The sequence below is a fragment of the Dermacentor andersoni genome, chromosome 8, assembly GCF_023375885.2.
Source record: "Dermacentor andersoni chromosome 8, qqDerAnde1_hic_scaffold, whole genome shotgun sequence".
Lineage (NCBI taxonomy): Eukaryota > Metazoa > Arthropoda > Arachnida > Ixodida > Ixodidae > Dermacentor > Dermacentor andersoni.
In genome coordinates this window covers 139,210,907-139,692,603 of record NC_092821.1, presented here as the reverse complement: position 1 = coordinate 139,692,603, position 481,697 = coordinate 139,210,907, and the positions used below count along the sequence as shown (strand labels likewise).

Sequence of the window (481,697 nt, the reverse complement as noted above, 5' to 3'; positions counted from 1 at the left end):
TATCGCAACATGCCTTTTTCTTCTGCGCAATTCGTGCGTGTTCTGCAGCCAGCATCGGCGTACTCATGCATTACGTCATCAGCTTTACCATCTTGTTTTAAAATGGAAACGTACACCTCCTGTAGTCATCAGTTCCACAAACGGATCATCTCGAGACACAAAGCCCAGACTAGGTGGCGACCCAGACGAGGTGGCGCACAGGGAGGCACGAGGATTAGTGTACCGTATACTCCCTGAAGGGGCTGGATCTCCCGCTCCTGAGTACAGGGACGAACTGTTAACCTACAACGAAATCACCAAGCACTATTACTTAGGGCTGTTAGATACGGGACCGTTTCCTGAGCCTACTTCGAGTTCCCCAGACCTCATCGAATCGCACCACAGCTAATTGAGGAGCGAAGCAGCACGGATGCCACATTCCCTAGGCGCGGCACGAGCAAACAAGTTGGCGGACCCCACTTCGTGTGCAGCCGGTGGAGCTATTCACTGCTTGGCTCTTCCCGAAAGCGAAGAGAGAGCCTGGCACTGTTCCAGGTAACGTGGGTCCAGAAGCAAGACGGCTGTAATGCGCCGTGACAACCTGGCGGCGTCGCCCCCTACCCTCTATGGTGACGGCGCATTGCAAGTCAGCAAGGCAAGACCGCAGGGGCACCAAGGAGCGACTCTCTTCGCCGGGTGTGACTCCATCGCACGGGCGCCTACCATTGGCCGAAAATGACGGCACCCGAGCGGGCTCGCCGATTGGCCGAAAATAGCGTCACCTGAGCGGGCTCTCCCATTGGCCGAACGTGACACCGAAGGGCTTAAAAGACGCAGACCGGGAGCAGCAGGAGAGCATTCCTAGGGGATTCCTAGAGCATTCCCTTGATTCATCTCTTTCGAACTTCTTGCCGCGGGCCGCAGCGTCCGAGTTGCTGCCGGCCCGTAATGACTTTAAGACTGTTAATTGACTCTCACTGTAAATAATGTAAATAAACCTCCCAAGTTTTTCATCTCGAAGTCCTCCTCAACTCCTACAACTGGTGGCAGCGGTGGGATCGCCCCCAAATGCAACAGCTGGTGGCAGCGCTACGGATCAACCTTCGTCGAGAGAAATCCAGAGGAACCCGGAACAGCGAAAAAGAGCCTTCGTCCAAAGGAGTCGCGAGGAACCGGGAAGAGCGAAGAAGAGAGAGCCTTCGTCGAAAGAGGTCCTAAGGAACTGGGAGTAGCGAAGAGCGAGCCTTCGACCCAGGGAGTCCTGTGGAACCGGGAACAGCGGACCAATGAACCAGATGGCAGGGTGCTGCAACCGCAAGCGAGCGCGTGGTTTTTTTCCTTTTGATTCGCCAGACTTCAAATGTTGTGTGTTCATTTTGATAGTTCTGGGAATCGAGAAGTTGTTGCATTGTGTGTTTGCACAAATTAATTAAGGAAAACAGTTCTAACCACCAGTCGGGGCAGCTGCCATGGATCTTAGAAGGTTGACGAGGTTAGACTTGTTGGTGTGCGACGATTTGGGAGTTGAGGCGGACGAACAGATGAAAACGCCAGCTATCATAAAGGCGATTAAAGATAGTGGCAATGACGATAAAAGCATTGAGCTTGCTTGGGAGGTGATACAAGAACCACGGGAGCGTGAGCGTCGTGAACGTAAGATGAGCGTAAGCGTCAAGAACGCGAGAATGAACGTGAGTAGAGACTTTTAGCTCAGCGGGTTTACGTTTCGCTCCGCTCGCGGTCTCCACCGTTGCGCCAGCGGAGCGGCTCGCGAAAACGTAAGCAAAATCACGAGAAAGAGATAGCAGCATTGGAAAAACAGATACAATATTTTCAGCAGTTGAAGGAACAAAGGCAACGCCTGTCTGAAAATTCTGTGGGCAGTACAGAGCACAAGAATGAGGAAGTGTCTAGCAGATTTTCACCAAGAGCCGACGAGAAGAGTAGTGCCTGTGAGATTGGCTGCACATTCATAAGTGAAGGGAAAAGGCTAGCTGCTAACGATGCCTTAGTGGCAACAGAGGCCGTTAAAGGCAGCAGGGAGAGCGACGAGGTGCTGTGCCAACAGATGACTGTAGAGACAGCTAGGCCAGCTGCGAACAAATTGGCACAGTCACCACGCGTGTGCGTCGCATGTAACGTTAGCGAGGTAGTTAGCGAAGTAAAGAGTACTGCTGACCCGATAGACGCGAGCACCCATGTCAAGTCAGATCTGCGTGCCGAAGTAATGTGCGAGCTGGACGATGCAGTTGAGAGTAGTTCTCAGGATGGCGAGCTCCGTAGCTCAAGAGAGGACAACTGCATTGTTCAGGGATCGGTGCAGCTCTCCGCCAGTCTAGGTAGCCTAGATAGTCTAGATAGCCTAGTTAGTAATAATTCGGGCTGTGCGCGTGAGACAGCGATCGATACCGACGGGCTGTGTGCTGATGCACAGCGTGAGTTGGGCAATGCAGTAGAGGGCAGTTCGCAAGAGTGTGAGTTGCATAGCTCAAGTAAAGCCTGCTGCATTGTTCAAGAGTCGGTTGAGCTGTCCGCCAGTCGAGGCAGAGAGAGTGTTGATTTAAATGAAAATCAATCAGACTGTGCGGCTAAGAGACCGATCCGGGCCGATGAGAGGTGTAACGGCCAGCACGAGGCGCCAGAAGGCGACATGAAAGAGAATTCACAGAAAAAACGCCGTGGAAAGAAGCGCGCTAAAGATAGGAATGCGGTGACTAATGTAGCGCCGCCAAAGACGGCGAGAGACCCAAAAGGGCAGGGCGCGAGGAAAAGAAAGGTGCGGTCGTCACTGACGATGTTGACGCATCCTAATCGTTCGAGCCACCGGTCAAAGGGGGACCGCGAAGCATGTTCTGCACGGACGCGGACAAAGGGCACGGGGCAGTTAAATTCCTCGTCGTTCTCTTCGAAGCTCAGCGTGCAGTACGAAGAAGCGCAAGGTGGCTAGACGAGACCAGGTGGGGTGTAGAGACGCGGTCAATCGAGTTAGTAATGAAAGAGGGGCGCCAGGACGCAAATTGGCAGGAGGCTGTAACGTCTTGGGGGAGCTGATAGTGAGTCAGCCCTTTTGTTCTTCGGTAGCCAGAGTAGCTTTCGGACCGCGACCACCTCGAGTACGGCTCAAAAGTGAGTCAGTCGAAAGCATATGGACGTCAGACTCTGGAGTTTTGCACGACGCGTAGCGCCACCTGCCGGTGCGAAGAGGCAGTAATTGAGTAGTGCGAAGCCCGACTACCTTGCTAAGTTGCCTATGGGCACGTTGCAAGTGCTAGGCGGCGCCCTGTCTTTCCGACCCCTAGCGCCATCTGACGAATAGTTGCGCGAATGTGGTAGGATTACTCACGGCGTCAGCAGCCCGCGCTGCCTGTTTGGCGTCCTGTCAAACGGTAGCGATGGCGCGAAACAGCGTGCCGATATTAATTTTAACCGGGTTTCGGGAATTACAAGATCTTCATAGCTTTTTTAGGGAAACGAATTTAGAGAAAGGAAGTCGTCTATTTGACGTGGGGCACGTCTACGGCGTGAGCGAAGTGCTGAACTCGCACTGATCGGAAGTGACTGCTAGGTTTATTCCGCAAACGAAAAATAATGCACCAGCGAGATGCGTGAAGCTCAGCTTAAGTTATTTCGTTATCTATGGTGTGGACACATGAAATTATAGGCGACATTGATTCTTGAAGATCGGCGACAGCAGACAAATCCTAGCGGGGAGCTGCGATTGCCGTGCTGGCATCGCAGGGAAGTGCAAGGACGCCGCGGTAGTTTCCCTGTACATACAGGACGGCAAATACGAATCCAAAACATCTCATCCAAGAACGTGGGGCGTACGAACGACTCGTAAGACCTACCAGAGGTATTCTAACGTTGCTCTCCCCAAACACAAAAAAGGGGATGAACTTACCAGTTGTTAGACTACGCTGGGAAAATATTTTCGCCCAAGTTACTGGAGGTGCGATACTTTTATGTTGCGATTTTTCTGTGCGTGCAAAGGAGGTTCCAATAAACCACGTTGTCAAAAATTTTGGTGATCTCACCTGCCCCTTCGTTGATATGCTGGGCGCAGAAGGGTGTATGCCAGCTCAGCCGGCTGCAACCCCTCCTTAAATCTCTCAGCAAGCCCTAGCGCTGTTTGAATGGGAGAGGATTGGGAAAGAGTTCCACATCTTTACTGCGGTATAGTGTGGGAACAAACTACTTTGTTTGCTGCATATCCTGGTACGCACTGCAGGCAGTGACGTAGCAAAGGGGGGGGGGGGCGTGGGCTCCGGGTGCAAGGGGCCAGTGGGGGGGGGGGGGGTGTCATATACGTCCGGAGACACGCGGAAATTGTTGATATCCTCGCCTTCCTCAAATAAACCCGGGGGAGGGGAGGGGGGACAGAAGACCTATGGGCCCCGGGTGCCAGACGACCTAGCTACGTCACTCACTGCAGGTGTCCCGTTGCTGCCATCATTGCTGTAAAAGCAAAGAATTCAGCGTTATAACGCACTTGGCATAACGCCGGAACATAAAACAGCTTATGCCGTCGGACGAGCGCTATCCAGTGTTGACGCCGTTCTGGTTCATATGGTCGGCTTGGAAGCCTGTAAAACTTTGTTCCTCGTGAGTTGGTGTACGTGCTGTTGCAGCCCACTACTCAACAGCTCGGATTGCACTTCGGCATTGCTCAGAAAAGGCAACAGCTACGCGCGAAACAGTGCACATACAGGCTTTCCGAACGCAAGCGAGCTGGTCGTATCCTGCCGGTTCCGCGCTCGCCGCCGCGAGGGGCGCCCTAGTCGGCGCGGGAACTACGTGCGCAACCTGCCTATGCAGCTAGCGACTGCGAAACAACGATTTAACTAGATTTTGGTCCATATTGCGAGTGTTTTGCACATTTAACACCCAGACAGAGAGCTATGTATTTCTACGCTAGTCGGACGCGCCGCCGAACTGCCATAAAGCGCTTGCTGGCTCACTCATCAGACTGATGACGAAACAACGGCAACCGCGATAGCTCCGCGCGCTACGAAGGAACGCCGCATTCGACGCTACCGTTGTGTTGTAAATTGCCACGAATATGAAGGACGGAATAACAACGTTCAATTTTACCGATTTCCATCGCGATCGTATGAAGGGGAAAGGCGAGAGCGCTGGATACGGGCCGTTCAACCTGTTGGGTAATCGGATTACTTGCATTCCCCACAACACAGCGGCTCGCATGAGAAATTGCGACAATTTTGTTCTTCTGTAATTGTGTTGCGTAGCCCTTACGGAGGACCGTGGTAACCAAGCGAAAACTCGAGAATTTGCAGCCGCCACTTCGTTGGCAACAGAAAAAACAACGTTGCGAACCATCCTGCTTATGTGCCATCGATATCTCCACCTTTCACTTCCGCCTCCGCTTGACTCAACAAGTGGAACGGAGAGATTTGGCAGTTCAGCTTAACCAAACATTTTGGTTCGTTTATGAATTCAAATTCCTGTTCTAGAGCTCATTTCTACTTTCGGTATTTTGTATGTCCTGCGCCGATACAACAAGCACGCTTCGAAGCGTGCTTCGAAGTGTGTGCTGAGCCTGCTCGACTGCGTTTTTCAAATGTGAGCAATGAAGTTTCTGTGGAGCACTGGACGAGTAATTGCGAAGTAACGCACGTGCGCAAAGAAAAAAAATGTCGCGTTTATTTAAATTCATTTGTGCGCGCTTGTTGCTCGAAGCGTCTGCGAAAAGTTCAAATTAAGGTACGAGCGATGCTGTAGCTCCTGCGAGAAAGAAAGATGCAGCGCGTAGGCACTGTAGAAAGCTTCTTTCGTTGTGATCGCATGCTGTTTGCTGCCCTGGAAAAGGCTATGAAAGGATTTACTCTCTATAAATAATTGCGACAAAACATTACGATAAAACACATAAAAATATAGGAGATACTTAAATCTTGTGTTCAGGACATATTCAATATCAACCAATTTGAAATGCTTAGATTTTATGCTGATATGCCTACAGACAAACCTGATGCTCTCTGTACTTGCGAGTTGCAGCACGCCGAAATAACATTTGAGACTTTATTTTATATTGTACACGTACTTCGTCGTGCTGAACTTCCTTTCCGAAGCGTGGATGGGCGGAAGACGCTTTCCAGGTCCTTGATTTTTAGGAAACCGTGCCCCAACACAACCGAAAGAGGAGGGTCCGTTGTGGCCTATGCACCTTCGCTTGCGGACAGCTCTCCTTGCACTACTCAGTTCGCGCCAAGGCTCCGATGGGGGCGCTGATGACGGGTTTTTCCCCAGCGCCGCCTGGGCAGAGTCTGAGGTCTATGGAACGGGAGGTCAAGAGAGCTTGGCGGCGTCGCCCCCTACCCTCTATGGTGACGGCGCATTGCAAGTCAGCAAGACAAGACCGCAGGGGCACCAAGGAGCGACTCTCTCGCCGGGTGCGACTCCATCGCACGGGCGCCTACCATTGGCCGAAAATGACACCCGAGCGGGCTCGCCGATTGGCCCAAAATGGCGTCACCTGAGCGGGCTCTCCCATTGGCCGAACGTGACACCGAAGACGCAGACCGGGAGCAGCAGGAGAGCATTCCTAGAGCATTCCCTTGATGAACGTGACACCGAAGGGCTTAAAAGACGCAGACCGGGAGCAGCAAGAGAGCATTCCTAGAGGATTCCTAGAGCATTCCCTTGATTCATCTCTTTTGAACTTCTTGCCGCGGGCCGCAGCGTCCGAGTTGCTGCCGGCCCGTAATGACTTTAAGACTGTTAATTGACTCTCACTGTAAATAAACCTCCCAAGTTTTTCATCTCGAAGTCCTCCTCAACTCCAACAGGGCGCAGGGCATTCCCCCTGCCACATTCTAAATTAAATAGGCCACAGGCGGTTACATTAAGGCTTCTGCAGACACGAACGTACCCTAACCCGGTCATCATGAATAAAATTAATCCGGACTGCGGGGTTTGAGTCTATTGTAGCAAGTGTGGGGGTTTGCTCGATTTAGAACACGTGCTTTGGCGCTGTGTGGCGTTGGCTGGTGATGGTTCTCGAGGTGAACAGTGGTGGCAGCGGATGCTGCACAGTGAAGTGCTGGCGGGTCAACTCAGGGCTGTCCAGAGGGCCCGTGTGACGGCAGAGGGGCTCGGCCTCTCTGTACCGACGTGGGAGCGGCCCGCATCAGTCCCAGACTGCTCCCTCAGGACCTAAATTAAGTTCTTCATACCATACCATACCATAGAACACTGCACTCAATGTAAAATGAACGTTGACTTCAGCAGGTTGAGCAAACTAATTTAATTACGCATTTTTTTTCCGCAACTGCCCAGCCTCTGGCAGATGCTCCCATAACGCTTACAATGTCGCAATTTTAAGGTGATGAGGCCACATTCATTTTGTTTATGCGGTGTGGCATGCAAGAAAGCAGATTTCACGATCTCAACAAGCACATACTATCAGTCCCGAAGACAAGCTTCAAGAAGACAGAATGCCTGCGAGACAAGAAACGAAGTGGGACCAGTGGGAGGCACATATTACACAAACCTTTAATGCCTGAAAGTTGACTGCTATTACAATACAATAAATTCATCAACACATCACAAGGTTTTTTTTTTTTTTCAGTATCTTTGTCGTCGTCCAAGTACGGCCAGCATCATTCTCCGCGCATATATAATATGTATATATAATAAAACCATCTACAACTTTCGTGTGTGTGTGTGTTTGGTGTGAGAAGGCCCCTGAATAAGCAAGTTCTTCCACGTCGAACACGGAGCCCCCCCAGACAAAGCGAGGGGCTTGGGTTTTGAACTAGCAGTCTGAATCACATGTTGGGTTCCCCGCGGTGCCGTGTCCTTAAATATCTATATGTACCCTTGGTTTGTCAAGTGTCGCACGCTTTTTTTTTTTGTTGTTGTTGCTTCCTTGTCACTTTTTTTTTCCTCAAATACACACACACCTCGACAACAGTGGTAGTTAGTGGTAATAATATACAGTATTGGTGGACACTAAAGAGCACGGTCCCATGGGGATAAAGAAGGGGGGAAACGTTGCAACAAGTAATAAAAATTGAACAATGCATTATTGTTATACTTAATCTAGAGAAACAAATGTACATGTAAACACAACAAAAAAAGAGCAAAAACACAAGGAGCAAGAAAAAAAAGGCATAAACTTGGAAATGCACACTTTTGTCACCATAGTGAGATAGTTTTTTTTCTTTCACATGTCATCTAAAAAACACAAATGTCACAATTGCAATCAGTTAAAATTGAGGGAAGGGGGAGGGGATGCAAGAAATAAAAGGTGAAGGGGGCTGTGCCCTTCCGAGTTGAACAAAATCAGAAGGTTCAACCCACACCTCGCAACACCGTGTGGAAGAACATTGTCAGGCAAAAAATATTAACACAACACACTGCAAGGGGGAAGAGGCAGATAAACACAACCTGAGATTAAAATATCTTCACTAAGTGCATCAATATCAATCAAAATGTGTTGGCTGCTGTCACACTCTTTTGGATAGAATGCCACCCTTTGCTTTTTTTTTTTCTTTGCTGCATTAGTAGTTGCAAATGGTACTGTGGTACAGTTGCATGCGTTGAAGGGCACGTTGCACATCAGAGGGGCAACCGCAACATCCTTTAGCATCTTTTTAAAAACTACCAGACGTCTCCCGTTAGCCTCGACAAAACATACCATCCCACAAATGACTTCGTCCCCACAATGTTCTGTGGCAGATGCGGCTTCCCAGTCACCAGTTGCATTGTATTGGCTGGGATTCTGAACAGAGAACCCCTCCCCCACCCCCTTCCCTCGGCATGTGCGACACAACACTCATTAATATGTCAGCTCTGTGCTTGGGACCATAAGCAACCAGTGCTCTTTCATATTGTTGCTATAAAACTAAACTTCCTGGACGCACACACCAAATACAAAGAGATGGAAGAAAAAAAAAACAAATGCCCCGAAAGAAAGGAAAAAATTGCGTGCACCACACATGCGCCAATCTGTCGTTGACGCCCGAGTGAGCCTCCTACCTCTGCTACGAGGTGCCTGGGGGGGGCCTTGGAGACTGGGGCACCTCACCGCTATTCTTTTTTCCATCATTCGGGGACTGGAGCAAGTAGAGAGCTGCCAAGGAGGCAAGCCCTCCCGTTAAATTCTCATCAACACGACAAAATGAAAAACACACACATATGCACGGGTGCGCGGAAAGGACAAACAATATGAAACACAATAAGTGCTCTTCTTAAAACTCGCGCGCCCCCAGTCGAAATTGCACCCAGCGCGAGCAGATGCATGTACCGAGCAAGCAGCTGCTCGTAGCACACGCCACCCACTAAGAGAGTCTCGGAATGAAGTAGGTTCGTTTTTTTTTCCCCACTTGGAGAGGCAGCAAGATGCGGCACACACAGACGCACAGAGCAGCAACACCTGGAGACACGCTTTCTTTCCCCTTCCGTCGACACTCGCTTTTCTTTTTCCTTTGTTCCACTGTGATGGTGGTTGCCGTTGCGAAGATGGCAGCGGCGGTGCACAATCCTGAGACAAGTCTCCGCGGGCAAGCAGCAGCCCCTCTTTGCAAGTGCCGCAGGTTGGGCGGACTGTCGGAAACATTGATCGCGCACAACAGTTTCTTCAGCTGGCTACCACCGTTGTTGGGAAGGACACACGTCCTCCCCTGCCACTCGCGGTCTGGCAGCGGCAGCAACAATGGCATAACACAAGAGTGACGGGCACAGGGAGAGCGCGAGCAACACAATAACTTAAAAACAAAACTCTTTAGCTGACCAGGAAAAAGAAAGGGGGGGGGGGTCATAGCAACGTTTGCAAAGGAACACCACACGCAAGTATGTCGAAATCATCACATCTTTGGAAACCCTGAGACATCAAAAAAAAAAAGGGGGGGGGGGGAATACATAGAAGAACAAAAAATCCTTTTTCCAACATGTGTTCACGTTTACATAATAATGATGTGCCGACGTGCATATGACACACATAGATTTGAGACACGTACACAAACACACCCTCCTTTATCCTGGACGTACACGTTATACACTCATGCGCCATGCGCGCAAGAAAAAAATATATACGAGCGATTAATAGGAATACTAGTTCATAGTAACAATTGCTGTGCACATATCTCACCAACAAAAATCACATTGGCAACAAGTGTATTTCTTCCCTCCCTCATCGTCAGACAATATTGTGTTCACTGCCAGAGGAAAGCCCCCCTCACACACAAGTTCCTTGTTTGCCACGAGGGGTTTCCCCAAACCACCCTCAAACATAGCCACCAACCACCACCGAGACGCAGTTACAGTGGACAGTGCGAGGGAACGAAGAAAGTAGTGAGCGAGGTACCAACCACGCACTCCGCCCAAAGCTCGCGCATCCCGCACCCAATTTTCCCCTAACACAGCACATGCTCTCACGGCGGTGGCAAGACGTCGTCGTGGCAGACGCAGCGTTCATTCCCTGGACTATACTTCCGTGTTCCACCTCCCGACTCCACCAAACCACGCCTGCCTTGTGATCGGCGATGACACGAAGTTTTGCATTAAGTAAGAGATGCAGGAGGAAGGGGTCACAAAGTTGGGGGGGTGGGGGTGTGTGATACAGCTGTGGCAAAGGCACATGGTCCAAGCGCTTGCTTTGCTGCCCTACGTCAAGTAGTGCTTACTGCTGCTGCAGAGGGAGCCGCTTTCTGACTAGGCATTCTCTCCTGGCTGCTGCTGCTGCTGCTTTGGCACGGGGGTGATCAGTGATGCAGGGGGGAGGGGTGGGGAGATGGGGCATGCGTTGTGTCGGCAACTAACGCTACTCAAGACGAGCTAGAGAGCGAGCAGCGCTTGCCCTGATTGTCTTTCAGGGAATGGCAAGAGGTGGGGGGGGTCGCACAGGTGAGAGAAATGGGGAGAGGGGGTGCCACACAGCGGTTAGTGTAGTGGCTAGTTACTTTGAGATCATCGTCCACTGCTGCCTTGTTGCCAAACCTGGCATAGTCTCTGCACCCCCCACCCCCAAGCCCCACATTGACCCCCGGCTTCCCCCCCCTCCTCACCTAATAACACCACCCATGCCTGCACCATTGTTGTGGCTGACGTGCAATCCTCAACCTACATAAAGCTCCCATAAATGTGACCCCCCCCCCATGCCCCCTCCACCCCTATTCAAAACCATAGCCAGCTGCCTCGGGAGTGCTGACATGCTTGCAAAGGCGTGCACGCACTTACACACAAAACTTCCTTTTGTTTTCTTTTGTTCATTTTCTGCTTTGTGATTTGCCACTGGAATACTAATGACAAATGTGCTCTTTCACAATGGCTGCTTGCGAGAAAGCCCCGAGGCATGCCAGAACGCAACAGCAGTTAAAACATTTCACACTTTTGGAAGAGATAGTGCTTTTCTTTTTCGCCTGTGTTTGGGAGTAAAAACAACGGGCAAGTCACTCTAAGCCACCGGGCTGTAAAAACATGGCCATGCAAGGGGGGGGGGGGGGTAGTGAGAAAAAAAATGACTTGCACAGGCATGCCATGTTTGTGTGGAATCGATGGCGAGAGACTCTGACCCTGCCTCCAAAGCATTGACAGAGGACACCACTCTTAAATGTTGACCTAGTTAAGTGTCATTAAAAAATAGAGGTTGCCAAGCCTGTTTTCTCCTCCTCAAAAGTTTTACCCAAGCAGGTACCTAATAATGTGTCACGAGAGGTCATTTGAACATAAAAGAAATGCACGTGGTGTGATGGTACAACAGTTTTGCAAGGACCAACCCCGTGGCACGCGACCCAAACCCCTACGACCCCAACACTGGTAAAAATTTCCTGTGGTAATGGCCCACAGAGCAACTAAAATCGGCACATAAACAACACTCCTGAACACACGTGGAAGAAGCTGATGGACGAATCCCTACAGGGGGGAAAGGTTCTTGCCCCAACATAAGACGCGCGTGAGCAGGTTGGGGGAGGGAGGGGGAACAACCAACACATAGCACGCGGGAGAAATAACATTAAATAGTCATTATTATTTTTTTTTCTGCAAGATTCAGGCCACAAATGAAGTGAGCTTTGCTTGAACCTGTCCCGCGGATAACGGGACAATACAATGATTATTGATCAGGTATACGGTGTACATCGGCAAAAGACGCACATGGCGGCAGAACTAACAACTTCTCCCAGGCGAGGAGGAGGTAGTCTTGAGATTTTAACTTTTCTTTTGGCTTGTCGTTTTGAGGGAGAAAGACACACTTCGGGCCAACCACCACCAAGTCACAATGCCTAAATATCAGCTACGTCGATTGCAGGCGAACAAACTTGGAGAGGAAGAACAAAAAGGAGAATGACCTGTGACGACCAGACACACACAACCCTGCCACAAGCTACAATGTTTGAGTACCTTCGGCTTTTTTATAATAAATGCTTGTCACCGAAGCAGCCCGCCCCCACTGGTCAGCTGCTACAAACTAATTGTTCCACTTTGGAAAGCCCATTAGAGGAAACAACCCGCCTTGGCCAAAAAGTCATGATTGTGCTCTCCCAACTTGAAGAGCCCGCACAAGCACTTTCAACAATTCGAGCAACAACGACGACCAGACCGCTGAGCAGCCAAGACGTGTACGACACTGAATGACTAATGGGCTTGGCTTGGCAGTAGTACCATGCATGGCGGCAAATCGACCAGAAAGTCTATACACGCGGTCTCGATATGACTCCACCCCACCCCCATTACCCCTCCCCAAAACCAGCTTGCACAGGTGGAGTAGGAGAACGGGTAGCAGTTCAAAAACGTGAGCTTTCGAGCAATTCTACAGGTGGAACTGTGTCCGTTTACACGTGATTGCTGCCACTGTGTATTGGTATTGATTTCTTTTTTAATTCTTAAAGCTATACACACACATTGTTCTATTTGTTCTTCTGTGAGTTATCTTTCCAGCACCATACGAGTAAAAAAAAAAAAAGAGACGAAGTGAAGCCGCAGGTAAGTTTGGAGTGTGAAGCACCTGCTCCACACAAAACTAGGGCCGAGGGCGACTGGACGGCCCTCACGGCCACGGCAACATCACAATATGACAAGGAGAGAGAAAAAAAAAAAACATTTGTTTTACTCGAAAGCTACACACGCACAAAAAAAAAAAAAGGATCTCTTTAGGATGGCACTAGGTGCGGGAATACCCCTGCGGCAGAATATCTGTGATAAACGCAAAATAAGAATACAAATTTGGATATATAAAGCTAGCTGTGACGAGAATTCTTTTGAAATTTGGGGGAACTAGCATGACACGACACACACAAACCCACACACGCACATGCAAAAGCTGAGTGGCACAAGAGAAACCTTGCGGGCATCTGAAAGATCACATTGAGTGTGCACCCCTGGCCTTTCCCCGGCCCCAACGTGGCTGCGCGCGCCGGTAGGTTAAAAACTGTGCCAGGGAGGCCACGGCCTCTCGACCACGGGAAAAGGGGGCAATGGAGGTCGGCAGTAATGGATCAACTTAAAAACGGACAAAACATCTCAACCCGTGCAGAGAGGCAATGTGTCGTCATTGGAACCACTTGGGAAGTACGAACAAGACCGTCGCCGATGGTCACACCGTTGTTCCCTCCCGTTTCTGCTGGCGGGAAAGGCGAACCAGACATGCACTTAGCCCTGACCAACCCTGGCAGCAGAAGAACGGGCCTTGCATTTCCCCATGGAAACTTTTTTTTTTCCACCCACCACATTTAAGGCACAGAAAAAACAATTGTTGTCCTCGCGGCATTTCGGCAACTCAAATTCGGGCTTTGCAACTGGAGAGACTAACGCCAGATTGCATATGCGCATGCATCCCCAGCTGTGTTCTATTCTGCAAGCACACGCACCCCCCCTTGCCGCCCCACTGCCCCTAGCACGAACCTGCAACAGTGTGTCAACAACCACGCTGCCGTGCCTGCATCATTCCGTGCCCAACGCAATGCTACGGACACGCGCAATGCAACGTCCCAAACCCTTGTCCCCCATTTACACAGGATCCCCAACCAGCCCCTCTTGGAGGAACACCTGACCTGTGCGGCTAGAAAATGGAATGCAATTCAGAGCGCCCCGGCATGGGAAGCACCAAGCTTTGGCATGGAGGAGATTTTCCCCAAACAACAAAGTAGTGTAGGAAGTGGACGCCCCTAACTATGTACAAGCACACTACACACACACACAACCCCCTCCCCCACAGGCCGGCACAAGGGGGGAAACGAGCACCAGCACCCCCCTTAGCCTCCCCTCCCCCCACCACCACCATCAAAATCATCCCACATAATCTCATTTCATCGCTCTCAAGGTTGAGAGCAAACCTCTCCAAGACGGCCGTGCCGCTGCTACTACTGAGACCAGTTTGGAAAACAACCGCCATTGTTGTAATGCTGCCTCCCCCACCAGAACACTCAATACTTGTACACACACCTGCAAATGCAAACCGCACCCCAGCCCACCCCACCAGAACCCCCTGCCCTAAAATGCCAGCACGCGTCTTGCCTGGAATTGATGCTAGCTGCCGCGAGACGACACTTGCGACGGTGCAACCCCCTTCCCTCCTTTTCCCCAGACAACTTTGTACACAACTGAGAAGGGCTTGCAAGAACCCGGAAACATCTTTGTCGAGGGGGGAGGTGACGAGCCTCCCTCGTACTTTGACTGCTCACTAGGCAGAAGTGACTAATCATTGCCCCCGTCCGAGAAACAATCCCTTGGCGGCTTCGCGGGTGGGGGCAAGCAAGGCTGGTCGGGCGAGACAGGGAACGATGCGACGGCGCGCACCCTCCGCACCCGAGTGCCCGCCTATTTTCCTTTGAGCAGATCCCGCGCAGCTGTGCCGGTGGACTCTTACTTAATATATATATATTTTTTTCATACACTAGAGTATTAGGTGCTTGTCTTCTTTAAGGTATTCTTCCGCTGCCCGTGTCCCGCATTGACAAGAGACTTGATAAGTGTTAACACTACACGCTCACACAAACGCACACGAGACAAGGTTGGCGCACGTGAGCCTCCGCCACCAATCAAGGAAAAACCCCAAAAGCACCCGTGCACAACGCGATGCCGCAAGAGAGATTCCACCACTAATGCACTTGGCTCTGGAAAGCGACAGGTCCGCCCCCTGCTAAGGTTAGGTCTCCCACGATGTAGACCCCGCCCCCCAAAAACGAGTGAACAACTTGCACGAAGCGAGTGCACCTGTCCAAAGTCCATATAATATATATATATATATATGTCGTTTCTCTCTTTCTTTTTTTGGTTCCGCACCTTGTTCGGTCAAGGCACGGCTTTTTTTCTTTTTAGTTCTTTAGTCATTGCATTTTCTACAAAAAGCTCTCAGGACGGGGGGAAACACGTCATCCGCGATGGCCCCCGGAAAAAAAAAAAAATGCACATGGCAACTCTGGCACCCATCCCTCCAAGCCTCACCCTGCGAAGAAAGCGCGACAACGGGCTGTATTTTTTTTTTATTTTTTTCTGTTTTTTTTTTCATCTCAACAGTAGTGCTGGGTGCACCTTCACGCCCCGCTCCCTAAACTGCGCGAAGGGAGGGAACGAGCAAGCTCCCCAAATCTCACTAAAAAGCGTAGCTTATCTATGTACACACACACAAACACACAGAACATATATGTAACACATGCACAAACTGACAATCTGTACAGATGAACGAAAGCGAGGGAGAGAGAGAGCCGAACATTTTTGTAATGGAGGGACGAACAAGGGCTACAAGGAGGAGCGCCCTCATCTCTCCAGGCTTCGTCTACTTTGGCCCCAGGCTACGTTGCCAAACTACACCAACTGTCCCCTCGCGTGTATTTTTTTTTAACTGCATCAGAACGTGCCGAGCACGCACGACATTGAGGCGACTGTGTTAGCGTTGAGAAGCAAGACAAAAAAAGTTTTAAGAACAAACGAAGACAAACGTGATGTGCACTTCAGAAAGACAAGAAGCTCGAGCGACTCATTGAAACACTCGCAGCAAAGGAACAGAGAATAGCCGCGTGCGAGCAGAAAGAGAGATGTCCGAGGCAGATGCGAACACCAACTGCTACGTCAAGAGACAGCGCACAAGACAAGAAACAGAGATAACAAAACAAGAAGTCAACCATTTTGATCGCTGGCTTCAGGGACGTTAAAAAGATCAAAGGACCACTTAGAGAGACAATGGTGCATGCAAGATTAGGAGACGTGGTAAGGTAAAAAACTGAAGTAACCACACTAGCTGGCCACAAGTTTACAAGCAGTCATCACTTTAAGTACACAGAAAGGGAGAGAAGCGGAGAAACACTTTAAGATGTCTCCTGGCATCAAGAGCTGCCCAATAACCAAGTCAGACGGAAAGGCTATGCACAGCCACTGTGACCCGAAAGAAATGAAAGCACCAAAAGAAACAACGAGGACTTGAAAACTGCACACAAAACATACTGCTGTCCTTTGCCTGTGACATAAAGCTGCTCTGCAATCTTCACAACGGACTCCTGGAACATCAGATTAATGTGGTGCAACCATGAGCCGGCACACAGATTTAAGAGGACAGTCAAGAGTCGACGAACTCAAGAAGGGCGAGGCATCGCAGGTGTAAAAAAGGTGGCCTCACTGCTGGCACGGACTGCAACGCGGAAATACCAGAACGCAGAGAGAGGGGGAAAAAAAGTTGAGTGCAGGGATTGTGCTAGACTTCAATACATTTTTTTTCCTCCTCACTTCTACAGCGTTAAGTTTTGCCAGCCCTGACATTGGGGGAAAAAATAACACAGACCAGGTCAGAAGATGTATTGCACGTTTGCGCACAAGATGCATAGATTGCCACACCAGTGTGCCTGAGAAGAGGCATTGCGCTAGTATATATATGTATATATATATATATAGAGAGAGAGATGTTGGGCCTTGTGTGTGTTCTTCCCCCCCCCTCCCCTCCACCTCAACACTCCACACCCTGAAGCACTTTGTGGGAATCCGGAGAGATTAGGGAGGGGCGCAAGAGGGGGGGGGTACGAGTTGGAGCCCCTGCATTTGCGAAAAAGGGGGAGTCTATACCAATGGCGCCCCCTCCTTTCCCGGCCCCTCGAAGCCCCGCTGATGCGGGCAGGGCGAGTGGCTGGAAGAGGGCTTGAGCTACTGATGCGTCACAAGAAGGGAAGGCAACCCTCGGCAAGCGGAGTGGAGCCGACAATGTGCGCATTCTGGTGAACAGGGCCGCCCTCTCAGGTAGAGAGGTAAAAGAAAGAAAGAAAAACAAAATACGAAAAGAGGCCGCACTTACGAGAGGAGAGAAGTCGCCGACCAAAGGGAGACTTTGCAACAGCGGCCAGATGAGGACGCTCGGGAGCGAGCCTCGCTTCTGAGAGTTGAGATATGTGAAGACCCTTCCAAGCTTCTTCCGTCTCTACATAAACGGGAGGTGGGAGCTCGTTGGCAGGGCAGCGCCGGCGTGTTGCAGTGCACCGCAGGTTGCACGGGAATTGCAATGAGTAACCGAAGGAAAAACGTGGAGAGGTCAACCTCTCGCAAAAACAACCATGCACCCGGGAACGACCTGTGAATACGAGAAAAAGCAGAGGACGGGATTGAAGAGAGGAACAACGCTTTGCTATTGATAGCCCCCACCCCACGTTATTGCAAATGTCATGCATGACTGGGTGAACACGGTTGTGCCCTGCATGCTCGGATATGTTGGTGCGGTACGCACACACTGCCCGCTGCCGATGCAGTGACATGCCGGCCTACCACAGCTCCACCTTGCACTCAGAGGACGAGATCGAGTAACCAGGCGACCCTTGCGAAGAAAAATACCAGAAGAAGAAAAAAAGAAAAGTCAACAGAGCCCTGTGTAGGATGGCTGATGGGGTGCAGCACCATGCCAACCCCTGAAGAACACTAGTCTCCCGATACATCGGGCGAGAGTTTGCACACACGGAGAGAGACAAAACGACAGCACGTCTTCTGAGCCCAGTAGGCACGGCCAGAGAGGCGCTCACGTTTGCTGTTTCTAAGGCTTCTTTTCAGCAATGCCTGCTGCCTCTTAAACGTAAAATTTGTCCCAACGAGGAGCTACGGCAATAAATCTGGCACTTCATTATCTTTGTGGTTTTTTTTGGTTTTCAACAGAGGCAAGCCCGCCCAGCCCAGACTTCTGCGCCTCGCATTGCAGTGGGACAAGGCAAAACATTGCAGCACCGCAGTTCGGTCACGGGGTTCCGGTGGCCAGACATTACGGAGATCGCATCCATCCACAGAGGTCGCTTCTTGTTCTCCGCCGATGGCGATGGTGCACCGTGCATGGCGCCCCCTGGTGACCGACTGCAACAATGTTGTGGCAGAAATCGTTGATTCGGCACATGGGCATCGAGCAATTGAGGGCGGGGCAAAAAAATAAACATAAACAAACAAGCGACCCACGAAGGAAAAAAAACATTAGCAGCAGTGGGAATGGTGACTACTACTGCAACACAGATAATAAAAACAATGTTCACACAAAAAATTCTGTCCATGAAGGTATCACACTTTGGCAGTCGTCGCACGCCGCTGACAGACACCCTCCCCCACTTGTGCATGCCAGAAGACAAACTTCGTCAACGGTAAAAAAAAACTGAATAGACACGTTGTGCAGAAGAGCAGTGTTCTCTTGTAGTTACCTCTCTGTTTCTTCCCTTTTTTTTTTGGATTTTTCCCCCATTTTTTTTTCTTACATTCTTAGTCACGTGTAAAAGGTGGTCAATATATATATATAATATATATGTGTAATATCAATATATATATATATATTTTTTATGTGTGTTTGTGTATATACTATTTTTTTCATCTTGATTGACTTTCCCACTCGCGACAGGCAAGCATAACACAATCACACATGCGCACACACATACACGCGACAAAACGAGACTGAAAAGAAAGAAAAAAAAAAAGAAAACAATCATAAAGGCCGGTCTGTGTCGTTTTGGCATTCGGCGCGCAGCGGCGGCAGAGGGAATGGGGTTGTGGCAGAGGGGGCATGATAGTGGGGGGGGGGAGGGGACATGCACACGACGCTAGACCGATGAATGCACATGCACACACACACAGACCCAGGCGGCACGCGGCACGCCGAGTCCCGCCGCTTGCGGGGCAAGGGCTCCGGCCCAGCACCCCCCACACAGAAGCGGTTATCACAAAAGGGGCCGGCAAGGCACCGGCTCACGCGCGCTGCTCATCCTCCTCCTTCGTCGTCACTGTAGTAGTTGCAGGTTTTTTTCGCTGCCGCGAGGAAAGGGGGGTCGTCACTCAGATGGACTCGCCGCTGAGCAGGTCACCAGGCAGGAAAGAGTTGAGCGAGGACTGGGGCACTCCAGGGCCTCCGTGGTCGTGGTCCATCTGGTTGGAGCCACCCACCCCGCCGGCCTGGCTTGTCTGAGGCGCAGCCCAGAGCCCGCTGCCGGACCCGGGGAAGGACCACAGGTGGCTGGCGTTGGACGACGAAACGGCTGCAGCCGACGACACCGGGGGCGGGGCCGTGGTGTTCCACGGCTCCGTGGGCTGCTTGCTGGGGCGACCAGGCGCATACTGCAGGGGCGGGCGCTGCGGCGGCTGGTGGTAGGCGTTCGTGGGGGCACCCCAGGCCATCTGCTGCTGGTGCTGCTGCGGCTGCGACGAGGGGTGCTGCCCTTGGCTGCTGCCGAGCTGCAGGAACTGTGCCACCTCCGACTCGGACGGGATGTAGGCCATCATGGTGGTGTTGGAGAGGACGCAGTTGTGCAGCGCAGACTGGGCCTTGGCGGCCTCCTCGCGTGACGCGTACTGCACCAGGGCCAGCCCGTGCTTGAGGTACAGGTGGAAGAGCTGCAGAGGTCCGTGCTGCATGCACAGCGTCTTGAGCGTCGAGCCGTCTATCTGCTGGGTGAGGTTCCGGAGCATGAGGAAGCTGGAGCCGGAGCCTGGCTGCTGGTCCCAGCCCGAGGAGAGGCCGGGTGGCGGGCCACGAGTCTTGGGCCCCACGTTCCACGGGTCTGTCGGCGCCTGATGCTCCGAGCTGGCACCCCAACTGCTCTTGGAAGCATTGCCTTTGGATGAGCCCCCGCCACTTCCATTTCCACTCCTGCACACCAGAACACGAGCACGCACGTTACGAGAGAGTGGGATAAGTCCACAGATTGCAAAAGGACCACTGGTTGCATCGCAGCATTTACGAACATAATATTAATATTACCTGCTTGCACTAGCGAGAGAAAGAGCACACAGAACTAAAGGGCACAAGCATAGGCCCACTCACCCGTGCATGGCTGGAGTGAATGCCCACGTGCTGGAAGTCAGCGAGGCCAGAGAGGCGACGAGCGAGCCCTCCCCTCCCGGCGGACTCTGCTTCCAGCTGCCACCAAACAGCTCCGAGTCCTTGATGGTGTTCACCGACAGGGGTGAGCGCACCACGCTCCCTGGTGTCAGATGTGGGTCATCCTCTGCACTCTTGAGGGCAGAAGCGCCCTTCCACGGCTTGCCGGGCTCAAATTCAGCCACCAGGTCGCTCAGGCTGTAGCCACCGACGCCAGAGTCCTTGCCCTCGCCAGGAGAGGAGGTGCCGCCTGCGCAGCTGGTGGTGGGTGGTGCCTCGGGCCAGCCGTCCTGAGAACAGGCCCCCGAGGACCACGGTCCGTCGGCACCACCGAGGAATGATGAGAGGCTGCCGGCCTTGGAGGCGGGGCCTGGTGCCCTGCTGAAGTCGCCGCCGCCGTTCTGCTGTGGGGCCTTGTTCTCTTCATCGAGGCTCGATGGCAGCTTCCACTGGTTGAGGCGCGACTGCTGCTGCTGCTGTTGGTGCTGCTGTTGCTGCGACACAGCGTCCTTGAGGTTCAGGTCACGGAAGTCAGAGTGCAGGCCCTCGGCACCACCGGGCTTGCCGGCTCCGAGGAAGTCCTGCGGTGTTGGCGGGCAGCCCAGTCCGGTGGGAGGTGGCGGAACATGAGGTGGGGCCTGCACCAGTTGAAAGTCCCAGTCACACTCCGGTTGGCAAAGGAACACACCAGTTTTGACAATACAACGGCCATAGAGAACCCGGCACGACATGGTTGAAACTAGTTTCCATTTTTTGCCGACCTAGCCCTGCTTTCACGGGTGCTATCTTAAACTTGTCCAACTGGCCATCTTACAACAATCTATGACAAGTAATTGATCAACCAATGTCTCGTAGCTGGGAGAAGCATTTGACACCACTTATTGCCAAATGCTGCCAAACAATTGTCCAATGGAAAAAGAAAAAGCTTGCAAGCTACCATATAAATCAAACTAGCGGTAGTGCCTCTGAAGGAACGAACAAATTAGGCATGTGCAAATATTCAAAAAGTTCAAATATTATCAAATATTATGTTTATAATATCCGTATTTGATTAGAAAAATAGACGTTTGAAAATGTTCGAACATTCGGTTAGACACGAATAATCGAGTCATATAGTATATATTGCTGGCTATATATATATAGTATACAGTGGAATCTCGATGATACGATCACTGCTAATACGAATTTCCGGATGATACAAATTTTTCTGTAAACCCGGCCGAGCCCCATTACTTTGCAACGTGCTAGAGAATGCTTGTTACGAATCAATTTTCGACCAGTGTCGGTTGATACAAAAATTACCGAAGAGACTGGAAATTTTGAAGTGTGCTTGGCGAAAGCCAGACGCTGCTGCCACCTGAGCTCCGCTTCCCTGGCTTTACTGTTCGGTGACATAGCCAGTTGCTGCTTCTGTCTGCGCTCCAATTCATCCGCTTTGGTGTTCGGCGACATCGCCTGTCGCTGCTGCCGCTTTCGTTCTGCTTCCCTGCCTTTGGTACCCGGCGATCTAATCAGTCAATGTTGGTGTTTCCGTTCTGCCTCCCTCTCTTTCGCAAACCCCTCCATCCACGCGCCACCGCTTATTTTGCTTGACAGCAAATGCGATAAGTGACGACGGGCACAGTGTAAAATGCCTCTATATTACGAGCATTTCATGCGACATAATAAGGCAGAGGCTGGCGAGGACAGCTAGTGGAAATTACTAAATTTTGCAATGTGAACCAGATACACAATGTTTTAGTATAATGGCTTAATATTTTTTTAACACTGACAATGTAATTGTAATGTTCCAAAATAACAAAGTAACCCAACTTGCTAATAAATGCATGTGTATATCATTACTCGCTATTCAATTCGATATTCAAAGATAAGTATTTGTATTTGAAAATATTGATATTTGCAGACCTCTAGCACAAATGTAATTGGCAATTAATAAGACATTTAGGACAGAAGGTGATTATAACAAGGTGATACAGAGTAGGCAATGGGTTATTTGGAGTCGGTGGAGATTGCCCAACATACCAAGTGCAGTAAAACCTTGTTAATACAGTCTACGCTCATTACAACGGACCCATAATTAACAGACTTTCGGATATAATGGACCTTATTTGAACTGCAGTTTGCTGTACCTATCTTAATGCAGCGGCTTTTAACGGACCGCCCTAAAACGGACTATGGGCTACAGCGGACGAAATTAGAGGCAATTTTGGCGAAATTGGGCATATAAAATGGACTTTTGCCATGTCTACACGGACTGGCAATTGACTTGCAAGCATCAGCCGACAATCGTGGCTCAATATCGCGCGCACGAGGAAGGAAGGTGGGACGCAGCAGAGCAGTCTTATTTTGAGTGTGAGGCATTGGTGGGGTGGGGGGGTGGGGGCATTGAAGCAAGAAACAGCGCGAAGTCAATTCGCTCACTAGTGTTGCCACGCCTTCTCACTCAAACGTTTTGACAGCAACTTTCCTCGGTCATCGAGCAAGATGCATTCCTGTTTGTCTGTGCGCGCGTGACACCGAGCTTGGTAATTTACTTAAGTAAGTGAATAGGGCCGATGAGACTATCATTACTTCGCATAACTGTCTACTAATTTGCTATCACAATCAACGCTTTGCCGCTCAGGTGAAACTGCACCTTTTAATTTGTTTACTTATCACTTTAGACGTTTACTCATTCTTGGCAATAACTTTGTTACACACCGTGACCAAAGTTTCATAACCGAGGCGTTTTGGATATTACAAACTTCATATAAAACGGACATCTTTTGTCGGATTATCAGGGTCCATTGTAATGAGAGTCGACTGTATGTAGTTGGCAGTGACATAGGGAAAATACGTACTAACCAGCCATATGGCTTAACCAAAAACCTCGAATTAGCCACGTCTTTCCTTTCAAAAGTGAAGAAAAAGCATCATATTTATTCGAATCTAAGCAGATAGTTTTATTTTTAAATAATCATCTAGGGTCGGCTTAGATTCGAGGGTTTTAAGAAACGCGCTAGTTTTTAATCGAAAATGATATAATATGGTGCGGAGCTAGCGCCGTCTAGAAAAGTCGGTATCAAAGCCACCACTAAGCCGTGCCAAGTAGCCAACTGAAGTACACGAGCGACATGGCCATTTTGACCTGTGTTGCAGCGGCGTGCGGCCTGGCGTTATCACTAGTGCAAAGCAGCCTATTGGAGAGCAGCCTATGGCAGCTGCAGAGTTGGGCAGGACACAGGAACGAGTGGCTGACCTGCTGCGGGGGCTGCGGAGGTGGAGGCAGCTGCTGCTTGAGGAAGAGCGCCTGCTGAGCAGCAATCTGGTTCTGCAGGTTGAGGATGCGCTGCTTGGTCTGCGTCAGCTGCACGCTGACCTGCAGTGGGTTGTTGGGCGGGCCCTTGTGCACAATTTGATTCTGCTGCTGCAGTGCGTGCAGAACCTTGATCTGCTGCAACAGCTGGTACAGCAGCTGGAGGGTCTGCGGGGCCAGCGGCTGGTTCAGAATCTGCAGGATATGGAAAGGTGCAGCTCTGTGAAAGAAGCCGGCATCAACTTGGGCAGGCAGGCGGCAGCAGGTGCCTTGCTTTGCGAGGTCTGGGCTACATCAAAACTGTGGTGTTTAGCTCCGCAACAGCACGGTGGCATCTGTGAAATGATATGTCGACCTTCCCAACTTGCCGTATTTACTTGAACCCAGGCCGATAGTTTTTTCAAGTAATCACATACCAAACTCTAGGGTTGGCTTATATTCGAGGATTTTAAGGGGGGAGGCTACCCTGGAGACCGAACTTTTTGAAGATATCCAGATGAAACTTTTAGAGTACGTTCACACCACCGAACTATGAGGAACTGCAAAGTTTCATAAATATGTGTTTATTATTTCCAGAGTTATTGAGGTCTAACTAGGTGATTCATGTATATGCCTGAGGAAGAGCCTGGAGAAATGCTAGGACATCGTAGGAAGCTGAAGTTCACTGTGATGATCCCTTGATAGATATCCCAGGGGGCTAAAGAGCCCTTTTCTTTAATTCCCCTCCAAAAAATTTTAAGACAACATTGAATTTGATGTAGCCAGTAATGACCACATTCATCAAAAATTAATTGCTTATTATAAATTAACTGCACCAGCTTTCAAAAAAAGAAGCCTGTTACCCCCTGGCAAAGTCATTCAGGAACAGAATAAAAAAGACAGCATACAAATCTGAAGAGCGGTTCTTGAGATATCGCCTTCCCCAGCACCACTACTAGCGAAAAAATCCATTCCGAGAAAACAGGCCTTAAAGTTGAACACGTGTTTTTTTATTAAAAAGCTCCTGTGGAGCTTCTAATTAGCTCTTGCGGCTCAAGGCACACTCAGTGTGTCGGATTTACGACTGGCGACAGCCGAAAGCATAGTTCCGCCACTGAAAAGCGTCTACGCAGTCGGCACTCGCTGCGGAAGATCGGAAGTTCGATGCTCGTACAAGACGCATATCGTGCTCCGGTCACGGAGGAAGAATATGTAGGAGTTGAAACTTCCGTCAGCGAGGACGCGCGCGGGCGACCAGATAAAGTCACAAAAATAGCGTACTCCGACGGGGGCGCATGCAGTGGCGGCGCCTTGCGGCGCGTCATGCAAGCCGTAGCGAAAAAAAAGAAAAAAAAGAAGAAAAAAAAAACAGACGCCCGGGTGGGCAGCTCGGGCGCGCTTTCTTCGGCGGAACCCGCGTCTTCCGCGCAGACCAGACGAGAAGCAGACGACACGGACGTTCGCTTCAGCGGGCACGCTGAAACGTTGTGTTTGTGCACCCTTACAAGTCAAACACCAACAGTTCTTGTCGGTGTCTGTTAGAGGACCGTAATACTAACAGCGCTGCTACGCGCAAATGCCCTTCTTCGGAATTCGCTAGCGTAAGATGGGACGCAAGTGTTTCGTTGAAAAAGGCGAAACCAAGTACAACTCTTGGAGGGAAAAGGTGAGCATAATCAAAGTTCCGAATGACCTTGAAAGTCTGCAACCAAGGGCTGCGGCGATTGCTGGGGACGGCCGCCAGCTCACATGGAGAGATTATGTCGGTGAGAAGCACTTCACGGGCAACATGATGAGACGGGATAAATACTATGTCGAGTTTAGAGACGAGGTAATCCTGGACCACCCGAAAAAAGAAAAACCTGCACTGCGTCCAGAGACTGTTCCATGCATCTTTCTTCCGTCCCCAGCATCTTTGACATCCCCGAAAAAGAAGCGGACTCACTGGGAAGCGTCATCAAATATCAGTCATGCTACCACTAAATGTTCAAGAATGAGCGTATACGACAAGCCAGGAACATCAACGGCGGTGAACGTCAGCGATGTTCACACAGTCTGCGAGGCCCATGAGCTTGACGAAAATCAGCCTGGTAATATGCTCAAAAAAATTGAAGGCGTGTTTGCCTTCGACGAATGCCAGCAGCGCTTACAGCAATCCAGTCAAAGTCATCGCGTGGGTGAAAAAACAGGGCCGCGTACAACCGCAAGCTACAGGTTACCTAATTATAGCGGTCACTGAAAAGAATGCGTTTTATTTTTTACTGTGCTCAAATGGTTGAGGCGTAGCACCGATCGCTGTCGAGGCTGTCAGCGCTGAAGAGGCGCGCGTGACTGCCTTGTGCCAGGCGTGCGGGGACCGAATGCAAGCAATACGCGCGACTGGTTGTCTTGGCAACCGAACCGGCGGTAATTTCTTTCTCGGCCGCCAGCATGAAAGTGGCTCCGCGGGCTTGTGACCTTTTCTGGTCGCCGCAAACAGCGGAGTTTCCACTCCTAAATGTTTCTTGCTCCGTGGCTCCGGTGCACCGAACATCTGCACTGTCAAATAATCTCAAAGATAGAGCAAGGCGATGAGCAGCTCGCAAGCTCATGTTGAGGCGAACGGAGCAAGGGGCAACAACGACGCGAGCGCGGCGGGCACGGCATCAAAGGGAGCAGCCGCCGCCGCCCGCACAGCAGCCAATGGCAGGTGCACTTTAGTCCGCGGGATTTGAACAGCCGCCGCCCCCCGCGCAGCAGTTAATGGTAGGCGCGCTTTAGCTCGCGCAATGCCTCCTTTACTAGATGCCCGCCGCGTTGCTCACTTTCCCATTGTAGCGGCGGTTCCCGTTGCCTTTTGTACTTCCGGCGGATGTGGCGACGGCGGCTGAATGTATCCGTCGGCGCGTTATATGCGCGGGCGTCTGTTAGCGGGCGTTATCGCGGACCTCCGAGACAGTGACAGATGCCATGTTAATCTCACAGGCCGCAGCACGTGATTGCAAGTTGCAGGCGTTCACCATGAGAGGCGCTCGTTGCCTTTTCGGGGAGGAGAGAAAAGGGAGAGGGCCCGGAACTGAGCTACCGGACAACGCGGCAGGCATCTAGTAAAGGCCGCATTGGCCCACGGGATTTGGACACTCTGCTCCGGCCAATCAGCACTGCGCATCACATCGCGGGAAAATGCCAATAGCACCTCAACTGCGCCGATGATGCCATTTTGCAAGGCGGCAAAATAGAGACAAAGGATTCACGGTCAAAACGACACCAAGATGGCGCGGGCAGGCCATATGGGCCGGGAATGGCGCGCGCGCGATGTTTGACTTCATTTCGCCATTTGCGCGTTTTGTGGGCCGCGGTGGGTTCAAAAGTAGAGTTTCTTTTTGGTACTTTACGGCTGAATTAGGTGCTGATAATTACAGAACAGGTAGTTTATGAGACATACAACCAAAAAATATGGTTTATCAAAAATCGACTTTCTAGCGATTTTTCGGTTTTCAAGGGCCGCGTCCCCCCTTAAAGAATGCACCAATTTGCAATTGAAAATGATAAATATGATGTATAGCTAGCGCCATCAGGAAAAGTCAGTATCGCAGCCGTTACTAGCCACGGCAGTAGCCAACTGACGTGCACAAACGACGCCGCCATTTCAACCTGTGTCTTATCGGCATGCGGCATGGCGTTGCCGCAATGGCACCAAACAGGCATTGCCACAAACAAAAAGTTGTGCTAGCTGCAGAGGAATCGTCAAATGTTCAAGCCGGGCGGGACATCAGCACCAATGAGCAAAACGTAACGTCACTGGAGGGGGCAACGGGAGACGCTTCTTGCGTGTGCCGTAACGAGGAAATGACAGCGATGAGGAAGACGAGCATGCGATAACAGAGAGGAGCTATTCACCGTGATCGCGCCACGTTTCGACACATACAAGCCATGCCGCACTGCCCGCGCATACGCCGGCGCACTGACGCGAGCTTGCACGCGCCCAAAAGCGTACGAGGCTAGCAGCAATAATGGCGTAGAATGAGCTCGGCATGTTCATATTAAATAAATGCTTTTTTCGTTTTGTTAACGTCGTCCTCACTTTTTTTGTTCGGCTTACATTCAAGGCAAGTTTTCCTTTCTTTTTTTCTTTCTTTTCTTTTTTTTTTCCTGGCTTCGGACATTCAGGGGTCGGCTTAGGATCGGGGTCGGCCTAGACTTGAGTATATACGGCAATACCCTCAAAGCTGCAGAATGCTAAAACTTGTTCTCTGTGCAAGACGAACACTGGTTATTTAAAAAAGAAGTTAGCTGACCTCGTTCCATGGGGGCGCTTTGCAAAGGCACAAGCAAAAAAAGCACGGCGCGCAGGGCAATCCCCGCAATGCAGAGGGGAAAGCCCAGCCACGCAGGGATGTCGTTGCCGGGGGCACCTCACCTGTGGGTTGAGGTGTCCAGCGTGCACCGCCATCTGTATCTGTTGCACCAGGAGACGCAGCTGTGTTGCAGACGGCACGTTTGGCTGGCCCAGGCGAGCCCCGATGCCGGCTGGACCGCCAGCATTTCCCTGTTCAGAGAGGACAGCACTTAGTGCCCTGCCAATTGGGCAAACAGCCTGGGTTGCCCTGCGCTAAAGCTCACTACCCACTCCCGGACAACGAATGTCGTGATGATCGTCGTCACCAGACTGAGACACTCACGGGAAAGTGTTGCTGCTGTTGCTGCTGGAGAATCTTCTGCACGAGGGCTGGGCTGAGGCTGCTAATACTGTTTCCTACGGTGAGACTAGAGTTCTGCCCGCCCATCCCCGTGCTGTTAAGTAGACTAGCTGGAGCGTTGGACCCCTGGTTGGAGCCCTGCAAGAGACCAAGGGTGCCAGCCGTTAGCTCCAACCGATGCAAACAATTGTAAAGCCCAATAAAAATGGTAAGTTTGACAACTGGAGTCATCAACACGCTTGTGTGGCTAGTACAGCAAGCAACAACAAATGACTCTCTTGCAACTGGTTCTTACAACCACGTGCAATGCAGGGTCTAGGCTACCAGGAACACTGAAGATTGTTGTGTACAAAACCTTCCGAAAAGAAGCAAGCTGTTTCGAGGCAGTCTGCACTCCTTGTTGATTCACTTACAGTTGATTTAACGTGTGAGCTATTAATGAAGCCATTTTGTTGGTTGTGCAACTTTCGAAAACAGTGCCTTGCATTTTTTGTGGTCTTCTCAGTTTCATTTTCTTTTTCAGCCAGTGCACAATCTTCTGGTAAGGCTTTCTCAGCTTCCACAAGTGCAATTTTTATTATTCCTCTTTCATGTGGAACCTTAGTGTTTGGCAAGACTAAAAAATAAGACTAACAAATAATGAAGTATAAAGCTATGAGACCCCACAAAATCAAAACAAATTACAATTTTGATCGATGTTACTATGCCTGCATTGCAAACACAAACTTCAAATGCTTACAACTTTTTCCTGGACAAGCTAAAATTACAAAACTAGTCTTATGGCAATCCTTGATTAGCGTAGGTTATAATGGCAACGAGTTTAACAGAAACCATGCAGTACATTATTCAGAAACATGACTGAACATTTTTACCAACATGTTTGTGTCAACAAAGAATGGTATGACATGCCTTAAAGTAAGCTTAACATAAAACTACATAAACTTTGAAATATTCACGATTATAGCTCAAGCATTACAGAAAATAATTCTAAAGCCTACACACCCCCTGAGCCAGTTGTGATTACCACTACTATAACAAGGCCTTTCCTCCATAACCGCATACCGAACGGCAGCTAGCCCATGCTGCACTGATCAGAGCCACACCAGCGTGCAACGACCAAAGCGGCTACGAAAGTACAGTCCGTACCTTGACCTGTGGAGGCTTGAAGCCCTGCCCACCACCATAGCCAGCACCAAACACCGGCAGCCCTTGGAAGCCGCCTGCAGCGTGGAAGCCCGGAAAGGGCGGCTCCCCCAGTGGGCCATGGGAGTCGTCGTCTGGGCGCATCTTGGGACGACCCCCGACGGGGAAGCCACAGTCCGAGCCATCCAAAAGGCCCGAGTCCTGACTGCCATTTCCCCTGGTGGCCATGGTCCTCAAGTCGACTGCAAGCACAACAGCAAACAACATGCTAATTATGAACTCTGCACTAGCCAGGGACATTTATACTTTCATTATCACCCTTCAGGCACGGGTTATGGTACTGTTTATAAAAGTGTCAAACTTACAAAACCTTATTCCAAGGCACTGGACACTCAGTTGCAAAAAAGACAGGCAAGTAGGATGCTACTTTGAGTGTTTTCTACCGAGTTGTCATAATTAGAGTACAGTCAAACCTCGATATGTCGAACAGTGCGGTGATCGTGAAATAGTTCGATATAGCGAAAATTCGATATATAAAATCATGTAGAAAAGCACATCAGAAACTTCTTAAAATCAATGAACCAAGGGCGTGATGGGGATCATTGTTTGGAGCGCGTGTTTGGTTGCGGCGAGCGCAACTGGCCTAGGCCGCGCCCACTTCATCAGTCGAGAGTGCGCGGTCGACTACGCCGCACGCAATTAGCGTAAGCCGCGCCGACTTTGCCAGCCACGCAACGTTGAAGTCTGTTTAAGTCGCGAGTGTGGCAACATCACAGCTGATGGGATCAACCTCGGCAGCACCTTTGTTTGGCCGCTACCTCCTGCTGCGGTCTCCGCGTTCCGTCAATTGAAGCTTTTTGAAACACTGTCAATAACAAGGCATCTATCAGTGAGCCCAGTGAGCACACGCTGTCACGCATCCTTGCGGATGCGAACCGTCAGTTCTCGCGAGGCACGGCAGGTGCACAGCAGGACACCGAGGAGTCGGCGCATCAAATGCAATGTGTTGCTGACGCTGTCGAACTATCCAAGTCTAGGCGTGATCCAAGTCTCGACATGATCGATGTGTGCAGCTATAGTACGCAGCAGTCTGGAACGCCCATCACGCCACCACCATCTCCGAAGGTGTTGCAGGAAAGCTCGCCTCCTGTTAACAGAGTGCATGTGGTCTGGGGCGGCGGAGTGCGATATATCCATTTTACGTCCGACCCCGTTCGAAATAAAAAATGAAGAATGCAGGTGATTTTCCAGGTGATATAGATATCCGTGTTCGATATGTCGGTTCGACTGTATTTAAATATCTGTTCCCTTTGCAGTCAGTAATGTTGCATTTTTACATCGAATGAACTGAATCACCAGCTCCAATTACACGCACTAGTTAAAAATTGGCTGCAAGCATACGAGACACGAAATATCATGTACAGTAGAAGCTCGTTCATGTTCTGGAAAATACTGCGAGGGAAAACGTATTAATTGCGAAAATGTACAATCCGCAGTAACTAAATAAATTTGTCAGGCTTGACAATCGCTGACACCTATGTAACGCGAAGCGTCGCGCGGATCGTTGCAGCACGAGACACCCACGGCGTCAAGCTGGTGGAAGTAAAGCGAAATGCGATGTCCACATTGTGGCACTCGCAGCAGGGAACGGCAGCGGGTTTGGATTATTGGCTACTAAAAGCATGCAGTACATCACCAATGTCACTACTCGACAAGCGCTGTAAAATGGATAGGTGAAGGTGCTTATCGCAATAGGTTTGGCAGTGTGTGACGACCCGGGCAGACATTTGCTGGTACCGGAATAAGAAAGTCTGCACGCCGTCGTCTTCAAGTGCCTCGCGCCTTTTCTTGTTCGCATGGGCTTTAGCGGCCAGAAAAGGTATACGACCGCAGTCTGCAGCAGGGAACAGTGGCGCGTTTCAGTCATCCTCAAATAATAGCGTGTGCTACACTTCCGACAGCACCACGCGCTGTGAAACAGATAGGTGAAGAAGCTTATCACAATAGGATTGGCGCCGACAGCTGTGAATGCTGCGTTTGACGAGCCTGGAAAAGATTTGCTGGTATTTAAAAAATTTAATTACTTGGTTTTAGGTGCCAGAACCATGACCTGATGAGGCCCACCGTATTGGGGGACTCCGGAAATTTGGACCATCTGTAGTTCTTTGACGTGCACATAAATCAAAGTACACGGGTCCCCGTCTCAATGCAGCCACTGCCGCCGCATTTCGATTCTGCGACCTCGTGCTTAGCAGCCCAGCACCATAGCCCGTAAGCAACCACGGTGGGTGATTTGCTGGCATCGAAATGAGACGCTGAGTGCGCGCCGGTGTTTTCATGGCGGGGCAAGCATTGTGGTGAAGCTGTCACGGCGGGCAGGTATATACTGTTCTTGATCTTGTTTACATGGGATCTAGCAGCCGGAAAATGTATCATACGATCGCAGTTTGGCGACGTACTGAACTTTGGTGCTGAAAAATTGTGTTTTCCGGGAACATATGAACGTGCAAACTAGCAAGAACAACAAGGTACGTACTTAGGGTGTCCTCGATGTTCATTTGGTTGATGCGCAGAGCATTCTCTACATCTTCCTTCTTGAATCCCATATCGGTTAGGATACGGAACTGCTTACTGGCATAGATGAGGTCCTTGGTCAGAGGCTTGCCACCCTGTCAAGACAAGAACAGCACCAACGGTCAACACAATGCAGCACACGGTGAGTCAACGTCCCTGCCACACACGGCACAGAACAATGCAGCTCAGTATTGGCCCGGCTACCCCCAAAAAATTCCTTTAAAATCATGCAGATATCCGATGGCCACCTCCTAAAATCCGCAACACAAGGACTCGTTTTGCTCCATCTTGTTCCTAAACTGTCATAAGCACGTGGCCAATCCTGATGATAAGCTGCTGCTGTCAGGATCGGCACACCAATATTGTCCACATTCAACCATCTCCTTTGCTCCCCTTTCCCCTTCCCTAGCGAGGCATAGCAGGTAGTGCAAAGTTCAGCTTCAGCCCTGCGGCTTTCAGTAAATGACACTACCTACTGGACCCCATTTCTCTACGACGCGCTCACACGTATTACGGAAATTTTGCGCTCAAAAATAGCCATCGCATTCTTTTTATGCAAACCCTCTCATATATTATGGCTGTATACAGGCCAAAAAGGCAATGCCGAAGCACACAGCTTATATATGTATCGTGCTGGCTCACCAACCGCAGTGATCGCTGTGTTGAGCAGCGCCATGGGCCTCATGCTGCAACGCTAGCGTAGACATATGGTAATTTCAAGCATACTAGACTTGAAATGCGTGAGAATGATGCCAGTGTATCACAAATATTTGATAGCGCCTGCCGCTCAGATGTTTCGTGGCTGCCTTAGGTTGGCCGTGCACGAGCATGCGCTCTTGAATTTTATGTTTTACTCCCTACACCAATCGATCAGACAGTGAGCTGATTTACCATTTAATGCTGGTAATACAGAGACGCCGGTTTTCTTTGTTGAATTAAAATCGATATAAGCAATATAGTAAACAACACATACACGCACCGCGACTGATAATGCTCGTACACCGCGGCTGATTATGCGTGTCACATTTTTGCGTCCCCAAGAAATATTTCTGCCTACAGTAGTTACCAATGCACCGAAAGGCTTCCTTGACGACCTTATATGAACGAACATGGCGTAAATTTCACAAAGTAAGATCTAAAACAAAACGAAATCGTTCCGCAGCACGCGACAGCAATAGTTTCAAGCAGCGCCGCGCCGGATCGCCCAAGCCAGAGAGGAGGAAAGGCTCTCCGCGCGCCCTATCCTCCTCGCCCGATGAAACGGTCTATTGAGTCCAACCTTAATAAATGTTCTTTGTGGCTTAGAGAGAGCTTCGCCTAGGGTCTCCCTTGCTGCGCGCGCGGTCTCGCCTTCCCCTAAGTTAGGGTCGGCGGGGCGCGTACGCGCACAGCTGCGCGTCGGCACACGGAGCGGACCGGAGCGGGCGCAGCCGCGGTGCCCTGCACGCATGGCGGCTCGGAGTGCTTGAACCCGCGGTGGTCGTCCGGCGCGCACGGAATCGGAGTGTGCGCGCCGTGGGCGTCGCGAGGAGACCACAAGGTCCAAGCACAGAGCATCGGTGCAACCCCAAGGATCCCCTTTTCCCCGAACATGGCTAAATCGCACACAGTTTGATGCGGAAAAGTGCAACCCTCATGTGCTCGGGTATATGGTATCACAAAACACAGTTGTTAGTCACACACCGTGGTGCCACACGAAACACCTGCTGACACAGACGCCCCTGCGGGGCAAGCTCGAGGCAGAGTGATGGCAGAGGAATGCGTACCTGTTTAGCAGGCCCACCCCAGGTAGAGGTGTCGATTTGCCCGTCGGCCCATGAAGGCTTGGGCTTGGAGGCCCAGTACGCCTGGTCAGGAGGGGCACTGCCCCAGGCGCCCTTGTTATGGTCCTCCCAGCTGGAGTCTCCCCAGTTGGTGCCATTGCCTCCGCGTGGGCCCTTGTTGCCTCCGCCTCCGCCGCCCCACACTCCTTCCTTTGGCATCCGCAGCATGCCCGGTGGAGCACCACCTCCACTGCAGATAGACTTCACCGAAGGCATGTCCTTCCAGTGTGACACCTGAAGGCGTAACGACGCTCTTACCTTGCTGTTGTGACACTATCATAAGACACTCTACATGCCATCAACCACAATGCACATACTAAATGGGACACTTTTTCAATCAGACAAAACCACAAAAGAAATCAACTCAAGCTGCTAGCAAGATCACCAAGAGTACAGGGCTCAAAAAGCAGAGCATGCACACGTTCAGAAATACCATTCCCTTGACATGGGTCAGCAAATCGGATAACGGTGAAACCATTCACTCAACCAGCAGTTCTCTAACACACCAATACAGGTGATTTGGCGAAAACAGCCAATTAGGAACATTGCTCTCAGTTTTTTTTAATCCATGTTTGTTCCAAAGAGAAGTCTGAGTAACAGCAACCACCGCAGAAACCACCATGCAAAGCCCACAGCTCTCGGAAAGCAGGGCATGCACACATTCAGAGACACCATTCGCTTGACATGGGTCAGCGAATCTGATAAGAGTGCAACCATTCACTCAACCAGCAGTTTTTTAACACACCCATACAGGTGTTTTGATGAAAACAGCCAATTAGGAATGTTGCTTTCAGTTCTCTTTAATCTATGTTTGTTCCAACGAGAGGCACAAGTAGCAGCCCCCACCGCAGAAACCACCATGCAAAGCCCACAGCTCTCGGAAAGCAGGGCATGCACACATTCAGAGACACCATTCGCTTGACATGGGTCAGCGAATCTGATAAGAGTGCAACCATTCACTCAACCAGCAGTTTTCTAACACACCCATACAGGTGTTTTAATGAAAACAGCCAATTAGGAATGTTGCTTTCAGTTCTCTTTAATCTATGTTTGTTCCAACGAGAGGTACGAGTAACAGCACCCACCGCAGAACCCACCTTGCCCTGTCGCGTAGGATTGCCCCAAAGGGCAGTGCCGTCATCATAGTTGGTCACTGGCCTACGCGACGGCGGTGGTGATGGTTCCTCCCAGCCAGACGGCTCTCGCTTGCCATTGGGTCCGCCCACGGGCGACCAGGTCCCCACACTGGGAGGGGGCCCGGCCCCCTTGGGCCCGCCGCCCCATGCGCCACTGGGGCCGTCGTCCATGCTGTGCGACGGCCGGCCACCACCCCAGACGCGGCCCTGTGAGTCACGGTCGTCGGGCCCACCCCAACTGGAACCTGGGGGAGGGGGCGGCCCGCCACTCCAGTGCTTTTCTCCTCCGCCTCCGCCACCGCCACCTCCTCGGTGGTGCTCCCCGCCCCACGAGGGAGGGCCCTCGGGCGAGGGGCGGGGGCCACCTTGCTGGGACGGGGTCGGCACACCGGTCCACATGTTCGAAGGAGGCGGCTCATCCTCCTCGCCCCAGGTTCCCCCAATGTGGCTGGTCGGGGTGTGGCTGCCCCAAGGCTGCTGCTGAGAGCACTGGCTTGAACCCTTTGCGGACAAACGTCAACATGTAGTCGCACTTTCACGTGTTTAAAATATCGAATTACCCATAAAATGAGAGGTGCCAAATATGCACAACCAAGGTCTCTGTCGACATGATGTAAACGATGTACAGTACCGTATTTATTCAAATCTGGCCAAAAGTTTATTTCAAACAATCATATACCAAACTCTAGGGTCGGCTTAGATTCAAGCATTTTAAAAAACGCGCTAGCTTCTCATTGAAATTGATAAATATGGTGCATAGCTAGTGCCATCTAGAATAGTGCGTATCGTAGCCACTACTAGTCGCGGCAGTAGACAACCGAAGCGCACGGGCGACGTCGCAATTTTGACCTGTGTTGTAATGGCGGTGTTATCGTAATGGCACCAAAGAGGCGATGCCATTAAGCTGCCGTTTTCACACGAAAAGTTGTGCTAGCAGCATAGGTATAGGCATTGTCAAACGTTCAAGCCAGCCGGGACTTTGGCATTGATGAGAAAAATGTCCGTCATTGGAGGGGCAAACGGGAGATGCTTTTTGTGTGCGCCGGCTGTAACGAGGAGATGACAGCCACAACGAAGACAGCGACATACCACGAGCTCGGTACGTTCATATTCAATAAATGCTGCTTTCATTTCATGAACACTGTGCTACCTTTATTGTTTGACCTACATTCGAGGAAAATCCCCTTTTGGGGGTCAGCCTAGATTAAGAGTAAATACGGTATGTACCGTATAAATGCATGTACAGGCTGCACCCGTGTACGGGCCGCCGCACCCAGTTTTTCGTAAATATGTATCCAGAAAAAGAAAGAAAGAAAAAAAAAGAACTCAGTGCTCTTACACTCTGTGAAGAAGGATGACCAGCGAAGCTGGATATGTGGGCCTCTTAATGGCTAACTGCACCTCTGCCACGGGTCGTCTTGGTATTGTACTATCTTTGCGATTGGCCGACATGTGGGGAGTGCTTACAGCCTGCGTCACCTCTACTGCAGGTCGGCCTACCATTGCACTATCTTCGGGATTTTTTTTTTACACACGCGGACACAACAACGGGGAAAGTAGCCCTTAACCTCGTCTTAAAAATTTTAAATATAATCGACCTCGTCTTCAAAATGAGGGGTGCATATGTGAGATTCCAGGCGCTGCCAACACATGGCGAACTCGCACGATTGAACTTGTGCTATCCATGTAAGCATTAGCATCACCAACTCCGGTTTTCTGCACTGTTTGGCCGTTTGCACATGCTCCGCACGCCGTGTGGCTCTTTTGTGCTGTTTGCTCGTTTTCATCCGGGCATTCACATATGAACACGATGGGCAAGCACCTAAACAGCTACACGGCTGGGTTTAAGCTGAAAGTGCTAGGTTGTGCTCTCGAACATGGCAAGCACACAGCCAGCAAGAAACTCGACGCGGACGAGAAGTGCGTTCCACGATGGTGTAGTCGGAAAGAAGCTTTGAAGGCAAACCATGCAAGCTTCCCGAATTCAAAGAACTGCTCTGCTATTTGATGAAAGTGAGAAACAATGGCTACGCATTGACAATGGACATGCTTCACATGATGACTCAAGCCATGGCACGTGCAGAATGTGCACCGCACGAGGATTTCAAAGCTAGTGCCAGCTTGGTGCGAAGATTTTTTGAAGAGGAAGAGCCTATCCTTTTGGTAAAGGACCACGCTGAGCCAGCGGCTTCCAGACTACACTGACAAGGTGCTTAGCTTTCAGAACCATTGTTATCAGCCTGTGCCACGAACACAATTATATAAAATCCCAAATGGTGAGCGCCGAGTAGACCCCTGTGGGTTTGACTCCCGAAAACTGCGGTCGAAGGTAAAAACAAGAAGACTGTTGCCATGCGGACAGGCGGTGCTGAGCGCCATCACTGCACAGTGATGCTTTGCATTACTGCGAACGGGCGGAATCTACCCCCATACGTTGCACTGAAAAGGAAAAGAATTCCCAACGAAGTTTTCCACAAGGGGCTCGTAGTTCGAGTCCAACAAAAGGGCTTGAACGATCACCTCGTGCTCAACTGGGTAAGAACTGTTTGGCAGAACCGCTGAGACAAGGCTTGTAGGCCAAACGGTCACTTTTGGTCTTCGACACCTTCTGCGGTCACTTGACGAATATGGTCACGCGCCGTGTCAGCACAGGCATGGCTATTCCAGTGGCTGCATACTGCAAACACTGGCCATCAGCGTGAAATGGCCTTTTAAGGCTGAATTCCGCAGGCAGTACAAGGGGTGGATGGATGCGGCGGCCTCGAGCAGACGCCAACTGCAGGACTCAAGAGGGCGTCGCTTGCGATTGCACTTGGCTGGATCCTGTCCGCATGGAGCTCAGTGTCGACGGACATCGTATCCCGAAGTTTTAAAGTCGTTGGGGTCAGCTTGGACGGCGACGAAGATGACTTCTTGTGGGAGAGTGTGCATCGCCACACAGCACCAGTTCAGAGTCTGAGGACTCGGCGAGTGACAACGACCAGACATTATGGCAACTCTGCCATGTCGTATACTGCAATAACCGCTCTTCATTCACGAATTGGTACACTGCTTTTACTCGAGAAAATAAATAAATTTACACATCACGTGTATGGGCTGCACCCTAAAAAATGGTCCTCACAGCTTGAAAAAAATTTACAGCCCTTACATGCGTCTGCACAGTATGTAGGCTGACAAAACGTTCCACACCTTATGGGGATGCTCGACTGTTACACATCCCCTGATGTTTTCCCTGCATGGCTCTCGCATTTCCTGTAATCCGGCTTCTCTGCATAGCTTAGTGCCAGTGGAGGTTGGTGCAGTTGCAGAATATCAAGAGAGGTGGCACGAGCGTTGCGCTAACGGTGAGGTTAGGCGGCCACGACAGGAAGTAGGCTCTCCCTCTTTGTCTCGGCATAGGCAAGCGGTGCGGACGTTGCGCGCGTGTGCCGATCCATGCGTCTACGAGACCGTCTCGCGAGGCGTAGGAGCAGGACACCGGAATGGAGGAACGCAATCGTTCAAACAAGCAACCGTTCACATGACCGTACACATGAACGACCAGGCGTTGGAGTCCAGCATGGGGCGAACATACAGTCAAACCCGTTTATAACGATACCGGGTTTCACAATATATCGGTTACAGTCGACGACCAATAATTCAGACTCCATGGAGAAGGTAAACAAGTCCAAACTATCAAATGTCTGGGGAAAAAAGAAACTACCGTATTTACTCGCATGATGATCGCACTCGTGTAATGATCGCACCCCTGAATTGTGCCTTCAAAATTCGATTTTTTTAATTCCAGTGTAATGATCGCACCCCGAACTTGCCACAGCGAAATGTCGTGTGCCAAGTCTCGCTAATAATGATCGCGCTTACCATCTGGGGAATGCTACGCGAACTACTCTTCAAGACAAACCAAGCGAGCTGTACTCACCACACATTCTTAAGTAGATGCCTCATTTCACTACTTTCATCACTTTCCGCACTTCCATGACTAAAAGAAAGCTGCAACCAAACTTGCCTTTATTATGTGTAGGCTTTATAATGGTTGTGATCAACAACAACAAAAAAAGGCGCCTTTCGATTCTTCTAATCTGCACTCGTGGGCACATAACAAATCGCGAGCGGCAACGATAGTAGCCACGTTTACATACGTCAAAAGTGTGCCCTATTCATACACCGACGCTTGTAACACAGCTAGGATATCCACCCACCTTTAGCGGAATCGTGCCATATTAGGATAGTAGTGAAGACAGATGCCGCAGTTTCCGCAACATGCCGGCCATGTGTTTCTATGTCACTGGCAGCTGTTTCTGTCCCCTCAAAGTGGACATGGCTAAGTTATTGCCGCAATTCATTACTGATGCGGAAGAAACTGTTTCAATGCACGTAATGTACTCACGAGAAGAATAAAAAATTGCGTTCGGCGCGTTCAGCTTGCTCCGCCGGCCGCCATTTTTGTTTTGGTGTCCCGCAGCAAATGCGGGACGAAAAAAAAATTTGTTTTCTTTGCGCGGGAAATTTAACCCGCGTAATGAATTGCGTCAATTTTCCTGGAAAAAAAAAGTGCGATCTATGCGAGTAAATACGGTAATGTTACCAAAAAAGGTCATCTTTTTTACACTGTAAGGCCCCTGTGCAAGCAACAGGTGGTGGTCGATGCATTACTGCACGCACTTCCGCTTACGCGCAACCAAGTGGGCCAGTATTTTTGTCAGTGTTCAGTTATGCCATGCACCGATGGAAGGACTGCAAAGGCTTGTCAGATCCACATGTGGAAGGGAGCATACGGCACATCATCATCCGAGCAAGAGTCGCTATTTGATGGTGGGAGAACTTGCTCAATTATTTCGTTGTCATTCAGTTCAGCACACGACAAAACCTTGCTGTCGACGTCTGCAAAGTCTTCAAACGTTACAGCGGCAGGAATCGGCACACCGCAGCCTAGCAGGTCATCAATGATGTCCACATTTGAGCTAGTTGTGGCACTTCAGCCTCGTCACTTGCGGGGCCAGGCTCATTCAGACTGCTAGGGCACCGTTAATGCCATTTGACGCAGCCTGTCTATAACTTCACGAGAAAGACTTCTTGGAGCCAGCAGAGCACTGTCTGGAACACAAACTAAACAAACAAGCACAGCACGGCAGAACGCTGTCCGGAAGGCAAACTCAACAAACAGAATTGTGATAGCCGGCTATGCGCGGGGGTGCCGGAACAGGATGTTACGATCGCGATGCTAATGCAACCTCACAATTCAGGCAAAGTCTCGGCATTAGCATTGAAATCTCTGAGGCATAAAGCAGCGACCAAGGATAGGCCTCAGAGAATACTGTCTAGCGTGTAATCTCTGAAGACATACATGATCTCTCGTCGAGTTTGCCAGAGGAGATAATGACGGCAGAGTCAATGTACGCTACAGGCACAGACGGAGTCCAGATAATGGAATGTAGGGCTGGCGGCTGTCCAGAATGTCGGCCATTTTCGTGCATTAAGTCTATGGGGCCATTGGCAATGCTGCGAAGCTGTCCGAATTACCGAGCATGTCCAGATTATTGGTGTCCAATTTATTGGTCGGCGACTGTATAACAATGAGACGCTGCTGCACTGTGAACTTTTGTGAGTATTCCATAGTGAAATAACCCGCTTATTACAATGCCACATTACCGGTTTTGGCAAGTGAACGTTGGTGCTGAAAAATCTTGTGTTCCGGGAACATATGAACCAGCAGAAAATGAGCGCATCTTTAGTGGGTCATTTTGTGTGTTCTCGATTACGAATGTTGGTGCCAGGAAAACGTACGTAACGGGAACGCATCAACGAGGTTCTACTGTATAAGGCAAAGGTACAGTAGTTGGACCAAGGAAAAACAACTTTAGGCACACTAATATACGACTAAATAGAGAGCTGAAGATTATTAACACGTAAAGTGCCAGTTTGCAAATTTCGCCTTCAGGCATGGCTTCACAACAGCGCGAACTTTGCCTCATAGTGTGGCTTCTCGGCATAGTAGCATGTGCTGCAGTAAAGCCACAGTATGATGCGAAATTCGTGCTGCCGTGAAGCCACACCTAAAGGCAAAATTCACATATTAGGTGAAGGGCGACTTCGAGGCTAAGACCTCACCTTATATTTCAATAGTCGAAACCCGTGATAATGAAATCCCCACAACAACGAAATATTTTCGCATCCTCTGCAAATGCCCATTGGATTCAATGAATTTCGTACCAATGCATTCTGCAACTTGCCGGAAATTAACCCCGCATATTACCTACTCGAGCAAGGCTAGCAGGCTCCAAAATGTACTCAAACGCGCAGCATGGAGTGCCAGGCATCGGGCTGTGACTGAGCCACAGTCCGGAAGTATACATCCCTTGCTTCAAGAACGCTGGTTTTGATGCCACTTGACAGGCAATGCGTGCGGAATCGGTGCCGGACGTAGATTTGCGCAAAGGGGCTGTAATCTTGATTGATTGCCTTCAGGTATACGAGGTACGATCACGATCACTACTACGGGCAACAGCGTACGCTGGAGAAATGACTCCGCTGCTGCGGTGCGTCTAGTGGCGAGTTACACAACATCTTGCCAAAGTGATCGTATTCTTAAAGCAACTGACCAAGAACACTCCGCCGCAGTGCTGCCACTGCTGATGGACGCATGCGGTGCACTTTGTGCTGGTGGCAATGCGGTTCTATATCCTCGATATGCTTGCCAATGTGGGCCGACGGAATTTTGACAGTAAAGTTTCCTTCTGCGACGCATTACTTATCTGTGCCGTCTCATTTTGTAACAACCAAATTCACGCGAAAGCGATTTCTTTCGCATTACCCTGCTAATTTCGTTATTGTGGGGTTCAACTGTAAACACTGCCACATGTGCATTGCAACAGCCCCCTTGTTTTTGTGTATTTGCTCCCACACAGCCAGCAATACAATCGGTTTGGTTTGAATATTCATATCTCATAGAATGTTTGAAAACCTCCAAATACCCAGATTTCTAATCAAATACTAAACTCATCTGATACAAACACACGCAAGTGTTACCTGCAACTTTTGCTCATTCAATTTGATGATGACATAATGCCCTTCAATAGCATTTAATGCCATTATTTGCCTTCTTACCTGTGCTGACTGAGGTGGGTTGGGCTGCTTGTTGCCACCGGCTCTTGCACTACGCATGTTGTTCTCCCAGACCTCGGTGCCGTTGTTGACGGGTGCCCTCCAAGGTGCCCCCGTGGGTGGCTCTTTGGTCCCTGGCGACATCGGCACATCCCAGGGCGTCTCTTGGTTTATAGGCTGCAGCAACAACAAACCGGTGTTCCCCGCTCACATAAAGGCCATGAACAAATGTAAACCAAGGTTCACCATGTGGGGTCAAAAGATGCTCTCTCAGCGTACTATTCCTTTATAAATAAAGGAAGTACTGTATTTACTCGAATCTATCGCGCACTTCCCACTAAAACGGGTCCAAAAATGGTGTGCGCGTTAAAGTCGAGTACGAACCTAAATCTGTTTTACCACATCACCATCTGCATTTCAAAATGGCCACCTCGCATGCACTTCGAGCCTAGCTGCCGTAGCTTCCTCCATATGTTGTAGTATGTATGCTTAGGTTAGTCCACCGTCTTCCCGTTTTCTGCGTTTGCTCTATCAGCGTGAAAGTGCCGACTGCGAAGTCACACAGAGTGTTCATCATGATGCCGCAATCAAAAGAAAAGTGATCGTGTGCGTGGAGACGGGCGGAAATCGGGCCGCATCATGGACGTTCGGAGTTCCCGAAACTTGATTGCGGGACTGGCGCCCGCTACGTAGGCACGGCCGTGGTGCCCCTAACTTGAAAGCGATCTGATATGGAGACGGTCTATGCACCTAGGCGCACTGCGTTGTGTTCTCATCGCTTAGTTCACGTTGAAACGAGAGGTAAAGGTCAATTCGCTCATTTCTGCTACCGCACCTCCTCACTCCAGCATTCTCATAAAAAGTTTCCACCGTCATTGAGTGATATGTGTTCGTGTTTGCTTGTGCGTGCGTGGCACCATGCTTGTTAATTTAGTTAGGAAGCGAAGGTTTAAAAGTCTATAAGGCCGATACAACTACTATCCTTACTTTTCGTATAGCTGCCTACTAATTTGCTATCACAATAGATGCTTCGTCCTTCAGGCGAAACTGCAACTTTCTTTATTAATCGCAACTTCAGTGCATTCGGAGTAAATCTTTGTTTTTCCAAATGAGAGAAAGTTTTATTTCCGTATGAAATAATGAGGTGTGCAGTACTGTAAAGGACTTTTCTTTTTTTTAGGTCACAGCAAACGGGTGCGCATTACAATCGAGGGCGTTTTTCTTTTTTGTCACGGAAAACGGGTGCGCATTACAATCTAGTAAATACAGTGGCTACAGCTATCCTCTTAGAAGAGGGAAATTTTCCAGACTCGCACAAGATTACAGCTCTCGTCCATACAGGAACGAAATTTCTAGAAAACCAAGGTCAGCGACCATATTGGTAAAGCTGAAGGCACGTGGCACAATTCCGCCTAGGATCCAACTTGCAACTAATTGTACACGCTGCAATGACGTTTCCAGCAAACTCTATCGGGTACATCATGCCATGTGGCCACACACAGCTAAATGCCCAAACAGCCACATCCAACAAATTGCATCACATACTTTGGGACTGAGGTATGCACCGACACCTTTGTGCGGGCATTCACCTGTTCTGCCCTCCCTACTCCTCTCCCTTTCCACTCGCCCTAACTGTTAACGGTGGTCACCGCTGTCGGGAGAGCGAGTGCAAGAAAGCTCTCTCCTGAAAAGCACGTTTCCCCCTCGTCCGTCAGCCCCCTTTGTTAAGGTCTCGGACTTGAGCTTGTCTAAGGCACGCAAGGCGAGCGCATACATTTTGTTGATCCTCTTCCGGAAGCTAAGCTGAAAAGCGGTGCCTACTGCTCATGCGCAATCTTAACACACTGAGCCGCACTTATCGGAGGCCCAAGCCGAAGAAGACTGCCCGAGCTCTTGTGAGTGGGCCTACTGGTTATCGCTAGAGGAAGCAGCGCAGCCAAAGAGACTTTTCCTAGCGGCATGCCAACGAGCGTGCCGCTATGCTGCTCGTCCAACCAGATACCACAGCATACAATAGGGAGTGGTTTAGATATGATTTCCCCAAGTGATTTTACGCATCCAAAAAACCCCATAATCAGCTGTATGCCTTTTGATTTCTTTTGTACAGGCCTGGTCAATAGCATTCCCAAATTTCTTAGCTCCACTTTTCCCTCCTCTTTTCTACTTCAGGAAGCAAAGCTTCTGGCATGCATGCGCTTTATCGAAAGCAACTGAAAAGCGTTTCTCACCGACTGGCCCCAACCCTCGCTGAAAGCCGCCAGTCGTCGCAGTTCCGACATCGGCTCTTCCAAGACGTTGCGTGTGGCCACTGTGGTGCTCTTGGGGTCCGATGCTTCGGCACCCTTGGTGACGGTGCCCTGACCCCAGCTGCTTGCTGCTGCCGCTGCTGCTGCTGCTGCTGTCGGCTTGGTCGGGGAGCTTGCACCACCTGCATCCCCACCGGCATTTGGCCCACCGGTAGCATATTCGGGCCCACGCGTGCTTGCAGCACCGCCCCACTGGGCTGCCCCGGAGCCCCAGCCCCCCTGGGGTCCAGGTGGCGGCGCACCCCAGCCTGTGGCTGGAGCCGCGGCGCCGTTGTTGAGCGAGCTTTCGCCTCCGCCCAGCAGGCCGAGGCGTGGAGGCCGACAGTTGCGCGACGATTGTGGCGGATGCGACGAGGGTTGTGACGTTGCCTCCTCAGATCCCCCAACAGCGCCCAATAACTGGTCTGCACCTTCTGAGGTGCTGTCGTTGGAGGGCTGTGGGGCAGAGAAAGAACAAGCAAACATTAGTCTATGCTCTTTCTCAATACAGTTAAACTTCCGATATAAAAAATCTCGATTTAACGGGGCGCTGAACCACCCCTCGGGCTTAAGGGGAGACACGGGTCTGGGAGGCCAAAAAAATTCTGAAAAATCGATTTTTGGAAGTATTTTTTTTCATAATTAAAAAGGTCTAAAGAAACTGTTCCTAAAATACTGTAGCAATGTAATGCGCATTAGTCGAGTTATTCGGTCTCAAAGTCAGTTTCATGGCCATTTTCGCTCGCGAAACCACCTCAAAAACGATCATATTCAACGCCGCAGCGCCTGAGAACCACGCCAAGTAGCGCGGCCATTTTGGTCTCATTTGAAAGACGCATTCTTCTATTGTCTGTTCCTAGCGGAAGAGCGCCTTCCGTCTGGCAACGGCACAGCTATCGCGCATAAAAAAAAGCACTCATACTCGCACATTATTGGTGCGTTTCTATCACGTGGGGCCGTTCCTGCTTCCCTATTGGATGCCAATGGATTCGTCTGCTAGACAGCGGCGCGCAGTCCGCCATTTTGCCAAGAGGCCTAAGCGACGGCTGTGCGATCGGTGCGATGGCAGGCGGTCATCGGAAGTTCCGTACTGTTCATGCGTTCGGGAAGAAGCGAAAACGGCGTCCGAGAGCACGCAGCGTATCACCAGCGAGACCTTCTGCCGCCGAGAACACGGAAGCAGCGGGCGGTGCCGGCGCTATCACGAACGCGGCACCCGCGATCGCGGACGCGATAGCGGCGACCCAAGATCACACGCGAGCTGTGCGCGTCGACACTCCCCTGGTTTCCGACGCTCAAAAAGTGGCCATCGAGTGTCGTGCGAGTGATATACGGCAAGACCTTTCGTCGACGTCAGCCACACGACGCAAGCGGTCTTTTTTTCGAGACTCGGAAGGAGCCGCGACGACTGGAACGCCGTTCACCGTCGTAAGCTTAGCGTTGGTGAATGAACTGCTTCAGTGCATGAATTGCCGTGTGTGTGGCGGGCCTGGCAGCATCTCCAAAGAAGACCGAGAATATGGTATCGCCGCGAAACTTGTGCTGACCTGTGGTGAGTGCGGAGAACTGAAGACTGTATGGAGCTCGCCAAGAGCAGGGGGGGACGCGGCGCGCGGCCCTTTCGAAATCAACGTGCTCGCGGTTCGCGCGGCAATGGGCACAGGGAACGGACAAACTGCGCTAAACGATATATTTTCCACTCTGAATATTTCGCGGAGAGGCATGCACACGAAGACCTACCAAGATTATGTTAAATTGAAGATGAACCCTGCCTCGCAGAAGGCTGCCGCGTTCGTTATTGACGACTGCGCGAGCACGGTGAAAACGCTGTATGCCGATCTGGACTACGGAAATCCTGGAAACATCGCTGTTTCCTTTGATGGGTCTTGGTTGACCAGGGGCCACTCATCTCATATTTGTGTTGGGACAGTGATCGAGCTATTTACGGGATACGTGCTTGACTTCGTCGTCCTATCGAACTTCTGTTTGGGGTGCCAGCTAGGGCCGAAGGAGGACGACCCAAGGTATGCCGAGTGGCTAGCTGACCACAGTTGCCAAAAGAACACCTCCAGTAAGCCAGGCCAAATGGAGGTGGAAGCGGCACAAATTTTATTTGGCCGCTCATTAGAAAGGCATGGGCTCCGCTACACAACCATGTTATGTGATGGAGACAGCCGGGCCTTCAGTAGCCTGCAGGAGGCACAGGTATATGGCTTTGTGCCAATAGAAAAAGAGGACTGTGTCAACCATGTGCATAAGCGCATGGGCACAGCCCTTCGAAACCTCCTGCAGAAACAAAGAGCTGACGGAAAGCCAAGCCTTGGCGGTAAAGGAAAACTCACGGGCGAGCTGGTCACGAAGCTCACTACATATTATGGATGGGCTTTGAAAACTCAAGGAAACATCGAAGCCATGCATAATGCTGTTTGGGCAACTCTTTATCATGTAGCATCTACTGATGCAAGCCCAAATCACTCGCATTGCCCAAGTGGTGAAGAGTCCTGGTGCAAGTACAAGAGGGCTGTTGCCAAGAAGGAGACTCCTCCAAAGCATCGCTACAACCTGCCGGAGCATGTTGTTGATGCCTTGCGGCCTGTGTACGCGCGACTCTCTGACAAGAAATTGCTGAAGCGTTGTCAGAGAGGCAAAACCCAAAACCCGAACGAGAGCCTGCACTCTGTCATTTGGTCGCTCGTGTCAAAGAGCAAACATGCCTCTCTTTTCACTGTGGAAGCTGCTGTGGCCGAAGCAGTTGCAAGGTTTAACGCAGGCAAAGGGAGAGCAGATGCAGCAATACTAAATGAACTGCACCTGCAGCAGAATGCCGTAGCCTCTGAAAGATGTTCAGAAAAGGACAGTCGCCGACTAGTGGCATCCGATAAGAAGCATGCACATGCTGAAAACTTCAGGCGTGCAATGAAAAGAAAGCGCACCAAGGAAAATGATGATGACTACGTTCCTGGTGGCTTCTAGCATAGTTACCACACTGATTCATACCTTCTCCTATTGAATAAAAATGTTCACCATGTTCCTAAACTTCTTTTCTCGTTTTCTCAAAACAACATTTTTTATCACATCCTAGGACATTGCCCACAGTAACTTTTGATGTAGCGGTTGGATTTTGATAATTCTTGCAGCATTTGAAAGCTTATACATTGATTAGTGCAATAAAACCAAGAAATTTTGATACTTTTATTTAGAACAGTGATTTAATCAACAATAAAATTAAGCAGCAGTTTCAGATTTCTGATGAGTATACTTGATAAGGCCATAACTCTTGAACCAATGAAGCTAAAAATAAAATTATGGTATTCCTGCACTCCCTGGTCTCTATAGAGCGCTGTCATACCAAATTAATAGCAATCTTTTATGGGAAAGCTGTCAAAAGACTGGGCAGAATGTAAGTTTATGAAACAGTCAATATTTTAAAATGTGGGAGTGATAGCCCAAATCTAATTGCATATTTGTTTTTAGCTGTGAAAAATACATATTCTATAAAAATTTCAGGTGGAAATACTGAAAATTTAAAAAAAAAATTTTCAAACCAGTGTCTCCCCTTAAGTGAAATAACACAGACTGCAGGCAGCACATGCCGCTGTGAATGTCTCAGCCAAGTTTTGCTGTCATACGCGGTGCATGGAGCTCGCAAGCAGACTGTGAAGTCCCCTTTCTCTGAGACACTCTCTTTTCAACAGAAGGCCTTGTTCTCACTCTCTTCTGGATGCTTTATTTCGTCGTTCCTTTAGACGGCTGCTATTGGCCGATAGCCGACATCAAGCTGCGGCCAGGCGCAGATGGCGCAGATACAACGGCCGCTGCGGGGTGCTGCCACCGAGTCCACTGGCTAAACACACTGCAACTCACAGAGGACAACCACGTTTGGCTCATGCTTAGCTTGTCGTATGCACCAAAAGCAGAAGTCGCGGCAGCTATGCTAACATACAAAATGAAATTTGCGCACCACAGTGACATATGGAAAGCGGAGCATTGTGGGCATGCCCCACTGTGTCGTAGCCTGTGCAGTGCAAGGCGTTGAAGAAGGAACAGGAGCGCAGCCGAGGCAGAGTTTGATTGCCAATAGCTCCGCTTCTGCAGAACACATTGAAGCACTTTTTGCAGCAAAGTATTTCTGAAATAGCCGATTCTCACTTCAAATGCATTTCTCCACTTCGATAAAAAGTGGTTCAGGGCCCCATTACGAATTTCTTGGTGTAACAAACAATTTTTTTTGCCAATCTTAGTTCCATTAGAAACTACATTTTCTTTCACTATTTAACGAAGTAACGGGCTGCGCTACAACGGACTATCAGCTATAGCGGATGAAATTAGCAGCAATTTTTCTCAAAATCGGGCGTATAAAACGGACTTTTGCCGTGTCGACACGGGCTCACAACTGACTTCCGAGGGAAAGCCGACGATCGCGGCCCAATATCACGCACGCAAGGGAAGGAGAAAGGTTGTGCGGAAAAGTGCTTTCTTCTTCCGCAGGAGGCACAAGGCGCAGTTGAGGGAGAGGGGTCCTACTCCGGCGGCTGCTGCTTACGGCGCGGCCGCCCAGTGCTGGCAGCTTTGTAAGCGCTGTGCTTTCGACATTCGCGTTGAAGGGAAAGACAGCGTGAAAGTCAATTCGCTCGCTAGTGCTGCCGCACTTCCTCACTCCATTTTGACAGCGACTTTCCACGGTCGTCGAGTGACATGTATTCGTGTCTACCTGTGTGCACATGACACCGTGCTTATTAATATAGTTAGTATATGAATACTTACTTTATACGGCCGATAAAACTACGGATCCTTACTTTGCATAGCTGCCTACTAATTTGCTATCGCAATCGACGCTTCACCTTTTTGGGCCAAACTGAGGCCTTTTCTGGTTTGTTTTTTACTTCGCATGTTAGTCACTCACTCTTTGCAGTAACATTGTAACACATCGCGACCAAAGTTTCGGAAGTGAGGCATTTTGGATATTACGGACTTTGGATAAAACGGCCATTTTTTGTCGTATCATCAGGGTCCAATGTATTGAGAGTCGGCTGTATCCATATTGTTTTTCACTTCTGTTTTTAATTTGAGGATGCAGTAGGCACTAAGTGCGGTGAGCCATGGCGTCCAAGATTTACACCGCTACCGTGAGCCACACTGATGCACTGCTCCCGGCATGACCCGCACCGCACGCACTGGCATGCACAACCATGCTAATATAGCATAAGCTTCTTTGGGATCTTATTATAAGTGATTACTGAAAAGATACCACCTGACAAGAAATTATTTTCACTGCTGAAACTTGCAAACCTCGAATTAACGAAATTTGCGATTTAACAAAGCTTTTTGCAGCAAGTACAACTCGATTATGTCGAGGTTTGACTGTGTTCTACAGTTAGAGCTTCTACACTCCGCAGAATACAGCCATGAATGCAGTGATAAATTAATTAATATTAGTACCAACACGGTATCACAAGTAAAGCTGTTTTGACCACAACTGTCTACAAACAGTGTGGGGATTGAGGAATGCGCTACCCTAAGACCCCACGACAGTTACTACGAAGCGCTTAACTTAGGCAACATTGATTTGATACGGAGCTACAGAAAGCAGGAAACCAAACAGTCATATCTTTAACCACGCATGCATGTCACTCATCTTCAAGACAGTCCCCCTCTCTTTGAGACAACCACAGACACTACACCGACATCACAGTGCCAGAGGGTGTACAGGCTTAACTTGTATGGCCACATTTATGGTCATACTTATATTGCCAGATAAGGCACCTAATGGGAAAGCAGTGTCCACGCATGTTTGCGGAAAGTGCTTTGTCGCCGGAACGCTTCATATCAGCCCACATTATTGTTTAATCTAGAGCAACTGATCGTTTGGGGTGAAGCTAGCACAACAGTTGGCAACATTTCAAATTTCATCCAAGTAAATCAATCAAGACCAGAGCCCCTTTTAAATGTTCTCGCAAGGAGTAGAGTTGCGTACTTTTTTTACCACGCACCAAACGTGCTACAAGGCATGGCCTCCACAAATGTACAGCCCACGAATGTTGTCAAGAGCAGCTACTACTCAATTGGCATGGTCGTTTTCTGAACTACAATGTCCCTGTCAATTATTTTACAACAATCCTTTCCAGCACATTGTGAACCAGGCCTGTTACATTACCCTATGCTGGATCAATTATTATCGTTATCATTAATGTAAATCCCACGGCCAGATTTTTCGGTTTCAGAACAGGGACACCAAATTAAGTCTTTCCACCTACTTTTCCGGAACTGCCAATTTCCCTGACAACTCCAGGTTTTCCAGGGTTTCCCTGGCGGTGGACAGCCTGTAAATGGGACATACCTTGTTAACTGCAGAATTATCTCGTGCAAATAACATACACCTCTCCGCGTATACCAATAGAAGAAAATTCTGACACTGCACATTCAGCTGCGCCAGGGAATAAATATATAATACACATCATTGAAAGGACCACATGCAAAGGCATAGCCCAGGGCTGTAGCGATGATCTCTGAATTAATGCTTGCCACCAACTTTCACCAAACCAGTATACTACCACAAAACCTATCCTTATTATTATTATTCTTTTTTTTGCAATGCAACTTTACAAATGTGTGGCTGCCGTGACCTTTGGAATAAAGAAAACTGCAAAGCTAGGGATCCCCTCCAGCTAGCCTCCCCTCCTGCCAAAATGTAGTGGCAAGGCTTCTCGCCGGCCTTTGCGCTTCGGGCCAGACCTTCTTTCAACAGACGATAAGCAAAATGCGCACTTTGCACACCTAGTCTGACCTAACCAAATGGGCACATCACAGGCTAGAACAGCCAGGCAAGATGTCAGCACGCCCGCACTACATTCCCCACTCGCAGCATCCAAGCTTTCAAAACGAGTCTCAGCTTTAACAGTGCTCCTAGCAGAATGTTGGTGCGAGGAAAGCCTGCTTACGGAATTTTGCACACCATCTACTTTAGTCTACCTTACCCGATGTGTTGACAGGGACATTACAAAGGGGCTGAACTGTTGTACAACTTTGGATGCTTCGAGGCACAGATTGCGGACTTTCAAGCAACTCTGCTCCCACAAATAGAGCGCAAGCAACCCCAGACAAAAGCACAAGCAGGGCAGGGAAAAGGTTTCTCGATGCATGGGGAAATCGGCAGGGGCTGCAGTATGGTTCGCCGTCAGAGGGAACACCTAACATTTCTTCACACTCCCACTGGAAAGTGGCCGACCAGATGTGTTGGCTAAATTAGCCCCGGGACATTTTAACTGAATAACTCCGTGATGATGGCCAAATGCGGACGTGTTCCCTTCAACAGCGGATGGTACACGCATGCCGCATATGCCAAAATCGGCAGAGGGACACTGACCCAGGAGGATGAGGAGGCTGCAGAGGTGCCCCTATTGTGTCGAGGGCCCGGCTGACTATTGCTGGGCCCTGTGGAAGCACACTGGCCCCCCAGGCTGCTTGAGCGGTGTATCACAGATGCTTCATCCCCAGTCCATACCATGTCCTCCCCACCTGCAACGACACAAAACGTCCATCAGTGAATACGAAAAATGATAAAAGAACACAGAAGAGGAGGAGGGGGAGTACGCACCCATGCCCCTTTCACAGGGGTTCCGGCAGGAATTCTGCGCCAAGGCTGTGCCAGACGTCCATGCCGCCGACACGTTCCCGGCCTCTCGCGAATCTGAGCCTGGCCGCGTGTCCCAAGTCTGTCGCACAAAAGGGTACCACGTCAAGATGACTTTTAGTGAAGAATAAGACACAACCAAAAATAGTCTCGGGTGATGCAGGACCAAGAATAAACTGCCTCGGCAAAAGGAAAAAGTGCGTGTGCCAGCTGTGTGTGTGTGACGCATTTCACCAGAAAAGCAACCGATAGCCTTGCGGCTCTTTTGCCACCGGCGTTTTTTGCAGAATATGCGTACATTATATTTCCTCTGAATAACACAGACAAGTACAGTTGATTCCAATGCAACAAAATTGATGGGGCTCACAAAAAGATTGTCATGGAACTACGCATATGTAATAAATAACCATGAACACTGGATTAGTGGCTCGAAAAGGAAGTTTAATTCCACATGCATACCTGCCAACCTGAAGATTTGGAAAATCGTGAAGCTATAGTGGCGGGGAGAGGGGGGTATGTGCTGCAGCACTTTTCTTTAAAGGGTTTACCTTTTGCGACAAGCTAACTAGTTTTCACAACCGCAAGTGAAATCTGTGTCCTGGAGAGTAAAGAGTGAAAGCCCCACTGGGGCACAGTTTATTTTTGCACTGATTTTGCTGTTGCTGACATTGCCTGCTTCAGAAACTTCTCCGTGTAGGTTTGTTCCAAGCAAGTACTAGCACTCTGGTGCCCCTTGACCATCAGCAGACTTTGGAGTGCTGAATATTCTCTAACATTCAGCATTGCTGTGGGGAATGGAGAGAAAACCCAGCATAACCATTGAAAATCTGTGGGGCCTGAGCGATCCATCGACACTTCGAACGCTTAATAATTGCGACCACTGCACGTCGCACCTTGGCTCATTCAATATGTTGGCTGGAACCTGATATGCTTGCAAGATGACAAACAACTTCAAGCGCGTCGATTGCCTCTCCTTTTGATTCGCCACTCTGTAGGGGTAGGATAGCAGGGACCGCCATAATAAAATGATGTACGCTGTTGAATGAAGCAGTTTCCAGAGCTTGTACTTGACAAACTTCAGCCATCTTGAGATTGAAGTCTTCTAGCGGGAATTTGTCGAGAATGTAATCACATGCTGCCGTTAAGTACAGACGTACAGCAGAGAACTGCTCTCTCTCAATGCAGCTCAGTGTCTCAACCACAGAGTAGGTTGTGCTGCCAATGACTACGTCTTTATCACCTTTCTGGGTCTCTGCAGCTCCACAGTCAACTTCCAGCAATAAATAACATGCCTTGACAACACCTGGGCGCACAAATCTAGTCAGGAGATCCTCGAAAAAGTGGTTCAAGAGGCCCCTCAGTACATGAATCTGAGGAGCCTGAAGAAGGCAGTTTGCCTTCTCAATAAGCAGTATAACATTTTGGAGAAAAAGACAGTATGTCCTGTTTAGCTCCGATGACAAAAAATAAAACAGGCGCTCCTCACAGGTCACGTGGCTGACTTCTCCAAAATCCTTGGTATGAAGCTTTTGCTTGAGGTCCAGAATCAGCTCCTTTCCTCTTTAGCGAGAGTTCATCGCCGTCGGTGCTTTTTTTTTCCCCGAGGCCTGCAGCAGTCTTGTGAAGATGTGTAGCAGACTTTGGGGTCAGTGCAGGGTTCTTCGGGGTTTGTGAGAAGGTCTTAGGAATTTGGTATGACTCCAAAAACAAGCCTTGCTTGTTGCACTGCTTTGTTTCAGATACAAAATAAGCTGAGTAGTGGTTTCTACTGGTTGAGCAGTTTCTCAACATCAGCCAACGTGTCAGCAAACGCTTCAACGTCTTTCTGACCTCAGCGTCGTGCATCTTTTGGAAGTCTAACTCAATCTTTCCATTTCGAGCTTTTCTCTAGGTTAAAAAAAAAAAAAAAAAAAAAAGAACATGTCAACCAAAGCCTCATCAACCTTTACAGGAAGATGTGAAGCTCCTTTTCGGGCGGCCAAGTTGATGAGATGGCACGGGCACCAACCCCTATCAAACTTGGTTGAGCCTCTCTCAATACAGTAGAGACACTATTTTTCTTGCCGATCATGACATTGGCATTGTTCGAACACATAGCCAACAGGTTTCCAACAGGAAAATTCCGAGACTTCATATCGTCCAGAACCAGATTTGCAATCTTGTGACCCGTCGCTTCCCCTTAGATTGTCCCGAGGCAAAGGCTACGGCTTTCGACTCTACTTGATTCTTTAACAAAATATGTCGCAACAATAGGATAAAGCTGCGTATCCGTATTCCTACTGCCATCCACAGCGATCCAAAATGCTTGCCGTCTTAGGGCATCGAGCAAAGGAGTGTCCGCGCGTTGGTGGCCATTTCCTGGATAATTGACGTCTTTGTTCGTCTACAGGTGTAGCGTTCCGCTTCCGTTTCCAGGCAGTTTATGGCAGTAACCACAAAGCAGTTATGGTGGTCCTTCAATGTTTGTCCCAGGATCGAAGGCATTCAAGATTTTCAACATTCCAAAGCTGAACATCAATTAAGCTCTCTAGTTCCCAATTTCCCAATGCAACAGCAAAGCATGTAAATCTCCAAATAGAATTCCTGTAAGTACTAACACATACTTTCATAACATACAGCGAGTGCAAAGGTAGGAAAGCACAAGATATCTAAATTGGACACTGAGGTCGGAATGCCTGACCCAGCGTCATTGAGAATCACCATGACAATTCAACAAAGCAACATTCGGGGACATATAGCAGCAAGGCTAAGTGCAATCTCACTGCTTGTAAAACAAAATGTTAAACAAGAATGTTGCGGGTTTTTCTGGCTGCATATGCGAGCCACAGTGATCGAAGGTATGTGGAGTGAGCCAATGTATCGGGTGCCGTAACAAATCCAACTCCTCCTCAGAAAGACCAAGCCGGGCTCTTAAAAACAAGTATTTTGGCTGCTCTGGCACCTGGTACTATCTTGAACATTACTTAACTGTAACTTAATGCAAAGAAATAGCAAGTAAAAGAATCTAAAAGAGAGAGAGAGAGAATTTATTGACAGGAATGACAGAGAGGTCGACCTTAGCTAGTGTGCTCTAGTCTGCTACTCTGCAGAATTGAAAAAAATTAAAAAGAACTGGCTGGATAAACTACTCACCCCAGAGTTCCCTTGGCCAAGAAACAGGTCGCTTCTTTTGTCGTCACCTTGCATCTTAGTAGTGTGGGTTCTACACAAAAGCACAAACAGAATGAATATTAATTAAACACGGGCTTTACAACATTTCTCTGCGAACGGTCAGAGGGATACATCGACACCGCTTGTCAGAGACTTATAACGCTCTTTTGCAAACGACGTGCTCTCAACTGAACCACATACGCGACACAAGTACCAGCTAGTTACCACTTATCAAATGTACAACATTACTTTGCTGCCAACGAGACCGTGTCGGTAAAGACGGCTGCTAATGCCGATTACACCGATTCACGATGCGGCAGACGATCCCGAGTTATCAAGAACCATCCTCCCCAATACCAGGAAAAAAGTGATCGTCCGTCGAGTTGACTACACGAAATTGATCAGCTAGTTCAACTGCAGATATGTGAATTTTCTACTGCGCATAACACTGACAGCGATGGCAACAGGAGTTCATCGCGGCCGTTATGGCTACATCTAATTAGCCACCCGAAACTTCTGACGCAACCAGAAGGCTGCGAGCTAGTTTCGTGCTACAGTTCCAAGCGCCGCGTTCGAGGACGCTTCCTCACGGATGACGCGGCAAGATGCTACAATAAGCGAATTCACCTTCACCGGGGAAGCAAGGTGAAGAAGTAAGAACGCGCCGGCCTGAATCTGCGGCGAGAACTCGCCGCCTGCGTCGCAGAATCGTCCCGTCCCGTCTGCTGCGCGGCTTCCACAACAGGTGGTGACACCTGACGGCCACAACAAACAACTTGCGCGCGCGGCCAGTTTCCAAACTCGAGCAGCAGGCCACGCCATCTGGCGCTCGGCAAACGAGACGCGCTGTGGGAAAAACTCCGAAACCGACACGGCCACTAGGTGCCGCCGCTGGGCAACAAGGCTGCAGCCACGCACAAACACACAACACCGAAGCCAAAACACACGCACGCACGCACCTTCGAATGGCGCCGAAAAAGAATAAACAATGCGACGCGAGCTTCGGCTGTGCCACGAAGAGCCGCACGCGCGCGTGCGATGCCCGGGTTTTCTCTTGCGTCGCAGCCAGCTGAACGGCCAGTTCCTCTACTGACACAGAGCTTCAAACAAGCGCACGAGCGGGCAAAAAAACAAAGAAAAATCGATACTGCGACGTCACGGACCGATCAATCGCTCGGCCGTCGACGCAGAAGCGATTCACAGGCTCCAGCCGCGTCCTTGCCGCCGCTAACTATTACTATCGCCAACAGGGCACGATCGCGCGCGTCGATCGCCAATCGGCGCCCGCAAAAACATTGCGAACAAAATCTGCACACCGTAACGACGAACACACACGGTGCCAAAGCAGGCAAGCGACCACGATGCTGCGCTGTGGCGGACGACTTGGCTTCTTTTTTTGTTTTTTTTGTTGCATCGCTGTTTTGATGCCGCCGCCGTCAAATCGGGGCTTCGGCCGCTTTGCCAAACACGTTCGCTAACCGCACAGCGGGGCCTGCCAAATGCGGGAAACGGCGCCTCGCAAAAAAAGCGGTAACGTTACACCTGCGCCAAAAAACGCTGCGGATGCGATTTTGTGTCGCACTATCGGCGACAGGCCGGAGAGTAGGTCAAAAATAGCATCAGCTGTTGCGGCAGGCCTAGCGATGGCGATACACAAACGTTACGCCAAAGCCGCTGCCGGTGCTCGCGGCACCCAGAAGCGGCCTGTCACCGGGTCGGAAACGATCGGCAAGTGACGCAAAATCGAGAGACAAGCGCGCGCGCTACGCATCGAGCAGCCGTCGACGATTCAAGGGCAACTAGGCCTAACCGGTCAGCTTCACAATAAGTGCTCTGCGGGCTCTCTGCGAACGCTCGCCATTCCAACGTCGACGAGCGCACGGTCGGTGCATCCGGATAGCGGGCGCCGTTTCGAACACGCAAAACACCGAACGGTACTCACTTGTACTCAATTTTGCTCGTCCAACTTCAACAAAGGTCCAACATCCATCTGAGCATTTCGTTTTTTGGACACGATCACAAGGAACCATCGGGTAAGCGAGCAGCAGCCATGTTGGCTGCCTTGACTGCGGTGGCGAGGAGGGTGGCGGTGGCGCGCGCGGCGGCCGACGCCGCCGGAACAGCCACCCTCCTCTCCCCCGCACGGAATGGACTCGCCCAAGAATCCTCAAATCGCAGCAGACGGATCGGCGGCGGCGCATGAGTGCACGATGCTCAACAAACGAAACTCTCTAGCTAACGACCGCCTGGGAGTTGCACGTTTAATCCGTATCGCAGCTTTGCTCTCCGTACGTGGTGATCGTAATAAAAAAAGTTTACCGATACGCGTCGACGTTTTATTAAAGCGGAGTGGAAGGGCCCGGTTACGGCGTTCCGGAGGCTGTCCGTCGCGGTGCCGGGAACAACGCAAAGCAAGAGCGAAAACGAGGTCGCCTCCCGTCTCTCAACCACCTCCTTGCCCGTTCGCTCGCCGTGTTTTTGATGACATTCTTATTTTGTGCTTCGCGCATCGGTTGCAGGAGCGGTCGGGACACGTGACGTGCACCTCTCTGCCCGGTTTTGGCAGGGCAAGGGAACGCGCTCCGCTACGCCTTGTCGCGGTGGTAAAAAGGCGCAGCTCCTTCCCAGGGCCCGCCGTAGGCGCCGACACAACAGTCCTTGCCCGAGCGCCGCCGCGACCGTATAATATGTAGCGCCCTGCGCGGCTGGCACAAATTCTGACATTCCTCCCCATCTCACACACACACGCGCCGTCGCGGAAACTTTTTTTTATACGTTTTGTTTCCTCTCGCCGTCTGCTCGCCGCGCACGTAATCACGGCGCAAACGCAATTAGGCGCGCGCCGAACGGACGCGCGTGAATGAACGCGACGCAAGCAAGACCTTGTTTGTCTGTTGTCCCGCGCACCCCGTTAAATAAAAAGGCCCGTTGTGTCCTTTACGTTACCTTGGTGAACCGGGTATAGGGCCGAACGCGTTGACAAATGTGAAACAATGAGGACGTGTGCCGAGAGAGAGGACAGTAGCAGAACCAGTTTCGTCCGCGCCTGAGAGCAGACGATATCTTATCTATTGAGAGCATGCTGATTGGGAAGAGCGAAAGCTGCGTACAATTCACGGAATTTCCTTTCCTTTTGTTCTCGATGTATTTTTTGTCTTTCACTGCACCCGATCGACTGCTTTCAAGGCGGATTACACAAACCGTTATACGACTCAAGGTGCATGGTTGCACTGTGCCCGCTGAAAGACGAAAAAAAAAAATCGCCGACAGGAAAGCTTCATTGACCTCACGAGCGCGTACGTCGTCTGCTTGGAAAATTCCGAACGGTCTGTTCCCTGAGATTCTCGTCACCTGCTTTGAATATTCCGAAGCGGCTGTTCGTATGAGCAATGCCGTCGTGAAAGAAAAAAAAAGCGGGTTTGCCAAATGAGGCATCGATCCGCCTATTATGGCTGATCGACACGATCGAGTGGATCGCGATAGAGCGATGGCAGCGGGGTTCTATCAGTAAACAGCGCTCCACCGGTAGAGATTGTGCAGTCGAGCTCTCGAGAAGGGTATACAGGTACTCCGCCATAGATTACGACCTGAATGTTCACAAATTAAAATTTATAGTAATAGTAGCCGTGCCATTTCGCAAATATTATCAAATGTATTAATAAATACAAACGATTCCCCTTCTATTTTACCTTCCTGATAAGCAAATATTTTGCTTAGCAAAGAACAACGCGTACTACCACACCAAGCTTTTCTTTTTTCTCAGTCACGCAAAAAATATTTTTACTTGGTTCATGTGAGAAATACACTCTAAAAGAACTTCATTCCTTGACTAAGTTCGGAAGATTTCTTTTAACCTGTCTACCAAGACCATGTACCCACCAAAATAAATGCCGCGTATATATAGCATATTACTTTTCTACCGCAATCCATTAATGTACGTTTGTCTTCAATCCGCGTATACTTACCTAAATTTCTCCACCTGATGACAAACCCGCAAGCCTGCTACGCATTCGCAAAAAAGCATAAATTGGGAAAGAATCGTCAGCAGAAACTGTATATTGTCAGAAAAAAAAAAAAAGAAAATCATATGACGATTGTTTTATAACTCCGTCAATTCTCTCCTTCCTCTCGCAACTTGCGCGGGCATGTGTTATTAAACGCATGACAAGTTTTAAAAAAATATCTGAAAAAGCGTAACACCTCCAGGGCAGAGCCGGTTGTTGGTCTTTGCAACCGTTTGTTTAGCGGCCAACACTTGGCCTTCGATATCACAACAATGCAAGGACATAAGCGGAAGCTGTCTAAGAGATACCGATAACCCTTTCAGCGCAAAACTTCAAAACGTTGTTGAGAAGCCGGTCGTGATCGGAAGCATCGAGGCGGAAAGAGAACAGACAGAGATTCGATAAAGTGCGGAAGCGCTCAGCAGACGATACGTTGACACATGCGTTTCTCGAAAAAAAAAAAATGGACGCATATATTTGCCTTTGGGAGCGTCCAGGCGCCTGTTGTGAGCGTTCCGCTTGTGCAGTCTGTCTCGGCATAGTAAGGAATCTTCTCAGCTGCAATCTTTAAAAGAAGAAAGAACAGAAAAACAAAAACATTACGAAAAGAAAGCTGTAAAAAACATACAACGGGGACGGACATGGCCTCCAAGATTGGCGACGCACGCGGTTAGACGGTTTCTGAGGCCACAAAATTATTTTCTTGAATCAACGCTTGGTGGCAGGACAACCGCGTCTCGGGCAAATTGGCGGGACTTTTGTTTAACGTTTTAGTATAGCACTCTAGCTGTTCGTGCGTATACGAACCAAAGTTCGTTTGCCACAGGCATGGAAGAAGCTACGCATTGAATTATTTTCGCATGTGGATCAAGCATATCGCTTGCATACACTAATTCGACAATTAATCTTTTTTTTTTTATTTGAGCAATCAAAATCAAAGTGCGGGCAAGGTATACAAGTTTGGGTTATAAATGCATGAGTTAAAATTTTCTGTTACAAAAGCAGTTGCCTGAAGTCGTGCGGACCTGTATATCGCGGCAGCGATATACAATTAAAACTCGATCTAACGAAACCCGATTTTACGAAGTTCCCGATCTAACGAAGAAATTTCTATTCCCCGGAAGGTACCCATAGGGTTCAATGTTGTCATCAACCGGTATTTACGAAACTAAGTTGAGCGAACTCGATTTAACGAAGTTCTTCCTGAAATAAATGACTAAAGGAGCGAAGATTTCTTTCAAATTTTGACACAGGTGGGTTTTTCTTTTAGCGTGAGCTCTAAAGCTATCGCGTTGAAACATTTAGGCGCCCTGGTCACGGTCCTAGCTTTTCTTTGACGAGGCTGCATGCCTCGCCCATGCATGAACAGCGGCAACAACAATGCCGTGGTAGCTGTTGCGTGTCGCTACGTTACAGTTTTCGACTTGGAAGAACCGAAAAAGGCGTTTCTCGATTTTACGAACTTCCCGATCTAACGAAATAATTCGAGCGCGGTCATCGCTCCGTTAAATCGAGTTTCAACTGTATTTCGCGGTGGGACAGAAACGCTTGGTCTCCGGATTTCTCGCATCTCCAGAACAGATTAAGGATTTTCGGTTCAGTGAATTTTTGCCAAGTTTAGGAAATGTGGGCTTCGTGCGAGAACATCAGAAACGAGAACATCGTCTATTTGGTGTCTAGCATCTTTGGAAAGCACCTATCGAGCCACTCGCAAAAGGTACGCGACGCAAAATATTGTGAAAAAGAATGAAATAAACTAACCCGCTACGTACACACGACGACATACTGACATCGAGAGCAAAGACCCAGATTTCTACCTTCCAGTTCACTGTATTGAAAATTGCCGCAAGCAGCACATTTCTTTCGCGTTTTGCGGGCTTCCTTCCAGGCTCTCGAAAAAGAAAGGAAAACTTTTACGTAGCACGTATTGAGCAATCGAGGATTGGGAATTTTTCGGGACGATCTACTCTTTTCATTTACATTTTTACTCTGAATATAATACCTGACGAGTTAATTAATCATTAACTCATTATGTATTTAGGTGAAATACAAAGGATAATCTGACTTGATCCAAGCGACGGTAAACATTACCTTGGTTTTGTCCAGCTGTGTAGCACTCGCATGATCTTTGATTTTGGCGCAAGTTATGCGGGACGAACATGATATATGTACCCAATGCAGGTGCTTATGAGACTGATGGCAAACTAATAAATAATTGCAATCAACTGATCTCTCAATGAACCACCGATATCCTATCAACATCCAGGTATGATCCATTCGTTTGCGCCTCGCCATAACGTCTTATGGGCGTCTACAACCTGTAATCCTTTATAACCTGTAATGTAATGTAATGAATAAGTCAATTTCAATGTATTTTGAAGATATCAAGTAGCCGACGTCTTATCGACTTTCATTATACTTTGGCATAAGACTGTTTATGTACGTTACATACACGCTATGTAAGATTTACACGCTATGACATATCAGCTCGCTACATTGTAAGTTTTCTTGAATATTTATTTGAATAATTTCTTTCTCATGAAATTTTTCATGCTATGGTTTTCTTTGAAAACGCTAAACCGAGTCATTGAATACGGCCATTGAATGAGCACTTATGCGGGCACAATTTTCTCTAATAATGCTCTAGGACACGCGCAAACTGTTACGTATGAGAGAATCAAAAATCAAATATAAAATCAAATAAAAATCAAATATAAAAGCGAGAATCAGTAATAAGTTAACAGCCCGTAATATATGTATCTGGATCACAGTTACCGTTGTTTAATTGGTTCTGCCGCTCAAATTGACTCGTCTCAGGGTGGAACAACGCGGCACATATGCGCAGATGCGTACGCTTTGCTACGTTTTGACAGTATTTCATGTCAGCGACGCACCTTTTCCACAATATTTGACGATAATCAACTACGACCTGCGGCTCTAGATGTCGATGTAAACAAGCGCACCGCTTTGATAAATCCGGCGCAGAGGGCCGCGCTCGAAGGCTTCTTGAATACGCGAAATGTCTAAATAATGCGTAAAAAGAAAACAAAAAATTGGCAGGGGCTTAGCTCGGCTATGCCGGGATATAAGCAGCGAAAGCTAAGGCACAGCATGGGTAGCCTTGGTTAATCTTGATTGCAAGTCCAGGTTAATCTGGTTGTCTGGCTATGTTGCGGCGTTTAGCCAGTCGTTCGGCGCGCTGTTCGTCTGTTTCCTGGCGATTCGTTTCCTCTTCATCTCGTTCCGATGTCAATTCCAGGGCTCCTCCTGCTTATCAGAATTGTCGCCGTCCATACTGCCGCCTCAACAGTGGTTGCGGCGCCCGCGAGCTCTCCGTTTCAATCCTCCGACATATTATCAGGTATGCGACGCAGCTGGCGAAGCGAGCGGAGGCGAGCGCGACGACGAGAAACGCGGTGTGACGTCATGTGCCTCCTCGGAGCACCGCCACGGCGAAATCGCCGGCAGTAAAGCTTTCGCTTTAAAAGCGAGCTTAAAGAGCAGAAATCGGCGACAAATTCCAAGGCAGCCGTGTCGCCAAACGGAATTCGGCGTGCCTTTATCGGCCGCACAGTTTGCAGAACAGCGCACTCAGGCCTGCTCATCCAGTAGTCGGCGAGTGCTGAACGAGAACCCAAGGCCTCCTTGAAGCCCTTGGGTTCAGCGGGAGCAGTGGTAAAGCAAACAGGTCCGCAATAGACATCAGTAAGGGGCGATTGGAGGATTGGTGGAAGAAAAGTAGGGTAACGACAAAAGACGGAGAAGTACAAAAGCACAGTTCGCAATAGGGGATCAGAAAATTTGGACGTGGTAGTTCATAGTGTTTTTTTTTTTTCTTCATTGCTAACCTAGGTAGGATATTAGGCAGCATAGTAGCAAGAGTTTGGTGGCGCAAGCCATCGCCCCATTCCAAAGGGGACGCTCATAACATCCATCCATCCATCCATGCTATACGTGGCTTCCAGGAACGACACGCTGTGCCGACGAAGCCGTTAAGAAGCTTTAGCTCGGGTGCTCTTAGCTAAATACATGTAAAAGGAGAATTCGTTTTTTCTCGGCAACCACTGCACCAAATTTTACGAGGCTTGTTGCATTTAAAAGAAAAACTTAAAATCTAGTGACTGTTGGTTTCGGATTTTTTATTTAAGTCGTCGACTTTCTATTAAAAATTGGCAAATATCAAACATTTACAGAAAACGAAGCTATCAAGTTTACAACTCTGTAACTAAGCAACGAAAACTGAAAATACAATTGCGTGAATTCCATCTAATAGTACATCTAAAGCGGACAAAATTGATATGTTACACATGAATCTCAAAAAACTTAATAATATGGAAATACAGCTTTTGCAGAACCCTTGTAAACAACGTAACAAATGCACGTAAGATATAAAATGACGTATCGAATTTCTCCGCTTTCAATGATCTAATGAAAGCCGTTTACAGAATCGCAATATCTGTTTTTTTTTATGCCGAGCTATGAATCTGTAAACTTCGTGCTTCTATTTTTTTCAAACATTCCAATTTTTCAAAAATCTAAGAATATTCAGGACCTAAATCGAAATTCCGCTACCAACAGTCACTAGAATTTAACTTTCTCTCTCGAATGCAACAAATTTCATTAAAATCGGTCCAGGGGTTATCTCAGAAAAACGTTTTTGCGTTTTACATGTATTTGAATAGTCCGCGTCGGAGTTGGGCCCGAGTTTCCTCTTAACAATGATTCGCGATCCACGAAACTCGCAACCGACGCGCGCTCGACGTCGGCGCAGGGACACACAAATCAACCGGCGAAAGCCCCGGAGGACCCTTCGAAAACGTTTTCAGCGGCGTGCGGCAGGGAGCAGCGGAGGAAAATGAAAAAGGCGGAATTCGAGGCAGGTCACGGATATTTACGCCTGCCTAGTGGCTAAGATGGAGACGCGGAGCGGGCTCCAGAAGGCATGGTGCACACAGGTGCACATTCGACACGGCGCAAATTTTCTCGCTAAAGAGAAACGTTTCTTTCAGCCATCGAGGTCTCTGCTTTTTTGAGGTCGAATGGGTGGTGCACTCAACTCCAGGAATTCGCTGGCCATGGCTGCTCCACGAACTTGCTGGTCGAGCCATTATATAAGTGTTCTGTGGTCGAGGCTGACCGCGGCCGCGCTCATTTTTCGCTTTCAACGCCCTTTCAGCATGCGCGAAGTTCGCGTTTGGGTGCGCTGCTATCACCATTCGCGGATCCGGGGAGATATGCCCCCTGACCTCTCCCCTCAAAAAAGAAAAAAAAAAAAAAAGCCACCTTAGAAAAATGTGTGCGCGGCGTCGGCAGGTGACAAACACGTAAGTCAGTCTCTCCAACTCTTACTGCTCTTTCGCTCTGAAGAATCAAGAAAGGCGAACGCGGCCCACCAGCACATAAAAAAATCGCTGTTAAACACAATTGGCACGTCGTAAACGTTTCTTTTTTTTTTTTTACGTTCTCTATATTAACCACTGACCCTTCACCATAGGAGTGTATACACACAGCCGGTCTGCATACCTTAAAATGCTATTGTTCCTTTTATATCGAGCCGAAACTGACCTAAGAGCTGCATCATTGCTGTCTCCGCAAGCCTCAGGCAATCGTAAGCACTCGTGCAGTCTTCATCATCCTCAACCGCCATCTCAGAGTAAGCTTGACCCTGTCCCTGCTTGACAAACCGGGATCCGAGCCTCCAGCTATCCCTGTGCTTGCCTAATCTCGCAAAATGTCCGTCCCACGTTTCCTTGTATCGCTTCGTTTGTAGCACTTCCACGGGTTCATATTGCATAATTTACCTGTACAATTTATAATATTGCTCTACGGTTCGTCTCGTGGTTTACTTCAGTACAAAGCTGTTTCGACAGAGAGCGACCCAGTTGCCCGACAGAATGTGTTAAGCAATCAATCAACGTTGCAAGATAAAACCAGTGAGGCAGCACCAGGGTGTCAGCACTGCTCGGTAGGCCTCGCCAAAACCGATACATTTTTCCAGCACATTCATAGCAGCTACACGCATTCAGGAAGCAGCACGTAGTTCACACACACAAAAAAGTATAAAGTTGCACCACATATAAATCCTATATAATTATGCATTACTTACACAGAAGTACATATCTTTCGTGACAAAAAGAACGAGGGATACGAAAATCCACATCTGCAACAGGTAGCGTACTTGAAGGTGTGCTGCCTTGGTCGCGATGGGCAGCGCGCTAAAACAAACTCTGATGATGATATAAGGTCTATTCGATTCAGCCAAGTTTCTCTGCACCTTCTGCAGCTATTCACGGTGCACTGCACCTAGACCCTCGATTCCCCGAGGTGCAGCACCCCCGTGCTCGATTGAACGGGTTGCAAGGCAAGGTGCCGCCGCGGTGCACTGCACCCTTGAACCTTGCAGCGAGTGGGTGCAGCCCGGCACCCCCTGCACCTTTTCGTTTGTGGTGCCGTGCACCTTTTTCTGAATCGAACAAACCTATAGATATATTCGGTACAAGGTTTCTCTGCCCCTTACAGTGTGCGCCGCACCCTGCACCCACCGTCCTCCATTGCACCAGGTGCAAGTCAAGGTGCCGCCCCGGTGCAGTGCAACCTTGCAGCCAGCAAGAGCAACCTGACGCACCACAACCGCCGCCGCGTGCAGCTTTTCTGGATCGAACAAACATTGTGGCGCTCTTCCCGTTTTGGAGCGCGAGTACACGAACCTGAAATACTAGCAGTACTGCAGTGTTTAATGTAATCCTTTAGGGCATTTAGGATATTCTCCAGGGGTATTCTCAAGGAAAAGCTTTAGAATGTCCTTGTGCCGGTACAACGCGCCACGAGAAGCAAAAATTGCGGATTACTGGTTAAAAAAGACAAGCATATAACTTGTTGTCTATTGGAACGAGATTTACGCAAGGTACACTTAGTTTTTTGTTACAATCACCGATCATTAAGTCTCAATGCAAAGTCGGGACTCCGACACGCGTTGCGTTTACATTTCAAATGGACCATCTCGTCGCACGCCGGCCATTCGCCGCGGGAAAGCAAACAAGTAAAAACGGTTGCCAAAAGTTCCCCCTAGCAATGTCCGCTGCAAAGCAAACAGAATTTGGTTACTCACCTTTTGCCCATGGTTAGGTCCGGGCCTCCTCCAGCAGGCCTAACCAGCCTCAAGCCTGAGCTCTCACGCGATATCCAAGCTCGCAGGCCAGCCGCCACGGGCGCGTAGCACCAGACGACAAGTTGAAAACAAGATGTTCGCACTCACTGTCTACACCTAACGAGCGGTCACTGTCAAGGGCCAGTGTCGACTGACCGATGACCTGGCGCGCGACGAAAAAAGAAAAGCCCTCCGAAGCTCGGTCACGTGACCCGGCGGGCGTAGCCGCGAAAGTCTCCACCCACCGCGACTTGGGAGAAACGTCGCGAGGTGCATGTCGGGAAGCTACAGTCGTAGCGAAACGCACGGCTTTGTCAGCAGACGACGGCCCCAGGTTATCCTCCTAATTGCTCAAGCCAGAACGGGGTTTGCGAGGGGGAGTGTCGGGGAGGGATCTTGAGACGGTGGTCGGAGGAACGGGCACGTGATTCATCCTGGAGTGCGCCCCCCCCCCCCCGCCGCCCCCCTTCGACCTCTTGTAACGTCCCGTCCACTATCGCCCCCAAACCCCCAAATCCCTTTTGTTGTACCGGAGGACCACGTGCTCCCAAGACGAGTCGCCGCGCAGTTCCGAGTAGGGTGCGACGCTCCTACCTGAGCAGGCAACGAAGCCATAGAAATGCAGCGCGAGAACGTGTTGCTGGACTAAGTTAATTCATACCTGCATGCCTAATAAGCACGCACTTTCGTTAGGCACAATCTACACGGCTTAAAGGCTCCCTGGACAAGATTTCTTATATCTTCGATTTTTAAATTAAACGGTGGAATGGTGCTTGCTGCTTCGTTGGGACACCACGTGGAGAAGTCGAGTTTTAGCATTTCTACAAGAGTCCCACTTTCCGACAAGAGTCCGACTTTCCTTTTTTTTTCCGCTGCATTGCTTTCTTTAGCGTATCTTGCCTTTTGAGATTTTCCTCGGTGTGGGATGTAGACCTATTTAGTCCCACCATGCCGCATCTATTACAGCCGCCCACTTCTTGGCGAGTCTTACTTTTTGTTGTTGTTGTTAATCGGTGTTCTTTCTTCATCTGATTAACTTTTTCTTTTTTGTAGACCTTGCCAGCTTGTCAATTATGCGTATCTCCTTTAAACACTGTCACGCGACGCATTCGTCGTTGCGTTCGTAGAGATATCGCCCATGCGGGTGAGCGATCGTACGAGTGAGATTTCGAAAATTGAAATCGTTCGTTAGCTTCAGTAGTGGTAGTTAAAACGCTTATTAAAATAACCGTAAAAAAGCTTCCGCCCCCCGGAACTGCATCCGTCTGGGCAGGCGGAGGGACAGAGGAGGAGGTCAGTTCAGGTATTGTCGAACATTTTTGAGTCTTGCAGAAATCCAAGTAATGACTGGAATATGAGGCGCCGGACGTATATCATGGGATACTGAGGCCTCAGGGTAGCGGGGAGGGTGGCTATCGCTCTTCTCCGTTGCTCGGCGAGAACTCCCAGAGTATACGTTGCTGACCCAGCAGCTGGTTCCCTGGACAGGAGCGGCAAGTGGCTGATTGCCAGGTCTGGAGGTGTCACTGCTGTCTCCGTTACGATGCGTCGCGGGCATATTGGCTTCGGCACGGGTACACTTCCCTTGCAGAGGCGTATAGTACCTTCCGGGAGGACCTTCCGAAGCACGGCACTTATTCTAGCCGCCTTCGCCTCTGCCGGGACTGTGTCCGCGGGTCGATCGGGTACGTGGGTCGTCAGGCGCTACGTGTGTCCGAGACCTCTGAGGGGCAGGAAAGAAGCTCCCTTGCCGGAGAGTCGGCCATTCGGTTGCCAGCGACCCCAGCGTTGATCTATAGCATCCATGTGAGGTGGGCAGTGTGGCCAGCCTCGTTGGTGATTCGTATCACCGCGGTGTACCGTGTGAACGGCACGATTGCGCGAGTCCATCCAGGCGCAGTCCCTTATGGAGGCCGGCGAGTGTGCGTATAACAGTGCGATGAGTGAAGGCTGCAAAAGGATGTTTGAGGGCGGCCTCGCATGTAAGGCAGGGCGGAAGGAAGAGTGTAGCGCACTATGGCTGAAGCTTTGTCACTGAGGGCGGCGTCGGTGTAGACAGCGTGGTGATGTTGAGGAGCGTCGCGAACTTCTGCTTCGTGCCGCCTTGCACCCGCCGTGGTTGCTCAGTGGCTATGGTGTTGGGCTGCTGAGCACGAGGTCGCGGGATCGAATCCCGGCCACGGCGGCCGCATTTCGGTGGGGGCGAAATGCGAAAACACCCGTGTACTTAGATTTAGGCGCACGTTAAACAACCCCCAGATGGTCAAAATTTCCGGAGTCCTCCATTACGGCGTGCCTCATAATCAGAAAGTGGCATTGGCACGTAAAACCCCATAATTAATTTTTTTCTTTAATGCCGCCTTGCGCAAGACAACTACCTCGCTTGCGTAATCGGCATTAAAGTTTCGGGGGATCGGCGCAATGTCCCCGGTAAGGGGACGATCCCACGGAGCAGGGAAAGAGGGCAGATGCGATAAGTTCAATGACCTCTACGGACAATGATAGAGGGAAGGGCGGGGAGGGAGATATAGGATAGTGTAAAGCTCTGAACGCGTCGATCGACTTGGCGGTCTTGGAAGGTTGAACTCAGATTTTGATAGTTCGTATCGCACACGTGTACCTGTTCACCACCAGATGTCACGTGGTAGTGACGGTCACAAACACAGCAGCAAAACTGTGAATGGCGAAGCTAACTTATGGCTAACTCTTCATTGGGAGTACCTGCGCCCAGAGAAGACAGGCTACACTCAAAGCACAACGATGGCGGCGAACACTGTCGGCGATCGTCGAAAATTTGATCTGCGGGGCAAGCGCGTCGGCTTTTATACATGAGTCATCGAAGGTTCGAGAATAATCGCTGGTGCCCGCGCGTCTTCCAGAAAGTACTACACAGTTCGCGTCGCGCATGAAATCAGACTACACAAGGTTCGGTGACAGCGGACAACGGATGGAGCCATTGATAACATTCGAGGAACTTCCGGTACACGCAGGTCCCTCCTGCGCTTTGGGATAACATTTGTTAGGCGGGGAAACGTGGTCACCCCACAAAGATAAACAAGTATACGTGTCAATAACCCCCGCTTAAGAAGCATCAACCCGATGCCATCGATAGCATTTGAGAAACTTCCGATACATGCAGGCGCGTCCTGCGCTGAGCGATAACGTTTAAGCTTCGTCAGCCGGTGAAAAAGTGGTCACCCAAGAAAGATAAACACGTGCACATGTCAATATCTTGAACTTCATCATCATCATCAGCCTGGTTACGCCCACTGCATGGCAAAGGCCTCTACCATACTTCTCCAACTAGCCCTGTCATGTACTAATTGTGGCCATGTGACCTCCCATATGAATACAACAATCTTGAACTTACAACTGCATAAAAGAAAGCAGCAAGAAAAAAACTTGCTAAATGGGAGTGCGGTCACCCCAGGAACTTGTAAACGAAGAACAACTTTCAGTTGTCTGGAACACCGTGCCAAAGACAGCGATGCAACACAGAAACATGTCACCAGAATGCACATAGAGTGCCGTGTGCGCTAAATAAATGCGCAACGAGAGCACCCCGTGCATGGGGTGGCGAGGCTGACGAAGTTAAAAAAATTAAATTATGGGGTTTAACTTGCCAAAACCACTTTCTGATTATGAGGCACGCCGTAGTGGAGGACTCCAGAAATTTCGACCACCTGGGGATCTTTAACGTGCACCTAAATCTAAGTACACGGGTGTTTTCGCATTTCGCCCCCATCGAAATGCGGCCGCCGTGGCCGGGATTCGATCCCGCGACCTCGGGCTCAGCAGCCCAACACCATAGCCACTGAGCAACCACGGCGGGTGGCTGACGAAGTAATGAATTGGTTTGCATAACTCGAGACGACAAATTCGACAATTTCTAATAGCGACTCGGCGAATCGAATAGCAAGGAAATATGCAGATCCTGCGCACTGTGCAAATCGATGCAGGCGAAGCTTTCGATGCTGTTTGCTTTGATTGACGGTAATTAGCGTTGACGGCGAATGTTTCATTTCTGCAACGTTCAATCCAACACGAGCGTGGTGAGTTGATGTTGAACGCTAGCTTGCGTGCACCACTGCTGTTTGTCTGCGTAGTGCACAGGACACGCAGGGAGAGGTGTTTGCTTGAGGCAGCGTTATGCGCCATATTTCATAACCGCCGAGAGGGTTGAGCATCGTCATTGCCTCATATGACACATCGCATTGTGGTAGGCGTAATAAACTTTAATTGTATTATGCGGATGCACGGGCCAAAACCAAAATCGGATTATGAGCTAGTGCGGTTGCTTGGGCTATAGTTGGTAATTCATGATAAACACGACGCGAAGGACAAGGAGGGCGAGAGACGACACACACTGCGCTGTTCTTGTCCTTCGCGCTGTGCAGTACGTCGTTTTTATAACGGATGCACGCTGTACTGGCGGACTCCCGATTAATCTAAGTACTCCCTATATCTAAGTACACGAAAGTGTGCCTTGAATAGACTAGACGTTAGGCCATTCACAGATTCAAAGGTCTTGGGAGCCTGGCCTCACAGTTCACTAGCCCAGAAAGCAATTCGAGCTCTTCTTCACTACCTGAAGGCGACAGACTTGGAGTGCCCGGCTGTAGACATCCTGCACCTAACTTAGTGCAGGTGAAAGTGCGGTATAGACTATATCGCGATTATGTAAGGAGGAAAGAGACGCTTAATTTCTGCAGCCCATCAGGGAGCGCGGCGCAGCGTCATAGGGGAGAGGAGGAGCGGAGGTAAAGAGGTGAGAGATGGTTAGGGGGGGCTCGTCCGCACATGGCAGCAGAAGAGGCAGGGATAGGCAGGGACAGCTGTGCTCAATGGTATGCTGCTATCCCACTCGCCTCCACGAACTCCACAAGGCTGTGTATGGTTTCTCTCTCTCTCTCTTACACTCCCCCGTCTCCCTCCCCACGTGTAGAGTGGCAAACTGTACTCCTTCCTCAACTCTCTTTTTCTTTCTAAGCGCGCGAGCGTTTTCTTTTTTTTTTCCCGCACCTGTAGAAATGCGGCTGCCGCGGTCGGCATCAAATCCGCGACCTCGAGCAATGACATGGCCGCAAAGCTACCGCGGTGGCACAGAAGTGATGATATGACGTGCGACCGCTTTCGTAGTGTCGCCGCTTTAATTATTACGGTTTTTCTTTCGCAAGCTCTGCGTAAGTTGTCCGCTTGATATATTTGCGTGGTGTTTATCATTCAGAACTAGCAAAAACGTACCGTACCTTAAACTTAAATTTATCCCGTTTCCCCTTAACCCCGCTCTCGTGTCTAGCGTTCCCTTGCCTCCTCACGTCACCCTTTCAGTATCGTCCCCGCGCCCCTTGTACGAGAACTGCGAACAAAGAGTGGCAAGGCCCCCATTTCACTCGTTTCGCGACTACGCCGGTTCTACCCATCTCCCGCCTCCTCTCCCACTCCTCCTTATACCATTCTATCTTGCTTGCACGTGGCCTTGCACGTTCCGAGAAAGATGAATCAGTTCTGAGCAGTGGCGTAGCCAGAAATTTCGTTCGGGGGTGGCTCACGTTGCAGGTGGACCTGCACCTTAAGAGGAAACATTAGGTTGGATGCTCCTATCTAAATACATGTAGAAGGAGAATTAGTTTTTCTCGGCAACCACTGCACCAAATTTGACGAGGTTTGTTGCATTTAAAAGAAAAACTTAAATTCTAGTGACAGTTTGCTTCGATTTTTCGATTTAGGTCGTCAATATCTTATTGAAAAGTGGCAAAAATTGAAAATTTTCAGAAAACGAAACAATTAAGTTTACAACTCTGTAAATCAGCAATGAAAACTGATATCACAATTCTGTGAATTGCACATAATAGTACATCTACATCGGACAAAATTGATATGTTACACATGAGTCTCAAAAAATTAACTATTATGGAAATACGGCTTTTGCAGAACCCTTGTACATAACATAACCAATTCACGTAACCTGCAAATTGACATATCGAATTTGTCCGCTTTGAATGGCGTAATGGATGCCGTTTACAGAACCGCGATATCTGTTCTTGATGCAGAGCTATTAATATTTAAACTTCGTGCTTCTATTTCTTTCGAACTTTCGAATTTTTCAAAATATCTTAAACAAAGTTCAGGCCCTAAATCAAAATTCCGCTTCCAATAGACACTAGAATTTAACATACTCTCTCAAATACAACAAATTTCATTGAAAGCGATTCAGGAGTTATCTCAGAAAACCGTTTTCGCGTTTTACATGTATCTGAATAGGCCGCGTCGGAGCTGGGCCCGAGTTAAAGCTTCCTCTGAAACAATTTACCTATGGATCAAATACACGGATAATAACTGCATTGCCATTGCCAAGGATGCTGCAAACGAATTGTTGAACGCTACGCACTGTCAATACAAGTAAAATATGTATTTCTTCCTAAAAAAATGTGCTCGTATGTGCCAAAAATTGCGTCCAACTTAACTGATGTCAATGCTTGCATGTGTTTTGTCTATTTAATAAGTAAAGAACATATCACACGAACTTTAGAACTACATCAGTTCGAAGCCAGCAAAGCAGTGCATGCCGCTGATATGAAAAATGTAAAGGCCATGAAATGAACAAGTTGAGGACAAATATGTTAATGACACTTTGTCATTCAAGATCCTTGTTTACATTCTCGTACATATGCAACGGCCAGTGAAAAATCTCAATGACGCTGCCATTTGTTCCAATGTATTACGCAGCAGCAGCAGCTGTCACCGGTCGTGTATCGTGAGCAATTGCACCGAAATTATAGTCGCAACAGAGACCACGTATAAAAAGCAGGAGTTCTGCAGAATATACGAGGGTGAGTCAAATGAAAGTGAGCCAATGCGAATATATAACAAACGGGGTACTTTAATTAAAAGTAGCCCTTATGAGCATTTAGACATTTGTCCCATTGACTAAAGAGTCACGCAATTCCCGTCTCATAAAGCTCCTTGGGTTGCTGCTTCAAAACGTCTGCAACTGACTTTCACGACATCGTCCGAGACGAATCTGGTTCCCTTGAGCTGTTTTTTCGGTTGCCCCAAAATGTGGAAGTCGCAAGGTGACATGTCTGAGCTGTATGGCGGATGTTGCAGCGTTTCCCGCTTGAACTTTGGCAGTTTTGTATTAACCACATCAGCAACGTGGGAACGGGCATTGTCGTGGAACAAGATGACCTCATTCGTCAATTTTCCACGTAGTTTGTTCTTGATTGCGACACGCAGGCGATCCGGCGTTTCACAATATCGGAAACAATTGATAGTCTCTCAAGATTTAGCAAATTCTATCAGTAATGGCCCCTGACGATCGAAAAATAAAAGTCAACAACACCTTTCTGGCGGAAATGACGGCCTTTGCTTTCTTTGGGGAAGGTGAATTTGAATGTTTCCATTGTAAGCTTTGCCGTCGTGTTTCGGGCTCTTAGTTGTGGCATGATGGTTCGTCTCCGATCACAATTGCATACAAGAAATCGTCACCTTTATTGTGATACCGGATCAGATGAGTAAAGGCAGCGCTGATCTTCTCCGTATTCTGGCGGTGGTTCAAAATCTTGCGCATCCATTGCGCACACAAGAGCCGATAACCGAGATGGTCATGAATTATGGTGTGAACCAAACCGTGGCTGATGTTCGCACGCTCTGCCAGTTCATCGATGCTTTGGCCCGGTCTGGGATCGTGATAGCAAATTTCACGTCCTTCTTTGAACCGCTTGTTCCAACGCTTCACAGTGGCCAATGAAATGAAATGTTCCATGTACACGGCAGCCATACGGCGACTAATTTCTTTTTGGGAAACACCTTCAGCTGTCAAAAACCTGACGGCACCACGCTGCTGAACTTCTGTTATGTGACTCCCGGTGCATGGGCGTTGCCGCAAATTCAGCCCGAGTTCGCAATTTTCGCGGTGAAATGTCTTTTGGAGCGTGAAAAAGTCGTTCTAGACAAAATCCAGAATGATTTCAGGCGCCGGGGGTTGATTTTGTCGGCGGTGCATGGACAGCACGAAAAAATTTCCGGGGGGGGGGGGGGGCTGAAGCCCCACAAGCCCCCCCCTGGCTACGCCCCTGGTTCTGAGGATCGGCGCCGAAATTCCTGCAGTGCTTTTACGGGGGTCACGGATAATTACAGCTGCCAAGGTCAAACCGCTCCCAAGGTCAAACGAGTGCATCGCGTCTCCTCTCTTCTCTGCCACGCTCTCCTTCCACGTATACGCACGCTCTGAACCCCCCTCCCCCCCCGCAGCCCTCAAGACAGCAGCAGCAGCGGCGGGAAAGTCGAAGGAAGAGGAAAAAGAGTTTCGCTTTTAAAAACCAATCGTTTCCTAATCGACATTTCGCACATTCTAACAAGCCATTTACATGGACGGCAATATATCTTAGGCGGGAGCAGCGGCGAGCAATTTTCGGTGCTGCGTCGTGGGCCGCGGTTGGGCAACGACATTTGCGAAATTCCTTCGTGGTTTTCGAACAAATCCATGTGACTACATCCAAACGCGAGAAGACGACATTGCACATCGAGCTTCACTCGCGCGCTGAAAAAAAAAAAAAAAAAAGAAAATAAAAGAAAGACGAGAGAGAGAAAAGAGAAATAAGTGAACACCACGGTGTTCACTTAGCGTGCACCTAAATCCAAGTGTACTAGCGTTCTTTGTATTTCGCTCCCGTGGAAATGCGGCTGCCGCGGCCGGGATAAAATTCGCCATCTTGAGCAACGTCGTAGCCGCAAAGCTACCCCGGCGGGCTCAGAAGTGTCGGCTTGATAACCCCACGTTGCGCTTTAATGCGGCTCTGCTTCCGCATGCCCTGCGTAAGTTGTCCGCTCGACTAATATGCATGGTTTTTATTTTTCAGAAATAGCAGCAACATACCGCACCGAGCTTTGAACTTACATTTACCCCGCTTGCCCACAACCGCTGTTTCCTTGCCTTGTCGCGTCCCCTTTCTGACATTCCTACCCCCCCCCCTTCCTTCCTTGTATGGGAAATGCGATCGAAAACTGGCAAGGCTGTTACTTGGTTCGCGACTGCGTCGGTTCTACGCATTATGTGCCTCCTCTGCCCCTCCTCTATAAACATATATATAAACATATATATATATATATATATATATATATATATATATATATATGTTATATATATAAACATATATAAGCATATATGTTATAAAATATATAACACTAACACCTATCTATAATACACCTATCTCCAGCTTTCCTCTGAGCTTAATTTAATTATGGGACTTTACGTGCCAAAACCACTGTCTGACTACGAGGCACGCCGTAGTGGAGGACTCCGGAAATTTCGACCACCTGGGCTTCTATAACGTGCACCTAAATCTAAGCACACGGGCGATTTCCCATTTCGCCTCCATCAAAATGCGGCCGCCGTGGCAGGGATTCGATCCCGCGACCTCGTGCTCAGCAGCCACCGAGCAACCACGGCGGGTTTTTTCCTCTGAGCTTGTCGTTGGTAGAAAATCGAGCGCTGGAATTTCTCCAATTTCTGCAATTCCGTAGCTTTTGGGGTGGGTCACGGATGGTTACAGCTGTCAAGATGGCGATGGTTAGCGAGTTCCAGAGGGCATTGTGCACATTCGATGCGGTTCAAAGTTTCTCCCGTCGTCGTATCTCTCATGTATAGACCGTTTTTTCGTAGGCGCCGCCATATTGTGAACGCAGTGGCGCCGCCTATGAGCAGCGCCATACTTCCTTGGGTGAAAGCGGTCTTTTGCATGGCAGGTATACGCTCGGCGGTAGGTTCTGGCGCTTGTTTTCGCGGTCGTGCGGTCTCTTTGGTATGACGTGCGTCTTCTACGTGGTAAACGGTTCCGTGAGACGTGCTGAAGTGGTTTTAGGCGTCATAGCTGGAATTTCTGCTGGCGTTGAGGTGGACGGAACACGCAGCCCGATGTGTGCGCGCATATTTTTGCGTATACAATCAGCTTCCGAGATCAGTTATGTATTTCTGAATGTTCCATTCACTAATGTGACCTTATTGCAGTATTATCCTCTATTTCTAAGCTGCGGTTTAGGAGCCATGAAACATAGGCGACGATCGTAACAGCGTGGGTACCGTTCTGCTACGGTAGGAGCTGTGATGTTATACTTTGACAAGCGTTCAAACTGTTCGCTGCAGGTTACATTGCGTGACTACTTGGTTCGATGGATGAGGTTTCCGCCCCTGAATAAAATAGTTTTGGCAAGTAATAGCAGCATACCTTACAGTCTGAATTAAGCTTGTCCAGCAAATGGACTGTTTACGAACTGCGCGAGCGTCCTAAGCAGTGGTAGGTGCTGTATTACATATATCTTTGTTCTATATACCGCATGGTCCAAGCATACTGCATCAGCGGTTATATATTTATAAACGTTGTGCGGCGTGACTATGCGAGGTCCTATTGCGGTGTTAACCCGTTTTCTCTTGCTTTTTCGAGAAAGAGGATGTCAACCGAATCTTTTTTCGGTTGTGTGCATTCCGTTCTCTACGACGCACTCACACGTATTACGGAAATTTTGTCCTCAAAAATAGGCATTGCATTCTTTTTATGTGATTAATGTCATATATTATGACTGTATGCAAGCCAAAAAGGCAATGCCGAAGCGCACAGCTTACATATGTATCGTGCTGGTTCACCAAACGCAGTGATCGCTGTGTTGAGCAGCGCCATCAGCCTCATGCAGGAAGGCTAGCGTAGACATAAGGTAATTTGAAGCCTACTAGACTTGAAATGCGCGAGAACGATGCCGGTGCATCACAAATATTTGATAGCGCCTGCCGCTTGGATGTTTCGTGGTTGCCTTAGGTTGTCCGTGCACGAGAATACGCTCTTATGCTTTATCTTTTACTCCCTACGCCAAGCGATCAGATAGTGAGCAGATTTACCGTTTCATGCTGCTAATACAGAGACACCGGTTTCCTTTGTTGAATTATAACCGGTATAATCAAAATATTTCACAACACATACACACACCGCGACTGATAATGTGCGTACACCGCGGCTGATTATGCACGTCACATTTTTGCGCCCCCAAGAAATATTTCTGCCTACAGTAGTTACCGATGCACCGAAAGGCTTCCCTGACGACCTTATATGAACGAACATGGCGTAAATTTCACAAAGTAAGATCTAAAACATCTCGAAATCGTTCCGCAGCACGCGACAGCAATACTTTCAAGCAGCGCCGCGCCGGATCGCCCAAGCCAGAGAGGAGGAAAGGCTCTCCGCGCGCCCTATCCTCCTCACCCGATGAAACGGTCTATATAGGCGCTCTGAACCCCCATCTCCCTGGACGCTTGTGCCAGACGACACGTGTACCAGACGGCAAATTCGAAGAAAGAGGCTTCGTTGAAAAGAGAGAAGAAAAAAAAAAAAGAAGGAAAGAGACAAGGCAGGGCTGCAGGGCTGAGTGCACAAGACTCGGGAAAGAAGGGTGGGACATGACAAAGCGCTAGCCTTCAACGGACAAGCTTTATTTTTTTTTTCGTAGTCTAACGTAGTAACTAACATCATCCGAGGGGCACTAGGAACTGATCGCAAAAAAAAAAAAGAACTAGAAAGAGCAATGTAGAAAGAAAGAGAGAGAGAGTGTGTGTGTGTATATATATATATATATATATATATATATATATATATATATATATATATATATATAATGTGGCGAAATAAGAATCAAAGAAAAAGAAACACAAGTACACTATACAATGTGGACCGGTCTGTCCGTTCCCCACGTATTCGCCGTGACTGAGTTATCGCTTACTGTAACCCACGTGCACCTCGACGAAATGACAGGTTTTCCATGCGTTCGTTTGTGCCGTGCGTGATTGTTGTAAATCTGTGGATAAAATATCGACTCTCTCTGCTCCCGTTCACGAGAAGAGCCGAAGCATGATTGGATAAGGGTGACGCGTATTTCATCAAATGGAACGCTTTGGCAGACTGGTTTCGAACTCAGCACAGAACTTTCGAGCACAGGGTTTCGAACCCGAGACCCTGTGCTTGGCGGCAGAACAGAACGAGCCCCGTTTATCGCGACTACACGCGAGCGGGTCGAGTTCCGACTTGCATGCGTTTACATGCATATCGCCAGACATACGAGCTGGGCGATTTAGACGGCCCACCCCTTCGCTGGCGGGTTCATATTGAACTCGATCGCCTCGACGTTCGGTCGCCTCGGCGAGTTCGTGACGTCACACCCACGTTCACACTGACCAAAGTCCAGCCGCTAAGTATCTAACCTCTCCCGCCAAATGAATGAAAACAAGTGTTGTTGCCAGAGAGCCGCGGGCACACCTGAACCGGCATGCGTGTTGTCTAAAAGGCCAATAGGTTGAAGTTCAGCGCAAGCTGATTGCCTTCATCGACGTCTTGTCTTCAAAGCCAAGCGCCAAAAATGTTCGCCGCGCAACGTCCATTGAGAGCAGTGAACCTGCGTTTTGTGTGCGTCTACGCGAACAGCCGAAATTTTAATAAAAGAAACTGTCTGTGGGAAAGCACGTCCTCATGACTTTGTGTGCTTTAGAACGTGTCCGCTTTTAATGAAGAGCCGCTGGTAATGAAGTCTATTCACGGTTCCGATGGCTTCGTCGTGCTAGCAGGATTCGTACACTGTCTCGTTCCTTTGCCGTCATCGTCGTCTGCTCGCGCTGTTAGTACTATACGGAGGTACGGAGTAGGCGACGCTTTTCTCAATGTCGGAGTCGTTTGATTTTGTCGCCTCTGTACAAGGGCTCACGAAGCAAAATTATTCACGCTAAAATGATTCCGTATGTGTCATGACATTCCGCACGTTTCGACACCCATGCCAACACGTTTAATACGACACCGCCCAGCGGAAACCGATATCAGAGCCATTATTGTAGACTCTACAGGACGTCATTGTAGACTTGGGCGGAGGACACTCAGGGAGCGTCTGCTATTTCGTAGAGCAATTCCGCCGGGACCACGCACATGCGCGAAATTCAGAAGTTGAAGTCCATAAGCTCTGAATGTAATAGACACTATATAGAACGCTCGACTATGTAGATCGTTTCGTCTCCACTATAGTTCGCACTTGTTGGCGCATCGCTTGAGGATCAGAAGCTTGCTTACCGTTCCATGTCTGCTTGGAGCATGCGCACCGGTTTCCTTTTAGGCCCCATCACCAGCGGCTGGTGGCGCGGTCCTAAAGGGCAGCTCTTTACAAGCGCTGCATATACGATCGTTTCACAGGACTGAGGGCGTGCGGTCGACGTATGCCAGATGTATATATAGCCTGGAGGATACCCGGCCCAGCTTTGTAAGCGTCATGTGAGCTGAGAATACCGAGATATATGGGAGAATACCGCGACCAGTGAATTGTAGGCTTCCTTAATTGATATAGAGAGAGAGATAGTGCGGACCGCGCCGATTAGCAACCAGTACGGCTCTCTTTGTCCAGATAGCCCCCCGCTCCTCCCGATTTTCTTTCTTTTTGTTTTTTGCAGTGCGTCTTATAGTTGCCGGATTTGCTTTCTTTAGCGTATATTTATATATGTGTATATATATATATATATATTCCTTGACATGTGATGTTGCCTTAGCTTATATGCCTATCTCTTTTCACCCTGCCGTATCTACACGGGTGCAGCTTTTCTTGAAACTTGTCTTTTTTTTCTTTTTTTAATCGGTGGTCTTTCTTTACCAACTGATGGATGATAGTTTTTTGTGGACCTTTTGTCGACTTGTCAGTTAGGCCTATCTTCTTTAGTCTCATTCTCACGTGACTCATTCGTTATTGTCTTCGAAGCGATATATAGCACACCCGTCCGAACGACCGTGTGTGTCGGGCTTGGAGAGGCGAAATCGTTCGATAGTTCAAAGGTCAAAGACCTCGATGGGTGGGAAAAGAGAGTGACATCGCCACTGACTGAAAATATGATTATTTATACCTTATTTGATACCTTTATGTATATATATATATATATCGGGCAGATCAATCATATATCATATATCAATATAGGCGCTCTGAACCCCCCTCTCCCCGGACGCTTGTGCCAGACGACACGTGTACCAGAAGGCAAATTCGAAGAAAGAGGCTTCGTTGAAAAGAGAAAAAAAAAAAAAAAAAGGAAAGAGACAAGGCAGGGCTGAGTGAACAAGACTGGGGAAAGAAGGGTGGGACATGACAGAGCGTTAGCCTTCAACCGACAAGCTTTATTCAGCAAAACATCTCAAGAGGCAAACGGTGGCCTCTTGGCATGTTTCTCCGAATAAGGCTTGTCAGTTGAATTCCAGCACTCTGTCCTGTGCCATCCTTTTTTTTTTTTTCGTAGTCTAACGCAGTAACTAACATCATCCGAGGGGTACTAGGAACTGATCGCGAAAAAAAAAAGAACTAGGAAAAGCAATGTAGAAAGAAAGAGTGTATATATATATATATATATATATATATATATATATATATATATATATATATATATATATATATATATATATATATATATATATATATATATATAATGTGGCGACATAAGAATCAAAGAAAAAGAAACACCAGTACACTATACAATGTGGACCGGTCTATCCGTTCCCCCAGATGAGTACATGGACATTCTTTCAGCATCGTCCACGTATTCGCCGTGACTCGTTTAGCTACTGTAACCCACGTGCACCTCGACGAAATGACAGGTTTTCCATGCGTTCGTTTGTGCCGTGCGTGATTGTTGTAAATCTGTGGATAAAATATCGACTCTCTCTGCTCCCGTTCACGAGAAGAGCCGAAGCATGATTGGATAAGGGTGACGCGTATTTCATCAAATGGAACGCTTTGGCAGACTGGTTTCGAACTCAGCACAGAACTTTCGAGCACAGGGTTTCGAACCCGAGACCCTGTGCTTGGCGGCAGAACAGAACGAGCCCCGTTTATCGCGACTACACGCGAGCGGGTCGAGTTCCGACTTGCATGTGTTTACATGCATATCGCTAGGAATACGAGCTGGGCGATATAGACGGCCCATCCATTCGCTGGCGGATTCATATTGAACTCGATCGCCTCGACGTTCGGTCGCCTCGGCGAGTTCGTGACGTCACACCCACGTTCACACTGACCAAAGTCCAGCCGCTAAGTATTTAACCTCTCCCGCCAAATGAATGAAAACAAGTGTTGTTTCCAGAGAGCCGCGGGCACACCTGAACCGGCATGCGTGTTGTCTAAAAGGCCAATAGGTTGAAGTTCAGCGCAAGCTGATTGCCTTCATCGACGTCTTGTCTTCAAAGCCAAGCGCCAGAAATGTTCGCCGCGGAACGTCCAGTGAGTGCAGTGAACCCGCGTTTTCTGTGCGTCTACGCGAACAGCCGAAATTTTACAATAAAACAAACTGTCTGTCGGAAAGCACGTGCCCGTGACTTTGTGTGCTTTAGAACGCGTCCGCTTTTAATGAAGAGCCGCTGGTAATGAAGTCTATTCACGGTTCCGATGGCTTCGTCGCGCTAGCAGACGACGCAACCAGGATTCATACACTGTCTCATTCCTTTGCCGTCATCGTCGTCTGCTCGCGCTGTTACCGTATTGACTCGATTCTAAGCACCCCTTTTTTTTTCACGATCGCGATGCCCAAAGTGAGTGGGGGTGCTTGATTCGAAAAATGTAGAATGACCCCCCCCCCCCCCCCCCCCCCGCCCTCCCTCTTTACGCTGCGACATCAGACGAGACGAGACAGGTGCGAGAAATAACATAAACAAAGTCCGGCTGTACGGCGTACTCGCGCCGCGGACGCCATTCCACCTCGGGACTCCGACAGCTCCGGCTCGATGACAGAATGAGCAAGCGCACTTGGCGGCCTTGGCTACGCGCTCTTCTAACAAATAGGGGGGTGCTTAGATTCGGATGCAGACTTTTTAGAATGTTTAGAATCAGGGGGTGCTTAGAATCGCGAAAATACGGTACTATAAGAAGGCGCGGAGTAGGCGACGCTTTTCTCAATGTTGGAGTCGTTTGATTTTGTCACCTCTGCACAAGGGCTCACGAAGCAAAATTATTCACGCTAAAATGATTCCGTATGTGTCATGACATTCCGCACGTTTCTACACCCATGTCAACACGTTTAATACGACATCGCCCAGTGGAAGCTGATATCAGAGTCATTATTGAAGATTTTACAGGACGTCATTGTAGACTTGGGTGGAGGACACTCAGGAAGCGTCTGCTGTTTCGTAGAGCAATTCCGCCGGGAGCATGCACATGCGCGAAATTCAGAAGTTGAAGTCCATAAGCTCTGAATGTAATAGACACTATATAGAACGCTCGACTATGTAGATCGTTTCGTCTCCACTGTAGTTCGCACTTGTTGGCGCATCGCTTGAGGATCAGAAGCTTGCTTACCGTTCCATGTCTGCTTGGAGCATGCGCACCGGTTTCCTTTTAGGCCCCATCACCAGCGGCTACGGGCGCTGACCTAAAGGGCAGCTCTTTACAAGCGCTGCATATACGATCGTTTCACAGGACTGAGGGCGTGCGCTCAGCGTATGCCAGATGTATATCTAGCCTGGAGGATACCCGGCCCCGCAGAATACCGAGATATATGGGAGAATACCGCGATCAGTGGATTGTCGGCTTCCTTAATTGATAGAGAGAGAGATAGTGCGGACCGCGCCGATTAGCAACGAGTACGGCTCTCTTTGTACAGATAGCCCCCCTCCCGTCCTTCTTATTCTTCTTCTTCTGCTTTTTTTTTTTTTTTTTTTTTGCAGTGCGCCTTATAGTAGTTGCCGGGTTTGCTTCCTTTAGCGTATATATATATATATATTTCTTGATATGTGATGTTGTCTTAGCTTATATGCCTATCTCGTTTCACCCTGCCGTATCTATACGGGTGCAGCTTTTCCTGAAGCGTTTTTTTTTTCTTTTTTTAATTGGTGATCTTTCTTTACCAACTGATGGATGATAGTTTTTTGTGGACCTTTTGTCGACTTGTCAGTTAGGCCTATCTTTTTTAGTCGCGTTCTCACGTGACTCATTCGTTATTGTCTTCGAAGCGATATATAGCACACCCGTCCGAACGACCGTGCGAGCCGGGCTTGGAGAGGCGAAATCGTTCGATAGTTCAAAGGTAAAAGACCTCGATGGGTGGGAAAAGAGAGTGACATCGCCACTGACTCAAAAAAAAAAAAAAAAAATATATATATATATATATATATATATATATATATATATATATATATATATATATATATATATATATACGCACCCTCCCCGCCCACGCCACCACACATTCCAAAAGCGCCGCCAAATCAATGTTGAAACTTGACAGCTATTCGGCGGTGAACGTTTTCCAGCCTTTTTCACTCCTTCTGGATGGCGGTAGTTATCGGCATCTCCTGGGGTGTGAAGGCCAGTTTCCTCATCGATTCAGTGCCCACACGATTAACTCGAGATGCATTCGGTTGTCACCGTCTTTTCGGCGGTCACGCGCATCGCTGTTACTTCGTTAGTTCAACCTTCTTTGTTTAGACTTATCCAGGGACCAGGAAAGGGATTTGGATCGTGGTCAGCTGCTCTGCACGCTCGTGGAACGAGTTGCGGCCAGAGAAAACGCCAATGGCGTTTAACTTTTCCTTTTGCTTCATTATTTCCTCGCAGCGGCGCTGACAGATTCTCGGAACCATACACCCGCGATGTGGTTTAGATAAGGTGGAAAATAATACGAGACAGCGTCCATCATCAAACCCTGCACTAACACTTAAATTCATAGGCAATATGACTGTCACCCGTTAACTCGTCTGGTTTTCTTTCCGCTCTTTTCGTGCAACATTGCCAATTGGAAACAAGAGTCGCAGAGAGTTGAGAAATGAGGCGATCTACTAAGGGAGACGGCCAAGGCAACAGCCAAACAGGGAGGAAAGCGAAAATTAACAAGTTTAACCGCTGTTTATCAAAATATTTATTGATGAACATCTTTTTTATTTAAATAAGGAAATAGAACAGAAAAAGGAAGTGGAGAACAGTTCCGTGTGTTCTGATTGGCGCATCTATATACAGTTATCATTCGAGCCACCTAACGTAGTTACTTCTCTGCTGTGCTTATGTAGGTGCTTTTCTAACCTTCCGCGGTGGGAGTAGTACGTCTAGAATCACAGCGTCCTGCGCCTTACGCGGTTAAACGGGACTGGCAGCCATGAATCGTTCCGTAACTTCCAAAATAACAATACGAGTTGGTTGTGGCACTTCACTTCGTAGAGCATAAACGAGGGATCCAAAAGAACTGCGATTGCTCCCCAAATACATATTTCTCTATAATTCTTCCAGAGCTAATTCAAAAAACGCTACTGTAGTCGGATACAAATGAAGTCTGCAGTGACGCCCCGCCCACGTCCTCATAACCACCAGCCACTGTTCCTCCGTGAGGCTGCAAATAATTCGTACTTCAAACTTTTCCTTTTACCCAAATAAGGCGGTTATAACCGCAAAAATAAAATGATTAGTGCGTAATTTTATACCTTTTGCCTCGCCTATAACAGTGGAATGGCCAAAGCCTAATTCTTTAGTGAACTGAAATAACATGCTTGCTTTGCTGCAACTATTTACTGTTAAGTTTGACTTCAGTTGGCAGTGAAGTTTCATGAGTAAAACGGGTTCACCAGTGAAAAGAACGGCACCGCAGACTTTTGAAGAGTGAAATGGTCAGACTCCATACACTTTGTCCATGTCTGTTGCACACCTCATTGCTTCCGCCGATGAAAAGACTCTTCAAGAATAGCAGACGCCCCGGAAGTATCAAGCACGACGCCATATTGAAAAGGCCGCATGACAATGATTTTGTTTGCTTCTGTGATTGGCTGGCGAAGTAACACAACTCCGCGCGGTTTGTGTGCCTTGGTTGCCAACTGCTGTTTTTTTTTCAAGTTGTATTCTACTAAAGTAATCTTTATTTTACACTTTGGCTTCTTTACTTGTTCTTGGCAGTGTTCTTCCTGCGCTTCTTTCCTACGCAAGTCCATTTGACGTAGTTCCTTGTTTGCCAAGCAAAGGAGAGGTGTATCGCACAAGCGTACCTGTAAAATACACCTTATTTGATTCCTCTTTTGTGGATTTACGCTTTTTTATGGCGAATGGTGGACGTTATTCACACTTGTACTAGTAAAGCACCCCCCCCCCTCATTTGCATAAAAGTTACCATGTGTTGCCCCCCCCCCCCCCCCCCGAAAAAAATCCTGGGTACGTGCCTGAAATACATATACCTCCCAAATGATTCCTTCAATAAACCCATGGCCTTCAGTCTCCAGCAGCTGCGGAGCACCTGACCGAGGCGGCGGTCAGACCTGTAACGCAGCAGAGGGTGCTAAGAATTTCTGGGTCCGGACAGGCCGCCAATGGAAACTGACCCTGTCAACCTTTAATTGCCGATTTCTGTCGAGTGAGGCTAGCTTAGCAGGACTCTTTGAGGAACTATCAGATATTGTTTGGGATATCATTGGCCTTAGCGAGATTAGAAGAACTGGTGAGGCTTATACATTGCTGAATAACGGACATGTCCTCTGCTATAGAGGTCTCCCAGATAAGAAGCAATATGGGGTAGGATTCCTAATCCATAAGAACAAAGCGGGCAACATTGATGAATTCTACAGCTTTAATTAGAGGGTAGCTGTAGTCGTAATCAAACTTAATAAGAGGCATGGATTAAATGTAGTACAAGCCTACGCTCCAACATCGAGTCACGATGATGAGTAAGTAGATCAGTTTTATGAAGATGTTGAATTAGCGGTGAGAAAAGTGCAAACTCACTATACGGTAGTAATGGGCCACTTCAATGCAAAAGTGGGGAAAAATCAGGCTGGTGAACGAGCAATTGGCAACTACGGCATCGATTCTAGGAACGCTAGAGGAGAGATGCTGATAGAATTCGCAGAAAAGAATAAGCTTCGAATAATGAACACCTTCTTCATGAAGCGTAGCAACAGAAGGTGGACCTGGAAAAGCCCTAATGGTGAAACAAGAAATGAAATTCACTTCATACTTTCTGCTGATCCCAGCATAGTGCAGTATGTAGAAGTGATAGGTAGGGTAAACCAGTAGGCAACCAGTAGGCAAGCTCTCCCAAGTAACTAAGGACCTAATAAAGAAACGACAGAGTTAAAGCGTCCAACTCAAGAGGAGATAAGATAGAACTCGTGGAACTGTCAAAACTGATCAACAAGGCGAAAATAAGTGATATTCGAAACTATAACGTGAGAAAGACTGAAGCCGTAAAAAATGTACGCAGCCTGAAATCAGTGAGAAACTTGGCATAGGACAAACCAAGATGTATTCACTGAAAGATAAGCAGGGTAATATCATCCCACGCGTAGGGAGTGCTTAACGCCTGCTTCACCTCCGCCGCGGGTGGGGCCGGCATTGCACTATCTTCGGGATCGGCCCACGCGTAGGGAGTGCTTAAAGGGACACTAAAGTGAAAAATGATTTCTTCTGCATTAAATTACCGTTCTACAACACCGAGAACACCACTCTTACAACGATAAGACGTTTGGTAAGCCAGAAAAAGCGCAAGAACGAAATACGAGTGGCGACGCCTACTTAAGTTCCCACACCTGGGGGCTGTGACGTCTTGGATTTTGATGGCATATTCTAGGGCCTACTAATTTTATATAGCGGTATAGATTGCCTACATTGTGTTCTCAAGGTACCAAATATTAAACATGGCAAGTTTCGGGAACCTTTATTCAGCCAACGCGGCCCAAATGCGAAAACATATTTTGGAATCCCCGACGTCACGCTGACGTACCGGCGCTGGGGTTTCGGCGCAAAATTCAAACACTGATACTTGGACCTAAAGCTTTACTTGGACCTTCCTTTTCTCATCTAATAATCAAACTATTTTTTTTAATGACTGCCTGGAGGATTCTCAAACAATGCTCCATTAGTCTAAACTGATTTATTGTTTCGCTTTAGTGTCCTTTTAACGCCTGCTTCACCTCCGCCACGGGTCGGCCCGCAGTTGCACTATTTCCGGGATCGGCCCACGTAAGGGGAGTTCTTTCTTTTTTTTTGCTTACCACAACGACACGAAAATTTTATCGGACGGTAGAGGTATGCAGCTTCGCTGTAAAAACCGGTTTTGCGGAAAAACTGGTTATCCGGTTATTCGATTCAACGGTTATTTGGATTTGAAAACCAGATAACCGGAGTGATTGGTTATTCGGTTAATAGTATCCGCATATTCTCACAGACGGATACTTGTTCTTCTGTACTTGTGCCGAAATTACCTCTCTTCCTTTCTTGCATTCTTATTTTAATCGTTATTTCTGCGGCCGCTCTTGCTAACCCGATATCTGCTGTGGTTAACCTCCTTACCTGTGCTTTCTGAAACACCAAATATTCGTTAATTAATAAAGGGAAAATGAGACATCCACCCAAACGTAGCAAATTGCTACAAAGGAAACTTACTTCTCTCGACCTTGCGGGTTTCCGCAAGACTATTACACCAAGTATTCGTGTCCGAATATTCGAATATCCGGCTAACCGGTTATTTAAATCGGATATCGTGAATATCCGTTTCTTGAAATCCGGATAACCGGTTTTTCATTTTCCTCCAGTTAAACCGGATAGCCGGTTTGACGGATATTTACAAGCACTAGCATGCACTGTTTGCTTCAGTTTGTTGGGGGTGTGTAGCCTCTGCCTTTCCTGGGTATGAGCCACTGCATTTTCTGCTTGCTTAACAGTGTACGAGACATTTTGCATCCTCCTTACGTGACGGACGGACAAAATTCTCGTTGGTTAAGCATATACTTTTCACGCATTAAAAGAATGGCTGCCATTGTACTCGGATTATTGTCGACATTCCTCGTGAGATAGGTTCTGCGAGAACTTTTTTTCTTATTTCCATCCTTTTTTTCTTTTTCGGGTAACTCGACTCCACAATTACGGTACAAAGCCTAGCGCGCCACGAATAATTAACTACAGCACTCCACCCTCCCCTCCCCCCTTTCAAGCGAGTACAAGTACAGCGCGGCCTCGGAAGTGAACCGAAAGCGGAGGTGAAGATCACGTGGTATAATAAAGAAACAAAACAAAATAAGCTGGGGAGCGCGCCAGTCAACCAAGTGCGGCGGTTCAAGGTCACGCACAATAACCGTGTCGCTGACTTCTCTTGGAAACGCTGGGGAACGTTCGTCACTCTTGTCTTTAACGCCCGGTGCTCGACTCAGAAAAAAGAAATGGACGCGTCAGCGGTAATACCGGCAGATATTAGGTCCAGAACTACAGAAAGTTGAGCTGGTTGCTATGGGCTCATCGTGAAAGAAGTTAAAGCGTACAGACACGGACACAAGAAAAAAGAACCAGACAACTCTACAACCCTCAAGACAACTCTTTGGTTCTCTTCTCTGTCTGCAGCCTTCTTTCAGGTATTAGGTTTAGGCGAGTTCAATAGTCTTATTTCCTTTTTCTTTTTTTCCACGTCCGAAGCCGAGCACAATCTTTTATAGTGCGCGCGTTTTTGAATCGGGTAACGAAATTAATTATTTGCTTCACTGTCGGGACAGCTAGCTAATAATTCAATAAAAACGAAACAGAAGTACTCCTTCAAGAGATCTGACTATCTCGTTACGAGAATGATCATTAAAGACAATGTTGAAAACTAATAGCACAGCTAGCGAAATAAGGGGATGCATGCCACAGAGTAAATCAAGCCCACGACTTTACAGACTTCTAAGCGTGATATACTGACGTTTAGCTCGCACAACTCGGGCATCAATAATTTGAAAGTGGTTTACATTTTATATGCGCTTTTGCTTAACATATATGGCACGGCGCCCAATATCCGTGATGAGGTGATATTCCGCGTAAAATACTATTGTTTGTAAGGAGCTGGCGCTCCGTACATTGTTACACCATACGTGATAAGTGATTTTCCTATATGGCCGCACAGACCAAATTTCCTTTTATGGCAAAATGATTCCGTACGTCATAGGATCCCGTAACAATGAACGCTTCAACTCCCATCAACACGACATATGGGCCAGTGCAAGGCAAAGTAAGAGTCACTATTAAATTTTAGAAAATAAATGGCCACGAGTATGGAAGACCCTCCTGGAACAGCAATATTATTTTTATGGGGCAACGTGCACTGGGTTAACCGTGTGTTCAATAATCGAAATGGTTCTATGCTTTTTTTGAAGTTCCCGCGTCCAAACGTGAGCGAGCAAGAGCGATTTTCCCGTCGTCGGTTCTTCATTCTATGGACGCACATTGTGAGATCTGCGTGATATGTCCGGGCAATTTCACGGTGATGAATGGGGTGGAATCTTTGGACGCGATACTTCGTCAATTTTTTTTCAAGCCGGCGTCGCATCCGACAACCAGCTGATCATCATCATCATCACCATGGGAACGGCTGGTCCAGTCGGTGCGGTCGCATCAGTCGCGTGCGAAACGCGGTGATCTGTTTTTGGGGCGACTGCTGGCGTTGGTGCCCGTTTTAATAAATTCCGTCTTTTGCTCTGCACCAGAAAGCCAGCGTAGAACACTCCAAGATATCCGAATGTCTACTGACGTATGTCCTTCGTGCGGCGCCTCTGCTGTGACCGAAGAAAGCGGCGATGGAGTAAGCGACATTCTTCTCGATTTTGCTGTCTCGAGTCAGTCACTCTGCTGCCTGTTTACAGCACAGTCGTAGAAGCCTGGCTCGCTGTTTGTAATGACATTTTGAGACATTTTTTTCTTCTGATGTGTCTGTGAACATCTTTTTCTCGGTGTACTACCGTCTAACCTATTTTGTTGCTTTAGGAATGGTAATGCTCTGTATTCATCGTATATCGCGCTAAAGCTTGTTGTAAACTCATTTTGATACTTGTATGACCGTGACGTTAACGTCAGGTCAAGTTGTTCCAGAGAGCCTGGAAATTTATTTCTATATAAGCAACTGCCTGCCTATACCAGGAACGGGAAAGAATGTTCCGCTTTCTCTAGGAGGTTAAGTGGTTTCGTGATCGGCAGTAACAAACATATTTTGTTCGGTGTTGCCAGTAATGTGTGCTATTTCTATTCCTTACATTTGCAAACAATGAAGTGCATTTTCTTTCAATCGTTTGCATTATTGTGTCGCCTGATTCTATGCTTAGAGTCCCTTAGCTCTCTACGTTTCTTAGGCAAATAACTTTTTGTTCTAATTGCTGTTGAGGGTCTCGGTGGAATCCCTGTTTTTCGGACCCCCTTCTGTATATTTCTCAGTATGGTTAACTTTGTGTATATTAATACAATGAGCTCACAATAATATGTGAAATGAAATAACACGGCTGCATTGGAACACTGCCGCATGGGACAATGGACGAGATGCCAGTGCCTGTGGCTTTGTTGTGTAGGCAGAGACCAATAAAAGAAAACAAATACACACATTCCAGCCCTTCAATTGATAAGGAAATGAACAAGGAAATGAACCAAAGACAACAGAAAAGCCACCGGGGCGGCAGCTTGGGTACATTGGTATTCCATTAGGACGATTAAAGTGCGAACGGTACACGGATATGAAAAGGCACATACACACACACTCACACAGGCGCTACTTTGAACAGTTTATTTTTGCAACCCTGTTGCTTCTTTACACATGACCGACATCAGCGTAATCTTAGCTAATCAGCGGGCAGTACAGGAAGCAACACTTGATACCCTATCAATTCTAAGTACCTATCAGTTCACATGAAAACCAAGTTCTTTCGCTGTTAGTGCAACAGATGGCATGCTTGCACACATTTCACCAAGTTTTTCATTCTCTTCCGCTTCGATAATCACCCTAGTAAGCTGATTCTTGCTTTGGCCAAGAATCTGGCATGTGTCAAACAACGGATTACAGTGTCATGTCTTACAGTGAATTTCAGTACCTTGCAACAGTGCTCTCTGACCCAATCATTTAGGCAGCGGCCAGTTCGCCCAACATAACTGTGGTCACATGACATGCGATGAACCACACACAACGGAAAGGGCTGCTGAAAGTAACAACTTGACAAATAAGCAGTTTTTGTTATTTGGACCGCTGCATGGCGACAAGAAACATGCTGCTAGTCAATTCAAAGGCAGAACCTCTGCAGCTGTAAACATGTTATCGAGTGTGATTATTCGCCAAGCAAATGTCCAGTCCTATACATAAGGTGTGATTCACTGCTTCTAGGCCATGTCATGTACGGTTTCAGGAATGAGGGGGTTCTTTTAATCACCTGTAATGCACATTTATGTGTAAACCGCAGTCTGTGCTGTCACATGATCATTAGCTGAGAATGCTGTAAATTTGTAACCATTTTACAATGTTGCTGTGGAACGAGGACATATTAAACATTTTTTAATCGTTAAGCACTAAACAATGACGTCACTTTCCATGTCTGGTTCCTTAGGTGAGCACATACGGCAGATAACTTCCGGTCGATAATTTCAAGTCATTCAGTAAGAATGCCTCATTTTTAGGCAGCCCCCGTATATAGATTTGTTGTCTCAATGTGATCAAAGAAATTTGTTTGGCCAGTCTCACCGTGTTTGTATCCCTTTCGAATAATGTGTGGTACTTTAGTACCGTACTTCTGTCCTTCCATGAACACATTGTTCACTGTGCGTCTGTTGACATGCTGATTCCTTGTTTTGCTACATTTTGTGCTGCACCACGTAATTAAAAGCTGTTGTTTCTTATTGACAAGCTCCTCAATTGACCGGACGTACCTTTGCAAATGACATGACATGCATATATCCAATAATATAAATAAGCTTCTGTTTTTTAACGAAACAGGCTCCTTGCAAACTTGGTATTTCATTTTCTCTAGAAATGAGAACACATTCGATTTGGTATTTGGAGGTCAATTTTGATATGATTTGGAAATTTTGCTGTACCAACAACCCGAATTTTCTCCACATATTTATAAGCAGCTTAACAGTGCAAAAAATTTGACAGATATTTCTTCTGGTAGCACACACACCTGTTATCTAATACTATCTTCCTGTTGTGTACATTCTTCCATGATGTGGGGCAGACTTGATTCTAAGGGTGGGGATATTATTGGTTAAGCCCGTGCTGAGAACCCTTAAACAGTGTAATGAAGGGCATGACAGCTAGTTGTCAGTTTACAAAAACAATTCCTAGATTTGAAAGTAAATGGGGTGATCGCTTTCATGTTGGACTCCAGTTGTATTTTTCTTTAGTCTGGTGATTGCTAGACCTCCAACATATCCTCAATCCCTCTGTACCCTACTGGCTACCTTACCTTTCACCCCTTTCGATGTTAACTTGAAAGTGATTACCTAAAATATTCATTCCAGATATAAGTTGGGTGCAAGCGGAACTGTGTAGAAGTGGTTTCAGCACATTATTTGCATCGCTTTTTGCAAAAGTTGACTGCAATTTGAGCTAGACTACTGTGTTGTTGGAGACAAGACAGACAGTGGTAAAACAAGGAATGTTGCTAAAGCCGATATTTCGACAAGTCTTCTGCCCTGAAGAAGACGAGACCCCTTGTTAAAACATTGGCTTCAGTGATCTTCCTCGTTCTACCACTGTTAATTGCTTCAAGCCTCCATCTTCCCGTGACCTTCTCCCTTGTTTGAATCAGAGTTGGGAATAGAACTCGGGAAAAGCGTTTTGAATGCGGTGAGTTTACATGATAGTCTAGGACACAGCATCAACATGTCAAGCTGTCAAGCGATGCTGCAGCTTAATTTCTGTGCCATTGAATGTGGTGTTTTTGACAAGGTGTGTGATGGTGCAGTTGCTTTCATGGAGATAACCTAGGAACTGTAACTGAAATGGTTGATAATCCATCTTGGTAACAACTTCAGAGTGCAAGAGACCACACTCGCATGCATGCACGCACTCACAGTCTCACACATGGAAAGACCAAAGAAAGGACCCATTTTTGACACATGCACTTGTGTCAAAGAGGAGGTCCTTTTTTTTTTTGGTACTTGTGGGGGTGTGTGTGTGTGTGTGTGTGTGCACGTGTGTGTGTGTATGTGTTTTCTTGCGATCTGAAGATTTTCCTCTCGTGGAGATACTTCTCCACGAGATGCTACATTTAGCATCTAAATGGGATATTTCAACAAAGAACTGGGTTTTTCAGGTTCCTAGTGTTCAAGCTGGTGATAAGACACCTGCCAAACCTCTCAAATTGTGTGTAAACCTTACAAATTCAGGCTTGTTCTGCAACATTACGAATGGAAAAAGAAATTAAATTTGAGAAGGTTCATCACATCTGTTTATTCAGACAAGTTCCTGAAGCAGACGAAGTTGGCAACAACATGGTAGCTAAAAAAGTCATTGTTAAAAATAATGTGCTGCTTGTCAGTTCGTGCTCTTTCAAGTTTGCTGTTGCTTTGTGTAGTGCATCTAAAGGTAGTTCATTGTTATTTTGTACCTCACAAAATTTGTGTGCTCAGGCTAACCTAAAAAAAAAGTGTGCTGCACGTTTTTTTTGTGTGTGTTGTGTCCACGGGGTTTTTATAAATTCTGAAGTTTACAGGTTGCCACGTACGTAGTAAGAATCGACTCCAAAAGCGTATGTGTCCTTGAGCTATCTTCAGATCTGGGAAGTTGATTATGATAAATGAATTTTTCTCCAGTTTTCACGGGTGTGCACCGCCTGCGGAGCCGTTTTGGACGCTGCTCCGCTGCGTGCGACGGGGTTCTCGGGCGGCGACGACGGCCTCTGCTTTGTGTCCTCGACGAGCAGAAACACCTTGACTCTCTGCCGCGCCAGAGGCGAGAGGGGAGCACGGTTTCAGTGCCTGCTGAGTGAAGGACTGACCGGAAACCGGCGCCTCTGCAATGATTGGATCAAGCAGATGGCCACGAAAGTGAACATGGATTCGGTAATGGTGCAGCAGGCCTGCGACATCTTCAACAAGAGGTTCATTAAGCAGCCGTTCAGCCACCAGATGGCCCTTGCGGCCGCCAGCTGCTATCAGGTACCGTTGACAGGAAGACAGCATGCAATGTTGTCCTGTGCCGTGTTTGAATGAGTAGTAACAGGAGTACTGGTGACGTTCCGAGATCTCCAAACCCTGTAAAAAAAAGTACTGGCAAACGTCTGAGGGTCCTAGATAATTTGTTGTAATGTTTGCTTATGATGGCGAAATGCTTAGCCAGGGAGCTGTTGTGTTTGCCCTTGTCCAGCAAAATGTTGCAGCTGGGATGCTGAGCTGCATCAGTCACATTGCGCTTGAGGTGGAATGCGTAAACAGCTCCTACAGCAATAAAAAAAAGTACTGAGCCCTATTTTCATAAATTTTAGAAACGCTACCACATGCTTTTACACATAAGAGAAAGGCGCTTGGTAAGTGCAAGTACGGTAGAATCTTGTGATATGGAACCTCAAGAGACAAAAGAAATATGTCCCAAATAGCAGGAGTATCACTTACTGAGAAAGATGTGCAGAAGTTCAGCACTATATGTTATTCACCTTCTTAATACTATTAATAATAATATTACGATATGATTCCGCGAGAGATGAGCCACCGCGAGAACGACAAAGAAGTTGGTCGGTGCCCTTGGCACGAGCGAGTGTCAGCCTGGCTGCCTGGCTCCAATGTAAATAGCGTGTAAATAGCATCTCTCGTCTGTGTCTTTCCACACGTAACATTTCTGGTGGAGGTGTAAAGAACTGAAGGAAGCAGCTAGTTGGTTTAGTGATTTGGTTAGTGTCAACGACTACTGGATTTGACTAGGCTTTGCTAGTTTTGATTTCAAGGAGGCGCCACAGCAACACATTCCTGCCTCAGTCAGTGGCAGAGCAACATGCGATCATCCAGGAAGCGTTCAAATTATCAAACAGCGTGTTGTAAGGCATCCAAAATTTCAGTTGTCCTTATTTTGGTTTTCTATGGGGTGATTGGTGATGCCGTGAAGCTTTCGAGCTGTGTATACACGCTACACATTAAAGGTAATTCATATTCCTGCCTCCTTGGGTCTTTGCCATTGCTTTTTAAGGATGGCTTTAAGGAATACAGGTGTTGGAATGAATATATTTCAGATCCTACCTATTTATGAAAAATTCCTTTACAGCTTGATATTGTGGTACCATTTACAGGGAGTTGCGGAAATTTTATTCCAATTAGTGACAGTTTTCTTTTTCATTACCCAAATACAAAGTCAATGAATTAAGAGTCTGTTGTTTGGTTTAAGGAGCAGTTACACTTAAGTGATTTCTGTTTACTGAGATTCTACTGTGTAAAGGTTGGGAAACATCTATAGTAAGGTTTAGCGAGGGGGGGCCCTCACTATTTGGGCTATGTTATATTGATAGAGCAACAGCCGCCAATACAGAACCTCTGTAATAGTGCCTCTTCCCATTCCTAATTCGTGTAGGCGTAGGAAAGCACCTGCATTCGTGACTTCTAGATCCTCTGTTCAAGCTGCATTTCTTTCTTGAAATATTGCTTTCTTTCTTTAGTCTTTTTTAACTATTTCTCTTTTAGGTAGCCTTTCTTCTTTCTTTTTTTTTTTTTTTCAGTTGTTGCTGTTTGCACATTTTAGGTAGCAGGCACTGCAGTTTCCTTGGTGTTCAAAAGTGTAGGTGTTGGCAGGTGCCGTTTGCTGGCAAGCCTGGTTTTTGCAACTGCACTATCGTGTCACGGGGCCCACATTGAGGGTTTAGGTTAGGGCCTGTCACGTTATGCAACCACGCTATCATCACAGGCTTGCTCACCGTAGTGACTACCTAAATTTTAATATGAATTTGAGCCGGTTAAAACTATTCCAACCTGTTTTTAGTCCAAATCGGCCATTTGCCCTCCAAAATAGGTCAAAATTGCTCGGGCTCTGCCCATACAGGCCTGGCACCTGCCCATGTGGGCTGGACCTATCACGGAGAGCTAATGGCTGATTTGGAATAAAAACGGATTGGAATAGTGTTATACGTTGTACCGGCCCACGTCTTGAAATGCTGGACCTGGCGCAGGTCGACATTATTGTCACAAAAAGGAAAAAAAAGTATTGCTGACATTGTAAGAGGGCTATGCGTAATGCCGTTGCTCATAAAAATATAAAAGAAGAGTGTCACACATGTTTCTTCTTGCGACTTCTTGTGTGTGGCAGCCGCAGTGATTTAAGGAACAGAGCAAGTCAGTGTGTAATGTGGGCATGACAAATCCATGTCCTGGGTGCTGGTGCCAGAACTGGCTCATAGAAACAAGTGTTACAGTAATTTATTTAGAGCATGCTTGCCAGTATTTTGCTAGGGTTTCTAGGTTTGGAACTTTCAGTTAATTAAAAAAAAAGTTAAAAAAAATGCTGTCTTCGTGCTCCTTGAATACTACTGTAAACATGTTGTCGTGCACGATTGCTGGCCTTTCAGGCGATTGTGCTCGTGGCATGTTTCATAACTGTGCTCGGTGCAACACAGGTGCTGCGGGAGAATGGCCGAACCATATCGCTCCCCGCCTTGGCCCAGATGGCCCAGTGTACAGGCCCAAACCTGTTCCAGGCCATTCGCACGGTCAGCGAGGTGAGGATGCGTACCATTCACGTCATCTCCTATCACTTAACTGTCACTGTGGTGAACACAGTGATATATTACACATGAATCCCAAACGATTTAGTAATGTGGAAGTACAGCTTTCGCAGAACCCTTGTATACAACATAACAAAGTCACGTAAGATATAATTGACATATTGATTGATCTAATGGATGTCGCTTACAGAACCGCGATATCTGTTCTTGATGCAGAGCTATTGTAAACTTTGTGCTTCTATTTCTTTTTTCGAAATTTCGAATATTTGAAATGTTTTTAAACAAAATTCAGGTCCTATATCGGAATTCCGCTTCCAACAGTCACTAGAATTTAACTTTCTCTCTCAAGTTCAACGAATTTCATGAAGATCGGTCCAGGGGTTATCTCGGAAAAGCTTTTCTGCGTTTTACATGCATTCAAATAGGCTGCGTCAGAGCGGCTTAACACGTGACCTCTTGCGTCGAGATCACGGAGCAAGAATAAAGATTTGCCGACACGTTTGGTTCTCAGTAGCTATGCCATTAGTTTTTATTCGGTGCGTGCTTGTTAGGCTGCTGTGGCTCTGCCTGCAGAACGGGAACACTAAAACCAACCGCGCACTTTGACGCGCGATCACGTGTTGGGCCGACAGGTTTGGCTTCAATCGCTTTTTTTACCTCCATGGGCTCTCGCCGCTCATACGGGTGCTGGCGAGATTCTGCACCTCGTTTAAAACAACAAACAACAGATGTAGTGATCAAGACTCTAGAATTTTGATCGGGCCCATCTTGTTGCGTTTAAGACTCGTTCTCTCTCCCTTCTCTAAAGCACCGCCCGCTGGAGTCTGCAGGTGGATACCACTCGTCGTACGTTAGGCGCCGTGTTGCACGTAATTTTTTGCTGAGGGGCAAATCGTTTGCCTTTACGGCATTTTACAGTACGACGCAGTTCGCCAATGTCCGGAATAGCTCCTCGGGCAAACGCGCAGTTGTATCTGCTAGCGTTCGAAACGGCGCCGAGCTGACAGTTAAAGCGACGTGCGAAAAGAAGACACTCTGCCCGCTTAACTATAATCCGTTTTAGACATCAGGCATGTATATGTACGTAGTGGTTCCGAGAAATGAAGAGGGTACTATTTTCTGCTACCATAGTCTTTTTCTTTCTCTATGCTGCTACTAGTTAGCGAACACCGCTCAGCACCCGGCATCAGCAGACATACGGTGCAACGCTGCGTAAGCTACGCAAGAAGTTCGGTGACAAAAACGTATCACTCCGCGCGTTCCATTCGCGCTAGGCTGTAGGCCGACGGCGTTTGCTCGCGCGAGTTTGCACGTGTGGCTGCTGCAACGGGCTGGAAAAAAACAAATAAACGTACCGAAAAGAGAAACGCAGCGAATTGATCTAAAACAACGCATTAGATATGTGTATACCACGGTTTGTTTCTAAGGTTCTAAAAAAAAATCGTGCTAGCCTCCACACCGTTGCACCTAGCTGATGTCTGAAACGGAGATGGTAGATTGTTCATGGCCCGCTCGCGTAACTGTCCGTTGCTTGCGTCTCTTCGATTGGACGCCGAACTAAAGCCCTTTAGACCGAACGCGAGGAGAACGCCGCGTCATGCAAATCATTTGGCGTGCGTGAGAAAGGTGCTGCTTTTCGTGACTCAATTGTGTAAGTTTTGCGCACCCCCCCTCCCCTTTATTTTCGCGCAGTTTTTGTAAGAACCCTGGTATTTTTATTTATCGTTTATGCAACATCGCGGCCGCTTTACAAGGGCGTGCGTTTTTTTTTTTTTCTCTCGAAATCGTAGAAAACTAATTTTGCGCTTACCACTGCATTTTTTATTACAGAAAATCTTGCGGAGAGATCGCATTTGATGGTCCGGACGGTTCTGTGGAATACTTGGCACAATTAGTTGTCTGGTTCTTAAGAGAAAACGGTCCGGTTGCCTTCGTTTATGGAGAAGCAAGCTACTCCCAATCCAGCGCTAGTATGGCGTTTCTGCCCCCGTCTAGCTGTGGGCAGTTGCGGAACGCTGCCGGTCGGAAACGGTGATAGGAGCGCGAAACCAGGGGCAAGAATCTAGGATTCCAGTTTGCCAGTTCAACAGAGAGATTCACGTGTTGACCGTTAAAGCCAGCTTCGAAGCTCCTGTATCCGTACGTGAATATGCACAGCGCGACTACGCAGTTTTCGATTATTCGCCGTAACTACTTGCAACAGTACCGCATTGCACACACAGTAAAGCGTGCCAGAACACGTGTGCTTAACAAACTCGCCAAAGTAACGACCGGCAGCGACACTACTTTCACGAGCCTTCTCGCCTACGTACGCCGCGCCGCGTACGAAGAAATGGCTGAAAGTGAATGAAAGTCTATCCTAACTGCAGCCTCTGGTGTCAAGCACCGTCGTTATGTCATCCGCTCCGTTTTAACCAGCGGCCGCGGTAGTACCAATTAACAAGTACCGCACCCACGACCTCGTCCAACAGGGTTTCCAAACGGATCCCAACGGTCGGACGGGTCGCGTCCGGCGCAAAGCCCACTTCGACGCTAAGCCTAAAAGTCCGCGAAGCACCGATTGCGGAGGTTGTCGTCGCGCCAGCTTAGCGACAAACCGCCGGTTAAGCAACCGGGACGTTCATCGCGCAGTGTGCTGCGCGTCGTTTTACTGCTGTGAAATTGAACGATCGGACAAAGAAACATTCGGCAGTAAAAGATCGGGCTCTTTCGACGCGTTCGTCCGCTAGCGCCGTACCGTGCCGTAACGTCGACCGCTAGAGTTTGATCATAGAATAAAGGTTTCATTTCGGTTCGGTTGTCGCTGCCGGCTCGAGAGAGGTGACAGCGTGCCTGGCTCAAGTGGTTCTCCGATATGTGCTTGAGAGAGGCCCGCCGCATTCTTGATTCAGCCCACGATAAAATACGCGAGGCGTAGGCGGTACTATTGCACCGGGAATGGAACGTTCGTCAGGCGCCAATAAACGTCGCGACAGCGAAGGTGCAGTTTGCACCCCGTTATATATATATATATATAATAAAAGTGAATAGAGAAGTGTAACCATTATCGGCCATCTCGGAGCTTGCTAAATCTGTTTACTCGTTCAGCGAAAATACGTACGGAAAATTCGGTGGCGCCGAGGTTCTGTTTTAGTTAGTGTTCTAGAAGGCTATAATATGCTATAGTTGTAGTGAAATAGTGAATGGGAGAATGGCTGCATGCATAGAGTTTCTCACTATAACACCTAGAGGGTAATCTGGCGCCACCGTCTATGGGAGTTTCTTAAGGGGGCACCGTGCCGTCATGGGAATGAAGATATATGTGTCTGCGAGGCTCGTGTTGGCTAGTGTTGTAAGAGGCTTCATCTAAAACGTAGATATGGCTACGCAAATAACGCGTTCTCAAAGTAAAATCTTCATAAAATGTTTCCATTCACGCATATTACATCTTTACTCACCCACGATGCATGACCAAGCGAAGAAAAGCAAGAACAGACGACCAACTGTTTCAAAGTGAGCGCGAACCTGGTCGTCTGTCCTCCAACTTTAGCGGCCCGCTGATACTTTTTACGTAACATGTAGTTGTACACACAATAACAAGTTCTCATAGTTACACAAAACATGTTTTCGCATAATAATAAAGCTAAAACAGCTTTTCACGTGCTGTTCTAGTAGAAAATGAATCATTGTGACAGACTGAACGGTACTTGCCAAGCGGGTCTTCAAGGTGTTCTGTCTCTACGAGAACGATGCCAATTCGAATCCACAATATACCGGCATTCCCATGCATACCACAGCGCAGCAGCGCCAGATTTCCCTCTAGGTAATGTAGTGAGAAACTCTATGGCTGCATGGGTGAGAGTAATTTTTGCCAACAAGAGTGTTCCAAACTGAAAGAGTGCACTGTTTTGTGGAGTGGAAAAAAATGGTGTTCACAATAATTCGTTTCTTAAGTTCGGTTTAATGTTTTTTTTTATGAATAGGGTTAAATGATGCTAATGAGCTGCCGATGTTGCGAGTCGTTTTGCTGTATGAATTATGTAATACTGACAAGAGGCATAGACTCGGAAGGGTTTGGGTGCGAGCTAGTTGGTACGGATCATTCATATTTTAAACAGTGCCAAAAAAACACCGGCAAGTCAGCGCTCGTCCTGTGTCCTCCCTTGTCCGCGCTTTTTTGGCGCTGTTTTAAATATGAAAGAGGCATAGTTTAGGGTGATGGTCATACTAGGGCGGGGAAAATTGTCGACGAGAGTCAAACATTTTGTTACTGTTGTAACAGGATGTCACTTGATTGAGCTTTGATTGGCCAGAAAATGACGTGTAAAGCTAAAGGGGGTGCAACAACACTCGGGAGAAGTCCGAACCAGTTTCTCTCTAGTTGCGGTCTCAAGACCCCGAATTTTATGAGAGCAGTGGCCAAATAAACGTTGCAAAGATGGCGTCACCATAGACTTGAATAAATGTCGACCAGTGGTGCAAATACCCGTATTGAAAATGGGCTTTGACCCAATGCTCTCCCTTGACATTGAAGAGCACAGTTTAATGATTCTTACAATAAGGAGCCACTGAACTATCATTCCTGCACTCCCAAAGATTTGAATAAACACTTGGGATTGCCCAGTTATAAATGTTATTTAGCTTGGTAATCACCGAGGAGTGTTCTCAAAGAGAAGTGGCACAACCTTAATGAAGGAGAAGGACTGCTCTGCTCACTCAGAAGTTGAGTGGACGAAAAGTTATAGAATGGAGGGGTGAGTATAACTCCTTGGCTGTCAGTGCCGATGCTGTTGGCTAGTGTCAATGCGAGCGAACGATGAACGAGATATGTTCATGCTATTGGCCTTGCAACTAAAGGGGAGAAACCCCATGGTTGTTTGCAGGATATGGGCACAGGAACGATGCCTGCCAGGCTGCAGGATCTGCTGCCTGAAGCGGCACAGGCGATTGACCCCTCTGAACGGGCAAAGGTGGTGTCGCGTGCCACCGCTCTGCTGGAGCCGCTCCGGTGCTGCTGGTTCTTCGAGGGGCGGGCGCCGCGGTGCGTTGGGCCTGCGCTCATCTTCATTGCCTGGAAGTCGCTCGACGTCAACCATCAAAACGTCTCGTACGCGACCTTCTGTAACATGCACGGTTTGGGCAAGCCCACCAGCTCGCTCATGTCCACGCTCTCTGACCTGAACAAGGCAAGTCCTAGGGATAGGAACGATGCCCCCTTCTACTTCACTATTGTTGCGTATTTTATATAGCCTTAATTACAGAGGGTTAGATGGCAAGGCTGTAGAGTTATCGGTCTTTGACCATCCAATCCTCTTCCTTCCACACAGATTCATTGTAGTATGTCATTGTTTTAATGCTGTTTTCCTAATCTGTGGATCATGAACCGAACTAAATGACCATCCTACTTAACTCACATGTGCTGCCTGTCACTCATGTTTATATGTGCATCTACTCAAACCCTTTATCACTTACCGACACTCACACCTGTGAAACGAGTATGTGCGATTGTACTATTGAGTGAGTATGCAAACCTATCTGCTTGCTGCAGCATTAAGGCTTCTGAGTACAGTAGAATACACTTTATGTTAATCTGTTTTAGAAAATTCCTGAGAAAACGTACTAACTGGGAAAACGTATGATTCGACACGCATAGTCATTTTTGCAGCCTTAGCAAGCTTACGTTTGTGCTCCTCAAATTCAGCCTGGGTCAACAGTTTTCTTGGGCAGGGCATTTTGGCAAGCAGTTTTGATGTGCCTACTCGGTGGGAATCGTTGTGGCAGGAGACGTCGACCCAGTGGTGCCCAGGCGGCCTGAATGCACTTTGTCATTTCCCTAGTTCGTAGTGTTTTAAGACGGCAACGGGTAGCCGAAACAAAATCGAGCTGATGGGAAATGCTGAAATACAATGCCGCCAGAGTGAAACATGATGCTCAGTTTGTGCAGCAGGGAGTGGCCATGCATTAGGGTTGTTGCCTACTAAAAGCATGCAGTACACTTCCAACAGCACTAAACCCCACTCGTCCGCCATGAAACAGCTGGATAAATGAAAATGGTTATCACAATAGGGTTGGCAGCGATAGCTACAGATGCAACGTGCGACAAGGAGATTTGCTGGTACTGAAAAAGGAAACCGAGTGTGTACCACATGCCAGCATTGACACGGGCGTGACACGTGACACGGGCGGGCAAGTTCTGCGGGGAAGGTGTCGTGCTGGGTGCCTATACTACTCCTAATTGTACGCACCTCGCACCCTTTCTTGTTTACCTGGGAAAACGTATCGTGCGATCGCAGTTTGGTGATGTACTGAATAGTCGTTGCCAAAAGATCGTGTTTTACGGGAATGCATGAAACGCGAAAAAAGCGTAACGGTATTGGATAATTTTTTGTGTTCTCAATCACGAATGTTGCCGCCAGTCAGCGAGGTTCTGCTGCAGCTATCTGCATGAAGTTGTCTCACTCGTGCAAAATATTCGGCCACACAATTTAGCTTATTAAGGTTGTTAAACACGATCAACTGGTTAGCAGCACAAAGATGGTAACTGATGTACATGCTTGTGTCGTTGCACAGGCTTGCACAGGTTGCATAGCACAACAAATACCCGAAGGGACAGGAATAGGTTCTCTTGTTTTTATGCTTTGTGTGATTTATGCTTTGTTTCACACAAGGCTGGTGACACTGAGGAGACTAGATGAACTCACATCTGGTGCCTACAAAAACCACGAGTGCAAGTAAACCTAAGCCAGCAGCTTAGCCAGAAAGAAATGCCATTTGCCCCACTCTGCCTTACTAGAGAGTTCTAGCATAGCATTACTGCCTGCTGTCACCCACTCATACCGCAGTTTTACATCACACGTGCATCAGGGAGAAGTGGTACTAGCATGGCGTCCAGTAATATTGTTAATACCCTACTGACATTACGTTACACCTGTATAATGCTGCTGTCTGCCACGCTGGTCTCTTTCAGGTACTTGTGCAAATGGCCAGTCATATCCCGTGGATCAAAGGTAAAAAGCTGAGTGCCAACACTGTATTGATGTACGTGCCAGACATAATCCGCTACTCAGCATCGTTAGTGATGGACGCCACCAGCAGTGCGGCAAGCACCAGTACAGGGCAGACGGGCGAGCAACGATCTGCAGTCGTCTATAAAACATTCCGGAAGGGGAGAAAAAGGACCAAGACGGCGCACGATTATGCTGCTGAAGTGGCGGACTGCGACGGCAATGAGCACATTTCGGACTCTGAAATTGACCTCCTCATTCGAAATGAGCAGGAGGTGAAGGTTATAGAGGCATTTCTGGAATCTCGAAAACGAAAGAATGCGACGGATGACTGACGTTTTGTTTGGCAGTAGTGTGTAGTCTCTGAGGAACTAAGAGGATGCTAGTGAAAACTCTTACAATTGTTACAAATGTTCTGAGCCACGTTTGACATGGCCTCGTGGTAGTGATGCAAACTGTCACTGCAGCGAGGACGTTGCAAGACCTTCGAATCCAAAACCGGCATTAGGTGGCATGGATGGTGCGTTCTCTAGGATCTCGGAAACTATGGAAGTATTGACGCGTGTTGATGAAAATTGAATGCATTCGTGAAAAATATTAAATATGTGACGCAAAAACACAAATATGCAAAGAGCAACGTTAGCATCTAAATTCATGCGAATGTAGATATCGTAAAACCTGTCTATATGCCCTCAATAAGGGGGTGACCGATGTTAATGCTTTAGCATTACGTTGAGCTACAAGTCCTTCATAAGGGGCAACCTTCCTAAATGCTTCAGCATCAAGGGCATGTCCACTTGAGAACAAAACACCATGTTGGGCGGGTGTTGCTTTTCAGTTGGTCATTAACTTGGCTCCAGCAAACTGTGATAACCACTGAACTGCACTGCCGTTTTCTCTACGGCCATCTTTTCATGCTATGAATGTGTTCAGCCTTTGTTATTGCTGTCGTGTATGTTCCTGTGCTGATGGCACATTTTCACTGTCCTCCATTCCTAGACTGGTGTTTTCATGCTTTATATTAAAGCTGCAATGTTTTTTTCCTTGTGTTTGTTAGTGCCAGATGCACAGACCATGTATTATTTAGGACTGATGCAACACAATAGTGCATTCTTGGAAACCAGTTCCATAATGGCTTTGTCTTGTGAAAAATTGGGATCAAGCTTCACTTTTAAGAGGAAGCATTAGCTCGGGTGCTCCTACCTAAATACATGTAAAAGGAGAATTCGTTTTTCTCGACAGCCACTGCACCAAATTTGACGAGGTTTATTGCATTTAAAACAAAAACTTAAAATCTAGTGACTGTTGGTTTTGAATATTTTATTTAGGTTGTGAATTGTTTATTAAAAATTCGTGAACATCTAGTTTTCAAAAAACGAAACTATCATGTTTACAACTTTGTAACTCATCAACGAAAAATTGATACGATACTGTGAAATGCATCTGATAGCACACCTAAAGCGGACAAAATTTATATGTTACACATGAATCTAAAAATATGTAATAACATGGAAATACAGCTTTTGCAGAACCCTTGCAAACAACGTAACAAATTCATGCAAGATAAAAAAATGACATTTCAAATTTGTCTGCTTTCAATGATCTAATGGATGCCGTTCACAGAACCGCGATATCTATTCTTGATGCAGAGCTATGAATTTTTAAACTTTGTTCTATTTTTTTTAAACTTCCTAATTTTTAAAAATTTTTGTAACAAAATTCAGGCCCTAAATCGAAATTCCGCTTCCAACAGTCACTAGATTTTAGTGTTTTCCCTCAAATGCAATAAATTTCATTAAAAACGGTCCAGAGGTTATCTCAGAAAAACGTTTTTGCGTTTTACTTGTATTTGAATAGGCCGCGTCAGAGTTTGGCCCGAGCTAAAGCTTCCTCTTTAAGTGTGGAATGCAACAGTGTTCAAAGACCCTTACTGCTTTTCATGCTTCCCGGCAACTGCAGCTTATGCAACTGTAACGTTTACCGGGAAATGCTGGCTGCGAACGCTATGCACGAAGGCGATCTTTCTTGTAGAAACGCGGCCTCTTGCATGGGTCGATCTCCTGTTATTGTTTCGCACGTTTAATATATCAGCCTGAGAAGAGCCAAGGTGTTTTTTTCCATTACACGTTTGTAGGTTGCCGTTCTCAAAATTCCGAGGAGTAACTTTATAAAGAATGAAAGACAAGGTATGAGCAACTTTGGTGGTAGGGAAGCGGTTGGGTATGCGTGGTTCGGAATTCGGTCCGAAATTGCTTTTGCTGAGGCGACGCCCAACGCTGGACGCCAAATTTTCTGCGACACAGGCTCCTTAACGCTTTTGTGTTAAAATGAGGAGAGCTTGTGTAAATAGCATTCAATCTAGTTTTTTTTTTTTTAGTTGTACAACCTAGTCACCGTGTTGGACTGCTACAATACCGTAAAGGATTATTTTGTTGGGAACTGGGAGAAATGAGTGCACATCAGGTGTGAATATCACAACAGACCAATATGACGGTACAGTACCATACTTTATTCTGGAAGAGAGTGAGAGAGAAACATGTGTCACACGGAGAACAATATGTGCACGAAGTGGGAAAGGCTTAACACAGCAGTGCAACAATCTCAACAAGATGGCAAGCACTTCTTGGCTGAGCAACTCTCCAAGGACAAGTGCGGTGCCAACTTCACGCCCAGCCGGCTTGCCTGTAAAGCACAGAAAAGGCAGACGCAATCTGGGCCTGAACAAGAGGCGCAGACAAAAATACAGCTGATCACAAAAATGTTCAGACTCGTCCTCTAACAAACTAGAATCTATGAGGTGGCTTAACAGCATATATACTGTGAATGTTTGGAAACGTCGAGATACACATCGCAAACAGTTCGCAAAAAAAAAAAAGTGTACATTAAACACACACCGAGCACCTCTAATTACCGATGGCACGTACATGCACTGGTGAACAAAAAGGTAAGTTTTTTTTTGCTTTTTAGACCGATCTCGCCTTGCTTGCAGACACGATGATGCTTGTAGTTTTGAAGCAGAATGCCGAAAAATTTCGATCATACAAGGCAGACATGGTGCTGAAAGCTTTCGAGGTTTAATTTCCTTAACATTGCAGTGAACGAATCTTGAAATGGAGCCGCTGAATATGGAACGGACTTCTGTCATTCCTGCTCTGCAGTCAATCCCCTGGTCAATTCGAAGAAAGTTTGCATTTTTCCGGCGGTCATTTCGGATCGCCTCGATCCGTGGAAGACTGGCCTCCTGTTACACAATTGAGGCACGAATCCAACTGGAAGCTGTACTGTGTGTTGCGACACTTCTACAGACTCTGCATGACCACTTACGCGATCATGCGGCGTGCAGCAGTACGTTTTCTTTTCTCCGCCAGCAGACTTGGAATTGTGAGATATGAACGCAATTCAAGTGCACGCTCGACAATTCAGCTGGCTACAACCACATTTCCCTCATGCATTCCGCCAAAAACTGCGAGCAGCCTTTGTGGTAGCAGTAATGCATTGCAGCAATACCGGTGTCCATTTGAAAGGAAGAAGCAGTAAAACCAAAAAACGCCTTGTTGTTGTCTATAGTTTGCTGTTCATGTTTGAGCATTACGAATGCTGGGTTGGTTGATCTTGAAGCACAGTTGTAGCAACTTACACTGCCATGATTCATGCAAGGAATAAACTAGTTCACCCTCACCATGTGATTCAGGTTGATTCGGAACTGTATGACCTGTACGCTCCGACAGTCTATGGCACAGACTGTTCATGTGAAGAAGTCCAGTGTGTGTATTTTGTAAGAATTCTTTGTAAAAACATCGATTAGTTGACTCCGAAATGGAGGCACGGCATCATCGGGGCAGATGAAACAGAACTGCTGCAAAATACAGCACTAGCACTTTTCGACACCGCACAGTTCTCGCATTAGCCAATGCTACCATAGTATAATCACAGTGGACTCTCTTGAAATGGAACCTCAAGGGACCAGGAAGATTGGTTCGGTTTAACAGGAGTTCCATTTACTGAGAGACAAAGCTGAATACAATTATGAATGCAAAACCAACCAACCGTGAGGATGGTGTTCCATTTAAGTGATTTCCATTTACAGAGATTTCAATGTATACGTTAGAGAACGTACTCTTGTGAGAAAACATTTTCTCCTAGATCGATAGCCATGCAACATGGAATTATTTCACAGCATTTCATTGGTCAAACAAGTACACTTGGGCTGTACCGGTCGATTTCAGCATGCATTCATTATAACTGATGTGCAAAAGGAATTACAAGAATGCAGGGGCCTTGTTCCTTTTTAGGCATCAGTCAATGAATTCGTTTCAACTTGCAGTCATTCAGTATGCATGCCTTGACTGGGAAGAAACAAATTTCTCGCATTGCTTGTAATCTCCAAGCTATTGCTTGCGCATGTGCAGATAGCTTTATGGAATTGCAATGCCGCCATCTTTGGCTTTGCTAACGTGAAAACCTTCAATGTTAACCGATCAGTGCATGGTGCTGTAAATGGAACCACTGAAAAAGAACAGCTGGAGAGTTGTACAGTTGTGTTCTATATCAAGAAAGTTCTAGAACGTTCTCAAGATGAAATGTGACGAAAGGCGCATCACTTGCAGTAGCACAATGGTGTTTTACAAAATGAACCTGAAGTTGTCTATGAAGCCTTTTTTTTTTATTGCAAAGTGATTTCAATGCAGTGTCACAAACATTATAGATCCACACAGGCTAAATGTTCCTTTAGACACCAGTGCTCTGAAAACAAAGGCAATGCTCAAGCGTGCCCAGTGAACGAGGGTGCCATCGGTACAAAACATTGTTCAAGAACTAGCACCGACAAGACGACGCAGAAGTGCACAATCTAAACTAACAAAATGCAGTGATGACTATTGGATCTGTATCACATAGTAGCCATCACAACTACTGGAAACTCTCCTTTCAGGCAAACTCTGTTTTAAGCTTGACTTTCTGAAACAGCTGAACAGCTTGGAGACCTTTGTTCAGTTCATATAGCTATTCCATGCGCTTCTCGTTGGGACGATAGCTTGGCTACTAGGTCGCCTTAACATTTCGTTCAGAGTAAGTCTACTAACGTTATCCATCTAGAATGTGTAGACTACGTGTTCCTAAAAAAAAAACTATGCTACAAATGATTCAACAACACTAGCTGGTTAATAGTTAGCAAGCACACCACCCTCTCTATTATAACTACCACACCCAGACTCGTCCAACCATATTAGGCTGCATGTTGCCCTCAGCCTACGACACAGCACCAGGAAGAGATCTTAAATTTGCATTTCTTTTTGCTTTGCACACACACACACACAAACAAACAAAATGGCTTTCAGGTCACCTTCAAACAAACGAACATTTGAAGTTCACAGCAAGATTCAGACGTGTTAACGACCCTCGTATATCAAAAGTGAAACGAAACAGCTTGCATGCAGAATTAGCGGTTGGGGCTAGACCTTGCCAGCTCTCAACTGATCACAGGGCAGCCAGATGCTGTGCTTGACTGAGGCAAATGGCTAGCAGTGCATGTTAGCAGTTTTACACGTGAAAAAACGAAAAGGTAACAGGCTTGTTGCACATTCATTCAGCCCGTCCCCCTTACCCATAAACAAGCCAAACACAGGGCCAAAAAATAGAGCCCTTCTACATAAAACAGCAGCAGAATCCGTAGCTAACAAAAGCAACGAGAGTTTAGCAACGAGGTGAAAACAACTGCACTGTTTCCCGTGTTTACACGCATTGTGCGCTTACGAAAAAAATGGAGACATGCAACAGAGCAGGGATAGGCAGGAAAACGCCGGTTCCTGCTAATACGGCTCCTTCACCGGTAAACCACACACACTCGGGCTTTCCTTGCAAGACTAAATCATATCTACTTGAAATGAGGTGACATCTTCGAACTTTCAGAAAGGAATAACATACCACCGGTACGAAGGAAAAAGACAACAACCACAGAAGCAGCAACGAGGGATCATCGTGCCACACTCCTTCAGAACTAACACGTTGTAACAGAGGACTACAGCACGGACACCGGTGCACATTTAACAAATGAACAAAAAAGAAGGCAGGTAACAAGAGAAACAACAAAGTGTGACTGAGAATTTGAAACCGGTGGCAAGGGGCACACCGGGTGACAATCTTGAATGAGACGCGTAATGTGACAGGTCGTACGAGACGTGCCAGAATGCTACTAGTTTGGTCACGAGAGACTAGCTTCTTAGCACGCCTCCTGCTGGGCTTCTTCGGCCAGCTGGAAGTACTTGTTGGCAAGGCGCCCTTTCATGGCAGCTGTGGCAGCAGCCGCCGCTTCTTGGTACAGCTCCCCTGCACAAAAGAACAACACAAATGTGTGGTAGCACTTTGTTAGTCAAAAGTCGGTTCAACCGTGCAAGTTACTCAAACTTGAAAAAAAAAAGCCTAACCATTTGCAAACTATTTGAAAAGAAGAAAACTGGGGGAAAAAGAAGTGCACTACTTTGCTGCATAGGCAACGCATCACCATTCACAACCACTGGTTATCAAACCTATGCATTACATGTCCCCCAGCTCAACTCCATTCCTTCCCCGTAATGTCAAACAGAACATTGGTTACCCCCATATGCAGCCTCTAATCCACACTGCTGTCTTCCCGTCTCCTTTATGTTAATGCCTACCACTTTTCATTCCATCGCTCCTTGTGCAGTCCCGATAACCTCGAAGTTTGTGCCCATTTGTTAGTACCCGTAGAATGCAATGACTGCACACTTTTCGAGGATAGCAGCAAGCTGCTAGTCATGATCTGGTAATGCTTGCTGTATGCACTCCAGCCCATTTGTGTCCAACCCACGACTGTGCACTGCAAGATAAACGGATAAAGATAACCTGCAGCTTTTTGCCATGCTGAGTGCACAGTATACCAAAGGCCTTGCTGACATTGTCGCATATCTTTTCTACCACAGAATAACGCAGCTTTGTAGCACGCATCTTTGTTTGCCAGGAAAATGGGCCTGTATTGCCTGCACTTTACAATTGGATACGAAACCAAAACCACATAAGCAGCATTGGCGACAGCCTTCTGTCAGAGCAAACATCATTGCCAGTGTCCTCGCAAGATGGCGACAGAAGTTTGAAACCATAAAACTTGTGTGCATGTTTCATTCAGGGGTGTGTTCGAATTGAGCACATGTGGTCGCTCAGGCATCCGAGTTGAGTGAGACGTTAGTGTTGCAGCAGGAGATGCTTGCCCACTCGCCGTTTTCCGTAGCACGCAACTACCGCTGTTACATGGCCGTCCGGTGTGAACAGACACACACACGCGGAAATAAAGACAGACAGGGACGTACGCCACTTCACGTAGTCCATGTAGCAACCTTTCACCAACTAGCCCAAAATGAAATAGTTCTAAAGGAACTGCTGCTAGCTGAAGGTTCAATGGGCACCCGCCAGTCGAAACACCACTGACCAGCCGTTGCTGGGTCCCTGTCCAGGCTGTAGCCTCCCTGTAGGTAAAGCTCGGCCTGTCTCGCCAGCAACAGGTACGGGGGGTCGTCCATGCAGCCGTCGTACTCGCCACCCTCGTCGTTGTCAGTCGTGGTCACAGCCATGTTGTACCACAGCACAGCATCCTGCCAGTTGCGCTGCCTGCACAACAATTGGCGGCCATGTTGTCTCTCTCGACAGCGACAGCATTTTCACGCACCTGGCACATGTTTTTGAACTGAGAACGCCAATTGGAAACCTGGGAGGTAGCAGATCATCAAGATATAGTGGTCCAACAACAAGCAGGAAAAATTTTTGAGTGTGGTCCACTTGTAAGGGCAACACACGATTAACGTTCCACCGCTGACTACAGCCGAGATATGGCTTAGAGGCCCTTGGGTTGTATCTTTATGCACAAACGTCTACACAATGTGTGTCACACATATGTTCCAATCAAGCTGAAGATATGTTTTAGATGCATTGGATTTTTTCACCTGATAAATGTACCCAACATGAGTGGGCCATACATGGCTTTATAAAATGAAATTGCAACCAAATATGCCTTCTGAAAGCATCTCGGCATTTGTTCTGTGCCAACAGCTGACCTAGTTGCTAAGAAAACAGTAACTGAAATTGACCCTGTAATGCCCAACGTAACATATACGCTGCACCGAGTTTGATACCGATTTTGATCCCGAGCCCAAATCGGAATGCATAGCCTACAGTAGCATTTGTGATATGCTAGAGTGATTTCCTAGTTGCGGATAGTCAAGAAGACCAATTGCAAATTAATGAATTACTATACTAATTAAGCCTTAAATCAGATAACGTTTCAATGTTTTTCACATATGTACACTCCGTGGCCAAAAATAAAGGCGAAATAATGTAACCTCCCTTGATGTGGAACCGTGTTTCAGCATTAATGTTAAACTGCCAAAAAAAGAGCAGAGGAAAGTGCACCAACCAAGCATCAGCCTCAGTGGGGTGATTCACTTCGGTGAACCTAAATTAACTGTTCCTTGAAGTTCCTTAAAGTTTGCCCATGCAAGTTCTAGCAATCAATGTGAAACCCCATCACACCTATTGTGGTTAATGGCTACTGCATGCCAGACAGTCTCTAGAGCGGCGTTTGTAAAAGAGAAATTCGATGCCAGAAGAGGCAGTACAGTGTTCTGAAGAGGATGGGAGGGCAGGCTGCCTTACCTTTGACTGCCGAGGCCTTCACCCGTGTCCAGCGCCTTGGCCAGGGCGATCATGGAACTCCGGTCTCCGGCCCTTGCCGCCTGTTCCAGGTACTCCACTCCCTTTGATATGTTCTCCTCAGATTCCTGTGAACCACAGCAAGGCTTAAAACTTTGCTAACCTGGCCTGGAGCGAAGGGGACTTGTTGATAGCACTGTAAGCTAACCATCGAACTCAACATATATACAAGGCCCACAGTGGAGGACTACAGGAGCATGTGAAGCAAAGGCGTTTTTGGGGGTGTTTTCCAACTCTAAACTGCACATCACAGCACTGTAAACCGATCAAATGAGCTGGGAGAAAAAGACAAGAAAAAAGCTGACATCCCAAACACAGGCACACACATGTACCTGTATACTCTGTGAAGTTTGGTGCAAGTGGCCACTGTCTGTTTACCTTTCATCCGGTGTCATAGCGACTAAAGGCCTCATGGGACACACCTCGCTTACAGTGCTGCACCAGAGAGATGCAGCAGTGATGCAACAATAAATTAGGCCAATGGCGAGGCTGATGCCTGGTGTCGGGTACTGGGGGAGAGCACTTACGGAGTCGCCATCTGTCGGAAGCGCCTGTCGGAAGGGATAACGCGGCATGCTCCTCATAGGTTGTTGGCGCTCAATTAAAGCACCACGTGGGAGCCCTCCTGGACATTTCTGCAGGTACTCTAGAAACGAAGGAAGTTTTTTTTACTCGAAATAATAATCTTGGGCAAACAGAAAGCACAGAATGGCTTACAGACACGATCTCTTTACTGAATACGTACAGTGAATGCCCAATGTGCGCAGTCGCCGCGATGGAGTCCCCTGAACCGGTTTCTTGCGTGAAAGGTCGGCAATTGCCGAGAGAAAACTAGGAGAAATATGTTCTCATAGTGGGCTGTCTATAACCAAATGGAGCATAATAGAATGAAGCCTCAGTGCAGCGATCGCACAGGTTCGTTTCGCTTTCGCTGTGAGCGTGTTTTTGTGCTGTGACGTGATCTTTAGGCTGAAACATATGAGCATTTGACTGTACACAAGCAATCATTGTTGCAGGGACACTATCAGAAAATAATTGTGTTGTAACTAGGGTCTTCGACACCTAGGGCGATCTGTGATGTGCCGTCGCAACAATTTAATAATTTTTTTTTTCTTTCTGCAAGTATTGGAAGTTTCAGTATCGTTATTTCTCAAGTTGTGTTGCACTGTATGTTTATCGGTCTTCTCAGCGAGCAATTTCCTGCTGCTTCTTTTTCTTAATTCAGTACATTATTCATTGTTTGTTGCTACACAAGCATGAGCATATGCCATGCCTTCTTTTAATGTACTATTTACCGTTCCCTTTCCATGCCAGTAAACTTCCCAGTATCTAACATCAACAAATTCATGGACGAAGGCTTCATGACATTAGTTGGGCAGCGGGTGCGGGCGAGCATCTCAGTGTGCGTTTTCTGCTACTCACCGAACATCACAGCGCCGGTCCCGTATCAAAAATCTTCCTCGCGGAAGTGCTTGCTGCACAACTAAGTTGTAGCTGATGACTGCTTGACAATTCTAATTTTCGTGATGCAAGCTTCACGCAGCTTCCTGTCCTGCGGGTAGGTGCGAAGGCTGACATCGCACTCAGTTGTGTATGTCCAGCACCGAGGCACCGAGCAGTAGCCTAACATGTTGGACGCCTTAAAAGGCAGCAACTACCTGTCATAGTGCTTTCAAGTGTTGTCAAGCAGACACCTGAATCGGGAAAATCTCCCAACTTAATCAGAACCGCAGCGCAACTTTCGGTTTCAGCTTGCTTCTGTGCTTTCGAAGGGCCTGCTGTGTCCACGTGATCCCTCATACAAGGTCACGCCAACGGCGGTGCCGGTCATTCCAGTTGTGGAGCTTGCCCCCAATAGAGAGTGGTGTCAGAAAAGACCAATGAGGAACCAAAAAATATGATGTCACTCTCGCAGGTTACCAGATCACTTTGAAATGTTGCGTACTTAATTGGCCACCGCGCTAAGTAATGGATTCTTTCCTGCTGTCGACGAGGCGTGGTATGCATGTATCCACCTTGTGGCAATCTCTTTCGCGAGGTTAAACACAGAGTAGCCATTGCAGTTAAAAAAATGGTGCTTCTCTTGGTCCACTGACATCACGTGATAGCACGCCTTGTTTCTGGAGATCCACCTTGTGGCAATCTCCTACTCAAAGCTGTGGTACGGGAAGCTCACAAGGGAAGCTCACAAGGGAAGCTCACACAAGTTGCTTTCGTCACTGCCTCCATCGTGAGTATTTTTGCTCTTCTATCTTACGCAGTCTGCTCAACCTCATCGCTCTTACCGGCAGCGTCCAGTCCTCGAGGAGGTCGTGGGGCAGCCCCAGGTAAACCTTGGACAGTACTAGCAAAGCCTCCAATGCACCGCAACGAGCCGCCTGCTCCAAATGAAAAACAGCCGCATCCTGGTCGTACCTGCAATGGGGACGCGAGCACACCACAGGTTTCCGAGAGCTGTGCACCACTATAACAGTTCTGCCAAAACTAAACTTGTGAGAAATACATGCTTCAAAAAGCAACAACCGTGCGCCCCTATTGCTGTGCACATCTCAGGTTTGAAGGAAGATCCTTATGTCAAGCATTCTAAGCTCACTAGTGTAGGAAAAGTTGGCGTACATGAACAACCCTTTCGCTAGGCAAAGTGCAGCAACCATTCCGATCATAGCACGCCGCGGGTTTTGCAGCTCCTTGTGAGGAAAAGACCACTGCTGTCCTTGTCAGTCGGTGGCCACCACGTTTCTACATATAATCAGCATTTACGCATTGTTTCCTGTGCTAACACTGTAGCTGCGGTTGCCTACAGGCAGCTTTTGGGACTTTTGAATGTGGTTGATTAATGGGCGCTGAATTATTAAAAGGTTGTTGTGAACTAAAAATTCAGTGTAAGCTCCGCCCATCAAACTGCAATACAATTGCCTTTTGTTCCTGCATCTTCCAAAACATACCGTATTTACGCAATTATAACATACCCTTGAATCTAACACGGACCCAAGTTTTTAAGGCAATAAGAAAATAAAAGGCCACCTGAATGTAACATGCGCCCAACGTTCCCGAAAAACTATAGCATGTCCTCAAGTTTGCGATCATAACAACTGAAACATGCAGAATTTACCTTCACAGAAGGGAAACATCTTTTAAAATGATTTTTCACAATGAAAGTGGTGTGTCGTCGTTGCCATTTGCGCTACGTTGGCTACAAACACCAAGCACACAAGGCAGTATGCTCGAACGATCACATTTAGAGGCACTAATATCGCTTTCGTGAGCTTTTACATGATTCTGAGTCAGTCTTGCTAAAATATGTGGCCAAAGGCATTCCTAGTACTCTGCACATATAGTGAGCTTGGCACAGCACCAAGAATGGTGGTGGCTATATATGCCGACGTATCCGGCGCTGAGTCGCGCGAAATCTTGCAAAGTTATATTTTCGGAAGTGATTGTAGTCGAGCGTAAAATGTGAACCGACAACAATCTTCAAAGTACATGCTCTGCTACCATGTCATGATGGTGCTGATGCTGCATCTGATGGCTCTAACGATAGGCTGTTGCCAACACCGCAAATGCGGTTTTGTATCAGATTGCAATGCCCAGGCAATTTTCGGACCCATTTTTGTTTTTTCGGAAAGAAGGTGCCCCCGTTAGATTCGTGCAACTATGGCAGTTTCCTTGAGATGCCCACGTCGAAAGAAGTCCATCACTTAAGTACAGTAATACCTCACATTTTTTGTTTTCCCGGCACTGACGCTCTGAAACATCAGTCCCGTTTCTGTGACTGCCCCACACAATTGTTATTGGAGGTTAAGTTTCCCGAATCATGTGTTCCTTTTCCGTGGTCCCCTTAGAACTGTAACAATGGGGTTCTATTGTAACTGGCTGGTGCATCTATGCGATGTATTTTGCGAGTTAGACAGCAGTATACTTACCGCCACAAGTAGCTTGTCATCCCACTACACTAATATTGCAAATAAACTAATGAGCTCTGCAGAAGTAATGAAGAATGCGCACACAGATACAAAAGAAAGGAAGGAACATGGTTCAGTCAAATTTACTCAGCAAAGCAGAGCTTACAGGGCTCTCTGCACCATAGAGTTTTCTACATAAATTAGAGGGATACTATGGTGCTGTGACTGTTCGGCTACCATATCTGATACATGAATTTGTCTAGTCTTCATGCTAGTTGCTTCAGACATTGTTGTGTCATTATTTATTAGGCTTTATCTTTCTGAATTTCCAAGCAATTATATATATATATATTTTCTAAACATGTGAAGGCAATAAGTTTTTCCACACATGCACAACGGTTGCGAACTGTTGCAGTTGTAACACCATATTTTGTCCAAAATGATCAAGTTACGTCACAAAGCCGTTTGAAGCCTGAAGGATGAAGTTCAGGCGAATCTATGTACATTACCCATTGTTGCCAACCTGGCAGCTCCTGTACGCACTACTGCCAGAATTCCTGCTAGTAATTTTTGCAGGCAACTCTGCTGAAGGGTACACAAGCATGCACGGAGTTTAGGAAATGGACCGATTAAACAAGTCTGGCAGGTAACGGCGATGGACCATGTTGATCGTGCGTCCAGCTGTCCGCTAGTGGCTGTCTGCTCTAACCCGACGCTCTGCACCAGCGGGCGCTGCGACTCACTTGCCCTCCGGGTGGGTGGTGTCCCCGAAGCGGCCATTCTCGTGGCACTTGGCCATCTCCAGGTGGATCTGCCCGAGCACTGAGCGCTGTGATTCGTCCAGGGGCCGCCCCTGCTGCTGCCGCACCAGCTGCCGCAGCTGCACCTCGTCCAGCACCGACGACGGACGTGCGCGCTGCGCCACCAGCCGTTGGAACTCGGCGCGCTCGTGCTCCTGCGTGTTGTGCACGTTTGGAGAGATGTGTGAAGGGCTCGCAGAATGCAGTCAGTGCCTCACAAGCTCAGCTGCTGTCTTAACTCATTGCAAGAGTCATTGCGAGGTCATGGTTAGGCACATTGGTGAGAAAATGAAGTAGACCTGGGGGGGGGGGGAGGCTTCCGCGCAACTCTTGGAAGAGAAGTGGGGCGTTAGAGCATTACAAGTGTGCAAATATTGCCAATCTAGCCCCCCATCAGAACATAGAAAAACCTTTGCACAGTTCTATCACGTGTTCAGGGAACCACTTCCCGAACTTGCATTCAGCAGACTTCTGGTAATTTCATTTTTATGTTAATTTCATCTCGACCGAGGGTCCAGGCTAGTACCCATGCATTTCTATGGGTCCAAACTTCCATTACTCCAATCCTAAAATTGACCTTCGCCAGATAACTCGGACTTAGCCAGTCGGCATGCAGGTGCCTGACCCCTATGATGACAACAGCCACCACTTTACTGGCAACATGTGTCTTGGCAGAACTTAAGGCAGGGAATGTGTTGAACATGCGTAATCTCCTGTTAAAAAGCGTCTGCTTTTAGCCTGCTCTAGGACAATTTTCAAGCATTAATGGTAGCGCACTATGTCTGATTACTGCATTTACCGGATTCTAACACGCACCTTTCTTCCCCAAGAATATTCTATTAAAAACCATATTTGCAGCCTTTATAAGCTTTGCCACATATTGCGGCTAAGCTGGCTTTAAAAACCCGGGCGGACCAGCTGACATTAGGAAAAGGGCCACCAATATACAACACACATTAAACCCTTGCCCCCTTTTCTTGCTAAAAAATCACGTCAGCATTAGATTTCTGCTTTGTTTAGGAGCTTTAACATTATCTTTGCATTAGTTTTCTACTTTGGGATTGTACAAAGCAGGTGCAGGTTTTATTCAGGGGCATGTTAGAATAGGGCAAATACGGCCGAATGAATCAGCGTTTTGTGGTGACTTTTCTTTCTTCTTTTTCATCTTGTGTAATTCGACCAGCCAGATAATTTATCAAACTCACCAGTCCCGTTAGGGTCAAATTAACAGAAGTCCCTTTTGTTAGCTGCATGTATAAATAAACTCAGAACTCCTTAAGGGGGGACGCGGGTTTTAGATCGCGAAAAATGGCCAGAAAACCGATTTTTTGAAAATCACATTTTCAGTTTCTATAACCCTTTTTCTATCTGATACCCAAATATCATCCCTGTAAACCACCTAGAAGTGCTCTAAAGAATTCGTTTTATTAGCCAAGGTGGCGAAAAATCTCGCGGAAATCAAGAAAGAACAGCGTTTTTCACGCCACAATATCTCCGGAACGACGCGACCGAGCGCCGCCATCTTGGTCTCGTTGGAAAGCGCATTTATCCGTCTTCAAATTTGCCGCTTCAGCGATCTCCTCCATACAGAAACAAGCGCACAAAAAGCAAATGATTGAAGGTCGTGCCGGAGTCTGCGATTGGCCGCGCCCGCCACGTGACTCCAGCGCGGTTCGCCATTGGTCCGGCGCTCGCGTCGTCTGCTCGGCTCTTTGCACCTCGCGAGTTTGGCGTCTCCACTAGCCGTAATCTCGACGTGTCAAAACGGGCGCAACGCGGACATCGCAGTAGCGTGGCCGATCCCTACGCTTGTGGACGTTTCAGACTCGCGGCTAAGCATTCCGAGCACCGGCGACGCGGACTTCGCGACCAAGATTCACGCGCGGAATCCTCGGACATGCGGCTAAGCCTTTCAGCACTCGGTGTTTCGAATTCGTGACAAATTCGTATCGCGCACGCAATCCTCGGAAACGCGGCTAAACATTTCGCGCACAGGGAGTCTCCGACTCGGCGATCATGCACATCGCGCGCGGACTTCTCGGACAGTCACCTAATCATTTTGTGCATCGGCGCCTCCGACTGCGCGAATACGCGCATCGAGTGTCGACTCCTCGAGCCAGCGGCTAGGAATTTCGCGCGTCGGCACGTAGGACTGCGCGAATTAGCGCGTCGAGTGTCGACTTTTCGATCCCGCGACTACGCATTTCGCGCGTCGGCACCTCGGACACCGCGAATAAGCGCATCGAGGGTCGACTCCTCGAGCCCGCGACTAGGCATCTCGCGCGTCGGCACCTCGGACACCGCGAATAAGCGCATCGAGGGTCAACTCCTCGAGCCCGCGACTAGGCATTTCGCGCGTCGGCACCTTGTATCTGCAGCTATGCATTTCGCACATCGGCACTTCGGACTCGCAACCAAGCACATTGCGCCTTCACTCTATTATCATACTGTCACGATAGCTCGTAACAATATCTATCAGCACCCCTTCATAAAGAGAACCTCATCATGAGCTCTGTTCACTAGGCCCCTTGGGCTGGCACACACCTGGCTGCAGAAGTGATCGAGGCATCATACAAAAGTAAAATTCTGGACAGCACCTAGCAGCTGCATATCTATCACTGGCTCTCTGATCCTAAGTTCCACAGCCACTGTCAGGTGAAGACTTGGAAGGCTACTTACACTCGGAGCCTTCATTCAGTAACATGGTCAATTCTACCAAATGAAAAAAAAAAAGTGCCTCACTGATTGTAATGGGGACTGCTATCAATCAGGCAGCCTGCATGTACAACACTGGAACTATATTCATGCCCACACAGAGTTCTACACTTCGGTTTGAAACCCAGGCACCATGCTCTTTGTAGAGCATGGTGATTAATAAAGTTTCTTGTGCTAGTTCAGTGGCCAGTGTGCTATTATTTTGAGAGTGTGCAGTCACACATTTAGTATGACCATTCTTACAAAACACAAAGCTTCAAAATGGTGCCATTTGTATTGCTGTAGATTCACTTCAGCAAAAGCTACATTTGTTTGAAACTTCAAATGCGTTTATTTCAGTTCGATGTTTTTGCACACTGTACTCCGCCTTACGGGTGTTTTTTCTGGGTTGTTTTTGGCCAAAAATGACAAGGGTGGTATCATTTTATTCGTATTGAAATGATCTGGGGGGTGATGCTATTTTTATTACTCTTGCACCGTCATGAAAATTACATTCAGGTATAGTAATCTCTGCTAATTAGAAAAAAATTTTCATAATAAATGCAAGATTGTTTTCTTGTCTGCAAAATGCTTCCAAATGAATAAAAATAGCATCACCCCCTACAGGAGGTCTTTAGCAATGGTGTCATGCATTTAGTTTTTGGTTTAGCAAGACGGAATAATCAAAAAGCCCCGTAACGAGTTTGAAATTAATTTGACTTCAGACCTCAATATTTTTTGAACTGCTACAGCTATCAAAAATCTAATTACAGATCTGAAATCAGCACGAAAAATTACCCCAGACAGTGGAGTTTAATAAAGATTCACCCAAAAATAAGAAAAAAATTTTTAGGACCCACGTCCCCCCTTAATTCGTATTCGATAAACCATGTGTTAAACCATGTTTTTCCATAGCTCCTTATAGCTTTGAACTGACTGAGAATTCACAGCTGGTTTCGGCAGGGCAACACAAGGACAATGTTATAGTGAACTCATAAGGTATGCACTGTACTGCTAGTTCATTACTTCTTTGTCCTCGTGTCGTCATGCTATCGAAAAAAAGCTATGAAACCGCCCACAACTCGCCCACCGTTCTGTCCTGTGGCATGGGGAAGGCCACAGGAAAATTACGGCACTCGGAGAAGCCCAACTCACGTCTCCGATGGTGCTACTCTCGGAGTCGTAGCGCTGGCGCCGCCTGAGGCGGGCCGGCACGGCGCTCGCCCGGTCACCGTTCGTGTGCTGGCCATTGGCATACTGGTGCCCGTTGGTTATCTGGTTCTGCAGAGTCTCGGTGTCCTCGGAGTCGCTGCCTAGCTCCAGGTCGTGCGAGTAGTCTTCCATGGTGTCCTCACTGCCACTGCTAAGGCTGCGAAAGCCACTGTCCTGCTGCTGCAGCTGAAACAGCGACATTTGCCTCGTAAACCATCGTCGCACCGTGGAACCACGTCTGCGCAACAAAATCTGAACCCTGTACACATTTACTGATGGAGAAAAAGAAAAGAGGTTCAAAATAAAATGACATGTCTGCATTAATCTGAATCTATCTTGGACAACCTGAACATACGTAACCTGAACATGCATGCATTATTGCATTGCTCCTTACTTGGACCGTATTCTCAGTCAATCACTTTCGGGAATACTATCACTTTCGCAAGATTTCGTGCAAGTCGGCACTTGATGCATCGGCATCTACGGGCGACGGCATGCCTCGCGTTCTGCCAAGCTCGCTGTGTTGGAATGCCAGGAATGCCACTGCCCGTAGATGCCACATTGCAGAAGTATGGCAGAAGCACTGCCCGTAGAGTCACATTGCAAAAGCGATAGCATCATCACGAGTGATCGACCGAGAATACCGCTCCTGTTTATGTTCACATATACGTGACACATTTTGCACAATGTAACCTATACAGGTCTAAATAGTTTCAGTTATGTGCAGTCAACCTTGAACAGGGAGAAAACTTGAGGAAAGCCCTGTGGTAAAGGTCTTCTAGCCTAGCCCTCTACTCAGCAGGGAGGGGTACGCGGTGAGAATAAATTTTACCAGGAGTAGGATGTGAGTATGAATGCACAAATACAGGCTGGAGCGCCTATTCACAGTCACAACTTCGCACGACGTGCACACTAACCATCGGGATGTCGTCGTTCTCTCGGTGTCCCACCTCGTGCAACGAATCGCAGGGGCTGCTGTAGGTGCGCATTCGCTGCCTCGGGAGACCAAGGGCCTCTGCCAGATGGTGCCGCTCGTACTGGGACATGCCCACGCACAGCTCTTCATGTCCGCGTAGCCGCGTCTTGGCCGCTTGGGCTGCAATTGACGAAGCAATCATGCTTGTGATATCGCCCAGTGTCACAAAATATGTGCGCAGTATATGAACATGCACGCAACTAGCCCCTTTGCCTGCGTACGATGTGGTCCATTGTTAAAGGGAACACACGAGTGTAGGGCACGTGGGCATATTTCCCTCTCGCAACTACCACGTCGCTTTGCCGCAGACGAGTCGGAGTTGGTGGCACTGGCACCCTTCTACACACCTGTGCATTGCACTGATATAGTTTCGGCAAGCACATACTTCAAGTTTTGAGTGGCAAAGTGAAAGCCACAGATTAGAATATTCCCTTTTAACAGTGGACTGCCCTGTGCTGTTCACGAACTATGACAAACCCAAATCAGTGCTTCGAAATGAGAACAACTAACTGTGCCATGCCTCTTTAAGGAGCTAAGGAAGTACTGAAGACTGTTCAAGCAGCAATATGAAACACACATGAAGAAGGTGGACACGCAGACTCGCTAACTTCAACAAATTAAGTTGTATGTGTCCAACGCACGCAGCACAACAAATTATGTGCCCAATACTGCGAATCTGTATGCTCATCGAGTTTAGAAGGCCTTTTTACTTCCGACTAACCAGGCAAATTGCGTTATAAAACGTGGTGTTTCGCACCGCTACACGATCTATACCTTGGTAATAAAGCAAAACCCGCTGAACGCATCACGCACAATGCCACAGGCGCAGAATTTAGTAAAGGGGAAATATACATTATGCAAACACGGCATTAGCCTGACGAGGGCAAGGCCAGGCATTAATGCAACTAGGGCAGAAAAAAGAAATGCCGTAGTGAGAAATGCATTTGCGAGGTTCAATCACAACTGCGAGGCAGTAAGCCATTAGGGGATGGCTGTACTCCAGCATCTTTCCATGATGCAACATACATTGCAAACCCATAAACACACCAGGATTTTTAGTCAAGCTCTTCAGGGTGCCATTTCAGTAAGTCCACAGTGAAAGACAAAGATAGCAGATAACTGAGATTAGGTTCTAATGACACGGCAGCCACTGCTGCTATGACATACAAAGCAAATTTGTTAAAACTACTAGGCATTCAGTCAATAACAGCAGTGTGTAAAGGGCTGAATACTGAAGCTTAAACAGTTGTTGCACATAGTCAACGCTTCGGTTTTACAGTTTGTGCAAGAAATCAATTGCATTCAGGAGCGCCACCACATGGCAAAAATAAGCTAGCACTTGCTCACTTAGAAACAATGTAAGGCAAAAACCTAATGCTGCAGTATAGTGAGGTACCGTGGAAAAGGGGTCCATGCCTTTCATGAAGACTAAGGAATTACTTGATGCTTAGAACATAGTCAAACGCTGCAAATAAAACCAAAATTCACCATAGAGAGTTACAATGCAAAATGCTGGTGGTAACATGCAATTGCCTACAATCTTAATCACCAAAAGCACTTACCAAGAGCAGATGCTGGTGTGCCGACCAACTTTTCGCTGGGTGCAAGGTCAAATGGGGTGAGGCCAAGACCCGAACAGACGCAGTTGCAGACGTGCGATCTGAAAAACAGCGCCATCCCACGCACACCGAGGTTGCCATCGCCGTACTCGGAGCCGTGTGCAGTGTGGATCTGCGGATCAGTGTAGAGGTCGCCCACTCCCTGGATGTCCACCACGAGTAGCTCGTGACCCGAACGTTCGAATGTGAAGTGGCTGAACGCCTGCAGCAGGTGAAGAATGTATGTGAATACAGTAACTGAGGGACAAGTAGCACATGCCCAAAACGTTGCACAAAGAAGCACAGTTAAACAGTTGAATATATATATTTGATAACACTCATGTTTAAATCCAGGGCCAGGATAATGTAATGGTTCTATTCTAATCCCTTTCACGTTTTAGTGGTGGTCCGAGCGGCACCCACCAGGATCGGACGATTGTGAGCAGTGGATGACGAGTAAAGAAAAAAAGATATAGAATCGAGCATAACAAATTCTTGCATTATACCAACTCACAAATTAAGGATTCATGGGCAACATTAAAATGGCAGCAGCATTTGTGGGGTAGCATGCGTCTGTAGCATTTCACATAAGAAACTTCGTTTACAATTATACATTGGGTCTACGCAGTGCTGCCAGAAAAACAATCAATGAGTACATCAGAGGGGAAAAAAAAGAGAAAGATAAAGGCCTGCTAATTTCAAGTAGCACCTCCTTGCTTCCGAAGCATTACTGTGGCCTAGGTGGTTGTCTAACATTACCTTCACTGTGCTGCAATGGCCTGCGTGGGACGGGACAACAGCAGATAAGATTGAAACATTCAGACGTTTATTCAGAAAATTGAATAATTCGCCCTTGACTTCTGGTCCCAGCAAGTCTATACATTGTTTAAGAGGAAGCTTTAGCTCGGGTGCTCCTATCCAAATACATGTAAAAGGAGAATTCGCTTTCCTCGGCAACCACTGCACGAAATGTGACGCTGTTTGTTGCACTTAAAAGTCGGTCTCAAATTTGAGTTAGGTCGTCAATTTTTTATTAAAAATTGGCAAAAATTGAAAATATTCAAAAAACTAAACTATCAAGTTTACAACTCTGTAACTCAACAACAAAAAGTTATAATAAAATTCTATGAATTGCATCTAATAGTACATCTAAAGCGGACAAAATTTATATGTTACACATGAATATATAAGAATTTAGTAATATGGAAATGCAACTTTTGCAGAACCCTTGTAAACAACGTAATAAATTCACGTAATATATGAAATGACATCTAATTTGTCCGCTTTGAGTGATCTAATGGATGCTGTTTACAGTACCGCTATATCTGTTCTTGATGCGGAGCTATGAATTTGTAAACTGCGTGCTTCTACTTTTTTTCAAACTGCCGAATATTTTAAAATCTTCTTAACAATATTCAAGCCCTAAATCGAAATTCTGCTTCCAACAGTCACTAGAATTTACCTTTCTCTCTCAAATGCAACACATTTCATTAAAATCGGTCCAGGGGTTATCTCAGAAAAACGGTTTTGCATTTTACATGTATTTGAATAGGCCGCGTCGGAGTTGGGCCCGAGCTAAAGCATCCTCTTATGACATCAAGCTTTCGTTAATTTGGGTGTACTTGTCTGCACAAGCAAACAGAAGGAACTCGCACAAGCAAACAGAAGCAGCAAGGCCCTCTTCGCTGCCAGTGCATATCAGTCGTGAGGTAACGAGATTTGCAGCTTATGCACTGATTTTGTGTGAAATAGAAGCAGTGGTTGCAGAGTTCTTCAATAAATAAAGGCGTGTTGATATTGTAAGCCTTTGTTTATTGTTTTCTCGATACATTCAATGTTGACATTTGATTAAATCAGGCAATTTTTCAGGGGGTCGCTAAATCTAAATTAACCAGGCTTTCCTGTAACCTTAACCCTAATCACATTGTAGTTGCAATGCAGTGGAAGTCATGATTATTGCTACAATACAAGAGTTTTCACACTTCTGACAATGTCTATGCAATCTTTGAAAAAAAATTTCATTGAAAAACATTAATTGAAAGTACTGCAGCATTCTCAAGGTACAGACTTGAGCATCCTCAGAGAGCTTGCACAGAGAGTGCTGGCAAGAACGGAAGGCATCCCGATCACCTGTGGCGTGAGCCGCGTGGCCTGGGAGCTGATGAAGCCGGAGTTGGAGTTGTACTTGATATAACTTCCTTCAATGAAGTGCTCCATGTGGTACAGTGGACTGCCTGGCCGCTCCACAAACTCAATGATCGACACCTGGAATATGTCCACCTGCACAACACAGCAGTGCCAGAAGTCCGGATTAATTAATATGCTACGTTATGCAAGTGTCGGAACGTGAGCTTGCATCTGCAAAACAGTAAACTTCTGAATGCGTGTTTGGACAATGCAAAGTACTTTTATTTATTTATGCAAATGTACATGTTCATCTTCTGTAGCTCCCTGACTATCTTCTGTAGCTACCTATCTGACTAACTTCTGTAGCTCCCTATCTGACTATCTTCTGTGGCTTCCTGGAATCCTGTGCCAAACATTGCGTTCTTGCTCCCGGACATCAGTGTTTTTCAGCAAAGTTTCTTTAGCCACAACCATGGTTCAGATTAGGGAAGCACTATCCGGCCACAGAATATTAGCTCACCCACCACTTTCCTCTATCTGTGGTACTGCACAGGGTTTGTTAGGCCATGTATACCAGGTGTTTCTGCAAAGACGAAGCAATTAAAAAAAAAAATCGCCTGTAGCAGACAGCACAATTCTAGTCCTTGAGCTGGTCTACTTGAAGAAGCGCACATAACTTGCATGAGAAATTGAAATGCATAATTGACTAATTAACAACAATTAACAAATTAAATTCTTAGTTAATTCCCTTGCAGCAAACATAGCAATTTATAAATTGTAGCCAGTAAGGCAAATTCATTTGAAAATAATTCTGCAAATGACACTGTTTCCGACATATCCACCATCAAACTTGTGGTAAAAAGCATTGTCGTTCCACTTACATTTTCAACAAAATGCTGTTTTATGTACTGAGGCGCGAAAGGAACTGGACCGTTAATATATTTCTTCACAAATTTCAGGTATTCTTATCTCGAAACTAGTGTCACCCTGAAAATTTGTTCCAAGTGGATCCGCCTTGCCAACTCTCTGGCTGGAATTTGTAAATTGCAACATGTGCTGCATGGTAATCGCTTAAGAACTTAATTAGTGAATTTTTTATTAACTACTCGGTTACGCATTTTGGTTCCCTGTGTAAATAATGTAAGCCTGTTTGAGCAATCCAGCTCAAGGATTAAACCTTATTTTGCTGTAGCCCAAGCTGAACAAGGACAACAGAAAGGCACATCTGACACACACAGTGCCAACTTTCAACAACAGATTTATTTCCCGTTCTCGTCGCTATATATTCACTCTCGCAACATTATACAGCACGTGTAAAATTTCGGTAAAAATGAAAAAAAAAATAAACTGGGAACCACACGTAAGCAGTTTTTTGACTCGCATATTCACAGACATGTACACGTTCAGCGCAAACAATAGATAATTGAGCTCTTTTGAGGGTAATGAAATGGAAGGTTTACTGATGCATGCGTCGCCGAATGTTGATATGTGTCTAGCTTCTATTATTTTTTTCGTTCATTTTTACCGAAATTTTACATCCGCTGTATGACGTTGCGAGGATGTATATATAGCGACAAGAACGGGAAATAAATCTCGTGTTGAAAGTTAGCGCTGTGTGTGTCAGATGTGCCTTTCTGTTGTCCTTGTTCAGCTTGCCCTACAACAAAATAATATCTGCCGTATCAACAAGCCCCATAGCTACCCCCATCAAGGATTAGAATTTTAGAATTCCGCTATCTGGGACAGGTTATTTTTAAAAATTGGTTAATGCTTTCACTGGTACACCCAGTATACAACCAGTGTAAATTCAAATGCAAACCATTTTGAAATTACTCCAGTGCGTTGTTCGTTTCCATTCTCACCTGCATTTGAAACGGTGGCTTAGTTCGCACTCCAAAAATGCACAGAGCGTTTGCACAGAACTGGCTGCAGAGCGTTTACACATCACATTTCAACGCAATTCTGCATAACAGGTGTTAAATATGTTAATAATGGCTTCTCAGTGTGTAGCATCACTGGTAACCATTTGGTGCATGTTGCAATAATACACGGACTCTTTAAGCTCTCCCATATTAGAACTTGCACAAGGAAATATACCTGCCTCTATGTACTTCATTGTATGACAGTGCTCCAGACATGGCTGAGTACAAGCTACTTCTTTACGAAGTCTTTTGTAAGAGAAGCTGCAGCCCACACAAGCTGTTAATGTGAGCAGCAACATGCCGATTCTACTGAGCCATCTGGCATGCAAATTCTTCTTGCTAGTTCCCCATGCTAATTCAACTGGGACAATTCCTAGCTCAAGCCAGAGCAGCGAAACCCAAGTAAAGAGTGTGCCACTCTGACTCAATGAATTTGGGCTGTATTCTCGACCAGTCAATTTACAAGATTCAATCTTTGGCGTGCACCACTTAAGGCAACCAATGGTAAAGGACATGATCAACCAAGTTCGTTGGTGGGCCCACTATCTTCACATAGTCGCTGGCTGTATCAAGTCAATACAACAAGCGCCAGAAGTGCTGCAGCACTGACAAATGCACTCTGCTACAGCGACCAGCCATTGGAGTGGATGTCGCGTCATCCTGTGAACTTTTCATGCAAAGTGGTGAATCGTGCCCACACTTTCAAATTCACGACCATCAAAACTTATATCTCGCACGATGACTATGACAGTACTAAATCTCCCACCTTCTTGGGGGGGTTGTGGCGGTTGAACTCTTCGGCCCAGAGCTTGGCGTCCATCTGCAGCCTGACGTCGTCAAAGTAGGTGTTACGGTCCACGGGTTCCAGGTACCGCTTGGCTACGTAGTTGAATGCATGCGCCCAGTTCTGGGCTGGCGCAAAGCTGGACAACTTCTTCCTGTTTGTGTGGAATCGCAAGTGCATGAGCTGCCTGGCTCTTATGAACAGCGCTGAAGATTTCTAAGTAGGCCTATGAGTACAGTATGGTCAGGTATTAAAGAGAGCACACCAGTTTGCATTCTGCCCTTAATTAATGGCAACATAGGAAATAGAGACCCACAGAGTAACATCTCATGTATAAATGTTAGTCTATTACATTAACATGAGCCCCTTCTTTCCAATATAGGTGAAGAAAAATAACAGTTAGTTCAGCCTCATTATCAGAGAGGCATTCCCTTTAACCGATGACTGTACTGTACAGTGTTATACTGTCAACACACTGCCTGCACATGGTTACACAGCCACCACAAAGCCAAATGAACTACTCACATTCTGAAGCATTCCCGCATGGCTCCCCGTCCAAAGGGCTGGAAGTGCGCAGCAAATGCCAAACACCAACAGTCAGTGAGCGCAGGACCATGGCTTGGGCACTGACTAAATGTGTATTCCCCTTTTAACAATTGGTGATTAATTGTCTTAATTGGCTTTTTGATAATTATCAGCATTTTCTTTTTTTTGTGATGCAAGAGCTCATAAAAACCTGCATTCTGCTACTAAACATAAGCTAAAGGGACACTAAAGAGAACCACTACATCAGTTTACATGGATAAATTATTCTTCCAAAACTATTTTCATTCATTTAGTAAAAAGAGATTGATTACCAAAAGACAAAACAAGGCAATTTGATTAACTATGCACCAAAACCACAGCCCTGGAATGTCAGAGTGACATCACTTATTTCAAAGTAGTTTACAGTACTTAAGCCGTTTTTACAAAGTACAATTTCGAAACTTGGTAGGTTAAGGTGTTGGATACTTTAGAACAGGGGTGACCAAACTGCAGATCCTCACAGATCCAAGTGCGTGCAGCTTGCGACTTTTTGGCATCTGTAACCCCCCTCCCCCATATTATTGGACCAGCTTCCGTTATATTCTAGAACTTCAAGGTGCAAATTGCTGCATGAGTGGCACTCATGGTGACCACCAGCTTTGTTGGATTAAATCTTTTAGTTTGCCACACCCCTTCTTTACTGTGACTCTTGACTAAAATTATTCTTTTTCATATGGCTCTTTGCATAAGCCTGTACGGCACCCCTGCCTTAAAATGTAATGTAGTTTTTATTTACCGATAAACAGTTAGCTAAACACGAGCAGATGGCATCAAATTTCATTGACGTCACACCGAGCTCGTGCGGAAACTTCAAGGCAGTCATCACCACTAGTCTTCCGTCTTTGTGTCTTTTCCGGCTTATGAAGCCTTCTCTCACGATGAGAGCGGCGTTCATAGTACCGCAGAAGCGTAAATTGCCTAATACTGTTTAACTTACTCTTCTGTTTAGTGACCCTTTAAGGTCCCTTTTGTTCCTCTCGACTTCAGTAACTTCATATTGTTGCATGGTGACTAAATATCGAGCCCGTAGGCTTATTTCTCTAGAGCATTAAATCTTCTTCTATGACCAGGGTGCAAGGTGGTCCACTCACATCGGGGGCCATCTTGACCAGAGCCTCGTCCTCCAGCCAGGCCTTGTTGAGGGCGTTGTAGCGGTAGCGGCGCACACGCTCCGCCTTGAACCGCTCCAGATGGAACATGGCCCAGGGGTCCTCCATGTGCAGAACTTGCCGGGCCGCACGCTTCCACTTCAGGGCTGCCAGCTGCGATGGGCTTAAGGGCCGCGGAACCTCTGCACATTCGCGCCCGCGCACGTGGTGCAGCGTACGTCACATACCAATGTGTAGAGGCACACCATTGTTTTCATCATTAGTACAACCGCAGTATAAAGCATGACGTACATCTGAACTGCTGCATGAAGTACTCCAAGTACTACAGAGCATACAGCATTGAGTGACAGAAAGTCACTCAGAAACTTCGTCCTTTTGGCTTCAAACGGGTGACTTTGTGACTTTGGAAATCGATAATTTCCTACAAATGTGTGCAGAGACTGATTTCCTATGAACTATAAAGAAAATTTAGAAACATAAAGTATAATATAAATGTCACAAGAATGTCATAAGCCACAAGCAAGAAGATGAACCAAATCCATGTACTAACCATCATTGCCATGGTAGCTGAATGTTTGTAATGCCACAGTTACCTCGAAGCAATTTTGTAGAAAACTCTATGCCGCACAGAGTACTTAACGAGGCTCATATGCATCTCATATGAGCTCGTATGAACTTTCATACGTACTCTGGAGTACTTCACACCGAACGCTACATAAAACTCATGTATGCATTTCAAAAAGGAATGACATTAAGAAGAAAGAAAGGAAAAAAGAAAGAAAGAGAGGAACGGCTACTTAAGAAGTCACCCTTTTCCATCACCAGTAAGGAGAGAAGGAATGCCACAACAAAGAGTGGTCTTTTTTAAAAAGTCACACTAGGGCTGCAAGAGACTAAACAAGACAGCTGCTTCATCACTGAACATATGAACAGTAATGAAAGCGACAATGTGTTTGAAACCCATGCATTCACCACTGAATGGTTGAGTGCATTAGCATGGTTGTATAAAGGCCACATGAACAGCCAACAGGCAAAACACACACACAATGTAACACACCTTATGGACAATAAAGCTTACAGCGTGTTGAAACTCGCATGTGCATGGCTAAAGCTGCGCAATAGCCACAGAAGACCAAAAGACAAACGGACACAATAACTGGCTGGCAAAGCAAGATCGATGGCACATGGAAGAATGCATATTGTCACAAGAAAGTTTAGAGGGAAGCCTGATATTAGACCAAAGATATTTATAAACCATTATTCTTTGACTTAAGGCATTGAAATCTTGTAGATATGTATTCCTTATATGTGCTTATTTCAAATATGAGACCCATTTTTGTTTATCTCATTTGTTTCCGATTTTACACTCGCTTCCTTTACTTAATTTTCCAGAAAGGTTCGTGAAAAATCATTTCCTCAGATTTTGCTAAACAGGGTATCAATGGCTTCTGCATGCATCAAGGAAACCAATAAGAGCCAACTTCTAAGACTTCTAGAAGAACACTCTTCTGAGTGCCGACTTCTCTCTCTGACTGCACTTGCCATAAGTGATATACAAATACAAAAGCTTCAAAACATACTTCAGAAATTTTTATGCCCACAACAAAACTACAATTCCTGTAATTCCTGAATTCAGGCCTGTAAATAGGCATTTGAGCATGCATGTGAACACTGTTTTTTTTTCCTGTACAGCTCTTGCCATTCGAGTTCTCAATTAACTGATTAAGAGAAATTCAGATGTTGTTTTTGATGCTGTTCACGATCTTATGAATTGGCACAGTCACACTGGTAGCACTTCCATCAAAGTATATCCGATTCCTTTCTTTCTTTCATTAAAATATAAGCAGATCTTTCTAGTTTCTATTGTTGGTTTGGAGCAATTTGTCTACTACGGTAGGCTTGATTGCAGTGCTTGGACCGCAAGACTATGTCTCTACATTAACGGATCTGCATATATCTGCAACTGTTGCCATATGATATCGTGACAAGCACACACTGGATATTTTCAATTTTCTCCCTCATGAATGCTTAAACAGAGAAATCCTACGGACAGGGAACACATCAACAATGTTCTAACATACATATTTGTCTTCTGAAAAAAAAAAAAAAAAAAAAAAAAAAACGCGTCTGTACGATAGCAACCAGCACTTGTGCTATCCCTGTTTGCCAGCCACCAAACCCACACTCTGGTCAACAAGATCTTGAAGCAAATTTTTGGCAAGGATAGAGAAGAGCAGGCGATAGATACATTCAGCAGCTGAGACACATAAGCAGACGACAGTACACAGAATGTGCAACTGGCCCAACAGCAGAAAAGAAAAGATTGCGCCGACTCACCTTCAAGCTTCTTGCGAGGGCTGCGGACAGGGTCGCTGACGACCTTCTTGCGCTTGAGACCCATGGCCACCGAGAAAATTGCCGAGGAAGCGCCCGGTCCATCGGCCTCACCACGCCCGTCATCATCACATTCGCGCAGAGCGTTGGGGTTGCTCCGGATGTCCTCGATGCTCAGCGGGCGCAATTCCAGATCTGCATGCTCTTCCGCCATCGCCTCCGTCGCTCCTCCCGAGCTCGCTAGTGTTGGCACTTCGCTCCTCCGGGCACGGTGCCTGCTCAGATCTCAACTACGACGACGGCAGTGGCACTGACGCGGACATCTGAAGCATTGTCTGCTGCGCTGGACCAGAGGAGGGGAGGGCACACCAGAGGTTCTGCAAAAACAAACTGAATGTCTTTGTCCGCGGTGGCAACAAAACCAATCAGATCTTTAGACAAGGTTAGGTTGAAACAGGCAAAAGTATGAGCCAAAATATAGCCAAACATTTATTAAGCCTAGTTCAAGTTATGACGTGCCAAGCAGGACTGCTGTTACCTATCACCACAGGACTACAGCTAGACATTCATCCTTCACTCGCAGGTATTTACTTATTTGAAACAGAACCCACCTCACAATGGATGCAAACATTAAAGCAATTCGCATCGAAGCAATACAGCGACACACCGTATTGCCAACGCAGCAACGTGCCTGCAGCCGGGCTCATCTCTCGCGCTTCCCACTGCTCAGGCTGCGCTACGTAGTGCTGCCACCGTGAAGTCCGCGCGTGGTGTGGGTTTGATTTCACCAAGCACCGGATAAATTTTAAAGGATCTTCTTGGTCGTAGAGTAGCACAGTGGAACATACCCAGTTAACCAAGTTGACGTCAAAGAGGTTCAATCTCAAGACGCAACGTGCTTGACCTTGCAGAAATGTGCCACAGTGCAACAGCACGCTGAGAGGTGCTTGGTGAATTTGTTGCTGTTGCCAAGGGATATGGCTCATACCCACTACAAGAAATTGGCCTTACCAGAGCACACCGGAGCACAATTTATGGGACAACTATGTTCCATAACTTCTTTCTTGATGGTCCTCTAGAAGATGCATGCACTCAGTTTTTATAAGTAAGCTGTTACTATGTGACTATCTAGCATGCTAAGCCTTTTTAAGTGCTAGCTTACACAAGTTTATTCCACCTCTTTCAGGCATGCCTCCGTTGTCTAGTGGTTAGACAATCAAGCTTCTGTGCTGGGGCCTGGAGCTTGAAACCGACCACTGGACTTTCTTTATTTATTTTATTTCTAATGACAACTAGTGACATCTAGTGTCCCAAGTTGGCTATACCCTGACAAAGAGCAAAGTGGAGGGAAGTTCTAAAGAAAACTATCACCTTTAAAAATAATCCTTTAAAATTTCTGGTGCTGGGCATAATCGAACCCACATTGTATATATTAAGGAACAAGCCAGGCGTAGACTTCGTGGTGCCGCCACTAGATGGCACCACAAAGTCCAGAGGGAATCGTGAGAGGAGCCGTGCTGCAGTAGGTACCTCACATACGACGCATTTTGGCGATGGTAATACAGTGTGCTGCTGCATTGTTTCAATGCTATCAGCAGAGACGTCAACAGTCACCACGAGATGTTTTCTGGCAGAATTTTTATGTAGGCAAATACATTCAGCATGGAAGTAGTACTGAGGATACTTGGTCTCTAAACATACTGAAGGAAGAGTATAGTTACCTTCAGCATGTTTGCTCGCATAACACTGAATAAAAGAATTGACACAGCGGGGCCCCAGATTCTCCCAAACTACTTTATGGCCCCAAGCTGGCACCATCGGACTTTCAGGTGTATTGACTGTGAACAATAGGTTCAAAACAAGAAATGCACACAAGACGCCTTAGGAAATCCAGTCAGCAGTGCGCAGTGGTGCGAGTATTGCCCGGTGAAGAAGACGGCGGCTCACGTGCAGGCAAGGCGAGATATAGAACACGCTATTGCGCTCCACCTGAGCCGTCGCTCCAGAGATCCCGCAGCACCATGACTGGCTGGCCTAAATAAACCGTGGCTATGCCGGCTACCTCTTCGCGCCGCCTCCCACAAGTGCACCAGGTTCTTAAGAAACCTGGAACAAGTTTCTACTAGAGAGCAATTTTAAATGTTAAGAAAAAATGCGGATTTGATTGGGTTTGCCGCAGTTGGGAGAAAAAGTTAAAATCTTGCAACTGCAGGAGGCTGACTTTTATTCAAGCCATAAATTTAATAAATAAGCTGTATAATCATGTCCCAAATTTGTCCACTTCAGATGCTCCAACAGGCGCAGTTTCACGAAAGTGTGATATTTGTTTTTGCTGCAGAGTTACAGATTTGTAAACTCTGTGTCTTGTTCATATATTTTTTTTAAACTTACTGATTTCATACAATTTTTGTAAGAAATTTGAAGCCCTAAGTAAAAAAACCTGCTTCCTACGGTCAATAGAATCCAGCTTCGACTCATAAATGCAACACATTTCATTAAAATCAGTTGAGCAGTTGTCAATTCAGAGCATTTATGCGCTTTGCACACGTCTGAATAAGGAAATCGGGGTTGGCTCGGCGGTAATGCTTGCTTTTGAGCCTAAATGTGAGCGACCTGCTTCAAAGGTAACTCATGCATGTCAGCAAACTTTCTAGATTTAAAAGCACGCATTTCATTAACCTCATCGCATTTATTCCGTAAGCATGTGCCTTCTGTAGTGGCCTGCAGTGGCTTCTGTAGGATCACTAAACACTTACAAAGAATGGTTTATAAGTACGGTTCATACTCAGGGTTTATATTTTTTTTTTCATATGGGGGTAAAAATCGGGTGTTATAATTAAAGAAAAAACAAATAAACAAAGAGAAATTAGGGTTTTTGCTGTCTTGCAGCCCAAATTACAGGTTTTCCTAGTAACTTTCACAAATGATTAACATATGCGATGGTCACTTTTTCGACACAAATGTATATAAGCAAGCAAAATCATTCACAAGAACATTTCGTGACAAAGAAAGCAGCTGAGAAGTCATGTGATGAACTCATTTATAGAAGTTCTCATTGGCAGGCATTTTTCATGCTTTGAAAATAAATAAAATAAACAAAAACAACAAATAGAAGCATCTTTGACGATCCCCTTTTTACTTTGTACTCCGCACTTTGCTTAACAAAAAAACAGTACAGTATACACACGGGCAAGCTTCGGAAGAAGTGAGATGCTTTTCCTTCTCTTACAAGCCCTTGTTGATGTACATTATCATATGAACTTTAAAAATTTCTGTGTCCATCCTAGACCTATCAAGTCTTTCATCTCTGTCTGTTATCATCCTGTACTGTTTTACCGGTTTGTGCTAGTGCCAAATCCTCTTGCAATAAAATTAGTGGAATACGAATTATGCCAACGTGCTACCCTTCTTTGAACTTAACATAGTTGAGTAAACATCCTCTCAATGTCACAGCTACAATTTTCAATTCAGAGCAAACGTCAGCACTGGGTTCCCTTTCAAGTGTATTAATACCTTTTACATGTGCCTAACATGCGGTAAATGTGATGTAATGGGCCGTCGTCATATCCACGCAAACCCACCAACTAAAAAAGCAAAATGATTTCGTCCACTCAGGGCTAGCAGGCATTGAATATATCACATTTGCCAGTTTTCACTTGAGTTGTCAAGTTAAAAAGCAAGCACACATCATTCACACACAAATATTATCACCAATATATTCTGACCACTGGCTCACACAAGGTGGCCAATGTACATTGCTTTTCTAATGTTATCATTTCTGAATTATCATTTACTAAAAGGGCAAACCTCGGGAAGAAATCAGGCATAACTATATTTTAATAAAACCTGTCTGGGGTGCAAAATAATGAATTAAAGGGTTTTAACCAAAAACAAAGGACACTACTTACAATATGCCAAACATGTCCAACCAGCTTGCGATTTTGCTTCTCGTTGTCACAGCCCTATTTCTCTACGATTATGTTTAGCACTTCACTGACTATATGAGATTATTATCTCTCGTATTTACTGATCTCTTGTATTATGCATTTTATGTTTTACAAAATCTTTTCTGTATCAACAGTGTTCCACAGCTCTATTGTAGTATTCTGGTATTCTACTGATTAGCTGTTAATAAACCCCTGGCCCACAACCCTCTCAGGGTATCCAAATAAAGAAATTATAAAGTTAATGTAATTGCTATGAGCTTGCATTCAATACAAGCTTCAACAGAACTTTTTTAAATGTAAATATCTACTACAGACTGCAGGCAACAAAAACTACAATCACAGAAACAGTTCAACCAAATTTTAATAATTGTCTCCTCATCATCATCATCATCATCAGCCTATTTTATGTCCACTGCAGGACGAAGGCCTCTCCCTGCAATCTCCAATTATTCCTGTTCTGTGCCAACTGATTCCAATTAGTACCCACGAATTTCTTAATTTTATTTCTTCCTCTACTGCGCTTCCCTTCTCTTGTTACCCATTCTGTAGCCTTAATGGTCCAACGGTTATCTAACCTGCGCACTACATGACCTGCCCAGTGACATTTTTTTCTCTTAATGTCAATTAGAATATTGGCTATACCCGTTTTCCCTCTATCTCCTATCCTAATGTCTCATCCCTACACAAAAACTAGTATTTGTGTAACAACCAAATGAAGCTGACACATTGTGCACGGCCTTTCATTTGGTTATTACTAACCATAAGTCAAACCAAGCCTCCCAGTTCCCACAATTATTCATACTAATAGTGTGTGAAGGCACCTAACGATTGCAAGGCATGTATCATATCTCGTGTGAATGACAACGTAAGGACAGCAGCCCAAGCAGAAAGATAAACTCAATGAAAGAAACCGCAGACCTCACAGCTACTCAAGGCACCTGTTAAAAGGCCTCACATTAACTGAAAGGCTATTTACGGTGACCCTGCACCGTGCGACGACCTCAGCCACGAGACGGAAGCATGCGAAGAAAGTGAAATGAACATGCTGCGAGTGTAGAAAAGCGTACGTGGCCGATAAGTGATCTCCTCTTATCACCCGGCTGGGATCAATAAAAACAACACTCACGGCCGCCAAAGAGGCCGAGCCAAGCCGCAATGTCCCTGCCCAAAGTAGGTCAGACAGGGCGTTTGCGACACCCTCGCCTCGAGAATTGGATTAACTTCCTGCTTCTACGGATGCTGAACGGGCAGGCCCTACTTGAGACAGCTGACAAGAAATTTTTGTATTGCACATCGTAAAGGTGACTCAGGATTTCTAGGATTGTTGCATGTAAGAACAGTGCTGCGAAATGTGTGAACTGCATATCAGTGTGTTTTACGTAACAAAGATGACTCGGGATTTGCAAGAGATTGTTGCACATACAAAATGGTGCAGTGAAATGTTTGAACAACTGTGACATATTTCTGTCATGCGTGTATGGTTGTACTAATAATTTATTCAGATGGCTAACTAGACCAAACCATTATGCTATTGAGTGAAATGCTTCGAACAACTGTGTGTCCACATATTTCTGTCATGTGTGTACGGTTGTACTAATAATTTATTCAGATGGCTAACTAGACCAAACCATTATGCTATTGAGTGAAATGCTTTGAACAACTGTGTGTCCACATATTTCTGTCATATGTGTACAGTTTTACTAATAATTTATTCAGATGGCTAACTAGACCAAATCATTATGCTATTGAGCAAAATGCCAAAGGCAACAGTTAAATTAACCTTGCATGCAGCTGTCAAACATTTACATTGCTGAGCCTCTTATGTTTTTTTATTATTTTGCGTGTGTGGTGCGCAACCGATGTTCAGATTTATCCAGCAGTGCAGTAATTAAGTCACACACATGCAAATGTGCGACTTAATTAAGTCAGCATTGTTAAACATGTTAGCAGCAAGGCCCCGGTTACCAACAGCAGAATAATAGCTATTCTTAGCAGCTTATGCCCAACTGCTGTCTTAGTAGTTTCATTACTTTTCATATGATGCACAATCATAACAAAGATTGACTTTGTATTTGGTCCTTTACAAAATTTACATGAAAGCATCTTTAAACCAAGTCATGCCGCATGGATTAATATACAAGTGAATAGATAATTAAAAATGGCTACTTTCAGCATGGTAACACATGGTAACAAATTTGTTGGGTCCCAAAAGTGTGTACTTTGCAATTCTATACATTATTTATGTTAAACAAACTTTCAAACTTCAAAAACCTGGCTACTTCGATTTCTGATGCTCCGATGAGCATGATACTATGTGCAGTTGAGTACAAAAGTTTATAGAACGGAGGTTCTGCGGAAGAGCTGGAATTATGAGAATCGCAGGCAAAATTCACATTTGCAGATGAATGAGAAGAAATGGGGTTAAACGAGGGGCCCAATCTTTATTAATCATATCATAAGAAGCCAACAAACAAAGACGCCAAGGACAACAATAGGGAAATTACTTGTACGATGTTTGCGTATTGCGAAGACGTGGGATTGTTCCCCACCTGTGGCAAGTTGTTTTTTCATCCACTTTCATTTCCATTAATTTATCATTTCTTTAATTCAATGAGTAAGTACAAGTAATTTCCCGTGTTGTCCTTGCTGTCTTTGTTTGTTGGTTTCTTGATACTGCATTTGCAGATAGTAGTACATAGTTTGTATGTCCCAACAGGGAAACAATATTTCAGAGAGGGCACAACCAAACTGTAACACTTTGGATTCAACCACAGACAGTCACAGCAATACAGAAATGCTTAAATGAAGCCGTGGCAAATTATATTAAAACAATTTTCAGATAAGTTGGGCTTGCACCAAACCTTGACTGTTTCTAAGACTCCTAACAAACTGACATGCTTAGTCATCGATGTATTATGCCTGAATGAGCATCTTCACAAAGGCAGACAGTGTGACATCACTTTGGTAACGCATGGACGACTTGCCAAAGCAAGCCTGATGAACTCTGTGATGCCCAAAGGTGTTATATAAGCTGTGCTAAATTTGACACCTCAGGATTCGGATCGAAGCATTTTGACATGCTGGTGCAAGTTTTCAGTTGTGGATACTTCAGAAAGCCAGTTACTAATTAATGAATTACTGCACTAATTGGGTTCTAACTATAATAAAATTTCATTGCTTCTTTTTTTATGTACTCTTCAAGGCCACAAATAAATGCGAGCAAGTTGTTTTAATTTTCCTTGATGTGTAACTTGTGTTTCGGCATTTCAGAGTTAACAATGCGTGTGCATTACGACAGTCACATTAACAGAGTTGAAAGCAAAACTGATTTTAACAGCAAAATATATGTGCAGCACTAGCATGGTGCTTATTAAACACTGCAAAATATGGTAGCAGCAACATTAAAATTTATCAAGCCTATTAGAATGTACATCTTGTCCGCAAATGCTTGAAACACTGAAGTTTGAGACGAGATTCTCTCTGCAAGCAAATGAATTTGGATAAGCAATATATTTATGTAGGTGCGGAAGAGGCTGTAAAACTTCCTTCTTTACCATCACAATGTTCGTTCGACATATGGTTAAGCATGGTTTAAAAAAAAAAAATAACAATGCAATGACCACAACGTAAAACTGGCGAGCTTGAATCAGATACAATGCAACTCATATAGAAATCTAGAGAGTGCAAATAACTTTAATGAGGAACTGTGCAACAAGGACCTAGAAAAAAATAGTTAACTACACTACTAGGAAACAAGCTAAAAATTGTATGCTAAACAAAATGGCCAGGTTACAGACCCAGATTAATTTTAGAGTTCACTACAAAACAGAAAGCTTTAATTGAAGTTAAAAACAAATTTGTCCTTCCATTTTGCATAATTGCGTCAAGAATTAACTTGAAATTTGTTCTTTAGGTGCACCTTGGTCTTTAATAATAATAATAAAAAAGAAAGCCTTGCTTACACTACAGCCTGTGTTACCAAACTTAACCAGTGCCAAAGATGGAGAAAACCATATCTGCTACAATTAGATGAGTACTGCAAATGTAACTGATTGCGTGCATATCTTTATTACCAGACGCCAGGAATGCACATTTACGAAATTAAATATACTGCCTATCAGCAAGAAAAAGAGCATAGAAACAAATCAAACAGCCAAGAAGTATGGAGGTCACAAAGTCCGTTCAGATAAGTGCTTGCGCAGCAAATGCCTCAAGAAATGGATTAACTCTCCATGGATTTGTACCCTTGCGCAACCAGGACAGAATGTGTGGTCGATTATATGTCGTGCTCCACTTTTGCAGTTTGCAGCAAGGAATGGGCAAGATATCCGCAGCTTTGGTCCTCGAACCACGAGAATTAAGTACTTTTAATCGACGCTTAGATTTTTTAGGGAAGAAAACAATATGGCCATGAAAATCTCAAAATGTTTCTTTTTTTTGTTAGTGGTGGTGTTTTTTGAGGCGCAAACGTGGTTTATTAATGATTATGCTTGCATTGTACCATCCACATTCTGTTTACCAGAGAAAACAACGTATGATAATAACTTCTAGCCTCTATAATAAAACCCTGACCAGATGCTTTCTTAGAAAAAGAAATGCTGGCGGAGAAACAGTCAGACGAGCGCGCAAGCTGAACACGTTCACCACATGAAATCGTTCACCTCATGAAATTCATGAAGCGAGAGCTCTATTTTTCACTTCTCAACAATCGGAAATTAGATACACCAGCTTCTAGGGAAGGCCTTGACACGAACTGTAATAAACAAACAGGTAGCCTGCACTGCGAAGGGTGCTACTCGATCGACAAACAAACAAACAAACAAACAAACAAACAAAAAGCAGGCGGCGTGCCTCGAAGCGTGAACATGCGAGTAGCTGTTGCTACCTTTGGCACGTGTCACCAATGCTGGAAGCTGGCCAGACTGACTCGAATCGGCTTCTTGATCTTGGATCGAATCCCCGCAGTGGGTTGAACATCCCAGAGTAATGCACTGTTGTTTACGTTTACATATGCGCATGACTCACGGCATGAGCTAGCTTCTTTCACGGTCCGAGAAACGCGTCAAGTGAGGCAGGTGTTGCTCCGTTAACTCGACGTTAACGCTCCAGTGACGACTGCAAACACAGCTGCGCGCCCGGCTTCTCACTGCGGGGTGTCATATGATCTTGCCGGTTACGTCTCCACCCGAAACGTTTCAGGTTCTCGCAGCTCGCCATTTACGACCCTGCGATTAATGTAATGAACCCGTACGAGGAAAACTAGAGATGTGCGTCCACAGCACGCGCGCGCTCGAGAAATGAGGAAAGAAAAGTGGTCGGACAAAAACAGAAAAGCCGAAAGTTCGGGCGGCAGAAAAACAACCGCCCGGCCGCGCCGCTGACGGCCGTTTATTAACCCGTTTGGGATACACAGTCGTTGCAGTATCTATCTCTGGTCGGTCGATCAATTTATGCAAAGGCCGTCTCGTCTTGCCGGGCCGACGAGTGCGATAACGCGCTTGTCGACACCCGGTGTCAACAATGTGACAGCAAACCCACGCTGACAGTGCGTCTAGGCAGCGATAACCTTGACTTCGTCGCCGACAAATTCGGAAGTTCCTGTCCCAAACAACCCACCACGTGTTCAAATGGCGGCACTCCGCGGGGGAGCAAACAAAAACATAACGGTGCACGCCGCAACCTCGCGCGCGCGTTGCTGCGGCAGCAACGTGCAAAGTCCCGCGAGGCATACCTACCACTACGTGGCACGACGCGTCGAGATGGTAACATTCGCTTACCTCGATCGGCCTGCCAGGCGGTCTCGTCGAGCTTTAGCAGTCTCCCGTCGAAGTCATCGAGCGGCAACAGCTGCGGCGCGGCGTGCATCCATTACGATCGACTCGACCGTGAGCGCGGTGGGAAGCGACGCACATTTCGTTCCAAAAGAAATAGACATGCGGCTTACCTTTCGGTGAAGCACAACGCGCTTTTCGAACCTGTCAGGTTGGCCTGTGGGCTGGGCACGACGCATCGACAGCAGTGCGGGTTCGCGACAATGCATTCCCTGGTGCGCGGCCTGCTGCTGGCTCTCGAAACCTCTCCCGAGCTCGCTTCTACGCCAAGCCCCCGCGCCGCTCTCGCTCGCACGCTCTCTCTCGCCTCGAGCTCGAAGCAGCAGCCAAGCCCGCCGGGCGAACCTCTCGGCTTTTTCGTCTTTCTCTTCCGGGCTTCCTTTTAAAAGGGAGTCGGTGTCGGCGGCGATACCTTCCGGCTGAATGCGATACACGACGGCGACGTCCCGGCGAACGCTAGAACATATGGGAGTGACCGACGCAGCAGCGAAGATTCACAACACGGCCGCACCAACCGCCGCGCAGCGCGCTCTCTCCGTCGCAGTGGTCGTCGTAGCGCCGGTCGTCGCGAAGTGTGCGTGTTTGTGCGAGAAAATATGTTTGTGCGTGAACTGTTTGTGCGGCGACCGTGGCCCATATCCCGGAGTCGAGGCAAGATGGAGCCACCGCGCTGCTGCCGTAGTTTACAGCTGTAGTATGCTGTAGTGGCACAGCGTCGGGACGTTTGTCTAGTTAGATTTAAAAAACAGAAAGGCGGACGAGAAGGAGCAGACGAAAGCCGCGTCGCGTTGCGCCGCCGGACCCGAAAATATTTATCGCACTGAGGTATTTTTACTCCGGCCCCGCGGTTCGTTCCGCCATTGCGCGAACGAGACAATTCTTTTAAATTTTTTTTTTCATCCCAGCAACGAGTGCGACGTTTGCCAAAAGCATGCGGCGCTACCCGACACACGAAATACTGCACCCACGCAATGCGCCTATTTATAAACACTTGGCAGCGCGGGACCCAGATTAGAGAGAACACGGTTTAATCTACGCCGTCGAGTGTCAAGACGCCGTGAAGCCAAACAAGAAATACAAGGTACGCAGGGGGTGAGCAACAGATGTATTCTGTGTAAATATGAAATATCGACCCGACATGTGAACATCGCAAGGTGACATATGATGTTTACAGGGTGTGTATGTAAACATAAGACAGTATATGTACATCTTACTAGGGGTGCAAAAGCAAGAGTGGCATGCAAAATACTAATGAATTCATTTGTACATAGCTAGATGTGCAAGTGGACACAAAGCACATAACAACCAAAATTGTTGGAAATACATGCAATCTATGAAAAACCATCAGAATTACCAAACATTGCTCTTTTGCATCATTTTGATCATATACAAATAATATGCAGGCTACAAATTCATATAAAATTATATTTTCAATAGATGGATTAAACTGCACACGCAACATGATTTCAATATGTACACAATGCTCACATATTCCACAGAATTTACCTTGAACATGAAGGCTATTATGGTTTAGGGTCTGTCAACTGCAAATACTGTGCAATAAACAACTTGTACAATGACTTGGGAATAGCTGCCTATAGAAACAGGTCATTGAAAATGACAGCAACAGACCTTGCTGTTATACAATTTCTCTTATGTAAAAGGAAGTAAGTTGCTGATGATAACCAGACCAAATCATGGGAATGCTGCCACGTGTATTTTGCAAGGCAAACGCCGACAGTCACTTTGGCCTTGCCACACAGCAGTACAAAAAGAAAGGAGGCAGTTCAGTTTCCAGGGCACTTTGTGCAGAGTAATGACAACAATTAGTGGCTGGCACCAGTTTCTGCAGTTACCAAATTCAGGGCAGAAGATTGGCTCAATTCTCGCATCACTGATGAAAAAGTTTTAAAGCAGCCTCAGGAAGTAAGGAAAAAGAAAATTGCAGATCGGTTGCAGACTAAGAAACAACGAGCAGTTAGTCCCCAAATAATGACTCCTTTGAGTTAGACTACAGTAATGCTGGTACTACGCCCTTGGTCATTCTTACTTTGGTGGCATGCATAATTTTTTGCCTCGCTAGCTCACTTCACTAAAGCCTTAATTTGTCTTTCTTTCTCTATAATTGCATGATTATCCTGGTCACACAGCAGGCAATAAACACAGCTGAACAACACCATCGCATATGTCTTAAATAGGCTATCTACAAGCCAAAAAGGAAAGCCTAGGGACATGACGTTTCTGCTCCCTGCCCATTTACATGTGTGGGGCCACTTTATTTTATATACATTTGTACACATTACTTGTGCTAGCACTCGGAGCGCTGCATGCAGGTGGAACATAGCACATCGTGCTTCAATTAGAAATGAATCAGTTCTCTACCCAAAGTTCCATAAAACACAGGAGAATGTCTACGCTATTCACTACAAGCCTGGGCACACACGGACACAATTCTCTCATGTTTTGGGGGGTCCACTGCATAGACGACGATTCCTGATTTCACACCAGTACAGGTTCTCCAACGTCCTCAGTTGACGCAGTTGCACATTGGAAAAAAAAAAAGAGTTTTGCACTGACGGTTGGCAACATAGCTTCGAAAAATGAAATAAACCATGCCATCCTCTTGGCACCAACCCTGACTTCAGCACAGATGTTCGTCTTCCAAAGTTCCGTCTCCAAGAGCGGTTCCTATCCTAAAGGGCGCCTAAACCACTCTGAACTCAAGATCCTTTTACGTAGCGGCCACTGCATACCAGCAGTAAAACCTTTCAAAATGATTCCATAAGAGCGAAGTTGCAGGCGTTTGATCAAGGGCTAGGCGGCAGTCGCAGTTTCTCACTTGCCCTCGCTACCCTCCCCCCGGATGCTTCCTTCTCCTCGCCACATGCTCCGGCCCACACCACGCAGTGTTGGAAGGCTACGAGTCGTATTAACCAACCAAAAGGGATCGCCCATTGTCCCACCCGCTGGTTACCTTTTGCACAATGCCGTCTGAATGGAAGCTTCACGGTAGAGTGGGTGGCACACAATGGGCAAGCACCCCCTCCCTTCTCAGAATACACGGCCAGCTCTCGGCAGCCAATCGATGGCTTTTACCCAGGCGATGTCACGTACATGACCCTGCTGGCTTTGCAATGTGCAAAGAAGGGACCGCGAGAGCCCAACGAGGAGCACGGGATTGTTTATTTTCTGGCGCCCCTGCGGAATGTAGCATTGCTATGTTTGCCAAATGTGTTCGTTTTTTGTTTACAGAATGCGCGTGTGTACTTAATATATGTAAAAAGAAAAGATGCCAGAGGTAATTTAGGGGCCCTTTAAAAGGACAAGCCTACAGATCTTTCAAGTCAGGTATGCAAAAGCATCAACAAACCATGAATACATTCTTTCAAACCCATGCTCAATTGTTGGCACGAGATGCTCTAGTTGCGATGTAGGGGATATTCGCACGTGCAGCATAACTCACGAAAGTGAAAGTTGACGCATGCATAGCATCTGGCTGAAAATTGGACATCAATGCCTACATTCATTGCTCACCTCACACAAGTTAATGCAATGAATGCAGTTTTTGGAGTCTAGAACAAAAAAATCGAGTCTACACATCTTTTGCAAATGTCCAAGCCAATGAAAATGCAGTGAGATCCAAAGCTTAAGACAAACAACCCAGTCAAATCTCTAGTGGGCTCTAATTTCACAAGTACAATGCAAACAGGCTTTGTTGCATCCACAATATTCCTAAGTAAACTTTCTAACTACTGCAGAATTAAAAAGGAAAGAAGATGGAGATACTAGTGTGATTTAAAAAGAGCACGTCGACGTTTCTTTATAACTTCACGTGAAGCAACACCTGCATCCCTGTTAATGAAGCAGATGATCTGTGCACGGAAGTGTGGAGGAATACAAATGAACAAATGAAAAACAAAAAAAACAAGCATAGACAAGATGAGGCATGGATCTTCTAACTCTGTTTCTTTCAGAAGCGTTACAGTAGCATTCTTGAGCATTCACTCATTAGAAGACTGAGGTGAGCAACATGACCTACAGGACACGACTGTGTATTAAGGCAGACGCATCCCAGCTGACTGTTCTGACTTCTGATTAAAGGATGGCAGCTTCACCATTCTGCTGGACAGGCTCTTTCGTCAGCCTTTAACAAGCATTTCAAACAAGTTGATTCCTGCCTCAGCAAGCGTAAGAATTCTGTTGTAACGCTCCTGAACGAAATGAAGTTAGGAGACCGGCTTTACATCCGATCTGTGTTTGTTCACTTGACCACAGCTGCGTGTTTTTGTGCAGGAGGTTAAGCTTCACAGGCGTAAACCAACTAGCCAGAGAAAAACATTTATCCGAACCCAGCACACATAGTGATGACACGCACAGACATATACAGCATCACGAACACAGTTTCCAACAGTGGCAGCCAGCAGAAAAAGGGTGCACTGCGAAGTGCATAAGCCCCCCCCACAAAAAAAAAGCAACACAAGGTGAACCTTTCAAGTGCCACTGTGTTACTTCCATGCTAGCATGTGTCAAGCTGGTTCCCTGGCACCTTTGATGCACTAGCTAATCCATACCAGGGGTATACACACAGTGTCGATTAACCAGCAACGGCTGAAGCTGGCAGAAAGTCAGGGCAATACCGGTAATGGAACACTGTAACAAAGTGCAAAACCTTTCTAATAAGACTGGATTGCTAGCCTCGCATACCGACAATCGTTCCAGTTAACGTTACTATAAAAAAATACTCGATTATACAGTATACAAAATTTCTACAGCATTCAAGACTCGCTATAAACAGCACTACTGAAGTTCGAACTTGGTAGCAATGGGGCCTACCTCTTGAATGCGCAATCTTCTTTTTTTCTGCTTGCCTGCTGATGTACAACCTAGTGGCAGTGTGCAATTGCAGCAATCGGAAGCTGGCACATCTCGAGTCAGCCGGGCAAAAGCAGGCCGCTTGGAGACCAGTTGGAGATCTAATGACATTCCAGAAACATAGTCTCCCCCCCACCCACGCAATATCGAGGTATCACGCGAGGATCTCATACCCTGAAACAAAGCGACTTCCGACTTCAGGGTGCCGGAAAGAAACGAGGCGCCTCCATCACGTCAAACGCATACAGATGCACCTGGCCGTGGTCCACCGTCGCAAACACGAGGGGAGCGCTGTCGGTCACGGTCGCCTGTCTACGCTTCAGGTCTCGCAGCCGGGCCGGGCCATCTTCCCACCTGCCGCAGATATAGAAGACGTTGCAATTCCACTGGGAACAGTAAAGGCTGACCCACACGGATTATTTTATGAACAAGAAAGCACCTAGCACAGCTGTACTAAGGGCTCTACGCTGCCACCACACGTGCTGTTTGCGAGCAGTGAAAGTCAGTGTGGCTTGATGCGATCAAAACAGCCATGAAGTGTAGCCACACTATGGCTGCCGCTCACCACAAAAGTAATCTTAGTGGGAACAAGCAGATGTAGTAATGAAAATAACTTGCTGTCCGCAAGAAACTGGCACGCACGGTTATCGTTCAGACGGCAGCCAAAAGCAGTCGTCGGGGGTCCACCACTGTGTTAGGCCTAAAACAAAGGTGGCTTTCTTGTGCTATGCCTGGCGTCTGATTGGCAAACACAAATGAACTGCTTGTGGTTTTTGAAACTGATCGGTGGACAAGTTTCGGTGCGCCCATCTTTTTTTGTAATGGCCATGACAGCACACATACTAGCATCGGAAACTGCTCGACAGGCCATCAACATGCACAATTTGTGGGCAAACCAAGCCATGTGGGTCAGTCAAAGCTATAATTCTCTCTTGTTCTGATTTATTGCACCGGTTGACGTGGCATGATTGCAAGTTACGTTAGGTTAGGTAACCTATGACAAACAGTCATAAAATCAACAATAGGAGAGACTTTCAACCCTTTCTGGTAATAATTTCATAACTGGAGTAAAACGTTTACATTTCCTGCACCGGCATGACTAAAGACAGGCAAAAAATGATAAAAATTTCTAGTGGAGTTTTTGGTGACATACGGAAGGCTTTTTTCGTGAACTGATAACCACTCAAGGTGGTGTCACGACTCTTAGTCCAAGTCGTCGCTGTTGGAGTCGATAGTGCATGGTCTTTTGTACTTCTTAATTTGCAATCACAACAGTGTGAAATATGGCCACACATTATTACACAAGACTACTTTTGTGCCACTCGAGGCAGTGGATAACTCTTGGGCAGGAGGCTTCATAGATACGGCAGAGACCCAATGCAACATGGGGCAATTCGTGTAGTAGTATTGGAAAGAACAACGTTTATGTGCAGCAGACAACCTCCTTATCACTGACGCCAGGATTGAACTAGATGACAGTAATTCTTGACGGCCACGACAAGATTTTGGTACTTGCAGGATGGAAAAGCGAGGCTTTATGAGATTATAGAGCTCCTTACTTGAGATTGCTGGAGATGCAACTTGGACATTAACTATAGGCGGTTTCCAAAAGTGACAATGCCGACATAAGGCCAAGAGACAGTGAAGCCGCCAGGGAAACCACAGGTGAAATTACTGGTGCTGTACACTCCCCGTGTTAGATCTTGTACAAATAGTACCCAAGAATGTGCACCTGGGAACAGTCGCCGCTGTAGGCAAATTGGTAGTGCAACACGCGCATAGTGCTTAGGATGTGGGTTTGGCTCCCATCAATGGCAAGTTGTTTTTTTTCGTCCACTTTCGTTTTCCTTTTCCGTAGTACTTCTACATTTCAATTAAAACAACAAATAGTTTCCCCGATGCTTCCCTTGGCTTTATATGGTTTCGACTCACGGGAATCGGGCCTCTCAGTTCTCTTCTTATTATTCAATGCAGACCATTTGCATTTCTAACATTAGTGTTCTGTTTCTTTTTTACCTATGTAAGATATTTCTTGTCAGGACAGGAATCATTGTACCAGACGGGGGTTAACGGTACACTTAAAGGGACACTACCGGCAAATATTAAGTCAATGTGGACTGTTAAAATACCACTCCAGCAACCTCGCAGCGCTTAACTTGTGCCAAGAAAAGACTTCGTTTAAGAGAAAACTGTCTCACCTGACCATGCAGACTCTGCACTCTGGAGTGCCAGGGTTCCTCTTGGTGTACGATGTGCCAGGCAAATACACGTCCAGGTCTGGCGTCAAGGGCTCGGCATCATCGAGCGCTGGGCTGCTCGTGTGCCGACCGCCATTTACCAGGTCGACCTCCTTGAGGATCACAAGCTCAGACACAATGCCCGCTGAAACATGAAGAAAAAAAAAAAAAAAAAAAAAGAAAGAAGGAAGTTGTCAGTCACGACATCACTACACACTACCAGTTACAAAGACGCGTACACCCATTTCCTCACGCTAGGTTAGAGAGGACGCAAGAAGTATGCTTCAGACAATTTACAAACGGATTCTTACAGAAACCCCAGACTCATGCATGTCATGTATCCAGACATGTACACTACAAACAGATGCACGTCGTGTGGCGAGGTTGCCACACTTAATCACATGTTATGGGAGTGTCAGGACTTAACAAACAAGTCGGGCAGTGCCGACCCCTCCGTCTCTTCCACCGCCAGCCTCCGCTCGCGCTGGAAGACCGCACTGCACAGCTAGAACCTGACAGCACAACTCTGGGCCGTCCAGCGAGCCGAGGAAGCCGCTTCGAGACAAGGTCTTGGAACCGCAACCACGGCGGGTGCCCAGACCCACTAAAATGACGCCAGACTTGAATCTGATTTATTTGAAAATAAAGTTTACGTTCTTCTGTGAGTCACTTCTTAGTCAGAGGCACGTTTGATTACACTGGGAAGGACTTGAATGACTTTACCTTTGCGTGTGGCAAAATCAGGCTTCAGAATGATATAAAAACAATAGTAATAATAATGCAGATCTAACACACATGTTAGAAATCCATCTGAAGCGAAGCTTCAGTCAAGCGCTGTGTATTAAATCCCATATAACTAACGGTGATGCGTGGAATTGTACTTAGTTACATTTTGTGCAACGTGCAACTTCATGCAATGCCTATGTTTATCCACCACAAAGGTCGAAACGTTAATCTTGTGCAATACTTTTTTCAGTTTACGAAAACTGCACTGCTCGAAAACTACGGCGAAATGCTAACGCCAAGTTGGGTGGATGCAGTGTCAGACGCCTAAGCAGCGATGTCACAAGGACGGAGGCAATGAATGATCCGTGTTAAGAGAAGAATGGTGACGACAGGTGTGTGCACAGAGAAGCACGACACATATCTAGCTACACTTAAGGATTCCGTACCTCCTGCGTTACAGTGGCACACACCCATTATGGACGATTGGACACGAATAAGTGCACACCAAGTGGCACATAACAAATGCCTACATCAAAGAAAATCAAGTAAATCAAAGAACCCGTTGAACATAACGTCCTACACCACTGAGAGAATCGTATGCTTTAGACATAGCTATGAGCAGTCTAAGAGCTGTCAGTACAGTGTTATCCTTTAAGGTGGAACACCTTATTAGCATTCAAGCACTCGCAGCAGCTTAAACCGGTGACAAGTCAGTTTTTTTTTTTTTCGTGCTCTTTCATTTCCTTTTTCCTTATTACCTGTACATTTAAATGAAAACAACAAATATATTTCCCTTACGCTTTCCTTTCAATAATGGATGCCTGCATTAGGTATCACACATTTTCTCTTCGAAGAACAAATGCGCTATCACTGTTATACTGGATTAAATTCCATGCATGCCTGAACCATGCATGTCTGAATGGCAGCGGATGCAGCAACCCACTCACGTATCGAGAGATCCCGTGTAGGCACGACCAGGGGCTGGATGGAACCTTTCCAGAGGACGGCACCCTCACAAGCCAGCAGTGCCGCCGAGCGCTCGGCCTGAGTCCGGCCAGACTTGAGCTCGGTCCAGCTGGTCGCCTCTGCGGGGAAGGGTGGCAAGGCGGAGGGATAGTCTTCCTCGTCGGGACCGCCACGACCCCCGCTCCGCTGCCAGTGGCTCGGTCGATGCGGCCTTCCGTGCCAGTTTCGGCGAGGGCTGCCGTGAGGAACGGTTAGTGGGAGATCAGAGAGTGGAGAAGATGGTGGACGTTGCGCAAATGAGTGCTCTATATACTTCGACTTCATACTTATCAGGCAGCGCTGCTGGAGCTGCTTAAGTTACTGCAGTCATATAAGTTTCACTCGGCACAATTCACAGTGCAGTTGTTTTCGACCTGCAATGCTTTCTACGGAATAAATACTGCACATATTACAAGTACGAGCTTGTGGACAAAAGGTTATGTTCGAATCATATCTGTAAACTTTCATGCTACCAGTATGTGACATACTGTTTTGTTCATGAGCGCAGGAGGCGCGTTGTGGACTCAAGTTGCAGAAACGCGTTGCCTTGCTTGTCCGGTGATGGATTCAGATCAGAGCCGCCTCGCATGTAATAATTACATCATATTTCTCTTCATAAAGGCATGAGACTTAATGTTGCATAAAATTACATTATGCACACCCATGTCTTTCCTTCATCTATGATGCACTATGTTCTTTGTTCGCGAATACGAGTACTGAGAAAAATCTGTCTCTAGCCTTCATAGCATTGCCTTGCTATTTATGAAATGGAGTGTAAGTACACGCACGACTCTTCACAATGAACCCAGAAATTCAGTGAGGCTAGCAACGTGGTTGAGCCCAGAGAGCAGCAGAACATTTTGATGACTGGCACTGTACTGACCTCATCTAAAAGCCTCCGGAAAACCTAAAAACACCAGCCGCGAAACCCTTGGTTATCTAATGGCCCAAGCTCACAACCACTTCGCTCTATGAAATTTTCGTCAGGCTCTGCAAGTACATGTATACCTGTCATTCCTCTGAACTGTTCTTCGGTATGATGCCTGGTTTGGCCGATTCGGCCGGTCTGGCCGGCCCGGTCCAGAGTGGAATGAAGAGCTCGATCCGGACCGTCTTGACTCCTGGCTTCGCTGCGACGCTTCACTCACGTATGTTTCCGTAAAGTAGCCGTACTGATTGCCAGAACCATGCGGAGCGCCTTCCTGAGGATTCCGAGGCCAGCTTGGAAGCAGTGGCGGGAGTGGTGGAAGCGGGGGCGGTGGCATGGAGCGCCAGGGCTGGCCCGGCCCCCAAGGCAGTGGTGGTGGCACTCTTTCCAGGTTGGCCCCTCCTCGAGGGTCGGCGAGGTTCCACGGTTGTGGCTGACCAGCTCCTCCTCCTCCCGACCACCACGGCCGGTCGTGAGACGCGTCGTACGGTGGCCTCGCCATGTTGTTCCACGGTCCGCTGCCACCCTGGTACGGGCCCCGAGGCTGACCGGTGCGGTAACCGGCAGAGTCCGAGTTGTTCCATGTTCTGCCATCTCTGCGCTGCTCCGGAATTGTCGGTGTGGAGTTATTCGTGGCATGCCACGACGACGCGTCTGCGGCCTGCCACGCCTCTCCGTTGCCCTGGCACTGAGGGTCTGGCCGTAGTTCCGGGATCGCAGGATTCCTTCGCCCGGAGTTGTGCCTCTGGTCCCAATTTGCCAACGGCCGTTCTTCGTACCAGCCCCTGGTTCTCCGCTTCTCCCTGGTGGACTCTTCCTGTTTCCAGCCGGCGGTGTCGACTTCATACCACTCTCTCGAAGGGTACACATTAGTGGGAAGGAGGTGCCGAGGCGGCCGTTTCAGGGTCAGCAACTGACCGGCAACATACTTTGGGAAGGAGAGTTCAGCACACTGGGCAGGCCGTTTCTCCGGGAACAGGCTCTTTTTTGGGCTGGTCGCCGGCATGATTGTGACGGAAGGGTCGAGCTTGGGCAACTTGGCCGGAATCACCTCGATGATGGAGATGTCCGAGTCGTCCGAGTCGTCCAGGCAGACCACGTCATCGTCACTTTCATGTGGCTCATCCTTTACTTTCTTTGCTTCTGGCTTGGCAGGTGTTGATGTTTTGGAGCTTTCCCTGCAACAATTATTGTATCAACATCACCAAGGATAGCCACATGACGTGACAAAATGGGCAGTGTATACAGCTCATTCCACACAGAAGAATTTTGCCATGTTTCTTGTTTGTTCGTTTCTACCTCCAACTCCGTGCATAATCTACATATTTGTGATTAAACAGTGTGCTATAAGAGACCAGTGGTAAATCTAAAAGTACAAACAAGTACAAACTTGCCGGTCTGTTTGATCATGAAGTCAAGTCACACACTCTGCATTCACTTTGCATTAAACCATTTGATTTACACAACACATCAGCAGCACTCTGGCTACGACATATCATCTGTGCTTGGATAATGTGACAACAGCTCACTGCAGGTCATCTTAGCATAGTGTAAATGCGTAACCAACACCAAGGTTTTGCTTGAAGAACTGTTATTGAAGCTCTCAAGGCGTTTCCAAAGACCCCTTTGAATATGGGGCAACCTACCTGCAGTCACAATCCACAATTTGGAAAACACAGCTGCAGCTTAACAAAAAGGTCGCAGATGCTCTTGTCTACATGTATGTGGGCGAAATTGTTTTTCTAGGCATCCACAAGTCAAATTTAATGAGGTTTGTTGAATTTTAAGGAAAATGTTAGAAACTACCAACTTTAGGAAACAGATTTTTCATTTAGGCCGTAACTTTTTTTACAGAAGTTCTTGGAAATCACAACACTTGGAAAAATTGCGGCATCAAGCACACAACTCCAACTCGCAAATAAAAAACGTGTACCACAATTCTGTAAACTGTACCTCTTGAGATATATAAACCAGAAAATAGAGATGCATTGCACGCCACTCCGAGATATGCAGGTTTAATATGTGACTAAGATTCTTAGCAGAACCTTTGAAAACCGTGTAAGAGATTCACAAAAGCTGCAAGCTCATACGTCACATTTGACCACTTCAGATGTTCTAACAGATGCCGTTTATGAAACCGAAATATCTATTTTCTATAGAGAGTTACGCATTTGTGAACTTTCTGGTCACTTTTTTTTTTCTAACTTGCCGATTTTCGGTAATCTTTTGTAAAAAATTTTAGGCCCGAAATAAAAATACTGCCCCCTAGAGTCGGCATAATTAAGCTTCATCTCTAGAACGTAACAAATTTAACTCAAGTCAGTTCTGTGTATCACACACATCTCAATAGAAAAATTGGATACATGGCCTCGAGGTGAGGCTTCCTCTTGAAAACAAAGTGAAGAAAATAAAAAAATACTCACTGCTTTTTGTGTGGAATAGCAATGTATCCGGCCCTAAGGAGATGTGAGTAGACGAGGTACTTGTCGTAGTCATCGCCGTCCTTCAGTAGAACCTCGTAGGACTCCGAGATGCTCATCGAGGTGCCATCGCGTGTCAGCAACAACTGATTCTGCAATCATGCAGGAAAGCAAGATCACTGCATTGGCACTAGCAACAACGTCGACTCTCGAATTTACAACTGTGCCCTCAGCTCGTTGTTTACTTTACACCGCTAAGTGGAAGACAGTGCTGCCCTTCGAGCCCAGTTGTCACGTCGCTTCGACAGCACCCCTCAGCAATTCTAATGGTAAACAGCTGCTTGAGATGCACCCATTCCCTCTAGCACTAGAGTTTAGGGTGACGGCGAAAGCGCTTGATATAAGCTCATAGGTCGCGAATCACTGAGGAGCATTGCTGAAGAACCGTGGCTACTACCGCAGAAAAGGCGGCATTGCCCTTGAGTTATCAATTGTGCTGATGGTTGCACCGTAAAGCACCTTTCTTTCCAGGTGTTGCAGATGGCCAACAGCCAAACTACCACTTCATCAACAACTGCTAATTTGAATGTAGTGACAATTGGCACATTTTGCAACAGATAATGGCACAGCACTCATAGCACTAAAAAATAAACAAAACAAAAAAATAACAATAAAGAAAACTTATATGGGTTTCTCGGAAACAAAGCTTCATGGTTGAAGAAAATTCAACCTGGTCCAAGGGTCTCCAACAACCAGATTCAATGCCTCCCTGGGGCAGTTGCTCTGAACGATCCGAGTTAACCAGGGGGCTAGCAGATCGCATAGCGAGGCTGAATTAAACGACAGCTCAATGTGGGCAACACTGAATATGAAGTCAGTTCTGCGGAAATACGCAAAGAGGAAAGAGTTGCCGAGAATTTTTTTTCCTGTCATGAGGCTTGCCCTCTCGACCACCTCACAGAATTTTGCAGAAGTGACTTGCCATATTCAGCGAAGTCGTGTGCGATGTCGATGGCTGCCCGTTTTTTGACGGTACTCAAAAAAACGTATTTCAAGCTCTTTCAACCCTCAACAAACCATGCAGCTGCAAAAATGAGTCAAGGGCTACTTGCTAAGCACGATGCCAGCCACATGTAAAGTGTTTTCTTGAAACTTTAATCTTTGAGTGCCACATTAGTTGAGGAAACTTGCCGCTTCCAGCAGGAAGAGTGCCTCCAGTGGGTGCAGCACCATTTTGTCTCCCACTTTTGTGCCCATAAATTTGAGGTAGGTGCCCTGCAAGAGTGGGGGAAAAGAAAAAAGTGCAAAGAAAAAAAGTCAGTGACAAGTGAAGCTTTTTTTAACGTTCACTGAAACGACTTTGCTTAACACCATGGGTGTTAAATATGTTCACTTCTGCGCAACTCAACGTCCCTCGCCCAATGCGTTCCTCTCTGGTGCCACTTTAGTCACTTCACTTCTTCCTCCATGCTCAGCTACTTTTGACGCCGCCTTTCTCATTTCTCTGTACATACTTCTTCGATGCTTAGTTGCCAACTCGTTCTCTTCTGGGCTCTTGTTCTGATTGGCTGTCCAGGCACCTACCGAGCAGCACACAAGCCCATTCTGGGACACTGGCCAAAAATGCTCGCATATCGAGTGTCACACGCCTGGCTGCGCACAACAGGTGCCCCTAGCTGCGGAAGCCAGCAGATGGCTTAGGTTATAGGAGTGAGCAACCTGCGATTAAGTGGCTATCGTAACACTGCATTTACGACGAAATGTTTAGTTTGTCTAACGCGATCGCGAACAACTCAAAGCAACTGATAAGGGGGGCGCACAAAATATGTACCTTGTGTTTGGTCACGACAACTCTCTTCTCCTGGTCGTCCCACAGGGCTTGCAAGACGTCGATGCTGCGAAGAAAAAATTGTCACGTGACAATGCAGCAGCAAGAAATCGTTGTGACTAACGTTACCGGTGCAACGAGCTCTCTGGGAGCCTTTCACACTTTAAATGCAAAATAAATGTACAACTCACTATGATATCAATAATCATTGTGCAGAAAGTACATGGGGATTTGATTATCATAATTTGATTCACCAACGAGGTACATTAGGCTCACAACACTTCATACCTGTGAAATGCGTAAAAAATGTCGTTTTAGCTTCACACATGAAATACCTAAACTGTGTTGTCGGGGGGAAAAAAAAACAATAAATGATAAACTATACCAAGTGCATAAAGTACGAGGGAGATCACGATAATTATTCACAGCTAGGAAAACTGATGACAACGAACCTCCAACTCAGAATATTCTAAACCCAAGTAATCTAGAATTGCAGAACAACAGAAATAAATATCTCAATATCTTAGTGAGAACATGCAATGCTTTAAAATTCAGGTTAAAAATAGTTTAACTTAGAACAGGCTCCCAGTAAATTCAATTAATAAAGCATCTACAGCTAAACACATCTATGACAAAACACACCTATGAAAAAATGCTCATAGATTCAGAATAAAAGCCATGGATTATCAGATAATGCTGACATTTACACATACACTTTACATGATCTCATTAAGAGACGGCTTTACATCTGGGCCAACTGCAGCTCCCCTATTTAAATACTACCTGTGAAGCAGAGCCACTTAACCAATACCAAGTGAAATTTCTTGCATTTAAGAAAGCTGACTCACTACCAACTGTAGGAAGCAATATTTTGATTCATGGCCTCAATTTTTATTAGAGAAATTGCATGAAATTGGTAAATAAAAAAATTGAATCACATAGTTTATAAGCCCATAACTGTTCACCAAAAGAACAGATAGTATTGCCACCCTGTAAGCTGCACCTAAGAGAGCACCTGAAGTGGACAAATTTATAGCTTATGTGAAATCGATAAAATGTTTACAAGGCTTTTGCAAAAAATACCGCTCACAAATTAGTGATACGCTTCACAGTAGTCTGTACAATACATAAATTTTGTCCACTTCAGGTGGCTCAATATAGCTGCTTACAGAATTGCCAATAATTGTAAACTTGATAATCAACTTAAGATTTTTGAAATATTGTAAGTTTCGACATTTAAAAAAAAGAAACTGATAACTTAAATGAAAAGTCTGCTTCCTAGAGTCACTAGATTTTCCTTCTTTTTTTAATGCAACAAAGCTCATTAAAATTAGTGCTACGGTTGCAGAGGAAACCTATTTCTCCATTCCCATGTGCGAGGGTGAATCAGAAAGTCTATGCCCCTATTTTTTATTAGCTGAAAATAAGTTACATACAGGTAATTACAAATATACGTATTATTCTACATATCTTACACTATTTTTCCACATAGTCCCCACACTGGTTCAGACATTTGTCCCATCGCAGCACTAAATTTCCAATGCCCCTGTCCTCAGCCAGCGACGCATGCAACCTCCCCGAACGCTCATTGTCATGCAAGCGTTCATGGCTTTTTGGGAACTCACAACAACACCACTACCTCGCACTTCTCGAGGCGAGACACCTATCCCCCTACGTGGGCTGCATTTCCCTGTGGATTTCGATGGGCGTCTGTCTCTTGCTCCGTAGAAAATGAATCGCACTTCGTTGCTCGTATGCTGTGGATGTGTGAAGCACAGCTGCCATCCTCAACAACTGACAGCAGCACCGTGCTGCAGAGCCACCCCGGCAGATAAGGCCGGGCCGGTACAAGAAAGGTCCACCGCTGGGAATGTAGATGTTCACTTTGCATTTACAGCCGTAATTTGGCTTAAAAAATGGGCGGTGGGGGGGGGGGGCAAATACTTTCTGATTTGCCCGCATATATAGGAGCTCCTGTGGTAAAGCTTTCATTGAATTCAATATCCTGTACGTTGACAATGCACTGAATGAGAGACTGAACCAGATGTTCACGTCACTTTATTAAACATTTGGGCAGCTGCACTTGACTTCATTTTAAGGTTTTGCAGGGCGAGGCAAAATAACACATTTCCTTCTGTCCACTGCATCAATTCCTGGCTTTCGACTAGCCTCATATGTTCATTTACAGATAACCCCGCCCAACTACTGATACTTTGCGGGGATGCTCCACTCTGACATGTCCCCTGATGTTGTTTTCCCCGCATGACTCTCGCATCTCCTGTAATCCGGCTACCCCCGGTAGCTGCGGCGGTTGATGTGGTTTACAGCGAACTCTCACTTGGGTGAACTTCGAGGGACCCAAAGAAATAGCTAACTTAACCAAAAGTTCACTAAACCGAATATTCACTGGAATATGGAACAGCATAGGGCGCAGCAGACATCCGAGTCAAAATGTGAAATGCAATTTATGGAGTTATGTACATCAATATATGCGAAGTGTGTAACAGTTACGTTGCTGCCTATCTTAGTAAAAAAATCTAACTTTCATTTGCACTGGTGCTCTTAAAGAGCAAGAAGGAACAAAGCTGTCCAGAGAGTCTATGTTCTTGCGCACTTCCTCTGGCACAGCGTGTTGCTGAGACACGAAGTCTCGCACCTTTCCAAGGCATATCCCACAGCCTCGGCTAGAGTTACAGGATTTGAATCTGCCTCTGCATCTTCCTCGTCGCACTCTCCTTCTTCTGGGCGACCACAGGAAACGATTTCCAGATCTCATAGTTCAGCACAGTTAACGAGCTCACTGTCACACTGCACATAGCCTTCAAATGAAGTGTTGCTATCAACATTCAGCTGGTGACAGACCTCTGTCTACATCCCAAGGCCGATCACCTCATTGCGCTGTTCCTCTTGCTTGCTTTCACCACACAGGGGGAAAGGCAGGATTTACGTCAGCAGTTTCTAATTGTAGCCGGTGTTACTGCTACGTCACTGGAGGGGTGATTCAGGGGCAGTGGGCATTGGCTACGCCAGCACTGCAGAGCACAAAACTTCTCTGAAATGATTTGAAAAATGAGCCCGTGTCCACTGATCAAGTTCGTTCAACTGAAATATTCGCTATTCAGAAATTCGCTTAAATGAAAGATTTTTGCATAGTATACATAGGAAACTGCCGGGAATTTTCTAAAAGTTCGTTATTCTGAAATATTCATTAAGCTAACGTTCGTACAACTGAGCGTTTACTGTATTACGAGAGATGGTGCAAGTGTTGCACTGCTAATGCAACCTAACAGCGGGATTAGTTGGGCATGACAGGGAGTAGGGTTTTCCTCCTTGGCTTGGAGTCTTGGCGCATCGCGACCGACCCCCTTCGCGGTACCGTCCTGGCCTAGGAGCAGGACAACGAAATGGACGAGCACGATCATTCGAACGTGCCGCCGTTCACATGACCGTACACACAAACGATTAGGTGTCAGTGTCCAGGATGGGGTGAAGATATTTGCTCGCTATCCTGTCGCGGCGAGTTGGACTTCCTCAATTTGTCGCGCACCCATATTCGGCCAGCAGGCATTAATGTGTGAAACGTGCAATAAATGCCCTGTTGAGTGTTTGCACTACTGTGTTGTCGTTCCTTTGTTCTAAGAGCATAAGTGAGACTGCACAACTTCTAACAAAAATATGTGGCCCAAAGTGTTTTAAATAGCCAGGAGCTAACGTACAACACACCTGATGAATGATTTTGCACTAAAAGGCAAATGATAGATTGTGCCATACCAGTTGACAGCATGGACACGAGAAGCCATATTATGCGAGAATATTTTGCCTTTAATACCAGTAATTCCTTATCACCTGTTGCATCATCAAGTGCCGGGTACTGGCAATAATGAAAGCCAGGCATCGTGCTGGCCAGTGAGGAAGGACAAATAACAACGGAAAAATACCACAATTGTCGCATAATACAGCCTCAGCCAAGCACGAGAAGAGGAGGCACGTGCTCCTCTACTTTTCCCGCAGCTGCCAAGTTGATACCGCATATAAGCTATCCCAGTCCCAGACCTTGTGGCATGCTGCTCCGAGACTTACGGTCTGAGCGATCCGACGCGGCCAAGCGTGTCGGCTCTGCTCTTTCGCAGTGATTCCACCAGCTCCGTCTCCTCTGTGGACCCGTCTGGCTCCAGTCGCTTTGTGCCCGTCCAAACTTTGACTTGGTTGTCATGGATGCGACCTTGGTGCCACTTGAAGACATCTGCACCACTGAGGAGTAAAAAAAACAAGGATAACATGAAGTTTAATGACCTGACTGATGCTGCTTAATCTCCCAAAGTAAAACGAGACTATGACAAACACTGTAGACAATGCTCTGAACTGATTTTCACCACAATGCGTTGGCGGGCTAGTTGGTGCGAATCCATGAATACTTTGTTTAGCGCAAAACGACAGAGACAAGAAAGACGACAGGACAAGGCGCCTTGTCCTGTCGTCTTTCTTGTCTCTGTCGTTTTGCGCTAAACAAAGTATTCATGATTTTCACCACCTTGGGCTTTCTCGAGGTGCACCCAAAACTCAGTAAATGAGACTCTTTCCATGACACCCCCAGTGAAATGGTGCCAGGAGTTGGACCCCTGACTTCGTACTAAGCAGGACAATGCCATCGAAGGCACTGAGCTACCGATGAAAAGTCAAGGCCAAATTTACGATAAAGCGAACATGAGTAATCATAAATGTGTGCTGTATTTGGCTCGTGTAATAGGTCCTTTTAACATGCACACCAGCACACAAATTTGCGCAATGGTTCCCAATATATTGCAAATGCCATTCACAACAGGATGTCCCCCATGCCATTAAATCCCATTAATCTTCGTCGTGCATGCTAGTCATGGGCTAGTTGCTGCCTGATAGTTCCTACCCTTCGTAATGTGGCAAATCAGTTCTGCGGAAGCCCACAAGGTGGAGGAAAGTTCATGAAAGGGAAAAATTGTCATCCACCCAACTGTAGCACAAGTACAAAAAAATTGGCAGTGGCTTAGCTCGGCTATGCCAGGATATATGAAGCGAAAGCTAAGGCATAGCATGGTTAGCCTTGGTTAATCTTGATTGCAAGTCCAGGTTAGTCTGGTTGTCTAGCTATGTTGCGGCGTTTAGCCAGTCATTCGGTGTGCTGTTTGTCTGTTTCCTGGGCAATTCGTTTCCTCTTCATCTCGTTCCAATGTCAATTCCAGGCCTCCTCCTGCTTATCAGAATTGCCGCCATCGATACTGCCACCTCAACTGTGGTTGCGGCACACGTGAGCTCTCCTTTACAATCCTCCGACATGTTATCAGGCATGCGATGCACCTGGCAAAGTGAGCGGAAGCGAACGCAACGACGAGAAATGCGGTGTGACGTCATGTGCCTCCTCGGAGCACGGCCAAGGCGATATCGTAAGCTCGCGGCCAGTAAAGCTTTTGCTTTAAAACATCCAAACGGGGTTTTCAGGACAAAAGCTTCACAGTTGAAGAAGAATTCGTTCTGGTCTAAAATTCCAAGTTTCCCTTTATTCCGTAGGCAAAAAGACTTCTTATGTAAAAAAAAGACAATAGAAATGCAAAAGCATGGAACTAGTAAGACAAGGACAAAAGCTTTTTTTTTCTTTTGAGAACTTTACACGACAACTAGAGTAACAGCCAGTCAGAGGCTGCTATATGTTGTAACGGCGGCTTTCCTATGTAGAGTTCAAAAGAGGGGCCCCTACCTTATACACAACTTTTGTTCTACCACAAAGTCACAAACTTGGAACATGTTTAAAGAATTGCTTCGCACTTTTTAGCAACCCACCTAGCTGCTTTCAGACATCATAGTTAAGAGCAGATATTGTTCGTGATAGGCAGTGGTGTTTAATACTTAGCTGCCTCATTCCTCTGGAACCCCTGTTTGGAATCGCCTCTAGCATTCAAGGGGGTGCTCCACGAATGGATCACTCAAGGAGGTATTTGTACCTTCGTACTTGAACTGTGTTCTCTTGAATATGTATCCTGCCCCTTTCCTGCAACAGCCTAAAATGTGAGGCTAGCAGTATGTTGAAATAAATTTCCTTCTAACATTCGAAAGTGAATGAGAATACTTAGGTTAGTCATCAGTTAGGTTCAGGTATGGCGCACGAAGGCTGCAGAAATCTAAAGAATGTGGCGAGCTTGTGCAAGTATGAAGCGATCGAACTGCTGCATAGGACGTGACTGAGTGGGCTAGATCTACGATGATGACGCTAAAAATGTCGTGAACAAGCAATCATGAAATATCGCAAAAAACACATTCAGACTAAAGCATGGCCAATAAAAGCGCACAGAAAACGATGACAAAGGCAGGAACTATTGTGTCTACGCCTTCCTTCGTCCCTAGTGCAGTGTTGTTACTGCCACATGAACCAATACCTGTCTCAATACAATCGTTATTCTTCACCAATACCAACTCGCTCAGTTTTCTATACTCTTCAGACCGAAGCAAGCAAGCACTGAGGTGATTCTCAGCACAGGCTGCAGACTCTGTGGGATGTCTTAACTGGGTACCACAACGTACAACTGTGAACATGAGTCGTCACTTATCACACCAACCAAGACATATGTGACCAAGATGATGACAAACGAATAAAGGAAGGTGGCAGTGATAGACAAATTCTCTATTAATGTACGTTTTGAATGACCCTTGCACTAGCGTACTTCCACTGCATAACTAATCGCAAGGAATGTATGAAATACAGTTCTTCCGAAGTTGTTGATCCAAGCACGCGTGTCTTCCAAAACGTGTGTGAACAACGCATCTGCAAGAAACGGACTGCGTATGAGCTCCAGAGAAAATCAAGCAGCTAAGTCTGTTCACAAGTAAGTGATCGCACATCGTATACTCGGGCCAGTAGCTCGCGGAAGAGAAAGCGAACCACAGAGTTCGCAATGAAAGCTGCGATTGGCGAACGGCACGGTTCGACGCGAAATCAGCCGCCTCTGCTAGAGTGAGCGTTGTTCCCAACCTTGGAGGCCGATAGGCGTAGTCGTCTGCCGTCGAACTCGTCGTGGGAACTGCCTCACTTGGGGAGGCTGGGCTATCTTTGCCATCCTCGTCTAACTTCTCGTCGCAACCCGCAGCTTCCATTCCAGCTTCGGCAGCCATGCTTGCCGCCAGCACGATTTGCGTTGGCTGCGAAAGGCATACGAAAGTTGACTAACCGCACAAGGCGAGTTCAAGTCGGAAGCCAAACCGATCCAAGGATTTTGATATCATGTCGGAGGAGACCGAAAGCTGCCCAGCTACCGAGTCTGGGAATCATGACAACGCCGCAGAGGACACCTCGGAGTCTAGCGCGTCACCCGAAAAGACAGAAGCCCAGCGGGACCGCGGCGATTCAGTCGGGGCTAGCAACAGTGAAAAGAAAAAAAGTGCGTTCTTTTGACGGCTCTCGGTTGGCGCACTCGTGCGGAAGACTCGTGACAACATCGAGTTGCCCGCAACTTTGTAGTTTGTCGTTCGTAATACGCACGGTTCAAGTCACGCGGCCCCTTTCGATCGCAATCGAGCCCAATCGGAATCGTATTTCTCAATCCCGACTGGCTCACTCGCGTAGTCTGCGAAAGGGAGCCAATCGCGATCGAGTAATTCGATTGCAATCGAAGGCGTCCCGAGCGACTGCTATTTGAAGCCACCGTGCACTCGTGCATTGCGTTAACACACGGTGGGCTGTGCAGTTTGACATGTAAGCACGAACTTGGAACACCGTGTTCTTTTGCCTTGCAGTTGACGTCCTGCTGAAGGCGACTGGCGACGCGCCAATCATGCTCAAAAGGAAATGGGCCGTTTCGCCAACGTCGAAAGTTATGGACATCGCGGACTTCGTCAGAAGATACCTCAAACTCGATCAGTCGGAGTCCCTGGTATTTCTCTTCTTTCGTTTTGCTTTTGAGCGGAAACGTACCAGACAATTTCTGCAAAGCATTTAAAACTTACCTTTCTCAGTGTATTCACTCAAACAGCACAAAGCTGCTGCAAGATGTCCACCACCGTTTGCAACGCAGTTATTGATATGTGACGCTTTATTTTTTTTTAATATACTTCTATGAGGAAGCACTCCAAGTCGTTTGAAATCATGTGCCAGCCCGTTAATGTGATTCATTGAGCTGCTTCTGCCTCCGATATGGCTTAACATATACGGAATACTCAAATGTAACAGGGATTTTGCCTCTGGACACTCCTGTCCGTATTGCACTGAAATGTGCCACTGGTAGAAGTGGACAGAATCAGAAGTATTTTTATTCATCCATTCTTGTGTGATAAACAGTTAAGTAACCAAATATACAGGAGGAAATCCCAAAGCTTTAATTGTGCTGTAAGGGGACCTCCAAATGCATTGGACATGCATCATTGGTATCTGTCACGGTACCTGTGTGTCTCTGCCACTTATATTAGCGTTTACGTTGAAGCCAATAGCAGATGTGGGAAATACAAATCAAAATGTTCAGTGTAAGAACTGCTCCTAAATGCCTGCTGAAACGCAGCTGACTTAGCAACCCCTTCAAAATGTATTATCACTACACCACATGCAGTTGTTGCACGCTGTGCTTCTATTAAAGTGCGATGGCTTGCGGCAGTAGTGCAAATATTTAGGACACATGTAGGCAGTTTTTAATTGCGTGACTGGTAGAACAGTCTGTACATAAAAGAAGTAAAGGCTCGTCCCATAAGTCTGCAACACAAAGTACTTGTGATAGCAAGTTCAAATCTTTGTTATGCGCAATGCTGCTGACTTACATGCTGTTGCTCATCAACTGTCACTCCAGGTTCGCACTGACACAGCCGGCTGCAGATGCAGCATGCACTTTGGGAATTATGACTGTTGTCTCCAACAATTCAATGAACACTTTTGTGTTTTTCCCATTATTCTTTTGTGTGATTAGACACACTAAACATAAGACGCCCCACACACAGACCGGTGCAGGCAACAAGCTGATATTTTACTTGCTATCACAATTCGAATGCTGACTGTTCACACATCTCGGAGGCACATGTGACACACAAAAGGCCTCGCAAACCAGTGCACACACCGATTATAACTTGCTATTGCCAGTAGAAGAAAAATTTAAAAAGGATTATGGAAATGAAACTGTGAAGTGGCCAGTCTGACACAGCAGTGGCTGGCTCAACTAAGGTGATGCAGTGGACTAACACATTGTAGACATAGTGTTGAGTCTTGGTTGGCGACAAATATATTTATCGGTTTTGGCCGACTATTTCTGCCAAGGGCAGAAATGAAACCTCCGATGGTGCGCACGAAAGCTGGAGAAAATATAACCGCTACTTCTCTAGATGAGATTTCCAGAGAAGAGCAATGCAAATCATTCAGAGTAGTTGGAGAACCAGGGCTTTAGCTGCCATTTCTTGGAACGTTCCTTTGATGAAGGTTGCTTCCCAAGTTTGAAATCCATTCCTTCTGCCATTTTCTGTACTCTTTGTGGTCATTTAGCTGTTTCCACCATTTATTAGTAACCTTTTACAGTGGCACAGAGAACAAATCTGCAAATAATTTACATTCAGCTGCAATGGCCTAGTATGCATGCAAGAAACTGAAATTGTGCTCCACTTGTACAGTGATCCATCTTTCTTCAAAGGAAAATTTAACTTCACGAAATGCAGGAAGCACTGAATGTTGCTGGAATTGAACACTGCTCTTTCTGAATTCAAACTACATTTATGAACAAAATATCTTAGCCACACTTGTGTAGAAAGTCTCTGCAATGAACTTGCAAGATATCTTTCTTAAAGCACTCATCCACAACACTTGTGCTTGTCTTGCGCAGTTCCTGTACATAAATCAAGCGTTTGCTCCATCCTTGGACCAAGAGATCAGCAATCTTTATGAGGTTTGTGCTCTTCATTCACGGAATGCTTTTCTTGTTTGGGAAATTGAAGAGCTTTATTGTTTTGTCTTTCTTTCTTCCCTTTTGCAGTGTTTTGGTTCCAACGGAAAGCTCACTCTTCACTACGCAAAAACACATGCGTGGGGATGAAGTCGCCGATTTAAATAAGTCACGTTTTTGTAAATACTGTGAAATAATTAAATGTTACACCTGCTTTATCATGTTTTGCAATTGGTTGCTTCCCACTTCAATATGGGTAGTTTGGGTGTTGTGTTACATATGTGAATGGTTCTTGCAAATGCTAAGTATATATTGTGTTGTTTGTTCATTCTATCTAATGTTCATTTTTGCTCGTATCATTCCGATGCCTGCTTTGAAATGATTTGATATTGAAATGAAAAAAAAATTATGAGAATACAAGATTTCCTTTCCTGCAAGTACTGTTTCTTGAAAATTTCATACATACTCGAAATTTTTTTCATCTTATTTCACCATTTCACTTGTTTCAAGATGTAAGGATCATACAAAGATGAACATTTGATGGAAATTAATAAAAATTCTGTTTCTTTGTACAGGAGCCAGATTCAAATTTGCTCAAGTGAATTTAATTGACTCATAAGCAGGTTGGAACAAGATAATCAAAAAAGGCTTGCTTGGCTTTAAACCTGGAGCTACTCTGCATACTAGTACAGCGGAAACGATAAGAAAATAAAGGTTTAATCTAAACACAATTGGTGTGCTCGAAAACAATACCACTGCATCTTGATTGAGCTTTTTTCAAGTACGTACATAACTCATCTAGGCAATAGTAACTGCAGGAATCGAACCGTGGGAATGCAGAACAATGCAGTCAAACACAGGACGACATTGGACTCCGAATTTTGGATACTGCAGATGTGCTTACAGGCAAAAGTTGGACGATTGCACCTTGCATGCTAAGAAAGTAATGGTATTGTTGCTGAATTTTCAATCTTGAAGCAGTGAAATTAAGAATACGATATAAAATGAGGTAATAATGAGTTTATTGCCTTGTATGGCTTCTTATACAGGTCATTCACGCATGCCTAGAACTTTTTTCTCAACTCCAGGCCCTGCATTGACATTATCCATTGACTTCAGGTTTAGAAATGAGAAGTACCCAAGCAATAAAGCAAGAACTGGTAGGAAGGAAGCCTGCCCTAGGAGAAGGCAAGTAATAAGGAGTTTTAGAAATAGCACATCCAAAAATCTTTATATACTCAAAGCCCCATTTTCTGCTTGCATTCTTTCATACACCCGGCAGACAGCATCCGCCAACTTTGGGTCCATAATACACAAAACTTCACATTAGTTGGGAGTGCTAAAAATGAAGAGAGCTTGGAAAGGAATCTAAGCAAAAGGCTAAAAGTTGGACAATGTCAACAGAAGCCTTGTATAAAAGAAAGCAAGAAAAATGTTGCCAACCGCGTCACGTGCCTCCCGAGCATTACATTAGCCAAGTAGGAACCGCACGACTGTCCTTAGCACGATTTGGTTACAAATAATTCTCTGGCCAGCTTACAGATCTCTTCGGAAAGAAAAGCGCAATCATAGCATCCTACCGGTACTAACATATGGGACAGAAACTTGGAGGTTAACAACTGAGCTTCAGAACAAGTTATGAACCGCGCAACGAACGATGGAATGAAAAATGACAGGGATAATATTAACAGAAAGACAGCGGTGTGGATTAGAGCAGAAAGTGGTAGAAATGCAATTTGGCAAGCCATAGATAATTGCAAAGTGCAGACAGTAAGTCTATTCAAGTTGTAAAATTATTATTGCAGTTTATTGGCACAAGAGCCAGATGTGGCCGAAGAGTGTGAAGAGAGTTGCAAAATTACTAGTGTAGTAAAGAGCCCCCCCCCCCCCCCATAACACCCACAACTTTCTAAAATCCAAAGAGCTGACACAACCACAAGCCATCACAACAGCATAAAATAAGAAGCCTTTATTTCATGTCGAGTGGGGGCAAAAAATGCCTAGTACAAAACAAGGTGTGTGGCAAGTTTGACTTGCATTTGCAGCAAAAGCTGCAGTTAACGATTAGCTGTACATACATAAAAAAAGTTGCTTCGGCAACATAAAGTCAACAGACAAATGTTAAAAAAGAACGCCACTGGGGTAAATAGCATACGCAGGTACCTCAAGAAGTAGCCCGAAACGGGAAGCTAGTCCCGAAGTGATGACTAGCGCTACATTGGTGCAGCATCCTGCATTTGTTTAACGCATGCAGAGATGCCAGCACTGCATGCATGTTAACATCAAATTGCTTGTGCATGGCCCCTAGCTATGGCCCACTTGGTCCCTAGGGGAAATGCAGCGGCCGTATGGCAAAGCTTCGAACACTCGCGTTTTGCCACATTCTGTGGCCACGGCGAGGAATAGACTGCCGGCACGAGACCAGTAGGATTTCAGGGCCACGGGCGACTGGGAGATCGCCTGGACCTGTTCAAACTTGCTGTAGCCTTTCCACTGGTAGATTGCGACCGTCTGGAGGTGACGGCTGCCGAGCACAAAGAACACGTCGCCTGCAGGAAAAGTGGTTGACCTCTTACTCGGGCGCCACACAAAGAAAGATAAACAGAAGTGGTCATCAAAATGTGAGGTTTAACAAGCCAAAGCTGCACGATAGACTGCTGTAGTAGGGGGGACAAACTTTTTTTGATGTGAACCCAAGGCATGGCACTGGGACATTCTTACATTCCGCCTCTGTCTGAATGTGGCCAGGTATCAATCCTGCAACCTCTTACTTGGCAGTAGAGTGCCTTACCGAGAGAGGCACCGCAACGGTACACGAAGAAGGAAATCTTGCAATTTTGCAAAGGTGTCCAATAGGCTGCCATTTTTCAAAGAAACAGCCAGTGCTCATACTAGGTGCTCTATGCTTGTCCATGTTGTGCCAAAATTTCCAAGCCACAATTATGGCTAGTGAAAAAAAAAAAAAAAAAACAGTGATGTTCCAGCACTAAGTCAATACCAGAGCAGATTTAGACCACGATTTCTAATTAAGTACTGACGAGACATTTTCCCACTTGTTTTGTGTTAACTAAACATCCAAACCCTCTAGACCCTAAATCCAGGCAAGCGTCAGAGCCCCCCCCCTCCCCCCTAATAGTTCACTGTAATAGTACTCATTCAACAAACCAGTTTAGTACTCTGAATGTGTATGCATCACAATGTCATGACATTGGCTTTCTTTGTTAGTGCTATCACTACGGCTGCCATACAGACAAACAAAGCCATGCGAAATGCATGCAGCATCCTTTATCAAATTGTTTTGTGAGCAATGCCATCACCCCTAGTTTCAACGGTGGACGATTCGAGACAATGTTAGCATGAAGTTAAAGTGCCCAATGTTTCCAAAGCCTCATACTTGGCAAGTTAAATCCTTTTACACTGGAGAAATGTGCAGTTGAGTTTCTGCAACTCCCAAAATATGTGACAGTACTCCTTCAACCCCTTATGACATCATCGTTTTTGGAAAAAAACATACATGGCTTATTTGTTGATGCGGTATGCTTCGATAACATCGATGCTCCGCACTTTTAGCAACTTCTAGCATTCATATTTCTCAGTTCTAACGAATTCAATGGCTGCGATGGTAGAATGTTTACCACCATGCACGTTTTAAAGGAAATAATTTACTTTGCATGTGACAAGGCACTTGGAAAGTGGAAAAATAGCAATGCCAAGGTGGGCTCGTAATTCAAAGAGCAACGATCACCCATGACAAGCCGAGATTAAATTTTATGAGGTATGCCGTTTATGAGGTATGCCGTAGTGGGGGACTCGGGATTAACGTAGATCACCCGGGGATTTCGAATGGGCACCTAATGCACGGTCTATTGCGGCCACCATGGCCAGGATTGAACCAGTGACCCAGTTCTTAGCAGTATAAACTATGAGGCCCGTTCAACTCTCCGTGCACTTCATGAACTAGTTCCCGCTCGTGCAGAACAGGCACGGCACCTCCTGCATACACGCACTACCTTAGCTTCGAGCTCTTCCTGCACGGAGCCTGCGCGGAGTGAAACGAACAGTGAAAGGCAGCACCAGTTGCCAATTGGTTGCCAAGTGCAGGGTAACCAAGTTGCCAAGTGCAGGGTAACTGAATGGACCTATAGCCACTACGCTACCGCAGCGGGTGACTGTCAGATCATTAGGATTCCACTTGAGGAGTCGAGAGGAATCTACAAATGCGGTACTAGCTGAAAAGTCCACTTGCCTGCAAACCTGAAGTGTTCCATTGCGTTGACTCCGGTCATGGGAATGTTTTGAAGGAGCTGAAAGCGGCCGTACATGTGCTGGTAGATGCTGACTGGCTCGGTGTGGGCGTCGAGCCAGCTGTGCTGGTCCTGGAGCCCAGTCTTCTCGCTCGCAAATGCGCACAGCAGCGAGTTGTCCACGGTAAGGAACAGTGTCGACGATGCCAGCGACGTGGGCACATCAGCCATTGGTACAAACTGGATGAAAAACAAGCATTGATGCAGAGTTTTATTAACGAAGACTCTACAATAAGATTGAAGTTGTAAGTAGTTGGGGGTGTGAATAGCGGTAATTCTTGAGACGAAGGCAAATACAAATTTAATAAGGCCTGAAGTTAATTAATTGAATACTTTTTGAATAGCACTCAATAAAGAAAAGCCACCTTCACTATTAATATAGAACTGGGTATGTTCCCATAGTAGCAGTCATAATGTCTGCAAGTTTTATTGCATTGCAAATTATGAAGCATCGTTTATTAAATGCATAAGTGGAGCATTAGAAACAGTTTGTTCACACTCCGGAGTGTGAATGATCGCAGCTTAGAAAAAATTTATACTTCCCAAGTGACACTTGGCACTTCACCGTGCAACTTCATTGCATACTCTGTACTCGAATTTTGGGTTTTATTGCTCAATGGTGACGATTTGAGGTATTAGAAAAATATTTATGTATGGCGACTATTCTATTTGAAGAACGAATTTAACACAGTATTCAAAAGTACAATGTTTGTGTCACCCCTATTTGCAGGTGACCTTTGTTGCGTGCATTATTCTGGACACTTTCATCAAAAGCTAGTTCACATTAAAAGGAGCCTCAAGAGGTTAATTTTTATTGGTAGAGTGGACTTCTGGGATTGCAAGCAGGTGATTGAGGCTTGGCAGGCAAGACAGGACAAGAGAAACAAGTGGAGACTCCACCTTCAGATTCCTGCACTAATTTCTCGCACTCTCATGCAGTTCGCAGCATTTGCGTGGTTTTTCCGTGAGCAAACAATCACTTGGTCTGGCAAAATGCCAGTTTTTCTGGAATAATGTCTTACCGCAACGGTGCAAGGTCAGACTTAGACGCATTGACCGGCAACTGTATCGGTTGTAAAGGTGCAAAAGAGGACCACGGTGCCTTAAACTGAGCCAAACTACTCTTAAGGCTAGAAATGGTGCAGGAAATGTGTCGCCAAACGCTTCGTACCATGTTAACGGCTCCAGAGAGGGTGTAGACAGTGGAGTATGACGATGTCAAGCCCTGCTTCCAGCTGTTTGCAGACGAGAGGAACACGATGCCGTCGAATTCCACGACGTCTATGGACGCCACACCAGTGGCATTCAGAGTCTGGTGAAGCTGCCAGTGGGCTTGGCCCGGTGCAAAAAGATAGACGTCGATGTGTCCGCCTGTCAAAAGTGGAACACTCAGCAAGGGCAGAATTATGCAAGCACGAAACACGAGAAAGCCCGCTCTTTAAGTTGGGGTCTAGTGGACGTCAGACTGACATTGCCAAAATGCTGCTGGTGCCTGGCCAGTGTGCTGCTTTGCCAATATGCATTTAGATTATACACACATATAAAACATGCATACAGAATGCAGTAGAAGTTCACTATAAACAAAATTGCATCCAAAACAAGAATACCTCCGTTATGTTTAATATTTGTTGAACACCGATATTTGAATAAACATTTTAGGAGTACTTCACAATATCCAATAATTATTTGTACTGATGTCCGTTATATCGACGTTAGACAATTTTGTCAACTTCTAAAACACTGCAAAATAAGGAATCCAGGACTTGTGTCAACAAGGTAAAGGTTACAGTATTTCGTACTCAAAATTTACAGGCAAGGTGCGCCTCCGATTACAGCTCGGAAGTCAAGCTTGTTATCACGGAGGACTTTCTGTTCAGAATCCTTGTGCACGCACGGAAGGCCCTGAACTTAATTTTTGAAATGCTGCGCAAGCAGCATGCCCAACGTGGTGCCTGACAGCTCATTACTGCTTGCATGACCCTTGCATCAGTTGTTTGTACAACAAAGCATTCGTGCCATGCAAGACTGAACATTCACAGGAACCGATAAAGTACTGCAGAACACCGCACTTCAGCCACAGTAGCACATCAACTACACGAACGGCAGGTTGGATGGTGGTGCACCAGAGACATACACTTGCCTTTGCTCGAGGGCAGAAGGTACTTGTTGAACGAGTGGGCGACAACCAGGTACGTGCTCCCAAGGAATTCAAACATCTTGACGTCGCTCACAAAGGCCGATGCAGTCACCCTCAGGTCTACCCTGACAAGCTGATCGCTTGCAAACTGGCCACGTGGATCGAGAAGACCCAGGGCCAGCTCTTCTGCACCTGGACGTTCGCAGCTGCACAGGACAATTATGGTACACTCCAAGGTGGACGGAAGAAGCAAAGAAATTAAGAAGTCTTGATACTGCACAGTTGGCTATGAACGGTGTCTTAGTGAAAGGCTCAGATCCAGGCAAATTTATTCATGTTTGCCTTGTCTCTGGAATGCACATACCTATAAAGCAGAACTGCTGCAGTGTTTATAGTTCTGTGTACAGTTTATACACTTTACCAGCAATCTGTCTTCGAAGTGTAATCGTTTACGACGTTTTATACGAGTATTATCAAGAGTAACACGTACCCAGAGACCAAAGCTGGTTTTTAGTTGGACAGCCATACAGCCGAAAAGAAAACTGGTCTGACGATGTCAAGAATGATTTTCACATTGAAAGTGTGGCAATGATAGCTCGCCGATAGTTTATTCCCTAGCTTCTTGCACTCTGAACAGTTGACAAGTGGCAATGCTCACCCCAGTCTGCTCGAGGTGCTATTGGTCCAGACGACGAATCCAGGCTGTGTTGAGGCATGCTGAGAAGCAAACGGAATATAGCGACGACGCAGCGCAAATCGTCCCTTGGTCAGCGCGCCGTCGGGCTCTACTTTGAGCACCTCCGACGAGAACTCCTCGCAGCAGTTCTCTCTGCCGTGGAGGCAGTGAGTGGGCCAGGCAGTCCAGAGGACCATCACGTCAGCAGGAACCGTATTCCAGGGAGACCTGCATGATAGGTGGAACAGCCACGTGAAGTCTGCTTAAATGACCCTGTCGGGTGTAAATTAGCTCTGTCCATTGAAAAGTTGGTTTTACCACATTTCTTGCAACTTGCATAATCATGAAAAGCATATGGATTAAGAAATTAATTCTTCAGCGAGTTTTGTCAAGTTAACAGAAAGTGGACTCCACGCTAAATCTCTTCACAGGAACGTCAGATATGAGAACATCAACTGTTTTATGTCTAGCATAACTGGAATGCATGTATCGAGCCACTCGAAAAAATATTGCCGATGTAAAACATTCTGACAAACAATGAAAAGTGAGCGCGCTTGATGAAGACACTGCCGATACTGAGAGCAAACAGCCATCCATATGCCTTTCCATATCGTTGAACTAAAACACTTGAGATACTCAAACTTGCAGCACAGGTCCACAAAGGCCTGTGCTGCAAGTTTGTGTAATGTGTAATGAACACATTTTAAATATGATTTCTGCCTGCTTTTGATGCACTATATTGGCGTGCAGAATTGCCCACAGGGTGCCTGAAGGGTTTAGAACCACAGTACAGCACCATAGTTTTCGTTTTCTTCTGGATGCCCTCCACCACATGTTGTGGGAGTGTGGGCAAAAGCCATCGACACGATGGATCGCTGGACAAAACGTTGAGCAGTGGGAAGCCCAACTGGCAAACCCGAGCCTTGAAGACCAGCATCGCCTGGTGAGCAGGGCCACGTTTAGCAGGGCCAAGTCCAGGACAACATCCTGGACTAGGGACACTGGTCGCCTCGGACGATTTCACCATCAGCTCATATCTATAAATGAAGTTTATTCTTCCTTCTCTTTTACACTGGTAACTCTAAATCTGTATTTCTTCAGTCCATTACCTGCGGTTGAGTGCCAGTGTTTTGAGCAGATTACTGGTATTACGTTCCGTTGGCCACGAAAGTTAATGAAACACAGGCTCATTGACAAATTCACTGAATTTGTCAATGAATTTACACAGCAATTTCGTCGTTTTTGCAAATTCCGTGTCCCTTAAATAGTTTTGCCCCACCCTGCTTTGTGCGTTGGCAGCTGATGCTAACAGCCCTAATGGCCAATGGTTTTGCAAGTAAATATGACATTGCATTCTTTGCAAGGTTGCGATGGATTTCTAAACTGCTGCATGCATGAAACGTGTTAAACAAAGGAATGTATGCAAGCACCAGCTAATGTGTGCAATCTTTCTCCATCTACCAGGCACTATTTATGCAATCTACTGAAGCTCACCCAAGCTTCAATGCTACTGGAATGAGAGCATAATCACTCTTGGGTGGTTTGTAAACCTAAGGCCTTTCTTCAGCCAGCAGGATGCAACAGCCAAAGCATTGAGCTAGTCAAGTTCAAGGCAATAGCTTCACTTTAATGTACTTTAATGAAAGAAAAGAACAGCAGTCCAGTAACAGGCCTCTCCTTGAGTCGTAGTTTCAGACAAGCTAATACTCTACAGGCACTCTTGTGTAGCAGTGCTGTGCACGAAATTTAAATAGAAGGATTGCGTCCTAGTTTGTGGTCCACCACAAACACTGATGCACACCAAGATCATATCAGAATGTGCAATGGAAACATTTGGGTAAGCCATTAGTCCATGGATGGTAGCTGGAAGTTGTCTTCTGAATGGCGCTGGAGGCATGCAAAACCTCTAATGGAAGAAAGAGGTCTTGCCACAGTCACTGAGGGCTATGTGCGGAGCTCCATGGGGTAAGAGGTTTCGCAGAATTAAGTTGTGGACTACACATGTGGCATCTGACAGAAGAGAAGGTGCGTCAGCATAGCAAGCCATATAGTCAACAACTATCGCAGTACAGAGTCACTTGGACCACAATGCCGAACTGCCTCTTGGACGTAGAAACAGAATGGATTGAAAATTCACTGGGAAATGCATCTTTCAATGCGGCATTGGGTGATCTCGAACCATGGACACTTAAGCAGTGTGTTAGGGAAATATTACTATCATTCCACTTACTTAAGGGAGCGAGCCACGGGGCTAGTCAAGATCCTTCGAGATGGAATATCCAGAGTCTGAAAGGCCCTGAAGTAGGCAAGACCTGTGGCTTGTCCTGAGAGTGATGAAACAGCAGGCCAACAATACTTACAATAGGCACACACTGTCAACAGATTAGCAGGCTTTTAAAAATTAAGTAATGCAGCTTTATTTACTACAATTGGATGTTAGTGGAATTAAATTAGTTCCCATAGTCAAAAATCGGATAAATAATTCATGCAATATCAAGTGTTGGAATCGCAACTGACTTCGTCACTCAATTTACAGGCACCACAAATTTGAATTACTAAAGATAATTTATGTAAGAATTAAAGATACATGGTCCAAAGTAGAATTGAGAGTCTGCATTAAAAAATTTACGCCTCCTGCTTAACCTTCAAGCTTCACGAAAAGCGAGGACTCTCGCTTATGCACGTCCTAAATACCCGAGCTGCAAATGTGTGTCTGTAGTCATGACAGCCGACACACATACAGCACTTCAAATAAAAATGGCAAATTTTCACTCCCGATTGCCCTCTCTGCCGTTTTTTGGCCACGTTACTCTCGTGTGACAAGCCAAAACATTTGAATTAACTGCATTAACCAAACTTCTTGAGGGTATAATAAATGACATGAAATGAAAACTCCTAGCTTGAACTAAGCTTCAAAATGCTTTGGCAGACCAGTCAATATTTCAAGCTTAGAGCCAATAGCGCACAAAGAAAAAATGAAGTTTAGAAAGCAAGTTCAGCAAGATAAAAGCAAGGCATCGAGCTGAACACCGACCTTTATAAGCAGCAAGCTGTCTCTGCAGGACAGCTTCATGGTGTCGGAGGGCATCGACCATGCTCTGTGCTCCTTGCTTCCACTTGTCCTTGCCAGCATCAAAGTTCTGCTTTAGGTTTTGAACGTCTATGCCGTTTGCGGTCCCCACGACTGTGATCTGTCCTATCACTTCAATCGGAGCCGAAAATACCTGCAGAAGATCGGACAAACAACTGATGTGCAAGGTGTGCGAAAATATATGTCGAGAAAGGGCTTATTGGAGATGTTTAGCTTTTTCCACAAGAAGAAGACATGCAGACAGGGAAAACAGATGAAAGTGACTGAAGATATGCCAAAGAAAATTTAATCATGGGGATGAGAATCCCAAAGACTCATACTGGGCTATGAGGGACACAATAGCCGAGGGACAAGAACTACATTGGATGACCTTATTTTCGTAAAAGTGCACCCAAAGAAACGTACATGAACGTTATACATTCTACCCCTATGAAAATTTAATTCTGGCTAATGTCAAGAAGATATTCAAACAGTGATCATCACGTCTCTTTCTCGTTTATATGTCATGTGCACTAGAGTTTTGCAAAAGTTGTGCAATTTGACAATTTAGGCAAAGGTTACATACATGGAAATACGAATAAAAACCCAGCCTATAAGGACACCTGGCGGCAAAACATTACTGGGCTTCGAGACTTGAGGTAGGAGGAATAACAACACCTACGGTGGAATGCGGTATCTCCTCGGGTCTGTTGACAAGGACGACGTCTCTCGCAAGCTCGACCAGGTTGTACCCATTGACAGTCACCGTGTTCAAGTTCCCACGGATCTCCACGTCCTGGACGAATGTCTTTGCACCGGACAGCCTGTACTCCCCGGATTGAGTTACCAAGTGCTCCCTTAAAATGCCATTGATGCGCTCGTAACCGAAGTCACCTGGGTCAACAAAGTAAGAGAAACAGGTCAACAGCAAGGTCAAAACTTAGTTCGAGGAAGCAGGCCAACATCTGCCATGCTGCAGACCTGGCAAAGATAGTGCCGACCGATTTCAGAGTGTTGCTCGTGAAGTCTCTTCTGCAAGGATCATGCACAACAAACGAAGTCCAGCTAGCCCCAAGCATTTGTCAACAGCTTGATGGATCAGTCTCAAGTTCTTGCTACAGAATTGCAAGTTGAACGTTGTCGTAATGAAATCGCATCGAAATGAAAATACCTTTGTTATATCTAATTATTTAGAAGCACATTTGATACACGACGATACTGGTGAGAAAAGTTTTAGGTGTATTAAGTCATGTCCAATATTTTGTTATATCAAGGTTCGACTGCATGTTCATACCCTTGTAGCATGTCTAAATTCAGAGCGGAAATGTTCACCTCCTTTTTTTTGGCCATGTAATGCTTTAGCACAGAAGCCTTTTCAGAATATAGGAAAGCTACCATACTAACGTGCAGAAGCAGCCACATTACTGCAACAAAGTGTCATTCATTCATGATGTTTCAGAGTGCAACACGCTTCACAGAAGGCTTTATAATTTGATCAGCCGATAGCAGCACATGACACTACATGAAGGGAAGACGCTTGCACTGCAGCCATCGAAATAAATGTCGACACTACTTGCAATATGAATACCAGCCCAGTTATATTTTCAAAAAGAAAAAATGAATGTTTAAGCACCTGCACATCATATGAATTGCCAACAGAACCCCCAACACGAAACTAAGTGCGAAATGATAGGGGGTCAGAATCTATATTACAAGTAGTAGCACCAATAAGCTTTAGTTGCTAGTTGTTGCTGCTTGTGTATGTTGCATCTGGTTGATTATGAATTGACAACTTATCCAAGCGCCAATGACGATATTCTCAGGCTGTTTTTCAGTAGCGATGACAAGTGTTGCAACAGACACCGTTTTGCCAATGCAATTACCAATGCAAGAGCAATGCAAGAGCAAAGCATTGCCAATGCAAAGTTTTGTCAATGCAAGAGCAAAGCATTGCACCCACCGTGAATTGGAACGTCCCTCTGGAAGACGAGCTTGGACCTCAGCCTCTGATCTCCACTGAGTGTCACCCTCTCGGCCAACAGTTGTTCCAGATACAGGTCGTTGACCTTGTTGAGGTTCAAATTGCCCTGAATGGCCGATGGGCCAGCCAGGATCACCTTTCCAGGAATGCGCTGGTGTTTGATCCTTGGCAGGACAAGGTCTTCAGGTATGCGCAGGCCGTTCAGTGTGCCTGGCAAGCAAATGGAATGAACAGTTCGAACAGTTAAGGACAGGCAGACTTAATAGATGGTCGAAGGCACATGGAGAAACGAAGCCAAGCAACTGTCATGTTTACTTTAAAATAGGCAGAAGGGGACTATAGGTAGACCCCTGTATATCGAACTCGCCGAGAAATAAAATGTAAACATAGGTCGACCCATATCTCTCCAGAAAAATGAAAACCTGTGAATACGAGACCTTTCTTTACCGTAAGCTCAGTTACTAAACCTTCCGTCCACGGTGCTGTCAGGCGAGTTTGATATGCAGCATTTCTCAACACCAGTCTGGTGCGACGCAAGGACTCCATTAGCTTGGCACTTTTGCTAGCTTTACTCACGAATGTATGTCAATAGCTCCTTTTAGCAACATTTAGAGGGGAGAGGAAAAAAAAAGGCTGTCGACCTATATTAAAGTAAATACGAGAGTTGTAATAACATTTTAACTGCAACCAGCTAAACTATAGTTATCTGTTAGCAAATTACTTGAAAATATTGCAACATGTTTCTTGCATTTGCTGCACCATTATAAGCATAACAGATTAAAATCCTTGGAGAGTCATTGCTCGCGCATGGCAAATAGTGCCGACAGCACAATGGATGAAACTGTACACATGCACTGAACTAAGAAAACTGACCAGCCCAGCTTAAGACTCATTGCTTGCACAAGTGTGGTGTGCTTGAACGACGACCAGCAGTTTAGGTCTGCTTCAACATAACCTGCAGTTTATTTTGTCACTTCAGAAACAAGTCTAGTGTACAGCATCACTACCAAAACAGAAGCGAGCTATATAATTATGTACTAGTGCTGGCAATAACTATCCAGGCATTTATCTTGCCGTGTTTTCTTATAACACCTTTGCATACATGAGTGCCAAATTAACATGTACGCTCATTTTGAATGCCATTTTCATTGCTACTTGCGATTTGAAGGTGGTCTTTGCTTATACATTTGTAGATGTAACGCTTGACGAGAGATAATGTACGTAATGCACATGTGTACATAATGTTACGTACACTTAACGTAATGTACATCTCGTACATAATGTACGAGAGATAATGTAATGTAAGAGGAAATCGTGAGCACTTCAATAATACAAGTGCAGGTGACGTGCTAAAATTAGCGGCGCCCTCCCTGCAGCACTTGGCACCAAAGTTAATGGTATCGTGACAGGATTTGACGTAGCTACTCTTAGTGGTAGCAGAGCATAGAGAAAGATCTCGCAGAACAATGCATGCTTGCCTTTCACATCAATGTTGTCGACAGTCAGGGGCCCGACTACGGTCTTTTTGCCGCGGATGACGTGACGACCGTGGGCTGTGACCACACTGGCGAGATCAGCAACACTGATGCCACCCACAGGCCCTTGCGAATGGACATTGCCGCGAACATGAAGGGAGTTGGACGCAACCAGTCCGTGTTGGTTTGTGAAGGTCTTTGTTCCTCGGACAACCTGGAAAGGTGGGAGGCCAGAGAAACTTTTTTTCAGGACATCGATGGCATGCTGGTTTCTGGCAGCCTGCATGGACAATCTGCTTTTAAACCAGGTCAAGTGTGTGGCTGCCAAATACAGCCCAGTTATGACTTGAAGGCAGGCACACTTCTTTTTTTTATTGCGAACGCAACAGCCTAGTGCATTCTATTGGCAAATGTTTTTCTCTAGGTAAATTAGGAGCGTTTCACTTGTATTGGGGCTTATCACAAGCTGGGCATTCCCGTTAACAGCAAAACCTTGTACGGCACTCCACACACCGAGCGCATGGCTGCCGACGCTTTTTGCATCACTGGTGGCCACTGCGAGCACAGCTGTTGCATTGTGGTACACGTTGAAAGTGCTTTTGCGAGGCATTGTGACTGCACTTGGACCAGCATCAATCACCCAGTGCCCTCCGGTGGGGAAAAGCACCGACTGGTATGTGGTCCAATTATTGCATTTCGATTGCCGAGCAATGCACTTATCTAAGGAAGCGTAACAAATGGAATGATGATACACAAAGAAGATTTTCAATGATTAATGTTGAACTTATCCCTTACAATGAATTCAAATCAATATCACAAACATGACAACCTAACTCCAAGCACAAGCAAGATATTTTGCTGTGTAATCTGAATTATTTCACCGAATTTTTATTAGCACATGAATGTGGTATGCACTCTCGCTGATTTAAAATAAAGGTTGTCAGCCACTGCTGGCAATGATTAACTGTGGTTTGCAGTCTTTTTAATACAGTATAAGTGCTCGTTACGAGAAGGAGCAAATGTTTTCTTTATATAGGTATACTCGGAATTTTTCAGTAGATGTTTCAGATTAAGCAGCAAGATGCATCTGTGCAAGAAGATTGCCATTAGGGAAATATACGACATGGCTGTCATCGATTCCAATAGACATGAAGGCCTATTTTGCATGTGTCTACACATTCTTGTTTTTACGAAGGGTAATCTAAGTTCAATCACTTGAACTGCGAAGAATAACTAATGCCTCATATTGAAAGCCGCAGGCACAGCTCGAATTTTCAACAGATAATAGCTGCAAGGGCGTGTTGGACCTGTTCAGTTGACTTCGTGACAGCATCTCGAAGTAGGTCAGTCAGGTTGACCCCGTTGATTGGCCCCAACAAAGTGAGGGAGTCGACGACCACTTTGTCCAAAAAGGTCACCGGTCCATCCACCGTTTGTGGCACATTCCTCATGATGAGGTTGCCTACAAGTGTGTTAAATGGTGCTCCATTCAGGTCTCCAATAATGTGGACATTGCCTTTGACATTCATCTTTGAGAAATGCTTTCGGTCATACACCGACTGTTTCACGCCGTTGTTGTACAACGCTTCCTTGTGCAGCTGCAATGGAACAAAAGCAAGTCAATTAAAAAAAGATTGATAACTGGGTGGTATTAGCTCTAGGATTATTGAACAACAGCCTAATGTCACTGTTAATGTGTACAAATCTTATCAGCTCCCCCCCCCCCCCCCTTCAAAAAAAATTGATCACACATGTCTGACCTGTAGACCAAAATGAAAGTTCACCATTTGTTGGTACCAGAGGTGTGCAAGCAAGAAATTGATAAGGGAACACTATAGATGAACAGTAGATTTGTTCATACTACCAAAATACGCTTTCATAACTACTGTTCATTTGGTAAAATATGGTGAACTATTAGTAGAGAAAACAAAGGCCAAGCTTCACTAGAACTTTGTGCACAAACCTTAGTGCCTGTACAGTGGTGTGATGTGGATTTCGAAGTGTCTACTTGCATTAGGGTAGTTTGGCACAGGAAAATGTCCGAGGTCTTGTTAGGTTGAGTGCTTGGTCAATTTATAAAGGAGTAGTTTCCCATAAGCAACTAACTAGATTCGAGCAGACTGCAAACTGGTGTGGGCACATTAGGCGTCATAACCGTGCGTCTTTCACGCAAGTCTTTTTGGCTGGCCGGGCATCGCTCATGATGAGAGCAGTCGTTTTGCTATCGCATAAGCATAGCGTACTCATGCTGCTTAGTGTTCTTTGGTGCCCGTTTAATCTGTTCGAATTTCAGAATTTTTAGCTCCAAGGTGGCATTCAATCAACTTGCACAAAAGGCATTTGCTGCTGCTGGTTTCAATAACCTTGCAAGGCTTAAACACTGCACAGAGACTGACAATATACCTTAGTAATGTTGCAGCCATTCAAGAGACCACCGATCTCAATATCTCCATCGGATAGCAGGTTCTTGAAGACAACCGTACCACCCAGCACTTCATCTTCTCGAAGCAGTACCACATTGTCCAGATCGAGTCCGTCAAGCTTTGCAGGTCCATAAAGGTGCAAGCGGCCTACGTAATGCCAAATAAAAGGAGGCATGAATCAGTCCTAAATGAATTTACACCCAGAAGACGCAATAGCGGTTGAGACCAAGTTGGAACTGCCAACTGTAATAACTGTGCAGCTTTGCGCATGTAATTAGAATATTGGTTAGAATTCCCGAACAGGTGCCAGTATTAAACTGCCTGGTTCAAAGAATTCACAGTCTTTACCGGCTCACAACTTAAAATGCAGTCTGTAGCAATGCCAGTGCAAATCAGCTTTGCATATGGATTTGTGTTTGGCGGCTGGTGAAGATTGTTGACGAAATTGATGAAGCTGTCTAGGCATTTCAAGAGCATACAAATTGACTTGTTACTTCATGCAAAAACTTTAAAGCGCATAAATCTTAGATGCAACAGCAAACTTACGAGCGTCAACACCACCCAGGAAGGTCATAGGCGCAGATATCAAATTTTCTTGAGTTTTTGACATCGCTCGGGCATAAAGATCTTTCATGTTGACTCCATTTACAAGGTCATTGGTTGTCACATCTCTTTGAACAAAAGCTTTTCTGAAAAAAAACAAAAAAACAAAATTGAGTATAGCAGCGAGTAGCAGATAAACTCAGCAAAAAAAAAAAAAAAAAAAGCTATGAGGACTGATTATGAGCAGATTTGAGCATTCAAGCTACTCTTAACAGCACAAGAGAGAAGGAGGTGGGAACAGACCTCAAATTTGCTTGTGTTGTCTGCTTTCTTGTCATTGACCCTGTTCGCAGCATCTTCATTTGCATTGACATTTATGTGGTCACTTAATTCTCCAAGACAGCTCATGCATTTAATGAAATCAGGTCAAATGCTTGACTGCAGAATGCACAGGAATTTGAAAGCCGTTTGCATGGCTTTAATTCTTAAACTTTGGACTGAACTAAAGCTCAGCATAAAGAAAAATATCTGCACTGAACTTGAAAGAAGCGCTCACCCCAGGACAGTCTTCTTTCCAGATATAACCTGTTGAACATTACGGCGAATGACCCTTCGAACGTGTTCTTTGATGTCAAGGCCATTGACTTTGTCGGCAAGCAGAGATTCCAGGCGCAGATGGTTTTGGAACACCTTGACACCGTCCACTAGCTGGGGAACATTAAGGAGCACCACGCTGTTCAGCATCTCTTCAACGTTGACGCCATCAACGAGGCCATAGCTTTGCAAGTGATGAGCTGAAAATGCAAGTGGTACCAGTTATGAAAAAGCGACACTTGCAGAACTAAGGGCAATGCATTGCCCGATATCGACAATGACAAGAGAACTTGGTATTTGCTCACACATGCAAATGCTCTGCTTGGTCAGTATCACGTGCATAATCAGGGCACACGCAATTAAGCAGAATACCTGAAGTAGAAATGCTAATGACACTTGCAATTACAAGCAAGCTGCACGACTGAAAAGCTTTTATGCCACACTTATGAAATTTGGGCACTTGAGATTTATAATGATGTGCACGAGAAAAAAATCCTACGAGGCCTAAAACCAGCCAGTAGAACTTCTGACTTGACTACACCGAGCTGAAAATGGTAGTTATTGCTGGATACCCTCACGAGCAAAGAAAATTTCTAAGAGGAATGCTTCCAAATTCAGCACACTTACAGAAAGTGGGTTGCTTTCAGGGCACAACAAAACAATGCGTCACCTTCCAAGCCATTCCTGAAGTGCTTGTTGCTGATGAGCCTGTGCCGAGAGCCGTTCTGCAAGACCAACTCATCCATGAATGCTTTGAAGGGTACGCCGTTGAGCTGGACTGGATTGATGAAGTCTGCAACGACCTCTTTGACTGAGATAGGTTTCATGAAAGATGGTGCACCAGTTATCACTTGCTCGCCATTCACCAAGAGGAACTGCTTGGCAAGGGGCTTTCCATTGACAGTTTCACTGTGAAGGTCTTTTTGTACCACGATTGATGGGAAAGATACATCCCCGTGGACGACAGTGTTTTGATGGGAACTCGACACCTGGACAGGAAAGAAGTTCACGGAATTAATCGCCAGGAAGACGTAAATTGTGTATACTGAAGAAAAAGTAGATGAAAAAAATGCTTACAAGTACAATAGGTAGGACTTGAGATACCACAAACACACATGATACGAGCTTCATTTGTGCAGTATATAAACACACAGCCAACAAAGCAGCATTGCCGTTTTCAATAAGTAACAATGTTAATTCACCACCCAGATTGAAGATAAGAAAGATTGCCAATAAATTAACAGCAGCATTGGTTTTGACTAAGAGTAATCCAAAACTTGACAGCAACTACTCATGTACAGTCATGGACAACTGAAACAAGAAATTACAAAGTAGCATCCCTCTCGCAAGTTACCGCTCAAAAGTACAGTCTCTCACCACTACTCATCTAGTCGCCAAAAGTGGTACAGGCCTCGCACAAAGAGTACAAGCCAAAATTGTGCTGATATGGCATAGTATATTAGCAAAAGAAGAAACAAAACATTTTAGTTGGCCTTAATTTGTATGTCAGTTGTTTGACTATGCACGAGCAGTCACTGTAAAGTGTTTGCATACTTTTGGTCAAAACCAACACACTGCCTTCACTGTATTTACAATTTTCTTTTGGCTGACCTTTAGTCTAGCGCGATCATTGCATGTGGTGAATACATCTTGGTTCTTACTAAGGACAGCCATACCACTTGCTACCTGTAAGCTGAAAGTTGGCTGCGCAAATATATATGCAGCTGTAGCATAAGTATTTGATATCTAAAGTCCTGCTATTATGGCATGTCACTGTGATATAATGGCATGAGGATAAGCGAGAACTTGCACTTTCTTGCTGAGGTATGGGTTTGCAAAATGACTCAAGTGTCAGGACAACGAACAACTCACCAGCTTGGCAGCCTCCGAAAGATCAATACCATTTACTTTCACACTGGGAGCAACGTCAATAGGTCCCTTTGTATGAATAGAATCCTTGAACACAACCGGCCCTTCAAGGACTTCGTCTCCGAAGGTCCTCATGAGGTCTTCGTCGAGGTTGATGCCATTTATTGTTTCAGTGTCAAGGTCCTTCTCCAAGTGAACAGTGTTGAAGCTTACAGGTGACCTGATGTGCTGTAAAAACAAGGTTTGAGATTATTGCGAAAAGTTGCCTACCACAGCCTCGTAAAGGGAAGCGGGAGGAAGTGCTTGCCTAACATAATGTCCAACCTGCAGAATTAGAACAAGTTACTGCAAACAGTACAAAGGGGATTCTTAGCTCTTTACTTGTACACAAAACAGTGTTCATAAATGTACTCTAGAAGTTTTCAAGAAGTTGTAAAGGCAGGTGCCATCATTTTTATCTCTGCATGCGCAGCAGTGCTATACGAAATTAAGACATTGAACACAATACTGAAACAACCCCTGATGAAAGGTTCAAGATCAGTAGGTTTCCACATTGAAAGCAGGAAAAAATGCATCACAAAGATGCAATTGCGAGTTTCCCCGTTTATTAACGAATCACCCATAACCCTTGCGAGACAAGCGTTCAGGCATAATCAAGGACACCGCTGATCGGAGTGGTCGAAAGACAAGGCGAACACAGCAGTTTCGCACTTATAACCTGAACTGAAAATTCAAGGCATTTGAAACAAAATGGAAGTTCCATTTGCATGCCAATAGGTGCCTGCAGGTGTGGTTTCACAGCAATAAGGGAAGCATTTCAGTAAAGCAGGACTTCAATGAAGCAGCAGCAAGGGCCAGCATGGCGAATACCGCTGCAATCAGCTGGAGTGGGCATTAAAATTAAAGCAGAGATGTTTTCATACACAGTGAATATTCTGTATAACGCCATCATTACCGTGCTTTTCTTCCTCTGCCGTCTTTCACATGCAGACATTGTCTCAATAAAGCATTATCTCAGCCATTACAATACAAACTACAATTGTTTCTGGAGCTATTGTTTCGTGCTGGCAATGATTCCATGTTGCATTCATCCATGATACGAATGTTGTATGCACTCATTTGCATAGATTGCAAAAGGCACCCCTGCAGGCTGCAAGTTACCTGCAGGGGTGCCTCATCTGCACGAAGGAATGGGACGTCGGGGATTGCACACACAATTTTGTTGACTGTCACTGAAAGTTACAGTATGTTCAGACCACAGAGTGTGCTACACCTCATGCTGCAGCAATCCACAAGAAGCAACGACCATAAAGCTCTTGCCTGGTCAGCAGACTTCAGCCATATCAAGTTCTGCAGGTCCCGCAGCATGTGGTCGTTGATGCCCTTTTGTGCAACCACATTCCCAATGACAATCATTGACTCGATGTTCACTGCAGTGTTGTACACTGTCTCAAGACCTGCTGTCCTGCCGAGCTCCGACGGATCAACGCTGTCAATCGTGCTCCCGGGAGTCATGGCGATGTCTTTGGTTACCACGAGGTCCGAGTCGAAGATCTTCCGTCCAAAGACCACCTGGGGCCCCTTGCTTCTAAGCACTGCATCTTTGGCAATGTCCAGGCCATTGACTGTGCCGGCATTGAGGTTTCGTTTGAAGTGGATCGAATCCTTGACAATCCAAGTGCCCAAAATGTTCTGTGGCGTATGCAAAGTGACCAAGTCGTGATTGGGGCGGACACCGTTCAGGGTGCCTGCAACTTCTGCATTTCCGTGGATTGCAACAGGTGCCCGATATGTCTTTGGCCCTGGAATACATTGGAAATTGCAAGTCCATAAAGAAAGTAAACGTTTCCGATTGAAGGTTAAAGCTGTGGTAAAATTTTAATTTCAGCAAGCTTGCACACCACAGCGTTTAAGATGAAAAATCTCTGGCATCAAAAAAGGGCCAAAAAGCTGGTACAGGGAGAAAAAAAACAAAGCCTACATGAAAGCCAGAGAAAGTAGTTTTATCTGGCAGCTGTCACACCAACGTGGTGAAGCATAACACCGTGGCGGTTATTGATAAAGGAAAAGCAATATTTTATGAACCCTGCAATATCAGTTGCCATTGCGGCACTATAGGACACCATTCTAATGGAATGAGTTGACAGCAAGAGTTGCTTGAAGTGTTGAAGAAACCACTTCGGCTACCCGAACCAGCACAGCAGCTTGAGGTAGCACAGAAGAACAGTGGAGCGAGCATGGACAGAGGAAAGCCTACCTTGAATGGTCTGATGGCTGTGCTTGTCGACTGCCTCGGTGTACAGCTTCTCGATGCTGTAAAGTCCATTGATTGGATTCTTCAGGTTGAGTGCCGATCCGACAGTCAATGGCGCTTGGAATGTCCACTCTCCGGTCACTGTCGTGACACCTTGTAGGGGAACCAGGTGAGCGATGAATGCCGACAGGTCGTGCTGGAGGAAGAGAGCACATTTGCATGAGCAACAACGTTTTCCAGTGGACATGCATATCATTTCCCCGTACTTGACAAACTGGCAAGCATCCAATTTCACACCCTTTATGCCAGCACCTGCACAACTTTCAGGAAACGAAGAATTTTTCAACAAGATTGCTCACTGCGGAGAGTCACTTCTGCGGAAATCTGCAAGGTTGCGGAAGTTTTACAAAAGAAAGCAACCGTTGCCCACTTTGAGTGGCACACACCTACAAGGGAAGCTGGCATGTGTTGCTCAGCAAGGAAGCCTTGCAGCAAGAAAAATTCATCTCTGTCCAGGGATCGAACCCAGGACCGTTGACTTTCTGGGTAGGTTGCTGTACAATTCCAAACAGACCGGGAGGCCAGCAGCTGGCAGCACAAGGCTGAACTGACAACTCTGGCGTGGATTTCCTCTGTAGCTTTGAATTACTCCCCAGTGGACAACAATCTCATTTTCACCAGATTACTTACTGTGGTGAGCAGTTGGCAGGCAGGGGCAAGCTCACGAAGCTTTGTTGTTTGCAAGTGCTCTTTGCAATTGGTTGGCTGCCTACACTATTATATGTCCAGCGTCAGGCTCGGTTGAAATCTTGCGAAACATTCTAATAGAACAGCAGCTTGGGCTTGTTGGTTTTCCATCTGGGTGTTAACAGTGCAATTAGACGAGGACACGAGACGACACCACGAGCGGCGACTTTCAACAACGTTGAAAGTCTGCACTCGTGGCGTCTTCTCGTCTTGCGTCCCCGTCCAGGTGCACTGTTAACACCAAGAACCATTCCAATGCGAGAGCTTTTCGCGAGTACGAGCCCATTTTTGCAGGAAAGCTTATCGCATAATGGTGACAATAGAAAACATTAACAGCACTTGTGAAAATATTTGCAAAACTAAAGTTATTAACTACGGCATATACGATCTGGCACTTGGTATTAATCATTACAGGAAACTACCAGTGCATGATGAGTCATCTGCAAGTAGGAAGCCGAAGACTGGCACTTGAACAATTGCAGATTGGCGGACGGCTTACAGGAGTGCTTAGATAGCACAATGGGTGTGCCGAGGCAACCAGTTGAAGTATTTGTGCAGTAACTAAACACTTGCATTGTTTGTCGTCGTGGTGACCTTGAGGTCGCCAGGGACGCGCAGCTTCACAAACTCTTTCCTCCCGTGAATGGCCTGTGGAGTGTTGGTGGTGACGATTTTTTCAGGGTTGATACCATTGATTGCACGGCCTTGTTGGATGTTCAAGTCGGTCAGCGAGACATGGCCAAACTTGAGATTGCCAGTGACCAGTTGGTCTTTGTTCGTCAACATAACATCTAAAGGTGGCGGTGAAAGAAAAGGATTGCACCATTCAAAACCTGGAGTGACGAAGTTTCTGATAAGTATGGTATTCAGGTTTAACATTGTCCCTTGTTTACTAGAACACAAACTAAACAGTTAACATCTCACAAAATCCAAACTTTGACTACTTTAAGAGGAAACATGTGCACAAGAATGAACACAATGATAAAGATGCCATAATTTAACTATCATTAGAATTAACGATAAACCACACAGCAAGGTAGGTGCTGCAAGGAGGAGTCTCACTGAAATAAATTTGTGAATGTTATAATGTTTTCAATCAAGCTTTTAACAATGAGGCCATTAGTCTGTGTTGGTCATGTGTGACACACCTGAGATGTTGATTCCGTTGATCATTTGAGCATTCAGGTTGTTCACGTAGAGGTCGCTGAATGATACTGGAACATTGAGAACTTGGTCGCCAGTCACTTTCAGGGTGTTCCTCAGCATGTCAACGAGAGGAACACCGTTCAATGTGGAGTCCACAAGCTGGCCCACGTTAAATGTTGATGAACTGACAGGTTTGTTAAAATTTAGGTTCCCTGCGTAAGTAAAAACAAAGGAAGCCACAGATTCAAGACTAAATTGAAGCAGGATGATGTAGAGACTTAAAAAAAATTTAGAGAACCTAAGTGCAATGCAACATGTACTCAACTTAGCATGTACGCAACCATGCCGTAGCATGATAATCAATGCCAAAAAGAAAGCTAGTAAGCAAGGGGCTGCAGGAACATCAGCCGTTGCCAGTGTAGATGACGCTATGCCAAGGCAGCTCAAGCAAAACAGTTATCTGGTAGCATCTAATGAACTACTTGGAAATTAGGCAGCAGCACTAGTAAACGATAAGCCAGATGAGACTGCACAAACTGTTGCGGCTAGTAAAATTGAGGATGTACCCTGAATTGTCTGCGGGACGGACTTGAACACGACATTCTTCAAGTCATTCTCCATTTTTGCTACGCCATTCCTGACATCATCAATTTGCCGTGAAACATCTGCTGGTGTGACTGTGGGGACCCTCTGAGCACTGGGTACAATCACAGCCTTTGGTGCGCTGACCGACCCCGTGACCTTCACGGGACCGTCGATGACCAGAAGCTCGGTGGCAAGCGGCTTCTGCCCGTTGGATGTCCAGACGCGCCCGATGTTCGCAGCCAGGTTGTCCACGTGAGCCTGCCGCTGCAGAAGGGAGTTCTCCAAGCCCTGAAGGCAATCGAGGAGAGGATCCGGTTTCCCTTGGGCAACTGGAAGATTGCAAAATAAAGGCTTCGTACTCTCGCACTACGTAGCAACTTCAGCACAGCCCAAAAAGCTTCATGTCAAAGTAATAAATGCAGTTTCATAAGAGGTGATGCTCCCCAAAACCAGTTTTCTGGACAGCTTCAAGGTCAAATGAAAAAGCTAGCAGGGTGCAATTTTGTTTGTGTACAGTGGCAAGCAACATGAGAGGAAACACTGAACTTGATTTTTAATGAAGGGTTGCTCCCGATATGCACTTGTTACGACTTGTTAATGCGGGACAAGTAGTTTCCCATTGAACATCTAGTCTCAACTTGGCACTTATGATGGGTGTGAGTGCTTAACCACTATGGCCTTTTAACCTTGTGGGGCTCCTTGTACATTAGAGGACTGTACGTAGCTCTGAAAGGATTGATGGCAAACTCTGAAGCTATAACGTCAAATGTTTTTCCTGTACATAAAGCTGGATGCATGCCGAAATGTGCAATAGGTTTATAGGCGTAACAGCTTATGTGAAAATTTAATATAGGATTATCTAGACCACTGTGCTGTCAGGGCAACTATCCCCATTTAGGCAATGAGTAGCATAGAACGGCGAAAAGCTGAGGTATTTGGTAGGAATTCACATTAGAGAAAAAGCGAAGTCATGCAAACACGGACACGAGGAAAATGGACAACACAAATGCCGTGGAGGATGTAGTGGTTGTTGCACTCCGCATTTGTATTGTCCATTTTCCTCGTGTCCATGTCTGCACGCCTAACTTTTTAGAACATGAAGGAATAGCAATTCTGCTGTCTAGAAACTAAGGAGACTTGCTTTCACCACATGCTGCCTTCAATATATATTGAATTTAAGCAAAGAATCAGTTTTCAAGCGAAGCTTGTATTGCCTCACTAGTGTCGTAGTGGTCACAAAAACCCAGTCTCTCCCACAGCAAAGCGGCTGCAGGAAAGAGTGGTTTGACGAGTTGACAGCTGCATCAGCGCCAGAGCGCAAGTCATTAAGCAAGGATTCCACAGTCAATTGGAGCCGTGTTGCTTCCGCCAGGGAAGGAAAGGGGCAGGAAAGGGTATCGTGTGCTCCCATGCGTGCCGACATCAGACTATAAACACTCCTTCAGAGCTGCCCAAGACCAGGCAATCCGACGGCCACGCGAAGATCCCGAGCTGAGGGAGCGGTAGGCTGAAGCAATCCGGCACCATTACTTGTGGGTTACTGAAGCGTGAAGGTCAGGTGTGCATGGAGGACAAGCTTCGTTTACCCCCATTTTCTGGTAGGGGAAGGGTTCGCAATTCTTGCGTGTTCGTATAACATACCAGTCTGTAATGACAACAGACATGAAGCAATTATGTCCCTAAGCGCTATTCAGGTGTGGAGGAGGTTAGAAACAATATGGATGTTGCCTGCGACATAAAGGATGGCTGCATGGTTGAGTTGGCAAGGCCGATTGCCAGCAAAAATACATGGATGGGGCAGGGACAGAAAGTTTACGCTTTGGAAGAGATTGTAAATTTGCTGCGACAACTTACCAACTTCGCCATCCAAGTATGTCACTATTGTACAATTTCCAATTCACCTCCAATAAAAGGAAACTAGTATGTAGCACTAGTGTCATACTTCATCCTTCATGTTGCAGACATGTAGACTACCGATGCAGCTAGATAACAATGTTGAATGAACAAACAGGGTGTGGTTGTGTACAGCAAGTATGAATTGCACCAACTTCTATATTTGTAGAACCTCGTAACGAAGTTGCATCTGACACAATAGCTTTGTTATGTTAGATATTCCATATATATGTTACACTAATGGTGGTCAGACAACTTTTATGTACTTTGTTATATCGAGGTGCGACTGAAGAGAGGCCATGTGCTATTAGACTAAGAATGGCAATGCTGACTGCAGAATTTTAAATCGCAGTTTGCAACAGTCACAGTTCATTTCAACTTCAGGCCCATGCGCTTGCCTACATTGCACAGCTATGCCACAGCTCACCAAAGCTGTATTTCTGTAGAACAAGCTGCAGAGGTGGCTGGGGTGCAGACGGTACTGCTTGGGTTGCAAACATGAAGAACTGGCCTTCGATGAACTGGAACACTACGCTGGAGAGAGACATGCCAGACATCTTCAGGGTGAACGTGCAGTTGTACGTTGAGGACTCAGTCTCCAAGAAAAACATCACTTCATCCTGCAAACATAAAATGTGGCACCGATGTCGCACTGTTGAAAGTTGCAGAACATTAGACCAAGAGAGCAAAGTATTTTACTAGAGCCACTGCTGGCAAAGCTAAACTGCAGAGCAACGAAAATATTTAAACAAGGACTTGCAGGGAGGAGAGAGCTTCCCAGCAAAATGACTAGGAGCAACTCCGGCACTAATGTGCATGAGGAAGTGGCGACCGTGCCCTGGGCAATGGGTTGCAGGGACAGTAAAGTAAAGCTTAATGAATCGGTTGTGGAGGATAGGAAAGGTGCACAAAGAGGGAACGTAATTAAAGGACAGATTTCAGAACAATTGAATTCTTTCGGAACGAATGGTTTGTTAAAGAAACTGTGGGTCCTAAAGACTGAAAAAGCAAAAAGTATGGTGGCCTCCACCACCAATCCACTTCAAAGAGGACACCCATTTATGCTATGCAAGCTGCAAGTATGGCAGTTCAGCCATCACGGGATTGGAATTATAATGCAGTGCCTAAACTGTCGTTTTGGCTTCAAGCAGCCTTGCAACTCTGCCAATTGACGATGTGAAACAACATATTGCATTATAAATACAACTGCTTGAAAACTTTGAAAGAATGCATAATAAATTACTTCACGAGATCATTTGAAGCCAATGCAAGCATGAAGACGAGACAAATTCATGTACTACACGTATTCCCACGATAGCTGAACGCAGCACTGGAGTTCCCTCTAGCAATTTTTTTTACAGGAAATTATGGTAGCGAGGGCCTCGTGTGTGCATCAAGAATTTTCTATGCACGTGAACATCGATCATGATGGGTCTTAATATAGTGTTGCCATAGTAGAGGGATAAGGATAAATGCTGGAATGGGATGAATGTTGAAGGTATCCAAATTCAAGTACACAGACATTCCCTTCTGCCTTGACCAGAATCGAACTGTCACAGGCTGGAATCAATTGCATGACCTAATGCTATCAGCTGGGTGCCACATAGGCTGCCGTAGTTCTGATGTGAGATTACTGTATTACGACACTTGTTACACAGATCATTTGTTTGCATCCTGCGACCATATACCCAGAGTATGCAGTGTATGTAGAGTGGGCACTGCCCAACTGAGTGACCCAATTTCAAAGAGGCCAAATTCGTAAAGCCATAGAGATGCTGTTGATGTGAACACTTTGCGAGAGAATAAGAAAGAGCAACTACGCTGAAATGAAGTAAACAAAGGCCACAGTGTTTAAATACAATATTAGCTTAAGCCGCCGTTTTGAGTTGTATGCAAGCACTGCTCTTACCCTTCGCACAACTGCGATGGCAGCTTCACCGTTTGGAAGCGTGAAGATTGAGACGTCCTCTGCACCCTCTGTATTCAAAAGGGTCTGCCATTCAAGGAACTGATCGCCTGCATTAAATAAAGGAATTCGATCCATCTACTGCCGAGGAAAACAAGTGGGCAAAGTCTGGCAGACACCCAATGTTAGTACATGTCTTACCGGCATACCAGTAGAGGAAGACTCCCTGTCGAGTCAGGAAAGTTAGGTAGTGGATGCTGGCAACCATAAAGTGGTTCACCTTCCAAGCTTGCCAAAACCTGATCACCTGCACATAGCTCAGCTCATGCTCACGACCTGAGGGAAAAAAAATAATAAAAACCAGGTACTTTCAAGGTGTCTATTGAAGACTTGCTTATGATGCACTGAAGCTAATGTGCTTTGCTGAGCACTAGAACAGTGACACAGAGCAAAGCAAGGAAGGTGCTAGTGCAAGCAGGAGGGTGCACCCATGAGCGCGATACAAAATCGAGCAACACTGAATTAGGCTTTAAGGCGCGACGACTCGAGATGTGTGGATTTGAACAAGACCTGCAAATATGTACCCAATAGCTCTCGTGAACACTATGGCCGAGGTCATTATTGCCATTTAAATTGCATTCTGGTGCTCCTCTTTAAAAATATTATTCGCAGGGGAGCATCACTTTCCACCTGTAAAGACCTCCAGACGAATAACATCGCATGAGTAACATACGGTATGCAGAAAGGCGGAAGCGAGATGTCGTACCTGCAGTTATTTTTTTCTCCTGTCGCACGTCCACATGCACAATGCTGAATTTACAGTAATTATACGCTTCTTGCGAAAGAGAACTTGAGGCATACTAACGCTGGTTGTAGATGAACACAGGAGATCCCAAGAAAAGTTCGCCAGCGTTATCTCTCTGTTGAGCAACAGCAATGTAGAGTGGTCCATCCATACTCCAGGCAACGACTGATTTGGCTCCTATCACCGAGTGCTGAGAAACTGCGTCAAACTGTGTGTTCTTCCACTGGTAAAGGCTGCAGAAAAAAAAATTGGGTGAAATGGGGCAATTGGGTGAAAGACTGCTGCCAGTGTGCGTACGTACGGCCAACTGTGAATGTAAATTAACAAACCTATAAAGTAGTTGTCTCAACTAAAAAAGCGCACCTTGAACCAGGTAGCCACTGCAAAAGATCCTTTAAGCCGCCAAGCCCGGAAATGTGCGTCAGATTGGAGAGCAAATGATCCAAGCAATTTGAAGGGTGTAAGCCCAGCACAGGAACAATTAAACAACTGAACTCTTTAAATAATTCCGTGGTTGCCGTTATTAACCCCAAATCAACTTTTCATTCTTCAACAATGCTTTAAGAGCCCCGAAATTAAGTTGCAAATACCGGGCACAGATTCAGTTCACATGCTTAAATAACGACAGAACTGTCGATGCCAAAATACCACTATGCACCGAAACTTACATAAGCTTTCCGTTGTACGATGTGCCAGAGCCGGAGTAGCTTCTGAACACACACGTGACCAGATAGTGGGCCGAAGCACCGCGAACTACGTCGATGTCCGATTCACCGCCCAGTTCGATGGTCTGCTTGGCGACGAGTTTTTCACCTTGAAGCAGGTACAGACGCACGAAATGATCTCGGCCACCGTGCCTCTGGTGCAGGCATACTATCCATAACTGGTCGCTGTACACAAACGCCTGCGAAAAAAAAAAAATTGCAAACAGGCATCAGCAGGCGAGACGGATGCAAAGCAGCTCGATCCAACAGGGATCGCTAGAAGAATTGTACGGGTGGCTGACAGCTACTATTAATGACTGCGAGAACCATGCATGGAGCTGACTAAGGCAACTATTTGAGTTGTTTAAGACTTAGGTAGTGCTTTTATAAAGACAGCGCACTGGCTTTATAATTACGAAACAAAATCGAAGACTTTCCGGATCGAGCGTATCAAAGGATGCCGCGGCGCGTACGTAGCCAGGCACATTATAAGAAGCAACAGCACCTCGACTTTGGGCGTTGTGAAACTTGTGGCCATTCCAGCGAATGTAGCGTAGCGCCCGTTGGCCCATCGCAGCAGCTCGACCTGTCCGGTGGTCGTCGCGACGACGAGGAATGTCGAGCCGGGGACGTACGCCGGTGCCCAACACGACACGTTTCCAAGACGGATGCCCAAGTCCACCGGCTTCGCTCCGATGACGCGAAGATGATCTTGCGGAAGGGCTGCGAACCGCGAACGCGCCGACTCCCATGAAAACGGACGACGCCACAGCGAAAACGCATTAGTTGAAAGAGAAGGTCAAACATTGAAATCGAAACTTACCGCCATAGTCAGGACTGTCCGGAGCTATCACACTTCGCTTGTGGCGCTGTAATCTGGCCTTTTCGAAGGCTTCGTGCAGCTTTATCTTGAAGTCGTCCAACTTTTGCTTGAAGTAGTTTTCGAGGCGTTCATCTGGCGTAGAGGCGTCGACAGCGTAGGTACAGAGCGTGGAAACTAGCAGCAGCGCCCAATTAAGTACCTGCATTGTGACCCTGCAGCAGAAAGCATGAATCCCTTAGTGCAACTCGTGCAATGACTTCTCAAAAACAGCACGATTTGCTCAGAAGTGCGCAAATCCCGCGCCAACCGCACCAAAGCGGGCTCGATCGTACTCACATGATGGTCACGACCTTAACTCAACAAACGGGCGCGTAGCGTTCAACTTCGTATTATATAGCCAGATGTACACGCCCATTAAAACAAAACACGCCCACTCCACGAATATATGCATATGGATGGTAAAGTGTGTAAAGTTAGTGCGCACGCGCAAACTGCCCATCCGGATGACTGGAGAAACGCTGCATGCCTAGATGATAACGTACAGTGTGTGCTCACCTTTTGATAAGGAAATCAGCAGCAACTAATCTAAGGTCACAACGACTGTCGATGAAATATGTGTCTTTAGTCTGACATCAGTAGTGAAGCTGGACGAAGGCATGTATTGGTGTACTTGCAAGCTGCAGTGGCGCGAGGTGAATGGATAAGACATCACTGCGTGATCCCCTTTCAACATTTCCAGTGGAACTTGTGTCCCAATATTATGATGACATAACCACAGAGCCACGCATTTTGAACATCCACGTGTGCCTACGCCCACCATGCATACGGGTCAAGGAATAAACAACTATACATATATAGTTGAACGTACCTGCGCAGTCCTCGCTATACCAAAGAGAAAGAAACTTTCAAATATTCCGCCATTTCAAACGATGTTGTCGATTGGACGAAGCACTCTTAGCTTACACTCGATGCCGCCAGGTGCTCGCTCGCAACGTACACCTGAAAGAATACAGAGAAGAAAAAAATCGGCTGCTTCATGCCGTTCCTGCACTTTTAATATTTTGCTCTGAACGTATCTGAATGCACTCATGGCTTTTAGCATGCGCTTAGCTCTTGCGCTAGCGCTTGTCTCTGCACTCGAAGCCAACGCAGCCGTGAACAAGGCGAAGCCGAATAATGGCGCAAAGCTTTGCAAGGAAGAACCAGACATCATTGTTGAAAGAAACCTAGCTCTGACGGGCTACCACAGGTACGGAGTTTCTTTGTGGCTTGTAGCGGTTTAAAAAAGCAGGTTGAGAGAGACCGGTTTATGGCGTCAAAGGAGCGCTCAAATTGTTTTTGTTCACGCCGCTCTTTCATGTTCAAGGGAGCTGCAAACCGTCATTCACACGCGAAATCGACTGAAAGTCAAGGGTCGGCCCCCTACACTGCTGCTCTTGGAAACGGTACCGTCGGGTGCCTATGTTGATGCCCACCAACTGCGGCTTCTCGACGACAGCGATGCCACAGTAAGTTCTGCAGACCCGTCCTTACTGTCGCGATTCTCAATTTCAAGTTCCCGTGTGGTATGCGTACGGGTCAGATGAATTGGTGTACGTACGCATTACCACATGGACTTCTTCCATGCGGGGAAGCCAGCTTCGAGTGATGTGTGCATGTAAATCGCCCCCGGCTTAGAGAGCACGCGCGATTGCAAATTATCGGGCGGTCTGAACTAAGTGAGAGGACGAAATTAATGTAGTTAAAATGGCACACATTGCATTGAAAAGAAACGCGAGTATTGGCCTTGCTCACTTGTACAATAACTAGCTGTTGAAATCGTTAATGGGAACTATAATATGGTGTCGCTCAAGTATAACTCGCAGCATGCAACATACGATGTCCATCGTGTAGTCGAAAACATGCGTGCATCCTTAGCTGGGGCAATACATAGGCTAATATTCTAAGTTAAACTAATTATCTGCGAACTGTGATGCTTAATTTACGAAATTATGAGCGTCACATATCCTTCCTTTATATATATATATATAATCTGAAATGATTAAGCGCTCCAGCACAGTTTAGAATACAAGCGAAAAAATGCAATTCGTCGGGTAACTTTAGGCAAACGCATCACTGAGCAAGCCATCTGTGCTGTCTCTCAGCGTACGTGTTCATGTACACTGCACAAACAATGCATGGTCCACGTCTTTATTCAAACAATCTCAAAAGAACACGCTGTGCTTGTCGCTGCTTTGTTCTTCCTTTAATTCTGCTGTAAGGCCACATTTTTGGTCTGCGTCATTCGATAATTCAATAAAAGCTGGACCTCTTTATGTGCACGTCACCATTGGAGAAACAATTAAGCTGTTGCAAAGACTTTTGGTTTTGGGTTGTACCAGCAATCAAAGGTCTCTCTAAATCCATGCAAGTAAAGAATCATGCCAAATATGTTATTTAATGATACAGACCAAAAAAATTAATGTAGTCTTGCTGTTAAAAAAAAGAACGCCATGTAGCAGCAATAAGCATAGTCTTCTAATTTGCTAAAATAAAAGCACAGGTTACTGTACAATGTCTTCCAATTTCCTATCTGCGTAGTTTGGACTGCGCGGCAAGGTGGATGTGGAAGAAATGGCACATCAGGCCAGTGGGCACAGCGTCTTCACCTTTTTGCCATTGAACGAGACCTCCGCACTAGCGGCACTGCCTGTCCACATGCGGTACCACAAGGCACAGAATTGTCTGGCTGATGGGCCCTTTGCCAAAGTGACGCTGCATCCACCGTCCATCTACTTTAGGCACCCTGACCTAGGTTTGTGCCATATAACCACTCTTTTAAGAGTGCAATGTGTCAGCCTTCTAGCACTGTGAAATACCAGTAACCCTTTTTCAATAGGTAATGCACCTGACTTTTGTTAAACATGGTTTATAAGCGTGCGCATTTGGGCTTGTTGGCTCACGATGAGAGCAGAAAACAGTGCAAAACAGCAGGGCGTCGGGCAAGTGCCATTGTACTGTTCCCTCCTTGTGTCCTGCTCTTTGTGCTGTTTTCTCCGATGCCCTTGAATAACGTGAACCAGCTGTGCACATTATGCAAGTCATAGCAGCATCGTATAAAATATCAAACTACTGGTTTGCTTGTGCAATCCCGACAACAGTCCCTAATTTAAGTACTATAGATTCGTTTCAGAAATGTTGCACCGGTTCTGTTTCACCTGATATATAGTACTAATTACCATCACCAAGGCTGTAGCTGATCTTTTGCTCACATCAAAGGTCAAAATGAAAGTCAAAAAGATTATCACTGTGTGTCTACATAGTGATAATCAAGTACCCTATATAGTTGACACTCTGACACAAGATGCTAAAGCATCAAGGCACAAGGGCGTTGCTTTGACACATTGCATGCATATCAATTTCCCGCCAGTTGTGTAATAACCTGTGACCACAGGATGCCCTCAGTTTATTATGTCTTCAGTAACCTGCAAAATAAAGGTGAATGACTTTGCGGTCTCCTATAGTGGTCTCCGAGTTCCATCACTTGCATTTCCACGCAGACTTCCCAGATACGTGTGAAGATCTTCATCACCTCCCTTGTGATGCAGCCAACATGGAGCGTGCATGCTTGTGGAAGCAACTGAAAGTTGCTAATGTAAGTTTCTTGTTCACCAACGTTCTGAAGGCAACAACAAACTGGCATGCTGTTATGGAAAATAGTGGTTTACATTATGTACTATCAGCACAAACTCGAACAATTCCGTAACTACTCCAATGTGACAAGTGCAGCAAGCTGGTAAAACTGCATAGTGACAGATGGACAGCACAAAAAAGTCATAAACATAACAGGCGCAGACTTCAAACTGTTCAGTATTCCGAGTAAAACTTGGTTTGAAGCTGGTGCCTGTTATGTCCATTTCTTTGCTTAGTCCATGCCTTTCTGCACTGTTCATTCATCACCATACACCAGTTTGTTTCGTTTCCAGGTATACTTGCACTTACACCAAAATTACACCATTTACAACAGGTGCACCAAATGTAATTTGGGTTGCTCCATGCTTTGAAACTGGATACAGAGTGATTGCATGTCACACCTTCATGTAATCATGTGTAACACATGTTCTAGTCAGTTATTTCGTGTATGTATTTCAATTATGCTTATGGTACATGCCTGATGAAGGTTATGAAAGGTGCACTGAGACATATTTTTGAAGCTCTAGAAACTCTGCCACACACTTCTTGCAGTAAAATGACATTTAGCAACAGGTGGGAGACACAAGATAATTTATTTTGATATTAAAGTTAGCTCTCGGAAATCCAGTCCTCACATCAACATTATCATTGTTTCACGACACAGAGTGAAATCTGCCGAAACTGAGTAACAGTAAAGCTAGATGTTGCCTATCTGCATCACAGTGCAATAAGCAGTATAACCAGAGTAACCTGCTTCTAGTAGCAATACCTGAAGCAAGTCTCAAACAAGAAGCTTGCCAAGTTGATGCATTCAGTTTCAATATTGTGTTGTTGTACTGGTGTCGTACGTACAATCTTGATTTAGGTTTGTGAAAGTCAAAAAGAAGTGCAACATGCAGCCAAGGCGTGGTGCCACTGTGTGGACTACTTCAGATATTTACCCTCAAGAGGCGACGTGTGTACATTTGCTGCAGGCAATAAAGTGAGCAAGGTCAGTTGACTTAACTGCCAAATTTTCTAGTGGGACTCCAGTATCAACTATGTAACTCCATGCATGGGCTACTCAATAAAGCTGACTGAAGCTAGGTAGCCTTGCTTCAAGTGCACTCAAATGAATTTCTGCAGGTGAGGGGCATCTTTACATGTTGAATGCACAATTAGTGCCTTATTTCTTTTTTCAGTCATTAGAAGCCGATTATGTTAACAGGGCTAGTCATAATGAATATGTTAAGCGCAACTTCAGAAATTTACCCATAGCCCCACCTAAATTTAATGCAACTGTACAAATATCTGATAACTTTGTTAGAAGAGTACTTTCAAGTCTGCGAGAGACAATTCCAGATATATCATTGCAGCACATCAATTTCAGCATGCTGGTTTTAGCTGTGCTTCATACTTCTGCTCTAGAAGTTTGGCACGGATCGTCCTTTGTGACAGGGGGTACTGCCGCATTTTATTGCTTATAGCTCGCTTCGAAAGGTCCGAGATCACTGAAAGGAATTGAGCAGTACAAGTTCTACATGAAGTGTTGCTGTTTAGCCTTGTCTTACAGCTGTGTAATGGACAACTCTGTTTCAGCAGCAAAAAAAGAAAAAAAAAATGTATCTTCTATTGCAGTTGAACGACCTGTCAGCAGAAGTGCCCGTCGGATGTCTGGAGGATGGCTTCTTGGTCTCGACCACTACGCTCGTCACGTACAGCCTTTGTTCCATAGCCATCGCATACTATGTGTTCATGCACGGCAAGAAGCCACGTTCTGACTAGCGTCTCCAGCAGCAAGTGTCGCATTTGTCACCGTGAAAGTGACATTTCGTTTTTCCCTAGTCACAATTCAGCTGCGGCAACTTTTTTGAAACACTACACTGCTGTACCTGGTATTCTTCCATTTTCTTTACTAGTAGTCGAAACTTCTTAGACAACCGAAGTGTTTGCAGTGCGCTACAGTATGTTACACAGTTAACGCTCATTAACTCGAACTCCGATATCTCGAAATATCGGTTAAGTCGAATTTTTTTCTGGTCGTGGTCTCAACCCACGTGTTTTTAACTTTTCATCTCGAACAGTTTTTTTTTTTTTTTTTTTTTGCACTGGACTCTAGATATCTCGACTTGGGAGAATGCCAGGAAAAAGGCAACAGGGCAGCATCGCTTGCACTCTAGTTTCTTTTTTTTTCCCGGCGGCGGCTCGCTAGCCGAGCCAGATGTAGGCCGCGCTCCCCGCTTATCTTTCCATCACCGCTCGCTGCTACTTTGCCGAGGCCTCGCGCGGCAGCAGCGAGTCCATTGTATTTTTTCCCCTCTCTTATTTAGGACGCTGTCAGCCACACATCAGTCACAGCATATTAATCATTACCAGCACTTATCAGCAGGCGCGATCAGCCTACAGCATTTCAGTGAAATCGCTACTTGACAGGGACGCTCACTTCATGCTTGTGCGATGGTGAGGCATAAATGCCGTGTCACTTGTCGGCGCTATTCTGTAGTTTCGGTTGTCGCAGTTGTCCGGAATTCGTTACGATGCATAAAGTAGCAGTGCCAGCTTTTTTTGGATGCCTGAAAATGGTCATGCTCGGTTGACCGGCTTCAATTATTTCATTAGGATCAATCGTCCTGACTCTGTACCAAGCATGCAGTCTAGGCACCGTACCAGTAACAACGTTGCCCGTAGATGCAGACGTCTCCGGCAATGATGCACGCTAAAGTGGCAGAAAATGTTACTAGCAGTATTCTGGAAAGGCTCCACGTGGTATCGCAATTATCTTGAAATATTTTCCCATTTTTACACTTTCAAGTTAATGGGGCCTTACTGTATTTTCAAGAACAGGTAACAACACTAACAAGATACAAAAAAATTCAGACAGTACTGCTTGTATCTGTATGCCAATACAGTTCAACACTTATAACGAAGTCTGACCTGACACTAAAATACCATACTTATATGAGACATTCGTTACAAGCATATATTTGCGACTCGCTTATGTCGGCTAGAAAACTTTTATTTACTTATATCTGTGCTCGTTATATTGAGGCTTGGACTCCATTTCCTACTTGGCAGGCAACACTTTGGAAGCTATGCTAATACATAGCGCAGTCAGAAGAGTCTCGCTCTGCGCTTTTTGCGCTGCAGTCTTTATCTGTGACACTCTCAACGCAATAGCTACTTAACACTGTAGATGCAACATGTTGCATCTATAACTCCTGGATTAAGAGGAAGCTTTATCCCGGTTGCTCCGATCCAAATACATGTAAAAAGGAGAATTCGCTTTTTTTGGCGACCACTGCACCAAATTTGGCGAAATTTGTTGCATTTAAAAAAAAAAAAAGCCTAGAGCCTAGTGACTGTTGGTTTCGAATTTTTTATTTCAGTTGTCCATTTTTAATTAAAAATTGCCAAAAGTCGGAAATTTCCCGAAAACGAAACTATTAAGTTTACAACTCTCTAACTCGGCAATAAAAATGATATTACAATTGTGTGAATTGCATCTGATGGGACATCTAAAGCAGGCAAAATTGATATGTTACACGTGAATTTCAAAAAATTATGTAACTTGTATGTACAGCTTTTGCTGAACCCTTGTACACAATGTAACAAATTCACGTAATATATAAATTGACACATCCAATTTGTCCGATTTGAATGCTCTAATGTATGCCGTTTACAGAACCGTGATATCTGTTCTTCATGCAGAGCTATGAATTTGTAAACTTCGAGCTTGTATTTTTTTTCAGACTTGCAAATTTTTGAAAATCTTTTTAAGAAAATTCAGTCCCTAAATCGAAATTCCACTGCCAACAGTCACTAGAATTTAACATCCTCCATCAAATGCAACACACTTCATTAAAATCAGTCCAGGGGTTATCTCAGAAAAACGTTTTTGCGTTTTACATCTATTTGAATAGGCCGCGTCGGAGTTGTGCAACCTCCAGTATGCAACATACCACGTTCTGGCTGCGAGCGTAAGTGGTATGCTGTGGCCACAGAAATGTGTCACTCTTATTTGTCTGTTCGCTGGTAAATAGGTTCAGGTCTGCAACGCCTTCTGCATAATAATTACATCGCATTGTGCAAAGTAAAAGTATCAGACAAGGTTACGTTGAATTAGACGACACATACCCATATATCTTGCACATGGGACACACTTTTTTTTCGTCATATAGCCTGCTGTTTGAAATCAAGTGCGTACAGGGCTTTGACGACGACGATGCTTCTCAGCTGTGGCGCGTACCAACGAAGAGGGATAGGTAAAGAATAGGGTAAGAGGAGGAAACATCAGACAATTAGGCCAAGGGGAGAAAAAAGAACATGTCAAAATAGGAACACTACATAACCGGGTTGTCAGATCAACAAAGTTGCATGGACAGTATTCAAGAATGAGGAATAAGACATTTCTGTCTATTACAAAAACACTGGGCTGCTTGTGCCTTACCTATTATTTTTTTATGCCCGATTATAATGACACAATGGTGCCAGATTTCCCTCTAGAGTAAAATTTTTAGGAATCTCTAGGCAACAAACCAGACACGCAGCACTGGATTTTCAAAAGAAATCCTGGGTTGTAGCGCAAACACCACAGCAGTGAGCCACTTGCTTCTCGTTCTTGCTCGATATAATTTATTTTTTGTTGTTTTTCATACAAATAACATGTTTACAATGTTACACATCTTGCAACGTAGTAGCAGAGTCTCCTTTTTTGTCATTTTTTTAACCATTTTTGCAACATGTACGTTCGTACACTCCCATGTGTGACGCATGATGTGTTCCCCCTCCCCCCCACATTCGAGTGCAGAAATGGTTAAAAAAAACTGTCGGCGCGACCAAAAAAGGCCGCGTCGGCATTGTGTGCAGAAAGCAACGAGCAAGCGTCGTTTTGTCACCGCTTTTACGACTCCATTATAAACAAAAGCTGGCGGCAGCGAATCGCTCGGTGTGCCTGTGCAGACGTGGTTGCAAATGTTGGAAGGGCAAGCAGGTGGTGAGAGACAATGGTAATGGTTATGTACAGGGCGCTTTGGTGCTCCAGAAAACACAAATGTATGTTGTCGGAGAACAAAAAAAAAAAGAAAAAACTCCACTCCAGGTCTGGACACTGGCGTTTTGATTCGGCCACATTACGGGCAAACACGCCCCAATACATTTGCTTCTTCAGAAGTGGTATTTAAATGTTGTCGTCTGCTTTGCTGTGAATGCACAGACGCACTTTGGTTGGTGGCATCAGCCTAAATTGAAATGCAAACAGGAAAGAAACCTTATCAGAATGGTGTAATTATATGATCATGCAATGGTTATTGGGACTGTAGCTTTCCTTTCCTAGCTTTGTGCATGTTTTGAGCCCAGATTAAAAGGTCGCTCAAGGAAATGTTTTCACTCTAGCTCAATGGGCTGCGAGTAGTATATCCAATTGAAGCAATCATGGCAACGACCTTATTTTTAAAGTTAATCTCTAACAGCCCCTTCGCGGCTGACCTGTGTACCTGGCGATAAGAAATGTGATGCAGATTCCACATGCATGCATATGTGCCCATCTCGCTGTCAAACCTGGATGCATGACCCCCCCCAGGCAAGCAATAGTTTTTGAGGGTTTGGGTTCAGTCATTTCCGCCGAGCGGCAATGGTGCTGTCTGTGTTTAAGCATAGAAAATCTCATTTTCGCAATCCTTTCGCGACGCACCTGCTTGTATTTCAAGCTAAAACTTTGCACAGAGGCTGCTTTGCACCTAAAATATCAGAAACTAGGACTTTGTTATTACGCATTTCATTAAGCTTACACTGTCACAAATGCAGACAAACCTGAAAAATGGTTGTTTAACGACTTGTTTGCATTTAAATTTGTGCTGATAGTATGTTGGTTTTAAAAAAGTTTGACTCCAACTTTTTTTCTTCACGTATTTTATATATTGTAACTAGATGGCACAAGCAGTTAAAAAAAAATGCAAATGAGCACAGTGCAAGCAGGCATGAGCTCTAAACAGAAGCTACTGCGCCATTTTTGTACTGGACGCCGCCTCATGGTACGTCGCCCAAAGTGACTAAGGTAATTTTGCTGTGCCACCTATGAATCAATCATTATAACAATTTTGTAGGCCACGACCTTTTGATTTTCTAAAGAAATAAAGGCAAAGGTCATTTCCAACGTGTTTCTCTTTGTCAATGGCCGCAACACCTTGCCTGCATCCAGACTTGTTCTGTTAACGGAATAAATATTTACTACTAACCACAATGTACAATGCTTGAAAGAATTAAAAACAAAGCTCTGCGAAGTGAGTCCATGGTAACATGCATGTTTCCAGTCTCTCTGATGCAAGCTTCGGGCGTTCATCTCAAAAATGCATAGTCAAATTGCAACTAAATACACTCGCGCGCATGCACATAGACATAAAAGAAAAGGGGCCTACGTCTTTGTCATGTTTCAGCAGATAATAAACAAGGACAGCAGTGACACATGAAAATGTTCGGCATTGTTTTACAAAAACACTTGCGTACACTCCATCCTCCCCTCCCCCTTATCCTGTACATATTGATACATAAATTCATCAGCTGTCTTCTATTCATTTTAAAAACAAATTTCACAAAAGTTTTTGGGGGATGAAATGTGCATCAAACAATTCCAAAAAAAAAAGTCTACTGGACACGATTTTGCATTTGCAATGCATGCGAAAGAGAAGCTTGAGAGACACGCAGCTGAAAAAAGAAAAAAAAAAAAGACAGCACTTCACGTGGCTCCATGAAAACGTGCGGTGAGGTACACGCTACGAAAGGAACAAACAAACAAAAAAGAATGGTGGTGCGCGCTGTATTAATGAGACTGCTATGGCAATGAAGAGAAATCTCCCTCTACACTATGTACAAATATTTCTTTCTTTTTTCGTTTGTTTCTTTCTCCCCATCGCCCGAAGTCAAGCGATGATCCGACACTTAGATGCTGTGGCGTCAGGGGGCAGACCGGTGACACAGTCGACGCGGTGGCTGCCATCTTCACACCACTGTCCAAACCTCAACGCACGGCGCCCGCCCTTGACTGTACGCAGAGTGACACGCCCGTCGCAAGCACGCACGAGTCCGACGGAGTGCATTACATTAGTCAGCACCGCCAGTGCGTGGATAAGCGTTCGTGTTTACTGTAGTACGCAGTTCGCCGCGCGTTGTCACGTCGCGCGCCTTCTTTCGGTGGCCGGGAGGAGGAGGAGGCGACTTCCCGGTGTCTCCGCCTTCGGGTCACCACGAAATGCTCTCGCGGAACACCTTGATCTTGTGGACGAAAAACGCCTCGAGCACCTCGGCGCACTGGTAGAAGGGAGAGTTGCGCGGGTTGTAGTAGCGGCAGTTGTCGAATATCTTGGTCATGTCGCCGATGAATTCGCTCAGCTTCTGGTAGTGGCGAGTCTGCAACCGCCGCTCGATGGTCTGCAAGTCTGCAAAGAAAACTTGGCTTTTCAGTATTCGATGGTGTCATCCAGTGACGATGCTACCTATCTAATGCATATCGACCACCTTGCACTGGACCGGTTAGAATTAGAACAGCGTTTACTTACCCATAGGTTCTTTTATGATTGTGTAGTAGTCGGGCGCCTCCTTTGCGTCGACAGGTTCTAAGAAAGGCCAGGCCATCTTGTGCGTCTGTCACACGGGCAAGCGAAGGAGAGAAAAAAAAAAGAATTTTCACAGACATGTTATTGAGCTCGTGCTCTAACAACACTGTTTAAACACACAGTTGATGAGCTGCCCTATTAAGAGCAGCAAGTGACACATACCGTACTTATTTGAATATAGGTCGACCCCCCCCCGCCCCAAGAGGTTACCCAAAATGAACAATCAACCTATATTCCTGACCACAGCTAGCAAAAGTACCAAGCAAACCGAGTTCCTCTGTCATGCCTGCCGTAAAGCTAGCTGGTCTGGAGATTATCCAGACTGGCTCTAAGAAAATGTCCAATGCACTCGATGGAATGAAGGATGACATTGTTAGGGCTGCTGTGGACACCTTGCGTAGCATGCCACGAGGACGACTTCCCTGGCAGTTCGACAAAGATGCAGCTTGTGACGTCGACTGACGTGATTTGGTAGCCAGTCTTGCAGCAAGTAGAGTTGAGTCACGTTCAAAGTCTTGTTTTTTAATAAAGACATGGGGTTGACCTATGTTTGAAGTAAATGTTTTTATTTGACAGCGAGTTCAACACGTAAGGTTCGACCTACCGTAAAATTCCGAGCAAGCGCTTCCTCCCAACTTCACTGCTAATTTGAAGTTTCCACTCTGTTCCGGAAAAGCACCCCCCTGCTCCCCCCATTCCCGCTGGGCACCCTTATCAAAGAAGTTATCAAAGTGGCTTCTCCTTATCTCTCTCCCTCTCCTTTCTTCAAGGCGCGTCCCCGTTAGTGACATGGCAACTTGCCGCACGCCATTTGCAGTTCATGGACCACCGACGGTCTAGCTGGCAAAAGGAGAGATCTGCCAGTCACACAGTATGGAGCATCTCCCTGTGGCACAGCAACGTGGGCACTCGGCGACAGAGGAGTAGTCACGGCTACGCTCAGGCGCCCCGGCAGCGCCACCACCGCTAATCGCTTGCGAGCGATACCGTCGCTAGGCCTTTTCCGGCCCACTTCTAACCTGTAGCAAACGGCGCTTCAGAACGAACTGCCGACGATCCCAAGCAGCAACGTTTTGTTACCGTTGTTGCCGTTTTGCCCTCTCGCAATAATTTCGCACCAAGAAGAAAACATGCTGATGATATTAGCGGCGGCGCCAGCTGCGATACGAGCATGGCCAAGCCGCAGTCTGCTGTCCGCCGTCGGTAGCCATGCTTTGGCAAGTGCCGCAGCAACGCAAAGGCAAAATTTTTCTGCTGTGCCCTAGGAGTGCCATTAAAATGGCTGAATAAAAAAACTTTGAAGCGGAGACCAGAGTTCCCCAAACACACAATGGGTTAGGCAGGGCCACAGCCTTCTGTAGAGTAAGTAATTCTTGAAACCAGCCATTCCTCGTAGTGCAGGCTGCTACTGCATCTAATCTGCATTGGGCATCTAGACAAGTGTGCAGCTGTCGTGACAGAGGGGAAGGGGTGGTGCCTTCTCTTTCTCACCTGAAGGCTCTTCAGCAGCTTGCGTAGGTTGTCGAAGTCTTTTGGCTGCAGGGGCTTCAGGTTGGCCTGGTTTATGTTGCTGTTGCGCTGACACGTGGGGCAGATGTACTCCTCGATGGAGTCCGCCTCACTCTGCAGCACCCCCACGCATCGGCCGTGGAACCAGTCTTGGCACTGGTCGCAGCAGATGTAGAACCTGCACGCAGACGGGCACGGTTGTTGCAAGACCGGGTAGGTCACTCTTTCCCGATGGGCATGATGCAGCGTGGGACCAATTATTAGCTCACAGCCTGTCCGTCCCATCACATAGTACCAAGTAAACATTTGTTCGTTCCAAGCTGTTGTATGGGATTTGCGTCATGATTACAAATATTCTAGAATCAGTTCAAAAACCGTAGTGCTCGCATTGTTTTGGCTCATCATCATCATCATCACATCTTGCAGAAGCTGAAACCTAAGCCTTCCATTTCTCTTGCTGAATAGAAAAGCCTCACTACCAACTGATTTTCTTTAAAACCTGCCATCTGAACTTCTCATAGGGTCGTCCCACACCTCATCTCGCACAGACCAATACAAAGTTCAGTGTTCCCTGTTGTAATGTTAAACACTTTTTTGTTTTTACTCATTTGGCCCTCAAACAAGTAAAGAATGGAACATTTTGTCCACGGCCACAGCATCAGTCAACTACTAACTCAATGCACTTAAAGCTGCACTATAAGAATACATGCTACATCTTTCTTTCATGCCTTTCTGGCATATTTTTGTTTGGCTTCTCTACATGTTTGCTCCAAACCATTCTATAAAAAGCCATGGACCTTGAAGGCATTTCAGAAAACAAGAAACTGGCTTTTATTTGGCTACATTTACAACAGACGTCGGAGACTATCTGTGTGGCAGTGCTGTCATCCGCACTTGCATTACGAACTGCAATGCAAGAAATGGATGCGGCATAGAGAGCAAGGACTGTAAGCAATGCATCTGTGTCCTGTACCGTTCAACCAACTAGTACAAGTATCAATCCTGTCATATAAGCTGCAGCTTATGTGAGGCAAGACGTTGATGCAAATCAATGATGGCGAATTTTTTGCAAGACATGTCTCGGTATCCAGAACATCAATGAACCGGCCACTACAGCCGAAGTAGGGCAATGTTCAAGACACATTACATGGGCATGGCTAGTCACTTGCCATTTAAGTGCAAATGACTAGGTGCAGTACAGGAACTTGACATAGTGGTGTGCTGAAATGCTTGTACAAATAGTAAAATCAGCTATCTCAAGATAGAGGCAGGCTCCGCCATTAGATCGGTAGGCGTGAGCCACATGATTGTACAGTGCAAGCTCTGCTGGGTTGCAAGGACTGCACGCCCAGCCGCGGTGCAACACAATGTGACGGGGGCGAAGCCAGTGGTATAAACCTACTGAGACTCGTCGTAGGGTTGCCTGCAGAGACAGTAGAGTTCCTGTGTTGAGGTCTTGTGGTCCTTCCGGCACTCGTTGCAAACATACTTGTCCATGGCCTTGGCTTGAACCTCGGTCAAGCCTATGCACTTGACGTGGAACCAGTTCGAACACAGGTCGCACCCAATCATGAACCTGCACACAAGGCGCTCGTCCTCATCACTGGTGCCACTTTTGCAAACTACGTTAAAAACTTGACTCTCAACACAGAACATTTGGTTCGGGTCAATCTTGATAACAGGCTACTTTATGACTAGACCTAATCCAAAGTTGTACGCTGGCATTCTAACACATTTCGTTAAGGTCAATCTAGACAACAGGGTTAGTTAGTCCTAACCCAAAGCTGTACACATTTGGTTACTGTGCCAAAGGCAACATGCTTAGCACTGCGCGAGAAGCGCCGTCACCCGTAGACACCGATGCGTCCAGTGCCAAGTCAGAGAAAGCCCTGCAGAGCCAATAGTATCCTTAAGAGTGATCGACAAACATCTGGTGAAACACCCGCAATGACAATGCAAGAGTTGTTAAGGTGGGACAATTGCCAACTCGGAACACTAGCCTGCTGCAACACCATCACCACCAGAATGCCACTGTCATGAGTCAGCATGTCGAGTGGACTTTTTGCTGCAACATGCACCTAGAAGTGACTAAACAGGGCCCGTATTATGTATAGATTCCTTCCGCTTGATTCTATGTCACTCTTGTCATCCGTTCGTGGCCAGCAGATGTTACTGATAATGCAGACGGCACAGCTGACCACTGACGATGCGCGCAACAAGGAATGGCATTTGAATAGAATCGTCACGTTATCATGGCCCAGCACTTTTTGTCGAAGTACTGCGCGGCCACGGAAAAAATAGTAAGGCAGGTGTCCTTACTTGGAAGGATCGTACGGCTTCTTGCAGATGCAGTACAGCTTGTGTTGACTCACAGCCGCCCCGCCGGCGCCACCACGCTGCTTGGCGTGGCTGGCAGGTGTCGCAGAGTTGCTGCCACCGCTGCCGCCACGGTGGTGCGATGGAGCCGGCGGCGGCCGCTGCGCGGTCGGCACCTTTGCCTGCTTTTTCGGCCGCTTTGGCGCCGGTGGCGGCGAGACGTCGCTTTCGCTGGTCTGCGACTGCGCCCGCTTGCGTGATGCAGCTGCCGCCGCAGCAGCTGCGGCCTGCTGCTTGCTGCTCTCCAAGGTGCGCATCACCTACAAGAGGGCCACACAGGGTTCACATTCAATAGGCCGCCGCAGAGAGTCGAGATGCTTCAGTACTCGCGCACAGAGAATGTCAATTAAATAGACACTAAAGAGTTAAAGGGTCACTAAAGGCAAATACTAAGTCAACGTGGACTGTTTAGATACCTTTCTAGAAACCTCGCAGCGCTTGTTTCATGCCAAGAAAAGACTTAGTTTACGGGAAAATTGTATCAGAAGGGTTCAAATTCCTTTTTTGAAATTCAAATCTCCCGCCACCCAAACCGGGGAGCGGTGACCTTGCACACGCCGTCACCGCTCTTTGCTGCCGTCTGAGTAAAACGGCGCCCGAGTAAAAAGACGGAGTGGCGGATTCGCCGCTGCAGCTGCTTTTTGGTCAAGTGGCGTAGACCGTTTGGGCATCCTGCGAGATCATATGGAAGTTGAATTCTCTGATACTTGCAATTTGCGCGAGTTTCGCGAGCCAGCGAAACCACTGCAGCACTACGCGATCAGGAAAGTACTGAAACACAAAAGCGCGGGCGGTGCAGAGTCGAGTGAAAATGATACCTTTTGACCACCCACGCCGCTGTCAACAGTAATTTCAAAGAGTTCTTTTTTTCTGTGAACTGGACAAGTAGAGATTTATTTGATCTTATAATACAATCCAAGGATGCTTTTTGCAACGAGTAGTTCAGTACTAGTGACAGAACAGTGAGGAATGCTTTCGTCATCGGGCAAGCGTTTGAATGTCCCGGGGGAGTCTGTTCGCAATAACATTGATGCCTTAGAGATTCTCGAGCACTATTATATCACTTTAGCTTTACTTAGCATTTGCCTTTAGTGTCCCTTTAAGGTTAGGATAAAGGAGTGCCAACACACTGTTTTCAAAGTTGCAGGAAATCTGCCACAGGCTCCTTGCATGTAAAAGTAAGTTGCGAAACACCTAGTACAGTAGAACTTCGTTCATATGTTTTGGAAACAAAATGCGAGACAAAACGTACTACCGAGAAAACGTACAATCTGAAGAAACTAAAAAATATGATAGACTCAACCACAGCAATTGACATCTATGTAATGTGCAGCGTTGTGCAAATCACTGCGTACGAGACGCCGATGCGTGTCGAATTGGTGGGGCTTCAGTGGGTTGAGACACGTTTTGTTGTTTTCCTATCACATAGTGCCAGAGTTCCTTCCAGGGCTTAAAAGGAGGCTTGAACTTTTATTTAATGGAACAAGTAAAAAAATGCCAGTACTGCCAGTAAAGCTATGCTCTTGCAGTAGCCAAGTAGCCACTTTTACTGTGAGAGGTGGCTTGGTCAGCCATCAAAGATGCAACAATGAAAGGCAAGAACCCACCCTCGCCAAGAACAGTTCTTACCATGTATTTACATGTTTCTTCAAAAGCACATAACATACACCATGACAGGGACTTGGAAGTCTTTTTCATTTATCGTCCCATACTGCCGAAGACTGCCTGAGACATTGCTTTAAGTCAATAAGCACTGGTGCCTCGGACAACTGGACAATCCAGTGCCTCGGACAATTGGACAATCCTGTGCAATCCGGGAAAACAAATCGAGGAGTCCTCTGGTAGTATCTATCAAAATCAGATTCCTCTCATGCTAGCTTCAAGCGTGGTCTCCAAGTCTGCTTACCTGTGCAACTTTCTCTTGAGGTGGTATCCGTGGCGTAACCAGTGTCGTCGGGGCGGACACCGCCGCAGCTGCTGCCGCTCGTCGCTTCAGGTCGGCCTGAAGTTCCGTCTGTGCAGAGCAGAGCCATTCCCAAAAGCCATTGAACAACAAACTGTCAAGGAAGTGGCAACAGATTAAAAATTGCAGATCACGACAAGACGTACAAGAATCACAGTCAAACAGCCCAAAAGGAAAACCTCAGGGCTGCAAACAGGAACAAGCGAGCGTGTTCTCATTAACAGTCGTCAGGTCTTTACATTGCTTTCCGAACTCTGCTGCTTATATTGATGGACAGTGCCTTGTCTAGAATCCAATTTATGACACGCAAAAACACATAACTGTATGCAGCGCATGAAACTGCCAACAAGAGCAATAACGGATGTGTGCCTTGAGAGTGAGCTCACTTCCCACAACAGAATAGATGTATAGACAGACACAGACATAAGCAAAGCCAAGCAAGAAGCCGGAGACGCATATGTCAGCCTACCTGGATCTGAATCTGGAGCTCCTTCTCCATCAGCGCCCGCTTGCGCATGATCTCTCGCCGCAGGAACTCCGTCTGCCGCACGAGCACCTCGTGCAGCTTGGTCTGCGACGCACGCGCCTTCCTCTCTTCGGCACTTGCCTTGGCCCGTTGCCGCCGGCCCGTCGTCTTCTCGTCGCGCTCGATCTTGTCCACAATCCCCTTGAGAACTTGCTGGCACACTGCAGCCCTGCAAATGTGGCGGGCAGTGTTTTTCTTGAACACATGAAGTACTAAAGGCAGCTCATGCAGTCGTTTTCTTTAAAAGAAAGTCGAACCTCACCAAAATGAAGTCCCATCTGATATAAGTAGATGCCTTCTTCTTATCCAATATTCATTAATATTGCACACTCGTCACACGATGATATAGGGAAAAAAGATACAGTCGAACCCGGATACATCGAGCTCGAATGGTATTGCAAAACAGTTCGATATATCAATAATCCGATATATAAAATAAAAAATTTGATACAAAATTCTTCAGGGGGATTTTACAGCTGTTTGTTATAGACAATAATTTGTTATATCAGGGTTCAACATACCCAGGTTCGGCTGTATTTGTGGGGAGCACACGCGCCCATCTTCCCCCGCGCCGTCGCGTCGAGAGCCGGCATAGACGGGGGAGAGGCGCACTATGCCCTCTCCCGATTCTCCCTCGCTCTCGCGACGCGCCCTTCCTCCCCGACTCGCGGGCAGGCAGCTGACGGGCGAGGAGGACATTCCCCTCGCCCAGCTAAAAAGGTACAAAACAGCGCGACCGGGGGAGACCCTCTCTCTCCGGAGGCCGGACCCATAACCTGCCGGACTGGAGTACCTGCTGCTACCCGTGAGTGACCCCCATATCTCCCACATATTCTACATTCATGTGTTCGTTCTATCAAGATTCATCTGTACCACATGCACAATGACCCTAAACATATGAGCACAACTTGCCGCACTAACGCCATGTACACGTATAAGTGCCAATGTTTGTGGAACAAAAAGAGAGAAAGGGCACCATTTCTGTCCAGTTGTTGGCCCCTCCACTTAGCTTGTGTGCCCAAACACCGAGAGCTATGCACAAACTGAGCCCAACGTCATACTTTGGCGAGCCATAGATAACATTTACAGTAGTTTAAATGCGGCAAGCAACAGCACAACTCTTCGAGTGATATAAAAAGTAGGGTCTCACGCTTTTTCAATGCCACGAAGGGCTTTGGATAAATTCTGACCACCACCTGGAAAGAAGGTGCACTCAAAAGCTCTGCACAGGAGCATTTTTGCATTCCACCCACTTCAAAACCCGTGACTTCACTCTCAAGAGTGCAATGCCCTAGCCACAGGGCTGCCACAGCACAACTTTCGCCTCACTTCGCGCCGTCACCCCTCGTGTGGAAGGCAGCCACAAGGCTCACTACACATACTTTGTTTATGATCACAACTGATCACAACTGCCTTTGTGGATGAAGTGCCCGACTTGAGAAAAGAATGGGTCCGATGCTCAACTTCAGCGCGAGATGAATGTGATAGCTGTTTACAGGTTCTCCTCCCAGCTTACAAGCGCTGTATTATACATTTATAAAATAACTTGGCACCTGGCATAAGTTAAACGGAAGCCCTTTGCAGGGTGCTTTGGTGCGTGTCTCAAGTTTTCGATTGTAGTGGTGGTGCTGCCTGCAGCAGTGCTTTTGGCTGATAGATGAGGAAAGTGACAAGGAGATCGTGCTTAGACCGTTCCTGGCTTCGAGAAAAGAGCTCACGTGTTCGTCAGCTATCCTGCTTCCATGAAATCTCTTGAATGAATGCGACTGGCTTGCTAACCCCCCACAAGTGTAATGTACAGGAATGCAAATCTAAAGAGAACGATGAAAAGACAGGGTGCCATCTGGTGCTTTGTACCATACATGTCCAAGCCAAGACCATCCACTAGCAACCACCCTATTATTTCTGTGCCAACGCATCTAATCAGGCCTACAGACGCCAGAATCGCCCAATGATTTCACGAATGGTGACATGATAGCAGGATCAAGGATAACAAGAGCGCAACCACCGGGGCAATTCGTACGAAGGGGAACCACGGTTGCCGCCACGTTTGACAACAGTATTTCTTTGCATATGTGAACATTACGTATGTTAAATTAGCTAAACAATGTATGTTAACATTGCGTACATAAGCTGCAAAAACCCAACAGTGTACGGGAGATGCTATTCTTTCACATACATAAGGCATTTACATTTGCTTGCAAATGCTACTCTAAAGCTGTCTACTGCCCATATGACAGACACTTTGAAACAAAAAATGCCAGAGGGGTGGAGGTGCATTCTCGCTAAGCCACTTGCGTTACACACCTCTGCCCTTCATCCTTGTGTTCGGTTGACTTGGATTTTGACAATGGTGGTGAGGAGGCGGGGCCACCGCCCGATGAAGACGAGGACGATGAAGAGGAGGAGGAAGAGGAAGATGACGAAGACGACGAGGAAGAACTGCGGCCCACGCCTGGCGTCACCGTGACAGCCGCGGGTGTACGCTGCAGCTGCTGGTGGTGCCGCTGCAGGGCCAGCAGCTTCTGCTGGATCTCAGGCGACGTCTGTGGGTTCATCAAGGCTTGCCGCACAACTGCACACAGGGGAGAACAACAAACAGACAAGATGCACACATGAACACATTGGATATGGTAATTCAGAGGCCACTTAAGTGTACAATTCAAGGGCCCCTCAACAGGTTCAGGCATTTCAAACAGACAAGTGTGGCACGTAGACCATGTGGTGGCAATCGTGTTCGCACTCTGAAACCACTGCCGAGCGCGAGAACAGCTGAAATTTTTAAGCAAAGGCCTGCGTGTGCTTCCTCTCGAGGGAGCCCCGCTTCTAACCAGAGTCAAGGTGTCACATGAGTACCGCATTTACTCGAATCTAACGCGCACTTTTTCTTCCGCTAAAACGGGTCCAAAAATTGTGCGCACGTTAGAATCGAGCACAACCCTAAATTTGCGTTACCACATCGCCATCGGCATTTCAAAATAGCCGCCTCACTCGCTCTTCGAGCCTAGCTGCCGCTTCTTCCTCCACGTGCAGTAGTATGTGCGCTTAGGTTAGTGCACTATGCGTCTGTTGTCCTTGATGACGCCTGGGGCAGGGTGTTTGCGCAGTGTTGGCTGCTGCCGAAAACAAATGGTTTCCGCTTACTTAGAGCAATACTACGTTCTAAGCGTGCACACAGCGGCGTGCTAGAGTATGCGAGGTGGCAGCAGACACGTCCCTGTGGCTCGCTAAGCTCGAACTCACGGTGGACGGTACTGTACTCCCACGGTGGTCGGTACACCGTGCAGCAAAAAAAGAAGAAGAAGAAGAAAAAAAAAAAGATGCAGGGCTCGTGTCGTAAATGTGACGGTATGGGTCTCGCCGGTATGGGAAACGGGACGAACAAATGCGACCCAGTCCATCGGCTACGATGTGGGATAAAGCAGGGAAAGAATGTCACTCGCAGATGCTAGTTGAGGCATGGGGCATAGCGTCTCACTTGGCAGTGAAGCTCACTTCCAGGCAGCATGGCAACACGACATTTTCATGTTGTCCTATTAGCCCTAATAATGAACCAATTTGAAAGATTCGTGCAGTAGCGTGCTCCCTAGATGGCACCCTACGAATTCCTACGTATGATAAAAATTTGCGATGGGGCCTGCTGAGAGACTCTTCAAAGTGCGTGCTGCTATTAGAGTTGTCGCCCGACCATATACGTATTACCACTCACTGAATGCCAGAGTACCGGAGACATAGACAAGAGTAGCTGCACTGGTGGCCGCCATGTAATGATGCAGAGTTAAACAAGAGAGACCACAGAGATGCTATAGCGGTAAACAACCGTGTTCTGCTTAGCTACTAAAGTGAAGGCATTGGCAGCAACATGATCGTTTATATGCAGTTATTTCTCATGCTTCATTGATGACAACATTCGTGTACCACAAAAGCGTTTCTATTACGTTGCGGTAGAACAAATTGTCGCAAACTGTTGCTACCAGTGCTGTTTAGGTTGTTTCTCCTGCCTGAAGTGGTCGCACCTGCCGAGTTTCGCAATGCATAGAACTGCTGGCCAAGTTCATTTCTCGGGAGACCTCGCTTCTTTTCCAGTCACTTTTGCTGTTAACCGGTAAGGCACACTGCACCACAGCAGACGAGGTAACTGTAACCCAGCTACAAGGCTTAAAAGGCAACACTCACGCTGTATTTAGCCATGCAGCTGGGAAATGGCATGAAAGGCATGCAAGTTACGTTTGTATACACAGTTCAAATCAGGCTCTACCTTCTGACAAAGAAGGAGTTACAAGGATGAAGAAATGCTGCTACTGCTGCGTTAGTTTCATTGCCACGCAGGGGTGTTCCCTTCAATAGTGGACACAGTACAGCACAGAAACATCTGCAGTCTCTGCTTACTCTGTTGTGTTATGGCCGGGGTGAGCACGAACTGCTGTGGCGAGTTTGGTGGTGAGGACACGGGCGAAGCTGCAGGCGCTTCGCTCTTGACAGGAGTGGCCGGTGCGTCCGCCTGCTTGGCTGGGGCAGTCGGCACGGTGGCGGAAGTTGCAGGCGTCTCCGTGTTAGTCGCAGTCGCAGTAGCAGCAACAGTGGCGGCGGCAGCAGCAGCAGCAGCAGTAGCAGCAGCAGAGGCCACAGCTAAGGTGAGCAGAGAACGAAAAAAAGAAAAAGACACGTAAATGGCACAACCCACAACTTATCGTCACCAAAGAGTTGGGACGACGCAATACGATAGTACAAAACTATTTTCTGATATCAGAGAAACTAACTTAAAACAAATGCACACTAAAATGAAACAACATGCATTTCGAAAAGGTAAGGAACGTGTCAGATATTAAGGTGCACCGACTTGCAAGTGTACTCATCCCCTTCGGCTCAAACGAAAAAAAGCAGACAAATTCCAACATCTGGTTCGAAGCACTCCCCCAAGCTCAGTTTCCCGCTCTCTTTAGACCGACTGTGCTGGCATGCGTGCCGAAGGCATGTTTCAATGGCAAGCTGTGAGCTCAAGTCAAGCTGAGGTCATTCAGCAGAAAGGCTGCAAGTGCTCTACGAAAATCAGCCGGGTGAACCTGTACTCCAAATCGCTGCAATGACTCAAACTGGACTGGCAAGCGCGCTCTCTTGCCACCTTGCTACGGGTGTGTGAATATTCAAAACTTTCAAATAGCGAATGGAATAGTGGTCTTTGAATCAAATAGTTATTATTCGTAAATGCAAATATCTTTCTAATACTTCTCGAATATTTCAAAACATCAACTGCGCACAAATAAACATAAAATTGGAGCAGAAGTACGGTAGACTTTCACCCAGGCGGACATAGTACAGACACAAAACATGAGAACTTGTGTAGTCGAGCAGGCTACGTCACTCAGGTAGCCATACTTTATAGGCTGCACAGCAATCATACGCACTCTTTGAATAGCCCTGTGTATGCGAAGAAACTACGTTTGCTCCTAATGCTCCATTTGTGCTTTTAATAAATAACGCTTTAAATTAAGTGATAATGGCAGTTCATTATTCGAAAACTATTCTATATTCGATTCGATATAATATGCTTCTGGTAATACTCAATTCGCATTCGATTCAGACTCAAAAACCACTATTTGCACACCCCTACACCTTGATCAGGTGGCATGGCTCATGTTCCCAATCGCAACATTCAGATACATTCATCTACACTGGACATTTAAAAAAATAGAAAGCTGGTTGCCCACTCCAAATCTACCAGTACCAGTGCAACAAGCTGAAATAAGAAGACCAGTGCCAACCTTTAACTGGTGTCGTCGTCGCCGGCGCCAGCACGGCTTTTGTGGCCACCACCGGCGACGCTGCTGCGGCACCCACCGTTGAGGCTGGGCTAGCCACCACGGTGGCCAACCCTGGGATGCTCACTGTCGCTGCCTGCAGCCGTACGCTGGTGGCGGCAGGTGTTGCACCAGCTGCTGCCGCTTGCACCAGGGGCCTCACCGCTGGCAAAACTGCGAGCCAGTCGGACGCCGTCAATACGCTGCTGCCAGAAAGTTCAGTTACAGCAGCAAACAGTTTAGTTTGCAAACACTGCAATCCACATGGCTGTGATGTACATTAGAATTTCGTTGATACAATCTCATTTAGTACGATTTCCTGGTGCCAACATTCGTGACCGAGAACACAAGAAAATTACGTAATACAATTAAGCATTTTTATTTTTAACCAGTTAGTACGAAGCCGGAAAACACGATCTGTCTGCACCAACGTTTAAAAACACGGCATGCACGACGCTACCCCATCGCAGATTGTTTTTGCAAGATATGGCCCACACGGCCGTGCCGCGCCGCGCCATAAGCAGCAGCCGCTGCCGGACTAGAACGCACCCCCCTCACTGCATTTGGAAGACGGTGTGCTTCCTGCCCGCTTTCCTGCATTGTGCACAAGAGATCGAGTCACCATCTTCTGCTCATCCTCGCACGCATTCCCTCGCACACACAGCGTACGGCTGCGATGTTATTGTATGTGGACTCTACACGGAACATCACGCCGACGCCGACGGCAGAAATGCGCCTGAGCATCACCTTTGACTTGCGTGCCCAGGATCTGCTGTGGTACAGTGGTGGTCAACTGTGGCCGAATCTGGATGAGCTTCGGGGCCAGAGTGGCCTGGGTGGAGGTGACCACGGCGCCGGCGGCCGCAGCCGAACTGGCGGGCAGCGCCGCTGAGAGCACCACCGTGGGTTGCACCTGCAAGTGGGGGGAAACCGAATTTTTGACTTCGAGTGAGGGCCGGTGAGGACTGGTTGCCTTCTCGGGAGAACAACCCTGCGCCACATCGCGGCGCTGCCATCCAGAATTTTGCATACAGATGTTAAATAAATTGAATGCGCAGGCATGTCGAACAGCAGGAAAAGACGAGAATCAGAACCAGAGAGCTTACATCGTGCGCAAATCCGGTCCCACAGTCATTCTTTTGATCCACAGGAAATAATACCTCGGCTATCTTCAGAAGCATATAGTAACGAAATGATCTCTTGAAGAAAATTTGCTCCAGGTGAGATCACAGAGCAGCTAATGACTGCATTTTTAACTGCACATATACGTAGGACTACCTTTGGTTGCCTTATTGCTTGAAACATTCTTTTGTTGTGACTGCCACTCTATCATATTAGGCAATGTACAACACTACCCCTTCATTTCTATAGCACCCTTTTTTGTTACATGCCATTACAAACGAGTTATTAAAATTTTCCTTAGCAAATCTCTAATGATCCACTCACTACTCCCTGGAGTTAGGTGCAATATACTCGAGATAACTGTCAATAAAGTAGGCCCATGAGATGGCTCAGTATTGTCTCTGCGATCACCTACTGGCCCACTGCCGATAACTTCAGTCTTCCACGTTGACGTACAATGTCTGCATGTCTGCTTCTACATTCAAGTAGTCAGGTTAGTTAGTCCGTCACTTCTGTTACCGTCTTCGTACACCAGCAGAAATACCTACGTGGCTGAAGATATTCATGCTGTAGGAATCGTATGCACACAACACACCAGCAGTGGAAAAAAACATTACACATGCGACGCAGCTGATATTTGCATGGGAAAACCAGAAATGGAAAAGCAAAAGCACCACGCTTATTGTTGATGATGCTGTGATTCGCGTCTTTCTAGCGGGCAGAAACACATTAAATTAATGCCCGCTGCCACACGACGTAGGTACTTTGCACAGCTGTAAGGTTCATCAGTGCCTACATCGCGGAATCTAATGCTTACTCAATCGGTGGTCTCCAAATCACAGTCCCAGCGATGGCTCTCTCGGATCCAATCTCGAAGGCCATGCATTTATGTACTGCAAGCGCCAGAAGCAATCGTTACTAGATAGGAGCAACTGCAGGAGCCAGAACCGTGTCATGCCTGTCATATTTCTTACACTGCCTCTTTGATGTTGAAACCAGAATTGCATTGCAGCATGCCATTTTTGGAGGCCACAACCGGATACTATGAATTATCCATATGGACTTGTGTGGGCTTTTCAAATTAGCCGGTGCAAATGATATGACTGTACCAATTCTACAATTTAACCGAGACCGAATTAGTGAGGTTTTGCTGTAGTAAAGGAGTATCCACTCCTTGTTATCCATCCAATTTCGCAATTGTGCCATACACCACAGCCACTGACCTTTATTTGCTGCGTTGGCTGAGAGACGATTTGTACTGTGCCAGCTGGCGCTACAGAAACAGCTGTTTGGGGTGCCGCTGCTGGTGCAGCGACCACGGTGGGCGCTGTGGCTGCAACGGCAGTGGCCACCGCAGGGGCCGCCGCTGCCGCCGTAGCCACGCCCGTGGCCGGAGCGATGGATATGGCCGGACGAAGTGTGGTTATCTGGATAGTCTGCGGCTGGGATGTGTTGGCCGCACCGGCGGTCGTCGTCGTGACTGCTGGCGCAGCTTGCACAGGCAACGTCAGCAGCTGCAGACGGCCGTCGGGCAGACGGATGAGTTGTTGACCTGCAAGCAACAAAGCGGCAGTCAGGACAGCACGTAAAAGTTGCCAATGTTTGGCAGAATAAGAATCCAAACGGGGGTAGCCGATGCAGTTAGCATTAAGAATAAATGAAGCTGGCCAAGACATGTAATGCGTAGACAAGATAATCTACGACAGTTACAAAATGTGTGCCAAGAGAAGGGAAGTGTAGCTGGGGACGGCAGAGCACCAGGTGGTGTGATCAAATTAGGAAATTTGCAGGTATGCGACGGTGTCAGCTGGCATAAGGCAGGGGTAATTGGAGGTTACTAGGAGAAAGCCTTCGTCTTGCGGCAGACATGATTAGGCTGATGATGATGGTGATTGAGGTGTTTAAATTGATTGGGGGATTTTAAAAAAATTGTTTATATACAGCACTGCTCACCAGGCATAAGTCCCCGGACTTGGAGCTGGCCATTGGGACCCTGGATGATCTGAATCTGCGCTCTCACGGGAGCAGCCGTGCCCGTCGGATTTCCCAGGGCGGGGCGGATCACCGCATTGGCGCCGCCGGCAGTTGCAGGCACCACTCCCCTCACCGCAATCACCGCCGGCCGTGTCTGGCCCGCACCGACGGGGGCGCGCACGATGATTTGCTGCGGGCCGCCCACCGTCGTCTTGGGCATCAGCGTTGGCGCATTGGTACTGATGGCGCTGATGGGAATCTTGGTGATGCCGTCTGCACTGTTGGTGGCACCCACGGGTCGCGTCGTGAAGATCCGGCGCACCGCCCTTCCTGCACCAGCATTGCCTGGCGTTGTCACCAGGCTCGTGAGTGTGGTGCCCTTGATTGGGCTTCCGGATGACACCAGTGCCACCTGGGTGTAAAAAGGAATACGTAAGGGTCAGTCCTCAGTACACCTGAGCAGCACCAAGGCTGCAACTACGGCTGTCACATCAACCACACTCAAACCTGCTTACAATGAGGTTGCATACAACACAAAAATAACTTCGTTATACTCCATATTCATCATTAATTAAGTGCTGATACATTCAAACCTCTAGATAACGAAGTTGTACTTGCAGCAAAAAACTTCGTTATATCGTGAATTCCGTTAATCAGAGGTTTTCAAGTGTCAGCATTTAAAACAACTTCACAAATTCCCAGCGCACCCCTGGTGGATAGTATCTTGTTAGTAAGCACTTCTAAGCAAATTGCAAGAAAGTTAGGCCATTACAGCGCAGTTATGAGCACCAGTGCGTGCAGTGAAGATTGCGCTGAGAGCAATGAATCGACGCGGCTCACGGCGTCCGAGATTTGTACGTGTTGCGTCGTGTGCAGCCGTAAACCTTGGACGCCATAGCTGACCATGGTTAGTGCCTGCAGCCAGCGCCCACTAATTAAAAATGAAAGTGTAGAAAGATACGGATATTCCTCCTGAGCAACAAAAAAGAAAAACAGTCACAGTTTCGCCAGAAAGGTGGACCATTGTTGGTGAAAACAGACACACAACTACACGAAGTAACGTTCATAGCTTTACCGGTGTCACGCACGCCCAGGCAAACATTAACAGATCTCGCTCGATGTTCATGAACTCGCAGTCAAAATGCGAGTGAGCATTTCGCACCGTTTCTTCGAAACGTGAGATTACGCAACTGCCAACACTTGATGCGGGGAACAACAAAATGCGTGTGAAGGCACCAACCATTTCGGCTCGGCCTTTACACTTGCCGCGTAGAGATACCCCGAAAATAAACCACCGCACACAAAAAAGCACCCCACCCCAGTGCTTGCCTGATCACTTTACTGCGTGTTGACTCCGTTTAGCAATGCGACAAATGCCGCACCAGTGCTTCCTGCCTACCTCGTCCCGGCACGTGCACTTTGATGGCGCTTTTGGCGCTCAAACTTATCGTGCAGAAGGATGCCTCAAACAACTTTTTCTTTGGCCGACATTTTTATAGTTTTTTGCTAAATTTTCTACCTGTATGGGCTACAAGTATATGTTTGAAATGACCGAAAACTTAAATCAAGACCATGTCACAAAATTAATTTGCTAAATCATGAAAAAGAGAAATACATGGTTTTCAAAGCAACTAAGATCAGGAAATGAAAATAGTTTGTTACATCACGAATTTTGTTTGCTCGAGGTTTGAATGTATCGGCATGCAACGTTTTGAATTTACTGTGTTTTATCTAACAATTCATTATACTGAAGTTCGACTGTACAACATGCTACTTCAACAGTATTATGATGAGCATGTAATTAAAACTGCGCAACACCCTTATTTCCTAACTATCCATTTCAACACCAGTTGGTGCGGACACTGAAAGCAACATATACTCAGTATCACCTTAGTTTGGTATGCAACCTTAATTTTGCTTGTGCCTCTCAGGTTACTGACCAATTCAGAAAGAGCCAGCATGTCAATTCCACATTAATAGCGCTTGCATCTTGAGAAATGTGAATGAGACACCTGCAGATACACGTAGCTGCACTACGACCCCAGGTAAAGCACACTAGGTAAGGGTGCGAGTCAAATGTTGGCAAGCTCGGCTGCATCGGGACACCAAATGTGGGGACGGAGCACCTTGGTGAGCGTCTGGTTGGCGGCCTGTGGTGTCGACACCGTCACCGTGATGGTCTTGGTGCCGGGTGTGCTGGTTTTGGTGCCCGTTGTGCCCTCCTGCAGCCGCTTCTGCTGCATGGCCAGCCGCTGCTGCTTCAGCTGGGCCTCCATCTGGGCTCGGATCTTGTCGGCACTCTGCTGGGCATGCACCTGGGCCAGCTTCTCGCGCACCGCCAGCTGCTGCTTCTCGATCCTGCCACAAGGAGGATGCAAGAAACTCAAACACACTGCACTGCTACTACTACTGCGTATGCACCCTTCCCTGGCTTGAAATAACGTCTTGCAGCAGTAGTATAGTAGTAGTAGTAGTAGTAGTAGTAGTAGTAGTAGTAGTAGTAGTTTACTCGTAACACTAATGTCATGTGGGATGCGCTCGGTCTAGTTGAGCAATACAGATGAGAGAAATGCCCTAAAAATACATGGAAAATGAGGAAACCTTGTGTTGAAGTGCAGTCATATCACAGAGTCTGGATACAACTGCTGTTTGATGGCTTTAACAGCCCACAAACGGTGCTTATCAATACACTCCTTGTCTGGTCATTGTTTTCATGTGCTTTCGCGTCTTTGGCACCGTAACAGTTTCTGTCACAGAGGCCTCTGGTGAAGACCCGTGCCACAACATTATTACATGGACAAATATTGCACATGTTCTTTAGAACGGCGCTTTATCTCTGGTTCACTGCATTTGAAAAACAATTCCATTGCCAAGATGTACATTCTGACAGTCGCAATAACTTGTTAGGAAATAAATCCGCAACAACTGGGCTCAACCGTAACAGTGGTAGGAGCAGTAATAGAAATAATGGCGGGTGCCTCCTACCTGAAGCTTTATGCACAAGAAGAAGGTTACTCGTTCTTCCCATTTAATCAAGAGACTGTGCACTTGTGAAGCATGCGGCTGCGTACGCAGATACAGCACATTCCAAATGCACCGATCACTTGTGGCGCTTTTACATATGTCATACTAATCCCCTAATGAACAGGCAAGCAAAGGATGTTCAATATGCAACAAACGTCTGCTCACTTTTCTCCGAACTGCCGGATCTCCCAAAGTTCAAGGTCTTCCTCGGGCACCCAGACCTCGGTCACCGTCGGTCCCTTGTGCTGAGGCGACTCAGGTCTTCTCCTCTCCCGAAGTCCTGTCCGCTGCGGTGTCACTTTCTCTGTGCAGTGAGGCAAAAATGAAGACTCATTAGCCCAGAGTTAACCCTACTTGATCATCCAGTAGTAGTGAAAGCCTTTTGATGTGCTAGTTGGCAACGGAAACGCAGAAATCAGCTCTTAAAGCACGAAAATGTTGAATTGCGATAAAGATATGGGCAAGTTCGTATGCGAATGTTTGGCAGGCGCTCTTAGCTACCAAACCAGTGCACGAAAAGCAGTCCCAAAGCACTTCCAGTTAAACAACGGAAACATCGCTGCTCACTTTCAGCATGTATTTCCATGCTTGGCAAGCACTGCAGATTTTAATACACTGTACAGTAGGCCACTTTCTCTGGCACAAAACATATGCCTTGGGACGCATGTGGCTTTCTTTTTATGCGTACAGACACAGAAAAAGAAACAGCAAAAGAACTGCCTAAAATTGACCTGCACGAGTTGCGCAAGGGACATCACCCCTCCCCCCTCACACTTTTTCTCGACCCACCTCTGGGTTTGGAGGGCAGGTCGATGGGCACTGTGATGCGTCGCACGAGGTACTCGGAGCGCAGGCCGAAGGGGCCCACGTCCTTGCGCTTGAGCAGCTCGGTGGTCTGAACGTCACTCTCGGTGGTCATCGTGTTGGTGCCGCCTGGCGGGGGCTTGGCCTGCAGGTCGTCCCAGCGCAGGCTGGCCCACAGCACGCGCAACTGAAGCGCCACCTGGGCGAAGGCAGGGGGAGGGGGGCAAACATCGTCACACCGTTGCAGATTACGACAAGTCACTCGCAAGAACGACACCGCAGTGCCTGAATATCACGAAACCTCAAAGCCGCACAAGTGGCATGCACGGTGGCCCCGTACCTGGTGGATGGTGGTCAGCATTTGATTCCGGTACCGCCAGGCAGTCTTGAAGCAGGGCCTTGGGCTGACGCCGTAGGGCCAGCTTTGCGGGTTCACCTTGGCTGTGTAGCTGTAATCGTGGCAATTGTTATTAGCCGCAGTGGGAGAGTGGTCACCAGCACATTTGCCAAGCACCGTCTGCCCTCACCTCTGCTATACAAGTAATTGGTACAAGAACCACCACTAACTGTTTCATGAATGTCTTACTGCCCTCCCCACTGTACTGACACAAAATGTTTCCTAAGCCCTTAAGCCCATTTCTAGAGTTAAGTTAGTTGTTTCGTTTACATCTGACATGTTTTAGCGTTGCCTAGAAATCTTTAAAGAAGATTTTAAAAAATCGCACAGAAACTTCTCTGGGAGTGGGCCAATGTAATAAAACTTGATCCAGACAGTACAAACCAACAGGGCTGCGGTGACACAAACAGGTGCAGACAGCAGCACGAGGCGCATTGAAAACACAAGCAAAGTACTGCAGGTGGTGGCACCAAGTGCACTCACGACGTTCCGTTCATTATAAGCCGTTATTGCATTTTAGTGCCTTATCCATCGGCATCGAACCATTGTGAATCGTAATTAAACATACTCCGGCAGTCATAGAGTTTCATACAACAATTGCAAGAGGGAACTGTGGCGCTGGTGTCTACGGAAGCTGCAATGGGAGCGCTTGTACCAGCATGGGAATTACGGGAAGTACATGGATTTGCCTAAACTTCGTCCTTCTGCCTTCAAACGGCTCCGTGGTTTTGTAAACTCAGCATTTACAACAAAGTACTGTGCAATAAATAAATTAAATAAACTTTCTAAGATTGCCCGGTGGCAGGATTCGAACACAGGACCTCTAGCACAGAAGTCCAGTATTGAAACCGATTATTCCACGGACACTTACATCGATAGGCGATATGCAACGCCTTTATGAATTTATAGCGGGCAAGGCAGTACCTTGGGACGCTTGGAGTGTTCCAAATTGGCTACATTCACAAGCTGAATGGCTTTAATAAGTTGCGACTGTGTGTGTTTGCAGCATTTTCTGCACTTTGAGAAGTATAGATTGCTTTTAAATTTATGACAACGAAGGCATATAAAGCGTAATAAACAAATCCACATGAACATCTCAATCCACAAGCGTGACGACCATACAAATCCGTGTGTGTCCCATCGTTACCATGGTGGCTCAACGATTGCGGCGTCAAAGTTCTCCTTAGTAACTTTTGTAGGAAACTATGCTGGCAGCGGCTGCATATGGCACAGACCGTATGTTCAAAGCGATCTGCAATGCGGACAGAGAGTGTCAACTGCTGATAGCTCGGCGTACTTTGTCTTTGCTGCTTTGTTCATGTTGAAGCGACAGGCATCGTGAAGGTAAAGTTGCTCGCTGCTGCGGGCTCTATCTTGAAAGCGATCGTCTAACGTGACAGACGGACGGATCGTTTTTCTTGTTGAGTAGGCATAGAAATGCTTACGCACTTAAATGCTAAATCATGTACATGTATGTGTACCCGTAACTGTATAGATAGCTGTATAACAAATTTATTTTGTACATGAATATCATTATGACGATTAGACTACGACAAATTGACAGAGAGTACTGACAGTACGAATTTGAAGAACTAGGTGCCCAAGCTTAGTGGGAATGCGGCTTTTCTTTTCGTGTGCAATTCCTGTGCACACATTGTGGCCAACTCTACATCCCAAAGAGAACTAAACATTCAGTCACTTGCTGCACTTTCACTATAGTTCCCTCCAGCATGGGTTACACCAATGCAACATTTGGCTGGTTCCACTGGCGTCCCGTTAAAACCACGCTCACACCAATGTTCACACAACATCACCCGACATCTGTTAGTAGCACAACTCCCATTCTTCTTGCTCGTGGGCCCCGACAAAAAACAGGTGCTTTTTCAATATGTTAAGTTTGCTTCTCCATGCCATACTACATTCCTGGTGACGGCAGTGTTGGCTCAACATTCAAATGTCGACGAAGTGCCCAGCAAACATTTCTAGCACTTGACAGCTCTATGCGACTGACAGTACAGGCACAAGAAATGGGGCACAACAAAGGGATGACAAGTGAAAGATGACAGTGGTGAAACTATCGGCCAAATGTTTATTCCTAGAGGCAGCTGCACAGACATTCTCCCTCACACAATAACAGCAGCACGACTGCAGCCCCAAGGAACTTCTGGTCACATGGCTTATTAGTCTACTATGCGAGAATATAAAACATGTTCTTAAGTTGTTTCTAGGAGTGGAAAGTCCCTTTTTGAGTTTTCAGACAAAAGAGAGGCTCATAATTAGGGGTAAGCGAATATTCAAACATTTCGAATACTGTTGACTGCTACATTTTTAATATTTGTACTCGATTCGAAAGCTAGGTATTCTAAAATTTTTCAATATTTGACTGGATACGAATATTGGAAACAAATCGAATATATTACTAGCTGTGCAGGAGCAAACATGGTTATTAGCATTTACTTTTGTCTGAGAAGGTGTGTCTGACTTGGTGCTGAATTTTGCAACAATTTCATGCTGCTGGCGAAATTTCGCCTTTAGAACACGCTTAGCCACTGGATGTCTAAGCTTTGCAGGAAAACCAACCTCTCAATAGCAAGGGGCACGGGATTGCAAATGGCGAGGGTGCATTCTTTTGCAGGTTCCAGCCTTCACTCCTGAGCTTATAGCTTGAAGGCAAATGCGATGAGTGATGACTGGTACAAGGTGCAATGCCTCTTAGCTTACGGGAAACTAATACAGCATAAGGCACAGATTGGCGAGAACAGAAAACTAGCAGAAATTATTCCATTTTCAAAGCTAAGACGAGCCAAATACACAATATTTTAGTATAACGGCTTACTAGACTAATCATTTTCACCAATGACAATATAATTGCGATGTTCCAACATGTTCAAATTAACTAACTTCCTAATAAATGCATGTGCATATCATTATTCTATATCTGATTCGACATTCGATGCTAGGTATTCGTATTCGATTAGTACTCAAATATATTAACATTGGCACACCCCTACTCATGATGCCTCAAGTCTAATACTTATAATTTGTCATATAAACTACGGCATAACTGGACTTGTAAAATTGTGGTTATGTGCAGGGGAAAAGCACTCAAAATCTGCGGGCTTCTGTTTTAATGCACTCCTGCTACATGCCTTGCCATCTCTGACCGCTAAACTTGGCGAGGTATGTCGGTGGGAAGCCATCCAAGCGTATTGTTTATAAACAGCAAAACGGTTCATAGCGTCTTCGCATCAAACAAGGATATGTAGGTATGATCGGGAAGAAAGTGCTCAGACAAAAACGGTATTTTATTCTGAAGCATGGCAAAATGGTGAAAAATATGCCAAATGCATGCAAGATGCATACGATACACAAGACTGAGAGAGGAAGGCAAGACAAAGGAAGTTTTCCTTTCTTTCACAAGCTGGTTGTGACGTGGCCAGAAACGACAGAACCTTTGCGAGCGCTGATGACAACACGGATCCATAATTATACCTTACACGCAACTTCCTCCAACCTGTGAATTTTCCTCAGAAATTGTTTATTCAATGCTCACCATACTTCGAGTTCTCGATTAATTCACTCTTGCCCTCCATCTGCTAGCCTTCTGCTTAAGGAAGACTTCTTAGGGTGCATTCACAGCGCGATTTAACAAAGCTGGTGCGACCGAGTGTGACTGGCGATGAAGGATGATTAATGGCAACAAACATTCACAGTGGCAAGTGCGACAAGTCCATCACTACACCGAAATGTCTAGCGATTGGTACCATTCAATTACGATAGCATCGCCGTCGCCACATAACATAAACGTAGAACACGACGACGTTGTGCTCCTGCACTGTTGATTGCTCCTGCAGCTTTGAGACTTCAGTTGTGGAGCTGAAACATCAGGCAACGACTGACTGACCCGAAGCGGTCACCTTTTGGCCAGAGCAACCACTTGTGGCCGACTTGAACCAATTGCAACCAACAGACCTTTATGGACCAGCTGCCTTAATCCTTTTCACACAGAGACAGAAAAATATATAAATATACTTTGAGATTACAGGGCGATAACAGCTTGCATCGCAGGAACTCTGCAGCATGAACACTGCAATTTTTTGCATCTGAAAGCTGCTTCAAATCCCACAATATTATTTCTGCTCATCCTCGACTTTGCCAGGAAGAAAGGAAAAGCCAACAAGCTCACCTGAATCCCGTGGCTTCACGAAGGGAGCCTCTTCGGGACATCTTGCGTAGTTCGTGCTGTGGCAAAACCATGATGCTGCGTTGCTTGCTGGCAAAGGTCTGGAAGCGGCAGAACGGCGGCAGCGTGCCCTTGTTCTTCTTCACCTTCTTGGTCACCTTGGTGATCTTTCCCAGGTACACCTTGTTGCTTGTCGTCGTCACTGTGGTGCTCATTGCCTTGCCCTCGGCCACGGCCGTAGTCGTCAATGTCTTGGATGTCGTCGCTGCAGCTGCAACGGCCGCTCCTGCCACTTTTGTCACGGCCGAGCTGCCCGCGGACGACGCGATGATCGTTGCGGACACCAGCGCTTTTGCAACTGTCGCAGCTGCCGTTGTCGTCGTTGTCGTCGTGGAAGACTCGTTTTTCTGGCCAGACTTTTCTGGCTCACTTTTGAGAGCGACAACCTGCTTTTGCTGACTGATGGGAGTCAACTGTGTTGCCACCGGATTCGAAGAAACTTCAGTTGGCAACGCCGAAGCGGAAACTTTCTTGTCGATGTTGTTGCTTACCAACGGTGGTGCTTTCACACCAACATTTGTGGGCTGTGCAACTTCATTCTCCACAACAGCAGGCAACATTTCAGTGTCTTCGCCAGCAGCTGTTGCTGCTGCCTCTTCTTTTACGGATACGGGCAGCTCGCTTCCAGCAGGGACGGACGTGTCGTCATCGACAGGAGCAGGTTTTTCTTCGGCTAAACTGGACACCTCCTCTTCCGCGCAAGAAGACACGTCCTCCTCCATGGGAACGGGCGGGTCACCCTCGCCACAAGTGGCCACCTCTTCCTCGACAGAAGCAGAAACATGGTCGCTGCAGACAACTTCCTCCGCAACTGCAGGCTCAGTGAGCACCGTCTCCTCCGCGGCCGTCTCGACCGGGGGGAGCTCGGACTCGTCTGTCTCGACCACCTCCTCGGCCGCGACTGTGGTCATTTCAACATCGGTGCATGGCTCAGGGACATCGGGCACCATATCTTCAGGCTCGTGCTTCACCACAGAGGTGGTCGTGCTGGTGGTCGTGACAGTGGTCCGGGACACGGTGGTCGTGGTGGTCGTGGTCATCTTCTCCACGACAGTCTGCTTTATCTGCGGAACGCAAGCCATCCAACAAACAAGGGCTCAAATGACAAGGTCAGTTGAAGCGTTATTACTTTGCATTTCTCTAGCTACGGTCCCCATAAATACTGAGCCCACTCTTTCACAAACTCCTTTAATTTGAGAACAATTCACAAGAAATTTTTAACTTTAAGGCATAAAAAGAGAAACGAAATTGTTTCAAGTACAGTCAGCTAAAAGAAGTTTATGAGACACGAGTTCCACAACAAATGTCAATTTCTGCTCTGTGACTACAGACTGAAAAACCTTGAATTCAAGGCATGTCCCCAGGCTTTGCAGGGTAGGTTTCTTCCTTTTTCTATTGATCTTTTTGCATACCCTGTGTCTCATAACCTCTTGCAGCCGAATGTTCGTTCATACAAGTGATTATACCTGAAAATCAGTGCATGTCTGCACAAGTTCCTACAGGAAAAACTACTTGAATCAATTTAAGTAAACTAATCATCGCTAAAATGCGCTTTGGCATGTCAACGGCACATTTCTAACTTTGCACGAGCCGAATATCCAGACTTTATGGGCCTTTCCTCGGCCAGTAAACGAGAAGCAGCAGAAAGCGCACCCCTAAAAAAAGAGCAGGCATCTCAACCCACCTCGCTTGCTGGAACACCTGGGTCAACTGGCTTCAGGAGGCTCTGCATCTTGACTGGCGACTTGACTTCTTGCTTGACCACTGACTTGGTGTCTCCATTGGCGATCGCATGGTCGGTAGCCGTGGCAGTTGCCGGTGTCCGGACACTGCTGTGAATGGTAGCCACCTTGACGAACAGCTTAGAAGCCCGGCAGGTGGATGAATAGCAGTTGCCACCGACTGCAGACGCCACTGTGCCGCGCCGGCATAGGGGCGAGTAGCAACGTCTCGCCCTCTCTGCGAGATCCAGGCCCTGGTGAAAAAAAAAAAAAAAATTATCACGAACACAAATCTCAACAGTGCAACAATGTGGCCCCTGGCCACAAGTTCCCATTGAATGGTTTGTGACGAGTATAATCATGCACTCTAAACACAGTTGCACCCTTTGGGGCGCACATTTCTCGCACAACAATAATCGTTATCTGTCTGGCTTGCGTTTCCTTTCTTGAAAACGCTGCGCTTTCTACTTTCCTGTTGAGAATGCTCGGTCATGCTGGTAACGCACATTCCATTCGTGACCTGGACTTATCGGGCTCGCAGCATTAAAGAACGGAAATGCGGGCAAGACAGATGACGATTATCGTTGCACAGCAAATATACACCCAAATGGGTGCAACTGTTTTTGGAGTGTGGTAGCAGCATACCATCTTCACACAGCTAAGCTGCGAATTTAGTAGATCCAGACCAAAAATAATAGCAAAATTCAATGCCATTAAACGGCAGGAAAATTTAGAGGAGATGCGCCTCGAAACAACCTTTTTGTCTTTTTTTTGCTTCGCTTAGGGATGTGAAAATTCTGCGATCTATAGAGTTCTTTATGCACATTTCAAATACATCATTACTTTTTGCCCAGCTGTTATATTTCTTGAGTTATGTCCCACACAATGGCATATATAATGGTCATTGTGGGCACTTTCTTGGGAATTAAATTTCAGCAGAAGGCATCCTGGTGTAGCTTACTTAGCTCGTTGTAGAATGCAAGGTGCCAATATCTATCCAAACAGCATGTACAATTACTGCAACTATGCAAAAAAAAATATTGGACACTAACCAATTTTCTTTTTGCAATTTCCAATTTTTTTCGTCTACTTTTGCAACTACTGCCGAGAGATAACGCCATTTCGAGCAGATATCAGCATTCAACATATCTTGACGAGTATCTATGCCGAATTTTGTTAGTATAGGACAATTATAAGTGCTTGAAGTTATTTTCGTGGCTCGCAAAAAAAAAAAAAATATTGTCGAAGTGCAGTAATTTTTTTTTTTTTGAATAGTTCCACTAATTGTACATGCTGTCTGGACAGACATCAGAACATTGCAGTCTAAAAGAGCTAAGTAAGCTACAGCACGATGCATTTTGTGAAAATTTAATACACAAGAAAGCAGCCACGAAGATCACTACACATTGCCGTTGTGTACCGTATTTACACGATTGTAAGCCGACCCATTTTTTAAAATTTGAAAATCTGAAGTGTGTGTGTGTGTGTGGGGGGGGGGGGGGGGGGGGGGGACTTACAATCGTGTAAATATGGTAGGTAGGACATAGCTCAAGAAATATAGCAGCTAGACAAAAACTAATGACATACTCTAAATCCACCCGAAAAACTTTTTAATTGGCTCAATTTTCAAACCTCTAGTACAAATAATAATAATAATAATAATAATAATAATAATAATAATAATTGGAAGCACCTTCCCTAAAGATAAATTACAACAAAATTTTGGTCCACATCGACAGCCTGGTTTCAGATAGTGTGGACATCTTGCCACCTTATTGTAAAATTTCACCACAAATTAGTTTTATCTCAAATTCGACTGTATTCAGGAGTGCCAACCTAAAAAATGACGTTTATTTTCATGCACAGGCGACAACCAATTATTTGGCTGTCCGAACTCCAAAGCAATGCCTCGACCACCATTTCCATGCTGCCAATTGTGCATTCAGAATAGGCTGCATTCTTTCGACATTGCACGAATCACTCACGCATGAAGTTTTTGAAAAACACATTTCCAGCACAAGTTCAAGCTCACCGAATCCTCAGCAGCGACCATTCCATTGAGCACCAGCGGCCTTGCCACTTTCACTGGCGACTCGACGGTCTCGACGTCCACGTGAGGCTCAGCCTTGATCCTTGTCGACTCGGCCATTTTGTCCTCCAGCTCCTTCAGCTTCAGCCGGCGCTCCAGAAAGCCGTCAATCTTAGTTGTTTTGGCCACCTGCAAATTACCACACCAGATCAGGTCAGGTCATCATTTCAGTGGATAGCAGAGAGGGTAACACCCACCCCAACCGCTTTGCATAAGCATTCATCAATGTGGGTCCACCTCTGGAGGTTATTTCCCAAACAGTTTTGGATTCGGCTACCTATAACCATGAATCACCTTTGGGTAGAGGGTCCGCACGGGCGAGGAGAGGGACTCGGAGACGTCGACCAGCTCCACGACCATGGCTCGGGATGCCAGCATCGCCTTGAGCAGGGTCTCACCGGTAATTTTCACCTCCCTTGTCGTCTCCCCAGGCTCCGCGGATGGTGCAGAACTGTCACCGGTTGCACCCGCCTCCGTTTTCACCTCACTGCCTTCCCCTCCGCCTTCCTTCACAGCCTGCAGAATGGAGAGAGAGAGAATGGACAAACATTGTTTTCTTTTTTCTAGAGCCCAGCCCCCCCCCCCCCATGACAAGGTTCCACGCTAAATTAAATTCTGGGGTTTTACATGCCAAAACCGCAAATGATTATGAAGCATGCCGTAGTTGGGGACTCCACATTTATATTGACCACCTGGGGCTCCTTAACATGCCCCCAATGCACAGAACGTTTCATTTCATTTATTATCACCTTGAAGGCCTGAAGGCATCACACAAGGGGGGGGCAATCCAAACACATGTAAGAGTTGTTATGTACAAAACAACAACAACAACAACAACAAAAAACATGTTTCATCAACATTCAGACGGGGTTGGGTTCCACGACCTCGTGCTTGGCAGCACAACATGATAGCTGCTAGGCCACCGCGGCGGGTGACAGGTTCTACGCTCCACGGAGGGTGGCGAGACCACCCCACTTGCCATGACGGCTAGTAGACTGGCCTACAAAGAGGTTCCTCTGTGCAGGTTGGCAGCCAAGGCCCCCCCATGTTTGTATGTTATGCAGGGATGCAGTGATGTGTTGCCTCTGGGACAGTGTGAGCAGGTGCACGAAACTGCAGGTACAAATCTGCACGCATAGCCAATGAGGCACATTTGGGGCTTATCGTATATTGTGTGATGTAAAGTGTGCATTTGCCTGCCTCAGAAGCACAGTGCGCTTTCTTGGAAAGGAATCGGGCACCCTCGCTACACCCTCTTTGGGCTATAGAGAAGGTTCTAAAGGAGGCGCTTCCTTCTTGATTACCTAACCTAACACAGTCAAACCTTGTTATAACAAAGTTGTGTCCAATACAAGAATAACCATTATTTGTTATAAGCATATATTCCTTACACATCAATATCCGGCAGAGATATTTCAGGTTTGCTTCGTTACATCCGTGTTGGTTATGTCGAGGGCCAACCGTGCCTAGCCTTAGGACAACCCACACCGGGCCCGCAGTACTGTAGCAATGCCTTCCGCTCGGTTCTGTCACTCTTATCATCCATCATTCACGGCCAACTGATCCCACTGATAACGACGGCATAATTTCGCTCTGACCACCGACAAAGCGTGAATAGGAACAGCGTGGGAAAAGGCATCGCTAGAAAACCACGGCCCACGGCATTGCAGCCTCGGCATGGGTCCAGGCGATGCCCAGGGAACAAGCCAGACGTCCGTTCGTTTTCATCCGCGAAGCAAAAATAAAGTTGCCTAATTCTTACTAGTAAAGCTTCACATGAAACTGCAGCAGGCACTGCTCGCAAGCGCCCGACAGACCCACCTTAGCAGCCTCCTCGGCCACAGCCTTGGCCTTGTTCTCGGCAGCGTTGCGCTGCTGCTGCTGGCCGTGCTGCAGGGCGATGACCACCTTGTGTGGGCCCGCCCGCAGGCCCACCGTGTGTGCCGGCACATGCCGCACCACCCTTGTGCAGCTTTGCCACTGCCAGCCGCCCTGGCCCGTGATCCGGTACTCTTCACCCTTTTGTTTCCACACCTGTGGAACAGGAGATAGACAGAGAGAGAGAAAGAGAGAGAGAGTGAGACGGGCATCAGCTTGTGGACGACTCAGTAGGTGATAAAAATGCACCACCTAAAGAGAGTTTGGCAAAACAGTTCTGTAAAAATCTGCAAGGAGGATCTTTAAGCTAGAGGACGTTTAAGCTCCCGAGACTGCAGTGTACGTGTAGTGCACTATATGGAATTCCGAAAGTTCTACGAACCTTTATGCCAAAATTTTGCATTTGTCCGCAAATTTTTGTTTGTCATTATGCTCTGCAATGCACTTCTTAACAGACTTTAACGCGGCTTTACGTGGAAGGGAATAAGAAAGATCTTCAACGTCTACGCTGAAACCAAAACAGCCTACAGAGCTCGGCTTCTGAAGAACTCAACCACCCCCCCAGAACAGGGGGCTATGAATATATTTACTGCTTGAAAATGACCTAGATCTTCTTGTAACAGGCTAGAAAAAGCACATGCCTTCAATTCTTCTCAAAATTAACTAGAAAGCAACTATTTCGTGTTCATAACGTACCAGTCGGTAATAAGAACCGACTCGAAAAGGGAATATGCCCCTGAGCTGTCCAAGTTGGAAGAGGGTAACGAAAGAGAAATGCAGCCATCTACCCAAGAGCAACATGAAGGAAGAAAAAAAAAACCCCAACATGAGTTTCTCAGAAAGGTTCATAGTGGAAGAAAAATCTTGGGGCTCTACAGAGGAAGAACTTCAGTTTGGCCTAGTTGGTGTTTACTGCATATCACATTGACCACAAATAAAGACGGGGACAGCGGAAGAGAACACCGCCCGTGTTGTTCTTGTGTTCTCTTCCGCTGTCCCCATCTTCATTTGCGGTCAATATGAGAAACTACAGGGCAAGTTGGCTGGGCAGGGCGCTCTCACCTGGTGTTTGAGCCCCAACGTGTACTTGACCCAGACACTGCGGTCCACTTCCTCCTCCATGAGCTCTCGCCGCTCCCGCTTCTCCAGCTTCTTCTTCTCCTCCCGCTCGGCCACCGTTGTCCGCCGGAGGTGCGTGTGACCTGCGGGGTGTGAGGAGCACAGATAAATCGCCGCACCCGGCCCTGCTTCCGCTTCCTTTGCAACCGGCCTGCGTCGAGACACGCCAGCGGAAGTGGCAGGGCAAACCACCACTCCCAGCAGCAATGTCCGTAGAGTTTCTCACCAGGTTACCCGGAGGAAAACCTGGCACCGCCCTCTGCTCGAGTTTCCGAAGCGGTGCTGTGCCACCAAAGGAATGTTAAGGCACTAGTATATGGGTGGCTCAACTTGTCACAATGGTGTTCGCTTGGACCAAAACATGGTCATGGCTCCCCAAACGAAGCTTTCTTGGAATGATATTAGAAAGTCGCAATTCACCGCAATACAGTCGAACTCTGTTACACGAAAATGCACACTACTTGAAAATAAGCATGCATTTGTTACACACCGACATTGGCGAAAAACATTTGAGGTTTACTTCATACAGCGTAACCTCGTTGATTCGTTCCTCACTGTTGCGTTTTCCCGGCTGATACACTACATTTTTGTGGTCCCAAACTACAGCCCATATATATATTATGTTCCTGTTTGATATGTCACCATTGTGTAATGTTCCCGCATCACATGTCGTGTTTCAATGTGGTGGCTACATAAATTTAGCTAAGCAGAGGCAAACCAGCTCTCGGATGTTGCTACGAAGAGGACAGATGTGTATTCACGGTTATGCCTGTCAAACCCACCCAGGACCCCGTCCCGAAATGCCCGATGTAGACGATCGTCAGTCTTGAGTGCAACTGTGGTTTTTGCCGGTTCCCTAAGTCAGCTTTGCCGCAACACAGCTGTTTTATGAAGTGAGGCATAAGCAAAAAAAAAAAAAAAAAAAAAATTGCGATGAAGCATTTGAAGAGTGGAAAGGGGCCACTGTCTAGAAACATTGTATGCGTCCCTTAATTACAAGTGCACGCACATGCCGGTCACGGTATGGCTGCCGAGACGTCTCATAACTGGAAGAGCCATTTCTGATGTTGTTGTGGCGATATGAGGCCTTCCTCACTAAAATTATCTCGGCCGTTTCCTTTTTCCCTCTTCAGTCCTTCGAAAAACATATTAATGGGATTCTACACTGTTCCTTAAAGTTGACTCCTATATAGTATTACAAGTAAGCAAATAATAATTAAAAATATCATACAATTGAAGCCAATGTAGTGCGCACAGCCTCATCTTTCGTACAACCATAGCAGCCAGCTGGCAGTGCTTATGTTTGACATAACTGCACTCAGTTCTTAAAACAGTTCTTACATAATAATACGAAAAAGAACGCCTTCTTAAAGCTGCTTTTATTGGAGGCTGCCATTCCGATAGGAAAAACGCTGTTCGTGGCTTCACGGTGTCCTCCCTCTCTAAGAAAGATTTTAACCCAAAGCCACCCACATCCTGGTATTGCTATGCATAGAACCCAGTCAGTGCCAGGTTTCTCTCCAGATAACTGTAAGAAACTCCAAGGCAGTGCCGCTGGAGGCACGAGTGGGTTGACTCAGAATCTAACACCGTGTGTCAGTGGCACATACGTACCAAGCGCAAATCGCGAGGCCACAGAAGCGTTGACATGCTTAGAATCTAAAGAGGGAGGGAGAGGACAAAACACTGTTGACGCACAAAGATGAAACCAAGGAAAACAAAAGGAACACTCACAAAGCGACAGGTCCCCAAATCTGCAAAACCGATTGCATGCCAATTGTTTTGAAACCATCCCAACCAAAAACTGAGCCTTGTCAAGAGGCTGAGGCCCGATTCACCACTTTCCCGACTGGCAACTTGCCACTTTTGAGGATACCACAGATTTTGTGCAACGTTAACCTTCAGCACGGCATGAGTGTAAAGTGACGGTGCTGTGAACGCAGCGACCATAACAACATATTAAAGTGACAAAGGAGACGTGGGTCCACAAATAAGGTTGTTTTTCATTTATGAAGCAAATGAGTTCAATATATATACATAGGAAGCTGCATTTTTCAGCAATGTGCATGGCACATCGCATTTCTGAAGCTATTCATCTCGAAGCAGTAAGCACAGAAGAGTGGAACGACATCTCCTTGAAAGTGGTCGACCCAGAATGCAGTCCCAGGATGCGACAAAGAGAGGCAACGTACCTAGCGAGTCGCTCCAGGCGGCATTGAAGAGGACCGGCTTGACCGAGGCCTCCAGGATGGCCAGGGCGAGGGAGAAGTCGCGAGGCGACGTGCACATGTTGACCGCACGCAGCCAGTTGCCCCGGTGGATGGCCCAGTTGGGGTGCAGCAGGGCGGCGGGCACGCTGCTCTCCAGCTGAAGCAGTGTTTGCCGCAGGGTGCCGACCAGCGCCGCACGGCTGCCGTGCACCGGGCCACCCCACTGCGCCGGGGAGAGAAGACGCGGAGGACACGCCATTGGTCAGCAGTTCCACCTTGCGTCAGCCTCGGCTCGGAGGCAACGTTTCGACAGAAAAGAAAAACACCCTCTTCGCGGCAACAGCTGCTTACTTTCCGTCGCCCTACTGAAGGCAAGTCCTCTTGCATGTGAACTGACCTGCCCTTGTTTTGCCTGCTCTTAAGCTGTTAGTGGTCCCGTGTACACTATAAATTAGCATGTGCAAAATGTGCATGCGTAGAACGCTTTCAACAGCTTTGCAGGTTACGTACCCAAGCTAACTTTTGTATTTAGCGTTGCAGGCTTTGTGCAGCTAGCAAAACACGGCGGTGTACTACGATCCCAAATCAGCCTTTTAATACAGTGCAGTCCACTTATAACGATACCACGTATAACGATATATCGGTTATAACGATGGGTCGACATGAGAGTGTCATTTTATGCATTAGGTCTATGGGGAAAAAAACCATTTATAACGATAGGTTATTCACCGCATATCGGATATAACGATCAAAATTTTGCAGTCTGGACGGCGTTTTCCGTGCCAAATAATCGTAACGTTTGCGTTGCTTAGTTCCCTGAAACGAACGATGTCGAGACGAGGCGATGTTTACCTCCGTAAGTTCGTATCTGCCGCCATTATCGCGCAGCGCGTCTCGCCCCGCCCGCGCACGAGTAGGCGCAGCCAACGTTTGCGCAGCGCGCCACAAGATAGCGCTAGCTGCTTCATGCGCGTCGGCCACAGTCGCTCCGAAAGAGAGAGAAAGAAAAAAACAAGCGACAAGCAAAGCGGCGCGGTGGCGCCCGTCCCGCGTCTCTCTCGCGATAGCAGGCTGACGCCACCGAAGCAGCGTGCAACCAACGGTTCAACCCAGTTCGAAGATAGCGCCGACAAAGCGCAAAGCTGTGTCGCTTGACACGAAGATGGATATTTTGCAGGACTCTTGATGCGGCTTCAAGGTGAGCGCCCTCGTGAAGAAGTATGAGCTCGTCCAGTTAACGATATCAACCATCTCGAAAACCGGGAGCACCGCGATTGTGAAGGCAGGAGCTATCAGCGGCCATTCCGATCAGTGGAAAAGGGGTTAGAGACCCCTTGTACGCCGATGTTGAAGAGGCGCTTTACCAGTGGTTTATCACCAATGGCTTAAAGAAGGCGGGCTTTGTGCGTAAGGGCGAACTTCCCCAACCCGCTGAGACCGACCCGGTGGAAGTCGCTGACCGAGCTCTGGGAGCTCGTTCCTACTGGTGTGTCGAAGGAGGAGTTTTTGACTGCAGACAGTGCTGCCTCGTTCTGCAATGAGGTCACCGACGAGGCGATCGCCGAAGATGTGCTGTCTCGACAGACGCAAAGTTGTGCGACGGTGGCGACGGCATCAGCGACAGTGACAACGAGATCGACAGTGGCTCCTTGACCTCGACCACGATGTCCACGCAAAGTACACTGTCGTCGATCGACTCCTTAATTGATTTTATGCATGCTAAAGGATTGCCGCCAGTGTTCGCGCAGCAGCTGGAATCCATGCACACCGCGGTTGTGAAGCTGAAGCTGCCGCAAAAGCAAGTGCAGATTTCGGACTATTTCGGCGCGCCTAATCCTTGACACGGTCATTGGCGCTAGAAATAAAGTTTGTTTTTCACGGCCTACTGTATACATCATCTATTCTTTAGAGCAAGTAGCGAATTCGAGTTCAGAGCTGCAAAGGTAAAGAGCGCAAACGCGTTTAAATTTTTTTTTTTTTTTTGATAACTGCAGTCCAGATATAGCGATCATCGGTTATAACGATCATATTTTTCGTCTTTATCGATATCGTTATAAGTGGACTGCACTGTACTTGCTCTTCGTTGCAACTGCAAAACGAATCGTAAAGTCGGCGTTCACTTAGCCTCACCTCTATTTGATGAAAAAGCATTAGCAACACTTTGGCACCATCTACCAGATGGTGCCACAGCATTTGGCGGCGCTGGCCTTGCATCTGCCAACACTCAATCAAAAGCCCCATCGAGGAGATGCGCATAGTGTTGCTGTAGCTCTATTGCATGCATCTTCTACATAAACAGCCGGAACAATTTACCAAAACTCCCTAATGAAGAACAGAGCTTCGCCCACCTTGAACTCTGAGGCGGCAGTCAGCGAGAACTTGTGGGACAGGTGCCGCCGCTTGTCCCTGTCCTCGGCGTGCTGGTGTTTGTTCAGGGCGAGGGTGTTGCTGTTGTACTGGTTGGTGAAGCTGCGGTAGCTGCCCTCCATGCCCAGCTTGAAGAGCAGCGACCCCGAGTTGAGCGGCACCGCGCCGGACGCCTTGCCCCGCGTCACCCGCGAGATCTCCCCGTCCTTGGTGAGCACCAGGACAGAGTCCCCGTCGCCGTCCGACGACCCGCCGCCGGACTTCTTGGCGGTCCCCGTGGACCGACTCGTGGTGTCAAAGGCGAAGCTCCGGGGCACCAGCGAACCGGTCTTGGACCGAGTCACGATGGAAGAGCGGGGGCCCGCTGGGCAGACAAAAGGTGGTGCGATGCTTCTGCTCTAGACACTGTCTGGTGGTTGAACAGTCAACGCTTTTGCCTTGGACATTTGAGTCATACATGGATGTTTTGCTTTTCTTTTTGGATGAGCACCCCAAAAAAGTTATTCCTTCCCTCGTCTTAAATGACCTTTAGTCCAGGTATTTCGTTTTTAAATTTTATACTTTCGAATCTTGTTAAAGTCACATCTGACATAAAAATGCCTTCACTATACCCAGTGTTCATTACAAATACACACATATTCTACACTGATATCGGGAAGAAAATTTTTATGCTTACTTTGTTATATACAATGATTTGTTATATCAAGGTTCAACTGTAATTCATTTCAATTTCACTATCGAAACACCATACCATCACTGGAGTACACTCACTTAGTCTCTTGTTTCATTCCCCCCACCCCACCCCCCTACATCGCCTCACTTGCAGCATTCCTGCATCACCTGAACGTAGCCAGGAATCAAACGTGCAATTTTGTGCCCAGCATCAGGACACCACAGCCAGCACATTGAGTGGTCATTACATGACTCTAATGACTGTTCCTACCCACTTGCAACTATACACAGAAAGCACGCTAAGTAGCAAAACATGACTCACTGTCCGGTTCCTCCTTGCCAGTTCCTTTCCCAGCTGCCTTTTTCGCGTTGTCTTCCTCCGAGGGCTTCTTGCCTGCTGCTGCTCCATCGTCGGATTTTGCTCCAGACTGCTCCGATTCCGCCTCTTTCTCTTCACTCTCTTTGGTATCAGGCGTGGCTTTGGATTCGGCTTCTGCCATATCATCTGGCTCCTCTTCCTTTACTTTCACTGAATGTTCGAAAAAGATGGGAAGTGAGCAAGCAAAAATAAAAGCGAAGTGTTCTGATGTGTAACATTCCTGCCACCTTTCTCCGCAAATTTTTAGGGCTGCCGAGTATTCAAAACCATCAAATAATGTATCGAATATTGTCATACTCGATTTGTCCTTCAAACTGAATAGCTGCCACTCATGAATACATATATTTTTTTAGTAGCTTAGAAGTATTTCAGATCATCAAGCGAGCACGATCAAAATTAAAATTGGAGTAAAAGTGTGATAAATTCCATCCTGGTGGCTACAGCAGACGTATAGCACAAGAAGTTAGTGTAGTCCCCTACGTCGCCCGAGTTTTCCTTCTGAACTGCGTCGCACTCTCCCAACAGTACAGGTTATGCAAACAAACTCTAGTTTTGCCCGAGCCTGGATTTGTGCTTTCAATAAACAATGTTTGATAGCATGCAATGTAATGGCAAAAATTTTTTAACATTGTGATTACTTGGGTGTGCACATCATTTTATATTAATACTGAAGAGAGCTGTTTTTTATTTGGGAACTATTCAAAAATTATTCGATATTCAATTTAAGTTGCTTCTGGCGCTATTCAATCCTGATCTGATTCGATCACAAGAATTATTATTTACACATCCTTAGGAATTTACAATCATGCATGATTTGTGCTAAGCTAATGTCCTCTACCCTGCAAGTGCATTAGAAGCCAGCCTAGAATTACCATGTTGGCATACCTGAAGGCTTAACTATATTGGTGTTCCTTTTATCTACAATTAGAGTAAAAAGTGAATTAATGAAAGGTTTAGAGAATATGATCCTTAAGTAACACAAGAGCTTAGCATAAGAACTTGCTTGTAATACAAGATTTTTAAATGTTTTGGCATATGAGATGTGTTCTTTGTATTCAACAATTTTCAGTTCGAATAGCATAGAAAGTCTAACAGTCACTTCATTGAATGCCACATATTACTAGCAAGGGAAACTGCAGAGAAATCTACTGTCAGAGAATAACCAAACAGACAGCAAATCAGCTCCCAAGAGTAGCACAAGGAAATGTTCACAAAATTAGCAGTCCACTGGTTCCATACTGCATAAATTTAACCATAAATTTCTCCTTGACACTCAAAGGACACCCTTGTTACATCTCCTGAGATTGTAATTGATGAGAAGTGTTAGCAGGAATTAGGTGGTTGACTTTTTGTAACCACCATGCAAAGTCAACAACAACAACAACAACAACAACAACAACAACAACTTGGAAAAATTAACCGACACCTTAAATACATTTTTTTTAAACCGTGAATTGAATATAACAAGCTACATGGCGTGCATGGTCGTAAGAATGTACCAAATAAGTTTCCAAGGCCATGAGTAGACCGTGCTAACATTCGCAGGGCTACATCTAGTCAATACTATACATAAATATATAGGGAGGAAGTCCAATTGGCAGAGCATTGCACGGCATCACATAAAGGCTGTGGGTCACACTCCCACCTTGCTGCTGCCCGTTCTTCAACTTACACGTCCTTTTTCCTTGACTAATCCTACCCTCTGCTTTAAAATAAACACAATCAATCAAAAGATCAATTAATTTCCTTTAGATTTTCCTTGGTTTCTTTGTCTGTTAGCTTCGTATGTTTTTTAAAATTTTGCGCAACACAATTTTCACACAACTCTGCCCGACCAGATGGCATGCTGAAGCAACACACATGTGCTATGAGAGACACTGTAACGGGAGGGAGAGCTCCACATTATTTTAAATTGCGTGAAATTTTCCAAGGTGTGCCTAATTTACTAGATAAAGTGTTCAAAAATGTAAAAGCTACTTCAGCGCGTTGTTCTGTTTCCAGACTTGCCTGCATTCGGAACAGTGCCTCAATTGAGACTCCGAATTGTACACTTGGGACTACCACATGCATAGAAAGTGACTACGGAGTGACTACACGGCCCCTTTCTATTTAATTACACGTAACGTCGGTTGCTGCTCTTAATTTTTTTGCACTGTGCACGGGCATTTCTGCATTCCAACCCCATTTCGAAGTGCAGCCGCTGCATCCGGGAATCCAACCCCCAACCTTTCTCACGTCAGAAGTACGCCATAGCCACGGAGACACCCAGGCAGGTTAGTACAGACACCTCGAAGCGTAGACTCACCTACTGTGACCGTTTTGGTGCTGGTCGTCGTGGTCACCACTGTGGTAACCATGGTTGTGGTCGTCACCTCCTCCTCCGTCTCCGTGACGTCGGGCTTCGTATCCACCTCCATCTGCTCCGGAGGTGGCATGTCCGGCACCTCCCCGCAATCCATCCGGTTCTCTTCGCCGCCCATGTCGAGGATGTTGGCGTGCGACGCGACGTTCATTTCCTCCTCCACCATCTGCGGCACCTCCGCGAAGTGGGGCAGGCCGTCTTCGGGTTTGATGGGGCAGGGCATGAGAAGGCTGTCTTCTACGGAATTGAGGAAGCGGTGCGCCGCGCTCTCCAGGCTGGCTGCCGCCAGTGCCTGCGGCGATTAACCGCGAGGTCAGTGTGTAGAACACTGAAGGGCCTTGCCATCCACCAATGGATCAAAATACTGCTACTTTAGTCAAATACAGTCAGACTGTTTGCGAGAAAGAATACACGTGCGCATGCAGTTCGGGAGCCGTACGTCCACGCGACCAATCGGATAAAACGAAGCAAACTTCCAATATGGCTGGCCACGCTCCATTTCAATGAGTATTCTACTGCTATAATGAAGCCCGAAATGCAAGAAACAAAACAGCATTGGTTACAGTTATGCGAACATTTGTTCATGCTCAAGATATGTATTCTAGCAGAACAAATTACTCGCCAAAAGCAACTTGAAACGGCCCATTCTAGGCACACGTGTATACTGGCAAGCGGCTTTTTTTTTTGCCAGCCCTCAGCCAGCAAACTTAAGGAGCCAATCATTTGTGATCGCACCTATCACATATGGCATTAAGATCAGCAGGCCCTTCGAAGGAATCATGCTTGCATTTTTTTCACACGGACCCAATCATGAATTTTTTTTTTTCAATATCAGCCTGTATGCTTGGAATGAATATGGATATAATTAATGAAGGTGTTTTCATCGAGATGAAATTGTACTATAACGACATTCGCAAAACTTCTTTTTCTAAGCACCATCCAAGATTGGACATCGTCGTGGCAATGATTGCATTATCATGCCAAAAGCCATCACGAGCCCAAACTTTGGCAAATCACCAAATTCTCTTGCAAAGACACTGGCCAATCAAGAAATGCTCTAACGAAGACACTGGCCAATCAGGAAGTGCTCTAGAAAACACTGGCCAGTGAGCAAATGCTCTAACAAAGACTGTGGCCAATCAGGAAATGCTTTAGCAAATGCTGGCCAGTGAGTAAATTCCCAAGCAGACTCTGGCTAACGAGGAAATGATCTATACATGAGAAGTCTCGTGAATGCAGATCCTGTTCCTCCACTGAGATGATCCTGTGTACGTGAACTGCGCTAACTCTCCAGACGAGACTCACCGCATTCTCTTCTTCCAACCGCCGCCGTTCCTCGGCCTCCTGGGCCTCCCGCTGTTTCCTCTCCTCTTCCTCCTTGGCTCTCCGTGCTGCTCGCTCTGCCTGCACCTTGACCAGAGTGGCTGCAAGGAAATTGGGTTCACATCTGTGACGCCTTCTGTGTAAAAATTTCATCATATTTTGCCACATAAAGGTACAGCACTTAATGTTACACATGTGACCCTCCATTTCTTTCTTGCATGTGCTATCAAGAGAAGTCTATCGACTGGTCCTCACGTCGTTGCCTGCTATGTGTGAAATGGAGTACCATGACATTCCTTCACTTGAAGGAATGTGAAAAAAAAAATTGCATTTTGTACTCCCCTGCCTGATAATTAGCAATACACTAGCCCTTGACCCTTCATCAAATGTAATGCTGTTTACAGCCTGATGCACCCAACACCATTGTCCACATAGCTTAACTCAGTGTTTATTGAAGTTTGAGGTTCACCGACAGTCTTTATGACAGCCTTGTGGTCATGTCTGCCTTGCTCAGCATTACAAAAATGAAAAAAAAAAAAAGAAATAGGAAGAAACATTCTTCCAGTAAAACTACGAAACACGAGAGCTGCACAAGCTCGATAATGATTGGGAAGAAACCACTGGAGGACAATTGTCAAGAAGTGACAGCTCAGATGTGTCACTGGGTACAGGTACTGGTTAGCTGCGTTGGTTAATGCATAGGCCCTCCTTTCAATCTTCATTAATACACTGGCAAGGAAACACATTGTGCACTGGGACACTATTCTAGGGCAATCACTTTTGAGGGTACTATCACTTTTGTGCGACTCAGCGCAGGACGCGTGCGAACATGCGGCTGAACGTGCTCCCGGCACTGTGCAAAGATGGCGAGCTTCGCAAAGCGCCAGATACGCTGTTGAGCATATAACACCAATGTGACCAGCGCCCAGTCAAGCATAATCTCGCACAATTGATTGTGTGCCCAAAAGAGATTGCTCAAGAATACTGCCCCTGCTATCAGAATGAGCCCACCAAGTCGGGACCTTTGGTTACACTACCTCCCATACCGGCCCAGTTTACTCAGCCAGACAGGTGTCCATGCCAAGTGCCGGGAGGAGCCAAAGAAAAGCTTTGCTTCAAGACGGGCAGATGCAAGGTACCATTCTCAGAGTCCAGGTAGGTTTTCCGATTTCCCTTGGACGAGTTTGTGAGCTTCTCGGTGAGCTCCATGTGCCGGACAATCTCGTCGCGGAATTCGGCGATGGTCCGACACAAGTCCAGCTCCAGATCTTCCGCGTCGAGCACGTCGAGGAGCTCCTCCAGCTGCGCTGGCGTAGAGTAGTAGAACGCCTCGTTGTTCTCCCCTTCCCTGAAACGCAAGTCCCAAGTTTTCACATTTACATGTTGCAAGGCAAGTCACCGAGTTAAGGGGTCTTGGAACCCCATAGTCAAAGCGATATATCAACACTCTTGACCGAAAATAAACTTTTGCTTTGCCAAGTTGGTTGATACTTGGTGGAGCCATTGTAGCACCCGTGGTGTCCGGTCTTCCATTCTTCGTGTGTTTTATTTGCGCTACAATGGCTTCCCAAAGACTCGAACAAATTTAACCTGGCTGTTAGGTTTCTGTTCAGTGAATGCTCTATGTTCAATTTGCCAGCCAAAACTAATTAACTCTAATGAGATTTCTTCACTTGATGTAAGAAGAAAGGAATTACACTTTGATTTCCTCTGCCAACAAATTAGCAAAACAGCAGCCCTTGACCCTTCATTGTATGTAACAGCTCTTGTAGCCCAATACGGTCATGTCACATTAATACGGACACCCCACAATACGGAAAAAATTATACGAACATTACGGACCAGTTGGTGGCCATGCATTTGTGCCTTGTTAATATAGACACTCGTAGTGCGCACTACAGGCGACCTTTTCGAGGACAAAATTAGAAAAGGCATACATTTTTGTCTCACTATTACAGACACTGCCTAGCATTGTAACGGAAACCGTGCGTAACGGGAGGGGGATAAGAAGTGGGGGTGCTACCTATGTCAGGAAAGCCGGACAGGGTACAAAACATATCTACATGGAATAGGCATCAATAAAGAGACTGAACACAGGGCTTACTCTATTTTGGCAAGAAGACTGACCACCCTCGATGAGTCAACAGAAAGTTCAATAAAACCCTAAACATGAAACATTTACAATTTACACACCTTCCTGCATTAGCACAGAAAGCTCAGTGCTGAGGATACCTTTCGTGATCATCAGTGCACGACAGAAGGTAATAAAACGTGCAAAGTATTCCTGAAATGGCTTGAAGTATTAAAAAACACAGTAGAAGTTATTGCTGCATGCCCATTCAATCAAAATATTACAAAGATATTTGATCCCTTGGCTAACAGTACTTGAAATAAGCAGTAAAAAGCATGGCCAATTCACAGCTTAGATACAAGATGCTTTTGCACATTTTTATCCTAAGGCTTCCATTTCGGACGCTACAACCCGTGGCAAATGATCACACACACACACACTGTTTTTGTGTTCAAGTTAACCACAACCACACTCGCATGTCGACTTAGCAGCCTTTAAAAAGCACCTAAGCAGACAATCTGCATCAGGTAGTTTTCAGATATGATTCAAGTCTAAGTACGTCACCTCCGAGACTTTTCAGCCCGCTGTGGGGGCCGCCTAATTTCAGAGGTGATAATGAGGAGAGCCGTGCAACAAGTTCCAATGAGAGGTAATGGCAACATTTTTTTTCTTTTTTTTCAGTTTCAGTATCAAAAACGTCCAACTTTGCAAGCTTTTAGAGACATGTCCACCCATATTTCAAACGAAAAATTTTGCATGCAGACCAGCTCTGTATATGAACTATCTAAAACTAGGCTCCTTATGCAGCCTAGAGACTTCTTTGGAGTTGGCCGTTAAGTAGCAACAAAGTCAGTATCAACAGACGAATCAGAAGCTGTGGATTCTTCAGTTGCACAGTCACACATTTCAATAGGACCACTGCAAGAACGTCAACCCGGCAAAATCGCAAAATGCAAGCTACTCACACAAAGATCCTTCGACACAGAAACCAGTACTTTCTGCCATGCCGATCGAGACCCAGGCATTCTTGTCGACTGAGCAGGCCTCCTTTTTCGATGTCTGATATACAGTCTGTGACCCCGGACACCTGCAAACATCATTGTACAAACAATGAAGCAGGCAAACATACAGAGAAACAAAGATCAAGGTGAAAGCAGATAAAGTGAACAAACAAACACGCGAACAAAATTTTATGGTAAAAGCTCACAGGTTGGTGCTGCAGAAAAAGTGTCAAGCAAATGAGATCTTTTGAAAATCGATAAGCCAAAGAAGGCTTCATTTCCCTTTAAAATTTACTTTTTCAAAAAAACTTCCTCCTCCCTGTGGATTTCTACAGAGCCTATTTAGTCAACCATTGTTCCAGTTTATCAGGTTGCAAGTTGATTATTTCACTATCATGCTGCCATCCGCTAGGCTACAGCCTAGCTCAACTATTAAAAAGATTCTCCCTGGTAAGGCAGGGGGGCCTGAAGTTCGTCTCCCAGACCAATGTCAATATTCCGCAAGAATTTTTCTCTTTTATTTCTGTTATTGTCTAGTCATACTCTCTACTGAGAGGGGGTATCCATGGTGGTCGGTGCACCAGCATGTGAGGCAGTATCAAAGGACAAAGATAAACAAAGGAGAGAATATCTATAGAACTTCACCCTTAAATAAAAAATTTCTGCAAAAAGCTTGCTTTTTCAGGAATTCACATTTCCTTAGCAGCCTTAAATGGCTATTAAATTAATGGGGAAAAGTGTTAAAAAAATAACATTTAGTTATCCAGGTGGTTTTATTATGTGTAAAAATATGAGAGATGGCTATCTATTATGTCATACGGCCAAGACGAACAGCATAGGTGCCTCATGTCCTGACAGGGAATTCGCTACCACAAGGTACTATCCTTGGGCCATGACTTTCGGAAGTACTTTCACTTCTGCGAGATTTTGCATGAGTAGTGCCAGGTGTCTATGGAACAGTGTTCCTGGCGCAGCAGTAAGCACGCTGCAACTGACAGACCTGGCAGCTGGGAAAATTGGTATTAATATATACTGTGCAGTGCTTAAAGTAGCATGCACACAAGAGGGAACAAATGGATGGCATGAGCCCAAAGTCAGTCAGCTGTCTATTTTGTCGACTGAAGAAGAATTTGTGTATGAGTAAAGCGTTCTTTGCTTGCACGGTTTTGGTGAGGTTGTTTGATAACCTTTTCTTTCTTTCTTTTTTTTTTTTGCTATCAGATATGTGTTTTTTTTTTGCCACCCGGTGGCACTTGAATGAGATGTTTTGGTTAAGTAACATGCCTTTCAGTGAAAACACAAACAAGTTTGCACTCATGACGTCCCCATTTCTTGTTTCTTGTCCGTGTGTTATTATTCTTGGCAAAGTGCCAAGAGTTCTTTCAGTAATGTATTTCTTGGAAGCACTTCACTTATTCTAATGTGTTCTTTCAGGCTTCAAATAAAGGTGGTCCCATTAACATCACCTAAATATAAGTACACTCCGGCAGCGTCAGAACACTGCTGCAGGAACTAGAAATGGAACCACAACCTGAGGTGTAGCTGCAGATCACAGTAGGCACAGAGCCGCTTTGGTAGGTACACTCAGCAACTACACAATGTAGACATAACCTTCGTATCCCATTTTTGTTCATCTGAATGTACTGCCTTTGTCCAGCCTTTATTTTTATAGTATAGGCATTATATTCTTTAAAATTTATAACCACGACCTCACTATAGTCATTTTCCTGCAAGATGTGCTCTCTAATCCTAATTGCACTCGCTTCGCTACCCATCGCAACTTACTTTTGCCTAGTATCCGTACTAATTATGGTTGATCCACTTTGCTTATTTCTTCAGTAACATTTTGGAATATTTTACACACTCATGTGTAATCCGTATCCTCCTCGCAAATGTTTAAGAAAAACGTGAAACAATTTCTCTTTTCTAAACTCTAAATAATCTTATCGGCCAGTGAACATTACTGATGCACATATACATGCATTTTTCTTTTGTAATATATATGCTCTCATTCGTTTTATTCGCTTTTTCTTGCTTTGTAGTTCTACTCATTTTACTTGCACAGGAAGTCCCGCTAACAGTGATTAAACCTCGGGACCTTCTTCTGTACGTGCACAACTATGTATCATTTCTAATGTACGTAATAAACTTGAATTGAATAGCAATCATAATTAAGCTCAACCGTCTTTTTCTTATGTAATTTTCAAACCTAAGGAAACTAACGCTCTTAGATCTAATTTACCACTGATGTGCCGAGCGATGTACCGTGTATTTCAATACAATAACGAAAAAAAATATATATATAAGAACTTTCTTTAGAACAACGAAGTTGAACTTAATATAAACAACATGTGTTTACTAAACCTTTTACAGTACTAGGTTTGAAATTTTAAGTATCTTATTTCAGGCAAGAAATCCAATTGCAGGCCAGCTGCTACCTGCAACAGTGTCGAAAGGGACATCTAACAAAGACCCTTAATGTCACAATATTACAGTACTTGCGCTGCAGTGGCTTCCCAAATGCATCCTGTTACCTTCCGCATTGGAATTCATTTTTCTTTTTTACTTTAGGCCTCTGCTACGGGAACCTAAACAACACCAGGAAACGTAAAGCCAATTAACATTCAAAATGAGAATAACTTTTGGGCACACTGGGACATCCCTGTGCAAAAACAATGAGCAAAAGAATGCTGCTGCTACCTAAAGAGCAGCAGTTATTTTCATGTAGCAAAGAAAGTCAGTTCACTACAAGGCTGCCTACTGTAACGACAACCTTTCCCTTCAATCAATGATAGATAGGTATCACAAGACTGCGTAAAAGTTGTATGGTGACAAAATTGGTTTCATTTAGTGGCTTCTGAGTACGCAAGATCTGCACAATGGTGCAAGCTTTTTCCATTTAAGATACCGAGTAACACCAAGCCCCTTTGTAAAAAAAGTTATTTGCTGCATTTTTTTTTACTGTACATGGTTTAGAACATTGCAACTTTTGATAGTCGAGATTTTAAGACTATAAATATTAACTCTCAAACCTTGATGAGATGCATAAAGCGAAACAAACCCGAACTCTCACCTCAATGCTCCATTAAAACCACAATGCTGTATAGATTGACAAGCACAATTAAATACAAGGTTAAAATACACAATGCTAACTGTTTTGCAAGATTTAATAGGTTGTGAAATGTTTTGCTCTCATAGTCCAAGGCCACACAAGTAAGACAAATTGACAATATAATGGTTTTTTTTTCTATTTTTTTTAATGCATTCTGAAGCCTGCTGTTACTTCTTCACAACATACCTACAAACTTCACCCAACATGAGCAGACAGTTTAAAATTACTTTTGCATGCGCCCCCATTGGAAAAGTTCTTATATGAACGTTTCGGTATTCCAAGTGTTCTTGTGCATGTAATTAGAATGGAACGAGAAACGACAGGTATAACATTAAGAGATAGAAGGAGCTTTTGTCAAAGTACAAGCAAAATGAGGGTCAGAAATTAAACGAGGAGGAAAGTCGGGCGGTTGGAGGGCAGTATGAACTACAAAGTTCATATTAGGTTAGGAACAAGGCAGGGAAGCACGCCATTGAATGTGTAGGGCAGATAACTGGTTGGTTCAATAGGGTTACAGTACGGGTGCCAAGTAAGGGGAAGCGCAGTCGTGGATGCCAGGGAATTAGGTGGCGCGACGAAGCTAGGAAATATGCAGGCACAGAATGGAGTAAGCAGATGCAAAACAGGGGCAGCTGGAAATCATCAGGCACGGGTCACGGATAGTCAATGGGCCTCTTCGGTTATCCCTCCATGACAGTCCCGGACTCCACGAGTCAGTTACTTCGGCCGATCAACTATGCAGCATCTTGGGCAGTCCGGGAGTGTCGGGTATGGATAATCGAAGAGGCCCAAGGTGTAATTCTTGTCAAACTGCCAGGACCTATAGTATAGTTTTGTTTCCATAGACTTATCGCAGCGTCTACTGGAGCAATTTTACAAGCATGTCTTAAAGTGGGAACTAAAGGTTTCCGGTGGAAAATGCAACATCAAGGCTGCTTGCATTCTGCATTTGTATCATCAGGGAGCCAGACACCCTACCCAGACGCTAAGGACGAAGCAGAGAGAGGCGAGTGGAAGGTGATGACGCCGTAGCAGCAACCACCTGGAAATGCGCACGCGTCCAGACGCAAAGATAAAAAGCAGCTGACAGGCGGGTGCAGCCCTTGTCAGGCCCAGAATCGCATCGTTTTTATCTTGTGTTTGCAGCTACTTAGAGAGTCAGAAAGTGCAACCGTGGCTAAAAAAATGGGTCCCCTGTCACCTTTCATGGACTGCTTGCAAGCACAATGGCCACGCAAAATGCCACAGAATACTGCTGCTTTTCACTCAACATGTAAGGGGAGCCCCTAGAAACTAAGCCACCAATGTCCAATATGACATGCTCAGAGCAATTTGCACCTCGCATTTTTACAAAACGTTGCAAAATGCTGCCAAGTCTGTTCTGGTCACAGACATGATGGAGTTCCCAATTTCAGTTTGCAAAGCAGGCCAAGTATGGTGATGATTCTTTCAATGCAACATTATCTCGCTGTGTAAGAACAACTGAAAGCCCACAGCACAACAGCTTGGGTAACTTATTGTCAATTTTGAAAGTTCATGAGCCATTAGTGTTTCACATGAAATGCTCCCATCTGCTACACCATTAACAAAAAAAAAAATCACTTCAAAGCTGTTTGGGAGATCAGGAACTTCCTCATGCAATAAACATTCAGTCCCATGACAACAACAAAAAAACCTATTATTTTTAATAGTAATAATGACATGGCCTCCTCACATCTGTGTCACACAATGAAAGTGATTTACAGCAAAAGCAGGCTTGGATTTCCTTGACAAGCTGGCAACTAGCCAGTTAGGCAAGTGGGGCCCTATTTGAGCACTATAAACCATTTCTGCACACACAGACACGACGTGGCTGATCCCGAAAGCTTAACAAAATGAAGGTGGGTCATTCTTTTAGAAACGTAAAACTACACAGCGCAGCATTAATTGAAGCCGTGAAAGCAAACACTAGGTCTAGCTAGTCACACACTACAAGCACTGCGAATACTTCGGTGTTTGTTTTACAGCAAGAAACTGTTCTGCCTGCTGCTATCGACCTCGTTTCGAGAGGTGTGATGCAGGAGCGTGCAACAAGCTCCTACAAACACAGTACAAAGAAGCAGTTCACTCGCAAGTTAAAAAGAACAAAGATGCGGATACAGCAGGTCCTGTAGAACCAATAAATTTGTTAAACTATGCTTGCTCTTACTATTCTAACACGGTATAAGCAGTTGTGTACTGTTTACCGTGCTTCTTAAACATTCTCTCACATGCGTACCATTGCACTCTGTGTTTGGAGAAAGTTGCGAGATGTCAAACAACACAGTCTGATGGTTAGGAAAATGCTATCGTACTCTTTTTGATATAACAGGACATCATCAGGACCTGCTTCAATTTCTTCGCAATCGTGACACCAATACTATCACAAAACTTGCATCACCTCACTAATAAAATATACTTTCCTGGTAATAATTATACTTTCACTTCGCAAAACTAATACTTTAGTTTTACTTCATTCAATGTTTGTCTTTTTGAGTGCATTTAATGAGTCGGCATTCTCAGATGTAAACATCCTCCGGCGAGGTTGCATTTGCCTGACCGGGGCCCTGCATCAGTCAGCTTATGTTTCTTTGTAGCTTACACAAATTCTTAGGTGGCTTTATAATTGAGAATGTGTTGTGTCTGCCTAGCCTTGCAACAGAAAAGAAGATGGTTAAATGACAAGTTAAATGGATGAGACATTGTGAAAGGCCAGCACTATGCAATTAAGCAGAATGCGTGCTCACAAAGTGAGCCATTTCCTGGGCAAACAAAGATGTCGCATCATTCAGACCTTACATGCGCTACTGCATACACCCTAGAAATTGCCCTCATCTTAATTTATCTACCTATGCATAAGAAGTACGTTAATGACACCCAATTTGTAGTGATTGCAGCATGTGTATAACCCAACCTGCGCAATGAAGGTAGCTTTCTCCACCTTTTGTACAGATTGTTGCAATCATGACGCAGCTGTTGCATAAAGTAACCAAATAAATTCCATCTACTCAATTTTCAAATGCACTAGCACTCGCATTGCCCGCTGCTGACGGCACACTGCACCCACTAAATATATATATATATATATATATATATATCTGCCTTTTCCAGCAAGCACAGATCAAATAATGCCCTCGCTAATGTCTGTCGTCATCAACAGCGTGATCGTGAACATATTGCACCTTCTACATCACTTTCAGTTCGTGAGACCTAAACATCTGTAGAATCTAGACAGCTCCCCTGAGACCTCTCACCAACAAACTAGCAAAATCCGAGAGGTCACCATCTCAGACACACACAAATGAAACTGCCACCGATTTTACACAGTTCGTGGGAAAGAATAAACAAGTTGGAAGGTTTCAAACACTCAGCAACATTGACAACACCTGCAGGCATCTTAAACCAACTGTCAAAAAATCATCCACGACACCCATGTCGGAAAAGCCTGCTCGGGGACACTCAACAAGCAATAAATGCGAATCAAAACGGGGGTTGGCCGGTTTCTAAGCATTGTGCAAAAAAGAAAGAAAAGAACTCGACACCAGCCCTCGCAAACACCTCACTTGAGCCATCAGCATCAACAGCTCATCGGCGTCAACACACACCGAATCAGGCACACATTTCAAATCGACTCTCGCAGCCGATCATCAGCAATTCACACGCGAAAAGGCGAAGCGGGGTGGGGACACCTTGCTGCGTCATTCTATATAATACCTGGTTGGCCTGACAGACGGTGCAGATCCAGTCTTCGGTGGGAACGTCCTCGAGAGGCGGGTCGAGGCAGGCCAGGTGATAGACGGCCGGGCAAGTCTCGCAGCACAGAAGGTCGCCCAGCTTGTGGCAAACTCGGCAGTGATCGTCGTGTTTGGCCACGCCTTCGCTGGTGATGTCCTCGCGCGCCTGCGCCGTGGTCAGGAACTGGTCGCACAGAAACTCGAGCACGTTCAGCTTGCTCGCCACCGCGGTGAACGGGTACTCGCATCGTTCGAGCGCGGCGAGCATGGGCCGGTACTCGGGGTCGCTCGTCAGGTACATGCGCAACACCGCGGGCCACGTCACCGCGTCCACCATGTACAGGTGCACATTGATGCTGTCCTTGAGGTCCTGCGGCCCGAACTGAGTGCCTGCCGCCTCCTCCTCGCGCAGGATGGCGCGCAGCAGCGCGATGTGCGCCTCGGACAGGAGCGCCGACTGCTCGTCCGACATCAGGGCGACGCAGAAGTCCTCGAATCGGAACGGCGTGAGCCGCAGAATGTTCCTGAAGTGCCGCAGCGTCTCGTAGATGCTCAGGGCGCGCATGATGTGGCACGTGGGCAGGATTAGGTCCTCCGAGCTCTTGGGCAGCGCCAGCGCAGGCAGCTCGCGCTCCTGCAGGAACACGGGGCTGTGCGCCCTCCGCGAGGACGAGGTCCATTTGCGCTTGGCGGGAGTCGAGCTCGAGATGGTGCTGTAACTGCTCTGCGAGTACACGCTCACGTCGTCCGACTCGTAGCTGGCCACCGAGCCGTCGTCGTCGTCTTCTTCGTCCTCGGCGCGCTGGTAGTCGCTCTCGTCGCCGCTGGACGGAGGGGGCTCCAAGTCATTGTCCTCCTCGTCGCCGCCTCCGAGGACGGTCTGAATGAAAGAACGAACCTTCTGCGATTTTTCGCGGAGCCTCTGCTTGAGCTGGGGCTGCGGCGTGCTGTTCTCGTACTGGCGCAAGTGAAGTCCCAGGCGCGAGCTCTGGGCGCTGGAGCCAGCGTACAGGTAGCGAGGCTTCTTGAGCAAGCTAGGCCTATGCGAGAGTACCGCCGACTTGGGCGGTCGCCCGCGGCCCCTACGGCCCCGCGAGGACATCGCAAGGACTCAGTATCGTCCTAAACCCGCTAGGGAAGCTTTCTTCGGCCCGGGGCGGGGCCGCTATTTACCTGGGGCTCGGTATTTTCCTGCAAACGGTCCATACTGGGCCTACATTTTGCGAGCCGCCATTACCGCCGCTGGGATCACGTGACCTATACATTGACAACGTCGTTTCGCCGTTTTTGCATCCGTGCTCGCTGTGGGTACCAGGTGTTCACACGCACCGTCCGAACGCACAAATCACACAACCACCATGCCGTTTGGCAAAATTGCGCGTCACACAGGCACAAAATCGATCAAGCGACCGCGACACACGGCTCTGTTGTTCGACATATTGCGTTACCCCTCTCGGCGCCAGGCTGGCTTCTGATTGGCCCAGACTGGCAGCCGCCATAGCCGTTTCAAAATGCGAAAGATCGTCGCACGAACTAATCTCCGCGTTTGCAGTGACGGCCGTACCTTCGGACCAGCCGTCAGAAGGAAAGGCTTTAATCAACCGGGCCGGAATTGCGATGCAAACGAGATCGGCCATTAAAAAAGCAATCCTTCTGGTATCCGAAAATAATGGCCACCTTAGCCAATCAGAGCGCGCCTTTCAAACAGGCGGGAAAACTCGCGCCACCTGTCAATGCGCTGACACAACTTCTCTTAGCTCTTTAAACATGGCTTCCGCGCCGGTGGCTTGCATGTACCGAGTTACGCCGATCTACGAAGAAATTAACGCCGTCGAACTCCCTAATTGCATGTACAGGGTGGCAAATGTGTACGGTGAAACGTGCGCCGCCAACGTCCCGAACGGCGGGGTAAGTGGCAGCTGCTGTGTCAACGTTAGCTAACGCTACCACGTTGGCAGCGGCTACGAATTGTGTTTACTTCCTGCATTCGCGTGTCTGCTATAACGTGCCTTATCTTCGTTGACGCGTGGTAATGTTTGCTGCGTAGATAGCCGGGAGTGACGAGAGGCGTCTCGCCCAGATCGTTGTATAAATAGCAGACCGTTTGTCTATAAATACATCCGCTTGAAGTGGGGGGGTTGTGAACACAGTTACCAGCTCGGACCACGTTTAGAGGACCCCGATGCAAGTAACGACGTTCCTTCGTTTACGATCTGCGGCTTTTTACCGGAAGCATCTGATAAAAGTTGTTTGACGTAACTTCAATTCAGCATGGTAGTTTAAGAAAATATTGACGAGATCACGTGTGTGCGTGCTTGTTTTTTTAAACTAGATGCCTATCGACGACGCGGGGGACATGGTAGCTGAGCTGGAACACCGGCAACAACAGCTGCTGGAGAGGTTGAACCATTTGAGGGAGCTGGTGGAGAGCGTCAAGGGCAAGCCACCTTCCAAACAGGCCAACCCTGGCGAAGCAGTTAGTTCGGTAAGCGTGACGGGACGTTGAACTTGTTCTAGCGCGGGCACGTGTTACACTGCAAACACGTTAGTTTAGTTTGCATGTACCACCTGCGACTATTGCATCATCTGTTGCCCACCGTGTCGAGATCGTTGTGTACAGATCGTATACAAGCAGGTTTTGTCACATCGCACTGCCTTTTACTCATAGGAAAATTGGTTTTTTTTTATTACTTCAATTATATAACGGGCATGGTTGCTCACGTGTACGTTCACGCTGTTGGGACATTTTGGTGAATTTTTTCATCTCCGTATGCATCCTCTTGCACGATAACATGGTAGGTAGTTTGGCGTAATCAGCTTCTCGGCACTGTAGCAGCTAGTAGTATAGTAACGCATTAAAAGTTAAGCCGCGTTGTTGGCTGATCGAGCGATCGGTCATTGAATTTGTTATCGCGCTGTAAGTATGCAGTATTGTACTCGCTTGTATTTCAAGACGCAAAAGCACAGATGAAAATTACTGTTTAAACTGCTGCAATACATTCCAATATGAGACGGACTGTGTGCTTACAGACTGGGAACCCTTTGTTAGCGCATGTTTTCTTAGTTATACTGATTGAGCATGCCATTAGATTGCCTGGTTGCCTGCATTTACTCTTTAATATGCACATTTATTTGCTCTTCGCCAGCTCCGATCATATATTGGTGTGACGCATATTCGTTGAGGGTAGACTGCTTCTGACATTCCAACCCAGTAGACAGTTCCTTGCGTAGTTTTCTCTGGTAACCTTAAGAACTTTTCCAGCATGAGAAACAGTATGAGAGATTTGATGCCAACTCGTATTATTGCCCAGTTTAATGCACATCTAGGACGAGAAGAAAAAAAGAATGCACTTCTTTGTATGGAGCACTCGACCAAAACATGCTGCAAATGTCTTGCTCATGTTTGAAACAAAGACAGCTCTTTACTTTTCAATTGTGTACGTGCCAGCTTCTTTGTTCAGTTTAATGCACCAAGCTCTATGAAGTATCACTTCATGTAACGTCGCTTGAGCAATCTAGTTGGATTGACCAGTCAACATTTAAACCCTCCTATGGCAAGTTCCTCCATGTAAAGCCATCGGGCACAGAAGTTAAACACGTTGAAATTTACTTGAAGTGAAGCTGTTAGTTAACAAATCAGGCTAGCTTGTATTTGGTAATGTAACTTCGTAGTACAGAAACAAAGGACAAGACCGAAGGGAAACGACATGCATAAGCACTAATTGTTAATTAAATGGCTATAAAGCTGCTCAACTGCACTGTGTTTTGCAACATAACGATTACATGCCTGCCTGGCACGTCACCCATGTGACTGCACGTTACACAGTTTCCTGTGTGCAATCACGTGAGTACCGAGTAATGCATGCATGCATTAAAATTGCCGGCAGTCAAAGTGGTCTCCACTGAGGCATCTCTAGCAGCCTTCGGGAAACCTTGTAACTAAACTCCATCAGTTAGTCAATGTCTTCCATGTTTTTTTTTTTTTTTACTACAGAAATAGAAGTGTAACAGAAATGCAACTTCATACATGCCAGCTACGACAGCAAGAAGTCACTGTGGACGCACGTACGGTGTTTCGTTTGCTTGATTGCAATGTTCCACGGTGCCAATTCACAAACGCCGATTGACTCAGGCAATCACAAACTGATGTACACGTCCAGATTATAATTTTATTTAAAATTCAGGGTTTGACGGAATCCCGTCTGGTCGGTGCTCCCATTTCTTAGTCGTATCTTTATGTACCGTGTACGGTCATCGAGCAAATCGCTCTATTCCCCACAGAAGCATCTTCAGAGGGTGTCTATTTTCTTACTGCAGTTGCTCCGCATCACTGAAACTTGAGTCTTCCCTAGGCAGTTGATCTTTTGTGCACATATATGTCTTGCTTATATGTTTGAGGAGTAAACTTGAACTCTTCAGCTCACTGCGTCATGCAGCATCACTGAAACGTGACAGTCTTACTGGCAAACCGCAGGCAACGGTGCCAGCAAGAGTGGTGATGCCAGTCGGCAAGAGAAGCAACTCCCTCGTGGACATCGTAGTGAGCGCATCGCCCGATCACCCTCCGTGGAGCCTCTGGCCACTGCGTCGTCTGCTGTCGCAGCATATGCGGGTGCTGTTCGCATGCCACACGCATTCTTCCGTGGGCACCCTGCCTGCGCACCTCTCCTTCCTGGCCGCCGGTGCCGACGGTGGACCTTGGGCGGAATCGCGCATGTCTCATGACCTCGCCCTCACTCTGGTCTGGAAGCAGGGTGAGCTGGCCTTGTAACTTGTTGGACGCTCAAACAATGCAGCGTCCTTTCTTTTTTTAGGCAGAATGGTAGACCATGTCTTTGACTTTAACCGGGGTGATATGGTACAAAATAAAAGTGGCATTTAAAAAAATGATTTTCAAATTTCGACGATTTTAATAAACCGCTTACGCTTGAATGAAATCTTGAACTATAACTTCACTTTGTACGAAAGTCGCCCCGAAAGAAAGCGAAAAGCGAAGTCAGTAGCCACCGAGTTTTAGCATCCTCCCATTTTAATGTATCTTGAATAAATAAATTCTAGACTGCAGGTATTCTGGGCCGTTTTTGTGATATTTCCACTCAAATTTGCTTTTCTTATGAAGTGAAATAACATATGGTTAGAGTTCACGTGTTCTTTACTGGGGGAAAAAAAATTTTGTAATCAAGAACTGTACCAATTTGTGGCTAAGCATGCTCAAATATGAGAAGGGAGCAAATTGCGCTTTGTCCAAATGGTGTGAGCATTGTACGCTGTGGGGCTAGACATTGTTTTCCAAGACACAGTGGTACGTACACGTTCAGTCACTGTATTAAATCGTGATTGCTGTCAGTCGCGCACCATTTTTCTTTTTTAATCTTTATTTAGAAGCGATGGCTTGGAAGCAGCAGGTTTTCATGTTTTTAACTTACTGTCATATTTTGTTGAAATGTCATTACATTATTTATTTTCTATGTGATCACACGTGAATGCATCAATTAGACTAAATTCGCTTGTGGCATGCTCCAAACTTAAATGCGATAGCATTAAGGGCCTCGTGTTGCAGAAAATTCGGTGTCAGTGCCGGCAGCGATGTCCATATGATAAAAATCATCCCGATCCACGCAGGCCCTGTGTGTGGCGCATAGGTGTTGCTGAACTAATTGCATTTCTCAAAGTAAAATGCATCAGAAAATTCGTAAAGTATGGCTTACGCGCAACCTGCAGACGTGATAGTATCGGATTGTAATATGAATATATGAGAAAGCATAATTCTGTTATGGAGAAACTCAAACACGAACCCCTTTTCCAGCTGAAAAAAAAAAAAAAGGAAAAGCCAGGAAGCTTGACTTCGTGCATAGCGTTCGCGGCCTGCGTTTCCAGGAGAACATTACGGTTACATAAGCTGCAGTTTCCGGGAAGCGTGGGAATCATAGAATGTGACAGATTGAAGCGTGACTTAACTTTGACGAACACGTGCCTGTTCTCTTTTGCTTGGCATGCGCATGCATGACAAGAGGGTATGTATGTACGATTCTATCCTTCCATTAAACATTTATGAGTGTAGCGCTTGTCTTTGTCCACCTTTCTTGTCTCTGTGGTTTGTATCGCGCTAAGTTACTATTTCAGTTGTGAGAAAGTCTGGGATCTTTGAATCCTGTCACGTTCCATTCTTGAAGGTGAAGCTTAAGTGTCTTCCAAATTTTAAGACTTTTCTAGTACCTTAGAAAAGATATGCAACATTGTTCGTCACTCATTTTACGTTGTTGCTTGTGATGAAATGTTCAGCTTCAAACATCCTTACGTAGCGTGTGTAAACCCTACTCATTCATTGGCATAATTTCTTACAAATACAAATGCACTTATACCTCATATGTGACTGTGAATGTCAGTGAGTTCCAGTGAATGGGGCGGACGTTAGTGAAGACCAGAAAATAAATAATATTTACAAACATGAGCGTGTGCCTACTAAATTTGCTGTGCTATCTGGCCATCATAGTTTTGTGGCAACTTTGGCTCAAGTTGGATGGCAGTTTGACATTAATTCCGCAACTTGTGGCACAACGAAGCAAGGACAACGAAAACGTAGGAGGGCAGTAGCTAGAGTAAAGCAAGGTTGTGCTTCTCTGTGGTTCTCCGCTACAAACACAGAACACTGCGAGCTGACGAGGTTTTAGTACAGAGATTATTGTGAGAATGCCACAGTTGTCAATCTGCACACAAGAAAGCAGCCTTACTAAAGTTTGTATGCATACACCGAATTTAAAATATTCTGGGGAAAAAAAGTGTTCAGCGTTCTCAAACTACACAGTGGACTATGAGGGACGCAGTACTGCTGGGGCTCCATATTCATTTCAACCATTGGGTATTCTTAACATGCACCTAAAGCTGGGTAGAGGAGTCTTTTTGCATTCCACCTCTTTCGGAACACACATGAATAAAATCGCTGTGGAGGGAAAGCAACTGGGGTTGAGGCATCAAATGGTTGGGCGCGGCGCAAGCACCATTTGTCTACAGTGAACGAACTAGCCAGCAAAAAAGGGTTTATATTAGTGTGTGTACTTAAGTTATTTTTCTTGGTTCACCCAACAGGCACTCTCACTTTATAATTGTGACCACCCTACAATCGTATGAATACGGTGAGTTCAAGGCTGTATTGGTGATTCTTAGCCTTTTCTTCTTTGCAGTGGACCAGAACTGTGAGGTCATGGTGAGCCCTGTGCTCCAGGCGGCCATAGTGGGAGAGGTTAACCTCATCAGGTGAGTAGAATGCGCTTGGAGCGATTCAAAGAGGGCAGCCATTAACACTGGCTCATGTCTCTGGCTTCAGTTTATTAATTTTACCAAGTCATATAGGAGGAAGTCCCTGAGCACCGAGCTCTACGGTGCGGGGTCTCACCGGCTCTGTGGAGCACAGCACACAGTGGTGCAGTCGGGAAGGGCATTTATTGCACCTTCTATACAATGAACCAACGTGTCCGATGTGCCCAGGCATCGACGCCCGAGTACCCTAAGATTCCTGCAAACATCAACACCCAAGTCATTCATGGGTGCAGTTTCACACATGGAGTTATTGTGGTCGCCCGTGACAGTGCCCTTCTCCAAAGTCGCACGTGAAGCCCCCCACGGGCTCATCTCCCAGAGGGCTCCAACGAGTGCCCCATAAGTGTGCAGGACACCATCCCGAATCCGACGAGAGAAAAGCAAGTTCGAATTCCTGCGCCGGAGTTATCTTGGTGCCAGGTGGTGCTAGCATCGGGACACTCGCACCACCTGTTGTCACAATTGTAACCTACGACCCCTACTCCCCAACCATTAAAATGTCGTGCGGAGATGCTGTGCAGAGCAGACAAACATCAGGGGACGTAAGAATCAAGAGTCCCCACAACATTTATGGAGTATTTATGCTGAGTAGAAGGCTTGAATATTCAGTGTTAATTTTATTAAGTCATCACTATGTAAATCGGAAAATATGTCAGCAGTTAAGTATCTCGTAAAATGCAAAATAATGGCAACATTACTAAAGCGTTCCAAACTAGAATATCCTGTGCTCTACATCAGCAGGTAGCTAATTAGCAGAAATCAATATAATGAAATCAAGACTATGGAGACATCTAATTGAAGTTTATTCCCAAACGACAGTGCTCGCAAGTACACAGTTTGCTTTTCATAGTCTGCTCCATAGGTGAGAGGAAATTGCTGTGGGCTGCAAATCTGGTTTAATTTGTTTTAATGAGAGCAGTACTTGCTTGTTTGCTTGTACTTTTGTAAAAGGCTCGAAGTCTGGTGGAATGGATAGTGCACAATGTGCATTATCCACTTAAATAATAATTTGTTCAACCAGCTCTTGCTCTTCATGTTGTTTAGCTATGGGAAAAAATTGTTAGCTTTCTTTCAAGCCACATCGTAATTGCTAATATGGGACAAACGGTGAGCTTGGTTTAGCATTTATGCCGTTACCTTGCCACAGCAAAGGGAAAGGTTCCTCCTCTTCAATGTTTCGTGTTTTCCAACAACCACTTTTCTGTTTCATAAATCATTTTCGATGCAACGGCGTTGCAGGTACCTTGGACGGCTACTGAACCCTTCATACGAGTCGGGAGATGCGGCAACGGCTACGGAGGTGGACCATTGGCTTTCGTTGGCTCACCATGGCATCATCCACGGGAAGAACAAAGAGCAGCAGGCCGCTCTCAAGGCTCTCAACGCGCAGCTCGGCAGGACGCCCTACGTCCTGGGGTCGGTGCCAGGCCTCGCCGACATCGCCCTGTGGAGCGCTCTGCTGCAAGCCAACCTTGCGTGTGGGGCACCCAGCAATGTGAAGAAGTGGTTGAAGGCCCTCAGCACGAACCCGATCTTCGCACTGCCCAAAGGGTGCTGCGTCCTAAGTGATCTATGAATGAATTCAAATAGTGGAAACGTTAGGAACAGAAACTTTACTTCGTCATTTACATTTGGGTATCATGTGTTTGGGTACTATTGTGGTTCAATTTAGGTGTAATCCGTGTGCTATTAATTAAAGGGTAGTAGTAATGGTTTACTGACAGTTCGGTGGTAATGAAAGCCTTTTTTGTGTGTATTGCAAGTACAGTGAAGGAATTGGCAAATGGGTTGAACCTGAAAAGACTTGCGTTTGAATTAGAATTTCTCATTTTCTCTCTGGCCTTCAACGGTAACATAATATGTATTAGTTGGCTTTTGTGTTCAATTCCTCCATCCACTATTGTCGCTCAAATTGTATTATGTGGGCCCAGTGCTGCAGTATTGTTTTTTTTTTTTCTTCATCATCCTAACTTGAACAGCAACATAACACACATGAATAGGTTAAGGTGCTGCAACACTTCCACGCAGTGCTGCTGAGGAAATTTCATTGCGAATGTTGACAGCAAAAACACACAAGGCACTGCTCTGTGTCCCGTCGCGTGTGGCAGAAGAAGCTATCTTGAAATAAACAGTCAATTCTGAAATACAATGTTGAAGTGTTATAGGTGTGTAGTGGTCTGGGGCTCTAATCTTGGTGGACCACTTTTGAGAGCATCACTTTCAGTCAGCATGGAAAGTGAATGTGAGCGGAAGAGCGGTGTACCTTCCATCGACATTGTTTTCACATTGCATAGTTCCCAAGTGCATTGACGGGAAGCCTGTCGCTCAAATGGGGCATGGCACTGGACTTCCTGTTGTTCAAAAGTGCAAGCATCCTTGAATGTGGCAAGAAGGAATTCGGACCCCGAAATGCCGAAATATGGCTTTGAAGTGCTGATGTCGGCTTGGTGAATGTCTCATTTCAGCTAGACTGAAGTTAGGATGGCAGCAGCTGAAAAGGTGGGTCACAGTATGTGTGCGGCTTATTTTTTTTTTCCTTTGTTCGGAACACTTCACTTGTGGATTTAAATGCAATAAAAGGTGAGGCTTGCTGTCCTAATGTGCTCGACCAGCCTCTTCAGAGGGAATAATCAGGCAAGCGCTTACTCCAACAGTCTGAGCACTGTTACAGGCTGATGCATTCTGTGGCAAAGACTGCCGCATGATGATTAAAGTTTGTGCCCTGAATGATGGGCACTGTCAGTTGGGAAGCGAGTACTCAATCATAGCTTCATCGCTCCCACTAATGCTGCCGCATTTGCATTAACGTAATATGAGGAGGGGGGGGGGAGGTGCCTTCCCTCGGCTCCAAAAATGGTTAAGTACTGTGACTACAATGCAAACTAACGATGCGAAGCACAGCTGTAGTCGTCTTGCACATTTAACAGTTAAGCACAGCGTGATCCGCAACTCTGGTGTGCACTGAGCAACACCACCTGTGCAAAGTAATCAACATTGTATTGCACTGTACTGTAGACAGTGCTTGAGACTTTCACTTCCTCATGTGCCCACACCCCCTCCTGCAGATGTACAGTATGGTTAAATCTTAAAGGCAACACTACATAAATGCATTGGTAAAGCTAATAATGTTATGGAGCAAGCGTGTGGCCACAGATAAGTTGATCGTGAACAAGAAAGAACACTTGGTTGGAAAGCACTTTCGATTAGTTTTGGCAGTCGTGTGGTCCTAGATTGCAAATAACTTGCAAGTAAACTTTTTTTTTAACCTGTGTGTTATTTTCACTCAGTCACTATAAGCAGCAATAGTTAATTGACTTTACTGGACAAACAATTGCAGCAGATCCGTTGCACTTGTTCGAACCTATGCTCAAGTTCTCTTGAATCTTTTCGCTTCAGTGCTGTGCAAGGTGTGTGCACGTGCATTTTATTTCCAACTTGGTGTTTGCACCTTTTGCTTGAATGGAAACGCAACTTCACGTAGCCTCGTATGGCATGTGCCGTGGATGCAGTGATGACTCGCAGGCGAGTGCGAAGAGGTGTATGTAAAGTGCTCAATGCGGACAATTCCAAAACTGCCCCGATGCATTGTTTTATTTCCAGTTTCATCTGCATTTGTAACACTGGCTTAGTTCACACTCCAAAATGTGCACTTGGAACTTCTTCATGCTTACGAACCAGCTACTGAGCGGTTACATGTCGCACGTACGTGAAAGGCGTTCATTGCTGTTCGCTTTCCGCTTTATAAGCACTGTACAGAGAAGTCTGAGATATAGCGATTCATGTTTAGTGTTTCATCCCCTATCATGAAAATTTCACCAGGCACCCCACCTCCCTGACGCTATTGCGGATACCTCCTGCTAAGTTTATAAGTACGTTGTAAACGTCCTTTCTCCTGCAAATAATGTTCATGCTTCTCCATCTCCATGCCACAGCTCTTTCAGCCCCCCCCCCCCCCTTGCTACGTCTGCTTGGTGAGACGTCATTGCTATACATGGAGGAAAACTCACAACAGCTAGTTCCAAATGGCTATGCCCGAGCAACCGTGGTGCAGTAGCACATCATCATGATTATCAGGATTGCACAATAGCGGTTCACATTCAAAGCTTAAACATTATTGCACATCAAAGAAAATTGGGACTTGTTCACATTTTCTGATTTATGTCTTGCCATGGAGAACAAATTTTTGCAGAAAATAAGCAAGGATGTGAAAAGCGAGTCAAAGCAATTGTGTTAATTAGCAGTAATTGGTTTGCTGAACTATCCACAGCTGAAAACACCCTCCAGCATATGTGTTAAGTTTACGGGGCTTAAAACTTATAGGGTACCAAATTCAACAAATCGCGAATGATGCATTAGGCTTTCTGGGGCTAATTGATGCCCTCAAGGACTCCGTGTCATGTACAGGTGCAAGGATCGGCCCATTTCACTATTACACTGTCTTTGGTATTGGCCTGCTTTACTTGAAAAGAAACCAACAGATTGGGATACCGAGAAGCGGGATGTGGAAAGTAGGCAGACAAAGTTTCGTTTTAGAAAGAATGTCTCGTGTGATGGGTTGCGCAAATGTCTGTTAATGGTCTTTACAATACCTCGCCGACGATCACAGCCAAGACAAAATGCCAATGTCCACACACTTACGTTCGTATAAGGTTAAGAGGACTCTGTGCAAGTTACCTTTACGATGCCAAGAGGTTGGCATTTCTGTAAGGCTCATCCATCCAGTGGTTGAGCTCGCTGCACTTTGTGGTACGGAATTTGGGTAAAAAGATAGAAAAGTATCGAGTTGTGCTCGGAACATAATTATGAATATGAGACAGCATGCTTTCTCAAGCTATAGATACTTGACAAGAAAAGGTGCACACAGATACAGAGTAGGGTGCTGTTTCTAAAGGATCTTCTATATTAACAATTAGGCATCAAAATCAAATTTTAGAAATACCATCATTACCAAATGTAATGAGTGACATTAGTGAGTCGTTAATTTGCACTTTGACAACAGATGGGCACGTGAGTAAGACCGTATAATCAAATCTTGCTAAACTGAGAAATATCTGCTCATTTTACAAGCAAGCTGCTGGTAATGAATTCACCAACCAGCTTGCTGAAGACTGCCTGTCCCTGAAACAGCTCGTCCGGTTAACATTCCTTCAAGTTCACGCCTGTCCACACAACTATAAACATTACTCTCATGTGTAATTCTTTTAGTGATGTATGCTTAAAGAGGGTATGAATAGCTAGGATTTCAATAGCACTCTTCATAGGAAAGGACCTCGCAAAACAATACCAAAGGAATGTTCAGAATATTGGGGAGCTTTAGAAACAGCATCCCCTAGTGGTTCCGCATGGCCAAATACCCTCAATTCCTTTGTAGATCTTGCCAATAGTAGGCAGTTTAACAGGGGTCCCAAAGTTAGGGAACGCAACCCCCGAAGTACGAGGCGTACAAAAGAATGCAAAAAGTTATTTTTGATAATGCAAGCACGCAGGGGGTTTTGAATTTGCAAACACACTTGCATGCATATTTTTCCAAAACTCCCTAGTGGCCCCTATTTCTAACACCCCCCTAACGATGATAATTTTTTTGTGAGAGTAAACTATACCCTAGAAGGTGTAAAATGCTTTAGAAGTACAGTACTGAAGGCATTACACCCGTTAAGGTGTTTTTCCATCAAAATTTCCATTATTACTACATACATGTCCTGGTGCTTTCCTGTGGGTACACGTTGCATTCCACATGGGAAAGTGCCCAACACACATGGAAGTGCACCATGGTGGTGGTGGTGGTGTTTCAACAGCTGGTCTTAGCCTGGCAGTCGAGGCTGGCAATTGCGCCACCTGCATTGCCTCTTTCAGGTTGCATATTTTGTCACCACACATCTGGGAGCTCGCTGTGGTAGAGAAACAAAAGCGGAAGGTGCAGCACCTCTCTCCCTGGAAGATCTGGTGGCCTACTAGAAACACTAAACACTGTATGCAGTCCTGCAGAAATCCTCTGGTCGACATGGCGTCGATACGTACCACTAGTGTTCCCCACTTGGATCCTCGTGTTCCCACAAGGACAATCGTTATTGTTCTGGTATAAAAACACACTTAAGGGTGCAAAATGTTGGCGAGCATGTCAGCCGCAAGTTCAGAACCTGGGACTGGTACAGCCTATCGCAAAAAAGCAAAAGCCAGTCAGACATGCCAGCAGTGAACCTTACATACAAAATTCTGGAAAGAAATTTGCGTGAATGTGCAAGAACATGCTTGCAGTAATTTAATGCAAATATGTTTTTGTTTTTGAAAGGCCACATTATTTCCTTCCTGTCAGGCCAGTCCCTGATACCCCTTAGTAGTCCTGGCTTGTTCAGTTTAATCTGATATATCGGCAGTGCTGTTGGAAGACTCACTTGAACAGGTCAGAGTTATTGCTGTGACTTGGCCACATGGTAATCCTCCTTTTCAACTGGTAGAAAGTAATTTTTTCTGATTGACATGGAGGCGCACTTCATACTCTCACAATTATCAGTTGTCGATTTTAATTGCATATAATTTAACGCCTAATCATACTTATTGTCTCAAATGAAATGGTATTTAAGAATGATGGGCATCAAACATTCAATACAAACATATGCCCCAAATCAAGCAAGATCTTTGTGAAAAATTGCCTAGCTGAATTTTGTCTGAAGCACAAATTATGTTCCCATCATTCGTGTAATCAAGCTGCATAGGTGGAAATTGTACACATACGGTCTCAAGAAATGCGATTAAATGAGTAGGACATGTTATCATGAATAACTGATTCAAGCAGAAAGCGAAGCAAATTTAATTAAAGCTTCAATAAGATTACTTTCATTAGCTTTTTCTTCAGGTCCGGCTCAATGTGCCGACAATTTTAAAACAATGCATTTTAGACCTCTTAACCAGCTTTTTCCACATTCCAGCAGTCATTTGACACGCGCAAAACTTGATTTAGAAACATTTTATTTCCACTGTGTTTACATGCTGCCCACTCTACCCTTAGCCATTGTGACATGCACAAAGTTAAGCTGTTTTTCAGATTTCTTGCTGTCATGCGAACCAGTACCTGTCATGTTAAAAGACACGAGGTCTTGAGAAGGGAATGTGAATAGACTTGTCTTTTTTCCTTTACATACAGAAGCTGCTCTAAATTTTGCACAGTGAAGCAGACACCTCAGCAGTAAACCACAACTCAACATAAATAGCGGCACATGAAACTAGACGGCCATCATCGGACGTGTTGACGCTGGGGAACCTGAGCCACTGTGAATACAATGGCATGACAGGCAAAGGTTAACTCAGAACAAAGCGCTCAGCGGAAAAGCAATCAATCTGCAGTTCTCTTGGTGGCGCTTCAGAGCTGATAACTGCATGGGCTAGTTGGCGACGTTTACGCGAGACGAGCAGCATAGTTCCTAAGTGCAAGGTACAGTGCTAATGCATTCACCAAGCCATTTACTACGTGACAGCACTGCATTCATTTCCTCGCTGCCCAAAAGAAAGTGACCCGAGGAAATCCACCGTGGGGTGCACACGAACCTTTCCGTAACCAACAGCCCATGACCAGCTCTTGTGACAGTCGTCTCGCGTAAGCTCAACACTTATGAAAGTGACTGCTTTTTCATTTTTGCTTTGCCCCTGTGAAACCATGCACTTACTCATATTTCTGAGACAGTATGGCATGATTCAGTACAGCAAGGAAAGGTCCAATACTCATGTGCAGGTTGTGCTTGATAAAGTACCGTAAGACTTCTTTGAAAAACAAGGCCGCACGGCAGGAACTGCCGGACATGACAAACTCGTGGCGCGAACTTTACCGATAGCGTTGCCGCTCACGCTCTAGCATGACCAACTGCACCATACTTTCAGGGAACGAAGTTTACAGAGAACAGATGCAATGAGAAGCTTGTTCTCTCAAGGTCTTTCCACACAGACTGAAATAGGGAGGTGCAATACAGTGCGTGTGCACATGTAAACTGCACCTGCCTATACCAAGCTGTGCACCAGGGCCGTAAAGCAATCCTGCTTTTCTATTTCAACATTCTCGTAGCACCAACCGTCTGTAAACCATGCATTCCCTGTGAATCTTCACAACCTGCTCACCGTTGACATATGGCATACAGTTCACACAGACCACAAACAAAGGACAGCGCTTGCCCTACATTCTCGTCATTTGTCCATCGTCTGTGTGCACTGTACGCCGTACGCAAACATGTCAAAGCAAAGTAGCCTGCCAAGGCGTGCTTATGAAGCACTTCTCTACTCGGTCCCTCGCTCTCAGCGCACTAGGCAACCACACTAGCCACACAGCGACGCACCACCAAACGACGACCCCCGTTCTGTCCACCTGTCGCCCCGGGTCCTTGGCAAAGCGAGTCCCTCTTCACGAGCTGTTGGCCGGTGGGGTCTCTTCCGTCGGCGTCACCGGCGCCGCAGGGGAGGCAGCGGCGGGGCTTGCCCCAGGCATGCCCTTGCTCTTCGCGATGGAGCGGGTCATGCGCTCGAGCTGGGCGGCCGCGTCGTTGTGCATGAGTGACTTGTCGGCCGCCGCCCGGATGGGCGTGCTCCCGGGCCCCGTCTTGCGGTTCAGCAGGCTGTTGAAGAAGTTCTGCAGCACCCCCTCGTTGCCTCCCTTGGCGCCGTCGGCCTGGCTCAGCTTGGCGAACTCGGTGTCCTTCTTGCCCGGCGTGGGCAGGGCGCCGTGCGAGCCCGGAAGCCGGCGTTCGGCCGACTTCTGGACGCCGACGGGCGTCCGCGCCCCCGCGGGCCCCGCCGCAGCGTCGGAGGTCGCCCGGCCGGTCGACGGCTGTGCCTGCTGGTTGAGCAGCGCCAGCTGGCGCGCCAGAAACGCCTGGTCGCCCTCGGCGAGCACCTCCGGCTCGCGCTGCAGCGGCTTGCGCGTCGTCATGGGCCGCGTGATCACCTCCGAGTAGGGGTCGTCCGGGGACGCGGACGTGATGTTCTCGTACAGGATGGCGATCTTCTTGTCGTTGTCCCAGCCGCACGGTATGAACACGCCGTCCTTCTCGACCACCAGCGCGGGCGTCTTGAAGGGGAAGCCGTAGATGCGGTGCACCAGGTACTTGTACAGGAGGTCGCAGTTCTTGTCTTCCTTCACCGACGTGTAGAAGAGCGCGGCGCCGTAGCGCAAGCAGAACTTGCGCACCGCCTGCTGGATGAAGTCGAAGTGCTCGTCCTTGAAGTCGTAGTTCTTCTCCAGGGTGCTCATGTAGTCCGTCTTGGTGATCGCCACGATGATGTCCAGGCCTAGGTTGTTGCTGAGCGTGTCCTCGCCCAGCAGCGGCAGCACGGCGGCGGCCGCTCCCGAGGACGCGTCTCCGTCCTCGCCTCCGCCGACCGTCACCGAGGTCCTGCGCAGCGGCGAACTCACGCCTTCGATCTCGTCGCCCGGTTCGATGTAGTCCTGGAAGCGCCGCAGGACGCGCAGTTTGTTCCTCTCCACGGTGCTCGGCGGGAGGCGGAGCCTGGACAAGTGCTCCTCGAGCACGGTCGCCCAGCTCTGGAGCGAGTCGAGAAGCGACCACGGCGTCGTCATGGACGCCGTCAGCAGGACGGTCGTGTTCTCGAGCGTCTCCTCGGTGAGGACGAACTTGAGCAGGTTGCGGTGCCAGGGATCGCCGTCCAGCACCCACACCCCGAGTCGCGTCTGGTCCTCGCGGTACTCGTCGCGTACGTACAGGTAGTGGTACTCGAGACCCGACCCCTTCTTGGGGTCGTCGTTGCCCTGTATCTTGGCGATCAGGGTCGTCTTGCCGGACTCGTTGTCCCCCATGACGAGCAGGAGCTTGTGCGACGGCAGCTTGTTAGGCAGGCTCGCCTGCACCTGCTGCAGGATGGAAGACCAGATATTTTGGCTCTCATCATCCTCCTTGGCGGTGCCGCCGTCCGCCTGGTTCTGGGGTGTCGCGCTCGTTCCGGCGTTGGTGACCATGGTGACGGTTGTCCGGTCGCTCGGACCGTCGAACCGTCAAGGGGTTCGGTTGAAAATGCTGTCAGCTGCTGCTCCGTTCTGCGACGAAAGCACGGGACGGACGACACCGCAACAGCGCAGCAAATCAATGGCTGGCCTGGCTGTGTCACCCGTGTCGAAGCCAGAAAGAAGTCGACAAAAGCATGATGACGCACAGCGGCACAGCTCCGTACAAAAAAAAAATAAACTTTTTTTTCTCTTCCGCATTAGATACAGCTATTCCTATACATTGTAGGCTAACTGTAGTGTTATATATCACTTTCAATTATTGTGTTAAATTACTAGAGTTTATTCAGCATAAACACATACAAGAACAAAACCAAAACTCAGCAACATTTAGATGTCCTTAGTACCTTGGTTGTGCACATCCACTTTACACATCAATAATTAGTCAAAATAAATCAAGAGCTAACAGATTAGACTGTCATCTACATTTAACTTGAAAATAAACATTAATGCCAAAATAGTATATTTTATGTGTTTATTAGCTTACTTTTTTAGCTCACAGGTAGCAGGACAATCTGTAAGTGCTTAATTACAAACCAATAAGAGTGTAGATTAACGACTTGTATTTGCCGGAGGGTGTTGGCACTAGTGATACAAGAAAGCCTATGGGCGAAAACAAAACATGACAAAATGGCAAACGCCAGATTTTCCGTTTTCTGTGGCACAGCAGTTGCGGCGGTAACGCCGTCGTCAGTGTTGCTCGGTGCCGCCAGGGTATCGTCGCTGCGTGTCACGTCGCCGCTTACTGTGGAAGCGTGCATGTGCATGTGTTATCGTGACTCGAGACGTTCGACCCACCTAATCGGGGAGGCATGCCCAGCGCAAGAGAACTCTCTCTTGTTCTCCCACGACCCGATCATATGTTTGTGGAGCATCGCCGGTGCTGATATCGAGCCCCCGAGCCAGGTCAAGCGCACCCGGTCAGCCACCGTTGGAATTCGCCGCCGCACTGCTAACCACAGACACTTGCCACGATGAACGTGCGGATGTTCAACGTTATCCTCCTCGGCTTCGCCTTCATGTTCATCTTCACTGCATTCCAGACGGGCGGCCTAATACAGGTAAATTCACATTGTAGTATACATCTCCGTCAATTGTTCCGCCTCTGGATGAATGAAATTGCCGCCCCATCGCGACACATCCGAGCCCGCGCATCTGTAGCTAGGTGTTGTGGTGTTATTGTCCATCGCTTGATGGACTGACAGATGACAGCTGCACGAGGGTTTTTCAGCGGGAACGTTTACGCAACCGATGCAGTGCTTTAGAAATAGGCGCGTTCGGATCGCGAGTGAAGCCGCACGCTTGGTCACTCGAGTAATTTGATGTGCCTTGACAGTACGGCACACAAATCTCAAGAAGTCGCGTGCTCGCGCACCTCGCATACCTATAGCTGTTGCGTTAGAAGAACGCGTCGAACGAGTTTTGTCACGTGCCACATATAACCTGCCCTGAAGTCCTGCCGCATTCTTGCACGCAGTGTGTACTTGGGGCCCCGTTGAGGGGGTTTCGGTTTCGGCGAAAGATACACTGGGCGGTTTGTTTTTGGTGTGCTTCTTTTCCACAGGGGGCGGCGCGCGTTGTTTGCTGCGATAAAACAGCAGATTTCTCGAAATGAGGATGTGATGAGCGCTGTTGCTTGTGGTCAGCAGTAGTATTTACTGTACACTTAATTTGCAAGCGAAACTGCGGAGTCAGCACGGGTTCTGGGTACCGCATCCGGGAAATGAATTCAGTTTCGTACAGTGAGCGAGATCGATCGCCACGTATAATGTTTAAGGGTAGGTTGAAACTTGGTCTGATCCAAGGTGATTTCTTTTTGCTACGCAGTTTGTGCATTCTCACCTGGGCACTGTAATTAGCGCCGAGGTTGTACAAGATTAACAGTCACGGTAAATGAGAAAACTTCATATGCGCACGAGCAGCTTTTTTTTTTTTTTTTTGCAATGCGTTATCGAAGCTCTTCTGAAGCTGTTATTTTATGGCGTTGCTTTATGGATGTGATTAACATGTATATATGTGCTCTTCATGAGCACCGTCATTTCCCTGGGAATATTCTCCGCTCTGTGCGTGCTCATTTATTCGAGCGTGATATCATCCTCGCGTACAAATGTCCGTATAACGTAAGCGCGCTAAAGAAACGGCGGTTTACTGAAGAGGAACGTTATACCTGCGTACAAATCATTCAGTTCCTGTTCATAACCAGAATGGAAGATACATCTTTAATTGCTCCATTTTTAAAGGACACTCATTCAGCAAGGTTCGAGGTGTGAAAAGCGCTGTTTAATTCTGCCAGGTAAGGCTTGCGAATGGCGCAATGGATAACGCACCTGCGGTTTCGTGAACAGCTTTTTATCAAGCTCACAAGAGCGAAATTGCTGCACCTGCCCATGCGTGCTTTCGCTCTGAGACCGCGCATATTGACCGCGAACTGTACGTGCTATCTTTATGGAGTTTCCGCTGCGCCTTAATAGGACACAATAAAGGGGAGTGAACGTGTTAAAGGGACACTAAAGCGAAACAACAAATCAGTTTAGACTAATAAAGCATTGTTTCAGAACACTGCAGGCAGTCATTTAGAAATAACAGTTTGAGTATTAGACGAGAAAATGAAGGTCGAAATATCAGTATTTGAATTTCGCGCCTAAACCCCCGACGCCGGCACGTCAGTGTGACGTCAGGGATTCCAAAGTATGTTTTCGCATTTGGGCCGCGTTGGCTGAGTAAAGATTCCCGAAACTTGCCATGTTGAATGTTTGGTTCCTTTAGAACACAGTGTAGTCAATCTGTATCGCTGTATAATTAAGTAGGCCCTAAAAGATGCCATCAATATCCATGACGTCACAGCGACCAGTTGCGGGAACTTCAAGGTAGCGTTGGCCCCCGTCTTTCGTTCTTGCGCTTCTTCTGGCTTACCAAGCGTCTTGTCGTGGTAAGAGTGGTGTTTTTGGTGTAGTAGAGAGGCAACCTACTGATCCAGAAGAAGTCAATTTTCGCTTTAGTGTCCCTTTAAGCAAGATTGACAGCAAGCTGCTTTCATCAAAAGCAGACGGTTTCGTCTGCTCGAAAACTGCCTTTCTATCCGTTAATTTGCGCGCGGCTTAAAATGGCTCACCCCCAACGTTCTCGCTTCAGCATTGTTCTAAAGAAACGCCAATGTCGACCACCCGATCTGACCCGACCCGCACCGACGCGTCCGGTGCAACCGACCTCTGACCGCGGCCGATGCGACCAGACCTTTCCGAACCACCCGAACCGACCCAGCGGATCCGACCCGACTGATTGACTTTAAACGGTACTAAATATATATAACACTTTAACTAAAACACATATTGAATAATAAACAGTTCGAGAGATCACGCACTGTTCTTAAATTGATTATCGGTAAGAAATAAAAAAAATTATCGCATTTCGTTCAAAAGTAAGCAGTGACATCAGTCTGCCTACTTTCAAACCCTGAAATCAGCCTGTCATCATCGGTTGCTCTGTATGGGCGCGGGATTATAAAAAAAAAAAATATTTGCGTGCCTTATAATAATTAGATCATGGTTTCGGCACGTAAAACTCTAAAGCTATATATATATATATATATATATATATATATATATATATATATATATATATATATATATATATATATATATATATATATATATGTGTGTGTGTGTGTGTGTGTGTGTGTGTGTTTATTTCAAAATACTGCGAACCAGAAATGTTTTAGTCTGTGCAGAAGCAGTGACAAAATACAAAACACTGATCGGTATAACGACGTAAGAGGGTTGCATACAGAAACCTAAACAAGAAAAGTGTCACCCAGAGAAGTGACACTCCGTTTATGCAAATAAAAGAAAACATCGACAAAAATATTTTCGTATGGAGAGAAAATTCCAATATTCATACTGTTCTCATAAAAGTGCTGAATTTAAAGGTTGTTTGTTTTGGCAAATGAGCCTGACGAGTTCGCCTTTAAATAAGTGGCTTCACACCATCGACACTCTTAGCTTATTTTTACCCAGCAATGATTTCTAAAAAAAAAAAAACTAAAGCTCACGAAATTTATCATTTCTTTTTTTTTTTCTAGCGTAAAACTCGCATGCCAGTGCACAAGCACAAGTCCCTATAGCATAAAATTATTTTCAGTTTCTGTTGCCTTCCTTGTTGCATTCTTTCTGTTCAATTTCACTTCAATGTCATGCATGTTTTTGCGAAAGAAAATGAACGTAAGCATTTGTTGAAGCAACTAACCCAACATGGTACGACTGACCTTGTTGAATTGTTATTGTTATTTTATTAATAAACCTTCGACACAATTTCTTTACTACGCTTTAGACAAAAATAAAAGTGTTAACTCGTTGTACCATGTAATAATTTCATCCAGATTCCATTGCTATGAAATGTTGTGGAAAGCTCTGGAGCCCCCCCTCCCTTCCCTGCTTATTAAAGAAAGACTACCAGTTCAGAGGACCACTGTGTCGGTGTGTGTGCACACCTTGCAGCATTTTATAGGCAATAAAGTTGTTTTCCTCCGTGCAGCAGCTGACTATCTCGTCTCAACGTAGTGCATTCATATAACCTTGGAGCTCCCCGTAGCAGATGGCGGAAGGAGCGTCAGGTGGCAATTTTTGGAGCATGTGATCGTAAAAAAAGTAAAGCCAAGGCTTCTCGGAAGTATGCCCTCGCCATGTGGGAAGGAAAACACTAAGAGGGAGCGTCAAGTGACAATTTTGAAGCCTAGTCATACAAACCATCGCCTAAGCACTCCGTGCAGACGGTTAACCAGCGAAGCTGAAACGTGCGGCCCCGGTGTTTATCACTGGCTTAATCCCGACGATTCTTTCAACGACGGCTTGGTAGGCTTCCGGATCCTCGGTACGCTGTGGTTGCTTGCGCTCGGTTGCACGAGCCTGTTCTTGTGCCCGCGGGCTGCAGCATCGGGACGACGTAGACGAGCTCATTCTCGGTTCTGCTCGCGGCGTTGCTGATCGAAAGCTGCCTGCTCCTCAGGAGTACGTTTGACGCGTGGCCTACCCAATTTTGAGCCGGAGAGAAACTGCTGGGCGCGCCGCGCTCGACTGCGACGGAGAGCAAAGACGTCACTACTGGCGCAGCCAATCGCGCGCCTTTCATTTTTTTTTTTTCGCGCATGCGCATGGAGTTCAATTTTCGGCGTACAGGTGACAGACGGACAGACGAATCGGCTAGCCATATAGACCGTTTTATTGACGAGGAGGAACGTAGCCTCGAACCAGCGCACCATGCCGCTCTTTTCCTCGCACGTGCGGATCGCCGTTTCTCTCAGCGGCAGCTTGGAACGGTAGCGGCATATCATTGTGAATTAGCGCGATTTTGGATTGCCAGCATAAACAGAAAGCAGTTGACGCTGTCAACTTCGTCGCGTGTTTTTTCAGAATATATTACTTCCATCGAGCGTATGGCAACGAACTCGGCACCCATGATCACATTGTGATATGAACGAAATGCGCGTATTCGAGCCGGTCAGCTGGTGCGAAGGAACCAAATCAACTATTTCTTCGCGCACGCAAATTATTAAAGTTATGTTCAAATGTGTTTCGAGATTATCGTGCTCGGCAACAAACGCTCTGGTAGAAGCTGACCGGGGTCGTATTATGAAAACAGTACGTGCAAACGAAGGAAAATGATGGTGCGCACTTCTTCGTTCTGTAACCAAAGCCATGCCTACCGGGTTCCGACGAGCCCTAGTTCACACGGGATCTCCCGTGCTTCCGAATCTTGCCGGCGAGCTGAATGGCCGACGACGCGCATCGCGTGCTGTGTTTCAGAATGCAAATCTGTGGCTGCAGAGAGTCGTTCGTTTTTTTAGCTCTGCAGAGTCGGCGAGGTGCCCTTGCACATTGTTGCGACTGGAGGTTCGAAGACGTGGCATGTACTTTGCTCGTGGAGGAGTAAGCGAACGTGCGGCTAGGCCCGATATCCAGGACGTTTTACAAAACACGTTTACATATTTGCAAGAAAGTTAAAAGTAGTACAGAAAAAGTTCACGATGAAGCAGTAGCAGCCCATCACTCGCGCCGTCCGTTGCTCTTTTTATGCCCCGTGTGGTCATTGTTCAGTCACTTCCCCCAGTCCGGCGTCGGGAGACCGATGACATCAGGTCCCACCAATCCGGAGGTCGGTTGCCCTTTCCCTCCGAAGGGAGCTTTGTCGGAAACGCACGCACATCACTGGGCACATACAGGGAAAGAGGGGAAGTATGCTGACTCCGATCGTACACTGACTCCGCCCCCGGCGTGGACCTGCCAATTTTGGCTGCTGAAAAGTAATGGCCGTATCCTTGCTAATTGCCCGAACCTCTCCTGACCGAGGTATACTCCTGTGGTGGCCATAAATCATCCGTTTTGAGAACCATTTTGACGAGGCCGTCGGCCCGTTCCCCATAATCGCGTTAGCCGTGACCGGAGGTGTTCGCGGGGTGAACGGCCGATCACAACAACAGGCACCACTTGAGACAAAAGATTGCGCATCTTCGGCGCGTCGCGTCGCTTGGTCATAGGACATATTCGCGGTCACTATCAGGTCAATTTTATCGAGTACTTCATGTTAACGACCCTTCGCAATGTTGAGTTATTTTATAGTTATTTGTTTTGTAAAGCTTCATGCCCAGGTGCCAGGTAAACAACGTTTAGAAAATCGCACCGCGAAAAATTTTAGGAGCACGAACGCTAGCAAAACGTGCTTCTTTGGAGCCTCTCAAGTTATACGGATTGGGATATACGCTGGTGCATGGCACGCGGAGACACCTGAGAATGAGAGTTCAAGTCTAGACATTCAGTAATAACACGTTGCATGCATTTTACGTATTGACAATGTTACGACTTGACTCGCCTCCTATTTCGCCTCCTTGAAGTGGATATGCAAATAACGTTTCGCTGCTAAGCCCGAAGGTGCGGGATCAAATCCCGGCTGCGGTGACCGCATTTCAATGGGAGCAAAACGAAAAGAAGAAACGCGCGTGTATCGTGCATTGAGTGCACTTTAAAGAACCCCAGGTGGTCTAATTTAATCCGGAGTCCCCCACTTCACTGTAAAATAATTTCCACCCTTAAAATTGGAAAATGGTGTAAATGGTTCTATAACTGACACCCTTAGGGTGTCAGGTATATAAATCACACCCTAAGGGTGTGAGTTGTAGACGCATTTACACCCTTTTTCACTTTTAGGGTGTAAATTATTTTACAGTGTAAGGCGTGCCTCATAATCAGATGGTAGTTCTTGAACCTAAAACGGCCAGAATATAATTTTTTAATAAAGTTTCCTGCGGTCTTACTGTATATACGTAACTGGTGGCCGGCTATCTCTCCGTAATGGTGTCAACGGCGCTGCGCTCTTCAGACGTCATCGCTGCTGTATAGAATGCGCGGAAACGATCGAGGACCTCCTTCAGGAGATAGACGCACGTGTGACACATTTTGCGCGATCGATAACGCATCCTGAATGCGCACTATCGCTTTCATTTGAGTACGTCCATTACCGAGATAGTCGCGGTCGGTAGAAGAAGAAAAAAAAAGGAGGTAATGCTCGGTGTCGATAAGTCGTGTTTCCTCCGCACGCGATTGCTTCAAACCGGTGTACAGCCCGGTATGTTAACAGAAGTCTGCCTTGCTTTAGTTTTTTTTTTCTAAGTTGGCAGTCGACGAGCGTTAGAAAAAGTAGTATTGGCACGAGATTTTAGTCTTTTCATTTGTTTGCGTCGTTTGGGGGGTCCTCCACTCGAAACCGCAGAAAGAATACTACGAGTTTCAGAGCGGACCGAACAGTTCACTATCATAGCTTTTCTAAGAACCGTGGCTTCAGCATTGTTTCCCGACAGGCGTATGCGACGTGACGTCACTACGCGGAAGGTGGTCACGTGTGAGCAGGACATCGTGACGTATTTTTTTCCCACTCCGTCACCGCGAGCGCGGTCGGTCGTTGTGACGTCATAATTTCGTAATGCTTGCGTGACGACGCCAGGGTTTTGACTGACTGCGTGCTCTGCTCATTTCGTCAGTAAATGTGCAGTTTCTCGTTACCCGGGCACCGTGATTTAATTTGCAACAAACTTGTGACGTCACGCCTTCGCTCAGTCCTTTTGTTCGCGTGTGTGCGTGTGTGTGTGTGTGTGTGTGTGTGTGTGTGTGTGTGTGTGTGTGTGTGTGTGTGTGTGTGTGTGTGTGTGTAGTTAAAAAAATATACTGATGTATTTTCAAAGCTGTGGAAACTTGGAACAGACGTTTCTCGCACGTAACGATGACATTGACCTAGTAAGAAAGGTTGGGAAACGCTTAAAAGATGTTTTAATTTGATGCTGAAGTTGATATCGAAATGCGAGGACCTGGAGCCACGACATCATCGTGACGTTGTGACACACATTAAAATTTTCTAACGTGGTGTAGTAGCGAGGCTAGGAATTATATCGCATGAACGGAGTGATTGTGTCGTGACGCGTCCACTTCCTGACTATACTTAGCCGAAACTGGTTCGCAGAAACAAGTGCTGCCGACTCCCGTTTATTTAGCCTCGGCTTATTCGATATTTCGCCTAATTCGAACGAACTTGAAGGTTCCGGTGAGAAAAATTACATATACTACAAAGCGTGTCACTTCGTCCAATTTGACTCCCCCACCCCACTGGCGCCTCCTCACAATCGCAGCGGTTACTAAAATCTTGTAAACACAAGAAATTCATCAGACGTCGCCACTGAACAAGCGATGGCGGTGACTGTAGCAACTTGTTCTGCAGCGTCGATGACATTTCGCATTTTGGCCTGGGCGGTGTCTGTTCTGAGGGTGTTATCGGACGACAATGTTGAGATGTGTGAACTATACTGACCGACAACGACACATATAGTTATTGCGTTGGTGTATTGAAGCAGTAGAAGAAGATTTGAATCTAGCCATTGTGGCGCCGTTTGTTAATTTGACCTTTCGGATAATTCGACCACAGCTTGCCGTCCGCTTTGGGTCGAATTAACGAGTGTAGACTGGACGCTAAAGTAAGTTTTCTATATAGGCTGCTTTGACGCTTGCTGCGTATTTAAATTTTCTGACCTGCCGCGATGGTTCAAGATGGTGTTGCGCTGCCAAATGCGAGGTCGCGGTGTGAAATCTCGGCTACGGCAGCCCCGTTTCAGTGGGGGCGAAATGCAAGAACGCGCCCGTGTATACCACGCATTGAGTGCACGTTAAAGGGGCCTCAGGTGGTCGAAAATAAGGCGGAGTCCCTCACCGTGCGGCGTGCGCCTCATAATGAAATCGTTTTTTTTTTTTGGGGCATGTAAAACCCCAGAATTCAGTTAAATTCCTTAATTTTCTGGGATTTAGAGCGCCTTGCTGGAATTTATAAGAAGGAGAATTTTTTTTTTATATTAAGACATGTCGAAGAATGCTGCTACATTGGTGCTATTCTGGAAAACGCTACCAAGTGCCGACCACTTTTGAGCCAATAAGGGAGGTCGTTAATGCATAGCTGCCCCGTGAGCCAATCAGAACTGACCAGCTCTGATGACGAATTTGGCAACATGGCGGAAATTTAGCGTCCATGTCATTGTGCGAGCACCTCTGAGGCTTGCTTGGATTAATCCTTGCCGTCCACCGTCTGAACTAGGGCGCAGCGTTACTTCGATGCAATAACTCGCGCAATATGTTGAACTATGCAAGACTTCATACGTGCATAAGCGGGCACGCCGGGCTTGCGCAGTGTTTTACACGCTTGCAGTGCGGTGGGGGGTGTGGCGGCGCGAGAAGTCCCCCCCCCCCCCACCCCACCCCCTCAAGCGTATGCCATGCAATTAACCCGTTTATGTGCCCGCGCCATCTCGGCCGTTGGAGGTTGTTGGAAAGGCGTTCGATCGCGGCGGCAGGCACGTCGTGTGCGCGTTGCAGTCGGGAATTCCCGTGCCCGCTGCTCTCCGCGTGTGTGGCGAACGCGCGAAAGACGTGTTATCTGTGTCACGGCTCCCGTCGCGGTTCCCCGATGAACGCGGACGAACGTTCTTTCCTTGTTTTTTTTTTTTTTTTTTTTTTTTTGCGCGCGTGGTTGTATTTACGTGCATATCCATGTGTATACACAGACCCACGTGCGATATAAATACATGCACGCCGAGCGGGCGCGTATCCATCGGCATACGCCCGTGCTCGATAACAACAAACCCCGCCCCCTTTCCCGCGGAGCGCACGTATACCCCCTATAGCTGCCGTCGTTGTGTCGTTTTATGCATACATACGCGTCGATCGACCTGGATGACAAACGACTCTGGGATGGGCGCGCGCGCCATTAATGGGCCGCCTATTATGGCGACAACCGCATACCGCTCTTCGCATTCTCTTTTTTGGTCACGCTATATATGCGTGGTGGAATCGTTCCGCTGTCACAGTTGTGTTTTTCCGCGCGCGCGTGATAGATTAACGTGTGCGCAAGAGCTGCCTTTCTTTGCTTGCAAACAGGCTACCCAGAAGACTTCCGGTTAAGCCCTCCGGAACGACACAAGTTACAATAGCCTATAAATTTACAGTACCCTCAAGCTGGCATCAGTTTTGCTGTAAAGTTGGAATATTCGACAAGTGAATCTTATTGTTCAGTGCAATAGCAAAAAAAAAAAAAACCCATACATGAGCTCAGCGCATGGCCCACTTTCTTTATATCAGAACACATGAAGGATATGCGCCTACAGTATGCGACAAAATACTTCCAATTTCTTGGCTAAAATGACTGTCAGAAATGCATGACCCGAAGTTTTCTGGGGTCGTGAATGCACTGCTGCCACAGCGTGGGCAAAAAAGGGTCTATTCACTCCGGTTCCGCGCGCGCAAGTTTGAGGCGTCCTCTCGAAGGCGGGTTGGCGTGGAGCGACAAGAACCACGTGTGAGCGCTTTTAAAACAATTTACACCCTGTTGGAATCGCACCGCTGGCACGAGTTGATGGGGTCTCGGTGCTGACGCCCGTTATTGCCAATGGGTCGCAAGCCCCAAGGGTAGCGTTGGCCTGGCGGCCTGGGGCACTGGAAGCATCCGAAGGTCCCGGCAAAGCAAGAGAAGACTGGTAACAGAACAACTTGTTTATTCTAACATAGCAAAAGAGCGGCCGGTCAGTTCGACCGAAGTGGAGAGACGGGAGAGCACGTAACTCAACAGTACAAATCGGAGCCTCTCCTCTGGCGTCCGGGGGCAGCTGCTCTTATACTCTCGGCGTCGCGGTCCAAAAGGGAAGGTCACGGGATGAAGGTCACGGGACGGCGGAGCATGAGCCCACGACGGCGCGCACGGTCGAGCCGAGAGACCTGCTGAACCGAGTGCAGTGACGCATCGCCAACCCGCCCACACGACGGCGCGAACGGTTGAGCCGAGAGACCTCCAGGCTCCTCATTCGGGGAACTCCGCTCCCCGGCTGCCGTGCTTTGACAAGCGAGGGCACACACACACACACGCACACACGAAGACACGTGGCACTGAAACACGCCTGGACACGCTTGGCGGGGAGGCGTTGTGGCGGCGTCGCACGGGCCAAAATGTCCGCCGCTTTGAACGAAGCCCCTGCGTCCGTTGCATCCGCGCCGGCATTACCGCGCGTTGTAGGCGAAACGTAACAGACCGCCCCGCCGGGGGAAGGAGATCCCGATGGTTAGGGGACTGCATCCGCTGTCCGGAGGGATGTCGCTCGATGATGCTCATAACCGAAGTCGGGCGTCCTTTGGCGTTTCTTGAGCGCAGTGCACAGAGAAGGCCTCGTTCTCACGTTCAGGTGCACACAGGACACTGCAAAGTGACTTCGGGAGAGTTGACATTTTTGTTCTCGTTTCCGGCAAGCGTTAGAACTACGCCGAAAGTCAACCGCTCAGTCAGCAAGCACGGCACAACCCTCACTAAGCCCTGCCAGGCTCTTTCCCCTTTTATACTGCTGCCTAGTTCCTTACAGTAGTTTAGCAGCACTCAGAACGCGTCCACAAATCGGAAAATTGCACTAGAAAGCACATCATCACTTTGAAACACTACACAAAAGCAATAAGTTAAAAATCCTGCCTCAGGAAGAAAAACATCAGTAACAAGCAATTTTGAGGCTGATTCCCACGTTAGGGGCTTCGACTTAAGCCATCGGCGTTACCGTTGAGACTCCCCTTTTTGTAACGCACCTCAAAGGAATATTGTTGCAAAGCGAGGCTCCAGCGCAGGAGGCGGCCATTTTTGGGAGAGATGGTCTGCAGCCATTGGAGAGGGCAGTGATCCGTTTCAATGATAAACCTCGAGCCGGCTAGGTAACATGACAATTTCTGAACGGCCCACACAATACACGCACACTCTTTCTCGGTGGCGCTATACGCCTGCTCACGACTGGTCAGCTTACGACTAGCATACAGGACGGGGTGTTCTACTTCTCCATTTTCCCGTTGGCACAGTACAACGCCCATGCCTCGCTCACTAGCATCACACTGAACAACGAACCCTTTTGTGTAGTCGGGCGATCGTAGCACAGGCTGGCTTGTTAGGGCGCTCTTTAGGGCGCTAAAAGCTCTTTCCTTTGCCTCGTCCCAGACGACTGTTTGCGGCTCTGTCTTTCTTAGAGCATCCGTTAGGGGAGCCGCGATATCAGAGTACCTGGGGATGTACCTCTGATAGTAGCCGGCGACACCTAAGAACGACCGAATATCGGTCTTCGTACGCGGTTGCGGGAAGTCTCGCACAGCGGCCACCTTTATTTCAGAGGGGCGGCGACGACCCCGACCAATCACGTGTCCGAGGTAGACAACCTCGGCCTGTGCTAACTGGCACTTGGGAGCCTTGACTGTCAAGCCCGCATCGCGCAGGCGGGTTAGCACTGCCCGCAAGTGCGCCATATGCTCAGGCCAGGATGCGGAGAATATCGCTACGTCGTCTAGATACGGTAAAGCGAATTCTTGCTGTCCCCGCAACACTTTATCCATGAGGCTTGAAAAGCAGTATGGCGCGTTCTTCAAACCAAAACTCAAAACTTTAGGACGGAATGTCCCCATTGGTGAAATGAACGCCGCATACCTACTAGCCTCTTCTGTAAGTGGAACCTGCCAATAACCCCTGACAAGATCTAGGGTGGAAATAAACTGAGCGCTACTCACTCTCTCAAGGCGCTCCTCGATGTTAGGGATCGGATAAATTTGATCCTTAGTGATGGAATTAAGCCTGCGGTAGTCGACGCAAGGACGAGGTTCCTTGCCCGGTACCTCAACTAAAATCAAAGGGGAGGTATAATCACTCTCACCCGCTTCAATAACACCGAGCTGTAGCATTTTCTTTACCTCAGCCTCCATAATATCGCTCTGGCGGGGTGACACCCGGTACGCCTTGGATCGTACTGGCTCTGGGGAGGTAAGTTCTATGTCATGAGTAAGGACAGAAGTCCTACCAGGCCTCTCAGAGAACAGACCTTGAAACTCTTGTAAGAGCTGGTGTAGTTCGGTTTTCTGCTCAGGCGACAGCGATGCTTTACTTATTAAGTCACTAATGACTTGATCGGTGTCTTTCCTGTTTGTCACTGAGCCTAGTCCCGGAAGCTCGACCGGAAGCTCTTCGGGCACGTTTACCATCATGCACACCACTGCTTCCCGTTGCTTATAGGGTTTGAGCAGATTACAGTGGTAAACTTGCTGTGCTTTCCGCTTTCCTGGCAGACTCACCACGTAGTTAACGTCCGACAGTTTTTGAACAATCCGTGCTGGGCCCTCCCACTGCACGTCGAGTTTGTTCTTTAGCGATGTGCGCAATATCATGACCTCGTCGCCCACCTCAAAACGACGGGCCCTGGCTGTCCGATCATAATAAACCTTGGCCCTCTGCTGGGCCTCTGCCATTGCTTCACCTGACAACTCCTGTGCCCTTCTTAAGCGTTCGAGGAGCTTAAGCACGTACTCTACCACGACTGGGTCGTCGCCCCTGCCTTCCCATGATTCTCGAAGCATGCGAAGCGGAGATCGCAGCGAGCGACCGTACACCAGCTCAGCTGGCGAGAACCCCGTAGCCGCATGCGGCGCGGTCCTTAATGCAAACATCACTCCCGGCAGACACAGCTCCCAGTCAGTTTGATGTTCAAAACACAATGCTCTCAACACGCGCTTCATGACGGAGTGGAGCTTCTCAACGGAATTCGACTGGGGGTGGTGCACTGAGCTGTGTAATAGCCTTACCCCGCACCTTTCGAGAAAGGCTGTCGTCAAAGCGCTAGTAAACACTGTACCCTGATCTGACTGGATTTCTGCAGGAAAACCAACTCGCGCAAATATGGACAGTAGTGCATTGACTATCTCAACTGAGCTGAGTTCTTTAAGCGGCACTGCTTCAGGGAACTTTGTCGCTGGGCAGATCACAGTCAAAATGTGTCGGTACCCCGTGGCTGTTACCGGCAGAGGTCCCACTGTATCAATAACGAGCCGTCTAAAAGGCTCCGTAATGATAGGTACCAACTTCAACGGCGCCCTCGATTTGTCCCCTGGCTTGCCCACCCGCTGACAGGTGTCGCATGTCTTCACAAAGTGGTCTGCGTCCCGAAAACACCCTGGCCAATAGTACTCTTGCAAGAGACGGTCCTTAGTTTTCTTAACTCCTAGGTGTCCGGACCACGAACCCCCATGCGACAAGCGCAACAGATCCTGACGATAGCATTGAGGCACGATCAGCTGATCGAACTCCACTCCCCTGCGGTCTAGATACTTCCGGTACAGGACCCCACCTCTTTCCACAAAGCGAGCATTTTTTTTGGCGATACCTTCCTTGATAATGCAGCGTATGTTTTCTAGGCTGCCATCCTTCTTTTGCTCGGCTATCAAAGCCGACCGGCTGACTTTTAGCAACCTGTTAAGTCCGTCTGACGTAGGCGCGATGAGCAAATCTGGAGACAGCTCTTCTAACTTTCCCGTGTCGGGATTTTCCTCTCCAGTATCTGGTGCCTTTAACGCTACAGGCTCAATTTTATTCAGTTCGGGCGTGCTCTGAATACCAGCTTGCTGCGCCTCTGACCCTTTCTTATCTTTCAACAACGTCGGCCCCGCAACTACCGCCTTTGCAGCGAGCTCCCGAACCTTCGATCTGGTTAAGGCCTGAACGCTAGCCTCACCAAACAAAAGCCCCTTCTCGCGCAGGAGGTGATCGGACCTGTTCGAAAATAGGTACGGGTACTGGGGGGGCAGCATAGATGACACTGCGGCCTCCGTCTCAAGTGCTCCGAAAGGTCCTTCAATAAGCACTTTTGCTACCGGCAGACACACGCTATGAGCTTCCACTGCTTGCTTGATCCATGCGCACTCGCCCGTGAACATATCGGGTTCTACGTAAGAGGGGTGAACTACATCCATTGTAGCTGCGGAATCGCGAAGCACTCGGCACTCTTTCCCGTTCACGAGGAGGTCTCGCATGTAAGGCTCGAGAAGCTTCATGTTCTCGTCAGTGCTGCATAAAGACAAAAACACGACTTTTGTTTTTGTTTCTGGACACTGCGCCGAAAAGTGACCCGGCTTCTGGCACGTATAACACACGCGCGCTCGCCTCGTCTCGAACCGCTTTCTCATGGGCGTGAACTTCGGCCTCTCAAACTTGGAGCCAAATTCACCCTTTTGACCGTCCTTAGCTCCACGAGCCCGACGCGTCACAAACTCCTCGGCTAGCTCAGCGGCTCGAGCCACCGTACTAACGTCTGGCCTATCCAAGACCCAGTACCGCACGTTCTCAGGTAACCGACTATAAAACTGTTCTAGCCCGAAACACTGCAGAACTTTCTCGTGGTCACCAAACGCTTTCTCTTCTTTGAGCCACTCCTGCATGTTTGACATAAGCCTATACGCAAACTCTGTATATGACTCACTTCTGCCTTTCTCATTTTCCCGAAACTTCCGACGGAACGCCTCCGCTGACAGCCGGTACTTTTTTAGCAGACTCGATTTCACTTTGTCGAAATCCTCTGCCTCCTCTCTCTCCAAGCGAGCGACCACGTCGGCCGCCTCGCCGGGTAGCAAAGTGAGCAAGCGCTGTGGCCACGTTTCCCGAGAGAACCCCTGCTTCTCGCACGTTCGCTCAAAGTTAACCAGGAACAAACCAATGTCCTCTCCAAGCTTAAACGGCCGCATCAGGTCAGTCATTTTGAACAATACTCGTTCTCCTGCACCGTGTGCCTGACTTCCATTACGAGCGCGTTCTATCTCTACCTCGAGACGCTTCATTTCCAAAGCGTGTTGACGGTCGCGCTCTTCCTTTTCTTTCTCTTTTTGTTCTTTAAGTTCGCGCTCATCTTTCTCTTTCTGTTCTTTAAGTTCACGCTCCTGTCTTTTTGCCGTCTCCCTCTCCTCAATGGTCTCAAGGCATTCCGACAGCTCGTCATCCTCAGCTTCTAACTCAAGAATAGCCCTTAGCAGTTCTGGTTTTCTGAGTTTGTCTGAGACATCCAGACCCAACTCTCTCGCAAGCTCCAGCAATTTCGGTTTGCGCAACGACTTCAAATCCATGGCTGCTCTGAATGCTGCTTTCTCTACTGCCTACTATTGTCTTGCCGCAAACTAACCCGGTAGCAACGACAACCACAATTACCAGCTCTGTTTCTAACACTAACAAAAGCCTGGCAAAACTCAGAAGAAGAAAGTCCCGCACTCACCCAACCTTGCAGCCAAGACTTCAGCGCAGTCGTTCCGCTGCAGGCAACCAGTCGTGACACAGGGCTCGTTGCACTGCTCCCGGATGGTCGTTGTGCTGCTCAGCATACAGTCAACCGCATCTCTTCGCTGCTGGCCTCCGTTGTCGCGATCTCACCGCTGGCAACCAGATGTTGGAATCGCACCGCTGGCACGAGTTGATGGGGTCTCGGTGCTGACGCCCGTTATTGCCAATGGGTCGCAAGCCCCAAGGGTAGCGTTGGCCTGGCGGCCTGGGGCACTGGAAGCATCCGAAGGTCCCGGCAAAGCAAGAGAAGACTGGTAACAGAACAACTTGTTTATTCTAACATAGCAAAAGAGCGGCCGGTCAGTTCGACCGAAGTGGAGAGACGGGAGAGCACGTAACTCAACAGTACAAATCGGAGCCTCTCCTCTGGCGTCCGGGGGCAGCTGCTCTTATACTCTCGGCGTCGCGGTCCAAAAGGGAAGGTCACGGGATGAAGGTCACGGGACGGCGGAGCATGAGCCCACGACGGCGCGCACGGTCGAGCCGAGAGACCTGCTGAACCGAGTGCAGTGACGCATCGCCAACCCGCCCACACGACGGCGCGAACGGTTGAGCCGAGAGACCTCCAGGCTCCTCATTCGGGGAACTCCGCTCCCCGGCTGCCGTGCTTTGACAAGCGAGGGCACACACACACACACGCACACACGAAGACACGTGGCACTGAAACACGCCTGGACACGCTTGGCGGGGAGGCGTTGTGGCGGCGTCGCACGGGCCAAAATGTCCGCCGCTTTGAACGAAGCCCCTGCGTCCGTTGCATCCGCGCCGGCATTACCGCGCGTTGTAGGCGAAACGTAACAACCCTTACAAGTGAACGGGGGTGTAAATCGATCTACACTCTTAGAAAAATTTACACCCTTTGGGGCGTATCTTGTCCCACAACAATAATCGTCATCTGTCTTGCCCGCGTTTCCTTTCTTTAACGCTGCGAGCCCGGTACTTCCCAGTCACGAACGGCATGCGCGTTATCAGTGTGACGCAGCATTCTCGACAGGAAAGTAGCGAGCGCCGAGTTTCAAGAAAGGAAACGCAAGCAAGGCAGATGACGATTATTGTTGTGGGACAAATATACACCCCAAAGGGTGCAACCGATTTAAGAGTGTATAACTTGCACCTTACACCCTTCTTGGGTGTAGGTTAAGATTAAGCACTCTTAAAACGGTTGCACCCCCAGGGTGTATATTGGTTCCACAACGATAATCGTCATCTAGCTGCCTTGCTTGCGTTTCCTTTCTCGAAAACGCTGCGCTCGCCACTTTCCTGTCGAGAATGCTGCGTCACACTGATAACGCGCATGCCGTTCGTGACTGGGAAGAACCGGGCTCGCCGCGTTAAAGAAAGGAAACGCGGGCAAGACGGATGACGATTATCGTTGTGGGACAAGATAAGCCCCAAAGGGTGTAAATTTTTCTAAGAGTGTATTTGCCACACAACGATAATCGTCATCTGTCTTGTCCGCATTTCCTTTTTTCAACGCTACGAGCCCGGTACTTCGAAGTCACGAACGGCATGTGCGTTAACAGCATGACGGGAGCGTTCTCGACAGGAAAGTTGGGAGGAATTCTGGGATAAAGCCCAGAATTTAACTTTTTTTCTTTTAATGCGTTCGCGTCAGGAGTGTCACAGTGAGAAAACAAGTGTATGTGTGTGTATGTGAAGTGTGGAAAGCCGGTCACGTGGGGGAGGTCACGGGTGTAGAGTGCAGCTCCTGGGGCCGTATTCTGAAACGATCCACTTCGGCGATACTGTCGCCTCGGCGATAGTTCGCCGTCAAACGCGTGCTGATTGGTTGTTTTAGCGAAATCGGACGAGCGACGTCATCAGATTTTGCTCAACCAGCCAATCAGAGCCCGTCTGACGGCGATACTGTCGCCGAAGTGGGTCGTTTCAGAATATACGGCCCCTGAATAATGCTTTGGAATGTCGTGAACGAGTTTTAAATCATGTATCCGGAACCTCCAAGGGCGTCCGACGTAGTGCGAACGCATTTCTCTCGCGTTTACCGCTGAATCGTCACTGAATTTTTTTTCCATGCTAAATCGTTGTCCTCGTGGTGCTATGTCGGTAGTAATTCGAATGAAGAGAATCGCGGAAGTGAACTTCACCCTACGGGCACCGTTGTTGCGGAGAAGCCTGCTTTGGCGACCACTTCTTGTGCGCTACGCACGCACCCATGGATGGCTGATTAGGCTTGCAGGTACCGTGTGCAGTCTTGCAATTCTTTTTTTAAATACTGCCTTGGAGATGGACATTCCCGAAGTGAACAGTGCATGCAGATGGCACTCGAACTGAAAATTGCCTTGCACTGTAAAAGAATTTACACTCTTAAAAGTGAAAAAGGGTGTAAATGTGTCTGTAACTCACGCCTTTAGGGTGTCGGTTATATAAATCACACTCTAAGGGTGTTAATTATAGACACATCTATTTGCACCATTTTTCACGCTCAAGGGTGCACATTATTTTACAATGTGGGCGACCGTGCATGTACTGTTGGCGATCCCCCCCCCCGCCGCTATCGTTCCATACGGCCAACGCTCGCGCGTATTGGAAAAAAATTGCAATGGTGTAGAACAAGCCGTCGCCTTTTAGCCAAAACCCTAGCCTTTACGCCACCACAACGGACGTAGCCCGTTCTTATACTGTGGGGTTCTCCTTCCTTGCTCTTGGAACAAACGAACGACAACACAGTAGAGCAAACAATCACAAGGGCATTTATTGCACCTCTCATAGATCAGTGCCTGCTAGCCGAGTTGCTATCCACAAAACATGCCGATAGGCGCGCGACAAATCTAGAAGTCCGACTCACCGCGACCGGATAGCGAGCGAATATGTTCGCCCCATGCTGGATCCCAAGGCCTGGTCGTTCGCGCGTACGGTCACGCGAACGGTGGCGCGTTCGAAGGCAGGCCACGCGAGGCGGTCTCGCAGAAGCATGGATCGGCGCGCGCGCGGGACGTCCGCAGCACTCGCCGGCCCGCCGCCAAATACCCACCGTGTTCTCCCCTGCACCCCCAAGTAACCCCGCCGTGAGGCGGCGTTAGCAGCGCAACACTCGCGCCATCTCTCGTACTGCGCCTCAACCAGACCGACTGCCGCGGGCGTCACGCAGGCCACGCGGCGAAGCGGGATTGCAGGGAAAGGGAGCTATGCAGGAAAAACATATCACGGGACGCGCGAGAGTCGCGCATCCCCACAATACGTAACTTGAATTTCTTTTTTTACCTCTAAGATAACCCCGAGATCAGTGGACACCAAGGAGGAGTAGTAAGTTCAGCCGTATTGGTAAATTGCAATTCAGGGAATAACCGATACGTCAGTCAGCTACACATTGTGCGGAGTGTTTCGTTATAGCCGGAAATTACGCTAAAGCGAAAGACTCGCGTGTTTGAAGGCCCCGCGCGCCAGCTCCGTGAGATTTCCACAGCGTGTGCTCGGGGACTACATTCTTTAATAGTTTATCGATTTATCGACAAAACAAGCGTTGCATTGCGTTCTATAAGTGAACCGATGATAAGTTTATTACAACTTTTGAAGAATAGCAACGGTGCAGACATGCGGGAATACTTGAAGTCCGCGACGTCGTACTGACGTATGCGGCGCTGCACTTCGAGCGTGAAATAAAAATAAAAAGTTAGATTGCACAATTTTTCCCGCCGAATAAATGCAAATCGAGTCTTGAAAGAGTGCTTAACCAGACGACGTATTGTTCTTCGGCGTCCCATTAATGAGGCAGTAGGCTCTGCCCACAATGAAGGAAGGTGTGTTATATACAACGCAACTTCGTTCATTCGTTTACGTGCCCCTCCAAAGCACCGCGCATTATAATGTGCGGTGCTTTGAAGGGGCACTGTTATGATTGGGGGCTCAATCCCATCGCTCGTGATCCGTTGTCAAGATTGGAGTCGGGCATGAATTAGAAGGTAGCTGGCCCATGCCGTCGTCCAACTTATCCACGCTGAGGACGTTGATGAAGGGAAGCACTGCTTCTCATCGAGAACGAGGAATATGGGTTTATTTACAGTATCTACATAAATCTAGCATGACTGCTTAGAAAAGTACATCAGTCTAGCATGACTGCTTGAGAGAGTGTCAGTCTAACATGACTGCTTGAGAGAGTGTGTTGAGCAGCCGCACAACAGCGGTTTATAAACACACGGTCCTCCCCTTGATTTCAAGGGGACGGAAACGTTCGTCCAGTCATTGCAAACACGCCGCCTCTCCCCGGGACGGGGAGAGGCGGCGTGTTTGCACGCCTGGACACACACACACACACACGCACACGCACACGCACACACACACACACACACACACACAGGTTCACGGTCCGAAACCGACACCACACGAATTTCGTAGAACTCGGAGCGGACACTCGCAGCGCGCCCGAGTAGCCATTGTCCTGCGTCTTGGTCGGCGCGTGGGAAGGGGGCACCGACGACGTTCCCGCGGCAACTCCCCCGCTCGCGGCAGATCAGGTCCGCGTTGGTGGGTTCGGTAACAATAGTTGGCCCGCCGAACGCATTCAATCACAATGGCGATTTAGTGACGCCGTGGCTAGAGGTTTGCGGCGGCACTCTAGGAAACGTTGACGCCCGTTGTCGCAACTGGCTGACAACACTTGCACCTCAGCTGGGCCGTTCTTAACAACACGTAAAGCGATATCGCTAACTCCGGGCAAGGAGTGGAATGTTCTTCCAGATCAGCTCAAGGTTAAGTATAGTCGAAATTTAATCCGAACATAAAAAATAATAATCGGCTATATGTCTCGCTGTTGCGGCATTCCTTTTTTGAGTTAGATCACGTGTGCATGCTGTCACCTGACACGGAATATGTACTCCGTGCCGCCATTGGAACTGCGCTGCTCCCGTTGGTGTCAGTATTTGGTATATAGCACATTGTACTCCTGTTCCTGAACAACGACCGAAAGAGAGAAAGATAGAAAGCTGAAAGGGATCCATTCTTTTGTCATTTTCTTCCCCCTTTAGTGTGGTGATCCTCCTGTCTTTGGAAGAGACGGGAGGAACACCTCCGATATATGTCCGTCATAGAAGAGAGTTTCAAGGTATTTCAAGCTGCCGCGGGCACATTCGCATCATTGGGCCCGTCTCTACATTATAAAACAAAATTACGCCCTTTGGTTTGTATCTTGCCACACAACGATAAACGTCCTCTGTCTTGTCCGCATTTCCTTTCTTTAACGCTGCGAGCCCGGTACTTCCCAGTAACGAACGGCATGCGCGTTATCAACATGACATAGCACTCCCGACAGGAAAGTAGCGGGCGCGGCGTTTTCAAGAAAGGAAACGCAAGCAAGGCAGATGACGATTATCGTTGTGTGGCAGATACACACCCCAAAGGGCCTTTGGCTAAGAGTGTACAGTGGCATCAAATTTAGGTGTTCCGCACATGTTGAAAAAATTTTAGACGTCACTTCGTGATTGATAAATCTTAATAGAAGAAGTTAACGCATAGTTCGCGGTGGATTAATGTTTATTGTTCAGGGAACAATCGGACCAGCCATCAGAAAATGCAGAGAATCCAAATTTAAATCCAATTAGCATCCAGTGGAATCCAATGTTGCCTGTGGTATCTGTGGCCCGCGCTGGTGAAACATGCTGCATGATGAGGTGACGAGCGGCTGACGAGTTGCTCGGTGCCCTTCTCGAAGGGCCTGAATGTATGAAACGCCCCTGATCCTTCATCACGTATACCATGCGCTGTAAAAAAAAAATTTATATAGACGAAGTAAAAAAACTGAAAATTTGTCTACAGAAATTCTTGCATAATTTTTTTTTACGCTGAATGACAGAATTTTCTATTGATTTTAACATATTTGGTCACTTTAGGGTAAAGCGAAAATTTCGTCATGAATATACTGTGAAAGAAATGGTTCGGTTTTCTTTCTTTTCCTTCCTTTTTTTTTCTTTTGCTATCCTTTAGGGGCAACTGCGGCGTCTCTTTAACCACATCAGGATATTGTCATATTCAAATGGCATGCTGTCACCGGTAGGGTGGTTCGTCAATTTGCTTAGAAATTCATTATTAATTTCAAATAACCAATAAACGAGATAACGAAACCGAAACGGGTAGCCGCTTTGTGTGACGTCACGATGGGTCGATGACGTCAGATGCTACGCCATCACAATGGAAACATGCAGAACACGTGCTAAACACGCAGTACACGTGGCGCTAACGCCAAAGAAGCGAAGCTGATAATGTCTCCTGACGACACAGGAAGCTTTTACAGATTTTCCGAACTATAGACAGCGGCGAATTCAGCGACAATTTCAGCGACAGTGTAGTTTCAGACGTCACAAACACAGGGTGGCCAGCAAAAAGTCATGAGATCGGAAATGCAACCAATCTTTAAAATTCGTTTTCAGGAAAACTAAATGACTTGCAGCAGTTTGGCACAGATAATCAGAGTGCAAAAGGGAACGTATATCCAAAATTTTATTGAAATCAGTGAACATCGAAAAATCGTCGGAGTTGCCCTTTGACATTTGTGTGCAGCTTCACCACCCACGTGAGTGTAAGCAGAGGACCTCTCGCATGAGCATTAATTATGTTAATTTTGTTATGTTAATTACGGGAATTGTGTTAATTAATGATAACTTCTGAGAGGAATACAGCTGTTAGCCTGCAGCCATGGCATGCCAATCAGAACTTCGCCGCTACGTACGCATATACTGGTGGAATTGATCCTTTTATATCTTTTGCGTCTATTCCCGGATGTCTCTTCTCACATGTTTCATGTAGTGGGGTCATCTATACATAGTACGTTCTCTTGCGGCCGCATCGCAGCACTTGACTATTTCGCACACCCAGAGAACGGCAGTCAGAAGGGGAGCAATGTTTATTCCGATGAAGGAGTCGTGTAAACGTTTTCCTTTTATTTTTTTTTTCTTTGTAGAACGACGTAAGAAGCCGTCACCAGAAAAATACAAGTGAAACTAAAGAAAAGAAGTACGAAAAAGACGAAACAAAACAAGCAAACAGAAAATGTAGGCTTCAAAAATTGTCATAGTCCTGTTTCTTCGTTCTTTATTTTTTATCTCATAATTCTCTTTTGTTCCTTTTTTTTGTGTGCACGATAGTTGTCGAGGCCGATCGAGACAAACGCGAGATCGAAAGAACCAAAGCTAGACCTCCCCCCCACTTATTAAAGAATTGCCGCGCGACATTTCGATACCATTACGACAGACGACAGCGTCAGACAAACAGCTTCATCCGCGTGCAAAGCACCTGCACGTCGTGGATGTGTATGCGGCCTCAGGAGCGTGCGCTGTCTGCGGAGCGCTGGGTTATGAGTCAGCTGTCGCCGCAAAGCTGTGTGCACGTACACACGATGCGTACACACGCAGCTCTGGAACCGCTTGACAAGCCGTCTTCCTTTCTTTATTTTGGCAGTCTCGTCAGCACTTTCGCCACTGCTTCATGAGCACGTGTGTACTGTACATGCTCCGTCTAATATGGTGTGTGGTATAGTCCGTGTACGGGCGCTGGACGCGATGTGGCGCGCCAGCGTCTTTGACGGGACCGGCGTGTGTATATACGACGATGTAGTGCCACGTTCGCTTCCTGTTTTAGCGTGTGAATACGGAATCCTTGAAGCACTATGCATATTGACGCGAAATAAGTTTGCACGTGATGACACGGGACCCTTAAGGCGAGAACGACGAAGTTCGTGGTTGCGCGCGCGCTCTCCGAGGACCAGTGATTGCTAAAGGCAGACGTTTTTTTGCCGATCTGTCGGTGGTAAGCTGTTTTAGTTGTAATAGCTGGGTGACAATATTGTCCATTGCTTTAAAAAAAAGAACGAAGAAGAAAGAAAAAGAAATTCGGTGCTCTCCCACTCTGTCCAGAAGGATGACCATCGAAGCTGTGTGTGTGGGCCCCTTAATGGGCGAACTGCACCTTCGCTGCGGGTCGGCCCGGCACTGCACTGTCTTCGGGATGGGCCCACGCATGGGGAGGTATGTCTGCACGAGGACACGATCCTGGGGGAAGTAGCCCTTAACAGCTTCGTTGTAAAATTGGTTACGTATTTGCGTTTCTTAAATAATTAATTAGATGATTAATTATGTCGACTAACGCGGGACCTGTGGCACGGGCGCATTCGCGCGGTAGCGCCGAGGGGCGCCAACGAGCCAGCTGTGGAGACGACTATGACGCTGGAGCCAATTTATAATTATGATAGTTTTGTGTTCACACACGGAGACTATCCTGGAGTAAGTATCCCTTAGATACGCTGTAAAAAAAAATAAGAAAGAGAGAGAGAGAGAAAATTGGCAGTGGCTTAGCTCGGCTATGCCAGGACATACGTAGCGAAAGCTAAGGCATAGCATGGTTAGTCTTGGTTAATCTTGATTGTAAGTCCACGTTGGTCTTGTTGTCTAGCTATGTTGCGGCATTTAGCCAGTCGTTCGGCGCGCTGTTCGTCTGTTTCCTGGGCGACTCGTTTCCTCTTCATCTCGTTCCGATGTCGATTCCAGGCCTCCTCCTGCTTATCAGAATTTTCGCCGTCCATACTGTCGCCTCAACTGTGGTTGCGGCGCACGCGAGCTCTCCTTTTCAATCCTCCGGCATGTTATCAGGCATGCGACGCAGCTGGCGAAGCGAGCGGAGGCGAACGCGACGACGAGGAACGCGGTGTGACGTCATGTGCCCCCTCGCAGCACCGCCGCGGCGAAATCGCAAGTTCGCGGCCAGTAAAGCTTTCGCTTTAAAAGAAAAGAAGAAAAGGAACAGGCTGTAGAAATATGACGTGTCGATATGCTAACATTGTTGCCCTAACGTATACGTGCTCCTTATACGGATGGACCGCACTACTCTGTAATTGCAGTTTTCCTTGTTTATGACGTGCTTACTGAGCCACAAGGCAGTTTCTGCAACATGTATATGGCAGGCACCACGACGCTAGACGTCATACATATATGCTCCACAACTAGAGTGTACAGAATATTCTGCTACACTCTATCCACAACGTAAGACCGCATATGTATATTGCAACATTTTCGCAAAACAATTCGGCGAGTTGGTAGAATGCATATGCTTCATATTAAATATAAAACAGCGCACATAAAAGCCAGGGTGGACAGATAAAACGATGAGCTCGCAGTGCACCTCGTTTTATCTCTCTGTCTTGGTTTTTTTATGTGCTCGTTTCTAATATCTAATATGAAGCGTTGCTGTTTCCCAACACTATGAGGAACCAGCGCTGGCCAGGAGGCGCTGCTGCAGTTTGAGTGTGCGGCTGAGATATACCGCACACCATCCGATTGCGGAGGCGGGGGGGGGGGGGGGGGGGGAGGGGTGTTACGTAAAGCGTACGACATTTTGGATGATAACAGACGCTCACCTCCATCAACGTACGCTCGCTTTTGCTCTGTATAGATGCGTCCAGCCAAGGGCTCGCCATACCCATGCTCGTTGGGAGAAGCGCATGCGCTCGTACATTCCACATACGCCGGCTAAAATCTCTGCCTTTCATGAAAGGGCTCTCTCTCTCTCTCTCTCTCTCTCTCTCTCTCTCTACGTTCCAGCACGCCGGAACCCAGACAGGCCAGAATCCGGACACGCGTGCCCCAGAGATGGGCAGTGAAATCGATGAGGCGAAATCGCAGCATATATATGTGCTACTGAAAACTGTTTCCACCGCCCGCTAGGCTATGTGTTACGGCGCTGATGTGGGCACGCGAACTTCCGTCGCTGGTTTCCCATCGGTAACACCGCAGTTTCGATATTACTGCAACATTGTTCCTATATACGACATGCTCCGCAACACTGTAAGCCCGCACAACGCGCAACCGTGCTTGCCTTGACATATGCTTCGCGACATTTCCTGTTGCCGTGACATGTATGGGTTGTGACCCTGTGACGCACACGTGTTACGTTCCACGGGGCCCCTAGAGAGTACAAGACATGTGTCACACGGGAGCACAAGAGGCCACTATATATATATATATATATATATATATATATATATATATATATATATATATATATCCAGTCGAACGCCCTTATAGCGAAGTGCTTGGGGCCTCCGATATTATTCGTTATTCAGGTAATTTCGTTGTAAAGGTCGCGCACCGCAAAGCTCGCAATAGAATCGGGGCAGCATTATTCCTTCATTATACATGCTATTTCGTTGTAGAGGTGGGCTCGACTGTATGTAGTGGACGCAAAAATGGTGACATTGTGTGAATAATATGCTGTACGTCACTTTCGTCGTCAGATGCGGCGAAACGGGAATCCAAAGCAACACATGAAAATTTGCGCAATGCACCTACAGTTGTTAGCAAGCACGAACAACGGCTAGCGTGTACATATAGTGTCGACCATGCACGCGGTCACATTCAATTCGGCCGTATGCCGTATTTTGCGCGGTACACATGTCCCTTTTTTTCAATCAGTTAAAGGGACACTAAAGCGAAACAATAAATCAGTTTAGACTAATGGAGCATTGTTTGAGAGCCCTGCAGGCAGTCATTAAAAAAAATAGTTTGATTATTAGATGAGGAAATGAAGGTCCAAGTATCAGTATTTGAATTTCGCACCGAAACCCCAGCGCCGGTACGTCAGCGTGACGTCAGGGATTCCAAAGTATCTTTTCGCATTTGGGCCGCGTTGGCTGAATAAAGGTTCCCGAAACTTGCCATGTTTAATATTTGGTTCCTTTAGAACACAATTTAGTCAATCTGTACCGCTGTATATAATTAGTAGGCCCTAGAAGATGCCATCAAAATCCAAGACGTCACAGCCCCCAGGTGCGGAAACTCAAATAGGCGTCGCCACCCGTATTTCGTTCTTGCGCTTTTTCTGGTTTGCCAAAAGTCTTATCGTTGTAAGAGTGGCGTTTTTGGTGTTGTAGAACGGTAATTTACTGATGCAGAAGAAATCATTTTTCACGTTAGTGTCCCCTTTAAGCAACGTACGCGTTCGAAATATTTGGAATAATTATCTTGAGCAGGACGGTGGACTCTCCTGCTTTTTAACGTAAATTTATGGAATTAAGTGTTGACGCCAGTGGTGTAAAGTTGAAGGGACGCCAAAGATATACACCAAGTAAAATAAATTTAGTGTGATAAAATATTCATTGAAGACGTGTTCTTTTTTTATTTCGTGGCAATGGATTATCACAAGGGAAAATTTGAATGTCAAAGTTCTGTTTTTCTAAGTTCGCGCCGAAATTCCAGCGCCGGCATACATCCGTGTGATGTCTATGTTCCCGCTCTTAGGCGGCCGTCGTGTCTAAGTAAAAGTCCTTGAAACTAGCTAAGTTTAGCCGTTGGTTCTTTTAGAACGCTCTGTAGTGCATTTTTGCCGGCGGAAAATTAACCATGCCCAGCCAAGACCAAATTCAAATCGTCCAAATTCATGACGTCACGGCGTCGTGGTGAGGGAACCAAGGTCGCCACCCGTCTTATATTTGTCTCTTCTCGCGGTGTGTTTTATTTTTATTGTGACAGCAATTATAGGGACAATCCGGGCGAATTTCCTGGTGTGTCCGTCGCCGTGATTTTTCGTGTAAGGTTCAAGTGCGATAAGACCCTATCGCTGCCTGCGGCGCCATATGTTGTCGGCAGAGGAAAAAGCGTGAGAGGGTGAGCCGAGAAGGATGGTGGCTTGACGCGCGCCTGGCTTGATCCGCGCCGCCTTCCCGCTCGCCCAGCGTTGTGTGCGAGAGGCGGTGAGGGGGAGAGAGGAGGCAGGTGAGCGCGCGAGCCCGGCTGAGCGGCTGAGTAAAGCCCTTTAAACTTCGTAGAGTAGTGCCACGCTTTGAAGAATGCCGCCTCCTACTCGCGCGCTCAGGCCGACGCCGCGTCGCTATTGGCCCAACAGCATCACGTGGGCCCTCGCGCCGTGCATGAGCGCCATTTTTGCTCGAGACGCGTGTACGGAGTGGCGAGGAGCGCATGTTGGCGCCGTTGCTACGATCGAGCAGCGTAGGCGGCGCCACGGTCGAGGAGGGAGCGTGAAAGAGAGAAGAAACGAGGAGGAGTGAAGACGGAGGTGGAGAGCGTCGCTGCTTTACGAAGTTTAAGGGGCTTTACGGTTGAGCGCGGCCGCGTGCGCCCTATCTTGGATAATCTGCGGCGGGTGCAATATTACGCGAGTAGAGATGGCTGATGGCTTCGTGCGCGCTGTGCTCTCGCGTGCCTAGCGTTGGAGGTCGTGCAATCTTTAGCTTCGGAGATGCGTTAAAGCTATAGAGGCAGCACGAAGGGGAATTTGCTCGCCGCTTCTGCTGCTCTTCACCACGCCAGTGTTCTGATAGCCAGCGCCCGCGGTCATCGAGTGAGATCTGTTGATGCTTGCATGTGCGTGCTTGACACCATGATTGCTAATTTAGTTAGTAAGCGAGTGTTTATGGCAATTCATATGGCCGATAAAAGTGCTAACCTTAATTTACTTCATACATGTGTCTAATGATTTGCCGTTGCAGTCAATGCTTTGCCTTTCGAGCGAGAGTGCGATTTTTTTCTATGTTCTGTAGAAGGGTAATTTGCTAATTAATTCCAATACCTTTTTCTTGTTAGCATCCTTTTAATTCTGGCAGGGGGAGTAGAGTGAAGGGGGGTAGAGTGAAGGGGGAGTGAAGGGGGAACCGATTACTATTACTACTAATACTTCAAATGAGTATTGTAAGGATACTTTTCTGTTAGGAATATCCATGATGCAGTGAAGCTTTATCACTAGAAGATCGTTTATTTTTTTTACTGCGAGAATACTTTGATGTTTAACTTGATGCATATCATGCCTGCTCTGCTTTGCGCTTTTACCACACGAAGACCATTTTAATTTTTATTGCACCATTGTGGAGACACTACTGTTGAGTGCATATATTTTGCTGTGAAGCTTTACCACTCCGAAATCAGGTTTGTCTCTTAGTCCTTTTTTTTTTCTGGAGGAAGCAGTGGAGAAATTATGAAGTGGTGTAAACTTGACTTACCTAAGTAGTTCGCTTTACATTGGTTGGCTGTTAACTTGTACTGCTTTTTTAAGGAGATTGGCTTATAGAGAGACAGTGTACATCTTTAACAAAGTTGGAGTGGTTCTTGTTGTAGACTGTGTGTCTGTTTAATTAGCTTACTGACCGTTATGATTGTCCATACCTCCCAATATAAATTACCATTAGGTTTTTCTGTTGGGTAAAAATTATTTCTCTCTCTCATTACAGAAAGTTGTCCTTGACAGTATCCACAATGAAGACCCCAGCTACACTGGTGATGGCTACGTCAGGTACAGATCACCTTTCATCCCCGTTCTGCTTTGAAGTTCGCAACCCCTTCCAAACTGCTCGCACTGAAATGAAGCAGATATTAGTTTGCATGCCAAGTGTGCTTGTGCTGATGTGTAATGCTATGATATTGTTATAATTTATTATCACTCGTTACCTCTCTGCTGTGACATTATTACTTGTTATACTTTCCCACATCTGATGCTGTGTTCATTCAAATATTTCGTGTATTGACTGCATAACGCTGCATTATATTTTAATACATGTTTCCAAAATGCTTCTTGCATTTTGTACTGTACTTCGATTTTTCATTTTTTCTTTCTTTCTTACATTCAGTGTTTTATTTTGTATGTATGTTACCTCCCTCCTGTTTTGACCTCCGCAAGGCTTGCAGTATTTAAAAAAATAAATAATAAATAAATGAGCCCTTTGCATAGACATTTGCAAACACTTCTTTTGTTAAGATGGCAGCTTTGAACCCACAGTTAAATGCATAACTATTCCATACATAAATAGTAGTTGCCCATTTCTGTTGTCTTTATTTCTGTCTTCACTAAGTGTATGTGTAATTATACACATGTAATTAGGTATGTGTATCTGCAGCTTGTTTACCTATTTTTGCAAAAGAGAAGAACTATATTCTTTTTTTTCACTGCACAAGGTTTTTTTTCTGATACCTTTTTCATTATTCCGTAACCTGTTTTATGTTGATGACTCCGTTTGTGCTTACATGAGCGTCTATAGACATTCTGCAGCGAGAAAATAAATGGCTAGTCAGTGATTGCCGACAATGGCCAACTGGTCCTAACTGTCTTTTTTTTTTGCAGTAGGCTGCACATTCCTATAAGGAAAAATGTTCTGCTGACATTAAGTACATTCAGGCACACTTTAAAATATTTGTAACAGCTTTCTGGGCTTCTCAAAAGGAGCTAAGCTGTTATTCGTCTGGAAAATTTTAATGCTGTGCTTGTCTAGTCTTGAATGGGTGATGTTTGGGAGAACCACATAGTTCTTAAGCAGTGTTCACATTGTTTGTCAAGCTACCCAATATCTGATAAAATCCAGTCCTTATCAATGCCGTTTCCTTTTTCTGTACCATTTACAGAGTGCACATCATACTGGTCCTTGTCTTTTTACATCTTCTCCTGTGTAATGCATTAACATGCCTTTAGGGCACTCAAACATATGAACAAGGTTCTCGAAGATTTATTGCCACTTCAACAGATGCCTTTTCTTTTTTTGTCACTTGACACTGCAGCCTGGCTGTTATTTATGCTGTTTTCGCCATCTCCAACTGGCTGGCGCCCTCGGTGATCAGCTTTCTCGGCCCCAAGTACACAATGCTCTTTGGTGCCGTCACATATAAGTACGCAACTTTTCTGGTTTATTCTACTGTTGGATCTTTAGCTGCTTCTCTTCTTGCATTTAAGTGGTCGTAGCCTTTTACTGAAAGGCTTGATATCACACTTGATATCGGCTTGAATGTTTTTTCACTCGTACAGGACACTGCTGGAGTTTCCTATAGCCGGGAACATTTATTCACTTCCCTTAGATGAGTTTTTAGCTGCACTCACTTGCGACGAGTGTTGTATTTTGCTTTATATTTGTTATACAATCGAACCTCATTATAACGAACACTGATATAAGGAATTATTGGATACAGCGAAGTGCATTATATTGTTTCTCATTGATATTAGCATTTAAAGAACATATGCTTATAACCAATAGTGACTATAATGAAGGCACTTCTATGTTTGACTCGACTTTGTTATAATTAAGTTTATTGTAGTATCTGCTCTTTACTGATGTTTAGAATGTCCTAGTATTGTTGGCTCTAAACCTTTTCCCCCCCCCACTCCTCCACATTTAAGTATTTTTCTCTTTCAGCAATGTGTTGGGATCTCCTGCAATAGTCCTCTCCATAGGGCTGCAGTTTGTACAAGTAAACGATAAAAAATGAATAAATTGAACTCACTAGTTCACAATTTTTTGAAAGCTGCGACGTTTGAAAGTGAAACTTCCTTTGCGAACCCTCTCTGAATTTTCTGACCGTGGCTGCTCGGTGCTGCTGCTGTCTTTTCATATAGAACTAATAATAATAATAATAATAATAATAATAATAATAATGTGCCCAATGGTGGGATAGAACCTTGGTCTCCTAGCACAGCAAGCCTGATGTTCTAACCATTAGGCCACAATCGCACGTACACTACTATCGTGCCAACACCGACTGGCTCTTTGAGATGATCACCGTGTATGTCACGTTGTGTAGCACGGGTGCGCAAAAGCGCATGTGTGCGTGCCCATTTCCATTATGCCAATGACACAGGAAGGAAATGGGCAAACTTATAGCATTTGATTAACTGCTTCACAATACCTTCGCTTCACGTAGATTCCAAGAGGTGCATTGGATCTGCATTTTTTTTTTTCTGGCAATGCTTATATTGCGACTTGTGCTTGTCTTTTGCAGCATATTTGTAGTCCAGTTCCTGTTTCCTGTAACTTGGGGTTTATATGCTGCGTCCGTTGCCATCGGGGTGGGTGCTGCAAGTACGTACCTTTCTTTATTTCGGCTCTTCCTGTGTGCCGGCAGGTGAAACAAGTGTGTTTTAGGGCAATGTTTTTTTGCATATTAGGTAGTCATGCAACGACAAACGTTACTGAGTTAAACATACGCATTTGTCTCTTGAGACCTTAGTAGATTCCTTAAAGCTTTGGTACATTTAAGGAAGTCTAAAAATATGCAGGATGTTGGAGCATGTGTTAGAATTTGTTCCTCCTCGGTCTGTTTTTCTCTGTTGCCGCAAGGCCAGTTTGTTGGCAGTTTTAAAGATTGACTCATTATGAGGTGTGTTAACTGTCTTTCAAGCCATCTGCACAATTTAAAATATTCGGTGCAGTAAAGGATAACTAGGTGTAGCACTGGACATCTCTTGCGAAAAGCAGCCATCAGAAGGCTTTCGTAGACTTATAGTCATGTATTCGTTTTCTCGTATATTTGAGTGCATGTGCTTGTGCTGTGCCGGCTGCATTGCATCGTAAATATGACTTACATGGCACGTACGTCATCTTTACAGTGTGTTATCTGTCTTACAGTGATCTCGCTTCTATCGCTTGTTTGTTACTCGCCACGGTGGCTTAGTGGTTATGGCGCCGCACTGCTAAGCACGAGTTAACAGGACCAAGTGCCTGCCACGGCGGCCGCATTTCGACGGGGACGAAATGCAAAAACGCCTGTGTCTCGTGCATTGGGGGCTCGTTAATTAAAGATCCCCTGGTAATCAAAATTAATCCGGACTATCTCACTGTGACGTGCCTCATAATCAAATCGTGGTTTTGCGACGTAGAACCCCAAAATTCAATTAAATTAAATTCAATTCCATTCGCTTCTTTGTTGGGCACAACGCTCATATGCATGCTACCTTTGCTACATGAAACCAATTGTTGATTGTATTAAGATTCTCGCATTCACAAGTCATCATTCTCGAATAATGAAATTCCCAAACACAAAGGTGACTGTTCATTATCAGACATGAAATAAAACATGTTTTGTGAAACATGCTCTTGCTGAAAGAATGAATGTGGCCTTTTGTCGCCTTACACTTCTGCATACCCCTATTAACAGATGTTGAATTTTCGTGTTTTGATTGCTCTAATGTTATTTGTTTACTTCTATCCTGATCTCTCTCTTTTTGACATTCTGTAGAATTGTGCTGCTTCTGAAGTGACTTTCGTTTTTGTTTAGACAACCTTAAAAGAAGAGTATGCACGTATTGAATTGTTTTCCTTTCACTCCATTTTTGTAACAAGATCATAGTTTGGTTCGCGTCATTCAATAAAGCACTTTGAAAGTATTTCTTGCCTGTCCATCCGCAAAAAGTAATTAATAAATATCTTTTTAATTATATCTTCAGTTCTATGTGCATCTCGCCATGAAATTACACGTAAACTGGTTTCATTGCCTCTTGGCAACTAAATGTCCAGATGCATGAGGAAAACAATGATTCCAAGTCTTTTACTGAATAGTGTAGAGCAAAAAAAAAAAAAAAAAGATCAATGCTTTATTTAGCAAGACACAACTGAAAGCAATGCACGAATGCATCCAAAATCTTCATTGAAAGGTTGTCGGAATAAATACGCAGGTCTCCGCATTGTTATTGCCTCAAGTACCTGGCATAAATCACCAGCATGATTTAATAAAGTTCTTATTTGCCTGCAGTGATATGGACAGGCCAAGGGAACTTTTTAACCATCAACTCTGACAGCACCACCATGTCCCGGAATAGCGGCATTTTCTGGGCCATGCTGCAATGCAGGTTAGGCTGCAATGATGCATTTTAACTTGCCTATGCATCGCTTACTGTTATGCCATTTGTATTAGCTCGTTTTGTTGGCCACTAGAATTTCTTATTGTTTTCACATTGGTGCACTAGAATTTAGGACGCCAAGGAGGAATATTAGGTCGAGCTGTACTTGTAAGTCATGCTTAAACAATAGCAAGTCAGCCACTCCACTTTTACCATGACGGGAATCTTGGTATGCCATAAAAACTCTAAAAAAAAAAAAGAAATGCGGGGTGACGCCGCCATCCTGGAGTTTCCACACCAATTCGCCATGACCATAGCCATGCCATGACTTCGCGGATATTCAGAGCACCTGCCCTGCTTTAGTAAATTGCTTAATGGTATAGGCCCAAACATGATAAATAATTTGGTAACTGCCTATAATTTGGGTAACTTTGGTAACTTGGTAATTGCAGTAATTTGGGTAATTGCCCAAATATGAGAAAATACTTAGCAGTACTTGCAGCTGGGCTTGTTGGTGCACGTTCAGTAAATATAGAAACTTTCAAAAGGTTAAACTGGCACCGATGCTTTGGCACGAAATTCGAGACAGTGAAGCTTGAACTTCGCTTTCTGTGTAGTGATAAACAATGTTCTTCTGACAAAGTAACGAAAATAGCATTTTGAAAGCATATTTTGCCACGGCGGCCGCATTTCGATAGGGGCGAAATGCGAAAACACCCGTGTACTTAGATTTAGGTGCACGTTAAAGAACCCCAGGTGGTCGAAATTTCCGGAGTCCTCCACTACGGCTTGCCTCATAATCAGAAAGTGGTTTTGGCACGTAAAACCCCATAATCTAATTTTTTTTAAAGCATATTTTACCAGTTAAGCCGATTGAATGCATCTCTTTAGCTCCCTTCTAACCTGTGTCATTTAGTTCGACGTTCCTTTTTAGAACTTAGAATGTGACAACACGAATATGGACTTGCACATGGAACACTGCTTTAAGCTATCACTTATTGCTGGCATAATCTTGAATATGTGCCCATATTCTTGTACCAAGTCCGTGGTGTTATTCGTGTATCACTGCTCAAGACAGGTGTGCCTTACTTGAAAGAAATATAGATGCTGCACTGGTACACATTTCTTTCTGCTACCCATGTGTAAGTGCTCCTCAAAATTATTTCATTTCACGGTTTCCTTGGCTTATGCTAAGAATATTGACTTGCTACATTGCTTTGTGCATAAGCATATTCTACCACGCCTCACAAAATCTTGGAGGCAATGTGCTGGGGTTTACGTCATGGCAGCTAACCACCAGGTGCACATGTAATCTGCTTAGGTGCCGTTTGAAGGTCGCTGATAAAAAAAATTAGACGATTGCTAGCCCCTGAAACTTTGTCTAGGCTGCTTCATTAGTATATACTACTCATTTACGACCAATTTACCCAAATCGAAATTTTGTTGCAGTTCGTTGCAAACACTGCAGATGTGTTTGCGCATGCCATCACTTCCATTAATAAAGTCAACTGTCCGCTCCGGACAAACCCAGTTGCGAGTGACGCTCTTTCCTGTCCTGTCCTTTTTCCTTTCGCATCACTTCGCATCTTTTATGCCATAGCAAAGTACCAGGTAGTGATACCGTTCTTTTTTTTTCTTTTTTGCCCTCCACATTGCGTACTTGTTCTAAATAAACAAGCGGAGACCGACATGGACAGCATAAGTCAGATTTTTTTACACCTTACACAGCTTATTCGCACAGAATCTTCTACAGTGCTTCCTCATTATTCATTTTTCTTAAATGCCAACTCATGCTTCACAAGTGCACCCAGAGGCTTCTGTGTCCGTCACATAATACAGCTCATAGTGTATGTAATAAAAACAATAGAAAACTTATGTAGGACTGACTGTAAGCTGTTGCGTATTGTGATGCACAGACTTTCAGCATTCTCCAAGCACTTTCCGATCAGGGTTTGATGATGTGGTCTATCCTTGCATATTGTATTTTTTTTCTTTACTTGCTTATATTTAGGATTTTAATGGTGTGCAGATAACTTTAAAAAAGTGTCTCCCTCTGCTTCTTTTTCTTAATCTCTGTTTTAGTCTCATCTGGGGCAACATATTTGTCTACATCCAATTCCAAGGTCTCGACCAAATCGACCGGCATAGCCGCTTAACGGTCTACGGCGCTCTGACGGGCATCGGCATTCTCGGCATGTTGCTTCTGCTGTTGCTCAGAGGTGGTGGAATTCCTCAGCGCCAAAACAGCCAAACTGAAACGTAAGCTGACCCTTATCGTGTCGTCTATCAAAATCTCGGTATTCCTTTCTTCATTATCTTTTTGCTATTGTCTTCGCATTTTGTGCTTTTTCAGGGAGGAAAAAAGCGGTCCCTCGTCACAAGTTGATGTCAGACAGCTGACTGTACAGTCAGGCTTCATGGATGCATTGTGTACGTATCACATGGATTGCATAAGAAATGAATGCCCACTCTTGAGTTCACATCCGGCAGTCATTATCTATATCCACAACTTCGTAAGTACGTGCTGCCAAAGTGCCTGCATCAAGATTGTTAAAAAGCACTTACTAGTCCAGCATTGTATGTAAGGCAACATAACATATTCATGAAATAATGGGGTGGAATAGCTGGGCTTGTTCTGGGTAAATTACGAATACAAAACGCCTGTGTGATTATGTCAAGCTCACACTCGGAGACTACATTTATATATGGCTGTCATCAGTCATGCATGGCGGTTGTGATGTAAGGCTAGTTAACGGTAAATATTGTAATGCCCCTAGCCATTGCCCATCCATGAGGCATTGCTAGCTCCTTTTCCTCAGTTAGTATACGCCAAGAGATTAGTCACTCCCGCGAAATACCCGCAGAACAATTAGCACCACAGTTTTACTGTTCACATAAACTGCAATAGCCAAGCACAGCATTTTACTGTTTGCTTGTCTATGTTCTTTACATAAATTCACTTCTTCCAGTGATGTGCGGATACTGCTGTCAAACATTTCAAAGCATGTCATTTCTCAGTGACTCTCAGTAACTGTTCATGCTCTGTTCATGAACCTTTCCTTTCAAGTGAAGCTTTCTTTGCCTACCTCCCCAGGGCTTGGTGTGTTGTTGTCCATCTCGCCGAGTACAGATACTCAATAAAAAAAATTTAAAAAATGTATGTCACCAATGGTGAGTTCGAACCCAGTTGCCCAGCACGGCAGTGTGATGGTCTATGCATTAGGCCATAGACGCATGCGCAGAAAGACAGAATAACGCCTCATAACGACCTACCAGGTTATTTGATGTAAGCTCATCGTTTGAGATGCTTGGTGCATGAGTCATACCGCATAGCAACAATTTACTTATAAAAGCAAGACAACATTTCATCTTGCTGGCTAACTGAAGCTTTGCTTCTGCTTTGCTTCTGCTGCGGCTGCTGAGCACGAGGTCGCAGGATCGAATCCCAGCCACGGCGGCCGCATTTCGATGGGGGCAAAATGCAAAAACACCCGTGTATTTAGATTTCGGTGCACGTTAAAGAACCCCAGGTGGTCGAAATTTCCGGAGTCCTCCACTACGGCGTGCCTCATAATCAGAAAGTGGTTTTGGCACGTAAAACCCCATAATATTTTCTTACACAGATCCAACAGAGCGTGGCAGCTGCATGATTTCTTTTATTTATTATTTATTTATTTTTAGTTTTTATTATTTTCTGCACAGATACATCCTCTGCCTACCCTTCTCTGACAAGTTACATTCACTGGGCAGTCATACAATGTGACAGACAGTGAAGACAAGAAAAGCTTGGTGAATTTAATTGTTATGTTTAATAGAAATGCATAAATAATAAGGTAAGGAAAATTAAAGTGGGCAAACAGATAGGGATATTGCAGCAGTTGGAATGACATGACAGGATAGATCTTGCAAGAAGCACACTATCTGTCAGTAAAGTAACAAATGTCAGGGCAATGTGTAAAAAAAAAAAAAAAAAAAAGAGAGAGAGTTTATTTTGTGCACTTTGTGTTGGCTTATTTTTTAAGCGATTACAGTAGTGAATCATGAATAATAAAGAATGAAGGGTAGCTGATCACTAGTGGGGCATGTTTTAGTGATTGGGCAGGTTTTAATGCTCTGCCAGACGGGTCTGTGTAACGTATAAGTGTATGCGACAGTGCTCACAGCAGCTAAGTTTCAGTTTTTCTTGTGTAGCAGATTGCTGTTAACTTGTCCATGTCTCCCTGCAGGGCAGTCGGTGAAGCTCATGAAGACGGGCAAGATGCTCATACTCAGCGTTGCATTCTTCTATACGGGTGAGTCATGTCTACTTACCGTGAGGTGTTTGTGGAACTCGCATTAACTGTAGTGCATGTGAGAATCTGTGAGCCCCTTGGGGTCCCTGAAGATATTCTCAGAGGCCATGAAGCCATTGCCCATAATCAACCCTCCTCATTTCTTCATGTTTGGACGACGAAGCCAAATGGACATGTTTACCTAACGTAACATAGCCATGTCGTTACATCATCATCATCATTATAATTGGCCTGTTTTTATGTCCACTACTGGGCAAAAGCTTCTCCCATGAATCTCCAATTGCCCCTGTCTTGCGCTAGGTGGTTCCAAGTTGTGCGTGAAAATTTCCTCATTTTATCGTGCCGCCCGATTCTCTGCCGTCCTCGACTGCACTTCCCTTTTCTTGGCGCCCATTCTCTGACTCTAATGTATGGTCCAACGGTCATCTTACTTGCACATTACATGGCCTGCCCGGCTCCGTCTTCTATGTCAACACATAGGTTGTGCCTTTCTTGGGTTTGTTTGAAACCCGATTGTATTGCAGTATGGGAAGAGGGGGAGGGGGGGAGGGATGATACCGACGCATTAGCACTGATATTAAAGGGAATATTTGATTTCCACTCAAAACCCTTCCTTGTCCGATATTTTGGCTGAGATTAAAGAAGTAATGCATAGCATATTCTTGAAATGAAATGCAAACTCCTGCATCTGCTGTCATCATTACCGCTATGTATTATAAGCATTCAGCTCGTACTGGACCATTTCATATTAAACTACGGGTGTGTAAATATCTGAATGTTTCAGATAACAAATCGATTATTTCCTTATTTGTTTCTTTATTTGAATTAATAATCGCTATACATATATATATAAACAAATATTTTGAATTGCTGACTGCGTATTGAAGTACAAAATTAGAGAAAAAGTGTGATAAATATCATTCCTGTGGCCATAGTGGACATAAAATATGCCATGTTTTATAGTGGAGCATGCTATGTCACCTAGGGAGGCAGATTTTTCCAGCTAAATCACCATCACTCGCACTCACCAATGAGTCTCAAGTATGCAAATAAACTGCTCATTTGCTCTTAGTGTTGTGAATATACTAGGACATGAAGATTGTTTTATATTTAGTGGTGAAAATGACTGTTCAGTATTAAAAAACTATTTGAAATGTATTCTATATTTTATTTCATAAGCTTCTAGCACTGCTCGATTCATATTTGTTCGATTCGGTCTCGGAAACTGCTATTTGTACTCCCCTGTATTGGACCAGTCCGTATGACACAAAAATGGATTGACGAGTTGGAAACGTGAGCTGATGCAAGCATCCTCAAATTTTTCTTTTGCATGTATCAATACAACTAGCTCGGCGTGTAGTTGTAATTAGTTGCAGCCCCTACAGCACCTTCTTCATCTTCACCCTTGTCCTTGGAGACGCAGGTGCTGTCCTCCTTGTTCCATCATTCCTTCAACACGATAGCTTCCTTATGCACTCAGTACTTTAAAAGCAACAAAGCTAGTATATGCTAAGTTTCTGTACCGGGCTCAATCCGAGTGAGTTGATTTATATGTTTGATGTAGGTGCTTTTTTACGCAGTGCAACAGATAAACATGAAGGAACATATCTGATGCTCACAGCATCACAGCTCAGAGCTTTTGGGTGCAGACGTGTGCAATCCCGGAGATCTCTTGGAAGGGCCTTTGTCCGGCAGTGGACTTAACGAAGTGTAATGATGATGATGACCGCAATTTATTTGCAAGGAAGAATAGCCCGAGTTAGTCACATTGTGGGCAGGTAAATCTCCACTTGAATCAGCACTAGTACATACATTCTTGATGAACTGTTCAGATGTAGCAATCTTTTTTCTTCTTTTTAACATGAGAATTTGGTTTAACAGCATGCATATATCTGTGAAGCAGTTCTACCTGGTATCGGTTTGCTTCTCACCTCACTCGTTTATCTCGCTACGACCAAATAGCCAAAAAAGAACATGTTTTGCAGGATTGGAGCTGTCGTTCTTCAGTGGTGTTTATGGTTCGTGCCTCGGCTTCACAAAAAGCTTTGGCAAGGACTCTTCCAAGTTCCTTGGCATCAATGGTCTTCTCATTGGTGCTGGAGAAATCACAGGTAGGAGTGCAGTAGGGTTCCTTCAGTTGAACTCTGTTTAAAGTTAGTTCTCTCTGAAGAATAGAACAGTTCACGGACATTCTGTTCTTTCTCTTTTGTTTCACAAAAATGTTGCATTCTTATCTTAAGCCAACTTCATTCTTGAGTTGCAGAGATTAATGAAGCACACACAAGCGATTGAGAGAATCTGCCTCACTGTTGCTTGAGTCACATTCTTGATTCGGGCATGATTGTTGATTCGTCGCAATGAATACCACAGGTGGGTAGCTGTAAGTTGTGTAAAGGCTCGCACACAGCAAAAAAGAAGGAAAATTTGGGGGATGTGGCAAGGTTTATTTAAAAATCTTTATCTCTTCCTGGCAGTCGGGTGTTACTAGCCAGCACACATTGAAATCCCTAGCACTTATTTAAAGCACTAGCATTGCAGCACAATTTAGTTTGCTGTATTGCAGCCATAAAATTAGTTGTAGCCTAAATTTCCGGAGTGACAGAGTGCATGTTTATTCTTAAAACTTCCAATTCCCAGTTAGCATGTTAGTTTTTCGCTTCAAGTGCTGTTGTGATTTTCAAACCACCTAAAGATGTTGGGCCGACGCTCGTGGCATTAACACCATGGTTAAGTTTCTCTCACTTTTCTTTTTATTAGCCGGGCCTACATCATTGTGTATTATACCACACCATCTGTGGCCAACTCTCCTGTCTTTATCAGATGTTCTGTGAGATTATTTCATAACGGGTTCATTTTACTGTTCTGTTGAAATCACATAAAGTAAACACAGTGATATACATCCTGATATATATCCCGTTAAAGGAAGTTGCTAGTTTGTAAGCAAGCAAACGACCTCATTTCTGTGGCATTGTTAAACTGTCAAAAAGGACTACCCGACAGGTGCCAGCATGTCACGTGAGAGTGGGACCCCTTGAACTCCACGGCCGGCTTATTATCTTACACCAAAGCAGGGAGCGGCTTTCCCCCATGCTCAAGTGCACTGTTGCACGCATTCTCGAACATTCTGTTGCGTGGTGCCGATGGGCAACCACCGCGTTCTTGCGCACAGAAATAAACTGTTGTTTTCTTTGAAAGATGTGTTAGAGAGAAACGTTTTACCAATTCTGTTGTTCATGTGGAGGGCCAAGCATTTATGTTGAATTGGCATTTTGTTTGTAACAATTATCTTTACAATAAAGTTGATTGATTGATTGATTCATTCATTCATTCTGCTCAGGTGGGCTCCTCTTCAGCATCCTGGGCAAGCAGACAAATAAGGCTGGCAGGGACCCCATCATTCTCCTCGGTTACATCGTGCACATTGCTGCCTTCTACACCATTTTTGTAAACCTGCCAGCAAACTCACCGCTGGGACCCACTACAGACCCTGCCTACATCACGAGCAAGTGCGTTTTGGCAAAGCAACACTATTCACTAAGCTATCGCCCTCACTCCAAAAGCAATGGAACGCTTTTAGAGAATAGCGAAACCAGAACGTGCTAGCCGATAAAAAAGACTGGGACGCAGTGATAATAATTACTGATGGTTTGCTGCGCATGAGCAATATACCGATTGCATGTAATCAATTTCTGTCATCCTCCATGTCACAAGTGTACCATACCATATACAGAATGTCATACCAAGAAGCCCATCAGTCCGTCTTTCGCAATGGAATGCCAGCAAGACTTTCCCGTGGGTGTAACTGCATGTTGCATATTTAACTCCATTTCCGAGAAGAGTTTTACTCCCCAAGTGGAGTATGTTTACTCTTCTAGAACCCAATTGGAGTCAGTGTACATCATCGCGGGTATGTATGCTTGCTCAACAAATTTGGCCTTTCGTGAGCGCATATGAAGTCTACAGTACACGTGTTGAAAGTTATTATTCATGTGTTTGTTCCTGCCTGATAGGCCATGTCATTCCATGTTTGCTTAAACATTAAGATTTCGTGCCAACAAGACAATACCTCATCACCAGTACTAGGCTGTTTTCTTCTCTGTTGATCAACTTAGCTGCCTGTGTTCAAACATGGTTCAATTTCTTTTCTTTCTTTTCCTTTTCTTTTTAGTCTCTACCTTGCTTTTGTGGGCAGCTTCTTGCTTGGATTTGGTGACAGCTGCTACAATACCCAGGTGAGTCTCAAGGTGGCAGTGAATGTAGCATTCATATTGCAAGTACATATAGTACCAACTTTCATTTGATTTTAATTTGCTTGCTGTGATTAATACAGTTAACTTTGTTCACAATGATCATGAGAATAAAATAGCTAAACAGTTTCACAACTTGCTGAATAACCTATAAAAGTATAAAAGCAAAAACATCATCATAATCAAGAATTACTGATTAGAAATAGAAAAACAGCCGCCAGCTACAGATTTATCTGCTGGCAGCTCATATCGCAGACATTTTTTGTATGACTGAATACTTCATACAGTGACCGAATGCATAGCAAACTGACTTGTTCATCGTACAAGGGCAACCTCTGCAAATAGTTTCTTTAGGTTTGTTTGTTTATGTTTGTTTATGAACACATCCATAAACATGGCAGTTCTTTACTCTTATTGCCGACCATTACGGCATGCTCGTCTAATAAGTGCTGTCTTAAATTACTTTTCAGATCTATTCTATTCTTGGATTCGTCTACTCAGATAACAGTGCACCAGCATTTGCCATTTTCAAGTTCATCCAGGTAACTGATGATGTGTTCCTCATGCACCAGTTAGATATTTATGCTTTCCAGTGGATAAAAATTGTGCCAGTCTATGTAGTCATCTGTGTCATAGTGATGCCAGCCTGGCTACAAGCAAAGCTTGCTGTTGAAGACACAAAGCAAGTTACTAATGCGAAAGCGTTACTTAGCTCATGAGGCGGAAAATTCGGTGTTGGCGTTGTTGGCGTGGCCACGCCATGGTCCAAAAAGGCTATGTAATTTAACAAATGCTTGTGACTTGACAGTGATGATGATTTATTGGCATTTCCTTTGAGAGAGGGTGGTGAGAAATAGTCGCCTAGCCCTAATAACTAGCCTAACATCTGCCATCGATGGTGAAGTCGGGACAAATTTACCACAGTGAGAGTTTTCGGGCGTGTTTCTCAGAAGATTGTTGTGTCTCGAGACTCGCAGGGGCAGTTTTTCTCTCTTTGCTGTCTCAATGCCACCATAATGCTTCTCGCAAGTGCATTGGCGGGGCCTCTTCACCACATTCACAAAAGCGCAGTGACGAAGCGCGCTTAATTGGCACATACATTGTGGTACAATCTTTGATTTATCTTTTGATGCCATCGGGAAAACCGGCACAATAAAGTCATCATTTGGCATTTTTTTAGTAGTTAGCTGAGAACTCACCGCCAATATCTCATAACAAGCAGGCACGAGTTTTCTGCCACATTTTACAGTAACCCTTATGTACACATCACTAATTCCTTTGGATCTCCATCTTTCCTTTTCTTTTTTTTTTCCCTGCCTACAGGCGGTAGCTGCCGCAATTGCCTTCTTCTACTCCAACTACCTGCTGCTGCCGTACCAGCTGCTAATCCTGGTGGTGTCGGCAACGCTGGGCACACTTTGTTTCTGGATCATAGAGTGGCAGACGTTTGTCGACTCCCATCGCCACAAAGGCCACGCTGTCTCTGACAACAGTAGCTCTGACGAGCCCTGTACGTAACGACCCAGTTTCTGCACTACTTGAACTTGTTTCCTGCTTATTATCACGCATACATGTTTACGAATTGGTAACATTTCACGTATGGGAGCGTCGAAGATCACATGATCACTTGGTGTATGTAAGAATTACAATAAGAAATTGAACATACACATAGTATGTGCGTAGTGTGTCAAGAAGTAAGTGTAGAATGGGCCACTGTAAGGCATCTAAGAGCTAATTGCAAAAGTAAGCTTCATAATAATTGGTCAGTAGGAATGAAACTTGAAATGCACAAAGGTGCAGAGAGAAGCATGTAAAGAAAGAACAACTACAGTTGTCTAATAGTATAGGGTTCAGGGGTGGAAGCGTGCCATCTTGCACTAGAATGCAAGTGCAGTTGTGCTGAAAGATATGCTGAATCTGAAGTGAACCACAACATAGTTTGATATTCAAGTAGCTCAGCACATGCAAGATGTCCAATGTCTGACGGAAAGCTATTTTCTTGTCTGGCATTTCTTCAACATTGACCATCTTAAACTGATCAGGATTGCCACGCTCGGAAGTAGCAAAATGTTGAAAGCGAGAACCATATGTGTGAGCACACTTGTACAGAGTGTGTGCCACCGCTCAACACAGAGTTGGCACATAGTTGGCACATAGTTGGCACAGAGTTGGCACAGAGTTGGCACAGAGTTGGCACAGAGTTGGCACAGAGTTGGCACAGTACTTGCCACATTGAGAAGAGGGCTCTCTGACATGTTGCACATCTGCAGCGTGTGTGTGTGTGTATTTGCTGAATACCGCTGTGCCGACTCCTGCACATTGCACTTGCACCAGTACTGGCTGTAAGGCTTGTTGATGAGCCAAAACATGGAAAACACTGCAGCGCACAGGACATCAGAGTGCAGAAGAAAGCATGTTTTCTTTGTTGTTATTTTCTGCAAACTCACCCCCATGCACTGCAGTGTTTTTCACGATTCACACACTCAATCTGTAGTTGGATTTCCTTAGTGGGCCCCCTCTGGTTTTCTGCGTGCGAATGCAGCGTGTTGTGCTTTGCTCCGTCATGGCAGCATCTCTTCTTTGTGCCCGTTTTAGCTGTAAACATTTTGGGTACAGGCTATGGGCAGGACACAGCAGGCTTTTCCGAAATAAGCTTCTTGTTAACTTGTAGCTTATAACTGTCCCTAGCTTTCCTGCTGCAAACCATGGCATTCGTACATGCCAGGAAATAGTTTTATCCTTTGCTCGACTTCACCTTTCCTCTAATACAGGCTAGCATACCATCAGCTCCTGTGATAAAGCTTTTTCATTCCATCAGTTACATGCTGCAGCTTTATGCCTAAGCTTTGAAGACCAGCTTGCCGTGTGTGGATTGAGCAGGCCACCGTGCATGGGAAGTGACATCTGATGATGATACCACACTATTTATTGTCTTGACTGCATAGGCGTAGGGATAACAATACTTTGGAACATTCGAGGTTCCTGTACTTCGCATGGTATTTTGAGGATATTTCTGCCCTTCCATACATAATAATTTGGAATAGGAGGGTCTTATTTGGCACCTTAGAGGCAGAATTGATCGTACTTTCTACTGGCCACTGGAAATTTTGCACGTTTCAGACAAAAAGCATGGAGGAGCCTTTCTTGAAATTTAATGCTCCTGTGGTGCGCAAGCCAGTATGAGTTTTTCAAATGTCCATGCAAGTATGAGAAAGGAAAGATTTTCCGTTATTACACTAAGTAGTATTAACAAGCAATATTGTGAAGCAGCTGCAGTTAATGTGAGCAGGAAAGTATCAGGCCACTGATACTTCATTGGAAGTGTCATGGGGACACTCTTTCTTATTCACCATCTACAAAACTTAGCTTCATTGTACTGATGTAGAAATATTTCACTCGAGGTTTTCTCTTTGTGCCAGCTGCCTTTAATTGACAGATTTCCCCTGTGTTCTTTGCAATACTACACCGCAATGGTCGCAGCATGGAACCTCACCAGTAGTGAGGTATGTTTTCAGAGATGTCGATAAGGACTTCTTTTTTTTTTTTTTTTTAACTGCAACAACCCTTTGTGCACTTAGCCCATGTGGCGATACTTTACATTGGGGGTGAGGATACCTTGCAAATTGGTAAGAATACAGACGAAGAGAGATGTCTTGAGGTTCATACATTTATTTATTTATTTATTTATTTATTTATTTATTTATTTATTTATTTATTCCCTCAAGTGGTCAGGAATTGTAGAGGGGAGTAGGTTACATAGTACAAAGAGGAACAATAACAAAATGAAACACTGTATCGTATACAATATTAGCATTATATAATATTCTAACATAACACTCTCAGAACCATACCCTTGAATTAGAGGCATAACTTAGGCTCTGCCAGGCCACAGAGCTTTTCTCTGAAGAAATTGTTGTTGTTTTAGCTTCAGATTCCTTCTCAAGCTTAGCTTTTTTCATTACTTAAATTATACATGCTTTGTTTTATGAGTGAATGCTTTAATGACATAAAGTGCTTCACTATGCATGGAAGCCATGAATGAGAAGAACAAACTACTTGTTCTATACTGTAGTGGACAGGATAACGACCTTGGATGATGGGGTACTAATAATTTTTTTTGTGTGCACAATCTGAATGAAAGCAGAATTTTTCGGATTGCTCGTTTTTATCAAAAATGAACGTTTTTGTACTTGATCTCACATTTGCTATTAGCAAGCGTTCCAAAACCAAATTTTATTGATAGAACACTTTATGTTTCCTGTTCTTGAGCTGCTCCAACAAGGACATTTTCTTGCGTCAATCGTGCTCTTGGGCCACTCTCAAGCTGTTTTTTTTTTTTTTTTTTCCAAGTCTGCTTCTCTGTTGCTGTGGGACCGCCCTTTTCTTGCTTCATTCCTGTTCCTGATGCCCCGATATTGACTTTTCCTTGTTTCGGTCGTGTTCTCGAGGTGCCTCGGTATCAATGTTTTCGTGCTTCAACCCTGCTCCAAAATGGACTTTTTCTTTCGCTCCCTGGTCTACTCTAGTACTCACAGCACTGCTCCCACCCCTGTAAATTCAACTGCATGCAAGTGGCACCTGTCGCACCTCCTTTTACATGGTAAAGCTGTAGAATACGTGAAACAATGTGAAGAAATGACAGGACAGGATAGGAGCATCACTCGCAACCCAGTTCACTCAAAACAAACGGTTAGATTTTTTTTACCCGTTGGCTTCCAAAGCCAGCGGATCGGCGGGCATAGGAACGGGGGTCGTAATGCCAAAGCCGGTGATTCGCCGGGTGAGTCGTGTTGTTGGTTTAAGGGCTATTCGTAGATAGGTGTGACAGCGAAATATATGCTGGACAAGTTTAGAACTGTTGAGAGTGTCAGAAGAACAGTACTGCCCCCCACACGCCTGAGTTTTTCAAGCTTTTCCACACAAAAATGACTCTGTGACTGACAGTTACGTTTCTAAAATGAAAAGTTCCGCTTTATATCGCAAATAAACCATAACATATTTGCATTCTTTCAGCGTTAATTGCTGCAAAATATTATATAATGAACACGACAATGGAGGGTTGCGCAGCGCCTGTACGGGGCAAAAATAATCAACATGGAGGGCCAGTTGGCTTGTGTCGTATTCGGTAGCCAATGGGTTAGGGAAGGTAGCAATATGAGAAATAACATTTGGGCTTTGACATCAGATGACCAGATAACAAAGGGAACAAGAGTGACAGAATACATGCTCATTCTAAAGCAAAAATCAAAGAAATTGATGTGCACTAGCTGTGCAGGGCCATAGACATGTTGCTGATGCAAATGTCTTGTCTCTTTTTGACGTAGTATGCCTCCACTGTAAAGGCCAACAAATTTTCGGATCATTTAAAAAGCCTACTTTCAATGGGGCAGATATGATGCAGCTTCCGCGCAAAATTTTACATTTTATATACAAGTGGATGCATTGTAACAAGCTTGCAGAAATAGGCATTTTTGATACTGGACTAAAAAGAAAAAGAAAATTTGCTACCATCTCCACTCACCAAGAGTGACACATGACCCAGAATATTGGGAACTAATGCAGCTCCCTGGAATTACCTCCAAAATTAGGCAGCGCCTGCAGCTGTCCTCGACGGGCTTAAAATCTCGGAGACGACGTGCTGGGATTTAAGTCATATCCAATAGTCACCAGGTGCACGAGCCGTCTTCGAAGGTGTTATTTAAAGGCCGCTGATAAGAAAATTGGACAAAGAGAGTGAGCCTACTGGTGAGATAGATTGTGCATTTCAAAAAAATTTTGCTCGCCTCAAACAGAATTTACTCAAGCTAAAATTTCCATATCACAAGATGAGAGGCTTGTGACTATGATGAGGTATGTCATGTATTTTATCAGAGGATGGTAATGCTTAATTATGGTCTGAACATCATCAAAAAGTAACCTTTTGCCAAATTTGGAAGTAATTTTTAAGTACTTGATTTACGTAGTCAAACATTATTTTTAGTATAAATTATAGCAATGGGTCAAAATAGGTTTTTAAAATATATTGTGGCTGAAACGTTAACAATCTTGATGCAAAAAATTTCTGAAAATGCAAAATTTTCCGCCTGTATTTACTGAGCCGACTAAACGTGGAAAATTTGTAAACGTGTTCACGTATGACGTCATATAAGAGAACCATGTCAGTAAAATATTCTAACATAAGATTTGTCATTGAACCTAGTTTCACACTTGATTAAAGAAATTTGCCTCCAACCAATTTTTGCTTCTTTGCGGAAACTTCAAAGAGCGCTTGCATCACCAATAAATTCTTTTTTGAGAAAATTGCTTTGTTGAAACCTCTTTCACACAATTGCCAACATGCCCAACCTTTTTCCTAAGAGAATCGATGATCGTCACTTTGGGGGTCTGGGACGTTTCGCTTGGAATGACCAGTACGCGATGTCAAGCAAATGAAATGTGTGCCTATGGTTCGCATATGATGAGAGCCGTCTGTACAAATTCCAAACAGAAGTCACAGGTGGCTTGGGGTGAAGCCCACTTCTGGTTTTCTGCCTTGGGTATTCCCCCCCATTGCTATAAAAGTTTCTGCAAAATATTTTTGTTCTTGTCGATTACGCTTACTCTCGACATGTCTTGCACATTTATATAGAAAATAAGCACTTTTGTGGGGTATTTATATGTGTCGTCATTGAAGCGTTAACAAAAAAGTGAACTCCTTGCTTTAGATAAGCCTGGTTGTGAGTGACGCTCTTTCCTGTCCTTTTGTTTTTGTTTTTCACATGATTTCGCATCTTTTACGCCATAACAAAGTAAGAACGAACTAGCCGAGCAAGTGTGTGGATTTTCTTTTTCACATTTTCTGCTTGTTCTAAATGAAGAATGAAAAGACAGACACAGGTGGCTTCTCAGTTAAGTGTGTCTATAAGACCTTGCACAGCTTGCTTTAGTTCTGTATTACCACAGAAAATTTTTGCAACTCTGCCCCGTAACATATGTGATGCGCGTGCGGTTATTATTTCAACATTCGGTTTGCCTGGGATGTCCCTGAGCATATGATGCATGAGGTGGAGCTAGAGCATTGGATTCTTGTACTCAAGGTCCCATGTCCGAATCCTTGTCCAGGCCACCACATTTTTCACAGGCTTGAGGTAGCACCTGAATCTAGAAAAAAAAAAAAAGAAAGAACGGCCGAGTGCAAATGGGGTTATGCTAGTCCAGATGCAACCAAATTAGGAATGCCCACTGAGCTTCAAGAAGACACTCCCTCACCAGAATGCAAGTTGGTTTACCCAGCACAGTGTATTTGGCCACTACCTCCCTTATGAGTCTTGCAACAGGAATAATTGGAGATTCCTTGGAGAGGCCTTCATCCGACAGTGGACGTCATACTGACTGATGTTGCTACTAGGCATGACGAATGCTGGCAAAACCTTTATCATCAATATGTAACTGTGCGTGTATGATAACCTAGCTGGTTGGCTCGTAGTGTAGAACCCTGACACATATCTGCTGTCTGAGAAAGCTGGTGTCTTTGCCGGCACCCATAAAACTTGCTGTATCAATTTTCTTCTTCCTTATCAAGGCAGCAGTGAGGATGAAATGTGCACATTAATGGTGAGTGACCACATATCACTCTAAGGTAACGAGGTCGTGTGTCCAGCATTATAGGCCATTTGGAATACATTAAAGTGCAGTTCAGGTCATAGGGATGTGTTGACTATAACCTTGTTGATACATTTTAGGAACAAAAGCATTATGAGCAATACTGATTATTGGAGGAAGTTTGTGATCTGAATCATATTTATCTGAAAGGTCCTATTCCTTATGCTCTCCGTCACACTTCAGCAAGATTATACTTTATCTGAAGATATTTATTGCTACTGCTATTGCCGAATGTTAACTACTTCTCAATTTTCCTAAGCAGGTCAGCACCTAAGCATCATGATCTGTGCTGTCCCTGGTTACAGCATTTAATGTTGTCATTATGAGTCATAAATAAATGTCAGCATGGACCCGTCCTCATGCTATATAAGGCAACAGCTTTCCAAGCGTAGCATTTAGAGTAAGCACTAAGAGTGATTACCCACCAAATGTTTATTGATTAGGCATCAAGTTTATGTTTGGAGGGAAGCTCTCCTCACAAGTTTTCTTCATGTCTTTTTACATAGCACTGACATGAAGAAGCATAGCTGACTCACAGTAAGTATGCATGTGCCTGAACTGTAGTGAAGCTGTTTGTGTGCTTTTCTTTTTCTTCGTTTTTTGTGGTTGCAATGCTTTTTCTTTTCTTCTTGCATTGCCGGATACTTTGAAAGTATTCCACTAGCTTTCCGCATGTGTCATGCCTGATGCATCCACACTTGTAGTTCTTGTGCTGACATGTGCGACACTCTGTTCTTTGTGTGAATTGAAGTGGGTGAATTGAAGTGTGTGAATTGTCAGAAATGTACCTTCCATTTTGGGTGCAATGCATGCATGAGATGCATCGTCTCGCTGGCTTTGTTGTGTTTTGTGTTTCCTTCTGCATTTTACACTGCATGATTCGTGTTCTAATGAAAGTAAATTTGGATGAATCTGCATATTGGCATTTTATATGCTGCATTCATAGCACTGATCAGTGCTGCAGAAGGGGGGGCAGGGTGTTGATCTTATTTATTTATTTATTGTTGTATGTGTCTCTTCAAGAGCTTTAACAGTGAAATGTATGTTATAAAATGAAGCAGGAGAAATATATTTCCTGAATATTTTCGGACATTGAAGACCCACATTATGCAGCTGTGTACGATCCACTGAATTAGATTTTCAAAGAGTGCGCTTTCACCAAGTCTCTGTCGGAGACCGATTCTTTTTCGTGTGCTATGTACATGCACTGACATTCTTGCTAGGAGAAAAAAAAAAAAAACGCTTTTTGTTGTTATAACCAATAATAATTAAGTGGCTGTATAACCTTATCTGCCTTTCTACAATTTCGGCTATGCAACACTCAGATCAATACAGTGAGCTTATTTCATGTAGCTGGCGTAGTTATTTTGTAGATTGAGATCATCATCGGCCTTCAAGATAGAGTTGTATGGGCATGGCTCATTCATGCCTTGTCAGAAAGCAGGATTGGTGCAAATTTTCGGGCTGCAGGTGTGGGGGGGCAGTGTCAGACAACCTTGTGGGGACATTGGAAGTTTTCTTGAGGTATGTGTATAAGCGTGAACGCCTGCATTGCCGATCCAGATTGCAGAAGTGATTGCAGCATGCTGTGTACTCTTTGCGAAGGTATGCTCCACTGCTGTACTCGTTTGCTTGCACTGAAGAGAGCTTAACACCATCTCGAAATAACCATGTTGTTGGACCATCCTCCATTATAGTTGTGAGACGGGGGTTCATGCCGGTGCAGCTGCTCATCTACAACTGAAATTCACACAGTCCGGGCCGCCTAAAGTACTGCGTGCTACATGTTCTGCAAACCTAGACATTGATAGAAAGTTTTGCATCGTTCCAGTTAAGAGTGCCCACTGTTGCTTGGAACATCCAAGTTACGGGAAACACTGTCAACTGGAATGTTGAACATTTGCCCCGGTTTGCGCATGCCGCATGTCCGAGACGTGTCATGTGGCATACTTGAGTGACCATTTTGTCGCTTCCACCTTCATTGTGAGAGCCTTGCGGGAGCTGAAAATGTTACTCCGTCTGTGTGGTTGACACCTGTAGCCATTGTTCATCATGAATTGGCCCGACCCAATGGGGTTACACTGTGCACCATATTTCACGGTGAAGTCACTTGCTGCCACTTAATATTTTTCCCCCATCTTCTAGGTGTGGAGAAGCTGTGAAGAACCAATCAGTTCACATTCCTCAGTCACTTCAGAAGACCCAGTACCAAGGTGCACCCCTGAGCAATGCATCATTTGGAAGCCACGATGACCGATGCCGTTGGATCGTTGTCATGTAGCACTGACACTGTTGCGCATCTTTTTATCTAGCGTACATACCAGTTTGTGATACTATCAGGCCGACTGCAATGCACGCAACTCTAGGTGGTCAACTGCGAAGTGGTTGCGTCAACGAGTGCAAATCTGGTGCCATGGACATTTCGTTTTTATATGAGAGAGTGACCGTATTACCTTTCTTCCCACACACTTCCATGTTGTTAGGTGGACTTTCTTGAGTCTATATTTTTAGTATGTTCTTGTTAAACAAGATAGTTTTCACAACTGCTCAAACAAACTGTTAAAACTTGTAGTTGTTTATTGTGCAGTTGTCACGTGTAGTACAAAGGGAATAATTATATATATACAATGAAAATATTTTTATTCAGCATCCCTGTTAAAGATGTGTCTTAGAGAATAACATCTGTAAATACTATATTTTTTCACTTCTTTGCATGTACAAAAGTGTGTGAAAAAAAAAATAAACATGACTTTGGTCCGTTTGCCTCTCATTGCTGCACATGCGAAATACTTTTTGCTTTGAAAAAAATTGCAGCGGCGCTCTGAAGTTGGTTCTCCAAAATTTCAAAATACTAATACTGTGCATATCATAAGAAGCTTACAAACACTGACATCAAGGACAACATACTGGAAATTACTTGTTCTTAATAAATTAAATAAAGAAATGATCGATTATTGGAAATTAAAGTGGATGAAAAAACAACTTGCCGCAGGTGGGGAACGAACCCACAACCTTCGCATGTTTGTTGGCTTATGATATGACTAATAAAATCGGGCCCCTCGTTTAACCCCCTTACTTCTCGTTTCATACTGTGCATAGTACTTTAAAAACATATTGCGGATGTTCATAACAAGCTGGGCAATAGTAGTGATAGCATGTGGTCAATCTATGGCCCTTTTATTAGCCGCACGTTAGCACTTCTCAAGACATCCTTTGTGCACTTACGTAGTGTTATACAGCAGATGTGCAGTCGACTGCTGTTCATTTTACTCTTCTGGGATTTGTTTGAACTGATTGTCTGAAAGGTCAAATTAACAAATGGCAGCAGCAAAAATTAATGAATTCAAACCTTTTTTTGTTGCTTGAAGTAAGCGTGTAATGCCTTTTGGTTTCCTGCTCCTGAAGCACGACTCCAGCGTGAGGCGAAGTGCAACAACCTGTTTAAGTACTGACTCAGTGTGACACAATACAAAACAGGTGCCACTGGTTTGCTTTACAAGAGGAAGGATTGTAGGCCACTAGAAGATAAAAATAGATTTATATAAGACAGCTTCACACCTAGGGAAGCAGTAATGTCATCTGCTGGATTTTCTGTGTTTTCAAGCTTATAATAAATGATACACACCTGAGGGGAGGATGGTGCTTGTCGGTGGGGATCAAAATAACTGAAAAGGCAAGCTTTCGAGTTCGACCTAAATGAGCTTTTCTTCCATAGCAATGCATAGTTTCTCGTCGGGACATTTCAGCACGTCGAAATAAGCTAAAAGTCGAGTTAACTGAGGTTTACTTAACAGAAGATAACTGTAATATAATTAAATGGACCTTGTTTTTTATTTATTTATTTATTGTTAACGCATTAGGGTACTCTTGTGAGGTGGTTGTGCATTTGTGATGGAGAAGAAATTGAAAGGATAACAGACAACGAAAAAAAAAATGGCTCAATCATAATGGCAGCTCAAGTATTGACCATTAACTGCCTTGGTTAATTCCCTCATGCAATGAGTGAGGCACAGGAAACAGTCAATGGCCTGCAGTAACTATGCGACATACCATCGCGTAAAATTGAAGCACATAAATGTATTTTACATCCCAACATAAATGTAGTACTTGGCATCGCTAGTGAAGGCCACAGGTGTTTCTCGCACCTTATCTGTTGTGCGATGTAATAAATTAAAGCTAGCGCTAATCAGAACTTGAACTGTGCCACTGCGCTCCTTAAATGTATTTCGGTGTGCCGTTCTCTACGGTGGCAACGTTTATGGGAGAAAAGAGAACAGGATAACCATAGTGAAACAGTCATAACTTGGATGACGTTAGCTGTGGTCTTTCACCGGGCATTGGTTGTTGAGGTTGGGTTATAATGATCCACTTCGTTATATACGACACACTTCCACACCGTTTGCATCCCTAGTACTGCACCTTGTGGCATATATTGTCCTGTTTTTTTAACATCCGAGTATAGTAAAGCTTCACTTGTTGGAATAGTGTAAGGTTACAGTCAGTGGCATCCCAGGATAAGCTTTCTTGTGGAATATATCGTCCCGCTTTTTTAACATCCGAGCATAGTAAAGCTTCACTTGTTGGAATAGTTTGTTTGCAGACAGTGGCATACCATGATAAGCTTTCAAGTTAACTGAACAGTGAGGAACAGGATTAAACAAAGAAACTGACTGCAGGGCATTGGTGGTTCCCCGTTGCATCCCATTTCTGCGATGTTCTAGTTAAGGGGTCAAGTCGGCCCAGGGCTTCATGCTTCTCAAGCTTGCATGGTACGCTTAAAAATTTTGTAAGGCATTCTACAATGTTAAAGCCAATCTTTACAATCCATAATGCAGTCCTAACAGTACCAGTTATGTAACGAGACCTTGCGATGATGCAATCAATTTGCGATGATGCAATCAAATACCGAAATATCACTATTAATGCGAAGCCTTCTTCGCTTCATTCCAGGCATATTGTGATAAGTCGATAGGTAGGTCGACTCCTCCTGTCTAGCCTGACTTCGGACCTCTGTAATAAAAAGAAATGCGTTGCCGCTAGTGGAATCGAGCACACTGGTCAAACGCTTTGACCACTAGGCCAGGATCGCACGCATACTCCTCTCATGCCAAAGCCGGCTAACTCCTTGAGCTGTTTTGTGCATGCTTAACGGGCCATTTCCTTGCGTTCTGTCCTCGTGATAGCTCATGCTTTGAGACACTGTGTTAGACTACACCATCTCCTGGATCGGCTCACATTCGCCACTACTTTCTTTGTAGCAGCTAACACTACAAAGTAGCTTTGTGACATTAAACTGCCTTCGTGACATTATGCCGACCCAAGTTGATCATGGTTTAAGCATTTCTTGGCCAGAGTACAAATGCCATTGTTGTTTTAACATACATATAAATTTGTACGATTGTATGTAATGCTTAATCACAGATAACATTACAATTTGTGTATCTCTCACGTATGCAGAACGCAACAATCGGTATGCTGTATAAATTTGCATCAAACGGATGCAGTAGGAATTATGCTGTTGGCAGCATACGATCGTTGCCGTGGTCTTGCTGCTGTTGTCACATATGTGTCGCACACCACAAGAACAAATACTCCATTTACGCAAACGCATTGGTTCACCTTTGTGATCCTTTGTGGGACCCCAAACAATGCTGGATAGCTAGCTGCCTGCAAAATGCCTTGTATAACATCAATTCCCACAGTGCGTGAGATCGGTGAACTTCTTTAATTTTAAGACTCTTTTAACGTTTAAAGGTCATTTTTTCAGGTGCAAGTTTCTTGAGAGCTTTGTGCATCACTGGACCCTTCATTTGTTTTAATTTAATTTTTTATAATTTAATTGTAGCCTAAACTTGTCACTTTAGGAAATTTGTATGTTCATGGGTTATAAAAACCTTAGTGAGAAATGCTTTTTCAAGTAACTAATATTACTTAAAGACCACTACTAGTGTGAAAAATATTTTTACAGCAAAGCTTTCTTTGCCTGCTTTCCCAGGTTTTGCATGGCTGTCGGCCGCTATCTTGGTAGATATATTTGTGGGTATATATAAAGGGGCTTTTTTTTTGGCTGCGCCAAATGTGCAAAAATTGCCTGCGGCAGATAGCAGAATTCTAATCCTTGATCGAAATTACTAGATGAGGCAGCCCATTATTTCTACGAGAAATCAAAATACTTCATTGTCTAATTAACCTAATTAGGGTAATTAACTTCTCAAGTAATTTATTTACAGCACATATTCAATCTACAAATTGTAGCCAGTGAGTATGCAAGGTATAGTGGCTTGGAATGAATTCTGAGGATGGCCTTCAAACATGCGGTAAAAATGCTCTGCTATTCCACATACTCTAAAGAAAATGTTGTTTTATGCATTGAAGCACAAAAGTAACTAGAACGCCAATGCATTTTGTCAGAAAATTTAAAAATTGATCTCTCAAAACTGGTATAGTCCTGAAAATGTGTTCCAAATGGCCTTGCACAGTCGCAGGCTAAAATTGGTAAATTTAAATATGTGCAGTAAGGTACGCAATTAAAAATACAATTAGTGTAAATAAGTAAATAACTCAATTAAGCATTTCATTGCTCTTAGAAGTAGTGGGGCCACCCCACCGACTAATTTGTTCAAGGGTTAAAGTCGTAATTTTTAAATATTTGGTGCAGCTAAGACAAAAATAATGTTCTATGCAACTGCCAGCGAAGTGGGTTATAGAACCTTTGTATGCTGACCAAGCATGTATAGAAGCTCTGTTCCACCTAACAAATATTACTTTCAACACAAAACCTGAACATATGATGTCAGCTTAGAGGCATCATTAAAGCACACTGAGCTGTTAATGAAATGGCGAAATGTATTTAATGGATTCTTTGATTCAGTTTACTTTCTTTGATTTATCCACTCAGTATTTGCCACTGGATTGCATGGCCAGTCTTGGCCAGTCCGCCAGAATGGACATGTCCCACTGCGTTACCTTTGTAAAACCTCAACTTTCAATGTCGGCTGAAAGATAGGTCTAAAGCACACCGATTTCTTAATAGAATTGGGAATTATATTTCTTAGATTCTTTGGTTCACTTTCTCTTTACTTTTCCTTTAACCATTTGGTATGTCCCACTGTGGACATACCAAATGGTTACTGTCATAATACCGTCATAACAGGTGCAGAATTCGCGATTGTTCCCTGATACATGTTGTAATTTTACACGCATGCACCTGTCATCACAGTTCCTCCCTCAACAAGTGTCATACGCTCCCTTCGTCTTTGTTGCATTGCTCCAGATACGTCTCGCATTGTGTATCTGCCCGAATTGGAGTTCGCATTCTGGCATAGGTGCATTACATAAACATAGAAATTGCATGACAATAAAGTTGTGACCTTCGTGGTAGGTAAACATAAACATTCCATCAGATTGCTCGTTGTGTAGGATGAAAGTAAACAAAATTGTAAGCATCACCATTAGCTGTAAAGAACGTAATTAACTGCCGTACTAAAGCTTCACTTCACACAGATTTCAATACGTGTGTTGGATCTGCATATGTTTTGATAGGGATTGTTCGCAATTTTCCAGTCGAAATATGGCATGAGTGAGGAGATCAAATGGATATATAAGCAGATGGATGAGAAGGTGTTATGTGCAGTGATGAAAAACATGGGCTCTCTTTCACTCAACAAGCATGCGTCACAACAGCATATACTGCTCTATCATATGTCCTCTTACATCACAGCGTTAGTCGCCCCAGAGCGGACTGTGAGCATTGCAATCTCCAACTAGACTAAAAGGCTCTGGTAGCTGGTCTTTTTCATCTGGAACACTGTAAGGTAAAATTTTATGGTGGTGTGCTTGCATCATTTTGTGTGCCATGTTAGCAATTAATGATCGCAGCTAGTGACAAGATGTGTTTTCCACCATCTTCATGGAAGCAACTATGCATCTGTTTGGATCCATGGATTCAAGTGCAGCCTAGATCCCCAAAGCATATTCAGGTAACAGGCCTTTTCAGATTAATGAACCAGTAGATTTTTGAGGCTCAAATGCAAGCTTTAATTGTATTTGATGGTTTCAATACGATATTGACGGATATGCCTTATCGCATGGCGTTTTTAGCTGTGCATGCATACGCAGCATGACTGCAGCTGCTCGCATGCATCAGATCACCATGGCAATGCCCAAAGGTATGCTCCAAGAAGCGTGCAATATTCAAATGAGACATTTATTCATCTTGTTTGTCTATGGCACTCTGTAATGGCATTGTTTCTTGATCTTGTGCTACGTGGTGAAGTCGTCGTGAAACATAAGTTGTGACAGTGGTGAGATGTCTTGCGAAGCTGTGATTTAAGCTGTTTCGAAACTTAAACATCGACGTGTGGATAATTGATTGCGCTTGATTAATAGTGACACGTAGGCACTTGAATGAACGGCTCACCCAAAAAAAACTGGCAGACCTAGCTGAAGCGGTTTTTACAAAAAATGGTATTTTTTTTTTCTTCATTGTTCTCTTTTTTTCTCGCGTCGATGTGCGGAGGAGCAGGTTGAAAAGTGCAAATATCAACACGAGCACATCTGCAAGCCGGGTGACGTTAATCGCGACACCCCGCTGATCGCTCTGACGACGCTGCCGTACGTAGCGAACTCTCGCGTTCTATGCTCAACTCGACTGGCTGTCTAGCGATCCGAAGGGCAGTGGCCCCCTTCGGGAGCTTAAATAAAAACCTCAGCCGCGCGCGGGAGCAAAACAAACACAAAAACGGCAAAAAGAAAGAAAAGCGCAAGACGACCCTCTCCCCACTTCTTCCTTCTTACCCAGCGTGCACTGCGGCTTATCGGTGACTGCTGCTGCGGCTTTCGGGCAATGTGCTTTTGTATTCGGTGGCAAATAATCGCGGCGGCTATCGGCGCTCCGTGAAAGCTCCTCGGTATCGGGCCCGATGCCGCCGAAAAAGAAGGACAGGCCTCCCGTCGAAGCGCCCAAGCCGCAGCAGCAGCAGCGTCCGGAACAGCCCCAGCAACATGCCTACGCCGACCACGAGCTTTTTCTCCAGGCTTTCGAGAGTGAGTTCGTTTCTTCCGTTGCGGTTGAACAATCCCGTCGTCGAGTCAGGCTTGAGAATTTTTTCCCATCGGGAGTGCCTTCTGCTTTGATCCGTGTCTCGGTCCATTTTAACGCCTCAAACGCGTGGGTTGTGCTGTGTAGCGCGATAAGCGGGAGCCCACCTCGGGACGTTTCGCGCCAGCTTCGACGCTTTCCCAACTCGGGATACGAGGCGTAGGTCGGTGCCAGGGCGCTGCGCGCGGCAAAAGCGCGACGGCTGTCGAACTCGTCGCGATATGCGCTACACGCCTTACATCTTGGCTACTGTTTATGAAGACGTTTTCCGGCGCAATCTAGTTCTCTAAAATTAAAGACGTCGCCAACGCCGGCAGGTGAACTGTGTGCTCACTTGTGTTCCCTTCACCGATCACTCGGGAGCCACGCGCATCAGTTGACTGCGCTTTGAGCGCCTTTGAAATGTGTTTGAAGGGAGATCAAAACTGTCGGAACTGGTTGTGTGTGTCGGAGAAGATCCGTCGACACTTGGGGCACTCGATCGAAGCTTTTCGGTAGGTGTTCCCACGCCGCAGTGTTACGGGTGGCTGAAAGCAGGTGGCTGTCTGCCCGCCTGCCAACTGCTGTTCGCTGTGTTCCTCGTGCGAAGGGTGCAGGTTAAAAAAGAAAAGAGAAACCAACGGGAGTGCTCCAAAACATCCCGCAGAGCTGTTAAAACAGCCGAATCTCGCGAGCGGTTTAGCATGCAGAGGAGCAGCGCGCGGACCCGGTAGTTTTCGCACGTTGATATGATGAGCTGGCAATGACGCTCGCTTGCCACCGCTGTTACACAGCGCCCAGTTGCACTGTATCAGCGTTTGTATTACGGCATTTTCATTTTGCCTTTGGGTATTGCAGGATTCTGCGGTCATCTTCTACTGTGCTATTTGGTGCACGTTAATACGGTTCCCAATACACTCCTCGTTAATATTTTATATAACGCTAGGATGGCACGTTTAATATCTAGAATATGGAAGTGAACATTGACCGCTCATATGAATATTTAGCTTACTGTCCGTAGCTACTTCTGGATCGGGTAATTCAGAATTTGGAATCGGTGGGACAAATTTGAGGACCATCATCCGATTCATCACAATTCTTATCTAAGCGCATGCAAGGTAAAATTCATCTGTTGTTATGTTATACGAGGTCTCATTGTTTTGCCTAGAGTGAGCGATTGCAAAACATCGGAACAGTTGTCTTCTGTGTATTTCCTAGAGCACCTCGTACAGTACCCCTTTGCATTTGTCTTGTGCCTGCATGAAGAAATCATATTGCATTGCAAAACATTTTAGCACTACACATTTGCGTTTGCTTGCATTCCAGAGCCAACTCAAATTTACAGGTATCTACGTACACGGCACGTAGCATCGGTAAGTTCAGTTTGCATACAAGGTGTCGCACTATTTGGTTGCTTTGCTTGATTGCAAATTATTGTTGCTTTATCTACTGTGACAACATTTTATTTTTCAGCCTATCTTTCTTCATAGGACATTAACTTATATGAGTCATCGCATGTCACGGAACCATAAGAATAGGTATGTGGCCACCCTACTAACTTCATCTCGTAATTTGCTAACTACATCGAAGAACAATTCTGGTATTTCGCATGCCATGTAGCCTCTGACCTAATGGATTCAGCGTACTCGGCAGATCTGGCATGCTTTAAGAATTGTAAAGCAGCGTGAAAGACATTGTTAATGGCGAACCACCTGTACCAAGCCTCCATCCTGGAGGCTTGCTTGCCTCTCATATTCGCGTATGCACAGCCAAAACCTCTTCAACTTTAACAACGAGTGAAGTAGACATAGCACTTCAACATTGTTATGCCGTGCGGCAAAGCGTAAGCAGAGGAGATTGACAAATAGGCTGCGGAGTATGTCATTGTTGAATGTCAACTTGCATGTTTGTACTATGGCTGCTTGGAAGCTGTTGATGTCTGTGTCATCGGAGGGTAGTTTGAACAAGTGTTCACTTCATCCGAGAGTGTGTAGGTTGTTCAGGGTGACTATTCATCATTGTTACTGAAGTTTTAATGGATGAGATGGGTTATTTACAAGGTGAAGCCTACCTACTCTGCACTCTGGTTTTTTATATCCTCTTTATGTCCTCTTCTTTGGCTTTGCTGGAGTATTATTTTCAACTCCTTTGAAGAGCTACTTGAGAAATACTTCTTCGCTGCCTCCAGGTAGACATGGGCTAAAATAATGGCTGGTTATGAAGTTTGATTGCTGGAGTCACCATGGATTTTTACTGATGTGAAATAACAGTAATCCTGGTGGAGGGCCACCCTGCGTATGACAGAGTTAATATGAAGAGTTTAAAGCCACATTTTTGTAAATATGAATGACAGCACTAACTTTGTGCCATACTTTAGTGATTAAATAACTTCGCATGACTTTTGTCATAGAAGAGATTTCTAGTGAACGTTCATTGACTGGTTGGTTCTTCTATTCTCAAGGAAAAACTTTAAAGTGGACAGTCTTCTACAACGAGTACAAGCACAGCAAGATCCATCATCATGCAGGTTTGTTGCCTTTGTCTCTGTTTGGCATGCATGTCTCTTCGTCATTCTTTCGAAGCTCGGGTTTGTCGCCAAGCTGATTCATAAGAAGGAAACCTCTTATGATTTGGGATAGCTCAAATATGTTCGTATGTTTTCTTCTGTTTTCCTACCATTCTCGAGCTGGCCTTGCTATGTCTTTTGGCGTTCTTGTTGGAGTGGCGAACTGTACATCAAATGTAGCAGTTTTGATCAAATTTCTTGTCTGCTCTTTGGGGCGGAGTATATTTGCTCCACCCCCCCTTTCCCTGTAATTGACGCTTATGCACTGGGACATTAGTAAAGCACAACAGGAGGCATCCCCGACTTCTCTTTCTCTCTCTCTTTCTCTTTGTTGCCATAACACAGTGTATCCTTATAAAGCCGGAAAAAAATATAAGCGATTTGCTTTTGCTTTCAGAGCCCCAAGCCAAATGACATTGACATTCACCGGCTTCTTCGACCGTTCAACAAAAAGTGAGTTGAAAACAATCTTGTAAAGGTCGGCTGATGGCTCATGCCTAAGCTGGTGCCTCATCCTCCTCGCCATTCGCTGAACAGGGGACATGGTCACAGCAGAAGCAGTCATCCTGAAGATTTGCAACAAGAAGAAGAAAGAACTGGAACTGCCGTTGGCACAGCTTTCAGGTATTATTCGCAGCTCTCTTTCAAATGGGTCTGCCTTTGTCTGATATGCTGAATGACTCGCCGTGCATCGTAGTCTTGGCTTGAGAGGCAGTTATCTCACCAGTAGAGAACTTGCAGCAACATTGAGTTTAAAGGGGCTTCAAAGGCAAGCGTTAAGTCAATCGGGACAGAGATTAGTCTCCTGTAATCCTTCCAGTGTCTGAGTGATCACATGGTTAAGAAAATGCTTTCAACTGAAAGCAGCGTCCCTCCCTTAATTCAATTTGGCTAAAAAGGAAAAAAGGGTGTACTATTGTCGACGTATTTAATGGACATATACATGGCAAAGTATAAGTAGATTACCTTCTAAATGTAATAGCTTGAAAGTGCCATTTCGCATTGCTACTTATCCGTTGCCAAGGATGGTGCGAGCTCCAAACTAAATGAAGAAAGCGAAATTATGCCAACATCACATGAAGTGGCTAAAATAAGAACAAAATTATGGATTTTAGTTAAGCCTAACTTCATGATCCTTCAATTAGGCCTTTAGGTAGGGCTAATTTGTTAATGATAGTGCAGCAGTGAAGTGTCGATCCAGTGTCCCATGGCCTCTTATATTGTCAGTTCACTGACACTCTCAGAGGCCATTGCTCTTGCACTGCCTCCCTACTGCTACTTGTTTCATGGCACATGGCACCCCCTTGTGCTGTTGTTCTCCTTGCAAATAGTTTCAGAGCATGGCCCCCAAGATTTTTAGTGCACTGACAGCCTTAAAGGCCGTGCCCTGCCACGCTTGCCAAGTCCAACAGCAGCATAGAGAGGGTGCCATGTTTCCTCTGGGGAGCATGTACAAGGACACCATGAAATGCTGCCAGTAGAGAGGCCTTGCCGCTTTGTGCGATTTGTTTTTGTAGTATCACTCATAAACTAGCCTTGACATGTGCTTAAAAGAGGCTTTTATGTCAGCGAGAGCTGGTTTTAGATTTACCAAGCAGTGATGTTGGCAACTTGCTTCCTTTCAGAAGTTTTACAGTTCCAGAAATCCTTAGTTGCGCACTTGTTTCAGAAAACTGTCGTCGGCTAAAGTTGACTTAGCTTTATATTTGCTTTTATTGCCCCTTTAAGTTGCACGCATGAAGGGAGGTGGTGGTGGGGCTTGCTTGTTGCTTAAATCTTGTCTGCTTCACAGATGAGCAAGTACTTGAAATACGCTTTCTTGCACTTTTGTGGCACTGTAGGGCCTATTCATAATTGCTCATTTTGCCTATTTTCTCATGGCTTACACAAACTGCCCGGTTCTTTTCAAGACGGCGCTGGTTCTTCCCCTCAGAGTAATTAGAGCACAAAATGGAACAGTCCTTCGAGACATGCTTTGCGCACACTGTTGCACTTTTTATTTGCAGCACAGTATGCTTGCTTTGTAGCACTAGCAGTCATGCTTTGCAGCATGGCTCACGTATTGCCTATGAATGCTTTTGGCTTAGTAGCGCTGGATTTCTTTTTTCTTTCTAAGTGAGTGTTTGTTTGCTACTTGTTGCATGGGCTGCGGCATGTTATGACGGTGAACGAAGCCTGCAGATCTGAAGGTGGGAACTTCAGTTTTATTGTTAGTTTAAAGCTGAGTTGCATCCTAAAACATACTTTGCAGAACTTGGAAATAGAATGTGTAGCGCTGTGTTTGGTTTCCTTCTTGAATTAAAGATTGAGAACTGACATCTATACTTAACTTCAACAAAATTTGTTGCCAACGGCAACAAAATTTCCTCAAATTGGTTATGGATGAGTAGTCTATTATTATATTGAAGCAATTTTGGCAAAGCTACCACACTGGTAATTTTATAATTTTCCGTTTAGCACCCTTTAAACAAAACCTAAGCGGACAGCGTGTGCAGCTGACGGTTAGTAAATAGTACTAGTAAGACCTCGCACGGTGGCCTCCAAGATTGTTCAGCAGGCTGCGGGTAGCCGTGGGCACCGTCTAATCTTAGAGGTCTTGGCGAGGAGCCACATGTTCTAGGTCATGCACCACTTCACGCCAGGGTGTCGGAACAAAATGCTCTTCGTTCTGGTTTTAGTTTCGTTCCACTGAAAAAACCTTCATTCCGGTTCTGCTCTGGAACGAAAAAAAGAAAAAATGATCCCTAATGGTTCATAACTGTTTTTGTTTGCATGCAAAAGTTTTCAAAGCAAAGTAACAATAAAAACATAGTATTTATTTTTCTCTATAAGTGCATGATGAATTCTGTGATCATGCTCAGTCATGGCACCAAGCATGATCTCAGAAGCAGCATGTCATCGAGTGTACTCACACAAATGCGAGACTGCTGTTCCGATACGTAAATGGAGGACAAAACTTCTGTAACAAATCTTTGTGCCCATAGAAAACGAAACTATAGGCTCCTCAGTGCACAAGCCCTGGGTTTTGCTACGATGCCGATCTGCTATTGCACCGAGCGACAGGCTTAGATTGGTGGAGCTCTGGATTGGCTGTCACTCGCACTGCCCCTGCCCGAGATACGCGCTAATGCCGACATTGCCTGACATCGATTGTTTCAAATTGCCGATTTTCCCCTATTATAAGTAGTATTATAATAGTTAATTAGTAATAGGTTTGCTGATACTGAAACAAAGCTTGCTTCAGAGTGTTAGAAACGCTACTGTGGGTATTGTGTTAGGGCTAATTTTTTTTAGCACTTCTAAGTGGTTTACAGTGATGATATTTGGATATCAGATAGAAAAAGGGTTATAGAAACTGAAAATGTTATTTTCAAAAAATCGAATTTTTGGCCATTTTTTGCGATGTAAAACCCGCGTCCCCCCTTAAATCAGCATTTCAAGGTACCAAATGGAGCACATCAAAAATTATGTTTGGCATTGCGGGAATATACAGAGCAGCCACCTGCAGACTTTTGAAATAGGAGTGGATGCATTACGATCAGCTTGCAATATAGATGTTTCTGATGCTGGAACCGAGAAAAGAAAACGGAACTGTTTCCGCTAGCCGGAAATTATGTAGAGCCCATAACGTCGAGAACCAATGTCACTGTTTAGCACGGCCTCCGAAATTAGGCCGTGCCCGGATGTACTGTGACTTGCGTCATATCCACTAACCACCTAGTACACAATTGATCAGCTAAAAGTGCTGCTTAAAGGCTGTTAATAAGGAACTCTAAGAGTTACTAATTTGCCACTTGTGCAAACAGCTTATGAGGACAAGGATTCTTCGTAGTGGTGAACTTGGGAACAAGGGCACAGCAGGACACGCACACAGCGCGCTGCCACTGGTAACTTACAAACCAACCAACTGGGCTTATTCACTTTTGCCCTTGTGCAAACACTTTGCTTCACCATGCTGAGATTCGTGCATCTCTGTATATGTCTTTAAGAAAGGGTATCGTATCTTTACGTTGCCTGTTGGCTTTCTCAGCTGTCGCTGATTATTATACAGTCGAACCTCAATAGTACAAACATAGATATAACGAATTATTGGAGATAACAAAGTCGATCTAAAATCTTTATTGTGTAATTATACAGTCGAACCTAAACATTTCAAACATGGATATAACGATTTGTTGGAGATAAAGTAAATTAAGATGTTTATTACGAATGTCAGAATGCAACAAATATACATGCTTATAACAAACATTAGATATAATGGACGAAAGTACTTTCATGTCACATGCGACTTCATAATGGCAGTTTAAGGCCTAGGTAGCCATTCCTGCTGAACTTATTGTCATTCACCGTACAGTAGGGCTGGACGATTGATCAAACAACTTTCCAAACAATCAATTAATGCTTTAATAGTCTTAAAATTTTTAATTGCACATAACCAGTTGCAGTAACAAGCAAAATCGGACAAGTGTGAGCACCGACAGCCCCGTCTAACTCACTTAACAGTGAAAAATGGAACCGCAGACTTGGTTACAATGTTTCAACTAAGACGGCACGTGTATGCATGTCTGTTGTGAGTTGAAACGAAAACCACCCGTGATCCATGTGCTGGACTTCCATCAGCGGTACAAGTGGTCGAGTGAATACCCTTACGATTTCATTTGATGTGCTTGATATTGTGTGAACTCAAGCAAGCTGCTGATGATGCGATATCAACTTCAACTGCCCATTCAAACAGCATGGTTTGTTCTCACCTCGACGTTTATGTACTAAAATTCTTCCTACTGACCTTTTTAGCTTGCTTGTGTAAATCCACAAACCCGAATGACCAGCCCTACCGTACAGCTGCCAAGTGTGTTATAGGATGCAAAAAACAAAGTTACTGTATGTCCCTGAGCATGGCACTAGTGAGTTAGCAGAGGAAAGCTGCCCATGCTTGGGATGACGTGCATGTTTCCATGGGCAGTCGGGGTCCTACGAGAGTGTTGTTCTTGACGGGAGCCTGTCGTCATGCGACAGCACCATTTGTCTATCACGTGCCAGTGGGCAGCTGTGAGGTGCCGCACAATCCCGAAGGAGCCGCGCACACCAGCAGCACCCGCACGACGGCCATCACCGTGCCTGGCAACAGCTTCTGCCCGAACGGAACCGGTCTCGTCCGTTCCTACGTCCTGCTGCTGCGAGTGACCGCTGGCGGTCTGGTCAACGAAGGTGACACGGGAGGTCAGTCCTGTTTTTTTTTTTTTTTTTCGTTTCTTTATTCGTGGTCAAAATAACGAGCGATCGCTTAACCCTATCGGCGCGTTGGACAAGCTGGGTTCATCCACGCGTTTCCAATAGAAACGACCAATATGAGCTCTTCGACAGTACGTAGTTTGCATTTATTTAGCGATGCCACGGACAAGCACAGTTTTGTCTCTGAGATTATTTGTGCTGTTGGTGGATGGCGGCGCGCATTCCATGGGACAGCGCAGCAGAAGCGAATTTATTCTTTCCGAGGAGGTAAAACCTGTTGGCAACTGGGGTGTTTAATTAAAAATAACCCAGCCATTTTTGGCCCGCATTCAGAATAACAGCATGGTACAGAAGAGACTAAGCAGGATGCATGAAAATAAAACTTAGTTGAACTTGTTGTGCTAAATGGTGTATAAAGGCACGTAATGGCAGGAATTGCACAACAGAAGTTAGCAGGGATTGCATATGACTTTTCCACAAAACAATGAAAGGACAGACATGGCTCATTAAAGTAGAGTATATATATATGCAAGTGAATACACAGCCGCATCTGATTTGGAAATTATATTGCATTCATTGCTTAGCCACATTCAGTGCCTCTATGTTTGACAAAAGTTTTGAAAAAGCGAGGAGCTGAAACTTCTGCCGCGACGTTTCAGTTCCTGCAGTGGAGCCGCCGTCCAAAAAGGCCCGACGCAACGGGTGCCACCGTCCCCCAACTTCCGGTGCTGGCAGCGGAGCTGGTAGCGGCACTTCGGCGGAAGAGAGTCGCCACTACGTGGGCGAGATGGTTGTGTACGAGCAGCAGCGGTGCCTCCTCAGCGAGGGTGAATACCAGCTGATGCTGAGGCCTTGGGGACCAAAGGCAGCACCTCTTGCTCGAACAGCGTCTTGGGAAAGCCTCAACCATATAGAGGTGGGTTTCTGCGGTTGCCTGCGTACGATTCAAGGGTACTGCCTGTCCCGTTCTTCAGCCGATGCATCCAGTTTTTTTTTACAACCCGCTTTCAGTTGGTACTGGTGAAGGACCCGCATCGAGGTTTCAGCTTGCATCAGACGCGAACGTGTACGCGAAGTATACATAGAAGCACACCTTGCGCATATGTGCACGCCGGTACACACACAGTTACCCAAGTTGATCCGATGGTTGGTCTCGAACCCTGTTACCTCAGCACAGCAGCCCGATGTGCTAACCATTTGACCATGGATTACCCAATGACCCACGTAGGTGGGAAAACAGTTAGATACAAACATACATAGCTAGATAGCCCCTGGAAAGGGCATGAAATACCCAAAGAATGTTAACACATTAAAACATTTTTCTTCTCTTTTGCGAATGTTGGTCACTCGTTCAGGTTTTTGACTCCTTTCCAGATGAACAGTAGAAAAAAATTGCCCAAAAACCACCTCGCTTAATCTGGCAGGGACAAAGAAGGATGTAATTGACACAAGCAAGCCCTTTTTTGTTCTTGTGCAGTACGTAAATATGCATGCTTGCTGTAGTCTTAAAGTATTGAATAACCAACTGGCCCTGTTCTTTGTATTGAAGAACAGTACGATAGCATCCACTTGTAGACAGTCTGTAAGAAGACAAACAAGATTGAGGGGAAAAAAGGTAGACAGTTCCACTTCAAACAAACTGCATGTGAGCTTTGGGCTGTGTAAAAAGGCTCATGATTCACAATTTCCTTGTTCACCACATTTCTTTTACTTTTTCAAAAACCACGGTTGCATACAGGCAAGCTTACAGACCCGCTCTCACACATCAGTGGAACAGAAACTTGCATTGACTTCTGTTTTTTGCAGTGTCATTCAAGCTGCATTCTTTAATATTGATTTCTTGACATCCTTGCAGAGCTCCCCGCCTCTTGAGGCATTTGAGAAGTGCCCCAAGGTGGCGTTTCGGTTGAACTGGGGTCCGTCTGAAGAGAGCGCTAATGCGGAGTGTCCAGACCCTGTTCGAACGAATCGGCCTGTCTTGTCCCCCGTGGAACTGAACGTGGCTGAACCTGGGCACAAGCACACGCGCAGCAGACGCAATGGTGAGCCAGGCTGAGCTTCCTTGTGACTTTATCTCTCAAAGCTTCGCGAGTTGCGACAGTTGTGAGTATACGACGAGAAGGTTAAACGGGGACAAGGCAAGTGGCAAGGATAACAGTTGAACAATCGTGATAATGGATCATGCCCAATCAGCCACCCTGCTAAGTTGCAACAGTGTTTGAATGAATGACCTGAGCACAGGTTGGCACTGTCATAAAGGTACTTGCATGCGTGCTGTGCTAAACTGAGCATCCTCCCGTTTCATTGACCCATTTTGGAGGTCATATCCGTGATCGATCATCTTTGTGGACATTTCAACACTTTCACGCCGTAATGTCCAGCACGGTGTCTCACAGTAGTGGCACAATGCTCTCGACGACATTGCGATATAAAAGTAATGCTGATAGAAGGTGCCGTGTATCTTTCGTCACAACTCTTGCTGGTTTAGCCAATCAATGCTCATTTGAATTGATAACCCTGGATGTGGTTAATTGAAAATATGACCCGAGATGCTCTTGTGCTAACAGTGCCTGCCACCACGGGCACACTTAAGACAGTGTTCAGAAGCATTAGCCTAGAACCTTCTCCTGACCACTGGCCTCAACTTTACATGGTGTTGAAGTTTATCTTGCCCAAGATAAAGCATACCTTCACTGTCTGTCGAGAAGGAGGTCAATACAGACTCAGGGTTTGCACACTGACTTTGCTGTCTTGTGCTTTTTCTCCAAGCTGGCAGTTCACTGCGCCCGAATAAACTTTGCGTGAAAAGCTTTAAATCTTTGGTTCATGTCACGGTTTTGCTCGTGCTCTTCACCCTGTGTTACGAGGGGTCTGTTCAGCTGCAGCATGCACTTACGCCGCACGCACTCTGCAGGCGAGATGAAGGCAAGTCAGCAGCAGATACAACAGCAGGGCAGTGGACAGGTCCAGAAGATCCCGAACAAGGCGGGCACGGGACAGCGCACGCGAGTGGTGTACCAGTTTGTGTACCAGCAGCAGACGCGGCAGCAGACGGAGGCGCGGGCCGACATGCGCTGCCCCTGGTGCCTGCTGCAGTGTCGTCTGCTGGCTGCCCTCCTCAAGCACCTCAAGCTCTGCCACGGGCGCTTCACGTTCTCCTACGTGGTACGGGCTCCGTTCTTGCTTTGGTCTTGTTCCGAACGGAAACTGGCCGTGATCCAGCCGTGGGTGCTATAGTTCGTACTCCCAAGTGCCTGCAGACATTAGGCAAAAGTGGTTTCCCATCTGCCACGTTTACCCGATTTTAACGCGCACCTGAATCCAACACGCCCCCAATTTTCGAGGACATTGAGCATGAAAATAAAGGTGCACGTGAATGTAGCACGTGCCCTATTTATAAAATAAAAATATAGCATGTCCCCACATTTGCGATCAAAAAAAACTATACTGGCGAAATTTACCTTCACGAAAGAAAAACTTTTTTTTTTAATTGAGCTTTCGTAATGAAAGCGGCACATAGTCGTTGCCATTTACGCTTCATTGGCCGCTGATACCAGGCATAAAGAGATGGTATTCTTGAACAATCACTTTTAGAGGTACTACTGCTATCTCTTTTGCAAGACTCTGCATTGAACTTGTCGAAATATGCGTCCAGCAATGTTCCTGGCACTGTGCGCAGATAGCAAGCTTGGCACGGCCACAGAAATGCTGGCAGCTGATTACGGTGTTGCATCCGCACGAAATCTCACGGAAGGGATAGTATCTCCGAAATTCATTGCCCTAAAATATTGCTCAAGATGATAGTCTGACGTAGTAGTTCTGCGGAAACCCGCAAGGTGGAGAGAAGTAATGAATAAAGGGAAAATCAGACATCCACCCGTACGTAGCAATTGCTACAAAGGAAACCGTATGGGTTTCCTTTGTAGCAATTGCTACGTACGGGTGGATGTCTGATTTTCCCTTTATTCAAGATGATAGTCGAACACAAGACGAACTGACAGCGACTTTCACAAATCATGCTCTGTTGCCATTTTGCAATGGCGATGACGCTGTGTCTGACGGCTCTGACGGTAGGCTGTTTCCACCGCTGCTCGCGCGGTTTCATTTTCATGTCGCACCGTAGCGCACAGGTGATGTTCGAACTCATTTTCTCTGAAAGAAAGGTGCGCGCTAGATGTGGGTAAACACGGTAACTTAGCATGCTCAAGATCATAGTCCAGCACAAGACGAACTGGCAGCGACTTTCACAAATCATGCTTTGTTGCCATTTTGCGATGGCGATGACACTGTGTCTGACGGCTCTGAGTGTGTCTGACGGCTCTGGCTGGCTTTTGCCACCGCTGCTAGCGTGGTTTCATTTTCCTATCCCACTGTAGCGCACAGGTGACGTTCGAGCTCATTTTCTCTGAAAGAAAGGTGCGCGTTAGATTTGGGTAAACACGGTAACTTGGCAAGACTGAAGAAAACTCGCAGCTTCTCTTGCTACGTCTGCAACTTTAATACAATAGCGTTTTTCTTCTTCTCACTCATTAGTTGTCAATTTACATCAGTTTGAACTTCCTCTCCTTCCCATGGTTATCCATGAACTATTACGACGTTATCATCACTACATTATCATCTGATGATGATGTGCTGTGTGTTCTCCAGAGTGATGCAGATCAAAGCGAAAATGAGAAACGCGATGGTGTTAAGCAGGATGATGACTTTGACAGTCTCCAACTGCAGCTGGCATCACCAAACTGGTTTCTAACATTTACACGATTTCAGTAGTTGTGCAGAAATAATGCAGCGGCCGCATTTGGATGATGATGAAATGCAAGAACCTTCGTATACTTAGATTTAAAAGGACACTAAAGAGGGGGGTGGGAAAGAGAAAAGAGAAAAAAATGGTTTCTTCTGTATTAATAAATTGTCCTTCTACAGTACCAAAAACACTGCTTTCCATAGTTAGTTACTTTAGATTAGGCCCCCTACTAGCCTTTGGCTATGGGTCTAATCAGTTTTGCCTATCTTTATGTATTGTAATCATGAACATGTAATAAAAGAAAGGAACTTGGTAAGTAAAAAAAGGGGCAGAAAGATTATGGGCGACGAACGGTGCCTTGCAAGTTGTCGCATGAGCTCTCCGGGACGTAGTAGATTTTGACAGAATCTGCCAAGGCCTCAATAAATTTTTGTCAGTCAAAATGCGCTCCACTGTATTTTAAGAAAGCCAAAATTCATCATGGCAAGTTTCGGGAACTATTACTGAGCTGATGCTGCGCAAACACAACAAAAATATTTGAATTTCGTGACGTCACACTGACTTGTTGGGGTTGAGGCGTGAAATTAGAAAAAAGTGGAACATTGGCATTTATTTTCTCTTCTAGTAATCAACCCATTATGGCAAAATTAACAAATATAGTTTTCAAAGGATACTTTATTAGTGTAAATTATTGTTTCTCCTTAGTGTCCCATTATGTACATGTTAAAGAAACCCCAGCTGGTCAAAATTAATTCGGAGTCCCCCACAACGGCGTGCCTCATAATAATATCGTGGTTCTGGCACATAAAATCTAAAGAATTCAATTTTGTGTAGAACGATGCAGAACGTATATGGAATGCATGTCACCTTTGCTTGAATAATGCAGATTATGTGGAATTCAGACTAAATGTTAATATAGTGGACTCTCTTTAACCAGAACCTCAAGGGACCAGGGAAATTGGTTCCATTTATCAGGAGTTCTGTTACTGAAAGACAAAGCTAAATACAATTGCATGAATACAAAACTGACCAACCATGAAGATGGTGTTCCATTTAAGCGATTTCCCTTTATCAAGATTCCATTGTATGTCAAACAGTTCAGGAGTGGATAAGAAGTTTGTGTTGCCTTGTGAATAACACGGGAAGCATGTAGATTTCAGGCTTCATATGGGAAATATGTCGGTAGAGCGGTTGCTCCAGTGAAATTGAGGCACAACCTGTGAATAGGGAAGTGCGCCCCACAGTTGCCAAAAGTTTGATAATTGGTGAACTAAGTGACTCTCCATGCGTACTACATTGCTTGACGTAATAGTTCTGTGGAAACCCGCCATGTAGAGAGAAGTAATCAAGGGAAAATGAGACATCCACAGATCGTAGCAATTGCTACGATTGGGTGGATGTCTAATTTTCCCTTAATGGAGTACTACATTGCTGCGTGTCCCTTCATGCCTTGCCAAGAGCCTCGCGCTGAACCCTCGCTGTCTGTTGTTCATCTTCTACAGCCTCACCCGAAAGGAGCACGCATCGATGTCTCCATCAACGAGTGCTACGATGGATCATACTCCGGCAACCCACAACACCTTCACACTCAAACGGGATACGCCTTTGGCTGGACTGGTCCTGCTCGCCGCACTCCTGTCACCTGTGTGATGGTCTGCCGGTGAGCTTCAGCTTGTCACCTGTCCCGTTGACACTCGCTGGATGCGTACTGTCCCGTCTTCTAAGGGCAAACAATGGGCCTCGCCTTGGGTCAGGGGTCTAATGCACAGAGCCTCTGTCCAGCCGGAGTATTGCTACTGATTTTTGGCTGATCGGCTGATCGTTTCGGCTGAGCATTGAGTGTACATTAAAAAAACTCAGATGGTCAACATTAATCCGCAATCCTTCACTACAGCACGCCTGATAATCATATTGTGCTGTTAAATCCCAGCTAGCTTCTTTTCTTTTTTACCTTTGCGTTCAGTCAGTGCTGCGTAAAGCTATGCCTCATCAGCCAGCGCAAACAAACATTCGTAGTCTATGGCCTCTAATATCTGGCCATGCTTGCGGCTTGCCATGTTCGTCACCCTATCTCAAAGGCCAAGTACAGTGACTGCCTCTCTCATTAAGCCTAAGCACTGAAAGATGAGAAAAGATCTCTGAAACAGCGCCGAATGATCACGAATGCTTCGCTGTCGATGCGTCGTGGCACAAATCTAAAGCGAATGGGTCAAACAGTGCACGACAGTGCAACTGGAACTACATTGCGGTGCAGACCTGAACGTTGTGCCGAAACTCGTAGCCTTGGTTGCGCTGCCGAGATATTGTAAAACAGAGTATGTATGCACATACTGCACTACCGTCTCCATCACTTGGCCAAGCAGTATCCTCGTGTGAAGTTTCGTCTGTTCACTGCCTCACTCGCGCTCTGTAGCCGTTTCTTGATGGCCGCCATCAAAAACTGCATCAAGACTGCGTCAAGTTTCGTTCCATCTTGGGAAGCTTCGTCATTTTGAATTTGTATTGCAAGACCAGAGAGGCAACCAGCGTTTCGTATTGAAAGCGCCAGAGCAGTTACTTGATGCAGTTTGAACGAAATGCCTCGTTATGTGCAGCTGAGGCTTGTTCACCATAGTGACATTCCCAATCACACAGCAATGAGCACTTACATATGTTCCCCCCTCCCCCTCAAACATTCTTACTGTCCCTTAGGAACCTGATAAATCGACATTAACTGTACTTCAGGCTGCTGATGCACTGTAAATACTGTATCCTTTAAAGATGTTTTTGTGTTTCAGACCCAAGAGAGCACCTCTCAGCCTCGCAGAGTTCATGGAGCAAGATGAACCCGACATTGAGCAGCCACGACCCTACATGTCTGGACACAACAGGTATGTGCGTCCAGGCTGTGCTTGTTCTCAACCCTTCATTGATCAGAGTTCAGAGGAGTTGCTAATTCTTTTGCCTTTAATGTTAAAATTTGAAAAATTATTTGTCCCAACAAGTTATTAGTCTAGCCTGAATTTAATAATTTGTTTTTAAGAATTTCTATCTCATCAGAGTGGTTCCTCATCGTACTTTATTCTTTATGTGGGGAATGTGGGGCTGGAGAGTCAACTTTTGAACTGCTGCACCAATTTCGATAGAAATTTCAGGGAAGGTTTATTTCCTCATTAAAATAAATTATAAATTTCAGCATGCTAGCACAAACAGAAAAAAAACTTATAGCTGCCATATTGAGCAATCAACTATGTCAGCTTAGGAAAAATTATTTCAAAAGTAATGAAGATATACTAATTGTTTGTGATTAGATACCTTCTAGATGGTTTATAGTGCATGATAGGCCAGTGGCATATTTTTAGTAACTTCTGTAAAAATGTCATCACTCTAAAAATAGCTTTCTTTTTCCCCCTGTCATTATATGTCACACATCTGACAATTTCTTGTGTTGGAAAATATTTAGGGATCTAAAAAGTACCTCATCTTGTTCCTGACAAACCTTCAATCTAGAAATTACCTTGTAAGCATCTTTTGGCGAAGCAGTTTGAAAATCAGTTCTGCTGAAGGTTTTGTTCAGCCAAAAAACACAAACTGAGAAAAGTGAGCTCAAAGATTTCAGAACACGCTATCTTATCTTAAGACCAAAAGTTATTAAAAATTATTAATAAAAGTATTCTGCTTCATAGGTTTCACCCTCCTCTTCAATTCGATTCTGCGGCAATTGCTTCAAGTCATCTTCGCCTTTCTTTTTTTTTAGCTTCAGAGCAGTGCAGCGACTTTGTCTGCGCTCGTAGACAAGGGTGCCGCAGCCAGAAGTATGCCTTTCTTTTTTATTTTTTACTTTGCGGTCTGCTCTGCTCTCAATGGAAGGTCTCCCATAATCGAAAAGCACGAAAAATGAACTTTCTAGCACGGGCATTTACTCCGTGCTTAGTTCCTCGCCCACTCTGCGGCCGCGTCTTGAATACAGCATTCATGGGTGCTCTCAACAGCAAGCGCCTGCCACCGTCACAAGACGAGAATTCATATTCTTCTTTTCTGCTGCACAGATTGCAACCAAGCTTGGTAATGAACTTCTTTATACGTTTAGGGATGCAAAATAAATAAACTTACAAAATGCGTTTTTCTGGCGAAAACCGAGATTTTTAGCCCCGCGCTCGCCCTTAACATGCAGACTTGATTGTCTCTTGAAAACGTGCAATTACCATCGGAACAGCGAGGGGAAAAGGCAAAGCGATGGCAGTGATGGCGTCAATCTGGCATGCGCACATACCAGTTGTGCGAGTCGAACACACCTGTTGTGCGAGTGTGCGGATCTCCGAGACACCTGTTGTTGCCGTCACCTTATGGCCATCGAGGTGTCATTCGGGGCTAAGCCAGCAGGCTTGTTGCATGCTTTGTCATTTTGACTCGTTCTCACGTGTGCTTATTTCCCAGGCTCTACTACCACACGGAGACGTGCTTACCCATCAGGCCTCAGGAGATAGAGCGAGACAGCGAATCAGAGGATGATCCTGAATGGCTGCGCATCAAGACTCAGATGGTAAGGAGCTGGCACAGTCTGTGATTAACGAGCTTTTAGAGTGAGTACTGCAGCATTACGTTTTCTTTATAGCATTGAGGGCCAGGCCAGCTTCACGACACTGCGAGTATGATAGGCACTGTAGTTGTGCACTGCTGATCAGTTTTGACTGTTTGTGGTTCTTTAACAGGCACTTGAATTTAAGTGCGCAAGCATTATTGCCTCGGTTTCGGCTCTGTTGAAACATGACCACCACGGTCAGGAATTGAGCTCGTCACGTCATACTCGGCAGTGGAACGTCTTAGCAACTGAGTTACCATGGCAGATCAGTGTTGCAAGTGTCTGTGATAGGGTACAGCAGATCATCCTGAAGACAAGTTCTGTTACTCTGATAAGCTGAAGCCAGTCAGCTCGACTTGCATTGCTGTAGATTCAATGCGTTTCTGTTCAGCTGAACTTTCAGTCCGATTGAACAAATTTTCAATGTTGAGCCTAGGCTTTATGATCCATTTAAGATAGAATTTGAGACCTTTAAACATGCTTAGAATTTTGTATCATTAATATAATGCGCATGGGCAACATGTACCAGTCTGCATAAGGGGAGCATTTAGCTTGCGGCCTTCGTCTTCTGCCGCCAGTTGCAAAGCTCAATTTCCAGTTTGTCTCGCTCGTTGCTGCGACTTGTAGCTGGGGCTTGTGCTCGGAAGGCATAGCTGGTTTGCGTCTTCCGGGTAATGTCGGCCATCGGGGCACCAAGGTGGTGTATGTCGTAAGCTGTACTCCTCGTAGCTCAAGTTTACCATGGTGTCAATTGCAACGGTGATTTCCTGCCACGATTATTTTTTCGTCTGTCTGTGCGTTCCATGGTTGAGACCAGTTTGCTCTTTTCAGATGATTGACGAGTTCACCGATGTAAATGAGGGAGAGAAAGAGCTGATGAAGATGTGGAACCTGCACGTCATGAGATATGGGTGAGCGTACACTCTTGTCGAGAAGCCCGAAATACGAGCAAAATTGCTGCGCGACTGGCCGCTCCAGGCACTTTGCGCGTATTCGCGGGCTTCTTCTGCGCTCAAAAAAAAAACATTTTTATGTAGCACATATTGAGCAACAGAAAGCTGTATTTGGAGTTTTTCATGTTGCTCTACAATTTTTCTCGTTGAGACTTTTGATGTAATTATAATACTCAGGAAGTTGATTAATTAAGACTAATTACGTAATTAGGTGGAATGCAAAAAATAATCTGAGCATCTCCAAGCGACAGAAAACAATACCTTGGTTCTGCCCACCTACCTGGCATTTGCATATCTTTAAATCTTGGTGCACGATTGTTAAGACACCCTGTATACCTTCTAGACTTGCGACTTCATATGCAGCTGCTGTTACTTCCGGTGGGTAGTTGGTCTACCTTTTTTTTTTATTTATTATTATTATTTTTTTTGACAAGTACTATAGCCAGTAGACCTTGTGCCAAGGGTGTATGAAACTAAACATTTTTACAGGGTGTCAAGTACATTGCAATGTCTTGGAGAATACTTCAAAATACTTGAAAATGAATCTGTGCAATTCCTTAACATGTGATGCAGCATGCCTGTAAAATGAATCTGGACCAAGCACAGCGTGTGTCGCACGGCACAGAAGCACTAAAACTGCGTGCGCAACTCGCGGTGTATTGCACTGTACTGCCTTGCGCCTTAACACGTTGAGGGTCGATTTTTTTCGCCATATGCGACCACCCAAGGTCGATTTCTTTATTGCAGATTCCAATTCTTCTTGGGGACTTATCTCGAAAAACATTTACCGTAATTTTTGTAAAGTGGCCGTAAAGTGTTGCATTGGTATATATGTACTCTTCATTCATGAATAACAACAATAAAAAAGGAAATAAACTTATCAGAATTAAAAAATTTGATGCATCGTTATGCACATAGTTCAGAGCTATGAAAATGTGCACACTAGAATATTTCGCAAGACTCAAATGTTCCTGCTGTTGCACTAATATATACATCCATAGCGTAATCGAACTGCGAAGGTGTGCGCACTCAAGAAAACTGTGTGGGTGTGTGCCCGTCAAAACAGCAAAACATGTGACAGACTTCCACTAATCTTCATCTTATCGCCAACCAGAGGCAATTAGTATTTGCGAGTATCAAAAAAAAAAAAAAAGAAAGCAACGGAAACGCATGCATGGCGGCATCCTTCCTATGTGCACCTCTCTGAGAGGGAGGGGCGTGAAAAAAATTCCCTGTATTCCCACATAATGGCAGCACATGACAGAAAAGAAAAAGTTATGAAATTGGCGCGCTTTTTAAACGTACAGACAGTGCCGTAAATATGCGGCATCGACCATTTTTGGACTTGTTCGCGGCGCCGTATATTTGCGTCATTGACCCTGAAAGGGTTAAATGTTGTCGTCTTTGTGAATTGACCATTGCCTGGCGCTTCAAGTGTCCGTTGCATCGTCACAACCTTTCGCCTCGCGTGTCTTTCAGGTTCGTTGGCGACTGCCAGATAGCTCTTGCCTGCAACATGTTTGTGGAGCAAAAGGGTCACGAACTCATTCAGCGCAACCTGTACCGCAACTTTGTCCTGCACATGTGCAACCTGCTCGACTACGGCCTGGTCAGTGCCTCGGTCGTCTACACGACCGTTCGGAGACTGCAGATGTTCTGCGACGTCAAGGACCGTCGACTGCGCCTCCCCATCGCATATTCGTAGCGCCGCTTCGACCTGTGGTCTAGTGGTGGGAGCGATCGGGTGTACAGACACGAGTTTCCGCCAAGCACTGAACGCAGTGGGAAGAAAGAAATAAGACCAGACAGAGTCTCACGTTTCAGACCCGCGAATGGAGCGACGAGTTGCCATTTCTGGAGGAAAGTACTGCCCCCTTCGAGAAGGGTTAAGGATATTTGCCTTCAAAGATCCTCTGCCACTGCCCCAATAGCATGCCGTGGGTACGGAGGTTTTTCACTCGTCAGTTGCCGCGACTTGGCAGTAGCAGAGCTTGTATCTGTCAGCTGGGCTGGCTGAAAAACTTAAACAACAAGCTGTGCAGAGGTACAAGGCGTGTAAATAACCTGCTGATAAATGTGGATAATTTGAGTACAGCCAAATGATGTGCGGAAAAAAATGTAATGGGAATGGAACTGCACGATCCTCTTGGAGATGCTTTGTTCTGCCACCGCTAGGGCAAGCCTTTCTCCTGCACCACAGACCGAATACTGGCGCCTTAAATATGTTGTGCCGATCATGCACGCAACGTTTTGAAGTGAGGAAAGATTTGGTACTTTCTTGGAAACTCGGCCCATTACGGTTACCATCGGCATGCGATATGCCTTAACTGGTAGTACAAAACTTGCCAAGAGAGCTGTAACCTGCCATACCCCTTGCCTCGGTGGGAATGACCATCCTACGTAGCGGGACCAGCGTTAAACTCCGCTAGGGGTTCATGGGGTTCATAATGTCTTCAGCTAGACCTAGGGCGTGCTGCAGGACATATTCCAACAAATATTGCATAGTGGCCTTGCAAAGGACTTTATTGGCTGCGCTTGCAAGTAGAGTTGAGAGCGATTTGGAACGCCAGACAGTGTGTGTTGTCGTGAAGCTATTCTTATTTTAAATCATTTAATATCAGATTCATGAAGGGTTTGTATTCATGTGTTTATCACTTTGCATTTCTGTAAGGCTTCTGCTATGCAGGGTCGTTATGCTTTTGAAAAATGAACGTAGCATTGAATCTGCAGCTGTCAAGCCGAAGAAATGACAGAAGACCAACATGTAGATGTGTGAATATGTTGCATTGTTTCGGGAACACTGTTTTGAAATTGTTTGTTGAAGTAAGATTTGGAGATCACTTATGTTTTGGAAGGGTGTAAAGAAGGGAACTTTGCAAACTTATGCCGCTGTTTTTAAGCAGCTCCACGAAAACTGGGTTCTGCGCGGCCAATATCTGTTCATCGAAAAGTTGGTGTTGTGTTATAGTAGTGTACCAACGGATTAAATGGCAGCAGGTTGGAAATGCAGGTGCCTGTGCAGCCAGCATTTGCATTTGCTGTCATCGGAATCCTGTTTTTGGAGCGGTCTGCCAAGCAGTGAGTGGCAGTGATAGATCTCCGGCGTGTCAGGTGACAGTGCAGAGGGAATTGTCATCACTCTGTACTGGCGGTGGGTTCTGGATGCCGAAGTGATGCCAAATGAAAAACTGCCAGCACATAATGTGTTCATGTTGTATTAGTGAGAATATTTTAAGTGAAAGCAAGTACTAAATAATTTGAATTGTTAACACTTAGTCTGCATCGTGCTGCTAATTCTTCACCTACTCACTACGTTTCCTTTTGTGCCCATGTTGCGAATTTAGGTTCGGGTAACCCATTGGCCCGCCAGTGATAGAGAGTTTTGGCTGCTATGTATATGGCACACTAGCATTTGACGTCTCACTGGTGTGCCGAGACAGAAGTGGCAACGGCAATGCTGGTGGTGATGCGAGGTAGCGCTGCCCTCAAGTCCACCATCACCAGGTGCAAAATTCGATAGGATGCCCTGGGCAGTTTGTTCGAGCAGAGTATCGTGAGGTCTCGCTGCCAGAGCAGCTGTTAGCAGGTCTGTCCCCCGTATGTCTCTAGAATGGCAATGAGCTAAAACCAGTCTTGGTGGTAACCAACTGTAGTTGCCCTTCAACAAGCCATGGGTACGGGTACCTGAACTGTGTAGAAATTCTGATGTGATAACTTGATTGCTCTGTTTTTTTTTGGCTTTTACAGTTTCCCAGGCCTCTTTGTTGGTGTGGTAGCAGACCTTAAGTTTTAGGACCTGTGTTCTCTTTGGCGAGCACTGTTTAGTTGTGCGATAGAAAGTGTTGAACAGTGCTTTTGTCGTATAAGCTTGCACGATGAGATTTCCGCAACCCAGGCTAAACCCCTTAGAAGAGCCATTCTTGGGTGCATATGTGGTCACATTGCACGAGTGACATAACTTGAAATCTATGGTTAAGTTTTGTTCAGGGTAGAAAACCAATAGAAAAAGGATAGCTACTTGGACAGGAGTCCTCATGCCCATTTTCTCTTATCCTTGCTGGCATACCTTTTTTTTTTTCGTTTTTCTGTCTTCCTGTTCAGAAATTGTATCATTGCTGGTGTTTTTGTTGCAAAATCAGTATGTGCCACTTGAAAAGGTTTTCAGATGCTGCATTGTGGCCAGGAGATTCCACAGTTGTTTTCGTGAGGGACATTTGGGACAGTAATCAAGAATTGTCTCGTGCTTTGTCATTGACTGGGCATGCATTGTCGCTAATGCAGGGCAGTTGGCGCAGCGGGATGGTCAGGATGGAATATAAGAGTGGCGGTACTGTTGCAGTGGCCCATCGTACAAAATTATATGTCTTCTAAGCTGTGTGCTATGTTGTTAAGAGTAGAAAGACATGCCGAAACCATAAAACTGTGTGTGTTTGGTGTTGAGTGTTACGACGGTTATGAAGCCTGCTGGGTAGTTTCAGAAGATGGCGAATACGGTCTCCATCAGTACGCAGAACGGGTGCAGTCGCTCAGTGTCTGGCGCTGCGCATTGTACCATTCCTGCGGTGTGCTGAAGCCATTTCCAGTCGTCACATGTTTCGTTCTCTGCAACCTCCACCTCTTCTGCATGAAATCTGCGTAGGCCATAGTTTTAGCACGTGACTTACACGTCTTAAACTCTCACGTATAATGGAATGCTCGGAGAGCTTCGGCATACAGTTACGTCACCACCCCTGCCAGGTTCCACATCTGGCGCAGGCTCTACTGGCATCTGGCCAAGGCTAGAATGGCACGGGCGGTACTGCTATGCTAAAACCACATTTGAATGTTATCGGGTTTCATGAAAAACATTAACCCTTTATTCTCTGATTTCAAGATTAAGATGTGATAGCTGCAGGCGAGTGCACTTGCATTTGCTATGGTAACGTTACACGGAGTATAATAGAGTATACGGAGTGTATACGGAGTATACCCTTAGTTGAAAGAGTGCACTGAGGAAGTTTGTAAAGATTTGCACTGAAAATGCCATGGAGAAGCAAGAAACGTAAGGTCGATCTTGTTGTGTCTCTTGCGCATTTACCTTATGGGCTGTGTTTTCAACTTTATATTTTTTTTTAGCATGTTACGGATAAATTTAGTTATCACTCCTTCCAGACTCTATCCATGCACTGTGTGAATTAGCAAGTGTTTGCGAAGCTGGAACTTGGCAGGGTCAATAACACTATGCCACAGCTCTCCAGTAGTAGTATCGGTTCAAGTATGCTTTTTAGCGCAATTGAGACATATCTACCAGTCAAAGAAGCCTACCCCCTTCACCTCTGTTACCGTCACTATAGCTGCTGTGAAGGTTAGCTGGCTGCACCATCAAGGAACAAGTCTTTTCAGCGTGCATGGAGAACATTGGCATTTGGTCCTCGAGGCCAGAAAAAAGGCTGCATAGTTCGCTAGTCAATAAAATTTAATGGTCCTCCCATGCTTGCAAGGCAGAGGCTGTGGAGTTTCAGAAACAAGCTTTGTGTGAAAAACCGTGGCTCAAGCGTATACAGGCTGGTCGCTCGGTAGCGTGTTTGTGTGAGAGTCTTGTGCCATGTCGCAGTACCGTCGGCCCTTGATAGCATAGTGCAACCTCTGAAACACTGCCACGGTAATGTTATCTTTTTTAAGGCCTTTTTAATACACCTCGCTTGTACAATATGCTCTAGTTGTCACCCTTCAACTGATACCACTGTAGTAAAGGCATACCACTTCTGAATTCACCTACAAAACCTTGCTGTTCTCGTTCCAATCTTGCGAAAAAATTTGTTTCGAATCATTGTTTGCCAATTGCTCTTGCCGCAAGGGCCTGGATTTGTCGCGGCAGCTGCATTGTCTAGCCAGAATGGTCCGAGACTCGCAGCAAAGTGTTGTGCTGGCGAAGTGCCGCATTCTCAAATCTTTTCTACATAAAGCGGAGGGTGGGGATCCAATTGCTGTACTTTGTCAGGGGCAAATAAGCGTGGAACCATGCTAAATTTCGGGAGGCACCAAAACTAACTACACATAACCTGTCAACTACAACGTGTTCAACTGGCCCATGGAAAGTGATTGTATGTATGGGGAAGACCACCCGATTCTTCACCTATCCCCCACAGTGGTTTTGTGACATTTTTGGGGGAAATCAATGTCGAGTAGGGAAGCAAAATTAAAATGTTTGGGATAGTATTTGTTGGGGTATGCAAAGGACACACAAAGGACACGCAGTGGTTTAACTCAACAAGAAGATACTATTAAAAGGACCTTTTGAATTTGACGTTTACTGCACAATGTCGAGGTCAATGTGTTGTCACGGCTGTATCCTGTCAATCAAGAACATGTGCAGTGGTTGTGGAGGTCAATTTACAGTCGGGGGGGGGGGGAATTATTTCCTGTCCGAACTCCGTCCTTTTGATAATCTCGGCCATTGCTAAATTCAACCATTTCAGTTGGTTCACGTTCGTTTTAGGATTAACAAATAAAGTTTCATAAAGGCAACTGGGAAGAGTAGGTCTACCTTGTTTGAAGATGGAAATGTGAATCGAAAACTTGAAAGTAGCAGTAGCACAGTTGGGATCCAGAGTTTAATTTGGCGCATAAGGAAATTCAGAGGCTGTACTCGTACCAGCTTTGTATGAGCTTGCTGAAAGCAGTTGAAAAGGCAGTCGAAGAAAAATCTGGCTACGCAATTCCTAAATGGGATGCCTTTTCTGTAACTGGCCCGTACCCTCCACTTCTTTAGTCATCCTTCGGAAAGCTATTATGCAAGTGATGTGATCGATCCAGGCCCAAGTGCTAGAAAGATTGGCAGTCTGGCCTTGCGAAGAGGCATTTATTCTAGCATATACTGTTCTACTGCTGTAATCCCTCTGTGTTTGCTTGCACGGATTATTTATTCTGTAATGTATAAACACGCTTTCTTTTTCTTGAACATGCCTCTGTCAGTGTAATTACCTGTACTTGTTTACATCGCTGTATGGAATGCACGTGATCACGTAGATGTTTTTGTACCATTTCGAACCTCGACGATCGAGGTTTTCTGTTAAGCAGTTGCTAAAGCTCATATGCTTGGCTCTGCTCTTCAATAAAAGATTCATCTAAAGAAAGATGGTTCCCTGAGGGGTTGAAGTGTGAACTTCATTTCCTGCCCCGCCTCCGTCTCCTTTTGTTAGTAAAATGATAATGAAACGTTTAAAAAATACCAAAAGTTACCGTTGTCGAGTAAGTTTTACTAGACTTGCCAAGCATGGTACCAGCTTCATATGTGGTGCGCTGGCCATGAACATGGCGCAGTTTAGCTAGTATACGTGAGCATCGCAGGAAAAGTGGTGCCGGTTATGTACAAAAGTGCCTTGGCGTAGCGTTACCGTTAAAACCGTTGCCCCAACTGCGCATGCACAGGGCTTACTGCTCGCACGCAGTTGTGGGTAATGGTGGCGCCATGCTAAAATATGGGAGCGGTTCTTTATGCATACATTACGTATGTTTAAGAAGAGCCCGCCCTGTTTGCTGTGGCTCAACACGCACTTCTCAACATGCACTTCTTTCTGCGGAAAGCATTTTACGTTTGCAAAATAATACCGGCAAGTGGAGGCCTCGGGAGCCCTGGCTACGCCACAACTCGGGAGAGCAGCCAACATGATAAGCCAGGTGGCTGCGGGTTCTGTTTAACCATACTGTACCTGGCAGGACGTGCCTGTGTGTCACGCAGACTTCTAAGCTGCCATGCTGCGTTTTTCTGGTCTACATGCCTCTTATAGATATAACGCCTCGGTGAGAAGGACTGCCCGCGCGGGCGACATGGCAATGCAACAGGAGAGTCGTTTGCATATTCATAAGCTTCGGCAACTCGTTTTAAGTTGGGCAACACTATTTTCCTTTTCAACTTCATATGAACTATGTGTCTGCATCCTGAAATGAGAGCCAAGGTGCCGATTTTAAATGGAAAAAGGAATAAACTGAAGGAGTCTGGCGAGTTCTTCGATCTCCTGCTGTTTGCACGGGCAGTAGCATTCATGTGCAGCAGTAGTGCTGACCATCTTCGCAGCAACAACCATCACCTTGTGTCTGCAGGGACAAGAAGCTACGACTCGTGGACATTTTGGAGGTGAGCTCAAGCATTTCCCCTGGGTGTACCTTGTGCATATGTTGCCAGGGCGGCGTCTTCACGGGTCATAGGGGGGACTCTGGGTGGACCTACCGTGGACATTCGGTTATATTATTGAATTTAGCCTTGATTATTAAGAATTCAGTGTTGATGCAAAGTTCACAGTGGCCGCCCTCTGCTTTAATGAGCCCCCTTCCTCCGCGCGACTCTGACTAACAAGGACATCAAATAGCAGCACACAATCCATTCGGCGGGAAAAGGTCAATTGCTAATGGAAGAAAAGGGGTCGCGCCGAAACCTCAACGCCGAGGCGTAGAGGCTGAGGTCTGTTCGTTGCGAATCCCAAGCGTTATTTTTTTTCTTCTCGTATTGAGCCGTTTTGGCGTAACAAAATTCCTCGAGGGGTCGAGTTTTTTTTTTTTTTTATCGGGTAAGCAATTGACGAGCTGGCCAAACTACAAGACGTCGCGGCGCGCTGACACTTAAGGTTGGCTTTGCCACCTGTCTTTCGTATTCGCTTTTTCTCTGGTCCATCGAGACCAACATGGGCAATAAAAGAGAAACTGAGTAACATGGCAGCATCTAATATTTCCGTGGGAGCATATGGAGCGCCATTAGCGAAGCTGAAACTAGCGACGATGCAACACGGTATTTGTGCAATTATAAACGAGCATACGTTTTTCCTTACTCTCTTGGAGGTACTCTTTAGTTCAGACTCTCCACAGAAAACCTTGTGTACCAGAACAGAGATTCAAAACGCAAATCGGTCGCACGAGTTTCGAAACTAGCGCCCGTTCTCTCACTAACGCAAGTTGTCGTTGCTCTCGCATTAGGTTCAATTGACCCGTATAGAGAGATGATCTGCACGATACGTAAAGGGAGGGTAACCAGCGCTCGGAAATCGCTTTGTCCGTAACGAAGGTTTCGTCCTGGCGGCGGGTAACAGAACTGTTCCCTTCCTTCTTTCCGCAGTTCTTCCCCGTCGCCGAAGCCTTTGCGATGCGTTCCCCCCTCCCAACTTTTCTGAGACCTCCTCACGCTACCCCCCTCTCCGACAAAGTGGGTGCGCTTGGGGCGGTCCCTGCCTGCTCGCTGGCCAGCAGCGGCGGCCGCTGCCGAGTGTGTGTGTTTCTCCTTGGCTTGTGGTGGGTGGTTATCGCGACCAGCGCGGGACTATGTGAAGAATCACCGGATAACCAATTTCCTGCTGCGCGCGGCTTCTCTGCGTGTTCCCTTTCGTGGTGCGCGCCGTGGCCGCCTTTTTCGACGAGACGAACCAACGCTCCCGGGGGCGCCCAGGGAGAAGAAACTCCGCGGCTATGATGCGCGACGGCTAGCTACCGTTGTCGCGGTGATAAAAAAAAGAGAAACTAGCGCTCACACACTCCGCCTCGCGTCACAGCCATCGATTCTCCGAGCGGTGAGTCTCTCCGGAACAGCCGTCGTACGCGGCTCCCTCTTCTTCCACCGCACTCTCTTTTCCATTCCTCTGCTTCCTCTCACATTAAAACTTTCTTTATTTCGCTTGGACATGCCCCAAAATGTCTGCGTACAGCCTTCCATTTTGACGCGCGGACGCTCGATTCGGGAGCCTGTGCGGAGCGCGCTCCGCGTCTGCGCGATGTTGCATTCGCAAAGTGCCCGCCGCCTGCTAGTAAAAAGCCTGTCCTCGGCGGTTACAAACACCGCGATGGCTAGCCGCGCAAATTGTCCTCAGCTGGACAATGCGGAGAAGAAGAAAAAAAGTCGTTTGCGTCGAGCCAGGGCGGGCCAATGGAGTTCAGAAGCAACGCGGGTCGATACGTAGTCGTGGTCCCCCGAGCAAGAACGCGCGTCCTCGCGCTCCAGCACGCACGGCTACCGTGCTACGGACCCACGGTCCGTAGCCGTATAAACTTTTTTCTATTCCGGCTTGCCAAAGGGTCGAGCCGGCACGTTTGCATCGTATGCAAGTTTGATATCGTTCCGTGACTGTTTCGAACTTTGAGCAAGATCGCCTCCCACGCGCATTTCGGGGCGTCTGCGCGCGTTGTTCCAGTTCATGTCGCATGCACTTAACCGCGTCGCCGAACTTAATCTCTTTTCCTTTGTCCCCGTGGGGCGCTCTCGGTAATCGTGCCGTCGGGTTCTCGTCTATATCACGTTCTTTCCCCCAGCTCCTCCCTGTGTGCCTCGCTGTTTCCGATTCCCATGTATTGATTTCCTGGGGTTGCGAGCGCGGTTTTCGTTTCCACAATGGAGAACGCGGCTAAGGTGTGGTGCGTGTGTCTAGGCGGTTTCCTGTTGCAAACCCGAGAGCGACGTCGTAAACCCGCCATGCTGGTTAAAAGAAAAACGGGGAGCCAAAAGTACCCTTTCTACTTGCGCGGATTGAAAGGGTTGAGACTAATCATGCGCGACTTCGGATATGTTGCGCTTGATTACGGCACACAGGGATTTTATTTTCCTCAGGCGTCTGTGCATGTTAATGCGTTCGCTTTCTGTAGATTCTCGTAACTCTATCCGCGCAAAATAAAATAATACAAGAACTATGCCCGCTTACATAATACGCATGCATTATACGCTACTCCAAGGTCAAGGTGCTTTCGTACGCATGCCGACGCTGCCTTCGACTGCTCTAGACGACGCTGGTAACGACTGCTTGCACAGAAGCTCGCCGACCCATCTCGTAGCTGTCCTCGACTGTCTGATAACCAAATGCGCGACTCGGTCGGTTTTTTTTTTTTTTCGTCTTCCGCGCCTCCGTACGCTCTCGTAGCTTTTTTCCCCACCTGGTTTCACCACCGCTCAATAACTTTGCGTTCGCCCTGTAGCCTGTGCCAAGTTTCTCCTGCGTTTTTCAATCGACTCGCAGCAGCCTAGCTGTCGTAACACGCGCGCTCTTGCAGTCCCGTCTATCAAGCAGAGGATGCATGAGCCGTTCACGTGCGACACACTCGAAGGCCAAGTCACGTCACTTGTCCTAAACGGCTTTTTGTGCGTTTGTTCCTCGTGAAGGGTCGCGCTCCTCAAGGACTTGAGAGGATATGAAAGGGTCTTGCCCGTATTCTGGACCCCGCTGTATCTCAAGCTTGCAGCCCAGCCGGCGCGGCCCTCATCGAAAACGAATTCGCATACGTTATATTTTTTCTGTGCATTCTTTCTTTCGCGTGCACCGGCGTATACATCCACGTCCGTCATCTTTCTAAAGCAAACAGCTTCTGCATCTCGCCATATAGGTAAACGTAAAGTGCAGTCACACGTACGCGCTCATGAATGAACGCGTCGCATGTGAACTTATGCACGCGCATGCAAGTTCTTTACGCTAACGGCCATCACCGCCATCCATCCACCCGAGGGCGCATTGCACGGCGGAAATTCTTGTCACGTGTTTCATGCATGTTGCACGTCTCGCCGACGCGCGCCCGGAGAAAGTGACGCATACACCGCCGTATATTTAGTCGCCGAACACGTTTTAAATGTATTCTCAGCGGGGAGTGTCGAAGGGGGTGGGGAAAAAAAGAAAAATGCGCGATAGGTGGGGCGCACCACACGCAAAGCTGTCGAGCGAAATTTACCGAGAGCACACGCAGATAGCAAAATGAGCCGTAAGGAGGTCAGGAGCATCCAGAGGAATCGTTCTTGAAACTCATTGCATGGGAGTCCATGTGCACATTCATTTAAAAACATTTGCTGTCTTAGCTGACATGAATTTGTATTTCATGTGATAGTTACTTCACTAAAATTGAGAATTCATGTTACTAATTCATACGTGCTGTACGTGTAAGGGTGTTCGAGGGGCTTGTCCACAAAAAGCACATGCCTACTTTCTGACGTATCCACTCATAATAATAATAATAAAAGAATAGGAAGTTGGATTCAGATTTTATGTACAAGCCTCCTGGGTAAGGGTTTATGTGCAACTCTGTTGTGCTGAGTGCTGTGTAGAGACGCTGACTATGCACAGTCTTAACGTGCTCATAGTTTCTTATTGCACTCTGTACTTAATGATGAGGACGGGAACAAAGACTGCGACAAATGGATGGGATTGTACCCGTCCTGATCAATAAGTACAAAGCACGAAAAGAAGAAACTGAAAAGCCATCAACTAGCCCAATTCATTGCCCTTTTGAACTTAAAGTGCTATATCCTGGACATTGTCAAATTTCAGCATATTTTTGAATTCACTGTCTTATCAGTTGTGATTGGGTCACAGCTACGGCTGCTACAGCCTCTCTGATTGGCTCAAAACGCCACCATTACAGAATTTCGCAATATGGCATAATTTGACGGTGACCCATAATGTCACCCTTATGGCACATTTAGCCATCTTTTTTTTTTTTGTCCAAGCGCTATTTTTTTTTTTTTAGAAAAGGTCATTTATCAGGACAATAAGCACACTCCTACTGTGTTAACAAATGCAGAATAATGCTACTAAAGTAATTTGTCTTCATAATACAGCTTCATTGTCGTTTTACACAACCATCAGAGCACTTTGAAAGCACTCTCAAAAGACCACTTGGATGTGCCATAAGTGATTCAGCTGCTGTTTATGTCACTCTTGGTACTAGTATTTCGAACAAGGAATATTCTCGGGTACATATATCATACGGGAAATAGTGTGGCTAATCACATAAAGGTAAATTTCTGGTGTAATTCTCATGGTTTGCAATGAAAGCTTCTTCAAACCACTCGATGTATTGTGCAGGAACAGCTATCAGTATGATGTACGGCTTCAGGCTGAAAATGTACCCGAAGTAACAATCTCAAATACTTTAACTGTTTCCATGATCCATACTGCAACGTTACCTCATCGACACTGCCACCCAGGCACTGTATTAGAAGTTCCAGTATGTTTGTTAATGATGTGACAGAAGCTAATACAACATGTTGTAGGAACACATTAAGCCCCCCTACCTTCAGATATTAAAAATTCCTAAGTTCCTGCTGAGTGTGATGAAATGAACCCTGCCATAGTAGAGGGTGTAATAGAGAGTTTTATCTTGTCTGTAAACGGAAAGTCTGTGGAATACCGGGTTTCTGGTGTCATTTACGTGAGCAGGCATGTTTGTGGCACAGACTTTAACCAGAAGGGACACAGAGCTATGTTATTACAGTGACCTTGCATACTCACTTTAACTTCTGTTGTAACTCGCCTGTAGTCACGTAATCATTAATGTTCAGTCCCTTCTTAAATTTTATTCTACGAGAACACTTGTATAACACAAAAGTTGTTCAAACACATTGTAGTTGAACAAAGTTTCCAAAGATGTCGCTACCAGCTTTACAGCTCCAGTTAGCTGGTAGTCCGTAAACAATAAGAACTTTATGGACAAGTTAAAACTCTCAAATTTCAGACGGGAAGGTAACGTTGTGGATTAGATAGCAAATGGAGTAGCCGATATCGTATTTGAAGTGAACAGGAAGAACTGAAGTTGGGCAGGCCGTCTAATGTACAAAGCAGATAACCAGTGGCCTATTACAGAAACAGAATCAGTGCCGAAGTAAGGAAAGCGGTCAAGGATGTCGGAGAACTAGGCGGTGTGATGAAATTAGGACATTTCTAGGCATAGGATGGAGCTAGATAAGGCTAGATAGCGTGAATTGGAGACCTCTGGGAATGTCCTTTGCCCGGAATTGGACATAAGTTAGGATGATGATGCTTGTAGCTTCATGCCAGACGTGAAATCAGGAGCTCACTGCACAATCTGCAAACTCCCAAAATTTCTTGCAAGAAATAAAAGAAAAAAAATGCAAGTTATTTGTTATATGGCTGTTTTAAAAGCAGTTATGTTAAACTAAATGGGGGGTTTAGTTCTAATGACAAGAGTTCTGTATTTTGTAGCTTCAAATTTTGTGCTCTTCCAAACTGTGATTTAAAAGCAGGAGCTTCGGTCTCACTGTTGCTTGTTTTTGTCGCGATGCTTGTGCTTGCAGACGGTGACGCCCTCTCCCCACAATGGCATTGCACGAGGGCTACCAGGTGTCGATGGTGGCCGACTGCTTCCACGCTGTGCCGCACGTCGATATCGGTTTTTCCCCCGTCAATTCCACTTTCGACCCAACCAGCAACGTCTACCTTGAGGTGCGTTTTCTCCTTCCCACTGTAGACACCACATGTACTTCTTGGCTCCACCACCTTTAAGTATCATTGCAAATACGTGAAAAAGTTTATGGTCCATAGGGTTTTCGAAAAAAGCTGCAATTTTCACATCTCGGCACCCAACCCGGTATTTGGATTTTTAGTAGGATTTGCGAATGAAATAGTGTTGTGTGGTTTAACTGGGTACAGTCACGAGCTACTTGAAAATTTGTAATTTGCTCATATGCAGAGTTCTGCAAACTTTCGATGCTGACTGTACAGCCGACAGCAATAGCTTACGGACCGCATGATCCTGTGCCACGCTGCTGCTCCGTGGCACCTGCTGTTGAAAGCAACATTAAGCCGGAAATTAGCCGTCTCGTTTTTCGCCAGCGTGTTGATTTTCATTTCGTTTCATTTCCCAAACACTAGCGCGCATACCCACTATGGGGGATTGGCCAAGAAGCAGACGGTTTTCCGTACGGTTTGAATTAAAGCAAAATTAGATTCGAACAGTGGAGTATGGGACTAAAGAACTGTAATTTAGAAGTGCAGTGAAAATATTGTTAAGGATTTTGATAAAATAAGTTAGCATGAAGAAATGAAATAATTGATGATTTGAGATACTGCTAATAACAGCAGTATCAGTTCAAATGATACCATCAGTTCAAATGATACTGCTTTTGAGAAAGAAGCGTGCCACCATGGCTATTGTAGGGTATGTTGTGTGAGCAAAAAAAAAGACTAGAGTAGCGTCGCGCCAAGAAAAAAAAAAATGACATGCCAGCGAACAACTTAGGAACACATTTCTAGCCTAGCACTGTCTTCAACGGCAGCAGACGCTACAGAAATGTCACAGAAAGATCGTTTGGCACGTGCTTGCGTGGTTTGTAAGGTTTTGTGGTTGACTTTACGTAGAGTGTGAACAGACAAGGATAGAGGTAGATATGAGACTGGATGAATAGCAGCACTACATCTCATCTCATTCTTGAGTCTAACTGTTGTGGAGTAATATGTGTTTGCGTGTAGAAACGCTGCTGTACATGTGTCAAGGTGTTGTTGCAATTTCTCCAAGTTAAGCAGGAGAACAAAGCGTACTGCCGTCTGGTGGCTGAAAAGATAAATGTGGTGTGTCCGACCTGTTAATGTGGTTGCCATGAGAACCAAGCACATCTCCACGAGCTCTGTGCCGTCCATCAAGTCTCCCCCGTGTGCTTTGATATCTCCTGCTTTATTTTATGCCCGGCAGCTGAAATCTAAAATGGTCATCTTCTCTTCAGAAATTTATTTTCAGTGTGTGTGGGTTACCTAACTTACAGGAAGCAAATGTTATGAAGAAAAATATAGTGAAAGTTTATTTTGGAGTGGTCTTAGTGGCCACCTACCATATATTTAATCACACGAAGGTATCACAGATTGTGATAATTTGTGACCATTCACTATCAAGTTCCGTAATAATGTGCTGGGAAGTCCGAGTATGCACATATTTTTCTTAACTGTTGTGCATGGATGAATTATGCAAGGACAACTTGCACAGCAACAAAACAGCATATACAAGCACAATCTGAGTATCTAATCATTCCTGAGTAAGGACCATGTTATTCTGTGCCTTCTGAGAGCTTTGCAAGTTATACACTGCTTGATGTTGGAACGTATTATTAGTAAGTGGTGCACTCATGTTGACACTTACCTTAACGAAGAAGAAGACAGTCTTGGGTACAGGCTATCGTGCAAGTGTTTGGTTGCCCACCTTAACTGTGCCTTTGCATAGTCTGTAAATACATTGCGTATATACTTCCTTAATCCCCATTACAACATAATCTGAAGTGTGTAGACTGGAATTTTCAGTGCTTTTTGGAGCCAGCCCTCTTTTGGTGGGGACTACGCGGACTGCCAAAAAGCTCAGCCCAGTCTTATGATGTGCTTGCCGCCAGTGTTTGCTCATATACCTATATAGCTTTATTGTCAGCTGTGTCCCATTCAGTTGGCAGCCCAGCATGGTCTGTGCAGACAGCTGGTCACTGGGGTTGAGGTTAAGTGTGCTTGCTCTAAATGGCTATGCAGGAGTAACAGATTCTGGCCTACAGAGTTTCCATAGTGTTGTTGAGTACACCTCCATTTGGTGGAGGATTCTTGACAAAGAATGGACAGAAATGTTGAAAACAGCTCCAAGTTTTAGAGCAAGAATCGTTTTTCTATTCTGTGTTATGATGACCAGATATAGTACAAGGAAAAGTATTGTTTTCTTTTGGGATTCCCCTAAAGATGTTTAGATATGCTGTTACCCAGCCTTGGCTATCTTTTAGTTGATAACTGGCCTGTCGGGCAGCGAGCATAGTTTTATCCCACTTAAGTGCTTAAATATTGTCATCGTGTCACGGAAATATTTAGGTAGAGGCATAAGGCTATAACTAGTACTGGAAAGATTTCTTTTTTCTTTGTATTTTTTTATGCTGACAGTTTTTGGTGCTGGTACATTCACAATTTACTACAAACTTGTAGGGTTGAAATTATTTGACATGGAATTAATGCGGCTAGGCTTTACCGAAAAAAAAAAGAAAAAAAAATGACTTCGTTTAAAAAGTGTATATAGGATGTGTGGCAGGCCCTTCACCCTTTTCATGCATCTTATAATTTCTGATGTATACACTAGCTTGTGCAACGAAGAACTAGCACCTCAAGAAACAAGTGTTGCTGTGATGGGATGATGTAAAACTGTGAGGTGATACACTGACTGAACAGTGTCCTGTTGTGCTTCTCTTTGTCTTATCGTATCACTGTTATCGGGGTAGTCGAGTGCTGACTGGCTGTACTTTAATACAGTTGTCACACGGTGCATTTTTGATTACGACCGAGCCCACTTGGGATCGAATTTCTCAACAGCGATTGGCTCCCTTCTGTGGCTTTCACAAAGCAGCCAATCGCAATAGAGAAATTCGATCCCAATCCCGATTGAAAATGTACTGTGTGAAACCCGTATAAACCATCATGTGGCTCTCACTTATGACTCCCCCTGTGCACACATTGCAGAGCCTGGGCATCCTGATTGCGGTGCCAGGCTTCTGGTTGATCCTCACCCTTCTGGCATTCCTCATCTTCTTCCTCTGCCGATGCTGCGACTCGGGTCTCAAGAAAAAACGACGCCTCACACCGCTCAAGTGGATCCTGGCATTTTTTGCACTCCTCTGCTGGTCAGTCTTGAAACGTCATTTCTTTGTCTTCTTTTTTCATTATTGTTTGGGAAGCTGAGCATTCCAAGTGTAGTTTTGCAGGGCCCACTACCAGGTGAGACAACACTCTTCAAGTTTGAGAATAAGCATGACGTGTGTAAATGAAGCTAGTTGCTAAAACAACCGGTTGCTAAAGCAGCCAGTCGCTAAAGCAGCCAGGTGCTAAAACTGCCAGGTGCCAAAATTTATCCTTACTCGCACTGCATACGAAAAGACAGCGACTGTCTTTTTGTTTGTGCTGTAGGTAAAGGTACAATTGTACCTACTTGCCCAACCAGCTATGGTTCTTCAGGTGCTAAATTATAAAGTTGCCGAAGACATCCAGTTGCTAAACTGCTGTCGCCCATGGCTCAGTGGCTGTGGTGTTCTGCTGCTGAGCCTCAGGTCACGAGTTAAATTCCCAGCATCCGCGGCTGCACTCTAACAGAGGGAAGGGATTGCAAGGACACTTGTGCATCATAGTTTTGGAGCATACTAAAGAACCCCAGGTGGTCGAAATTAATCTAGGGCTTCCTGCTACAGGGTCTCTTAGAGCCTGTGAGTTGATTTTGGTGTTAAATTCTGTGATTAATTTTTTTTCATTAGTGCTAATCCATAAAGTAAATGCACCGCATGTTGCACAAATGTCAGAGCGTGTAACTTCATCTACTCTGTGAATGTTTATGTGGCAAATGTTTATGGGCCCCTTTCTTAATGTCATGCTTAACAAAGGAATCCTGAAATTCTTTGCAATTTCTTTTCTTCTATCTTTTTTTTTTTCAATTTATGGTTGGTGCGTAGCATAGACTCGTTACTAGACTCTTTTTCAAGCACGGAGCTAAAAGAAAATAATTGAAGTTTAAGGGCAATGGTCCCATAGTAAAGTACTTGCTTGTGGATGAATTGCCACTGTTGAGCATTGATGCTGTTAGCCTTGCATTGGTTGCTCTGCCATTTTAAAACGGCAGTTTTTGGTTTAACTGCCAAATTCATGGCTTCTGTCAGTTATAAGCTGAGCACATTTAATTGCCCTCATAACGACAATCTTTTCTGATGAGTTGCATGCCCCCTTATCTTTCCCAAAGCTTGCTTTACTGACGTACAAGTCCTTCCATGAGACATTTCTCTTGGCATTGGTAATTGTTGCTGTGTGAGGAATTGCCAACGGGCACAGTCATATGAAATTCATTTTTTGTTACTGCAGCGGTTCATTGGCGTTGGGACTATTTGGAAACGACCAGGCTCACAGTGGTGTAGTGGCCGTGCAGAAATCAACCCAGTACATGGAAGACAACCTCAGCAATTTCGGCAACCAGGTGAGTGCTCGAAAGTTTTGCTCCAGCTTTTCACTTTCCTCTCAGTGCAGCATTCAGTGTCGATAGGCTATGCTAGTTTGATGTCTGGTGATGGTTGTACGATGCTAGTTTTGTCGTTAGAAGCTAGTCTGATGCCCGAGCTTGACTTCCTCTCAGTCCGGTTGTTAGGTGAGAACACTGAAGATTGGGAGAAAACTTGTTGCCCTGACGTTTGATTACTGCATGTCATGGTGGATAGTTGATGTTATCGTGACAAGTTGCAGTGGGGCCAGTGATTGCAGTTTCTCATTCTCTCGTGCACTTATTACAATGTGAAAGTTTTGTGTGTACAGTTAAACCTCGTTATAATGAACTTCAGTATACCAAAATTCTCAATATAACAAAGTATTTAAATTTCAATAACCTTTCGTCCATAGAACATCGTGCATTTAGAAACTCCATGTAACCAAGTGTGTTTATACACAATCTCAATATAACGAAATATCAATGCCACCACAAAGAAATAAGGGGACAATAAATGAAAACTTCCGCAGATGCAGGTGTTTAAATTATTAGTGGCTGCTTGCGAATGCACCTCTCAAATTGAGCGCCACTTGATCAAGAGCGACCATCGAAGCGAGTAGCACTGTGTTCGGAATAAAGTCCAAGTGCGATAAGATCCTACCGTCCCCCGTTCACTGTATGCTTTGAAGGCGAGCAGAGAAGGTTGATAGCTTAATGAGTGCATGGGGCAAAGGGGAGGGGGACGAGCAGACTTCTTTTTCTAGCCCGGCCGTAGCTTTGTATGGCTGTCAGCACAGCTTAGCGTATACACAGTCCGCACATACTGTTTTAGAGGTAATTTGCCGTGTGTGCAAAGAATGGGTGTGTCGAGATGCCGTGCGCTGCCTTCCTGCGCATTCAATACTGGACGTTGCGTAATGTCAAGTTTCGGAGATGCGTTGAAGGAAGAGGCCGACGAAGCACTCGCTGCCAGAGCTTTTCATGATAGCATTGTCCCACTGCAGGTGACACTATCAGCCACAGGGGTGTAGTAGATGTGACAGTGTGCTTTGCTGCGCTTAATTCGTACTTCCGATGTGAAGACGTTGTTGGCACAGCATGAACCCGTATCTTTCGTCGACGACTCTCAAGTTCAACAAAATGAAATTTATTCTCATTTTAGTTTGCTTTATTCGTTTGCCCAATAATTTGTAGAATCTCGCGACCCCTTTCTGTAAAAAAAAATCGATCAGCAACTGTACTCATTTGCATGAGAAGTCGAATTTCAATACCACGAAATTTCAACATAACGAAGCAAGTTGCCAATTTTACAGACTTCATTATATAGAGGTCTAACTGTATACGTATTTAGATTTCGTGCCATAATGCAACAAGGCACTGCAGTTAGGAAAGAAGCTGGATGTCTGCTGCCTGGATGTCGGGAGGTGACAGGTCGATGACCGTGACTTTGCCGCAGACGCAATACCTGGAGCGGTCCCTTGGCCAGAACGCCAAGGACCAGCTGCAGGGGCTTACTGAGGCACTGGCTGGACCCATGCCTGATCCTGCTGCCCGAAACTTGCTTGACCGCGGGCTGGAGCTCATCAAAGGAAACCTGAGCGTCGGCGCTGGGCGCGCCCAGGAGCTGCACTCTCGCATTGGCCATCTGACTCTCAGCCCGCTGCCTAGAGCCCTACAGTTGATGGAGCTCTTCCGGTGAGTCCGTGCAAATCGGTATCTTCTACTTCGCTCTGTCATGATGGCAGGGTCAATTTGCATCTTTTAAAGAGTCACTAAAGGAAAATATTTGGCCAAATTAGATTTGGATTACTCGTCCCGAAGTCTAATAATGTTTTGCGTACCAATATGTGGCATTCTTGTATATAAAATTGGCATCGAAGGTGCCGCTGCTGATGCTCAATTTGAATCCCCCCGCATCGAAACGAATAGGTTGACGTAATCACCGGGTGACCTCCCTCTCTGCCGCACTATGTGATTCGGCCAGTGCTTATGTTGCACGAGAGGTTCCGTAGCCAGCAAGAGGTGGTGCCACTACGCCTTTCCATTTTCGTCATTTCCTTGCGTGCATTCGATGGGGGCAAAATGCAAAAATGCCTATGTGACATGCTTTCGGTGCACGTTTTAGCTTTAGGCATAATATAGGCTCTTATGTGCAAATGGGTGTGCATGTCTGAGTTAGCAAAAGTATTACGACCTGGAAATGAGGCAACAGCATGAAGCACTTAAGCAGAGTGACCTGCACACGTAATGTGCACACACATCGCATAATTTCTGCAAGTGTGCGTTCATACAGCGGTGCACGCCTGGATGGACCCAGACGCATTATATTACTCATAGTTACTGAACATTGTTTTTGGGTGCTAGATGGGACATTTGAAAGAACACACCCACACGCACTTTGCTTTCGTATGTCCCACCTAGCGCCCAAAAACAACATTCAGTAAACCCACCAAATTGCCCAAGAAGTTCTGTTAAGCTATACTCAAGTTAGTTTGTGTTATTAGTGTATTATGTCGTATTCCCAGAGTGGCCAGAAGCCCACCCATTTATAACATTTGTGGTTCTGTCATGTTCGTGCAAATATGTTGCCATCTTGCACTGTGTTACACAATGCTGAGAAAAAAAAGTGCTGCACAGAACAATTGGCTCTACAATCCGTGACCCTCTCCCTCCCCCCAGGTGGCCTGCGACAATTGGCCTTCTGTGTGTGCTCATTCTGGTCTGCCTGCTGCTGCTTTGGGGTGTCATCCGGCACTCGCGATGCCTGCTCATTCTGTGAGTCACGTAAACCACCCCACCCTTTGTGTACATCCTTGCGCACGTCTGCCTGCACTCAACTTCTTTTTGCATCAAGTGATAGATTCTGTACAAAAAATTTTGTCGCATTGGAGTGGTAGAATTGAATATAGGGGCTTTTGTAGCTTTAGGTTTACTTGAATTTTAAAAAAGAGAAAGAAGACATGGCGGCCAAAATTTATCCGCAGCTTTTCACTGTAGTTTTCGAGACCTTTTGGGACTTTAAATTGAATAGCTGAATGAATCAGTCAACTGAAGAAATATGCAAGGGTGATCAACGGACCTGCCAATGCCAGAGATTGACTTTTGTGCAGCAACATTATCTTTTCCGATAATGCGTCAAATTATCTTGTGTAGTAACGCGTGCCTAATGCGTCAGGATTTTTCTGTAGCACATACAGCCTTTTTGTAGTACACTACAGGTCTCAAATGAAGGCACAGGTCTTGGCAACTCGTTGAATGCCGTTGTACTGTGGGGACGTGCTGCCTCGTAGTCTTACTGTAGTTTGTGCAAAACGCCCTCCATGGTAACCCAGTAGCTATGGCATATATTTGCGCTGTTGAGCTTGATATCGCAGGTTCGATCCCAGCCGTGGTGGGTGCATTTCGATGGGGGTGAAATGCAGAAACTCTTCTGGGTACTTTGATTTAGGTGCACATTAAAGGGACCCCAGGAGATCAAAATCAATCCCGAGTCCCCCACTATAGCCAGACTCATAATCAGATTGTGGTTTCGGCATGTAAAATTCCAGAATTTCATTTTTTGTTAGTTTGTGCAAGTCAGATAGCCAATCCGTCGACAAAAAGCAGTGTAGGAGTGAGAGTGGGCAGCCCTCACAGCCTTGCTGTAGTTTATCAACCAATGAATCAACCAATCAACAGCTTCATAGTAGTGGCAGGCTGCTTTTTGGACATCTTGGCAGCAAGAAGCGTAAAGTAGGTGGACCCGTACAGCCTTGCTGTAGTTTGTGCCAATAATCAATCGGTCAAACAACAGCACTAGTGTGTCACTTCTGGGCTTGCTTAGCAGCAAACAGTGAAGAAGTAAAGATGAATGGCACTGCCCTGTTCACAATCCCTTGTAGACTTTCCATAGGATCAGAGTTGCAACAACTGCAGTGCTAAGAGACCATACAATTTCTTACCTCCATTCCTCCCGGCAGGTTTTCGGTCCTGGGTCTGCTTTCCGTGGTGCTGTGCTGGGTGCTGGTCTCCCTCTATCTTGGCATCTGTGTGGTGAGCTCAACAAAGCTGTCTCCCTTAAATGCCCTGCAGCTGCCATGTACGCATTTGTGATTGTGCAGCTTTGCTGGAAGGCTCGCACTAGATCACGTGCCATGACTTAACCGTGTAAACAGTAATGTTGATTGTAGAATCGGTGTAAAGCAGTCTTTCTTCAAAGGGAGCCACTGGCTACGACCCGCAGCTTTCGATTTAGCGGCACCGAATTTTTGTGATAACAGTGGAATGCAACTGTAATGCACATGAAATTATGTGCAAAGTGTGTAGAGATCATAAGGCACATGTTCTTTGATCTCCTGATCTGTGTGTAGCAGACTTTGAAGTAAGAAGCCCTCATGGTTGTGGTGGAGGAAACGCGAGGAAGACAGGAGGTTGGGAGTAGGGTGCCACATCTTAATCAGGTCGGCATGTTGATCATGCATGTTGCAAGTTGCAACGGCATGTTGCATGTCGGCATCTTGATCAGGTCGGTTATAGACGGCGTTTAGAATCAGTTCTGAGTATTGTGTCACAAGAGTAGTGGTTTTTGAAGAACACACGTCATGTACATGATGATAATAAAAAAAAAAAGGTTTTGTCTTATCCTCAAAATGCCTAACATATCTTTTTGATACGCTTATTTTAAAACTCAAAACTCAAATTTTGAGTGTAGGAAACAACACAAGACCCACAGTGGTGTTTTCAACACACTGAAGCGACGTTTCATTGGTGGATAGCTCAGCAAACCAATTACTGAATTATTACCTTACTATTTAACGTTTTACTCAAATAAAATTTCATTGTAAGTTCTTTTATGTATGTGAATGAATGTACTCTTCATTGTTAAAAATAAGCGAGAACAAGTTGTTTTAATTTTATTTGGAGTAGAATGGTATTGGGGATTTGGGGATATTATGGTCTGTGTTTTCAGGAATGGGTTGCTGAAGTAATCATCTGGTTGTACTTGTTGTGCAAGACCTCAAGTGTAGCAGTTCAGTTGGATTACGTCTATGTGACGTGTGCACGCGTTTCCTCTCTCTGTTTTTCTTTTCTTTTTTTTTTTCTTTTTTTTGCTTTTCGTGCATGCGTTGGTCATCGTTCGATTGCTCCATTCGGCACTGTTCAGAAATGTTGTTTGTTTGTTTCTTTGTGTCCAGGCTGGCTCAGACTTTTGCCTGGACCCTGAACCATTCCTTCAGAAGCAATCCAGCGGAATGGTGGACAATGGTAGGCATCACACAGCAGTTTCCTGTTGCTGCAGAGGTGTTCGTACAACCGAATGTCTAGCACACCTTTTCAAATAGCCTTGACCAAGGTATTTAATGGGAACCTTCACGGTAAATTTACAAGTAAACAATTTCTTAGTGGATTTGTCCATGCTTGTCCTCTGCTTTCATTCAGAAAGAGAGGCGGGCTCGAGAGGAGCTTAACAAGATGTTCAGAGGTTGGCGAAGCCAAGCGCTTTTCTGCAGGTGATTTTGGTGAGAGATGATGAAGAGGCAAAAAAAAAAAAGGGTGCGACAGGTGTGAACAGGCGCATTTTTCAGGAGAGTACTGCTTTCTGCTATCTCAGCAATATCTTCTACATGAATAAAGGGGCCTGCTGTTTTGTGTGGAAAAGAGCATGGTTCAATATCGGTGATGCTGACGTCAGTATGAAGTTGCAGTTTATACGCTTGGTTACATATCCATGATTTGATTACTGCTTCCTATCTTTTATAGCTACCCGACTATTGCATTTGGAGGAACTCCCCCAGTCAGTTTCTACTAAATTTTGGAACCTCCTGCTGTAAGCGTAGATTGCTAAGCGTAGATAACCACACCATGATAGTTGAAATAAGCCTAACAGCATTGCTTTGTGCGAGGTGTACGAACATCTGCGATCTACAAGCCACACATTTCACGTGCAACGAGATCTGCTGGCCAGTTCTTTAAAATTGCGTACTTGCACGCCAAGCAATGTCTTGCTTTGAAATGGCTTTGATTGCAGGTCGGCTGCTCGCCTTTCTGCTGTCATGTTGATTGTAGCTGTGCTGTGAGGCATCAATTAAATATTTTTTCTCGTGCTTTCTTTTTCTCTCTCGTTCCAGCTGTGCTCAACTACTACCTTCACTGCAGGGATGACTCCTCCAGTCCATTTGTAGAGGTAAGGGTTTTGTGGCAGGAATTGTAAGGCGAGAGACTGCCAGGCCATCTTGTTGGCCCTAGGGTGGATAAGTTTTGTTACGGAAGTGGACGTGTAGGCTGCAAAGTGTATAGTAGTATCTATAAAGATAGTGTTGCATCTCATACATATTTCTTTGTGCAGGAAAATAAACCAGTCTGTCCTTGTCATTGCAGTACCAATTTACAGCAATATTTATGCACTAGGATAGCAATACTTACGTATATGTATGCTACCGTATGAAACGCGCATAAGGTCCACACTATCTTTTTCCAGGTTCAAGGGTCAATTTCCAGGGTGCGGCTCATACGTGATCTGTAAAAAAAGATGTTTCTTTTGTTCTTTTTCAAGTGGAAACAATGTGCCAATTAGCAAGTGAAAGATGTTTATTGCTAGCTTCTACCATCTACTCTCCGTTAGTCACTCGTCAGTTCCTCTGACTTCAAGCTGGTGCTATGCTTCGGTGTAAGCTCAACCCAGAAGAAGTTGCATTCGGCACCGTCCAAACTGTTTAAAATTTCAGTTAAGTTCGAGATACAATGTCTGCGGACACAAAATTCCACGCAGACAGGATCCAGTGAAGCACAATCGCGAGCTGTGCCCCTTTTTAGCCGCCTGGTCGGGGTCCGCTCGTGGCTGCCGCTTGCCATGCAATCTGAATAATGCCTTCGGAATTCAGCCTTAAACGGTCGGTCTATGCTGATGTCCAGTAGTTGCAGCATGCCTGCGAGGCCACCCAGAATAACGGCCATGACTGTGGCCATGGCACGGCTGTTCCGTAAACCGTCAAGTGACTGTGGAAGCCGTCCAAGACCGTGGGTGACTGTTTGGCCAACATAGCACCTGGGCGGTTGTTGGCAAAACAGTCGACGGCACGGCTTGTGCGGGTGCACGCATTTTGAAGGCTGGTCGCAGGTGGGCGGTGAAAAGTGTGAGCACGGCCCTTACGTGTATCTTCTTTTTACAAATATTTTCTCCTGGAAAACAGAGTGCAGCCCATACACGCACACGGCCCTTATGTGCGTTTATACATTACATGTTTATCTATGCTGTGTATGTGAGATAGATGTTGTACTATAACGTTGCTGAAATCAGGTCTTATGTTCTTGATTTAATTATTCGCAAAATTTTGTACAATTGCAAGGCGCAAACAACACTTGTGAAGTATTTCATTCGCAACATACACCTTTTATCCTAAATCTTCTCAGACATTTAAAAAGTGCGAAACAATATCAGTGCGAAACAGTCTAAAAGTGGTGTAATTTCACTGGCGCCGCTTTTACAGGCCGTGCAGTGGCCCCTGTGCGATGCCATTAGAGGCCCTACATGGCGTGTCAAGACTTATAAGCATGCCAGAATTTTGGCCCCAACAGCATATAACTAGCATACTGGCCAAAGAGGATGAGCGCAACATTAAACCTTGCTATTGCTGTCACTGCTTCACCCTTTGGGCAAAACTGCCCCCCCCCCCCTTTTTTTTTTTTTTACTAAGAGATGAGCCATTGCCGCATCTAAGGAGTTACTTTCCGAATTTTCTTTCATATCGTCTCAGGCTTACTATAGTAATAAAGTGTCTATTCATCATTCTCACACAAATTAACCCTTTCACTCGCTCATGTTGTGTCAGTACAACTTTATCATTTGTGCATGAACTGAACCTTTGCCCCCTCCGTTTCCACATGCTCTTTAGTTTGACTCACGTGCTTGTTCTCGTACAGCCACTCAGAGAGGCGCGAGCAGCTGTCGATGGCGTGCAGACTCTCCTGGCACCAATGACACAAGTGGCAGACCGCTACTTTCCCCGCAAGGAGGTGGGTGCACCTACACGTATGCATACATGTACAGTCATCCACACTTCTGTCTAAGAGCGCTGAACCAGTGCACTGCAATGTAAGGAAACTGAGGTCTTCGCATTGCTTGCTTGTTTGGGTGACAATGCATGCGAACAGCAGAAGCCACGAGAATGCGCGGGCACCGCAATATGCAGCCTGGCACCTTGAACCTAGGGGCTGTTGCGTTATTACTCTTTCGTTGGCTTGCGGAAGAGTGCTTGAGCACTACAGACAGATGTGTGGATGTCTTGCACTATATCGGCATAAATTCACACAGAATTGAGCAGGAAATGGTTGAAATGTGTCCTTGTGTTTCTAGATTCGCCTGCATTTGTAATGGTGACTTGACTTCAAGTTTCAAAACGTGCATTTGGAACTGCACCATGCTTAGAAACTGGCTAGAGAGTGTACTTGCACGTCACACTCCTATGTAATTATGTGTAACAGGTGTTCTGATCAGTTTTACTCTTATTGGTTGCCTATACTCGCAGAATACCTGAAACTCATTAGGTGCTGTGAGTAAAGTACACAAGGATAAACAGTCAGTTACAATGACTACCGAATCTATTGATGGGCTTAATTCAGTTTATGCTGATAAGAAATGCGCTGCGGAACGAGTGCATTTTTTGGAAGGGGAGGTCATTTCTCGCAGTGAAGCTCTGTCTGAGGTTCAATAGTAGAGTGGTTCCTGTTCGAAAGAATGGAGTTTAAGGAAGGATAGGGGATGTACTGCGCTTGTAACTGCCCCTCTAGTGTAAGGAGCCCTTGACAGCATCATACAAGTAGGAACGAGAAGCAGAATGAGGTGCAGGTCGATGACCCTGTGTCGGTACTGCTACTTGCCAGGCATTTTATTAACAGAGGCTGTGCGATGCTGTCACCATATATTTGTACATATAACTCGCCCCTACCTATAACCCACAAAACCAGTTCAAAAGAGAGAAAAAGGAATTTTCGTATATTTAAATAGTGCAAATAAACTGTACACATCTGCGTTTCAAATTTCAATGAAGCTGGCCTGGCACAGTTGTTGACACAATGCAAAACCTTTGAAACAAAGAAAATTGCTTGTATGTAATTGAGTCATCACCGCTCTCACTGTTTGTCTCCCATTCATGGCAGAGCAAAAGTTGCCTCTAGGTGCGACTTCACAACGATGCACAGCGCATTGCCATGTAGCGACGCCCTAAGGAAAACTTGCGTTCTATTTATTTCAGTGGGTTATATGCGTGAAGATACACAATGCTGAACCTGCTAGCCACACACGCTCAGCACAAGAACATCATGTAAAACACGTGATTCTGCCAAATCAGATGGTACATCCAACCTGATTTACAGCGAACTGGTAGTAATTGTCGAAAATTACGAGCTGACATAGTAGCCAGGCAAGCTATAAACCACCATTTCCTTTCCTTTGTGCCTGAACCTCCTTTGTCGAGAAACTGCAGTGGAATTTTCGTAACTACGGTCAGGGGAGAACCTGGAAAAATCTTGGGAGGATTTAAAGATTCCCTTCTTGTATGGACACGTCGTCGCTTGTTGCCACCAGGTGCACTCACTGCTGGGTCAGCTGGGCCAGGAACTTAACGGCAGCCAGAACGCGCTTGGGATGCTCGGCCTTCTGCTTGACTGCCGCCCACTCAACCGCGAATACCGGCGCGCCATGGACGCCACCTGCACCGGCCTTCTGTGAGTGTTGTGAGCTCGCCTCTTCTGTTGTTTTCCTTCCTCCTGTTTAGTGCCTATATAATTAGTGCGACTAAAGGCGGCGGGGCGTGAAAAGTTATAGAGATAGCGTAGACGAGTGGCAAGCCCCGAGTTTTCCTTGTAAACATTGAAAACCAGGTTTTTCCAAACCAGGTGATCGCTGCCAATTTGTGTGTTGCTATCAAAGATGATAAAAACACAAGGCATGCATGCATGCCTGTTTCATAGAGAGGGCTGTCCACAAAAGTTGGCCCTTCGTCATGGGCGTCATGATAGGCAGCTCTGCTGCCCGGTGTCCTTATAAAAGTACTGCCTTTTCTCAAATGAAGCGCGAGTGCTTTTTTCTTGTCTGCAGGGAGGGCACAGCCTTCATGCTGGCTTCTGCCTTCGGGGGCGGACTGCTGTTCACGGTGCTTATCTGGGTGGCCTCTCACACCTGGATTCACATTCGACAGAGGTGAGCGCTGCATAGCCGCGTTTGATTGTGCGAACGACAGCAGTGACAAGTCTAAGGCTTCACCAATGTATGTCGTTTCAAGCACAATGTCAAGCACTGGAATGATCGTGCGAGATGGTTTAGAAAATGCGAGTCGGTGCATCCGTAATCAGTTTTCCGCACCGTTTATATTCTGCCTGCATCTAACAGTGCATGGCATGTGAGAGGTGCGCGAAAAGATCAATGAAGGTGGGCAGGTCTGCAGAAGATGTATAGAAAGAACAGAAACTCATAGATAACTAAAAAGGAGGGAAGTGCAAAAAAAAAATGTATGCAGTGCGAGGTTCACTTGGTTATTTAGGAATTTATGTTAAGGTCATATGTCGAGGATGTGTGTTCATGCAGTGTTTGATAATAGCCACAAAAAACAAGTCGATACTTTGATGTTTTGAAAAGGATCTGTCTGAAGTTCCCTTTGTTCGGAGCTTGGTTTACTAAGCAACAAGCAAAGGTATCTCGCGGAACCATGATGAGCTTGTTTTTGTGACTTACGATATTCAGCCTCTTCTCGATTGTGTTTTCTTTTCCCCTCTAATTTGTTTGAAAGGTTCTAATTTCATCCTTTACTGCTACCCCATTAGCATTTCTTTAAATGCCACTTTCGGTGTTTCTCCCTTGCCTGCTTTTCTCATTGTGTAAAACTTCAATACTTAATTTTCTTGCTGTTATCCCACCATGGCACATTTTCTTGCCTCCTGAAACCTTGCTGTCGTTGTCTAGCAAAGCATTGTTATTTCTGCCTCTTTCACAAAGCTGTTGAAGGCAGTTACCATTTAAATACAGGCAACGCAGTGTACTTCACTGTTTAATTTGTGAAGTTTTGTTTCTAGAAATGTATCAGTTGGTCGTCATCTTGTAAAATGAGCCCACATTAAAGCAAAAGATAGTGCCTTACCTTCAGCATGGCTTATGCTTAGTTCACTCCTCTGTATTATTTATAAGCGGGAGCTTGTGAAGCCGCAGGGAACCCGAAACTTGGCCTGAAGTCTTAATCCTTTCTGGTCCTGTGATCCCTGTAGGAGCCGTAATGCTTTGTGAGGAATGCCCAACGTGAGAAAGGAACGAGAGATGAAACCAACCTGAGGAAGCGTGAGTGCTGGCAACTCTAATCGCTTAATTTACGAAGACCTAGTGCTGCAGATCATTGGTGCTCTCTGAAATTTAGAAAAAGTCCAAAAATTACCTTATACCGAGATTAGGTGTTCGAACTACATCTTTGAAGCCAGCCACCTAAAGCATGTAACATACCTTAGTCGTGGCAAGGAAACAATGTTTGGATGATTCGTACCCATTCATTATGCACTTATGATTCAAATTTAGAATAGCTCCACAAGCTCCCCGCAGCATACTGAATTTGTGGCAGACAGTTGCCGCACATAGTGAAAAACTGCTTCAGGAATTCTATTCCTGTTTTTCTCATTCTCACGTCAGTCAGTAGCACGAAATGTTAGTTTCTAACTTCGAAAAGAACATTTGGACCAGAAAGGGCTAAATTTGTCACCAATAATTTCTTGGCTGGGGTTTTCGAGGGTTGGAAGCGACGCGTGCGCGCCTGTGTCTGTGTGTTTGTGTGGGTGCCCCAGTGCGGGGCCGGCTGATGCGCAGGCGGCCGCGAGATACCGTGGACGAGGAGGACCCTTTCCTGCCCCCCTCCGCGGTGGGTGCGCCTCGACGCAGCCGCGACACGTACGCGACCCACCTTCCCGTGCCCTCTATCTCTTTCTCACTCCCTCCACCGCCATTCCCAAGCACTCGCTGCTCTCACCACGCTCTTGTGTTTTTGTGTGTGTCCTGTTCTTGAAAACCTTTCGTCACGCTTGGTGATCCCCCACACCCTGCTTGCCTGCCTGCCTGACTGTATCTGTCTCGGGCGCACCCCGGTCAAAATAACGCTGACGGGAAGTGGTCTGACTCGCTCACGCTAGCTACGGCACTAACACGTGTACTGCCTTTGCCGGGAGTCTAGTCCCCTCCCCCCCCTCCCCCCAAATCTGTAGTGTCTGCTACGGAAGGTTGCGGAACATGGAGACCATGAAGGAATGAAACTTTCCTGCAGCAAACGTATATGAATCCTGGAACAAGGAAGTGCAGCCTGCATTCCTGCACAAATACTGAATTGTTCCTCTTGTGGTTTACTGAGCTGTGCGAAAGCTTCTTTCTAAGGGTACAGTGTTCCAACAACTTTTGCGACTGAGCATATCTGGAATCACTCATGAGTGCAGGTGCCACAGATTCGTATTTGTCTGTGATAGTGTAAGGAATTGGGTTAATGGAAATTTGTTCGTAGTATTACATGTATAATTAAAAAAAGAAAAAGAAGAAATGTGGGTGAGAAGTAGAACCAACGTGAATATCAAGCACGAGGTCGCAGGATCAAATCCCAGCTGCAGCAGCCACATTTCAGTTGGGGCAAAATGCAAAAAACACCTCTGTGTAGTGCAGTGGGTGCACGGTAAAGATTCCCAGATGGCCGAAAATTAATTCAGAGCCCTCACTACGGCATGCCTCATAACCAGGTGGGGGTTTTGCATGCAAGAATTGAGAATTTAATTTGAATTTTTAATGTTTGTCTGTCTCACGGTGTACTTACTCAACTGAAGCACATGCTTTTGAGAAATTTGAACATATTTTTGGGCTGTAGTGAGTAAGTATACCACTGATTTGCTTTTCCCTGTGCAGTTAAGCCTAACTTTGTCCTAGTTACTGTTGCAATGCTTTTGGGAGTGAATTTTTCAACGCGGTCTTCTTTTACTTGTCAAAGAATCAGGAAAGATGTCTGTTGGTTTAGACTGTGCGCTTACTGTCTTGTACAGTTAGCCCATAGAATACAGGCTTCTTTAAACATGTTGGCAAAAGCAGCATGAAGATAATGAATGTGAACTCACAGTGGATGAATGTTATCCATCTACTGATGTCATGAGGGGTTGCTCTCTGCTTTTGAATTTTTTTATGCCAGTTCCGTTCTGTGTGAGTGAAGAGAGATTAAAGTGAGAACTGCGTCTGCACTAACGCTTTCTCATTATTGAGTTCACTTTATAGTGAGCATCCTAACGTGTGTGAATGAGGGAGGAAAAAATGCTAAATTTCAACGATCTGTTATTGGAGAAAGCTAATTGGGTGCATGCAGGTGCACTTGCGTTTTGTAGATTTAGGACTTTACTGTAATTATCATATAGCTATCATTGCAGGGCTGATGCAAAGACAGCAGACTGCTTATCTGAAGCAACTTGTGTAACATATGTAAAGTATGATTAGATATCTGAAAAATGTCATGGAGATGCATTGTGCAAATGATGTGGGCGATATGTATGCCATGAACAACATAAAGAGTTAGGTATTAGAGCTTGTGGAGTGGTTACTCTTCACGAACGCTTCAAAAGCTTGAATGTGTCAGGTGAAAAGCTTTCTGTAACGTACCTAGAAGCTTAGAATTGAGTCGGCATAGTGAATTTAATACAGGAATGGAAGTACCTTGTGTGTTTAGAATTATAGCTCGTGGGGAATGGAGAAGGGTGTTGGATCTGTCAGTACTACATAGGAAAAAAGGGAACAAAATAATTGGCGAATTCCTGCAGACAGAGCATTCCTCGCACGCCTGTGACCACAAGTGATTCCAGATATGATGTCAATGTTTTGTTTCAGTGTTGTGTTCCGATTTCATTTTAGTTTCTTGTGTTTGTTTAGTAGCAGAGCTTGGTTTGGTTGGCTGATTTCAAACACTAACGCTCATTGCACCAGTATTGGTAATGCAAAGTTAATCACTGTTTAACACCTGTAATCTTTATGCTGGGTTGTGCTGTGTCATCTGTGATGCCTATAATCGCAAAAATACAGGAGCTTATGCATCTGTTCTGCTTGAATGCTGTATAACAAGGGTTAGACATTGCTTTTATTTTGTGAATTGGGTTGCCTGCTTGAGCTTACACAATGCCAATGACATCTTCGTAAACTGAGCAGTGATGAGAGTACTAAATGTGGCCTTGTTGTTTGCAAGTACAAGTAACTGTTGTGTAGAAAATATTGTGCTTACACTACTCCAGCTAAAGATGCAGTGGCTGTGTTCAACTTATGCAGCTGAAGACTTATTTTCAGTATGCTCCTAAAAAAAATAAGTTGAACTGGGGCACAGATGTTTGGTTTACTTGGGCAGCTCTCCAGACCTTTGATGCCATACAGTAAGAGCTTGTTAATTTGAGCCTCATTGATCCCAAAAAGAGGGGATAACTCGGACTGGTCTGGTCCTGGCAAACGTATGCACTGTTGTGTGGTATCAGGCACTCACGAACTTGGGACATGTTTGATTGCATGTCAGTTAGTTTGGACAAGCCTCAAAGGCAAGTAAGCGGCAAAGTCATTATGATAAGAAAGTGAGTACAGATATCGTTGTGGTAAGCAAGCGAGCGCAGATATCATTTATGGTAAGAGCAGAGACTAAGGCAGAACTGGTGCTTACGTGAAAGCGACATTACCCTACTACTAAGTTCTTTGTACCACATCACTACCATGCAGCCAGTGTATTCGTCCAGCCCAGTATGCGACACCCATTCTAAGGCTCTGTCTGTCGCGAATGTGTAAAGAACAGTGGCAGTTAATTTTGCCCATGACTTGCGTGAAGTGTCACTCATCATTCTTGTGCTGTAATACTCCATTAAGTTCTCGCAGATTAAATTAAATGGAACCCTGCAATTGCGTGCCATTGAGGTGGGAGTCGAATGCAATTTTAGTCATCCTGTAAGCATAAAATGAAAAGGCAGCACAGCACCCTTGAGGCTTATTTCTCAAAGTCAGCCGCAGAAAAGCATGCTCCTTTTTTGTTCTGTCCCAGAGGGCTATCTTGTGAAGCTTTGTCGCACAAATTTTGTTTACGTGGCGCAGCTGTCAGGTCTGCGCACTCTTGTGGCTATCCGTTGGTGCGTTGGCGGCCTTTCGAAGGCCTTTCTTTTTTTTTCTTCCTCTGTCTGTTCCCTCCCCGTTGCCTCTCGTGGCACACCCCGTAGGAATGGACGTACCGCAAGCCGTGAAGAGCAAGCATTTCTGCAAGCCAGGTACACACCGCCCCCAACGGTAAGTAACACCAGGATTAAACTTCCCTCATAGTGTCATAGGTTCAGCTTATTCGTTTCGGCAGATTCTTTAGCTCGGTGCTTACATCTAGCTTATCTTTGGTTATACATTTGCTTTAAACTCCCCTGACTCCCCAGAGTGTAGCGTTATGTGCAGCACATGAAAGTGCTCTGCAGTTAGACTGTCCTTGATATAGACCCTGTTCCTCATACGCTAGCGTGCTTTGCCGTGCTGTGCATTTGCCCACCTAATGACGACGCCATTCATTGTTCAAGGGAATAGCGAACTGTTGAACTGCCTTTCGTACATCTATGCCAGTACGCTGCCAGCAGTACGCGAACGGTTTTTTGCTATCAGTGATGCCCACGAAAAATTGTTTGGCAACTGTTAGAACCCAAATTGTGTCACTAGTAGCTGTGGTCACATATTAGCCTTTAATATTAGGCCTATTCATATTATGCATATTCATGCATATGCATATTCAAAGCATATATGCATATGCATATTAAAAGGCCTAATATGCATATTCATGCATGTTAGGCCTTTTCAGCTAAACAGATTGCTTTGAAGGCAGCTGGCAGTCTTCTAGATGTACAGGCGCTGACAAAAGTGGTATACTCCATGCAGCGGGAGCCGGAGCAGCGGCACACTGCATCGCGACGCCATCTACAGGCGGCATCTGGGATCGAGACAGCCAATGGGTGCCCTTTATTATCGGCAGACATGATCCCAGATGCTGCCTGTAGATGGCGTTGCGATGCAGTTTGCCGTTGCTCCGGCTCCCGCTGTGTGGACTGCATGGAGTATACCACTTTTGTCGGCGCCTGTACCTGGCAGATGTGGCAGGCAGCCCTTTTATAATGCAGAAGACATAGTCGCATTTAATTCCTTGCCCAGAAAATGCATGTGCTAACCCATAACTGTGTGGCAAAGGCCTCTCTCTTCACTAATGGAACCTAACACCTCCTGGCTGTTTGTGAAAGCCCAAATCCCATGACAAGTTTTTCTTATTCACTGTGACTTCTTGATTGGAACATTGTGTGTTGCTGTTAACAATGCAATTCGCACGTACAGGTGTGGCCAGAACAATGTGGAGCACAGGAACATTTGCCAACTTACGAGCGCCAGCTTGGAATTCCCGAGTACAATCTTTGTCAAAAGAAACACAGGCATTGCACGCAGCTAATTTGGCTGGGTGCCCTGCTCTTGATTTGGGCAGAGCATGCAAACCACATAGGTAGTGAGTCGACAACAAGGTGCACCTGAGCGTGACGGAGCATCTGGCAGCATCCCCTAAACAGGAGTGGTATTCTTATTAGCTATCACTAGGCTGTCACTAACACAAGGATTGAAGGGAAGATACGGGCAGATGCAGAATGTCCGGGCACATTACTAGATGGTGCCAGTCATATCTAGCAATGGGCAATGCGCCAGCTCGACTCAGCCGTTGTTCTTGCACTTCGTACTGTCCTGGCTCCACCTGTAAGTTAGCTTTGGCTAGGAATCAATGTCGCGCTGTTCTGGTACTGCCATCGCTACTGAAAAAAATTTCTACGCATTCTTGCAATTCCGCATGTTTTGTGTATTAGTCATACGGAACTGTGGAATTGACACGGTGCCCGTATCATTCTAACTTAACAATACGGAGACCATGAATTGTGAGATGCGTACAGAAACTTTTCAGCAGTGATCCACAACTGCTCGCAACCATTTTTGGTATGCGAGAAAGTGCATCGTGTGCCTTGTGATGTAGTCCTTCCTGCACGTCTCGTTCTTTTTTGGAGACGCATGCTTGACTTAGTTGCAGCCTTGGGTTCTGCTGCTGGATCGGTCCCCATAATGATGGATTGGGGTTACTCATTGCCCCCTATGACTTGCATATTTGAAATGCCTTGGAGTGTTGTAACCTGCATGGTGTCACAACTGCACCTTAGTGTGTCATGGTTGCCATTGGTTACTGCAGTAGGTTGCTTTAATGATGAACTAGTGCGTAAAATGGGGAAGTCAGGTTAGCTCTGTGAAATAGCAAGAATTTTGTTGGGTCGATTGGTTGCTTTGGAATTTAAGCTTGTGAAAGAGTATGTAAGTGATGAGATGAAATGTATATCAAGCAATTTAACATGTGTACGCATCTTCTTCAAGTACTGCACCTCACTTTATTTGTAAAAGTGAAACACTGGACAAAATTTTCCGTTCACGCTGTAGCTGAATTGCATTTTAAAAGCATAGCAGCATTTTATATTCCCACCTTGGCCCGTTAGTTTCAGGTATGAATTAAAGTGCCATTGTGGCCGTAACTAAACTTTTCTAGAGCGATGAAAAACTTGTGATGTGCGTATGCCATTATAACGCTTCTATCTGGCAGGCCTTGGTAGCCATTTGTTGGGAGTGTCTTTCATCTTTCATTTCCCATTTTTGAAGCTTGCCGTGTACTTATACACTCTGATAGTTAAGGAAGGAGCCTATAAAACTAAGCAGGGACAAATGTGTGCAGTCAGAAACGAATGACGGAAGTTGAAAGCCAGTGACAGTTTTTTCATCATACTCAGTCAGGAGCTGGCATTGCTAGTTGGAACATGACACACTGGGTTGCAGTACGACACTTCATGGTAACTGCATGATGTTTGAGCCGTTTGAACTGTTGTCATTAGGGCTGCTTTAATTCTACAGCCTTAAGTCCCCCGAATGCAACATCACCATTTCTTGCTGCATTAGGAAATCAGTGTGCTGTGTAGCACATTTCTCACCTGCAAAACTGTCTTTGCAGCAGCAGCAGGTTTCACTGTCCCCAAACTACCCTGTTATGCCACTTTTGCTTATTCGATCAACTTGCATAACTTGCCAAGAACGGGATGGGAAAATCTTAAAACATGTTTGATGCAAGAAATAGCTCAGCCTCAATATCGCTCAGTGTAACTGGAGGAATCTAGTAAGTGAAAATAAGTTGATGCTGCCCTTATGCCTTTGCAGGCATATTCTAGTAGCTAAACAAGGAAAAGAACTTGCGCAATCCTTATAAATTGTGTGGTTCATGTTATCTTGTTGGACAGACAGACTTTATTGGAAAACATAAACCATAATGTAATAGCTGAGGAATCGTGCATTACACTTAACTTACTGTGGCCAAAGTTATTAGCAGTTGACTGTGTAGCTTAGTAAAGCACAAAACATGGGTGTGCAAGAAACATTTGATCCATCATATTAATAGTCGTACCACCAACTGCATCCGCAAAGTGTTCAACTGATTCCAACAGGTTCTGACACGCAGCAGCCATGTTTCTAATGTGTCTGATGGCGTTGGCATATGTACAGTTCTGGCTTTGGCTCTGAATATGCAAAATTTAGTGTTCATGTCCTTCTTCCATGTAAATTGTAAAATGTAAATTTGGGCTTCCAGTGAGTATCAAAAGCAAATGGAAATGGCAGATCTTCTGTTACCTCGTCTGCTCCTGTAGTAACTGCACATGTGTTTAAAATTACAAATTCAGTTATTATGACGGCAAAGTTGCACTCGGTGGAGTTGGCATGTACAAGATGAAGCAGCCTCTGTGACGGTCAGTCCACTAGAGCCTGTCACCCGCCCTCTCCTCCCGCGTTCCTCAAATGTTTGACCAGGCCAGCATGCGGCCCGTGGCCTCGGACTCGGGGGAACCGTTGTTGGCGTCCAGGGGTGGCAACACACGCCGGGGCGTCACGCCGGAGCGAGCCCTGTCGTTCTCTTTTGTTTCCTTTGCGTGAGTGTCTCGACTCCCCGCATGATTTTTCTTTTTTGCGTTTTCCTTTTTTTCTCTCTCTCCCACATCCCATTCCCCCCCCCCTCATCCCGGCCATATTTTGGTGGGCATCTCGCCCTGGTCCTACTCCTCCGGGCTGGGCAGTACCACCAGGCGTTGCAGTCTCGGCGAGCGTACCCGACGTGAAAAACCTTGTTGCTGTTTCAGCACCACGACGGCGACCTGACGTGCGCCACAAAGTTCTGAGAGGGGGAGAAACAGAGACTTGTGACTCCGGCAATGAGAAGACGTTGAAAACCCACCTTCTTTCCCTCATTCTTGTACCTTCGCCATCATTTGACTGCACATCCGCACAAGTGTGTTGAACTCACCCGACCAGAGATTCCCTTTTTCTTTTTCATCATCCAACGTGTTACAGAGAACCTTAGTAGAGCTCCTCCATCTTCCTACTTTTTTTTGTCCCCTGTACCCGTCTGATCATGTGCCGGTTGCTTTCTCATCTGCTTTCCCACGCTGGAACACGAGTGCATCTGCTGGGGATTCGGCGGCAAGAGCAGCTTGGTGTCGTTCAGAAGTTACTGCAAAATGCTTTTGTTGAAGAATATGTTTGAAGATGCATTGCAACGAGCCCTGAACTGCTGCTTTCAGCCTGTCCGCAGTGTTTTTGAATACACAGCAAGGTGTATCGAGTTTAGAAGGCATCTGGATGTAGTGTACCATCCCAAGCAGTGATCTTTCTTTAAATTAACCAATTGACAGGGCTTGAGGAAGTTTCTTCTTCGAATATTTGATGGTGACTGCTGGTTCTCATTACGGAATGTTTGCATGGTCAGATTCAAGGTGCCACGTATCTGCCAAAGTTCTGTGTAAGTTAGCAAGTCATGGGTGTGACTTGAGACGCAAGATGAAAGGAGAGATCAAAGGTAGCATGAGTAGACAAAGACAGTGGGGCAATGCCGTGACCTCCCCACCCTGCAAACATTCTTGCAAAGATGCCAAATGAATTTCAAAGACTTGCCTCAAGAGACAGTCAGTACAAAGTCCTCTGCCAATGTTTAATTGACTTCACTGAGCCTGTTGAATTCGCCAAAGCTCGGCACAAACAGTGATGCCGCAACAAAGGAAGTTTGTACTCAAGTATGCAGTTTGCCTACGTGCGGTGCACGTCTGTGTATCGAGTTACACGACCCACCATGGCCGATTCCAGCCAGAATGGCTTGCACAAGGGGCAAGTGTTTTTGCTGGCACTCCGCGTGGAATCAACAGAAGAGTTGTGGACGACTGTTTGAGCCACTCAACACGGGTGAGACGATGCGAGCAAGCTGCGGAGTGATGTTGCAACCAGCATAGTGCAATCCTGAGTTATCTTTGCTGCTTCTGCAATGCAAGCCAGCGGTGCCACGTCGCACCGCCAGACTGCTTCAGAATACCATCACCTCCTTCACCGAAAGCTGCGCACAAGTGTTGCCACGGAATGTCAGACAGCTTGGAGACGGAGCGCACACAATTTCTGCATGGAGTTGTGTGAAAGGTGTGCCCTGGCATGTTCGTCACTGTCCTTATGAAAAGCTGCACAGAAAAGGCTTCGGAGAGTTGGTCAGGTGGGGTAGGGGTGGTGCGGGAGGGTCATGACAATGTCTCAACCCTGGCACCGTAGTCAGTTGCAGATTCTCTCATGCTGGATTCGTGGGGAAGTTTCACGGCGCCCTAGATCACCTCGTGGAATTACGATGGTCGGTTGCACGGAGAAAACGCTGCAAAGGGTTGCTCATGCCACTTGATGTTGTGCAACTTGTGATGCAACCTGATGCGGTTGTGCAACTTGATGCGGTGATCATCTCCCTTGGTGCCCCTCTTTGCCTGCAGCCCCAAACATTCCTCGACCCATAGCAGGCCGGTGGTGTTCCTCATTTCTCTTTTTCCCCTCAAGGAGCCCAGCTAGTCAGCAAAAACCCTGGGGTTGTAAACGACTCTTTTCGGGCACCCATCGTCCTTCACCCGAAAAGTGCCAGTCGGCGTCGTATGCCGGTTGTGACTGCCACCGTGACGTCACCGCACGCATTTGTTTGTTTGTATGCATTGCTTTTGCCTTTTTTTTTTTTTCTCTCGTTGCCGAGAATCTCGCGCTCCGACATGCGGGCGCGTGCATCCACCAATGCTCAACTTGTGTACAGCTCTGCCACCTAGGTGCGGATCTCTTTGTGGGAGGCTTTCTCTTTATTGCATATGTGGACAGCCTAGATAGACATGCTTAAGCTTTCACAGTCACAAAGTTTATGTTTTGTGTACACTTGCTCGGGTCAGAAATCACTGAATGGATCAACATGAAAAAAGATTACGGATGTGTGCAAGGCGTGTTGTGAAATGTTTGTTTCCATGGTACTGTCTTGTGCTCCTTAGTAATGCTTTGCAAAATGCATTACTTTACCAGAAAACAATGCTAGCGCAAGTTTAACGCACACGTTACCATACATTTGGCTCCTTGAACGTTGGACCGAAAGCGAATGATTTGGTCGTCTGTGCTGGAAATGTCTTATCAAAAGAATGCTTTAAAAGAGAAGGTAAGGTGTGGCTCTCCAGTTCAGAATGATTGAAATTCTCAGCTATCTTGTTTTGTTGCGTATTATGCCTGCTGTTATTCAAGCTTGTGAATTGTATTTGTGGAGTGAATGACTGTATTGTCAGTGTAGCTGTGCATTCGGACTACGCAAGCATTTTAACTTGATTAGGTTTGAAGTCGGGCATTGCCTGCTTTACTCGTTAAAGGGTGATGCCCATCTTTTGCACACTAAGAGTGCAGACACAGATGCGTCGGAGTACCAAACAACCAGGATAAAAAAATTTGTCGTCTTGACAATCGATTCTCACATTGAGCAACATCCGGATTGCTGTGGACCAAATCATTATATACACGCACATACACCCCAGCACAACTTCTTTCACATTCCTGCGATTGACGCTTGAATGCCTACCACTTTTTATCAGCGTAAGGCGCTGTTTTAAAGAATATTTTTAGAATGTGATTTCGTGATGCAACGCGTCGGCAAGAAACCATCTGGACCAACCGCTTTAGTCATTCCAGGTGTTTTGTTTTCTCGTGTGCAGGGAATCATTGCATTCCAGTATTTTATATTAAGTGGTCGCACTGCATTTATGAAGCACACATCTGAAATGTGTGTAAATAGGTTGCGTTTCTTTCATTTCAAGCCTCCCTAGAGAGATCCGTGAGCTGCTGTGCCCACATTTCACATTCTCGGGCGTGTCCCGGGTTTGTCGTCATTGCTGTACGTAGTACGTGTCGTTAAGTGTGCGCTGCGCTGTTTTTGGCGAAGTGCAACTGACGCATCTCTTTTTGTTGTCTGTGTGTGCAATGTGTGTACATCACAAAAGAGAGAAGAAAAAAAAAAGCTTTGTTAATACTTTTCTTTCTTTTCGCTGAAAGACTGCAGAAGCAACTCCATAGCTATCGAAAACCAAAGATGTATTGTTCTCGAAGCTTCTGGGTCTTCTCAGCCAGCCATGCATTTTGATTCTCGGAGTGCCCTGGAACCAACATGTCTGCTGCCAATGCCGTGTTCATTTTTTAACCGCGAACGATTTTGGCAAAACACTGAAATCTGTGAAGCACTGCGTTAACTCGCTGGGAGGCGGCTGTGCGCTAGGCATGCACGAAATGGCTGCGAGTGTGGGGCTTTGAACTCAAGCAGCAGTTTTGGCTGTACATACGTTTCTAGCCATCACATCACGCTTTCGGCGAAATTTTACCTCCACATTCAGTCGACAGTGGCAGGAACTGTATTGCAAAGTGATCAGGTGCCTATGCATCACTCTGCCTCAAACGCATGGAAGAGAAGAAAAAAAATATATATAATCAACGCGTAGCTTGGCATTTCATGCCGACGTGTTGGCTTCAGGTGCTTTGAAGATAGCGATAGACTCAGCGCTGTAGCCATTTTCCCGCCAGTTTCCATTGACGAAAACGAAAACCTTGTCATCCTCTGCTTGTTAGCACAATGGGTTCTGCTTGGCTACCTCTGTGTAACGACTTTTTCTTTCTTTATTTCTTTCTTTTTCTGTGTGACTGACTGCCCACAAGGCCTTGCTTCACAGGCAGAATGCTTAAGGCTCATCTGTGTAACTATTTAAGGGAAAGCTTTCCAGAAATTATATTGTGGTCTTAAAGCTATTGATTGCGATCGCTGTAAAAGTGTACAGTTTGTACTTTTTTTTTTAACCACTCTGTTTTTGTTTACAAATGTTAAGTATGTTATGGTCTCTAAGCTTTGAACAAGCTGTGCTCTTATTACTGAAAAGACTTCAGCTATTTTTGTTGCTGCATTTGAGTTTTAAAGCTTATAGGAATTTTCTTATGAGAACTAAGTTTTGATTTTGTGCTTGTTGAGTAGGCAAAGCATTAATTACCATACATGGAAAACGTGCAACCATGGTGACAAAAAAAATTGTTTTGTACCAGATTGGATGTTTGTTACAAACTGCTTACTCACCACAGTTGCATTTTTGCTTGACTTGTTCAGGCAGATCAGTGTTTTATTTTTGGGAATTAACATCAATGGCAGTTGTAGGTAGATGCTTACATTACTCCTCTATCAACTTGAGTTTGGCTGTTACCTGTCATTTTTTTTTTTTTACAAGTGAACCCATGGCATAGGTGTTACGCATATTATGTTCATGCCAACGCTGAAAATTGCTGCCAAGTGAACTGTGAACCGATGCTGATGTCGTCGACAGTAGAACCTTTTCATTCTTTTTCTCCAAGGCCACAAAGACATTTTTTTTTTATTGGCCAGCCGAACAAAACCATTTTCAATGACCTGTGACGAGCATGTGCTCGGCGCCAAGAAGAAAACAATTTCCTACCGTTGGTACACCTAGCAGTTTTGTCAAAATGTAGCCAGAAATAAAACGAAAAAAAAAAAAAAAAGGTTCTTGAGCCCCACATGTTGCTGTTTGTGTCGTCAGGCCGCCGGGTGCACAGCGGCAACTAGAGGACAGACAGGCACTTTTTCCATCTCGGTGTTTAAATGTGTCGTAGCGCAACTTCTTCACCAATAAGATGTTTAGGTTGCTAAGCTGGACACCTTCCAAGTGCGGCTTTGTACCCCCATGATAGAATAGAGAAGTTGACATCAGCGTTCAAAGTTTGAGCGACCAAACAAACAACATTTCGAAAACCTATGTTTTCATGGACACACTTCATTGTTTCCGTGCATCAGCTGGCAACGACGACTTTGTCTCTAACCAAGCCTTGTTTGACGATCACTGCACACCAGTTGCCCTGGTCATGATATTCAGTCTCAACACAGCCTGGAGCCACGCTTTCAAGCAACTCTCGAAGTTCTCCATGCTGGAACAAGTGGTAATACCTGGCAAAAGAACAGAGCATGAGTAAGGGTGGAGAAAAAAAATAATAATAAAGGGGGCGCAGTTTGCTGTATTGGTAACAACATGGTCACTAAACAGAGTGAAACGTGAGCAAGGAGTGGATGTTGCTCTTGCTTGCAAGTCTTTTCTGAAAACACATGTCACGACTTGCATCCTTCCTTTACTGTACCAACCACGAGCAAAACTATGCTCTTTAGTCGCGGCGTATGCATTTGTGTACGTGACTTGCCATTTCTGTGCAGTGGGGGCAAGGAAAGCGGCCACGAACATTAATCTTAAGAGTAAATTGAACATTCTGCTTAGCTAAAGCACGCACATTTTGCATCTTAGTGAAATGTATCACTACAGACCCCCTTGGCAAAGGCACTACCGTGTTCGATGGCACGTTTGATGTGGGGTGTTTGGGTTAGCAATTGTGAATAGTTTTTTTTTTTCCTTTCTAGTAATTCTTGCAACCAATAATTAACTTGTGCATGTAATTCGAGTGGGTGATTGAATTCTTCGTTAAAAGAAACATAACGGCTGGCTGTAAAACAAGTAGATATTTAATTACTCTAATTATGATGATTCGCTATAGAATGCACGTAGAGCCGTCCTACCTCCTCCTTGACTTGCTTTCAATGCAATATCCAGCACCTTGGCATAAAGTTAAGTAAATTTGTTACATTTATCGACAGACAATCGTAATTTATGACTGAAGGAGCTTAAAACGGCACAATTTATACCTCTGTCTGGTGGGAAAGTACATCGTCACTTTGAGTGCATTTTGCCATTCGTGCTGTTCATAGGCCTGTTGCATGAAAAGGTTTAGCACCTGTCGCAGTGGCTATGACGTTGCACTGCCGACAAAGGCGGCCACACTTCAACGGAGGCAGAACGGGGAAAAGAAAAAACATGCTCGTGTACTGTGCATTTGGGAAATTGTTAAAAGAACCTCAGGTGGTCAAAATTAATCCAGAGCCCCCCAGTGCAATGCCCCTCATGACCCAGTGTGCAGATTTGGGATGTCAGACACAACGTTAAAGGTTTAGCGAAGCTTGCTACTGATAAACTCCGACCTTGCTGCATCGAAGGGTGCAGCTCCGAAAGTAGTGTCTTAAAACTCAAATATTACTTAATGCAGGATTGGGGCAGCAATTCTGAAACCACTTTTTCATGAGCTTTATAAGCTTCACCATGCCATTTGCAATGGAAACCGGTATTTTTCCTCTCATCAAAAGCTGCCTTTCATTTCTTTTTTTTTAAGCCTTGACGCCTCGCCACACTCAACTGTTCGACACAGTGCTGTCTTGTCTTAGCTCATGAGCAGCCATCATATTGTTATTTTGCGAATGTCGCATAAAATAATAAAGATAGAATAAGCTGGATGATTTACCTAGCGATGTTGCCGTCAATTCCAAATGACACTTTCCCTCAGCGTAGCAGCGTGGCACTCGTTCAAAGTGTCACCAAATTTGCACGTGCGACTACGGTGCTACCCGCTACAGCGGTACAGTCGTTACATTCTCCTGCTCAGTTGAAGTCTCAAGTTCCGATTCCTAGCCATGACAGCCGCATTGCAGTGGGATTGAAATGCAAGAACGCTCATGTGCGGTGCGTTGAGTGAATGTTGAAAAACCTCAAGTGGGCAAACTAGTAAATAACTGCAGTCTGAAAATGCCAGTCTCTATCAAAGATTGTCACCATGCCTGACATGCAGTATGGCTGTGAAAGAATCCAGGGCCAAGATAACTTAATGATTCTATTTGGATCTTTTCCTTTTTCCTGCTTCGTCATTCGTGAGCGGCATTCCACCTATGTTATTGCTATGAGTGGCTAATGATAAAGGAATAGAATTGATCAAAAGCTATCTTCACGTCATAGCGACCCAGGTTGCTCAAGTGCAAGCTATCCCCAGGGAAGTGTCCACAATACTCATTTTAGATTGATTACTGTATTTGCGTGAACATAGCGCGAGGCAATCTGCAGAACTACCAGAGCAGCCAGAGGCGGTACCTTGCGTTACAATCAAAACCACGCTTTGAATATAACGAGATTGCTTTTCCTTCCCGTTAAAGCTGTCAGCTCTGTGGGAAAGCCAACCTTTCTATAGCACAAGTGGTGGATCAGCACAACAAAAGGGAATGGGAGTGTTAGCACAAAAAAGTCCAATAGTAACAAAAAAGAGGAAAAAAACTCTTATTTCGGGCTTTAGGTTCTATGGCCCGACCTGTTACAGCAACACGCGTTTACAATACCTCATCTGCACAAACACATCTGTCCCAAAGTGCTACAGGATATAATGTATGCTGCTAACAGACTCCACTCCTAGGTAATGAATAGAGCAAAAATTGAGAAGTGTAAAATTGACCACTCCACGGATATGGCTTCATTAAGCAACATCCATGTGCCTTATAATTGTAATATCTTTCAAAGGCTACACCTTCTCGCTGTTTAGTACTTGTGGTTCCAATATGCTTGCATAGATGCAGTACCTTAAGAAAAGCAGCTTGCCTCACTGCCATACATGTCTCGGACAGTGAAACCATTGAAAAAAAAGATAACCGCGGTGAAAACATACGACCGATTGATCATAAGGTTAGTCTCCCATTCCCGAAGGCAAGTCGCACAGATGTTCACCTGTAGTGGGTCTCTTGCGTATTCTTGGAATGCCAAGGCACCAACATGTCCCGGGCCTGAAACTGAGTTCGGTTGCAGTGCACGGGCAATGCTGATGTTTCCGGAGACTCGACGTAACTTTCACAGTTGGCGGCAGCTTTGTTGGGGTCCAGATATTTTGACAGCGCGCCTTCTTCTTCACCACCGGGGTTGTTCTGCTCCAAGGCCCAGACGTAGACGAGCGCACGTCCGCCAGGCCGCAGCACGCGTAGGATTTCGCGCACTGCTGCCTCTCGACGCTCCTGTTTAGTTTTGGCGCGAAATAACAATGGAACAGGCAAGAGGAAATTCACGTAAGCATCTGGTGATGGATGTTGCTGCAGTTCGTAAGCTGAACTTTATCGAAGGCAATTCAACTAGTGCATTGCGTGATATCAATGCAAAATCAAATGCAACAGGGAGAGAAAGCGCTGGCATCTGAAACACGCTGTTTCCAGCATAGGTAAACCAAGCAATAGCAAACCAATCTATCAAACATCATTAGCAATCTGTATTGTGAATCGAGGAACAAGAAAAGGAGGGATTCTAGTAACAATCACTTGTGTATTCTGTTATTTTTACGTGTCGAGAAGTAATCGATTGCGGCAGCCTGGATATCATGTTGGGTCAATGAACACTGGTCGGTATTCTACTGCAGAGTTTGACTCGGGGGTTAGCACAAGGTCTGTTAAGGGACAAGAAATATAAATAGCAAGATAAACCAGGTTGACATTTTATGCTCCCGGAGTCGCAAATAGACTTGTCGTCCCATGAGTTGAGAATTGGTGGGCCAGAAAAGGGTGTTGAAGCAAGACTGTTGGTGACACCACCTTGAAGTTCCCACACCAGTTGCTCACGTCGCAGGTACCGGCAGCGTCTGCTCGGAGCTAGTGAACTGTTTATCAATACAGCCTAACTTCAATGTAAAAGACGGCTATACTGAATGATCACATATAACAAAGTAAACAAATTTCTTAGCCAATATTGATTTTTTTATTTATCGCCACCGTAAGCCCTGCAAGGCTCATGCAGAAGTGGACATACAAACATGGTACAGGCATCGCATTTTAGCATGCAAAGGGATGTGTCAAGCTCAGAAGAAAAAAAGGCAAAAGGTATGAAAGTATGCCGTGTGAAGTACAAAAAGTAGTCGGTACAAGTAAAATGTTAACGTGCAACCAGTGGAACGTACGCCTAAAAAAAAGAACATGCAGAAGCAGAGCATCGAAAAGCATGAACATGCACCAATGCGTGTATGAAAAGTCAGTCAAAAAGTAACAAATAAACGCTTATAAGTTATAATGAATATTCGACATATAACAAAGGTATTTTCATGTCAGACACAACTTCATGACTACAATGTTCAACTTTATAAAATAATGGCACTGCCATAACAAAATAACAAAACGACTCGACTTCGAAACCATTGTGGATATTTCTCGAACAAAAGGGACATAATGCACATCCACATCTTGAAAGCTGTGGCATCACAATGAGAGGCACAGTTTGGGGAGAAAAATTTGAAACCTGCAATTTCTACACAAATGACCAACTTTTAATGAAGTGCAAAGAGCGTGTTTGCAATATAATCTATCATTCTACACTGACGTTGCATTTCTCAAGCATCCCTTCAACATAACGTGCCCCCACTGAACAACGCAGTGGATATTGTGAGTAGGTACTTACAATGGTAGATAGATGATGCAGAACAGCTATGCTGATGCAGGCATCAAAGACACCCCTTCTAAATGGCATCTGCAGCACGTCGGCTTGAAGAACTTCCAGTCCACGATGCCAACAAATGTCGCAGAGCCGTTGGCTGCGGTCGAAACCAAGCTTTGTGTAGGAAAAAAAAAAAAAAGGAAATATGCACGTCTATTTGCATCGTTTTGACTTCAGCTAAGCACCATTAAAGGCTAGTCTTCAAAACCCAGTTGGTTTAGTTGGTTAGTTTTTAACTAACCCTATTAAAAAAGTTAATCATGGAAGCAATCTAAATGCATGGGAATGAAGAAATCATTCTATATAGCGACCACGGAACTGATTCTGCTGGCTTGTTGCATTTGAAAGAAAAAGTTATGTGCTCATTGCTAAGAGCAAATCTTCAAATTAAGGCCTTTTTAACAAAAATTGCCAACATTTAAAAACAAACCATTGAGTTTACAGCCTTGAAACGCCACAACGAAATGGACACAATACTACACTCTGCATCATGGTTAATACATCAAAGTGGTCAAAACCTGTACATTACCACGGCCGCTCGATGCAAAGCAAGGTCTTGTGCTTTTGGATTGAGCGGCCGTAACATTACGCTGCTCTGAAATACAACTTTAATTTGTGGGCAAGTATTTTTCAAAAACTTGTGTAAGCCACAGTACTTTTACCTCGTATTTCATTCCTTTAGACACTCCAATGCATATAGTTTACAGAATTGTGATAGTATGTATCTGGTTTTTGGAACGGAGTTATGGCACTGCAAACTTAATGCATAAATGGAAAAAAATTGCAGCATTCTAGGCCTTAAATTACAATTCTGCTGCCAACAGTCAGTACAATTTTGCTTTGTCTCTTCGACAAATTTCAAATAAATTTATGCAGTAGTTGCCAAAGGAGTGTGTTTCTGTATTTCACATGTATTTTATAATTAAATAGGCAGGGGCGTGCAAGTAATAATTTGTAAGAATGAATACAAATTGAATGGTGCTAAAAGTGAATTGCATATTGAATACCTTTTATTTATTTTCGTTTTTTTTTTTTCAACTACTCTCAAGGCCAGATTGCGCTACAGAGAGGAGTGGGAGAGAAAAAAAATGCATGTGCAAATGGTTCAATAAAAACACTGCAAAAAGCAGATTTGAATTTGTCAAGAGTTTGGGATAAGAGCAATGGTGGCAGGAAGGTGGTTCCAGTCGGAGCTTGTCCTAGGGATGAAAGAATCGCTACATGTATTAGTATGGGAGGCAGGAGCTTCTATTTTATACTTGTGTTCTAACCTGGATGAAGTGTAGGTGGGTGGAGAAAAGATAGCTCCTTTCAAAACGGGGTTATAATGGTAAACTATGAGAGACAAAGACGGGAACACTTGCGACGCACTGAAAAGATCTGGAAGGTTTAAATTGATCTTCATGACTTGAATAAAAAAAAAAAAGGAAACTTGTCAAAAAAGAAGGAAAGCCCCTTTTTACCATTACTAAAACAGAACCTTTACATTCTCGTAGCAATGTTAGCAAGTTTCTGCTGTAACACTGCACCATTACAAAGTGTTACTTTCAAAGTTCAGTTGCAGTTTGCGGCACTACAATGTCCGTAGTGTGGTGCGCGGTTATGAATTCATAAAGAGAGTGCTTCAATTTTTCTTTTAGCTAAGCAGTTTTCAGGAATTAAAAAGAAAATGCATTCGAGGGCACAAGTAAATTTTGCTCCAAGACTCAATAGTACTCTCAAATGCAACAACTTTTCTTCAAGCCTGTTGGGTGGCCTTGCAAAAGCAATTCAGCGTTCTATATATATTTTTAATAAGGAAATGGAAGTTGGCTACGAGCTTCCTCTTGAAGGCTAACTGCTACAACATTTTGGACTTAAAGAAAAAAAAAAAAAAGGAACCACCCCAGTTTTCAGTTTTCTATAGGTTGGATACCAGACAGCCCCTGTGCAGAATTTTGTTTGCAATACAAGTGGATGCACCACAAAAAGCCAGCAACACGATCAACGTTTCTAGCAGTGAAATTTAAATATATCCTGCTGCTACCACTCGCCGGAAATGGCACAAAAGCCAGAACACTGAGAACCAGTGCTTTCTCCATCAAGAGACTATGTAGCCGGGCACGGCAGTGCGATGATCATGCTAATATAATCTGCTTACCACCAGCTGCACCCTTTGTATGCTAAAGGGCGGCAGATAAGGCTGGTTGGTTAATTATATTAATGTCGTAAGTGCTTAGTGCGAAGCATTAACATCAGGACAACATGAGACATTGACGAGTGCTTGCCCCCTGAATTGTGTTGTCTTGTTGTCACTATTTTGTGCTATACAGCCTTGTAGCCATCTAAAGGCTGTTAATTGTTAAAATTTAGGGGATTTGCCAAAGTTACGCCCCGCAGCTTTGCTGAGGTAACTCCATTGTACATATACTACTTGACACCAACAAATACTGTGGCCAAAGATAAATTTTGTCTCAGTTGGCCTTTAACCTGTTAACTGCCGTGACAAATTCCCAAAAAATTTATAGAAGTGCAAAAAAAGATGGCGAAGGTCATTGTGCATTATTTTCTTGTCAAAATTACAAGAAACTGAACATGTACACATGTGCAAAAATTGCATGCAAGTGTGCAAATTCACGAGTTAACTCGTCGTCGGCACCAGTGGACGCTTGTTGTGACGGCAAGTTAGCTAATCATCGCCAGTTGCGGGGTTAACCACCTCGTCATCTCGCTTTAGACAGAAATAAGATTTACGGCAAGAAAAAGTCACACAAATGTATGCCATGCAGTGACAGGCCAATTTATTTTACTACGTGCGCTGGAAATCTTTGCGGCTTTGTTCACAAAAATTTGAGATGCACTAACCTTCAGCAGCTTGTCGTGACCTGTGAGGTACTTGCCATTGCCGCAGCCAGCGTCGAGCAAAAGTGAGCCTTGTTCCAATGAATCCAGGAACTCGGCAACTTTGGGCCACTGTTTATACCTGGTGTCGCTGAACTGCTCTGCTATGTTTTCATACACCTGTGTGCGCAAAACACTACAGCTGCAGTCTGAATAATGCTAGTCCTGAGGCTGAAATGATAAGCATTGACTCTGCGAACAGAAGAACATCATTCACCTTGTATACGTGTTCCGTTTCTAGCCTCAGAGCACTCGCATTGTCTTGGTTTCTGCAATTCAGTTTGAGCAACAAAGATGTAAGGTTTGTCAAACTTTAAAGGACTTTGTAAACTGCTTAGTAAAAGGTAACTTTGCTTCTGAGGAACCTGTGAAATACAGCAACATTCTCATTTCATCATCTCCAAATGAAGTGTGTCGCATTTTAAACAGAAAGGTTAAGGTCTGTTGGAAGCAGATTTTTTTTTTTTTTTCATTTGCGCCTCCAATCTCTTGCTTAATAAAATTAACAAAAATTACAAAAGGTAAAAAAAGCGAAGTATCAAGTCTTCTACCCTAAACTCTGGAATGAAGACAGTGTAATGCTCTTAGCTATGTCAATTAAAGACACCTTCATAAAGACTACAGGTGTTCGAAAAGTAAAATCTCTGAATAAAATCAAATACAAATATTCGAGAAAGATGACCTCCAAACATTGAATAGAATATTACATTTCTAAACACGGTGAAACATAAAGCTTGTGTGGAGTCCTCTTAGTAAAAAAAAAATTTATATAAAAAATATAAAAATTATTTAGATGGCTTATTTACAGGTATATTCAAATGCATGTAATACTGTTTGCAAATTGGCGTCCAGTCAACTAAGAAGCTTATGAACAAGAAGCAACAACTTTCAGTTATCTGGTGCACCGTGGCAATGACAGTAACAAGAAAAGAGAGAGGGGGGAAGAGCATGTCGCATTATGCAATACAATTAATGTGGAGTATCGAGTTCGTTCAAGGGGTTAAGTTTGATACTACCTACAGCACCACACATTGATTTAAAGTGATGAAAACATGCCAAGACTGGCCAAATAATAAAAATAAATTGCTTTACTCTAAGTCGAGCTAACAAATGCAGCTGCACAAAAGGCATTCATCATGAATGACTGAACGAATAATCTGTCCCACCAGCCGTGGTTGCTTAGTAGCTGTGGTGTTGGGCTGCTAAGCATGAGGTCGCGGGATCGAATCCCAGCCACGGCAGCCACATTTTGATGGAGGCGAAATGCGAGAACACCCATGTACCTAGATTTAGCTGCACGTTAAAGAACCCCAGGTGGCCGAAATTATTCCGCAGGCCTCCACTACGGCGTGCCTCATAATCAGATCATGGTTTTGGCACGTAAAATCCCATAATTTAATTTTAATAATCTTTCCCGTACATTTGCTCAGGAACCAGTGACCCTGCGTCGCAACCGCAGTTCCCCTGCAGTGGAATCATTCGCTACAGTTCTCCTTTCCATCACTCTCCATCCTTTGAGACTCCAATAAGTGTTGTTATCCCTTACATTCTCTAATAGTGAATTCTCGAATCGAAAAACAAGGACTATTCTATTTGTATTAGAAATTTTGAATATTCGCACACCCCTAAAACTACACCGATCAAGTGGCAAAACTCAACTATTGTTTAGTTGGCTGCTGGGCACGATGCCAACTTACCCAAAACGATGAGAATCACACAGCAAGGCGTTTCCTGCAAAAACAAATGATATAGGGGTTAACCCCATAGACGTCAACAATAAACTGAATTTTCGAATTTCTTGCACGTGTGATCGGCATCAGAAGCAAAGAAATTTACGTGTGAAGTGTGCGCGTGAATTATATGCAAATTGTGCCTCCACGTGTGGCTTCACGGGAACGCGAAGTGCACTGCCATGAAGCCGAACCACAATTCACTGTAAAACTGCGATGAAATGATCTATCAAAACTTGTTGGCCAAGTTGTCGCGAACATTACAGACACAAAACAAAAACACAGACACGAGCATATGCCACTACCAAATGCAAGTTTATTTAGAGCAGAAAGACTATCTATACGTGAAGTGTACATGTACACATTTTGCAGAATGCATTTGTTTGTGCATTTGTTTTAATTCGTGCCCATATTTTTCGCACTGGCTATACCGTGAAATCACAGTCGCTGGACAAACAAAACGCGATTGTTTCAGGAACCTGCCTGGCTTTTGAATGTTGCTGTGCGCGGTTATTCGCGTGGGTAATACAAAAAATGCACAGTATGCATGCCACAAAGATGTGGCATCAGTGCTAAGGTAAGCAAGGGAAGCGAGGCAGTAAGATCGGACAGGCGATGCTCACCACATTTGCAGCTCCCTCTTCGTATGTGCCTGAACGTGTACGAGACTCGGACGCCACGCTGAGAAAGGGCTATGCCGCTGTCCGGGCCACCGGATCTTGGAACGACGTCAAACTTGCGCGACGCGATACTAGGGGCACAAGAAAAGCAAAACACAAGAACTCCTTGCCTCGTCAGTCTTGAAAGCTTGTCAGCACGGTACTAAGACCATCACTACTGTTTCCATGAAGCTCGCAATTACCGTAATGTCCGAGATGCATGTGAAAGAGCAATATCATTTAAGACTGTTGCAAAGTATTGTTTTTGAACTCTTATTTTCATTCACTTAATGAAAGAAGGTTTATTGCTAATAAAAAAATCATAGTGGCAGTGAGGTTTCAGCAGAACAAAAAAGGAGTGCTCGAAATTTCCTTCTTTTTCTGTTGAAAACCTCAATGCCGGTACAATTTGTTTGCCATGTATTTGAATAAATAGGAGTTGGTTTCGAGCTAAAGCCTGCTTTTAATAGGAAGCTTGGCGCTCTTTGGCCATACTTGGCCCTTGCGCCATAAAACCCCATACATCATCATCATTTTAATAGGAAGCTCTACCTGTTGCCCTTACTATACAAATACCTGTGAAATGTAGAAACGCTTTTATTTGGCTACCGTTTAGTAAACTTAAATGATATTTATTGCATTACAAGTAAATGTAAAATTCTAATGATTGCAGGAAGCATATATGTTCACTTAGGCCTTCAATTTCTACAACAAAACGCTAGAAATTGAAAATTTTCAGAAGAATTTCGGCATCAAACGGACAATTTCATAACTCTACGATAAAAGCAGATATTGCGATTCTGCTAGGTAAATTTATTACAGCATCTAAAGCTGACAAAACATATTCATTTATTAAAGTTTACATAAAATTCTGTGTTACTTCTATTCTGCAAGAAGTCTTATTCACAAACTACTTGTGTAATTCAGAGCTATGTATACTACATCATGTCTTTTCAGTTCAGCCACATAAATAGACCCAGATTACGGTTTAGTTCTGTTAACACAGAGTTATGGGATTGCAAGCTTGCTGCAATTTGCTCCAAATTGTTTTAGTTTACCAATTCCTGTCGTTTTCTGTAAAAATGTTGAGGCCTAAAATCAGCATTCTGTTTCTGGTTGTCACAAGAATTGAATTATATTTATTTTAAATGTGACTTCTTTCGGTTCAGCAGTCACCCAGTGAAAGCGTTTGCATATTTCACACTTATCCTAACAGGAACATTGTTGTTGACTCTGAGCTAAAGTTTCATCTTAACCGTCGAAACCCACAGCACATGTGGAGGCGTCATTTTAATCTGCCAATTCAGCACGATGGCTAGGGCGAGCCACAGAGACAGTTTATCAAGGAACCAACTTAGTTTGCTTCATGCCAATATGCTACGATGTCGTGAGAAGCAAATGCCCCTTTCCCAAAGGCTCCCACAACCTTTATTTTGTCGATTAGTTCAACGAGCCTTCTCACCCGTGAGACCACACGTAGCGGCTGTCGCCAGACAGAATCAGCGCGCTGCAAGGAGGCAGTACTTGCGCCACTTGGCGGCCGTCGGGGTGCCGGAAGTTCATCACAATTGAAGAGCCCAAGCTAAGCAGCACGATGTCGTCGTCAAAGGATTCGTGGCTGTCGACATGTGGAGGGATTCCTGGCAAAAATGAGCGATACACGAGTGTAACACATTTGTCGTCACGGCATCCACGAGGACGTTCCAGGGCAACAGTAAAGAGCAGTGGCACCTTCTGCACTGCCAGCAAACAGCCGTGAGGATGTGCCGAGTGTGCGGCACAATTTGCAAGTGGGTCAGACGAGTGATAAATGTGTGCTTCACTGCTCACCAAAATTTTTCTGCGAACAGCTCGCACGTAAATTTACGGGTGCCGTACTGGGCACCCGTAATCAACAATAATCGCCATCTGCCTTGCTTGCATTTCCTTTCTTGACAACCCTGCACTCGCTACTTTCGTGTTGAGAATGCCACGCCAGGCTGATAATGTGCGTTCTGTTTGTAACCTTGAAGTACCAGATGTGCAGCACTGGAGGAAGGAGAGGCACTTGTGAAAGATGACGGTTATTATGTGTCCTAAAGGGTGAAAACCAAGAACAGCTGGACCACCTAAAGCTTAATTCATCTAAATCTAAAAACACATGCTGTCTTCATCGGAAAGCAGCTGTTGTGGCCAGGAATTGAACCCGCAACGTTGTGGTCCGCAGCCACTAAGCAACAGTGACAGGCGTGGATTGGATTCAATCACAGCTTTTGCCATGTTAGTAATACTACTCCAACAAAGCGACCACAATAATGTTACTGCAAGATAAATAGATGACTTATACATGACAGATTGTGCAGCACATCTGTATTAAACACAATAAAGAGCTCAAAAGGATTCCTGTTGTTTCTTAAGCACTGCTGCAAATTCAGAACTGATTTATTTATTTAAAATACCTTACAGGCCCAAGGAATGGGCAGTGTGTAAGGCGAGCTTCAAAATTTTACATGATATAAACAGCATACAATTATATAAAAATCTTAAGAACACTTTTTTTTATAATTGTACAATGTACAATTATAAACTGTACACAACGTTGAAAATCCTCAAAGTGAAAAGGACAAAAAATGAAGACAAGAAGCAAAGCAAACAAGAAATTAAATTAAGTAAGAAATTCGTGTTTATGTCGTGACAGAATTGTTCCTTGTTAGCTTCAGCTACCAGGATAACGGAAAGGCCGTTTCACAAACGAATGTCACGTGGCAGATGAATTAAAAGCATCTGTTTTACCATAGATGCATGCGAAATAAATACGATTACGGAATATTCATGGTGCATTTCAAACTATTAAATGCACCACATCTCTCTACAGCATGGTAGCTCCCTCGAACACACGCAGAGGTGAGTACATTGTCAAAATTAGTCCCAGCACCTACGAAACATCATAAAAAGAAAGTGACGTAACATCTCCTGTGAACTAAGCAAAATTGGATCCATGTAACAGATCGCACTTTGCAAATGGGCTCTGCACTGCAGAGACTTTCAACGGAAAACAAGAGTATTACCCTGTCCAGGGAGGTAGCGGGTCACAGTCAGCTGGTCAGGAAGTCTGTCCAAGTGACCGGCAGCGACAAGCCGATCCAAGAACGGCGCGCATTCGCTCGGAATGCATTCGGACAGTGGTGCATCTTTCTGTACTCCCTGTAGGCTGTAGTCGAAAGCATAGCCAAAATGGCGCACTTCCCGCTGACGAAGAGCTGCAGCGAAACAATGCCAATGTGAGTCCTGAGAAAGACGTTAACAAATGAAGACTTGCACTTTCCTGTGAAAAGGGTTGGAACGTAAGCACATTTTTACAAAGGATCAGAGCCCTTGCATGAATCCCAAGGCCAGTAGAAGAACAAACTTCATCTTAATAATTGTTGTGGCTGGTAGCACGAAGTTATTGGAATTCTGTCAAGAGTAAAACCTGAGTACACCTTGAGCTATGACAAAAACCACATCACTGTGGTGTCTCAGCTAGACATCAGTCATCAACATCTTTCATGTCTTCATTTCAACAACAATAAAAAGCTGTTTCCAACAGCTCTGGGGTTGAAAACAGTAGCGTCTAAATACCATAGCATTTCTTTGCGTGTCCACGTCTACTTACCTGAATCCTGCTCGGTATCTGGAAGGAATTACTGTTAACGATTTCTATTCACACTGTGCCCGACTACAGAAATTACCGCAGCCATCGGCTGCAGACACTGGGCCATCATACAGTGGGGCGACAGACTTTCGCTCGCATGCCGAGACGGCGCAACACAACTGCCTCGGCGTTTCATTGCATGGCGACGCAAGGGTCAGTTTAATCGCATGGTCAATTTGCAATGCGAACAGCACGTTGTCTCACCTTGTGACTCTTCCGGGTCACCCCACGTGATCAGTTGTGCTAGGTCGGTGGCCTCGTGCTCGGTGACGGCATCTTCAATAAGCTTCAACCCCTCCGGCAGTTGTCTGTCATCAAACAGGTTGCTACACGCGTTTCCTCTGATGCTTGGCGCTGAGAATGCATCGGAGCGGAGTGAGAAACAAGAGGATATCAGTGTATGAACACAGGACGAAGCTGCTTAGCAAACGTATTTGTCGCATCGTTTAGAATAACTACATATTGGTTTATAATTCTACATAATGGCCATGATTATGACGTGATTGACGGTCAACATGTACGATGACAGCCAGTTCTCTTCTTGCGGTAACTAGTGTTAGAAATGAACTTCCGTCGCAGATGACTAACCTCGTTCAATGAATGCAGGAAACACTGGGTCTTTAGCGAACGTTGGTACGTTGCTGCTCAGATAAGAAGCCGCGGCAGCGCTAGAGTCAACATCCTCGAATACCACTACGGCAAAAGGTTGACCGGGAATGAGCAAGATGTCTTGTATGCTGCCGTAGCAGTGAAGTTCGCTGTAGATGGCCTCGTAGCTCCCACCGCAAACCATTCCACAGTTGTTGAGCACTAGAAACTGAAACATCAGGGAAAATATAAAGGCATAAACATTAAAACGGCAGTTGCGATCGACCACTGCGCCACGGTAAAGACAGTAAATCTGGTGGTAATCACCCTGGTAGGATAGTCGCACACGTCGACGCCGGTGTTCTCGCGGATGATCCGCGCACATCTTGCCACTTTTCGACGAGCTTTTCTCTCTGACTTTGTGAGCTTTAACTTCGCAGCCGCTTCTTCGGTCGAAACAAAACTAACCTCGCGTGCTGCCATAACAACTTTGTGGGCGCCGCCATTAGACTAGGTTGCCACGACAACGTTTCTAACGCCTCTACTAAGCGTGAATTTCACCCAACGCGTGTGCGTAGTATTCGCTAACTTAGAAGCACAAAAAACGCAGTTTGCTTTGCTGAACAAAATTTTTTGCATCAAGTAGAGTAGTTAAAATTCTTGCTGGCGACTCAGTGCGTGACCTTTGAGATTTTTGGCACTGTTGTTTTATCTCAAAGGCTATGCTCAGCAGCTTGAAAATTGGGGCAACCACTTAGAGAACGTTACTTTTGCAATATTTGGTAAGTTTATGGGACGCTGTTCAGCGAATTTAACTTTCTTTCAACGCGTGTCACCGCTACAAGTTTGCATGTGGCAACGGAAAAACGGCAGTAGCATAGAGCAGTAGGGTATAAAACATGGAGGAAGGAAAAACGTTTTTCCTTCCTCCATGGGCTTGAAGAGTTTCTAAATAGAGTTTCTAAATATGAAACCATAGTGTTATAGTGAGAAACTCTATGTATGAAACCCTATGGTGACGGCCATCAAAGTTTTGGCGACCATGTGGCATCATCGCACGTTGGGCATCCATGCTTGAAAATAACTTTTTGATGCGAATACTTCATTTCCTCAAATTTCAAAAATATTAAAACATGACATAATTTTGGTGCTTATATCAGTGCTGAATAAATTTATTGTTTTTTGTTTTATTTTTGCGTAATTTTGTCAACATGATACGCACGTAATCCGACGCGCCGATACGGCAACACTGGCCGGCAAGCCGCTCGCAGCCGCCATTTTGTCCGTCTTCCTGCTACCGCTTGTCGCTCGTGTGTTCGTTGATGAGGTGGAACATAAAGAGCGCGTAAGGTTTCGCGCCCAAGCTCCCAAGCTTTTCCACATTGAATTGCGGCTTCAAGGAACGGCCTCACCATGAATTACGGCCGGGCACCGCCACAGATCGACGGCATGACGTCGTTGAAGGTGGACAACCTCACGTATCGCACCACGCCGGAGGACCTGAAGCGGGTCTTCGAAAAGTACGGGGACGTCGGCGACGTCTACATACCGCGGCATCCCTACACACGTGAAAGCCGTGGATTCGCCTTCGTGCGATTCTACGACAAACGCGACTGCGAGGACGCCATGGACTCGCTGGATGGCTACATCCTGGATGGCCGCGAATTGCGCGTCCAAATGGCGCGCTATGGGCGGCCATCGGACCCGTACCGCCAGTCGTCTTCGCGAAACGTCAGACCGAGCCGCCGTTCCCGTTCGAGGTCGAGGAGCCGTGGTCGCCGGTCCAGGTACGCTACACTTCTCTACTCGCATGTTTCCGTGCGGTTTTGACCGCGTTTCTATATGCCCCCCCCCCCCCGAGCATTTTAACCCGGAAAAACGGCTGTTGTTGACGCGCGCCGGACGCTTCAACTGCAACAGTACTGCAAGAGCAAGCGCATGGATTTATCTGATATGTTCGAGTGTCCCTTACCACACTTCTCGTTTAAGAACAGCTCGGCATAAATTGCGAGCATCCACAGTAACTGGCCTTTTTTCTTTCTTTCGCAGCTTCAGTGCAACCTTCCTAAATTTCCACCGCGTACTGTTCGGAACGAAAGGGCTTCGTAAAAGCACGGTCGCGTGATCACTTCCCTCCGTTAGCGCTAGATTTATTTATCTGTACACGAAGCCACGTGGTTTTCTTCTAACGCTAAGCAACATGCTTTTTAGTTATCCAGTACAATTTACGTATGTTCGTGCAATGGTTCGTGCTTTTCGCTAGTTCCCTGCATGACCGCGAGGTGAAGATGGCGCAACCGTCGTGAGCGATGTGCCAACAATTGTGTGTGGACTGTGGTGTGCGCGCGCTTTTACACTATTTTAGAGTACGAGTGCACGAAGGATGCTGCAAGACGGCGTCTCGTTGTTAGCTCAGTGCCTTCGCATTAGATTGGGCAACCTTGTAACTGTTCAGCTACTGAGCATGAAGTCGCTGGTTGGGGTTCCAGGCTGCTTTGGATGACCGTTAAAATTGTGGCCAAAATTAATTGGTAGCCCCCCCCCCCCCCCCGACTACGGCAGAAAGTCACAACCTAGATTTCTTTTTTTCAGCTCTTCGCTCACCAATCTGAGATGTAAAGCACCTCTTGAAGAACCTGGCACTAAAAATTGATTGTATCATACTTGGGCGGTGACATTGCTTTAAAGTAAAGGGGTGTAATAATCCTGGGTCCCTTCAAGTAATAAAAAGGTAGCTTTAGCTCACAAATGTCTCACAGCTTTAGATGCAAGTCCTTTGGGCATCGTTCAAAGGTATCGTGTACTAGACATCACTGCAAAATTACACTCAACTTGCTCTCTTGATGACATATTGTGGCATGAAGCCACAATCACAAAGCAGATGCATGTCACAGATCTCGTTCAGACCCTCAGTTCAAGGCAGTCCCTCAAATCAAGGCAAGTTCGATTAAGTGAGATTCCTTCAGAAAAATATTCTGTGTTCTCGAAACGGTGTGTAAACCACAATTTCCCTGTGCTATGTGTTATAGCAGCATATAACAGAACTGGCAAACTTCGTGTTGTGTATGCACTTCTCTTGGCACCTTAGTGGCAAGCTTTCAAGCGAAAGCATGGCCTTGGGAGCTCCCATCCTAATACAGAGGAAAGGCACAGACTCAGCATTGTTTGAATTACATGGTTTGTTCCATTTTAATGTAGATCTACTGGCTGTTGGGAATAGATTCCTTTTATCAGGCTGGCAATTTTTTTGCCAAGACTGCCAAAAATTGTGAATAAGAAAATGAAGCAGCATGTTATTATTTTTACATTAATTACAACATTGTTAACAGCATCAGTTAGGGCATCGAAAGTGAGAGAATTGACGCAGTCCGCAGTAATATATCTTATATCCGAGCCACACGTTCGCAGAAAATGATATTAACTTGCTAATGCCCTAAATTTTGATGTCATTTGCCAGAACCCATTCAACTAAGAAATGTGTATTCTTGTCACCATAGCTTGCGCACTGCAATACAAATGTAGTATCTGAAACATCTTATCAGCAACAAACTGAAGCTAACTGCACCATCATATGTTTATGTTTACATTTCACAATTCATGAAGGCAGATTAAACTTGCAAGCATAATTTATTTTTAATTACTATCCTAAAGTTGACCACATAACAGGTGCTGTCATTGATGCCATCGTGTCAAATGTAATTAAATTTGGACGTGTGGCAGCTCCATCAAAAGAACGTTGTTAGGAAACTAAAGAAAGGCAAGTTAATGTGATTTTCTGTGCCCATGGGGCATGGGTATTGCATAATTAGAATACTAATTGTCAGTGCATAACAGTATTGAAATTCTTCCCTTCAATATAACAAATTGCATTCAACTCGGTTTAGGGCCTGTCAAATTAGAACATATCTGCATCCATGTATTTCAGTAGGGAAGTTGGAGTGTGCCTCGAGCTAAAGCACCATCATAGCTATAGTAAAGGCAACAAGACAGGGGGTCTGTACTATTTCATATATGCTGAAAGCAGTAGCCACAAAAGAAAAGAAGAAAAACTGCACACATCGAGCCTTGCCTTTGCACAGTCATTTAGCTGTTGTGATCCACATTCGTGTGTTAAATGCAGCATAAAGAAAACCTGCAAGAACAGGTGTTGCAATGTTGTGACAGTGTTAACGAGCCACTGTTGTTTGACAGGCCGTGCACTGATTGAGATAAATAAAAATTATCCTCGGGCAGGAGCCGACGACGTTCATCATCTAGAAGCCGTAGGCGGTCCAGGAGCCGGTCCCGGCATCGCCAGTCAACCTCTCGCAGGTGAGCACCATAAGACGGTGCTTAAATTTTGTGACGGGTTTGCTTACATTGCTTAAAGACCAGGTGCAATGAAATTTTAGACCTAAGGACATTAAATACCCCTTCGTAGCTATCAAGTAATGCCATTTGATGCTAACATTGTTGAAATTTAATGACGTAGAATCATCCACTGTGACAGGTGTAAAACTGGCTTTCATCAGTTTCCATAAACAAACTTGAGGGCCTAAACAAAGACTTTATTGCCAACAGTAGAAATCAATCTCGTTCAGGTTAGTAAAATATGTAATCGGGTTCGCACACAGCAGTGCACAGGCTTGCATGCTGCTGTGATGGCCAGTGCAGCCCTGCAGTCACGGAGTGCAAACGTGTGTTGGTTGGTACTTAGCATACTGGTGGGGAGACCACAGCCTGCTCAAGGAAAGAAACACTTGTCAGCAAGTTGTGCTAAGGGAATGCATAGTTAAATGGTGTTCTCTTTAATCAAAACATTTTGCAGGTCCAGGAGTCGTTCAAAGGAGCGTAGGCGTTCCCGCAGCCGCTCTCGCAAGAGCCGGAGCCGATCCAGGGATCGTCGCAAGAGTCGCAGCAAGTCCAGGGATCGTAGTCGTAGCCGTTCTCGAAACCGTGAAGTTAAAAGGAGTCGTTCCAAGTCGAGGAACAGAAGTCGCTCAAAATCCAGAGATCGTAGCCGATCTAAGGAACGTGGAGCAAAATCCAAGCGACGCAGCCGATCAAAGTCAAAGGGTCGTCGCAGTCGGTCAAAGTCCAAGGAACGTAGTCGGTCCAAGTCTAAGGAACGGAGCCGATCAAAGACGAAGGATTACCGCTCCAATTCTGGCGAACGCAGCCACAGCAAAGATCGCAGCCGATCCAAATCCAAGGAACGTGGCGAAAGCCAACACAAGAGCCGATCAAGGTCTGCGGAACGCGGTCAGAGCCAGCGACGGAGCCGGTCCAAGTCCAAGGAACACAGTCGCTCAAACTCCAGAGACCGCAGCCGATCTCGGGGCAACAGTCGCAGCCAGTCCAAGGAACACGGCGACGGCAAGTCACGTCGTAGCCGCAGCAGAAGCCTCCATGACGGCAAGCAGCGAGATCGCAGCCGTAGTCGATCCCACAACGGAGATGGCCGCAGCCCATCGCAGAGCCCAAGAAAGGTGGCTGATGAAAGGGCTGATTCGAGGTCGCGGTCAAGGTCACGCAGCCCGGGAGATAAGCACAGTTCACCACCTCCAGATCCAGCAGAGTCCAACGGCGATCATGAGATGCGCTCACCTGAACGAGACCGCCGCTCTCGATCCAAATCGCAGGACTCCGACTGAGACATGTGAGAATTGTCTTGTGCTGTATTCCACCTCGGAGGAGAGAAAGCATGTTACTCTCAGCCCTGTCTTGAAAATATGTTAACCTTAGATATTTGCTCCCTTTTTTTGTCTACACTGCTTCAGAGAGCCTTTGATTTTGGCAAGTATGGCATAAATGTACTGGGCTTTTCTTTTTTTAAGTTTTTTGAAAGTTGACAGCGTCTTTGCAATAGAAGAATCTGTAAACATATTCAGATGGCTGAAGTTTTACGTTACTTTATCTGTAACTGCACATGGAATGTGCATTTCTTCTTTAGTACCATGTGGGGTCATCATTCATCAAAAACTTGTTACATAGCTAAATTTGAAATTCAGTTCTACTTCTGGCATTACATAAACATAAGACATGATGAACTTCACTTTTTATTTCACAGTTGGGGGATTTCCGCGCACATTGCAAAATTTTGATTTGGGCACTCTGCAAGCGGCACTTGGACATTTTCTATGGTGTTTTCTGTTCACCCGTTGCGCAGTCACTGATAACTTTAGCCAGGTGTGTAGCTGAATTCTGTAACATGCTTAATACCTCTGTTTTATAGATGTCTTGTGATGAGTTGCATAATTGACAAGTTTTCATTTTTGCTGTTACTTTGGTTTACTGTTTGTAACTTTGTGCCTCTTCTGTGTGTGTAGTTGAGCGTTCTACACTGGACATTCATTTCATTGCTACTGAGCCAACTGCCACTATTGTGCCTCTGTAAGCACCTCTATTATTCTTTCCATTTGCCTTGTATCACAATTTTGAATTAAACTCTGTGGAACTGGAAAGTGTTGGGCAAGGTGAAACAGCCCTGTGGCAATTTGGAATAAGCTCACTAGTGCTCTTTAGATTGTAGCTGCCTTGTGGCTTGCAGGTTTCAACTACAGTTATCTTCTTTTTTTTTTTATTGCAATTGCTAGTGTCGGAATTTAGCCTGGGTGTAAAGCAGCATGGGCACGTGTAACATGTTTATTCAATTGTAGCGGCTGATCGATGCGTTCACTTTTCTAACCCTGTAATGACCAACGTGCAACTTTTGATATTTTCATATCAATTTGTATAGCCAGTGTTTGCAGTTTTTCATAGTTTTCACTCAACATTTCCTTGTCTTTCTCTTTTTTTTTTCTTTTTTTTTTGACAAAAATGTACCTACTCTTCATGGTTGGAAACAAAGGTAAACAAGTTTCAATTTCCCTCAATGTGCATTACAGGGTTAATTTTTAAATAATCTTCACTGGTGCACCATATTTCCTGTCGGGGATTTATAAGCCTAGCATCACGAAGCAGCTTAGCTTAGTCAAGGCACTCACACTAAAAATGGATAACTGTCGGACATGATTAGGGTCACTGCCACGTCTGTATGGGGAAAGGCGGTAGGGAGGGAAAGGAATTGATGCACAACGTTTTGGGCAGTGGCTTCGCTGACTGTCATCGTGTTGTTGCCCCTGTCTGTGCCCGCAGGCCCTGAGGTGTGAGGGCGTTGGTAAAAGGCGTTGGTGGCTCTGTCGAAATGGCGGGACACCATGTACGAGTTCCAGCTGCGCTGAGTTCGGGCGGTGGTTTCCAGAGTGCGGGACGTGTGCTGAAGCTTGCGTGCTACCCCCAACCCACTTGCTCATCACCTCCAGGCTGTCTTTCTTTTTTTTTTTTTTTTTTCTAGCCATTTGCCTCCTCCCGACTAAATTCCAAGGACAAGTTCTATTTGCAGAGAAATTGGCAAATGTCGAGGAATGAAATTTAAGAAGCTGACGTTTGCATATCCTGGGCAAACATGTAGCTTTTGTTTTTGTTGAAATAGGGGGAAATTACTTGGTTGATCTCAGTGGGCTTTCTTTAAGTGGTTAAGCTTTATAAAATTGCTAGCTTTCAGCAGTTATGCAGCTTCTGATCAGTTGTGCTGGCGTGTGCGCAAGCAAAAATTTTAATCCCGGCCGTGATATCTGTAAAAGCACACTCTTGGTACTACAAGCAAGAATTTAGACCACAGGCTTGATACATGTGAGAGCACACTATTCGTTCTACAAATAATTTTTACTTGGTCCTTTGAAGTAGACTTCTTTTTTTACTTTTGTTGAATGCCTGATGTCGTAACTGAACAACCGTTTCAAAGGTACCGCTTGAGCAGCAAAGCCTGGTTGCTCGAGGCAGCTCGCAAGAGACCGAGAAGGCCGAGCGAGCGGTTTGGGGGGCAGAAGGGTGTTGGCGGTCCGGCGGGCGGTTTGCAGCCGGAGCTGTGGCATGCTGTTGGGTGGTGCCGGTGTGTTGCTGATGAGCAGCGTTGCTGTGCGGGAAAACCGGTGTAAGTAGTTGGATCGAGATGATGGTGAGCCAATGTCTGACTAAGTCTCGCCACAGGCCGGGATCCCTACCTGAGGGGGCGTGTCGTGTAGCAGCCCGGCAGTAGTTCCGGCTCGTGTTCCAGCTTTGCCCCGTGCGATGGCGTTGCGGTGGTCCTGGCACGTTCGCTGTCCTGTGGTGCCGAGTTCCGTGTGGTGGGGCATTTGCCGAAGGAGCTGTGTGGTTTGGTGCCACTGCTTTCTTTCTTTCTTTTCTTCTACATTTACCTCTAGGTGTGTCGTCCCTGAAGACCAAAGGCAGCTTGCGAGCAGGAAGTTTCGGAGTAGAGTATGCAGAGCGACTTTGTCCTTTTTTTTCTTTCTTTGGTGCCAAAGCTTGAGCTGGATTTGTTCATGGTAGGGCTTACTTCTAGTAACTTGATTAGTATGTGCAGTTCTCGATGCCCGAAATTTCAGCATTGAGCAGCAAATGTTAACTTTGCGCTGCTTCTGAAATACTTAAATTAACTGTCAGAGTGAAGGGTTACTTGTCAGCATTGTTGTCAGAAAGCACCAGATGGTCACAATTTGTGTTCATTTTGCTGTTGCAGAACTGAATGTGCTGTGTGCGGGTATCAACCGCAACCAATGCACAGTATTTATTGCTGGCGCATTTTGGAGCAGGCACTTGATGCCACATTGCCTACTCAGTGTGCTTGGCTTTAGTACTACAGTATAGCATTCAAACAGTTTGCATAAGGTGGTAAAAACAAAATTTTAATTTCAGAACATTGGGCGTATTGGCCCATTTTACCGTTCAAAAAGTTTACTGTTAAGCAGTCCTCGATGTGTCTGCATGCTCTGCTCTTAGGACTTCACATTGGTCGTGTAGATAACTATAGTTCAAAAGTTGCCATCAAATAAAGGTCTTCAGCCTTAATACTGTGCCTCTCCTGTCTCTACCCTACAATCTCTCAGCTAAAGGTACACAGTATCTCAAAGTCGATGGTTTAATTTTTATTGTTCATAAGAACCATGCTGCTGGCAAATGTGCAGCGGAGTTCGCATTTTTGGAACTGTAGCAGTTAAGACTGCGGCAGAGTGGTGTGCTTAGTTTCACACTGTACCCCCACCTGCCTTCCCTACCTTGCAAAGTAGGCATCTGCATCGTGTATTGACCGCGTGCTCAACCGCTCAGAGCCATGGAAAGTCGAGCCTGCGCCACACAGCAAGGGAGAGAGCTGACGCTCTCCAAAAGGATGTTTATTGATCTGGGTTTGGATGTGACACAGTTGTTTACAATTAAACCTGATTACATTTGAGGGCAAAATGGTCGGTGACCACAAACAGCGCGCCCCAACGGAGAACGGTACTAAGGACCCTGTCTGGAGGTGCCACCTATCCTGCGGCCAGCACTGTTGTGGTCGCCCAACCCAGAATAAAGGAAATGGATGAGGGATCACCACCTCGAAGAGCTGTCTCAGGACATCGAGAGACAAGAGAAGCACACTGTGGCTGGGAGCGCCGAAGAGCCCAAGTAACCACCGGCCGCAGAGGACACATCTTTTGACGTCCCGATGGGAGTCTTCCCAAGCGCCGCCTAGCATGCACGATCAAGGGCTCAAGTCCCGCCAAAACTGGGCTCGCTGACCCACCATGGGCGAGGTGGCAGTCGGGTGAGGGACTTGGAGCTTGCAAACGCAATTGCACTGCAGGCACCCGTACTGCCGTGCTGACTTCAGTTCAGTTTGTGTATGCAACTAGTCCTTTTTTCTTTTTTCTCTTCTGGCCAGTGGTGGTCTTGAGGAAACCTGTCATAAATTGATGTGACACCATTTCAGTTAGTGCCAAGTATTGTTAAAACCTTGCATATAATACTTCTCGGCATCAAAATTTAGACATACACTTTCCATCTCAAACATAGTACGAAGAATTTAGAAAATTTTGATAGCAGGAAGGTGGAGAGGTTGGCCTGAGGGAAGTGCCTGTAGCCTGCTACTACTACATGCTGTGAAAGAGACTTGGAGGAATAGATGAGATTTGAAGAGGAATGGAGGTGTTGGTATGGTGACACCTCATGGTATGTGCACACCTCACACCACTCGTATTCGCGGGTAGAGGTTACTGCAGTGTAGCTAGGATACTGCACTGTATAACATGCATAACTTTTGTAGCTGTTAGTGCCACCGGGATAGTTAAAACCAGTAAGTAGCAGTTAGAAGGGGGCGATTATTTGTCGTACCTGATCTTTCGGTGCACTGTCGTTGGTCGCGCTGGCAGCCCAAGGGCTGCGGCGGCAAGCATAGCCGTGCGTCCGGGATTGGTGCGAAGCAGCAGCCTCCTATGTTAACAGGCACTACGATGAGAGGAGACCCACAAGCACTCTTGCCCGCTGTGCCAAAGCATTCCGCAAATCGTCCAATCCATTCATCGACTTCTCAAATGCTCTCGACTCTTGTTCACAGTTCTACCTTCGAAAGTTAATTTTCCTGGAATGATCTGTGCATGCATCCGCTCGATTCTTGGCCCATCCCCCACTGTGGGTACATGCCATGTTTTGAATGCACGTCATTGTTTTGCTGGCGCGCACTTTGTACATCCGCATACCACGCCGATCGTCGTCCGGCTGAGCTGCGCGGTAGCAGCACTGTGGATCGAGGCGGCCACACTGGCTTCCCATGTCTGCAAGAACTGAAAAAAATTTTGTCTCGCTCTTGAGGGTATCGCCAGATTGTGCCAAGTCTCTGTTTCGCCCTAGAGGAGAATCGTTGCTTGTAATAGCAAGGTGTTGCACAAGTAAATGAAGCAAGTTCTGTTATTTTATCTGCCGTATAATTGCAGTAAACATTCGCTTACTAATCGTTAGAAAGCATTGTCGTGTGCGCACAGGCAAACATGAACCGATCTCGCTTGACTGCGAACACGCAACGCTGTCTCGACACTAGTGTGATGACCGCGAACCGAGCGTAGCAAATGCTTCTGCTGCCTCTCCCGTCAAGGTGTCTCCGAAACGTGAGATTACGCCACCTCCAGCACTATGCGCGGGCGAAGGCAGCGCACATGCAGCCGTCTCGGCTCGGCCAACCTTTGCACTAGCCGGAGGTTACCTCCAAGATGGCGGCTCGCGGCCAAGAGCAGACGACGCTTACCTGCCTCCCTCCCCTCTTTACCTCGCACGTACGAGAAGACGCGCATCCCAAGCCACCATTGTTCTCGTCCCACCCTTGCACGCTTCCCCTCGCGCGCGATATGTTGTCACAATTGGACTTCATACAGAAAATGACAAAGGCAGAAATTCGCCTCGTGTGTCCATATAACTGCTACTGCAAGAGAAACTGCCTTGTTTAATGTGGCCCAATAAAAAAAAAAATAACCAAAAGCAGAAAATGTGACACAAATGTCGAAAAAGCCAACATGTAAGCTGTATATATTCTGCTTTACCGAACATCTTGATTATGAAAAAGGACAGTTGAACTACTACGAAGTTGTATTTCTAAGCACTTTGTCAAAACATTCACAATATATATGCGCTATTTTGAGGCGTACTGGAGAAAACTGGACCTTCTAACGTTTTTATTCCGCGCTGTAAATAAGGCGCGATTGTGTCAAATGCATCCGGACCCGCAGAAATAGCTGGGCCAATAAGCGCAGAGGAGACTAAGTGTTAACTGACATTCGCAAAGTTGATCAGATCCAGAGTGCACTATCTTTATCGTTTCTTCGTGGTGCAACACGAGCCATTTTTAAGCGGCATTCGCTGGCACTAGAATTTGCCAACTGGAACGATATTTCAATTTGACTAAATTTGTAGTGCATACCATTGAACATAACTTGGCAAAGCCACAGAGTCGCCCTTTGGGGCTTGTCACACAACGATAATCGTCATCTGTCTTGCGTGCCAGGGCACGAATGGCATGCGCGTCGTCGGCGTGGCAATGCATTTTTGACAGGAGAGTAGGGAGCGCAGCGTTTCCAAGAAAGGAAGTCTGATCACGATTATTGTTGTGGGACACGATAAGCCCCAAAGAAGGCAACCTTTTTAAAATGTACCGACCATGAAGTTAACGGGAAGCAAGGGGCGTATTTTTTGACGAACACTTGATGATAGCAACTTTATTGTACCGCCGGATGAAGAGGCCCCTACTCCCCGGCACACAGGCCTTCGGGACGGGGGCCGGGACCTCCGCGATTAGAAGCAAGCAAAGAGGTCTCGACTCTTCGCGGCTTCTTCCGCCAAACGGATGGCGTGTTGCTGTGGGGTAGAGTCCTCGCTCCGCAGCAGTGCTTCCCATGCATGCCTCTTTACAATTTGATTGCGTTAGCCCCTGGGGGGCTAGCGCATTCCCAGATTATGTGGTCGAGGGTCCCACTCGCCCGACAGTGTTTGCACTTGTCGTTTTCTCTATCGGCATGGTATGCCCATACTGGGTTTACGAAGTTCCCAGGAGCGTTGGTTCCCAGCTTGCAGGCGCCGCCATGCGACTGCCTCTCTATTGTTCAGACTTTTATCTGGTGGTGGCACCAGTCTCCTGCGTAGCCGATAATTTTCGACAATCTCCGTGTAATTTTGCAGACGCTCGTCCATGTTCCGGCAGTCGGGCGATCCCACAGCCATCCGGAAGTAGAGAGCTCGGCTTAACTCGTGGGCCGCCTCGTTGCCAGGAACGGACGTGTGTGCGAGGGTCCAAATAAGGCTATTTTTTTTCTGTTTAGCCGTCTACTGGCCAGAACCCTTGCCGCTTCCGGCTAGATCCTACCCTTTCCAAAATTCCAGATGGCCGTTTTGCTATCGCTAATTATGAAATTTGCTTCCGTTCCCACGCAAGCGAGCGCTATCGCAACTTCAGCCGTTTCCAAGTTGCGGCATCTAATGGTGGCGGCCGATTCGGGGGCACCTCGGCCGTCGACCGCCGCACCCGACTTGCCGCGTCCACGTACGCAACCGACTTGCTGTCCACCGAATGGAAGCGTTTGATTAGTGCTTCCGCTCTCTTTTCCCTCCTCTCCCTGTTGAATATGGGATGCGTGTTACGAGGGGGGGGGGGGGAATGATTAGATTTTATCGGCAGTCTAGCGCGGTGTTTGTCTTGCCTCGTCGTCCCCTATCTGTTTTGCAGGCCTACCATTTCGAGGATAGCTCTGCCCGTGGTCGTTCGGCTTGATCTTTCGAGCTGCGAAATTCTGACAGCCTCCGCTATTTCGTCCCAGGTATTGTGCACTCCCATAAAGAGGAGCTTCTCTGTGGAGGTGCTAATTGGTAAGCCTAAGGCCCTCTTTATGCACCGCCGAATGAGCGAGTCTAGCTTCCTCCTCTCCTCTGACCTGATGTTTAAAAAAGGCGTGACCTGATGTTTAAGAAATATCGTCTTCGAGTGACGTACCATCGCCTTCGGGTGACGTAGTGGGCAACCATCCAATCGGCGCGCACGTGGCAGTGGTACTATCGCAGAAAGTGTTGCTTCCTATCAGGTATATGGTTCTTACCCGCTATGGGGGATTATCCAAGAAATGTATGATTACTCCAATTTATAATGACTACATTTCCGAATGTTTGAAATTAGCGCCGTGTAACGTAGAATTATGCGTCAAAATAAAACCAACTACGTCAGATCGAATAAAAGAGATAATTTAAAGGTGATCGTCGCAGAATACGTTCCATGGCGAACCTTGGCGAATCCTCCCCCGTGGGCACGTGGCACTTGTGAAGAGACGTGCTAGCGACCCATGTCTCGCTCCACTTGGCTTTCGCACTAATATTGATCCAAACGAGCGAGACCTTTTTAAGAAGACCCGACTACAGCTACCGTGAAGATCATTGACGCCGACTACGTAAGCTTACGCAAGCAACGCTCCTGATTATGCGGTCGCGCGTGGTGGCTCTGGATATCCCGCTGCTGGGTTGAAACCAATTATCTGAAGTAGAGCTGTGCACGGCAGTGGCGTAGCCAGAAATTTCGTTCGTGGGGGGCTCACTTTGCAGCTCGGCCTCCTCCTTATAGAATTAGTCGAGGTATCAATATATATATATATATATATATAATCTGTGATTCAACAACCTTGTTTACATTTTCGTACATATGCAACGACCCGGAGAAAATCTCAATGACGCTGTCCTGTGTCAGAATGTATTGCGCAGGAGCAGCTGTCACCGTTCGTGTACTGCGAGTAATTGCTCCGAAATTATAGTCGCAAAAGAGGGCACATATAAAAAGCAGGCGTTCTGCAACATATACGAGGGCGAGTCACATGAAAGTGAGCCAATGCGAATATATGACAAACGGGGTATTTTATTTAAAGTAGTCACCATGAGTATTTAGACACTTGTCCTAGTAACGAGTCGCGTAATTCCCGTCTCATAAAACTCCTTGGGTTGCTGCCTCAAAAATCTGAAACGACTACACGTCATCTTCTGACACGAATCTGGTTCCCTTGAGCAGTTTTTTCAAATTTTACCAAATGTAGAAGACGCAAGGCAACAGGTCTGGGCTGCATGAGGGATATTGCAGCGTTTCCCACTTGAACTTTGCCAGTTTTGTATTAACCACATCAGCGACGTGGGAACGGGCAATGTCGTGAAGCAAGATGTTCCCAATGCTCAATTTTCCACGTTGTTTGTTCTTGATTGCGACACGCAGCCGATCCGACCTTTCACAATATCTGAAACGATTTAGAGTCTCTCCAGGTTTAGAAAATTCGATCAATAATGGCCCCTAACGATCTAAAAAGAAGTCAACACTTTTCCGGCAGAAATGACGGCCTTTGTTTTCCTTGGGAGTGGTGAATTCAAATGTTTCCACTGTAAGCTTTGCCGTAGTGTTTCAGGCTACTAGTAGCGGCACCATGAGTCAACCCCGGTCACAATTGCAGACAAAAAGTCGTCACCCTCATCTGGGGTTCTTTGACGTGCACTTAAATCTAAGTACACGGGTGCTTTCGCATTTCGCCTCCATCGAAATGCAGCCGCCGTGACCGGCATTCGATCCCGCGACCTCGTGCTCAGCAGCCCAACACCATAGCTACTGAGCAACCACGGCCTTTTCAATTCTGTTGGGGGTGATTGCACGGTGGTTTTGGCCTGGCCATGGATCGTCTTTGTAACTTTCATGTCCTTCTTTGAACAGTTTGCTACAACGCTTCACAGTGGCCAATGAAACGCAATGTTCAACGCATACGGCCGCCATACGGCGAATAATTTCTTTTTGGGAAACATCTTCATTTGTCAAAAACCTCACGACACCAAGGTGTTCAACTTTTGGAGTGTCTATTATGTCACGCAACCATGTTCAACCCAGTCTATGAGAGCATTAAAGAACATTTAACCTCACCTCTGCATGTCACTTGTAAATGAGATGCGTATGTGCTACGCGCATGCCTCGAAAATAATGAACCGAACCATTATTGCGCAGGGCGGGTTATCTCACTTTCATTTGACTCGCCTTCGTGCATTAGAAATGCGAAGATACAAAGGAATATACAAATGTGAAGATACAGCTTGATACAGGGCAAAAAATTGTCACTGGAAACAAAGTGCACTGCGCATATACACGAAACCTCGCCACAAGATGTTTAAATATACGTATAAGTCTCCAATAAATCTACGTACCTAAGAAAAAGTCACTATATATGATGCGTCAAACAAGGCAAATAAACAGGTTGCGCAACCACAGATTCACAGATCACAGCACCGCCCCCCCCCCTCCCTCCACTCCCAAAATGTATCGCATGCGACGGAAGGCGGCGCGCTTCCTCCCCGCTTTTCTCCCTTGCGCACACAAGACTGAACCACCATCGTCGGCTCCCCGCTCCCCCCCCCCCCCCCCACGCTTTCACACGCACATAGAGCATGCGGCGCGCGGTCACGATGTTATCGCCCTTGGCCTTTGTTTATACGGAACATGAGGGCAACGGCAGGAATGTGCCTGGAGTCTTCGTATAGCTGCTATTGCAATAATATAATAGTATCCGGCAACTGAAGCGTCCCGTGGCCCATTACTTTCCGCAAAAGAAGTAACAAAATCGAACTTTCACCATGCGACAATTCGCTGCGCCGCAACAATGTCTTCTTTTTTTCTTTTGTGGGGCGGGGGCGGCGAAATAGAATAACGCAAAGGAAAGCATGTTGGCTACAATCTAATGCCTACTTTGGGCACCTAGTGTGGCTACCGAAGGAATATCGAAGAAAACGTGTGACGCTTGGTCCACAGAAAACCATACGCATACTGCTCGGTATCCTACACCGGCGAGACAAAATTTTCCGGAGAGGTTGCGCTCAAGCGAACGCGTTGCAATCCGTCGAGTCCCCGCAGTGCTGGCGGCGAGCGACTGTGCATTGTTTCTTTTTCTCGTCTGCTAGCCCGAAAGCGTCCAAAACTCTGCCAGGCGAAAATGCAGTCGGCCAGAGAAAAACGCATGCGCTCTGGCTGGATCGGCAGCCCGCGGGTTGCGAGAACAAATAAATAAATAAATAAATAAATAAATAAATAAATAAATAAATAAATAAATGAATAAATAAATAGGCTCAATGTATCCTCGCGAATAAAATTCTAGGTAGAAAAATAAATAAGAACTTAGTTACAATGGTGGCTTTATTGTCTTGACATGGATGCTTTGGCGCAGGTGAAAAAGAAATGTTCATATTCTTTTCCGTGACCTGGCGGCACAAATGAACCACCACAACGCTTTGTCTCATCGGACCTCGCTGCGTGCTTTGTCAACTTCTCTGATAGTATGTTGATTTGGTTTGTCTCGTTGTATGGCCCGATGTACGACTTTAGAAAAGTCGATGCACCTTTGGCCTCAACTGTTACAACAGCATTAAACCCACAAAGTTCCGGAATTGAAAATCTAAAGCACGACTTTGGAAATGTCAATGCACCTTTCGCATCAAAATGTTATGAGAACTTTATACCCACAAAGTTTCAGAATTGAAATCCAAGCGCTCCGTAGATTCCGCGGCCTCCGCGAGATGCCGAGACAAGCCCGCTCGCCATCAAAACGCTCTTGAAATTTTGTGCTCGGTGGGGCTCCTTGCGTTACGATATGTGACTCCCAATGCATGGGCGTTTCCGCGAAATCCAGCCCGATTTCGCGAAGTTTGCGCTAAAATGTCTTTTCGAGCGTGAATTAAGGACATTCTAGACAAAATCGAGCTTGATTTCTGGCGCCGGGAGTTGTTTTGGTGAGCGGCGCATGACAGCACGAAAAAATTTCGGGGGGGGCTGAAGCCCCATAAGCCCCCCCCCTGGCTACGCCCCTGGTGCACGGGGCCGCAATTCTGAGCCCGGCCCGGGCCCTACCCTACCACAGGCGGCCCGGTCCGGCCCGACACTAAAGTTCGCCCGGCCCGACCTGCAATAAGGCGACGCCGACACAAAAAGAAACAATATCAGGAAAATCAGTTTATTTAAGTGACCTTATAATGTTGAACTCTTGCATTCCATATGACAAAATCGTAAATATGTACAGATGCAGCGTGCGCAGAGAATTGTTATTCTAAGCTATTGTGCAAAAACAACAAGTTGTCCATTGATGAAGGGTTAAGGCAAGTGCGGCGCTCCTGCATTATGAATCCGGCAGCGCTGAAGTTTCGTTCATTGCTTGAACTGGTGGCCGGAATGGCCAATAGCCTCTTAGCAAGAAGAGCAAGTTTTGGGTACGTGGCTTCCTTGCTTTTCCAAAACTGCACCAGTTCAGATTCCGAGCACGGTGTCGATTCTGCGGCCAAGTAATCGGTCAGCTCGTCTTGTTCAGCAGTCTGGTTGCTGGCTGCGTCGCTCCACTCGCTGAAGAAGTCCATGCATGGCTTTTTTGAGGGAGGTGGTTCTTGCATAGTGCACGAGTACTCCCGTGGTATCGACGCGAGAAGCTCTCTTACGCGCCTCCGCTAGCTTTCGTTTGCCTTTTGTTAGCGTTTGTACTTTTCTCCCATCCCTGTAGATTCCATTTTTGATGAATAAATACATTGCACTTCCTGCTCTCCCTACATGCGAGACGACAAGCATACTTTCGCATAAGGCGCACGCAGTCGAGATCGGGGAGCTGCGTGTCCGAGACATAGAAAGCCGGGCCCGGCCCAAGCCCGAGTAAGAGAATCTCCAAATGGCCCGAGCCCGTGCACAGCTCTAGTCTAAAGCCCTCCATTGTGGCTTCTCTCACAGCCGTCCGTGTTGCTTTTGAGGCGTTCAACCTCGTTTGTTATTTACGCCCGTGGGATTAAGCGTCGTCAAGCAGCTTTCACACTGACGCGCGGGGGCGCTGCGGCGCCAGTTGCGGACGCCACCTACCGTGAAAAATTTACAACGGACGGGGGTACAGCGCGCTGTCGTCCTCCGTTTCGTTGCACTGTCGAAGCACGATTTTCTGTGACCGCCGGACCACCGTAAACTTTACGGCGACGGTTTGCCACAAGTTCGTGTCGAAGAACATCTACGCCATCTGATCTGGATCAAGCTCAAGGAATTTGTAACAAGCATGTGATGCCCCCTCTGGCATAATCTTCGTTGGCCCGCCAAACTCGGTGGCCTCCCTGGCTCAGTAGACGACATTGGTCACCGCACCGCAATAAACACCGATGAGCACAGCTGCTCGGAGGTCAGTCATCGTTCGTCACCACCACGCTGCGGAGCGTCCGTCTAACGGAGGGTGCCTCGAGCCCTCCCTCGTTCACGAGCCCGGGCGGATCGTGACACTGGCGACGAATACCCACGGATCGTCCCACGCCGCCGCGAGCGGCGAAACACCGCCCCCCGTTGCCGCTGTACGGAAGGTTCGAGCCGTTGGAGGGAGATATGGGTCCGCCTGGCCAATTTACGCTCGAGGAACACATCCACGTGTTCTTCTGGGAAAACGATACACCCGAGGCCAAATAGCGGGACATTTTCCTGGCCAGCTGCGGGACCCGCGTCTTCAGTCTCCTGCTCGACCCTCTCCAGCCAGCCACGCCGCATGTTAACACGCTCGGTGAGCTGTTCGCCATACTGCGCTCGCATTTCAACCCAGCGCTGTCCACACTAATGGAGCGTTTCCGCTTCAACAACCGGAGCCGCCGGAAAGGCGAGACCCTCGGGCAGTTCGTTGCTGCGCTACGAGGGTTCGTGAGTGCCTGCGTTTTCGGGGACCAGCTGGACTCGTTGCTCCGGGACCGTTTCGTCTGCGGCATCAACAACCCCGCCATGCAGACGGAACTCCTGGAGCTTCCCGACCCCTCGCTGGACAACGCCGTGAAGGCAGCGCTGGCAATGGAAGCTGCCGCCAAGGACGCCAGCGAGATTGCCCGTGCGACTGGCTCGGCGGAAGCCGCGGTCAACAAGTTTGCGACAAAGGGCAGTACCTGCGGTCGCTGTGGTGGTGACCACTCCCCCTCACAGTGCCAGTTCTCTCAAGCACAATGCTTCACGTGCGGGAAAACGGCACCTGACACGGGTATGCCGAAGGGGGAGGACGAACAGCAGCAGCAGCCTGGTTCAAGCCCAGGTACCACAGAAGCCCGCGGCCAGGGTAGCTGTCGCAAGGGTACGCGGCGGGGGCGGACGGCAGCAGGCTCGAGTTCTTCCGCGGCCAGGCTCCACGTTGTGGCTGAGGACCAGCCGATTGTCGACATGTGGTACACAACCCTTGTACCGTCCTCTGTGCCGCGTAATGCTGACCATCGAAATCTGCGGGTACCCTATTTCCATGGAGCTGGACAGGGGCCAGCGTGTCGGTCATGGCCGGGAAACTCTTCAAGCGTACTTTCCCCAGCGTGTCCGTCGAGGCTTCGGGCATGATGCTGCGCAGCTACTCCGGGCAGCTCTCCCAGGCTCAGGGTCAGGCCCAGGTCAGTGTTCGCTTTGGCGACAGGGAGGCAACCCTTCCCCTTTACTTAACCAAGGGGTCGTCGCCGACGCTGCTGAGCCGAAACTGGATGCATGCACTGGGCGTTCGTCTAACAGAGTACCAGGAAGCCAGCCTGCAAAAGGGCATCCTGTTGCCCGTCAAAACGTCTGAATAGGCCGCTCCCATCGTACCAGTCCTCAAGCGAGACGGCAGTGTCAGGATCTGTGGGGATTTCAAAGTTACCATCAACACCGTCGCTACCGTCGAGAAGTACCCGCTGTCCCGGATTGAAGATCTCTGGTCAGCATTGTCCGGTGGATAGAAGTTTACCAAGCTCGACCTCAGAGATGCTTACCAGCAGCTGGTGCTACAGGATGCCTCCCGGAAGCATGTCACAATATCGACAACTTTGGGACTCGTTCAGTACACGCGCTTACCATTTGGCGTGGGCTCAGCCCCAGCCATACTTCAGAGGGAGATTGACCTCTTCAGGGTCATGAGGCACGTGGTGGTGTACTTGGATGACATCCCGGTTACTGGCAGCGACGACGGGGACCACCTTGCACAACGTCCTGGCACGACTGTAGGACGCTGGCCTCAAGCTCAAGCTGGAAAAGTGCATTTTCCTGGCCCCCAGTGTTGAGTACTTGGGACATGTCATTTCCCAGGCTGGCAGCCCCGGCTCCCCGCAAAGTTCATGCTGTGCTCAAGGCGCCTAAGCACCAGAACAAGAAGGAGCTTCAGAGCTACCTCGGCCTCATGAACTTCTAATGGAGTTTTCTGCCGAACCTGTCGTAGCATCTACAGCCGCTCCATCTTCTGCTTCGAGATGGTCAGCGATGGGTCTGGAAGAAGGAGCAGGACCGGGCTTTCCAGCGCAGCGAGGAGCTAATCACCAATGCTCCAGTCTTAGTACACTTCATGGTTATATTGCGCGTAGTTTTTCACTGACGATATTAAGTGAAGGACAGGACGTGGACGGACGTAGCGCAAACTACCAACTGTTTAATACTGTTAAAGAACGCGCTTATATACAAGGAGATATGGTGCAGGGGGGGAGATATGAAAAGATATATGACAAGGTGACGACATGTGATCATAGTTCGGGCCAGGCATACATCGTTCACTTGCATCCGTTCGCCCTGGCAAACTCGACCTCAGCTTCGATAAGCGCGATGGACGGAGTGCTTACGCACATCTCTTTTTCTTTAGCTATCGCAAGCGCCTCCCATATTTCTCGCTCCGTTTTTGTTTTTGATGTGCCAATGACTGTGGTGCTTTCTAGAAGCGGAGAGCATTTGTATTGTTTGCAATGTGCAGCCAAGTTGCTAGGTGCTGTCAGAAGCTGGCACGTGTATTTGTGCTCCCGTAACCTATCATTTAGACAACGTCCAGTTTGCCCAATGTATATACTCTCCCGCAATCTAGTGGGATTTGGTAAACCACTGAAGTAGCGCTTTCCACGTACTTCATGCGCTGTCTTGAACATGCTGATGACAGTTTCTACGTTAAATGGATCGGTTTGGTTTAGAGTTCACGTACGAGACTCCTACCGAAGGTCGATTGCAGTACCTTGACATAAAGATTATGCTCAGAGGCTCCCACATCTGCTGGTGCTACAAAACTAGAGGAGAAAGAAATCCTGAGGTATGACTCTTGCCATTCTAAAATCATAAAAAGCGGCATCGCCAAGGCTTGCATCAGTCAAGCAATTGAAAAATCATGCCGCCATGCTGTGAGGGAGAGCATCGATTTGCAAGTAAGCCGCTTAAGAAACAGTGGGTAACCGAACAGCATGGGGGTGCAAATCTGTGAAAACTTGTTGCCCAAAATCAGAACCAACAGGAAGAGGCAGAAAACACAGGAAAAAGAAAAATTGAAAAAAAAAAACGCGTGGTGTTGCCTTACATCCATGGCTTGTCGCATAGGATAAAAAAGACAGCCCAACGCCATGATGTTCAAGTACCGTTCTCCGCTCTGCAAAAACTAAAAGGCATGTGCAAGAGGGTGAACGCAGGATCCAAAGAGGGCAATCCTAGTGCTACGGTCTGTCAGACTAAGCACGTGGAAAAGTACGTGGAATGTGCTACTTCAGTGGTTTACCAAATCCCACTAGATTGCGGGAGAGTATACATTGGGCAAACTGGACGTTGTCTAAATGATAGGTTACGGGAGCACAAATACACGTGCCAGCTTCTGATAGCAACTTGGCAAAAACAAAAACGGAGCGAGAAATATGGAAGGCGCTTGCGATAGCTAAAGAAAAAGAGATGTGCGTAAGCATTCCGTCCATCGCGCTTATCGAAGCTGAGGTCGAGTTTGCCAGGGCGAACGGACGCAAAAAAAAATTAAATTATTGGGTTTTACGTGCCAAAACCACTTTCTGATTATGAGGCACGCCGTAGTGGAGGACTCCGGAATTTTCGACCACCTGGGGTTCTTTAACGTGCACCTAACCTAAGTGCACGGGTGTTTTAGCATTTCACCTCCATCGAAATGCGGCCGCCGTGGCCGGGATTCGATCCCGCAACCTCGTGCTCTGCAGCCCAACACCATAGCCACTGAGCAACCACGGCGGGTTCGCACGGATGCAAGTGAACGATGTATGCCTGGCCCGAACTATGATCACATGTCGTCACCTTGTCATATCTTGTCACCTTGTCACAAGCCGCTGCTGGGGCCTGACAAGGCAGTTCCCGTGCAGGCATCACCTCGAGTGGTACGCTGGGCCTTGAGGCTGGCAGCTTACAGTTAGCAGCTGGTTTACTGTCTGGAAAAGGACCTGGGACCTGCTGATGCCCTGAGCCGCCTGCACCTGCCAGAGGTGCCTGATGCTGTTCCAGAACCTGCTGAAGTATTCATGCTGGAGCGCGCGTACCCGGAGGGGCTCTCCAGATCTGTGGTATTGCAAGCGACCAGCTGGGACCCAGTCCTGTCTCACCTGGTCAAGGCGGTGTCCCGTGGGCAGGAATTGGTTCAGCAGGCCTATAGCCATAAGACCGCTGAGCTGAGCTTGCAGCAGGGCTGCCTACTGTGGGGTTCCAGGGTGGTAATCCCACAGTCTCCGGTCTGGGGTCCTGCAGTTGCTGCACGCGGGTCATCCTGGCGTGGAAAAGACCAAGATGGTGGCCCGGTCCCACGTTTGGTGGCCTGGACCAGGACATGGCTCACATGGTGCACAGCTGCCAAATCTGCCAGGAGCATCAGCGGGCCTCACGTCATGTGGAAATCACCCCCTGGCCGTTCCCACAGAGACCCTGGTCCCGCCTACATGTGGATTTTTGGGCGCCCTTCAAGGACCATTACTTCCCGGTAGCAGTGGACGCCTTTTCGAAGTGGGTGGAGGTTCTACCTGTCACCACTCCATCAGCAGGCGCGACCATTGCAGCGCTACGTGAGGCCTTCGCCGCCCAGTGGTTGCCGTACGTCGTCGTGTCCGACGCTGGTCCTGCTTTCGCCAGCACAGAGTACCTGACCTGGCTGACGAAGAACGGAATCCGTCGGATGATGGTTCCGCCGTACCACCCTGCTACAAACGGTGCAGCCGAGCGGGTGGTGCAAACCATCAAGGACGAGCTCAAGAGCCAGACTGGGGATTTCCGGAAGCAGATTGCCCGTATACTGTTTCAGTACCGGAGCTTCAGTACCCGGGCGGATCGTGACAGAATTTTCACCGTTGAAACGTGGCGAAAGCATAGCTATAGCCCTCCATCGTTGCTTCAACGGCGCGGATGAAAGCCATGAAAAAAAATGAAGTGTCGTATATGCGAAGGAAATGCGTGTCTTTGTGAAGCTTTATATTTATTTCCTGTCTGCAGCATATATTGAATCTCTCTAAAGAAAGTGTGTTTTCATACAGTAATTTACCAGCTAAATAATTAATCGTTAGCATGAGGTAACTTTCTTTTAACCATACGAATGCGAGATAGTTGGTACGAATCCATGGGTGAAAGACAGCGCAAAATAAACACGGACAAGGGAGGAACACAGGACGAGATTGATAATTAAATGATTTCGATCGTGAGCTTAAATGAAGGCGAGCGTGGACACATGGTAATTTCATGCTTCTAAATAAAATGCGAGTCAGCATTAGGTTATGTCTACGCTCGCGACTCTGCGGCGACTGTGGACATTTGACTGATCCCGTGCGCGTCCTGTTGAATTTACATTCCGCCTTTTCAGAGCCCGAATGCTGTGATTTAATTATTCTCACTGTTTATGCTGCCTTTGTTTTGCCATACGTAGGCAGAATGAACGGATCATTCACGCTGTATTTATCTAAATATTCATAACGCTGTGTTGTTCTTCCAGTGCACAGCAGTGTGAAAAGTGTTAAATTGCGGGGTTTGCAGCGTCCAGAATCTGAAAAGTGGACTATGAGGCACATCGTTGTGGAGGCCTCCGCATTTATTACAGCGAATCTGTATACCTCTACCACCCAAGGAAATTTTCGTGTCGTAAACAAAAAGCTCCCCAAACGTGGACAGATCCCGGAGATAGTGCAATGACGGGCCCACCCGTGGTGGAGGTGAACTCCTCATACGTGAGCCGATCCTGAATATAGTGCATACCGGCCCGACCTGCGGCGGAGATGAAGCAGCCGTTAAGCACTCCCCACACGTGGGCCTATCCCGAAGATTGTGCAGTACCGGCCTGACCTGCCGTGAAGCAGCTGGCGTTAAGCACTACCATACGTGGGCGGATCTCGAAGACAGTGAAATGCCGGGCCGACCTGCGGCGGAGATGAAGCAGGCATTAAGCACTCCTCATACGGGGGCGGATCTGGGCTGATGCCGAAGTTAGTGCAATACGGGGCCGACCCGCGGCGGAGGTGAAGCAGGCGTTAAGCACTACCATACGGGGACTGATCCCGAAGATAGTGCAATGCCGGGCCGAACCGCGGCGGAGGTGAAACAGGCGTTAAGCACGCCCCATACGTGGGCTGATCCCGAAGATGTGCCATGCCTCGCCGAACCGCAGCAAAGGCGAAACAGGCGTTAAGCACTCCCCATACGTGGGCTGATCCCGAAGATGTGCAATGCCTCGGCGAACCGCAGCGGAGGTGAAGCAGGCGTTAAGCATTCCCCATACGTGGGCGGATCCCGAAGATTGTGCAATACTGGGCCAACCCACGGCTGAGATGAAGCAGGCGTTAAGCACTCCCCACACGTGGGCCTATCCCGAAGATTGTTCAATACCGGCCCGACCCAAGGCTGAAGTGAAGCAAACGTTAAGCACTCCCTATAGGTGGGCCGATCCCGGAGATGGTTCAATGCCGGGCCGACCCGCGGCGGAGGTGAAGCACTCCCCATACGTGGGCCGACCCCGAGAATAGTGCAATATTGTCTTTTTCCCTGAGATTTAAAACTTTGCATATTGGCCCCAAACGTTACGTTTTTGATGAACCTTCAGAATCTGTACGCCGGCCTTGCCGTATGGCCACAGCGCTTAACGGGAGAAGCTGTTGTGGAGGCGACCGAAGGCTTCGTACAATTTTCCAAATTCTAGAGAGAGGTTTTCTCGGATCCAGAGAGCCACAGAATGATCCCCAGCGTTGTTTGTCAAGCTTGTCAAGGTGGCGCAGGACATGACGCTGAGCCCGGCGTGATGCAGTGACGTTTAGTGGTGACTTGGTCCTTCTGTATTTCCGTTCTGTTCGACGCCGTATCGCGCGAAGTCACTCGTACTGGTCATCAATAGGTGATCTAGGTGAAGGTGCGCTGAGATGTTTTGTTGTGTCGCGTAAGTTGTCGCGATGACATCTTCAATATTGGATGGTGCTTGGATGGCTTGACATGCGGTGTTCACAGATTCTCGAAATGTTGGCCAATCGATAGAACGCAGTGTGCGGAGCTGGGGATGTAACCACTTCAACTGTATATATGTAGGTAGATGGTCACTTCCATGGGTGTCGAGACCATTACGCCATCGTGTAGCAGACAGCAGGCTTTTTGAAACAAACGCGATATCAAGACAACTGCTGTAGTAAGAGCCTCGAAGGTGTGTTGGCGAGCCATCATTGATCACCATCAAGCCTTGACTAAGCATGAAGTCAGCCAAGTTTTCTTCGTCGAAGCAGAGCCCCGCATGGGATGGTGGGCATTAAAGTCGCCGATGAATATGTGGGGACCCGGACATGTTTTCAGTATGGACAGCAAATATGAACAGTCTATGCTCGATGTTGGGGGTATATATCCGCCAATTACTGAGAATGTGTGCCGCTTGTACTTCAGCGTTATGCAAACGTACTCGTTGGAAGCGTGTGCAGTTGAGGTCGCCGATGACTTCTGCAAATTACTTGTGAACTCCTCTAACGATATACGAACGCAATCACGACTGACTTTCCCACCATCTAGCGATCACCGTCTGGACGCGCCTTTTACTATGCACGAACTCGACGCTGCGATATCTACTTCCCGCCGGTCAACTTGTCCAGGACCAGACGGAATTACGTACTCCGCGATTTGTCATCTTGGAGTAGAAGCTCGAGAAATTCTCCTGACGCTCCACAACTCCACGTGGGTCACAGCAACTGTGCCTAATCACTGGAAGTGCAATCGTCTTGTGGCTTTGCTAAAACCTGGGAAATGCCCACATGATCTCTCACATTATCGGCCAATAGCCTTGGCAAGCTGTGTCGGTAAAGTGATGGAGCGGATGATACTGAGCAGACTGGAATGGCTACTCGAGAAAAGTGGCGGACTTCCCGATTTTGTCAATGGATTCAGAAGAGGCCGATCGTCCATTGACGGTGTGATCGACCTAGTATCTTCTGTTCAACAGGAAAAGAGGCGCCGTCGTCTGGTATGCGCAATATCTCTGGATATCAAAGGTGCCTACGACAACGTCTACCACCATTCGATTCTTCGGGCGTTTGAGGATATTGGAGTTGGTGGCCGGATGTATGCATGGCTGCAGAGTTATCTCAGTGGCCGCACCATTTTCATGTCCACTTCGGATGGCGAGACTGATAGACATGACGTTCGCAGGGGTGTTCCGCAGGGTGGTGTCCTTAGCCCAATATTGTTCAAAATCATACTGGTGGGCTTTGCAGACGAGCTACCTGAAACAGCGTGTAACAGTACGTACGCGAATGATATCTGTATCTGGTCATCTGGGGTCACACGTCCACAAGTGCGTGCAAGGCTCCAACGTGCGGCTGCCATAACGGCGAAATACTTGCACCGTAGAGGCCTGCAACTCTCAGCAACTAAGTGTGCAGTCATGGCATTCACGCGCAAATCAATGTCACATTATCCAATCGTTGTCGACGAAACGGCGCTCCCTTTAGTCACCCACCAGAGATTTCTTGGCGTGATAATAGACCGCAGTCTTTCTTGGACCAAACATGTTACTGCGCTTAGGGCTAAACTGACCAACTTCATACACGTTCTTCGTGTAATATCAGGACTGCGATGGGGCCCCTCTGAGCGAAGTTTGCTCCAAGTGTACCAGGCACATTTTGTGGGCTACATACGCTACAGCATGCCTGTGTTATCTAACATGGGATCATCTTGTATACGCACGCTGGAGAGACTTCAGGCACAAGCACTACGGATATGTCTTGGCTTGCCACGCCGCACGTCAAGTAAGGGCACAATAGAGACTTTTAGCTTGTACGCTATTTCGGTAAACGGGAGCGCTTTGGGCGGATTACCGGATGGTCGGGGCGTAAACGTGAGCGGCCGGAGCGGTGAAGCCGCCTGGTGTTGTAGAGCTCAACCAGACAAACGCATGGCTAAAACTGCAGTAACTCACCATATCCTGCTTCGCCACTCGTGCAAATGTTTGGCAGCGGCGTAATTGTGAACACGATTACGCCACTGTCGAAAATTTACGCCAGCAGATAAGCAGAATATAGTAATTAGCTCTGTGTTTGTGTGGTTGAGCTTTGCGCCACCAGCTGGCGCCACCAATCTGGCCGCTCACGTTGACGCCCCCGCTAAACCGGAAAACCGCCCGCGCTTGCCCGAATACCGGACACGCTAAAAGTCTCTATTAGCGGAAGCACGAGCTTGTCCAATCGACATATACAGGTCTTGTGAACCTGTGCGAACCTATCTCCGCCTGCTAACCAGACACTCACACCATCCACTGTCAACACTTCCAAGCACCAACCTTGACCGGTTTTTTCTAAAGCTATTGCATGTCACGCAAGCATTATACCTGCAAGATTCCAGGCCACCGACATCCCCGTGACACCTCCATGGACATTGCCAAGACCACTAGTGAGGCTTCAGATACCCGGAATTATGAAGAAATCTCACGTTTCCTCCATTGGCTTGAAGCAGCTCACCCTGTCCCATATATTTACATTATATAGTGGGAATGTACAAGTATATACCAATGGTTCGGTCACGCCATCTGCCACAACGGCCGCATTTGTCATCCCACAACTTGGAATTACTCAACGATTTCGATTAGACCACAAATCGACATCTACGGCTGCGGGAATACGGGAGGCTGTCCGTTTTATGAGAACGCAGACACCCCATAAATGGACGATATTGTTCGATGCCAAATCAGCGCTACAGGCGCTAAAATACTTTTTAAAGAAAGGACCATACTATCTGCTCGTGCTGGAAATCGTCGAACTTCATCACAGTGCCGAGTTAAGTGGCCACGTGATCACCTTTCAATGGGTGCCTAGCCATTGTGGTGTTTTTGGCAATGAACTCGCTGAAAGTGAGGCAAGATCGGCCTCCTCTTCCTCTGATGAAGTACGGATTGCCTACTCGCGACCTGACACCAACTCCATGATCGAGGCACTCATGCAGGACCTTACAAAGGCTTACAGAGCCCACTATGACAACCTTCACAGACGTCTGCATATGTTTGACCCAGACGGTAAATTCTATTTGCCCCCGAAGCTTACACGGAGCAAAACATCATTGCTACACAGGATTCGGCTCGGCGTTGCTTTCATCCGTCGCTACGCACACCTCATCGGCCAATCGAACAGCCCTGATTGTGAACACTGCCAGATGCCCGAAACACTGCAACACGTACTGTGCGACTGCCCAGCATATGTGCTGGAGCGAAGGACGTTAGACAGTTTCCTAGCCAGCGTTGGCAGACAACTACTGTCGGAGGAAGCTATCCTCGGCCCATGGCCTGACACTGCAATTTCAATTCGTGCAACAAAAGTATTGTTGAAGTTTCTGCAGGACACCAAGCTCAACGAGCGGCTCTAGCAAGACAACTGTCTCGTGTACATAAGCACTCACCACTTCTCTTATCATCATCTATCCCAGTACTTTCACTTTTCTTCCCTCTTCCCCAGTACAGAGTATAGCAGACTAGAGCGCACTAGCTCAGGTCGACCTCTCTGTCTTTCCTGTCAATAAATTCCATTCATTCATTTTTTTCAGAATCTGTAAAATAAATATCTTAACAATCAACTGATCCTTGCCGGCCATCGCGCTATCCCCCACCTACGCCATGTGCCAACGTTTCACTATCAGTAATCTTTACCAACATTCGCAGCTTCCTGCCGAAACGCGATATCGCATCGAACCTTGTAACTTCGTCAGGCAGCAATCTACTAATGTTGACCGAAACGTGGCTGAACAACGGTATCACTGACTCAGAAATTCTGTTTGACCTGCTCAACTTTAATATTTTTCGCGCTAGTCGCAAGTATTCTCGCGGGGGAGGAGTTCTATTTGCAGTCAGTGAACAATTGTCTTGTTCTGCCATTAATGTCGCGTCAGACTTAGAAATGTTGTGGATTATGTGCCGCGCTTCACCACTGAAGTTATTAATTGGTGTGTGTTATAGGCCACCTCGCAAAAGTCCCGACTTTCCCCGCAAGCTTCACAATGCTCTAAATAAACTAGTTTCAAAGCACCCTAAAGCACACATCCTACTATTTGGGGACTTCAATTACCCCAATATCGACTGGAGTAACCAACCTCAGCCCATAGTCGCAGGGGAAGCAGCTAACACTCTGGATCTCGTACTGACCACTCATCCAGACAGTCTTAATTTCATTACAGGCCTCCGAGAAATCAGCGACCATAGAGTAACCCAGGCCAATTTTAACTTTTCACCTGAATTAAAACAAACTTCCCAGAAAACTATTAGGCTCTACGATAAGGGAAACTACGTAGCAATCAACACTGAAATAACGATCTTTCTGTCGGTCTTTGAAACGACCTATCTTTCCAGAAGTGTAAATGAGAACTGGACCCTTTCCAAACATAAAATTATTGAACTAACAAATAAATACATTCCGTCATGCAGTTTACGAAAGAGTAATCAGAAACCCTGGTTCACAAAGACACTAAAAAGGCTCGAAAACAAGAAAACGCGCGCATTCCGTACAGCTAAAAGCCACGCAAACCCCCACGCATGGGAAAAGTATTATGAAGCTGAGAACGCATACTTAGTCGAGATTGGAAGTGCTAAGCGCTCATTTTACGAAGTAGTGCTACCAAAAATGACAAGAAATTCTGGAAGGTGATAAATCCGAAGGAAGCGCGCGCTACCACCATCACTAACAATGCTGTGAAATCATGGCTGATACCGACTGTGCAGACACCTTTAACACTGCATTTTCATCTGTTTTTACCGACGAATCCGAAGCACCATGTTTTACATTACCACTTATTATTACTACAGCCATGGACGCCATAACGTTCAGCAGTAGTGGAATTTCGCGCATAATACATAAAATAAAAAATTCATCTGCCGCCGGCATAGATGACATCAATGCAGAAATTTTGAAAAACGCTAACCTAGCCTGTTCCAGTATTTTCTGTTTATTGTTTTCACAATCACTCTCCGAAGGAACCATTCCAGATGACTGGAAAGTGGGGAAGGTCGTTCCCGTGCACAAAACAAGTAATACTGATTCACCTCTTAATTATCGGTCCATTTCATTAACAAGTATTCCCTGCAAAAACACGGAACACGTCATTTACTCCCAAATCATACAATTCTTAGATTCCAATAACTCCTTCCATACGTCACACCATGGTTTCCGTAAGGGTTTTTCGTGCGAGGCTCAACTAGCCATTTTTCTTCATGACATTCACGTCAACCTTGATATTATTCTACAAACTGACGCCATCTTCTTAGACTTCGCTAAGGCGTTCGATAAAGTACCTCACCAACGCTTGCTTCTTAAATTTTGCCAGTTGAACCTACATCCAAACATCATCGCGTGGTTTAACGATTTCCTCACGCATCGCTCTCAGTCTGTCTTCATTAATAATCAATCCTCCGACCCGCTCCCAGTCACCTCCGGCGTCCCGCAGGGTTCCGTCCTGGGTCCCTTGTTATTCCTCATTTACATTAACGACTTACCCCAGCGCGTATCTTGTCATGTCCGCTTGTTCGCTGATGATTGCGTTATTTATCGTTCGGTGACTAACCCTTCTGACCAAGAATCCCTTCAGACAAACCTAAACTACGTGCTAAACTGGTGTTCGCAGTGGATGATGACACTGAACCATAACAAATGTAAGTACATGTCTTTTCACCGCCGTCGCAACCCTCTTGTTTTTGAATATACCGTTTCTAATTCCCCGGTTGACCTCATCCAGTCTTACAAATACTTAGGTATCACCATTTCTGATGACTTATCTTGGCGACTGCATGTAAATAACCTAATGTCACCAGCTAATAAAACTTTAGGTTTCTTAAAAACATCACCTGCGGGAAGCCATTCAACATGTCAGACTTCAAGCATACATCTCACTTATCAGAACTAAACTGGAATACGCATCGCCCATCTCGAACCCTCATCAAGCATATTTAACAAATGCCATCGAAGCTGTACAAAACGGGCCTACCAGATTTATTCACTCTTCATACTCATACGACGTTAGCATATCATCTCTAAAATTGCAATCAGGTTTGTGTGATCTTTCTGCTCGCCGTCGCGTTACCAGTCTTGTTTTGTATCACAAGTTCTCTTATTCGACCCTAAGACAAGAACCATACATCTGCGCATCCCCACCACGCAGATCCCATAGCATCGGTCACACTTTTCAAGTTTTGCGTCCACGAGCCCGTACTACTACCTTCGTGAACTCATTTTTTTCACGAACGGCAACTGACTGGAACGGCCTTCCCCACCATATCGCTGCCATAACCTGTCCATCCACATTTTCGACTTCTGTAAACACCTGCATCTTGTAAACCCCACCCCTGATGTAACACCCCAAAAGGGGTCTTTAAGGAAAATAAAGCGATGTGATGTGATAACGACCCGACCCGTGGTGGAGGTGAAGCAGGCGTGGGCCGATACCGAAGACGGTGCAATCCCGAGCCGACCCGCGGCGTAGGTGGTGCAGGCATTAAGCAGTTTCCAGACGTGAGCCGATCCCGAAGGTAGTGCAATGCCGGCCCGACCCGAGGCGGATGTGAAACTGGCGTTAAGCACACCCCATACGTGGTCCGATCCCGAAGATAGTGCAATGCCGGGCCGACCCGCGGCGGAGCTGAAGCTGGTGTTATATACTCCCCATACGTGGGCAGATCCCAAAGTTAGTGAAATGCCAAGCCGACCTGCGGCGGAGGTGAAGCTGACCTAAAGCAATCCCCATACGTGGGCCGATACCGAAGTTAGTGCAATGCAAGGCCGACCCGCGGCGGAGGTGAAGCTGGCGTTAAGCACTCTCCATACGTGGGCCGATCCGGAAGCTAGTGCAATGCCGGGAACGACCCGCGGCGGAGGTAAAGCACTCCTCACACGTAGGCCGATCCCGCAGATAGTGCAACGCCGGGCAGGCCCGCGGCGGAGGTGAAGTTGGCGTTAAGAGGAAGCTTTAGCTCGGGCCCTACTTCGACGCGGCCTATACAAATATATGTAAAACGCAAAAACGTTTTTCTGAAATAACCCCAAGACCGATTTTAATGAACTTTGTTGTATTTGAGAGAGAAAGTTAAATTCTAGTGACTGTTGTAAGCGGAATATCGATTATAGGCCTGAGTTCTTTTTTTCAAGATTTTTAAAAATGCGAAAGTTTGAAAAAAATAGAAGCACGACGTTTACAATTTCATAGCTCTGCATCAAGAACAGACTTCGCTGTTCTGTGAACGGCTTCCATTAGATATTGGAAAGCGCACAAATTCAATATGTCATCTTACATCTTAGGTGAATTTGTTACGTTCTTTACAAGGGTTCTGCAAAAGCTGTATTTCCATGTTACTAAGTTTTTTGACATTCATGTGTGACATATAAATTTTGTCCGCTTTAGATGCACTATTAAATGCAATTAGCAGAATTGTATAATCATGTTCCGTTGCTGAGTAATGGAGTTGTAAACTTGATAGTTTCGTCTTTTGAAAATTTTCTATTTTTGCTACTTTTTAATAAGAAATTCGCAACCTAAATCGAAAATTCGAAATGAAGATTCACTAGATTTTAAGTTTTTCTTTTAAATGCAACAGACCTCGTTACATTTGGTGCAGTGGTTGCCCAGAAAAACGAATTCTCCTTTTAGATGTATTTAGATGGGAGTACCGGAGCTAAAGCTTCCACTTAAGCACACCCCGTACGTCGGCCGATGCTGAAGATAGTGCAATAACGGCCCGACCCACGGCAGAGGTGAAGCAGGCGTTAAGCACTCCCCATACGTGGGCAGATGCCGAAGGTAGTGCAACGCCGCCCCGACCCGAGGCGGATGTGAAGCTGGCGTTAAGCACACCCCATACGTGGCCCGATCCCGAAGATGGTGCAATGCCGGGCCGACCCGCGGCGGAGGTGAAGCTGGTGTTATATACTCCCCATACGTGGGCAGATCCCGAAGTTAGTGAAATGCCAAGCCGACCTGCGGCGGAGGTGAAGCTGACCTAAAGCAATCCCCATACGTGGGCCGATACCGAAGTTAGTGCAATGTCGGGCCGACCCGCGGCGGAGGTGAAGCTGGCGTTATATACACCCCATACGAGGGCCGATACAGAAGATAGTGCAATGCCGGGCCAACCCGCGGCGGAGGTGAAGCTGACCTAAATTACGGGGTTTTACGTGCCAAAACCACTTTCTGATTATGAGCCACGCCGTAGTGGAGGACTCCGGAAATTTCGACCACCTGGGGTTCTTTAACGTGCACCTAAATCTAAGTACACGGGTGTTTTCGCATTTCGCCCCCACCGAAATGCGGCCGCCGTGGCCGGGATTCGATCCCGCGACCTCGTGCTCAGCAGCCCAACACCATAGCCACTGAGCAACCACGGCGGCTATGAAGCTGACCTAAAGCAATCCCCATACGTGGGCCGATACCGAAGATAGTGCAATGCCGGGCCGACCCGCGGCGGAGGTGAAGCTGGCGTTATATACACCCCATACGTGGGCAGATCCCGAAGTTAGTGAAATGCCAAGCCGACCTGCGGCGGAGGTGAAGCTGACCTAAAGCAATCCCCATACGTGGGCCGATTCTGAAGTTAGTGAAATGCCGGGCCGACCCGCGGCGGAGGTGAAGATGGCGTTAAGCACTCCCCATACGTGGACAGATCCCGAAGATTGTGCAATGCCGGGCCGACCCGCGGCGGAGGTGAAGCTGGTGTTATATACTCCCCATACGTGGGCAGATCCCGAAGTTAGTGAAATGCCAAGCCGAACTGCGGCGGAGGTGAAGCTGACCTAAAGCAATCCCCACACGTGCGCCGATCCTGAAGTTAGTGAAATGCCGGGCCGACCCGCGGCGGAGGTGAAGCTGGCGTTAAGCACTCCCCATACGTGGGCCGATCCCGAAGATTGTGCAATGCCGGGCCGACCCGCGGGGGAGGTGAAGCTGGCGTTATATACTCCCCATACGTGGGCAGATCCCGAAGTTAGTGAAATGCCAAGCCGACCTGCGGCGGAGGTGAAGCTGACCTAAAGCAATCCCCATACGTGGCCCGATACCGAAGTTAGTGCAATGTCGGGCCGATCCGCGGCGGAGGTGAAGCTGGCGTTAAGCACTCCCCATACGTGGACAGATCCCGAAGATAGAGCAATGCCGGGCCGACCCGCGGCGGAGGTGAAGCTGGCGTTATATACTCCCCATACGAGGGCCGATACAGAAGATAGTGCAATGCCGGGCCGACCCGCGGCGGAGGTGAAGCTGGTGTTATATACTCCCCATACGTGGGCAGATCCCGAAGTTAGTGAAATGCCAAGCCGACCTACGGCGGAGGTGAAGCTGACCTAAAGCAATCCCCATACGTGGGCAGATACCGAAGTTAGTGCAATGCCGGGCCGACCCGCGGCGGAGGTGAAGCTGGTGTTATATACTCCCCATACGTGGGCAGATCCCGAAGTTAGTGAAATGCCAAGCCGACCTGCGGCGGAGGTGAAGCTGACCTAAAGCAATCCCCATACGTGGGCCGATACCGAAGTTAGTGCAATGTTGGGCCGATCCGCGGCGGAGCTGAAGCTGGCGTTATATACTCCCCATACGTGGGCAGATCCCGAAGTTAGTGAAATGCCAAGCCGACCTGCGGCGGAGGTGAAGCTGACCTAAAGCAATCCCCATACGTGGGCCGATACCGAAGTTAGTGCAATGCCGGGCCGACCCGCGGCGGAGGTGAAGCTGGCGTTATATACTCCCCATACGAGGGCCGATACAGAAGATAGTGCAATGCCGGCCCGACCCGCGGCGGATGTGAAGCTGGCGTTATATACTCCCCATAAGTGGGCCGATACCGAAGGTAGTGCAATGCCGGCCCGACCCGAGGCGGATGTGAAGCTGGCGTTATATACTCCCCATACGTGGCCCGATCCCGAAGTTAGTGATATGCCGGGCCGACCTGCGGCGGAGGTGAAGCTGGCGTTATATACTCCCCATAAGTGGGCCGATACCGAAGGTAGTGCAATGCCGGCCCGACCCGAGGCGGATGTGAAGCTGGCGTTAAGCACACCCCATACGTGGGCCGATACCGAAGTTAGTGCAATGCCGGGCCGACCCGCGGCGGAGGTGAAGCTGGCGTTATATCACTGGGCCGATACCGAAGGTAGTGGAATGCCGGCCCGACCCGAGGCGGATGTGAAGCTGGCGCTATATACTCCCCATAAGTGGGCCGATACCGAAGGTAGTGCAATGCCGGCCCGACCCGAGGCGGATGTGAAGCTGGCGTTATATACTCCCCATACGTGGCCCAATCCCGAAGTTAGTGCAATGCCGGGCCGACCCGCGGCGGAGGTGAAGCTGGCGTTATATACTCCCCATAAGTGGGCCGATACCGAAGGTAGTGCAATGCCGGCACGACCCGAGGCGGATGTGAAGCTGGCGTTATATACTCCCCATAAGTGGGCCGATACCGAAGGTAGTGCAATGCCGGCCCGACCCGAGGCGGATGTGAAGCTGGCGTTATATACTCCCCATACGTGGACCGATCCCGAAGTTAGTGCAATGCCGGGCCGACCCGCGGCGGAGGTGAAGCTGGCGTTATATACTCCCCATACGTGGACCGATACCGAATGTAGTGCAATGCCGGCCCGACCCGAAGCGGATGTGAAGCCGGCGTTATATACTCCCCATAAGTGGGCCGATACCGAAGGTAGTGCAATGCCGGCCCGACCCGAGGCGGATGTGAAGCTGGCGTTATATACTCCCCATAAGTGGGCCGATCCCGAAGTTAGTGCAATGCCGGGCCGACCCGCGGCGGAGGTGAAGCTGGCGTTATATACTCCCCATAAGTGGACCGATACCGAAGGTAGTGCAATGCCGGCCCGACCCGAGGCGGATGTGAAGCTGGGGTTAAGAACACCCCATGCGTGGGCCGATACCGAAGTTAGTGCAATGCCGGGCCGACCCGCGGCGGAGGTGAAGCTGGCGTTATATACTCCCCATACGTGAGCCGATACCGAAGGTAGTGCAATTCCGGCCCGACCCGAGGCGGATGTGAAACTGGCGTTAAGCACACCCCATACGTGGGCCGATACCGAAGTTAGTGCAATGCAAGACCGACCCGCGGCGGAGGTGAAGCTGGCGTTATATACTCCCCATACGTGGGCCGATCCCGAAGTTAGTGCAATGCCGGGCCGACCAACGGCGGAGGTGAAGCACTCCCCATAAGTGGGCCGATACCGAAGTTAGTGCAATGCCGGGCCGACCCGCGGCGGAGGTGAAGCTGGCGTTATATACTCCCCATAGATGGGCCGATACCGAAGGTAGTGCAATGCCGGCCCGACCCGAGGCGGAGGTGAAGCTGGCGTTAAGCACTCCCCATACGTGGGCCGATCCCGAAGATGGTGCAATGCCGGGCCGACCCTCGGCGGAGGTGAAGCTGGCGTTAAGCACTCCCCATAAGTGGGCCGATACCGAAGTTAGTGCAATGCCGGGCCGACCCGAGGCGGAGGTGAAGCTGGCGTTATATACTCCCCATACGTGGGCCGATCCCGAAGTTAGTGCAATGCCGGGCCGACCCGCGGCGGAGGTGAAGCTCCCGTTATATACTCCCCATAGGTAGGCCGATACCGAAGGTAGTGCAATGCCGGCCCGACCCGAGGCGGAGGTGAAGCTGGCGTTAAGCACTCCCCATAAGTGGGCCGATACCGAAGTTAGTTTAATGCCGGGCCGACCCGAGGCGGAGGTGAAGCTGGCGTTAAGCACTCCCCATACGTGGGCCGATCCCGAAGATGGTGCAATGCCGGGACGACCCTCGGCGGAGGTGAAGCTGCCGTTATATTAAGTGGGCCGATACCGAAGGTAGTGCAATGCCGGCCCGACCCGAGGCGGATGTGAAGCTGGCGTTATATACTCCCCATAAGTGGGCCGATACCGAAGGTAGTGCAATGCCGGCCCGACCCGAGGCGGATTTTAAGCTGGCGTTATATGCTCCCCATACGTGGACCGATCCCGAAGTTAGTGCAATGCCGGGCCGACCCGCGGCGGAGGTGAAGCTGGCGTTATATACTCCCCATACGTGGACCGATACCGAAGGTAGTGCAATGCCGGCCCGACCCGAGGCGGATGTGAAGCTGGCGTTATATACTCCCCATAAGTGGGCCGATACCGAAGGTAGTGCAATGGCGGGCCGACCCGAGGCGGATGTGAAGCTGGCGTTATATACTCCCCAAAGGTGGACCGATCCCGAAGTTAGTGCAATGCCGGGCCAACCCGCGGCGGAGGTGAAGCTGGCGTTATATACTCCCCATAAGTGGACCGATACCGAAGGTAGTGCAATGCCGGCCCGACCCGAGGCGGATGTGAAGCTGGCGTTAAGCACACCCCATGCGTGGGCCGATACCGAAGTTAGTGCAATGCCGGGCCGACCCGCGGCGGAGGTGAAGCTGGCGTTATATACTCCCCATACGTGGACCGATACCGAAGGAAGTGCAATTCCGGCCCCACCCGAGGCGGATGTGAAGCTGGCGTTAAGCACACCCCATACGTGGGCCGATACCGAAGTTAGTGCAATGCAAGACCCACCCGCGGCGGAGGTGAAGCTGGCGTTATATACCCCCATACGTGGACCGATCCCGAAGTTAGTGCAATGCCGGGCCGACCCGCGGCGGAGGTGAAGCTGGCGTTATATACTCCCCATACGTGGACCGATACCGAATGTAGTGCAATGCCGGCCCGACCCGAAGCGGATGTGAAGCCGGCGTTATATACTCCCCATAAGTGGGCCGATACCGAAGGTAGTGCAATGCCGGCCCGACCCGAGGCGGATGTGAAGCTGGCGTTATATACTCCCCATAAGTGGGCCGATCCCGAAGTTAGTGCAATGCCGGGCCGACCCGCGGCGGAGGTGAAGCTGGCGTTATATACTCCCCATAAGTGGACCGATACCGAAGGTAGTGCAATGCCGGCCCGACCCGAGGCGGATGTGAAGCTGGCGTTAAGAACACCCCATGCGTGGGCCGATACCGAAGTTAGTGCAATGCCGGGCCGACCCGCGGCGGAGGTGAAGCTGGCGTTATATACTCCCCATACGTGAGCCGATACCGAAGGTAGTGCAATTCCGGCCCGACCCGAGGCGGATGTGAAACTGGCGTTAAGCACACCCCATACGTGGGCCGATACCGAAGTTAGTGCAATGCAAGACCGACCCGCGGCGGAGGTGAAGCTGGCGTTATATACTCCCCATACGTGGGCCGATCCCGAAGTTAGTGCAATGCCGGGCCGACCAACGGCGGAGGTGAAGCACTCCCCATAAGTGGGCCGATACCGAAGTTAGTGCAATGCCGGGCCGACCCGCGGCGGAGGTGAAGCTGGCGTTATATACTCCCCATAGATGGGCCGATACCGAAGGTAGTGCAATGCCGGCCCGACCCGAGGCGGAGGTGAAGCTGGCGTTAAGCACTCCCCATACGTGGGCCGATCCCGAAGATGGTGCAATGCCGGGCCGACCCTCGGCGGAGGTGAAGCTGGCGTTAAGCACTCCCCATAAGTGGGCCGATACCGAAGTTAGTGCAATGCCGGGCCGACCCGAGGCGGAGGTGAAGCTGGCGTTAACCACTCCCCATACGTGGGCCGATCCCAAAGATGGTGCAATGCCGGGCCGACCCTCGGCGGAGGTGAAGCTGGCGTTATATACTCCCCATACGTGGGCCGATCCCGAAGTTAGTGCAATGCCGGGCCGACCCGCGGCGGAGGTGAAGCTCCCGTTATATACTCCCCATAGGTAGGCCGATACCGAAGGTAGTGCAATGCCGGCCCGACCCGAGGCGGAGGTGAAGCTGGCGTTAAGCACTCCCCATAAGTGGGCCGATACCGAAGTTAGTTTAATGCCGGGCCGACCCGAGGCGGAGGTGAAGCTGGCGTTAAGCACTCCCCATACGTGGGCCGATCCCGAAGATGGTGCAATGCCGGGACGACCCTCGGCGGAGGTGAAGCTGCCGTTATATTAAGTGGGCCGATACCGAAGGTAGTGCAATGCCGGCCCGACCCGAGGCGGATGTGAAGCTGGCGTTATATACTCCCCATAAGTGGGCCGATACCGAAGGTAGTGCAATGCCGGCCCGACCCGAGGCGGATTTTAAGCTGGCGTTATATGCTCCCCATACGTGGACCGATCCCGAAGTTAGTGCAATGCCGGGCCGACCCGCGGCGGAGGTGAAGCTGGCGTTATATACTCCCCATACGTGGACCGATACCGAAGGTAGTGCAATGCCGGCCCGACCCGAGGCGGATGTGAAGCTGGCGTTATATACTCCCCATAAGTGGGCCGATACCGAAGGTAGTGCAATGGCGGGCCGACCCGAGGCGGATGTGAAGCTGGCGTTATATACTCCCCAAAGGTGGACCGATCCCGAAGTTAGTGCAATGCCGGGCCAACCCGCGGCGGAGGTGAAGCTGGCGTTATATACTCCCCATAAGTGGACCGATACCGAAGGTAGTGCAATGCCGGCCCGACCCGAGGCGGATGTGAAGCTGGCGTTAAGCACACCCCATGCGTGGGCCGATACCGAAGTTAGTGCAATGCCGGGCCGACCCGCGGCGGAGGTGAAGCTGGCGTTATATACTCCCCATACGTGGACCGATACCGAAGGAAGTGCAATTCCGGCCCCACCCGAGGCGGATGTGAAGCTGGCGTTAAGCACACCCCATACGTGGGCCGATACCGAAGTTAGTGCAATGCAAGACCCACCCGCGGCGGAGGTGAAGCTGGCGTTATATACCCCCATACGTGGACCGATCCCGAAGTTAGTGCAATGCCGGGCCGACCCGCGGCGGAGGTGAAGCTGGCGTTATATACTCCCCATACGTGGGCCGATCCCGAAGTTAGTGCAATGCCGGGCCGACAAACGGCGGAGGTGAAGCACTCCCCATAAGTGGGCCGATACCGAAGTTAGTGCAATGCCGGGCCGACCCGCGGCGGAGGTGAAGCTGGCGTTATATACTCCCCATAAGTGGGCCGATACCGAAGATTGTGCAATATTGACCCGACCCGCGGCGGAGGTGAAGCTGGCGTTAAGCACTCTCCATACGTGGGCCGATCCGAGAGCTAGTGCAATACCGGGCCGACCCGCGGCGGAGGTGAAGTTGGCGTTAAGAGGAAGCTTTAGCTCGGGCCCTACTTCGACGCGGCCTATTCAAATATATGTAAAACGCAAAAACGTTTTTCTCAAATAACCCCAAGACCGATTTTAATGAACTTTTTTGTATTTGAGAGAGAAAGTTAAATTCTAGTGACTGTTGTAAGCGGAATATCGATTATGGGCCTGAGTTCTTTTTTTCAAGATTTTTAAAAATGCGAAAGTTTGAAAAAAATAGAAGCACGACGTTTACAATTTCATAGCTCTGCATCAAGAACAGACTTCACTGTTCTGTGAACGGCATCCATTATATATTTGAAAGCGCACAAATTCAATATGTCATCTTACATCTTAGGTGAATTTGTTACGTTCTTTACAAAGGTTCTGCAAAAGCTGTATTTCCATGTTACTAAGTTTTTTGACATACATGTGTGACATATCAATTTTGTCCGCTTTAGAGGCACTATTAAATGCAATTAGCAGAATTGTATAATCATGTTCCGTTGCTGAGTAATGGAGTTGTAAACTTGATAGTTTCGTTTTTTGAAATTTTTCTATTTTTGCTACTTTTTAATAAGACATTCGCAACCTAAATCGAAAATTCGAAATGAAGATTCACTAGATTTTAAGTTTTTCTTTTAAATGCAACAGACCTCGTTAAATTTGGTGCAGTGGTTGCCGAGAAAAACGAATTCTCCTTTTAGATGTATTTAGATGGGAGTACCGGAGCTAAAGCTTCCACTTAAGAGGAAGCTTTAGCTTGGGTGCTCCTATCTAAATACATCTAAAAGGATAATTCGTTTTTCTCGGCAACCACTGCACAAAATTTGACGGAGTTTGCTGCATTTAAAAGAAAAACTTAAAATCTAGTGACTGTTGCTTTCAAATTTTCGATTCAGGTTGTCATTTTTTTATAAAAAATTGGCAAAAATCGCAAATTTTCAGAAAACGAAACTATCAAGTTTACAACTCCGTAAGCCAGCAAGAAAAAACGATATCGCAATTCTGTGAATCGTATCTGATAGCACATCTAAAGCGGACAAAATTGATATGTTACACATCAACCGAAAAATATGTATCAATGAGTCATTACAACTTTTGCAAAACCCTCGTAAATAACGTAACGAATTCACGTAAGATGCAAAATGACATATCAAATTTGTCCGCTTTGAATGGTCTAATGTGTGACGTTTACAGAATCGCGATATCTGTTTTTGATGCAGAGCTATTAGATTGTAAACTTCGTGCTTGTATTTTCTTTAAACTGCTGAATATTTGAAAATCTTTTTAACACAATTCGAGCCCTAAATCGAAATTCCGCTTCCAACAGTCACTAGAATTTAACTTTCTCTCTCAAATACAACAAATTTCATTAACATCGGTCCAGGAGTTATCTCAGAAAAACGTTTTTGCGTTTTTACATGTATTTGAATAGGCCGCGTCGGAGTTGGGCCCGAGCTAAAGCTTCCTCTTAAGCACGCCCCGTGCGTCGGCCGATCCTGAAGTTGGTGCAATAACGGCCCGACCCACGGCAGAGGTGAAGCAGGCGTTAAGCACTCCCCATACGTGGACCGATCCCGAAGCTGGTGCAATGCCGGGCCGACCCGCGGCGGAGGTGAAGCTGGCGTTATATACTCCCCATACGTGGGCCGATACCGAAGTTGTGCAATGCCGGGCCGACCTGCGGCGGAGGTGAAGCAGGTGTTAAGCACTCCCCATACTTGGGCCGATCCCGAAGATTCTGCAATGCCGGGCCGAATCGCGGTGGTGAAGCTGGCGTTATATACTCCCCATGCGTGGGCCGATCAAGAAGATTCTGCAATGCCGGGCGAATCGCGGTGGAGGTGAAGCTGGCGTTAAGCACTCCCCATACGTGGGCCGATCCCGAAGATGGTGCAATGCCGGCCTGACCCGAGGCGGAGGTGAAGCTGGCGTTAAGCACTCCCCATACGTGGGCCGATCCCGAAGATGGTGCAATGCCGGCCGACCCTCGGCGGAGGTGAAGCTGGCGTTATATACTCCCCATACGTGAGCCGACCCCGAAGTTAGTGCAATGCCGGGCCGACCCGCGGCGGAGGTGAAGCTGCCGTTATATGCTCCCCATAGGTGGGCCGATACCGAAGGTAGTGCAATGCCGGCCCGACCCGAGGCGGAGGTGAAGCTGGCGTTAAGCACTCCCCATACGTGGCCCGATCCCGAAGATGGTGCAATGCCGGGACGACCCTCGGCGGAGGTGAAGCTGCCGTTATATTAAGTGGGCCGATACCGAAGGTAGTGCAATGCCGGCCCGACCCGAGGCGGAGGTGAAGCTGGCGTTAAGCACTCCCCATACGTGGCCCGATCCCGAAGATGGTGCAATGCCGGGCCGACCCTCGGCGGAGGTGAAGCTGGCGTTAAGCACTCCCCATAAGTGGGCCGATACCGAAGGTAGTGCAATGCCGGCCCGACCCGAGGCGGAGGTGAAGCTGGCGTTAAGCATTCTCCATACGTGGGCCGATCCCGAAGATGGTGCAATGCCGGGCCGACCCTCGGCGGAGGTGAAGCTGCCGTTATATACTCCCCATAAGTGGGCCGATACCGAAGGCAGTGCAATGCCGGCCCGACCCTCGGCGGAGGTGAAGCTGGCGTTAAGCACTCCCCATACGTGGCCGATTTCGAAGATTGTGCAATATTGACCCGACCCTCGGCGGAGGTGAAGCTGGCGTTAAGCACTCCCCATATGTGGGCCGAACCCGAAGATGGTGCAATGACGGGCCGACCCTCGGTGGAGGTGAAGCTGGCGTTAAGCACTCCCCATACGTGGCCCGATCCCGAAGATGGTGCAATGGCGGGCCGACCTGCGGCGGAGGTGAAGCAGGCTTTAAGCACTCCCCATACGTGGGCCGATCCCGCAGATAGTGCAATGCGGGGCCGACCCTCGGCGGAGGTGAAGCTGGCGTTAAGCAGTCCCCATACGTGGGCCGATCCCGAAGATGGTGCAATGGCGCGCCGAATCGCGGCGGAGGTGAAGCAGGCGTTATATACTCCCCATACGTGGACCGATCCCGAAGATAGTGCAATGTCGGGCCGTCCCGCGGCGGAGGTGAAGCAGGCGTTATATACGGCCCATACGTGGACCGATCCCGAAGATAGTGCAATGCCGGGCCGACCCGCGGCGGAGGTGAAACTGGCGTTATATGCGCCCCATACGTGGACCGATCCCGAAGTTAGTGCAATGCCGGGCCGACCCGCGGCGGAGGTGAAGCAGGCGTTATATACTCCCCCTACGTGGAGCGATCCCGAAGATGGTGCAATGTCGGGCCGACCCGCGGCGGAGGTGAAGCAGGCGTTATATACTCCTCATAGGTGGACAGATCCCGAAGATAGTGCAATGCCGGGCCGACCCGCGGCGGAGGTGAAGCAGGCGTTATATACTCCCCATACGGGGACCGATCCCGAAGTTAGTGCAATGCCGGGCCGACCAACGGCGGAGGTGAAGCTGGCGTTAGGCACTCCCCATAAGTGGGCCGATACCGAAGTTAGTGCAATGCCGGGCCGACCCGCGGCGGAGGTGAAGCTGCCGTTATATACTCCCCATAAGTGGGCCGATACCGAAGGTAGTGCAATGCCGGCCCGACCCGAGGCGGAGGTGAAGCTGGCGTTAAGCACTCTCCATACGTGGACCGATCCCGAAGATGGTGCAATGCCGGGCCGACCCTCGGCGGAGGTGAATCTGGCGTTATATACTCCCCATAGGTGGGCCGATACCGAAGATGGTGCAATGCCAGGCCGACCCTCGGCGGAGGTGAAGCTGGCGTTATATACTCCCCATACATGGGCCGATACCGAAGGTAGTGCAATGCCGGCCCGACCCGAGGCGGAGGTGAAGCTGGCGTTAAGCACTCCCCATAGGTGGGCCGATACCGAAGATGGTGCAATGCCGGGCCGACCCTCGGCGGAGGTGAAGCTGACGTTAAGCACTCCCCATAAGTGGGCCGATACCGAAGTTAGTGCAATGCCGGGCCAACCCGAGGCGGAGGTGAAGCTGGCGTTAAGCACTCCCCATACGTGGACCGATCCCGAAGATGGTGCAATGCCGGGCCGACCCTCGGCGGAGGTGAAGCTGGCGTTATATACTCCCCATAGGTGGGCCGATACCGAAGGTAGTGCAATGCCGGCCCGACCCGAGGCGGAGGTGAAGCTGGCGTTAAGCACTCCCCATACGTGGACCGATCCCGAAGATGGTGCAATGCCGGGCCGACCCTCGGCGGAGGTGAAGCTGGCGTTAAGCATTCCCCATAAGTGGGCCGATACCGAAGTTAGTGCAATGCCGGGCCGACCCGAGGCGGAGGTGAAGCTGGCGTTAAGCACTCCCCATACGTGGGCCGATCCCGAAGATGGTGCAATGCCGGGACGACCCTCGGCGGAGGTGAAGCTGCCGTTATATTAAGTGGGCCGATACCGAAGGTAGTGCAATGCCGGCCCGACCCGAGGCGGAGGTGAAGCTGGCGTTAAGCACTCCCCATACGTGGCCCGATCCCGAAGATGGTGCAATGCCGGCCCGACCCGAGGCGGAGGTGAAGCTGGCGTTAAGCACTCTCCATACGTGGGCCGATCCCGAAGATGGTGCAATGCCGGGCCGACCCTCCGCGGAGGTGAAGCTGGCGTTAAGCACTCCCCATAAGTGGGCCGATACCGAAGTTAGTGCAATGCCGGGCCGACCCGCGGCGGAGGTGAAGCTGCCGTTATATACTCCCCATAAGTGGGCCGATACCGAAGGTAGTGCAATGCCGGCCCGACCCGAGGCGGAGGTGAAGCTGGCGTTAAGCACTCCCCATACGTGGGCCGATACCGAAGATGGTGCAATGCCGGCCTGACCCGAGGCGGAGGTGAAGCTGGCGTTAAGCACTCCCCATACGTGGGCCGATCCCGAAGATGGTGCAATGCCGGCCGACCCTCGGCGGAGGTGAAGCTGGCGTTATATACTCCCCATACGTGAGCCGATCCCGAAGTTAGTGCAATGCCGGGCCGACCTGCGGCGGAGGTGAAGCTGCCGTTATATGCTCCCCATAAGTGGGCCGATACCGAAGGTAGTGCAATGCCGGCCCGACCCGAGGCGGAGGTGAAGCTGGCGTTAAGCACTCCCCATACGTGGCCCGATCCCGAAGATGGTGCAATGCCGGGACGACCCTCGGCGGAGGTGAAGCTGCCGTTATATTAAGTGGGCCGATACCGAAGGTAGTGCAATGCCGGCCCGACCCGAGGCGGAGGTGAAGCTGGCGTTAAGCACTCCCCATACGTGGCCCGATCCCGAAGATGGTGCAATGCCGGGCCGACCCTCGGCGGAGGTGAAGCTGGCGTTAAGCACTCCCCATAAGTGGGCCGATACCGAAGGTAGTGCAATGCCGGCCCGACCCGAGGCGGAGGTGAAGCTGGCGTTAAGCACTCTCCATACGTGGGCCGATCCCGAAGATGGTGCAATGCCGGGCCGACCCTCGGCGGAGGTGAAGCTGCCGTTATATACTCCCCATAAGTGGGCCGATACCGAAGGCAGTGCAATGCCGGCCCGACCCTCGGCGGAGGTGAAGCTGGCGTTAAGCACTCCCCATACGTGGCCGATTTCGAAGATTGTGCAATATTGACCCGACCCTCGGCGGAGGTGAAGCTGGCGTTAAGCACTCCCCATACGTGGACCGAACCCGAAGATGGTGCAATGACGGGCCGACCCTCGGCGGAGGTGAAGCTGGCGTTAAGCACTCCCCATACGTGGCCCGATCCCGAAGATGGTGCAATGGCGGGCCGACCTGCGGCGGAGGTGAAGCAGGCTTTAAGCACTCCCCATACGTGGGCCGATCCCGCAGATAGTGCAATGCGGGGCCGACCCTCGGCGGAGGTGAAGCTGGCGTTAAGCAGTCCCCATACGTGGGCCGATCCCGAAGATGGTGCAATGGCGCGCCGAATCGCGGCGGAGGTGAAGCAGGCGTTATATACTCCCCATACGTGGACCGATCCCGAAGATAGTGCAATGTCGGGCCGTCCCGCGGCGGAGGTGAAGCAGGCGTTATATACGGCCCATACGTGGACCGATCCCGAAGATAGTGCAATGCCGGGCCGACCCGCGGCGGAGGTGAAACTGGCGTTATATGCGCCCCATACGTGGACCGATCCCGAAGTTAGTGCAATGCCGGGCCGACCCGCGGCGGAGGTGAAGCAGGCGTTATATACTCCCCCTACGTGGAGCGATCCCGAAGATGGTGCAATGTCGGGCCGACCCGCGGCGGAGGTGAAGCTGGCGTTAAGCACTCCCCATAGGTGGGCCGATACCGAAGATGGTGCAATGCCGGGCCGACCCTCGGCGGAGGTGAAGCTGACGTTAAGCACTCCCCATAAGTGGGCCGATACCGAAGTTAGTGCAATGCCGGGCCAACCCGAGGCGGAGGTGAAGCTGGCGTTAAGCACTCCCCATACGTGGACCGATCCCGAAGATGGTGCAATGCCGGGCCGACCCTCGGCGGAGGTGAAGCTGGCGTTATATACTCCCCATAGGTGGGCCGATACCGAAGGTAGTGCAATGCCGGCCCGACCCGAGGCGGAGGTGAAGCTGGCGTTAAGCTCTCCCCATACGTGGACCGATCCCGAAGATGGTGCAATGCCGGGCCGACCCTCGGCGGAGGTGAAGCTGGCGTTAAGCATTCCCCATAAGTGGGCCGATACCGAAGTTAGTGCAATGCCGGGCCGACCCGAGGCGGAGGTGAAGCTGGCGTTAAGCACTCCCCATACGTGGGCCGATCCCGAAGATGGTGCAATGCCGGGACGACCCTCGGCGGAGGTGAAGCTGCCGTTATATTAAGTGGGCCGATACCGAAGGTAGTGCAATGCGGGCCCGACCCGAGGCGGAGGTGAAGCTGGCGTTAAGCACTCCCCATACGTGGCCCGATCCCGAAGATGGTGCAATGCCGGCCCGACCCGAGGCGGAGGTGAAGCTGGCGTTAAGCACTCTCCATACGTGGGCCGATCCCGAAGATGGTGCAATGCCGGGCCGACCCTCCGCGGAGGTGAAGCTGGCGTTAAGCACTCCCCATAAGTGGGCCGATACCGAAGTTAGTGCAATGCCGGGCCGACCCGCGGCGGAGGTGAAGCTGCCGTTATATACTCCCCATAAGTGGGCCGATACCGAAGGTAGTGCAATGCCGGCCCGACCCGAGGCGGAGGTGAAGCTGGCGTTAAGCACTCCCCATACGTGGGCCGATACCGAAGATGGTGCAATGGCGGGCCGACCTGCGGCGGAGGTGAAGCAGGCGTTAAGCACTCCCCATACGTGGGCCGATCCCGAAGATCCTGCAATGCCGGGCCGAATCGCGGTGGAGGTGAAGCTGGCGTTAAGCACTCCCCATACGTGGTCCGATCCCGAAGATAGTGCAATGCCGGGCCGACCCGCGGCGGAGGTGAAGCTAGTGTTATATACTATCCATACGTGGGCAGATCCCGAAGTTAGTGAAATGCCAAGCCGACCTGCGGCGGAGGTGTAGCTGACCTAAAGGAATCCCCATACGTGGGCCAATACCGAAGTTAGTGCAATGCAAGGCCGACCCGCGGCGGAGGTGAAGCTGGCGTTAAGCACTCCCCATACGTGGCCGATTTCGAAGATTGTGCAATATTGACCCGACCCTCGGCGGAGGTGAAGCTGGCGTTAAGCACTCCCCATACGTGGGCCGAACCCGAAGATGGTGCAATGACGGGCCGACCCTCGGCGGAGGTGAAGCTGGCGTTAAGCACTCCCCATACGTGGACCGATCCCGAAGATGGTGCAATGGCGGGCCGACCTGCGGCGGAGGTGAAGCAGGCGTTATATACTCCCCATACGTGGGCCGATCCCGAAGATAGTGCAATGCCGGGCCGACCCGCGGCGAAGGTGAAGCTGGCGTTATATACTCCCCATACATGGGCCGATCCCGAAGATAGTGCAATGCCGGGCCGACCCGCGGCGGAGGTGAAGCAGGCGTTATATACTCCCAATACGTGGACCGATCGCGAAGATAGTGCAATGTCGGGCCGACCCGCGGCGGAGGTGAAGCAGGCGTTATATACTCCCCATACGTGGCCCGATCCCGAAGATAGTGCAATGTCGGGCCGACCCGCGGCGGAGGTGAAGCTGGCATTATATACTCCCCATACGTGGACCGATCCCGAAGTTAGCGCAATGCCGGACCCACCCGCGGCGGTGGTGAAGCTGGCGTTATATACTCCCCATACGTCGGCCGATCCCGAAGTTAGTGCAATGCCGGGCCGACCAACGGCGGAGGTGAAGCTGGCGTTAAGCACTCCCCATACGTGGGCCGATCCCGAAGATGGTGCAATGCCGGGCCGACCCTCGGCGGAGGTGAAGCTGGCATTAAGCAATCCCCATAAATGGACCGATACCGAAGTTAGTGCAATGCCGGGCCGACCCGAGGCGGAGGTGAAGCTGGCGTTAAGCACTCCCCATACGTGGACCGATCCCGAAGTTGGTGCAATGCCGGGCCGACCCTCGGCGGAGGTGAACCTGCCGTTATATTAAGTGGGCCGATACCGAAGGTAGTGCAATGCCGGCCCGAACCGAGGCGGAGGTGAAGCTGGCGTTAAGCACTCCCCATACGTGGCCCGATCCCGAAGATGGTGCAATGCCGGGCCGACCCTCGGCGGAGGTGAAGCTGGCGTTAAGCACTCCCCATAAGTGGGCCGATACCGAAGGTAGTGCAATGCCGGCCCGACCCGAGGCGGAGGTGAAGCTGGCGTTAAGCACTCTCCATACGTGGACCGATCCCGAAGATGGTGCAATGCCGGGCCGACCCTCGGCGGAGGTGAAGCTGGCGTTTAGCACTCCCCATAAGTGGGCCGATACCGAAGTTAGTGCAATGCCGGGCCGACCCGCGGCGGAGGTGAAGCTGCCGTTATATACTCCCCATAAGTGGGCCGATACCGAAGGTAGTGCAATGCCGGCCCGACCCGAGGCGGAGGTGAAGCTGGCGTTAAGCACTCCCCATACGTGGGCCGATACCGAAGATGGTGCAATGGGGGCCGACCTGCGGCGGAGGTGAAGCAGGCGTTAAGCACTCCCCATACGTGGGCCGATTCCGAAGATTGTGCAATGGCGGGCCGAATCGCGGTCGAGGTGAAGCTGGCGTTAAGCACTCCCCATACGTGGGCCGATCCCGAAGATGGTGCAATGTCGGGCCGACCCGCGGCGGAGGTGAAGCTGGCGTTATATACTCCCCATGCGTGGGCCGATCCCGAAGATTCTGCAATGCCGGGCCGAATCGCGGTGGAGGTGAAGCTGGCGTTAAGCACTCCCCATACGTGGGCCGATCCCGAAGATGGTGCAATGCCGGCCTGACCCGAGGCGGAGGTGAAGCTGGCGTTAAGCACTCCCCATACGTGGGCCGATCCCGAAGATGGTGCAATGCCGGCCGACCCTCGGCGGAGGTGAAGCTGGCGTTATATACTCCCCATACGTGAGCCGATCCCGAAGTTAGTGCAATGCCGGGCCGACCCGCGGCGGAGGTGAAGCTGCCGTTATATGCTCCCCATAGGTGGGCCGATACCGAAGGTAGTGCAATGCCGGCCCGACCCGAGGCGGAGGTGAAGCTGGCGTTAAGCACTCCCCATACGTGGCCCGATCCCGAAGATGGTGCAATGCCGGGACGACCCTCGGCGGAGGTGAAGCTGCCGTTATATTAAGTGGGCCGATACCGAAGGTAGTGCAATGCCGGCCCGACCCGAGGCGGAGGTGAAGCTGGCGTTAAGCACTCCCCATACGTGGCCCGATCCCGAAGATGGTGCAATGCCGGGCCGACCCTCGGCGGAGGTGAAGCTGGCGTTAAGCACTCCCCATAAGTGGGCCGATACCGAAGGTAGTGCAATGCCGGCCCGACCCGAGGCGGAGGTGAAGCTGGCGTTAAGCACTCTCCATACGTGGGCCGATCCCGAAGATGGTGCAATGCCGGGCCGACCCTCGGCGGAGGTGAAGCTGCCGTTATATACTCCCCATAAGTGGGCCGATACCGAAGGTAGTGCAATGCCGGCCCGACCCTCGGCGGAGGTGAAGCTGGCGTTAAGCACTCCCCATACGTGGCCGATTTCGAAGATTGTGCAATATTGACCCGACCCTCGGCGGAGGTGAAGCTGGCGTTAAGCACTCCCCATACGTGGGCCGAACCCGAAGATGGTGCAATGACGGGCCGACCCTCGGCGGAGGTGAAGCTGGCGTTAAGCACTCCCCATACGTGGCCTGATCCCGAAGATGGTGCAATGGCGGGCCGACCTGCGGCGGAGGTGAAGCAGGCTTTAAGCACTCCCCATACGTGGGCCGATCCCGCAGATAGTGCAATGCGGGGCCGACCCTCGGCGGAGGTGAAGCTGGCGTTAAGCACTCCCCATACGTGGGCCGATCCCGAAGATGGTGCAATGGCGCGCCGAATCGCGGCGGAGGTGAAGCAGGCGTTATATACTCTCCATACGTGGACCGATCCCGAAGATAGTGCAATGTCGGGCCGTCCCGCGGCGGAGGTGAAGCAGGCGTTATATACGCCCCATACGTGGACCGATCCCGAAGATAGTGCAATGCCGGGCCGACCCGCGGCGGAGGTGAAGCTGGCGTTATATGCGCCCCATACGTGGACCGATCCCGAAGTTAGTGCAATGCCGGGCCGACCCGCGGCGGAGGTGAAGCAGGCGTTATATACTCCCCCTACGTGGCGCGATCCCGAAGATGGTGCAATGTCGGGCCGACCCGCGGCGGAGGTGAAGCAGGCGTTATATACTCCTCATACGTGGACAGATCCCGAAGATAGTGCAATGCCGGGCCGACCCGCGGCGGAGGTGAAGCAGGCGTTATATACTCCCCATACGTGGACCGATCCCGAAGATAGTGCAATGTCGGGCCGACCCGCGGCGGCGGTGAAGCAGGCGTTATATACTCCCCATACGTGGCCCGATCCCGAAGATAGTGCAATGTCGGGCCGACCCGCGGCGGAGGTGAAGCAGGCGTTATATACTCCCCATACGTGGCCCGATCCCGAAGATAGTGCAATGTCGGGCCGACCCGCGGCGGAGGTGAAGCTGGCGTTATATACTCCCCATACGGGGACCGATCCCGAAGTTAGTGCAATGCCGGGCCGACCCTCGGCGGAGGTGAAGCTGCCGTTATATACTCCCCATAAGTGGGCCGATACCGAAGGTAGTGGAATGCCGGCCCGACCCGCGGCGGAGGTGAAGCTGCCGTTATATACTCCCCATAAGTGGGCCGATACCGAAGGTAGTGCAATGCCGGCCCGACCCGAGGCGGAGGTGAAGCTGGCGTTAAGCACTCTCCTTACGTGGACCGATCCCGAAGATGGTGCAATGCCGGGCCGACCCTCGGCGGAGGTGAATCTGGCGTTATATACTCCCCATAGGTGGGCCGATACCGAAGATGGTGCAATGCCAGGCCGACCCTCGGCGGAGGTGAAGCTGGCGTTATATACTCCCCATACATGGGCCGATACCGAAGGTAGTGCAATGCCGGCCCGACCCGAGGCGGAGGTGAAGCTGGCGTTAAGCACTCCCCATACGTGGGCCGATCCCGAAGATGGTGCAATGCCGGGCCGACCCTCGGCGGAGGTGAAGCTGACGTTAAGCACTCCCCATAAGTGGGCCGATACCGAAGTTAGTGCAATGCCGGGCCAACCCGAGGCGGAGGTGAAGCTGGCGTTAAGCACTCCCCATACGTGGACCGATCCCGAAGATGGTGCAATGCCGGGCCGACCCTCGGCGGAGGTGAAGCTGGCGTTATATACTCCCCATAGGTGGGCCGATACCGAAGGTAGTGCAATGCCGGCCCGACCCGAGGCGGAGGTGAAGCTGGCGTTAAGCACTCCCCATACGTGGACCGATCCCGAAGATGGTGCAATGCCGGGCCGACCCTCGGCGGAGGTGAAGCTGGCGTTAAGCACTCCCCATAAGTGGGCCGATACCGAAGTTAGTGCAATGCCGGGCCGACCCGAGGCGGAGGTGAAGCTGGCGTTAAGCACTCCCCATACGTGGGCCGATCCCGAAGATGGTGCAATGCCGGGACGACCCTCGGCGGAGGTGAAGCTGCCGTTATATTAAGTGGGCCGATACCGAAGGTAGTGCAATGCCGGCCCGACCCGAGGCGGAGGTGAAGCTGGCGTTAAGCACTCCCCATACGTGGCCCGATCCCGAAGATGGTGCAATGCCGGGCCGACCCTCGGCGGAGGTGAAGCTGGCGTTAAGCACTCCCCATAAGTGGGCCGATACCGAAGGTAGTGCATTGCCGGCCCGACCCGAGGCGGAGGTGAAGCTGGCGTTAAGCACTCTCCATACGTGGGCCGATCCCGAAGATGGTGCAATGCCGGGCCGACCCTCCGCGGAGGTGAAGCTGGCGTTAAGCACTCCCCATAAGTGGGCCGATACCGAAGTTAGTGCAATGCCGGGCCGACCCGCGGCGGAGGTGAAGCTGCCGTTATATACTCCCCATAAGTGGGCCGATACCGAAGGTAGTGCAATGCCGGCCCGACCCGAGGCGGAGGTGAAGCTGGCGTTAAGCACTCCCCATACGTGGGCCGATACCGAAGATGGTGCAATGGCGGGCCGACCTGCGGCGGAGGTGAAGCAGGCGTTAAGCACTCCCCATACGTGGGCCGATCCCGAAGATCCTGCAATGCCGGGCCGAATCGCGGTGGAGGTGAAGCTGGCGTTAAGCACTCCCCATACGTGGTCCGATCCCGAAGATAGTGCAATGCCGGGCCGACCCGCGGCGGAGGTGAAGCTAGTGTTATATACTATCCATACGTGGGCAGATCCCGAAGTTAGTGAAATGCCAAGCCGACCTGCGGCGGAGGTGTAGCTGACCTAAAGGAATCCCCATACGTGGGCCAATACCGAAGTTAGTGCAATGCAAGGCCGACCCGCGGCGGAGGTGAAGCTGGCGTTAAGCACTCCCCATACGTGGCCGATTTCGAAGATTGTGCAATATTGACCCGACCCTCGGCGGAGGTGAAGCTGGCGTTAAGCACTCCCCATACGTGGGCCGAAACCGAAGATGGTGCAATGACGGGCCGACCCTCGGCGGAGGTGAAGCTGGCGTTAAGCACTCCCCATACGTGGACCGATCCCGAAGATGGTGCAATGGCGGGCCGACCTGCGGCGGAGGTGAAGCAGGCGTTATATACTCCCCATACGTGGGCCGATCCCGAAGATAGTGCAATGCCGGGCCGACCCGCGGCGAAGGTGAAGCTGGCGTTATATACTCCCCATACATGGGCCGATCCCGAAGATAGTGCAATGCCGGGCCGACCCGCGGCGGAGGTGAAGCAGGCGTTATATACTCCCAATACGTGGACCGATCGCGAAGATAGTGCAACGTCGGGCCGACCCGCGGCGGAGGTGAAGCAGGCGTTATATACTCCCCATACGTGGCCCGATCCCGAAGATAGTGCAATGTCGGGCCGACCCGCGGCGGAGGTGAAGCTGGCATTATATACTCCCCATACGTGGACCGATCCCGAAGTTTGTGCAATGCCGGACCCACCCGCGGCGGTGGTGAAGCTGGCGTTATATACTCCCCATACGTCGGCCGATCCCGAAGTTAGTGCAATGCCGGGCCGACCAACGGCGGAGGTGAAGCTGGCGTTAAGCACTCCCCATAAGTGGGCCGATACCGAAGTTAGTGCAATGCCGGGCCGACCCGCGGCGGAGGTGAAGCTGCCGTTATATACTCCCCATAAGTGGGCCGATACCGAAGGTAGTGCAATGCCGGCCCGACCCGAGGCGGAGGCGAAGCTGCCGTTAAGCACTCCCCATACGTGGGCCGATCCCGAAGATGGTGCAATGCCGGGCCGACCCTCGGCGGAGGTGAAGCTGGCATTAAGCAATCCCCATAAATGGACCGATACCGAAGTTAGTGCAATGCCGGGCCGACCCGAGGCGGAGGTGAAGCTGGCGTTAAGCACTCCCCATACGTGGACCGATCCCGAAGATGGTGCAATGCCGGGCCGACCCTCGGCGAAGGTGAACCTGCCGTTATATTAAGTGGGCCGATACCGAAGGTAGTGCAATGCCGGCCCGAACCGAGGCGGAGGTGAAGCTGGCGTTAAGCACTCCCCATACGTGGCCCGATCCCGAAGATGGTGCAATGCCGGGCCGACCCTCGGCGGAGGTGAAGCTGGCGTTTAGCACTCCCCATAAGTGGGCCGATACCGAAGTTAGTGCAATGCCGGGCCGACCCGCGGCGGAGGTGAAGCTGCCGTTATATACTCCCCATAAGTGGGCCGATACCGAAGGTAGTGCAATGCCGGCCCGACCCGAGGCGGAGGTGAAGCTGGCGTTAAGCACTCCCCATACGTGGGCCCATACCGAAGATGGTGCAATGGGGGCCGACCTGCGGCGGAGGTGAAGCAGGCGTTAAGCACTCCCCATACGTGGGCCGATTCCGAAGATTGTGCAATGGCGGGCCGAATCGCGGTCGAGGTGAAGCTGGCGTTAAGCACTCCCCATACGTGGGCCGATCCCGAAGATGGTGCAATGTCGGGCCGACCCGCGGCGGAGGTGAAGCTGGCGTTATATACTCCCCATGCGTGGGCCGATCCCGAAGATTCTGCAATGCCGGGCCGAATCGCGGTGGAGGTGAAGCTGGCGTTAAGCACTCCCCATACGTGGGCCGATCCCGAAGATGGTGCAATGCCGGCCTGACCCGAGGCGGAGGTGAAGCTGGCGTTAAGCACTCCCCATACGTGGGCCGATCCCGAAGATGGTGCAATGCCGGCCGACCCTCGGCGGAGGTGAAGCTGGCGTTATATACTCCCCATACGTGAGCCGATCCCGAAGTTAGTGCAATGCCGGGCCGACCCGCGGCGGAGGTGAAGCTGCCGTTATATGCTCCCCATAGGTGGGCCGATACCGAAGGTAGTGCAATGCCGGCCCGACCCGTGGCGGAGGTGAAGCTGGCGTTAAGCACTCCCCATACGTGGCCCGATCCCGAAGATGGTGCAATGCCGGGACGACCCTCGGCGGAGGTGAAGCTGCCGTTATATTAAGTGGGCCGATACCGAAGGTAGTGCAATGCCGGCCCGACCCGAGGCGGAGGTGAAGCTGGCGTTAAGCACTCCCCATACGTGGCCCGATCCCGAAGATGGTGCAATGCCGGGCCGACCCTCGGCGGAGGTGAAGCTGGCGTTAAGCACTCCCCATAAGTGGGCCGATACCGAAGGTAGTGCAATGCCGGCCCGACCCGAGGCGGAGGTGAAGCTGGCGTTAAGCACTCTCCATACGTGGGCCGATCCCGAAGATGGTGCAATGCCGGGCCGACCCTCGGCGGAGGTGAAGCTGCCGTTATATACTCCCCATAAGTGGGCCGATACCGAAGGTAGTGCAATGCCGGCCCGACCCTCGGCGGAGGTGAAGCTGACGTTAAGCACTCCCCATACGTGGCCGATTTCGAAGATTGTGCAATATTGACCCGACCCTCGGCGGAGGTGAAGCTGGCGTTAAGCACTCCCCATACGTGGGCCGAACCCGAAGATGGTGCAATGACGGGCCGACCCTCGGCGGAGGTGAAGCTGGCGTTAAGCACTCCCCATACGTGGCCTGATCCCGAAGATGGTGCAATGGCGGGCCGACCTGCGGCGGAGGTGAAGCAGGCTTTAAGCACTCCCCATACGTGGGCCGATGCCGCAGATAGTGCAATGCGGGGCCGACCCTCGGCGGAGGTGAAGCTGGCGTTAAGCACTCCCCATACGTGGGCCGATCCCGAAGATGGTGCAATGGCGCGCCGAATCGCGGCGGAGGTGAAGCAGGCGTTATATACTCCCCATACGTGGACCGATCCCGAAGATAGTGCAATGTCGGGCCGTCCCGCGGCGGAGGTGAAGCAGGCGTTATATACGCCCCATACGTGGACCGATCCCGAAGTTAGTGCAATGCCGGGCCGACCCGCGGCGGAGGTGAAGCAGGCGTTATATACTCCCCCTACGTGGAGCGATCCCGAAGATGGTGCAATGTCGGGCCGACCCGCGGCGGAGGTGAAGCAGGCGTTATATACTCCTCATACGTGGACAGATCCCGAAGATAGTGCAATGCCGGGCCGACCCGCGGCGGAGGTGAAGCAGGCGTTATATACCACCCATACGTGGACCGATCCCTAAGATAGTGCAATGTCGGGCCGACCCGCGGCGGCGGTGAAGCAGGCGTTATATACTCCCCATACGTGGCCCGATCCCGAAGCTAATGCAATGCCGGGCCGACCCGCGGCGGAGGTGAAGCAGGCGTTATATACTCCCCATACGTGGCCCGATCCCGAAGATAGTGCAATGTCGGGCCGACCAGCGGCGGCGGTGAAGCAGGCGTTATATACTCCCCATACGTGGCCCGATCCCGAAGATAGTGCAATGTCGGGCCGACCCGCGGCGGAGGTGAAGCTGGCGTTATATACTCCCCATACGGGGACCGATCCCGAAGTTAGTGCAATGCCGGGCCGACCAACGGCGGAGGTGAAGCTGGCGTTAGGCACTCCCCATAAGTGGGCCGATACCGAAGTTAGTGCAATGCCGGGCCGACCCGCGGCGGAGGTGAAGCTGCCGTTATATACTCCCCATAAGTGGGCCGATACCGAAGGTAGTGCAATGCCGGCCCGACCCGAGGCGGAGGTGAAGCTGGCGTTAAGCACTCTCCATACGTGGACCGATCCCGAAGATGGTGCAATGCCGGGCCGACCCTCGGCGGAGGTGAATCTGGCGTTATATACTCCCCATAGGTGGGCCGATACCGAAGATGGTGCAATGCCAGGCCGACCCTCGGCGGAGGTGAAGCTGGCGTTATATACTCCCCATACATGGGCCGATACCGAAGGTAGTGCAATGCCGGCCCGACCCGAGGCGGAGGTGAAGCTGGCGTTAAGCACTCCCCATACGTGGGCCGATCCCGAAGATGGTGCAATGCCGGGCCGACCCTCGGCGGAGGTGAAGCTGACGTTAAGCACTCCCCATAAGTGGGCCGATACCGAAGTTAGTGCAATGCCGGGCCAACCCGAGGCGGAGGTGAAGCTGGCGTTAAGCACTCCCCATACGTGGACCGATCCCGAAGATGGTGCAATGCCGGGCCGACCCTCGGCGGAGGTGAAGCTGGCGTTATATACTCCCCATAGGTGGGCCGATACCGAAGGTAGTGCAATGCCGGCCCGACCCGAGGCGGAGGTGAAGCTGGCGTTAAGCACTCCCCATACGTGGACCGATCCCGAAGATGGTGCAATGCCGGGCCGACCCTCGGCGGAGGTGAAGCTGGCGTTAAGCACTCCCCATAAGTGGGCCGATACCGAAGTTAATGCAATGCCGGGCCGACCCGAGGCGGAGGTGAAGCTGGCGTTAAGCACTCCCCATACGTGGGCCGATCCCGAAGATGGTGCAATGCCGGGACGACCCTCGGCGGAGGTGAAGCTGCCGTTATAATAAGTGGGCCGATACCGAAGGTAGTGCAATGCCGGCCCGACCCGAGGCGGAGGTGAAGCTGGCGTTAAGCACTCCCCATACGTGGCCCGATCCCGAAGATGGTGCAATGCCGGGCCGACCCTCGGCGGAGGTGAAGCTGGCGTTAAGCACTCCCCATAAGTGGGCCGATACCGAAGGTAGTGCAATGCCGGCCCGACCCGAGGCGGAGGTGAAGCTGGCGTTAAGCACTCTCCATACGTGGGCCGATCCCGAAGATGGTGCAATGCCGGGCCGACCCTCGGCGGAGGTGAAGCTGGCGTTAAGCACTCCCCATAAGTGGGCCGATACCGAAGGTAGTGCAATGCCGGCCCGACCCGAGGCGGAGGTGAAGCTGGCGTTAAGCACTCCCCATACGTGAGCCGATCCCGAAGATGGTGCAATGCCGGGCCGACCCGCGGCGGAGGTGAAGCTGGCGTTATATACTCCCCATACGTGGGCAGATACCGAAGTTAGTGAAATGCCGGGCCGACCCGCGACGGAGGTGAAGCTGGCGTTATATACTCCCCATACGTGGGCCGATTCCGAAGTTAGTGAAATGCCGGGCCGACCCGCGGCGGAGGTGAAGCTGGCGTTATATGCTCCCCATACGTGGACAGATCCCGAAGTTAGTGCAATGCCGGGCCGACCCGCGGCGAAGGTGAAGCAGGCGTTATATACTCCCCATACATGGACAGATCCCGAAGATAGTGCAATGCCGGGCCGACCCGCGGCGGAGGTGAAGCAGGCGTTAAGCACTCCCCATATATTGGGCCGATCCCGAAGATTGTGCAATGCCGGGCCGAACCGCGGTGGAGGTGTAGCTGGCGTTAAGCACTCCCCATACGTTGGCCGATCCCGAAGCTGGTGCAATGCCGGGCCGACGCGCGGCGGAGGTGAAGCTGGCGTTATATACTCCCCATACGTGGACCGATCCCGAAGATTGTGCAATGCCGGGCCGAACCGCGGTGGAGGTGTAGCTGGCGTTAAACACTCCCCATACGTTGGCCGATCCCGAAGATGGTGCAATGCCGGGCCGACCCGCGGCGGAGGTGAAGCTGGCGTTATATACTCCCCACACGTGGGCAGATACCGAAGGTAGTGAAATGCCGGGCCGACCCGCGACGGAGGTGAAGCTGGCGTTATATACTCCCCATACGTGGGCCGATCCCGAAGTTAGTGAAATGCCGGGCCGACCCGCGGCGGAGGTGAAGCTGGCGCTATATGCTCCCCATACGTGGGCAGATCCCGAAGATAGTGCAATGCCGGGCCGACCCGCAGCGGAGGTGAAGCAGGCGTTATATACTCCCCATACGTGGACAGATCCCGAAGATAGTGCAATGCCGGGCCGACCCGCGGCGAAGGTGAAGCAGGCGTTATATACTCCCCATACGTGGACAGATCCCGAAGTTAGTGCAATGCCGGGCCGACCCGCGGCGGAGGTGAAGCAGGCGTTAAGCACTCCCCATATATTGGGCCGATCCCGAAGATTGTGCAATACCGGGCCGAACCGCGGTGGAGGTGAAGCAGGCGTTATATACTCCCCATACGTGGACAGATCCCGAAGATAGTGCAATGCCGGGCCGACCCGCAGCGGAGGTGAAGCAGGCGTTATATACTCCCCATACGTGGACCGATCCCGAAGATAGTGCAATGCCGGGCCGACCCGCGGCGAAGGTGAAGCAGGCGTTATATACTCCCCATACGTGGACAGATCCCGAAGTTAGTGCAATGCCGGGCCGACCCGCGGCGGAGGTGAAGCAGGCGTTAAGCACTCCCCATACGTGGGCCGATCCCGAAGATTGTGCAATGCCGGGCCGAACCGCGGTGGAGGTGTAGCTGGCGTTAAGCACTCCCCATACGTTGGCCGATCCCGAAGCTGGTGCAATGCCGGGCCGACCCGCGGCGGAGGTGAAGCAGGCGTTATATACTCCCCATACGTGGACAGATCCCGAAAATAGTGCAATGCCGGGCCGACCCGCGGTGGAGGTGAAGCAGGCGTTAAGCACTCCCCATACGTGGACCGATCCCGAAGTTTGTGCAATGCCGGGCCGAACCGCGGTGGAGGTTTAGCTGGCGTTAAGCACTCCCCATACGTGAGCCGATACCGAAGATGGTGCAATGCCGGGCCGACCCGCGGCGGAGGTGAAGCTGGCGTTATATACTCCCCATACGTGGGCAGATACCGAAGTTAGTGAAATGCCGGGCCGACCCGCGGCGGAGGTGAAGCTGGCGTTATATACTCCCCATACGTGGACCGATCCCGAAGTTAGTGAAATGCCGGGCCGACCCGCGACGGAGGTGAAGCTGGCGTTATATACTCCCCATACGTGGGCCGATCCCGAAGTTAGTGAAATGCCGGGCCGACCCGCGGCGGAGGTGAAGCTGGCGTTATATGCTCCCCATACGTGGGCAGATCCCGAAGTTAGTGAAATGCCGGGCCGACCCGCGGCGAGGTGAAGCTGGCGTTATATACTCCCCATACGTGGGCCGATCCCGAAGTTAGTGCAATGCCGGGCCGAACAGCGGCGGAGGTGAAGCTGCCGTTATATACTCCCCATACGTGGGCAGATCCCGAAGTTAGTGAAATGCCGGGCCGAACCCCGGCGGAGGTGAAGCTGGCGTTATATACTCCCCATACGGGGGCAGATCCCGAAGTTAGTGAAATGACGGGCCGACTCGCGGCGGAGGTGAAGCTGGCGTTATATACTCGCCATACGTGGGCCGATCCCAAGTTAGTGAAATGCCGGGCCGACCCGCGATGGAGGTGAAACTGGCGTTATATACTCCCCATACGTGGACCGATCCCGAAGTTAGTGAAATGCCGGGCCGACCCGCGACGGAGGTGAAGCTGGCGTTATATACTCCCCATACGTGGACAGATCCCGAAGATATAGTGCAATGCCGGGCCGACCCGCGACGGAGGTAAGCTGGCGTTATATACTCCCCATACGTGGGCCGATCCCGAAGTTAGTGAAATGCCGGGCCGACCCGCGGCGGAGGTGAAACTGGCGTTATATACTCACCATACGTGGACAGATCCCGAAGATATAGTGCAATGCCGGGCCGACCCGCGACGGAGGTGAAGCTGGCGTTATATACTCCCCATACGTGGGCCGATGCCGAAGTTAGTGAAATGCCGGGCCGAACAGCGGCGGAGGTGAAGCTGGCGTTATATACTCGCCATAGGTGGGCCGATCCCGAAGATAGTGAAATGCCGGGCCGAACAGCGGCGGAGGTGAAGCTGGCGTTATATACTCGCCATACGAGGGCCGATGCCGAAGTTAGTGAAATGCCGGGCCGACCCGCGGCGGAGGTGAAGCTGGCGTTATATACTCGCCATACGTGGGCCGATCCCGAAGTTAGTGAAATGCCGGGCCGACCCGCGACGGAGGTGAAGCTGGCGTTATATACTCCCCATACGTGGACCGATCCCGAAGTTAGTGCAATGCCGGGCCGAACAGCGGCGGAGGTGAAGCTGGCGTTATATACTCGCCATACGTGGGCCGATCCCGAAGATAGTGAAATGCCGGGCCGAACAGCGGCGGAGGTGAAGCTGGCGTTATATACTCGCCATACGTGGGCCGATGCCGAAGTTAGTGAAATGCCGGGCCGAACAGCGGCGGAGGTGAAGCTGGCGTTATATACTCGCCATAGGTGGGCCGATCCCGAAGATAGTGAAATGCCGGGCCGAACAGCGGCGGAGGTGAAGCTGGCGTTATATACTCGCCATACGAGGGCCGATGCCGAAGTTAGTGAAATGCCGGGCCGACCCGCGGCGGAGGTGAAGCTGGTGTTATATACTCGCCATACGTGGGCCGATCCCGAAGTTAGTGAAATGCCGGGCCGACCCGCGGCGGAGGTGAAACTGGCGTTATATACTCCCCATACGTGGCCCGATCCCGAAGTTAGTGCAATGCCGGGCCGACTCGCGACGGAGGTGAAGCTGGCGTTATATACTCGCCATACGTGGGCCGATCCCGAAGTTAGTGAAATGCCGGGCCGACCCGCGGCGGAGGTGAAACTGGCGTTATATACTCACCATACGTGGACAGATCCCGAAGATATAGTGCAATGCCGGGCCGACCCGCGACGGAGGTGAAGCTGGCGTTATATACTCCCCATACGTGGGCCGATCCCGAAGTTAGTGAAATGCCGGGCCGACCCGCGGCGGAGGTGAAGCTGGCGCTATATGCTCCCCATACGTGGACAGATCCCGAAGATAGTGCAATGCCGGGCCGACCCGCGGCGAAGGTGAAGCAGGCGTTATATACTCCCCATACGTGGACAGATCCCGAAGTTAGTGCAATGCCGGGCCGACCCGCGGCGGAGGTGAAGCAGGCGTTAAGCACTCCCCATATATTGGGCCGATCCCGAAGATTGTGCAATACCGGGCCGAACCGCGGTGGAGGTGAAGCAGGCGTTATATACTCCCCATACGTGGACAGATCCCGAAGATAGTGCAATGCCGGGCCGACCCGCAGCGGAGGTGAAGCAGGCGTTATATACTCCCCATACGTGGACCGATCCCGAAGATAGTGCAATGCCGGGCCGACCCGCGGCGAAGGTGAAGCAGGCGTTATATACTCCCCATACGTGGACAGATCCCGAAGTTAGTGCAATGCCGGGCCGACCCGCGGCGGAGGTGAAGCAGGCGTTAAGCACTCCCCATATATTGGGCCGATCCCGAAGATTGTGCAATACCGGGCCGAACCGCGGTGGAGGTGTAGCTGGCATTAAGCACTCCCCATACGTTGGCCGATCCCGAAGCTGGTGCAATGCCGGGCCGACCCGCGGCGGAGGTGAAGCAGGCGTTAAGCACTCCCCATACGTGGGCCGATCCCGAAGATTGTGCAATGCCGGGCCGAACCGCGGTGGAGGTGTAGCTGGCGTTAAGCACTCCCCATACGTTGGCCGATCCCGAAGCTGGTGCAATGCCGGGCCGACCCGCGGCGGAGGTGAAGCTGGCGTTATATACTCCCCAGACGTGGGTCGATCCCGAAGTTAGTGAAATGCCGGGCCGACCCGCGGCGGAGGTGAAGCTGGCGTTATATACTCCCCATACGTGGATCGATCCCGAAGATAGTGCAATGCCGGGCCGACACGCGGCGGAGGTGAAGCTGGCGTTATATACTCCCCATACGTGGGCCGATACCGAAGATAGTGCAATGCCGGGCCTACCCGCGGCGGAGGTGAAGCTGGCGTTATATACTCCCCATACGTGGGCCGATCCCGAAGCTGGTGCAGTGCCGGGCCGACCCGCGGCGGAGGTGAAGCAGGCGTTAAGCACTCCCCATACGTGGGCCGATCCCGAAGATTGTGCAATGCCGGGCCGAACCGCGGTGGAGGTGTAGCTGGCGTTAAGCACTCCCCATACGTTGGCCGATCCCGAAGCTGGTGCAATGCCGGGCCGACCCGCGGCGGAGGTGAAGCAGGCGTTATATACTCCCCATACGTGGACAGATCCCGAAAATAGTGCAATGCCGGGCCGACCCGCGGTGGAGGTGAAGCAGGCGTTAAGCACTCCCCATACGTGGACCGATCCCGAAGTTTGTGCAATGCCGGGCCGAACCGCGGTGGAGGTTTAGCTGGCGTTAAGCACTCCCCATACGTGAGCCGATACCGAAGATGGTGCAATGCCGGGCCGACCCGCGGCGGAGGTGAAGCTGGCGTTATATACTCCCCATACGTGGGCAGATACCGAAGTTAGTGAAATGCCGGGCCGACCCGCGGCGGAGGTGAAGCTGGCGTTATATACTCCCCATACGTGGACCGATCCCGAAGTTGGTGAAATGCCGGGCCGACCCGCGACGGAGGTGAAGCTGGCGTTATATACTCCCCATACGTGGGCCGATCCCGAAGTTAGTGAAATGCCGGGCCGACCCGCGGCGGAGGTGAAGCTGGCGTTATATGCTCCCCATACGTGGGCAGATCCCGAAGTTAGTGAAATGCCGGGCCGACCCGCGGCGGAGGTGAAGCTGGCGTTATATACTCCCCATACGTGGGCCGATCCCGAAGTTAGTGAAATGCCGGGCCGACCCGCGACGGAGGTGAAGCTGGCGTTATATATTCCCCATACGTGGGCCGATCCCGAAGTTAGTGAAATGCCGGGCCGACCCGCGGCGGAGGTGAAGCTGGCGTTATATGCTCCCCATGCGTGGACAGATGCCGAAGATAGTGCAATGCCGGGCCGACTCGCGGCGGAGGTGAAGCTGGCGTTATATACTCCCCATACGTGGGCCGATGCCGAAGATAGTGCAATGCCGGGCCGAACAGCGGCGGAGGTGAAGCTGGCGTTATATACTCCCCATACGTGGGCAGATCCCGAAGTTAGTGAAATGCCGGGCCGAACCCCGGCGGAGGTGAAGCTGGCGTTATATACTCCCCATACGGGGGCAGATCCCGAAGTTAGTGAAATGACGGGCCGACTCGCGGCGGAGGTGAAGCTGGCGTTATATACTCGCCATACGTGGGCCGATCCCGAAGTTAGTGAAATGCCGGGCCGACCCGCGATGGAGGTGAAACTGGCGTTATATACTCCCCATACGTGGACCGATCCCGAAGTTAGTGCAATGCCGGGCCGACCCTCGACGGAGGTGAAGCTGGCGTTATATACTTCCCATACGTGGGCCGATCCCGAAGTTAGTGAAATGCCGGGCCGACCCGCGGCGGAGGTGAAACTGGCGTTATATACTCCCCATACGTGGACAGATCCCGAAGATATAGTGCAATGCCGGGCCGACCCGCGACGGAGGTAAGCTGGCGTTATATACTCCCCATACGTGGGCCGATCCCGAAGTTAGTGAAATGCCGGGCCGAACAGTGGCGGAGGTGAAGCTGGCGTTATATACTCGCCATACGTGGGCCGATCCCGAAGTTAGTGAAATGCCGGGCCGACCCGCGACGGAGGTGAAGCTGGTGTTATATACTCCCCATACGTGGGCAGATCCCGAAGTTAGTGAAATGCCGGGCCGAACAGCGGCGGAGGTGAAGCTGGCGTTATATACTCGCCATACGTGGGCCGATCCCGAAGATAGTGAAATGCCGGGCCGAACAGCGGCGGAGGTGAAGCTGGCGTTATATACTCGCCATACGTGGGCCGATCCCGAAGTTAGTGAAATGCCGGGCCGACCCGCGACGGAGGTGAAGCTGGCGTTATATACTCCCCATACGTGGACCGATCCCGAAGTTAGTGCAATGCCGGGCCGAACAGCGGCGGAGGTGAAGCTGGCGTTATATACTCGCCATACGTGGGCCGATACCGAAGATAGTGAAATGCCGGGCCGAACAGCGGCGGAGGTGAAGCTGGCGTTATATACTCGCCATGCGTGGGCCGATCCCGAAGATAGTGAATTGCCGGGCCGAACAGCGGCGGAGGTGAAGCTGGCGTTATATACTCGCCATACGTGGGCCGATGCCGAAGTTAGTGAAATGCCGGGCCGACCCGCGGCGGAGGTGAAGCTGGCGTTATATACTCGCCATACGTGGGCCGATCCCGAAGTTAGTGAAATGCCGGGCCGACCCGCGGCGGAGGTGAAACTGGCGTTAAGCACTCCCCATACGTGGACCGATCCCGAAGTTTGTGCAATGCCGGGCCGACTCGCGACGGAGGTGAAGCTGGCGTTATATACTCGCCATACGTAGGCTGATCCCGAAGTTAGTGAAATGCCGGGACTACCCGCGGCGGAGGTGAAGCTGGCGTTATATACTCCCCATACGTAGGCAGATCCCGACGTTAGTGAAATGCCGGGCCGACCCGCGGCGGAGGTGAAGCTGGCGTTATATACTTCCCATACGTGGACCGATCCCGAAGATAGTGCAATGCCGGGCCGACGCATTGACGTGTAGTTCAAGCGTCAGATTTTGCACAGAGGCGTACGTCTAAATTATCTGAAACGGCTTTTTACGCGGTCGAAAATTTCGTAGCAGTTGGCCTTAATGGCCATACCTCACCAGGTCTGGCCATTTTCAGCTGACATGCGCAGAGCATACACTGAGCGATAACGATCCTGTGTGCAAAGTATGACATCGCTACGCGCCGCGGAAAGATCTGAAATTTGAAACTGAACGCCGCTTTTCCTTCTCCTCGCGTCCGCCGCGCTCCAAGCCGGAGAATGACGTACTCGTGTGCCTGCGCCTACGTACTGGTGTCCTCAGTCTGACGTCGCTCGTGGTGACACGTGACTTTTAGAATTATTCAAGGCATCATCTGTTATCTGTGCGACCTGCTGCTTGAATTGACGAATTGAAGTTTAGAGAAATAATAAAACACACAAACGGAATATCTGCGTGTTTTGTTTTTTTTTTTTCACTTCGCACCGAAGGAAGAGAGATGTGCTTTCGCTTCGTCTGCTCGTTCCCACGGTCGTGCGGTCACGTGCCTAGGTACGGAAACTATGCCATTATCTCCCTGCTCCAGGTGACCCACAGGTCGCCTCGCATTGGGCCCTCACGGGAAGACTACAAATGAAGCTGTGCAGGGTGATATGGGCTGGACTAGTTTTGAAGTGAGGGAAGCTCGCAGTAAAATTGAGTATGAAGTAGGACTAAGGAATATGGAAGAAAGTAAATAGGCTGGGAGAGTGTTGAGTTATCTGTACGGGAAAAAAATTGATTCACAGTGGAGGAAAAGAACTAGGAAGCTTACCAGCAAGTATGAGGCCTGTATAGAGTGGACAACACAACAAAGAATGTCAAGCGGAAAGTCAGAGAGGCTGAAATAATCACATGGGTGGCGGCAATGGCAAAGAAACCGGCCATGAGTAACTACTTCAGAGGAAAAAACGAAATATGGAAAGAAACAATTTACGATAACTCAAAAGGAAGCTTATTACTTTTCGAAGCGAGATCGGGATGCCTTAGAACACGCACCTATAAAGCGAGATATACGAAGGAAGAAGAAGCATGTGCTTGCTGCGGTAAAGCTATAGGGAGACTATGGAGCATGTTTTATTTGAATGTGAAGACGTCTACCCAGCGGTCGATTTAGGCCCCACTGGCCTCCTTGAAGCCCTTGGGTTCAGCGAGAGCAGTTGAAAAGTAAACATGTCCGCAACATGCATTAGTAAGAGGCGATTGTAGGATTGGTGGAAGTAGGGAAACGACAAAAAACGGAGACGTACAAAAAAAGCACAGTTCGCAATAGGCGATCAGAATATTTGGTTGTGGGAGTTCATAGGCTTTTTTTTTTCTTTTTTAACTTAGGTAGGACATTAAGCAGTATAATAGCAAGAGCTTGGTGGCGCAACCCACCGCCTCGTTCCAAAGGGGACGCTCATAACATCCATCCATCCATGCGAAAAGTGTGGTGACATCTGCCATTCATAAGGCTAAATCAGCTGAAGAGTCCCTGAGCTTATCTAATCCAGTACAAGTACACGTGCATCATGGAGGAAGGTATACCTCCATTTCGCGCATATGACCGCTGCGCCATAAAGGTCTATGTGCCATAATAACGGGTTGTGCGTAGTTTAGGATGAGATTCTGTCGGGCCTATAGTAGTGCGCGCTCGGCCCATTATGCGTTGGTGGTGCGTCACGCATTCGTACTTCGTGCTGGCGACGTGGCCTTGGTGGGAAAGGTCATCCTCAACCGACGATGCGCAATTCGGGCGCTCGTCACGGCAGCTGTGTCATGGTGGACTCGGCAATCTGAAACCTACTCCCTCGCTTGTTATCTGTTGCTGTGCTTGTTGGTGTGCTCTTTCTTACTGTGCTTACTGTGCTTTGCTGCGTTGCATTTATCTGTGTTTGCTCATAACGCAGCGGACTTGTAGCTCGGCCGTTTTACTAGCTGAGCGACTTTAGGACGAAAGTGAAATTGCTCTATTGGCTATGAGCATTCCACGTGACTTTATTGCCGTGAGTTCCCTCGTGCCTTTATGTGGCTCGCTTTTACCGCTCTGTACGCAGAGTATTTTCTTTTTTCGAGTGCGCTGTTTGACTCACTGTGGCCGCGGATGGTTGCGATTTGTTCGTGAGTGGTCGCGTGCGTCGGTTATCTTCGTCGAGAATAATAGCAATGGTGCGCGCCGGTACTCTGGCGCCATTTTTGAAGCGCAGAAATAGTGTCCGGCCGATAACCATTCAAAATTGTTGTTGACTGGTACAACATCAGCTACAAAGCTCTTGGCCATTACCACCGGTGCACATTGAAAGCAGCTTAATAACGTAATGGTTTGAAGCAGGGGTATGACTGGGCCATTACTTCATTAATTACCGAAATTAGCTCATTGTGTTCATTAGCGCCATTCACTCAAATGCCCGCGTATCGTAATGAAGTGCACAAATTTCAACTTGCACAGAAGACGGCATTGCGGCCAGTAGAACCTGTTACATGGTCATGTGCGCTGAACAGAAAACAGCAAAAGAAATTTTCGGCGTCCTCAACACAGAACTTCCTAGCATCTGACACGATTTCGTTTACGATAGCTGCCTTAGTTCTGTTTCAATGTGGCCTTTCGTTTCTGCTTTCAGTTGGCTTGTCCCTAGCATCGTGAATTGGCAGCGCGATTGAATAGGTTGCACGCTGGGACGCCAACAGCGTTTGTCGCGTTCGAGCAACACGTGCCAACACAGGGAGGCGTGGTCCCCGAGATCGCACCGGTACAATCTCTGAGGCCACGTCTAGCTGCAATAGCCTGCGCGGTGCCGCAGTGAGGGAAATTGCGATGGCGATAATGAGCCTCTGCTTATGCGCAGCTACGCGCAGTGGTGAGAAGGAACAGTGTTTCACAGCGCATTCAACACGGATACCCAAAAGTTTTGGCACCGAATGTGGGCCGAACTCCGCGGAATGCGATTGAGCCTGTAAAGGTACGTCGGGCATTTCTTGTTTCGGAGACAAGTTTGGCAAATCTATTGGCAGGGTAATTTTACTTCGTTGAAACAAGGTTCTAAACCGTGGATATCTACAGAGATTTCAAGGGAGATTTCACTTTGTTACATCAAATAACCGTTATGTCCCGTTTCGTTATAACGAAGTTTCACTGTAACATGATTATTTGTTAATATCTTGTCTTACGTTCCAATTACAGGTGCCAAATCACAGCTCAAGCAACATTAGGAACAAGCTACATTGTCTGCGGGTGCATCAGCCTGTGGAACTGTCTAAGCCAGTTCCTTGGATCATGAAGCGACCAATGTGTGATAACAGACAGTCATAAAGCAAATATCTAGAAGGCGCATTAGAAACATATTGCTTATGTAGTGGTGTTATTGATTTTAGTTATTGAAAATTCTTTGAAACCTTCGACCACTTTAGCGCTTCATTTGTGTGATTAATCATTCTTTATGTTAAGCATGGCTCTAACATGTATTACTTTTGTGGCCTTGCCAATGCTTCAGTGGTGCTATGGAGGGTTGTAAGAAATGGGCCTTAGGCATTAGTGCTGTCGGTACAGCCAAACTTCTTTCAATATTGCGAGCATTAGGAACATTCCATTGATTTGTTCATTTAGCAAGTATAAGGAGGCACTAAATTCCTTTATATTTAATGCTATAGAGGAAGGGTGTATTGTGTTCCAAAATTCATGTGTGCCAAACATCCGTGTAAGAAAAACTTCTGTGATAGCGTTGCTGGAGTCCTTGATATTATTCCATCCGAAAATCTGGAACAATGTTGACAAGGTAAGGAAAATGACCTTGGGTCTTCCCAGACAAAGATCACTGAAGCTCAGCAACGTATCGTTGGACAGTTGATCTGGAAGAAGACACACTCTAGATTGCAATGTTATGACTGAATTCTAGCGTCTAGAGACTACTTAAAATGTCATTTTTGTGCTTCCCTTGACATTAGTGTCCGCACAGCAAATCGACAGGTTTGGTAGTCGATCTTTCTGTCATTTTTTGCAAGTACTCCCTAGCCTAACGAAGTGGTGCTTTTCGATAGTTTTGAGGTACTGATGCTTGCAATGAATGTTAAACATTCCTGACTAGAAGTGCGACCACCTTTTTTAAAGAGCTTTGGATGGTTTGTACGTAGGTTACCTTGGGGCCTTAATGACCTCACTCAACAAATTTACAAATGTTACTCAACGAATTGCTTTACTAAATTGCAGGGCTTTCGTTACACAAATATCGACTGGAAGGTAACGTACCTTGCTTTTCATAGGTGTAGCCCGTTGGGAAAACATTTTTAAGACGGCTACAAAACGTCTCGCAAAATTTCTTACAGCCGTTTTCAAAACAGCTATAAGACATTTTGCAAGACATCTCAGCCGTTTCTAAAACGGCTACAAAACGTCTCATGGCCGTTTTTAAAACGTCTACAAGATGTCTTGCGAAACGTCTTATCTCTTATTTGGCGGTGTATTAGACGTCATCATCTTGCGAAGACATCTTGAATATATCTTGCAAACGTTTGTAATGATTTTCAAGACGTCTTGGTGATCTTGTCAAGAAGTCTTGTAGACGGCTGACCAATGTGTGTTCACTAGGGTTGAGGATTGGGCGAGTTGCCAATAACGAGTTGCCTTGCCAATAAACCAGTTGGAAGTCAGCGCTCCGTTCCTTTATCTGGCCGGCTCGGCTTGTTTCTTCCTTTCTACGTTGCGCTGTACCAGTTTTATTTTTACAATGTGTGTGCAGTGGGTCTGAAGGTACGCCGGACAGACTTTCTCGCGCCTGCGGCGCTGAGTCAGTCATCGCCACCGGCAGTCTTTCAGCCACTTGCGTTCAACCGCGGATGCTAAGGCCTACATTTTCAATATATGCGGCCCGGGCTCTACTACGATCGCTACTGCTCCCACAGAAACATCTGTGATGTTACTTACAAGGTACATCGCCGTCAGGCGCGAGAAAGCTATGATCCGCCACGACTGACTTAGCACGAGTGCCGCGGGTGTGAGACAGTCTGTCCAACACAACGGTCGCCAAATCGGGCTTCACTGGCCGCTGCTTCACCTATTTTACCGCGCCAGCGTCCGAGCGTAAACAAACTCGACCTCACTCCGCAATGCCGACACGCCTAGAGACAAACGCCTACAACGCGCGCTAAGAAACCTCCTCCATAGTGCGTAGGCAGAGTCATATATTCAAGGAGCAAAAGCCCCCAGATTTTCTCTCACGCCCGCTCTTAGTCGCGCCTGCACACAAACGGCTGGCGATATCTCAAATGAACGGCTCGTCGGTGGCTATAAGGAGGAGGTGAGAGCAACGGCGGAGTGTTGCAAGCAATCATGACTGAAGCGCCTTAAACTTCGTAAAGTAGCGACACTCTCCTCCTCGACACTTCACTCCTCGTTTCTCCTCTCTTTCACGCTCCCTCCTCGACCGTGGCGCCGCCTACACTGCTCAAGCGTAGCAACGGCGCCAACAGGCGCTCCTCGCCACTCCGTAGACGCTTCTCGAACAAAAATGGCGCTGTAGCAAGGCGCGAGGGCCCACGTGATGCTATTAGGCCAATAGCGACGCGGCCTCGGCCAGAATGCGCGAGGCGGCATTCTTCAAAGCGTGGCGCTACTTTACGACGTTTAAGGAGCTTTAACACGGAGGAAGGAAACTAAGGAGAGGCCCTGACGTCACTCTTTGTGAAGCAAAAGTGAAGCCCGAATTTGGCGTTGCTCATGGCGATGCTCCGCCTTTTGGGCCACCCTCCTCTCTTTACATCTTTCGCGAAACCACGCCGCGCTGCGCGTGGTGTCGCGCGCTCGCGCAACATTTGGCAGAGCAGGGTGCAGGTAACACAGCGCAACAAGACACGGTGACTAACGCAAACCCGCCCACTCAGCGCCTTTGCCACGGCCCGAAACCTACCAGAGCAACACGTGTGAGCGCTCAAAACCATAACAACGCCGCCATTGTGGCCCAAAAGGCGTGGCCATACAAAAAAATAAATAAAAAAGCAGCAAAAAAATGAGAACCTACTAAGTCATTTCCGCCACACTTTTCTCCTAGCGCGCGGAGGGGGTAGGGCCTCTCCTTAGTTTCCTTCCTCCGTGAGCTTCAATCACAACTGCGGCGGCGCTGCAGTCACCAGCAAGATGGCGCCCCGGGGGCAGAGGCACGACAGCGGGTGTCGAAGCGGGCGCTTTTGTTCGCAATTAGCGGTCGCATATTTGACATAACTAGCGGTAAGCCAATGCGTATCGTACCTTATTTTTTAAAGCTTCTTTGAGGGCGAGTTGGTGCATACTTTACTTAAAAATTGTAACAGCGCAAACACATGCATCCATAAAGTAACAAAGTAATTGGGCTATTGTGTCTCGTCCTTGTTACTTTGTGGATGCATGTGTTTGAGCGGTTAGAATTTTTAGGTCGCGTACCTTGTTAGTAGAGGAGACAGCGACTATTAGCTATCCTCTGACGAGTGGTGAAGAAGCTTTAGAGCGGGTGCTCTTATCTAAATACACACAAAAGAATTTTTTTTTCTCGGCACCCGCTGCACCAAACTTGACGAGGTTTGTAGCATTTAAGAGAAAAACTTAATATCTAACGACTGTTGGTTTCGAATTCTTTTATTTTGGCCGTCAACCTTTTCTTTCCTAAAAATTGCCAAAATTTCGGAAAACGAAACTATGACGTTTGCAACTTCGTAACTCGGCAATGAAAAATGCTATCACAATTCTGTGAATTGCATCTCATTGTTCATCTAAAGCGGACAAAATTGATTTGTTACACATGAATCTCAAGAAATTTTAGTAATGTGT

The 481,697-nt window shown here is 47.1% G+C and overlaps 15 protein-coding genes and 1 long non-coding RNA gene across 37 annotated transcripts; 8 read left to right on the top strand and 8 right to left on the bottom strand.

Annotated features, from left to right (window-relative positions):
- Positions 1-7,468: 7,468 nt before the first annotated feature.
- gw (trinucleotide repeat containing adaptor protein gawky) lies at positions 7,469-57,112 on the bottom strand. Of its 3 annotated transcripts, none has more exons than XM_050173901.3 (16): positions 56,989-57,112; positions 55,029-55,098; positions 51,861-51,978; positions 51,630-51,781; positions 50,521-50,586; positions 44,210-44,722; positions 41,985-42,158; positions 34,830-35,381; positions 33,688-33,978; positions 31,884-32,016; positions 29,351-29,589; positions 28,187-28,342; positions 27,925-28,053; positions 23,490-23,741; positions 20,195-20,889; positions 7,469-20,020 (listed from the first exon to the last, which is right to left on the bottom strand). In XM_050173901.3, the coding sequence occupies exons 2-16, from the start codon at positions 55,080-55,082 to the stop codon at positions 19,210-19,212; spliced, it is 4,335 nt and encodes a 1,444-aa protein (XP_050029858.2). In that variant the 5' UTR covers positions 55,083-55,098; positions 56,989-57,112; the 3' UTR covers positions 7,469-19,209. The 3 variants fall into 3 exon arrangements, with proteins under 3 accessions (XP_050029858.2, XP_050029860.2, XP_050029861.2); XM_050173903.3 differs by having other exon boundaries at positions 34,842-35,381; XM_050173904.3 differs by lacking the exon at positions 50,521-50,586.
- A 32,221-nt stretch (positions 57,113-89,333) lies between these two features.
- On the top strand, positions 89,334-104,669 carry LOC126525958 (transcription factor IIIB 50 kDa subunit-like). The gene is made up of 5 exons (XM_050173959.3): positions 89,334-89,766; positions 93,756-94,100; positions 96,536-96,637; positions 101,506-101,808; positions 103,590-104,669. The coding sequence occupies exons 1-5, from the start codon at positions 89,704-89,706 to the stop codon at positions 103,959-103,961; spliced, it is 1,185 nt and encodes a 394-aa protein (XP_050029916.2). The 5' UTR covers positions 89,334-89,703; the 3' UTR covers positions 103,962-104,669.
- Positions 104,670-106,120: 1,451 nt separating this feature from the next.
- Positions 106,121-142,688, bottom strand: LOC126525944 (eukaryotic elongation factor 2 kinase-like). Of its 2 annotated transcripts, XM_050173926.3 has the most exons (15): positions 142,279-142,688; positions 142,112-142,181; positions 132,391-132,764; positions 130,036-130,235; positions 128,885-128,922; positions 128,342-128,513; positions 125,657-125,806; positions 123,491-123,749; positions 121,870-122,048; positions 120,896-121,138; positions 116,990-117,201; positions 114,630-114,759; positions 112,288-112,412; positions 111,068-111,246; positions 106,121-109,950 (listed from the first exon to the last, which is right to left on the bottom strand). In XM_050173926.3, the coding sequence occupies exons 3-15, from the start codon at positions 132,599-132,601 to the stop codon at positions 109,844-109,846; spliced, it is 2,205 nt and encodes a 734-aa protein (XP_050029883.1). In that variant the 5' UTR covers positions 132,602-132,764; positions 142,112-142,181; positions 142,279-142,688; the 3' UTR covers positions 106,121-109,843. The 2 variants fall into 2 exon arrangements, with proteins under 2 accessions (XP_050029883.1, XP_050029885.1); XM_050173928.3 differs by lacking the exons at positions 142,112-142,181; positions 142,279-142,688 and adding an exon at positions 141,360-141,475.
- Positions 142,689-143,251: 563 nt separating this feature from the next.
- Positions 143,252-163,404, bottom strand: Tsen54 (tRNA splicing endonuclease subunit 54). Its single transcript, XM_050173925.3, has 9 exons — positions 163,179-163,404; positions 160,262-160,432; positions 156,185-156,248; positions 155,545-155,628; positions 154,357-154,505; positions 152,014-153,111; positions 150,948-151,201; positions 149,236-149,419; positions 143,252-147,391 (listed from the first exon to the last, which is right to left on the bottom strand). Exons 1-9 carry the CDS (start codon positions 163,316-163,318, stop codon positions 147,235-147,237), a joined length of 2,301 nt encoding a protein of 766 aa, XP_050029882.2. The 5' UTR covers positions 163,319-163,404; the 3' UTR covers positions 143,252-147,234.
- A 23-nt stretch (positions 163,405-163,427) lies between these two features.
- Atg12 (Autophagy-related 12) lies at positions 163,428-166,287 on the top strand. Its single transcript, XM_050173979.3, has 4 exons — positions 163,428-163,584; positions 163,940-164,076; positions 165,997-166,059; positions 166,147-166,287. The coding sequence occupies exons 1-4, from the start codon at positions 163,428-163,430 to the stop codon at positions 166,204-166,206; spliced, it is 417 nt and encodes a 138-aa protein (XP_050029936.2). The 3' UTR covers positions 166,207-166,287.
- A 1,723-nt stretch (positions 166,288-168,010) lies between these two features.
- Positions 168,011-196,346, bottom strand: LOC126525933 (uncharacterized). Its single transcript, XM_050173906.3, has 29 exons — positions 196,328-196,346; positions 195,992-196,203; positions 195,674-195,891; positions 195,133-195,368; positions 194,525-194,697; positions 193,861-193,995; positions 193,663-193,769; positions 192,181-192,373; positions 189,842-190,189; positions 189,278-189,487; positions 188,703-188,920; positions 187,386-187,578; positions 186,449-186,930; positions 185,132-185,356; positions 183,930-184,248; positions 183,222-183,459; positions 182,669-182,811; positions 182,103-182,269; positions 181,007-181,297; positions 179,703-179,913; positions 178,204-178,434; positions 176,926-177,137; positions 176,208-176,397; positions 175,404-175,497; positions 173,156-173,401; positions 172,501-172,703; positions 171,532-171,731; positions 170,303-170,540; positions 168,011-168,605 (listed from the first exon to the last, which is right to left on the bottom strand). Coding segments are annotated over exons 1-29 (6,180 nt in total). The 5' UTR covers positions 196,330-196,346; the 3' UTR covers positions 168,011-168,360.
- Positions 196,347-196,715: 369 nt separating this feature from the next.
- LOC126525967 (phosphatidylinositol-glycan biosynthesis class X protein-like) lies at positions 196,716-205,793 on the top strand. Its single transcript, XM_050173972.3, has 5 exons — positions 196,716-197,240; positions 197,358-197,499; positions 198,572-198,785; positions 199,531-199,625; positions 201,281-205,793. Exons 1-5 carry the CDS (start codon positions 197,080-197,082, stop codon positions 201,425-201,427), a joined length of 759 nt encoding a protein of 252 aa, XP_050029929.2. The 5' UTR covers positions 196,716-197,079; the 3' UTR covers positions 201,428-205,793.
- On the bottom strand, positions 204,252-258,894 carry E(bx) (nucleosome-remodeling factor subunit NURF301 E(bx)). Its single transcript, XM_050173897.3, has 31 exons — positions 257,022-258,894; positions 250,142-250,263; positions 248,245-248,453; positions 247,088-247,206; positions 245,726-246,074; positions 243,364-243,570; positions 242,351-242,733; positions 239,985-240,225; positions 237,736-237,875; positions 236,617-236,829; positions 235,090-235,311; positions 234,739-234,924; positions 232,670-232,960; positions 230,929-232,049; positions 226,686-226,794; positions 226,331-226,544; positions 225,707-225,845; positions 224,644-224,875; positions 222,497-222,929; positions 221,767-222,095; positions 220,169-220,334; positions 219,386-219,595; positions 218,013-218,252; positions 215,931-216,198; positions 213,567-213,792; positions 213,041-213,148; positions 211,078-211,394; positions 210,161-210,334; positions 208,741-208,936; positions 207,193-207,277; positions 204,252-207,072 (listed from the first exon to the last, which is right to left on the bottom strand). The coding sequence occupies exons 1-31, from the start codon at positions 258,141-258,143 to the stop codon at positions 206,876-206,878; spliced, it is 8,568 nt and encodes a 2,855-aa protein (XP_050029854.2). The 5' UTR covers positions 258,144-258,894; the 3' UTR covers positions 204,252-206,875.
- On the top strand, positions 248,107-266,507 carry AIMP2 (aaRS-interacting multifunctional protein 2). Its single transcript, XM_072284131.1, has 7 exons — positions 248,107-248,260; positions 257,038-257,616; positions 257,800-258,053; positions 259,374-259,526; positions 261,516-261,795; positions 264,223-264,295; positions 265,598-266,507. The coding sequence occupies exons 1-7, from the start codon at positions 248,107-248,109 to the stop codon at positions 265,932-265,934; spliced, it is 1,830 nt and encodes a 609-aa protein (XP_072140232.1). The 3' UTR covers positions 265,935-266,507.
- A 4,800-nt stretch (positions 266,508-271,307) lies between these two features.
- On the bottom strand, positions 271,308-274,533 carry Dlic (dynein light intermediate chain). Its single transcript, XM_050173940.3, has one exon. The coding sequence runs from the start codon at positions 274,311-274,313 to the stop codon at positions 272,745-272,747; it is 1,569 nt and encodes a 522-aa protein (XP_050029897.1). The 5' UTR covers positions 274,314-274,533; the 3' UTR covers positions 271,308-272,744.
- Positions 274,534-274,941: 408 nt separating this feature from the next.
- Positions 274,942-327,541, top strand: LOC126525953 (UNC93-like protein MFSD11). 3 transcript variants are annotated; one of them, XM_055067842.2, is made up of 16 exons: positions 274,942-275,419; positions 304,225-304,286; positions 305,543-305,650; positions 306,755-306,834; positions 308,504-308,600; positions 310,674-310,850; positions 310,945-311,021; positions 312,818-312,883; positions 314,869-314,994; positions 316,221-316,389; positions 317,052-317,115; positions 317,601-317,672; positions 318,454-318,640; positions 324,692-324,723; positions 325,278-325,308; positions 326,917-327,541. In XM_055067842.2, the coding sequence occupies exons 1-15, from the start codon at positions 275,333-275,335 to the stop codon at positions 325,281-325,283; spliced, it is 1,410 nt and encodes a 469-aa protein (XP_054923817.2). In that variant the 5' UTR covers positions 274,942-275,332; the 3' UTR covers positions 325,284-325,308; positions 326,917-327,541. The 3 variants fall into 3 exon arrangements, with proteins under 3 accessions (XP_054923817.2, XP_050029907.2, XP_050029908.2); XM_050173951.3 differs by lacking the exon at positions 324,692-324,723 and having other exon boundaries at positions 274,948-275,419; XM_050173950.3 differs by lacking the exons at positions 324,692-324,723; positions 325,278-325,308 and having other exon boundaries at positions 274,947-275,419.
- Positions 327,542-333,102: 5,561 nt separating this feature from the next.
- Su(z)12 (Polycomb protein Su(z)12) lies at positions 333,103-359,021 on the top strand. Of its 4 annotated transcripts, none has more exons than XM_055067837.2 (16): positions 333,103-333,816; positions 335,177-335,223; positions 335,324-335,388; positions 336,312-336,377; positions 336,814-336,869; positions 336,954-337,040; positions 338,591-338,605; positions 341,433-341,636; positions 342,308-342,564; positions 343,504-343,690; positions 344,563-344,813; positions 347,895-348,052; positions 349,170-349,262; positions 350,809-350,914; positions 351,785-351,864; positions 353,386-359,021. In XM_055067837.2, the coding sequence occupies exons 1-16, from the start codon at positions 333,693-333,695 to the stop codon at positions 353,609-353,611; spliced, it is 2,022 nt and encodes a 673-aa protein (XP_054923812.1). In that variant the 5' UTR covers positions 333,103-333,692; the 3' UTR covers positions 353,612-359,021. The 4 variants fall into 4 exon arrangements, with proteins under 4 accessions (XP_054923812.1, XP_054923814.1, XP_054923815.1 ...); XM_055067839.2 differs by having other exon boundaries at positions 333,104-333,816; positions 341,457-341,636; XM_055067840.2 differs by lacking the exon at positions 338,591-338,605 and having other exon boundaries at positions 333,107-333,816; positions 341,457-341,636.
- A 2,048-nt stretch (positions 359,022-361,069) lies between these two features.
- On the top strand, positions 361,070-394,584 carry LOC126525952 (protein tweety-like). 9 transcript variants are annotated; one of them, XM_050173941.3, is made up of 16 exons: positions 361,070-361,442; positions 365,939-366,086; positions 369,114-369,274; positions 370,497-370,608; positions 372,068-372,306; positions 373,291-373,386; positions 374,571-374,643; positions 375,786-375,855; positions 376,719-376,774; positions 378,511-378,603; positions 380,174-380,313; positions 380,687-380,788; positions 382,433-382,513; positions 385,825-385,891; positions 389,507-389,625; positions 389,833-394,584. In XM_050173941.3, the coding sequence occupies exons 2-16, from the start codon at positions 365,961-365,963 to the stop codon at positions 389,849-389,851; spliced, it is 1,554 nt and encodes a 517-aa protein (XP_050029898.1). In that variant the 5' UTR covers positions 361,070-361,442; positions 365,939-365,960; the 3' UTR covers positions 389,852-394,584. The 9 variants fall into 9 exon arrangements, with proteins under 9 accessions (XP_050029898.1, XP_050029899.1, XP_050029905.1 ...); XM_050173942.3 differs by lacking the exon at positions 382,433-382,513 and having other exon boundaries at positions 361,071-361,442; XM_050173948.3 differs by lacking the exon at positions 389,507-389,625 and having other exon boundaries at positions 361,071-361,442; positions 382,433-382,484.
- On the bottom strand, positions 392,975-409,449 carry LOC126525948 (tRNA (carboxymethyluridine(34)-5-O)-methyltransferase alkbh8). 2 transcript variants are annotated; one of them, XM_050173937.3, is made up of 12 exons: positions 409,245-409,449; positions 408,918-409,146; positions 408,534-408,683; positions 407,704-407,895; positions 406,119-406,296; positions 404,621-404,748; positions 403,965-403,998; positions 402,485-402,536; positions 402,232-402,387; positions 399,352-399,501; positions 397,648-397,928; positions 392,975-395,009 (listed from the first exon to the last, which is right to left on the bottom strand). In XM_050173937.3, the coding sequence occupies exons 1-12, from the start codon at positions 409,398-409,400 to the stop codon at positions 394,856-394,858; spliced, it is 1,860 nt and encodes a 619-aa protein (XP_050029894.2). In that variant the 5' UTR covers positions 409,401-409,449; the 3' UTR covers positions 392,975-394,855. The 2 variants fall into 2 exon arrangements, with proteins under 2 accessions (XP_050029894.2, XP_054923816.2); XM_055067841.2 differs by lacking the exon at positions 408,534-408,683.
- A 710-nt stretch (positions 409,450-410,159) lies between these two features.
- LOC126525954 (uncharacterized) lies at positions 410,160-417,788 on the top strand. Of its 5 annotated transcripts, XR_007598436.2 has the most exons (5): positions 410,160-410,704; positions 413,151-413,228; positions 413,725-414,555; positions 416,034-416,869; positions 416,928-417,788. XR_007598436.2 is itself a non-coding variant. In XM_072289971.1 (4 exons), the coding sequence occupies exons 1-3, from the start codon at positions 410,331-410,333 to the stop codon at positions 414,548-414,550; spliced, it is 1,278 nt and encodes a 425-aa protein (XP_072146072.1). In that variant the 5' UTR covers positions 410,160-410,330; the 3' UTR covers positions 414,551-414,555; positions 416,928-417,788. The 5 variants fall into 5 exon arrangements, 4 of the variants coding, with proteins under 4 accessions (XP_072146072.1, XP_050029909.2, XP_054923811.2 ...); XM_072289971.1 differs by lacking the exon at positions 416,034-416,869; XM_050173952.2 differs by having other exon boundaries at positions 416,034-417,788.
- On the bottom strand, positions 416,627-421,132 carry LOC140219884 (uncharacterized). Its single transcript, XR_011896142.1, has 2 exons — positions 419,091-421,132; positions 416,627-418,659 (listed from the first exon to the last, which is right to left on the bottom strand). It is a non-coding gene; the product is annotated as an uncharacterized lncRNA (long non-coding RNA).
- Between the last annotated feature and the right edge of the window lie 60,565 nt (positions 421,133-481,697).

What these genes read in the sequence shown, in the direction of transcription:
- Dlic (XM_050173940.3), bottom strand. Translation starts at nt 274,313, where the DNA reads ATGGTCACCAACGCCGGAACGAGCGCGACACCCCAGAACCAGGCGGAC.
- LOC126525933 (XM_050173906.3), bottom strand. An exon ending in TCACAACGCCCAAAGTCGAG is followed by an intron (nt 195,369 to 195,673) that starts GTGCTGTTGCTT and finishes TTTTTTTCGCAG; the next exon opens with GCGTTTGTGTACAGCGACCA. An exon ending in GGCTGAAGTCTGCTGACCAG is followed by an intron (nt 185,357 to 186,448) that starts GCAAGAGCTTTA and finishes TTGTTTTTACAG; the next exon opens with CACATCAGGTCACCTGTAAG.
- LOC126525967 (XM_050173972.3), top strand. Translation starts at nt 197,080, where the DNA reads ATGGCTTTTAGCATGCGCTTAGCTCTTGCGCTAGCGCTTGTCTCTGCA. An exon ending in TCGACGACAGCGATGCCACA is followed by an intron (nt 197,500 to 198,571) that starts GTAAGTTCTGCA and finishes CTATCTGCGTAG; the next exon opens with TTTGGACTGCGCGGCAAGGT. An exon ending in AGCAACTGAAAGTTGCTAAT is followed by an intron (nt 199,626 to 201,280) that starts GTAAGTTTCTTG and finishes CTTCTATTGCAG; the next exon opens with TTGAACGACCTGTCAGCAGA.
- LOC126525948 (XM_050173937.3), bottom strand. Translation starts at nt 409,400, where the DNA reads ATGGCAGCACGCGAGGTTAGTTTTGTTTCGACCGAAGAAGCGGCTGCG. An exon ending in CGCTACGTGTGGTCTCACGG is followed by an intron (nt 404,749 to 406,118) that starts GTGAGAAGGCTC and finishes TTGTGCCCCTAG; the next exon opens with TATCGCGTCGCGCAAGTTTG. An exon ending in AAGAGGGAGCTGCAAATGTG is followed by an intron (nt 403,999 to 404,620) that starts GTGAGCATCGCC and finishes TTGTTTTTGCAG; the next exon opens with GAAACGCCTTGCTGTGTGAT.
- LOC126525958 (XM_050173959.3), top strand. Translation starts at nt 89,704, where the DNA reads ATGTCTACTGACGTATGTCCTTCGTGCGGCGCCTCTGCTGTGACCGAA. An exon ending in CGGCCGCCAGCTGCTATCAG is followed by an intron (nt 94,101 to 96,535) that starts GTACCGTTGACA and finishes GGTGCAACACAG; the next exon opens with GTGCTGCGGGAGAATGGCCG. An exon ending in CGCTCTCTGACCTGAACAAG is followed by an intron (nt 101,809 to 103,589) that starts GCAAGTCCTAGG and finishes GGTCTCTTTCAG; the next exon opens with GTACTTGTGCAAATGGCCAG.
- LOC126525944 (XM_050173926.3), bottom strand. Translation starts at nt 132,601, where the DNA reads ATGGCGGAAGAGCATGCAGATCTGGAATTGCGCCCGCTGAGCATCGAG. An exon ending in CCACGCGGCTCACGCCACAG is followed by an intron (nt 123,750 to 125,656) that starts GTGATCGGGATG and finishes CACCTGCTGCAG; the next exon opens with GCGTTCAGCCACTTCACATT. An exon ending in AGAGTAGCACCATCGGAGAC is followed by an intron (nt 117,202 to 120,895) that starts GTGAGTTGGGCT and finishes CACAACACGCAG; the next exon opens with GAGCACGAGCGCGCCGAGTT.
- AIMP2 (XM_072284131.1), top strand. Translation starts at nt 248,107, where the DNA reads ATGAGCCCACCAAGTCGGGACCTTTGGTTACACTACCTCCCATACCGG. An exon ending in GTACCATTCTCAGAGTCCAG is followed by an intron (nt 248,261 to 257,037) that starts GTAGGTTTTCCG and finishes TTGGCCTGACAG; the next exon opens with ACGGTGCAGATCCAGTCTTC. An exon ending in GCGCTGGAGCCAGCGTACAG is followed by an intron (nt 258,054 to 259,373) that starts GTAGCGAGGCTT and finishes TTTTTAAACTAG; the next exon opens with ATGCCTATCGACGACGCGGG.
- gw (XM_050173901.3), bottom strand. Translation starts at nt 55,082, where the DNA reads ATGCAAGGTGACGACAAAAGAAGCGACCTGTTTCTTGGCCAAGGGAAC. An exon ending in AAATTGGCAGTTCCGGAAAA is followed by an intron (nt 44,723 to 50,520) that starts GTAGGTGGAAAG and finishes TCTGCCCCACAG; the next exon opens with CCCTCCAACGACAGCACCTC. An exon ending in AGGGCAAGGTGGGTTCTGCG is followed by an intron (nt 33,979 to 34,829) that starts GTGGGTGCTGTT and finishes TTACGCCTTCAG; the next exon opens with GTGTCACACTGGAAGGACAT.
- LOC126525952 (XM_050173941.3), top strand. Translation starts at nt 365,961, where the DNA reads ATGGCATTGCACGAGGGCTACCAGGTGTCGATGGTGGCCGACTGCTTC. An exon ending in TCGCGATGCCTGCTCATTCT is followed by an intron (nt 373,387 to 374,570) that starts GTGAGTCACGTA and finishes TCCTCCCGGCAG; the next exon opens with GTTTTCGGTCCTGGGTCTGC. An exon ending in TCTATCTTGGCATCTGTGTG is followed by an intron (nt 374,644 to 375,785) that starts GTGAGCTCAACA and finishes CTTTGTGTCCAG; the next exon opens with GCTGGCTCAGACTTTTGCCT.
- Tsen54 (XM_050173925.3), bottom strand. Translation starts at nt 163,318, where the DNA reads ATGGCTGCCGAAGCTGGAATGGAAGCTGCGGGTTGCGACGAGAAGTTA. An exon ending in TACGCCTATCGGCCTCCAAG is followed by an intron (nt 160,433 to 163,178) that starts GTTGGGAACAAC and finishes TTTACTCCTCAG; the next exon opens with TGGTGCAGATGTCTTCAAGT. An exon ending in CGCGTCGGATCGCTCAGACC is followed by an intron (nt 156,249 to 160,261) that starts GTAAGTCTCGGA and finishes TTTTCTTCGCAG; the next exon opens with CATCGACGTCTTGCAAGCCC.
- LOC126525954 (XM_072289971.1), top strand. Translation starts at nt 410,331, where the DNA reads ATGAATTACGGCCGGGCACCGCCACAGATCGACGGCATGACGTCGTTG. An exon ending in AGCCGTGGTCGCCGGTCCAG is followed by an intron (nt 410,705 to 413,150) that starts GTACGCTACACT and finishes ATCCTCGGGCAG; the next exon opens with GAGCCGACGACGTTCATCAT. An exon ending in CGCCAGTCAACCTCTCGCAG is followed by an intron (nt 413,229 to 413,724) that starts GTGAGCACCATA and finishes AACATTTTGCAG; the next exon opens with GTCCAGGAGTCGTTCAAAGG.
- LOC126525953 (XM_055067842.2), top strand. Translation starts at nt 275,333, where the DNA reads ATGAACGTGCGGATGTTCAACGTTATCCTCCTCGGCTTCGCCTTCATG. An exon ending in AGGCTTCATGGATGCATTGT is followed by an intron (nt 311,022 to 312,817) that starts GTACGTATCACA and finishes GTCTCCCTGCAG; the next exon opens with GGCAGTCGGTGAAGCTCATG. An exon ending in ACAGCTGCTACAATACCCAG is followed by an intron (nt 317,116 to 317,600) that starts GTGAGTCTCAAG and finishes ATTACTTTTCAG; the next exon opens with ATCTATTCTATTCTTGGATT.
- Atg12 (XM_050173979.3), top strand. Translation starts at nt 163,428, where the DNA reads ATGTCGGAGGAGACCGAAAGCTGCCCAGCTACCGAGTCTGGGAATCAT. An exon ending in CAACAGTGAAAAGAAAAAAA is followed by an intron (nt 163,585 to 163,939) that starts GTGCGTTCTTTT and finishes TTTGCCTTGCAG; the next exon opens with TTGACGTCCTGCTGAAGGCG. An exon ending in TCGATCAGTCGGAGTCCCTG is followed by an intron (nt 164,077 to 165,996) that starts GTATTTCTCTTC and finishes TGTCTTGCGCAG; the next exon opens with TTCCTGTACATAAATCAAGC.